A 576,716-nucleotide genomic window follows, 5' to 3' on the forward strand; every position below is an offset into this window, starting at 1 on the left:
GAACCCTAGCATTTCGGAGGAAAAAGTTAATTGCCACTACATTTGAGGTTAGAAAAAACGGGGTTCCTATAATATTCGTGTTGGCGTCTAATGATCTGTAAAAGGTTTAAATATGTTTTGTCAGTGTTATCAGTATTTTATGCATCATTTGTAACTAACTAACTAACTACCTGTATACATACATACTGTCTCCCACCTTGGGGATTAAAAAATCGAGCTACTTTTTTTTTGCGAAAAAAAAAACGACTTTTTCATAGAAAGCATCGACATCTGATCAGTCAAAATGGTTGTCTAAATCATTACCAAAATTATATGGACAAGTGGCAACTCAACACAATAATTCGTTTGATTTCCCAACCTAAATGTCATATTATATGTATAGAAACTGTATGTTTGACTAACAATATCAAAACGAAACTTTTTAAAACGTAACGTTTTAGGTAGCAGAATCACTTCGTAAGTTTAACGCAAAATAACGAATAAAAGGTTTATTTTTGGAATATGACATCGTACGATGCCAAACAAGTCGGTCCTGGCACTAGCCGGCCGCTACAGCGCACCCGCTGATTGGTCGCAGTTGACCTAACACGCTCCTCCTCGCTTCGCTCGTCGTCGCACCAATCTTGACTGTCAAATAACTAGGCTTTGTTGTATTAATAAATAGTTGGCCAATTGAATTATTTGGCGAGTGAAATGCATTCAGTTACTTATATTAAAAATAATTCTACCAAGTAAAACGGTACCATAATAAAAAAATACCGAATGTTGGTTGCCATAGTAAATCATCTGCGAAAGATTGGTTGGCAAGTGAGATTCGGATAATGAAACTTCGGCGAAAAGGCACAAAACCAGTAAAAATGTATGAAAAAGCTAAAAATGCTTCGCCATTTCGGGGTTGGTCCTATAATAAACGTAGCTCATTGTAGCAATTAAACTCGAGCCCTGCATTTAAAGCCCCAGTATGGGAGACACCCTGTATGTTTTACTAGATATTAAACAGGAGTGTATAGATCGTGTCATTCAGGAAGACGCGTGCCTTAACTCGTATTTTCATGTTATTAAAGGTTAGATTTGGCAAATCTGCGCGTCATCGTGGATGACACGAACTGTATAAAATATTTATTTGAACTAAGAAGTGCAAGACTGATGTACTATAAAGTAATATTGTGGCTGGTGTGACAATCCATAATGTAACGCAAAAAATATGTCTATATAAATTTACCCTCCCATAGAAAATGTCAGAAAGCGGAAATGTATGAAACAGCCAAATTGTATTTTAGCGATTGCGGGGTTGGCCCCTAGTTTTTTTTTTAAATAGCAAACAAGCATACGGCCCGCATATGATGGTAAGCAGTCACCGCAGCCTATAGACGCCTGCAACTCCAGAGGTGTTACATGCGCGTTGCCGACCCCCGACCGACCGGCCGACCCTTTAAAAACCTGTACACTCCTTTTTTGAAGAACCCCATACTGTAGACCCTAGTAAAAGTTGCCCAGTATGGCTTATATATTCACCTCGTAGATTATTGCAGGTGACTAAATAAAAAAAAACAACCTGTATGCTGACATCATTATGCCGGTACTTTTTCCCGTAAGATTTGATAACATTTTGCTACTTTGAAGAGTTCCTCGTTCTTGGCAGAATAAACACGAAATCGAAATTGTCCCAAAAAATCAGGGATCGGAAACCGGTATTTTTTGTATGGAAACGAAAACGGTATTTTTTGTATGGAAACGGAAACGGTATTTTTTCGTTCTTCGTTAATTACTTCATTTCTAATTAGGCAATCTAATAATACGAAGTCGTTATCTGAAAACACAACTGAGTCCTACATTTGCAGTATAAAATAAACCGAAATATAAAATATTTCGAAGTTTTTGCAAAAAACCGGTTCCGATCCCTGCAAAAAATGATGTACCTAATTTTCCGTTCAGTTTCGAAATTCCGATACGTTTTCGTAACTAGAGAGGAAGATTCTTTAGGACACACGGCGAAGTTGCGCTTATATTGTACAGAATAGGAAACTCTACCTATATGCACACGTGCACGTTGGCCGACCGGTGGGACTCACCGTGGCTGAAGCACTGGGTGCAGCTACATGCCCCTTTATGTAGGCATTTGCAGTAATATCTTGTCATACTAACCCTAGATTTAAGTATTTGTATGTTACTAACACAATATGGACATTGTTCGAAATAAATTCTTATTGATTGATTGATTGATATGTATCCACCAAATGTTATCGAAATCGGACGAAAAAGATCTACAAATAAATAAAAATGGTCCCCATAGTTTCGTCAAATAATATTTATAATATATACATATATTATGTTTATAGTTTTATTACCTACATAGTATCAAAGAGAATTGATTGTAATAGAGGGGTAAAGTCTAAGTAAAAAACGTGCCCCCTTAGTCTGGCATCCAAAACAGATGGCGCTGTACTGTGCCATATGTGTAGCGGTCACTGAATTGTCAAATGTCAACTTTTGACAGAGTTACCGCAAAATGTGTGGAGCCGTACTGCGCCATCTCGTGTACCTGTCAAATTCGAAGCACGAAATTGTCTTAGATTATACACATCTTAATCAATGTATCTTTTAATTAGTATGGAACAAAACAGAAGGAAAGAGGTATAGACATAATTTTTGCGTTGAAATCATATTAAAATGTGCTGAATATGATCTTAGAGTCGATTTCTAAGCTAACAGCGGCGATTTTATAAAACATTTAAAAAAAAGATTCATCGCATGTATAATATGTGTAAAGTCAAATACCAATTCGCGCCCCGAATTTGACAGGTGATGTAGATGGCGCCGTACATTATGCGGTAACTTGAAGTTGACAATCCAGTGAATACAAAACGTCGAACTGTGCAGCGCCATCTGTTTGAACTGTCAAACTAAAGGGCACGATTTCTCTAATAGGGACCGTGCGCGTTGGAGGATCTGCCATCTTGTGGCCTGAATCGGAACAATAAACATGTACATTCACACGTCACGTGTTTTCTTGTGCATAGTAGGTGCTGCCATCTTGTGGGCTACATCGGAACAGTGAACATCACATTTACGCCTCGCGCCTAAAATCTGACGGCTCCTGTGCTGCCTCCTACAGTTCATGCACGCTCCCTATACTGTATACATATTCTACAATCAATAAGTCTTTATTTTTCTTATAAATTGGTGTTATTTCTTATAGTTTATGTCTTGTACCGAATAGCTGAGAGAAATAACGTAAGAAATAGCTATGGTAATACGTAATAAAATACTCTGAGCTTCAATTATATTTCGTGGAAATAAAATATACTATTACTAATAAAATGTTTATTTTATTTTCAATACTGTACACTTAAATCAAATTAATTTACAATTTATTCCTCAAAGCCAGAAAATAACTGTGGCTTTAAAGTAATATAAAGACAATTGGAAGTGTTTTCTTAAAACTAGTAATTGGGTCAAACTACTTTTCGTTCTCGTATTTCTGACCACTCAGTCACACGTCTATTTTTGTCTTTTATCAAATAAATAAAAAAGTTGAGTGCTATTGTCTCTCTAGCTGTAGATTCATTCATTTGAAAAAATTAAAAAAAAATCAACGCATACAAAAAGCTCCACTCCGTCACATTGGGGATAAAAAACAAGAAAACGAATAGAATTTTGACCCAATTAATGCTTTTAGCAATAAATTGACATTTTTTAAAATAAATCACTGGTACTTTTAAATAAAAAACTGTGCATATACATAAGAAAGTTTGTTCTTGTCTCTTGGCATACACGAATAATCCGAGTGGTTTGTGATATAGAGTCCGTATAATCTAACTTTACACAGACTTTAATAAAAAAAAGTGAAGAAGTTTAAACGTCATATTTTCATAGATATTTGACATTAATACCTTCCACACCTTCATTGCAAATGCCACGCAGAGTTAGCTTGGCTAGCTTCGCAGAGGTAGCTTCCGTAAAGGGGGTATTCATATCTGTATCATTACTCCCAACTTATCTCTTAAAATATATAGTATTTAAAAAAAACTTTTTTTGACTATCTAAATAACGGTTAAGCATTAACTTCCCGCAACTTCATATCATTCTCAACTATCTCTAGATATTTTTTTCTCTTCTCATCTTTAATAACGGAGCTAGGGTCTTAAGCGACTGCCCCAATAACGTTTAGTCGTCTAACTGGATCGTTGTTAAAGAAAAATCGAAACTTAGTCAGTAGGAAAAGAGGTATCCCGTCTTTCTTGAGTTTCTTCGCAATTAATCTATTTTTAAAATGGTTTGTGTAGCTAAAAAATTAAGCATGAACTTCCCACAGCTTCATTGTCAACCACCTCTGCATATGTTTTAATCTTCCCTTCATCTTTAAACAAAATAGCTAGGGTCTTTAGCCTTGCTATAGTAACACTGAAAGAGAGGTATGGGCATTGTGAATGTCATCTTGCTTTGTGTGGTAGGGCACAGCCAGTAGATGTCATTCCAGATCTAGAGCAGAGCCCAACTGGGGAAGTACCTCCACCTTACAGAAAACAGCAGCCAAATAACACTAGACCCTACTCATAGTGTTGTGTTCCTGCCGGTGAGTAAGGTTGCCAGAGCTCATCGAGGGGGGGGGGCGGGTTTCGGGTCGGCAACGCACATGTAACTCCTCTGGAGTTGCAGGCGTACATAGGCTACGGAGACTGCTTACCATCAGGCGGGCCGTATGCTTGTTTGCCACCGACATAGTATAAAAAAAACCACTGCGTTGTCTAACACACGATTAAGGGTTAGAATTGGATCGTTATTGAAGAAAAATCGAAGCTTAGTCAGTAGGAAAAGTACTAGCAAAAGAGTTCATGAGTTTCTTCGCAATTTATCTATTTTTTAAATGGTTTATGTAGCTAAAAAGTTAAGCATTAACTTCCCACAGCTTCATATCATTCTCAACCACCTCTACATATTTTTTTCTCTTTTGCTCATCTTTAAATAACGGGGCCAGGGTCTTAAGCGACAGCCCTAATAACGCTCCGTCGTCTAGCATACGGTTGAGGGCCAATATTAATGCGTTGTTGTAGAAAAGGCGCAGTAAACTTGGTCGGTAGTAGAGGTATTGGCTGTCGAGGAGGTTTCGTCGGGCCCAGGCTTCTAAGGTTTTGTTGCCGCTTGCTATCTGTAATTGAATTGACACTAGTTACTGAATACGATACGCCAATTTCGATTAAAAGTTGAAATTTTTTCGTAGTTTTTATTTCCTAAAGAAATTGACAAACCCCATACATGTCACAATGAGGAAACCGGCATTTTTAACTTTTTTACTATTGCGTTGCTAAGCGTTCTAATCGAACTGAGATTCTGTCAATTGATATGTTGCCAATTTGCCGCCGCGTTGTGATCAAATCTAGTTCCATTCGTGGCGGGTTGGCGTATGGTCATACTGTATGAAATACCTACTTATTCAATGAACTGGTCAACCTAATACAAGCTTCCATTTTGAACAGTTCCACTCGTACAATCAAATAGAGACAGCCAACAGAAGTAAGGATGTGTTCTGATATATTTGGCCGTCACTATGGTCACTATGCGGACTGTACCTGAAGGTTTGTTTTCTTAGCATTTTCCAGGTTTTATCCTAAAGAGTTCGTGGTCTGCTTTGGCATTCTAAGTCCAGGAATAGACTAGATTTCCCCCTGAATTCAAACACTATTGAGGTGATGTGAACCATACGAGTACGTACCCTAATATTTCCCACTTGTCTAAGGAAGTTGGACGCGAAGTGGGATCTCAATCTGTCCGAGTTGTCAGTATGATGTTTCCGGTCCCTCACGTACGAACGCAGCATGTTGTACCCATACCGCTTAAACTTGAACACCTACAACAGAAAATTAAACTTATTGAACTGCGCGTTGGGGTATGTAATCGTTTAGTCTAGATCGAAAGCTTAAAATTGACATTGACGCTTCATGCCAATAAGCAGCACTTTCGTAGTTCATGTAGGTGCGCTTTCTTGGGTGTTGGATGGTCTGCCATCTCGAGACCTATATTGGAAACTTAAACTTGACATTAGCGCTTGGTGTAAGCCGATTTTTGTTGAAAGACGAAGAGAGTCAACACTTTTAATGACTTGTCTGGATTGGAAAAATGTGAAGTACCTAGCATTCCGTACTGCCACTGATCTGCTCCTGCTCCTGCAAATCTATTCCCAGCTCTCTATAGTAAACTTGGATATTTTCAAATCAAGAGTGAATAGACATTGCTCCATCCTAGACCGCATCGGCACTTTGCATCAGGTGAGATTGCGGTCAAATAACCAATAAAAAATGTATTTTTTTTTTTCAATATCTTTGACTAGTATTTTCCGCTCCGGCTTTGAACGATAGTTCCGAGAGGCAGATAATACTAATACCAGTGTGTGTATGTAAAAAATATTGCGTTTTCGATAGTAAATATCATCCCATTACAAAAAAAAAGAGAAACAAATGAGATAAGAAGATAATTACCTGATACACAAAATTTCCCGTCACATAAGAATCTATATAATGCGTCCCATAACTCCTCATAAACTTCCTGATATCCGCCACGTCGCTCCCATTCATGGCGCTCATCGCCTTCTCCACATAGCTCTTGACAGCCACGTGGTCCAAACTGTCAATCTTGACGGTCTTGTGTACTTTTGACAGCTTGAGTAGCACGTAACAGCAGTTGTCACGGACGAGGTCGACATCTATGCCAAGGGTGCGCATGATTTCGTCTTGGATCCAGTCGCCCATGAACGCTTTCCAGGGTTTGTCTGTTCTGAAATCGAGAAAATGGTAATTTATCAAGGCGTGGTGTCACTTTTTGATATTTAACAAATTTAACACATATCATTAAAAGAATATGGATCAAAATCAAATGGGGTTCTAAAAGGTTTCATTATGTGTCGAAAGATGGCAGTAAATTTACCTGGCTACAAAGTTTTCTTTGACAACACCCCAACGGCCGAACGCGTTAATTAGAATTGACAACTAACCATTACAAATTGAACCGTAAATCGTAACGGACGGTTACAGTTTTCGGTTCAAATTGTAATGATTATTGGTCAATTCTAACGTTCGGCCAACACTGGTTGTAGGGCAAAGATAAACAATGTCAAATTAGATGTCGTGATGATGACCTTGATTTCTCGATCGTGAGTGACAAGTTAGACTTAAGTAGATGATTCATTTAATCATTAATTTTCCTGTGAATCATTCTAAAATTATGTGTTGTTCTTAGAAATTATGTGCATTATCTGAATCGTCCGTTTACGTTATCAGTATGGAAGGCAGAGGCAAGGAACAAAATCTCCATATACCAAAAAGTGTCCGACAAAAAACCATCAATAGGTGGCGCTACAATACCTAGAATACTTGAGAAAAAATCTAATCGTAGACAGCCAGACAATAACGCCTAGGTTTTTAGCTACTCTAGCGCTACTCTGGAGCGATTTGGAACTATTATTTATAGCTGACAGCTGGACACTTTTGCAACAATTCTGCCTAAGCAGTTTCTGTTCCTTGCCTCTACCTTCCATAGTTATCAGCTTTAACTAACTAGGATGACGGAATGTGTAGCGAGATGGCAGGTGTCCATGTGTGTATGATGTGTCATTAACATTAATCTTACTAACTTCTTTGACTCTATTGGACATTGTGTATTATTTTTTATTCTCTTAGTTTTTAAGATGACGATCGTGTGCTAAAGTTGACAAGCCGGCAAAAACCGTTTGTCCCTTACCATCATACCGATACGTCGGAAAAGGACAAACGATTATTAGATGCTTGTCAACTTTAGCACACGTTTATGATTATGATAAGGGGGCTAATTTTTAAGTTGACATGATTTTACATTGTTTACTTATTTAATATTTTGCATTATTTCCATTTTTGACATTTAAATTGGAATATATCTGATGATCTTAATATAAATTCGTCTAGATTGACATTTGTACTGTAATTTATTATGATGAAATAAATCAAATCTGTTACCTTTATTATATATATATATAATAAAGGATCTCGGAAACGGCTCGGTTTGCTCGGCGAGGCTAATAATCTCTTGGAAAACGCGCATTTTTAAGTTTTTATATCTTTTCTGAGCAATACTCGGTCTCCCAGATATTATACTTCATACAATTAAAACTTTTTAATTGATTTTCTAAATGAAAATGCACAGTAAACGACGACATAGTTTGACATGAGAATTTTCTGTTTTTCGATGTCCAACCACAAGTAGCTATGGCGTCGTTCCACAGTGCCACGCGGATTTTAAACGACTTTCTTAGCCATTGACAATTCGACCTGCTGTCATAAACATCAAAGACCATAGAAAACATACAGTGCCTTTTCTTTATTTCAGGTAAACATCTGTAACTTACAGCTAACAAGCCAAAGCGTTACAAATATTAATTAATACATACTAACATTACAATGATTTAAGACTAACAGAGTAGCCTTGAGTATTTCACCTCGCCCCAGCACAGCGTTTAGCAGCGTGCTGCAGTTTGGCAGCGTGAATGTCACACCTCTGTAATTGCAGGGGTCCATGTCTACGGTAACTCCAGACAGGCGGCAATTTGCCACTGATGTGGTGGAAAAAAAAAACAATAAAAAAAGTAAAATTCTTACCATTTGCTTCGTATCCATTGAAAGTCTCTCACAGCAACATGTTCACCCTGTCTTCTCCCGTTGTCTTGCTGCTTGCATTAAGGGCTTTGATGTAGGTAATTAAATAAAAGTAAAATTACCCCTCAATCTAAAAATTCTTGAAGTATCCATCGAGCAACTCATCAAAGGTCTCACACAGCAATATATTCATTTCCTCTTGTTTTCTCCCAGCGCCTCCTAGCTGCTGGCCTTAAGAAAGACTTTAGTGTAAAGAAAAGAAAGTATAACTCTTACCCTTCAATCTGAAAATTCTGGAAGTATCCATCAAGCAGCTCATCAAAGGTCTCACACAGCAGTATGTTCATCTCCACCCGGTCTTCGCCCGGGGTTTCCTTGCTGCTGGCATTGAGGAAGACCTTAATGTTCTTCTCGCTGAAGGGCTCGGGGAACTCGTCTTCATCGTCGTCGTAGTCGGCTGAGATCACTTGGGTTACTTGGGAGAGGTCGCCGTAGCTAGAAAACAGTTTGCTAAATATAAGTACATACACAACCAGCTAGAACAACATCACAGACAACAATACGATAAGTACTGAAATGAAAACATATAGGCAAACCAAAAGATATTCTACTAAAATTAAACCACAAGCTCACTAAAATACTACTGAAAACACCAAGAAGTCAACTACCTAAAATAGTAGGATTAATAACAGAACATAACACACTAAACAAACACCTACATAATAGATATGGGTAAAAGTGGTAAAAATAACACTACTAACAGCCCCATGTGCAGGGCGTGCATGGAAGAAGAGGAAACATCAAAACATATTCTCCAAGACTGTAAACAGGTAGAAGTATATAGGAGCAAATACCTAGGGAATCCGTGCACACTAAAGGAGGCAGTTAGCAACCTGAAAACATTGCTAGGCTTCGAGGAGGAGGGGTGGGGTGGTTAGAGTAGCGCTACCTCGTTTCACGCAAAATAGGCACAATGGATGTCGATTCGCGGAAAATGCCCAGCAAAACTAACTAAGTACCTAGATAAAAAAGTGCTTTTTAAATTTACTTTTGGGAACGCAGTAGGGCAGTGCGGTCTTACGTACAGTCGTGTTCAGAAACATCTTTGCCAACGTTCTAAAAATACATTTACACGCCTCTATGACACAGACAATTAGGTCGTGTAAATAAATTTTTGGGGGTTATAGTATTAGGGGTTACGGTAACGACAGGTACGAAACTACAGCAAATTGTTCGCCAGAGGTAAAGAAGTAGGTACCTATTACTGTAAAGTCAGATCAGCTTGGCTTTTGATCTCGAAGAGATGGCGCATTAACTACATTACCCCCTTGCCGTTAATCACTATCGCGTCCGTGTATTTTTTGCTTTCAAGAGTCGATTAGACTCATTTTGATTCGCTTTCCGACTTTCTCGATGTTGGTAGTGCTCATCAGCCTTACATTTGGTAGGTATATGCTAAAGTTTTGTATTTAATAATCGCAAAATGAACCGACTTAACTTTTAATTCATGTGTTCTAAGTATCAAATCGCTTCGTTATCAATTCCATGTAAAAACGTAATTTAGCCAATATGGACGACATTATCATATTTTAACTCAACAGATGCCAGGCCAAGTTCGTGAAGTAACCTTGTGTCTGTTTCGAATCTACGTATTTGGGAGATAAGTTTATTGCTACAGAGATTTGAGATATTTGACTGACAGTCTGCGTGCTCTATCACCTGACTGTAATAAAATAAGATTAATGAGCAATTAACAAATTGTGAAATATTGATGCGAGTCGCGACAAGTAACGAGTTGAATTTTCTTCTTTGTTCATTAATTACATACCTATATACTGTGGCAAAAAAGACGCGAAATTAATATTTCTACTTGAGGTCAATACTTCGGGCCTTCTTCTTCCTCGTATTGTCCCGGCATTTTTGCCACGGCTCATGGGAGTCTGGGGTCCGCTTGACAACTAATCCCCAGGATTGGCGTAGGCACTAGTTTTTACGTAAGCGACTGCCATCTGACCTTCCAACCAGAGGGTAAACTAGGCCTTATCGGGAGTAGTCCGGTTTCCTCACGATGTTTTCCTTCACCGAAGGCGCGACTGGTAAATATCAAATTATATTTTGTACGTAAACTCCGAAAAACTCATTGGTACGAGCCGAGGTTTGAACCCGCGACCTCCAGATTGAAAGTCGCACGCTCTTAGCGCTAGGCCACCAGCGCTTCTTAACAACACTTCGCGCCTACATTTTTTATATTTCTACTGACGGAAATGGCTTGCCAAACTATATATCTCATGACCAGAGGGTCGTTTTAAAACCGCATGTACCATTGACATATATCTAAAGGACGGGCCTTACGGGCAATGGGGCCAGTACAGCGGTGTCACGCACACGAATTCAATCCAATCGTGAAGTCTAACGCCACAACGCGATTGGTTGACGAGTTCGCACCACGCGCGCGATTGTTCGCAACTAGTTGCGTTAGACTGCGCTATTGGCTCGAATTCACTTGTGACACAATTGTACTAGGTAGCACCATTCTTAATCAGGCGTAACGCCCGTCCTTTGATATATATGTCAATGGCAAGTAAGATTATGGGACATCTTTTTAAAACAGACAGGTTTTTACTTGACAGTTGCCAACCCCATTATGGGAGGCTAAAATAAACATTTAAACAATGGTTAAATTTATAAAATTGTAACTTATAGTTTTATAAAAATAGCTGCAATGGATAACGTTCGCCTGATATGATGATGATAATTTAATTTTTTCAATATCTTACTAATGAATAATTCTACTTTTAAAAATATTTGGATTACATATTGTGAATTGTACTAAAGCAAGGAAGTTAGTCATATGAATCGTGACTAAGACACTTACCTACCTATAATTACTTCCTATTAAGGATTTACACAACCATTTCGTGAATTTCCTTATTCAAAATAAAATATATCGATGAATGACGACAATTATGAACTAAGTTCTCTTTGACTCTTTGTATAATTTCCCCAATTCAAAAAGGGGTAAAACCCAAATGCTGTCATCCTCGCGGAGAAATCACAGTCTGACTAACCTATAGAAAATGCGACAAAAATATCGCAATTAATTGTCAAGCAAGTAGTTAGTATTAATCATAATCGTTACGGAAAAAAAAATACATTTTCCGACTGACTATTTACAAATATGGGAGGAAGACTAATTCCTCCTTTTAGCGCGAGGGAAAGCTTGTATGCAAAAGAATCTTGTATAAGAAGATTTTTTTACCTACTGGTTTGGACTGTCTGGCCTTTCTAATTGATACTATTAGAAAAATACGGGTAGTTTATCTCGCGCACGAGATACTTTCGCCCCGTACTCATGCTAAGTCTACTGATCCCTGTCTCTATTGAACATGATCTTTTTTTGACAACTTGGCGCCACCGTAGGCCGCATTATCGTTCACCACCAGGTGAGATCGTGGTCAAACGCCTGCCTATACTTCATAAAAAATAAAACTCAAGATTTCACATTAATCTCTCTTGCGGAACCTAAATAAGAGAAGGGGAATATTAAGGGTGTCATTTTAGTTTTGGAAATATAAACCCAAGAATGAGTGCGGTTCTAGCTTTTCCGAAAGCGACAGCCACTTGCCCTTCCAGCCGGGGCGTAGTCAAGATGACAAACTTCAATCGAAACTTGAAATTGTGAGAATATAATCACCTCACTTTTCGTAGCGTCTGTCATCCCTATACGTTTTTTGTTGGGGTATCTTGCTAGGCCCCTAGAACAGCTAGGCGTTACTGGGACATGTACCGGTTCCCGCACGATATGTTTTCCTTCAACGAAAAGTGACTGGTATACAGCGAGGATATTTCGTAAGTACTTATATATGTGAAATTAAAACTTATTGACACGAGCTGGGGTTCGAACCGTGGACCTCTGGTTTTAAAGCACCAGCATGCGACTAATTAAGGCTACCAACGTTTACCTACAGCAAAAATATTAAAATAAAAATAAACGAAGTTAAGGCTTCTTGTTTGATCCAATTACACGACAATAACTACTTAAACCTAATTTACATATCGCTTAGTAATCGGAGTGCACCTGATCTTATTACAATTGCACAAAACAAAATAAAAACTTACTTGGCAAACACATTTATAGCATTTCCTATACTCAAACTATATCCTAAGTCACTGTCATCACTCGCACTAAACGCCACGCGTAAACAAATTATGAAAAGCACCGTAAACATTTTCAAAAATGCGTGAAAAACTGTAACAATATTTGAAACTCCTCGCCGCGTGGAAGCGGTATGTACACTGAGGTTTTTTCACATTTTGCTAATGATGTACATAAGTAAACACATTGTGAACTTGACCTACGAGATTAGACTGAGCATCGTGCTCTATGCTATACTATTTTAACGCAATTCATTATTGTAAATGAAGTCATTTATTGAGGAAACTCGTTCGAGCAGTGTGTAGTTTGGTATCGTATGCATATTGTGACACTATTATATAAATATATAGCTGTTATCAATACTTATTGAAAATAAGCGAGCGCGTGTAACTTTGGTATTCACTATTCGACGAATATTAGTAGGTACATTTCGCATTGGTTTGTCAAACTGAAATCACACATAATGTGTATGAATAAGCCTCATCAACGCTACTTTATTATACTTATTTATAATGTATCCTCACTTTGTATGAAAATATCGAAATGATTTTTACTTGCACTAGTTCGTAAGGACTAGCTACGGTCGTGATAAATTTTGGAATCTTTCACTTGCTCGGATGTCAATATTATGATTAACACGAAGAGTTAAAGCTAAGCTTGGTCCTCCATACAAACGTAGTTACGCTCTCATTTTAAAATGACTAGCTAGATTGCTTTTAAACTTTGTACTTACAATAGGATAAGGTATATCTATGCCTGTAATTAGTTTATGTAGCTTCAGATACCATAGTTAAAAAAATACAGCGAATTTAAGTTCTTCATACAAAAAGTTTTTGCTTTATTTCGTTTGTCTTATAAACGAGCTGTATAAACTAATTATAGGACTAGATATACCTCATGTGCAATGTTTCATTAATATCCAACACGTAGTTTTAAAATGAGAACGAAGCTCCGTTTGTATGGGAAGGTGAAATTCGGCCAAGTTTGCCGGGGACTCTTAAACAACAACTTTGATCCTGTATAAAAAAAATAACTACTAGTCTCTGTGAAGAGCAAAAAAATTTTTTTTAATACATAGTTGCCTCCAGTGCATTTAATTGCGAAGCCATAGGTATGACTTAGGTTAGGTAGGTATAGGTATCTCTGTACATACCTAATATGTATGAGTAGATAAATCGGTCAAATACCTCGATATTTGCTATTGTTATAATAGCAAAAAATATGATATCTTATTTAGTAACTAAAGGTTGTGGACTTGTTTTTATTTGTTCATGATATCATATACGATCTCTCACAAGCGATATTGAACCTTCCTGGCGCCAACCGTCAGGTTATATCCGCGCTGTAGGTCCAACGCCGAAGAGGGATTAATCCGTCACAGATCAACATAGACCTACGTGCATATGCATAAAGTTCAGTTTTGCCACTTCGGTGACGTGGCGTCCGAGGCACAGCTTTTGTGTTTGATACGGCGTCGAAAAGGTTAAAGTATAGTTAAACTTTATAAGATACCTAAACATAAAGGGCGGGTTGACACTTTCAAGTAGAAGTATTTGATTATGAAGCTGCCATATGGGACCAGTTAAGCCATTATGGGATCCGTGGAAATGCTCTAAACCTTATGAAATCATACTTAGAAAGCAGGGTACAATACACAGAACTGACACAGATATGCCAATATACAAAAAATGAAATAACATTCACTTCTGATCGAAGAAATATTCTGTACGGGGTACCACAAGGTAGTATATTGGGTCCATTATTATTCTTAGTGTATGTAAACGACATTGTTAAAGCTAGTCAGTATCCAATGGTACTATATGCTGATGATAGCACCGTTATTATAGAGAAAAACAACGATATAGACTATGAAAATGCAATTAATACAGATTTAAGACATATTATTGAATGGTTAGAATGTAATAATTTAAAAATTAATTTAGAAAAAACTAAGATTATGCAGTTTAGTCAAAGGAAAAAAGCGCCAACACTTAATATTACATATCAAGGCAAACGTGTTGATAAAGTGCGTGTAACAAAATTTCTAGGCCTTTCAATCGATAGCGATATGTCGTGGAAGACGCATTCCGAAGAAGTATGTAAGAAACTATACCGATTTTCATATGCTCTATACAGATTAGCGAAAACTACCGACCGTAGCACCGTACTAACTGCCTATCATGGATTTGTTTCATCAACTCTACGTTATGGTTTAGTTTTCTGGGGAAACTCTACATATCGACAATCTTTATTTAGGGCACAAAAACGATGCGTAAGGGCTATCTGCGGACTAAACCCTCAGCAAAGTATTATGCCTCTTTTCGAATCGCTAAAGTTACTGACATTCCCATGTCTCTATATTTTCGAATGCTGCGTTTTTGTTAAAAGTAATTTAAACTTTTTTTCGTTTAAAGAGCAAAAGCGAACTTGCAGCCTTCGCCCAAGAAAGCCAGCGCTATTAGTGAGTAGGACTACGACAGCCTTGATGCAAAAAAGCGTACTAGTGATGGCACCAAGGATATTTAATAAGTTACCAGAATCATGGCAAACGGCACCAATACAAAAATTGAAGTCCTTATTATTAAATTTTTTATTAGTTAAATGTTATTATAGTGTGACTGATTATTTTAATGATATTGACATATGCCAAATGTAATTAATTGTAATTTTTTATTTTATTTTATTTTTATTCTCATTATTATTTTTTTAATATATGAATTGACTTATTGAAATATGTTTGCATATGCCAATCTCATAAGCTCATTGCCCGTGTAAATAAATTATTGAATATGTATATAGTTAGATGATAAGAAATTATTTCGTACGCCAAAAGGCACATCATAGCTGTTCCTTAGAATACTGAGTTACCACCTATTTATGTACCTGTGATGAACGAATAAAGAAAGAATTGATTGATTGCCATGTTTATTGCTACCACCGCCCCGTTGGCTGGGTATTTATTCATCCTCATACCCACCTATGACACCCTATGGTGTGGTACCTGAAATGATCCCAATGCTCAATGGCCCGTCACGTAGGGCGGGCACAGATGGGAACTCTGACTGTGCCGTGTTAGAGAATTTTACTTCGAAATGTGAACGCATCAGTTCTGGAATGTACCTACTCTTGCCGGGTTTTTTTCTAAAGACTGGGAAATGGAAGGAATTTAAAAAAAAAAGATCAACAATACGCACATGACACCTTAGCATATAGATACCATACAGCTATGCTTATTGGAACTCTAGGAGGCCTTTAGCCTTACCACGAGTTTGACACTGAAAAATTTTCTATAGTAACTTTCTATGCAACCCGCTCGTCAGTACGAGCTCGCACTAATATGTCAGTATATATTAGCGAGCGAGATGTATTGAAAGAAAGTAACGAAGATGTTAAAGAAAATGTCAGTATCAAATTCGTGATATGGCTACTTATCTGAATACGGTCTTAGTATTTTATCATAATTACCATAGAAAATGATCTACATAACTTCATTAAATTCTTGATTTAGTAGAGCAGTGGGTGACACATTTTATTACAACCATTAATAAACGATTAGATTTATGACTGTCTCCTGATTGATACCTACACAATAAATTGCATCTATTATCTAGCCTACAAAATATACTTATATACCATAATTTAATCATCCTTATTTTTTTACGACGCTCAGCACTTGTCAACTGCTTGCAATTGAACCCCTCTGTAGGTACTGAGGGCCTACCGCGAAAAACGTTAATCGTGTTGCCTCTCTATCGCACTTATAAATTTGTACGTAAGTGTGACAGAGAGGCAACACGTCGAACGTGGTTCCGTGGTAGGCCATCTGGTACCGTATGACCTAAACATTAACCGGTTTGAGTAATTGTTTTTTCGTATATTTCTTCAATATTTTTTTTAATTAAGCCCAACCAAAAGACAATTGAGCCGTAAACCGTAACAGACACGACACACACACACACACGCACGCACACACACACGCACACACACACACACACACACACTCTCACACACACACACACACACACACACACACACACACACACACACACACACACACACACACACACAGTTACAGCTTGCGGTTCAATTTGTAATGGTAATTGTCAGCCAACACTGCTATCTATCATAGGCACCATCATTCGACGAAGCAAGAGGTATAATCCCAGTATTTACCTCGGTACTTACATACTTAAATATTTCTGATACTAAAATGATGGACCGTTTGCCTCAATTTGACCAGTGACCAACCGAACTAACTGACTAACATTTTTGTATCTAAGGTATAAACACAGCTTATACCTACAATGGTTAAAAAGAGCGTGACTATAAGCATTAACTCCAAATAATCGTTATCAGTGTAAAGGGGGCCATTGTCTGCCATAGAGCGTTCTCAAAGCCTACAGTCTGATAGCGTGTCATTCACCTTCTAACGTCTGCGATTTTACGACAGATTAATCTAGAAAATTATACAAAATTAGTACCTGCTTACGTAGCCATCCCACCTTATTTATTTCAAGCAAATTTATGCAATTTTATAATAGAATATGCGATCAATTGATGTGAAATCAACTGCCTGTTTTCCCTTTCTTTGTGTTGTTTTTTTGCAACCAATTTAAGCAAAGTTGAATTACCTATTTTGTTAAAATATGCTTACGACTAAATAAATAAATCAAAGTTAAAGTTTACAGGTGTTTTTGTTCTTTAATCCCTCGATTACTTTAGCATACCTTGTGTTGACTATTCCTTAACACAGTATTTAGCATTCCTATTAGACTTGACGGCCTAGGCTATACAGGCTATATAGGCAGGGGCCTATAATGGTCCCGGGATCAAATCTTGGTAAGTTATTCGTGTGATGAGCACGGATATCTGTTCCTGAGTCATGGGTGTTTTCTATGTATGTATTAGTAAATATTTATACATTATATATATATCGTTGCTAAGTACCCTCAATACGAGCTTTATCGAGCTTACTGTGGGAATTAGAATTATTAACAATTTGTGTAACAATGTCCTATAATATTTATTAGACTTAATATATTTATCGGTTAATTCTCTGATGGCATAGGTTATCATCACCCGCGCAATTCTCTAGTCTCCGTAATTCGGCTATTTTGGCTATCACTAAACAAATTGAACCTTATTAAATACGTTATAAGGTTCAATTTGTCCAGAACCGATCGAAGTAACTGAAGTATTGAGAATATCCGCGCAATTTGACAACCTTGATCGCGACGAATCCTTAGTTTCGTAATTTAAATCAGAGTCCAATATTAAAAAATAAAAGCAACACAATTAATTGTCAAGAACTGGCGTGAAACGTCAATAAACATTGTCCACTAAGGGCAACTTTGCCCACATAAGAAGAATAAAATTATCAAGGATATATGCAAACTCTGATTTTTAAATGCGTTATAGTTAACTATTTGAACTTTGAAGTTTGAAGGTACTACCACTACCGGTGTCAATCCTGAGATACTAGTTTTAAAACCTCAAAAAAATACCGGATTAAAATGAGTGTGAAACATTGTAAATTAAAATATGAAAATTAAACAATTTTCCAGTCATAAATCAATTTATTCCTTTAACTTTTTAATTAATTACCAAAAAATATTTACACCGTTCCTTATTGGACTAATTATACGTAAAAATAAATGCATTCTCAAGTTTGATCCCGCATTGCGTTACAACACTAAATTGCACGATTTGCTATCTTAGTCTATCTTTTGGACGAATATGAGAAGGAGAATCATAAACCAACAATTATCATTTCAAGTACAGCTTGTGACGATTAACAAACATCGTTCTAGGTAACTTTTTTAATTGCATGTCAGATGACTTTAAAATATTTAAAACGCAAAATTGTTGAATGTAGTATAGATCGTGTCATTCACAACGCTTGACTCGTATTGACATGTTATTAAAGATTAAATTTGACAAATCTGCGCGCCATCGTGGATGGCACGAACTATACGTATGTCCACTTCATCACAAAAATAAAAAAATACCATCATCATAAATAATAAATAATAAATAAATAAATAAATAAATATTATAGGACATTATTACCCAAATTGACTAAGTCCCACAGTAAGCTCAATAAGGCTTGTGTTGAGGGTACTTAGACAACGATATATATAATATATAAATATCTATAAATACTTAGATACATAGAAAACACCCATGACTCAGGAACAAATATCCATGCTCATCACACAAATACATGCCCTTACCAGGATTTGAACCCGGGACCATCAGCGTCGTAGGCAGGGTCACTACCCACTAGGCCAAACCGGTCGTCAAAATCATATATAGGATCATTTCAAAAATCTAACTTTACGTAAAATTTAAGTAGGTATTCGAATAATTCTAAGTCAGGTTGAACATGTTGTTATACCAAATATGAAGAAAACAAAAAGGTTAAGTGACGTTGAGTCAAGCTGTAGTTGAGCATCACTAGAAAGTATTCGCAACTATTTAGTTACAAATATCTATTTGCAAAGGCACATTTTATAATTATTCTAAAATGTCTTCACCTACGATTTTGAGCAAAAGCCCCATAACAATGTGAACAACATGCAACATTATAATTAACTTATAGGTATTTCGTATTTAGAATGGCTTAGCAGTGTTTTACTTATTCGAAATTCATTTGACAAAATTAAATTACTTACAACAACTAAAACTTATATGTATAAGTAGTTCGTTCAATTCACTGCATCTACATTGTCATTTTTATATCTATAATCACATTTAATATTATACCTAATTTGTATTTATATAATATTTATATGTAAAGGAAAAAATATAAATTCACAAATATATCGTTCATTATAATCATTATTTGGTAAATTCGAGATTGGATCACAAAATAGGAAGATGAGATTTTAAATTATATTCCAAACACCATTATGTTTTAATTTACGTCCAATTGTAGATATCAAATGAAAAACTTTTGTACTTAAACATGAAATGGCAGTACACATAAAATGGAAAACGAGCATACACACATTGTCTCCAGAATAACAAGACAAAATTGTAAAATTCATTTAAATTGCATAATTCCGTTTTCTATTTGGTCGGAAAGATTTTAACATGAAATGGCAATACACATAAGATGGAAAACGAGCATACACACATTGTCTTCAGAATAACAAGACAAAATTGTAAAATTCATTTAAATTGCATAATTCCGTTTTCTATTTGGTCGGAAGGTTTTTAGCACCAATTTAATATTGAATTATTTTTTATTTATTGCATACGTATTAAAATACATCGTTCATTGGCTTACAGTTAAACCCGTTTAACATAGTTGGAAAATAACCATTGAATAAAGCATCAATTAAGCAGTTAATTGTAACATTGGTATACAGTTTTTTTTTTAATAATATTAAAGTGTTGATACGTAAGGGTAGGTTAGATTAGGTGATATAAATATAAAGGATTAAAACGTTGAAACTTAAATACCTGCAATTAAGGCAGAAACATTTCAGATAAAAAATATCATGTAATAGGATAAATATTTATAATTGAAAATACTTATCTCGAAATTCATATAATTCATTTCATATAATGTGTGCGTAGGAATAAATGGCGTTTTAAAAATATTCAAACCAAACTAAACGACTTTAACTGTATACAATCTTATTAAACCTAAAAATACCATTCATCACATATTACTCTCCCACAATTTCAAATAATTGTCTATAACCTCCTCAAACCACCGTTTCTTCCTCACGTCCTTGAACGCCGGCGATAACGTCTTCAGTTCCAACTGCAACAGGGCCTCGTTGCCCAGCAACGAGTCCAGGTTGCGGAGGAGGGACGGCTCGCCGTGCAGTTTGAGCAGACTGGGGTACGAAAATATGTAGTAGTGCACCCTGAGTCGCTTCATGGCCCAGTTTTCTACTGTTTTGTTGCCGCTGGCCACCTGCAAAAAATAAAGTATTAGATGACACTATGGTTTTAATTTAGTTTTTGATGTCCGTTAATCTAGGTAACTTTAGCACTAAAGGGTAACCATTATACGGTTTCATTCGTCAATATAAAACAAAAAAGTAAGCAGTGGAACCTACCTACTGGCAGGGCCCGGATTTCCGCCTAGCCCCACAAGGACCGGGCCTAGGGTTCCAGGCAACCTGGCAATGGTTTTGAGTTGGAGAAGGGGGGTCCCTATAAATTCGAAGGGCCATACCAAGTGCCTAAGGGCCCTAGATCTCTAAATCCGGGCCTACTGAGCAAAGTTAAGTTTTTTTTACCTAATTATTAATAATATTTTTAAGAACAAAATTGACGAAAAAATGTATGTATAAGAGTCGATAACAATGGAATGATAAGATTAGGTAAATAAAAGTAGAATGCTTGCGATATAGTTTAGTCAATGATAATGTAAAAAATTAAGACACATTTTTCTCTTTATGATATGATAAATGCAAACTGAAAATATGATTGCTTATTTCATTTGTGTAAAAGAATTCATTATTCAGTCCTTTCGCAGGTTACAGATTTAGACTATAAAATGATAAAACGAAGTCTCTCGTGTTGCGAAAGTTGAAACTAGCGAATGCTCCCTGTACTGAATTAGTATGGCGAGAACTGGGAATTCCCTGGTAGAGACACAGTAAGTACACACAATCCATATTAATGTGACTTGAGCAGAACATCGAACATTGTCAGCACCTTTAGACGTGTGCTATACTTGGCTCGCGACATAAATTCCTTTTCTAACCGAGTTCTATTAAACAAATGAGAACAGGCGTGAGATCTAGCAACTTTGCCTACGGATGTTTGCGTTCACGCGATAAGCTAAGCTTTATAATTAGGTATGTGCTGTAGAATGTAGGTCAACTCCAAAATTTGGTATGATATCTATGATGACTGATTGTCACTAGACAAACACACTATTCAGAAAGAACAAAGAACTCTCCGTCCGCTAAATATATTTTAACCAAAAAATACCAACAAATAACAATTTATAAAAATCTGATTAGCAAAGTCTTGCTAATGGATTTATGTCTGATTAGAATTTGGTTAACAGAAGTTGCACTTATCAAATTCATTTAACTATCCACTAAACATACCGTTTGAACTTATTCACTTGTTTGTCAAATGTAACATACGAGGTGTCTCAAAATATTAGGTAGGTTGACTTTTTTTTTAAATATCCCTATTCAAAACCAAAGTGGGCAAAGTTGCAAGGTCTCACGAAAGATGGCGATTACCTTAATTTGTCCAATATGCTTGGCATGCCAAGGCGAAAAGTAGCCCTCAAGCTCCTTCGCAGTGATATCCGCCACTCCTTTGAGCTTAAGTCTCTCTTTTATCATAGAGTATGCCGTTCTAGAGAACACAAACACCTGGAGTGAGAGCATAGACAAGATTCACGATTTTTATTCTATAAAATTTGCAAGTTTGGAACGTGTACTCCGTTAGCGGGCAAAGTTGGACTGAAACTTCTTTTCGTGTTTGTTTTGTAAATAAGTAAGTTTGGGCCGAAATATTGTGTATTACGTAAATCCAACTACATCACTCATTACTTTTACCATTTTTTACTAAGAATAATATTCGAACTTAATCATAAACAATAAAAATAGCGACGGCAATAGTGTAAGATAGCAAACATCACTACACCGTATAAAACAAAGTCCCTCGCCGCGTCTGTCTGTGTGTATATATGTTCGCGATAAACTCAAAAACAACTGAACGGATTTTCACCTATCTGTGATTCTTGAGGAAGGTTTAGGTGTAAGTATAATTTGTTAAGGTTTTGTGTAACCCGTGCGAAGCCGGGACGGGTCGCTAGTTTTGCACAAATTAGAGGATCAATTAATAACATAGATGCTTAAAGCAAGTAAATAAAGCAAAATTAAATAACTAGATTTGCTCAGTTTACTGCAGACAAATTACTTGGTTTGGTTTTTTTTTTTTTCTTTTTTTCTTATTGCTCGTACTATTTTGCTCTTTCACTTAATTTTTACCTTTAATTAGGAATACAGAGAGAGGCGAGAACGACAAGCGAGTTGCGATGAATGGCGGGTTGCAATGGTAAGAAGTAATGATGACTGTCCCAATTTAATGTAAAAGTGGTGTGGCATGTGATGGGTAGATTTAAAGTTTGAAATATTTGAATGGCCAGGCTTGCTCGAAAATGGTCAGAAAATGATGAACACAGAAAAGAAGTTTTGATGACGCACATGATGGAAAGCATCGTCATGAGAAATGATGATGATCCATATTTTAAAACACTCGAAGGAAAACTCTATCGCAATTATGAACTAAAGGAAACTTTTACGTTACAATTTATTGAAGTATACTTAATTACAAAGTACCAAGGTCGCTTTTCCCAACCAGCTAAGCAAAATTTAACTACAGCGCCATCTCCTTTCGTTGTAGGTACCGAACTGTAGTTCCCAACTTGTTTTTTTACTTGACGTTCGGCTACTCGCCGCAAGATGGCGCTGTTGGTCATTATTTCTTATCAGAAACATAGATGGCGCTACTGAGTCTAAGCAGTTCAGAGAGTATTCGATAGAATTTTCCATTATTTCAAGTGCAGTAACAGCGTCCGTCCAAACCTTGACCGTGCCGATGTGTTCGGCGAAGAACGGCGAGAAGAAGTTGTTGATCTCCGCCGGCGGGATGTTAGTGACGCCTTTGGACTTCACACGGTCTTTGATACGGGAATACACGCTCCGTGAGAACACGAATACCTGGGTATAGTTATAAAAAGGTGAGAAGTTAAAAGGATTGCGCGTGAGCTACACATACAATCTCACAGTGGAAAATAGGTGTTATATTAAGTTAATAAGTCGTTTTCTTAATGATGAATTCTTTGAACTTCACACTACACGAAAATACATTAAATTAAGTAAACTAAGTAGGTAAATTATACATTAAGTAGGTAAGTATATATTTATAGCTGTACCTACATTATTTACAATTTAAAAAGCATTCAAATATCTCAGGTATCATGCAAAACTTTTGTGCGGCAATTAAGTATCTAAGTAAAATAGTTATATTCTTTGTTTAATTTACCTACCTATTAATTATAACATTAGTTCTCTGTGATAATCTCTAATCTTTAATTCATTTGTTTGAGTGTTCTAAAGATCTAAGTCAAGTTCAACAAACTTGGTTATCGCACTGTTTTGAAAACTGCCCGACTTTCATCAACAATCGTCACGTTTTCGATCACGTCCTGCATCCGTCCTGCTTACACAATATAAGTAGGAAGGAAATGGATGTCACGTGCTGAAACAGTGGCGCAGACACGTGCTTTCTCACGTTTGGAAAAATAGCGATTAACGGCAGGAACCATTTGAGTCCTGAACTCTTGATCTTCATTCAATCGACCGTTGCTCATATAGGTAATATAGGTATGGCGGTCTACATATTGTCGCATCAGTGTGCGAGCGGGACATTACTATATACCATATGCTGTCTCGCTTTGACACCGGTGCGGCGTGTGAATACGCATCGGTGTGATAACCGCATATTCGAGGTCAGGTGGGGTAATAGGAACACTTGGACAAGATCTACTTCTATGGAATCATGACATGTGACTCTAGCCTCTGTCTAAATGAAAGTAATATAATTATATTATATTCCTCATACCCCACCTGGCCTAAAACAAGAAAAGCATATTAAACACTAAATTTAATTTTTTTTTTTTTTTATGGAGGATAGGCAGGCGTTTGACCACGATCACACCTGATGGTAAGTGATGATGCGGTCTACGGTGGAGCACGCTTGCCTATGAGATACCTATTTACTCTAGCCTTGAAGAGATTCAGATTGTACTCATACGGAAACACAGACTCGGGCAGGGCATTCCACTCCTTGGCAGTTCGCATAAGGAATGTTGAAGCGAGATTTCAACAAATGTTTAATTAAGAGCTCGCATTAAGCTCGGTCGGTAATCCAAAGACGCGTAAAGAAATGCAAAATATTGGACGAGCAAATTCAACAACTCTAGTTTGAGACTAGTTAACACAACAGGAATAGTGCGTGGTGTCTATTTTATACTTTTGCATTTGCTGCAACCATAGCATTATTTTACACATTTTAGCATTTATTTTTCTATGATTAGTAATAATAATCAACATCAGCGATATCTGACCTGATATAGCGAGTTCCCTGTAATGTAGCTGGATATGTAATGCGAGCCATATTTCCGGATGAAGTCCGCGATGGAAACCGTGTCCCCGATGGTGGAGTCCTGGATCGCGTCGAAGACAACATCCTCGACCGGTATGTTGGTGGGTAAGTCGCTTAGCTTGGCTGTTTCGCGGTATCTAGAAATTGATGTGTGTGTTATAGAGAATGTAAGGGCACACTTGGAGTTGCAAGCGTCCATAGGTTCGGTACCATCAGGCGACAATATCTCCTATATACCTATTAACTAGTCGCTCAACGCTACTCGCTTCTTGCTAATCGTCGAAAATGGAGTAAATCTTCGCTTCTTGGATATACATATAAGTGTCAGATTACTGGTTCGCTGTCGGTCACTGGTACCACTAAGTTATGACGGTTATAAACGCTATTTAGTACCTGAACTTTGGGAGTTAGGACTGAAAGGGTACTTGGTCTAGCAAGCTTAGTACCTGGATACCCTGACGAGCACGTAGCAGTGATCGCCAGTGATGAAGGAGGAGTTGATGCCCAGGTTTCTCGCCATGATGTCCGTCGGCCAGCCCGCCGTGAACGCGCGCCATGGTCGCTCTAACCTGGAACCAATGTCAACAGGTTTAGTAAAGAATAATTCGAACACGAGGAAGCAAAACGTAAATCCGTGTGTCCCCCACCACGCCTGAAACCCATCAAGTATAGCATACACTACCTAGGTATCGCTTTCTTAGGACTGAATCCTGTAGGTAGTTACTTAAGTTTCCAGTCAGGGTAACGTGACAAAACTAAACGTCAAACACCCAATGAAAGTATGACGTTTTGACGTATATGTTGAGAAGCAGAATTTACGGTGTGTAAAGTCATTGGTGTGTACTACTGTAGTTTAGGAATTTCACATTTTCATTAGGGAGTCTAACTCATTCGCCGGGCAAAAATGCAATAATAAGATCTAGTGCAGACTCCGCCAATTATTTATTTATTCTGAACGGACAAAAAACTCTTCTTAGGTCTATGAAACAAAGCAATCCGTCGAAACAGTTCTTCAAAATCTATCGAAAATGAAATAAATGTCATATACCTATATATTATTATATACATAGGAACTAATGACCAACGCCTCCAGTGCCCAGGGCAGGAATCGAACCAGCATCCTCCGTTTACGCGACAGATGCCCGAGCCCCTCAGCTGCCTGAGCTTGCTTGTTAGGGTTCCGTATCCAAAGGGTAAAATGGGACCCTATTACTAAGACTCCGCTGTCCTTCCGTCCGTCCGTCTGTCACCAGGTGTCTCATGAAGCGTGATAGATAGTTGAAATTTTCACAGATGATGTATTTCTGTTGCCGCTATAACAACTGATACTAAAAAGTACGGAACCCTCGGTGGGCGAGTCCGACTCGCACTAGTCCGGGTGTTTTTCCTTTGTATATAAATAATAAATAATAATAAGTAAATAAATAAAAATCTATCGTATTGCAAAGACAGAACACCACAGAATTTCACAACGATACAAATCAATAGCAATCATTACAAAAGGAACGATCGATTTAGTTTTCATTTTCACAACATTTACCTTCGTTCCGTAGGGCTTAATTTACCTGTTTATACAAGCTCAATGACGTTATGCATTTCCTATTTTATCGGCGCGAATGTTTTATATTCGCTTTAGTAATACTAATAAGTTCCTTTCATCGAGTTATTGAAGCGTTATAAACGCGATTGTACATCCTATGTACAGTCAGTGCCCTAATATAAATATCCTCTTTTCTATGCATCTAGTATAGTCACGTCGGAAAATATCGATACGGACAAAGTGCCAAATATACGTATACACGACCTTATTGCCCATATTATATGCTGATTTTGACTGTGCATCTTTTGTACGGTAGACGTCAAAAATATGTTTACATTTTTCAATATACATATTACAAAAGAGTAAGGTGCAAAAGTGTAAATATATCTTTGAACTGACAAAGCAGTAGATGTTATTGAAATTTCAAATTCCTGTTTGATATTATTAATAATAGTTATACTACCTAGTTATAATGTTCCTACAATGTTCAAACAGCGACACTTTTAACTGATCATTGGTGAACCTTAATGTTTTGGCAATAAGGAATACCTATGAATTATCAGTTAACTGTGTTTACGATGGTTCAATAGGAAGTCTAAGTTAGCAAACCGCTTGACTTGATGTTATGGCTACCTCAATAGTTTACCTCATAAAATAACATGAGACGTAGAAGTGCAGCGTGTAATAACAGTGCATAGTGCAGTGAATATAATCTTCGAGAGCGTACCTCATAAAAGGCAGAAATAGGATACAGTATCAGTTCCTCAAAAGTGCCAGCGGTTTTTAAGACATTAGAAAATCCGTCGACCTTAAAAACCTTACCTCTCGAAGCTAACTTACTTCTTATGGTTGCCTAAAACCAAGGTGAATTGGTACATAATACAGTTTAAAAGTTTCATCAACAGTGCTGGAAGTTTTTACAACAGGTGAAAAGCTGTCGATGACAATGAAATGACACATCTATTAACACAACCTCGCTTAAATCTTACCTCTCAAAACTAAAATCCCTAAAGTACGCCTGCAGCAACTGCTTCAGGTTATCGCAGAACTCCATATGGAAGTCTCCGTCGAACAGCGTCTTGGCCTGCCTCGGTTTCGGCGCCACAGACAGACGCTCCACGTCTCGAAACACGCTGACGGTGGGCTCTCGGAACACCCAGCCTTCCGTGTCGTTGCGGGGGACCACTCGCATGCAGATACTGAGGTAGCCATATCTGGAAAGTAAGGATTTAATGTCAATTTATGAAAGTACAGAAGCGAATATTTTTTACCGTATGACCATGAGCATTATGGTCAAACAGACATTTAGAGCACTCGCATATGGAAAATGGCCAATACCCATAGGCCAATTAACGGCCACATGGAGATACTGCAGCTGGCTTTCCCTTCTTTACGGCTTGGCCTATGGCTCAACTCATTTACTGTTAAACTACACTTGTAGCATTTAGTATTGGTATTGCATATACATATAAGAAAAGAGGCGGGGTCGCGGAGTCTAGGATGGCGGGGGTTAGGGCCTCCGCTAGCTGACGCGGACGGCTTGCGGGTCCTGCTCCCAGGCCAAATCCGTCGCACGCGCCCGCGCCAGTTAGCGCTGTTCATACAATTTCTCATTAGACGGTGCGTCCGTCCCGGATAATACGCGCCAGCTAGCGGAGGCCCTTAGGCTGCACCCGACGCCAACGACATCGCGCGTGACGGCGGAGCTTACACCCCTCACCGAACCACCCGCTGCAAAAGATCGAGCGCGCAGAACTATGCGTTTGAAATAGAATTTCGCTTGCTCGCGCGCGCAACGCAGCACTGGTCCGTCTAGCAACACGACTTGCCCCGCACTGACTATATGGACGAGAGCGAGGTACTCGTAATGGTAGGAACCTAGGTAGGATTTTGGCTTATTTTTTTAGGAATTGAGGCATAAGTTAGGTTAGGTAGGTTTATAGGTTTTACGAATTTGCAAAAAGCAAGAAAATCAAATCATTTTATAGTGTTTTGTGCGAAAAATTGTAAAGTTTCATATATTTTCGATAAAAGTTTCAGTAGTGCTGGGTAATAAGGATACAACTGAAAGAAATAGGGATGACTTAAAGATTTTTTTCTTCACTTATTTAAAGTAAAATAGATTTTCAGAAAAACCATATCATTTCTCATATCTTGTAGATTATTCTATATTTTTTTCGGCCCAAAAAGTGTCATATTTAATATAAAAAATGGTTCAGAGTAACTTAGTATTACGGTATTTTGCGGGAGGAGGACCCTTAAGAGTTAAGTACTACTACTCCTACTGCATAAAAGTTCGTTACCTCATTATAGTGGTTTACCTCATAAATATATTGATGGCCTTGCCGACGCCGAGCTCGGAGTCCAGCGTGGCGGCGCAAAGGGCTACCGCCAGCAGCGCGGTGAGGCCCCGCAACATGCCACACGACGATGGGACCGCCTGCGAAAAATATATAAAATTGTTAGAATTGTTGCTGATTTAATAATGTAAAATAGCACAATCGGATTAGGACTAACCTCGAGATCTCGGGAACAGTCATGAAATTTGGTATGTATATAAATTAAGGGCCCCTTTTCCATGCCCACACCATTTGGCATTTGGGGACCTCCCTTGGGGATACCAAATTTCATGACTGTTCCAGAGATATCGAGGTTGGTCCTAATCCGATTGTGCTAAAAAAATGTATATAGACGTGCACGGCGTCAGTCACGATAACAGAAGATGGCGTTCGAATCCGGCCTAAGCCTCTGGAGGGCTTCGTCAGTTTTTCTTTGGTATATAGGACATCTATTACGATACAAGTACGAAGAGTAGAAAATTCGCAACGAGTGGCGATAACTTTCAGTTGTTTATCGTCACCTAGTGATATAGCCGACGGATCTGACAAGCAACATTTCAAACAAGTATATTTTCAAAGTATTTGAGATAAAAAGTAAACCAGCGCGACGGCCATATTTTCCGTCGCAAATTGAGCGCAGCGCACCATATCTTTTCTTTCCCTTTAATTTCCTGGCTTTACACCCCTTCTTAATCTTAAGATAAATTGGAGACTTATTGAAAAAGTTCATTTAAGTATAAAAAAGTCCTTCCTGGCGGGGAATCAAATGCCGGTCTCCCGCGTGACAGGCGGGGATACTAACATCACTCACCACTATACTACCGAGGATTAAGTCATAGTTTTTTTCGTAATATAGTACTGTTATATATCAATACAAAAGTAAACGGATAATTTAAAGCCATATTAGGAACCCAAACAAATTATTAAAGAAGATGAAGAAAGATTAAAAAGATAACTAAGGACACATTTCGAAACAGTTTTTTTTTGTAAATAATAAGAAAAGAGAAATCAATATATTAAGTAAAGTTACACAGGTATGTTGTGTACCTAAGTATAGAACGAAAAAAAAAACGCAAAAAGTATTGTCAGAAGTGGGATTCGAACCCACGCCCTCAAAGAGGACCAGAACAGCTCATACCCGATCATCGGGCAAGGTTAACCTTGAGTCTGGCGCCTTAGACCGCTCGGCCATCCTGACAGTTGCGGTAGAGCTCGAAATTAGCCAACACGTTCACGCGCACTAGTTTACTCGTCGTAGCGATAGATGGCATTAGTAGTATATGAAACTGATTATTCCGAGTAGCGGTGTCGTTTGTATTGAATGATGTAATTTTATAATTTGTTCTCTTATCACGTTTATCTGATATAGAATAGAATACTAAGTGTGAGAATATTGAATAGTATCTTTTTGTTCGAAAATATAATGCTCTGTTTGTTACCAAACAAAACCACAAACGAAACATTTTCGTCATAATATTTCGACCACAGTGAAACACTTTAATCGTGTTTCACGAGATAAAATCTGTAGGGAATGGTTTAATTTAACTACTTGTAGACTTTATACGGAAGCAGGTAAATACTGTTTATTTTTGCTATAATTATTATTAATAAAAAAATAAATTGCATTTATTTCAGACGAATAAGAGTCCATAGTTTGTTAGTAACAAGAAAATACTTAAATAACTATATTAGCACCTAAACTTAATTACCTGCCCTAATTAAAAACTCAATTAATAACCCGCCCGTGATTCTCAACAAGTAGAAGCATTAATTTACTCTTAACATAATGCAATGCAAAATGAATTATAAATAAACCGAGGTACTTATAATTTCATCTTTGTTAAGTAGTGTACTAAATACAATAGTATATATAAATGGGCATATCTTTAAGATTAGGCTGATGCTTGGCTATTTAATAATTAACCTTTGCAACCTGTATCGCCACTTGGTAATTAATATTCAAATGCGAGCGTGCCTTTTTGTTCCATGTGACACATTTGAGCCGGACATAGCAGTTGCAAGTTGCAACTACACAAATGCAATGTAACCCCACCGGCGCCAGAATCGATTGTCCACTTGAACCAATCAAATTGTCATCTGATTGTAATTGGCTAAATGTAGGGTTGCCATACGTCAGGATTTCCCAGGACATATCAGGATGTTTGGTCCTTTGTCAGGATTTCTTGGGGAGTGTTAGGGTTTTTGGAAACTTCGCCTAACCACTAGAAGCTAGCTGAAATAAATTAAGGCTTGTATTGTGGGCACTAGACAATATAAAGAATAGATAGATATAGATACATACCTAATTAAATACGTAGAAAACATCTACAGTTCAGGCACAAAATTTCTGCGATGAACACATAAATAAATGCCCTTAGCTGCTGCTTGTATGCTGGATGTGAACCTCCTGCTTTGCAGGCAATAAGTTTAAAGTTACCGAAGTTGGGTAGAAGAAAGGGAAGGTTATATATCCTGTAGATATAGCATAATTATCATCTCATACAGGGCTAGTATACCTAGTAAGTAGCCAATATTTAATGGGTGCTTTTGTACTTTAGAAACATTTTTTTTTATAATACGTCGGTGGCAAACAAGCATACGGCCCGCCTGATGGTAAGCAGTATCCGTAGCCTATGTACGCCTGCAACTCCAGAGGAGTTACATGCGCGTTGCCAACCCTAACCCCCTCCCGCCCCTCGTTGAGCTCTGGCAACCTTACCGGCAGGAACACAACACTATGAGTAGGGTCTAGTGTTATTTGGCTGCGGTTTTCTGTAAGGTGGAGGTACTTCCCCAGTTGGGCTCTGCTCTAGATCTGGAATGACATCCGCTGTGCTATGCCCTACCACACAAAGCGAAATGACATTCACAATGCCCATTACTCTCTTGTGGACGTAGTTTAAGGACGTACCCGGGTCCAAAATTCTTCTATTACTTCCGAAAATGCTGACAAAGCGATATTGAGTGTAGTAATATTTCATGACTTGGCAGCAAATTGGTAGTATATTCGTGAGCTTTACGGATTTGATTGAGTTAACTGGCGTACAAAGGCAACGAGTGCTTAATAAAGTTAAATGATTAAAGAAAATTTAACAAAATAAATGACCGTCCAGGAAATGTCAGCATGTTTAGAGTGATGTCCAGTTTTTTGTACCCGCATGTTCCTATCTCTACTCTATCGCACGTAGGGTTACCAGATACAAGTTTAAATTTCCTGACAAAATACCTGATTTGCGAGTATTTTGCCTGGCACTCATATCGTGATTAAGCGAATAAGTTATTGATAAATAAATTTGTTTTGGATTAATGTGAGTAACTAAGATCATAAAAAAATCTAATAATTCATTAAAATTTCCGGCCACATTCCAGACATACGGCCAAAATTCCTGATGTCTGGTAACCCTAATCGCACACACATAATTATATTCCTGTCCCGCTTGCAAAGTGTCATTGACTGCCAGCATCAAGTGCGGGACAGCAATATAATTATGGGCGTGCGATAAAGACACGAACAGGGGGGTCAATGAACAAAATTCCTCGTGCTAACCATCCTTTTTTTAGCTGATTTGAATGAGTAATCTGAATACTTAGTCTACTACCCTATTTGGCTTAGGTACGAGTAGATAGAGGCTATAATAATTACAGCAATGCACTTTTTTAGACCTTTAGACTATTGTTACTTGCTACGGTAATCAAAACAAGTTTATTCCAATATTGACACAAAATCTCACTTCTAATTTTTGGCAATCATAATATTTAGCTCCGGCACAAAGGTTGGAGTCAAGCGGCCAGTAACACAGCCCTTGGCCTACAGCCTACAATCAAGCAACTAAACAAATTGAAACAGGCAAATAAACGTTTAAAAATGCAGACGATCATAATGATTATTGATGACCTGAGAAAGGCAATTTCATTGTTATTGACTAGAACCGCGTCAGCATATTAGGACGTCAGCCGAGAGTGGTTTTCAGAACGCGATTAGCCAGTGAATCGTGTCATAAGCTATTTTTTATCAAACGAGCGAGCGAAGCGAAACGAAAGTCTTAAATTCAACTTCGAGCACGGCTTGCTAGAAATACTTCCCGGCATTTTGAAGGTAAAAATCCTATCAATGTCATTGAAAAGATGGTTAATTGCAGTTACAGACAAATATTCAGATTGACGCCACCGAAGTAATTAACTATGTAGTAGGTAAACCAGCTGTCTTAATATGTCGCAACAACGAGACGTATTTGCTAATAAACTGTTCAGTTGTTTAGTTCCGGCACAGATTAAACAGCGAGTAAATAATGGCGACAGATTACCGACTCGAATGCTGAATGGCCGGTGACCACAGCCCTTGGCCTACTTGCAGATAGCAACAAATCTAATTATAGAAACGCAACCAAACGTTGTCAATAATATTGTCTTCTGTTACCGCTACAGTTATTCAAGAAATAAAACTATATAAACTGATTATATTGAGTATAATGAAACTAAAATACACCTCGACGTATAACGTACGCTGTAAAGTGTTCGAAACGTCGGTATTTATTTTTAATCCATTATACGCGATATAATTCTTTTACATGGTTTTATTTCTGTAAATTATCTTTATCGTAAGAAAAGTCTATTCTTTTTGGCGGTGTATCTCGAAAACCACTTAACCGATTTTAATCATCGAGGTGTCAAATAATAGCTTATATTATGGAGATTATTTCCTTTTCTACAAACATTTACGTGAAACCTATAGGAAAAAAAATAATCACAAAAAACAGTTTTTTTATAAAATTATTTTTTTTTATTTTGTAAAAATCTCCGTAAATATTAGCATTTCGCAAATTTTGTTTAATATAAAACATATTGCTTCATTATCAAGGAATATAATGAGCCTTAAAACATACAGATCGAGTAATAAACAATGAAGCTACACTCATTTATTTGCGCATGGGTAACGATAACTGGCTTTTACCGGTCGAAACTGTGGTGACTGTTACGATACGTATTGAATGGAATTTATAGAGTATCGGTTTTAATTACTGAAATTATAATGACAATTATAAAAACCAGACACAATAATGTTACCTTACTTCGACGTTTAGTCTCTTTTTTCGTCTTAATCATAGGTAGGTACATATTTCTTTTTACTTAAAATTTTTATACAGGGTGAACTTTTAACCACCAGTCATACTCTGCGCAGCGACTTTATAGGTCATACTGAACAACTTTTACTATTTTTTTTTTTTATACATTTCAATTAAGATGTTATATATATGAACAAGTCAGAACATGACACCCCGTAGGGGCATACAATATTACTTAAAGCTACTGTTATTAGAGCTACCTACATAATTAACTAACAAAATAATTACAAGAACGAGAAACTTATACTATAGGTCAATTATTACATGTCATATAATATCTTTTTTTATAGGCTATAAATTATTATCATTTAAAAAATCTTTAACAGAGTAGTAACATTTGTCAATAAGGAATTTAATTAATTTATTTTTAAATACTGTCAACTGGGGTGTTAGCTTTATATAATCAGGAATTTTATTAGTTATAACTATACATTTATAATGAGGACTATTTCTGTATATTTCAAGGTTGGTTTTTGGTAATATTAATTTATTTCTATACTTCGTTCTAGTATTTTCCTTATCTTGCTTTAGTTCGAATAAATTTGGATTTTCCCGAACAAAGAGAGCGGCTTGTAAAATATAGATGCAAGGCAAGGTTAATAATTTAAATTCAATAAAGAAAGGGCGACAACTGTTGGGGATATGCACATTTGCCTGGACACGAATTTTTTTTGCATCACAAACAGTTTTTTGGAATCGGTACTGTCGGAATCGGTATTAGTAGTCCCCAAGCCGCTCCGAGGCCAGATTTAATTGACTCAGCTCGGCCTTACCCACAACCGGTATCAATGTGTTCGGGCGTTTCTCCTGATCACCGTACATGCGGTAGTAAAGCGGAAAAATGGTGGGAGGGGATAGTAATGACGTCACAAAGATGGCGTCCGGACCTATTCTTTTTGGCGGTGTATCTCGAAAACCACTTAACCGATTGTATTCATCGAGGTGTCAACTAATAGCTTATATTATGGAGATTATTTCCTTTTTACAAACATTTACGTGAAACCTATAGGAAAATAATAATCACAAAAAACATTTTTTTTTATACATTTGGTTGGTAGGTTTGTCTTATGTTTTAAAGCAGTAAAATCTTTCAAGTCGAAACACAGTATAAATATACATTTTGTTGTCTAATCTAAAAGTATGATGTTTATTGTTTAAGACTGATTAGTGATTACTGAATTAAATAACATGCTATTTGTTATTTTTGTTTTATTTTTTAAATCAGGTATTAATTTATTCACTATACAGGCAAAATGTGTATCATAGTTGGTCTGTAAGTACTTACTACTTGTGTCGAATATAGGTATAAGATGAAATTTTAACCACCAGCCATACTCTGCGCAGTGACTTTACAGGTCATACTGAACAACTTTTATTATGGGACCAATGCCGAATCACGCAAGAAAATTTGGATCTGGAATGACACCCACTGGCTGTGCCCTACCACACAAAGCGAGATGACATTCACAATGCCCATACCTCTCTTTTGGACGTAGTTTAAGGACGTACCCGGGTCCATGACGCATGCTCGCCACACCGCTGCTTAAAATAAGCTGACGCACCGTAAATTGAACTGCGTAAAAATCGCAAAAAATATTACACGGAGATCTTATGGCAGACACCGTACCGGTGACGTAAAAGACGCAACTGTTTTGCGAACAAAAAAGATTCGCGTGAAGCACGTCACTGCGATTCCGTACCGTCACCGTTTTTTAAACAGCGGTGTGGGGAGCATGCGTCAAAAACGGTACGCATACGACGCGTCACTGCGATTCCGTATCGTGACCGTTTTTTAAGCTGCGGTCTGGTCGCACCTTGTATTGTATTGTATTCGGGCGATTTTTCCGCAACTCGACGACTTGCGCCTATTTTGCGTGATATGTTGGGGGTGGGCTAGTCCTGCCTGCCCAGCTCCTCGAGGAATCCTATCAAACCTTTGATGTTGAGTAGGACCTCGGGGAGGTCTCTCGGAGATCCGAGATGTTTAGCCCTGTATGGAGTCACTCCGCTGCATTCCAGCACCACGTGAGAGGCTGTTTCTTCTGTCTCCATGCAACCTCGGCACAGGGGACTGTCTGTGACACCTGTTGTGAAAAGATGTTTGTTAAATAGTCCATGACCTGTTATGACACTGGTTACCATACTCAGTCGGACCTTCCCTAGTTGCAGGAGCGCCCTTGTGAGTTTTCCGTTGATGCCAGGCATGGCTTCTTTTGCCTGTCTGCATCCAGTCTGGTTCAGCCAGTGTTCTGTGTGTAGTTTCCCTGTACGTGCCAGCAGCATTGAGCGTACCTTGCTAAATGGTATCGGAAGAATCGGTTCCGGACCAATCGCCCCCGCATTCGATCCTTGCCTGGCAAGCTCGTCCGCAGCATCGTTACCTCGGGATCCACTGTGTCCCTTGATCCATTGTAGGGTGATCTTGTTATTATGACATACCTCCATTAGTCGTTCGTGGCATTCGTGTATAAGTTTGGATGTAACTATATGGCTATTTAGAGCCATTAAGACTGCTCTACTGTCGGAGAGTATGCGGATGGAGGATCCTACTACCTTCCTTGCAGTGATGGCAGCCGCCGCGTTTATGATGCCCATGCACTCAGCTTGGAATACCGAGTTATGGGCTCCTAGCGGAGTGGTAATCGACATGTTCAGGTCTTCTGAGAAGGTTCCAGAGTCCGATCCGCTGTCTGTTTTGGACCCATCAGTGAAGATTCTCAGCTCCCGGGGATTGAGTCCTTCATGATTGTCGTCCTCATATAACTGTATTTTGCACCTTTTATCGAAGATAGCTTGTTTGTGAATCCGGTCCGTGCCTGACCTAAGCACTGGAAATTCGTCATACACCTTTTCCAGGCATTTTGTGTGAAGAGCTCCTGTGATGTTAGACCATATCTTGAGGGTTCGCAACCTTACCGCTGAGAGACTGGCCTCTTGCTGTATGTGTAGGTGCAGCGGTGGAAGGTTTAGCATGACCTCCATGGCTGCAGTCGGGGTAGACCTCGTGCAGCCAGTGGTGGCCGCGCATGCGAGCCTTTGAAGTCTTTGTAGTTTGTCTCGTACGTTGCCTAGGTTTGTTCTTGGCCACCAAACCAGAGCACCGTAACAGATTAAGGGGCGGATTATCGTCTTATAGAGCCAGAGGGTAATTTTCGGGTTGAGTCCCCACCTCTTACCAATCATCCTTCTGCACTGCCAGAAGACAACTCCCGCCTTGTCTATCCGTTTGTTGATGTGGTTGTTCCAATTGAGTTTATTGTCGAGAGTTAGTCCTAAGTACTTAACTTCATCGGACAGCTGTAGCTCAGTTTGGAAAAGTGTTGGTCTGGTAAAGTTGGTCGCACCTTTATATGGGACAGTCAAAATTTTTTTCGCGATTTCGGAATTGGTCCCATAGTAAAAGTTGTTAAGTATGACCTATAAAGTCGCTGCGCAGAGTATGACTGGTGGTTAAAAGTTCACCCTGTATAAAATTTTTAAGTAAAAAGAAATATGTACCTACCTATGATTAAGACGAAAAAAGAGACTAAACGTCGAAGTAAGGTAACATTATTGTGTCTGGTTTTTATAATTGTCATTATAATTTCTGTAATTAAAACCGATACTCTATAAATTCCATTCAATACGTATCGTAACAGTCACCACAGTTTCGACCGGTAAAAGCCAGTTATCGTTACCCATGCGCAAATAAATGAGTGTAGCTTCATTGTTTATTACTCGATCTGTATGTTTTAAGGCTCATTATATTCCTTGATAATGAAGCAATATGTTTTATATTAAACAAAATTTGCGAAATGCTAATATTTACGGAGATTTTTACAAAATAAAAAATAATAATTTTATAAAAAAACTGTTTTTTGTGATTATTTTTTTTCCTATAGGTTTCACGTAAATGTTTGTAGAAAAGGAAATAATCTCCATAATATAAGCTATTATTTGACACCTCGATGATTAAAATCGGTTAAGTGGTTTTCGAGATACACCGCCAAAAAGAATAGGTCCGGCCGCCATCTTTGTGACGTCATTACTATCCCCTCCACCATTTTTCCGCTTTACTACCGCATGTACGGTGATCAGGAGAACTGTCCGAACACATTGATATCGGTTGTGGGTAAGGCCGAGCTGAGTCAATTAAATCTGGCCTCGGAGCGGCTTGGCGACCGTACTATTTATTCCGCGCAATAAGGAGTTCTTCAAACTTACCAAATTTTATCAAAATCTGACGAAAAAAATATTAAACTCGGCCCGTTTATAGGAATTTCACGATACGACGTTATCCAAGATGTAAGCCAAGGACCAAAGTTACAAGCTGAATGAACATGTAGCAACCATTTACAATCTGTTGCCGCGCTCGTCCCTCAGTTGTCGTGAGTTATTTAATGGCATTTATTAAGTCTGATGTACACTAAAGATTCAATGATTGTATTTAGGGTTGCCATACGTCAGGATTTCCTCTGACGTGTCAGGATTTTGGGTCCTGTCAGGATTGCGGGGGATTTTTTAGAAACCTCAACCCTCGTCGTAAGTAGTATAGGTTTATTTGTCAGGTTGCTTCAGAAACCGGGAACGCGGGAACGAGACAATGATTTTCGCATTTTATAGGAATTTCATGATCTGGCGGATATAATAATCAGCCACCAACATATATATGTAGGTATGGGAGCCTGAGGTCAGGTTCCTATAAGCCGTTTTTTTATACTACGTCGGGGGCAAACAAGCATACGGCCCGCCTGATGGTAAGCACTCTCCGTAGCCTATGTACGCCTGCAACTCCAGATGCGCGTTGCCGACCCTAACACTCCGCGCACCCTCGTTGAGCTCTGGCAACCTTACTCACCGGCAGGAACACAACACTATGAGTAGGGTCTAGTGTTATTTGGCTGCGGTTTTCTGTAAGGTGGAGGTACTTCCCCAGTTGGGCTCTGCTCTAGATCTGGAATGATATTCGCTGTGCTGTGCCCTACCACACAAAGCAAGATGACATTCACAATGTCCATACCACTCTTGTGGACGTAGTTTAAGGACGAACCCGGGCCCGTACCGTACAAGAAGCCGGGTAGAAACTGGGACACGCTAGGATGATGATGATGCAATGATTGGAATTGAATTATTCTTAACCACAATGAGATTCTTTCATATTTAGTTTAGGGGCCGATCAACTTTTTTTTGTCATCTAATGTCCCAACAAAATAAAAAATCGTATCGTTCAAAAATATGCATTTTTGTAATTTATCAGGTATTTTATTATGAATCAACCACAAAGCCTAGATTGACTAGAATTTAAAAACCGAGAGATGTTAGCCAAAACAGTCGCAAAATGAATGAACATAGTAGTTGGGAGGTTGGGCAACCGTTTACTATCGTGTGCCTCGTACTTGAACGGTTGTCATTCATAATCCTTGGTATTTAGTGGCATTTATAAAGGCCAACATTTATACTCGAACAGTAAAGCAAGTCAGTTTTACTGGGAATTTTCCGCAAATTGACAACCATTGTGCCTATTTCACGTGAAAAACGCTACTCTAACCACCCCAGATTCTCCACGAAACCTAGCAAGGTTTTTTGCTAACTGCCTCATTTAGTGTACACCAAGTGTACACGGAGACCCTAGTACTCACTCGCAGTACTCGCAGTACCTTGTTTCTACACACGGTGCCCGTGAGGATTGCGAGAGATTTTAACAGTATATTCCAGATCATATTTAAAAAACTAAAATGTCCTATAAACTTTTTTTGAATTAACCTAATTTCAGAGTTAAAGCCACTTATAAAAAAAACATCTTTTTATTTTCATCTTTAGTGCAAAACGCCTACTTGATGGCGATGTTGCTACTATGGGACCTAGTCCAAATATCCTTATCGATAGATGTCAAAAAGTGTCAAGTAACACTTTGCAAAAATAACTAACTAACTATTGTGGCGCAGTGATCCAAAGAGGGTCTTGGCCTCCAAATCGAGAGAATGCCACCTGTCCCGATCCTGTGCCACTTCCTGCCAGTTGTCGGCTTTGAGCAGTGCCGGATTAAGAAATTTTGATGCCCTAAGCATTTCTAGATCTTGGTGCCCCCTCTGCCTAGGCTCATCCAGATTACATTGACAACATTGTTTTTTTTTTTGGTATACTATGTGGTCTATGTGACGTTCATTTAGTAGATTAAGTAGGAAAGCGGACCCTGGCGCTAGGCCGGGAAAACGCTAGGTTGAAGAAGATACTAAGTGACATTCATGGTCGCATTACTGCTGCAATTTGTATATTCAATCCATTACTTATTTTATCAAGGAAATTGACAGTGCTGCAGCAGTAACGTTGCAACAGTAATGCTGGTGCAGTCGCCATCCTAATGTCACCTTCATCAAACTGCGTGAACTAAATGACTGAAATTACCTAATCTATGATTGTGTACTTGCGTTTCCGTCTAACTATGTGATTAAAACTGCTTTGGTTCACTTCACAAATAAACCCTAGAAGTAACATGACCAAAAGTAACCCGAAAGTTACATAAGGACTGAGGCCCTGAGGCAATTGTAAATTCGTACGTGCGACATCCAGACAACACGTCGAACGTGGTTCGCGGTTGACCCTCAGTTGTTTCTACCGTGGCGGACTGTCGTGCGAGGCCGAAGGCCGAACTGCAGGATAGCAGTGCTTGGAATTGAACCAATGGTGGCAATAGTCAAAAACGAATCCAACGGCCATGCTCTTCATAAGGTTGAAGATCCGGAGTGCCCACTTCGCGCTTCCGAGCAAGACTTAAAGGCGGAGTTGCGAGAGATCTGGGTTTTGTAACTGACTGAAAAAAATACCCAGTGTAAGCGAGGACTAAGGCCGAGCTCCACACAGGGTTGAAAAGAGAGCTTTTCTGAGAAGCGCATTCATGTGAGGCCAAAGGTCGAGCTTCAGCAGGGCCGAGCTCTGGCAAGAATCTATGGCCAAGTGTTTTAAAAAGTAAGTCGAAAGCTGAGCTCTTCATAAGGCTGAAAGCGCGGTCCGATCGGCGCTTTTACGTATGAGGCCAAAGGCCACGCTGCAAGAAAGCGGAACTTGGAATTGACAAATTGTGTGAATGAGGCCGAAGGCTGAGGTCCTCATAAGGTTAGACGCCCGGAGATTCTGATGGCGGCGCGCTATAAAAAAAAACCAATGGCGAATTGTAAACAAGGCATAATGCCCAGCCGCGAGAGACGAAAGCCTGGATTTGGACACATGGCCAAGTTTATGTGAGGCTTAAGGCCAACCTTTGCATAACGTAAAAAGCCGAGTATGAGAGACCTAACGAAATCGAACCAATGTCCTCATGGCTCTCCTGCTGCTCGCTCGCATTTGACCTCGCGCAAAAGGGCACTTGATTAGAGTTAGTTGCAGCCGATGAAATAGGCGTTTCGAACCGAAGATTTCCTTTGGCAGGAATGGCCCCTATAGGAGTTAGGACCCATGGGTTGATTTAGTTAAGAAGTGGAGCCAGTGGCCAGAGCCAGAGCCACCAAGTTTTGTAGTGTACAGTTTTAGAGCAGGGGGGTGGGCGCTCAACTTTATCTTGATATCTATATCAGTTAAGCTAGTAGGCTATGTTTGGTATCGTTTTCGTATAAATCGGGAATGCCGAACTCATTTACGAGTATGTTATCACATTGACACCATTCCGAAGTGGAAACATGTAAAATATTCATTTTTTTTTATTACTCCTCTTCACGCTTCAACCGTTGAACCAATTTAGTTGAAATTTGGTATAGAGATAATTAGTTTAGTCCCGAGCAAGGACATGGGATAGTTTTAATCTAAAAAATGATGAAAGGATGTGTAAAGGAGGGTGGCAGTTTATGTGGGGAATCAATAACCGCTGCACCTATTTGAATGAAATTTGGTATGATCTACATTTTAGATTTTGTCGAAAATGATACCAAACGTAACTTAGAACCTAAACTTAAACAGTTATTGACCTCCGACTGACTGACTTCGCCGAAGCTGAAATAAACCTGAATCAAAAATCTGGGTGGCATCACTTCTTAATTACATCTTAGGAAAACAAAGATTAATTCTGCTAAAGGAAACCTTCGGTTCAAATAAAACCGTATATTTTTGGTTTTCGAACTTCGTGCCTTAGCCTTTCTTAGCCTTTGATTCCGTCATCAGTTTTTATCATAAAACTTTGACAATAAGTTCGCACGATCGCGGCTCTGCAGCTTGGCCGTGTGCAATGCAATACGTCGCAAACCAATCTGGTGTGCAAGAGCTCGGGCAGCATGAGTGACAAATTCCGATCCTCGAAAACCTGTTAAGACTTCGGTGCGAAGCCGAAGGCCGAGTTGCAAGAGAGCGAAATTCGGACACGACATAATTATAAATTAAGACAAAAGTGCAGATCTACTATTAAATTCGACACCCCGAGAAGGCTGAAGAACAAGCTCCACGGAGGGTTGAAGACAAATAGCTTTCTAAAACTGAGCTCTACGTTGGGTGTAAGGCCCTTTGGCCCAAAGGCTGACAGACTTGCAGAATGCTGGAAATCAAAAATCAACCACGAACCAATGGGTAAAGTATGAGGAAAAAATCAGCATATATTGCAAGCCTGATGGAATGGGCCTCCTCGTAGGGGCAAAGGCCTGCGTTGGAGACGCGTTTACGTGCCCTGTACACGACGCACAAAGGTTCATGTACAAACTACCCGTTTTTTTATGCCAACGATTTTGGTGCCCCCCTAGACGTGATGCCCTAAGCAAGTGCTTATTTTGCTTAATGGTTAATCCGGCACTGGCTTTGAGTTGGCACAGATCCGCCTGTACACTGTCGCTCCAGCGGTATCTGGGCCGACCCACTGGACGGCGACCGGTCGGTCTTTGCAAAAATAGGTTTTACAAAAAAAAACAGTTCAAATTCTTTTTGAGTTACAGTTTTACAAATAGCGTTTACATTTTATGTTCAAATGCATACAAAAAATCGAAGGAAATAGACAATTTTTTTTGTTAAATTTACCTAAATTCATGTAACATTGTTTCCTGTTTTTGGCCTCGGAAATGCGTGGTTAAAATCTCTCGGGTTCCTTGTGGGCACCTTGTATACTAGTTTACAACAGATGTAAATCATCTTCATTTTATCACACTTTTTGAAGTGAAAACTTTTTGTGATGGGGAAAAAATGTTAAACTCGCGACAGGTCACGTGACTGACAGATTCGTCAGATTGAAAATTCGTAAGACGGACACGCGACCTGTACCCCTAGTGTAAATTTAATCGACATCATAACGTGACGAACGCGTTTGCGTTAAGTCTCATTTTGTATAGGATTTTGAGTTTCCAAAACGTCCCGCTTGGCGCGCTCTTTCTAAATCCAATACAAAATGAGACTAAACGCAAACGCGTACGTCACGTTTCGAAATCGAATTTATTTACACTAGGGGTACTGATCTAAAAACTGTTACAATGTCATTGAAGCCAGTAGGAACTGCACAACGAGATTGTATTTTATACTGAAGTTATTAAAATATTGAACGAAAGTTCGTTAAACCCTGATAAAAATATTTTTTTATTCGTCGACTGTAATGGTTGAATTAAGATTTCGTATACCAAACTGTAAATGAGTACTTTTCATGTATGTACTACATTTTTGTCTACTGAGATACTTACCAATTTTCATTAGGTAATTATTTAATTTTTATAGTAGAAAAAAGTATTTACAGTACATATGGGGCTACTTTATAGCACTAGTGCGAGAAGTAGCATATTACGTTACTGTGTCGAACATTTAAAGGGCCATATGTACTGTAAAACGTTGTACGATACATGTGCGAATAGGTAATTCGCCACTCGTTTCGAATTTCCTATTTTTCGCACTTGTATCGTAATGTACTATATTTTAGATGACTCGTAAAAACGTATTATATTAAATGCACAACGTTAATATTCAAGTTTTCACTTTTGCCGGCACTCCCAAAGTGCAACCTGTTGTTTTTTTTTTTTAAATAGTCACGAAACTTTGAATTATTAGTATACATTAACCTAGATAATCTCTTAAATTAATCTTTGTTGCTAATACCAACAAAGTAGCGGTAATAAATGTCCTAATGAACCACTTAGAAACAATTACCGTCCGATTTGCAGCGTTATCTAACCGTAAACACAAAAAGCAACTAAACAGCTGATTTAAGAGGGAGCTGACGCAAAACAAGAACAAATACTATGAAATAATTCACACGGAAATAAGACTATAATTTGAAAGAACAGACTCTAACCAAACCCATAAGTTTTTGGCAAAAAAATAATTTTTGGTACAAGCTTTTGTCGCTGACAGTAGTTTTCTTTCCACAAGCAACTAATAACCATCGAGACAATTATAACAACCCCAAACATAGCTTACGTTGTTATGTCACAGAGTTCCCATGGCCAAGTTCTGTCTCCATCATCAGATTAGCTCCATGTCATCATAATATTGAATTGTCATCCGATTTACATATGTATGCAAAATTTTAGCTCAACCAGAAATCAGGAAGTGGGTCAAATTTAGCTTCCAAGATTTGACCCACACTATAACATACATACCAGTGTTGGCCGAACGTTCATTGGAATTGAAAATATTGAAAATTAACCATTACAAATTGAATCGTAAACTGTAACCGTCCGTTACGGTTTACGGTTCAATTAGTAATGGTTAATTTTCAATATTTTCAATTCTAATTAACCATTACAAATAAGTTTTATTAAAGTTATAAGAGAACATACATAATATAAAGGGATTACTAATACATTCATTACAATAAAATTAAATAAAAGCCAATTAACGTTCGGCCAACACTGATACATATCTACATACTAACAGGGCAAGTTAAAAGTAAAAAATGGCTAATGAATGATATAGCTGACAACCAAAATTAAAAACCGAAGTATTTTTTAGGGCCTCCGCTAGCTGACGCGGATTATCCGGAGCGGACGCCCCATAAGAAATTGTATGAACAGCGCTAACTGGTGCGGGCGCGTGCGACGGATTTGACCTGGGAGCAGGGGGACCTACCGCAAAAACCGAAATTCGCAAATTGCGGGGATCTTTCTCTTTTACTCTCACTAAGACGCAATTAGAGTGAAAGAGAAAAATGCCCGCAATTGACGAACTTCGATTTTCCCGGTTATAGCCCAGGACCCGCGAGCGTGCGCACGCGGCGGGCGTCCGCGTCAGCTAGCGGAGGCCCTTAGGGTTGAGATAAAAGGTAAAAACCAGTGCGATGGCCAAGTCCAATCTTCCATCACATCACAAGTTTCTCGCGGCACACCATATCTTTTGCTTCCATCGAATTTCCTGGCTTCACGCCTCCTCTTAAGAGGGAACAAAAAGAGAAAAAGTTTTTCCACTTCTAAATATAGCGAAACAAATAAACCTAGAATATATTATGCTGAAGCGATCGACATCAAAATCAAAGTGATTTGTTAAGATTTAGTTAGTGCAAGACAGTGTCCCCCGAAATGGAATTTCATAGAAAAAGTACCGTTATTTCGCGAGGATCGCAAAACTATTCTTCCGTCTAAAGTATTTTTACTTACTCCCTGCCTTCTAAGTTAACTAGCAGCTATATAAATGTCCTAATAAACCACTTACTCGTAGAAACAATTACCGTCCGATAGGCGTTATCTAACTGTAAAAACAAAACGCGATTAAACAAGTGATTTAGAAGCCGTTTTTTTTTGTAGCTGCATTATTATGACAGTTCGTGTCCGCAACACTGTAGTGGGTAATCGGTACGAGGTTGGGTCATGAATAAGTACTTGAATAGTAGATCGATCGATAAAATAACTATAGCTTTTTATATAATTATTTGCAGTAGTGGCGTGTTAGGTTGTTGGATTTTATTTTAATGATATAACCAGCAGAAGATACACCTGATGGTAAGCAATTACTGTTGCCCTTGGACAAGTACAACACCAGAGGAGTTGCAAGTACCTAGTAGTTTATTAAAATGTTTAATGCAATTAGACTAAAAATATTTAAAGATAAAGATAGTTTATTATTCAAGTAGGCATATTACAATGCGCTTATGAACGTCAAATAAAGCTACACCGGCTCTAACCCTACACCTCTGACCCGAGAACATTTAAATCCCCCCTCAATTGGAGGAGAGTATCCCAATATGGACCGGCAAGAAACTCGGCGGGACACATCTTTTCAAAACATTACATCTTATAATTAACATGGATTAAATAAGAAAAATATAATATAATTCAGATTACTATAGAAATCATGCAATTACATACAGTAGCTACTCTTCTTTATAGAAAATTGATAAATAAATATATATATGTATGTCATATAAAATCATACAAATACATAGAACTCTTTCAGAAAACATATCGAATTCTTACAAAAGAAAAATAAAATGAAATTAATAAAGAAATGAGAATATACATTATATAAGTATGACAGATTGCTATACCTACAAAAAATATTTAATGTGCTTGCTCTTAAATAAGAAAAAAAAAAATTACACGCAAGTATGTAAAACAAGTTTGCAATAATTTTAGGAGTAGAAAAAATCGAGTTGAGTTCTAACCAACCCAGTGATTTTGAGATTAGCCCTATACAAATAGAAATAGAAAAAGAGCCGAATACAGCAAAAATTACCAATAATACGAGTATGTAGCTCAAAGAGTCACAAGTGTTGTTTTCAGTGGTCTAAGAACTCTCAAGAGTGTAAATTTTTTGTGTGGCTTAAAGAGCCGCAATTGCACCTTGAAAGAGCCGCATGTGGCTCGCGAGCCGCGGTTTGCCGACCCCTACCTTGTAGAAGTACAATACAATACACAATAAAACCTAAGCAAAAGTGGTCCATTATTACTTACAAATCCATGTATGAAATTAAATATATCGGTGCGTAGCACTTTGGGTGTCGGTGTCGGTCGGTACGTAATTGTGTATGTTTTTGAACAAATGTACTACTGAAATGACAATATTGACAATGAGTTGACAATGGTGCTCGCAAAAGGATCGAATTGACCCAGCCTTGCCCTCGCGAAACAAATTGAATTACGCCCGGTTTGAATTACGAATCAGCTCTTAATAGGTAGGTAGCTCGTACCGTTAATATTGTAGAAACCCTCCTTATATAAGATGTGCCAAGCCTGGTACAGTCAGCATCAATAGTCGCGGATGAACGCGTCAAACGGGTCTGCCACTCTGGAATACTTTTCCAAATAGATAGACATATATCGTCGGATGAGAATATGTTTGTGCCATACGCCACATACATTGGTTTAAAGAGGAGCGAAAAGAAACAATAAAAATGTTTTTCCAATAGTTTTATATTTATTTATTTAAACTTTATTGCACAAAATAAAACTTATCGTACAAAAGGCGGACTCAATTTCAAAAGGCATTCTCTACCAGTCAACTTTAAGGTAAAGCAGAGAGATAGTGGGTGGTGCTATTAGCTACTACTAGGTACTATTAACAAAATAACACTAAAATAATAGAAACTAGGAATTCTTCATACTACTAGCAAAGAAAGACCGTACCGATTTCTTAAACGCAAAATGGGGAAGTGCGTTCCAAAGGCGCGCCGCCTGCACGCAGAAGGAGTTTGACATGAAGCCAGTTCGATGAGAGGGTGGTCAGAAGAGCGGAGCTGACGGTCGCGAGACACGCCGTAAAACTGAAAGAGCGACTTGAGGTATACAGGAGAATGTGGATCGTTGAGAACAGAGTATAAAGAGCAAAGCATGCGAACACTACGTCGTTGACGGATGGGAAGCAAGCCAAACAGCGGAAAACAGAGATATGATCATATTTGCGGAGGCAAAAAATTTATCGAATACAGTTATTGAGGAAGCGATCCAATTTGTTGAGAAGTTCTTCGGATAGGTCACCGTAATCAATAATGGGTAAAATAAGAGTATTTATTAAATGGACTTTAGTCTTAATAGGTAAAAAGTGTTTAAGCTTGTTAAGAGAATGAAGAGAGCTCATGACTTTCCGGCTGACCTAAGACACCTCTGTGCTCTCCCTCTTAACACTCTGACTGAAATATATTGGGGTACCGTTGAAGCTTACTGGTGCAATCGAGTCAAGGTCAATATTCAACTTATTTATTATTCAAGCACATGTTTACTAGCTATAGTACCATACACATATTTTGTATAGTGGTAATCATGAAATAAAAGCATTTTTATTATTGCCATATTTTTGATGAGTAAATGTTAAACGTACAATGTCATAACATGACACAAAGTTTTGGATAAGTATGTCATTTTTTTTTGATAATTTTCTGTTAACACAGTGTAAATTATCCTTTTAAAATACGAATATGGCACATGTTAGAAACATAATTTTTTTTAAACCGATTAGTGTCAATGATTGCGTATTTTTTGTTATTTTCTTATTTTAGCAATCATTAAAAACGACTTGGCTCAAAAATGGATATGGCACAAACGTATTCTCAGCCGATCTACTCTTCAGTACGCGTTCAAAAGTGTTAAGCTGTTACAGTATAATGGTTGTACACATAGATATACGAAGAAGAAAACGACTAAAGCCTTTTTGACCTATGCCACCATGGCCGAGCGGACTAGGCATCTGCTGTGAATACAGAGGACGCTGGTTCGAGGCCTGGGCTTTGGTCACTCTTTCCGTCGTATATGACATTTATTTCCGGTTATTATTTATATAGTAGTGTGTCTACTTGAAATAACACAAATTAATTAATTTGTTAAGCTCTTTTTGTTAAGCTATGAGTTGGTGGTAAGGTAATGAGGTTAAGGTATATCGGTTGGTGTAGATAGTTGTGTATGTATGTACCAACTGTCATAACAGGGTGAATCAACTGAATCATCATCATCATCATAAAGAAGTTAGCTCCCATACAAAAATCAGGGACACATCACACCATTTTCTTACCATTTTTGTATGGGAGCAAACTTTTTTCTGCTGTGTTGCCGTACAAAAATAATCTTTTATATGATGAAGTTGTTAATTTTATTGTGTTAATTAAATACCTATGGATCTAATAATGCTCGTGTAAATAAAAGAGTAAAAACATCAACATGGTAATTGAAAAAAAGATTTTTCTTTGTTAGGGAGTCTAGGGACACGTAATCTGTGTTCTAAAAGTTGATTCACCCAACAATGAGTTTACAATGGTGCTCGCGAGATCGCTCTGACCCAGCCTTGCCCTCGCAAAGCAAATTGAATTACCTACGGCCGGTTTGCTCCGGCGCAGGGCGCTCTCTGTCACGGTTTTGATTTTATTTTGATACAACCTTGGAGATCGCTCACGCGAAATTAATAGACCGCGAGCCAGGAACAGATTTCCATGACCAATCGCCTCCCGGGCGAAATCTCGTATAGTGGTTAACGGCTATGAATGATGAACCCTCGTGGACGTCAGCTGCCGCTCCGTTGGTGAGTTGAGGAAAGGCAGCCACCGAAACACGTAAAAAAATTGTCAATGCTTCCCGTTTGATACTTTGTCAGATGATAGTTCAGATGCTATTGTTAGTTAAAAAAATTATCAGACGGTTATATCGCGGTGGTAAGATCGGCAGCTGATCGCATGAACATGTAAAAAATAAGAGCTTTACCTTTTTATGATAGCATAACAAATCACGAAACTTTGCATGTAGCATTCAATCAGGTGAAACGCCTGAAAGGCCATATACAGATTAAGCAATTTACATATTACGCATACTTTGCGGACATAACTTGCTACGGCGCGTATTTTTTACATGTTCATTTTACACCTCACGGTCTTTCCACCGCGATACAACCGGCTGACACTGACGGTTTCTTTAATTTAAAACAGCATCTCTGTTTAACCACCTTGTTTTATTCAACTATGCGAGTTACAGCTATTGATTTGACACAATTTGCTGTATTTCAAACAAAGCTAAGCTTCTACGTTTGATTTTTTTCGAATTTTAAATTATTATAGGAGTTAGAAACATTTAAAATTTTGTATGAAATTTGTTTGTCGCTCCTAATTTTTATAATAATACAAAAATTTAAAAAGTCAAACATAGGGGCATAGCTATGGTTAATATACATCAAATTATGTAAAAATATTTCCCAAAATGTCAATATCCATATCTTGACATCAAACTGAGTGGAGATTTTTAGTAATGAACACTATAATTTTACACGTTTACACAAAGTACATATTTCTTAAGGAATATTGTGAGCGTTCTGAATACATTAATTATTTTTTCTCCTAATTAGTTTTATATTTAGAATACGAGAGTTTAAAAATTCACCTAAAACAGGTTAACACAACAAGTTGTGCAGCAGGAAGGCGCGGGCGCAGGTTGCCCTGATTTAGGAACTGGGCCGTTATGTAACTATACTTTCAAACTTTCTATAACTACTATTTGATTTTATCCAGAAGTATTTAAAGTGCCTATTAAAACACATTAAATGACTCAAATAACATACCTACAGTCAGCTGCAAATCAATATGTATCGAGAGAATCGTCTCATAAATATGGTACTACGCTCTTATTACACTGGAATAAGATGCTATGGGACATATTTTTGAGTAAGATGTGTACACCCATATTTTGACACTTGACTGTACATATAAATATTGCAATACAATACAAAACCGACTATAATTACAATGAACTGTTTATTTATGATTTGTTTACTGAATACGAAGAACCACTAACTCAATATCCTAAAGATGCCTTATTCGCTTAGTGCTCAGACCAATCACAGTTTACGCAAATGGCAATCAAACTTTAATAATCTAATTAACCTCAATCATATCTTCTCAATTTTAAAGGACGTAAGCGCCATAGCTCGCCTAAGACCTTTTGCCCTTTTGTGTAAGAGGAATCTCAAGAGCACTCGAAAGCATAATGCATTAGCAGGAACGCATTAAGATCGGTAGCATAAACAATTTGATCGTTCTTGGAAGGGTTCTTCAAAATTTTTAAATACTTTTGCAAAAGGCTTTAAAATTTGCTTCTTTTTTCCGCCCGGTTAACAGTAGAGTTACATTTTGCATCAAAACATGGTTATTCTGTACGAGTCCCGATATGTCTTTGATTTTCTAAGGCTTTTAGGCATTTGAAAGGTAACAAGTAAAAAATAACAGTCACGCACGTACATCAAATACACGACCGGTCGTTGCAATTATCACTGTGTTCAGCATTGATGATGATGACCCGGAAGCCAGTGCCCTCTACATGGCAACGCAAGTTGCATTCCTTCTATTTATAGCGTCAACAATTCCACTCTGGCCACTCCGGTGCATCTGGGGGTAATGTCAGCAAAACACATTTTTCTAGGATAACAAAAAAAATTGGTAAAATTAATATTAGTCTCATTTGGTAAAGTTAATTTAATAATTAGTTAAATTACTTGAGACCATTCAATAAATACATACGTTTTTTGTAAATTAGTTCAATATTGATACAAGATTTTCTTTAAACAAATCGAATTTTCAATAAGTTGCGTTGTATTATTACCTAGCTCGATATGATTATAATATTCATAATAATGCAGTGTCATTGTTTTTCATATTTCGTACACTAATAAACTACAAAATCTGGTTAGACAAAAATACAGAATATATTTTATGTTAGAAATCATTTCGATTGCAATTATAAACGGCCAAATCTCGTTTTAAGTAATTAAAATTCGAAAAAATGTGTCAATAATTACCACGTAATTGGTGTATATAATTACCTATTAATCAATTAACAAAGTGATTGCGGTTAGATGAAATTTGATTGCAGTGATTGCAATTTAATTAAATGAATAATTTAAATAGCTCTAGCGATTGACAAAAGTAAATTGATTGAACTTGAACGGCATCTTTTCGAGCGATGGTGCCATAACTTAGGCCTATGCAAATTTAACATAGTCATATCAGTTAAAAAATAAGGATCAAAGTTTTAAAAGTTTTAATCATGTATCGAAAGATGACAGTAAATTGACTGTGGCTACAAAGTTTACTTTGATAATCCACCTCTATTTCAAATTCTCTTTAGCGCTTTGTCATCTATAAAAAGTGAATTTTAAATTATAAAAAAATGCGTGAATGTCTTGGAACACTCGGTTGGAACGAAGTTAAGAAAGGATCGTGACGGATTTAAGTGTTAACGCCCAAGGTGGAAATAATTTTGTTACCATGTGACACATAGACATACTGCTTTTTACATCACCTATGAGGAAAGCATTTTTATAAATAAATAACAAATTCATGGAACACTCGGTTGGAAAGAAGTTAAGAAAGGGTCGCGACGGAAAATTCTTAAATTTTTTCATCCGCCAGTGTTGGCCGAACGTTAATTAGAATTGAAAATTAACCATTACAAATTGAACCGTAATCCGTTTACGGTTCAATTTGTAATGGTTATATTTCAATATTTTCAATTCTAATTAACGTTCGGTTAACACTGCCATCCGCCACGTCCATACCGTGCGAAAAGGAACTTCGTAACATAATGTACTAATTTATTTATACCTTATTGCACAGAATATATACAACAATGTACAAATGGCGGCCTTAATGCCAAATGGAATTCTCTACCGGTCAACCATAGGGCCAAACAGACTTACTTATGCAACTTATGCGTACTTATGTATTTAATTTACTGTTTTAATTTTGATAGCAGATATCCGTGCTTAGTTTAACAAATAATCAAACAAAACAATGTTTTGCTGTCCGTACATGTTCTCGAGCCGGATTTGACGCGTTAGCATTTAAGTCCTAATTGGATCCCGTGTAAACACGGTTCAAAGGGATAAAAATACACCATAAAGACCTCATTCGTCATAATAGGGGGCGCCCTAACTGTGAAATCATTTTTAATTGAGTAGTAATAAATTAAGTTTTAGTTCACAAATCGTTTTCGGAGCGAGTCAGAGAGGATTTACCAAACAGGTAAAAGCATTACGTCGAAAATATTTGTCCTTGAGTTATGGATCTTTTGTATTAAATATATATTATTATTTATACAATATAAATGTCTAGTACCCGCAACGTCAATAAGGCGTTTTTCACTGACTTACCTATTACGCAAACAATTTTTAGAGCAATTACAGAAAAGTTTGTATGATATTTTCATCTCTAAATGCGGTCAAGAATCAAGAATACACCCTTAAAATCTGTCGAGTTACTCGTTCCCACCTTGTAATATATAGCGTTTAGTTTGAATAGGTTTTGCCTCCCGATTACTGAATGATGACTGTGACGAATACTCGGTGCTAATGGTAGCCGTGCTAATGAGTCGGTAATTAGTTTCGTCATGGATTAACCCGTTCGTATGACGAATAACGAATGCACAGCCGTGGTAACATATCAGCCGTAAGTGATGTACGAAAACTCGTTAAATGGTAGAATGCATGGCCCAAAAATATGTCGATATATAAATAAATAATAAATAAATATTATAGGACATTTACACAAATTGAGTATGTAAGTCCCACAGTAAGCTCAGGCTTGTGTTGCGGGTATTTAGACAACGATATATATATAATATATAAATATTTATAAATACTTAAATATATAGAAAACGCCCATGACTCAGGAACAAATATCTGTGTTCATCACACAAATAAATGCCCCTACCAGGATTTGAACCCGGGACCATTGGCTTCATAGGCAGGGTCACTACCCACTAGGCCAGACCGGCCGTCAAATATATCATTTTTAGGAATATTCTTTGTTTTTTTTAAATGTCAGTAAAAATTCAAACCACAGTAATTACAATAATTTAACTAAAACACAACGTAGTACCCTCTCAATATTCTCATTTAGTGTTGATACTAGGGTTTGCCCGACGGATCTGAAATGTATGGGAAGTTACGTAAATCCGGATAATTTCAATACATATTTGGGAACCGGATTGCAAACCCTAGTTAATACACATAGTACGCAAACGTTTGAAAAATTTCTTACTCAAAGACTTAAAGATTGACATTCAAATGTATGTGTAAGGTCGACAGAAAAAGATAATGACTTCGTTTTACTTCTTTGTTTTTTTTTTTCTGTCTGTGCAAAGAGCTGTGACGCTATTATGTAAATTATTGTTTCTTTAAGAGCACGAACAAAGGACCAACCATTCAAACGGACGTATAAAAAAACTACTAAATATAGTCTATGAAACGGATATCGTAAAACTAATATGAGTGTATATAGATATAACAGGTATTTATCTTCGGCAGATACAATTATCATAATTTGTTAGTAATGAGAATCACGGTGGATGGTAGACTCCTACTGTGAATGATCTGAATCCAATACACTGTAACTACGATACACAGTGTACTGCAGATACTAACTATAGGGACTGCTATGCGTTGTCAGCATTCCGCGCGGCTACGGAAGGCCCGACGCATAGCTCGCTCTTTAGTTGTCTCCCGGTCGTGATTGGGAAAATACACGTATTAATTAAGTACTGCCGCATTTCTCATTATATACTCCCAGATATCCTATAGTGGTGACCCCGAATGAACATTAATTGAGTGCACCTTGAACTTTTACGGCAGTGAATTATAATATTATTTTGCATACAGACTTAAGTAATAATTATTTTATGGGGATCTGGTTGAGTTAAATTCGTAATCGTCTTGAGTGCGCGTGTGTTTGCGTGTGCTATCGGGCAGACAACTCCCCGGCTCCAGGGTCATCGGAAGCAAATTTAAGAGGTGTAGCAGAATGTCTCCGACACCACCAACCCCACAAACAACAACTATTGAATTATCCGCTATATCATTAGCTGCAAAGATACCTGATTTTTGGCAGGACCAGCCGCGACTATGGTTTTTGCAGGTGGAAGCTATTTTAGCACAACAAAAGGCAGGTGATCAATCAAACTACAATATGGTCATCGCAAAATTAGGAAAGCAAGCAATTCAGCAAGTTGCGGATATCCTTGAGAAGCCGCCTAGTGAGAACAAATTCGATACTCTGAAGGCCAGATTGCTTAGTGTTTACGAGGAGACAGAAGCGAAGAGGTTACAGCAATTGATGTCAGACATGGAATTGGGTGAGCAACGACCATCTCAGCTAATGAGGAGAATGCGTGACCTTGCGCGTGATAAAATTCCGGACGACACTTTAATCTATTTTTGGCAAGGTCATCTACCACCATCGGTAAGGGCAGTCGTAGCGTCAGCAGAATCAAAAAACTTAGAAAGCCTTGCAAGTATTGCCGACAAGGTCATGGAGACGTTTAAACCGAATGAAGTCGCCTCAATTCAGACAACATCGCGCCAAAGTTCACCGAATGATTTTATAACGGCGGAATTAGCGAAGATTAACAGCCGCATCAGTGAATTAGCCAGCTCTAGTGGACGAGGTAGGAGCCGAAGGAGGAACCGCAGCCAGGGACGTGCACGTAGTCGCTCACGCAACAACAGCCGCTCTGGGAGGACCCCTAACAGCCCTGATTGGTTGTGTTTCTACCATTACCGATACAAGACCAAGGCCAATAAGTGCGTGCAGCCATGCAGCTGGAAAGGACAGTCGCCGACGGGAAACTAGACACCGTGCAGACGTTTTCGGCGGAACCCTGCACCTTGGTAAATAATTATCGCCTTAGTGTAATAGATAGAAACTCTGGTTTTAAATTTTTGGTCGATACAGGCGCAAATGTGAGTGTAATTCCAAAAAACTTTAAATTTGCGAAAGACTCTTTACAATCCGTTAAAAATTGCAAGTTATACGCCGCGAATAACACCGAGATTAAGTCATATGGATACGTCACATTAACGTTAAATTTGAATTTGAGACGTACTTTTAAGTGGAATTTTATTGTATGTGATGTTAAACAACCTATTATTGGAGCAGATTTTTTGCATAATTATAGACTCATTGTGGATTTGTATGGCAAAAAGTTAGTTGATAATTTGACAAGTATTTATGTAATTGGTACGATCATAAACCATACTGACTCATCAATTAATTTAATTAGTACGGATAATAAGGCATATCATTTGTTGCACAAGTACCCAGAACTTTTAAAGCCGTTGTCGTTTATCGAGGCACCTAAACACAATATTTATCATCATATAGAGACGACAGGGCCTCCGATACATCAAAGAACTAGACCGCTGCCTCCTGATAGGTACGAAAAAGCAAAAAAGGAATTTCAAACAATGGTGGAGATGGGCATTTGCAGGCCATCTAAGAGTCCGTGGTCTAGTCCTTTGCATATTGTTCCTAAAAAAGATGGAGAGATTCGTCCGTGTGGCGATTACAGAGCTCTGAACGCGGTCACGAAACCGGATCGTTACCCTATTGCGAGAGTACACGACTTCACCTATCTACTAGCAGGTAAGTCCATATTTTCTTGTGTAGATATTCGTAGAGCTTATCATAACATCATGGTACATCCTGAAGACGTGGAGAAGACGGCCATTACGACTCCGTTTGGGTTGTACGAGTTCCCTAGAATGAGTTTCGGCCTAAGAAACGCTTGCCAGACTTTCCAGCGTTTTATGAATAACACCGTTTTAAGAGATTTTGATTTTGTGTATTGTTATTTAGATGACATACTTGTTGCTTCTCTCTCAGAGGAAGAACACGACGGTCATCTCGAACAATTATTTAAAAGGCTTAGCGAATTTGGTATCACCATCAATCTACAGAAATGTACGTTTAAAGAGAAGAAATTAGAATTCCTAGGTTACGAGATATCAACTGAAGGTTTTAGACCACTGGAAAGTAAGGTTCAAGCTATTAAAGACTATCCTAAACCGCAAACAGTTAATCAGTTGCGAACATTTTTAGGCATGATTAACTTTTATAGACCACATTTGCCACACGCTGTACAACATCAAGAATTATTACTTAGGTACATTCACAAAGCTAAACGTAACGACAAAACACCTATAGTGTGGACACAGGAAGCTGACGAAGCGTTCCGACAATGTAAGATTAGCTTAGAAAATGCTGCTATGCTAGCATACCCACTTGCCACGGTACCTATTTCTTTATTTGCAGACTCTAGCAACACGTGCGTTGGTTCTGTTATACAACAATATGTTGACGGTAATTGGAAACCCTTAGCTTATTTTTCTAAGAAGCTAACTTCTGCACAAATGAAATACAGTACTTACGATAAAGAACTGCTAGCTATTTATTTGTCTGTACAACATTTTAGGTATCTGCATGAAGGCAGAGAACTAATTATATTTACAGATCATAAACCTTTGATATATGCTTTTAGTAAATTGAATAGCGACAGTAACAAAGAGATTCCTAGACGAACAAGACAGTTACTTTTCATAAGTGAGTTTACTACTGATATAAGACATATACAGGGTAAGGACAACGTAGTTGCCGATGCATTATCTAGAATAGAGACTGTTGCTCTTCAAAATATTGCGATCGATTATTTCATGTTATCGAAGGCACAGAAAAATGATGACGAGTTAAAAACTTTATTGCAAAATGATAAATTACAATTTAAAGAGATAATGTTGCCTAATTGCACTTATACTGTTTACTGTGAATTATCTACAGGTAATGCGAGACCGTACATTCCTGAGCAATTTCGTCGCGATGTTTTCAAAAGTGTTCATAATTTAAGTCATCCAGGTGTACGAACGTCACGTAAGATGGTAACTAACTAACTGCTTTGGCTCAGCGATCCAAAAAGAATCTTGGCCTCCGAAACGAGAGAACGCCACCTGTCCCGATCCAGCGCGGTTTCCTGCCATGAATCGGCATTCAGCCGATGCAGGTCCGCCTCCACGACATCACACCAGCGGTACCTGGGGTGCCCGATCGGTCGACGGCCGGTTGGTCGCCTCAAGTACGCTTCCTTGACTACGCGATCCTCCCCCATTCTGAGTAGGTGACCGAGCCAGCGAAGTCTGTGGGATTTAGTTACGCCGATGATATTGGGCTCAGCCACCAACTCTTGGATCTCGGCATTTTTCCGGAGCCTCCAGGAGCCGTCGTCACTTCGGACAGGTCCCAGGATCTACTGTACTGCAGATACAGTGTATTGGATTCACAGAACTACTATACACTGTACTGCAGATACAGTGTATATTGGATTCACAGAACTACGATACACTGTGTACTGCAGATACAGTACTTATATTGGATTCGCAGAACTATGATACACTGTGTACTGCAGGTACAGCCCGGGTACTACTACTGGACTAGGTCTAGAAGAAAAAAAAGTGTAAGAATTTTCCGTCTCGAGTTTTCGTCACGACCCTTTGTTAACTTCGCTCCAACCTAGTGTTCCATGAACATGAATATGACGAGTTTCCGTCACGACCCTTTGTTAACTTCGTTCCAACCGAGTGTTCCACGACTCTCACGCGTTTTTTTCCATATGGCAGCCCTAACTGGACACGGCCACCGTCAAGAAAATCTGTAACGACTGATCGAGTAATACCTTCATGTAGCTTCCTAGTCCTCCTTGTTGAGGGCCTCCATAAAAGGTAGTTTTTCATAAAGCAGAGACGCTTTCCACATAGATATTCGTACATTGATCAGCCTGTTGCTATCTCTATTGCACGTGCATAATTATATTGCTGTCAAGTTCGCACGGTGACATTGACTACCGGCATCATGGGCGGGACGAGAGATAGAGATAGCAACAAGCGGGTCAATGTACGAAAATTTGTGGAACACTTTTCTCCTTTAGTAACCACAAGAAAAGCTAAAGTAAGAACAGCACAATATAGAGCAGCTATAGTTGTGCCGTTCTTGAGAACGTTCTCAGTAGACACGTGAGGGCAGACGACGTTGACGGTTGTATCGATTTTGCGAATATTTCGGAGTAAATTCTTTTGTTGCAATCTGCGACCACACCTGTCTCACTTAGCAGTCCCCCGACGCGACGACGCTTGGAAAATAAAAATATTTGAACATAATATATGTGACGATAATAATTATAATAGGTTTAAAATATTATTTGTTAGTTTTTAGAGTTTATTTTTTATTTTGTTATTTTTAAAGTAGGTACAAATATTAGGAAAGTATTTATAGTGATTAGTTGAAGAGCTGATGATCTTCAAACGGCTGATCAGGTCATGGTTACCTAATCATATACTTTCAATATCATTGAAGTAACACGGTACCAAATTTCGAATCGATAGGACATATGGAAGGCCAAGGTAGTCAGATCCCCTCATCAACTATTAAAGAGCTGATGATCTTTAAACGGCTGATCAGGTCATGGTTACCTCACCATATACTTTCAATATCATTGAAGTAACATGGTACCAAATTTCGAATCGATCAGATATAGTCAGATCCCCTCATCAACTAGAAAAGAGCTGATGATCTTCAAACGGCTGAACAGATTTTCATAAAACACGGCTTCTTAGGGATAAAATTATCTATGACACAAAAAAAACTACTTAAACGAAAACGGTTCATAAAAAAAAAACACCCCTCTCTTTTTGCGTCGGGGGTTAAAAATACGCTATAACCGGTTACGAACGTGTATTCCGTAAAATAATGTTGTTTTACAGCCTGGTCCATAGCACAAGGTACATTAGATAGACAATGTTAAAAGCACATCTCAGCTGCATTTGTATACAACGGACAGTTTCCAAATAAAAGTAGTTATTCTCCCTTGGCTTATATTATTAGTGCCATAAATATTATTGAACCGAAATTCACAATACAACTGAACAATCAAGAACGTTATACCTACGTATCACTTGATCTATAAATCATTGGATAGATCATTAAGCGACACGCGGACATGTAAAGGCATAGGTAAATTCTCACGTGGGTAGACTAATGGCTCTGGCATGCTACCTATTCTACCCTGCAAAAAATCGTATCTCCATATGGAATCGTACTCTGGGGTTAGGAATGTAAGTGCTTATTGCTGTGTTGAGAAATGAACTTTATCGCAAGCTGCTTTTGGATTCATTTTTATGCTAACTGCAAGAGAGCATTAAGGTACATTTTATCACAGCAATTTATGAGTTTAATTGACTTTTTAGTTTCAAGCAATTGTATACTTTTGGTACTATTAAAAAGGAGTATAGACCCGAGCGTCAATGGCATATAAGCCTTTTAAAGGATGGTGTGTATTCACAGCACGTGCCTAGTGGGATATGTTTTGCATATTGACTGATAACGGAAAGGTCTCATTGCTTATATGATAATTAATGTGATGTATATTTTATAAACGATAAATTATTTACATATATCGATTAAGATTCCAAACAGGTGATACTCTTAGAATAACTTACCTTAACTTCCTTCTTGATGTTGATGAAAAAATACCGATACCATTATTGATTCATCTACTTAATTCAGAGCTTAGTAATAGTAGTCTAAACTCTAAACATGACAAAACCTCAATACAACATACAGTAAATACTTAAATTCAGACATAACCATTGTCTTTGCGTGATTTTCTAAACGTAATTTAAATATAATTTGTTTTAGTTCATCTCAGAATGTCTTGGTGAATGAATCGTATTAACGAAACATATTTAATAATATAAGACACCGACTAAACCTGTAAAAAAACTCCACACGAAACCTTAACCCAGGTCAAAGTGCAAGAACAAAAACAATGTGTTAATGTTAAGCAAGCATAACCGACTTATACTTGTTATCTTTTTCTCATTCTCACGGTAAAAGCTACATGAGATTCTGGTAATTGTTCTGTATTTACTAAACAAGAGTTGGAATACGTCTCGATGTAACTGCTATGCGAATGTAAACTTTAAATTCTTAACAGAGGGGCAAATTTTGAATTATTAAGATTCCTAGAATCACTTACAATGTGAACTGTTCATAAATCAAGGAAATGTAAGTATGTGTTGTTGTCTTAGATTTGCGTTGTATTTAAGATGTTACGCCAATCAAACAATACGATAAGTATAACTTTGACAAATGACGCATTCGGTATATTAACCGAGTTGAATTATTTTGAACTTTTCGTTAAAGATGATAATCAGAAAAAATTCTTTGTCACCTCAACTTGTTTAGAATCTGTACATGTAGTATATGAACGTACAGATTCTAAATAAGGCATGTATAAATATTATAAGTATAGGAACACGGCAGAGATTAATTACTTATCAGAATATTTTATCATAAAATTACTAAATAAGTTTTAGTAAATGTTTCTATAACAGTGTAACATGCAAGTCATACATATAATTACCAATACTCGTATGTATTTTAAATGTATGAAGTGCATCACAATTTCCACAAAATGGCGTCACTTGGTTCAATGCCCTATAACAGCTTGATCGTCGATATCCTGCCATTTATGAACTTCTGTTCCGCTACAATGTAAAGTTTTCGCAGGGTGTGACCAGCTTTCGTATTGTATTTGATGCCACACATTAACACACATACGTGTGTCATGTGTGTTATATGTTATTTACCTTTAGATAACTCGTATTATTTTACGGTCAAGTAGCTATGACGTAAATAAATATATTTTATGAAAGTAAATCCTATAAACAATACCTAGAAGATCATTGCTTAGATCAATGAAATGCGCTAAATTGCTTTTGCAACGCTTCATACAAAATAAAATATCTAATATATTCAACACTTGATTTAAAAAAGTACAGACTATCGTTATTGAAGTATGAAATAGAAAATACAATTTTAAATCACTAGGCTTGGCCCATTACTCTACCGCGCTCAAAAACCTCCAAAATACTCACGGAACAAAACAGAACTTTTGTTTTTTTTCTAATTGTTTTTACCATTGGTAAGGATTACATTACAAAGCTGAGTGGTCATTGTTGTCATTCTAATCCCTTACCAAGCTAGGGCGCCAAGGATTAAGAAAACCAGTATAGTGCGCTCTGTAATTACGTAAACTTCTTACGAACGTCAAGGTCATCGAGCAGGCTCGCATGCGTTCGCGCATGCATGTATTTAGAATACGTGCAAAGGACTGACATTCCACATTTAAATGACCTAATTAGTGCTATCACTAGAGTTATCTACGAGTCTAATGTCAGGCTGTTTACGAGGCAGTGCGTGAGTACTATCTTTGGCTATCTTACGCGCCTGTGCATTACACATAAACATAATACACGTGCTTGTTACAATAATGTTTTAGAGTGTTTATGTTCATGTTTGTCTTTTGGCGCATATTGCAGCCCAAATGGCTTAACGGATTTAACCTGTGACTCCTGTGAGACAGTTGCCGGTGTTTGATTTTTCTTAGTTCGGAGAGTGATACAGGCTCACAGAGTGAAACACTTCGCGTTTTAAAAGTATGAATATAATGTTTTCGTTCTTAAATTATATGAAAATGATAGAAAACTTGCCCTAGTTTCTGAGAGCAGGAAGAAATATAGCATACATTGGACCTGGGGAGCCGATCTTCTCCCTCTCCCCTCCGTTTTGGGCGGTAGGCACAGTACGATCTCGTGGCTACCGGGCCAAATCAGCTTTGTTTGACCTTAGGAACAATCGTGCCAAGCGGCATCACCTGAGACAAAAGTGCATAGTCAATTAGTCACTGCTTCTAGTCTCGTATAGCAAATCTAGTCTACTTTAAAAACGCCCTGAGAAAGTACTATCAAAAACGAGTCCTTTAGGGTCATAATCGCCCAAATCTTAAAAAAAAATACATATTTACGCGGTTTTCTTGATTTTTGACAAAGTTGCGTTCGACGCTCGAGGTCACAAACTTGGATTATTCGCTGAGCCAACATCATAAACAAGTCTGCAAAAAATCAGAACTACCGGATTTGACGCAAACGCTTAATGAATAAACTTACTGTATTACAAGAGGGGCAAAGTAATTTCATGCAAATTTTGAGTTGTTTCCTTATGTTGGCTGGTAGAATTGACTTTTGTAAATGACGATTTTGAATGATAAATATTTATAAATTATGATAACTTGATTTGGTTTGATTTTGATTGATGGTTTTCGGTTAGTATTTTCCTCGCGGTGATGTGGTGAAATTTTTTGTGTTTCAGTCGGTAACAAAATTTGTTTAAACCTCATGTCTTGAAACCCTAGCACAAGATTCCACTTTTAGAACCATGAGCGTCTCTTTTATTTAAAATACATGATAAGGATCCTCCTCCAAGGATATTGACTAGATCGTCTGTCCACCTTAATACGGAGCTTTCTACTAGTTTCTACCCTATAGTTCACGGTTCGGCTCGCCACTCCAGAACACAACATCAAAGTATAAATATTACAAAAAAAATCTTTACACGCCTCATGATCCACAAAGCACTTATCTCCCGCATCCCGACATGCAGTAGCTCATCTCATGTCGTAAGCACACTGTTGCATAACAATCGAGACAGACCGTGTATCCTAACCATTGCTTATCGAAGCCGACTCTATTGCTCGGGTCAACAAGTGTGTCTTGACCTTAAGTTCCGCGAGTTTCGTTCAAAGAGTAGATGGTTGAATAAAGTGTATGAAGTAAGCAATGGTGTCCTCAAGTTGGATAGCTGAAGATGGCGCTGTACGGCGCCGGTATAATTTGCCAGCTTTGTTAATCACTTACAGCATAATGTACTGCGCCGTACAGCGCCATCTAACATTAGTTGTCAAATGCGAAGGACAAGTTTATCTTGGAATTTTATCTTTGGTAATGACTAAGAGACATTTTCATACGTGACACATTTGGAGCCGCGATCATGTTCGTGTTAATCTTTAATTTTTTTGATCAAAACGAAATATTCCGCAAACTTGGCTGTGGAAGTAACTGCTAATAGGAATAGAACGATTTCGATAGCCCAGACGGTGCACGGTTTATTTTAAAAGTCAAACTACTATTCAATTATGGCGTTTACTTGATACTTGCACCGAATGGGCTATAACAATTGCTGCCAACTTATCTTGGTCTTACTCTACATACTTACAGATAAAAAACTTTGTCTACGACTTAAGAGGACCGCTATAAACGTAGTATTCATTTTCCTCGCTGGATATTAACATTATAGAGAATATGTTTACATGATTTGATGTATTATATTAACCACAGCTATGCTCCTTCGTTTGATTTTTATCGATTATTTGATTATTATGAGAGTTAGGAGCTTTTAAAAATTAGTATGGAATTTGTTTTTCGCTTGTAACTCTTATAATAATCGAAAAAAGACAAACGACGGGTCATAGCTATAGTTTCCATATTGTCAATATCCAGGGAGGAAAATGGGGACTACGTGTGTATGGAGCAGAGGTCCACTATCCTCTTTAGTCGCGTGGTAAAGTTTGAGCGTTTGGAATAAATCAAGAGTGCATCTCGAAGGTCGTAAATTAAAGCCCGTAGTAAATGATGTCCGTCCATCATTATCATTACCGCATATGTTATTAATGTTAATATTAACGCGGTTTCGTAAGTGAGGATAATGGACGTTTTGTTTAGTTGTGTGAGGAACTTGGCTTAAACACTTCACGGCCCGTAATTACCGACTATTGGTAGTATTGATTGGTACATATTTATTTATTTAATCCTTATTGCACATAAGAAAACACACTGTACAATAGGCGAACTTAGTGTCGTAAGGCATTCTCTACCAGTCAACCTTTAGGCAAAGCAGATAAGTTGTAGGCGGTGCAAAAACATGAGGTATAGATGATACAAGCAGAGAAAAGGTACCCCCTGCATAGAAATTTTGTATGCAGGGGTGTACTTTTTCTCTGCAGCTGACCGTACGAATACATGTACGAACACGATACAATCATAAGAAATACATAAACATAAACATACATATATATAAATAATATTGATACAAATGCATATACTTACATATATATGAAATCAGATGAACTTACAAAGCAGAAACACTAAGATTTTCCAGTACTGCCAGCAAAGTGCTCACTTAAGGATTTTTTTAAAGCAAACCTGTTCGGACACTGTCTAATTTTGACATGGAGACTATTCCGAAGGCGAGCTGCCTGAATAGGGAAAGTATCGGACATGTAACTTGTTCGGTGAGGTGGTATAGACAGAGATAGATTGCCAGAACAGCGAAGCTGACGGACACGAGAGACACCATAGTAGAACACCATAGAAGTGGCCACGACCCTCAGTGATGAGGAAACCGATGCAAGGAGGAGGAGTGGAAGAAATATTTTAGATATTCGGGGGACTGTGGGTCGTTAAGAACAGAAAAGAGGGTGCAGAGCATGCGAATGTTGCGTATTATTGGTTCGGGGAAAGAAGTTTGAGCGTTTCTTTTTCTTACTTGTTTTGTTTGACGCTCGAATATTGGGCCGATTCGAAGAATGATTAAGACACGTTTAAGATGTTGGAAAGATCTTGCAAAATTGACGTTTATTTCGATTCCGCTGTGATCCCAATATCCCCCTAAATTGTATGATGGTATCACAATACGGGACCGGCAAGAAACAGATTATTGCCATATGCGGATCAAAATTTCGTTGTCTTGTTTTTGACTACTCTGTCACGCTGGTATTTTTGTTTTCTATCAAAAAAATAAAAAAGTCGAGTGCTATTGCATGTCTTTCTAGCTGTGAATATAGTTTATATAAGAAAATTAAAAAAAAAAATATTTCATCTCATACATAAAGCTACACTCCGTCACAGTTTTATGGGAATATAAATCAAGAAAACGGAAACAATTTTGACCGTTGTAAACTGCTTTTAGGGACACTATCTCGAGGATAAATATAATCTTGCTAGGTCTTAACTTCATTTTGGTTTGTTTTATTCGTCTTCTTTATTTATGTGCGTTTTATCTCAATTAACTGTCATTAATATGCCACTCTTACTCATACATGTACATGGATATAGTTCGTGTCATCCACGATGGCGCGCAGATTTGCCAAATCTAACCTTTAATATCATGATATTACAAGTCACGGCATGCGTCTTCGTGAATGACACGATAGACTTCGCACAATAAAGGTGTTGCTAACATATTCAATAGCCACTTTACATTTTAAATGCGAATGTCGATTGAATCGATTCGCGTGTTTTTTCCTTTTCTTCGATAATTTAAGGATATTTTATGACATGGTTCATGGAATCTATTATTATAATAGACATAATTTATCACATATTATACTCAATTTCAATCCCAACAGTCATTCCCGCACAGTGGCGTTTGTACACAACAAAAAGTGGAATTTACAGCAAATTACCCTTTTATCATTGCAAAAATTGCATCAAAAATTTGATTGACTCCACTTCCTAAATCAATCTTGGAATCAAAAGGACCAACTCTGCGGAAGGAAATTCCATCATCATCACATCATTGAGATAAGATAAGATAATATTTTACTGTCAAAATTATTAACATGTTATAAATATAAAGGTATCAACTATTTTGCCCATTTCGAGCGTACAATATATCTTATACGTATATTACAAAATTTAATGTCTAAGAAATAATTATAAATAACATTTATACAGCAGGCAATCGTTTAACCTACGTGTATGCAGTATAATTAAATGAAGGTACTCCACGGACTAATACACAGTACTTCGGGTATTCGGAAGTAGTGCGCAACTGCGCGAAGCCGACCCCGATACCTGTTGACAATTGCATTTAAGACCTCGAACACATGCTGTATCTGCCCGTGTGTTTGGTTGAACAAATAACCAGGGTGTAGATTTTAAAATGTACGTAATAAGGGCAATTAGATGAAAAATTGCCTGCTTAACAAAACGGTCTTCATCGCTTCGTTGGCTGTCCAATAGAAAAATCCGAAAATTTTGTCAAAATGGAAAGAGTTATTTTTCAAGAATTCTGGGAAATAGCAACGCGGACACTTCTATATGTATCTGCCAACTGTTTGTTTCTTCCGCGCCACACGTAAATTCGGATTGTGACGTACTAAAGTAAATTCGGCGAAACAGGAATCCGGCGAAACAAGAATTCGGCGAAGCAAAAATTCGCCGGAACAAGAATCCGGCGAATCGGAAACTAACCAACAAGGACAGCAGTTATACATTAGAAAGTACAAAGGTGAACTGATCCCGATGAGGCCACCAATACCTTACTTCTTCTTACTTCCTGTGGCGCTACAACCCATTGTGGGTCTTGGCTTCATCTACAGTGCTTTTCCATTTGCTCCGGTCCTTTGCTTCCTTCTTCCAATTTCTGTGCTTTCCCATTTTTCGAAGATCCTCTTCCACGCAGTCTATCCACCGTTCTTTGGCTTGCCTTGTGGTCTTTTGTTGGGGTTTCTAGTTTCTACTTACTTAAGTAGTTATTATTTTAGTCGCCCTTGAATCGGGTATTGAGAGCGTTGGTGTCCTAGCGGTAAGAGCGTGCGACTTTCAATCCGGAGGTCGCGGGTTCAAACCCCGGCTCGTACCAATGAGTTTTTCGGAACTTATGTACGAAATATCATTTGATATTAACCAATCCCTTTTCGGTGAAGGAAAACATCGTGAGGAAACCGGACTAATACCAATAAAGCGTAGTTTACCCTCTGGGTTGGAAGGTCAGATGGCAGTCGCTTTCGTAAAAACTAGCCTACGCCAATTAGGGGGATTAGTTGCCAAGCGGACCCCAAGCACCCATGAGCCAGGGCATAATGCCGGGACAACGCGAGGAAGAAGAAGAAGCCTTGAATCGGGCATTCTTTTTAGGTGGCCCTCCCAACACACCACAAAAACCAAATAGGGTAAATTGACGTAATGGCTCCTCTGAGACGTTCTTCTAATTCTTGAAAAAGTTCACGATCGTGACCTTTATAGTTACCTACTCTATTATCTAGTTAGTTCCTTTTTGCTATTTCGATGTTAGTAACACTATTGAACCATAAGATATTACCATAACGAAGACATTTCACGTTATTTATATTTTTACTGTCGTTAGAGTCCAAGGCCGCCAAACCGGGTCAAGTACGAACTTCATCATGGATAAATATAAAAGTTTACTGCTGATTTGTCCAATAACAGGTTTCGAAAATGCATATATAAGCGTGTTTTCGTGTTAGGTAATAATTTAATTGAGTATAACAGACGTGTTTTTACGGCGAGATGTTAGATCTATTTGACTCGTAAGAATGATAGGTTCTAATTATGTTATATGGCTACCCACTACCATAATGTCACCTTGCATGGTTTAGTGTAAATAAATGCGAAATGTAAACAAACAGTAGGCCTTGGGCCCATTTCTCGAACGCTATTTATATTTATATTTATTTATTAAATACAATGTAAGTTTACAGTGTCAGACCAATTCACTTACATGCTAGGAAAACATAAATTATCAAGAATAATAATTATAATTATTAACTATTAGTCTAATATTATTAGTGTGTTGCCATGGTAACCCATACAACTTGACAGTTCCTGGAAAACATGTTCGAGAAATGGGCCCCAGTCAAGGCGTATGGGTTACCATGGTAACACACTAATAATATTAGACTAATACCATTCGAGAAATGGGCCCCTGGGGTTTGCGAACCGTTGCTCTTTCGATGCAGCCTTGCGGCTCTTCTATATATTTGAATAGTTTACCCAAATTCCAAATTCAAACTGTTTGTCCATTGGCTGTTAAATGCGGCCTATATGTGTATTCGAATAGACCCGAAATCTTCTTAATGGTATTTCTGTCTGGTTAATATGGAAGAGCATCTTCCCATTCACAAAGATCATCTCGTATGCCCTTTAGTAGTAAGGGCACAAATATGAAATAGTCACGTCTTAACTGTCTCACATTAAACGCTTTGGACTCTATGATTACGGCATAAAGTTTTAATTTGTATACATATTTTATACTAGTAATTAAAGTGTGAACTTTTGGATTAAACTTAGACAATAAAGTTAATCAAAGATCATCTTGCCTGAAGCGACTTATTGCGTTTCTGACATTTTAGCTACCATCGTAAAATCCATTAGGATCGATGGTTTAGGCCGACGACATTGCCCGGCAGTATTATACGCGGTGTTTTTATTAAATTCGGTAAAATTCGCGTATGGCTAAGTTCATTAAAGAAAACTTAATGACATAATACGACCCATCTTGACATACGAATGTGAGGCCTGGACACTAACTATGAAGGAAGCAAGTAAGCTTCTGGTGGCTGAGAGGAAGATTCTTCTCAAAATCCTCGGTCCAACGCAGCGACCCGATGGCAGCTGGAGAATCCGCAAAAACGTCGAAGTCGAACAGATAGTACCTGAGCCAAATATCATGGGTGTCACAAAGGCGTAAAGGCTTCGGTGGCTCGGTCATCTAGAGTGAATGGGAGCCGATCGGGCGGTGAAAAGAGCGTTTGAGGGAAAACCGACAGCACGCCGCCCGGCCGGTCGACCTAGGTATCGATGGGTGGATGTGCTGGACACGGATCTGCGCGAGCTCCAGGCAGGTGGTGGAGCTAGCGAGAAACGAGAAATATTTTTTATTCCAAATATTTAATGATGCATGTTAGTTGAGCGTTGTTGTAACACGCATTAATATTTAACTCAACCAAACAAATGAAAACGATGATTTAATTAGTAGCAAATGTATGAACTCGTACTAAACACAAATCAATGAGCAATCAGGCCCTAAGGCAAGAGTACAAGCTCGTAAGGGCCTTATTAGATAAATAAACAAATGATTGAGTATCTCAAACACTGACATAAATGTACTACGTGACTAAACACGCTATCGAGAACAACTTGTGTCCGCCATTTTCGGCGTTTAACGTCTGTCACTAAGCTTAAGAATAATAGCTAGTCAGAGGCGAAACTGTTATGACAACTGTTCATTTTCTACCTAATTACGTACTGTAAAGAATCTAGATACAATTTATTTATTTCCAATAAAGTGTAATGATTTTTGTTTATTTTGTGACACTGCCGATATTAAACTTTATAAAAATAGTCTTAAACCTTTTGTTTGACTTTCGTACTCGTAGCAATTTTGATCAAATCGCACTTATAACATAATATATTATTACAAGATAACAATTAATATACCATTTTTGAGTATATATTCTACAAACAATAAGGTACAACAATAAGGAATACACATATAGATTATCATTAGTACCTCCATGTTACACCTGCGAAATGTAATCTATGCGCCAAAGAAAATGGCGTACCACCGCGAGTGTTTAAAGTGACGTTTCAAAATAATCTAAATAAGCTTAAAACAAAACATTTTTCGCATTAGATTGTTATTATGTTGATTTTATTATGTTTCTAGATATTATATATTAGAATACATTTTCATAACGCATAAATGCATTTTTTTTTTTCGTTACATGTGTAACATCTCGCCAGTAGTCGGAGACGTGCTAAACGCAATGAAGTGCCGGCACTTCAATGAGGTGTGGAATCATTTCGTTGGAGATGCCGACTCTAGTACTATAGGTACCTCAATGATCTCAAAAGTGGAATTAGTTAGAATAATGTCTTTGATCAATTAATTTAATCTCAGCTTTGCGCCATTAACGGAGTTTAAGCAAAACACGGTGTATGATATGATATGTAGTTTTATATACTTAGAATATTTATTGATCTATATAATAACAAATATATAACTATGTATGAATACATAATGAATGAATAGGAATTTATAAACACGGGAATGACTGAAGAGACCTTGTCCTAAACTTTAAGAAGTCACGTTTATTCGTGTTGGTTCGAATTCCTGCACATAATAGATGGTTTGTGCGAAACAAAGGTCTTAGGTTGATAATGTTGATATTTGCATCCATTATGCTTATTCGTATCTTATCTGAGTAAATGGGTTATTTGTTTGTTGGAATGAGGGCAACCACCCACCAAGACCATTTCTAACAGGCCAATCCTAGGTTTAGTTTAGTAAATTTTTCGTGTTATGGCTCCATCAAAGTGTTGATGATTCTGCCAATGTCGAGGTTGGATAAGACCGAACACTGTCTAAGATCGTAATATGATAAGATTCATATACTAGCCGTGTCTAATTTTAGTTATTAGACCTGTTTCCAATATGATACTGATCTGTCAGTGTCAGTGACGTTTATGGTTGAAGAAATGTCAGTTTTGACACTGTCATATCAGTAGGGTTGCCATAATTATTCGGAACTGATACGGGACAATGGGCTCGGATGGGGGAATGGGAGCAAATACATATTCACATAGCTTTAACTCACATCGGTAAAGAACAAGGTGAACAAACTGATTACACAGAGATAATTGTGACCATTTCTCTAGGCATTCTAAAGCGGTATCGATATACGGGACAAAATCGGGACAGGTACAAATACGGGACGCGATCCTTCAATACATTGACGGTTATACGGGAATTATGGCAACCCTACATAGCAGTATCATATTGGAAAGAGGTCTAATAACCAAAACTAGAATTGTCATGTAAGTGGAAGTGAGTTTAGGGACAAATTCGTTTATAAGTCCCTCTGTATTCATTTTATAAGTGCTGATATGCCTAATTAATATTCTCATCAAAACGCATTAGGGTACTACGAGTAAGATTGGATGTGTTTAAGACTGGACTTCGAATTACAAAAAAGATACAATGGTAAGACTGAAGACAATAATCCCGCGGTGGGCCATAGTCAATAGTTTGAGTGAAATCATGAACAAAAATCAAAGGCATAGACATAGATTGTATAGGTTCCATCTTGGAACCGTATTTGTAAATAACGATCGTAAAGCCGTGTAAGATGTATATAATACATTTTAGCAAGTTTGACGTTATCCGAGGTCCGAAATATCTACAAAAACAAATTATTTAAAGACCTACACGCAAGCCTTGAATCGACGCAGGAAATCCCGCGACCTTGCGCTGCGTTTGCATATTTCGGTTGTGTCCGCGCAGAAACAATCAACCACAAACAATACTCTCACTACGTGCTCTTCGACTTCTTTATTCGCTAGATGTACTTATGCTGCCCTCATTTTGTGGGTTTTTCTACGTTAAAATAGTTCCAGCGGCTGCCGCTAGCATTAATGTGCCACATTCCATATTTACTTCACTGGCTCAGTGACCCAAACAGGATCTTGGCCTCTGACACAATAGAACGTCACTCTGGCCTATCCTGCGCCACTTCACACACATCACACCACACCATAACCACAGCCACATTCCATGCCATAACTTATTGAAACAAAAGTTAACGGTTACCGATGTGAAAATGTTTATCTCACACGGGAACTGCTGTATATTTCTTGAGCGAGAAAATAATAGAAACCTATAACCCGTCTACGGCTCTGAAGCCGTAGACGGGTTACTTGCTCAACTGTCAACTTTGTGGCGGCAATTGTATGCCCATGGGCATTGGGCATAAAGTTTTACTTTTAAAATACTGACGTTTATAAACTATGTTTTGTGTATATTTTACTTAATTTGATTAATTTAATAGCCGGTTAAAAAAATCATTACTTTTTTATTTTTTTATTCTAGTAATTACAGCACAGTACTAAACTTAATTACAAAAGTATCGTTAAACCAGTGGTTTGTCTCAATATTCTACCCGTAGTAGATTTTATACAACAATAAAATATCTTATAACAACACTATCTTATACTAAATGGTGGTCGATCGATAAAAGATCGACTCAAATATACTTCTTCTTCCTCGCGTTGTCCCGGCATTTTTGCCACGGCTCATAGGAGCCTGGGGTCCGCTTGACAACTAATCCCAAGATTTGGCGTAGGCACTAGTTTTTACGAAAGAGACTGCCATCTGACCTTCCAACCCAGAGGTTAAACTAGGCCTTGTTGGGATTAGTTCGGTTTCCTCACGATGTTTTCCTTCACTGAAAAGCGACTGGTAAATAATAAATATCAAATGATATTTCGTACATAAGTTCCGAAAAACTCATTGGTACGAGCCCAAAACCTCCCTGGCAACGAGAATGCATACATATTTTTTGACCACGGTGTGTATAGTACTAAATCAGCTTGAACCCACTTCGGCTTAGAGACAAATAGTTTATGATTATGAAATGATAACATAATATGACACAACTTTGCCAAAAGCAACGGAACAAGTGTGGAACGAGTATGGTAAGGTATGTGTACAATACAAATAAAATGGCGAATGTTATAAATAGCCCCAATGAAACATTTTGCAACGTGATAGTGAAAGGAGACACCGTAATCTATATTTGCTGGTGTGGTTTAATTTTAGTTTAAGCGCGGGTGTAAGCCGTTTATTTATTTATTTTATTTTAAATTTGGAATCAGGCAATAAGGCCCATATTGGCCATATTACAAATACCATGTAAAGCCTGACCAGTAATATATGATCACGCGCCATATTGCGGAATTTCATTGGAACTAAATTTTTGATACTAAACTGAACTGTCACCTGAGAATAACAGCGCCCTCTTGACAATGATCATGTATTTCTGGTCGGGCTTTAGCAGGGATCGGAACTGGTTTTTTGCAAAAACCGTTTATTTTATACCCCAAAATTCAATATGTAGGACTCAGTTGTGTTTTTAGATAACGACTTCGTATAATTAGACTGCCCAATTAGATATGAAATTATTAACAATGATATGAACAAATTCTAGGTATGAAATTATTATTTATTTATTATATACAAAAAATACCGGTTTCCGATCCCTACGAGTTTTTTTAATACCACGTGGCAAACACGCATACGGGCCGCCTGATAGTAAGCAGTCTCCGTAGCCTATGTACGCTTGCAACTCCAGACATCCTTACATGTGCGTTGCCGACCCTGAGGGGTCGTCCTAATACAACGCGCGATTATGCAATTATCGCAAATTCGCGCGAATTCTACTCGCGCGAACACGCATCAAACTAAATCGACATTTTACAAAAATAGCATTTTCTCCATGGCAATCAAGATTTATAACAATATTCCGGATGTATTTAAGAACCTTGACAGAACTAGATTTAAAAAGGCACTTAATGAATGGCTATTAAGCAAAATGTTTTATTCTCCACTTGACTTTATAAATAACAATGGCAAATTATAAAATATTAATGTAATAATAATAATGATTAACTTGATATATACAGATGTAGCGTAATGGCATAAGGTTGGGGACATTATTGTATAAAATACTGCGTTATATGTTGTATGTAAATAATGTAAATAACTTGACTGCATGTTGTGCATGACATTCAATATTGTACACCATAAATGTGGTAGACTACGGACAAGGACACATTACCAATAACATCTTTTATATTTTTACCTGTGGTCTGACAATAAATAATTTCTATTCTATTCTATTCCATATCACTGAAAGGATAAGGATCAAAGACAAATGGCGTTCTTAAAATTTTAATGACGACCGGTTTGGCCTAGTCGGTAGTGACCCTGCCTACGAAGCTGATGGTCCCGGGTTCAAATCCTGGTAAGGGCATTTATTCGTGTGATGAGCATGGATATTTGTTCCTGAGTCATGGGTGTTTTCTATGTATTTATAAATATTTATATATTATGTATATCGTTGTCTAAGTACCCTCAACACAAGCCTTATTGAACTTACTGTGGGACTTAGGCAATTTGTGTAATAATGTCCTAAAATATTTATTTAATCATATGTCGAAAGATGGCAGTAAATTTATTACCATAATATAAAAGCGAGTTTAGCTACCACAACTAAATCATTTTTTTCCGTGTACTGTGGCTACAAAATTTTCTTTCACAATCTACCCTTATTCCAAATTCTCTTTGCCAATGCTCGCCGACTCCAAGCTAATCTTGACATATGACACGACTGACACGTTCTAGAACCAATGGAAAATTAAACAAAAGACTGTGAAATTGAATAGTTTACAGGTTGTACCGTTAAGTTCCAGGGAACATTCCATAAGTTCTAACGTTGATGTCTCTAATTTTCTAACTCGTGCTATTTAGAAAATATTTTGTTGAACCACGCCATAGGATTGAAGAAAAAAAAAATTGCCCACTTTACAAGGTAGCAGTGGCGGATCGTTCAAAGAACTCAATTCCCACCGGCTTGTCTAATTTCAGCCTGTTGAGTAATTTCACGATCGGTTCATGGAGAAAAGGAAGGCAAAATTAGCTCCGGGTTCCCTACAAATATTTGTGATACGCTACCACTGCTAGGTGGCCTTAATTTTTTTTTTACCACTTTGTCATTGTGTTTGACGCATACCTATACCCGTGCGAAATTCAATTTCGAGAGAAAACGTTTTACCACTAACTAATTCTTAACAAATCACTTTGATTTTGATGTCGTTCGCTTCAGCATAATATATTCTAGCTTTATAGGTTTCGCTTTACAAAAAAAAATTGTTTTACAAATTTTGATAAAAAATGAAAACCTATAAACCTAGTATTTCATTGTGTCAATAATATATAAACAATCATGGAGAATGGAAAATATTTAGAAGTGGAAAAACGTTTTCTCTTTATGTATGGACGATCATGAAAAAAAATTTTTTTCTTCGTCCATTTGGACAGGCTAAAGCTCTAAGCCATACTGCCTTGTCATAAGCAGGAATCTGCCCTCTTAATAATTAAATATCTAAAATATTTGAATGTATTGCATGCCATCGATAGATGTGATTACTATTTTGCATCAATAAGCATAAAGGGATATTTACATGTTTAAAAAAAAAATTTTGAACAACTAAATTATATCGTACATTATATACGGGATCGAGGAAGAACACCCTGTATAAGTATGTCGCATGTCAATAACGTTTTCCATACTTTAGACCCGCAATGCAACATTGCCAAACCGATCCTTATCGTTGGGGCGTTTTCCTTGACCGAATGCATCGAAATATTACAAAAGGTTTGAAAGTTATAAGTTGAGAAATTACATATACTCGTAATTCGGTTAAGATCGAGTCATTATGCTAAGTATGTGTATGTTAAGGTCGAAGAGTGTAATGGTGATGTCTTTGTCATTCCATAAAATTCTGGGCTATGTTTCTAAGGAAACGTTTTATCTATTGTTGATCACTATACTCTTCCTAGTCAATGTAAATTCATAGAATGCCAAGTATTGCATAGAAAGACGAAAATTAATCAACAAAACAGCATGAAACAATTCCCCATTTAAAATACACAAACCGTATGAACTGTTTTTTACGTGGTTAAGGTTGGTTATTAAGGTGTATTCTGATTATAAACACGTTACGAATTCGATTTAGATTTGTTATCAGTTATGGATATGATCTGTCTGCGTCAAAAGTGACGTTTTTGGTCGAAGAAACGACATTTTTGACACTGACCGATCAAATCCATAACAAATCCAGCGGTGGCAGCATGGTTGCATTTATATCACCTGCCACCATGCCTATCACTTTCGCACTTACATACTTGTTAGAACGTGACAGGCGATAAGATAGCTCGCAGATCGAATTCATAACCCTATTACAATCAGTATTCCCCTCTTTTTGTTCCTTAAAGGAGCCCATTGATTAAGTACCAGTTCGCCGGGCGATATCGGCCTATCAGTTATTCGCAAAAGCTGACAGGCCGATATCGTCCGGCGAACAGAGGGCCTACCGCGAACCACGTTCGACGTGTTGCCGCCCTGTTACACTTACGTACGAATTTACAAGTGCGGCAGAGAAGCAACACGTCGAACGTGGTTCGCGGTAGGCCCTCTGGTAATCAGTGGGCCTCTTTAGAGGAAAATAGAAGCCCAGCGGTGCGGCGTTTTTCGGAATTCTATACAATGTCTAGTTAGCCTAAATAATACCAGATTATTTTTTTATTTAAAATTTGATTCAGGCAACAAGGCCCATATTACAAATACCTTACAGACTAACATACATATACATTTTATAAAATTACAACTAAACACTATTTAGGCGACAAAACGGCGTGGCTCCGTTGAATCGGCTGCTCTTGTGTCGGATTCGGCAGTTTGCCCCGGAACCTCCGAAACACGACACCCTTCGGCCAGAAGTCGGCGCATTCGATGGTCCCCTGCAGCGGTCGTGGCAGCGATTATACTCCCAGTAACAGATATATATGTTTAACTGTATAATATTATACATTATGGTAATAAATATTTACATTGTCTACCACGAGTAAAGCGACAACCTTCAAGCGGAGTCAGGGGATCAAGTTCGTTCTGCCGTAAACATATTCGTGTTGCAGCTGATGGCCTAGTGGGGGGGGGGGGGGGGGATGCATAGCTATAGTTAGAAAGTTTCTTCCCTAGGGGTGCACCCCCTGCCCCCTTGGCGACGCCCATGTTGCATGTCTAATATTTCTAGTTTTAAGACCAAACAAGTGTTGTAGTCAAAGTTGCGACCCATACGTTTGTTTGATTACGTTCCCATACCTTAAAAATAAGTACCTAAAAAAGTATAGATATATACAGCTTATCAACCTTAAGATTATAGTCATCTCTACTATATTTATTTATTTTATTTATTTAACCTTTATTGCACAATACAAAAAGTACAAATGGCGGACTTAATGCCTTAAGGCATTCTCTACCAGTCAACCATTGGGCCAAACAGAAACTTACAATTGGTGCGGAAAAGAAAATCAGTACAGAGAGATATTATAAATATACATGCATAAATACATAGTATTATAATAAATACAAACATATACCATATATACATACATACACATATATACAAGGTGCCCGTGAGCATTGCGAGATTTTAACGGTGCATTCCTGGTAATATTTAGAAAGTAAAATGTCATATAAAATTTTCTGGATTAGGCCTAGTTTCAGAGATAATTAAATGGTTTTCGAAATCATTATTTCGCCATAAGTATGTACAAAACATATTTTTGACTGCGGTATATATATATATATATATATTTGAAATATTGTACCCATTTAAAACCGTGATATAGGCTTACAATGTTACTATAGCACAAAAAATTAAAGCTATTCGCTGGTAAACGTAGATCGTATACATATGTAGATTGTAAATAAATAAAGAAACTGTGTGAGCAAATCTAAGACGTTTTGCATTTTAATTCAGTGAAATTTCTGAGTTAAGGTCGCATACATACCTCTGTTACTTACTTCTAATTTGTTGATGAGAGGAAGTGATACAATTGATTGCTACTTTTTTTGTATTTTAATTGAAATTACTTCCTATTGGGTTTGACTTTGTAAGCCAGCCATATTCAACAGTTTATTTGTGTGATGCGCAAAGATGTTTGTTCCTGAGTCATGCTTGTTTTCTATGTATTTATATATTATATATATTTCGTTGTCTGAGTACCCACAACATAAGCTTTCATAAGCCCGGGGCTACAAGGCAAAACCGTCTTTGTGGCCATCATAAAAAAAGGTTGAATATCGCTGCAACAGTCGGTTTAACATCATTAAAAAGATGATGAAAACTAATTCTAATATAAAATACATACGCTCGCACTTCTACTTTGGGCCGCCGGATGGCGCAACCGCGGCGCCGCAAACGGATCGTGGGTAAATTGTTATTATTTGCCTACCTTAATGAAGAAAAGCGGCTAAGTATGCTCGCTAGTGCTTACAGGGAATTAATCGACATTCATGCCAATATCATTTCTTCCTATTCGCAATTCTACACAGTCTAAATTCCTCACAGTAAGTATTTAACCACATTCGCTATTGTGCACAGTCATTATTTGTGTACAGTAGCGATTCAGCCTTTTCGCAATTCTGCACAATCTGAATTCTACACAACGGCATTTCACCACAGTCGCTACTGTGCACAGTCATTATTTGTGCACATTAGCGATTCTCCCTGTTCGCAATCTCGCACAATCTTAATTCTACACAACGGCATTTCACCACAGTCGCTACTGTGCACAGTCATTATTTGTGCACATTAGCGATTCTCCCTGTTCGCAATCTCGCACAATCTTAATTCTACGCAATATCATTTAATCGCATTAATAGTTTATTTTTTCGTTTTTAGTCGATATATTTAGTCAACTGTAATTTTTTGGGTTTGATGGTACCTCAAAAGTTTAAATATAGTCAAGTACAAGTCAGACTCGTGCATGAAGGGTTCCATACCACTAGAAAGTGGTCAAGGGCATGTCGGGCCATGCTTAGTTGTAGGGTTCCGTGGTTTTCCGACAGTCATAGTAAGTGATTCCGATTTAAAGTGAACTATTTGATATATGCTATTGAGATTACATACTAAAAAAATCCTACGTTATGACGGGTATCATATTACAAATTATTTTCTGACCTAAAAACCTTCCTAATACCTCACACATCAAGGTTTTTATGGAATAAAATACCTCCTGCCCTATAACATATTACCCTAAAAAAATCATTTGCCACTTTTTATTTTACCACTTCCGCACGTTTAATATACAAGGTGTTACAAACTGTCAAAAAGTGATAAAGATAGACAGTCGCGTGCATCCAAAGGGGTTGCCGGCCGAATGCATATAGTTATGAGGCAGGCAACCTTTTTTCACGCCTAGGTATGTATAGTGCTTCTCTCAAACTAGCAATGAAATTAAAAACAACTATTAAATAAGAAATATTGTTTTCAATTATTTTTTTCATTTCTGAATGTCATGATGCTGTGTTCCTATATCTGTGAAATGAAAATTAAAAAATAGTACTTAGTCGGCCTAGGCCTTTAATTTAATTGCCGGCTTCTTAGATGTGCTCCGCCCGAAACGAAATGTTTGAAGCCTAAAATACCGAACAGAATGACAATATTTCATTGCATGCTTGAGAAAATGATATTGCGTAGAATTAAGATTGTGTGAGATTGCGAACAGGGAGAATCGCTAATGTGCACAAATAATGACTGTGCACAGTAGCGACTGTGGTGAAATGCAGTTGTGTAGAATTCAGATTGTGCAGAATTGCGAAAAGGCTGAATCGCTAATGTGCACAAATAATGACTGTGCACAGTAGCGACTGTGGTGAAATGCCGTTGTGTAGAATTCAGATTGTGCAGAATTGCGAAAAGGCTGAATCGCTACTGTACACAAATAATGACTGTGCACAATAGCGAATGTGGTTAAATACTTACTGTGAGGAATTTAGACTGTGTAGAATTGCGAATAGGAAGAAATGATATTGGCATGAATGTCGATTAATTCCTTACAGGGTTCAGTATAAGATAACGAGCACCTAGATTAGATGGGTCATACGTAGGTTCATTCTAGTGGAAATTGGTATTTGGTATAACAATAAAAGACCACAGTCAGTTTTAAGAGGCCCACTGATTACCAGTTCGCCGGACGATATCGGCCTGTCAGTTATTCGCAAAAGCTGATAATCGCGAATAACTAACAGGCCGATATCATCCGGCGAACTGGTAATCAGTGGGCTCCTTTACGGCCGGAAAAAAAAAATTAACAATCTTGAGGCCTCTATCGATTCGAATCCTGAGTTTTTGAATTTCGCTCGATAGGAAAAAAATACGAAGATAGGTTTAAAATGCACTTTAAAATTGGCAATATCTTATATGAGGAAATTTATAAATTACTTTTTACAAAAAAAAATACTATTCAAAAACATGATATCCGGGGACGCAAATCCATCTCGTTCAAGTTTACGCGTGAGTGAGAGAAGAACACGAACTTAGTGGGCCTTAACAACTTGTTTTGGTGATCTTATTTTGATAAGACCTTGAAGATCGCTCACGCTGAATAGTGCATGCGAAATGAAGTAAAAGTCTTGCGTCAGATACACGCCAATCATCTAGACGATCGTCAAGGTCGTGTCATAACCAGTTCCCATAACAAGTTGTTATATCTGAATCGGGCTTACATGGTCACGGTCAGATAGAACCGTATTCAGACACTTTCTGATAGGAATGTGATATATATTTTTCATCACACATGCTCGAAAAATATCTTATTTTATGGGTTCAAATCCTGGCTCGTACCAATGAGTTTTTCGGAACTTATGTACGAAATATCATTTGATATTTACCACTAGCTTTTCGGTGTAGGAAAACATCGTGAGGAAACCTGCATACATCTGCGTAGAAATTCAAAGGTGTATGTGCAGTCCCCAATCCGCATTGGGCTAGCGTGGGGACTATAGCCCGAGCCCTCTCACGCATGAGAGGAGGCCTGTGCCCAGCAGTGGGACGTATATAGGCTGAATTATTATTATTTATGCTTATATTGTTCCCGCGGCAGTTCTGGAATGTGAAAATAAGCTGTACCTCCCTTAGGGACAGTACAACTTTTTTTTTCACAATCCATACTCCAGCCTGCGGCTGTCGTGACTTAACTCCCTTGTTTACAATATTTCACTTACCCCCCCTCGTTGCACACTGTATAAGACTACTAATAATTTCATATTATACAGGTTGTAATCTCTATACGCTAGTACAGTACGCTTAACAATCTAAACCTAACAGGTCTAGGAAATAATATAAATTGAAATTTTCTGTTAAAGATATTTTTACAAAAAAACTAATTGTATACTATAATAAAGTACCCAAGCAGTATTAATATTATTAATATGATTCAAGTTCATGTATTGGCGTAGTTCATTATTTATTTTTTCTTGTGCACATACATTCAAATTAAATCTTTTGTCAAGTAATCAGTCCCATTGTCCAAAACACCATAACACCATTTACGTAAGTATTTCTTACCTTGAGATGTCTACGTCTATATTTATTGACTATATTAATTCTATCACACCATCGCTGTGCGTATTACCTGAAAAAAAAAAAATTGAGTAAAACTTACTTATATGTCCCTGTTATAGGTGTTATACTCGTATGTGTACTTATAGGTGCCGCCGCCAAACTTCTTCAACAAGTGACCTTACCTGTAAATTCCTTAAATCCTATCATTATTTGCGCGACAGAGATGGAAATACAGTACAACAGTGTAACTTTGTTTTGTATTCCATCTCTGTCGCACACATGATGATACGATTAAACGAACTTACAGGCAAGGTCACTTGTTCAAGAAGTTTGCCGGTACCTGTAACTAATTTAAGGAACTACACCCTTCTCAAATGTAGTGCTGTGTTCCTGCCGGTGAGTAAGGCTGCCAGGGCTCAACTAGGATTGCGGGATTTGCGGGATGTTAGGGTCGGTAACGCTCATGTAACACTTCTGGAGTGGCAGGTTTCCATAGGCTACGTTGACCGCTTACCATCAGGGGGGCATTGTTTGCCAACGACGTAGTATTTTTTTTTCAGTCATTTACTCTTTCGACTTTACAGCGTGGCGAACTCGACCGTCGAAGACTAGGAAACCCATATTTACACAGCTGGAAACTGAACTGCCACTGGAGACTAGCTTGTAAAATTTTGAAGTAAAAGAATGAACTAAAAATAAAATGTACACACACCAAGACAAATCCCTCAGGTCTGTCCCCTGCGGGAGGGTGCCCATAAGGCTGGCTATGGCTACATTCCCAGGCTGAATGGTCAAGCCTATTATTTAGCCTAGGAATGAGCCAACCCTAAAGGGGCCCACTGAATACTAGGTCGCCGCATGATATCGGTCTGTCAGTTATTCGCGATTGTCAACTTTTGCGAATAGATAGGCCGATATCGTCCGGCGAATTGGTAAGGTAATACCTCGGCGAACTGGGTAAGGTCATTCGTCGTCTCAAGGAGTTTTTATAGGCCCTGAAAAATGTAGCGAGCATCGGCTCCACGGCCCTACATAGTCTCTACCGCAATCACCGTTAATAAGTATGTTTAAGAGACCAGAATATTGCCACCGCCAAGACTAAATAGGTTTTTAAAAACGTATATATATTTAAATACAAGTGATATTGTTACGTCTGACCATACCCTGAGGGGTGAATATGTAAGTATACAGAATTTTTTTTAGTATGGGGCTAAATAAAAAATCAGCCTGTCTGCTGTATACATATTGAGACATCTCTTTTTGTTAAATTATTATGAATAGTAGACATTCTGATGCATAGTCCGCTACCACTGAGGTGGACTTTTCAATAATAATCAGACGTCTAGTAAAGAACCCTAAGTTCGTTCCAGTGGCCTGATATTGGCATGAACCATGAAGCGAGCTGAACTAGCGCAACTTTATTGCCTGGGAACTAACGGTACAATGAAGATATGTGGCTTGACAACGATCCCATCAGCTCTAACAAGATAGCGGTTCCGACACATGAACAGTTTGGCGAGAAAATGGATGATAAATCAACATTGCTTCGCAACTTTCGCAAGTAATACCAAGTATAGTTTTTTTAAAATCCGTCACAAGTACGGAATGCGAAAGATACATAGATTAAATCAGGCGGATCGTAATTAAGTTACTGTGTAATGTTTTAACGGTTGTCACATTAAAAAGATACCTAGGTAGGATAGGTTCGTTAGGTTGCTTTAGATGCCCGAAGGGTAAAATCTCCATAAACAGGGGCGGGCTCCGTCGACTCGGGGAACGAGACAATGATTTCTACGATTTGCCTAGGAATTTCATGATTTGCATGATTTTACGATGAAACAGTTGAAAAACATAATATTTACTACTTCGGCAGTAAGTAGTCGCAATCACAAAATATGTATCACAATGACCTGGCAATTTATGACGTTGTATCCAGAACAGCGGGGTACTTCCAATTTGTTCCATGAAACCGTAAAATCCTTGAGAAAAAAGTTCGTTTTCAGACAAGAATAAATAATAGCTAATGAACTTTTTGGAAGTAGTTATTACAGCTGCACTGTAGGAGGTCCAGTCACTGAAGTTCAATTATGCGTAGTAGTTACCAATTATTTTATTTAGGGTCGATTCAAAATGGTTTTAAGAATAGTTCGGCTAGGTTGAATTATTCTGTGAAATGAAGATCGGTTTCGACTTTGGCTATAATAAAAATGCCCCATAGGCTAATTTACATAACAAGTTTAGTATTTAGTTATAAGAAACAGTAATATTTATCTAACTAGGGACCTACAGGAAATCTCGCGCCAGTTCTTATGAAACAACCTATACGCAATAAAAACTGAATCTTAATTTTCGAAACCACTTAGGTACAACAATACAATCAACAATGTCATCGTTGTATCAAAGTTGCATTTTTCCTGTAATATGATACCGTAGGATGTCGCCATGAAGGCCCAACCGGTTCGAACCGAGCTCAAATAAAGCCAGTTTTTGTACTTTGGCCTTCACTTGCCGCCTTTTGTTACAATAACTTATTTACTTTATTATCCGCAAACTGAGGGTCGGGGTCATATCACTATGTCTCTCGCTCTACCTACGACCACGTGAGTGTGAATGAGAAGTTTTACGACCCAAGTCGTCATTTTGATTTGCGAATAGTCTTTGTAGCTTTCCTTACTTTTCTATAGTGTCCCACAAGGTATCGAACCTTGTGCCCAATTTTCTTATATTTCACACAGTGCAGATATGTCTAATGGTGGTTTCTAATTATACTATATAGTATACTATATAGTAGTGCTTGCTAAACATTGCAAATAACGAATAAAAGAAAAAAACTAGTCCCAGACAAACTTCCATTGTAAGGGAGCGGTTTTTTAGCGGCAGGTTTTTGTGACTCAAACTAGCGCTATGAAAACAAGGGGTATAGCTGTATTTGGGTCAGAATAAGGCTAGTTTTTGTACTACAGGGCTCAGATGACCTTCACTCGCGCCTTTGTCAATTACCATAATTTATTCACGGCTATGTAACTTGGACCGGATGAATGTGGTGTACAATTGTTCAACAGTTTGTGTTACCTGGGAAAAAATAAGGTAGGTCGTAAATCGTCCTAGACATTAAAGTCTAATTCTATTTCATAGCATTCTGTCTAGCCTCTGTTGCATAAACCCATTATTATTTTTATATAATACGTTGGTGGCAAACAAGCATAGTGCCAGCCTGATGGTAAGCAGTCTCCGTAGCCTATGGACGCCTGCAACTCCAGAGGTGTTACATGCGCGTTGCCGACCCTAACACTCCGCACCTTCGTTGAGCTCTGGCAACCTTACTCACCGATAGGGACACAACACTATGAGTAGGGTCTAGTGTTATTTGGCTACGGCTTTCTATAAGGAGGTGGTAATTAGTTTAATACATGAACCTAAATACATGCATCGATACTTATACAAAACTTTGTATCGTATGATAGAAATTACGATACAGTACATCCAGCGCAGCTTACTCTGCACCAATTTGGCAAGTGGCAGAATCTGGAAAGTCCACCATAAACGCCTATTTTCAGCGAAAAATTGGCGTTTCTTTTTTTGCTGCCAAGCATATACCACCGCACCGCTCACCGTCGGCAGGGTGTTCATCCTCACACCCTAGAACTTTTAAATGGTCACGCATTGTGTGGTAGGGATTTTCTTCCGCGAATGCTTCGGCTGTGGAATGAGCTGCCTGTCGAGGTTTTCTCGGGGGGCTATCTACAGTATGGGATTCATAAAAAAGTATTATTTTGCAGAGTCGGCAATGAACATGTTGAAGGCGTCCGTAGACTACGGTAACCACTTACTATCAAGCGTATTAAAAAGAGTACTCTACGAATCATGTGAAAAAAAAAGCGACTTGTTAAAAGAAAAACAAAAACGAGTTTTGAGCTAGTACAAAGCAATCATCTTGTTGGAAGGTTATAAAATCCGGAAAATGATGGGCATGCATTTAAAATAAACATTACATGGAGGTAATTCCGTGAGCACTTGTGATTTAACGAAGGTTGACATGGTGGAAGGAAAATATATAGCATGATGATGTAAGATTCCACTTAGTCATTGGAAGTACAATTTTATGATTTTTATACGCTGCATATTAGCTTGCATGATTGATTTCTTAGTCATTGGTTTGATGTGAATGGTTAGGTAACATGTTATTTAGAACCCGTTTTATGGTTTCTAGACAATTAAAAATTCTTTAAGTTATTATTATTCTCTTTATTTTTCTCTCATCTTAGAAGTAAAATACAAAAAGGTATCCAAACAACACTTTAAGAGTTTTGTAATTGATGAAAATAAATCCAGATACCTAAAGCCAAAATTTACAATGCGTCGTCGTACTACGAGTATATTTATTAGGAAGCACGTTGGAACGGAGCCTGGCCAAGCAATAGACTTGTTGCAAAATTTGTTGTTTTGTTTTCATTTGGAGGCATTTCGAAAGCGAATTTTTTGTTATATCCGAACAATAAGCGGTCGCAGGCCAATTAAGAAATTCGCCATTGTACGAGTACCTACCCATTGTTTGCATGAGGTTTGTAAATCTTCATTTCATAAGGCTTCTCGAGTTCGTTGATTGAATGTTATCAGGAAAATATTTTATAAAAATTGCTATATAATTTCTATTGACTCACGCTAACACGATCCGATGCTTGGTTTAATAAAGAGAGTATCACGTGATCACCCATCATAGTTAGAAAACCAAGTGTCCTTATTTGTCACAGAATTTGTCTTGTGTGCATGTTGCTGCAGTCAGGCCATGGTAAGTTTGCAATACGTCTCACTGCTGGACACTGTGGTCTCTAGCCAAGCGCATTGGACTAGGAGGCTTGGACTAACTATAGCCTTCTGGTCCCATGCTCTACAGTAATGGGGACTACCTCACGCTAGCCCAATGCGGGCTGGGGACAGCACATTTGAATTTCTTCATTGATGTATGCTGGTTTCCTTACGATGTTTTCCTCCACTGAAAAGCTAGTGGTTAATATCAAATGATATTCCGTATATAAGCTTCACAAAAACGTATTGGTGATTTGAACCCGTGACCTCCGGATAGAAAGTTGGAGTCGGACTGTATATAGTTATCCACTTTAGGATTTGTAACATTACTAACTATCCGTAAGGTCATAAATAGGTAGTAAGGAACCTAATAGTTAATATTAGGTACAGGTTCGTTTAGAGCTAAAAGCAGATACTGAAGGACAGTGAATACGTTATTTTACGAAAAGTACTGCTTAGTAGTTTCGTAATTAGCCAGGTAAGGTTTAGCTAATTACTCAATCAACACGATTTGTATGGCTAAAAGTGATCTATAAATTGCCGTAAATTGCTGAATAATCAATTTTTTGTGTAATTCCATTAAATCAATGTCAATATTGATGAAGTCAACTCACGTTTGGCTCTGACGAGTTGATTTCCGCGTTTTTAAATAGATGTTTCGGAGATCGAATGTCGGACGCGACTCGACTTGGCCATTTGAAAATGTGTATATAAAAAAAGTCTTTATATTTCTTTAAAAAAAAATGCAGCCATGATGCGGACCATCTGCGTTTACATGTAATTATTTGTACATAGATGGTCCCACGAACCTAAAGTATAGTAGTCGCTTAGCTAGGTAAAGTCAGTTAAAGCCAATCAAAATCTTGACTGTTATAGTCTGTCAAGCAAAGAATGTCAGTAGCAATAGTGAAGTAGGGCAACACTCAAAATGCAGTATTTGCGCTAAGAAAAGCAGCAATGTACATCGAACCAAAACATGTAATTATCATAACCTCAAATTTTACAAATATTTACGATCAACGAGTTCATGCACAAGCTTATTTAATATGGTATTTAATGGTGACAGCAGAAAGTTATCTTGAAATAGCAACGATTCAGAATGTAAACAAACATGATGGCCGTCATTCACTATCCACATTCCACAGATAAAATACAGATGACACGCGATTTTGGAATTATTTGAAAACAGTGTTGCTAACCCATGATTTTTCAAATTTGCCGCGTTTTGCTACCTGTAGTAGTAGAATTAACCGTCGTTAAGCCTAAAACTTCTAGAAGTATCTCGCCTGTTGTCGGACATACTGTCAGCGAACGCGTTAATGTGTCTTAGCTACTTATTTTATTGACCTCTTTTTGAAGAAAGCGAAATTCTAACCTAAAACATGTACAGGCATTAAAGCTGCAAATGATCGTTAATTTGGTAATAATATACGTGTCTTATTTTACAAAATATACGTGGTTATTACCAACGTTGCAAGAATAAGTTAAATCCATCTTAAATGTATTTTAACTAACTGAAGCGTGTCTAATCTTGACGCTAGTACTAAAGTCCAGAGATAATGTGACTATTGTAATCAGCTGTCAAAGGAAATAGTCGACATTGTGGTGGCCGTAACCATCCTTTAAAGGAATTATGTTCGACTTTGACTCGATATGTTTACTGGTATATCTGGTATTTAGAGTTGCGCTCAAGGCAATGTAAAGATGAAAGATAAAACAAACGATGTAACACGAGGAAATCGAAAGATTTTAACAGTGTATTCCCGATCACATTTAGAGACTAAAATGTCGTATAAACTTTTCTGAATTTCGCCTAGTTTCAGAGTGGACAACGCCTTTTTGATGGCAATGATGCTGTTATGGGGCGTAGTCTAAATATCCGTATTGATAGATGTCAAAAAGCCTTTGCAAAAACTAGGTTTTACAAAAAAAATAATCGTAAAAATTCATTTTCAGTGCCAGTTTTACCATAACATTAACTTTTTATGTACAAATAAATTACAAATATTTTTTTTTGGCGAAATTTACTTAAACTCATACAAAACATTTTCCTTGTTTTGGCCTCAGAAGTGCGTGGTTAAAATCTTTCGGGTTCCTCGTGTTACACCGTGTATATTTTATTGCATAAACAAGAATACATAGTATACCTATAGTACTTCTATTAAGAGTTGGTGCATAACTAAGTTGTACTTCCGGAAATTTCAGGGGTCCCTCGCACTAGGCTAGGCCTGTATCGCGGGAGACCAGCTGTACATTTATGTCATGCAGCCTGTTGGTCATCCAAAAAGATAAAAATTAATAAATATACTTTATAATTTAACAAAAAAGGGTGTAAACATCATGTAGTGTATAGACTATAGAAGGTAGAAGCAAGGAACAGAATCTCCATATACCAAAAAGTGTCAGACAAAAAACCATACTTGAAAAAAGAATACTTGAGAAAAAAATCTCATCATAGATCTCCGTCAATAACGCCTAGGTTCTTAGCTACTCTTGCGCTACTCTGGAGAGGTTTGGAACTATTATTTATAGCTGGCAGCTGGACACTTTTGCAATAGTTCCGCCTAAGGAGATTCTGTTCCTTGCTTCCTTCCATAGTATAGACGTTTCGAGCATAGTATAGACGTTTCGAGCGCTTACGTCATGGTGTCGTCACTGACAGTTACAATCAGTCGATGTTAGACCGGCGAGCTGCGAGGTCGTGCTCGTACCGCGTGATGTTTATGCTGACGAACCGTTGGAAATACATTGTATCGTATGATTTACTGAGGTAAATACAGTAAAACTTTACACATCGTATTATAATGCTACTTCAGTCAAAAAGATTTTTAGTGTGAGTTAGACATATTTTTACATAATTAAATGTGTATGTATAAGCAGGAATAAACCGAGGGCTTTTGCGCTGCCCTCAACAGTTTACGAACCCTCCCTAAATGCAAGATAGTGGTTAAGTAAACAAAGCAAGTAAGGAGTAATTTATCGAACTGTTACTTAAGTTTGGGTAAGCGGTGCGACCTTCTGTGACCTGCATGGCGATTGATTTTCGCAATTCTGTGACGATTGGTAGTTGATTCGGTAATTTGATACATTATAGTAAGCTAGATGTAGATTGAACCACACTTTACTGGTTTGACATATTTATCAACTTGGCCAAAATAACCGCGAGTTGCCTAATTTCTTTGCTCGGCAGTGAGCCACTCATGACGCTGAATAAATAAAAAATAATGTTTATTTCAAGCTCGTGGCTCATAAAATGTTAGTTATGTACAATACAACTTAAAAACTATGTTAATAACAATAAATATCTTAACTGAAATCACAACAAATCACCGTTACTGGGCTTATGAGGCCCATAACAGTGCATAATGTACGGACAGTCAATCCAGTATGCAAACATTGTTAGGATGGTGTGGTGTTAAGGTGGTAGTGGATGGTGAACAAGTAAAACCACGATCACAGTATTTCGTTCGTATAGGACATCCTTTTCTGAAAAGGGATTAAAAATATAGCATTTGCCACCAAGTCACCATGGCGTGGTCATAACGGCCATTGGCACCGCTATGGCCAAAGGTATATGGTCCTGGCCGAAGAGTATGGTATTCATCCGTGGGAATCTGTCGAACCGCCACAGAAAACCGTGTCGCTGACATGATTTTTTTAGCTTAAGTATAAGATTTTTATTGTATATATTAGATTGTATGTTAGTTTGTAAGGTATGTATGTATGGGCCTTAGTTGCCCGAAAATGAACTATATATTAGATTTTTTATGGATATAGGTAATAATGTAGGTACAGTCAGTTGCCAACAGTGGGCACAAGCCAGGTGAACAGTACATAACAAGCTCTTTTCGCATGAACAAAGTTGTTTAGGATAATTTTGAGCAACATGCAAAATATGAGATTTAATATTAATTGATATGGAATGTGTTTGTATAAATACGTATAGTAGAGCCATTAACCACGTATAGTACGATTAATTTTATCGTCAAATCACCCCCCATACCTATAACTTTTTTTCTCAACCATTTTAAGTTTTATGGCGCCAAACACATTGTAAATATAATTCAATTAGCACTATTAATTAGATATAATTTTACCCAGAATTGTTTTATGTATACAGAACCCGGCTTGTAAGAGTTTGTGAGACAGGTTTCGCATGTATTCGCCATTGGCGGTTGGCTAACATCCTCATTAGCATGACAGTCAAGGCAGAGCGGCATGCGGGCTGAAGGCTTCGCATCATTGGAGGTAAAAATAGTACATTAAAGCCCGACCAGAAATATATGATCATTGTCAAGAGGGCGCTGTTATTCTCATGTATACGGTGACAGTTCAGTTTAGTATGAAAAATTTAGTTCCAATGAGAATCCGCAATATGGCGCGTGATCAGACTTTACTATAGAGGCCGGAAAACGAAGGGTTGCAAGCCAAGTATATATAGCAGTGGCGGATCGTTCAAAGAACTCGATTCCCACCGGCTTGTCTAATTTCAGCCCGCTGAGTACTTTCACGATCAGTTCATGGAGAAAAGGAAAGCAAAATATGTCCGGGTTCCCTACGAATATTTGTGACGCGCCGCCACTGATATATAGATAGGGATACGCGGGTGCAACCCCGTTTCTCGCCGAGATTTGTATAGTGCTTTTATCAAACTTGCAATAAATAAAAATTGATGGTTGAATGCCACGACGTTGTGTCATAATTTGACGTTTTAAAACAAAAGAAGGTTGCTTTACAGGCCTAGGTGTGTATGAAATTCCTTTACATATCAAATTAATATCAAATTCACTCATCGCACCGGATACGTAGTATTTCCGGACCTAATTTGAAATAAGTCATGTCAACATTTCATTGCAAGTTTGAGAAATAGTACATTATTGTCGAGGCTAGTAAGTAGCTACTTTCTGGCTTAGGATTAATTTTAAACGGACGCCCTTGGGAAGGAACTGTGTTGTTTTAAAAATGATTTTTAAAAAATCATCGGAAGTTTTTTGTACTAGTATTACGAGCGGGATGGGGCGCCAGAGGTTAAGATATGAGTTCGATTACTATGATATATGGGCACCAAACCTATGTAACTACTTAAAACTAACAACGTACAAGTTTTTTTTATTACCTGTTAAAATACATTGAGTACTAAACCAATAATATAGTAAAATATTTGAAGCCCGGAAGCGGTGGTAGCCGAGTGGATATGTCGTCCGACTTTAAATCCGGAGGTCGCGGGTTAAATCCTGGCTCGTACCATTGAGTTTTTCGGAACTTATATACGAAATATCATTTGATATTTACCACTAGCTTTTCGGTGAAGGAAAACATCGTGAGGAAACCTGCATACATCTGCGAAGAAATTCAAAGGTGTATGTGAAGTCCCCAATCCGCATTAGACTAGCGTGGGGACTATCTAGCAGCTTTAACATTTCGGATAGGTGGAAAGCGGATTGGTCTGCTTCGGCAACACAGAACAGCCATATATCCGACCCGACTAAAAAACCACAAGGGTTCGACCTTCCTCGGAAAATCTGGTGCCGCCTGAATAGGCTGAGAACCGGACATGGCCGCTGCAATTCAGCCACACACAAATGGGGATGGACGGCTTCCCCACTTTGCGAATGCGGAGAGGAAGAGCAGACCATCGAACATATTTTCCAGCGCTGCCCACTTCACTCATATCCTGGGCCTGCTGAGGACCTAAACACCGTGACACCTGACTTAGTTGCCTGGCTTAGCAACCTCAAGGCTACACTCTGATTGCCCTCAATATAATGCCATACGATTAAAAAAAAAAATTATATATTTTTATTATTTAAAGCCCGTTAATCCTAAGAAAGCGCAAGATTTTCTTTACCAGATTACAATATGACCAGCCATGTTATAAAACTCCTGTTTTTACCGACCATATTTTAATATTTTATACAATAACAGAACATACATATTACATAGTCAAAACACGCCACAGAATGATGACTGTTGACTTGAGAATTTGCAACATTTGGTCTTTCATAACTAAGATAAGATAGCACAGAAAATAGAACCTATTATGTATTTGTCGTCTGAACATTTGTGGTGATTCAAAATTCAAACATTATAGTTATTTACAATTACTGGCGTTCAGTTTGTTGCGGTTTTGGTCTATTGTCTTTAAGATTACTTGATTATTTACCAAGATAAGATAACTGACTTGCTTAAGTAGTTTTAAGAAAACATAACTTGGTTATGTCATAAACGATACAGTGGTTAAAATTTTATATGATTTAGTATGTGAGCCTTAGATACCACTGTGGCTAGGCATGGGTGGCAGGCATCATGACCTGAGTTGCCGACTATGCGCTGATCGTTTTCCAAGGAACCAGTCTATTAATGAGATCGTGAGGCGTGCCATGGTTTCTGCAAACGTGCCCTGTGTGTTGGAGCCACCGGATCTCAGCCGCACGGATGGGAAGAGGCCGGATGGCCTGACGTTGGTTCCGTGGCGGAGAGGGCGTTGCTCTTCTGGGATGAGACTTCCGTGAGCACCTTTGCTGCTTCCCATTTGGGGCAGACTGTGAGTCGTTCTGGTGCAGCGGCGGAGATTTTGTGCCGGTGGCAAAGACAGTGGGACCGTGGGACGTGGAAGCCCGCCAACTGTTTAGGGAAATAGGGCAGCGTTTGCGGGAAAGAGGTGGTGATCCACGCTCTGGTCCGTACTTGGTCCAACAGGTCTCCATAGCGGCTCATTGGGGGAATGCTGCTAGTAATTGCTTGCTCGGTGTTAATAACATTTGAGGTGATATTTAATTAATCACTAATACTGGTACAGTCAGCATCAAAACTGTAGATACTTTTGAAGCGTAGTCTGATAACTTAATCTTTATTCATTAATTAACTTAATCCTCTAATAACTTTAAAAAAAAGATATGACTACAAGAAAAAAAAAACTTGTTCTATGGGGTAGGTCGTCTTAGTCGGCCAACTCTCCATATAAGGGACAAAAATTTTATGCGTCAAAAAAATTTTTCTTCTGCTTTTTCTTAACCAGAACACAATACCGAATATGCCCTCAAACGGATCCCCACTATTTTTGTTTCACCTGTACATATAAAGAACAATTTATTAGACGGTGACAGAAACTTTGTAACGCGAACTAAGGAGATACTTATATCTCAATTTGGAAAAGTATTCCAGGGTGGCAGATCATCCGTAGCTCTTTGCCCCGAAACCAGGCTATGCCTAGAATATGATAAAAATTTATAGAATGGGTTTAAATCATGACAGATATTTAATCCACAGTGCAATTAAGCCAACTAGTTTACCAATCTTGACCGTATTATTTCTAAACCACATACAACGTAACTCATTGCGCTTGTAAGTACCCAATGACATAACCCTACGATATGACCTGCTTCTTTTGTCACTGTCAAACCCATACAAAATGACACACTGTCGCATACAATTACTGTCACTTAAGCTCTTTTACATAAACAAACTGTTTATTTATGAAATTCTATTGACAGCCAATAAGTAGTAATTTTTGTTGCACAAAGTTGTTTTGAGTTAGAGTAAGAACGAGTTTTAAAGGCAATTTAAAGGTTTTATCTGACTTTTTTAGAAAAGCTTAACCAAGGGTGTTAGAAACATTAACAAGAGAACCAGTTTTAAGGAATCATTAGTGTTTCTTTAATTTTTCTAAATAATCTACCTTCCTTTTACCCAACTAAATAGTTTAATTAAAAAATACTGCGTAATCTGAACGGGCACTTTTTCGGCATTCACTATAGAATTCTTAATTTTTATTTCCAACGTTATGAATAAATCCATTATTAAAACTTACTATGCTGATCCACACTACGTGACGCGAAAACGTGCCGCACAACAGGAACTGCCTCAAAACGTGTCTCACGGCGTTTAAAAAAAAACTAATTGTCTCTGGCAAAGCACTTTTGAACGACCTCCGAGATTTTAAGTTTCGAACGCACGTGTCACGACAAATTTATCAGTGACGATGGTTAAATGAGGATTAAACGCGTTCCCGTATGTATCTCTTAGCAACGTAAGACAGCAACGACTCTGATGGTGGCAAAGATAATTTTGTCATAAAATGATTCATCGCTTACCTTCGTGCATTAACCTGTTATTATTTTATTGTTTTAATGCAATACGATAATTGAACTTGAATAGGTTCTTGAAAATAAGCCGTTATTATCTAATGGAGATGTTTTTAGCGTGTTACTGCAAAATATAGCAGGTTTTACAAGTAAGGTTAGCTGATTTAGCAAAAAGGTCAGGTAAAAACACTAAGCAAAAACATGAACAGGTTGGTATAATAATAAGTAACTAGGCATGTTTGTCGAGCTATTAAATGTGTAAGTAATTAGAATTTAATCGTTACCAATTTTTACGCCAATTATGACAGTGAAGGCTATTGTTTAGATAAATAGATTATATTATTTATATTTGAAGTGAAGTGTTTAAAACATTCGAGTTTATTATTATTTTGGGATCAACACCAAAATAGTGGAAAAATAGGCTGTCCCATATGCGAAAAAACAATAGATTCTGGCTTGACGCGAGTTGGGCCAAATTAAAAGTTGTTCAGTATGATCACAGCGAAATATTTATTCACTAGTTAATTAGTATATTTAGTTTTAATTCCATATTAATTACATACTAAACCAGTCGACATCTTGATTGCTTTGCTTCTTATTCTACGATAATAAGGTGTTGAAATGTGCCGGCTTCGTTGACTTTACTTTTTTAATTACTTGCTTGTGGTGTTTACCAGTAATTAGTTATACAGTAAGCATGTTGCTAATGAAACTTGAAATAAAATAAAATAAATTGATTAATGGCTAAATGTTAAAATACCCCGAGGCCAATTTAATCTTAAGGGTGATGTTATGTTATCATTCGGCCGTGTGTCCCATACGGACAAGAACATGTCAAGCTAATTAATGTATGAGCGAACTAGGTAAATGACATCATTTAGATATTAACATTCGAATTGGCCTCAATGTATGGCACCATTAATTTATTACGTAAGACGATTATTGCCAGTTTTTGACTCCCTCTTCTTTTGAAAAAAATGAATACACGTATGGTTTGTTTTAGTTTAAAATTTTAAACAAAAACTATTTTCGGAACATTTATTCGTAAGTACAAAGGTCCATCTAAGCTAACTCTGCATCGAGTTTGTTAGCATAGAGTGTGGAAGCATTATTTTGAAAATTTCCGCATCAGCTTGATCTTACGTAAGAACTATGAAGACCTTCCTAACCCCTTGTAATTTTCAGGAAACATGCACAGGTCGGAAGCTCCGGGTCTTCGGCTCTACGCGGGACTTGGCCTTCGGTCATCGAATTCAGACGTACTATTGTTGTTTGACTGAGTACTAACCTCCCGCAGCTCGACCCTCGGCCTCGGCCGTGGTTAGGCACGCATATCGGGACGTTTAGTCCCCGATCTCCCCCCTTAAATCGTCTTACATAAATGAATGGCGCCTATACGTTAGGTTGCCAATGTTGGCATGTAGTGTAGCTAAGTGACCTTGCACCGCATTTCCCCGCACCTGCGCGAGCGCAACGCATCGGTGAAAGGGCGCCCTTGGCACTGCGGCGAGTTTAGGCCGATGGTTACAGACAATATGCAGCCGTAAATATTCATCATCACGCGCCTACATAGCCGGATCAAGCTATAGTTCGTTTTTGAGTTAGAAAGAAGGTAAGCGATCTTGACGTTTTTTATTTAAAAAAACTTTCGAAAAATAAGCTAATATTACTCATGTACGAGTAACAATTATAAATCATACCTATACGATTATTTACATTCTTTTGCATTCATAAAGTAATATTTATTAATTTATTAAATGCGTTTTTCAATATATTCCAATAAAAAGACACGTCAAGATTGTTTTCCTTTATTATAATGCTAAAAAACGGACAGACAGACGGACATGACGAATCTATAAGGGTTCCGTTTTTTGCCATTTGGCTACGGAACTCTAAAAAACGAACTATAGAGTCCATCATCTAAACTAACTTTGAACCCACTTTAATAGAACAAAGTGAGATGGTGTCATTATAAACGTAATATTTCCATATAGATATGACATTAATTATGACATTTCATAACTTTGTCATTGCAGTTAACTTGGTTCGAATTAAACTCTGCACGTTGCAATAACAAAGTATGGACTTCAATACAACGTCAAATTGCTATGAAAATATCAAGTTTATACATGGTGACATATTTTTCTTCCTTTAACAATAATTTGCCTTAGAACTGCGACTTTGGAATAGTAGTATGGAACGAAGATATTGGAGTTAATTCTAAACCATAGTTGACTTAGGTCATAGTGCAATAGTGGGTGACGTTTATGGCACCTAATAAGTGTAATATGAGTGTGGCTAAGGTTAGCAATACAGTATGTCTCCCCCATAACGCTTTGCAGGCCTCGATTCTACTTGATAAATCGAGCTACTTTTACTATGGGACCAACCCAGAAATAGCAAAGTCTTTTTCATAGAAAACATCGACATCTGATCAGCCAAAGTGTATGACAAAACCAAAAAAAAATGGCGATTTCGGGGTTGGTCCCATAATTGCGGACAGATTCCACCGTCCATACTTGAGGCGCTGCTGTGAGATGCATGTTTCCTGCAGCCCAAATTATGTATAATTTATTAATTATATACTAGCATTAGATATAAGAATGAATACTGTATACTAACAAATTGTATTAGTCATGTTACTGGAATTAAATAAATGAAATTGAAATAACTAAACTAAAGTTAGTCATGTTACTGGAATTAGAAAAAAAAGAAGAAGAAACAATACAAATAATATAGCAGTGTAGTGCTGTATTATTTGTATTGTTTCTGTATTGAGGTGTGTAATACAGAGTATTTGGTATTGTATTGTATTGTAGCTCAGTATAGCGAGTAGAATCTAGCCCCGCTTTTTAAGCCCCATCATGCGAGGCACTCTGTATAAGAAATATTTTAATCAATAAGTGTTCATTTGAAACCTGTAATGTATGCTGGGAATTATAACCTTAGGAATTATACAAGAATGCGCTTACGCATAGAAAATGTGGAAAAACGTGTAAAGTATAACATTGTTGAAGTTGAGCCGTCGAACAACGTGATTGACAAAGGTACAAACAGCTTTAAAAGTAACGGGTAAGACTTGACGTTAGAATAAGTATCTATACTTTAATACTTTAACAAACCATTTGGCGTTGAAACTCTTAGGTCCATGAGGTCCCAGCGCGCACAAGTTTTGCAAAAATCGCCTGGTTGTCGTAACTGGTGACCGAAGAGCTGGCGGCTTCCTCGCACAACGTATCAGTATTACGAAACAACGAGGAAATGCCACTAGCATCCTTGGTACAATCTGAACCATATTCAAGGGCCTATTTTATATGTAATCTAATTATAGTAATACCTACCTCTGTACCTATATATCTCTATTATGTAAATAAACATTTTAATTTGACATAAAAAGATATGTAGAACAATTACTGTCAAAGATATTTTTGAACGAGAACTGTCCTGTAGATAGGTATATCTCTATTTGAAAAAGTATTCCAGGGTTGCAGATACTTTTGGCGCGTGTAGAGATGCCGGAGAAAAAAGTGGTACGTTAACTTGTACCTACTTATAGAATGACTTCTTCATGAACGGTGCAATCGAACGACATCGACAAATGTCCTATTCGATTCAAATATAACTATATAGATATGTTGAAAAGATAATAAGTTTCTCTTCAGCTATACGGTTCCTTAAAATAAACTTTAGGACCGTAACAGCGACGTGAATGACCGAGGAGGCGAGGACCGTTAACTAGTATGCGAGTCAGGTCTCTGTCAATCGCTGCCGGTTTAGTTTAACCTTTTGAACACAACGCTTATCATTGGCGGCGCTCATCGTAAACCTTGTCGCAATGCATGAAGGTTGTATACCACCATTGGCTGGGGCGCGTCAGTTCACGTGTTTGGCAGTCAACGGGTTAGAAGCAGCTCCAGAATTGATATTTACGCATAAGAGACCTGTGAGGTGAGTCTAAATTTGAAGAATTTGATTGTGTTAAAAGCGTCAAGACAGATTCGAGCTCCTACTTTTACGAGTTTTTTAGAAACGAGACTCAAAAAGACTAGAGTTCTGCGTCATCTGTGTGGTTTTAAAAACCCGCACATGTATTTTAAAGTGTTTTTCTAAATAGGAGTATAGAGTGAGTCCTGACTGTGCAAGTGTTATTTATACGTCATAATTTCATAGAAGTTTGTCGTTTCAATTAACACTTTGTCTGTGCTATCAAAATAATGCACAGTTATCTTGGTCTAACTCTAGAAGCAAAGAGTCGATATTGAAAAACATTTTTCAATTTGAAACTGGGCGTTATGGTAGGTATTCAAGATTAATTTTTCTCTAAAATCTCTATCTTCAGAAAATTATTCGTCAGTTTATAAATTATATAATAATAATAATTTAGCCTATATACGTCTCACTGCTGGGCACAGGCTTCCTCTCATGTGCGAGAGGGCTCGGGCTATAGTCCCCACGCTAGCCCAATGCGGATTGGGGACTTCACATACACCTTTGAATTTCTTCGCAGATGTATGCAGGTATCCTCACAATGTTTTCCTTCACCGAAAAGCTAGAAGTAGTAGTTTATAAATTATTTATTATAATATTAAAATAGGTATACAGAATGTTTTTGAGGCCTTATGATGGTAATGGCACTAATGGGCATGGGCATTGCAAAAGTCGGCGTCTGACCTTTGCGAGTCAATTATCTCACGTGCGTTGGTATTTCCAGAACCTTTAGTGATTATACTCGTAAGCCTTTGTAGTGTACAATTGTTATTAATTTAATTTACTATTGCTACCTATCTGGTCAGTGGATATAGGTATTAATTTTAGTTGTGGAGCACCCGCGAAATCCTCTTTTCATACAAACGTAGTATTTTCCTCTCTGGATATTAACATTATTGAAAAGATTTTGACACAATTTGTTATTTTGTTGCATATTAACCACAGCTATGCCCCTACGTTTGAGTTTTTTCGAATGTTTAATGATTATAATAATAATAATAACTACAAAGAAAAATACATGTTACAAACAAAGAAAGGACATAAGTAGGTAACAACAGGCGGACTTATCGCTAAAATAATAATAAAATAATTCAAAGAAATTAATTATCGCTAAAATAATTATAAGAGGAGCATTTAAAAAAGTTTATGAATCCTTTTTTTCGCTCCAAACTTTTACAATAATAAAAAAAGTCAAATGCATGGGCGTAGCTATGGTTAATATACATCAAATTCATGGGGACTACGTTTATGGAGAAGTGACCCTGCCTACGAAGATAAGACAAACTTGGACGACAATTTGATGTATAACCGTAAGTATAACAGCTATGCCTTGACGAGTAAAGTGTCCTATTTGCCGAATAAATGTTGAAGTTGAAGTTGACAGCCGAGAGCTCATGCCAAGAAAATCATAGTGAAACTTCTGACATTTTTTAGTTTATTTTATACCACGTCGGTGGCAAACAAGCATATGGCCCGCCTAACGGTAAGCAGTCACCGTAGCCTATGAACGCCTGCAACTCCAGAGGTGCTACATGCGCGTTGTTGGGTTGTTTGGCAAATGGCATTTTGGTAGTATGTAAATCCATGTTAACGTGTAAAAGTGCCTGTGGCAGTTGTGGCCTTGACCTATTTGCTGAATAAATGTTTTTTTTTAATACTACGTCGGTGGCAAACAAGCATACGGCCCACCTGATGGTAAGCAGTCTCCGTAGCCTATGTACGCCTGCAACTCAAGAAGAGTTACATGCGCGTTGCCGACCCTAAACCGCCCCTAGATGAGGCTCTGGCAACCTTACTCACCGGCAGGAACACAACACTATGAGTAGGGTCTAGTGTTATTTGGCTGCGGTTTTCTGTAAGGTGGAGGTACTTCCCCAGTTGGGCTCTGCTCTAGATCTGGAATGACATCCGATGTGCTGTGCCCTACCACACAAAGCGAATGCCATTCACAATGCCCATATCTCTCTTTTCGCCGTAGTTACAGGACGTACCCGGGTCCTAAAGTAAGTAAGTAAGAAAGTAAATGTTGAAGTTGAAGAAATTGAAGTAGACACTCATGCCAAGAAACCCATAGTAAAACTTCTGATCTATCATTGGTTGGTAAATGGCATTCAGACAAGTCCTTATTTCAGATAACATTATTTTTTTACGAGTTGACTTTCCTATAACGTTAAAGATTCTTTTGTAATGCTGATTGCTTGATGAGTATTTAATTGTTGATGATTCACACAGTTATCAGAACTAAGACGTTTAATAGATTTGAGAATGGGCATTTACCTGCTTGTTTTTGTAAAGTTAGTCTTTCAATATTGTTTTAATGGCTTAGACTGTTGTAATACGCTGTTTTTTATTTGTCGCCATTTTCTAGTGTTTACTATAACTAGCCCAAATCTGTGTCAATTCTTTAATTTGTTTGTCGTATCGAAATAGCACTGCCTTCATCTTACCTGTACCTGACCTGTACTTATTGAATGAGATGTAATGTTTTGAAAAGATGTGTCCCGCTGAGTTTCTTGCCGTTCCATATTGGGATACAATCCTCTAATTGAGGGGGATATAAATCTACTCGGGTCCGAGGTGCAGGGTTAGAGCCGGTGTAGCTTTATTTGACGTTCATAAGTACATTGTAATATGACTACTCGAATAATAAACTATCTTTATCTTAATTGGCTCTAGTCACACCTGATGGAAAGTGAAGACAGGATACAAGACAAGACCTATGATGGAGCTCACCGGTTCAGTAGTAGCCTATTCACTCATGCCTTAAAGAGACCTATTTATCAGGGAATGCAGATGGCGGGAGCTCATTCCATGCTTTAGCCGTCTGTATCAACTATCTTTATCTTATCTTTGTACACACTGCTAACCGACAATTCTTAAAAGGAACCTTCCACTTTCCAGGCGATCTCTTGTTTATACAAAGTGGTGCCCATTTACCTCTCTGGATAATGACTTTATGGATTTTATTACATTATTTGTGGCATTATCTAGGAAAAGGGACCTTATTGTCGATGGCGCTTACGCCTCACTGCGTCGCGCAGCGTTGTATTTGTGTCGGAGCATCGTTTATTACGGCGGAAGCGCCATCGACAATATGGTCCCTTTTCATAGATAACGTCACAAATAAGTCTATTAAGTTCCTCATTAATTCTGATTCATCAAATCCCCCCAATTTGTCCCAATCCAATTGAGATCCGAACCTAAGTCACTGCTCAATTGACCTCATAAAAGATCACTCTAAATTGGTCCTTCCCGTCTGGCAGCTGTATGTTCCGAGTACCAATAAGGCAGTTAAGCTATAACTCTCAGATTTACATCGTATCTTTTTGGAAAGGATTATTGGCCGTTCATCGTTCGACCCACAAATGGACAGGGCGCAGTACGTAGTCCAAATGGCACTCGCAAAAACTCAAATAAACCGGTTCACCTTGCTGACGCGGAGATCGAATGTTGACGCTGCTAATAAACACAGTGTACCTAATTTTACTTAAATTGTAAGGAGTGATTAATAAATTAAAATAAAATAGTGTCCTATGTCTTTAGAAAACAGGGATAAAAATTATGTGTTATATTTTAAGTTTTTATTCACAAAAGATTAGAATGCCGAGTTGAAGCAAAGACAGATGGGAATGAAACTACTTATTCCCATCTGTTCCCGTCGAGGATGAATCATTCCCTTTGCCATTACAGGGGGGCGGGCACAGATGGGAATACACCTTTTTTGACAGCATCTGTCACTGCGCCGATACCAAGGGTACATGCCAACCTATAAATTTCAATATTTCATGTATGTAAACACTTTATTGTACATAAGGGACAGGTAAAAATACAATTAAAAAAAAATGTTGGCAATGTACAAAGGCAAACTTATCCCTATAAGGGAGATCCCTTATTCCAGTCAACCTTTGAGCAATAGAATTTTAATTTTATTTTTATGGATATAATTATTTCACTAATTTGCTGTTTGGTTAAATAAAAGAAAACTCAACTGTACTTTTTCTCAATCTATCCAGTTATTGTTTGGCCCTGCGAACCATTAGCTGTTTTATACCAAAGAATGGAAGCAACACAATGTTTACCATAAGTTTGACTCACGATCAAAACAGCTCGTGACTCACTCACGCAGCACCAAAAGGACTTATGCGCCTGTAAAATTTAATTCCACCAAAAACATTTTCATTGTAAAATGTTGCCAAGATGAAATCATATGGCTCGCACTGTCAAAAAGCTATCATTTGACGTATCATAAAGTTCGGATTGGGCCGTAAGATGTAGTTTGTGAAGTTATTAGTGCGTGTAGAGTTAGAAGTTTGATACGTGAGATCTGATAACTTTTTGACAGTGCGAGCTACTCGTATATGGTCTCGTCTTGGCAACATTTTACATGAAAATGTTTATGGTCGGATTTCACTTCTTTTTGTAAGTTGCTTATGACAATCTTCCGTCCCTTAATTTAAAGGGTGGGGGGTGATTTACTAAAAATCCTGAAATATGTATTTATAACAAAAGGTCTCTGGATCCCCAAATGCCTCTTAAACTTAAGGGGAAAATCTACAGGCCGATCGTAAGACCTCTTGTAATGTATGGATCAGAATGCTGGGCGACGAAAGAAATGAGAATGTTGAGATGGATGTATGGAGTAACGAGAAAGGATCGGATTAAGAATGAGTATATAAGGGGAAGTTTGAAAGTAGCACCGGTAGCGGAGAAGATAAGGAGTGGTAGGTTAGCGTGGTATGGGCATTTAATGAGGAGGGATGAATGCCATATAGGCAAAATAATGCTAGGAATGAATGTTGATGGACGGAGAGCGGATGGTAGACCCAAAAAACGATGGATGGATTGCGTGAGAGAGGACATGAGAAAGAAAGGAGAGAGTGCTGACGTGACGAAAGATAGAGGAGAATGGAAGAGTTGTGCCGACCCTACATAACGTGGGAAAAGGGCAGGAGCAAGAAGAAATCCCTTTATTAACTTTCAGATGTTAAGGTCAGAGGTGAAGGTTGATTAAGGTTGACTGGAATAGATCCCTTATAGGGATAAGTTCGCCTTTTTACATTGCGAACATTCTGTTTTATTGTATCTTAACCTGTCTTATGCACAATAGTGTTTACATACATACATACATACGTCTAGCATCAAATTTTGCGGAAGTCTTATACAAATTTCCATCCCCTATTTTAAGGGGTTGGGGGGTAAAGTTCTTTTTGGTTGTAGGTAGTAGGTTTCAACCAAACTAAAACTGGAGGTACATAAGACCTTTTGTGAACACGCTGCAGAAATGCCGTGGTTCACGGCCTGGCCTTTCAATGTGCCGCCATTATCATTTCTATTATCGAATAAACTGATTGAGAAATTACTTGATTTCTTCGATAGTCTTCTATTGATTCATTTGTAAAAATAAGAGAAATTGATCGTTATTGTGGTAGTTCACGTTGCGATAATCTTATGGTGCAGTATTGCTGTCTTTTGAAACAAAGGTAAATTACGATTAGTTCAATGAAAAGTCACTTTTTTATTGCAAAATTCACATTTTTCGGCGGTTGTTCCGCGGCCGGCTCCCTGACAGTCCTGACACTGCGGGGTTGCGTAATGCATCCTAACCATAATGTGACGTGTAGTGCTTAGTTTTAAAATATATTATTATAATATGTGTTCGTTTTGAGGTTGAGTCTGTGCGGGAAGAGAAGAGTCGTGGAAAGTATGACTCTTCTCTTTCCGAACAGACTTTTTATCTATGGACCACTAGTTCTCGAAATAAGGATTTTCATTTCATTCTCGCACAACGTCATAGAACCGTCAGTCACCTTAACAGTGTTCCCATATTAATGCTTATCACAACAACGTCAAGTTAAGTAAGGTTGAACTAGCGTACCTGTCCCGCTTATGGCTCCTCTACACGGCCATCATACTGGCCCACTAAGGTGGGTCATCGTGTAGAGAGGGTAGTGGTGTCGGATGACTTATGACGCGGCGGGATGGCGATGGGATGGCCACGGTGTCGGTTTTTCGTCCGCACATCACGTCCACGGTTATTGGAGAAAATCCAGGAAATGTTTGGACTTTTGTCAGGATATTGCATTTTCAATTCAAATATTCAAATATACTTTATTCATGTAGGCCTAGCAACAAGCACTTATGAATAGTAAGACAGTATTACATATAATTATCTTAATCTAATTATCAGAGCAATTTATTGATGTTGTAAATATTATTCCATATATAATACTAATGAATATAATTCATAGATCAAATTTAATACTAAAACTTTCACAAAATATAGTCATACAAAAAAATGTATAAAAAATACTAGTCTATATTGTTTCTAGAATAAATTCTAAATGTTTTTTCATTTGGCAGCCCTAAATACAGGATGAACCATTATGAACTGGTTTTAGACGTTTCGTGAGTACCGAAACGTCTAAAACCGTAAAAAAGTTCATTCTCCAGGACCAACTTTTGTTCGCTAAGTGATGTAGGTATAAAAAGTAAGCTTGTTTTAGTCAACTTATGTTCGCTAAGTGGCGTAAAAAACCGGCCAAGTGCGAGACAAACTCCCGCCACAAGGGTTCCGTACTCTGTACATTTTTTTACATTTTTGTTAAGTCTGTCTTACCCTTGGTAGCAGTAATCTAATAGCAGTAACTATTTTGTGGTTTTTGCCTAGGAATTAATTGTTTGCATATTTTCTTATTTTGTAATTGTTTGCATGTTTTAACGACTGGTCTGGCCTAGTGGGTAGTGACCTAGTGACCCTGCCTATGAAGCTGATGTTCCCGGGTTCAAATCCTGGTAAGAGCATATATTTGTGTGATGAACATGGATATTTGTTTCTGAGTGGGTGTTTTCTATGTATTTAAGTATTTATAATTATATATTATATGTATCATTGTCTAGGTACCTAAAACACAAGCCTTATTGAGCTTACTGTGGGACTTAGTCAATTTGTGTAATAATGTCCTATAATATAATATAATAATATTTTCTTATGACTTGTAAACAACTAAACTTATTATTCTTACACACTTCCTTACTTTTAAATTATTATCCTTAAAATAAAATAAAATATATCCTTGTATACTTGAGATACTCACAATGAGCACTTTCATTTGATATAGTATTGTATTGTAATTTTTATTTTATTTCTCGTTTACCCCCAAATGTTGGCCACTATGTTTAAAATTCATTAATTAACGTAACACTGAGATGTCCGTCTTTGCGTCACAGACACAATATAAAAATGTACCAAGTATCAGAGCAAATAGGCTGTGACAGACAGACACAAGTAATCCAATAAGTGATCCGATTTTTCCTTTTGTGGTACGGAACCCTAAACAGGAAGCAGCTTGTTTTAATACAACCTACCAAGTTCCTTGGTACGGTGGAGTGGTCGACAAATACTTGAGAGGGTTTCAAGTTCTTGCATGGACGGTAAAACAAGATCTTTGCTAAGATTTCGTAGTAGTGTGATTTAGAAACTAGATATTTTTGCATATGAATGAGAATTTAATGAAAATTATAATACATTCATGCCTACGAGGCTTGCGATCTTGGGTTCCAATGCTAGGGCATTTGTGTGTTCATCACAAATATTTGTTTATATGTATTAAAGTATTTATCTCTAATGATGTTCGGCTTGGACACCAGATCTTCAATCTCCTGGTTCCTGCGGAGTGTCCAGGTTCCATCCTCTCCACGTGTGGGTCCTAGGATTTTTTGGAGAGACGAAGTGCAAAAAGACCTTAGCGAACTCGGCGCCGTCGACTGGACAAAAACGGTTTTGGACAGAGAAGCATGGCGGTCTTTCGTGTCGGAGGCCAAGATCAATTTCAGGTCGCTGCGCCACAGCAGTAAGTAAGTAAAGTATTTATATATTTATAATTTATATATTTACCTATTATCAGCGACTTATTATATATATCATCGTCTAGTAGCTACGAGCTATTACCCACTGGGAGCTATTGCATTGCCTGCGCTGCGCGCTGGTGGCCTAGCGGTAAGAGCGTGCGACTTGCAGTCCGGAGGTCGCGGGTACAAACCCCGGCTCGTACCAATGAGTTTTTCGGAACTTATGTACGGAATATCATTTGATATTTACCAGTCGGTTTTCGGGGAATTAAAACATTTAGTTGCCAAGAGGATCCCACGTGAGGAAGAAGAAGGAGTAGCTATTACCCACAACACAAGCCTTATTGAGCTTACTGTGGGGCTAGATCGATTTGAGTAAGATTGTCCCATAATATTTACATTTATTCTGAATAATCGAGAGGATTTCTAGAGATGATGACAGCATTATCTTATAATTAAGTACGTAAATCTGTATAAGTAAGTACAATGATTAGGTAAGTATTTAATTTATTGAATGAATTATCAGTCACGATAAGGAATAGGTACTATTGTTTATTAAACACTTAAGTCCTTGATGAAAACATTAATGATCGAAGAGAAAACATTTTACTCAGCAGGTGCCTGTTTTAAATAATTCTGGCTCGGGGAACTATAACATAAATAATAAGTTCTATTTATAAATAAATAAATTATAAGTAAGAAAATAAACACTTAAAGATACTTAATGTTATTAAAACTAAATTAAATAATACTTAAAATATAACTATTAAAATTAACTTAAAAATACTTATCTAAAAGAACTAGGCAATGTGCCCATTACCTACTACGCAGGCGGCATTCCCACGCTGGATTGCGATGGCCAATCTTTGCGCGAGAAAGCCGCCAGTACGAGGGTCACCTGTGGCGTCCCTCCAACGTTTGCTGAGTGTTTTGTGGAGCCTCCGAGCCCCCCTACCCCACGGCCCACGGGCCTGGTCCTAGTGTCAAAAGAAATGTCCTCGTCTTGGAAATCCAAATAATAGATGTGTTAAACAGGGGCTGTCGGCTAAGATTCGAATTAGGCTTTCAAACACTACTTTATCTTATCCTAGTGGTTCTGTGAGCTGTTTACCTCGTGAGCATAGCTTAAAAAAACGGAATATATTTGTGACTCCGCCATTACTGAAAAAAATACAATAATCTTAATCGTCTAAAAATATATTTAATCTTCAAACCTGCTCACAATTCACGAAACTACCATTTTTTTCTGCTTCAGTTGCACGAGAATCGGTTGAAAATTAGTAGAGAATTAATAGAGGAGAACGTCCGGACATACGAAAGCATTTTTAGCCAAGCTGAAACGGAGACCTTCAGGAGACCTTCGCTCAGTCAATTATTCGTACTTAAGTAAAGATGGAACCAATGTGTTACACACCGGGGTTTTATTCTGTGACCGGGAATCGAACTTAAACTAGTTTATTAAGCAAATGTCTTATTCAAGGATGCTGGTAGAATTGGTTGCATCTGAGTGAATTTACCCAATCTCTTGCGCAAGTAATGAAATGACGACAAAGATCGCAAAACGAGTTCGAACTGTCCGAAGTAAGGTTCCTTAATTATAGCAATATTTCACTTCCATTTATTTATTTAATCATATGGCGAACATATTGTAATCACAGAAACAATTCAAGTAATTAAATGTCTACACAGACTATAGCGGATCAGACTAAGCGTTAAAAGTATCTATCATTCTCTAACAGCTTAACTAAAGTGCCTCTATTAGACCGCCACGGCACTATTAACGATTTTGTCCATCGCGCGCTTACCTGTCTGTGCCTGTGGTTTTGGAATCCGTGGGCACGGTGAGGGACGACGGCAAGCGTCCCGACGGAGCCACGTTGGTGCCGTGGAAATTAGGAAGGGCCCTGGTGTGGGATGCAACGTGTGTCGATATCTTTGCACAGTCCCACATTCAGGGGACCCGGCACCGCGGCTGACCAGACCCAAATACTCCAGCGCCGCGAATACTCGTCGTTACTCAACGACTATGAGTTTGCGACTATGAGTATGGGAGCACTATCGGCGCGGGTGGTCGATACTACATGGGATGCCAGGGTTTAGTGGGTAGGGCCAAATTCTCCAGACTTGCCAGGAGAGGGGAAAAGAGCGGCGAGTCCCACTCACCATGCGTAAATGCCTTCATACTCCGTCAAAGAAAAAAGGTACTTTAGGCGCCTTGTTTTCATCCGCTACTATTGATGCCTATATTGATTGATGACTGTACATGCTCTTTTTGTAATGATATAATATGTATAGTATTGTTAGAAATCAAAATTGGCATGCCAGAATAGTACATTACGATACAAGTGCGAAAAATAGGAAATTCGTAACGAGTGGCGATAAATTAAAACACGACCGAAGGGAGTGTTTTAAATCGACACAAGTTGCGAATTACCTATTCGCACATGTATCGTACAACGTTTTACAGTACATATGACTCTTTAAATTTCCGACACAGTTACATAATATGCTAATTTACGCACTAGTGCGGAAAAGTAGCACCATATGTACTGTAAAACATTTTTTCATCTGACTGGATACAGTATGTCCTATAATGTCTTCTACTTGTAAGATAAACGTCCTAGTGTTTGATATAGTAATTGATTGCTTGGAAATCTTGGAAATAAAATTGAAGTGCTTGAAGCAAGAGGAAAAGTATCTTATTATAAGAGTATTCCAGAGAACGAGAAAAGCGGAATGATTGAATGTTAAATCTTGCAATGTTTAAATTTTACGTTAAAATGCATTTTTTAATTAGGTTAAAGTTTGTTGACGTTTAAGCTATTAATTTCCAAACCTGCTAAACCTGTTATACTAATTTGACATTACAAAACATTGCTTCTTTTTTTGTTATTAGGGTTCCGTGAATGTGACCAATAATAAGCTTTTTATAATAACTATCAACTTTGCGGCCAACAAGCACTAACAGTTACTTTAAAAAGCTCGGATCCCGTAAATTGTGTTGCTTTACATGCTTTACATTGCGGGCCGAATTATTTTGTATGGTTAATATTTTCAATGTTATTCTAAACAAAATTTATTTCAATATAGGTGCTTCTTCGGTTAACCACCGTTTATATATTCGCCCGTACTGAATTTACACACTGTATGTTGCTTAGATGTCCATACCAAGTTTCATGTAGGTAAAATTAGTGAAATGCGACCGTATCTTAGATTGTATAGGAGTGTCTTTTTGGCGGCGGGTTCGTCTGACTCTTAAGAGGAAAGGGGACGGCCGATTCTCCATACAAACGTAGTCCCCATTTTCCTCTCTGGATATTGACATTTAGGAGATTATTTTTACACAATTTGATGTATTATGTATTAACCATTAAACATAGCTAAGCCCCTACGTTCGACTTTTTTCGATTGGTATTATTTAAAAAAAAAGTGCTAGTCGGACTCGCGCTCGAAGGGTTCCGTACCATTATTCATAAAAACAGCAAAAAAAATATGTTTGTTGTATGGGAGCCCCCCTAAAATATTTATTTTATTCTGTTTTTAGTATTTGTTGTTATAGCGGTAACATCATCTGTGAAAATTTCAACTGTCATGTTCTGTTCATGATTACAGCCTGGTGACAGACGGACGGACGGACAGCGAAGTCTCAGTAAAAGGGTCCCGTTTGACCCTTTGGGTACGGAACCCTAAAAATGTTTGGCCATAGGGCTGCCAACAATCTATAGATAGCTTACGACTCTCTTGAGATATAATCTTGAGTCGAAACTGTCTTTTTTTGTCACTGGAATTAGGTCGTTGCAACGGCTGTGTCGCCGTGTTGTCACGTTAGGGCTCTGCGCAACTAACGAAATATTTGGGTTCCTTTTAGCAGAAACAGAACTAAAGTACTGGGTAGTCAAGATAAAGAATATTGCTTACTTCATTGTCTTAGTTTTTATTAAAGGGGCCACTGATTACCAGTTCGCCGGACGATATCGGCCTGTTCGCAAAAACTGTCAATCGCGAATAACTGATAGGCCGATATCGTCCGGCGAACTGGTAATCAATGGCGGTATTGGCCGAACCGAACGTTAATTAGAATTGACCATATTGAAACTTGACCATTACAAATTGAACCGTAAATACCGTAATCCGTAACGGACGGTAACAATTTACGGTTGATTAATTTTCAATATGGTCAATTCTAATTAACGTTCGGCCAACACTGATCAGTGGCCTCAGTGGGCCTTTATGGTTATATTCTTTGACGTTTTTATTGCTGTAGTTTTTTGACTGGTGTAATTATTCGTACTGGCAAATAAAAGAAGGCAGTTAAATTAGGAAGCAAATGCAAAATGCAAGTATTTTTAGATAACAGTCACGTCTGAAAACATCGTCACGATCGACGTGCCAACAATATGTATACACGACCTTATGGCCCATATATTAGGGTAGTGTATACATATTTTTGGCACTTTATCCGTATATTTTCAGACGTGACCGTACTTATATCAAATATTTAAGTAAGTAGTCTAAATAGACAAGCACCTAATACCTACCTAAATAAGGGTTGAGAATTGCGATACGAGTACTTCAGCTAAATGTGTGTGATAAGGCGTCAGGGGCGGCGGCTCCATACAACTCGATTCCCACCGGCTTGCCTAAAATTTATTGCTACATAAACCAAACTTATAAATCATCATTAAAATTAAAAATATTATATCCATAATGAAAACACTACGTAATACATTACCTTGGAATTGTTAACACGATTTACTAAAGCTTCACTATTGATTAAATTTCAACTAATCATAGCGAGCGCGCGAAGAGAAGCTCAGCTTGACTATTCATTCATGCGCCACTACACAGATACGAAAACTCACGCACACGCTCATAAATTTTGCTATAGAGAGTGCGCGCGAATGAGCTTCAAAGCAACTCGGTCTTGTATCGAGTTATTCATTTGAATAAAAAGCTTAAACGTAAGAGTATAAGGTTTATATTGGAAAAATGCACGCACATATTCATAAAGTCCGCGAGTACTGAGGGGCCTACCGCGAACACCGCGGTACGCAAATTGCGGGCAACTTTCTCTTTTACTCCAATAGCGTAATTAGGGTGACAGAAAAAGATGCTCGCTATTTGCGAACTTCGTGGTACGTGGTAGGCCCTCTGTACACGGCCGCGATAACTTCAGTTATATTACCATGCTGCTTCATTTGAATTTAAACCTTAAATACAAACAGGTAACATTTATATTGGAGTGTAATGTTTCACAATTTTGAATCGGGTGCGTTTGCCGCGCGTATGCTTAATATTGCCATACAAAAACATTGAATTGAATAAATGGGTAAGATTTTATTGTATTTTACTATCATTAATACCAATTTTTGTAAAAACCTTTAAAAAAAAGATAAATATTAATACAAAATCCAAGTATCTTATGTAGTCTCATCTCAAGTTTAATTATTTGATAACGAACGTTTCTTCAAAGAAAGTACTGTTTGTAGGTTTGTAGTAATAGGTTTTAGAATTCGTGGGTGAAAATGGAATTATGTTATGATAACTCTCCCGTCGCGGTTGATACCAAGGCTTGTTGTTATTATTAGAGTTTTAAATGTTTTTATGTGATTTTATTTAGTTTTGTGCACAAATTTATATATAAAGTTACTAAGCCCGTGAAATTTTGTATTTTTTGGTGTATAATAGTATGGCAAAGGAGGTTATTCACTAACTGCAAAACGTTGCGCCCAAGGATACACCTAGCGCACGCTTCACTTTTATCATGAAAAAAGTACATAATGATAAATTAGGTTTTTTTTTGTTCCGAGTTGCCTAGCCAGAATTTTCACGCGCCGCTACTGTAAGGCGTTTTCTATAAAACTACCTAAAATATATGCAAGTCTAAACGGTTGACTTTTTAAAAGACCCGTGACTACAGTACTAAATTAAGTAGGTATTATACACGTAGTTATTAGCTAATTATTATATTGGTCTTATAGACACTGTTTATCTGATATAAACACTTTGATTTGATATTAAAATCTAGTAAGGTATAATACCCACTCACGTTTTTTATTATTTTTGGTGTTTTGGCTAGACATCAACTAGAATATTTGGATAAACTTTTTTTGTTTTGATTCCGAAGGAGCACAAAGTCAAAATACCAGTTTAATTTTATTACCTTCTAATTCGACTCCAAGATAGTTCGTGTCATCCACGATGACGCGCAGATTTGTCAAATCTAACCTTTAAAAACATGGCAATACAAGTCAAGGCACGCGTCTTCGTGAATGACACTATATATACTATCCAATAAAAATTTACACTATAATTATAATTTTATTTTAGTAAGTACCTACTTATGGGTGTGTTGTCGAGTTGTTATTAGGTGTAAGGTGTATTCGGGTAATACCGAAAAGTTCAGAATGTCAGGTAATTCCAAAAATGGACTCTAAAACGATGGAATTATGGGTGCATTTAGGACTTACTGTCAATTTGGAGTAGTCGGAATTACCCGAATACACCTTAATGCTTTCTATAAAGTCAGAACAACATATCGTCAACCGTGGTGAATATGGAGAAACCTTAAAATGTGATTTACAGTACATATGGGGCTACTTTATAGCACTAGTGCGAGAAGTAGCATATTACGTTACTGTGTCGAACATTTAAAGGGCCATATGTACTGTAAAACGTTGTACGATACATGTGCGAATAGGTAATTCGCAACTCGTGTCGATTTAAAACACTTCCTTCGGTCGTGTTTTAATTTATCGCCACTCGTTTCGAGTTTCCTATTTTTCGCACTTGTATCGTAATGTACTATTACAGTACATATGGTGCTACTTTACCGCACTAGTGCGAAAATTAGCATATTACGTTACTGTGTCGAACATTTAATAGGCCATATGTACTGCAATAGTACACTACGATACAAGTGCGAATAATAGGAAAATCGAAACGAGTGGCGATAAATTAAAACACGACCGAAGGGAGTGTTTTAAATCGACACGAGTTGCGAATTACCTATTCGCACATGTATCGTACAACGTTTTACAGTACATATGGCCCTTTAAATGTTCGACACAGTAACGTAATATGCTAATTTTCGCACTAGTGTGGTAAAGTAGCACCATATGTACTGTAAAACGTTGTACGATACATGTGCGAATAGGTAATTCACAACTCGTGTCGATTTAAAACACTCCCTTCGGTCGTGTTTTAATTTCCTATTTTTCGCACTTGTATCGTAATATACTATTACCTGACATTTTATTTATATCATATCATGCGATAATATCATTATTTATATCATGCGATTAAAAATAATAGATATTGTTTAATACAATCTTGTGGATATTTTCAAAAAAATGGTCAGGTATATCACATTTTAAGTTTTCTCTTATCACCCCGGTGGACGGTACCTATTTTAATTTTGGTAATTTTGAACACAGGTTGGTACCTATCTATTATCTAGTTAATTAATTTTATTTTGAGAAAACTTCGACGAAATTAAGTATCTATATTTTTAATTCATTAAACTATAGGTATATTTTATTAAAAGATACTTAGGTACTTACTGAAAAAATAGGTGTAAAAAATAATACGTTATAAATGGATTTCCCTTTATAGGGCTTAAATTCAAGCTGTGGTTCAAGTGAAAAAAATACTCTTATAAGAAACTTGTTAGGTAGGTAGCCAGTTCTAAAATTAACAAACTTACCTGAGATTACAATTCCATCAAAATCCAACCAGAAACCGATTTCCTAGGAACATGGACGATATCGAAAACATCCTCTTAAAACAACAACATCGGTAGCTTTCAACAATAGAACACGATACCGCGAAATCACAGCAATTTACAAAAAAACTAACAGACCGAACTAAAAACAATCACTTCAGACTTTTAGTGGCTCACTACTGTTTAAAAAAGTTGTTCTTTGATACAATCTCATTTAGGAAATTGTGTTTTAAGTTTTTTTTCGTCCGCGCGCATCTAAAACTCGCGAACGACACAAACAACGAACACGGGGGCCGGTCACTGACTGAGCATTTGGTCTAGGTATTTGTTTTGACTTGTGGTCGGGCAACAAGTTGTTAAAGTTACCTTAGTAATAATAGATTTTTGCGTCGCTCATGCTTTAGTCGTTTTAAATTCATAGTTTACGATTTGCTCTCACCTCAATATTTTATATTACAGAAATATTCATACATAATTCACAAAATTTAAAGTTAAAATTTTAAGTTATGCAGTTGGTGCGCCATCTATCCGTTCCTATAACAACGAATATGCTAACGAATACATATAATAATTTAATCAACGATTACTAGATGGCGTTAAACCATGCCCAAAGCGCCATCTTACGGGTAGTAGCAGAATTAATGCAAGCCCGTGCGAACTAACAAAATGTTGACCCCCTTGGATTCACATCGTTGTGATTTTTAGTACTTTGAATAGATGGCGCAAAATTTAAAAATATTTATACTTTCTCACTTTGTCAATAGGTGATATTCCTGCAATCTTCTGCAGCCAGAGCGCAGCACTGGCTAGAGATGGTCCTACTTATACTCAAAGTCAAAGTCAAAATATTCTTTATTCAAATAGGCCTAGCAACAAGCACTTTTAAATCGTCAAACTTTACAAATATCATCTTAATCTAAATATCAGAGCAATTTATTGATGCCTCAGATCATAGATTGATGCAGTTATTATTGTTCTAAAAAAAACATTGAACTATTATAGATAACTTTATAATAAGAATTTCACAAAAGGATCGTCAAACATCAAAATTGTATAAAAATACTAGTCTAGAACCTCAGTATTTACTCAATTTAGAGTGCTTAAAGGGGCATATAAAATCCCTCTATAACTTTCTAACCAAAGTTAAAAAATATATACGAAAAAATATCGGGAGATTAGCCGTATAATAATAGAGAACTAAAAATAAATACTTTTATTTAAATAATATACATGATAGGCAGGCCCATTTTTGAGATTTCTTTAAAAAACCCTTAATAAAAGGTCGTAAGTGCAGCGCTAACACGCACTTCTGCACGACATATCTTTATCTAGAAGTTCTAGAACATCCATTCTTGTTAACTACGCATTATCACACATTGCCTGTCACGGATGATTACCTTTTTTTTTTAAATTATGGTTTATATTATGCCAGAATTTAGATTTTTCGTCTTTCGCGGTAGGCCCTCAAATTGTGCTGCTGACGCCCCTTACGCAGAATTATGTGTAATATTCCCTATAGTAAAATAGCCAAGAACATATCGGCCATGCTCAGTTTCGTAGTTACCCCTCCGTCAAAATATTTTTTTTGCAAAAACTCAAAAACGGCTGACAGATTCTCTATAGTTTTCCTTGAAAGTCTTTACTAAGCTTTACTTTCACGATTTTTTTTTTCATATTTTTGGACTCATGGTTCAGAAGTTAGGGGAAGTAGACAAGAAACATACTATTTTTCTTTCAGAGCGATTATTTCCGAAATATTACGTTTATCAAAAAGGGTTTCTTGAAGGCCCATATTCGTTTAGAAAGACTATCCAACGACACCCCACACTATAGGGTTGAAGCGAACAAAAATTAATTCCCACTTTTGGTGTAGGCTCCCCTACACCAAAAGTGGGGATGACCCTAAAAAAATTTTTTTTCTAGTTTTTATTTTACGACTTTGTTGGCGTAACTGATTTATATATTCGTGCCAAATTTCAGCTTTCTAGCACTAACAATCCCGGAGCCAAGCCGCGGACGAACAAACGGACAAACAGACAGACATACGGACATCGCGAAACTTGATTTTCGAGCCTTTTTCTACTCACATGTTGGATGTACGTGGAATCATGAACTTATTTATTATTCATTTATTTTTAACTTGATTACACAATAAAAATAGGTACAAGTGGCGAACTTAATGCCTTAAGGCATTCTCTACCAGTCAACCATCGGGCAAATCAGGAATTCTCGAAAATATGGTGGAATCAAATGGAAAAAAGAAACTGCTTCTGGGATCCCTTTTATTAATGCTTCAAAATAGTTTCGGAATAATACGGATACTAGCCTGGGTCGTCAAATTAATTTAATAATCTAATGTTCTTAACTCTACTTAATATTAACATAATTAGGAATATTATGCCAATCTTAGCTTTTTTATCCATTTAAACCAGATCTACCCTTCCACTCTAAAGGAGTACCACTGCTGGTTGCAGAATTACCTCCAATTATCCTCCACTCCGGCATCTCAGGAGTTATAATTCTATGAGTACCATAGATTCCAAAATCCCTGTGCTTTACCTGCCCTTTTCCTTGTTTCAGGGTTGTTAGTGATCCCTTTGCGTATTGCGGTTGTATCTCTGACAAGGCTTGTCTCAGTAATGCAGCGTCTTGAGATTTATTTCTGCTCGAGATCTGAGATTTTTCTGATTTATTTTTGGTTGAGTCCTGAGGTTTTTTTGTCTTATGGGTATCTTTCCTAAACGACACTAATTCTTCAATAGGCAAAACTCTCAATAAGCTTTGTTGATCTTTGGAACTACGCCCCTGAACACCGGCCTCAGAATGATGTTTATGTGGAGTAATAGATAAGGGCACAATTCCTAAAATTTTTGCTGGCTTTATCATTGTGAGTAACAATCCTTCTAAATAGGGAATATTTGATGACGCTTTATACTCGTGTGTACTTTGTTTCATCAAGCGATCGTAAGAAAATGGTTTTCCCACTAAAATTGGTCTAAGCTTTAGGTTATCAAGGCTTGACATTTTACCACTGCCATCTATAAGAGTTCCCTCGCCAGTAACAATCCAACCGTTTTGCAAAAGAACGTTTCTTATTGCTCTGTCCAATGCTATGATATCTGCTGTGCTTGAAGGTATTCTATTACCATTGAGAGTTGTGATTCTGAGTTGCTCTCTAAGCCAATGGTCGAAGGCTGGATCTTCTATATAATGATAATTGTAATTAAAAGGTTTGTACTGATCTGTTCGAAATTTGTCCCAATGATTAGGGATACGTGAACCTCCTTTCCAATAAGTTTTAATGGTTTTGAAAGTCCAACCTATAATTCTGCCAAATTTGTCTCTTCGAGGCACTTTCATTCTTCGGAATGCTGGAAATTTAACCTCTTGATCAACCGGAAACCGGAATTTCTCGATTGGAGGATGTCTAATATGAATGGAATGATTAGGTTCGTCTAAAGGTTCTTTATGCCAAATCGTTTCAATCCCGCCTGGTAAAGTGTGTTCTGAGTTACTTTCTGCAAACAGATCTTGAGGTTCTAAAGAGTCTATTAAGGTCGAATCTATTGAAGAAGAAGAGTCATCCAAACTAATATCATTATTTCTTAATGGTTTAACAGGAGCATGGTATGTTTCGTGAGAATTTGGGTTGTTTTCTTCTGAAACATGTATAAGTTCTGACGATACATCTTGTGTTGGAGGTTTAATATCATCAATCACAATTTCTGTCTTTATGTCGTCATTTCCTCCTGGTATAAGCTGTGAAATAATTTGAGCAGGATTAACTTTGTTTTCATCAGGTTCCATTTCCAATTCCGGTTTTTGTACGCCAGTTTCATCGATTATAATTTCAGTATTTTTCTGACCATTTGGATATGAAATAAATGGTTCAGGTATAACTTCGTTTTCATCAAGTTGCATTTGCCATTTTGGAATATTAATGTCAGTGTCAATTACAATGTTTGTCTTTTTGTGATCATCTTGTCCTGATATATGCTGGGGATTTGAAATAAAATGTTCAGGTTTAACTGTCTTCTGATCAATTTGCATTTGCCACTGCGGGATTTTCATTCCAATGTCATCAATCTTAATTTCTGTATTTTTGTGGTTTTTTGGATATGATATTAAATGTTCAGGTTCAACTTTAATTCCATCAAGTTGCATAGGCATCTCTGGGATTTTCATATTAATGTTATCAAGCATAATTTGTCTATTTTTATGGTCATTTGGTTGAGAAATAAAATGTTCAGGTTTAATTTTGATTCTATCAAGTTGCATTGGCCACTTCGGGATTTTCGTACCAATGTTATCAATCATGATTTCTGTATTTTTCTTATCATTTGGATTTAAAATAAAATGTTCAGGTTTAACTTTGATTTCATCAAGTTGCATTGGCCACTCCGGAATTTTCATACCAATGTTATCAATCATAATTTCTGTATTTTTGTAGTCATTTGGTTGTGAAATAAAATGTTCAGGTTTAACTTTGATTCCATCAAGTTGCATTGGCCACTCCGGTATTTTCATGTCAATGCCATCAATAATAGTTTTTGTTATTTTATGGTTGTTTTCAGGTATAACTTTATTCTTATTAATCTGCATTTGCCATTTGGGGATTTTCATGTCAATGTCATTGATCATAATTTCTGGTTTTTTGTCGTCATTTTCTTCTGATATATGCAGTGGATATGAATCAATTGATTCAGGTTTCACTTTATTTTTATCATGTGACATATGCCATTCCGGGATTTTAATCTCAGTGTAAGAATGTTGTTCATTAAAGTCTTTAGGTATTTTATGAACTACAATGTTTTCTTTATCTTCATTGATGTTATGCTGTGGTACAGGTTCAATATATGTTTTATGTTCCCGTATATCTTTGCTGGGACTGATTTCAAATATTTCTCTAATAGACGGATTCTGGTCAATATTATGAATGTGACCATACGTGTCGGGGAAATCGGGAATTTTTCTCTGATGTTCCTTTTGAGGAATGAAGCTGACAATTTCACCTGTGTTTGGTTTCTTGTATACGAAAACAACTAGTCTCTCGACACCTGAATGATCTGAATCCAAACTGTTGATGATCGTGGGAGATTCCGTAGGGCATAGACAGTTTTCATTATTTTCTTTTACGTGCAGTGGGTCCAATCGTGGTAACCTAAAATTAAAAGTAAGTGAACATTTTTGGATATCTATACTAATGGTAATAAATAGTTACATTGTTTTTGGTTCCATCTGTAATTGTGTAATAAGCAGAGATCGGACAAATTTGCGTCATTGCTCGCAATAATGTGGACATGACTCCAAAATTAATCAAATATGTAATCATTTAATTAATTTCTTACTTAACTTAAATTTTTATTCCTAGTCAATAAATACAAAAGTTTGTTAAAGTATAGATTTATTAAAGAAAATAATCAGTATTTTTTCCAAATTTTCTGCAGTCAGTCTATTTCTTTTTACATCAAAAATATACTTAAGTGCTGAAAAACTCCGCTCGCACTCCACTGATGGTAATGGGGCAAACTTAAGTAGTTTTATAGGAATATATATAGGATATTATTATTCCAGTATAATTCAGAGTTTATTTGCTGTTCTAAGTTGTGGGCGATAACCTCAAAATCGGGATAAACTAAACAAAGAACAGAAAATAAACTCTGAATTATACTGGAATAATAAAATTCCTATAAAACTACTTAAGTTTGCCCCATTAACATCAGTGGAGTGCGAGCGGAGTTTTTCAGCACTTAAGTATATTTTTGATGTAAAAAGAAATAGACTGTCTAAAATAAACTCTGAATTATACTGGAATAATAAAATTCCTATAAAACTACTTAAGTTTGCCCCATTAACATCAGTGGAGTGCGAGCGGAGTTTTTCAGCACTTAAGTATATTTTTGATGTAAAAAGAAATAGACTGTCTGCAGAAAATTTGGAAAAAATACTGATTATTTTCATTAATAAATCTATACTTTAACAAAGTTTTGTATTTATTGACTAGGAATTAAAATTTAAGTCAAGTAAGAAATTAATTAAATGATTACATATTTGATTAATTTTGGAGTCATGTCCACATTATTGCGAGCAATGACGCAAATTTGTCCGATCTCTGGTAATAAGCAAGATTACCTGCATACAATTTTAAGAGGGGGCTGGGTCAAAATTATTTTCGTTGTATTGTTTCCGCCCACTCTGTCAATCTTGTATCTATGTCTTCTACCAAATTAATAAAGTCGAGTGCTATTGTCTTTCTAGTTGTAGATTATATTTTACTTGAGAAAAATTAAAAACGAAATTTCATCTCATGCGGAAAGCTCCACGCCGTCACATTTTTTGGGGACAATAAACAAGACAATGGGTAGAATTTTGACCCGGTTAACGCAAAATTTTAGTATTGTTGTTGTAGTGTTGTATTGTGATCGCAATAAATATACGATATGATATGATACATTTTAGACAATGGAGATCACGACCCCGAAATCACCCAGTATTGTTACCCTGCATACCATAGCAGAATAATTTTAGTATAAAATATCTAGTGATATAGCCAAGGGATTTGGCTAGCAAAATATTAATCAGGAATATACTTTCAGAGTTATTGAGGTAAAACTTTAAAAGCAACGCAAACAACGTCGAAAGTTTCGCTTTTTTTCTAATTCCCTGGCTTTATACCCCCTTGGAAGATTTGGAAGTAAATATAGGTAGTACGAGTATATAGGTAACTAGATTAAGTGTAACCTTTGCGCCGTCATTGACTTAATATAAAGTCAGGACATTTCGTGCCCCACACGCCACGACTTCATACCAAGTTGACAATTTGTTCACGTTTGTACACGTGCAATTTTTGACGTGGCGTTGATGACACTTTATTACTTCGAGGACGTGGCGGCGAAAAGGTTGAAGCAAATAGATATTTAAAGATAAAGATAGTTTATTATTCAAGTAGGCATATTACAATGCGCTTATGAACGTCAAATAAAGATACACCGGTTCTAACCCTACACCTCTTCAACAAACATAACATAACATAACATCTCTTTAATACGAACCATAGTGCGGATGTTTTCACCACCAAGTACATCAACGGTAAAACCTGGAATCAATCATTTCCTGTGAGTGGCAATCGTATGTCTATAAACGTACATAACGTAAGGTTAACTGGTAGAGAAATGACTCTTGGAGTTAACTCCCAAGGGTCTACCTACAGTATAAGGTTCTTCAAAAAAGGAGCGTACAGATTTTTAAAGGGTCGGTAACGCGCATGTAACACCTCTGGAGTTGCAGGCGTTCATAGGTGACTGCTTACCAGCAGGCGGCCCGTGTGTTTGTTTGCCACCGTCGTGGTATAAAAAAGTCTACCTTTCGTAATTAGGTACCCTACCCTCCACATACGTTCGTATCTAGTAAATGTTTCTTTTTATAAATAAAGAATATATGTATATATAATAAATACTTATGTATTTTTGCCCTGGTATATAAACAAGTTACGCTGCATACTTATTTTCCCCAAATACCTTTTAATGGACTAAGGAACTTGAACTATATATAAGTGAAATGTCTAAAGGCATAAACCTTGGTATTACAAATAAATTTTTGGCAAAAAAAAACTTGGTACAAGCTTTTAACGCTTACTGTACTTTTCTTCCCACAGGCAACTACGAGTAATACTCATCCAGATAATTCTAAAAACCGCAAACACAATTAGGTTGCGTTGTGTCATCACAGAGTTCCTAAGGCCACCTCCTGTCACCATCACCAGATCAGCTCGATGCACGGTGGGCTGGATGGCTCGAAAAGAGGACATTCATATGCCTTATTTCGAAAAAATGTATACCACATTTATTGTTCCTTATATAATTATCTATCGGATAGCATTTTTCAAAAAATGATTTTCTGAAAAAAGTGCGAATATCCTCTTTTCGAGCGATCCAGCCCACCCGTGCGATGGTACCATAATATTGCATTGTCACCCGACTGTTTCATATGTATCCGATGAGATGAATATGCAAACCGGAAAATGGGTCAAATTTAGCTTCCATGATTCGACCCATATACAATACTAACAGAAGTTAAAAGCTTGTAAAAATAGAACAAATGACCTAGACAGTGCCTAGACTCCTGTCTAGGTTTATCATTAAAAAAATGACATCCTAAAACTTAACTTCAACAATCTTTTCTTAGGCATTATTCTGTATTGTTAATATTTTTTGTTACTATCGAAGTATCGACCTGATTCGAAGAATGAGATACAATAACGATAAGTTCTGGTTTAGTTCTCGTTTAGCTATCGTTTGTATGTCGTATAATTGACGGAAACATCTCGACACTTTGCCGTTAGAAATATCGTAGATAGATCTTACTGGGATCACAGCGGAATCGAAATAAACGTCAATTTTGACATGTCGTATAGTTATCGATCTTTTAAAGATCTTTCCAAGATCTAAAACGTGTCTTAATCATTCTTTTAATGGGGCCGTAATATGTTTATAGGTAACTAGGTACTTACCTTCAATATACTCATGATTACACAATAACAAACACTTATCAGCAAATCTCCATCTCTCTGAACGTTCGTAGTTCGAAAAACCCGTTTTATACCAAGAATTAGAAATAATTAGTGCACCGATGAAAAAGGAAAACGCACTAAATTAGCGAAGATAATTTACTTCACTGTCACGGTTTTCTTAATTTAGCTAATTGTAATGTAAATTTTCGACGCGGTTCCGCGCTATCGGTTCTGTCCGCTAGCTGGCGCGGTTGCACGGAGCGGGTGAGCGGGTTAACGAAAAATGGTATGAGCAACGCTAATTGGGTACTTGACACGTGTTGAATACTATAACAAAATTTAGCTAAATGGATAGAAAATGAGCCATCCATTATAAAAAAGTGGAATTAAAAAGAATATAAGTATTGAGATTAAAAAAAAATACAAGGCTCCAAATTCTCAAAAAAAAAACATTTTTTTTTTAATTTTCAAAAAGAAAAAAGAAAATGGGACCATTCGATTACTTACAGTTTATTGAAAAACAAATTGTATCGCAACTATATACATAAAAGCAATATTTCAGGGTCAAAATGGCAATTTTCTTGATCTTCCATACATTTAGGACAGACTAATGTAATGTGACGTCACATTACAATATCATTTTGTTAGAGGCGTTTCAATCGTCGAGTGCGAGCGTCAGACTTTAACTCTCATTTCAGACCTCTGTGTTGCTTAAATGCCATGAGTCCTATATAGACATTTGATCCTCAGGAAAATCAAGATCGATTGACATTATTTACGAAAAACTGTCAAGTAGCCAATTGGCGCGGACGCGTGCGATGGATTTTACCTACAATGGCACCCGCGTGCGTGCATCCGCTCCGCCGTGCACCCGCGCCAGCTAGTGGACGCCCTTTGAGTAGGTACTTACCACAAGACAGTACCATTAGGGTTGTAAAAGTAGTTATTAGGGGTCCTTGATCACCTGAGAGACATCATCATCACAGGTCTTTGCGTCTATTGCAGACGATTTAGGCGTTGCTGTTTAGACAGCGGGTTTGGTGACTGTGGAGGCCGATGCGTGAGCGGCACGGCCTCCCAAATTTTTGGCAGAAAAAGCTCATGCCCTCTGAGGTTCCAGTCCCAGTTTTCTGCGATACCTTCTGCTATCTAACGCATTAAACCAGGCTTGGTCGCATAGCCTTGCCACAACACGCTTGCGCCATCCACCACGGTCTTCAGGTAAGGATTTCTAGGCATGGTGGTCGATTTCGAGTAGACAACCTGAGAGTAGAGCTTCAAAAAGGAGCGTAGATATATACAGGTTTCCAAAGCGTTGGAAACGTGCACGTGATGTGACACATCTAGGGTCATAGCCAAGTTCACAATCGTATAACAAACGCCAAACGAATAATAAAATGTATAGTTCGTGTCATCTACGCTGACGCGCAGATTTGTCAAATCTAACCTTTAATACATGACAATACAAGTCAAGGCAAGCGTCTTCGTGAATGACACGATCTATACCGGGATTACAGATGCTACTTACGAAGATTCATGTGCACATTTCCATACATTATATGTTGTTGGCGTTATGTATCAACGGTTGTCATCTTGGCTCGGCGCCTTGGATTCCCAGGCGTACAAAAGTTACGGTAACCGCTTACTATATGGCAGGTCGTGTGCTTATTTGCCATCGACAAACAACATATGTTAAAAATGAATTCTTCGTTGAAAATTAAAACTCCATTACTTATGTAGATAAGTATAGCTATATTGCAAACATAATTATAATCGCACAATTTTCTTATAAGTACATATTGAATAAACAAAACTTAAATTCTTCCACATCACTTGGGTATTGTCATAAATAAATATGCATTAAGTAAAAGATTTTCTTCTAACAGCAATATCATCTTTTTCGTCACAGGCTTCACGGGTTCAAACCATAAGTATTAGCAGAGCAATAGACATTAATGTAAGGAACATATTAAAGAGAAAATCAATCTGTTTTCGGTTTCTGTTCAACAGCAGGATCCTTTTGCGGCTGACTCTTTAACTTCTCCTTTATTTTCTTCAGCAGCTCAGTCTGTTTCTTATAGAAATACCCTTCTTCCTGAGCTACCCCGTACTCCCCCAACGCCCCTCCACTTTGCCTGACCGACCCACCCCCTCCTCCGCCTCTTCCTACTCCGGATCCTGGAGATCCAGAACCCTGGATTAATCTGAACTGGGTCCAATACGGAGACTTGACATGTGTTGAGCGCACTGCAATTTTGGAGAACATTTTAATTTTTGTTTACGATTTTGATAGTTCACTGACGTTTAAGTTTTTTTTTTTTTTTAGGTGTAATCTATAATGTATTTTTAATGTTTTTATGACACCACCATTTTAATTATGAATCTTTCATACTTTTTATTAATACGTATCTGCTGTCGTAGAACATTTACCGTAAAATACTACAATAAGTGAAATATTTACGGACTTCATTGGCTGTTTAAGCTGAGTATTGGTTCGTTAAAAATAGCATTAAAAAGTATACAACACTGACAGTCAATTATTGACATATCTAAAGCTCAATGTCACAAAAACACAAAATGTATTTAAAATTTTAAACTAAACAGACCATCAATTAATAGTTTTATTATGTTTCGTCCAGTCCGTATATTTTAACGCCACCATTTTTTCCCAAATTACCAACAATATGACTTGCAACAGCTTAACCCGTAGTGCCCTAACCTACAGAGTGTTTTCTAAAAGCCAATCGCACATGTGTGCCCAAGTCCGATACGTGGATAAGTCAGCGAAGCCCCCGGCCAAGGCAGGAACAATAGACAAACTAAACATGCCAGGTTTCGTCACCCCAGATAACGCAAAAGAGGAAGGGTACTTCACTCAGAAGGCGAAGCATCAGCTTGAAGAACTGAAGAAGAAGTTAGATAAACCTAAAGTTAAAAATTACGAGAAGAGAGATTAAGTGCACGATTTAAGGCGTTTCACGGGTCTTAACAATTTATTTTCATCAAATAATACATAGATATTTAAAATTGTACTGTGTTTTGTTCATATATACGGGTGTAATGTTTGAGGTGATACAAGACATAGTTAGGTACATACGTGACTGTAAGCAACTTTTGTTGAGAACAACCCTGAAATCGCTAAAAAAAGATCAGGTGATCCGTACTAAAGTTCAATTGGACAATTGTATGGAGATCAGGATTTTTTAAATGTTACTGCTGATATAGTAAAATTTGATCATAGCAATGAATATAATTGCGTACATATATAATGGAAACAACGCACTGATAACAAATTTTTATTTTTTTACAAAATAAATTGCAAAATTCAACGCCCATTTATTATATCCTCCGGATTCTTGATGACTATTTCTTTCATAACACCTTTTTTTCTTAATCGTTCTTTTTCTAACCTCAATTTTTGTTCCTCGGAGGATTCTTCCATAATTTTTATATCAACTCCCAAATAGCTCTTCATAAAAGGAGACTGTTCTTTTTCATTGGCAAAATTTCTTGCATTCTTATTTGTGACATAATTGATATCACACATTACAATATTTTTTGCCAAATGATGAAAGTTTAAGGAGTGAGGTGTATTACTCAGTTCTAATCTTATGTTCCAGAAGAAGTATTGACAGAAGGGTTTCATACAATTTGGAGAGACAATCGAATCTTTACCAGTCGAAATTAATCGAGAATTGGAGAAAAATCGACGTTGTAGACAAGATTTTATGAAATTCTGATCTTTAGACAATGTGCAAAACTTGATAAATAAAATCATGGTAATTAAAAGAGATAATTGTTCAAGCTTTCTGTTTTAATTTTACAGAAATTTGTCGACTGAAATACCTAAATTAAATTTTGTAAATAATTTCTGAATGACAGAATGACAGTCAATTAGACGGTTTAAATGAAAAAGGATAACATCTTTTAATAAACTCACTGTTGGATTCAAATTTTGCTACTGAACAGCCCAACTAAAAAACTTACATCAAGGAATATTTCCCTAATCCATTCACGCCTTTCGCAGCCCAGCAAGTAAATTAATATACCTAAGTATTATACGGAAAAAGTAATCTAATCTTATCCATCTAGTTTTTACCAAAGTCATAGCAAATAGTTACCACCTCTAGAACTCATTTTTCTGTCTATGCTATTCTAAAAATTTTGACATATCGCGACATTGAAAATTGTATATCGTGTTTTACATTTCATGTACCTCCACCTTCCGTAATTTCATGAAACTAAATTAGCTATTTATTGTCTGTATAAAACTGTTAGCTTAAAATTTTATTATGGCATAATTTCATAAGATCGATATCATGAACGATGGCTTTGTACAGGAACCTTCGCACTGTAAGACAGACTTTCAAATATGCTCTAGTGCATCGCTTTCTGACCAATCAAGCTTCACCTGCTCACCTTCCTTTGAAGCCTTCGCTCATCCCTTGGAACACCTCTCTAAAACGGAATAACCTTACCAGTACTTCCTCTACATCAACTTTCCATCACTTGGCAGAACACACTCTCAATAACAACGTAGCCTACTGTATGAATATTGCTAAATGGATGACTACAACTGCAAAGGAAAACCCGAATCCATACAGGAAGAAAGTAAACTATACCGACATCCTGTGGCCCATAGAGAAAATACTAAAGGAAATGAAGATAAACAGAAGTGATCGGATCTTTGCCAAGTCTACGGATTACAAGAAATTAGAAGGCTTGGATATAAAAGAGATTTATTATACTAATTCTCGTCCAGCAAAGAAGATATTAAAAGAGACGAAATTAGTGAAGAAAGAATCACCGAAAGTACCAAGAAGAGAAGAGAAGCGTTAAATCAAAGGTACCCATATGGAAATGGAAAAACTTTTTTTGGATTAAGTGATTATCATAGACTAAAAATTAAACGTAAAGAGTTTATTAATGTGAGCTTTTTTATCCATAGATCTCAATTAAACGTATCCATAGATCTCAATTTACCGTAGCTTGGTTACAAATTCGCTTTGTAGCATTTTTAAATAAATGAAGTTCGAAAATATGTGTTTTTTATTTACTTCTATTTTTAGCGAAAAGATCAGTGGTCTACTAACATACGTTTGCCAGGATGACGTAAGTACCGAGTACGTAAACATTATTTATTTAGATGTACTTATCCCGCACCCACACTTATCCGTATTGACTTTTTTTTACTTATTTACTTTACCAATTTTATATTACTTACTCGGCGACTTTGTCCACAATTTTATTTCGTCACCTTAAGTTGTTCTCTTTGCCATATGATCCACTGTCTTATTTCGTCGACATTCCTATGTGGTCAGGATCACCTTCTTAACTTATCCACATTTCTATATCGACCAGTGCTAACTTGCCTCCATTCCTGTATTGCCTTAGCACTCATTAGAATACTATAGAATATATACGAATGATGACGATTAGCACTGTGGACCATATAGGAATATGGCCAAGATAAAAAATTTACGTTATAACAATATGAACGAGTTAGGAAGGTGAAGATTTAGGAATTGGATGCTGATGGCATGGCGTTGTGGACGATTTAAAAAAAATACGAAAAGAACTTTCGTCCTGAACCCGAACAACGAAACCTTTATTATAACTGATCTAGCCTTGTGCTTGAAGTGCAAGCTAAAAAATTATAAACTTTAATGATTGAGCCATTTCGGGTTTACTTTACATTGGACATTTAATACCGTTAGTATTGAATCAAATTAGCTTGAACCCTAAATGGATCATCAATTACAGTCCGTGTACCCATTCACTCGAAAAACATTTCCCTCCGTTTTTAGGGTTCCGTAGCCAAATGGCATAAAACGGAACCCTTATAGTTTCGCCATGTCCGTCTGTCTGTCTGTCTGTCTGTCCGAGGCTTTGCTCCGTGGTCGTTAGTGCTAGAAAGCTGGAATTTGGCATGGATATATAAATCAATAAAGCCGACAAAGTCGTACAATAAAATCTAAAAATTTAATTTTTTTTAGGGTACCTCCCCTACACGTAAAGTGGGGGTGAAATTTTTTTTTCGCTTCAACCCTAAAGTGTGGGGTATCGTTGGAAAGGTCTTTCAAAACTAATAGGGGTTTTCAAGAAACATTTTTTGATAAAGTGAATATATACGGAGATAATCGCTCCGAAAGAAAAAAAATATGTGTCCCCCCCCCTCTAACTTTTGAACCATAGGTCCAAAAATCGTGGAAGTAGAGCTTAACAAAGACATTAAATGAAAACTATAGCAGACATGATCAGTTTAGCTGTTTTTGAGTTATCGCAAAAAGTTTTCCCTTCATAGTAAAAAGACTTACTTTAATTAGGTACTGATTATGCAAATTTGCCTATTTGTTTAACTCGGGTGAAAGGTACCGTTTCATCCCTTGGTTAACAATTTACTATACTTTAAGCTCCAGTTTAGCTTATTGTGACGGAAGAGTAACTACGGAACCCTACACTGAGCCTGGCCCGACATGCTCTTGGCTGGTTATTTCTCCTGGGTCACCTCTAGCACAAAAAAGAAACACTCATTATTTATATAAAATATTTATTAAGGATTATTAGTTTACACAAGATATAACAAAATTGTTGAAATAACTTATTAATTCATCATTAACATAAAATGTTTATTATTCTAGTAAGGTATTAAAATTACTTGTCACTATGAACGCCGCGACTATACTCGCATCATCTAATATTCAAGGTACCTACACATTTTATTTAGGTGTATACTTAGGGAATTTGTCCTCATCCGCATCTCTTTTTAGTTTCGGATCGGTCTTAAGTCTTTCCAGCTCTTTTTGCTGTTCCTTCAAAATCTTCTCATGTGCCTGATCCCCGCCAGATGGGTGGTTTTTATCAGGCTCATACATTAGCGTCGCAAGCTTCTTCAATTTAGAAATTAGGGTGTTTTCACTCCTAGCTTCAGGGCAGAAAACGACGCCTTTGCACACCGTGCTTATGATGAACGAGGAGTGCCTCAAGGACTTAAAATACCCACCTGGGGTCACTTTTCTTCCTGGTGGATATGTTATGCATTTGATTTGACAAAGCTTGTACGGAAACATATCGCTTTGCTCCGTAGAGGAGTTGCGGTATTATTCGCAGAGTATTAATTTGGAGCACTGGCTTTAGGATATAATTTCCAGTACCTTGAACACGTTGTTAATGTAAACGATAGCTTAAAAGCTAGGAGTGGTTACATTATTGGCTCTTTGTTGGTGTTTCTATATTAGATTTAAACTGACTTAACTAATCTGCTATGTCAAATGACATCGTAGTTTTTTTTAATGACAGCCGTTGTCGTAGCTGACATATTATAAAAGGAGTTAAGGCTGGCGTCGTCTAGGCTCGCCGAGGCGAATCGAATTGCAATAATTCCCCTGTGATGAACGCACATGGAAATAACGTGACTCTTCTATACATTTATTATGAAACTGCGTCTATAGCCTAGTTGGTACGTTGGTAGTAACCCATTAGGTTACGAGGCGCGAAAGCTGTAAATTAATGAGTAAACATTAGTTTATAAGACCTTTAGCTAAACAGTCCTGACGCGAAACACTTAAAATTACATATAATTTCATATTAACGTTTGGAGAGCCTTTATGTCTTTAAATCTTATTAATTAGTTATTCTCTGACATTAGGGACCTTTTACATCTCTAAATTTTATGTATTATTAACCCTAGAATCCCTAGATAGAGACTATCGTACCTCTGTTATATTGTAGTAATAATTTATGGTAAAATTATTATAATTTGATTACCTATAATGTAATGTTTACCAGTGTATTTATAAATGTTGCTATGTATTTTTCATGTCTCTATATGATGTCGTATAGCAGATGGGATAAGAGACACTCATTTCTGTCGAGGTAGTTTGAGCGAATGAGAGCGCTAATAGTCCGAGACTGAAATGTTGCCTTTCACCCGACTTAAACACTCAACTTTTCATTTCGAATACGAGGAAAGTAATATACATCTGCATTTAAAAAATACTTTAAGTATAAACTTCAGTAGTATTTCTTGAGCGTACTTTCAATTAACAATTTACTGTACTGTACTGTACTGTGGTCTAGAGCAGAAACGTGTCATTTTCTGCACACTTTTTAGAACAACAACGACCCCCCCCTTTCAGAGCATGAGAAATGAAAAATATAAACTTCCATACCTAGTATCTCTTGAGGGTACTGCCAATTAACAATTAAAGTACATAAAAGTATTCATTATTTTCGGAACGCGGGAATTTAATATGAGAATATAAGTTGTATAACAAGTCCATTTAAAACCAAATTTCAATTGCTTATCGTAAACAAATGCGAAAAAATCGTACTTGGAAGTAAAATGCTCTATTACAGAAACGTATCACTTTCTGCATATCTAATAGAACAGTAATGACCCTCATTTGGAACATGAAAAAAGAAAAGTTAATACTTATGAAACCGACGTACTTTGACGACCGGTCTGGCTTAGTGGGTAGTGACCCTGCCTATGAAGCCGATGGTCCCGGGTTCAAATCCTGGTAAGGGCATTTATTCGTGTGATAAGCATGGATATTTGTTCCTGAGTCATGGGTGTTTTCTATGTATTTAAGTATTTATACATATTTATATATTATATATATCGTTGTCTAAGTACCCTCAACACAAGCCTTAATGAGCTTACTGTAGGACTTAGTCAATTTGAGTAATAATGTCCTATAATATTTATAATATTAATGAAAGCCCTGAGGACTTACAGATTTATTTTATTTATTTTGTATTTTCAGTAAGCTCAATAAGCCATAGTAGGGTCACTAAGGATCGGATGCTGTAAATTGATGTACATCTATTTATGAATACAAAGGCACGATAACGAAGGCTCAAGCTATTTACAGTTGGAGTGAAGTTGTTAATTTGTTTTTATCCCACTGCGTACGGATTGAACTGTGCTCCTGACAGCCGACTGACGGACAGCAAAACAAGCCCAAAACGAATCCTTTTTTAACCGACTTCAAAAAAGGAGGAGGTTCTCAATTCGACTGATTTTTTTTTGTATGTATGTTACTCGATATCTCCGAGAATCGTGAACCGATTTTCAATTTTTTTTTTTATCGAACGGTTATAACCCCGAGATGGTCCCGTTGGCACCAAGTCGGGGTCTGATGATGGGATCTTGGAGAAATCGAGGGGACTCTTCAAATGTTATAGGTACATGTATGGCGCTTTTGGTAATATTTGAAGTCGGTTTTATTTTTTGTTAAAAAGTTTTATTGACAGAAGCATTAGCGAAGAACTCCGTTTTAACTCGGGCATTCTGCTTTCGTCCGGATGTTCTCCTCTACTGGTCGCAATTCTTAAGAGGGAAGAATAGCTTTACGATCCTAACGAAATAACGGTACTTTTTCTATGAAAAAATAATCTAATCCCCCCATCTCCGTTCTGCCACCGTTGGACCACCACTTGCGTTTCACCCTTACGTCGTTACTCTGTTGACTGATTTGCACTAACGTTACGCATCCAGCTTTATCATGCGAACGGCTAAGGAGTGGAATTTACTTCCTGCAAATCTATTCCCGGTCCACTATAATTTGGATCTTTATAAATCGAGAGTGAATAGACGTCTTTTAGCTAAGCATGTTCCATCTTAGACTGCATCGGCATTTACCATCAGGTGAGATTGTGGTCAAATGCTTACCTTTTCCTAATAAAAAAAAATCTATTGCGGGTGGTAACGTTTTTCTTTAACTAAATCTTAAGAAATCACTTTGATTTTGATGTCGATCGCTTTAGCATAATTTTATCTAGGTTTATAGGTTTCGCTGTTTTTTATTGCAAATTTTGAAAAAAAAAAATGGAAAACTTATAAACCTAGTTTTTCATTGTGTCAATAACATACTAAAAATCATGGTGAATATTTAGAAGTAGAAAAACATTTTTTCTTTTTGTATGGCAAGTACGTGGCGTACTTCTCTCTCAACTACTTTAACGGTGCTGACACTGCTGACTGTACCTGCGCGCGCGCACGGGAGCCGTCGGCTGACGAGCGCAGCATGAGCCCGCCCGAGATAATCTCGCTGTCCGCCATGACCCCACTCACGAGACAACGAGCCAACATATACCATAATGTTATAAAAAATACTTAACCTGTTTAAGACAAATATTAAATTTCGTAAGAAATCCTGGGAGCTTTGGTTGTTTGAGCTTTTAACCTGGAGCAATCGCTTGGGCTCCTCTTTACCGACGTGTCGCAAGCCGGTGTTGCTCAAAGTTTAATTCACCTCGGTCTCCCCTACTGCAGATGCCTTTAGTTTTTGTTTTACATGCAATTACTGCAAGGATGGCAAACATTGTCGGTGGCAAACAAGCATACGGCCCGCCTGATGGTAAGCAGTTTCTGTAGCCTATGTACGCCTGCAACTCCAGAGGAGCTACATGCGCGTTGCCGACCCTAAAGCCCCCTCCCCCTCGTTGAGCTCTGGCAACCTTAGGAAGGATTAAGGATTTTAGGAATATAGGGGTGTAAGGAAGAACCCTAGGCACCCATGAGCCGAGGCGCCGTCGCAAAAGACCGTGACAGCGGGAGGAAGATGATGATACTTATGACTACACTCACTACCAATACCTACCCAAGTACAGCTACTGCACAGGGGGCCTACCGCGAAAACCGAAATTCGCAAATTGCGGGATCTTTCTCTTTTACACACGTAACGTAATTAGTGACAGAGAAAAATGCCCGCAATTGAGGAACTTCGATTTTCGCGGTTATAGCCCAGATGATGACTGATGTTGCCACGTTAATAAACCATTATTTTCTTAGATTAAAATTGAACTGGTTTCCTGTCGGTCACTTAAATGTTCAAAAATATTGATAGTTATTTGTGCAACAAGAGAGGAAAGTTGGTTTTTCTTGCGAGTGTTGATTTTGAGACCCGAGTAAGCGAAAGATTCTATAATTGAATCACGAGCGAAGCGAGTGATTCTAAGTTAGAATCTCCAGGGAGTGACGAAAGTAGGCTTGTTCGAGCTGCTGAGGTGAGGAATAATATCATACATCGGGGTTTTTGGTGCAGGAATGGTTTGTTAATAGGGAATATAACGCGAAACTCTGTGCAGGGGTCACTGGGGGCTCTAGTGCTGCACTCTGGCGGTAGAACATTGCAGTAATACTCCCTATTGTAAAAACATAACAAAAGTAGTAAGCGTAATGGGCTTAGGAATTTTTAAAATAGTATCGGTCTTTACACAGTCTACCTATTTTTTGGCTTAGAAAAACATTCCCGTACAAGAACGCCAGATGTATGTAATAAATGTAACAATATTCACAAATGTCCGTGTGGTGTTCGGCTTAAGAATAGCACCACCCCTAAAAGAACGAGGGTGTCGTAAGAGGCGACTAAGTTCACGAAGGAAGCCGTCATCTTACGCTTCGTCACAGGGGAGATAAGCCTCTAAGCATTGGGTTGCAACTTATCTAGGAGAAGGAAAGCTCCAAAATCAAACCCAGGACGGAGTCCCCGTTAGGCGTGAGTAGGGTCCAACCTGAAATGTGCGGTAGACTCCTGCAGCCAACCTGGCTCCACACGTATTGGCTTGCCTTTCCTGTGGGTCCGGCCAGTGAGGTCGAGAGGGTGGCGCAGGTGTTGGGCATCCCTGCGTTTTCCTTAACTCCGTCCCAGGCGGTGCAATGTCTCTGGACATTGCACCATAGATCGTCTGAAATAGACGCTAAGGCCAGTAGTAGTAGTAGTATTCACAAATATAACAGTACACTAGTCAATACAAAGTTATCTAATGACCTGTATCATTTGATCCAAGCCTAGTGTCAGAGTTGCTACAAAAGAGTCTGAATCACTATTTTTTACAAGTATTTCTTTGATCAGACAAGTAGAAAGTATCATTGTGTATCTGGACTTAATTATCAATTGAACATCTTGAAATGAATACCGTATTACACAGCGTAGTGACACGAACAGAGGGCCATTCTATAAACGCCTGTAACCTCTAATACAAGCAAAAGGCTAATTTATTTGTCATAATAAGACATCCGCGTGTGGTTACTGGTTACCGTCTTTACCATAAAGGCACACGGGGCACATGCCCAGGGCCCCCATCCTCTGGGGGCCCCGAAAGACAGACAGTAACAGTATGTAATTAGATGATCATAGTAGACAAATGATAGTTTAATTCTCTTTATTTACCTTCCAAAAAGGCCCCAAATTCTTATGTCCCCAAGGGCCTCCGCATAGTTTAAGACTGCCTTGGATACAGGCATTTCTAAAACGATCCCTTGCACGCGTAATTAGGAAACCATGCTTCTGATAAAGTTAATCAAACGTTACGTACGTATGATATAAATTATTTTTTATTTTAAACTTTATTGAACATCAAAAAAACGTACAAATGGCGGACTTACATGGCATTCTCTACCAGTCAACCATAGGGCTTAACAGAAAAATGTCAAGGAATTTAGAAGAATTTAGGGTTCACCTCTACAGAAAAAGTTTTCACTCACTGAAATTTTGGAATAAACGAAAATAAAGATCGCTGTAGATCAAGTTGGTAGAGCGGTAGACCGGTATCTCAGAGCCGCGTTTTCGAAGATTATTTTGTTGGTTTGTTGTCAGAGGATTGCGAGAGCATCTCAAAGAGAACATGCACCTATCTGTTTTTTTACATTCATCGCAAGTTATTCTGGTATGTACTATGTAGTGAACTGGCTGTTAATAAATACACTGTAACCAGCGCATACGCAACTCGGTAGCGCACAAAGCGGCGACTCAAAGATGGCGGCCTGTTTGAACCGGACAGAATGGAGAATTAATACGGACGGACATCGGCCGGCCACTTGATATCGAAACGTTCGTGTTTTACGAATTTCGGTTCGGCGTATCCAGTGAGACACGTTTTAAGTGGGCATTTTATTGAAAAAAATGTGAAAAGATTTTGATTTGAAGTTTATTATGTATTAAAACTGGTCATTTACGTACTTTAAGTCGAAGATTCCTCGGTCTGTTTCGCTTCCAACGTGTGCTCCTATGGAGCGAAACATGGCGAGCAATCTTCGACTTAAAATACGTGATTGACACGTTTTAATATATTTAATAAGCCTCAAATTATAGAGTTGGACCAAGATAAATAACTCTGCGTGGCATTTTCAATAACGTCCATGACAAAGTGTCGACATGCCACCATAACGGTTACATTTCTGTGAAAATATGACTTATAATGACAGCGAGAAATGACTTTGTTCTGCCAAAGTTGGTCAAAGTCAGCTTAGACTTAGACGAACCCTAAGACGAAGGTAAATTATGCAAAATATATCCATTAGGGCTAATATGGTCGGCTCTTTGTCAGTACATACTTGTTAGAACGTGACAGGCATGGTGACAAATGATGAAGAAGAAGAATATTGCATTGTCAACCGACTTACATGTGTATGCAAATTTTCAGCTCAATTGGAAAGTGGGTCAAATTTAGCTTCCAAGATTTGACACTAACAAAATAACAGGTAAGGTAGAAGTACTAGTGCTCGACGCTGCACTAGTACTCGACATGGGCACTTTATGTTAAAGTGACAAGGATTAAGTTCGAATACAGAAAAATCTTCGTTGTTCAAATTTAACCTATATTTCCATGAAATAAAGTGTCCATGTCGGTGACTAGTGCAGCGTCGAGCACTAGTACTTCTACCTTACATATTAACAGGGCAATTCAAATAAAAGTTGATAATAATCACTTAATCAGACAAAACAAAAAAAAACATTGGTTAATTAAACCAAAAATAACATTGGTTGATTAGGTTTTGAACTTGTGATGTGAATCATTGTACCTACAATAAATATATGTAGTTGGGTGATTTTACTCTACAGTAGTCTACTGTACTGTACAGTATTTTTACTTTACGATCCCAAAACATATTATGTAGACAAGTCTCGGTCACTAGTAAACAATTTCCAAATTAAATACCCCAACAATACAACTATCATCACATTCATCTCAACTTGGGAGGCTGCGGTGCTTTGACGGATAATCCTCACCAAAACTTGCATTTGCCAAAACGCCGACTCTCTTCTACTTACTTTTAAAACAGCTTAAGCGTCGATGCATCTCATAAGAACATAAGCCTTTTATAGTTTTTTTTAAAATGCTGCCTGTGATAAAAGATTTTTGTTGGTTTAATTCGCCTTTGTTGGTTGTTGCGATGGATCTGAGACGCCGACAGTCATCAATATTGGCGCAGGTTTCGGCTTAACTGATGTATTGGGATTAAAAGCGGTGTTTTTAGTCGCAAATGTAAAAAATATTTAAGACCGCATAAAGCATATAACGCCGTAATAGTTTCAGCACCACGACATAAAGTTATAATTATAACAAGGCGAATCAACTTTTAGGCAAACTTAAAATCTCCTAACTATAGTACATCTCTTGTTCCTCCTTCGTCTTCTTACTCCTGCCCTTATCCCACGTTATGTGGGGTCGGCACAACATGTTCTTCTCTTCCATTCTCCTCTATCTTTCGTCACCTCAGCACTCACTCCTTTCTTTCTCATATCCTCTATCACACAATCCATCCATCGTTTTTTGGGTCTACCATCCGCTCTCTGTCCATCAACATTCATTCCTAACATTCTTTTACCTTACTTCGACTATGGTTATTGAATATATGGTCCACATATTTAAGAGAAAATACCAGCAGAGCCCCGTCTTTGATTCGAGAATTTTAGGTAAATATCTCCATCGCGCTGACGGGAGCTCCTAAGATTAGTGCGATAAGGACATCTGCAGCTTAGGCGAAATACCCTCCATAAAAATCTCAGACATCGAGGTTTCGTTCTCGACATGACATTTCCTCCTCCGAAACATAACCAATCGTAACAAAATTTTGGGAACGAAATGTGATAGAGATTATCTATATCTGACCGTTTTGATTTTTGCGTTTATTGTTGCCAATTTTGTATGCTAGGCGTCTGTTTACGGCGCATTTTTTTGGCCGTTTTTAGCGCTGTTTAAAGTAACCTAGTTCTTATAAAAACCATATGGTTTTTAAGGCTGTTTCTGATATTATTATCAGTAAGAGCAAAACAGGTGATGGTAATATTGACCTCGTATATAAAAAAAAACATCTCGGGCCAAAATCCAGAGAAGAAAATGTCGAGATCGTTGGTATGCAAAAATGACCACTAATGTTTCCTCTTAATACGTAGTTAATTATCAATTACAATCTTCTTTTAGGCACATAAGGAAACATTTTGCCTTGCAACTCTGATATTAAAACAATAGTCACATCTGAACAAAGATTTGGAGTAATTTTGGACCATAATGGGGTGATATTTACAGTACCTAATACAATAACCGAATAAACCAATGTACTTGGGCGTAACGTAACCCAATAGCCAAACGGACCTCCGTGTAACATATATCCTTCAAATTCCACAAAGAAATTGAAATCGATTCTAGGATGTTTGTGAGCTTACACCGTATGCACACCTATCTAAGTACTCGTGTGCCTTTGACCAAGATAAATCGATTCAAGATCATCAGACGGAACGAAATTACGAGAGAACGCCCGCGTTTAAAAACCTACACACTTCCAATTTCAAATCGCGCTAGCGGTCACTTTGTTTTTTTTTAAACTTCGGCGGCCAGAAATCTTAAGAAGGATTTAAAATAACAATTGCTAGCTGTAATGGATATGCACTAGAGCGCAAATGGGCTTGTTTGTTTGGCTGCCGACACCTCAAAAACGTATTGTTGTTTAAGAGTTTTGAATGCGGGTTTTAAGAGCGGTGACCAGTTGCCATCTGTGTCCATTAAATGATGGTCTGCTGCGCTCTTTCATGGTTCTAGTAGTTGGTATTGGTGCAACACTTCAGTTCAATAAATTTGGTGACAATTCTTCTGTACATGCACTTTTCACTCCGATGATTAGATCGCCAAAGTGTGTCTGAATGTTTTTCTGCACCTTTTGTATTTTTTTCCATGTTGTTGATTTTATTTTTTACAGTAGGTATCGATCGTTTCATTCACGAAGACGCGTGCCTTAACTCGTAATGTCATGTTATTTAAGGTTAGATTTGACATACCTGCGCGTCATAGTGGATGACACGAATTATATGGGAGAATCTAACTCAAATCGATCGACTCCATAACGCTCGTGTGCTTATAAAAAAATCCATTTACTAATAGATACACTTCGTGACAAATACACAAATGCTCTTACCGATATTCTTTCCCGATCTCATTGACTATTCAATCAATTTTATTTAAGAAATATATTTCATAATTGTACGATACATAAAAGGATTTTAAGAGCGATAAATTGATTTGTAACATACTTTGCAAGTCTCATTTTAGAAAGAATTTATTTTGCTTCACCAATAGTTGGGTCTTCATTTGTTTCGATGTAACGTAGACCATAGTTTTGTACTCCATACAGACCACACTAGCTATGATGATTGCACAATGATCTTATCAACGATATATAACTTACGTATTTGATATAAGTCCGACGTATCTTGGAAGCCTCTATTTCTCACTTCACTGATTCCTGACATGCGTACCTACAGGTAAGACTACCAAGTTATACTTATCATTCTGGATAATACAATTTATGAATTATACACTTTAATATATGGTTAGTAGGGTTCAAAACAACTTAGTTTAAAATGGATAAGTGAAAATAGTCAGCGTGTTTAAGGGTCATTGCGCCTAGTTAACTTTTTCATTTGATAACTGAATATTCGTGGCTACTGTTCGATTTGCCATTTAATTTTGATTAACCGTTTATAAAAGTTAATAAAATTTCATTGTGAATCGTGCATTGGACGTTGAATCAATCAATGGTGAAATTGCATTAACGGGATGTTTAACAATTAATTTAATAATATTTTTTTCAGGTGTACCTAATTTGTATTTAGGTATAAGTACCTAAATGACTCACTCAAGAGTGTGGGACAGATGAAACATCTCACTAGACGTACCAATTTTTTTTAATACCACGTCGGTGGCAAACAAGCATACGACCCGCCTGATGGTAAGCAGTCACCGTAGCCTATGGACGCCTGCAACACCAAAGATATTACATGTGCGTTGCCGACCCTGTACAGTCCTTTTTTGAAGAACCCCATACTGGAGCCCCTCGGGAAAACATGGAAAGGGAGCTCATTCCACAGCCGAAGCGTCCGCGTGGGAAAATTCCTCTTAAACTGCACAGTACGCGACCATTTAGGTTCTAAGGTGTGAGGATGAACACCCTGCCGACGGCGAGCGGTGCGGTGATAGAAAGTGGCTCCTTAATTAGACTTTGAGAAAGGTTCAATACCGCTTCTGAGTTTGGGATTCGAAGTCAACCGAGTCGTAGAGTCCAAGCTGGCAACCAGGTACTCCTGCCCGAAGGTGACAGCAGTACTCTATATGGGGTCTGACTTGCGATTTATATAGCAGCAGTCTTTGCTGCGGAGTAAAATGTCGTTTCGCTTTATTGAGCACTCCGAGTTTTTAGGATGCCAGCGCAGCCTTCCCTTCCAGGCTAATCAATATAAAATAATTCAAACTAATTAGGTAATAACACATACCGTGTTATCTTAACTTGACTTACGTGATTCCTCTCTCTATTGCTCTTTCATATTTGAGTGATAGAGAGGCCGACGCCGAAATTTCTATCCTCTATTTTCGCGGTATGTATTTTTAAAAGTCCTGTTAATTTTTGTAGAGTCGTTTCTAAATAATGCCTTAATATTAGAAGCAACACTTTCAGTCCCGAAATATGCCAAATTATGTAAAAATAATATATTTCAAACCGGTGGTAGGCAGCTGTTTGTTTCTGGCAGACCAATTTGAGTACGAGAATCATGAATTATCAGTCGTTTGAAATATTTTATCCTATATTATTTATGATCCGTCTCTATTTATTTTTTTGAGTGGCGTCAGAAAGTGACATTTTGCTCTCTATCGCGTCTGACGCAGTGACTTACGTTAGCGAAAAACTCGCGAACGCGAAGCGGCGCACCGCGACGCGGCGCGGCTGCCCACGGCATTCGCGTTCGCAATGAGATCGCCCACGTAGGACACTTCCATAGATATCAAAAGGATTGATTCGCCCGCGCCGCGCCGTTTCGCGTTCGGGAGTTATACGTTCACGTCAGCCACTGCGTGGTGTGATACACCTGCTGCATGATGAACTTCTTGATAATATTTATCCCATGTCCACAATACTTTTGAGCATCAAAGGTCACCAATATTTTGATTGTAAATTGCTACAGTAGAGCGTATCCGAGTAGAGTGGAATTAATTAAATTACAATTCGACCTCTGCTACCGCGGGATAATTGTGTGTGGCCGCAACATCACCTATGGTTGCCAAACTAGATGAGCCTTTGGTATTCTACACTAAGCGTCAATACGCTTAGTGTAGAATACCAAAGGCTCATCTAGTATTCTCCAATGAGAATCCGTGGAAGACGATAACAGTACCTACACAAGAGTCTGTAGTATTGGGAATCTGTAGTCTGTAGTATTGGGAATTTGTAGTATTGGGAATATTATAGAAATGGTAAATGTGTAGACGTGGGAATCTGTAGTATTGGGAATTATAGAATTAGGAATTTGTAGAATTACGATTCTGTAGAATTGGGAATCTGTATAAATAGAAATAGGAATCTCAAGACATGGGAATCTGTAAAGTAAAGCTGTAGAATTGGGAACAATTCGGCTCGAATAATTTTCTTCCGCTAACTCCGATTAGATCCTGGGTGGTTTGAGTAATCTCCACCCACATCATCCCCAATACATCCACAGACACACATCAAACTCTTGCAATAGTGCTACGCTACTCTGGACCTCACAGAATACCTTACCATTTAAAAAACATTAGTTATACATTTTTAAATACCTATATGACATTTTTTGGATGATAATCCCCGCCTTGATTTGACAATGATTTGATGTTTTGTTTATGTTATTTGACCTTGTTAATATTTTAGTTAATTAATAGATTGGTTATAATGGTTTTAAAATTGTATAATGCTTGACGTTTGATATATTGTAATTTATAATCATTTTCCTACTTGACGATCATAATATGAATTCGCATAGATTAGTGTATAATGATTTATATTATAATTTATTATTATGAATTTAAATCTAATCTAAATCATGTAGTCACGCAACACACAGACAGACACGGTGTAATAGTCAAACACCGACGACCAGTTTTCGACGACGACGGTTTCGACGACCAGTTTGGCCTAGTGGGTAGTGACCCCGCCTACGAAGCCGATGGTCCCGGGTTCAAATCCTGGTAAGGGCATTTATTCGTGTGATGAGCATGGATATTTGTTCCTGAGTCATGGGTGTTTTCTATGTATTTAAGTATTCATAAATATCTTCTACTTTTGTTACAAACTATCATACCTGTTATTGGACCCGGGTACGTCCTTAAACTACGTCCACAAGAGAGGTACGTTACGGTCGGCAACGCGCATGTAACTCCTCTGGAGTTGCAGGCGTACATAGGCTATGAAAACTGCTTACCATCAGGCGGGCCTTATGCTTATTTGCCACCGGCGTAGTATTAAAAAAAAGAAATCTTTAAGGAAAACATGTTCCTTCCAGTATACTTTACCTGTCAATCCATAGGTGTCGATAGATCACTCACATTGACAGCGATATATGAAGCGAGCGTCGACCCCTGCCCGACGCATTTGTTCCTATTACTAACACTTGACCATAGATGGACCTTCTGCCTTTGCAATAAGGATTAGAAATAGTCAATAGCAGTGTCGACGTTCGTACACAAATGGTACACGTCTGGCGCTGCGCGGGAGCATCTCGCTAATTAGGCTTTACATTTATAATGCGGGGTGATGGAAAAAATATATATTCGTATGTAACGGGTTAAACTAGATATAAATGTATATCTTCAGGGAGATGCTCATATGTACAGGATGTAAATAATAAAATGGGGATCCATTTAAGGGCATATTAGGTATCGTGTTGTGAATAGGAAAATGTAGAAGAAAAAAATTTTAGAAGGGATTTTTTTTGGGTTTTGTATGGAGGGTTTGCCGTCTTGGACGACCAGCCCTGCCCTAAAATATACGTTACATCAAAGATACAGTTTCACATCTAGTTTAACCCGTTAGATTAGAGACCAACCAATATTTTTTTTCATTTCATTGCTTTTTAGAGAATTGACGGAGCTGTTATGGAAACTCTTCGGTCTAGCAAATAAATAGGTTAAATACGTTTTATTTATTTAAACTCATTGTATCATTAATCAGTCACTATTCTCTTAACATTCATCTAGCAAACATGTCACTGTTACCCCCTGAAAGATCAATAATTCCAAGAACATCATCATCACAAGAACTTACTAACAAATTAGATAAACGCAAACCACAAAACTTGACAAGTCACCGGCAGCAGACCGCCCAGTAGCGGGCATATTACCCGCCCATTGTCAAAACTTATTGGCCAGAAGTTAATTTCAAAATTCGCATAACTTCGTAAAAACCACACCAAAAAAACCATCTTTATTTACAGTTAGACTCAGTAGCAAACGCTCTTAAGTCCTAAGTTATAATAATCATTTTTGATTTGTCCAACTGTAATCAATAGACAAGTATAAGTAGCATTTTTTTGAAGAAATGTCATTATTATAATCTCTTTTCGGATTCATAAGTTGTTTGTTTGTAAAATATCAGTTGAAAGGGAAAGGATGCGTTCTGAGAAATGAAATTATTATAATTTTATAAACTTCTTAGTTAGGGCGCCTTTTCGATGAGTTTTAGTAGGTAAGTAAGTTATTTATTGTAGGTAAGCATGGGTACTTTAATAATTGGAAGAACTATTATGTAATCTGAAAAAAGACTGCATTCAAAGATTTGTTTTTAAATTTGCTTGTTTCGCCCGGGAATCAACTTACAAAAAAATAAAAAATAAAATTTGCTATTTTGTTCGTCTAGTCGGTACAATTGAAGTTAATTTTAAAATGTCTCTAAGAAACATTATTACTTACACTCGTCTGTCGTACAAAATATCCATAAAATCGAATATTTAGAATTTTTTAATTTTCATTCGTTTCGATTCCCGTCCGAATTAAAGCGAATGATTAAAAACCTTTGAATACAGTACTTTGAGTACTTCTAGTGTGTTCTTTATTTTTATTTTAATACTTAATGTAATATTAGGTAATATATGTTAATAGACCTTGAGTGCCCTATCATAATGATATGATTTTAATCTAAAGTAGCTATTGTAGGAGCGGCAAGCGGACCACAAAGTTATCAGCAAATTAAATGCATCTAATATTCATCTATGTATATGTATGTACGGGTACCATGATACTCGTGCAAACATGTACACAGGTACAAAAGAATGCAATTAATTTTATACATAAGTTGATACAATGTTAATTTATACTATTTTGCAGAAGTTATCCGCTATTATCCGCTGACTGTACATAGGTAATTAATTTCCACATCACTATTTTCCACTGCTGCTGTTCGATCCAGACAATCACATATTAATTAAGGCCAGCCCTCAATGCATTATCATCCATTTGACAACATCAATGTCGACCATTGTTCACTATACCCTGTCACTTACGACCTTCTGACAGCCGCGCACGCCGCGCAGAATACTCGTTGCCGATTGGCTGCGCAAGTGGGTTGCCACGGCGCCGGCGTCGGTGGACGTCTTTATAGATGTGCATGTCAAACTTTGCGGGCTAACGTTTTTAGAATTATAATTAGAAGCGATAGTTGACGCCTTGTTGTGAAATAATATTGTAAGTAATCGAAATCGAAAGTAACAAACCGAAGTAGCCATTGCGATTCACGAAATGGGTTTAGAAACTGTCAAAGGTGTGTAATATACATGGTGCCAGCATAGGTTTTACCTGTCTCTAGTTTTGTTCTATGAGATTTGGCTTAATGAGTTACCATCCAGGACATAATATTCCAAAAAAAAAAACAAGAACTAGACGCTATTCGTAGGATAGGTAAAGCCTATGCTGGCGCTTCGCAATCTGGGGGCCATTTCTCGAATGGTATTAGACTAATATTTCTAGTGTGTTGCCATGGTAACCCATTCAATTTGACAGTTCGTGTACTAATAATATTAGTCTAATGCCGTTCGAGAAATGGGCCCCAGTAAAATACTTCGATCAGCTAACCCTATCCAATTAGAACTTCAACTCAATTTTCTGCCTAATACGAGTAAACCTTAGATTTTATCAGTTTTTATCGCCCTTATATTATTATATTCAGAATTCACATCTCCCGTTGTCTGTCTTTCTGTCTCTAATCAAATCTTGCAAGGAAAATTTGACCCACATTCCAGTGGCCCATGACGGGTGACAACGTAATATTATGGTACCGTCTAGAAGATGGAGACTGGAGGTGGCCATAGGAATTGTCGCGAACGTATTGCGTTTGCGAACCAGCTAATATTTGCCAACGTCATGGAGTAGATGGCGCTAGTAGTCACGTTTAATTTAAGTAACCGCTTCTAGGTTATTGGGATTTTTTGAGGGAAGTTGAGAGGGTAGATGAGAACGACAGTAGGAAAAAGGAGGTTGTGTGCGAACAAATCGACGCGGCAGTGATATTTGCTTTTAGATCAAGTCAAGAACGTTCTTATGGTGTTATTAGAATAATGATGTGTCTCTGGTATATTGCGACCAACGTTATCAGTACTCAGAGTGAACAGTGATCCAGTGAGGCTAATATGAACTTAAGGTAAACTTTGTGTGAGGAATGGGGTCGCTATAAGGGGAGGTTTGGAGGCGACTATTAAGCTCAAGAAACCAGGTGGATAATCATGTGATAATAAAGTCGGACACCAGCACAACTCATATCGTCATCTCACTAACATCCAGGCCTCGTATAGGTATGTAGTACATTTACATATCGCTTTCCAGTATCCGTAAAAGCATTAGCTCATTCGATAGGTTAATAAGTATGGTGAGCTTGACGACATGGTGGAGATGCTGGGAATTTTTATTCACATGCACTGTTATCATCATCAAAAGTAACATATGTTTATATTGTTTATCTCTAACATATGAAAAGTTAATTTATTTACGCGCGTACAACTAAAGAGCTACAATATTTGGTTTATTTAATTCAATTTAATGTTTTATTTCAACCATGAAGCCCATATTTATATTATTTATACCAAAAAGGTATTCAGCAGGCGAATGTTAGTGGTTCACCTGAGCACATAGGCAATTGAGTGAGTACCTACATACATTTTAACTGAACATTCTTGCTCTTTGATATACAAGAGATTGCAAGTGTCAGTAGGTATCATAATATAGTTTATAAAAAGCAGATATATAAATACATACATTCACGATTATTAATATTTTGCGACAAAGGGTAGTCTGAATTAAAAAAGCTTTCTCCAATCTTTGAAAACAGTGTGTTTATTAGCCCTATAGCAGCTATAAGCAGTGGAATGGAATTTCAAGTTATGGTTTTGAATGATATAAATATTTAAATTTTTATGTTTTAGAACCAGTATTTGTCACTAATTGATGTGATAAAAAAGTTTGTGTTTTACCAGAGCAGCAAAGTTTGTTTTCAACTCACGTGCCTTGAAACACTCGCAACGCTCAAGATTTTACTTTTACGCTCATGATTATATGTGACGTTACTAAACAGATTCAACATTTGTATGTTAAAAGAATGAGAGAGTGGCAAAGATTGTCACATCAGAAAATATAGTTATCTCTACTGAATAATAAAATGTAATCAGTAATCATTTATGAATCAGGTAGGTCTCAGTAAACATTCGTAATTCGTGTTTACTATAAATCTTATAAAACAAGTATTTATCATCAGTTTTTAAACACTGACTTTGTAACATTTTACCTTCAACAAGAGCCTTAGAACTCTTAAGTCTCACATTTCATTATATTGAAACCAAGTACCTAACTACATATTTCATTAAACATGTCGAAAATAATAAAAGGTGAAAGGACATTCAACTCAAATTTTAACGCCCAAAGCGGTAGAATTTTTTTCAATTATCAGTGAAGTGTCAGCAATTATCCAATTGTTCTCTTAAATGTCATATGAATGGTGGCATTACCATACCTGCTCATACCTAACAGGTCAAACTGCTCAAACCTAAGTTTAAGTTGAACAAGAGGTTTAACTATAATCTGCATTTAGGTACCTATACGTTATGTTAATTTTGATATTTATATTTGATTATGTAGGGGACAAGGTACTTTACCTACGTGTTTAGATTTAGTTGCCTGACCAATCTTTGATATAAATTAAATAAAATCATGCACTAATAAACATTTGCGACATTTTGAATTGAAATTTTCTGGTCAATTTGTGTTGTGACCCAGGATGCATCCTTTCAAACAGCGACTTTATCACAGATTCAAATCATGCTGTTGATCAACAATTCATTAACAAAATAATTAACATTTTAATATTAAAATAATGAGAATCAAACTCTCACATTCATTGTTCTGTTTGGCGGAATAGTTGTTATAGTTAATAGTATCAAATTTAAAGTTTATTTATCATGCGGATAGTTGATATAATGCCTTGCCGACTGTTGTTGCTTACAAACCAGTTTAGGTCTGACCTCCGATTTGGTATATTTTCTGTAACTTCGGGATCTAGTTATATTGGTGTTTATAATATTTTGTGAAAAGGACCATAATCTCTTATGAATCATGATGCTTTTGTATAACACGCATTGCTTGCAGAATATCCACTTTATCACTAAATATCAGCTCAGCCCTAATTTGACTCGTCGTGCGCGCAAGTGTGCGTGGTGTATGGAAACAATTTATACTGCGTGTCTTTTTAGAAAACGAATGTATCATGATTAACGTATTAGGTAGGAACCAGATTTAACATTCGTTCGTTATACTTATATGATCCATAAAGATTCTCTTAGAATGAAACAAAATTTATTTTATCAAGATTAATAAAATAATATAGTACAAATATTCTTTGTTGCTCACCAATATAAAAACGAAAATAACATACAGTTTAAGCACATAACTCAAACTATTGTGCACAACAAGCGGTCTTATCGCTGAAGAGCAATATCTTCTAAACAACCAAACTAGGCTATTATAATCGTATATTTTGCGCATCCATATCTTCACTAAGCTAAAATCAGAAGCATTCGCATTGCGTGTAATTCAAAATTCGAAATTAACCCTTTCAGTTCGTTTGAAGGACTAGAACCACTCATAACATAAGAGATGTTAAGGAATGTCTTGCCTCATTGTTGTTTGTTGTTACAGTTGTAAGGTATTGGTACGGGTTGGTTTCTTAGAAGTTATAGGTATCATTTAGATGTATATATAACCTGTAACGTGCCTTAGTGAAAATGCAGGAGGCACTTGAAATCAGATTACAATTTGATGTCATAATATGTACATGGCTACCCAAACTCAAAGGACCAGGACCATCATTGACACATAATCAGAATTGCGCAGCCACTCCAATGGCACTAGCAAACTGCCAATAATGGGGCTCTCGCTAGATTTAACAGTTGGCATGCATGATATTGCTGTCCTGAAAAATAAACGGTTAAAAGGATTGTAAACGAATAAAGAACTGCCGAATATATTATGTTTAAATAATATTCACTTACTTTTTCTGTTCATGTAACTCAGCACAGTATCTTGATTCAATCCCAATTAACATTCTAATCTAGAGATTGTCATCAGAGAATCAGTAAATATCAACTTGTATAACAGTAAATTGCAAAGGCAAAACTGTTTAGTATAAGCCACCAGGCTATTATAATATGTTTGCACCTAAGCCATACCCTATAGGTATAAGGACTTCCTATTATTATTCAACCATTGATTCATAGTGTGGACAGTCACAGATTAGCGATTTGATATAAACTAATTAGATAAATATTAACTTAACTTCTGAATTGTGTCTGTATCTATGTCATGTACATGCGATGACCCAAACCTAGGGATAAAAATATTAAAATATATTATTATTGAGAAGACTTCAAATGAAAGGCATACTAATTGAATGGGCTAATGGTTTCTTTATTATCTATTTTATTCGAACAAAAACAGGTAAGGGAGTGGTAGATAATTTAAAGAATAGTCACTAGCCATGCATAACTATTTTAATTTTGTTAAATGAAAGTGGAATCGAGCAGTAGATGTCAACTCAATCGAGTCTACTCGTCGTAGATGTACATATTAAGTACCTTCAACCTTCATACTCATAGTAATAATTACAAAGGCGGTAGAAGACCATGGTGGATACATTTCTGAATAAGATCAGAATTTCTCAAGTATTGTGTTATTTTAATAAATGTAATGACAGAAGGAATTCAGATATAATATCATCTATGTTGTATAATATCATCTTTAGAAACCATAAAAAGGACTTTATTATTAATTATTTTAGTATGCAAAAGCTCAGACCATTAAACCTTTAAAAGGAAGAGATTACTCATAAGCCAAATAATTATTGATAATTATTGATCGGGACACCTCAGCTTGTTAGCTTATTTATCAGATTTAATCGAATTTAAATGCAGACTGGAGCTACACTATGATCCCAAGAATCATAATCACAATTAGAATCAGATGTCATATAGGGAAGTTCGATATCTTTCTTGATTCATTTTAATATTGCCGTGAAATATCGTAGTGTTAAGGCTGCACTTGACGCCAATGACCTCGCGCGTGTGGGCGGAGCTTTATACCCCTCACCGCACCACCCGCTGCAAAAGATCGAGCACGCAGAGCTATGCGTTCGAAATAGAATATCGCTTGCTCGCGCGTGCAATGCAGCACAGGTCCGTCTAGCAATACGACTTGCCTCGCACTGCCTCCGCAGAGGGGGGTGATGGTAGGCATCTAGGCGGAATTTAGGCTTATTGTTTTTAGGAATTGAGGCATAGTTTTATGAAATTGCAAAAAGCAAGTAAACCAAATCATTTTATAGTGTCTTGTGAGAATGATTGTAAAGTTTCATATTTTTGCAGAAGTAATACCGATCTAACTGAAAGAAATATAGTTGTGTACATTAAAATAGATTTCCAGGAAAATATATCGTTGGTCATATCTTGTAGATTGTTATATATTTTTTGCTGCTCAGAAAGTATCAATCTTTAATATAAAATATGGTTCTGAATAACTTAGTTTTACGGTATTTTGCGGGAAGAGGAGCCGTAATTGTTTTATGTACGACTCCTACAGTAGCAATAGTCACAAGACAGATTTATCAAAGTCTTATTCGTTGCCGTATCGTCATAAGTCACTGGGGACACCTGTCCTGTGTGGTTCTTCACCAGTGCACTCGAAGCCACTCTTTCTTGGGCGGTGTATGCTAGCCTGTAATGTGGATTTATCTTTAATGTTATTCTGTTCACCCAACGCCGTGTGACCATACGTCCATCCCTACGCTTCCTGGGCTCTTCCTTTCTTGGTTCGGCCTCGATAGCCGAAGAAACTAAGAACGCTATGGGTCCAAACAGTGGATAACCTCGGTGATGTCGAGTTTGTCAAGAGTTGAAGCAGTTGTACCGTAGTAACGTTCAAGCATTCTTCGCCAGCACCATATTTCAAATGCATCTGTCCTATGATGGGTTTCAGTTTCAATGGTCTAGGTTTCGGACATGTAAAGAATATGATCGAGAAACCAAGGCGCCCGCATTAGTCTGATCCATGTTTTATGTTATTCCATATGCATATCCTGGCGAGTCGTTTCACCGCAGCTTTGGCCATATGAGCTCTTCTGATCACCTTTTAGTCGCAGATGCCATCGTCACTTATTTAAGATACCAAGTAAACCAACAACTTGCCTCAAGATCGTGCAATTCATTGATTCTCTTAATTTTACCAGGAAGATCGACATGCATCATCTTTGTCTCATTTCTATTGATCATAAGGTATGGATCTGGATCCTGAAAATGGACTCATTACTGGCATACTCAATCTTTTGTAGCAGAACCGAAATTCATTTTCCACAGACACTTAACCTAATATAGTCATGTCATCTGCTAAACTGAGTTTATTGATTAGTTGGCCACCAACTTGGACATCACCCTCACAACCTTCCAATACTCATTGTCTATTCACAGATCTCAGTGAACAGTTGCACTCCTCGTTCAACTATAAAAGGATTACGTGTTGCGGTATCCCCATTTCTCATAACTCTGAACATTTTACTCCAGTTGAAGGAATCAAAAGCCTTTGCGAATGCGAAGTCAATAAAGCGCAAAGCCTTAAAGAGTATACAGACGCCGCACCCACTGTATTCTTTATTAATTGGCACACGTTGAGAATTTGCTACTGAGTACCCATCTATATGTCTCGCATGGTTGTTAAAGTTGTGAAGTGATTATTCGTGAATAAAAGAAACAGTGGGTCAATTTGATGGACACCGCAGTTAAAACACTGTGGTGCGGAAGGCTGGCGATATTTTGCTTAATTTAAGATCTGATCGGAATGAGGAAGATGGATCGGTACCTCGGATGTTCAGTATATTTATTGCTGTTTCTACCATCCTTAGCAGGACTGATGCATGTGCACGGGGATGTAATCAAAGAGTAAACATATCGAAAGCTGCCACGAAAAGCGGATTTACTGTGTTGCGTGCCGTTAAGCCTGAGTACACCACGTATATGACCCTTCGAAATCTTAAGTTTTTCAAATAGATAAGACGGCTGTTAACCGCGAATGACTCTAAAAAGCAATGATGCAAAGTGCAAGGTAGGTCTGGCAGACATATTTAATAGGTTATAACGGTTTAAAAATGGTGTGATGTGAGAACGGCAAGAAACAGAAAAGAAAAGCATTTTGAATGCGTTGAATTAATACCGAGGTACTCGCCAGCATCCACCCCCCAAAGGCGGTATCAGTGTAGCTCAATTTAGACAGAATAAAGTGTGGCAAAAATGTTTATGCGTAAATCGACGTGAATAAAATCACGGACGCGATATAATACTTTAAGCCTATAAAACAGTTTAAAACAGTTGCTGACAACTTGACTGACCCAACATATTTAAACTAGATTATTTCACTCCAGGCGCGATATAAACGCACCAGAGAATGATAAGAAGAATAAAAACCACTTTGCAAACAAACAAACAGGGTTCATTTTGACTCAATATCTGCTTGATAAATCGAAATGAACGGTAAGAAAAGGTGCCTTGAATATCACATCACTTGTTTTGGATTTGACGGTTCGAAGTGGGAGCCTGATTTGACAAGTCTATTGAATGTCCAATTAGCATAAAAAAAGGAGTGTGGTCGAGTTGTAGATAGATTCTATTTTACATTCTGATTTGTGATTATATAAAAATAGCGTGATTCTCCCTTGGCTGGGGAGGGCTGCCGGACATGAAGTGGGTGCACCCAGAGATGGACATGTCAACAGTGGCTTTAATGGACAAGCGAATAGATTTAAAGCGAATACTTAACATAGTAGATTACTGCGAGTAATATACAGTAAAGAGAAGTAGTGGGAATTTAGGTTACATACACCCGTTCGGATAAGACGGCCGCATTTGTCTGTGTGGTAACTATCATTGCATATAAAAACGTATGTTCTTTTCGATCACGCGGTCGTCGTAGTGTTCAAAACAGTTACACACTTCTGCTGTAGTAATAGTTGTGACACTTGAAGTGGTGAAATAGGTTATTATGTTAATAACGATGCCAAAAGAGCAAAGTGACAGAGCGAATCACAGATGGATGGATCAGTTATAGATGGGATAGACCTATCGCGAACGGAGTTCTCACTGTTTAACAATACCGATATTTGATATCAGATCGCATTGGCACTCTCTGACACATGGGCCGCATGACGCGGTCTCTTCTCGTGACCTAAATTGCAACTAGGGACTGCTCGGAGCAATCTAGAACCATACGCGCGGGAGTGTAGGAAATAACATTGGTCAAGGGTTGACGGAGAGACCAGTAATGGACCAAATATGACAGGTCGCAGCCGTGATCCCACTCAGCTCAGCTCAGACATCGATGGACGCTCACACCAGTTTCAGGATCCTGCTTTCAATCAGTTTAGCACGGAAATTGATCAGTATTCAGATCAGTCTTAGGATCCTGTTATTAGTTGGCTCAGCACAAACATTGATGAATGCTCAGACCAGACTCAGAATCCTGTTCTTTATCATCTCAAGACAGATCACTCACAACTCAACTCAGACCAGATGCACGATTGGATCGATCTCAGAAACGCAGTGTCTCAGCACATTTCTGTAACGTCATCAGAAATTGCACAAAGTCTCAGGCCGTGCCGATTCACGACGCAAAGGGTGAACCATGCGGTTCGAGAATGGACGGCTCAAACACATCGTTATCCACAAGTGTTCTTATTATCTGATTGTTGATTTATTTATATGTTTGCCTATAGACATCTAATTTCAATTAAGAGTAGCATTTTCTTTCTGGGCGGGAGTGTCGCGAACGTATTGCGTTTGCGAACCAGCTAATATTTGCCAACGTCATGGAGTAGATGGCGCTAGTAGTCACGTTTAATTTAAGTAACCGCTTCTAGGTTATTGGGATTTTTTGAGGGAAGTTGAGAGGGTAGATGAGAACGACAGTAGGAAAAAGGAGGTTGTGTGCGAACAAATCGACGCGGCAGTGATATTTGCTTTTAGATCAAGTCAAGAACGTTCTTATGGTGTTATTAGAATAATGATGTGTCTCTGGTATATTGCGACCAACGTTATCAGTACTCAGAGTGAACAGTGATCCAGTGAGGCTAATATGAACTTAAGGTAAACTTTGTGTGAGGAATGGGGTCGCTATAAGGGGAGGTTTGGAGGCGACTATTAAGCTCAAGAAACCAGGTGGATAATCATGTGATAATAAAGTCGGACACCAGCACAACTCATATCGTCATCTCACTAACATCCAGGCCTCGTATAGGTATGTAGTACATTTACATATCGCTTTCCAGTATCCGTAAAAGCATTAGCTCATTCGATAGGTTAATAAGTATGGTGAGCTTGACGACAGGAATCCTGTGACAAAAGAACACAACCTAATTATGTTTGGGGTTGTGAGATTTGGTTGCCTGTGAAAAGTGCAGTCAGCGATAAAAGCTTATATCAAAAATGAAATGTTTGCCAAAAACCTTTTTTAATTTGACTTTTATTTCTACCATCAAATCTTAGGTAATCGGCGAAACTTAACCTGACGGTACCTATAGGTATTTACAAAGATATTAGGTAATTTATAATAATCGACTTCAAGAAACACAGACACAGGGCTGATTTGATTTAATTAATTTTTTTTTGTTCACGCATGATAGATTTCGCAGAAGTCCAAACCTTCCTTCGTCGGTAATCGGTACTTTGACGACGACTCGATTCGATTACGGGACTTCTCGACACCTACTCGGGTTCGGCCGATCCATCATCATGCCACGTTGCGGCGGTTCTCAAACCTTAACCTTGGGACCCATCAATAAGACTGTTTACAAAGATGTCCAGACTGGGAAATATAAAAAGCTGTTCATATACATATTCAAATATTTAATATAATGTCAAATTCCTATAAATAGGGCAAAAAAAATCACTTGTATCCTCAATAATAAAGTACCTATGGTTAAAATTGATCCACAAACTATGTTCAAAACTTGTTGGACTTATCTTAGGTCATGGATGCATCCCCCCTTAACGGCATGGACGGAAACGCCGCAGGGGAGGTTAGTGGGTATTCTCCTCCTCTCCCTCTGAATAGCAGAGGGGGTTACGGAAGGAGCGAGTCCCACATACCGCCCCCCCAATGGGCTTCCCTCGCCCAAGGGGCGATGATGCGTAAATGCATTCACCCCTGCGATACCAAAAAAAAAAAAAAAAAAGGTCATGTGATGCATAATTGTAACAAAGTCAATTTTTAACTAGTTTTAATGTCTGCTAAAAGTGCCAAGCTCTGTACTTTAACTCGAGTTTTTTTATCCGATAATCATTCGGCAGTTGTGGGTTTCGCTGATCTGTTATTCCTTTGTAAAAATAAAACAGCATCTAAATCGCTCAACATGTTTTGGAATAAATGGACAAATGTATTCGTGATCTCATATGCCTTCCTAGGCATTAATTATAGATATAAAATAAAAAAATCAATACTTTACCTAAGTAGGCTGCCAAAGTTTGAGTATCTTCATGGTCTTGGGCGGTCGCGCGTTGTCACCCGACTAATTATCGCTACACGACGATTATTCCGAATAATTAGGTCGGCGAGCTCACAAACACGCATATCTAAGGTGTATCTAATTTACTATAGCGTTAAAACGAGGCGCCGTCGCCATTTTTAAACGGAGACACTAGGTATTTACATTCAAACGTTTACGAAGAGCGTACTTCACCACAGTCTCAATTTTGAGAAAGCTAGAAAGCCGATTTTCGGGTTAAGAACGTAAGATTTTTTAAGCGAAGACATGAAATATTATATCATCAGACCAAATTCAGCTTCTCTGCGTTTTCAGAGCAATAGATAGAGATAGATATACATGTATAGGTACAGTAACTAACCTGCAGAAATTACTTAGCCCAATAAACAACTTACGACCAGATACAATTCTATGTGCAAAGGGGGCTATCTCTAAGAGTGAGAGGTACAGATACCTACTTATTATGCAAGTTACGGAAAGTTTCATCTCTTGCATTTCAGGAAACTTTCACATTAAAACACATTCATTTCGTAATTTCAGTTTTATTTTTTATTTCGCAGATAGTTGCTGAACCAAACATCATGGGTATCACATCGGTGCAAATGCTTCGGTGGCTCGGCCATCTAGATCGAATGGGAGGCGATCGGGCGGTGAAAAGAGCGTTTGAGGGAAAACCGACAGCACGCCGCCCGGCCGGTCGACCTAGGTATCGCTTAGAATAGATTTAAAAGTGGAAAAATTACTGCCTTGGGTGAGACTTGAACTTTTAAATTTATTTTTATTAACAAAATACACTATTTGTATTTAATATTTAAATGTATGAACTAAACATAGATATTTGTATCTTAAACAAAGATAATCACGATGAATGTTTAAAATATTATCACTACTTACATTCATTCATTCAGTTTCCCTTTTTTTTTATGGCGCGTATACATTAAGGCCGCTTCAGACACATCCCAATTTAAGATCGGATTGTCTATGGTTTTAGCTTTTCTTTTCCGATCAAAATGTTAATGGGGCCAATTCTAACCTACATTTCTTGTTTGTGTTTGACTTTCCTCATAGTCGAGATGAAAAGTAGAGTGTTTAACTCGGGTAAAAGTAAACATCTCACCTTGAAATCATTGGATTTGATAAAATATCTCGTGTGATATGGATCACTTTCCACCCTTGGTTAACAATCTACTACAGGTTTGATAATTATCTGGAATTTTTTGTAGATTCACATTTAGGTTTTTTTTATCATGAAGCTGGAGCCATGGGGGTTGAAAGAGCCAGTAGAATATAATATAAGTAAGATAACGTTTCGGTGTACATTAGTATCGCAAAAATATCGTTGAGGAATGTCGGTTAAAACCAAACATATAAGCATTATGTCGGTCTGTCACCTAACAACCCTCGTTATCTCCAAAAATTAAATAACAAAATAATGAAATACTAATGCCGATCCATTTCTTATCATCATCTAAAAGTTTTCGTTACCAAAAACCCGTCCAAAAATACAAAGGAAATTGAACTTTATGCCCTGAGGATAAAATGCATAGTTGTACAACTGTCAAATGTGAGAAAGTTTTTTTATAGTCGGTGATCGGTCGACATTTTGACAATTTTGTTCTTTAAAATGTCAAGTAGTTTGAAGACCACCAAAAAGTGAGATTTTATGATAACTTTATTGGCAATCTAATTAGTGAAAATGTATTTGTGAGTTTGTACAGTCAAAAGATTTAATTTGTGAACCATTTCGTATCTTATCACAGTGACAAACAACATGAAAGTCGGGTTGTTTCCATCTACAAATCTTAGGTCAGAATTGTATCCCAATAAATTCTTTTGGATTATAAGAACATGTTAAACTACTTTTAGGGAACCAGTAATAACCATATTTTTGTAAATATTGAATTTAAAATATCTTTTGGCACACGTCACGTGACCAAACTCGAAACGTCATTGAAGATTCTGATGACGTCACAACTCTCGGATTGACACTGTTGACAGTTAGGCGATAAACAACAAATGACAAATGTCAGTTGACAGTTCGTATCTTCTACGTGTGTATGTAGTTATGTGTCAAACCGTAAACTGTGACGTCATACAATTTACAAAGAGCGTTTTGGGCGCGAAAGCATCTGTCAAAATATATTTTGTTAATTTAACATATTTAAAGCCGTTTTTAGTATAAATGTTGAATTTTAGGGCAACTTTTAGTTAATGTAAAACGTAATACAAGCGTTTCAAAAAATTGGAAACTACCCTATTCATCTGAGTAAATCAACAACAAAATACCTACAACCATAGCGCACAATCAACCCATTGAATGCAGTAAACATATAATTTCAACAAACACCTACCTCTAAGAGCCGTCAAAGCGATGCCGACACCATAAAGAAGCTTTAATAAATAATCCCCCCAAGTATCAAATAATAAACTTGGTAGCAAGTGAATTTTGGGGATCGGGTTGCGTTCCCGACGCGGCACGAATAAAATACCTTTTTTTGGGTTCCAAATTCAAATATGAAGACGAGAGCCGGTAAAAAAGGACGGACTTTTACTCTCGTTTTAAATGGTAGTGGGAAAATAATAATAGTTGTTAAAAATTACTTCTTTATTTGGAGTTTTGTTGAAATGTTTTAGATTTCTGAGTTACAAACATACTTTTACTCTCGTTTTAAATTGTAGTGAGAAAATAATAATGGGTGTTAAAAATTACTTCTTTATTTGGAGTTTTGTTGAAATGTTCAGATTTCTGAGTTACAAACATACTATATACTTCATATTTTGAAAAGTTGTGCAGAGGGATGTAGTTACCAACTAGTTGCCTATTAAGTATATTAATTTAGTCGTATCTTGCTTGGTTGGTTGGTCTTAGTGGTATCTTAGTACCTATCAGTTATTACATTTGAACGTTATATTGCTATTGTACCAACATACCGCACTAAAACCCGCTTAAAGCATAAATATCATTGTAGACACTGTAGTCAAATCTTTTAAAAAAGCACTCTATAAAATGTATGATGATTTTGCCAATGAGTATGACGTTGTTCGATAGTTGCTTTTAGTAAAGTGAAGTTTTTCCATTTTGAAGTTCAACGGGAAAACCTATATCATAGTCTATCCAACCATTTGATAACAAGCATAACCAAAAAATATATCATCTTTTTACTTAGAAAAACGTAAGTCTCAGCTACTGCATGTACATATTATATCTACGTATAGTGAATATTTCGGTCCAAAGTAATTTTAGAAGAAATTAATTTACTTTTAAAATCATTTCTATAAATAAGCACGTCCATTTCAAAAACTACTTACTATTTATGAAATTGAACTTGAACCATGCGTCACGTGAAGTATGACGGGGTCGGATTAACAAAATCATAAAAACGCTTCCACTTAATTATGCATTCATCGCGTCCGATGCAAGAACGAAACGAAATACCCCACAACAGGCCATCGAGATAACCGGCGATTAAAAATTAAATTCGAATTTCGAAACAACCCATTCGAAATACGAACGTAGCATTGTGGAATCTAAGTGTAAATTTGGAACGCGCCGGCTGGTGATTGGGCACAGATAAAGAAAAAAAAGGCGGTGTTTGAATAACGAACGTCACGTCAAGTGAAACGTCAAATTGTGACAGTTTCTGCGCGGGCGAGCGCGAGCGTTGCTCCTGAGTTCTTGGAATTGCAGTATTAAAACAATTGGAGATGCTCTGATGTGAGATATGGGCAATTGAGAACGATGATGCGAGCTCATTATGTTTGTTTGGATCGGGATTGCTTAACGTGTACTAAAACTAGCCATTAAATAAGTACCCAACCATGACATTTCAATTTGGATTACTAGGTCTAACACTGTGTAAAATAATGTTTCATAATTGATTCCGATTTTTTCATGCAGTAGGTTGTAAACGAGCGGACGAGCCGTCTGATGGGAAGCGAACATCGCGGCCTATGGACATAGACAGCATCAGAGGATTCAGAGGAGCCACTTATGCCTAGCTGGCTTGAGAGCACCGCAAATACCTCCTCGCTTCTTGAAGAACTGCATGTGATGCTGCAAAGCTTCTTACTAAAGTAAAGGTTCTAAATAATTCTATGGAATGTATAGTAAATTAAAGCGGTGGTGGCCGAGTGGATATGACGTCCGACTTTCAATCCGGAGGTCGCGGGTTCAAATCCTGGCTCGTACCAATGAGTTTTTCGGAACTTATGTACGAAATATCTACCACTAGCTTTTCGTTGAAGGAAAACATCTTGAGGAAACCTGCATACATCTGCGAAGAAATTCAAAGGTGTATGTGAAGTCCCCAACCCGCATTGGGCTAGCGTGGGGACTATAGCCCGAGCCCTCTCGCACATGAGAGGAGGCCTGTGTCCAGCAGTGGGACGTATATAGGCTGAATTATTATTTTATTTATAGTAAATTATTGGTAGTTTGCGACAGATGGACAGACAAATAACTTTGTTCCCTTGTCTGTTCCGTTTTTGTCCATTTTGGTACCGCCAGGAAGCCCATGTTGCCCGCACTTACGTTTATTATAAAAAGGAAGAAGGTACTTACGTCATTTGTACGAACTAAAAAAAATAGTTTCTCATAATTATAAACCAATAATGTGACAGATGATATTTCCCAGCCCATTACCCTCAAGTTATTATAGATTTGTCTACATGATCAAACAGACAGGCCAGCAATTGTTATATTACGCACTAGGACGGAAACGAATTAAGTTTTCACAATCCATATTCGCAGGTGAATGGTTTTTGACGGTTTTTACGTTACGTTTCTTCTAACAATTTGAAAGATGACATTTAATTGATACTTACATGAAAAATATTTCAAAAGTTACCTACAACATTAAGTAAATTCTCTAAGGCCTGAGGTACACTTGCGTAAGTAGGGACACAGCTATACTATAGAGTGAGAGATGAATATCATTATCTCATTCTAACAAATAGCTTTGTCCTTACTTACGTAAGTAAAACTTACAAGTGTATCTCAAGCCTTAAGTCAATTGAATGGACTGCTTAAGAATATATTTGTAAGTGTTATATTATATTAATAATAAAAATGTGCGATAAGGACAACTGCAGCTCCGTTTAAAAATTCGACGTAAAAATCGCAGAAAACGAGGTTTTGTTCTCAACATTTTCCTCCTCCGAAAATAAACAATTGTAACGAAATTGTGCATGCACTTTTTGTTAAACATGGCGCACTATTGAGGTTAGGTTAGGTACATCCAATTCAGTCGACCGATCAAATAGCACAATATAATGAAACTCGCACCGTCTAAATGAGCTCTTATATAATTGTGAATGAGGATCATTCCACGGGCTGTCCCGTACGGACGCATTTTATTTCCTGTGTTGCGACTTTTTTTCTGCGTCTAAAGCAGGCGATTATTTTTCTGTGCATATTTTTCACCATTTTTCACAGAAAAAGAAACTCTTGTACCTGCAAGTCTTCAGAAAATTCGCGTCTGTACGTTAACACAGTAGACAATTTCATGGAATGCTTCATTGTGTGTCATACATTTTATTGAAAAAATTATCACTTCGATTTATAGACAAAAGAATCATCAAAATTAATTCATGGTTAGCGTCAGAAAGGAACTAGGTAAATAAATTACACACACTCCGTCAAGACCACTTCTTAACCACAAGTACAAAATTTGTCTATCCGTGGTTTGTGGTTTCGTTTCAAACTTTAACTTATAGAAATACCTACGTAACCATAAGGCTGCCTATTGTATAAAACCTTTACTTTAAGGATCCCACCGCCTCTGTTTAAATTGAAAATATGAAATAACTTAGTAAACATCTAAGACGTTTGTAGGTCTCTTGAAACGTTTTGGTACTTGGTCAGATCCGAAACACCACGTTGCGCACCACAACAGGCATCGTCGACATTGTCGACATTGGGGTCAAAAACGACAGGCTAAAGTGGGACTGGGCAGGCCATGAACGACGTATGCACCCACAGAGGTGAACGCCGGCATGGTCGACCTAAGAGGAGATGGGACGACCTGAACGCATTTCTCAGCCACAGAATGCTGCAGTTAATCAGAAAGATTGCAAGTCTACGGGGAGGCATTTTCCTAGCAGTGGGACACTATATAGGCAGAGTAAAATAAAAAAAAGATTGTGTCACAAGAGAGCAAAATGACATAATTACGGCGAGGCCGTATATTGAATTCTAAACGAAACGAAGGATTCTTAAAATAAAATCCTGAGCGTTTTGAGGGATTCAAGTGTGTTACGCCCAAGATGGAAATAAGTTTGCTGCCATGTGAATTATACTGCTTTTCACATCACCCATAAGGAAATTATTATATTTCAAAATATGATTTATGCAAAAAAAATGTACGCAGAAAAATATTAAAATAGTATCCTAGAAAAGCGTTACTATTTCTTACAATTACCAAGACTTCCCATCGCCGTATACCCCAGAAGCCCAATGCAGCGAAGCGTGCTAACAAAGTTACGGCGGTTGGTGAAGTGAACTATGAAAATAGGATTTCTTCCCCCCCTCCCCTCCACCCAGCGAGGGGGGATTAGGAAGATTATCGAGAATTGATATCCAGCGGTGTTGTTACGTAGTTTTTAGGGATTTTAACGGGGGCAATCAAATTGTCAACGGAATATTTGTTTACGTTGGTTTTTCGAAGCCGAATATAAAATTATGATTATGTGTGCACATATTCTCGCATTTCTCAGAGAAATATGTCAATTTAAACCAATTATTATGTAAAATAAAGATACCCTACAATTACTGAATATTCCCCGCCATTCCTAATCTTAGCTGGCTTGAAATAGTAGATTGTTAACCAAGGGATGAAATTACACCTTTCACCCGAGTTAAATACTCTACTTTTCATTTCGAGTACGAGGAAAAGTGTTTTTTTTTTTTTTAAACATGACTAGAGGTATTTTTTGTAGCATTTGAGGATATTGAGGGTACTTTCAATTAACCATTTAGGTAAAAGTATCGTTATTTATGGAATTGGGAGATAAATATCAGATTGGAAATTGTATAACAATTCCATTTACAACCGAATTTCAATTGCTTATCTTTAATAAATCGTACTTGGAAAGTAAAATGCTCCAGTGCAGCACGTATCACTTTCTACACACTTTTTAGATGAACAATAACCCTCTTTCAAAGCATGGGATGTGAAAACTAAATCTTACCTAATCAGCCCAACCTATGAACCCAAAGCATAATCAAATACAAAAAAATAAAATAAAATTACTTCATACTTTAAAACGTTTAGATAAAATCCAAAATTGACGTTCACCACGGCTTCTAAGCAAAATAAAAAAATCTAAACAATATACTTGTACAAACAGTAAAAACACAAGATTATCGCTTTGTGCGCCCGCGCCGGTTACTGATGCGCAAACGCACCGAAAACATGTAATGCGCCGCTTCTATTGTACCGGGCTTTGTGGATCCTACCGCTAATTTTAAAAAGAATATCTGTATCTATGACTTGTATAAAGCAGCCGCGAGCTTAATCTACTCGTAGTACCTTATTTAGCAGGTTTTGCAAGAGTAGGAGGCAATTATCTGCTAAAGTGAGAGAGTAATATATTCTTCTTCTCTCGTGTCGAGGTTCCCCTAAACAGTGGATGCCCAGAAAGCAGCGGTACTGACAGCCCGGACCGTGGCATCTCTCAGGTCAGATTCAGAGCACGAGTGCGGGCACGCGGGGCATCCAGCAGGTGCGCCATGGTTTGTGGTGCAGTGTCGCAAGCACATTGGATAGAGTGGCCACGAAGCAAGCAAGAGTAATATATTTAAGTCATTTATCTACATACACAAGTATTTTTGTCTTTGGAACTCTTTAAGCGCCGTAAGTACTAAGTTTAATGCTGAAATATCACGCGCACGCGGTCTGTCGTCTCTTATAAGCATATGTATATTACAATACAACGCGCACGTGCGTGTGCACGGCTTGCACACGCAGCCGATGTGCTCTGAACTTTAGAATCTGGGGTTGAGGTTAAAGACGGAATATAGAAGTTCTTAACTTCTTACCTGCTAGCATGAGTTGCGTTCTCGCGCGCGACTATATATATCTAGCGCCACCTCAAGTATGGACTCGCGCGCTAGAACGCAACTCATGCTAGCAGGTCTGTTGTTCAGAAAGTTACTGATGTGCAAACGCACCGAAAACATGTAATACGCCGCTCCTATTGTACCGGGCTTTGTGGATCCTACCGCTAAAAAGAATATCTGTAGGTATCTAAGACTTGTTACGTAGCTGCAAGCTTAATCCAGAACTTCGGACACTCCGACAGAGTAACATCCCGAGTGCGCAAAACGTTCAAGCTGATAAACAAGACCAAGTGCGGGTAATTCGAAAAACTCGCGCGGCTAGATGTTGATGTCAACTTAGCCAGTCTTCTCCGAGACCACGGGGACAACGCCGTCCTCGAAACGTTGGAGGTAAATTTAAAACTCAATACGCGATTAAGGCCCGTTTCTATGATTGAATAAAGTATTTGGAAGTCTTTAAACGCCGTGAGTATTTTTCTTCCACGTGTTGTCCCGGCATTTTGCCACGACTCATGGGAGCCTGGGGTCCGCTTGGCAATTAATCGAATGGATTGGCGTAGGCACTAGTTTTTACGAAAGCGACTGCCATCTGACCATCCAACCGAGAGGGTAAACTAGGCCTTGTTAGGATTAGTCCGGTTTCCTTACGATGTTTTCCTTCACCGAAAAGCGACTGGTAAATATCAAATGATATTTCGTACATAAATAAGTTCCGAAAAACTCAGAATGTCACGCGCACGCGGTCTGCTATCTCTGATAAGAACATGTATATTACAACGCGCAGTGCATGTGCACGTCACGAACACGCAGCCGATGAGCTCTGGTCTTTAGAATCTGGGGTTGAGGTTAGAAACGGAATAAAGTTCTGTTGTTTAGAAGGTTAGTGATGCGCAAACGCACCGAAAACATGTAATACGCCGCTCCTATTGTACCGGGCTTTGTGGATCCTACTGGTAATTTAAAAAAGAATATCTGTGTCTATGACTTGTTCAATGCAGCCGCGAGCTTAATCTACTCATAGTACCTTATTTAACAAGTTTTGCAAGAGTAGGAAGCAACTATCGGCTAACATGAGAAAGTGATATACTAGGTAAGACATTAATCTTCCGCTAGTATACAACTATTTTTGTCTTTGGAAGTATTTAAGAGGGAAAAATAGCTTTTCAAATCTAAAGCCCGACCAGAAATATATGATCATTGTCAAGAGGGCGCTTTTATTCTCCTGTATATGGTGACAGTTCAGTTTAGTATGAAAAATGTAGTTCCAACTCCAAAAGTCAAAAACTCAAAAGTCTTCCAAGAGCCAGCTAACTGCTAAAGAATGAAAGATACTTAGGTAAGGGCTTGTGTGCAAATCACGCGAGGTTTTTTCACTTACTTTTTAAAGACCTAGAAGTTAAAATCGTTATCTACGATACAAGTGCAGAAAATAGGATATTCGAAACGAGTGGTGATAAACATATTTAGAAAAAAATTAACCGACCTTTGCGAAAACTTATTTATTATAAGATTTAAGCAAGTTTTAAACCTATTGGCCATACTTCCCATACAAACTTATTATTATTAAGTTAAAAAAAACTTATGTATGGAGTGCTTACTTATTTTTCTGTCTACGTGTAGTACCTACATGTCGTGTGTACTAAAGAAAGCGCCATCTTTTGGGTAGTAGAGCAAAACCTTGACCTTCTAGACTAGACCGACCCTTAAAAACTCATTGTGACGCCATCTGTTGTCTGATAGCAGAACCCTGCCGCCCTCTGAGGAGGGAAGCAACCCTCCTATTATTTGCACATTTTCCGGACAGTTGCGAAATATCGAGAGAAAATTAATACAGATGGCGTTAGTAGTTTCAAAGTGAAACGCTTATTCTTATTAGAAAGTTAACATAAGTTCTATAATTTAGTTATAATAGGTATAATATAGACAATATTATTATATTATTAACCTACTATGTGTATGGTGATAGTAATTTACCTAGACTCATATATGTATATGTATTTACATTTAGCCGTACGTACCTAATACCCTCTCTTTTCAAACTTGACAAAACCAAAGTAACGATAAATATTACACATCGGTCTTTAGAAAGAGAATATGGGAGACAACGAGAGAGAAAGAGAACGCTCTACGAAGCCGAAATTCCAATGTACAGTCAAACAATTTAATTTGTGACCCGTTTCGGACCTCGTCAGTGACAATATTATGAAGTCTAGCGACTTTCATGTTGTTTGTCACTGTGACAGGGTTCACAAATTAAATATTTCGACTGTACAATATTTATCTCCGGGTACTCTAAGAGTTTGTTTCCTGCTGTACCATTTTTTCCGACTGATATCTATATCTAAAGACCTACCCCCTTATTCATAAAACTTTACAGGCCTGAATTTTAAATTATGTTTTATTCCTGTCTTACATATAAATAAGTCAAAATGGCAGATAAAGACAAGCGATTCATACCTAATTCAGGCCAGTAACGCGTTATGAATAACGCCAGTGTTGGTCCGTGGAATGAATAAAAAAATCAGATGTGACATAATTTCAATGTGCAAAGTATATAAAATCCGTCTAAGCTTACTAGGTAGCGACTTCAACATAACAAAGTGAGGTGTCAATAAACGTATTTGTTTACATAAAAAAATGACTTAATTAGGACATTACCATACTTTGCCAAGCAGAGTTAGCTTGGTTTGACTGTAAGTAAGGACTTTCTGTTCCCATATAGGTAGCTATTAGGCATCATTATGGGATTTGTTTAACGTTTTTCTTATTTCATCCCAATTTGAAAGAGTTTAATTAAATTTTCCAAATTAACTTGGAAATTCATGAGAAAATCTTATAACAATTATTAACCAGGCGTTCAGAAAAATACGGGGTAAAAATAAAAGCACCTATCCTTGGTCACGATGACGACCGGCTCATTGGCTCGTGTACACTCTTTCTGAAACGGCTTATCGTATAAAGATATTAACGGCACTTACGGCCTTTTACTATCGTAATTCGGCCTTTAAAGAATATTCTTATCACTTTACATTGAGGTATTTCTGTTGTAAGGGCCTTATATTTTTGCAACTCGAAAGGCTCGAATATATATACTACATATATATAGGCTGAAATAGAGAGAAAATTAAGGTATTGTCGCAAGTAAAATACGTAATAAATCATATATTTATATCAAAGACAGGGGCCAATTCGACTCGAGCGGCTATCATACGTATCATGCTTAACTCTGCTTTTGCCATAAACGGACTAAACTTTGAACTTTTATAATGTTTTGTTTTGTGTATTCTGTGCTAGACTTCTTTTATTGCATCTGGAACCTGACATGACATTCTTATTAATTAAAGTCCGCTACGTAAAGGTTGTCTGGAAGAGATCGCTTTTTAGCGATAAGTCCGCCTGTAGTTTGCCTCTTCTTAATATGCTGTATTCTTTTTATTATTTCTGTATTGTGGTGTGCAATATAAAGAGTATTTTTATTGTGTTGTAAACTGTCAAAGTTTGACAGATTGCACACAATAAGCCTACTATAGTTTCATTCCACTTCCACTATCAGCGGTAAAATGACATGATTATGTATGAATACTCATGTCCAATGTATGACGACCGGTTTGGCCTAGTGGGTAGTGGCCCTGCCTACGAAGCTGATGGTCCCGGGTTCAAATCATGGTAAGGGCATTTATTCGTGTGTTGAGCATGGATATTTGTTCCTGAGTCACGGGTGTTTTCTATGTATTTAAGTATTTATAAATATTTATATATTATATATATCGTTGTCTAAGTACCCTCAACACAAGCCTTATTGAGCTTACTGTGGGACTTAGTCAATTTGTGTAATAATGTCGTATAATATTTATTATTATTTGTATGTCTTTCCCATCACGGAACAATGGTGTTCCGGACCTTTGAGAGGCGTGCGCGGAGCCGAAGCCAACACGTAGAGACCCTTTTGACACTTTAATGAAATGTAAGGGGTACACCTTGCGGATGTTGCCCTTGCCCGCGTCATGGGACGCACGCAGAGGCAGCACCCGCCAGGGTGTAAGGACTATTTGAGAGTTGATGGAATCTAAAATGAACTGGGCTATTGGGTGAAAGCGATGGACTAAATACTGGGCTATGGGATAAAAAACCGGACGCCTGCCTAATAAAACGGTATTCAATTTTATTTCCGGCAGACGGTGACTCGCCCCCACAAGATGGGCCCCCACAAAAAGCGACATCTAGGATGGCTCAAGGGCAACACCGGTGTGAGCGGCTCAGGGGTGTCGAGAGGTGTACGCCGCTTTCTACCCAGTGACTGCGAGCAGCCACTGTGCCAACTCGCGTCTTATGCAATTTTTCACTTCCACCCCTGGAGCTTATAGCTCTAACGACTCCACTCTGGCCGGCCGGCTAAGGCAAGCCAGAGGCAGAGAATCCTGCCAATTATTAATATTTATTATTAATGTCAATATTACGTAATAACAAAGTACTGTCAAGAATAACCTGTATTCAATACGAATTCTAAAACTTAGACACGTGCAACTGACGCGAAAGTTTCCCACGCAAAGACAGTTCTTAAAGGAAACGTTTTTAGTGTGAAAATCACTTGCAGCCCTCGATCCTCATCCCGATACAATTACACTATACTCGTTACAGCAACATCTTTAACGACCGTTCAAGGCGAAATAAACCTTAACACACGACGATATAGTTTATATTTCAATGCCCGTCCGACCCCAAAACTTTCACCTCTTTCAATAGGAGTTTAAACCTAAATACCTTTGCGTACGAAAGCTTTCACTTTTCAGGAATCATTTCCAATTTAGATCAACCAAAAAGCGACCCTATTTTAAAGTTAATATGGTATGTTTTTGTGTTGTTTTTTGTAATATTGTAGGCTTAAACTCTCGAAACCAATTCTCTAGGGTGCCAAAGGTTTAAAGCCTTCAAACAATGGATGGAACAATTCAATACTTAGCCGATTATAAATGTTTATAGGTAATGCGCTTATCGCCTCGCTCTTAGGACTGAAAAACAGGGTTATAGTGAGGGGTTTGTTTTAGGAAGTTGCTATTGTAAGTCTGTATTGTATATTCAGATATAAGGGAAGACCGTCTATGGGCGAAGATAAGATAAAGTTTATTAATCTCAAAATTTTTACACGTTATACATAATTTCTTTTTTTTTTCAGTCATCGTTTCCCGATTGAAACTGTGTCAGATGATAGTTTAGATGCTATTTTAAATAAAAGAAACCGTCAGCCGGTTCTATTGCGGTGGAAAGACCGTCAGCTGGTTACATGAACATGTAAAAAATACGCGCCTTACCACCTATGTCCGCAATGCGTAATCTGTTCCGATCCGTTTATTTGAAACGCCTGATGGAATGCTACAAAGTTTTTGTAATTACTATCATAAAAAGTTAAAGCGCTTATTTTTCTACATGTTCATGTGACCAGCTGACGTTCTTTCCACCGCGATACAACCGGCTGACGATTTTTTAAACTAAAAATAGCATCTAAACTATCATCTGACAAAGTATCACACGGGAGGCGATGACTAATTTTTTTAAAGTGTTTCGGTGGCTGCCATTTCTAAACCCAACAACGGAGCGGCAGCTGACGTCCACGAGGGTTCATCATACATAGCCGTTAACTACTATACGAGTTATCGTTCGGGAGGCGATTGGTCATGGAAATCTGTTTCTCGCTAGCTTTATTACAAAAAAAAACAATTATTGTTGATTGTAATAAGCACATTTTGAATATTTCAATCAACCTTCATCAATTATGTCATTCAAATTTTAACACTTGTTATTAATATCCATATTCCAGCAACACCGCGTGTCCGTTACAAACGGGTGCGTATGCGCCGAGCCGAATAACGAAATAATTGGCCGAGTGCTGTGTGCGCTCACCCTTACAAAGATAAACAGGATCTCGATTATCATGGTAATTTTTGTGGTAATTACAAACATAGTAAAAGATCGGATATTATTTATTTATGTAAGAGTTTTTACTTATCAAATAAACTCTGATTAAATGATTTTATTACTCATATTATCAAAGGAGACGACGGTTACGTCGCCACTTCTTCGTACAAACGTAGCCCCCATTTTCCTCTCCGAGTATTAACATTATAGAAAATATTTTTACGTAATTTGATGTATATTTTACAGGATTTGTCTATACCATCCCATTACTGGTGCCTGTTTCATTTTAGGGGCGTTTACTATATATTTGAATATTTAAAAAAATATCTAATATGTTCGTCTGACATGATATTTAGGTATGCTCAGAGTACATGTATAAATGAATAATAATAAGGCTGGGGCAGCTGCCGAGGCGGCTGAAACTAAAAAGGTTTCCAAATATCGAAGTCTCGGCCCCTAATACCACTTTGTGGCGTTTAGAGTCGAGACACTAGGGCCGTGAGGTCCAAGCGCCAAGATACTATTTAAGGAAATGAGTAAAATGCTCATAGATTCTACCGGTGACCAGAGAGCTGGCAGCTTTCTCTCGCAGCGCATAAGTATTGCCATTCAGCGAGGGAATGCTGCCAGCATCTTTGGCACAATGCCGCGGGGGCCTTATTTAGATATATTTTAATTTAGATTAGTTTTTACCATTTTGTTTTATTATGTGCTGTATGTTTCCCAATAAATGTAATTATAATGTTCAACTAGCAGAACATAATACATTTAAAATGTTGATGGTTGTACCTACTGTCTGTCCGTTATTTAAAATGTTGATGGTTGTACCTACTGTCTGTCCGTTATTTAAAATGTTGATGGTTGTACCTACTGTCTGTCCGTTATTTAAAATTGCAATACATTTACATAATTTGTTTTATCGAATTTTAATAACTACATTTTGCATATTTGAGTAACTAACTTATACTATGTAAAATTTATCCTCGTAAAGTCCAATGTGCATTTTAAAGTACACTCAGTTTCAATTTAATTAGAACCTTTTGTAAACCAAATAAAGCAGCTTTCTCAAACAAACGAAATTCATCCAAATTTACGGTACAACATGATTCAAATGTAAAAGGGAATATTTTGTATGGTGGGACTTACGAGGTTATATGCAATTCTAGGGCTGCATCAATCGGAACTTCTCAACATACTGACTGCACTTTCAGCCTGCAATTCCTAATACTAGTTGCAATCTATTTATTTCAGGCCTTGACCAAGTTAATGTTAAATGACAAAACTGACCGAACAGTCTAATAACCTAAAAACACGGAATCTACAAACGTATTTATTTTTCCAAATAAGATATTCACTCAACATATATCTATACCTACGCGTACGCCACAACGGCATGGCACGACGAAAATACAGCACTGTCGCTTAGACCGAATTTCCCATTCGTTCAATGTATCGATTTGCCATTCACTCTCCGTTGAGGATAACAGAGCGGCGTCGTTTCTCAATGGTGCTAAAAGTGCCTCACTTTAAAGTGTAATACTTGTACACATAATACGTGTGTAAATACGTCCAATAATAGTGAAACATTTTATTTTTAAGATTTCAATTCCAATTTTCTCCTCTGTATTACGATTACCTTTAAGTAAGTAAGGTGCATTAGGATAAGTTCGAACGTAGGGAAATTAATTTTGAAAATTACTAATATTTATTAAATAAGAAGCGCTTAATATCTAATTTACCAACACATGCTACTGTAACGCTTATTGTGGCTACAATAGAAAGTACTTCTAGTTTAGTATCTAGATATTAGCAATTTTCAAAATTACCTCGATTTATAGAATAGAATAGAATAAAATTTATTCAGGATACTTGAACAACAAAAATTTAATGATAACATGTTACAAAAACGGGTTAAAACGTCACTAAAAAAGGTTTCTATTCAGCTTGGTGTTAAGGTTTGTGAATACCTTGACGCTGGTCTTCCGTGGAAGCCCTTTTAAAAAACGCGACATAGCTACACAAGTGAGATTAAAGAAGTTCGTATATCTAACTAATCTTTTAAAGATAAAAATAATATATATTTTCTGAGATCAGCCACTAAAGAGACTAGCCACATCATTACAGCGTTACCTTAACAAAGCTCTGGACACACTATTACACTGTGGTTGTGAATAACAAAAACAAAATTAGAACTAACTTACCCCACCCCACCTTATGTAAGATAGGAACTCTCTTTCTAGCACAGGTTCGATTCTGTTGGGGGTCGCAGACCGCAATACTTAATCTAGCCCACTTTTCTGCTAGCAGAAAAAAAATCATAATAGTGGTACTATGCTGTAGGATTATTTTGCTAAACGAAAGTCGGCAAAAGAAATATTCTGCTAAATGAATTGTATGCATTTAATAGTGATGCACTTTACAACTAAAAGTGTTTCTGCGATACATGTTATGCGAAGTGTATTTCTGACAAATAATATTATGCCAGATGAGGTAATCTCCATTACGGTTTGTATTTTTATTTTACGAATAAAGTAAAAATGGGTTACCTATTTAACAAGGTACACATTTTTTACCAACTTACGAGGCTTCCACTTACGTTATTTTTCTTAATTTAAATACCAAATCTACTTAGACTGTAAAAAGAATTATATATACAAAAATTTAACTAAATTATTACACTTTCATACTACATAATATAAAATCAGCTGCTGGAATTTTTGAGTTTTTTAAGACATCAGAAGAAACTTTAGTCACATTTATTTTAAAGCCTCCGTATGATGTTTTTTTTCTATTTAAGTAATTTAAAATTGAACAAATAAAAACTGTTGTAAAACGGAAAATAAACAACTGTATTTTTTACTAAAATGGTGCACAAATATATAACATTTCAGTAAAAAAGAGTTAACCATAAACATTAACACCGTAAAATAATGGACGCCACTAACCCGAACAAAATATAGTCAATAGTCAATAATATGTCAATAATACATTTTCATAAAACGAACAATCGCTCACGACGCATTTTCGATTTTGGAACACGGAGCGTCGGGAAAATGCCGTCGGGAGGTTGCCGTCGGATTCCGATAAACGCCATTCTCCCCTCCGCCAATCACGGGCCAGAACACGCCCAGACAGAGAACGAGATACAGCCATGCGGGAAAGCGTAGCGTTGGAGCGAGATGGCGCATATACGTGTGTTTACATGCTATGGGGGAATATGATGCATCTGTGTTGTTTTAGTATCGGTTACTGTTCGGTTATTTATGTATTTTGTTTTTTTCGCGATAGGTAAGGAGTGGATTAAGTTGAAATTATGTGAATATTGTATACGAGTTATTGCGTTTAGGGATTCAATTATAAGCCACATAATTTATAATGTCGGTAAAAATAATAAACATACTTGTAAAACTTCCGAAGTTGAAGTGAAACTCTTGTCGCTTGTTGGTAATGTTTTTAAACTTGGAATTTGACATTATCGATGCGTTGCTTCCAGTTCCAGCCATAGAGTATAGACTTATAGTCTATAGGTGGTTTGTCTGTGTGCGTGAAGGGGAAACCGCGGGAACGCACTGGCAGCGAGGTGCGTCACATTTGAAAATGGAATGCCTTTTCAACTTTTCCAGATATTCAGAGAGCGTTCTTTGTTCGAATATTTCTTTTTCGTGTTCCGCACGCCATTGTTTTGATTTTGTTTTATCTTTAGGTAATGTTCTGTTTTTGTTGATTTGTTTTAAATGAGCGGTATTAATGAAAGAGACATTGTTGCCGGGTTGGTTTGAATTTTGATACTTTTTATAGCTACGTTTGACCTTCAAGCTTTTGAATTGTAAATGAGGTAGACTTTGACGACTGTATCTGAGTCTTTGTTAAATATAGTCTACCGAAAGTAAAGTCTGTGACAGGGAATGATTTAGCAGCATTCGTAAACATTGTACCGTATTGCGGGCTATTTGGAACTAAGAAAATTATACCTACATTTTAAGATCTGATGTCTGTTGAATCATTTTTGACTTTTTTTTAATTAATTATTATTATTATTAAAGCCTAGGATTTTCATGGTTTTAATTTTTTTTTCTTTATAACGTGTGCTGTATTTTAGGTCTATAGATATATATCTACCGTACTGTTTCATAGAAACATGCTGTAATAAATCTGCAACGATTTTGATAGCACACGCAGTACAAGTGTTATTTATACGTCATAATTTCATACAAGTTTGACGTTTAAAATAACACTTGCACCGCGTGCGCTATAGAAATCGTTGCAGACTCGTCTTGGTCTGACTCTAGTTAAGGATCAAATTATTAAAATATGTAACCTTTTTTAATTTGACTTCCACTACTTTTAATTAATTTAGTATTTTAAAAAAAAGCCCACAGACCATAATCTAAATTAGACCCTTAACTACATTAAACAAGACATAAAAACTCCCTTACACGGTCCGCCACACAAAAACAATGCGACGAACGAGTTTAAAATTTTAATTATATGTACCCTCGTAATAAATTCATAAATAAAGAACTGAATATGTAATCGTTGTAAGGGGAATATTAACACTGGCCTGGGGTATGAATACATTGTTTCTTATATAAGAGTTAATGAAGTCATCGAGACGATCTTAATATAGGTAGGTAAAATAAAATACGTAGCTCGAAATGGTTCGTGTAACCACACGGTTGCGTCGCCAGTTCCTTTTTCTTTGAACTCGGTTGGACACGCTAGATCTCCAATGATGTTCGGCTCGGACACCAGATCTTCAATCTCCTGGTTTCTGCAGAGTCTCCCGGTTCCATCCTCTCCCCGTGTGGGTCCTAGGATTTTTCGGTAGATCTTCCTCTCCGCTACCAGTAGCGCGCGCTCTCCCTTTTGTGTTAGTTTGACGACCGGTTTGGCCTAATGGGTAGTGACCCTGCCTACGAAGCTGATGGTCCCGGGTTCAAATCCTGGTAAGGGCATTTATTCGTGTGATGAGCATGGATATTTGTTCCTGAGTCATGGGTGTTTTCTATGTAGGTATTTAAGTATTTATAAATATTTATATATTATATATATCGTTGTCTAAGTACCCTCAACACAAGCCTTATTGAGCTTACTGTGGGACTTAGTCAATTTGTGTAATGACGTTCTTTAATATATATAGTGTCCAAGCTTTGCATCCGTACAGAAGGATTGGCCTTATGACCGTTTTGTATATCCGGAGCTTCGTTTTCCTGGTCATTACTATATTTTGACGACCGCTCTGGCCTAGTGGGTAGTGACCCTGCCTATGAATCCGATGGTCCCGGGTTCAAATCCTGGTAAGGGCATTTATTTGTGTGATGAGCATGGATATTTGTCATGTATGTTTTCTATGTATTTAAGTATTTATAAATATTTCAACGTTTTGACGCCTATCGAAATTATATATACAATATCAATAATATTCTTACATTTTAGGAACGGTAATGAGAAATAGGCATCACTAAATGAATATGAAAAGCAATAATACGGTATTATTATAGATTTTAATTTGCCAGGATATCGCAATCAAAATTGAACACGAGTTGACATTAATAAATTAAAACAAAACGTAATAAAATTAATAAACACAAATCTATTAATTTTCAAAACAGCTCCTCAAAAACTATCACCTTCTGCAAAAGTCTCATAAGGCGTGTCACACACCTAATCCGCTGCGATCGGAGGCCGCGATCGAAAACCGCACAAGCCGCGTTTGCGGAACGATTGACGCTAATCTGTAACCTATCGGCGAAAACGCACATCCTTTTTTAATGCACTATGGTGGACCAAGTTATAAGAGGAAGCGAGTAACTTATTAACTTAATAAGGTATGATTAAAAAAGAGACTTAAAACATACCTTTTAGAAATTATATAATATTCATATTCTTTATTTGTATTGATCATACATTGTCATAAATAGAAAAAAATGTAATTATGTATTTGTGCATGTTAGTTTTTTAGGTGTGGTTGTTTGCTTAGGTGTATGATTCGATTATGTATTTATTATTGAGCGCTTCATTCGCCATCAAACTGGTTACAGTTTAGCGATAGTATTTTTTTTGTTATACTTAATAAAAAAAAATTATAAAATATTATATTATATTTATTCATAATATTTATCTTATATATAGGTGTATATAGATTTATGTATATGTTATAGTTAGCGTTATCCATACTAAGGGTTGTCTACTTTCTATTTTATTTTGTTATTATTAATCATGCTACTTTTGTGTGTATCTCGTTCCCCCAGGGTCAGGGGACTGGCCATCCCCCATAAGAAATTACATATAATTATCACTTACCGATTACTACATACACCTAACTACTAAAAATAATTAAAAAGTAAATCTAAATCTACAAATATATACACTAAATACAGACTCCAATCCTTTAAAACTCTCATCTCTCTTTACATTAAGTCCCTCTAGCTCTAACTTTGCACCGACTTGAACGAAACAAAGTTACAGCGTTTCATTATCTTTATAAACGTCATATTTTCATAGAAATTTCACATTCATTATGTCATTTCCACACTCTGCCATTTTGCACATTGCATTATCTTGCTCCGACTTTACCTCTTCCTCTTATCCCTTAGGCCATTTTCGTCTATCGGCGTGCACAAAGCACAACCCAGCGCGTGCGGCGATGCGTGTAAGACGCGGCAGCTGCGCGTACTTTATCCATACCTCATGAATGGACCTTAAAATCTTAGTAATAAAGTTCAAAATAGGTCAGTGGCAATGATGATACTATGGGGTTGTATGGCTGACTGCTGGCTCTGCTGCGTTCATGATCGCCTGGTACATTTATGGGATGTGTTTTGAAATTATAGGTTAATTTGTGATCAATAAGTACTATTTTATAGATTAAAGTAAACGTAAACATAAACTGTTACGTAATTACAAAAAATTATGTCGATAAAAAAATATTAGTCAAAAAATAGCCACAACCGAATACAGAACCTCCTCCTTCTATGAAATTTAATTCGGTTAAAAATACAATATAATCTAGGGATATCTCGCTAAGAAAAACTTACGCATATAGGATATTTGCGTCTTACTAGTGAGATGAGTTAAGACTCGGCCAAGTCCAAAATACTCAAGGAAATTAGTTTTCTAATTACAATACACAACTTGATTTAGCATTGAAACCTTGTTCATCATTATCATTTTGTAATGTCCACAAAAAAGACGCCGGTTTAACCCAACTTTTTTGATCCTAAAACATTTTAGTACCCATACCTAACGCTTACGTGATCTACTCTAAAATACAGTGTGTATTTTTGATATATCTGAGATTGGTTTTAATACTTTTAATGCTATAAAACATTTCTAAAAAAAAAATTAGTTTTTGAAAATATTTCGAGCGGCAATGTATTTCGTACATCACGGTCACTTGTGACGCGTTAAATGCGACGTTTTGAGGTAAAACAAAGTAGAGATATACATTGATTACTGTACCCCTAGTGTAAATAAATTCGATTTCCAAACGTGACGTACGCGTTAGCGTTTAGTCTCATTTTGTATTGGATTTCGAAAGAGCGCGCCAAGCGGGACGTTTTGGAAACTCAAAATCCTATACAAAATGAGACTTAACGCAAACGCGTTCGTCACGTTATGATGTCGATCAAAGTTACACTAGGGGTACTGAATTATTTTATATGGAAAAATAAAAGTCGTCCATTTTTTATAAAAACTATGAAAGTGTGTCCTGTCTTGTCTTCTTCCTCGCGTTATCCCGGCATTTTTCCACGGCTCATGGGAGCCTGGGGTCCGCTTGAAAACTAATCCCAAGATCTAGCGTAGGCGCTAGTTTTTACGAAAGCGACTGCCATCTGACCTTCCAACCCAGAGGGTAAACTAGGCCTTGTTGGGATTAGTCCGGTTTCCTCACGATGTTTTCCTTCACCGAAAAGCAACTGGTAAATATCAAATGATATTTCGTACATAAGTTCCGAAAAACTCATTGGTACGAGCCGGGGTTTGAACCCTCGACCTCCGGATTGCAAGTCGCACGTTCTTACCGCTAAGCCACCAGCGCCATTAAAGCCTAAACTAACTACCATTTGATTATATACGGTCGTATCAAAAATACACGCCAGTAACATTTCCTCCGAAACGGAGTTAAAGTTAGATGAAAAAGTTAAGCAATTCTAAAATTCAATAATTTAAACTTGAAAATCACTATTTAAAAACCACATTTTTGACAAACCACAGAGGAAAGGGTTCTTAATCTAATGTGTTTAATATTCCTATGTTATCTTTCATAATAAATCAAGATCAATACCCGACACTATAAGGTCAAAAGGTTTATGTTTTCCAAACAACGCAACTTCGATAAAATCGCACCAACAATGGAACTAGGCTTGCGCTAATTTTAAATTTCTACTCAAATCAAGTCAAGCTCGAAAACCCTGCACAATGACGTATAAAAAATAAATAATACTTTTTATAAAGAAAGTGTTTGTCTAAGAACAATGTACAGTACCGCAGCGGGTTGTCCCTTAGACCAAAATTCTTTATATTTTTTGCGTTTAATTTACGCATCGACGGACTTATTTTGTACCAACGGATTGTTCTTAAGACGTTTTTAACGTTTAGTTACATTGTTATTGTTGTTAAGTATTTGTAGGCCGTGGAAAATTAAATTGGGTGAAGTGAAATGCAAATTATCAGTTATTTATTTACTTTAGGGTTTTCGTTTGTGATTGAACTCCTAAGGCCTAGTTAATGTTAAGTTTTAATTTAATTTTTGACTGCCTTATTATTTTATTTGTATTAATAATTGTAGATTTTATTTTAAATAGTCTAATTTTATAGTACATACATGTGGAATTTTTATTCCAGTAATCATTTTCCATTCAATTTAATTGATTTAAGGGTCAGTTTTAGGTTCAATTAATACTTTTACTGTGTAAGGGCGATTTTGCACTACGTCCGATCCGAACTCGTGAAAATAAGGTCCGTAGTAGCCGTAGAACTATTTCTATGGTAAGTTACGCACTAAATCCGATCTCCGTCATCAGTACCCCTAGTGTAAATATTTTCGACAGCGAAACGTGACGTACGCGTTTCCGTTAAGTGTCATTTTGTATGAGATTTTTGACTTTCCAAAACGTCCCGCTTGGCGCGCTGTTCAAAAACCCATACAAAATGAGACTTAACGCAAACGCGTACGTCACGTTTCGCTATCGACTAAATTTACACTAGGGGTACAGATTTCTTTCGGATCTAGTGCGTAACTTACCATAGAAATAGTTCTACGGCTACTACGGACCTATATTTTCACGCGGGTTCTGATCGGATTTGGATCGGACGTAGTGCAAAACCGCCTTTATAGGTAATAATCGAATCCGTCCGCAATGTTTCGCCTGCCAAGTTTTACGTGACACAGCGTGATGCATTGGGGAAATTTGGAAAGTAAAATAATTTTGAAAATGGCCAATATGTAAACTAGAAGCCCTCTTGGAATTCATTCATAAAGTGAGTATGTATATTTGCATCTGGGTATACATTATCACTGCCAAGAATGCTAAGTTGACATGGTCAGAGTCTTGAAAGTTCAAGAACTCTAGGAAATGTACGTATTACATTATTTTGATTAGAGCTAAGTTTTCGAAATTATTGAAGTATTGTAATTAAGCGCGGTCCAATTTCCAAAAAGCAAAAATGGACCTCATAATTTATTATCCGACGAAAAAAAATACAGCTTAATCATACCAACCAGCCGCATCGAAAACCATGACACAGTATCGCAAATATCACAATGGGTAAGTAGCGAGCGTGAAATAAGGCCGACATAGCGTTCACTTGGAGTCACAACGTCGGATGTGCGTTTAGAGCATTGTCACATACGACTTTGTGATTTGGGGGCACGAATTAGGGCTTGAGTCAGAAGGATGTTGTTCTTATTGGAGTTCCAGCACGCTTAAATGGGCCAGTTTAAATTTGAGCTCTGATTTTGTATGGTTATTAAGGACATTAAGGTCGTGTTTTACACTGGTCTTTTTGAAACTTTGAACAATATGGGGAGAGAATAATATAAGAGACACCCGTGACGACGGCCGCGGCCGCGTGTCGCCTTTGTTGCGTCTGTTGATTTTTAACCGACTGCAACTAAGCTAAAATGGGTATCGTTTCTAGCAATTTTATCCCCTAAGGCTATTAATATAAGGTCTAATATTGTGTAGTTTTAGTAGTAAATCGGCGTAATGCTTAGTAACGACATGATTAAGTTTTGTGCTATAATTGTGCGTGACGTTACAATGTTAATGGCATGGCGTGAGAGATTTTTTGACACAGACAATGACTAAAACAAATAATATTAACAATTCTTGTAGATAATATTCTTGTATATTTGTATGAACCAAAATTAACTTCCTCATTATAGAGTCTGTGCGGAAAAAGGAGAGTCAGAATGTATTGGCTCCTTTATACCTATTCTACGACTCTTCTCTTTTTGCACAGACTCTATCTTAAGTTTTTTACAGTTAAAAATCATATGTTCATTTAAAAAAAATAGAGGGATCGTAACTCTGTAGTGCTATAATTTCGATTACCACGGTTTTATGCAAGCCACAAAACTAACATTCAGGAGTTATTTAGGTGCTCTAAACAACTTCGGTAAGGATCAAATATAATGAAATAAATCCTGAAATTGTTTAAGAAGTTTATCCTACTTAAAGTAGAGAAAATTCACAAACCCCTTTATCTTTTCGCGTCGAAAAAATCAATTAAAGCCTCACCCGACTCATTCCGAGTAATTGAACCTCTTTACTTAGCTTATCCTTCTTGCCAGTCGAGTTCATTAGCGGAAAGAACTAAGACTCTACCGTGAGCATCGTGTTGAGAAAAAAGGTCGCATCTGCATGGTAGTCCTATAGTAACATACGACTTTTTGTTCTAAAAGTTGATAGAACTATAACTATTATATCGTGCTGTGAAAAAAAAACATATCTGGACAATGGGTTTGTTGTAGTATACGACATTTTCCTGTTATAAAGCAAACCGAAAAAGTCGGATCTGCATACTAGGTATACAATAACATACGCTTTAACCTCGTAATTTTTATTTAACCCGTTAAAGGTTCACTCTCCTGCAACTGGGCTATAATCGCGAAAATCAAAGTTCGTCAATTGCGGGCATTTTTCTCTGTCACTCTAATTACATCTTAGTGAGAGTAAAAGATAACGATCCCCGCAATTTGAGAATTTCGGTTTTCGCGTAAGCCCCCTGTACCCCAGTAACGTTCTAAAACCTAATATAGTTTCACACTTTTGGGCTCAATGAACAAGATTTTTGAATAAGACAATCTAAACTTATACGACTAGCCATAAGCCAAATGACGGTTCGTTAAAGTTCCTGCTAACGAAACCTTTTACGGGCGTTAACACCGACCGTAACCGAGACTGTAAACTTTACGATGGAAGATAGACGTACGGGAAGAAATGTAGGGTAAGCTGGTCTAGGAGTACGCACTGAAGGTTCAAACAACTATAAAAAAAATAAGTTGATATATAGTTAATCAACTGTACCATTATTTCGTGTATAATTTAATCAACTTTTGGGCAAAGGCCTATCTTTCGCCACTCGTCACGGCTTTGAGCATGCTCCCGCAGTCGCCAAAAAATGAGTGCAGTTCGCTCGCCATCTCCTTTTGCCTGCCTCAGGAGATATTGAAAGTAAAATTTTAAGTAAACCAGAAAAAATGCTATACATAATATGGTAGTTGGATCAGTACTTTAGTACCTTTGTAGGGATGTCTTTTCAACGATTGTTTTACTATTTTTGACACTAAACTTTAAAAAATTAAGGGGTTATTTTAGCCACGCGTTTTGCTAGCCACGTTTTAGTTAGAAATTTTAATATGATTTAGAATTTCAGAAAAAGTAATTAGTGTTGGTAGTGGAAATTATTAACTACCCTATTTGCGATGTTTAACCTAGTTCAATCGAATTTATCGACACCTTTTTTATTGATATTTTAAAAGTATTTGTGTACATTTAATTACCTAAGATACTGTTTTAGTTAGTAGTATCCAGATTTGTTTTAAACTATATATTTAATAATTATAAAATTTGTCGTATTGTTGAGTAAAATTTATAAGTCGCTTAGATAAAAACATTTACTACACCTTTTATAAAAACAAAATAAAGTAGTAACTAGGTACGTAAACACTTCCGAAAACAAACGAACACATAAATTATAAATAAACCCGAATTTCAGCAAAACTCTCAAAAACAAAGAACTTCCCAGCCATTTCCAATTTCCAAAAATCATAAAACAGAACAATCGGCAGCATTGTCAAATTCTCAAGACGTCCATACAGCGCGCCAACAACGTCTGTGTGCCCCTCACTAGTGTGTGTGTGGCTGTGTGCGTGCACCCACCCTAGGAACAGGCCCCGCCCCCCGATGCTCACACGGCTGACTTGGAATCAGATGGCTGGGCCAGTCGCTAGCCAGCCGTGACATCGTGAACGGTTGGCGGGTTATTTCTCACCCAATACTTTAGGGCATTAGGGTTACGCTAGACTGACCATTGAGAAACCGTAAGGTTTTATTGACTGTGATGTTTGTGTTTGTGTTGGACTGTTAGTGAGATTTGAGGTAGGTGGTTTTTGATTTTTAGGTTAGGTTAAGTTTAGGTCATCTAGAATACCTACTAAGTCATTGATGTATCCACTGAAGTGTCATCGGCTTGAAAATTTAAAACCTGTTTTGAGGTTAGGAAGCCTGAATAGAGTTTTCAGACTTTTCAACAAGAATGGATATTAAAACCATTAAGTCATTAAAATTAATTATCGGAACAATGTAAGATACATATTCGTTTATGAAAAAAAATCTAGTTTTTTTTTATGTAAGATTAATATTGCAATTCAATATTAGAAGTTTTATTCGACTCTACCGTGTGTTATACCGTCTCTACTATTAAAAACAATAATTTACTCTATATAATAGTAGCTGTTATTAAGTAGACATAATGTAAAGGCTAAGATTAGTTTTTTTAAGTCAATATAATAAACAATATTAATGACTTAGACTAAGTCATACTTAATTACCATTTTATTAAAATATAGAAAATATTCCGAACGCAAAACCAAAAATTACAATAATAAATGAAAGTAAAACTGCAAAATGATCTACAAATTTATATACAATTGATGTACAAAGGCTACCTGTTCCAATAAAAATAAAAAAACTTTAGCCCTACGTGTAATTCGATATTTTAGTTTAACCCAAGGTTGGCGTTATCCGAAATTGAAATAAAATACTTATTGTTATAGATAATTTGTAAAAGTAAACATTTGGCGTTATTGTGTTTTTTTCTGTAATATGATATTTTACTTTAAAAGTTATCTGAGGAGATTAAATGCGGTATAACTTACTAAGGGTAACTTTTCACTTATAAATCCGGTCATAGATTTTCTACGCTAAAATGTAACTGTTTTTTGTAAAATAAAGATTTTAATTAAATAAAAAAAAATACTAGTTTGTACCCTAAATAAAAAGCTTACCTTAAGTCGTCTGAAGGTAGCTACCTAAAAACATTGAAACCAAAAAAGAATATTTCGGATAACGTACCTATGTATATTAAAAAAAGCAAAAACATACTTTAAACGTAGGTAATTAAATAATCGATAGAACTAGTATATGAATAAATAATGAATAAATTTTTTGATTGATTGATTCGATTGATTAACAAAATTCCACTAACACATAAACGTAGAAGAAAAAAAAAAACATTTTTCCATTGGCAACTTTTATACGCAACAAAACTGATTAAAAAAATATCGACCCATAGCAAACAAATGAAAAACGTCAATCGAAGATACATCTGACGACTTTGATCCCACCGCCATGAAAGCGTGTAAGTCCAAAATTTGTAATTTCGTTAAATAGAGATCTCGAGAGCATTGTTGGGAGCAAATAATTTTTGCGGTAAGCGATACTTGCGACACAATGGAGGACGGTCGTTTGCAACTCACAATAGATTTTTTTGTATGAATTGCTGAAATTTAATGGATATTTGGGAGCGAAAATGTATTTTATATTGGGAAAACTATAAGGTACCTATAGGTATACCTATATTTTATTTTATCTGTAATATTGGTAAATAATAGATTTTTTTATTAATCAAAAACGATTAGCTAACTAAAAAAACGATTAAAAAAAACTCATTGAATGAAATAAAATAAAAAAGTTTTTTTTACTTTTATAGATAAAATACTTGACGTATAAACTGTTTGACATCAAATAAAACTAATACTTACCGTCTGGAGACAACACAAATAAACTTATTTGTACTTGACATCAAAGAACGCCATAAAATGTATAAAAATCAATAAATCGAGTGATGTCAAGTCAAGCGTGCCGACAAGCACATTCATTCACAGAACTATTATTTATTTCAAACTCTGTTCAAGTGTTGACACGCATTATAACAACTCAGAGGGGAATCGGCACTTTTGACATTTTTTTTTTGTCATATTAATGACATTTTTTGACAAAGAGAGACATAACCATTGACAGTTGCGCTCTCACTGTCATTACACGGCTAAATGTGTGAACGGCGTGTAATGTGACATTTTAGTGTTAAGTAATCGACGCCATTTTAAAATTGAGGGTCTTAATTTTTGACACTAATCCCTGTTTGGCATTTCCTACCAAATTGGCATCTGATTTTTTGTCATTTAATTAAAGATTCATTTCTGAAGATTTATGAGAATTAAACCCATATGGCATATTAATTAAAGTAATCAAATAAAAGCCGTGGTACCAGTTTGACAACATTTTTTATTTATTTATTAATAACGTTACAGTTATCATAATAACAGTTACCCAGTGCGATAACGTAGCAAAGCACATATTAATCTAGATACATATGTATATAAAATTGTTTCTAAAAAGTATGACATATCTTTTAGCAATAATTTAAGAAAAAAACGATGATTAATCTAGTCAAAAGCGCACAGAAATAGTTTTATCAGCCGGAACAGTAAATAATAATGACCTTAATATATTATAGGTATATCATTCAGCTCATATTCATTTCATTCCATTAAACCACACTTTGAACTTAAGATTTCCTCTGTATAAAACTAAAAAATAAATTTAAAAGCCAGCTCAGCTTAAGGAAATGATTTTATGTAGTACGTTCAAATAATCTTCTTAAAACTGAGCGGAGCCGCCTCCGTCTTACGGCAAGATATGATACCGAAGTGTTATTAGCCAAAAAAATAATCCTTCTCAAAATAACAGGTCTCAATAGCCTCACCCTTTCGGTCTTAATAAGGATTAAGATATACCCTTTTTTAAGCAAAAAGATATACCCTTTTTAAGTAAAAAGCTTTTCATGTACTTATGACATTTTTTTGTTTTTGATCCAAACGCCGGCAGTGTTTTAAATAGCCGGATTGATGATAAATATATAATTTATATTTATAATATTTTTGAAAGTAAGTGTCATTTAAATTATTGTCTGATAAGAAAGCGTTTTGTACTGGCGTGCGAACGGTTAAGCTTATTATGCAAATTTGTTTTAAACTTGTAAGTACATATTAAAACTCAGTAGCAATTGAAGTATGTATTAAAAGAAATGATACCTAAAGATTATTTTTATCAAGTTTAAAAAAAATACACGATCAAAACATATTGTTTAACTAAAATTAATGCATTTTCCATAAAAAAAAAATTAAAAATACACAGTTAAAACATTTCATTTAAATTAAATAAATACGTCTTGCTAAAAAAGTATTATAACAGCGTCTAAATAAAATACCTTAAATTCCATACTCAGTAATCATCAGTACCAAAATTTAGTGCATGTTGGCTGTAAACAAAATGACTAAAACATATTTGAATAGAGTACCTTATTCAAAAAGGCGAAATGAGCTCGAATCATTAGTATGAATGGATCGGATTCCTACGAGATCATGGGTCAAGCGCGGCGCGGAACCAAAACACCGTAAGTCTATTTCTAGCGTTTTTGAAGTTGTTCTTTTAGTAACGGAGAATTTAATTCAGTAGTAGCCGGTAGAAAGGCGATGTTCTACACATCACAATAGTGGACGATTGATTTATCGTGCCGACAAATCAGACGGCGGGTAGAGATAGCAAGAATGGCATGTGATACACACAAGTACAGCGTACAAAATCAAACGATACAGATCACTTAATAAAATGGTTCTTGTATTTTTCACTTAGGAGAAACTGTTAGCCAACTACATTGTATATCAGATTCTCTTTATTCTATGTTAACACATCAGAAAAACAAGTCTTAATACCAGTACTTGGTTATTCTTAATCTTCATAGATATTTAGAAACGCATAAGTGGCTCCTCCGATGTTGCTTATGTCCATGGGCGGCGATGACTGCTTCCCATCAGGCGGCTCGTCTGCTAGTTTGCAGCCTATTACATAAAAAAAAATTTAGAAAAACGTTTTGCGGTATAAAATTGTAAACTCAGAAAAATAGTAGCCACTTAGTGCGTAGCTGTTATCTACTTTATAATATGATTTTATAGTAACTGTTAAAAGTTTCATCAAAGTAATCTACTTAATTTACATCATTGATTTTTATTAAATTTTGTAAGCAAAATATCACAAAATTTGTTGGTAAATTTTCCAATAATCACCAATAACTTGCTATCGGTATCGGTCAGTAGAGTCAATGGAACAAATCGCCCGACGCAACCTCCGAGAGATAGTAATTTATATCTATTCTGACGACCGTCTAATAGAGCTGAAAGCGCTAAGTGGGCGGTTCACAGCAGGCAGCATTCTAACAAGACGTTATAATACTTATGATTAAATATAATAATCGAAATATCTCCAATAAATATATTAAACGCGTTTTCGTAACATTAATATTTTTTTCCTTTTCATTGAATGAAGACTTTTTCCTTACATTAGTCGTAATGTGCATTAAAGAAAAATGTTATCAATAATATGGTACATGTAAGTAATCGACAATAGACAGACATAAAATTACCTGTAAGATTTTAATATACTTATGGCGTCTCATCTTGGTTACAGTATATGTTCAATAGTACAGTAGCTAAACAATTTAATTACCTACTAACCACATGCTACGAGTACCTACAGCTACTAAATCAATAAAACAAATTCAAATCTTAATAATTTTACTTTGTCAAGTTACTTTTTTTTATTACTTTTATGTACATTTACTGAATAGTAATATTACATGTGTAGGTACCATACACTATGTGTTTGAGACTAAACATTGATTTTAAGTCTATTCTCGTATTTAAAAATAATGAATGCAAATATCAAAGCGTGACACTCGAAATGTCAAAGCTTTATAAAATGTTTCTAGAGCCGTAATATTAATTATGTGGGTAGGACATAAAAGCTCCCTTTAAAACCGTGAATAGGAAGCGAGCTTTGACGCTACAACTTAACTGGAGTGTACTTGTCTAAATAGGTATATGTTTTGTATGCGAAACACACGCATGCGGATTGCATGGTTGTGAAATTTAAGGGTTTATTTCGTTTCGATTTATATAGGTATGTCTTTAAAACCTGGTACTCATGGTTTTGCTTGTTAGTTTGATGCAAGAATACGAGCTAAAGAGAGAAAGAATTATAGTTACTCTTCTCTCACTATCAGATAGCTGTAAAACGTGTACATTTTCGTATAGGTTCAATTTCAACTTTCCATTTAAATCTAAATAAATCTTTTCTATTACTTAAAACGTCAATTACATTGTTTTGAAGTAAATAAATAAATATATGTTATTAAAATTGCTATTTTATAGAAAGATTTAGTTGTCTTCTAAAACTACGAGTAATTATATAAAAAAACTTGAAATAACCCGGTATTCTCCAACACCACCGTTAAACATGGCCGATCGCAGCACTATTACAGCCATAAAAACTAAACTATCCATTCAGCTAAGGACCGTGCATTAGCCCCACCTGCGCCGAATACGAATCAAAGCGGGGCTAATGAGGTGTGCTGAGTGGAACACACCACACGACAGACATCCGATCCTATGGTAATACGTCTCAAAGTAGATGGAGGTTTCTTAGTCTAAGGCGCTAGGAAACTGGGAAAATACAGTGTTTGACGCGTTGCATTAATATAACAGCCATAAAAAACTAAACTATCAATTACGCTAAGGACCGATTAGCCCCACCTGCGCCGAATACGAATAAAAGCGGGGCTAATGAGGTGTGCTGAGCGGAACACACCACACGACAGACATCCGATCCTATGGTAATACGTCTCAAAGTAGATGGAGGTTTCTTAGTCTAAGGCGCTAGGAAACTGGGAAAATACAGTGTTTGACGCGTTGCATTAGTATAACAGCCATAAAAAACTGAACTATCAATTACGCTAAGGACCGATTAGCCCCACCTGCGCCGAATACGAATCAAAGCGGGGCTAATGAGGTGTGCCCAGAACACACCAGACATCCGATCCTATGGTAATGAGTCTCAAAGTAGATGGAGGTGTCTTCTTCTATGGCGCGAAGTTACTGAGACTGAGAATTTACTGTACTTAAGGCCCGATTTACATTGATTAGAGTTAAGTGCAAGTTAATACATTTGATAAACGCAAGTAGCACACTTTATCAATGTGTATAACGGGTCTAAAGTATAATTGCAAGTTATTGTCCGGCAAACACAATCTGTCAGTAACTTCAGAACTAAGAAAGACATAAATTATCTGTCTTTAAATTGGTTTGTAAATAACTTAACACTTGCGTGTAAAATACTGAAACAAAAATGTCATCTTAATCTGTTCACTAACTTATTATTTCGTGATAATAACAGTAAAAGTGCAATAAAAATAATTAAATAAGGTTTAAACACAAAAGAAAATAAAAAATTTGTTGTTCTCAAATATATATAGTAATAATGAACTTCTTCTGTGGAACTTAACCATATCGCGTCAAGAATAACTTAAAATCGACACCTTTATAAAATTATTCACCCAAAAAAACAAAAATCTCACTTACCACCTTCTGCCCCACTATCGACAACATTATCTCTAACTCACAATTTTAAAATACCGACTTAGCGGGTTTCCCTTTGACGGAGCCAGACGGCCACTTTACGTATAAAAACTGTTTTTTCTGTCGTTACTTAGCGTAGAAATTCCGTTTTTGATCCCAAGGTGAATTTAGTTTGTCTGCAGCGACATTGTGAAATTATGCGGTATTTGCTGAGTGTAAAAACGTTTGCTTTAAATGAAAAATAAGACCTATAGAGTTAAACTAAAAACGTACCTATTTACAAGTTATATAATAGTAGTTTATGTAACTGCTACATAATGAAATGCATTAAAATACGAGGGTGGGTAAACGAATGAAACGAGTTTCATAAAAGGATCACACGAGTATTTTTATGCCTAATTATGTACAGTTACATACACTGCTTTATCTACATGAATATCATCAGCTTCAACAAAGTAATTGTATACTTACAAACTAATTAATGCAAACTTTTTCGAGCATGTCACGCATTCGTTTTTTTTTTAATTCAGAGATAAACTAGAGCCGGGGCCGACTTCCATATCGTTCGATACCAAGTAACATGCGTTTGTCAAAATTCATTGCAACTGACACTTAATTTCGAATAAAACGTCATCTCAACTGATATTAGAATAGCCGATTCAAAGGGCCTACGGCGAACCTTCAACGTGTTGCCTCCCTGTCATACTTACTTACAAATTAACAAGAACGAAAGAGAGGCAACACGTCGAACGTGGTTCGCGGTAGGCCCTCAGGCCACAAGATGGCAGACCCTCCAACGCACAGTGTCCCTTGGCGCGTCAAAATTATCTTAAGGCAAGCCGGAGAAATTTAGTTTCCACCTTCATGAGTTGTTAAAGTGATCAACTCTCAGAAAATTAGACAAGCCGGTGAAAATTGAGTTTTTTTTGACGTATTTATTCGGTAGGTGTTTCTCTAAAATACAGACAGAAAAAAACCTTGAAAAAAAAATACAATTCCCAAATAAAATCTAGAGACCATGATTGACATCGGTTATAGGTAGACCTTATTTCAGTTAGGAATCATTTAAAACCCGACCAGAAATATATGATCATTGTCAAGAGGGCGCTGTTATTCTCATCTATAGGGTGACGGTTCGGGTTAGTATTTATAAAAAAATTAGTTCCAATGAAATTCCGCAATATGGCGCGTGATCATATATTACTGGTCAAGCTTTAAAACTGATTCAAGATCATGCAGTAAGTTATTTTTAGGCTCATGTTTTGTGCAATAAAGTTTTAAAATAAAAAAAATGTGAACTTCGACATAAACCGGTTCTTAAATTTCAAATGCTGTACAACTTACAGAAATCCTTTCGCACGCTTACAGCAAGTCCACTTGTACTAATGCTAATTACACTAATTAGAAACAAGTTTCGTTACCCGATACCACAGATGAAAGGGCCGCCGATGGCGAGATAGCGAGTGATGAATCTGTCCGCTGTAGTCTGTGGGAGAAAGTATGGCGTTGGGTTGAAACTTTTATGCCTATAATAATTTTAATCTTTGCTTTTATGTTTGCGTTGATATCCTTACCCCCTTATTCATAAACGTCTACTAAAGTTGAGAAACCGCTAAAGATCGTTTGTCCCTTTCCGACGTATTGGTATGATGGAAAGGGACAAACGATTATTAACGGCTTGTCAACTTTAGTAGAAGTTTATGAATAAGGGGGTTAGTCTTGATCAAATTGGTATACATATTTAATATGGAATTTTGAAGAAGAATAATGATTTATACTTATTATTTTATCACTGGTAGTTACATAGGTTGAAAATAAATAGTGGACAGGTAAGTACAGTCACGTCTGAAAACATCGATACGGACAAAGAGCCAAAAATATGTATACACTACTTTAATATACGGGCAATAAGGTCGTGTATACATATTTTTGGCACTTTGTGTCGATATTTTCCGACGTGACTGTACCATGATAGAAATTTAGAGTCAGACTAAGCTAACTGTACATTGCAGTGATGATATGTCATTATTAATATCAAATGTCTATGAAAATAAGACGTTTATAATGACACTCCCACACCGTCCAAATCGCTGCAAAGTTAGTTTGGACAGAATATATGTGCCTACCTACAAGTTATATTTATCTAGAATATCCAAGATAGGTACCTACTATACCTATAGGTTACCCTCTGGGTTGGAAGGTCAGTTGGCAGTCGCCTTCGTTGAAACTAGTACCCTCGCCAATTCTCGGGATTAGTTGTCAAGCGGACCCCCGGCTCCCATGAGCCGTGGCTAAAATGCCCTGATCCCTACTGATAACAGTGCCACTTGCACCATCCGACTAACACGGGGTTAACCGGTTAAACCGTTAACCCAGTGTCAAATTGTACTGGTAACCATGGTAAGTCCAGGTTTAACCGGTTAACCCAGGTTAGTGATTTGTTCAAGTAGCCCTTAGTGTAACTTACGCCTTGCTCGACTTTTTCACATCTCTGTTTTCGACCGGCCATTTTAATTAAATCACTGGTCTTATTTCAAAGTCAATAAAAAAAGCCATTTACTCTGCATTACATAATTATCAATTAAACCTCATAACATGGATTGAACCTAAACACATCTAACGTAAATAATTCAACAATTAATACCCATTGAACTCCGCAAAAAGACACCTTTCCAGAATCCAATTAGCAAAAAAAAACTCAATAATTGTGTCCAAACTTTCACTCAAGTGTACTCACTTTGACTAGACTCAGACCTGGCGACGTTGTAGGGGGATATCAAAGTAAGTCGATACGGGACTTGAAAAGATCAAATGCAGATCGAGTGCGGGGTTACGATTTGTTGGGCCTATGTTTTGGTACGAGTATCGTAAAAATATAATAATTACACTACTTTTGGGGCAAATCAAATTATTTTATTAAAACATTTACGCTATCGAATAAATTTACACTAGGGGTTCAGGCTACTTAAAAAACACAAATGAAAGACAGTTGCAAGATTGCAATGATTGCATTACTCGAGAAATTTGGACGGGTACCGCAGTGACGTATCCTGCCTAGAGCAGTCGTGGGCAAAGTACGGCCCACGGGCCGGCTCCGGCCCGCGCACGGGCTTTAAGGTTGACTCACGCTACACAGGGGCAGGGCCGGGCCGGAGCTTCCGGCGCTTCGTTTTCTATGGAAAGCATTACGTCATCACCGGAGCTCTGTAGTGGCCCGGTGCGGGCTCGGACCGGAGACTAGCCGGTCATGCTATGAACAAAAATCGGACTTCCCGGAGCCTCCGGGCCACCCGGTGACTCAATTCTTCCTTTCGGGTGATATTCCACTAGTCTAAGATCTTTGTCCAATGTGCATTGCGTCTCACTCTCTCATTAAGCAAAATGTCAGACGCAAATACACATTGGACCAAGATGAAAAACCAGAATACCACCCTTCGCAATGTGCATGCTCGGATGTGTCGGTATATATTTGCCAAAATAAGAAGGTTACAAAACGTCATAAATTTGTTTGTTAAATATGGATGGTATAGCCAATACATTACTTGGTCGGGTTATATTTTACTCGGCGCAGAGAGAAGTTAATTAACAATGACTGCCAATCTCTATATGAAACCAAATTTCTGTAAATAAAGCTACACAATTCTACATATTGCCGGTTTTGTGGAAAGCAATAAAAAATAGTACTTATATTTATTTTAGTCACGCTGGCTCCACATTTTACTTGAGATAGTTGATAGCGCCAGACAAGTTGCCTAAGAATTTGTTACCAATTTTAATAGTAAATGAAGTGGAATAAAAAAATATTCAGAAGAAGCAGAGCTTTAAGAACTAAATACTGCCGTTTCGTACATATTGTCGTATTATCATATTATTGACAATGAAATAAATTATATAACAAAAGAATAACGTACTATAAGTATATATAAGTCGTTACGTAGCCGCCTGTTGTCTGCCTCTACATTTAATCAATTGTTTGTTTTTTATTTTCTTTTGTATCTTTTTACTGAGGTGTTCCAATAAAGAGTATTCTACATCTATCTATCTATCTATCTACGCAAGGTTTATTACAAGCGACTTAGTTAAGTATTTATTTGACCTATATATATTTCCCGAACAACGCGGTATCCGTGAAGATTCAGTCTTTATTATTTACTTTTCCATGTTAGGTGTTACTACATGAAAGTCGCGACGGTCGCAACACGGGCGACTCGGATATATACGTCAAAATTATATAAGTTGCATAATGTCTTGATTTATTTTGTGAAATACGGAGGTGTTGCGGAAATGTAATTTAGTCGGATTATATTAAATGAGATATCTAGTAATGTTACTGCTTGTAAAAATTATTCATTAATGAGCATGTAGGTTATAAATTAATATAAATATACAATTTTTTTCTCATATTCCCACGTATTACTTTTCATTTCGTACGAAGTTATATATAATGAAATATCTCGTTAATAAATTTGTAGATTAAAACAAGAAATATTACTTTGCTAATCCGCGAAATTAAATAAATAGTAAATTTAAAGACTTTAGTATTTTTAGTATTTTTAGTATTAGTAAATTTGTAGATTACGGGAAACTATTTCTTTTACTTAATTTAAAGTCCAACTGATCTTCTGTAAATCTGCCTGCAGAGAGTACGAACATCATATTTCAGTGCAGTTATTGAATTACTCATAAAGGTGCCTATATTTCATTTGCAATCTGTCGTTGGCGATATTATTGCTAACTGCTCGCGTACGATGCCTTCTCCTGAAATAGATAGGCCATACATTTTTTCAGGCTGTAGAGAGCAGCACTAGCATGTATTATAAACCTGAGAGTAACTTATGCATACTATGCCTTAAACAGTTTTTTGACAAGTTTTCACTATGGCATTGATGCATCAAGGCGTTTTGGTTACAGATGGTCTAACGCGAAACGAAATTTCGTTACCTATCTGCCTCTCTGTCTATCGAATATATGCAAGAATGATGGAGGCAGAAACCACAATTTAGATTTTCCATTTCGCGGTAGGCCCCATGTGCGTTAGTAACGCCCTCTACGCAGAGTTTTGCGTCATATTCCCTATTTTATGCCTATTATTACTGTAACTACTCAAATAATACAATAATACTCTTCGTATGTTTTATTGTTCTTAAATTAATGATTAAGACGTGGAACGCATAATTTCGTCAGGGGGAAAGGGAAGCCTATGTGCCTCTCTTTCGCACAAAGAAAGATCGCGCAGTGATAGAGAGGCGAATAGATGAACTAATGAAGTGGTTCGCGGTTATAGCCCTTAAATAACTATAACGATATAAATAGCTATCATGGTCCTGACATCCTGACGCTTACTCCCAGTTTTAGTACCTTTTTTGTATTATTTGGTACATGACATCAAAAAAATTTTACCTCGCTAAAAATCGAGAAATATTGAAAATAATGTGGTCAAAAAAGTTACAGTTAGAATAAACTTTGTATGTGCACAGTGGTGCAGCCACTCAATGTGAACCGGGCCTTCAATATAGTTCAACAGTTAATATTTTTGGCTAAAACAGTTATGTATTTTAGAGAAGTGGAAATCTTGAGCGTTTCGGGGGTTTGAAGACACGAGGGTTAAACAATTTTTTCTAACGACTGAAACACAACATTTTTTATAGTACATATGGTACTACTTTACCGCACTAGGGCGTTAATTAGCACTTTACGCGCCTATGTCGAAAATTTAAAGTGCCATATGTACTGTAAAACGTTGTATATGTGCGAATAGATAATTGGCAACTCGTTTCGATTTAAAACACTCCTTTCGATCGTGTTTTAATTTACTGCCACTGGTTGTGAATAATTTAACTCGTTATGAATTAATGTATAATTACCACACCAACGCCAAAAATTATTTAAACTTCAAAATCATCACAAGTCGTCGTCGTCGTTAATTTTACATTCCTAGGTGATAAAATATTTCAAAATTTGAATGATTAAATTACTTTGCATTTCTTGTGAATAAAATGTAAGTAACTTTCCCATCCGTTTTTAAAGAATAACGGCGATACATGCGAAAGACCGACTATGACTGTTAACCACCGAATCCCAGCGCTCAAAATGTATTCCACTGATGTCATGCTTAAAACAATCCAACATTTTGAGAATAATATGGTTAGTTATAATTTTTTACCCCTCTCATTTCTTGAAAATATAAGTAATTATGTTGAAACTCAGTAAGAGTTGCTGGAGAGATGCTATCTAGCAACCCTTACTGGACTTGTACTCCCTAACTATAGAGCTATTTTTTAACAAGTAAAAAGAAATGCAAAAAAGCAGTTACTTCTTTTACAGTCAAATATCCATTAACTTTATAACTTTTTAATATTTTGTGTTCTACGTTGTATCGATATATGTGTACCCGAAGTCGATAAATGAGAACTCTCTATGACAGTCCAAGAATGCCACAATAATTCCGGTCTCTGTTAATAATAGTTTGCCACCTTATTAACGTGCATTTTTACATATCAAACAAAAAATAAATAAAAAATATTGAATGTGGATACATTCATCCTCCTTAGACGTGGCTGCTACAGTCTTCACGATTTTATTTGCCGTGTGATCATCGCTTTCCAGTTGCAGCTTGGTGCCATCGAGGAATGTCCATAGTATATGAAAAAAGAAAAATGTTTATAATACCATTCATTGTATCACAATATCGACTAAGTACTACTAGAGGGCACCTTTAACCTTATTTTGGCAATGTTAAATATCCTTACAATTGTCTATTAATGATAGTTTTCAGTAAGTAGCTCATAATTGGGTAGTTACTCCCCTACACCCTAAATTCATCCAACGAAATAAAATGTTCCGTAGGGTATACATGGTGGCCTATTTAGATCGTTCAGTATGGGAAAGTTTGAAACTATAACACATACGCAGATCTGTTCCTAGGAATCATGCCATCGATTTTCTATATATAAAGACGGGCCAATAACACCTGCTTTGTATCTACTGTTTTATTTTTGAAGATTCTATACCTATGTTATAATTATCACCTACTAAGTTTTTGAAATTAACAAAACTAAAGCTATTTTAGTCTAACAAGCATATTGTTATACTTTCTCTTTCACATATGTAAACTATTGAATGAAAAACAATAGCCCATAGTAAGCCCATATAATATACCTAAGCCCTAACTCGTAAAATACTTGTCAAGGAGAAGTTATATTCTAATCTTCATGAACACGTTTCACCAAATAGCACTGTTTAAATGCAAATATAAAAATATACTATATGTAAAATATTTGAAGAGTTTCATCCATTATTCCTGGGATCCATTATCAGAAATAGATCTTGACTAAAATGAAGCTTAAAAAATAACTTGCAGAACAATCTCAACGAAGAAGGTATCGCCAAACGTGAAATACGCGTAGTTGAGGTGTTCCGTCTGGTCTTCATCAGCAGTTCCACTTAATTAAATGTCACTCACTTTTTTAATGTAAATGCTTGATTTGTTGATACAACAACAAATATATACAGGGTGTTTATTTAGTCACCTGCAAATAATTTACGAGGTGAATAAATTACGAGGTCATACATTCCTTTGTACATCTCTACAAATCTTATGATATGAGCTCTGTTCATGGGTTCTGCTCGTTTGCCTCCTATATTTAAAAAAAAAAACTTCTACTTAACATAACGCCATTCCTTTGTACATCTCTATAAATCTTCTGATACGAGCTCTGTTCCTGGGCTCTGATCTTATGCCTCCTATATTTAAAAAAATACTTCTACTTAACATAGCGCCATTTCTATGTACATATCTATAAATCTTAAGATACGACCTCTTTTCATGGGCTCTGCTCGTTTGCCTCCTGTATTTAAAAAATACTTCTACTTAACATAACGCCATTCCTTTGTACATCTCTACAAATCTTATGATATGAGCTCTGTTCATGGGTTCTGCTCGTTTGCCTCCTATATTAAAAAAAATACTTCTACTTAACATAACGCCATTCCTTTGTACATCTCTTTAAATCTTCTGATACGAGCTCTGTTCGTGGGCTCTGCTCGTTTGCCCCCTATATTAAAAAAAAAAATTCTACTTAACATAGTGCCATTTCTTTGTACATATCTACTTATCCTATAATACAACCTCTGTTCATGGGCTCTGCTCATTTGCCTCCTATATTTAAAAAAATACTTCTACTTAACATAGCGCCATTTCTATGTACATATCTACAAATCTTATGATACGACCTCTGTTCATGGGCTCTGCTCGTTTGCCTCCTGTATTTAAAAAAATACTTCTACTTAACATAACGCCATTCCTTTGTACATCTCTACAAATCTTATGATATGAGCTCTGTTCATGGGTTCTGCTCGTTTGCCTCCTATATTAAAAAAAAATACTTCTACTTAACATAACGCCATTCCTTTGTACATCTCTTTAAATCTTCTGATACGAGCTCTGTTCGTGGGCTCTGCTCGTTTGCCCCCTATATTAAAAAAAAAAATTCTACTTAACATAGTGCCATTTCTTTGTACATATCTACTTATCCTATAATACAACCTCTGTTCATGGGCTCTGCTCATTTGCCTCCTATATTTAAAAAAATACTTCTACTTAACATAGCGCCATTTCTATGTACATATCTACAAATCTTATGATACGACCTCTGTTCATGGGCTCTGCTCGTTTGCCTCCTGTATTTAAAAAAATACTTCTACTTAACATAACGCCATTCCTTTGTACATCTCTACAAATCTTATGATATGAGCTCTGTTCATGGGTTCTGCTCGTTTGCCTCCTATATTAAAAAAAATACTTCTACTTAACATAACGCCATTCTTTTGTACATCTCTATAAATCTTCTGATACGAGCTCTGTTCGTGGGCTCTGTTCGTTTGCCTCCTATATTAAAAAAAATCTACTTAACATACCGCTGTTTCTTTGTACATATATATCTACTTATCCTATGATAGGTACGACCTCTGTTCATGGGCTTTCCTCATTTGCCTCCTATATTTAAATAATACCAGACAAATGCGAGCCGGACTCGCCCATCTAGGGTACCGTAGTTTTTAGTATTTGTTGTTATTGCGGCAACAGTAATACATCATCTGTGAAAATATCAACTAACTATCACGGTTTACGAGATACAGCCTGGTGACAGACGGATAGACGTACTGACAGCGGAGTCTTAGTAATAGGCTCCCGTTTTACCCTTTGGGTACTGAACCCTAAAAAGGAACTTTTACTTATCATAGCGCTCTTTTTGGATATACTGTATAGTAATATTGAATTTACTGCTCTTCTGACCTATTTCGGTACCTTTTATGTACTTAGTACTTACCTACATACATATTAAGGTTATACAACTATTATTTCTAGAATCAAAAAATCAATACAAACAAACCTACGTAATATACACGTATTTTAAAAACATAATCCTCGAAACTCGAAAGCTCCTCTTTTTGTAAATGCAATGCAAATAAAACGCATTAAACTTAATCATGACGTCACGATCAAGTATCATTTAATAAGGGGCGTTTCGTGCATAGATAACGATTGTCAGATTTGACTCTCATTTCTAACTTTTGTATTGCTTCAATGTTATGGGTCCCATAAAGACATGTTTCTTTTATAAAAACTTATTATCTAGCCTAGCCTTTTGGCAGTATTTTCTCGAGCTTTACGCAGTTGATTGAGGAATCTGCCATACAAGACAAAAGCATTTTCAAAGCGACTTTCTCTTAGAACACCCCATCTATCCGTCTATCTATCATAATTTATTTCAGGCAACTAGCGGCCCATAGATAAATACCTTAAGATTAGCATACACATTATAAAAATATATTTTAAAACTAAATACTACAAATCACATTATTTTACTGCGGCATGAAACTATTTATCATAAGACATACCCTTTGAGACTGTCTACCCATTGTTTTTGTATATGACAGCTACACATCCTTTCAGCAATGGCTTTTAGGAACTGCAAACTAATAATCTATGGCCCGCTGATTTTACCAGTGCAATCAGTCAACTTCGGGCAGCTTGTGGCATGCAGTTGGGGAGTAACGATCTCACGTACCCGAGTGTTCCTAGGGAGTTCTGTCATTCGAAGGAGGGTGGGTGGGACAGGATTATCTGCTTCTGGGTTGCCTTGGCCGGCCGGCCAGGGTGGAGTCGTTAGAGCTATAAGTTCCAAGGGTGGAAGTGCAAGACGCGAGTTGGCACAGTGGCTGTTACAGCCACTGGGTTGAAAGCGGTGCACGCCTCTCGATACCCCTGAGCCGCTCACACCAGTGTTACTCTTGAGCCATCCCAGATGTCGCTTTTTGTGTCGTCTGCCGGAAATAAAATTGTATACCGTTTTATTAGGCAGGCGTCTGGTTATTTATCCCATAGCTCAGTGTTTAGCCCATCGCTTTCACACAATAACCTTGTTTATTTTAGATTCCAACAACTCTCAATAGTCCTTACACCCTGTCGGGCCTGCCTCTGCGTGCGTCCTATGACATGGGCAAGGGCAGCATCAGCTCGGTGTACATCTTACATTTCATGAACGTGTCAAAAGGGCCTCTACGTTAGGTTAGGGCTCGGCGCACGCTTCTCAAAGGTCCGGAATACCATTGTTCCGTGATGGGAAAGACATACAAATTAAAATAATAATAATCGTTAATGCAATGCTCTATTTGTCAAAGAAAATAAAATTGTTTCACACTCACAAAACATTCATTCTTATTTTTGCTTATTTTTTCATACATTAAGTATCTTTCTGTAAATAAGATCACAATTTTCTCTCTTGTCAGATTTATTTTACTATTTGAATAACATGACAGCGTCAAATGTCGTAAAAAGTATACAAGTAAAAAGGTTTAAGAAAAGAGTCCGCAACATATTATTTATTAGACCTATTAGCAAAGAATATCCTATTAGTACGGTCGCGGAAATTGATTCTTTAGCAACTTGCGGTTCAAGTAAATTTGGCTGTATATACTTATGGTAAGAGCTGTCCATTGTAACGTGACACGTTAACTGCTAAAGAATCAATTTCCTCGACTGTACTTACAAGCTAAGCCTAAAGTGCCATGGCAATTAATGCAAGCTTACGAATAAATACAAAAACCGGACAAGGGCGAGTCGGACTCGCCCAACGTGATTCCGTAATTTTTTTAGTATTTGGTTTTTTATATACTACGTTGGTGGCAAACAAGCATACGGCCCACCTGATGGTAAGCAGTCTCCATAGCCTATGTACGCCTGCAACTCCAGAGGAATTATATGCGCGTTGCCGAGCCTAACAACCCTCCTTCCCCTCGTTGAGCTCTGGCAACCTTACTCACCGGCAGGAACACAATACTATGTTGTTATAGTGGCAACAGAAATACGTCATCTTTGAAAATTTCAACTGTCTATCACGGTTCATGAGATACAGCCTGGTGACAGACGGACGGACGGACAGCGGAGTCTTAGTAATAGGGTCCCGTTTGGGTACGGAACCCTAAAGATGAAAACTGCTGCCATGTTACTATACATTTAAGAAACACAGAAAATCTGGAATTGACATATTGAAATATTATATTGTTATCTTCTTCTGCACGACTTTTTAGTATGAGGAAGCTACTTAGGTACGTAAGGCTACCCCCGATTCATTTGTTATGAGGGGACCCTCGGCCTTAGAGCACGCATAGCACAAGGGCTACGCCCGACTTTCTCAATATGAGGCCGCCGCTGTAGCCCGACGTCAGAGCGTTCATATCATTTCGGGCTAGCATGACGGGCTACGCAAGACTCCTTTGCCATCTCACTTACTTAAAAAAAATCTTAAATTTAATACTCTTTTACTTGAATAACCTTTTCACTTTTAGTTACATGTATGGCGTGCCTAAAAATTATATTTTTATACATTTGAACTTCTAAACTAAGTAGTAGCTTACCATCAGGCCGGCCACCAACGTAGTATAAAAAATACCTACTTTCCACTTTTCTCTTTCGGTTATCTTATAGTTTTTGAGTAAAATAGCTGTGACATACGGACATACAGATATACAGACAGATGGACATGACGAAACTGTAAGGGTTTTTGCCATTTTGGCTACGGAACCATAAAATGCACACTGTAAATTTCAACTACCTAACCCACTCGTATTATAGATCAAAAATTCCTTTTCCGCAAGAAGTAAGTAAGCCAGTAAGTAGTTTATTTTTTGTACTTGTTAGACAATTCTATCTTAGTGTACCGAACTTAAAGGTTATTTTTTTTACTTTGAGAGCGCACCACCGACATACTTAGTGGTGTACGCGTATTTCTCTATAGCTGAATGTTTGTAGATGATTATCTTATATCGATACTTTAAAATGTTGTGGTATTCCTAACAGCCATTTTAAATATCTTCTCTTTTAAACTTAAGTTTTTCATGCATTCCTGAAACGGAACAAGTCTATGATAGGATTGATGGGAGAAAATAATGCAAAAACGCAGCATTAAGCAAAATGATCATTTGTGATTCAGGGTTAATATCTATCGGGTATCACTGAACCCCAACAGATATATTTTTGCAATACAACACAAATGCACACCTCAATAGAAGAAAATAATACTGAAAAACAATAGGCCTGTCTACTCGCTAAGAAGCACTTAGGGCAGCTTGTGATGAGTCAATCTCTAAGTAATCTGCCTAGTTACCTACCTCAAAACGAGACCGCTTTTCCATACAAACGTAGTCCCCATTACGGATAATATTTTTACAGTACATATGTTGCTACTTTACCGCACTAGTGCGAAAATTAGCATATTACGTTACTGTGTCGAACATTTAAAGAGCCATGTACTGTAAAACGTTGTACGATACATGTGCGAATAAGTAATTCGCAACTCGTGTCGATTTAAAACACTCCCTTCGGTCGTGTTTTAATTTATCGCCACTTGTTTCGAATTTCCTATTTTTCGCACTTGTATCGTAATGTACTATTACAAAATTGGATGTAGAACGAAGGGAATATCAATATCCAGAGAGGAAAATGGGGACTATGTTTGTATGGAGAACCGGTCATCCCTTTTCCTTTTAATAGTTTAATATGCTTCGGCACATGATTATTTGAGAAAATATACACGCATTGTATTTCCATTACCTTAAGCAGAGAACACGGTGGCTTCGAAAGAGTCTCGGGTCATGTGGAAATAAAGCTCTTCACATAATGTTGTGTAATTCTCCTTTTTCCGAAAGTGTCCGCGAAATGTCCAAATGCACAATTGCCCAGAGTATGCAGTATTCTCTTCATCAGCTATTATGGCAGCCAGGGCCAATATTTTGATTTTATTATTTATTTCTATATCGACTTGCTTCCCATCGAACCAATTTTTTCAATATGATTGACATTTGTGACATTTGTCATGAACAGTCCGTTATTTGGACGGCTCGGTGAGCTCGGACAGCCCGGTCCGGCCTGTCTCGCGCTCGGAGACTCAACGATAGTGTCAACGCATAGAGATACTATAATATAGAGATGATGGCCCGGTCGCCCCGGCCCCGGAACGGTCCGGCGACGGTGGCGCTCCTGAAAGTCCGTGTGACGGCTCGCTCCGGTCCGCCCCGGCCCGGTCCTGGCACTGTGTAGCGTGAGTCATCCTTTATCCGGCCTACCGCCGGTCCATCGGAATAATTAGTATAAGGCTCACGACCTAAGCAATATCCGAATTCGGTCCGAGTTTTCTAGACCCATATTTTCACGGGTTCAGATCGGATTCGGATCCGACGTAGTGCGAAACCGTTCTTTTCAAACCAAAATGCATTTTTCCTGCAGTTCCGGCCATCCTAGGTTTTTTATTTATTTTCTGGCCCCCTATTGAAAAAAAAATCCCACCATTAGCCGTAAGGTCCAGGGCAGGTATAAGGTATAACTATTAAAAAAGTGAAAAAAGGGTATGTAGCAGTGAAGAAATTAGGAAAATACTCGTAGACTCATAAGTAAGTAACAAAATCCCGAATTGATAAGTAGGTACTTAGTGCGAATTGCTAATAAAAACTTGACTCGTGTAAACTGAGCTTATAAAATGCGCATTAGTTCCGTTGTAATGTAAATTGATACGTATAGATAATGCTAAATTGCTAATTTTAGCATTCAGAATCAATTTATCTAAAATTTGCTTTTATACAACCATAACCCTCTAGATTCGAACATACGAGAAGTTGGTTAAAGAAAGGCTTGATTTCGAAGCGTTATGAATAATAGATGTATCGTTTTCATCTAATCACTTCAGACAGACCACTCATAATTTCATTAGTCAATATTCTAAAACGCACCGTCATATAGTAGCGGCCGCCAACGTCTCAGTCAAACAAAAACTCAAACAAATCGGCCGACAGATCGACAGACATCACTACCGTTCGGACTGGGTGGTACAAGCTATCATACCATCTAAGTTCATTACAACGATTACAATCAACTCACGACTAAACTATTCCTGATATTCAACAATAGATGGCGCTGCATTCAGCACCATCATTCAGCAATTATGTCCGTACTGCTCTAACTTACTGCGCTAAGCTAAGTTTGAGTAAGACGGAAGCATGTTCGGCGTCGTGTTCAAAGGAGTGATTGTGATTGATGATCCGATTGTCTAATACCGCATTAGGGTCAACAAATTTCTTGAATCGTGCTTTTCTTTTGCAGGTCACAAAGGTGAAGCGCGGATGTGAAAAAAACAGTTGTAAAGCCACGTTCAATGACCGTTTAGACTTTAGTGTCAACCCTGTGTCGTTATTTAATTAGCGTGCGCCAATAACAAGCGCGTATTCGGTGATAGTTCTTAAACTCGGCTAGGGTTGTCAAAAATAAGTGCGTAAAGAAACAGTCATTGCGCTGGTCGCGGATCGTTCCGTGTGGGGGGCAGGCAGCGGGGTGGCGCTGCACGGGGGGTGGGGGCGGCCGGCGCCGGCGCACGCCGCCACCACGCTGGTCGGCGGGCTGGTGCCGCCGCGGGAGCCAACCACGGCGGCGGAAGCGTTCTGGAAGATGCCGCACAAAGGTGAGTCTATACGAAACGATATTCAAATAAAAAATCATTTATTGTCAGAATAACCTGAAATACTAACTTACACACCTAAAAATATGTGTGTTATTGTATTAATATTACCTAATTACCTCCAAAAACACGTATAAGGTAATATAGGGTAAGATAAACATTGGGGCAATAGAAACACTTGTAGCGAATTATCATATTGTTTCTCCTGCGAGCAAAATAAAAAATAAGTGTTCCTCGTACCTCGTACCCAACAGGACCGACAAAACACATTTTGGAAATCTGTATATCTTTCCGAAATATGTCGTTTTACACAAGAAAATTGTATTAACACGTGCACAAAAACAATAATAAATAAACAGAATGCTAATATGATGTTAAATCTACTTGACATACTTTAGGAATGAAACATTTAAGACTAAAAACTAAGGCAACGTTTACACGAGTCCAGTTCGCGAGACAAATTACTGAGACGTTATCGATAGTGTTAGAGATTCGTCAAAAACTCAAAATTACTCTTTTTTTTTCTATACTACGTCGGTGGCAAACAAGCATACGGCCTATCTGGTGGTAAGCAATCTACGTATCCTATGTACGAGTACGCCTGCAACTTCAGAGGAGTTACATGCGCGTTGCCGACCCTAACACCCCGCACCTTCGTTGAGCTCTGGCAACCTTACTCTTTCTTACTATGAGTAGGGTCTGGTGTTATTTGGTTGCGGTATTCTCTAAGGTGGAGGCACTTCCCCAGTTGGGCTCTGCTCTAGATCTGGATGTTAACATAAACTTCCTACATCATAACGTACACACCGCAGCAAAAAGTGCATAGAATTATTTAGGAATAGAAGATTTTCATAGTACACTGAATAACAAAATACAACGGTTATAGAAGTATTTAAAATTGTACATTAATAGTAGTAGATGCTAGTGGATTTGGAATCGATTTATTTATTCAGCAAATAAACAGTATTAATGGATTTTTACCGTTTGACTCGGACAGCCATCCCGTATGTTACACTGATAAATTATTCATTAAATTAAACTGTTCATTTATTTAAAATTCCCTATACTATTTCAATAAACGAAAACACGAGTGCCCGTGGGCTTCGTAAATGGAAGGAATTATGGACTATGTATTAATATTATATTTTGTAATCAATTGAAAATCAAATTATATCCTTTGTAAGTAGACAACTGGCCTAGTGGGTAGTAACCTTGCCTATGAAGCCGATCGTCCTGGGTTCGAAACCCGGTAAGGGCATTTATTTTTGTGATAAGCACAGGCATTTGTTCCTGAGTCATGGATGTTTTCTATGTATTTAAGTGTTTGTATATTATATATATAGAACATTACTTGTCTCTTTCATAAATGTAGTTGTTATTCTTGAAATTCTTCGTTATTTGTATGACTTTTCCTTTGTCATTTATTTATATATTTATTTGTTATTTATATATTGTTTATATATAGTAATAAATGTAGTATACCTATATATATTAAATATTTGTAGTATATGTATTTTATTTTATTTTTGCACCACCCGTTACCTTGATTATGTTCGCCATTTCTCTATCTGAAGGTTGTCTGGAAGAGATCGCTGTTTAGCGATAAGTCCGCCTGTTGTTACCTACATATTTATACCTTTACATACTTTGTACCATTTTTTTTTTTGTAGTGTGCAATAAAGCATTTTATTATTATTATTATTATTATATCGTTGTATGAGTACCCATAACACAAGCCTTCTTGAGCTTACCGTGGGACTTGGTCGATTTGTGTAATAATGTCCTATAATATTTATTTATTTATTTATTATTTATTTAAATAAATGAAAACACGAGTGCCTGTGGGCTTCGTAAATGGAAGGAATTATGGACTATGTATTAATATTATATTTTGTAATCAATTGAAAGTCAAATTATATCCTTTGTAAGTAGACAACTGGCCTAGTGGGTAGTAACCCTGCCTATGAAGCCGATCGTCCTGGGTTCGAAACCCGGTTAGGGCATTTATTTTTGTAAGCACAGGCATTTTCCTGTTCCATGGATGTTCCTGAGTCATGGATGTTTTCTATGTATTTAAGTGTTTGTATATTATATATATCGTTGTATGAGTACCCATAACACAAGCCTTCTTGAGCTTACCGTGGGACTTGGTCAATTTGTGTAAGAATGTCCCTATAATATATATTTATTTATTAATTATGTAGTGTTCGGTTCCTGATGGTGAGTAAGGTTTCCCTCCCAAGGACGCTTGACGGGTCAGCAACGCGCGTATAAAAGTTGTCTTATACTAGAACGGTCCAGGTCCGGGCCGAGGAGTCTGACACTTCATCTTCTAAAGAAAGCATCATCATCACCGATCACCCATTATAGAAAATAAAGTGTCGGAAGCCAAGGTCCGGGCCAGGACCAAGAGTAGAGGGGCTGCTTAAGATCAAGCGGGCTGCACTGCACGCTTGTTTGCCACCGTCTTGGTATTGGCTACCCATAGTGTTGTGTTCCTGCCGGTGAGTAAGGTTGCCAGAGCTCAACGAGGGGTGGAGGGGGGGCGGGTTTAGGGTCGGCAACGTGCATGTAACTCCTCTGGAGTTGCAGGCGCACATAGGCTACGGAAACTGCTTACTCGTACCATCAGGCGGGCCGTATGATTGTTTGCCACCGACGTAGTATAAAAAAAATCGTTTGCAATGTTGTTATTTAACTAAACAAAATATTATATAATGATTTGTAATGCTTGTGTAAGATGTGACTTGCCATTTAGTAATCTTGAGAGGTCATCTTTTTGATAGCTTATTGCATTTAAAGCGAAAATGGTTTTATTTACACGTAGTAAGTTAACTTGCATTAGAGTAGTAGAATTACTTAAAATTCAATTGCTAAGTTGCTTTTATTGAGTATTTTATTTGGGAAAAAAAAAAAAAAAATCTCGAGACGTCTTCGCCATCTTGAATCTCAGCGATTACCTTTAGAGGATCTGCTGAATTGCGCATTATGTCAAACTTCAACACAAAACGTCACTTTTAATACTGAAAGATCAGTATCAGATCAGTATCATATTGGAATGAGATTTAATAACTAAAACTCGAATTGGCCTGCTTGCACGGTCACGTCTGAAAATATCGATACGGACAAAGTGCCAAAAATATGTATACACCACCCTAATATATGGACCATAAGGTCGTGTATACATATTTTTGGCATTTCTATAGTGTCGATGTTTTCAGACGTGACTGTATGTGTACTTCAAATCTTGCAATCGATTTATTCTCAGGATAGTCAACAACATTGTCTTTAGTAAAATTTTACATATTAATTCCAAAACTAAGTTTCACATGAGTACAGTTATAGCCATACCATACCTAATTAAGTACGCTGTACACAGTTCACAAAGACATTAAGTCAAGTGTGCACGAGGAGAGTAGCGCTGCAGCGGTTGCCACGGCAGCGCAGCAAGTCCTAACTTTCCTTACTATTGGTTCGAGTCTGACCAAACTAACGCATGGTATTTGGAATGACTTGACGTGTAAAAGAGCCCTTGAGGTCTACTTGCAGAATGTTTTTTTTTTTTAATTTTTTGACTAAGTGTGAAATGTCATCATAAATGTCAACTTATACTATGAAAAGATGACGTTTCTAATGACGATGCAAAGTTATTAGCTTTGCTAGATGGACTTTAGTAGAAACGTATCAAAATCTAAGTTTTAGGAAAATTAAGATTGAGATTTACAGTGGCATAGCTTTACGTACTACATTATTTACTATGATATATAATTGTATACAAAAATATAATCTAATAGAAATAGATTCTTCTTATCAAAAATTTTATCAGCAGGTTTTATCAATTGAGAATTTTTACCTAGTAGTAGACCCAGTAGTTTAAAATACTCAAAAGGTGCTAGTAAAGTTTTATATTCTTTTTTTAAGTCCAATAGAACATTCATTACTATGATTCATTGCCCAGAAAATCGCGTCAAACGCGCTACCAAAAAACGCTCCTTAAGAGAGGGCTATTGAATTTTTACGTTTTTATTTGTAAGGACATACTTCAACTAAAACCATAGTAGGTTAAAGTTGACTCGATAGAAAATCATCTCGAAAATATAGTTCTAATATTTGGTTTTTATTTTATATCGTTGTACCTTGCATACCACAGCAGTATTTTTTTTTATATAAAATAGCTAATGATATAGCCGAGGGACGTGACGAACAAAATTTAAAATACTTAAGTACTTACTCCGTTGGCTCAGCGACCCAAAATGATACTTGGCCTCCGACACACACCACAAGACAGCGCCACGTTTCTCGGTCCTGTGCGACTTCTCGCCTATTGTTGACTCGTAGTTCGCACAGATCCGACATTTGAAATAGAACTATATTTTACGTTAACCCGCGGAATGGCTATACCTTCGGGGCGCCAGGTTTTTGTCCCTTATTTCCTGGTTTTACGCTCCTTAATAAAAATTACAGAGAAGTGAGTAATATTCGAGTTCCAATGGTACTAGTAACGAAATCTAAGTACGAGTAAGACAGTGGCGAGTTTGGAAACTTGAGGCAACTATTGTGTAGTAAACAAGTAGAGTTGCCGAGTTAGTCATACTAACTGGACTAAACTATCCTGATGAATTTATGCTCGGGATTTGTGAGCTAAATACAAGATAGCAATTTATTGCGACGCATAATGTGCAAAGATGGTAGCGACGGTAGGGTTTTCTTGGATTGTTATGGGATCAATAAGTTTACTACACACACTTAAAACAATAAACAGTTAAAACGAAATAAAGGTCATACACGAAGGAAATAACGACCAAAACCTCCAGAGCTGGAATCGTACCGGCGTCCTCTGTTTACGCAACAGACCGCTCGGCCATCCGGTCACGGTGGCACGGCGGCACAAGCCTTCAGGAAATCGTCATATACTTGAAATTTTCGACCCATCTGTCGCGTAAAGAGGACGCTGCTTCCACTCCAGCTCTGGACACTCGAAGCCTTGGTCACTTTTTCCATCGTGTATGACATAATAGTAGTGTGGCTACTTGAAATAACACAAATTAAAATATTTAACATACATAGAAAGTATTTTAATTTGTTCTTAGAGTAATAAACAGTTGTATCTCTGCCGAAAATCAAAGATACTGAGTCCTCATTTTCATATCATAGTTTTGGGCTGAGTCAAAACTGTGGGCATTTTGTTTCAGTATTGTTTGATGTCGGAAATCGTTGACGTATCATACTAGATCCTTCAATCGTGGATGACGAGGGCATTCATTATATACGACATATTATTATATACGAAATCGAACTCACAGTCTTCACTGGACAAGACTGAGTACTAATCATAGCACACGTTACGTTTCTCAAGTTGAGCAAACCAGTAGGTTAGAATCCAAGGGCCGAGTTTTGAATTTATATTGCTCGTTTTCGTATTCTCCCTTTAATATTGTCTCCATTACTAAGCATTTAAATTCTACTAATAGAATTGAAAACGAGTGGGCAATGCCAATAGATTCCCAATTTCTATCGCTTGTTTTTCAAAAATAGCATTGCGCCGTTTTTCACAGATTTTTGAGTGACGAAATCGAGCGCTCGAACTTCAAAGTCTTCAAACCCCCCAGGAACCGTCGAAGATGTCACTTCCCGTTCCTTCTCTCCGGGAGCAGAAAATATTTGGTTAAACATTAGGTACTTATAACTTTAATCGGTATATGAACCCGATATATGAAATTAATTATGCGACACATTATTTTTATAGACACTCGTACTAATTCATAATAATAAAAGTTTTTACTAAATATATTACGATAGAATTAATGAGAGAAGTCTCGCACGTTTTAATTCAATAAAAAAACTTATCAAAACTACCCTTTAAACCTCGAATTGACTAACTAACCAGAAAGTTTTTACAACTACGACTTACAAGATAGAGTGGCAAGTTGTCAAGTAGTCAAGTTCGCAAGTTGGCAAGTCGTTAGCGGATGACCTTTTGAGACGCTTGTTAGGATTTGCATAAAGTTTGCAACTCGACTATGATTCTCGGTTTTAGTTCAATTTTTGGTTTCCTCAATGATGCAAATTTTCTAGGTTTCAAATAGTAAGAGCAGTTTTTTTTTATTCAATAATCGAAAGCCTCTACTCACTACATTACAAATCACACATTTTTTTACTCAATTGTCAGACTTATTGTTGAAAAATTATAAACTTCATAAATAAAACCAATATGACATGTAGCAAGTAGCTGCAAAGTTAAGTGATCCCCCTCCCTGCATAGAAATTTGTTTACAAGGGGGGCGGGGGGGGGGGGGGGGGGGGTAACTTATCTCTGTAGCTTACTGTACATTTTCACAAATTCATAAAATTCGGTAACAATGCAAGTGCATTGTCTCGTGTAAATTATGCCTATAATTTAACCGTTGACACCATATTCCATATTTAAACTTGAACGCTCTAGTTCCAGCAGACAAAATAATGGCAAACGCGCTCAATCATTAAAATTCCTCGAAGGCGGTGGTCGCAATTGCTGTTTATCCCGTTCTAACAGCCGTTTTTCCGGTCTATTTGTCTTTGTCTGGCGCTTAATGTGACAGTCTCGCGGCATGCTCGGTTTGGCTGTGTCACCGAGCCAAGTTGCCGATGCGAATTTGTGGCGTTTTTAGGGTTTTGGTTAAACCTAATGTCTTTGTATAAAATTGCGTGAGGCACGGAATATAAGGCTGTTATTTTCATAGTCAGCAAATAGTGTCGTTTTATTTAAATACTTAAATATTACATTTTTGTTTTTAGTTACAGATAAACCTATAATGTCTAAAGGACGGGCCTTACGGACAATAAGAATGGGGCCTATACAGCGGTGTCACGCACACGGATTCAAGCCAATTGTGCAGTCTAACGCCACTACGCGATTGGTTGATGAGTTCGCATCACGCGCGCGATTGTTCGCAACTAGTTGCGTTCGACTGCACGATTGGCTCGAATTCGAGAGTGACACCATGCACTGAATTAGGGCCATTCTTAGTGCCCGTAAGGCCCGTCTTTAGATATATCTGCCAATGACTTATAGGTACTTACCTACCTAATACCTAATTAAGATGATTTAGCGGACATACGTCATTAGTTATTATCTAACTGTAAAATACCTTTTGTGTGCAGTACAACTTCATCCGCGTACTTAGAACTTAGTTATAAAGTACTTTCTTCTCCGGGTCCTAAATTATTTTCGTACCTAAAAAGTTTTCTAACAAATACACAATAATAAAGTATGAGTATAATTTCGGTACCAAATCTTGGGATTAGTTGTCAAGCGGACCCCAGGCTCCCATGAGACAAAAAATGCCGGGACAACGCGAGCAAGAAGAAGAGTATAATTTCGGTACCAAATATTTTAAACACCTACAATGTGGTAACATTATTTGCCTCTACAGGAAAAAGAAAGAAAGGTACGTTCCAAAATGGATGGAGGTTTTAAAAAATATCGCTTACGTTTAACCACTAACCAACAGGTATAAAAGTGGACGTTGTTTTTCAGATCCAGTCGTTCACATACTTAGGCGGCCTCTACGTGAAAGGAAATACAAAAGGGCTTACGCTAGTCTGTCTATTAGTGTAGTGTCCGACCGAAAACGGATTTATTACCGACACTGAAGGTTCGGCTTATCTGTTATCTACATTCGGCCTAAATCTACCAAAAATACAGTTTCGGCGCAGCCGAAAGGTTGGGCAGTTTTTTTGGCCGAAACCGAAACTTCGGCCGATGTTTCATACACAGGCTTAACAGACGGATATTTTCTTTTTTCGTGATTTTGACCTAATAAGTATAACTTATATAGACTTCGTAGAGTCAGGTAAAGGGTTATTAAAAAAACCACCCAGTATATCTGTTAACTTCATCACTTTAAAAATCTCAACTGACAAATGACATTCTAATTTTAAAAGCTCAAACCGTCCCGGTTACAAATAAAAGAACGCCGAACCGTCGGCATCGGACACGGAGCGAATTTCGAAAAAGGAACAACGCGCGCATGCGCTCAGACGCCGCGTGACACGTGGCCGGCGCGGCGTTTCAGTTTTGAATTTAGAATTTAGGATCTGCGTTTTGTTAGCGAGATAAATTAAAAAGGTGAAAAAGTAAATTTATTGCTGTGCAGATTTTATTGGTAGGTAGCTTATAAGTACCTAAAGGCAAAATTAATATGCCACATGTTCTTACTTATTATAACACAGTTTTTGGTAAATTGACTTATTTCTACGGCCAAATAACATATTTGTTTATATTCATATATAGTCTCGGTTAGAAATTCATTTACTTTAAAAGACACTGCACCTACTTAATCTTTCTGGTTTAACCCATTGGTTGACTGGTAGAGAATGCCTTATAAGGCATTAAGTCCGCCATTTGTACCTTCATGTATTGTGCAATAAAGATTAAATAAATAAATAAATAATAAATAACACTCTAATCAAAATTCGATAACATATATCGTAAACCTTTGGTACAGGGAAATATTAAGAAAAAAAAATCCGAAGATAATTTCTAATTCATCTGAATCATATCTATTAATGGGTTTTTCCAAAATGTCTATTGTACTGGTATTGTCTTGACGATGGTCGTGCGTGCGTGGCCGTGATCAGCGCTTACCGAACATGCTCAGTAGGTAACTTGAGTGTTTGTCCAAAAGCACAGACTTTTTTGTACTTCTATTTTATGTTTATTTCTACGCACGCCCAGCGGCTATAAGACAGACTGTCAAAAGAAGTTTGTCAACATCGCTGCTCAAAATACACAAACGCACTGAAAACGCATATTACTAAATATAAAATACAAAAACCCTAAGCATACGACACACCTAATTACGTTTACTCAACGTAAAGTTTCAGTGTGGCCAATCCTTAATTAGCTTTAATAGATGGTACTCGGAAAGGGGACGGCCGTTTCTCCATACAAACCTAGTCCCCGTTTTCCTCTCTAGATTTTGACATTATGGAAAATATTTTTACATAATTTGATGTATATCAACCATAGCGTAGGGGACGTTCGACTTATTTAGATTTTTTGAATTAGAATTAGGAGCGAAAAATTGATTTCAGACACATTTTTAATGCTTCTAACTCTTATAATAATTAAAAATTCGAAAAAAAAAACAAACGTAGGGGTATAGCTAGGGTCGATATTCAACAAATAGGGTCAACATATTTTCAATAATGTTAATATCTGAAAAACTATGTTAATATATAATGAGTATTCTTATGTATAATAAGTTGCCATATGAGATAAGACAATTACCTAACAAATTACTTATTTACTACCGGATTACACAAATGGTTAAAGGATAAATGCTTTTATTCCTTAAACGAGTTTCTGGATTATTCTGTTAACTAGATGTATTATATAATTCTGAATCAAGTAAAGTGACATTAAATTCATAGTTAAACTCTTTTCTGTAATGTTCGTATATAAATTTATAATGTTCGTAATATTTAACTACGCGACTTGCATGTCATGTTTTGGTATTATTTAGTTTTGACATCGTAATGAAGGGTTTATTTTTTTTCTCTAGCTTTAAGTTTGCATGCCATATTTTTTGGCTAAACATGTGATACTAAATTAATTTACTTTTGACATCTGTATGCAATTACCATGTTTAAGCAAATAAATATTTCTATTTCTATTTCAAGGAAATTGTGATTTTGTCGGTGAAATATTGCGTTTATGTATATAGTTATGTATATGTATATATCCAATGAGAGGAAAATAAGGCCTACATTTGTATGAAAAGGCGATTTCGCGCGAGTCCTTCACTTTCGTCTTAAGTAGGAATACATTTTTGTCAACTACTTGAGCGGTTTTATTACAGTTAGATTTTAAATCCATAATTTTCATTACTAAACAATAAACTTCAAAACAATACAGACCGCAAAGTAGTCTTAGTCCTATTGTTTATTTTTCATCTACGGTTTTGTTAAATTTGTCAACTACAAGCGACAAAGTTTAAGAAGCGATTAGGGACTTGTTTTTTGTACTTTTGAAATGTTAGGACAATTGTTTTGTTCTATTGTTTTTTTAAACTTTATAGGTTTGGGTAACCTGAGCAACCGTTATGGTTGAATTCTTTGTACTACTTATTATACAATTATTTTATACAAGAAATAAAAATAATATGTGTCAAAACATTTTGTATAAAGACAAATTTACAGTATGATCATTTAAGTATAGTCATGAAGTGAATATCAATGTCGATATTTTATTTACTTTTTAATTTTATTGGTAAAAGTATCATAAAATGAATTTTTAAAGTAATTATTACAATTAATAATGTAAACTATAAGTAAACTAAAACTAAAATATGACTAAATTAAATCTAAAATAAATTTAAAACTGGCCCCTGCGGCATAGTACCGAAGACGCTGGCAGCATTTCCTCGCTGGATCGTTAGACTGAGCGAGGAAGCTGCCAGCTCTTTGATCTCCTGTGGCGTCTCTGAGTCTCTTAGACAGATCTTTTAAAAGACTCAGAGCGCCAGGGCCCCACGGACCAAGGGCCTCGACACCGAATGGAATAAAATTGTACTCGGCGCCGATACCCCTGTACTTTCCTACCTTGGCGTTCTCCGCCGCCTCTGCCGCTGCCGCTGCCCTCACGGAAGTTCGGTGGAGATGTGACTGGGCTAGTGTGTCTACACACGTCGCATCCCACACCAGCACCCGCCCCATACTCCACGGAATCAGGGACATCTCGTCCGATCTCTTGCCGTCAGTTCTGGATATGCCGGTCGGCTCTAAAAGATTTTTTTTTTTAACTCAAGTCGATATTCACTGCGCTTAGATAGTCCAAATAAATTAAATACCTATTACAAAAACTACAATAAAAAATCATAATACAACACTAAAATAAACTTTACTACAAACTATAACAGAGGTCGTCAACATTTTCGCACAACGCGTTATTATAAAATACCGAATGCATAAATGTCGTTTGTGAACGTTTTTTTCAAGGGGCGTGGTTGACAGCATTCGCAATAAATTATGTCAGAGCGAAACAAACGGCTCGACGAATGAATGAAACTGTTCGGTGAAAAAAGTTGACATTGGTTGAAAAAGTGTGTGATTATTTGTAATTGATATTGAGTGTTAAGTTCGAAATTTGAATTTTTTTAAGTGTTTTGAATTCTTAATTTTATAATTTATTACTAAGTCTGTTACATTTGTACATTTTGCACCATACGGAATTACGGAGAGCAGATATTATTTACGAATATGACAGGATTATAATATTTAGCATATTTGATTCGTGTTATAAAGCGCTGGTGGCCTAGCGGTAAAAGCGTGCGGCTGGAAATTCGGAGGACGCGGGTTCAACCCCCGGCTCGTACCAATGAGTTTTTCGGAACTTATGTACGAAATATCATTTGATATTTACCAGTCGCTTTTCGGTGAAGGAAAAACATCGTGAGGAAAAAACTAAGACTAATCCCAACAAGGCCTGGTTTACCCTCTGGGTTGGAAGGTCAGATGGCAGTCGCTTTCGTAATAACTAGTGCCTACGCCAAATCTTGGGATTAGTTGTCAAGCGAACCCCAGGCTCTAATGAGCCGTGGCAAAATGCCGGGACGACGCGAGGAAGAAGATTCGTGTTACAAAAGTAGATAACTTTTTTGAATAGTGCTTGGCTATTAAAACAAGTATATTACTTTTACAGTACATATGGGGCTACTTTATAGCACTAGTGCGAGAAGTAGCATATTACGTTACTGTGTCGAACATTTAAAGGGCCATATGTACTGTAAAACGTTGTACGATACATGTGCGAATAGGTAATTCGCAACTCGTGTCGATTTAAAACACTCCCTTCGGTCGTGTTTTAATTTATCGCCACTCGTTTCGAATTTCCTATTTTTCGCACTTGTATCGTAATGTACTATACTACTCCGTAATATAATAAAATAAAAGATTTATTTAATATTGATTGCCGCAACGTCTGATTTAATAAATAAACTTTAAAATTATATAGACAATCAACGGGAAAAAAAAAAAGAAAATGCCTAAAAATAATTTACTTTCTATGCATTTAAAAATGTTATTACATTCCCGGTATAAAATTGGTTTTTATTTATTTAATTCCAATAAACCCGCTTAATATCAACCCACTTCGTCAAACGGGATTTAACGGATTCAAAATGGCGTAACTACTATTACATCTCCCCTACAGATTAATTCAAAAACAGATACAAAATAATAATAAGGGGATGTCACCAGGTGTGTCTCACCCTTATGTAATTGTCTATTTAAATAAATTAAATATTACATAATATAGAATGTGGAGTGTTAATGGCGGTATAGAGGAATTAAAACGTGTACATTTGGATTTTCAAAGAATTTAAGCGAACATTTGTAGTACTAAAATGAATAAGTCATGAACGTTATGGGTACTAACAAATTGTAACGTATTAAACCAGTGTGTGAATGTTAAATCTAATGAATATATGTAATAAATTATGGAACATGAACTATAGACTAATGTGTTATAGAACAAAATATAAGGTTACAATGTACAATAAGCTAAAACACAAAATTTATAGATACATGAATTTCCTAAGGTCAACATAAAGACGGGTTTTTTTTTACATTGGCATATACCTTATCCGAATTATTGGTATTGAAGAGTCAGTATGCTCATGAAATGTATGATTAACATAACCATACCATACCATAAAACTGGCTTGTTTTTGTATAACTAAAACTTTTGTGAAACTAATCCTACAATACAACTTATAAAAATGAAAAATAATAAAAAATCAAAATAGCTGTTTTATTGTAAAATGGGTGGCGGAACCCAAATTAGGCTAAGCCTGGGTTGAAAAGCATGTTTAACATTATGATTATTACATTATACTTAAAAAAATATTACGAACTATATACAAATAGGTGAACCAATCGCGCATGCAAGTTGTATAGTGTATGTGTGTGATTTTGTGCGAGTATATGTAATTCAAATTAGCTCCCATTCGCTAATAGGTTTGTTTGACGCCATAAAACAACTACATGTCCTGGCTATCACGTAAAACCAGCACATACGCAACGTAAAAATGCAAAAAAACATCAGTCCAGTGGTAGCAAACCGACTAAACTGCAGCGACAATAAATGAAAATAATAAATAACTTCAACTACACATGAAATTTATAGCATCGCCATAAAAACGGGGATTAAAAATAAATCGCTCGAATAAATTGCACCTCTGAAATTAAAACACTCCCTCACACGACACGCGTGGTGCGCGCCGCAAGCCATGGGCGATTCGCTAGGTCGTTTTATAGACGGCTTAAAGTACTTTAAAGATTTTCGTTTAAAATAAAAGTCATTTTTGTATAATAAAATACCAATATATTCTATATTGCTTCCGAACTGAACATTTAATTGGACTCTAATGTTCTCCAAATTGTATTAGTGTAAGTAGGTACTATGAGATTTAAAAAATATTTTTGGGTTGTTTTTGAACCTGCAGATAAAATTTATAGATCTACTTTAAACAAAGTTCTCAAATATGGACACTTGTGTTATGAGATCACCTGGTTGTCCGTCTTTTCAGTACTGATTTTTTTTACATTATACATTAACTAATATGTTTTTTTTTTGCATTGTTTCATTGATGTAACCACTACATGAATACAGGAGAAGATTAGTATATTAAGATTCTAATAAAAGGCAATACTTGTAGCCAAACTCACTACGATCTGCCTCGCCTCCGCTCATAACCGAATCCACGCGAAGGCGGGGCGCGCATTGTCCATTGTTCTTTTAACAGCCTCGCTTGTTAGTGCACCGATGGTTGACGACGCCTGCAAGAGGTGTGATTAATAACGAGTTTTGGCGCGAAATCCCTCGTAATTGGCGAATGCTTGACGCAAATTAATTTGTAGTTCCACCCACGCAATAAAAATCGGAAGTAAATTCACACCTGTGCTCCCCTGGGGCGTATTTACAAATACCTGATATCATTTATACTCGTATAGTATTCTATATTTTTTAATGGGTTGGGTTTATTTGATAGGTGCTTTGACTAAGTATTGGAAAAATGTATTTATCACCTACTTTAACAAAAATATAATGCTGCTGAAACAGTAGATAAGAAACAGTACTTTAGTAAATTAAAATCTTACAAGAGTTGAAACAGACATAAAATATACATATAGGTATTACAAAAGGAAGACGGTAAATCTTTGAAAAAAAAACGATCTATATAACTCGAACATAACAATTTTTCCTCGCAAGACGCAAATGACCAAAAACAAAAGAATAATTCCGTCATTCGCATTCAATCCATGTTCGCCAAAATTATACAAGGCGACCGCAAAAAAAGGGCCAAAACAATGAACTTTCCCCCTTCAGCCTTAATCAAGGGACTGCCCCAAATTCGCCCACAAATTGCATCCAATTGTTCACTTTTTACCGCGAGGCGTGTTTATAAGGGGTGTTAGAAAAAAGGGAATTATCTGGCGGACCAACGGTTGCGCGCATCTGACTGATGTGACGTGACGTCATTGGGAGCCATTGGCGTGAAAACGGGTGGAAATAGGACGATTGTAATCAGGGGGCTCGCGTTGCAAACTACGCAAGTTGCTTGGGTTAGCATTGATAGAATTCCTACCACTACCCAACACTATCGTCTTTTGAGCGTCGGCGTCTAGTCAGCGCTATGGAAAATAGCGTTGCCGCGCAGTTGCGACAACGCTGCGTCGAGCAGCAGCCATAGAGTTGACTAGACGCCGACGCTCTAAAGATACTAGTGTGGGATGGCCCTCAGCCTGGAGCCGTAGCCAAAATGACAATCGTTTATCGGCCAATGCCAATGAAAAAGTAAAAATATACAGGCTGTTTATTAAGTCACCTGCAATCTGGAGTTGCAGGCGTCCATAGGCCTGATGGTAAGCAGTCACAGTAGTGACTGCTTACCATCAGGCGGGCCTTTTTGCCACCGACGTGGTATTAAAATAATTTACAGAGTGAATATATATATTATAGGTCATATGAGCAACTTTTACTATGGGACCAACTCCGAAATCGCAAAAGGCTGTTTCATACATTTTGGCTGTCTGACCTTAACATTTAGTAGTAAAAGTAATTTTTTTTCGTGATTTCGCGGTTGGTCTCATAGTAAAAGTTGCTCTGTATGACCTATATATTCAGCCCGTAACGTATACGTCAGGGATAACTGAACTGATCACGATCACGCTATCCGGTCCGAGACCGGACCGAGGCTTCCGACACTTCTTTCGAGGACGCTTTGATAACTAAAGTATCGGACGCATCGGACCGGACCCGGACCGTTCTAGCGTTAGTCATTCTTGACAGGTACAGTCACGGACTGTTGAGCCATTTGGGGTTTACGTGACGCTATGATAATAGAAGTGTCGGACGCATCGGACCGGACCCGGACCGTTCTAGCGTTAGTCATTCTTAATAGGTACACTCACGGACTTTAACTGTTGAGCCATTTGGGGTTTACGTGACGCTATGATAATAGAAGTGTTGGACGCATCGGACCGGACCCGGACCGGTCTAGTGTTAGTCATTCTGGACAGGTACACTCATGGACTTTAACTGTTGAGCCATTTGGGGTTTACGTGACGCTATGATAATAGAAATGTTGGACCCATCGGACCGGACCGTTCTAGCGTTAGTCATTCTTGACAGGTACAGTCACGGACTTTAACTGTTGAGCCATTTGGGGTTTACGTGACGGTATGATAATAAAAGTGTCCGACGCATCGGACCGGACCCGGACCGTTCTAGCGTTAGTCATTCTTGACAGGTACAGTCATGAACTTTAATATGTTTGGCGAAACCAATGTAAAAACAATGTACCAGGCTTTATTTAGAAAAAAAAACAAAAAAAATATTGAGCCATTTAGGGTTTACTCTGGAAATATCATTATCAAATTAGCTTGAACCGTAAATAGGTTCATACATTTACATTATTTGCCTGTTTAAGTTGTCCCCATATCCAAGGGCGGTTCGTTCAGTTCACTTGCTGGGCGCCTAAGTGTAAGGCCTGAGTGGACGCTCGCTTGGGCGTGCAGCGCGACGTGCATGTTAAACAAATGCAAACGTATAGGAGCGGCCTTAGTGCACGCTGCTCAAATCACTTGTGAGCCCGACGCCACACTGCACGCCCCGCCGAACGCTCCGCTTCGAGCGTCCACTCAGACCTTTGCACTGAAGGATATGTATGACAGATCAGTAGGACAAATTGAGGCATTCGAACTGTCATTTTAATATCTGGGATGTCAAAATAATTATTTATGTTCCATTTAGAGCCAGTAAAAGGATTATGAAATTTTCAACAATGGAATATTCATATTTCATTAGCAAATAATACATAAACATAATATTAATGTTCTCGAATACTACAATTTCACATAAATGGTAATATTAAATTAGCTAATGCTAATTATAATTAAAATCAATTTCATTTCACATTAACTGTAATATAAAACAACGGAAATAATTTCAATAACATTAAAACGTAAAATAATAATGTTTTATTTTAAATAGCAAAAGTGCACAGTGGATTTTTCCAATAGGTTTTTGAAACAAAAATTACTAATTATAGTTTGCCAAAAATTACTTGTCACTAGAGCATATGCAGAGTAAACAGAGAATCATACTTTATTTTCTTACACTTTAAAAAATATATAAAATAAAAATCATTTCTTTCAGAATACATTAAATTCCATATTATGGTTAGTAACATTTAATAAATGTTAGGCTATATTAAAAGAAAAAAAACAGAAAGTGTAATAAATAAAATTAAAATTAAAAACATATAACACTTAGAAAATAGCAGATCCCGCCCCCTCCACAGGATCATGGATCCCTTGACATCCTCAATATCCCACAAAACTCACTTAACACTATCACACCAAAAAAGGAATGAGTATCTTTAGTTTTTTATTTTTCTGCTACTGGCAAAATTGCTTTGCCAGGCTACATATAACTAGGCAATTTTCATTGTTCAGCAATGGTTTATTTGCGGTGCAACTATATTTTTGGTGTGGTAGATATCGCTTGTTTTTTATCTCCATCGCACTTTAGAAGATTTAAAGCCTCGATAGTACTTTTTTACCGTTAACAATGGCGGTCGCATCTTCAAGTATTAGATAAAAATTTGCGGTTTTGAAATCGCGAACCCTTTCCATTGTGCCGAAGTAAGAGGATTATTTTTAAGTTATTTTTTATTTTTTACAGTTCTATGAGAAACGGATGATCCTGAAGTATCTATTTATCTGTTTTTGCCAGCTGCATCCTTTTATAATTATGATTATATAAAAAAAAACAAAAATGCTTGGGATTTTTTTATACGGATTTCGTAAGTGCAGAGATCACATCAATTTATTGAACGATTATATACCAAATATTTTTTTAAATATATTTTGTGGTACAAAGAAGTTTAAGCTAAAAATTGTTTCTGCCGTTAAGCACTAAGGTAAGAATTATCCATCAAATCTCGCCTACTTTTTTTGCAATTGATTTGTTGATAAACGTATCGGTATCTGAAAATTGCTATATCATGTATGTTATGCGATTTTGTCCAACATACACAACTATTGCGCACTTGCACAGTGGTTCAAATAAAGCAATTCCAGTCAAAACATGACTAATGGAAGTGTCCATTAATTGTTAGGTAGCTTTGCAATTGGATGAAAGAGTGGTTTTATTACCAACAAATAGCACTAACGATGTATTCACAGCGGAATTAAAATCAGATCGATTGTCTATGCGTGCCGATGACCTAAATGATATGTTTCGGCAACTTTTAAAAATGTGGACACGTGTTACTTAAGTGCAATGAAAGCTGGTCGATATATACCTACGGAAGCTTCTAGAGAAAGTGTAAATTTTTATTGCTTGAGCGGTTTTTTGCCACTTTTGTTATGTGACCTTTTTTTGTTATTTCTAGTTAGGATCGCGAGCCCTTTTCATCCTTATAGGAGAAAAAAAGTGTCCCAAATCTTCCATACATTTTTTAAACTTTCCTTTTTGTTACCGCTATACAAAATATATGGAGAAATGGTAACAAAATAGGAAAAGAACTCTCGGACATTTTTTTATTCCATTTGGATCGAAAGAGCTCGTGATTCTGAGTAGAAACAATATAAAATTTATGAAAAAATACAAAATTTATGAAAGTGGCATTTGTTTAAAAGAACGCTCGTTTGCCTTAGTTTTCGTTAAACCATCAATATCGCGAATATTTTTATTTGACTGTCAACATCTTACGCTGTTGTAAATTATATAGTCAAACTGCTGTTGAAAAGTGAGGACACACTTAAATTGATAATTTTATCAATTTCGCTTCAGAGAGGTCTTCAGAGATTTTGTCTGAGTAACAAAAGTTGTAGGAATTCGCTTATACGGCTTTTTTAAAACATGGATAGCAACAATATCGAAAAATGACCCCCCCCCCCTACATAGAAGTTTAGCTGCAGGGGGGGTCACCTGCATAGATGTTTGTATGCAAAGGTGCTAAGCGAATTGTATTGCTGACTGTACCTATAAATATAGACTCATAAGAATAATTTGATACTTGTAGAGTCGAACCAAGATAACTTTACATGCCGTTTGCAATGAGAATGTGTCAACATTAATGACGTTTATAATCACTTCCTCACTTTGTTCTATTCAGTGCAAAGTTAGCTTAGACGGATTGCTTTTTAACTTCATAGTATTAAGACTAGTCTAATACCACTGGTTCAAAAATTCGTTAGTAAAATCTCTCACAGACCATTTTGTTATAGACGAGCTCATGCATAGCGCTGCGATGGGCGGAGGGGCGCTCTTCGGGTGCTCCTCCGCCGGCCACAGCGGGATCAACCAGCTCGGAGGAGTCTACGTCAACGGGCGGCCGCTGCCGGACTCCACGAGGCAGAAGATTGTGGAGCTGGCGCACTCAGGCGCGCGGCCCTGCGACATCAGCCGCATCCTGCAGGTCTCCAACGGCTGCGTGTCCAAGATACTCGGCAGGTCAGTTGCCCCCGGTGTTTTTTAGGAGGCCGCTCCTTTCTCCTATCTAAAGGAGCATTCCAGAAAAGTATCGGATTCGTGACGGTTTTGATAAAGCTAAAAATGACGATATTTGGCATGAAAACGTTTGATAACTTAGCCTTAAATTCAACGGTATATCATTCAGATTTCATCTGGTTATTATGGTAGATGCCATATACGTCATGTCTCCGACAAAGTAGACCTTGTGGAATGCCCCTAATACACCTCTTTGACTATCTTTCCACGCGTCTTCATCCATTCATTCTATCGCACCAATTTTGTCTCCGAGGTACACGTACTTGATAGGTCTGTGAAACCTTTTGGAAATAAAATAGTATAATTATGCATATTAGTATGTGTTTCTTCAAACGCAGTCTTTCCTTGTTATTTTGTGGATCTATTTGGTAGCAGATATGATTGATTGTATCACTTAAATCTACTTACTTATGTAAGATTACTTGATAACCTTTATTATCTTGCATTCATACTCTGGACCGCCGGAAGACCTGCTACTTTTCACAACCCATGCAGCTGCATGACTGAACACACTGAATGTTGACATCTGACTTTATAATTGTAATTCTTAAATTTTAATTGATTGCCTATATTTTATTTACTTGTGCCATACGACTAAATAAATAAATCTTGCTAATATTGCTTTATCTTAAACTTGACTTTAAATTTTCTAAATTAATGAACCAAAAATCGACAAGTAGGACATCTTCAAATCCTAACCGGATCTACGCTTAATGAACCCAGATAACATCTCCAAAGAAACCGTGGATTCCTAAACTAAAACAGATGAAGATAACAAAAATACTTCAAATCAGCAATTCATCGCGACATTACGTCAGAAAGAACAGTAAGCACCCAATATAATAGAAACTACTATTACTTTGACAACTATAAACGAATTATTTAGCACAAAACCCATTGTCGCGAACAAAAGTCTAAGAATCGATCTAAGGGGTCAAATTCCGGGCCACGCGTTCACAAATTGACGGAATTCCCATAATACCGCCTAAGGAACCGCACAATGGTCGAATTGTCGGACAAAAATTGAGGAAAAATTTCAATGAATTAATCAATAGAAATATGCATTCCCATAGTGTATTGTTTTTGTTGAATGTGCGCGCTCCGGGAGCTAGAGGTGGGAACGCATCGGGTGCTGGGGTGTTCTAATTTCCCATTTTATTGTTTGATTGCGATTTTATCTGGAGATCAGCTTCCAACCCTCCTCCTTGAGCTGAGTGTTTATTGTAACGTGAATGGGATCCGATTGTTTTTGTAATCGGAATGCAACTGACAGGCGTGGAATTAGCAAAGCGTCGTGCCTAGTTTCTCTTTTCATTTGAGTATGCTTCTGGGCAGAGGGAACGGTTGAAACGAATGTATACATATATATTGTAACAAATAGTGCAGTGCTTATCAAGTTTTGATCATTGCGTCTTTTGCATAAATATGTATGAAAGTGTACTCATTAATGTTTTTTCTTTATCTACAAAGAAATCAAACTACAATACAGTTCGATTGACTCCACCGAGTACAAATGAGACAAAGACGTCAAAAGTCAATTGCAAACAATAAAAAATGTAAAGAATGTCAATCAAAGAAACTACGCCTTTTTAATACACGGTATGACTTCCAGGGTTGTCCCACGACCGCCCCTAAATAAAAATCAAAATAAAACATTATTTTCTAGTAATTGGCACCCCTACTGCGGGAGCCTGCTTGACGCCACTTCAAGAGATCTTATAGGAAAGCAAATTATGGAACCCTAAAATATTGCACAGTGGGCACATGTTATTATTTTGCTGTTATGAAAACAAATGTTTGGCAATGTGCAGAGTTTGCTATACTTGAAAAATACGCTTAGGAACTTGTTAAGTAAAACATTGTAAAATTTGTTATTCTCAAAAAATCGAGTATTTCTGTTATTTTTATTTAAAGACCATTCCGAATATTGACATTGATTTAAGCCTACTTCCATATTATGTTTTACATTCAATTTATAACAGATATTTAATCGTTTAAAAGGTTTCAATTGTGCAAATTTCAATTTGAAGGTTTTGTTTTCACAATAAGAAATGCATCGAGAGTTACTATTACTAAGTGATAGGCATAGCAAATATGCTATGGGATATGATTATTAAGACGGTGACTGCAAAAACAATATTTTTCAATAGTAACATTTTAATTGGGAATCGCAACTTGATGAAATATTTCCAGTGTAGAAAATCCATAGAAAGTTACTTAAACTATGTCAAATATTCTATGGGAAATACTTATACTAAGCAAGGTGGCAGCAAAAGCCATTTTTCCCATACACCCCTGGATCTTATCGTGCCAATTACCAAAGGGTTCGTCGGAAGGGCCAGCGTGACGACGGGACTCCTAATTAAAGAGCCGCCCCGCTGTTTCCTCACATTCTTAACCTTTGCTGTTTTAAAATCGGTCTACATTTCCCACAAATTATTATAACAAGCATTTGTAAACAAAAACACAATAAAAAATCATGATGAAAAAATTCTAATTAAGAAAAAATACTACAGAAATGCGATTATTATTAACTTTTAGCCAGGCGATAGTTTTCAAACATTGCCTTCGTGGTCTGCAGAAAGAGCTTTTCTCCACGAAGTCAACAGCAGAGGTTATTTTCAACCTTTTTAACGCGATTAATAATAATGTACCAACATCGTAAAAAAAAATATCTATGAAAAAATTACCAATTTGTGTCAGCGTGAAAAAGTTTACGTAATTCAATTGAAATCTGTTCTTTGCATTTTTTCCAATCCAACCCCCTGTCATAACTACTCAAATTTCATAACAACAGACTAAGTAAGTATCCACTCAAATAAATACAATTGCATTACATCAGTAACTTAGTTGCATTTGAATAACCACTTCAGAAACAATCTCAGATAAGCCCCCTTTTGCCCCCGAAACTGTTATCTTCGCCATCACCCCCGTTTTGATAGCTACGGCGACCCACTGTGCATCGAGCAAGTTTGGTTAGATCGTGATAAAAAAATAAGAGAAGTCAACTTTATATGAAATTGCACAGTGGGTTTGTGATAGGTAATGTCGCGACCTACTGCGCAATTTTGCATTAAAACGGGTAATGAATGTGAAATATTAAATTAATTGGCTTTTTGTGTTGTATGCGGAACGAAACTGATTTCAATCAATTTGTTATTGTTTGATGGAATAATTCGACGGTTGGACGACAATTTGATGAATCCAAATTGTTTTGGTTTTGCTTTGGTCCACTTCGGGGTCAGCATAGTTTTGTGATTTCTGTAATATTTAAATACAAAAACGTACTTTTACAACATTTTTGTAAAAAAAAAAACAAATTATGCACATATAAACGTTTTATTTACAAACAGCACTTAATAAACAAGCATAAAAAGCATTTAAAACATAATCTAAAGTTCGCCGACCTTAAATAAACTGCTACTCAATTAAAATGTAATCTACGCACCCTCAACGCGAAATCTGTCGCCCAAGGCGAAAGCGATTACCGAACTCTATAGGCCCCACAGGCCCTTTCAGTGGGTTCTGGTGTACTCACTTTGCTTTTGCGAACGCGGATCGAACAATATCAGACACCATTGTATCGTGACCTCGAAGTCGAAACAACTGCACGCAATCGAAAAGCGTGCTTATTTTGGTGTTCTTAAGACTATTAATCGCTCGCTTGAGCTGTTCGAATGACACCTGGCTGAACAAATCGAATCGATTGTCGAATCGACAGATGACATCGGGATATTGTTTGTTTAAGGGTTGACATTGTGTTGGTTTTGTGTTTGGATGTAGGTCAATAAAGAACAAAAGCGAAGTTAGCTAAATGTTTACTATGAAGTTTAGTAAAAATAAAACATTTATTTTCTTTACAATTCAATAAAAATATCAATGTTTCATAATTCACAGAAAGGATCTGGAATTATAGTCAAAAAAAATTCTGAAAGCTTTTGAGGGTTGTTCAACTTCGAAAGGCTGATTGTTAAGTTTAAGCATTTATTGCAATTTCAGAGAATCTAAAAGTATATTTTTATTGCGTGCTTTCTGAAGCGTTATCAGAAGGTACAGTCATATGAATAAAAAATATCATTATATTAGCCTAGTTCATTTTTTAAATCGTTATGCACTAAGGTCAGAAGATTTACTACCTCAATTTAAAATTATAAATTATAACGTATTTTATTCTCCGCCAAGCCGGAAATAATACAAAATTCATCTAATTCCCATCCTCCATTGTAATCTCTAATATCGGCACGTTTCAGCAAACCGTTTGTAGCCACTTATCCCAAATATCTACATTGTCAACGCTACAATGGTATCTACTGTCGAAGTATCGACACATGTCGATCACACAATGCCGATGTCGAGTGCCTACATCCTTACACCCGAAACTAACCACATAGAACTAAAAAGTCATATGTCCCACACTTTATGCTACAACTTTCGACCTATTGATTGTAATAAATATATATTTGATGATAATAAATATAACTCTATTTAATCTACAATAAAGTCCTTTCTTGTAAGTAATGGGGCTTCAGTAAAGTAACTCAGCTTCTGAATGTAGGTAGGTAAATTGTACTGGTTTTTACTTAAGGTGCAATTTAGGAAAAGCCTTACTTTATGATCTCTATAGAGGTACGTCAGTTATGATTTTAGATAAGTAACTCAAGAAAATACATATGTAAAAATTATCTTGAAGATTTTGGAACATTTTTCAAATATTTTTGTCTACAATTTGCACTTAAATGAACCACTGTTTTCTTCATCAAAATAATTTTTATCAAAAAATACGATATTGTAGTTTAAAAATACGTGCTTTTAAACTACAATATCGTATTTTTTGTATTGTACGTTAAAAATATGTTGAATTTAAAAATCGAGTCCCTCTAGTCAAAAAGCTAGCCAAGTTCAGAATTTCTGACGCATGACATGTTCTAGTGTTAAAATATACCGGCGCTGTTATTCTGACGTTTAGATTGTACGCCGTTTTTTCACTTTAACGTTTTCACGTATTAATTTTAACAGTTTAGTTCGACTAAAAATTAGCTTTGGCTGGATAAAAAACGCTTGGCCGGTAGAAATAAAGTAAAAGGCTTTTTGATTTTATTCCGTTAGAGGAAAATCTTTTGAACATTGAAATGATATTTTGATATATGTTAAGTCAGTCCTTTTCTCTTTCCCTTAATAGAATAGACAGGTGTCCTAAATTAAGGCAATTAGAACCATTTTTTTTATATATATTTATTTTATATTTAAGGGTTATAGGGCAACGGTCTCAAAAAAGGCCACCTATAACATCATCTTTATGTATTTAGGGTTCCGTACCAAAAAGGTACAAAAGGAACCCTTATAGTGCGACTCTGTCCGTCCGTCCGTCTGTCACATTGCTAAATATCTCGAGATTTAAGCTATCGATTTGAAATTAAGAATAGTAATGAATAACGCTAACCCAGACATAGTGGAAATGGTTTTATTTTATTTTATTTATATTAATTATGGGAAATGTCGAATATAAAGAGGGGGCAATATTTCAAAGTCTAGTTACTTGGTCAAGTGTACAACAACTTGGTCAACATTACAAAACAATTTTTTTTTCATAGTGAACTACGAAGCTCACGTTACTATCTCCATAAATTATTTTAGTTTCAATTCGTTCGCGTTTTTCTTATAGATATCATCTAACTATTGATGTTTTGTACACAGAAGTGGCATTTTTCTGAAATGTGTTTGACCCATTTCTAGATATTAACTAACTACGCTTCCACGACATTCCCTCGTCCAAACTAAGTTCAGCTTTGCACGCAGATATTACGAGACGGGGTCGATCAAGCCCCGCGCCATCGGGGGGTCGAAGCCGCGGGTAGCCACGACCCCGGTAGTGTCCAAGATCGCCGACTACAAGCGGGAGTGCCCGTCGATCTTCGCGTGGGAGATTCGAGATCGCCTGCTCAGCGAGAACGTGTGCAATAATGACAATATACCTAGCGTGAGTACATTTTTATTCATTCTCTTATACAGGTTCGCGTCGGTACGGATTTGCGTCGGAAAAATTTTATTGTGTGGGAATTTATATATGTATAATTATGTATAAGTTCACTGCTGAGTGAATATGAATCAGTACGGTAAGTGTGGCTGGTGCAACTGGCCCTAAATGAAGGCCAATGGTATGGTTAGTGTAAAAATATGTTTGCTGAGAAATTATCATCTAATTATCTGAAGGTTGTCTGGAAGAGATCGCTTTTTAGCGATAAGTCCGCCTGTTGTTACCTACTTACTTATGTCCTTTTTTTTTTGTTTGTAACATGTATATTTCTTTGTAGTGCACAATAAAGTATTTTATTATTATTATCTTTATTTCTCTTTCTTCTTAGGTTATGTTTTTTACAATATGGATATAAAAGTAAAATATAAAAATACATCAAAAAATACTATACAAAACACATATAAACACATTGTAAAAAACTTAACCTAGTGTGCCGCCAGCAGCGGGGCAGGGCCCAAGCTGCCGGTGGTCAGGGCCGCAGAGAGAGGAACCGCCGGACTATTATTATTATTATTATCATTTAATCGAAAACAAATTAAACTAATTTAATCTGTCATGAGACATACTACCATTAACCTAATAAATAAATATTATAAGGACATTCTTACACAAATTGACTAAGTCCCACGGTAAGCCAATAAGGCTTGGGGTACAACGATATATATAATATACAAATACTTAAATACATAGAAAACATCCATGACTCAGGAACAAATATCTGTGCTCATCACACAAATAAATGCCCTTACCGGGATTCGAACCCAGGACCATCGGCTTCATAGGCAGGGTTACCAGTCACTACCAACTAGGCCAAACCGGTCGTCAAAAAATAATTCGTAATTTTACGGTTTATACTCACGTATTTTTAGTCACTCGCGCGACATGTTTCGGATAGCCTGGGTCTCCTTTCTCAAGCACTATTAGTCTAACACGAAGTACGGCCGTCATGAAAGCTGCTCGCACTGTTGAGAAAGGAGACCTAGGCTCTCCGAAACATGTCGCGCGAGTGACTAAAAACACGTGAGTGTACACCGTAAAATTAGTTTAATAATCGCTTAATTCAATTAATATTTTCCTTAATTCAATCCGTACTGAAAGCGATACCATGGATAGATATTTACGTATATGTGGCATTATCTATGAAAAGGGACCTTATTGTCGATGGCGTTTACGCCGCACTGCTTCGCGCATCGTTGTATTTGCAACGGAACATCTTTTATGATGACGGAAGCGCCATCGACAATAAGGTCCCTTTTCATATATAACGTCACATATTTGTTGTAATAATTGTGTTACTTAAACTTTAGGTATCCAATAGATTAATCAGATTCAACAGTAATAATTGTCTCGTATGGATTTATTTTTGTGACTTGTTTTTTTTTTCCATATCAACATAATTACTTTTACTTTTTCCGTTTGCCAAAGAAGGGAAAAAAATAGAATAAGGAAAACAAGTGGCACAGGGGTACGCCCACAATTCTTGTGTGGACAAAAAATATTACACATTATTTTCTTTTATGTGTACTTAATAGAAAGGAAAAGTTATCTCACTTTTAAACAAGCAATTTCATTAAGTGAAAGTCTAAAATTTGAGTTATAAATTATACTTAAAACATAATTTTTATACTCTGAAACTCGCCATATAATTCTTTGAATGACATTGACTTAACAAAAACAATAACTTGACGTCACAAGCGCTGTATTATGAACTTATAGACAAGAGTATAATTACTCTATTTAATCCATTATAAGTATTATAACTCGCCGTAATCTGAACGATAAAGATCGCTTTTCGTTCACCTTGGCGTGCCATGCGTGGCCGTTTAACCAGTATCCGTATAACGTCAAAACAATTTAACTTATTTGCTTTAAATGTGTCTTGAGGTTTATTTTCGGTATTTATATTTGCATAACTTCGAGATAGTGAGGTGTTTTAGAAGGTTGCTTTACTTGAGACTTTAGGACAAGTAAGCTTGGCCGAATTTCACCTTACCATGCAAACGGAGTTTCGTTCTCATTTCAAAACTTCCTTCTTCCTCGCGTTTTCCCGACATATTGCCACGGCTCATGGGAGCCTGGGGTCCGCTTGACAACTAATCCCAAGATTTGGCGTAGGCACTAGTTTTCACGAAAGCGACTGCCATCTGACCTTCCAACCCAGAGGGTAAACTAGGCCTGGTTGGGATTAGTCCGGTTTCCTCACGCTGTTTTCCTTCACCGAAAAGCGACTGGTAAATATCAAATAATATTTCGTACATAAGTTCCGAAAAACTCATTGGTACGAGCCGGGGTTTGAACCCGCGACCTCCGAATTGCAAGTCGCACGCTCTAGCCGCTAGGCCACCAGCGCTTCACAACTACGTGTCTCATTTCAAAACTACGTGTTGGATTGTAATTAAAACTTACACATATATTGATACGAGGTTTATCTATGCCTGTAATTAGTTTATATAGCTCCAGCTTACAAAACAAACGAAATAGAGCAAAAGTAAATTTTGTATGAAAAACTTAACTTCGCTGTATTTTTAGGGTTCCGTAGCCAAATGGCAAAAAACGGAACCCTTATAGATTCGTCATGTTCGTCTGTCTGTCCGATTATGTCACAGCCACTTTTTTCCGAAACTATAAGAGCTATACTGTTCAAACTTGGTAAGTAGATGTATTCTATGAACCGCATTAAGATTTTTACACAAAAATAGAAAAAAAACAGTAAATTTTGGGGGTTCCCCATACTTAGAACTGAAATGCTCAAAATAAGTTTGCATTTAAAAAATCCTTACGTGCTTTCTTTGCTAGCAGAATCAAAAAATAATAATGTTTGGGTAAGCTCTATTATGTTTTGTCGTTATTTATGTATATATTATAAGAAATATAAGTATGTATATTTATGTATGTATGTATTATGTATGTATGGTATGTTATTGTATTATATTTGGTTGTTGTTGTTAAAGTAGCACCGCCCACAATCTCTCTGCTTTGCCTAAAGGTTGACTGGTAGAGAATGCCTTATGGCATTAAGTCCGCCTTTTGTACTATAAGGTTTTCTTTTGTGCAATAAAGATTAAATAAATAAATAAACTTAAAAAATATTTTTTAACCCCCCCCCCCTGTAAGTAGATCTAGTAAGTAGTTTTTTTTAATACGTCATAAATGCACTCGCACTTGGCCGCTTTTTAAGGTTGGTATTTGAACCTACATAAATTAATTACAGGCATATATATTATATACCTTATCCTATTGTAAGTACAAAGTTTCAGAGCAATCTAGCTAGTCGTTTTATAATGAGAGCGTAATGTAAATATGTTTGAATGGAGAACCGAGCTTGCTGCGGATTCTTAAAAAAACATTTACAGTACATATGGTGCTACTTTACCGCACTAGTGCGAAAATTAGCATATTACGTTACTGTGTCGAACATTTAAAGGGCCATATGTACTGTAAAACGTTGTATGATACATGTGCGAATAGGTGATTCGCAACTCGTGTCGATTTAAAACACTCCCTTCGGTCGTGTTTTAATTTATCGCCACTCGTTTCGAATTTCCTATTTTGCGCACTTGTATCGTAATGTACTATTATTTGAAGCATAATCTTTTAACATTTCATGTGTTTAAGCATCTCTACCGGCTATAATCAGACATTTAGTTGAATATTTTATAATTTATATCAGACAAAAAAAAACTATTGAATAAAGAGTCCGAATTTAGCACATGTCAGCCCACTGGGCCAATGTCAAAATAATCCAGACAAAACCCCAACACAAATTCTTAATCCAATTTTGCGATTAGAAAAATTTCACGTTACAATCGCCGACCATATGTTTCGGCCGACAGGGGTCATTGTCCCTTTTGAAGATGGACCCATGGACCCTACTCAGTATAATACGGGTATTCTACGCATTATTGATGACTGCTTATGAAATCGCCGGCCGACATGTTTGATGATGTCATTTTATTAGCTCTTTGTGATGGCCATTCAAAAATAGCCTATTATAGTTGAGTTCATAAATTTTTGAAACGGTTGTTGGAATAGTAAAGCTAATAAACTCGAATCCGTTTGTTTACATAATAAAATTCAGATTCCTTTGTTTGGTTATCCCAATAATATTATGAATGCGAAAGTAACTCTGTCTGTCTGTCTGTCTCTGTTACCGCTTCACGATTAAACTACCGGACCAATTTAGATGAAATTTGGTATATAAAAATTGGGGCCCAGAAGGATATAGGATAGTTTTTATCATTATCATTCTACGCAGATGAAGTCACGATAATGCTTTTAAATAGAGTGCCGAGGTTAATTGTAAGTTTTAAACTAGCGACAACTAGCTATGTAAAGTTACACGATTATTTATTAGATGTGATAAAATGTCTATTTAAAAACAGAAAATCGGACTGTGCCTTTTAATATATATATGTACTTTTAGCTTACCAAAATTCATTTCACCTCCTCTACCAGTAATTTTATTTACCAGGTTTACCTTCTTAAAAAAACAAGATATTCCTTAAAAAACTGGAAAAGGTTTTTTCAAATTTCCCGACTCGCATTGGTACTGACTTCAAGTAAAATCTGTTACGTATGCAAAAAGCTCCTGAAGCTATATTTGTTTTCGTGTCTAAAGTAACGTAAAATCTAATTACAGCAAGAAACACCGAACAGACGGCGGCTAAATTCGTCGTGAAACGACTCACAGTAAACTTTGCTCAAAACTTCAGAGATAATTAACTAGAAAAAAGAAAAAAATCTATAGAAAGTATCGCGTAGGCGATTATAAATAAAGCTGTGTGCGAAATGACACGGCCCGTAATCGAACCAGACGCGACATCTGTCCGGCCAATGAGGGCAAAAAATAAAAATATTTTTTCCAAAGTATCACGTCAATAATGTCACTATGAATTCGTGTTTTTGCCCAAAAGCGGAGCATAATGTAAACAGTCGGTCACACAATGGAAGGTGACACAAAAAAGTTTTTTGTAATTTCGAGTGTCGAGGTTTTGAGGACGTGTTGCGTGTTGCGTAGCATCTTTTCTTTATTCCTAGCGTTGTTTCATATTGCCACGGCTCAAGGGAGCCTGGGGTCCGCTTTGACAACTAATCCCAAGATTTGGCGTAGGCACTAGTTTTTACGAAAGCGACTGCCATCTGACCTTCCAACCCAGAGGGTAAACTAAGCCTTGTTGGGATTAGTCCGGTTTCCTCACGATGTTTTTACTTCACCGAAAAGCGACTGGTAAAATATCAAATGATATTTCGTACATAAGTGCCGAAAAACTCCTTGGTACGAGCCGGGGTTTGAACCCGCGACCTCTGGATTGTAAGTCGCACGCTCTTACTGCTAGGCCACCAGCGCTTCAGCATCTAAAAATGGATATGGTGTGGATTTATTTCCAACTTTTACTTTTACGAATAAGTCTTAACTTCTAATAATATAAATAGAATATTTATTCCCAGCTGTTTAACTGTTAAGAGGCTGTCAACACCCAATGTCCTTGAAATTGATGTTACTTATACAGTTTTTTAAGAAAGACTATTTGTTTTAGTCAAGTAAGTAAAATATATGTTCATAATGTTCATATTAATTATATTTCAAAGACCGTGGTTGTACTCGATACATGATTGAACGAAATCGGCTCGATAGAAAATAATTGCAAAGATTGGTCTTAAAATCACAAATAAACGGTTTTATGTCTTTATTGTTTTGACTTATGGGTCTGCAATTAAAATCACAATTTCAAAACATTTATATCTAAACCGCTGTTGAGTAAAATATTACACTAATAATCCACTTTTTTTTATTTAAATATTTTTCTTATTATTCCCTTGCCCAGGCCCAGTAACATGCGACAGTGCTATCTCATTTACTCCGATACAAATAGACAGTATGCGCGCTTTAGGTATTGACAGCCTCTTAAACTTGAGACATGCGAAAAATAATCTAAATATATTTTTTACGTAGTTCAACGACCTTCACGTAGAAATACTTGCGATAGATAACGCTTATAAGTGTCGACATACGCCGAGTTACCTACCACCCCCCTAACAAGAGGACACAAAATCGAAATACCGTGAGCCCCTAGGAGATTCGGCGCCAAAGGGGCTATTTTTATGACTGTCGTACCTACGCACTCGGCCCACTGGGCAAATAGGTGAGTACAATGGATACGCGGACACATGTGTTAGAGCGGGACGGTTACATGTCGTGCGTGACGTCGTCTAGTCATAACGGTCGAATGGGCGTGATGTTTCTTACCAACTGAAAGCGGACAAAAATACGAGGAACAATCGATTGCCGCTCGGTGACAAAACGACGTAACTCAAGTTGTGGGGAGCGCGTTGATTACTTCTGTTCTTATATCTGTATGTTTATAGTATAGCGGGAGCGCACCTATAAGTGTACTTTGTATAGGAATTTGTAATGGTTTGATTTCGAAAGTACATTATTATATGGCAATATTGAAGAATAAGTAAATATTGATTTGTCTTTAGAAAATAAGACTGGAAGAAGGCCAATTTGACAAAATCTAAATGTATTGAATGAAGTTAAGGGTGTTGAAATGAACTCTATTTGGCTGGTCGAAATGGTAATTAAATGAGTCTTTGAACATCTAAATAGTGATTTTGGATGAACTGGATTTATGTCTTTCATAGACGCTACATATTACTATTACTTATATTACAAAGTATCAACCAGAAAAATACAAAACATATTTTTACTGTCAATAAATATAGAGAAGTAGTTACTAATTAAAATCTCATAAAAATTAGCTTCTATTTCAAGTCAGATATGAAACATACCAACATACCTACAAAAATGTAACCGCGGCGAAGAAAACTCCACAATCCAACTTACGTCATTTTACCTCCCGGCCGCGCTACTATAATTCCCCGTTTACGCGTGAATGCACAGAACATTTGTTGCCTCTTTCACACTCGCGTGCTACCCCATGGATCGCCTATCGCTGCCCTTGTCACGGATTAACGTCAACTGCTTATGCCATAGGAATTGACGGGTAAGTCCAGAATTTATGAAAATGTTGGGGAATTTTCATCGAAATAGCTATGAGTGTTGTATTGTATTCATGAATATTTATAATGTTTCGGTTTGATATTTTATATTAACAAGTGAAATCATATTTGTTGTTAGAAATGTTAAGACTAATCATTTATTTTCATGTTGCGTAAAGTACAGTACCACATTTTACAAGCCGATTAATTTGATATTTGGCTTATAAAACGTGGTATATACACTATAGATAGATGTCATTCAAATAAAAAGCAAGTAAAATAACCCATAACTACACGTTTGTCTAAAACATATTTCAGGCGGATGGTAAAAAAATTGCACAGTGGTTCTCTAGTAGAAATTAGCTGAGTTTTATGTATTTTTTAATATAAATATTTATTACAAATGAAAATTCCAAAATTTTTCACTAAAATTTGAACCTATATTGCAAGGAATACAGTTGATTTTATTTTGTTTGAAAATTGAACGAGACAAAACAAAGGCAATTCTGATCCTATTAAATATGATTTAAATTTCATCGAACTGAATAAGTGCTATAGGTTTCCTTGGGCCTTACCAGGTTGAACTAGGTAGTTATAGTCCCAAAATTCATTTTACCTTTTTACTTACCTAATATCAGCTTCAACTTCAACCAGTCCGTAGCTGGCCTTATTAATTTCTTCCCAAACGCCTCAGCGAAACAGACCTTAAGACGAAAGGGAACGGCCGCTTCTTCATACAAACGTAATCCCCATTTTCCTCTCTGCATATTGACATTATGGAAAATATTTTTACATAGTTTGATGTATATTAACAATAACGATGCCCCTACGTTTGACTATTTTCGATTTCTTGATTATTGTAAAAATTAGGAGCGAAAAACAGATTTCATACAAATTTTTAAATGCTCCTAAGACTTATAATAATGAAAAATTCTAAAAATATCAAACTTAGGGGCATAGCTGTGGTTGATATACAATAAATTGTGTCAAAATATTTTCAATAATGTGAATATCCAAAGAGGAAAATGAGTACTACGTTTGTATGAAAAGGCGATTTCGCACTTTTGTCTTAATAATAATCAACCAGAAATCAAAATAGATTAGTATTAATAAACAGGCCCGATTCTATCCTAAATGTACTAACTTTAGCTAAATCAGTGTTATTCACTTAAATAGTTTAGGTCGATACTAGACCTACTTAGCATAACGGCCTAACGGGGTAAGTAAAGTTTCCTCTCCGAGCGTCGAACGCGAGGACAAGTGACTTTACGAAACTTATCTCTATCGTTTTCCAAATGTAGGCATTTTACAGTAAAGATTGTTATTAGTTAGTATATTTGAGATACTTAATTTTATCTGTTCCATTTCCGAAGACTACAGAGGGCCTACCGCGAACCACGTTCGACGTGTTGCCTCTCTGTCGCACTCGTGATTTCGTACGTAAGTGTGACAGGGAGGCAACACGTCGAACGTGGTTCGCGGCAGCCCCCCAGGTTCGAGTCCTATCACGGTCGCCATGAGGTGAGGGTAGAGGAGATAGTTAAGAGAAACACAGGCGCACTTTAGAATGGTTCGTTTACTACTGTTCGTATAAACTGTCTCCTTTCTCACAGCTACATACTACATCTATAACTATACCTATACTACACCACACATTATTAATAGTCTTAAAGTACTTCACCAGATACAAAACGACAAAGGAGTACATAGCATAGATATTATAGTATATATATTTACATTTTGATCATTAACCAATCTTTTTCTATAAAAATATGAATTATACTATAAAACTACGTATTCGTAAAATATGAATTATACTATAAAACTACGTACGCTTGTATCTATTGGAAATGTATTTTTGATAATTAATCCGTTTTAAGGTTTCCATACCCAAAGAGTAAAACGGGAACCTATTACTAAGACTCCGCTGTCCGTCCGTCCGTCCGTCTGTCTGTATGTCTGTCCGTCTGTCACCAGGCTATATCTCATAAAGACAGTTGAAATTTTCACAGATGATGTATTTCTGTTGCCGCTATAACAACAAATGCTAAAAAGTACGGAACCCTCGGTGGGCGACTCCGACTCGCACTTGTCCGGTTTTTTATATAATTATTTATTACAATCGAATAAGACTGGCCATTGACAATTAACCCATAATCCAAACAAATTCAAAGACCGTTAAATACAAATTAAAGACACGTTCGTAATTCAAATGCGTTCGATCGCACAGTGGGCCTCACAACCCTTCACAGCCAAACCGAGACCTATCAAAATGAAGCATTATATTTAAGTAGCCTGAATTCATCCTTTTTCAATTCAATCGATTTTTAAAAAACACTAGTCATTGATGAAACCACAATCTAAAACAAATTCAAGCACCATTAAAGACACGTTCGTAATTTAAATGCGTTCGATCGCACAGTGGGCTACGCAATCCGACACCGCCAAAACGCTACCGTCGAGCATTTTCGGGGCTTCCGACCGTAAAGTATATTATGTAGCCGGCTTTTGTTTTTACACGCAAAACGGTTGTAAATGAAGTGTGGTGTCGATTACGTGTGGAATTATAGTTTTAACTAGCTAGGTGATATTGATATGTTTGATTAAAAGCTTTGTGTAGAACAAACATTTGTTGTTGTTGGTGATTTTAAGGCAATTTGAGTGCTATAAAATTAACATTCTGAGTTATGTTGTTATTACATAAAAAACGACAAATTTCAGCCTTTGGGCAGTAATTAATGTACCTAAATGTAAGAAATAAAGTAACAATATCTTGATATGGAATCTCGATAATTGTATCTATAACAATGTATACAGGAAACTTCCTAGATGAAAGCTTTCTTTAAGTTTTGTTAAATTTTATAAGCTACTTCGATTGGTAAAGCTACGAGGAGTTAAATCGGGCTAACGAAAGTAAAACCCATTGAATTATTTGACATAACTGAATTTCACAGGTTCTAAACGTTCGTCTTTTTATCTGTAGGCCTAGTGTAAATTTTATCGACATCATAACGTGACGAACGCGTTTGCGTTAAGTCTCATTTTGTATAGGATTTTGAGTTTCCAAAACGTCCCGCTTGGCGCGCTCTTTCTAAATCCAATACAAAATGAGACTAAACGCAAACGCGTACGTCACGTTTCAAAATCGAATTTATTTACACTAGGGGTACTGAAAAAAAACTGTACCTATTAAATATATATAACTAGTCCATGCAAATTAAAATTGTTTTCATTCTCGACACTAAAGCACGAGATGGAAAGTGAAAAAGACAAAATTGTTTCTAATAACGCTATAGGCAGTCATAATACAGTAATAAACAATCCACTCCATTGCTCACGCCCTCCGTCACGCAGAGTTACTCTTTAATTCACGACATAAGCGACATGGGACCAGAGGGACAGGTTAATTACGAGGGGCTGACGACTGTTTCATATTCTATGTGTAGGCAGCAGATTCGTTCAAAATAACCTACACATTCTGGAGTCTCTTCTCTGGACTTTCGACTTCGAAGGTTGCCTAGTCCATTCGAAAAATTTTCGTCGACAATTTTTTGAAGATTTGTGTGACATTTGGATTGCACGTTTCTCTGGCAGAATTTTAATTTAGGTCTACATATAGGTATCTAGACTTTGGTCTAAAAATTCTGCGTAAGCACTTTAAAAACAAAATGAAAAAAGTGATAATTGGCTTGTATTCCTCACTGAGAATTAAATTTCGCTATAAAACTTGATTAGTACCGAAATGCTGTGTAAGCACTTAAAACAAAATGAGAAATCCTTTTAACTACGAGAAGTATTACAACCAAAAATATTCTCTCCTTCATTTCATTACTCATGCATTTTAAAAAAGCTCTTCAAACCAAATCGCCGACAACAATTTAACATCCATAATGAACCCGACGAGTGCATCAGGGCACTATCCAATCTCAGCGCCCTAAGAGAATGGCAAAAAACCTCCCTAACCGACGCACCCTAACCGCTTTCCACCGGGGAATCGAACAGGGTCTCCGCGGGTTAAGCGTGTACGTTAAAATGTTTATAGATAATACCAATGTAGGTAATAGTAATTCTAATGGGGACGGACCCTCTTACGGAATTCCTATTCAGAGTAATGGCTTTTGTCCGGATATCTTGTATCGGTTTGATGCTGAATGGGCCTGGAAAAGTGTAACGGCTTAATAGAGGGGATTTTCATCAAGCCCACGGTTTTTGTCTGTGAGATTAAAGCGGAGAACCACTGGGGTTTAATCCAGAAAATTGATTCAAATATGAAAAAAACCGGCCAAGAGCATGTCGGGCCATGCTCATAGTAGGGTTCCGTAGTTACTCTTAACTAAACTGGAGCACAATAAGCTAAACTGGAGCTTAAAGTATGGTAGATTGTTAACCAAGGGATGAACTGTGGGTGTACGTCTTTTTACTATGAAGGAGAAACTTTTTGCGATAACTCAAAAACAGCTAAACTGATCATATCCGCTATATTTTTCATTTAATGTCTTTCTTAAGCTCTACTTCCAAGATTTTTTTCATATTTTTTGGATCTATGGTTCAAAAGTTAGAGGGGGGGGACACATTTTTTTTTCTTTCGGAACAATTATCTCCGAATATATTCACTTTATCAAGAAATGTTTGTTGAATACCCCTATTAGCAAGAAATGTTTGTTGAAGACCCCTATTAGTTTTGAAAGACATTTCCAACGATATCCCACACTGTAGGGTTGAAGTAAAAAAAAAATTCACCCACACTTTACGTGTAGGGGAGGTACCCTAAAAAAAAAAAATTTTAGATTTTATTGTACGACTTTGTCGGATTTCTTGATTTATATATCCATGCCAAATTTCAGCTTTCTAGCACTAACGACCACGGAGCAAAGCCTCGGACAGACAGACAGACAGACGGACATCGCGAAACTATAAGGGTTCCTAGTTGACTACGGAACCCTAAAAAAGGATGGCTATCTTTACTATTGGTGCCTACGTGCTACTAAAAATTGCTCTTTATGAGTGCGGTAAATGTCTTAGTGCTTTACATGCCAATGCCCAATAAATGACATGCTACTGTTACCTTTAAGCTCGATTGTCAATGATTTAAGTTTAAATATGACATGTACTGGGACCGTCGACCGTGACGAGCACTCAGACATCTTCTTTTAGTACAAAATTTTTATTCCATGATATGACGAACGTATTTGCGTCCCAAGGGCACAAAAAATTCAAAAGAAACTGAAGCGTTTTGTAATATTCGTAAACAAAATGTCGCATTAGCGAAATGGACCAAAACTGTCAATAATCCGAAGGACCACCAGCGGCTGGATCTCTAACACTATCGCTTGCTAGATGATCTATCGCCATGTCACGTAATGAGTTGCGCGCGCGGCTCACTTGACACCTGTCAACTGTCAACTGACAGATCCAGAACGAGCGGGAACATGTTTACTCCCAGTCTAACTGAGACCTTAAAGTGGTCGGGATAAAATATCAAATTGATTCTTGGTAAAACGTGACAAAAGGTATTTTAGTTTTAAAATAAGTAAGTGACACAGGAACGCCCGCGCATCGAATGATCTATGAGAGCTATCACTGCGAAATATGATACGTTAATTTTTAATTAGATAGAGATTTTATCGGTGTAGATCATATTAATGTTAGTGACATTTTGTAGGGAAAAGGGAACTTGAATAAACTAGTTTTAATTGTTGCTTAAGTTGGAAAGGTTGTATTTGTATTGTAATGCTTATTTTATAGCTAGTCGATTTGACAATATATCTTGTACAAATTTGGTAACTTTTTAAGCTGCGATTTTTCAGACAAATTCGAATCTGAAACATAAGAAAATGAATATATTCTCTGGCACAGCGACCTTGTTAGTGGAAAAAAGCGTCAAGTTAAAAAAAATAAACGCGAGGAGTTGACTTCCCATAAAATAGGTAATTTAATTTCGCGCCTTTTTCTACTGACAAGTTGGGTGTGTTTCACTATATTTATTTAAACTTTATTGTGCAAAACAAAAACTTAAAAGGTGAACTTAATGCCCTGAGGCATTCTCTACCAGTCAACCTTAGGGCAAAGCAGAAAAGATTTTAAGCGGTGCATTTTTGTTTATAATACTAAAAACAAAAATCGATGCAAATATTTTGAAATTTTGTATTTTTTCACACCATTGCCCATCATACCAAGTAAGATACCAAGATGCCTTCAAAATTAGCAAAATAAACGAAATAATTATACACAAGGTCGTAAAACGAAAGTGCGATATCGTTTTACGTTACAAAATCGACGACACAAACATGTATACAATTATGAGCTTTATGTCTATGGTATACGATGGAATTTCGTGTAGATATTTGTGCTAAACGTCGTGCCGGTATCACGTTACTGCCATGTACAGTAGTTGCCAGATTTCAGGCTTGACTGGCCGTCATTTTCGATATTCGTGACAGCTGTTAATTATTGAACGTGTCAGCTTTGCATCGTAATAATGGTTGAAGCTTGATAAAGGCTTTTGAAAGTTTGTGTACTAATATTGTTTTATAGGTAATTTTAGTTAGTTTAGTTGAAAAGTTTGTAACAATATTTAGTAAAATTATGGCTTATTCCCTAAGATTTTTTTTACAAAACATTATGAATGAATGAATGAATTACTATGAATGAAACGATAACAAAGTAAAATTACAAACTAAAGCCGAAGGTTAAAAAATAACACAAAAAATACCTACATTTTTGACTAACCCCGTATTGCCCCGTATTCCTAAACCACTGTGCACCAAAAGTTCAAACTTACCCATTGGCTCCAAAAAACTTACGATCAAAGTTGTCTAAAAATATATTTTTTAAATCTCTTTAAAGCCCCCTGCACACGCGGGGTGCGTGGGTACAAAGTTTTAGGCCCGTTACACACATCAGTGGACACTAATTCGGAGGTCTCGGGGCGAAAGGACATAAGTCCATGTTTGGTAACAGCGAAAGCTGCGAAAGTAAGGGAATAAACTGTATTTTTACAGAAATACAGATAATACGTACCTACTTACAGTATTATAATGAGAAAACGATAATTCTACAAAAAAAATATCCCGTTGGATAAGAAGAACACTCTAGATATATGTTGAATATAGTATGAAATATAGGTATACAATAAATAGATAATTATATGTTATGATATTGTGCTGTGCTTCAGTAAAGTTTATATAAGTTAATTCGATCTGAAAATCGACAAAAAAACAAAATTACTAAAATGAGAATGAAATTCATTTTTATAAATAACTGACATTAATGAAATTTAAATATTATAGAATTTAATAAAGTTGAATTGGACAACGGTTAACGTTAAACCGATACACAAAACCAATTAGTTAACGATTCCACAAAAAACGACGGCTGCGTGCGTTCTTGCGTATGATGTGGCAGAAGAATTAGCCCCTTTGCTCAAATAATGACATCTGAGCAAATACGATCACAGATACAAGGAAAAAAAACTACAACACGTGCGCTTTTTTAACTGCATAATTTGATTTGCGATTATTCTGTCAAATTTTCTTTTTTTTACGAATTAAAAAAAACATACGTTGGAATACGGGTAGGTTTAAATCACGAGCACTTTTTAAGTGGTTTTATTTTCAATAAATTATATTTCAGTATAATTTGCATTTCTAAGTGAATTGCAAAGCCCTTTAGGCTCTTTTGACAGAAGAGAAAAAAAGCTGTTTGAAAACAAAGGAATTCAATTTCAAATTTGTCGTTGACCACTCATTCAATGGCTGTCGATCAAAATTTCGAAAATAGAATCTATTAACTTCTATTCCACGTCTCCGACACCTGACCGCTTTCGATAAAAATTCATGAAATAGAAAAATAAATCCTTTAAAATTCGAACACGAACGCTTTAATCTTGCGAGCCTATCTGATTGGCTAGAGAGCTGTCAGAAACAGAATTTGTGTTTTAAATGCACCTCTCCCATTGGCCGGATTCGAAACTCGAAATGTTTTTGGCGTTTAGAATAGAAGGTCTTTTTTTGTCATGCTATCTGATTGGGGAAGGATTTAAATCCATAATTGGTTTTCCAATCACTTATTAGGATGCTAGAGAGTGCGTTGCGTATGAAATTGGGATCTAAAATGACCTTTATGGAGCTGTGTAGCGTGAAACTGGTTTTTTTTTGTGAGTAATTCGGTAGCGATATGTGTGTACTCACGAGGTTTTTATCAGTATTATAAATATGTCTGAAGCGATACGAAACCTGAATAACTAAGCTTTAAAGATTTTTTTTCTACAGCAGTACTGTGAGCGTTGAGTGACACTGTTAAAGTGAGACCAAGATAAGTCTGCAACGATTTTGATAGCAAACGCAGTGCAAGTGTTAAGTTTCACGTTTGAAAAACTTTGCAGACTTGTCTTGGTCTGACTCTATAAAAATGAGAAAAAAATCGTTGAAAACTCTATGTTTTTTGTTTCATAGGGGTCTAAAACATGTGAGTACTCTAAATAAATAAAAAAAATCTATTTATTTTTTTAAGATATTTTCACAAAAACAATGCTATTTTTAATATGTAACGTAATACTAGCAAGAAACCAGAAATAAATATCTATACTTATACATGGCAGTTTTACGAAAACATTTATAAACAAAAATGATTACATAGTAGTTACCCTATCTAATTTTTATGCTATGTTATATATACTTGGACCCGGATACGTCCTTAAACTACGTCCAAAAGACAGGTATGGGCATTGTGAATGTCATCTCGCTTTGTGTGGTAGGGCACAGCACAGCGGATGTCATTTCAGATCTAGAGCAGAGCCCAACTGGGGGAATACCTCCACCTTACAGAAAACCGCAGCCTAATAACACTAGACCCTACTCATAGTGTTGTGTTCCTGCCGGTGAGTAAGGTTGCCAGAGCTCAACGAGGGTGCGGAGTGTTAAGATTAACTCCTCTGGAATTGCAGGCGTACATAGACTTCTGCTTACCATCAGGCGGCCGTATGCTTGTTTGCCACCGAGATAATATAAGAAATATATGTATATGTAACTTTTTACAAACCTTTTTGCAGTCGGTTAAAAACTGACCCGTCAGACAAATCTGTTTTCCAGCGCACATTACCTTCCATTAGTGTTACACGGGATTAACGCAGCATTACGGCGCCGAGTGTACCGGGCCGCTTCAATCTACCCGACTGTACCTTTAGCTGTGATCGGAAAATTTGTTTATGTTTTGAAAGTGGTTTTTGACGTTTTGTTGCACAGTGGTTATGATGGTGAGACTTAATTGGACAAAAATATTGTGGACTTGTTTTAATACAAAATAAAAATACTTACTTGATATTTATGGTGTTATTAGGAAAGTAAAAAAAAAGATTATAGAAGTAGAAATGCTAAAAATGCATATAATTGTCTAATAATACTACGTCGGTGGCAAACAAGCATACGGCCCACCTGGTGATAAGCGGTTTCCGTAGCCTATGTACGCCTGCAACTCCAGAGGAGTTACATGCGCGTGGCCTACCCTAACCCCTCCTCCTTGAGCTCTGGCAACCTTACTCACCGGCAGGAACACAACACTATGAGTAGAGTCTAGTGTTATTTCGCTGCGATTTTCTGTGAGGTGAAGGTACATCCCCAGTTGGGCTCTCCTCTAGATCTGGAATGACATGCCCCATGACGTGCCCTACCACACAAAGTGAGATGGCATTCACAATGCACATACCTCTCTTTTGGACGTAGTTTAAGGACGTACCCGGGTCCAAAATAAGACTGACTTACAAGAAAAAACCTCTATGAGAAAAAAAAGTGCATTAGTGTACTCGTACAGTTGACGGCAAAGATATGTTTATGTTTTTCGCCTTATTACTAAGGAATAAGACGCAAAGGTGTAAACATATATTTGACGTCAACGGTACACGTACCGTACAAAACGTTTCTAATTACAATTTCAAAGGTCTGTGATATCAATTATTATTACAGATCAGCTAAGTATCAAAATTTCTAGTTTATAAGAAAATAAATAAAAAGTAAAAATTCTGTGTTCCGAAAGTATTTATAAATTTCAGATTTGTTTACATGCATTAAAAATACTATTTACCATACAATGCAACAATAGATATAATAATATATGTATAAATATACACACTCTTAATTCAGCATCCTCACTATTCCAGAAAAAACCGGCATTTCACCACAAAGAAAACACATACGCAATTTTGTATGCGCGGCCCCCAGTCTATTTCAGCGTAACCATTGGCAACAAGAAAACAGATATTATATCTCCATGCCTACATATAGTTACGTAGGGTTGCCGGCTGCGAACTTGAAATAAGCTGAAACCTTGACATTTCTTGGGAAATTTGTGCGTCAACATTTACTGTTTTTTGCACTATTTGCAGCAATTCTACTTAAGTACAGAAAAAAAGTATATATACTTCAAAAGCTTCAAAATTAAAAGACAAAGAATGCCTGTATAAAATAACATATCTGTCACATTAAACTAATATGTATATACAAAAAAAAAACATTCAATTTCTTGGTATTCTGCACCTGATCTTGCCGAAAAAAATAACAAAACGCTGAAAAAACCTTTCCATCTGGGAACCCTAGTTACGTGTTAAAATAGGCATGTACATTTGTGTGGGTCGGTTTTTAACGCATGCGTGGTTTTTCCGAAAGTAGATAGATATTGGGGTTTGGGAGGTGGGTGGGGTCTAATCTGCCCCTTTGAAGGCCCGATTGGAATTTAGTAATCATATTAGATTTTAAATTACACGTGTTTTGAAGTTAAGGGGTCGCAATTTGTTTCCTATTAGAATAGTCGTGTCGTGTACGAGTAGGATATAGGAGGGATGATTAGTTATGTATTCGTAGCTTCGTGTGGGATATTTTGTAAACAAGATTTTCGTATACGATTTTGTTACGTTGAGGTGGCAGTTTTAATAAATCTTATATATCGTAGTAAAAAAATTGGGAACGTATTTTATATATAAGAATATACCTAAACTACTGAGCTTAGGTATATTCTACATACACTGTTACAGTTAAGGCTGATTTAGACGGCACGCGAACTCGCATGAGATTTTAGTTACATTGCGGACTATTGAGGTTACAACCAATTCGGCGACCGATCAAATACCGCAATGTAATGAAACTCGCATGCGAGTTCTCGCACCGTCTAAATCAGCCCTTACGCTACAGTTTTTTTCGATTTAAGCGGGTTTTAGTGACGATTGATGTTTTTTTTCGATTAGCCACTTTACTACCCATTTATTTAGCGACAAATCACTACACCTTATAAAACAAAGTCCCCCTTCGCGTCTGTCTGTCCGTATGTCTTTATGTTCGCGACAAACTCAAAAACTACTGAACTATCAATAAAGTGATTCTTGAGGAAGGTTTAGATGTATAATTTGTTAAGGTTTATCCGTCCGACGCCGTCCGAGCTCCTAGTGTGTACTAACATGATAGATCTATTGCACAAATTAGGGCAGTTACTAACTCAGTTTTCTTCCGTAGGTGTCCTCAATAAACCGAGTACTTCGCAACCTAGCATCGCAGAAAGAACAAGCCGCGTCCGCGCAAAACGACAGCGTGTACGAGAAGTTAAGGATGTTCAACGGACAGGCGGCGACGGGGTGGTGGTATCCAGGGCTTCCCGCGCCCGCGCCGACGTTACCAGCGCCGCTGCCACCTCAGCTGAACCGGCCGAGCAGTGAGGAGCATAAGAGAGGTAAGTGCCCGTAGATAGAATTAGTTTAGCTATTAGAAAGTGTTTACTGAATACCATGATTTAGACAAATGGTGGAAACACAAAGTACCTTCGTATTTTCGCACCCTTGAGTAGGTGCACTTTCTCTACCGGCTTCCTAGATTGACTGAGACTGACTGATGGTATAGTTCCGTCAAGTCATGGGAAGCAATTTGTAAAAATAAGGGACTGCTAGAGGCAAACCTATCTTTTCTCTTAATATTTCCTCTTCCCCTCCGCTCTGTAATTTTTTTGTCATTCAAACCTTTCCGTTTCTTTTTCATGGTCCTCACAGGAAAATAATATTTTTGTACTTTCACGTGGACACCGAAATGAGTAGCGTAATAAAGCAAAATACATTCTATAAAAGTATGCCTGAATGGTGTGACGAAACACAAAACCACCAAACTTAACAAGACCAACTGACGGGCGTAGACCACATAGTCAATTTGTAAGTAATATAAAGCTACACTGACCCTTCTCCATTGTTCCAAGTTGTAGCGATTTCAGACCGAGTTTAGTCGTTAATGTAGCGTGAAGACAGCTCTCAGACGCGTCGACATTATCTAATATGAATGTACAGTGCTCAGATGTCTGGCAGTAAGGTTGTGTAATATAATATGCGGTAGCTTAGCCCGGGGTGAACCGACCGTATCTACACGGACTATAGTCGTTTTCTCTTAGATATTTGTCAAATTTTCGTGACATGTTTTCCTGATTTTTGTTCGATCAAGCTACGTTTAACCTTTCACGATTTCGATTGATACTTGCCGCTTCAAATAGAGTCTAGTTTGCGTGTGAATTTTTTCATGCCATTAGCCCTTGATGTAAAGGTATAAAAATTCAATATAATAACTACAATTTTGCATTAGCCCCCTCTTAATGGACATGGAGTGACTTGCATCGTGCTTCGCAGGAATTATCGGATAAAAGGTGTTTGCTTAAGCCATTCCTTTCTTCAGCCTTTCATTTGAGTTAAATGGTAGGTTTTGTCATGGCCTACATATTTTTGGTGGCCTAAATTCATAGCCAAATTCTCCGGCAGCTACTTGTATTTTAGGTAATTCCTTTCTCAACATCTATTTATGTAACAGGAAAACGCAAAAGTCCCTTTGATGTAGACTTTTCCCTAAAGATTTACAAAGCCTATTTCGCAAACGGAAACGGAACTATGTCAAAACTTTAGCGTGAAAAATAAAACGGGTTTTCTGCTGCATATTGGAACTTACGAAATATTAATGCTGCCTATGGGTCTAAACACCGCCCCCGCTCCTTAGGGGGAACTTCAGACTTGCGGAGATTATACCGTTGCCTCTTTTGTGTTTTATCTCTGCTAGTAGGTATATGCTTGTTATTACTTCAAAAACAATGTCTGGGGAGGAATTGGCATGGAAATACTTGCAAGGAATTAGTCTGTTAGACGAAATAAGGTGATATAATACAGTTTTAGTATAGGTAAAGCTCCCTAGTATTTATGTTATTCTGTTACTGTAAGAAATATTGTCTAAGTATATTATAAAGGTCTAAAAATATGTAATCAAGCCATTAAGTTATTATTATTATAAAGAAGCCATATCAAGCAATAAAATTATCGCAATCGCAACTCTCGTCTCGAGATTCACGCTACGCTAATATAGTGTTGTCAAAACAACAACAACTCATGGGGCAAAATACTGATTATCTGTGCCGGTTCTATACGTACTAATAATAGTTCAAAGGATCGAGCTTATTCTCACTTTGATTTCTCAAAGCACTAGAACCTTACTACATCAAATTAAATACCTACCGATTTATCTCACAATCTCATTATATGTAATTTTACTAATTTCTTACGCCGAGTATATTTCATATTTTATCAAAGTAAGCCACAGTTAAGACAAAATAAAATCCAGCATTAAGCCTCCACATTCGGTCGCCGTGACCTCAAGTGATCGTTGACAGTCGACTCGACCCAAGACGCAAGTCAACTGCGACCCAAACGTGTCACACATGAGCAAAGGGCCTTCCGTGGCACACGAGCAAAAGGAAGACAGTTCAATTTTGAGGGAAGTTTAAAGGGAACGCGAAATAGTTCGGTATCTAAGGTAAGGAATATTTTAGGTGGCTTTTTGGGGAGAAGTGGACGTGAACTTTAGATCGAGTGATACTTAGTTAAGAAGCAAAGATTTTATCTTGTTCAATCTAGTTTTTATCTTAATATCTCTTTTGAGTCCTTTTGATTTGGCAAAAGAACTTCGATAATTCACAATAGCATATTCCCTGAATAAGATGCGTTACGTAAAACCTCTACAGAAACGAAATAAACAGAAGTTTTTGTCACTATCCACTTTTCTTTACTCTTTTCAGAGGTATTTTAAGCGTGATTTATTCAAAATATGTCAAAATTGCATTCACTCTTTCGAAGATGAGACAAATATTTACGCAAGAAAACATTGAAACTTAGCGATAAACACATTTTTGTAAAACTGTCACAAACTTAAAATACGAAGAAACCAAACGCAATTCCATAAAGTTTTGACATGCATCCTATTCCTTGGACTTTTTAGTCTAATTCTTCGATCTTCTTGTTAAGTTGTATTAAGTTTTTCGTTTTGCCTTATATATTGCTGTAATAACTATTGATATAAAATAAATAACTGACTTCTAAACTGTTGACGGTCCAACTATGTCACCGATTCCTCATATTTTTGTTACACTTCTTAGAATTTCTTTTTTCCAATGTAAAACTCAAATCGGACACTAAATTTCGCTTGATTTTTGTAAAAAAATGCACTTAAAGATTAGCGATACTTGACATGTTTTCGAAAATCTATTACCATTTCTCAAAACCCTCGTAGGATAAGGAAACTAAATGCGCCGCCTAACCGTCTGACCCCACGTCGCCGACTTTTCCTAGCACTTTTCAGAGGCGTTGTTTGGCGCGTGACCCGAATACTGCGCGTAGCTCAACTCGTTTGTGGAGTTCGCTTTGTACTTCGCAGTTTCATATTTTTAAGCGTGTTATGGACTTACAAAGTATTCGGTCGCAAATACTATGTAAATCTGATAATCTGGTTGGAACGTTGTTGCATTTCTATGCTTGTAACAAATATTTGTTTATGAGTTATGAATGTTTTCTGTGTACTAAAGGTCGTTCTTTTTTTTTCTTTTTTTTAATATTATAGGACATTATTACACAAATTGACTAAGTCCCACAGTAAGCTCAATAAGGCTTGTGTTGAGGGTACTTAGACAACGATAAAAATATACGACGATATAATATATAAATATTTATAAATACTTAAATACATAGAAAACACCCATGACTCAGGAACAAATATCCATGCTCATCACACGAATAAATGCCCTTACCAGGATTTGAACCCGGGACCATCAGTTTCATAGGCAGGGTCACTACCCACTAGACCAAACCGGTCGTCTTTGTTAGATTTGTCGCGTTATATTTATTTTGACCTATTGTATATCTTTGTAATGAGTTATGTTTGAGCAGTTTATAACAAAAGGTTGTTTTTGCATTTTATTTGAAGGTAAGTACACGTTTTTGAAACTTAGTTTACGTCTATATGGAAAAGTACAAAATTTTAAGCGTGCTTGTACTTACTATTCGACCAACTTTTAACTTGGAACAGAAACTTCGTTATTATCAATTTTATAGTTAGTAGCAAAAGTGCCGTACCATTTTTTTAACTTCTATGTAAAAATACTTTCGTAAATCAGAAATACCCCCTTTCCCCCTTCTGAAATACGTAATACGATGAAGGACATGTAAACTACGACCCAATAAAACGGGACATATAAAGCGGATATATAAGGGCGCTTTTATTGCCGCCGGCTCGCTGGCTCGGACACGACTGTTTTTATTAAAGCTGACTGTACCGGTATTAAGTACGCATTTTATATACACGGCAATTATGGGAGGGGTTAAATTGGGGTTTTAATTTTTTTATATGTTAACTATGCTTTACCAACAACTTCTGGTGATTGGTGGTTAAAATAATAGTTATATTTAATTCCCCTCAAAAAAATCGGTTTTAATTTTTAGGTTTGATATTTTGTGATAAAAGATTTAACAGATTAAAATATATATAAGATCTCCCAAATTAAATATGTAGTTAATTTTTGGCAAAAATACAAAATATTTATTGAGCTCAGTCGACCACTGGGAACTAACAAGATTGCAAGCAAGAATGAACTTAAACAAAAAAATTGCATCTTAAATGATATATGTACATGCCTATATAATTTACTTTTTTAGTAAGAAAAGTACATATTTATTCATCTTAAATAACGCCATCAACCTGATCAACCTATGAGACTTCGACATATTTCATAAGCTTATTTGTTAGAAAACTTAAAAACCAGCTATATTCCTCCCGCTCGAAATGGTTTTAATATTCCGCGCAGCACGGATCGATGGTTTCAGCCAATGTGCCCACTGTGCACGCAAAAAGTCCCCAGTATTGCTACACGCAAAAAACTGGACAAAATTCCGCCCAATGTCCTCAGTGTTGCTACACGCAAAATAGACAAATATACGCGGACTTTGGCTCGGTGTAGACAAGAATGGAGCGCAGAATGCCCGATTGCGTTTTTATATTGTATTATTTGCTAACGAAGGCAGTGACTTCCACTAGTAGCTAGATTTTAACTATAACTACATATGGAAATATACCGGGAAATCACAAAAATAAATATATAGGGTACACTAAATGTCCTCGTTGATAATAATAGTTATTTTTATTTCAGGATTAGGTTCTGAATGTGTAATAATTTATTTAACTTAATGATAATGAAATTAAATTGTTACATTAAACATAATGTATGCATATAGGTATTTACATTTTATCCCTTCCATTGTGTAATTGAAACAACTGTAAACTAAAAAAAAAAAGCTACGAATAACTAAAATTAATATTGTATTCAACAGAGCCGACTTACCGCAAACTAACTGTTGAAATAATAGATTTAAAGTCAATTTCGACTATGCAAAATATTACGCAATATTTGCACAGTGGTCCGGTTAGTCCGTAATAATAGCACAAATTGTTTGTGCACACGTTTAGAACAATAATGGCCGCGGCGCCCAGTGGTGCGGCCGCAGCTCGGTTGGACACTAATTGACTGATAGCTAACTGAATTGGGATATTCAATTGGATTTTTCAAAGCATAGTGCAAGTTTTTTGCTTGATGTAAAATTACTGTAATATATTTAATAGGTATTCGTTTGTGAAACATAACTTGGAAATGTTCAAAATATATTTTTTTAACTCTGTTATAGATCATCAAATATTTAGTTGAATTCTAAGAATAAGACTGATATGCTTTTGTATTTTTTTTTTAACTAGTGACACCCTAGTGGTGGGTTATTATATTAGAAATCGTATCAAAATGTCAGGCGAAAACGATGTACAATTTCGTGTAAAAAAGTCACGGCAGCGTAACACAAAATAGCAAATTTGCAAAAAAATGAGTTTTTATAAACGCCGTCCCCTATCAGCCATTCTGACATTAGAGTTTATTAACAAGAGACAACATTTATAGAAGTTTTCTAAGTTCTGTGATTAAGACGGTAAACATATACGTCACTTGATCACTTAGCCATGCATTAGTAGACGACGCAAATATTTGCGAGCAATCCCCGTTCGCCAATCATCCGTGCGGAGTTACGGACTGGCTTCCAGTAACTTGTCTGAGTCATCAAACTTTACTTGTAGTGAGAAAAGCAGAGGGCTTACCGCGAAAACCGAAATTCGCAAATTGCGAGGATCTTTCTCTTTTACTCTCACTAAGACGTAATTAGAGTGACGGAAAAAAATGCCCGCAATTGACGAATTTCGATTTTCCCGGTAGCCGCCCAGGTTTTGTTGGGCTCGGAGGGTATTTGACTCGTACATTTTTAGATTACAACATCTTAAGCAAGTAAGATTGCGTGATACTTTTATTTGTTCGACCAATGGGTAATATTGAATTTAAAAAATAATTGGTTTGTTTTTATTTAATTTTATTGTGTCTTTTAAATTTGGCTACTGTACGTAGCTCGTAGGTATGTTTAGAGGCACATAATAAATGCCCTTTCTTGTATATAGGAAGCGTATGAAAGCTTACTTTTAACGACTTCTGTGTAAAACATTATATACAGTACAAACAAGTATGCAGGAGTGCTAAGCTAATAGTTTTGCTGACTGCTGCTGTACCAGGCAAAAACACAGTGCTCTTAAAATAAGCAAAGTTCTGCAAAAAATGTATGTACCGCTCGCTTGGTTACAAAATTATCCACACAATAAAATACAGACTAATCGTACGCTTACAACCTTGTTTTCTGCAGTATCTATCTACCATTTAAGAAGACCTCTGGCTATGTCTTGTTGCGCAAACACTTTCATGAGCGCTCAGGGATCTAAGTGGCACGATAGATCGGCTGACAGGCCCTACGGACTTTACTTAGGGACAGATAATGGATAGTTTTAACGATTGTTAGCTATATGGGATCAAATGATTGGTTTTTATCTTGTTATTTTGATTGGGGCATGTATCAGTAGGGTTGGTGAACCAGAAAAGAACAGCGCACACCACACACACGCACATATTTTTCCGAGACAACCAGAGAAGTTTCCGTTTTTAGAAATAATTCGTTGCAAAATAAAATACTAAATGTAGGAAAAAATCGAGTCCTATGATCTTTATTGTTATAAAAAAAAACTAAATCAGATCACAAAATTTAAAAAAAATCCTTTATGTATTGCACGACGTTTATCTGAAAACGGTTCAAAGGCACGCTTTACAAGTGTTCACAACGTGTTCCTACGGGCAAAGGCACTTGAGCAAAGTCAATTACAGTAACCAACCACATTTAGTAGCAATCTGTCGAACGCTGCACGCGATAGCAGCCCTTAACGACCTTAACACAATGGATTAAGACGGAGAATGGTGTGAAGTTTCATAGAATGAAACCACTTTATGGAGTGTTCAATTAAAAATGGGTATTGTTTCATTGAATATTAAATGGTTGGAATAGATTGATAATGAGGGGGCTGTAATGGAACCCCCCACTTGATATCGATAGTTTACCAAGGGGCTGTTTCATAGCACCTGGTGATAATATACTTAGCAGAATTGCACTGTTGAATATTTTAAAAACCGGCTGGACAAAAAAATCATTAAAAATCATTATTATTTTTAGTAATTGTCTCACATCATCCATAAAAAAGTATTTGAAAAAACGTTTATGCCCTAATATAAACATAAATAAATTTAAATTTTCATCTAAATTACCTAAACGATATTCTGGCGTACAATATGATTCCTAATGGCCTGGATAGTATATTAGGTATTCTCTTGGGAGCACGCAATTAGAGGACCAAACAAACAGTTATTAGGCCGTTCATTATTTAATCAAGAACTATTTAATTAATTCCATTGAGATTTAGATAACCTAGGTATGCTACTCATACATACCTTTACAGGGTGTCTATTGTTTTCCATAAAGTTTTAAGTCATAATGTATTGTTTGTCAAATTGTCAGTATGTTCGTTAGCCATAATTTGGTTTTTCTCAGAAACGCGTAACATTTCGGGATTGCCATAAATCAAACCTAACCTATCTATAGCATAACCTAAGAAAATCCCTGAAAAGTTAACGGTTTCAGAGTTATGACTAATGATAATATGACTATCATTACATTATGACTTTCAATGATTATGCCAAATTTTTACAATAGCACTCTGTGATAAATTTGGAAACAGACAAAACAGACAAAATTATTTATGCTGATTTATTTGTTCGTCTTCGTCTTATATGTAATGTTTTCTTTGAAATAATCAGAAGTCCAAAGTATAGCGTTGTTTCAAGGGAAGTCTAATTGAAAATTTTAAATTGGCTCATCCCATGTCAAGGAAATAAGAAGAAATATATCCAGACAAAATGACCTCAACAGATGTTATACATATGTATTGCTTGTAGCCACCAAAGTTAAAAAAAAAAAACAAGTAGGAATATAGGGGTCAAAACCCTCTGGGAAAACTGGCGTCCTTTCTGTGGACATTACAAAAATTAACGATTTGGATACCTTTTTTAAAATATTTTATCATACAACTTAAGTTATAATAGTAGGTTGTGACATAAGTAAGAAAATTAGGCTTTATTATCCGTTTATTTAATGATTTCCACGAGACAAAAAAAAAGTTATGACGCTAAAAATATATTTAAAACAAAACGTAAAACACTGACATTGGTCCAAGGTTAAGCGTTGCCTCTTTCACTACCCAATATAGCTTTAAAGAAAAACCCGGAGCTTGGAAGTGACGCAGCCGAACATTTATTTGTGGACGCGACGAATTACCATCGCTTTTATGTTTAGGACACATTTTTTAACTAGACAAAGTAATCTTAAAAAATGTACTTTTAAGATTTATTTATCAAATTTCAACACAAAAATATTGTAGAAAAGAAAAAAATCAATTCATTGGTCCGAGATAAATTATTGCCAGTGGCAAATAGTCTGTAGAGAAAAAGTCGGAGCTCGGGGAAGACGCAGCCGAACATTTATTTGCGGAAACGCGGCGAATTAGCCGAATCGCGCCTTGTCCGGCCGCAGGGACGTTTAAAGGCCCGAGCACTGGCGACAGCGGATTTAAAAAAGATTTAAAATAAAATAAAAGCTTAATTACATATTTATACATTGAAAAAAAAAAGTAAGAACACAAATATTTTACTAAGAACTCGATTATAAAAAGAGTCAGATCAAACTAAGTTGGCAGTGGTTTTGTATCCCAGACGGAGCATTATTTTAAACGTCAAACCTCTATGAAATTATGACGTTTACTTAACACTCGCACCGTCTTGCGCTATCACAATCGCTGCCAAGTTAGCTTGGTCTGACTCTACGTGTATTTTTGTTTCACATGGCAAACTTACTTTGAACCTTTTAATGTGTAGTAAAAATATTGATGATCCGTAATATATTTTTGATACTTTTTTTTAGTCAGTATTTGTATTACATTTTGTACAAATTAACATTTAATCTTATCATAAACCTTACCTGAAATAATATATTAATGCCTTTTCTTATAAGACATGACTCGTCTTATTAGAAAAGGCGCTTATTTATTTTCCCTTCAAATATTGTTCGAGTAAGCAATTTAATCACTTATTTATTTTTATATTCTATCTATGTTTTCACCAAAATTGACCACTACTCAATTTTTTTTTCTACTTTTTCCACATTGACCGTGACAAGCCCCACTGTCCGCCTTCGCCTCTGCCTTGCCCCCGCGCAAGTGACAGTATCGATCCCACATAATCGCCCCCCACCTCCCCGACCCCCTCCCTTATTCCCACCAATTTTTCCTTCCATTTTCCTTCCACTATTATTACAATTATTTCTCTCATGTTCGCCCCAATCATGTTTATCGGAATTTTGAGTGCTCTCGGTTTTTTAATGAATTCCTCGTAGGCTGAGACGTTGATAAATAATGAAAATGTGCCCCTTAATAGGGAAAATAATTCTTTGTTGCTGGGACTCCTCCTTTGTTGGATCCATTGGTAAAAAGATTTCTTTCTCGGTTTAAAGAGCTTAATTAAGTGGCTTTGATAAATTCAGTTGTTTGGGCTATTATTATGAAATGTTTGTTGCGATTTGGACTATTTTATATATTCCCCGAAATTAAATACTCCTTTCTTTTTTTTATTGTCAAGTTCTTTTAGTCTGTACAAAGTAATTTTAAAATTGAGTTACTATAAATTCATTGGATTTGCTTAAGACTTTCGAAATTAATAATATATTATTTTAAACCGAATCCGTTTTATTAACTCGAGAATATTCTTCTTAAGATTATTAATAAAAATTGAACCCGACTGCATCACAACAATTAGTTGCTTAACAATATTATAACCCGTCCAAAATCATTATTAGATCGTTATAAAGTCTGCAAAAAAAAAAAAACATAATTTGGGAATATTCTCATTTGCACGGCGCGTCGCCAGGGCGCGCATGTACGATCAATCAAAATTGTCAACCGGATTGGAAAGTCTGAGCGAATGTCGCGCATCAATCATGTCGTGTAGCGCCCGCTTTATGTATCGAATGTTTGAATGTCGAACGTTGTTTTCGAAATGATCGGTTTAGTTTTTTAAACTGGATCATAGGTTAGTCAGATATCGTGTTTTGTTTTACGAACGATTTGATAATTAAAATTGATGTTTTGGGGAAAGACTGTCATAAAGTACCCATTGTTGGCGACTAGCTGGCATGCGACCTCTTTTGTACTCCTATTTCTAATATTTATGCTTCTAGTTTAGTGATTCCATGTCATATGTGTCAGTCTGTCGTTGCCACTGATAGAATTGTGCCTAATATTTGTTGTGATAATATTTATTAAAATAATTAACTTCTAATACGTGTTTTCATCATCTCATCTTACTTTATACAGTCCACAGTCCACCGTTAGTTATCACCTATACCTTTATAATATGTGCTCAATTTTTTTTTATTGATGTGACAACCTACTTAAACATACTAAGTACCTACTTAACATGAAACTGACAATACGTACGTAGGTACTTAGTTGAAATAAGGATGCCGATTGCCGAAACCTGCCTAAGTCAATTCTATGTAATTTTACGTTTACAATTTCCAGCTAAACTTTTGGTTTTCATCGGCAAATATTTATATCCGATCGTATCTTAAAGCGCGATGTCAAGAGCAAATTAGCTAAGGGCATCCATACTTGCCAACCAATTCATTCCATCTGACGGATGCACTTGTAATCATTAATTGCATCCATCACAGAATTACCAAACGATCCGTGGGGCGTATCAGAAAAATGTGGCAGATTGTGTAACAGCCCCCATTCAGCATCACTAGCCCATGCACCATTACAGGCAGTTCGAGTGCCGACCATAAAGCAAATTAATCAATTAGCCTGGGGCATGTCGACGTTACGAATAACGTTTAATTTTAGCCCTCATAAGAGGGTCATCTCGCTAGAGACGCGCGACCCCGCGATCAAACCGATCTGACAGTCTCGCGGGTCCTTTACAACTGGTTTTAGGTTATGTTTAGTGCGGTGCGTTTGGGAGCTCATGATGACTGGTTCAGTCGAGTAATTGTGCAGTTTTGTTGACGTCATTTGGTTGATAGTTGTTGAGTGCAGTTTGTGAAAAATGAGGAGGTTGCAGGAACTGTGGGTGTGTGAGTTTGTTTATTTTTGAGATTTGTTACGTAATTCGTAGTGGTTTTTTGATGGAGTTCCGGAAACTTTTCTGAAAAACTCTTTACGGCATGGCTGAACTAAGGTGGATAAGTTGGGCAACATCGTAAACGTGCCCGTAATTTAGAAATTGAAAATATATATTAAAATAAAAGCTCTGCTATGTTGAAGAAACATACAACTACCTACTAATACTTATACGTTATGCTTTATTTTTTAAATGTCTTAGTATGCTAAGCAAAAAAATAAGACTTTTTATAATATTTTATACCTCTTGCGTTGTTAAGTAGATATTTTGGAATTCTGAAAAACTCAATTTCCGAAGCCTCATTTCTCAATGCCTCTTTAGTTCTAAATGTATCCTACTACAGTAATCCACTTACCATCAGGCGGTCCATACGCTTGTCCCAAAGGTATAATTTCTCGTACTTATTTGTACTTTTTTTGGCTACATATCTTACATTACAACTTATATTATTGGGCGCAAATGAAGCTTGAACTTATTTTTTGCCAAGACACACATATGCCACTTTAATTCTAGGACAGACTTTATTTACCGATTAACAGAACATCTTCCCACAGCGGACGCGCTACAATCCGAAGCGGGTTCGGACGGGAACAGCGAACACGCCTCCTCAGGAGACGAGGACTCGCAGATGAGGCTACGGCTCAAGAGGAAACTGCAGAGGAACAGGACGTCCTTCACTAATGACCAGATAGACAGCCTTGAAAAAGGTGAGAACCATCTTCTTAAGCTTAAAAAATTACAAGTATTCTTAGTTCATCATCATTGTCTGGGCCAGAATCGTGAGCAGCTGCAAGACGGATACCTGACTTCAAGATTTTTACTACAACCGTATATCTCAACGACTGACCGCAGATTGCTCAAAACAGAGACGAATGGAAATCTACGAGAGAGGCCTTTGCCCAGCAGTGGGACCTTAGTATAATAGGTCAAACGACTAATCAAATACCGCAGTGTAATGAAATTTTGCATGCGAGTTCTCGCGCCGTCTAAATGATCCCTTTATATTTCATTCATCATGACCACAGCTACAAATATTTAGCTCTCTATCGGTCCAGGCTCATAAATCGACGTCACTTACCACTCAATTGACAGCCGAAATTGTCCACTTCTAACTGTAAGAGGTCCCTGGAGCCCTAATAAACCTATTTCCCATCCCTTTCATCTTATTTATTGTTTGTCGACAAGTTATTAGTAAATAAATAAATGTCCCCAATCCCCCGTGTGTGCTCAGCGCTTGAGTCGTGGCAGTCGCAATTATTATCCTGGTTATTTGCTTGTTTTATTACTTTATTGTTTTATGGGTGTCATAATACATTTATTAGGTTGGTAAACATGATTTTTATTTGTAATATTTGGGATTTATAGCAGATAATCATGATCATTTACGCTACTGGTTTTAGTTTACTTTTTATCGTGATATTCATCATTTTAAATATGATGTTGTAATTTTACTTTTGTTCCTGTAATTAACTAATTCTTCCTATTGAATCAGTTTAAAGTGACTTTTCAATTTAATTTATTTTTCCTTAGATTTTTGAAATAGAATGACAGGTGGCAGCTCAGTACAAATGAAAGAGAATTTGAAATAGAGGTGTACCGGGCACTACCTAAAGGTTATGGCTATGGTGCATCGCTCGAAATTATGCTGCTATACCTTTGGCCTTTGATCTATTAGATGGCGCCACTTTTTGATATATAACAAATTGAACACATACAGTGAAAGAATAAGGAGCAAAGTCAAATGGCGTTCTAAAAGTTTTAATTATGTGTCGAAAGATGGCAGTAAATGTACGTCGCTACGAAGCTTTCTTTGACAATACACCTCTATTTCAAATTCTCATTGATACAAATTTTAACTTTATGACGTAAAAGAAACTAAGATGTCACATGTAATATTAAAAAAAACGCAACATAAATAAAGCAACGACCACCGACCGTTAGTCCCCGAAAAGTGCCCAGCCCTATGATCCACGAAGATTCGATTTGACGCTCACCGTCGATCCGAAAATTCGAACGTGTCCAATTCGAAATTTAATTTTGAATGTCTGTCCACAGAGTTCGAACGAACGCACTACCCCGACGTGTTCGCGCGGGAACGACTGGCCGAAAAGATAGGATTGCCTGAGGCACGTATCCAGGTAAAATTAAAAAAAAATTACAGTTGTAAGGTGGCGATACGCTCTGATACTAACTTTGCCGCCTTTTTGGTACCAAGCGGTGAAGCGGTGTATACACGCATGAATAATCCACTAAACTAGACTAAGATCGCTTGGGGCAATGTTGCAAGAATTATTTAAGGATTAAAAGACGCGGGCGCCATATATTTAAACATAAAAACTTGTTAATTTAAGTTTTTTCTTAAGATATACCATTTCAGTTTGTAAAGATTTTTTTAGTCTAAATAAAAGATTTCAAGTCGGATTTTCACTATATATTGAGATAAAACTTAAATGCAAGATGTTATGTTATGATTTCAACACAAGATGAACTGCTTTTTTATATACTGATCGCGAAAATGTAGACCTAACCATGCAGTGCCACATGTATCTACTTGTCGTTTACAACGTGAAACAAGAAAGACGTTGTAAATTTAAAACGCTGTTAAAAGTAAACTTCAATAGGCCTACACTTCTAATTAGACCATAGAATCGGGCGTTTTTTTTTATTAAAAGCGCTCAACGAATGCGTTCATAAGGGCTTGTTTACACGGCCTGTTTGCGTAGGCACGGCCACGCGGATGCGTCTTTAGCAAACAGACTAAAAAAACAAGGGCAACATACCCTCCCCGACGCAAATACATGTGAATATTACATAGCTTATGTAAATATTCTCTATGGAATATGTTAAACTATGTTTTTGTTGTTTGAATTTTTCATTTGTGAGTCATGTATTTTATTTGGGTTGTGGCGTATTATTTGTAGGATTTTTATTTCGGATGACTATTGAGAAAACTATGATTCGTTTCGCATTAAGACTTAAACATTTACGCTTACACCGATAGATCCATTATTTTCACTTTTTCAGCTTGAGTAAATATTACATTAATAACGATGTTTTTGAGCTTAGCAGTTTTTTATTATTTTTTCATCACACTCACATTTTTCATTACAAAATGGCGGACGAATGTTTGATATGTCACCGTATTTAAGAATTATTTCGTTTAAAATTTAGGTTTTTCTTCGCAAGTGCGATGAAAAACATTGTGTGTAACTCGGGGGGTAAAAATATTGCAAAGTCGGGTCTTTAATTCATAATTTATTGCGATTTTGATCTTACTTTGAAAATCGCTTAGGCTAATCGGTGCATACGAACCGAACTTCGATTGATTCGACTGAATAACTTTAACTTCAATAATTGACAAAACCAGTTCAAAACCATAACAAGTTCTGAAATCTGAATCGGCCTCCAATTCTAACTTATAATCCGATAGCAAAATGATATCATCTTGTTACCTATTTTGCGCGTGTATTTCGCTCGTACTTATTCGTCGCGGACACACGCAAGGGTGAATAACAAAATTTCATTTTTCTTTTTTTTTTACACAAAATTGACTTAAGTCCCACGGTACGCTCAATAAGGCTTGTGTTGCGGGTGCTTAGATAACGATATATATAATATATACATATTTATAAATACATAAAAAACATACATGACTCTAAGAACAAATATTCATGCTCATCACACGAATAAATGCCCTTATATTCGAGCCCAGAACCATCGGCTTCATAGTACTTTTTATGATCTGAGATAGGCACACTACCGACAAGGCCAGACAGGTCATCATTTTGACATGTTCGAATTGGCATCCTAAACAACATTTTAAGAGTGAGTTTAAAAAAGAATTCGTCCCACTTAACAACTGCAGTGTTGCCAACAGTTTAAACCGCCATTTATCATGAGGGGACTTGGCTGTAGCTTTTAGCTTTTAACTAAACGGATTTTAAATCGAATTACGTATTATGAGTCTACATTTTTTTTTAATTTATTGAGTTAGGATGTTATACAATTAAATAGTGTTAGAATCGGGTGTCGCGTATTTACTGTAAAAAAAAATTGCACCGATTAGAACAGAACCCCTAGTGTAAATGTCGAAAGCGCGACGTGACGTACGCGTTTGCGTTAAGTCTCATTTTGTATGGAATTAAAGACACAGCGCGCCGAGCGGGACGTTTTGGAAACTCAAAATCCTATACAAAATGAGACTTAACGCAAACGCGTACGTCACGTCTCGCTATCAAATAAATTTACACTAGGGCTACTGAACAAAGTGAGTGTGTTGGACACTCGGTCATTGTAAACGTCTTTTGATATTAACCTTTTCGACGCTGTGTCTAACACAACACAAAAGCTGTCACTCGGACGCCACATCACCGAAGTGTCAAAAGAGAAATTGAATTTTATGCGTATGCACGTAGGTCTATGTTGCTCTGTGGTCTGTGACGGATTAATCCGTCTTCGGCGTTGAACCTATGGTGCGGATATATCCGTATTTGGCGCCAAAAAGTTTAAATTGCCACATTGCGAATGCCATGCAGTCTGTCTATGAAGGCAGGTGGATATGTGTTCGAATCCTGGTGAAGACATTTATTTCAGTAATGTATATGTATGCTTTCTAAACTTGCATCTATGGTCTACGGTGACCGCTTTCCAGGAAAATCGCAGACATTTTGCCATTTTTTTGCAACAATTGAATTGATGTTTTCACCTAACGTTAACCTTGCCAATGGTGTTTGTTGTACATTAACATTCGACGTCGGTGCCGGCACTTCGGTCACTCAACCACTAATTAGGGTTGTCAATTGCTAGTTTTTCTTCATTTTTTTTCTTGTAATATTTTTTATGCACTACCGTCGTATTTGTTTAGCATCTCTATTATGTATAAATAAATAAATAATGAATATTATAGGGCATTATAACACAAATTGACTAAGTTCCACAGTAAGCTTAAGGCTTGTGATGTGGGTACTCCGACAACGATATAAATAATATGCAAATACTTAAATACAGAGAATAAATGCCCTTACCGGGATTCGAACCCGGAACCATCGGCTTCATAGGCCACCATAGGGTCACTACCCACTAGGCTAGACCGGTCGTCATGTGATATGTCTGTAGATACATATAATATATAATCACGCCTATTTCCCGGAGGGGTAGGCAGAGACCACGGATTTCCACTTTACGATCCTGACATACCTCTTTCGCTTCCTTCAATTTCATAACATTCCTCATACACGCTCGCTGGTTTAGGGTGCTCTAGACCTGGCCTTTCTTCAGGATTTCTCCGATTTGATCATGTTTTTCCATTACTGTCTTTTTTTAATTAATGAGGCTTTTATATCATAGCATCCTATTCTTTTCATGTTAATTTACTGTCATTATTTACTAAAGATACTAAAGAAGAAATTTTTGCTCAATTCACAGATAAATGTAACGCTGAATTCAAACTCTATACGAATTATAATATTTGTAAATTTAATTATTCATACTAGACATACGCTAGATAGCGCCTAGACTACACATAATGTATTCATCCGCTAAATAATACAAAATACATATCGATTGCACAACCCTACTGGAAACCCGCTACAAACCACTTTGCGCCCTAAGATTAGTGTACAAAGCTCAATTTCGCTTCAATGGCGCGAAGGCTTTCGAGGAGTTGTTTCCAGTGGCTACCACGTGTTGCCCCGGGTTCAAGGCTGTGTAGGGTGACCATACGATTAGAAAATGTAGGATATTTTATTCAATTTACGGAGAAGGATGGCCACTGTTTTTCTTAGGTTTTTCGTATGATCGTATACGTATATGCTACTTTTTGACGCTAACCATATTAGCTATTTAACTTTTGAGGTGTAAATTTTAGATTCAACAATGTTTATTAATTTTTCATCAAGTTTTGGGGTTTCAAATAGTACAACGAAATTCGCACCGAGTAGCGATAAATGAAAACACGTCCGAAGGGAAAGTTTTAAATCGACACGAGTTGCGAATTACATTTTTGCACGTGTATTGAACAACGTTTTACAGTACATATGGACCTTTAAATTTTCGACATATGCAGGTATAGTTACCGTACTAGGGTTAAGTAGCACCATATGTACTGTAAAGAAAGTTTTTTTTTTGCCATTATTTATCTTAGTATATTATCTTTCATAGATTTACCTACAATTTAAAAATCCTTTTATCGTACATAATTTAATACATAAACCCTGGCAAATGTAAACAAATTCTTATAAAAATCATTGGAACCGTAATAGCGATTATGATGTCAATTTTGATGTCAATTTTATTTCATTTTAATATCTCTCGCCCTTGCATCGCGATCGTACAGATATTGGTGCAAACTACTCTGTATCTTTAGGTATTTAAATAAAAGTAAACAAAATCTACCCTCAAATGGCTCCGTAAGCCAGTTGAGGGTAGATGAAAACATTACATGATCAAATAATGTAGGTTAAAGTCAGGTCGTTCAGTGACAGATCCAGGCAGTTTTGTATTTGGTTGGTTAACCAATAAATGTCATAACTAGCCGAAAATGTACAAATGTTTGTATACTTTTATTTAGATACCTAAAGATACAAAGTATAGATACGATTTTAGTAATAACAAATCAAAACTAGATTTTTGAAAGTTCCAATGCCGTGTTCATTCCTCATCCTCTTCAGCTTTACAATACACGCATTCAACAAGCCTCTAAAATTAAAAAAAACATCTCCACAAATCCCACACTGGCCCCACTTGTGGGCACACTACAGGGGTGTATCGACCCAGCCTACAGGAAGAGAGGGCGAATTTCCGCCCCCCGTTCTGAAAAATTGGCACCCACCGCGCATGAACCTTTACACACTAATACCAACCTTATACTATTACTCTTAAAACTCATATTAATTTGGCTACATCCAGGTTACAACAACCTTTGTATGCGCATCATTTAAAAATGGATTTTATACTATTGATAATAAGGTTGTGTTTGGAGTGGGGATAGGGATGTTTTCCCTCTCCTGTCCTTTTTGATTAATGCTGGTAAATAACTGGTTTGTTTTTGTGTCGGATTTAATTCGATTTCTTTTAGTATATAAAAGCTTTACCTAAATAATGAAAAAAGTGATAGTAAAGAAAAATAAATCAAGGGAAAACAAAGAGACATTTCCTGGAAATCTGGGGAAGAAGTCTCTTTAAGTTGATTTTCTTGGAATAAAGCTAAGACCCGGGTACTATCACGAATATAATTTCTTTGGGTATTATTATAAAAATAAGAACAAAAACAAATATAAGCAATTTTATAAGAACTACATATTTAGAATTTAGAAGAAAATAATGGTATGCATATAATAAGGTGCCTAATATTTATGCCATCTATATCAGGGGCCTATTTCTCGAACTGGATTAGACTAATATTACTAGTCCACGAATTGTCAAGTCGTATGGGTTACCATGGCAACACACTAATAATATTAGACTAATACCGTCCGAGGAATGGGCCCCAGGTCTCATTCTACAAACTTTAAGCATGCAATTCCAACCTTAGTCCCTCGCAGAGCTAAACAAAATTTAATTGTAAATGACAATTATTCATAATTCCTCTGGCTAATGAGCAAACTTCGTAATGAGATAGAACAAGGGCTGCAACCCTACGAATGTCTGTACAAAATGGCGGAAAAAACTTGGTGGAAAATATTAAGCTGTTATTTAGTTTAAGAGATTATTTTCCATTAAAATATATTTAACCTTTCGTGCCTGTGTGTGTGTGTGGTGGTCCAAATTTGTGGATTCACACCACGGTAGTCCCGAAAAATACGTTCACGTAAAAAAACGACAAAAAAAATTGGTTAGGGTCCTTATCCAACACATGCAAAATGAATAACTGGGAAAACAGGAATAGGTAGAAAGATAAAAAACTTCGAAAAATATTCTATTCTATTCTATTCTCGGATATCTAATCTATAAGGCGTTATGGTTAAATTCTAATTCGCACGCTGTCGCAGGAAATATCCGTCTGATTATTATTTTATTTTATATATTAAAATCTTAATATGTATGTAGGTATATTACTAACGAACCTAATTTATTAACTAACGGGTGCACAATGTTACGGTGTCATATATACGGTATACTTACTTATTTATTGCTGTGGCGCAGCGACCCGAGGCCCATTTCTCGAACCATATTAGTCTAATATTATTAATGTATTGTCATGGAAACCGATACCGTTTGTAGACAAATAATATTAGTCTAATATCGTTCGAGAAATTGACCCCCGGAGTGGATCTTGGGCTCCGACACCAAAGACCATCATGCTTCTCTGTCCAAAGCAGTTTGTGTCCATACATACATATTATATACGGTATATACTTTGATACCTGCGACAATACCTAGCAATCCGCTTTCACGAATACTGATTATCTAATTGTGTTTTATTTATACTGCTTTTATGATCAATACACATCTCTACCTATTGATTCCGTTCCTATATTACACGTGACTCACAAAAAATATTCCTCTATTTAAATACTTAGGTAGTTGATAGGAAAATAGGAAAAACCCCGCACATTGCTATCAAAGGGGCCGGCAAAGCAATATGTCATAATATTATTGCCGGGCCTCTGAAATTGCTGCCTACAATATTTTATTCCCGGCCGAAATGGGAAAAGGGTCGAGAGTGTTGCTACATACATTTATGTTTTATTGGAACTAGATATATTTTTAGTTGTTTGTGTGAGAAAGAAATGTTTATGACAAATTGGTCCTATGTGTTAGGATAAGGTATAGTACGAGGCCATGGTTTGAAGCTAGAACCTTCAGTACCCCTAATATAAATTTATTCTTTACTAAATGAGACTTAACGCAAACGCGTACGGCACGTTTCGAAATCGAATAAATTTATCCTAGGGGCTCAGGGGGCCTACCGCGAAAACCGAAATTCGCAAATTGCGGGGATCTTTCTCTTTTACTATTATTAAGACGTAATTAGAGTGAGAGAGAAAAATGCCCGCAATTGACGAACTTCGATTTTCCCGATAGGGCCCAGGGCATTAAAATGGGCACTGCTGAGTTCCTGATTTTTAATTAATTAAATCACTAAAAATAATAAATAATAAATAATAATAATTAATAATTTATAATTAATTAATTCAAAGGTGTATGTGAAGTCCCCAATCCGCATTGGGCTAGCGTGGGGACTATAGCCCGAGCCCTCTCGCGCATGAGAGGAGGCCTGTGCCCAGCAGTGGGACGTATATAGGCTGAATTATTATTATTATTATTATTATTAAATCACTAAAATCTAACTGAAGATCACTTTGTGTCTCTGCCTGGAATAATTGGTAAATTTACAAAAATGGGAGATTTGTAAATAATTCTGACAGTCTAACATGAGTTGCGTTCTCGCTACTCCATCCATACATCCTGCGCAACTTCAAGTATGGACTCGTGCGCGAAAACGCAACTCATGCTAGACAGTCGGATATCCGAAATGTTCTCAAGAGAATACAGTGTGGGGTAGCAGTTCGTACAGGTTTTATAAGGATCGGCAACGCGCATGTTACACCCCGGGGATGTGCAAGCGTCAGACTACTGTAACCGCTTACCATCAGACATACCACCGGCGTTATATCAAAAGCAACGTTCATTAATAACCGGGGTAGATCGTGTCATTCACGATGACGTGCGAATTTCACTAATCTAACCTTTAAAGACATGACAATACGAACCAAGGCATACGTCCTCATGAATGACACCATCTATAACTTCAAAACTTTCTCTAATGCAAGAGTTATAATAATAATAATAATTCAGCCTATATACGTCCCACTGCTGGGCACAGGCCTCCTCTCATGCGCGAGAGGGCTCGGGCTATAGTCCCCACGCTAGCCCAATGCGGATGGGGGACTTCACATACACCTTTGAATTTCTTCGCAGATGTATGCAGGTTTCCTCACGATGTTTTCCTTCACCGAAAAGCTGGTGGTAAATATCAAATGATATTTCGTACATAAGTTCCGAAAAACTCATTGGTACGAGCCAAGATTTGAACCCGCGACCTCCGGATTGAAAGTCGAACGTCATATCCACTCGGCCACCACCGCAAGAGTTAGTTTAGTAAAACTAAAAACGATCAGTACCAAAAACATTACCGAACCTATTCCGCCCCCAACAAATACCTAAAAATACCCCCAACGCACATAAAAATGCTATAACGCCCCCAACTAAATCGTACTCCGGTAAAATATTATGACGTTTTTCCTCCGTCTATATCTATACTTCACTGACAGCGATGACAAGGGGCTCCGTTATTTCCTTTTATAAATTGCGCCATAGTTGCAAGGGTTGCTAAATGAGATTTGCCGTAATTCTGTTATTTTGACAACAAGTTGCCGGAGTAATTGTTTTGGTGTAACTTAGTTATGGAAATGTGTAGTTTTGCGGATTGTGGGTTGGTTTGGTTGAGGTTTATCGATTATTATAGAATAGGTTTTGTTTAGCAATAAAACAGGTAAGTGTGCTCCACCGTAGACCGCATCACCACTTACCATCAGATAAGATCGTGGTCAAACGCCTGCCTCCATAAAAAAACGCCTACGGTCATTCTGTGAAACAGATCTGTCAGCAGCTCCATCTAGTGACTTTTGTAATAATTTAGCTAAATAAATTATTCAAATTGGTTGCCTTAAACTGGCTGTAACTTAAAAAATTCGCGTGTACTTGAAAACTGGAATGAACATGTATATCGCGTCTATTAAATTATTATTTTGTTACCATGAGTATTAAATTCCTATGAAAATATAGTCTTTTATAGTATTTTTTTGTAGAAAAAGTTGTTAAATTAAAATAAAGAGGAAATTATCGACTTATTATTTTAACTTGTTTTTAGTTTGGCAACCTTGGCACCCAATTATGTTATAGATAATATAACCCTTTAACAGAACAGATAAAAAATACCCGATACAAGCCTCATATATCGCTTATAAAAAAAAAAAAGAATAAATGCAAAATGTTGGCAGGGTGGTATTTTTTGATTTATTGTATCGTAATGTGCTCAATAAAGGGTTATTATTATTAAACCAATCTGAAGAGGTCACATTCAAATGATATATATTCCGGTGAGCCTCAAAATTATTATTACCCAGCTCCATATTGTGCCACCGGAAGTGACGCACGCGGCACCACTGGCAGCTTCCGACTCCACTCAATGGTCGACTTATTTCTTATTTTTAAGTTCACTTAATTTTGGCGCCCTTGGTACTACTTTGTTAAAAACATTTAAATCAGTCTGAAGAAGTCACATTAAAATGATAATATTCCGGTGAGCCTCAAAATCATCATTACCCAGCTCTTGGGCGCCATGTTGCCGGAAGCGACGCACGCGCCAGCACTCGCAGTTCCGGCACGCAACGGTCGACTTATTTAATTGTTCTGATGTTGGCACAACATGACGCTTCACAACTTTGTTTAAGACTTAGAGGAGTTGTTGTGTCTTTAAAGTTAGAGAAATACCTTTTTCTAGTACACGTTTAAATTGTGGTGAAGTGTTGTACACACATTTTGTACCTAAACAAACTTAGAGTCCTTTATTAGACAACCTATTAATAAATAAAATTACCATTGTGTAATAGTCTTGAGATTTGACTAACTGAAAAATATGTTACATGTGACGTACGTGAAAAATATGTTATACGATGCTAACCGCATTACCCATGTTGTACCATACCATAATGTGCAAGGCTGCACAACCTTTTACATAATTTTACCTTTTTTACGTATTTTTGTCTATGGTTTTTTATAGTGTTTTTGTCTATTTTTACTATTTGGCAGATTACATTTTGTTTCTCAGAGTAAAACAGTGCCTATTTCAACTTGATAAATAAGAAATGGGTTTAAACTTATACTAATGTAGATAATTTTACAAATTGTGTGTAAGAAACTGCCACTATAAGTAGACACCAACTTATAATCAATTTTCATTTCAAAGAGGAATATATCCTTACATGTTATAGTTTATGGTGTGAGTCAAATATGTTTATAGTGCACGAAAAAAAGATCACATGCACGAAGCCACACGGCCGGCCTAATTTGATTAATATATACGTAAATGTATGCTTTAATTAAGTAAATTACCCTCAGGTTTAATTTCATTTCACGCAGCGACCCGCCCTTAACTGGCATCGGAGTATTTTTAAATATAAGTTTGCATGTCAGTCCGTCAGATTGTATAAAGAGGGTCTGTCGCGAAAATATAAATTTCGTTTATTCCCTCTCTATTGGTCACTATATCAAGCCACAGAGAGGCCAATAGATCCACGGAGTAGTTCGAGGTAGGCCCTCTCTATTTAGCCGTAACAAATTTTACTCTAAAACAATCATATCCTGCGTAGATTCTCAAACATCCAAATCTAACCACCATACCATTACAGGTGTGGTTCTCAAACCGGCGGGCAAAATGGCGAAGAGAAGAGAAACTAAGAAGTCAACGGCGGGACGCGCCTGCTGCGTCCCCGCCTGCACCGCCCGCACCGCGTTTACCGCTCAACGGGGGCTTTAACTCAATGTACAGCCCTATACCGCAACCTATATCTACGATGAGTGATACCTACAGGTATGTTAACACGTTGGCAGGGTCGCCATGTAAATAAATCTTAAGGTACAATAACAATGAAACAACGACATTGATGTGCTACCGCTCAACGGGGGATTTAACTGCATGTGCAACCCTATAGGTACCTACGATAACCTATTCCTACGATGAGCGATACCTACAGGTATGTCAAATAGATTACTTTGGCAGGGTTGCCATATAAAAAACTTAAGAAACGTCACGCTTGAAACCTTAGCCTTATATAGATCGTGTCATTCATGAGGACGCGTGCCTTGACTCGTAATATCATTTTATTAAAGGTTAGATTTGACAAGTCTGCGCGTCATTTTGGATGACACGAACTATACCTGTATGCACCAATATGTAACAAGTTCAACAGTGATAACCAAAGGTAAGGTTCTAAGAGACTGAATAATACATTATAACAATTTATTAGGTTTAAGTTGCTAAGACCATTAAATTATTCTAGACTATTGTATTTTTTTCGTCTAAGTAGCTATTTTTTAGCTTTAAATGTTTAATGTAATGCATGTGTTAAGTACTTTCTCTCACTGAACGAAACCTCCCAACGCTCGATGTCTTCCACAAAAACAGTTGAAAACGCGTTTACGCGAATACACACGAACTAAAGCTGCGAGTGCTTTGAACTCGGATTCTTACCACTAGCGCCATCTATCATCGAGTGGCTACACTAATTAAATTGAGCGGGAAATCGCGCGGCAAAGGTCGCCTTGCGTTTTCCGCCTCGCCACAGATTCAAAACAACGCAAGAACGACGACGCGGTGGTGGTTGATTTAATGAAATTAGTCTTTATTACACTTATAATAACAGTAATTATCGCTTTCTTGAAATGAATAAAGTTAAGAACACATATGACGTTTTAAATATTAAAGGGGAAGTGCACTGAGACGCTCTAAGGTTCGAAGGTCGGCCTTCCACTTGGATTGATTTTTAATACTTGAACGAGGTTTTAGCTTTTGTCGTCGGTTGAAAATTAACTGAGAAGTTTCCCCTTTACTTGAAACTAGCCGACACGCTTTTTGTCGTTTACGGGTCGTAAAGTTTATGAATGGTTTTGATGTCGTGTAGTATAATTTTAACGGCCTCTGACTGTTGATGAGTGCTTTCAGTCAAAACAGAAGCACATTCTGAGTGTCTATGGTCTTATTTTATGCATCTGTTTCACAGGACTACACTTTTAGGTACTTTATTCCATTTTCACGACGTAATTTAACTGTGCTAGTTTAACAAATAATCCTTGAGGTAAAGAAACTTACATATACATAACATATGTACAAACATACATCCTAAATAGGTACAATACACATTTTTTTAAATCATTTATGTAATTAGCCAAAGATAGATTACCTACCTATTAAAGCCCGACCAGAAATATATGATCATAGTCAAGAGGGCGCTGTTGTTTGTGAGAGTTCAGTTTAATATGAAAAATTTAGTTCCAATGAAATTCCGCAAAATGGCGCGAGATCATATATTATTGGTCAGGTTTTACCTACATAGATTGCATTTGGCCATATGTGGACACCGGACATCATTTTCACGGTTCATCATCAGGGTTACTAGGCAAATACTCTGTGTCTTAACACCATACTCAATTAGAAGGCGCCGTAAAATTTGAGATTCAGAAAATGTCCAATTCCATGACAGCGATCCACTGTGAGATGTCGTAAACAGCGGCACAAACCCTACATTACCTTACAAACCGCCCGTCTATACCATATTCTAACCCTCTCTCTGCCCACAGCTCAATGTCCGGCGGTCTCTCCTCCTCCTGCCTGCAACAGCGCGACGGCGGCTACCCCTACATGTTCGGCGACGTGCTCGGCAACGGCGGGTACGCCCGAGCACCCGCCGCGCATCAACACGCGGCGTACAGTCAGCCCCAAGCCGCCGCTAGCACTGGTAAGATATTATACACTTACTAAGGCCTAACCTAACGCTCACAGCTGAAGTACGCTGAAGGCTGACGCAACAAATGTATGGCGGTGAGTGAGCGTGCACGCGCCTGACGCTTGGAGCGTGCGTTACGTAACCGAGACGTTAGTTTTCGCAATGTATAGGTTGATTCAAAAGAACGAAGAAGTATTCAATAAAACACGCGCCAGCTTTCATATCATCGAATGAATCTATACCGCGTTACTAGCTATAAAAATATTGATAAGTTCCGATACAACGTGACGCTGTATTACGCAGCGTACAGCGAAACGCGAAGAACACCTAAAGTCGTCGCAGACGTGCCTAATGCACGAACACAGACAAAATTCATGCTTTGAAGTAATATCGCCGTCTGTGTTTTAGAAAGATATTGATGTAAATGTTTGTGTCACATATAGCATTCAAAAGGTTTCAAGGTCATCAAGTGAGATTATGTGTTTCAGATAATACGATTTATTTAAGAAGGCAGATACTTGTATTAGTTAAACGTTCGTTCCAGTCCAAAAAAACCTCAAACCTTTATGAAATAAAAATATTGAACACCAATGTCTGAAAACGCTACAGAACCGTCGGAATCAAGAGGCTTGAAAAATATTTACCAACTCCGTAATAAAATGTAAAAAACGCTGAGTCAAGAGCAAGGGGCGCACCGCGACATGACAGGGAAACAAAAAATAAAACCGGGGAAAAAAGAGGGAAAATAGGAGTCCCGATTGGATTTGCCGTTGTCTGTTCCTTACAAATGGGTTTTAAATTGATTTTGAATATCGAACGGTTTTGTTCTGCAGACGACGGTTGGATTCTTACGCAAATGTGGTGCGCCAATTTAGCGGGCAGACTTACGACTCGCAAACGTTTGCTTACGGTAATGTTCTATCAGGTTTGTAGTTACTCCTTGATTTGATATGGTTGAAAATGGCGGAGCCATGTAGTTCAGGTATTCTAAAAATGGGTGGATGGGATGGGATAAATAATGAATCAGAACACTGTATGAGTTCAATATTGAAAGTGGACGACGGCATGTCCATAGAAACGTAGACCTCACTTTTCTCTGTAGATATTGACATTATACAAAATATTTTCAAACCAATCGATGTACGAGTATTATATCATCGTGGGCCAATTAAACCCGACAGATTATAAGATTTAGAGAGTAAAATGTCAGACAAAGTTTTCTGAAAACGATCTTGTTTTAAAGAAACCTAATGTCAATTTTTCTGTCAATGTTTCTGTTATAACTTAGTGAAAAACGCCTTTTTAGATGTGACGATGCCAGTATGTGACTTGGTTTAGACATTCCTACTGACAGACATTAATGTTTATAGTAAACGCGAATTTTATCTCTAAATATTTTTATTTAACTTATTCGTTGTAATGATTTGTTTTTTCACCAAGGTGTAAAAATAAATAACGTGTCATGTGCAGAAACGCAAAAAAAAAGCTTTTTTGCCATACATTTATATTTTGCCAAAAGTAATTTAAAAAAAAAAAACAAAGAGCGAAAAAATCCATAATAAAGAAGCTTAGCTATATGGTATAACATAGCAAGAACAAATTGTGATTTTTGTCTATATTGTTAATATCCAGAGAGGAAAATGGGATACGTTTGTATGGCGGAGCGGTCGTCCAAGTTCCTCTGAAAAAGGTTGTACATAGAAAAAAATAAATTAGTACGGTTAAGACACAAAGCACGAATGAAAATGCCGGCGTGAAAAGCTAAACAAAATCAACGAATCTGGATTTATTATTCAAAGAGCAAACCCATTGTTTCCCAAAGGCAGTAACTTTTCCATTTGATATTATATATCACGCGGCCGACATTTTTAGCCGTAGGTGGCGGAAAGGGGCATGAATTATTGTTGTTCATCGTCGGACTGAGTTTCAGCGGGAACAAAAGAGTTTTTCATTCAAAATGCATTTCATTTAGTCTTTTGCTTTCGACGGGTGCATTCGCAGGGTATTAAATAATGCGGATTTGTTCGTTTGGCGCCTTGTGCTGCGGATTTCTTTTGGTTTTTCATGTTTCTTTTGAGCTTAATGAAAAGAACAATACTGGGAATACGGACGGAGATTCATATTTACCTATCTACATCTATACTAGGAAACGTAGACAGGAAATGAAGTGGTGTGCGTAATAAGCTCGTATACGTAAACATACATTTCTCAAAGTCTGCTTTTAACGAATTGGTTAGTTGTTGGTAAAAATTCTATAATTCTGTGAATAGGCATAAAGTAGTCTGGGATTCCTTTACAATACCTACTTGATTACCCATGTACTGATAAAGCGGATAAATTCAGAAGCTTGAATGGTAAACCATCGTTCGTGAAAATAGGTTAAATAGTTTTGAGTCAAACGTGAAAAAACAGACTCGTCGAATCTAAAAATGGAATGATTCGGGCTTGTTGAAGTCTCAAAATATAGAGTTAAAAAAATGTAAGTTTTTATTTCCTTTAAATAAATCATTTATTTATGTAATAGATAGGTACAGTAACTGTACAAATACTAAAATTAATAACTATCATAAATCTAAAATAGGCTCTTGAGGCATTGTACAGTCAGCGTCAAATAATTTTTAGCAGTCAAAGTGGCCAAATAGTTCGGTACACCATACTAAATATATGGTGTACCGAACTATTTGGCTACTTTGGTTGCTACAAAGTATTTGACGCTGACTGTACCAAGGATGCTGGCGACATTTTCTCGTTGTTATATACGTTGTGCGAGGAAGCCGCTAGCGCAATAACTCGCAAATTGCGGGGATCGTTCACTTTTACTCTCACTAAGACGTAATTAGAGCGAAAACCAGCCAAGTGCGTGTAGGACTCGCCCACCGAGGGTTCCGTACTTTTTAGTATTTGTTGTTATAGCAGCAACAGAAATACATCATCTGTGAAAATTTCAACTGTCAACCTATCACGGTTCATGAGATACAGCCTGTTGACAGACGGACAGCGGAGTCTTAGTAATAGGGTCCCGTTTTACCCTTTGGGTACGGAACCCTAAAAATGGCCGCAATTGACGAGCTTTTCGCGGTTATGTACCTATAGCCCTGAACTAAACTATAAGTAGTTTCGATTATTAACATAAACAAAGAGCTATAGACCACTAAGTAACGACTTCTAAATTTATCGCTTAAATACACGCTACCCAAGCATTATATATAGCGATTAAATCTAGTCCATAACATCGATAAATTGACAAGCTAGCAACAATATAGCGTGGCATGAACGCGCCATAGACACAGACCATTGACTAGCGTGTTTAGCGCGATAATGGCGTGAAAGCGAACCCTCCGGTTATCGCCGGCGGCAGGCAAGGGGTTGAAGTCAGCCGTATGTCTGGATAGCTAAAATGTAACCTATGCGAGATCGTGCGATACTGCGAACGCTAGATTGCGTCTTTAGAAGTGAATAGGTTAGCGTTTTGTTCGATAAACGTAATGAGTTGGATGCGTAACATTTAGGCGTCTCTCTAGAATCCTTTATTGCATAATATTCCAAAAATTAAGGATCATGTAAAAGCATTGAAATGAAGTTATTGCATTAGGTCCATTTACCTATACAGTGTGTAAATTAAATATGGGAAAACCATTAAACAGTGGTTATCATAGGATCTAACCTGCCTATGAAGCCGATGGTCCCGGGTTCAAATCCTGGTAAGGGCATTTATTTGTGTGATGAGCATAGATATATGTTCCTGAGTCTTGGGTGTTTTCTATGTATTTTAAGTATTTATATATTACATATATCGTTGTGTGAGTACTCACAACACAAGCCTTCTTGAGCTTACCGTGGAACTTAGTCAATCTGTGTAAGAATGTCCTATAATAATTATTTATATTGCCAGCGAGCTGCAAAATTGCATGGACACATTATGAATGGAATTCATTCAAGATGTAGCCATGCACTGTTGCAGCTGGTTGTACAATGGTTGTATTATTTATAACCAGGGGTCGGACAAAAAGTGCGGATGACGTCAAACCACTTATAGGATGATTTCAAATAGTATTTTTGATTTTCATAAACAATTATCACTTATCATTTATCAACCTCTTTATTAAACGATATCGCCACTTGAAATGAGTAAGTACGTTTTTGACTGACACATTGTCAATCAGATGAACAATAAATTGACTTCGTTATTGTTTAGCTATTGTATCTTCACGATTATATTTAGCTAAAATTTATATTTACTAATGTATAAGAAAACGCTCTAAAATGTCATCTTTACTTGAATATTGTGGCAATCCCACAGACTTGTTCTAACTAATTTCAAATAATTATACCTTATGGTAACAAGTTTCGTGAAATTTATTTTATTCACTACATCACCCTACCACCTGTATTATTAATTCCATGGATTTATTTACGATTATTTTGTTACTTCATTAATACTACTTTGTTACTACATGTCACACGGAAGTTTAAATACAAACTCAAACATCAGCCTGTGTGCAAGATTACGTCATTTTTACGTCATCCGCACTTTTTGTCCGACCCCTGTTTATAACCCAACCTTATTGTATTACCTAATCTTAGCTTCATAACGACCCTAATGGTGACATTATTTCTTATGCTGACATTATTTCTGTAACTGTAACTATTTATTTTCTACCTTAATGACGACCCGTTCTTAGTGAATTTATTTATACAATTGAAATTTAAAAACTTTAGTCATTTTAAATGAATTATTAATTGTCACATGTTTTTCCTATGTACATAATTATATAAAGTAAGACAAACCGACAATCACAATATAAATTCCTAAGAATTTACCACGCGTAGTTTTAAGTGGAATTGTATATTGTGAGATAAATAAATCATATCATATCATATCATATCATATCATATCATTCAACAACACAAACAGTTTCAAATCAAAATTTATCGAATCAACTCGCATAACACATCTGTAGAAGTAATTATTGGTTCGTCAGAGCATCTATAATAACTTGCTCATGTCTGCATTTACGTGGTTCTATAGCCGTGCGAATTCAAAATAGCATAAAATCATAGGAAATACTACGGCACATACGCCGTTTTGATTATTAAGCTATATAAATCTATAGGGTTGTCATTCAGCTTCCTGACATAAGCAAGATATCGTGTAACGAACGTCCGTATCAACCCTTAATCACATAAACTCCTATCTTGACTCTCGTTTTGCTAATGTCAACTTTACTGTAACGTCTTAAGGTCCAATTTGCAAAGTCATTTAACACGATGGGAGGTTTTGGAAGTAATTGGATACCGTATTAGATATTGGTTGGTTTGACGCGCTAATAGGTTTTACGATAGGTATGACGTTTGGGTTCTAGATCTGGGTAATTGATGCGGAACGCTAAGCGTATCGGACGGAATATGCGTTAAGGTATGAGATCGATAATGTCAGAGCGAAGTTAACCCTTTGAATGCCGTATTCGTGATGCAAATGCTATACCTAGTAGTATAACTTTTCGCAATTACTTACCTATGTTTAATTAGGTACTTGTGCCTGAAAAACTACGGGATGGGAATTACTGTTAACAAACACGTCAAACGTATCACATAAACGAACTTCATGTAATCGTAGGTACAGTCACTAAAAATATCGATACGGAATAAGTGCCAAAATATGTATACACTACCTTAATATATGGTCAATAAAGTCGTGTATACATATTTTTGGCACTTTTTTCGTATCGATATTTTCAGACGTGACCGTACTATATGATAGGTGTACCTAACTTGTTTATACTCTCGCGTTCTGTACATACGAGTATATACTGATTTAAACGGATTTGACAACGGATAAGGTAAACAAAAAGAAATAATATTGCGTTAGCCCCGTTTAAATTAGTAAATATATGTACATAACGAATCCTAAAAATATTAAAAAAACGATCTAACATAGATATGATATATATACTTAACCCATTCACTGCCAATGTTGTAGCGCTACGCTCGTAGATCCCCGTAGCTGTTCCCGCTTTGTAGAGGAAAGCGACTGCGAACAAAGGCACTCAATGTGTTATGTATGTTTCATGTCTAATTAAAGATACGATTAAGCCACAGATTACCAAAATAAGGCGTCAAATTTCTAACAATCAAACATCAATTGACCTCCCCTTTTTCCGTAGGTGTAATATCGGCGGGAGTCTCCGTCCCCGTCCAAATACCATCGCAGGGGCCCGACCTCGCCTCGAACTACTGGGGAAGACTCCAGTGATCGCAGCTCTTCGGGTTCCCGCGCCTGCTAATGCCTGAGAACCCGACAGAGCCATCTAGCGAAATGCCGCACAACTACGACCTCTCCATGAACGCTCTCAACATGACCGCCGGGCATGACGCTATTGAGATGCCGGAAGTATCGTAAGTCAGAGAAGAAAGCAACTGATGATGTTCAAACCTAGTTTTAAGCGGCGCGCGTGGTAAACTATGCTGAAAAATAAAATTAGTATTTTTTTGGTAGAATTTGGAGTTTTTGAGTTTGTTCTACTTAGACCCCCGGGTGTTAAAATTGGCCCTAAATCAGTTTTTTATACGTTCTTACTTGAACCAGTTGATGTAAAAATCCAATTAGTTTAGACATGTCTTTCTAATTTCTATTCCATATTCCAATTGGTTATTTCTTTAATCAATTCTTAGCGGAATAAACAAAAATACTCAAATTAAAAAAATATTCAAATTCTAATTATATTTATTTATCATTTTATTATTACAGCTTAATTTACTGCGCGCGTTTGATTTTTAAACTAAGCTAAGGGATTGGGTACCGGAGAATAATTTCTAAAATCCTCATTCCTATGTATGTCCATGTTTCGAAATTCTTATAGACTATGCGTGTGCAATTATTTCAATCCAGTTTACAAACATAAATATAATTACAAATTTCAAATGTAGGTACATTTATTATCTTTCAAGTAGCTGTTGCATTTCCCTACTTACAAAAGTTAATCCAACTATTATTTAAGAAGTACCACCTTAAACTACCTACTCTAAGAGTTTTTAAGAATTTCGTACATTAGAAAACATCTATAAATTATTTTAGGAACGTATTTTAGTAATCGCGATTTACGAAATTATGCTACGAACCCAAGAAGTTAAATGTATATACAGCGCCATCTCTGATCGAGTAGCGGCAGCTTTGAACGCTCCGCGTGAAATCCGAAATACATGTAAATAATTGTTTGTGCCAACGTTCTATGATAAGTGTTATGCACCCTTTACGTGCACAACCCTTTTTCTTTGATGTATGTAGGGGTGACAAGGATTAATAGAAAACGAGGAAATTCCCATTCGCCACGGCGTTCGCCCCCTCAAAATTGTCACACTACAAATTGTATTATTTGTACAATTCATAACAGCACTTAGTTAATTTACGATATTTATTTATTGATAGGAATCAATTTTGCTGTGATTAAATTAGTATAGATATTATTTTACCACAAATTGTTGAATTCGTGTAACCTAAAGCCAAAATTGCATTTATTTCTTCTTAATACCTGTATTATAATTAATATTCGATACGATGGTGCTGGTTTCCAGCAAGTTCTATATTTTACATTTAATTTTAATGTAAAGTGAACTTTTTAATATATTTTCATTGTTTAATGGAATGAAATGCAATACTGACGGGGCGATATGATATAAAAAGTGTACGTATTAATTGTAATTTAGTTTTTAAGTGTAAAATAAATTATTAATCGATTATAAGTGCATATAGATTGAGGGGATTACAGTGAAATTTAATAAATATCGCATTAACCATTATTTTCTTTGTTTTATTCATGTCCTATCAAAATTATATACCGGTAAGTACTTTTTTTTTACTACGTCGGTGGCAAAGAAGCATACGGCTAGCCTGATCGTAAGCAGTCTCCGTAGCTTATGTACGTATAGCACTCCAAAGGACCCGACCCTAACACTCCGCACCCTCGTAGAGTTTGTAGAAAATTTAAGGTTTTATTTACACATTAAAAAGGCTACGGTGCCAGCTTACTATCACCAAAAAAAATTTATTGTAATAGAGAGGTAAAGTCTAAGAAAAAAATGTGCCTCTTAGTTTGACATCTGACATCCATAACAGATGGCGCTGTACTGCGCCATATATTTTCCGGACACTGATTTGTCAAACTTCAACTTTTGACAAAGTTACCGCAAAATGTATGGAGCTGACAGCGCCATCTCGTTTACCTGTCAAATTCTAAGAACGAAATTGTCTTAGATTTTATACATCTTAATCAATGTATCTTTGCTATCACTAGGGCAGTATACTCGTGTTTCATCATCGATTTTAAAAAAAATGCAAAAAAAAAAGTTTGCTCGTTATTTCTACGGCCACAAAAATATCCATGTCAATTTAACAAGTCAATATCAACCCCAAACAAAGTTATGATCATTTAAAATGACGAATGGGCACACTCGAGTGTTACTAATAGCACAACAATGCCCTAATAAAGTGTGGAATAAAATATTATTATTAATAACCAATTGTGACGAAGCAGATGGCAATAAAGTTCAAGCAAAATGCAACTTTATTGCGTAAGTGGCAACCCTATGTTCAGTAGCCATCAGATATATCGGAGCGGCCGGGGTGCTCAAAAATATCTGAACACGCACTCTAACGCTTTGACAATAGAGGCGTGTTCAGATATTTGTGAGTATTTTGGCCGCTCTGATATATTTAATGGCGACTGTTCAAAACAAGAACCGTCTACAAACATCTTTGCAACCTAGTTGGACTTTATTCCGTCTGCATAAAGGCGGTTATAGCTTGGTTTAACATCAAAGTTAAGTTGGTAGTATATATTTGGGCAGTGTTCATGTGTGAGTTTTATATAGGGGACGCACACATACAAGCACCCCTCGTAGGGTTGAGCAAAAGGATGGGATTAACTGTATTGTAGCATTATAGTGATCTGAGCACAGTATGGTGAATTTTAAACGTTCAGTGGTAATTATTAAACAGTGGTTATAGAAAAATATTTATTTAATTAGCAATTGAGTTTGAAAAGCCTATCGAGTAGGTGAACAGTAAATATAACTTATACACAATATGGGAACATTCAATTTAAGGTGCCTTGGGTTAACTTCGAAGCGTTTTTAATTTGAAAATGGCAAATATCGCTAAAACTAGAAGCTCTTCGCACTTTAGCAACACTTACCCTTCTTTATACTTGCCGCAAAGTGGCGAGTCAGGTCATAATGTTATCTCTTTCACTGTTGGTTGGTCTTAACAAGGGTAAAGGAGATAGCATTATGATCTCATTTGCCAGTTAGTTTTGCGGCAAGTATAGCAATACTTATGCTATTGCAACGCTTACCGAGGCATATTGCTTACCATTGCTATAGTAGAATGTGCGATATTGGCCATTTTCAAAATTACCCCGCTTTCGATTTAAGCCCAATGCACTTTATCTTACTTATAAAATTATTATATAATCGGTCTTAATGGAAAGTAAAGTATCATCTATCTATAACAATGGTAGAATAAAAAAAGAATTACTTCAACACGCAACCTTTGACAAATGAAAAAAATCTGCGGGCTAAGCACGGTCGCATTTTATCGCCTGTCACCATGCCTGTCACGTTCTAACAAGTATGTAAGTGCGAAAGTGACAGACATAGTGACAGGTGAATGCAACCATGCTGCCACCGCTGGGCTGGTCAGTATTCGACTAATAGTAGGTTGAATGTATTTAACATTTTGTTACAGTCAACAATATAAACTACATGCGTTTACTTAAATTATAAATATTATATATTATACGACATTATTACACAAATTGACTAAGTCCCACAGTAAGCTCAATAAGGCTTGTGTTGAGGGTACTTAGACAACGATATATATAATATATAAATATTTATAAATACTTAAATACATAGAAAACACCCATGACTCAGGAACAAATATCCATGCTCATCACACGAATAAATGCCCTTACCAGGATTTGAACCCGGGACCATCAGCTTCGTAGGCAGGGTCACTACCCACTAGGCCAAACCGGTCGTCAGATTATACAATACAATCAATTATACAGATTAACATTGAATAACAACCATTATTTCAATTAAAATGTGACGTTTTCAGTCAAAAGGTACATTGTTGATAGTCGATGAAGTTGATTTTTAATTAGTATATTATACTACGATCAACTTATCAATTCGCAATGCATATCATTTTGCTTGAAAACTACAAAAAAAAACAAAATAAAAAAAGCTTTCGTGACATTAGAGAGCCTTTGACAGCTAAGCCGATAAGACTAGTTTGACAATCCATTTCCGTCAATAGGAGATCATTTCCAGAAAAAGGAGGATTTCCAGATATAGATAAATTTCTAAAATTCACATTCAAAAGTGTATCTTTTACAGTCTTAGTTGTTCTATATTAAAGACGTCACTTTTTGTTAAGCTGTTACAAAATGATACTTATGAAACGTTATTAGATCCGTGACTTTTGATGCTGACTGTACAATTTCAACGATTAAATCTCTCAATTTTACATTTTTGCACTAAAATCGTTACCGGGCTCTTAAAGAAATGTCGTAGAAACCATCATTCGATGCGAGAGTTATAGAAGTAGTTGTGATGCACTGCACCCTATTTACCCTATAATGGAATTCTATCAGAAACACGCAGCACCCCTGTCAAACAATTCAGATTATCTACGCTCATAATTGGTTTAGATGTTGTCTGTCCATCCCTCAAACTGCGTTTGATTTGAATGGCTAATCTTTTGCCATAGTGCCAATTCTTTTTAAACGGATTGGGATTTTTTTGTGTTTATTCAACATGGCACGGTGTTAACGGTCTGTATAGATCGCGTCATTCACGAAGACGCGTGACTTGAGTCGTATTGAGTTATTAGAGGTTAGATTTGACAAATCTGCGCGTCATCGTGGATGACACTAACTATATATTTTCTAACAAACCTTAGTAAAAAGTAGATTAAATAAAATATGTTTAAGCTAAAGATTCTTATAACATTGGATTTTTATAACCGATTTGATATTTGACCAATAAATTATTTTAAATTACTAGGTAATGCCTAATACCTACGCTCACGTCTAAAAATATTAATACGGACTAAGTGCCAAAAATATGTATACACGACCTTATGGCCCATATATTAGTGTATACATATTTTTGGCACTTTGTCCGTATCGATATTTTCAGACGTGACCGTACAACTGGGTTTGAGCACCTTCTACTGTAATTTAAAAAAAGTTTTAAGTGCAGTAAAGAACATCCACATGTTGTCAGACCAACTACTAATGTACGACCACCCATTTTCTGTAGCGATTTTGTATCACCTCCAAAATGTATGGCTAAGGTTTAAAATCCCATATATGGATAATGTACTGATTATACATTACTTCTAACATACATATATATATTATCACGACAACAGTCTTAAATATTTAAAATATTTGGTAACACTAGGAATAAAACGATGGTACTTGCCAACCGGGGTGAATAGGAACGGCCGGGGTGAATAGGAATAAAATCTGGAATGAGATTTACCTAATGATTTCTTAAAAACTTCTTACACAAATTGCACCATGTTGAAATTAATAGTGGATATCGTATGATACAATTTGTGTAAATAGTAATTTTAATTTATCTTATTGCCGATGTTATCCCTATTTCTCCTCGGCGTCCCTATTCCCCCCCGTTGACTGTACCAACTTAAACAAAACAAAATATACAAGAATTTTAAATTCATTAAGTAAATCAAAGACATTTGCAATTTTGCGCTTTAACCTTTTCACCGTATTAAAGTAAATAAATAAAATTTCTCCATAAAACGGGTATATAGAATCGTAAATTAAAATCTTCTTACTTACTCAGTAAGAATTTAAAAATAAATTATTTGTTGTTGTAATTATTTTGTTAAAAATATAACTTTTCAAAATACAACAAAACCGTTATAGAGAGTTAATAATGGTCTGCCCACACCTTCCGACGCGTCGTAAGGCGTCGGCCGAGCCAAGCGACGTCTTTTTCGGTCTTCTTGCTTAGATTACGCATCGATAGGTGTGAAAAGAGACTCTAACTCAGTACCCACCCGGGTAATAAAAAAATATTTTGCTATATATTACATATTAGCGTTTTTTGGCAAAATTTTATAAGCTTGCAATATATCACGCAGTTCAAAGGTTAAAACATATTTTGTTACGTTCAAAGGCGAGATCATATAGCGATAATTTTTAAATAGCAATCTATGAAAATAAGCTTTAAGTAGGTAGATTAAGTGCCATTTTTGGCCAGCAAAGGGGTGTTTTCGTTGCTTGTAAGGGTGGCTGTCCGCAGAGGTGGATCCGAAGCAGCGCCCAAACTGAAATGTAGCAAATTAGTAGTTGAAAAAAAATGGTTCAACATAATACGAAAGTTTGCTTGATGAAAGCTTCTAACTTGTAACTCTAGTGGTATCCATTTATAGATATATGGACCTCGTTGGTCAAGCTTTCAGGAAACGGCCACAAACGTAGAAAATCTAACGTAGCACCTCTCAATTGCAAACTAGAGGTACCGTAAAACGGGGTCACAAGAAATCGCGTGGTGAATAGAGAGACTTTTCAACTTTTTCTTTTAAGTTGTTATACATATCTAAAATAAGAGTTTTTGAGATACACATACTTATAGTACACTATTTGTAAGTACTCTACTTTGATACCAAAAGAAGTGAATAAAACTGCCAAAAAGTTACATATTTTTAACTGTAAAGTAAGACATAGGAGGTGATTACATACCACAAAGGGGTGAAAAAACACGCCTATGGGTTAAAAACACGAAAAAATCATTTTCTGTCAAATAACTGTTTAAGAGATATACACATAATTTGTCAATAGAGCTTGAGCATCATAATAACCAAATTCGATGTCTATGACCACTAAAACTGAATATTTCTATTCACTCCTTTCTTGTGTCTATCGACCCCGTTTTTAAGGATATGGAGAAAACAGGTAGTTTTCTTTTAACTAGGTAGGTAAAAATTGATTTCATAAATGCAAAACCGAAGAATTAACCAAGACTCAAATAATGACGTCAAAACGATTACTTTTATCATTTGGATTATTTGTGAAAATAGTTCTTGAAGTTGAAAATCGTGTCTTTTCACCCCGGTTTACTGTAACCTGGTGGTCATGACCTTCAGACATTAGGATTCGACATGTAAGTACGAAGCATAGCTCATGGTAATCTCCCGAACATAAGGAATATAAGAGGGCTTGGAGGATTTATATAAGGAGACCTAACCCTCGGGGCCTTCTTGAAGGTTCCTCGGTGGGGGATTGAAGTTATAACAACAGTACAATAGCAACTAGCATTACCTAGAACTAGTAAGACATTATAACGACTCGTAAACTTCGTGACTCTCTCGAATGTTACTCGGTGGAGGAGGGAAGGGAGAGTGTTAGGACAAGAACCCAGTAGTAACCAGCATTATCCGGAGCTAGTAAGACGTATATAAGTATTATAAGTGTAAAAACTACTGTTTTGGATTAAGAATCCCGTAGTGACTATTAAGCTATATATAAATATACATACCGTGTGGAAGGAGTAATGGAGCCGTAACCCTCGGGGCTCTCTCTAATGTTCCTCGGCGGGGGCGGGAAGGGGGGCTTCTCGCGGTTATGGTAGTGTCCCGGGTATGGTATAGGAATCTTGTTATGGCCAACATTACCTACTAATAACGCGTATATGCGTGTATCTTTTAACTATACGTACCGTGTATAATGGGTGATGGGGCCATAACCCTCGTGACTCTCTGCAATATTCCTCAGCGGGAGATGGAAGGGGATAGTGTTACAAAATATCCCGTAGTTAACAGCATTACCCAGGCTAACAAGGCATATATAACTAGACGTACCGCGTGATAGAGCCGTAACCCTCGGGGCTCACTCGAATGTTCCTCGGCGGGGGAGGGAAGGGGGGCTTGCCGCGGTTATGGTAATGTTGGAACAGGAATCCTGTTGTGGCCAGCATCACCCAGAGGAGAATTAGCAGAGCATCTGTAGAAATATGCAATGTTATAGCAAAGTCATTGAATGTTTAATGGCCTGTTGTACGATTACGACTTTTATGAATAGTGATAGTAAAGTAAACGCGTGTAATCTACCAACCACCAACGTATTTTTCTAAACTTATTTGAGAAAATGTCATTTGATATTTATCAGTTCTTTTTATATCGAGGGGAAATATCGTAAGCAGACAAGATACATACGTGTGTGTTTGTGTGTGCGTGTGTGTGTGTTTGTCGGTGTGCGTGCGATTTCAGGATATATCCATATGTGATTAATGTTTCATGAGGAAAACAAACATGGGACTATAATATATGACTTTTTTCCTCTTCTAGAGAGAGAGAGAGAGAGAGAGAGAGAGAGAGAGAGAGAGAGAGAGAGAGATAGATTGTAGATTGTATTTTATAAACCGACATATACCTGCCATATATATGTACAGGTGCTGTACATATATATGTACAGGTAGTGTTAGAACCTTTGCTCTACATGAGATCTGATAACTTTTTGATAGTACGAGCCATGTGGTCTCGTCTTGGCATCATTTCACATGAAAATGTTTTTGGTGGAATTTCATAAGCAAGTGGCTTTATTTTGTTCATCCGTTTTGTGGTGACTTACTAAAAATCTTGATTTTTTTCAAGGAGTTCCTAATTCCCTGTATCAGTTTTCAGACCTCTAGCATCAAAATTTGCGGAAATCTCATGCAAACTTCCATCCCTTAAGTGTTTAGGGGTCGGGGGGTAAAAATAAAAATTTACATTTTTTTTTATTGTTTGGATATTTCAGCATTTATTTCATTATTTATTTCATTTACTTTGCAACAAAATCTAAACTGTATATTTCAAAAAGTACCTACTAATGTTTTGTGATTCATTTCATTGTTTTTTTCTTCTAATTTGACAACACCTAATATTAGTAAAACGAACACTCACCATTCATTTCAAAAGGCGGCGACAGTACAGCATATTGAAACTTGTCAACAGTAGCCCGTCTCACAGTATTAATGGCGATGTACTTCAAATTGGACCCTAAGCAGTAGTCAATAGGGTATATAGCCGCGTAGGCGCCAAGCACAGCGCAACAGAGGATATTCGCTGGGTACGTAGCAGGTGTCAGGATGACAGCTGTCAGGAGCATTACTAGGATGAAAAGGGTCCAGAAGTTCAGGTCTTCAAGCAGCATTGTCAGGCCACCTGGAAACATGATAACTTTCAATGGCTGTCCTTATCCAATCTATAGTTGTGAGGACTAGGAATACACATCATAATAGCCAATATTAAAGCAATACCTATCTGCTTCAGTAAAAAAAACATTCTATGATGTTTTTGCACTATTTAAATGAGTAAGGTAAAGCTGATGGCGTTCTAAAACTATTTTAAATAGAAATGAGAGCAGTTCAAAGCCGATTGCAGATGGCGCCATCGATTAATTTTTTTTATTATATTCGACAATTAGAGTGACGGTTGCCTTGCCCATTGTTGCATTGGTTTTAAATTCAATAATATTTTTACAGGTATATTTGTAAGGGCCTAATGATTCTCACCTTTGATGGTACAGAACGCAGGCAGCGAAGAAGCCGAAGGTCAGGGAAACCAGTAATACGGAGAACACAGGAATACCGTAGAAGCACCAGTACTTCAGTCAGATGAAGAACAGGATCGCAGAGGAACGAATCACCAATCAGATCTGCAAGGGCCTGATGATTCTTACCAGAAATTGATGGTACAGGACACAGGCAGCGAAGAACCCGAAGGTCAGGGTAATCAGTAACACGGAGAACACAGGAATGCCGTCGAACCACCAGAATATCAGCTAAATGAAGAATAGGATCCTAGAGAAACGTAGCACCATATTTTCAAGGGATCCTTACCAGGAATTTGATGATACAGGACACAGGCAGCGAAAAAGCCGAAGGTCAGGGTGACCAGAAGCACCGAGAACACAGGAATGCCGTAGAACCACCAGAACGTCAGCCAGATGAAACCGAATAGGATCCCGGAGAGGAAGGATGCACCAATCAGAGCTGCAGAAGAGATGTAGATATAACAACAAGTTCAATGTGCTCAAAAATATATAAACTGCGTAAACTCAAGTTCATAGCTGGGTCAAAATTCTTTTTGTTGTCTTGTTTTTCACCACTCTGTCACGCGCCTATTGTCTTTCATCAAAGAGGGACGGGGAGATTATATTATAGAGAGAGTATTAGATTATGTATGTAAGTTCCCCGATAACTCAAAGACAGCTTCTTTCAGACTTTCTTTTGTTGGAAAGGGTAAGGCATGGCATCAGGTTGTCATAATGTGATGGTTGGATTCTGAAGATGGTATTGGAATTGAGGAAGGAAACTCTAGAACAGAAACACAATTTGTGTATTTTTATAGTAACTCATGCCTTTGCTTTCAAAAAGCATCATTTGGTAAAGTGGAACTACTGACAATATGAAGGCATAGTATTTTGTAAAACTTTTTGGTTAAATTATGTATATTATGAACTCACGGGCTTGCTCCATCTCAGCAATCAGCGAGATCAGTATGTAAGTAATGATAACTCCGCTCAGCATCCCGAACATGAACATCTCCGTCTTAAAGAACTTGTGTCCGAAGTAGCACATAAACAGGCCCACGAAGAGAAGAGACGCGCAGAGGGTTTGGGATAGCAGATCACCTGGGGTATAGGAAATATACTTGGCTAAAAGCAGGAATAAGAGACCCCACACTAGAGTCTTCTGAGCGTCGGCGTCTAGTCACCTCTATGGCTGCTCGACGCAACGTTGACGCTCTGAAGACGCTAGTGTATTGGGTTTCTAAGTGGGCGAATCAACTATTTCTTGTCACTCGTTGAGATCTCCTGTCTCCCTGAAGACTCAATTTAAATTGTTGCTGCATTTTTGTCGCAGTTATAAGGCTTTTCTGGGCCATCTACTAACAGCTAACATCTTTTTGATTGTTGATGTTTATGGCAAGCCCTGAGACATTTTTATAGTATGGCTATGGTTGATAAATACCTTATCTATATGTAGATATCTATATATACTTACGAAGCAATAAGCAGTCGTCATCCACCAAAGGCGAGCAGACATACGTAACGGTCGGTACATATGTAGACCAACGTGGAGTTAGATTTTCCGTGCCATTATCATCTATAAATAGTGCTACTGCGACCAACACTGCCCCCGTGCCGGGGTACGCGCTCATAGTACGGCGGACGTTTGACCGATGAGTTTCGGGTATCTAAAATACAATATGATAAAGTTCGACTACCCTGGCATGCTACAATCTTGTAAAATTAGTAACGGATCAATCAATAGTAATACTCGTGTAGCAGCTGTCTTTCTGGATCTCAGCAAAGCGTTCGATTTTTTAACCCATTCGATATTGAATAAGCTAGAAAGGTGTGCCATAATAGGAAACGCGCTGAACTAGATAAAAAAATACCTCTCCGAAAGATGTACTGAAGTCTGAAATACAGCAGATTAATGACACAATGGTAGTGACCCTGCCTATGAAGCCGAGGGCGTGTGATGAGCACGGAAATTTGTTTCTGAGTCATGTGTCTTTTCTATGATTTAAGTATGTATATATTATGTATATCGCTGTCTAAGTACCCACAACACAAGGGCTTACTGTGGGAAATAGACAATTTACGTAATAATGTCCTCCATTATTAATAATGAATTAATTTAAAGCACTCACCTCTTCACCGTACTTCAAAACACTAGGAAAGCTCATCATAGTTTTTATTCCCCCGAAGTACGAGTCCATACTAAAATCCCTTTCAGGCAAATATAATCTGTAGAAAGTTAAAGTACTGAAAGTCTGTTCACATCTATTCGGAGCTAAGCTAGGGCTTGGCGCTGGAGCGGTTACGCTTATGTAGTCTCTGTATGGTGATGTACTTGTTGAAACAAATGGAGGCGTTTCTATGGGGCCATCTAAATTGCAACCGCCGGGTACTGGATCTGTATGAAGAAAAGTGTATTTGAATATTATTAAGTATTTACCTTTAGCGTCCCACGGTCCTAATTCTAGTACAAGGGTGAATCAACGTTTATGTGTTGTCACACGAACAGTCGTACGATAATACAAATTTATATAAAAGTAATGAGTTTTCTTTGTATTCCGTTATGTTCCTATTATTATTACATAACGTTTTATTATAATACATTTTACTTTGTGTACAATTTACCCATTCTTTATTGGTTGTCCAAAAGACTAAAAGTAAGTTTTCAATAGTAGGACAGATTATCCCCGTGCAACGGTGCACCATAAAACTTTGTATCGCGAAAAAAATATTGTTGTGGAATTGATATTTACACACATAATCATTTTTATGGATAAGTATCATTAATAAAACATATCGATTTCTTATATTACTATTATACGGATTTTTTTAATTTCTATCACTCGATTTCGTATTCTCCCTTTTGTATTGTCTCCACAACTACGCATTTAAATTCTACTAATAGAATTGAAAACGTTACTACCAAGTTGTTACTAGTGGTAACTACTGGAAATTTTTTCCCACATTTTACCACAAAAAAATCCCGGTAGTTACCACCAACTCGGTTTGGTTTGGTCGTAACTTCTGAAAATTTTTCTTTCCTAGTAAGTTACCACTGGTAAAAGGTGGGAATTAATTGGTGGTAACTAGTGGGAATAACCCGCAATACTCGGTCAATATTCGGTCTCGGCCGAAGGGTATCGTGTTTCGAAATTTCCGGGGCCAACTGCCGAATCCGACACAAGACCAGCCTATTCAACGGAGCCACGCCGTTTTGTCGCCTAAATAGGGTTTAGTTTTAATTTTATAAAATGTATATGTATGTTAGTCTATAGGCGGGTCCACACAGAGCAAGCACACGCGCGAGGCAATTTCCTCACGCACAAACCGGCCAGTGTAGACTTGCCTCGGCCGAGGCGGCGCGCGCGTTTTCCTCGCCCGAGCGCGCCGCCTCGGCCGGCGTATGCTCGCTTTGTGGGGTCCTCACAAGGCCTTATAAGGTATTTGTAATATGAGCCTTGTCCCTGAATAAAATAATTAACGAAAGTTAAATATATAAATATTTAATTTTCGCGAAAGCCTACGACAGTGTGGATCGGGGGGCCCTATATTCCATCCTCATTAATTTTGGCATCCCAAAAAAACTAGTTTCCTTAATCGCCACGGCAACCAAGAAGAGCAGGATGAGAGTCAGAGTTGGGGGAGAACTGACGGACGAATTCGCGGTAATAACCGGCCTAAAGCAGGGTGATGCCTTGTCGCCTGTACTCTTCAACCTGGCTCTAGAGCATGTCGTCCGCAAGGTGATAACCCTTGACATAGGAGTAGAGTTGGGTGGGAGGCACAAGGTGATTGGGTATGCGGATGACCTTGCTTTGTTAGGGGAACGCCGTGAAGAGGTGGTTGAGGCGGTAAAGGTCCTCGAGCAGGAAGCAACCAAGATAGGTCTCAGGATCAATCAAGCAAAAACCGTATACCTTCACATGAAACGGTACAAAAACACGCGAGTTCGCCGTGACAGCCTTCATGTGGAGGGTTCCGTCTATCAGGGTGTTGACAAAGTTCCGCTACCTCGGATGTACAGTCACCGATACAAACACCCGGGAGGAGGAGATTGCACTGCGTATTCAAAACGTACTACGATGTAGTGCAGCCCTCCATAAAGTGTTGGTGTCCAGGCTTCTCAGTAAGAGTACAAAACTAAGAATCTATAAAACCGTCATTCGGCCTATTCTCATGTACGGCTGTGAGGCCTGGACACTAACTCAAAAAGAGGAAAGTCAGCTCCTGATAGCGGAAAGAAAAGTGCTCAGGAAGATCCTGGGACCTGTCCGAAGTGACGACGGCTCCTGGAGGATCCGGAAAAATGCCGAGATCGAAGAGTTGGTGGCTGAGCCCAATATCATAGGCGTAACTAAATCCCACAGACTTCGCTGGCTCGGTCACCTACTCAGAATGGGGAAGGATCGCGTAGTCAAGGAAGCGTACTTGGGGCGACCAACCGGCCGTCGTCCGATCGGGCGCCCCAGGTACCGCTGGTGTGATGTCGTGGAGGCGGACCTGCGTCGGCTGAATGCCAATTCATGGCAGGAAACCGCGCTGGATCGGGACAGGTGGCGTTCTCTCGTTTCGGAGGCCAAGATTCTTTTTGGATCGCTGAGCCAAAGCAGTTAGTTAGTTAAATATATAAATATAGACAAGTCTAACGACATAGGTATTATTAATTGAAATTGGTTCAGCAGTTTGTAGTTAGGGGGGAACATGGACACGGTTATACTCGTACATTATATTCAGGCCAACTTTCTTTTTTTCGTTTCGCCTCAGTCGGCTAAAAATATATTTTCTCTTTAGGTTACTGTATTATTTATTTAGTTAGATAAGCTACGTAGTAAAGGTATTGAACTCATACAGATATTCTCAATGGCAAAACATGACACGGAGTTAAGTTTCTAGAATCCACAAATAACAATAGTACCTAATAGGTATCTGTGATAATGGAGTTCACAGCCCCTTGTTTCGCTGTAGTATGGTAATAGGGGATATTACGCAAAACTCTGCGTAGAGGGCGCTATTACCTCATTCTGATGGCTTACCATGAAACACAAATATCGAAATTTCGTTACTTGCCTCTCTATCACTCTTACGTATTCGAACGATAAAGAGGCCAGATAATGAAATTTCGATTTTCGCGTTTCACTGTAGGCCTCTGTAAACAAACCGCTTTGATGCATCACTGTCATAGTAAAAACTTCTCAAAAAATTGTTTAAGGCTTAGTATGTACAAGTTTTATGTATGGTATGTACTCCATGATTTAAGTGATGTGATAGTGCTGCTCTCAGGCGGCAGAACATTTGTAATTCGACATTTAGAGACTTAATACATCTCTAAGTAATAATAATATTTTCAATGAATTGTATTTTATAATTGTTGATGTGCTTGTTTTTGCTTGTATGTAAATTCCATGTTGACCGGTAAGAGTGCCCTTGTGGCCTATTTGCTGTATAAATGTTGAAGAAGTTGAAGAAATAGGTATTAACTGACCATTTATAATACGTGTCATCTACGGTGATGCGAAGATTTGTCAAATTTAACCTTTAATAATTAGACTTTATTTAGAAAGGTATGGGCATTGTGAATGTCATCTCGCTTTTTGTGGTAGGGCACAGCGAATGTCATTCCAGTACTAGAGCCGAGCCCAACTGGGCAAGTACCTCCACCTCACAGAAAACCGCAGCTAAATAGCACTAGACCCTACTCATCGTGTTGTGTTACTTGTGTTCCTGCCGGTGAGTAAGGTTGCCAGAGCTTAACTAGGGTGCGGAGAGATCCCCCCGCGGGGTGCCCACCTTGTCGTGGTGGAGGGGCTTAGTAGCAGTGGCTTGGTCACCCACGGTGAAGCGAAGAGGCAACCAGGGCCGGCCTGTTTGAGGTGCGGGCTGGCCCGAGGAGGACGCTCCAAGTGGGCTTGGTAAGCCCGATTGTGACGCGTTGGAGGTGGACCGTCGGGGAAGAGGAGTGTCGGTGTTGCGGTTAGCCGTTCTCCCTATCCTCGACGGCCGAGGTGGGATCGCAGGGGAAGAGGCGTGATGGTATCACGATGCGCCACTCTCCCTATCCCCTGCGACCTTGGCGGGGCCGTTCCGCTGTAGCGGCGTTGGTGGGGCTGCAGAGGAAGAGGAGTGTCGGTGTTACGGTGTGCCGTTCTCCCTGTCCTCTGCAGCCGAGTTGTGGTTTGCGGCAGAACCATTGACCTCATCTGTCGCCGGGCGCTGGGGAGTTTTCTGGCGCTCGTGGCCTCCTTGTGGCGGGCTCGGGGGGTCCGCTACACTGCAGGACGGAGGCCGAGGAGGAAGGCGCGTCGAACCATCTGGCGCGCCTACCGTGAAGGGCCTTCGGGCATTCGCGAAGGAGCCGCTCGCGGGCGGCTGCCGCCGGTGGGGTCGCGGATGAGTACGCAAGCGTTCCTGTAACCCCACCAATAAGGCGGCGAGGTGGCATATGGGGGGTTTTTAGTGGGTATACCGTGGGCCTCATTAGCCTAGACGGGAGTCCCACATAACCACTCGGGTCACCCCCCGCACCCGGGTGGTATGCGGAATGCATTTTCCCCCCTAGAAAAAAAAAAAGGGTGCGGAGAGGTAGGGTCGACAACGCGCATGTAACTCCTCTGGAGTTGCAGGCGTACATAGGCTACGGAGACTGCTTACCATCAGGCGGGCCGTACGCTTGTTTGCCACTGACGTAGTATTAACATGACTGTACGAGTCAAGGCTCGCGTCTTCGTGAATGGCACGATCTATACCTATAACCCTTATATCGTTGCGGTATTTTAATGATCAATTTACAGTATCGAGAATTGTTAAGGAAACTATTTGATTGTCGCTATGTTGCATTGAGTTCATGGTTAACAAGAGGATAAACTGCATTAACTCAGGAAATACCCAACTTTATTCTATTAACTACAGCAATAATTTAATATTCAATATATAAAAGTAAGAAAAAAGTAAATCAATTCGCCATAAAAAAAACCAGTGACGGAAGCATTCCATGAATTCTATGATCAATTACAATGATACCTACCTAAAATTGTTTTTTACAAGCTTTTATTTAACTTGCCTTGTTAGTATGTATGTATATTTGTGTGGCCAAAAATACATAGTTTATCATTATTATAGCTTTATTTGCTCAGTGCATTGCACTGATCCCTACTGGGTAAAAGCCTCCCCAATACCCTTCCATTTCACTCTGTTTTTTGCTGTTTCCATCCAGTTCTTTCCAGCTAATTTTATGATGTTGTCTGCCCATCATTTCTTAGGTTTTCCTCATCCTCTTTTTTTTCTTGGTTCTGTCCATTCTGTTACCCTTAAGGTCCACGTAGTTAAGATAAGACAAAGTTTAAGGAAGTACATGATGCTCCAGAACAGTAAGTTTACTTTACCTTTGAAATTTGCATGGTTATTGTTAAAAATGTCAACCAAGACCAGGTTGTTATTGTACATTTGACACATTCTTAAGCTTTACATTTATACTAAAGTGTTTAAAGTATAAAAGCATAAACACACTTACCCTCATAAATATATCCATGAACGGCTATCAATATTTTTAAATCCTTTTCATTCAAATTTGTCACAGACATGTCTGATATCGGTCCTGTTGTACTGAATAAACCTAAGTTTGTCCCGTTTAATATCTCACAGGTACGATTTAACTTATTATTGTTGAAACAAGTTTCATTCCGCATGGTTACATTGTAAAGATGACTATGCATTTGAAAGATGATGAAGGAGATATTTTTATTAACATCAGTGAATTGAAAGTGGATTTTAGATTTGCTTTTTACATCTATTATGCTGCTGTAGAGTTCGTCATTTGAATATGTGTTGTTTAAGGATATTACAAATGTTGATTCTGAAATAAAAATATTATAAAATCAATACATAGAAAAGGAAACAATTAATATTCATAATGGTAACCACTCAACATGTGTCATGGCCGGATGCCACAACACTAATTTTCAGGGTAACCAGAGAAAACTTTGAACTAAACGTAAAATAAATGATGACTGAGTATATCATACGGTTTTGCACAAGGCAAAGGCCCCGGGTAAGAAATTGAATTTGCTTAAAGGTGACATTCAGATGGCACATTTATGTATCTACACCAGGATCACCGGACAGGCCAGTTTGAGTGACTATGGCTGTTTTAAAGGGTCAGCAACGTTCATGTAACATCCCTTGATTTGCACAAATCAATAGGCTTAGGCAATTACCATCAACTGGGCTATCATGTAAAAAAAATTGCCACAGAGACAGTATAAATAAACTTTTAAAAGAGAATTAAGAAACATTATTTTGGCCAGTTAAAATGCAAATTAATTTGTTTGATTTTTTTTATTATCAGATCAACATAATTACTTCGTCAATTTGTGTAAGAATGTCCCTATAATATTTATTTTTTTATTTATTATTCATAGACATACACTTTTTTGCAACCACTTGGTTGCTTGTTTTAACTCGTTAAAAAATAATACTTTTGAGAGAAGTACTAGGTTTTTATCTAGTACAGCAATACAAAAAAATAATTACCCAGATAATTGAACTTACCTTGAACTTCTTCAGCGTTAATAGAAGCACAAATGTATAATATTATCAGAATATAATGAAGCATCTTGGCAAACTTTGAAAACTATATCATATCACAACAGGTATCACAATCGATAAGTACTAACAATGCAGTATTTTTTAACCAGTTTTATTAGTGCTCCTCTAGCAACAGAAATCAGCTGTTCTTATTTTGACAGGCATTAAAATATACATCACGTTATTTTCCCATAATCAGATACACTTATTCACATTATTCTATTTGTAAAACTCGAAGGATTTTAGGGCGTATCAAGGAAAACAGTACGATTATTATAATACAAGCCTTTGATACAAGCAAAACCAAAACAATGGCATGTGAGTGAAGTGAAGTGAATAGAATTGACAGCTGATTTTTGAATGAATATTTGAATGTCAGAACGAATGGAACAAGTTGAATGTACAAAGCGTAAAAGAGAACGCAAGATTAAACAAGCGAGTAAGAGCGAGACAATATATGCTATGGAATGCGGCAACCCGATCATCGAACAAAATAATTTATTGAAAAAGGCAAATATTCTTTTCGAAAAATTGTGTGATATTTGATTTTATTAACGGTAATAATTATTTTAAGGATTGTTTTTGCAGTTGGAATGTCAGTTCACGGCACGGGTCGCAAAGAGAACGGAATATCGATTCCTATGCCGGCCGCTAGAGCGCACTCACGTCACATTGAACTAAACATGGCGGCGCGATCAATGAAGTAGTAGTGTGTAGTGAAGTCTAGTGTAAAAAATTGATATGATTGATCCCTGTGTTGTTTTTGTGTGTGATGTTTTAAATTAAATGGGCCATGGGCAGAGGCCAGGAGTTGTTGGACGCTGCCCGCAAGGGCGACGTGCGGACTGTTACAAAAATACTTACACTAATAACGAAAAGGAGTGGTCCGTTTACAAGGTAGGTCCTTTCATGTTTTGCGAATTTCCTTGCAAATTCATGGTATTTTGTGTAGTGTGTTTTACGATGCTTTTAGGTCTAACAACCCTAGGCCTACTAGTTTCCCTGTTAGCTTTGTTGAAGTGGAGGAATCCATGTTATTAGTATAAACAATAGGCCATCCAACAAATTGTTAGTGGTATTTTTCATAATGTTTACGTGCTTATCACTACGTCTTGTCCTGATAACGGATTTACGACAGTTTATCGTTATTTCCTGTAACTCCTACACATTTTAGGGATAAACTTAAGCGTGAATTAGCCTATTTCTTGCCAGAGTGTACGAGCATTAGGTCAGTACTAAGATTTATTCGAATCACCAGTTCTTGGTAATGGACGCAAGGCCAATTTCATATATCTTACGAATGACTAGATAAACCGTAGAAGAAAACGTCTATAACATTAAATATTCATGTTAGTTAGTACTTACGTGCTGCAGTAAGTATTCACAGAGTATTTTCTTTTACTTCTATTCATCACTTAAGTACATAAGAAAAATCTACGTACCTACTCAGTACGTAGATCTATCTACCATTCTTCTCCGTACGTGTTACTAGTTCCGAGTAATGCGTATTAAATTGTAGATTACTAAGTTATTCTAAACAGTGTATGTATTCAAGAATATCTTGGTATATTGAGGACGTTAAGTTGTCGTAATTCCTTAAGAACTTGTCGGAACTTTACTAATTACTGTTTACATAACCATTGATCGATTAACGTTCGATTAGTTGTCTACCCAAGAATTGTTAGAAAACTGCATTTGCCGAATTTTTATGGCAATATTGACCGATTAACCAGGTAGTGCCCCGCCAAGTCAAGTAAAACAAACAAAACAGCCACTTATGCTCTCACCATAAGGGCGTTTTCAGACTGGCGTCATACGAGCGTACGCGTACGAGCGTAGTATAAGCTCGTATAGACCAAATGTAGGGAAAAGTAACACGCGTGTAAGCTCGTTACGCTGAAACGAAAAATACTCCAGTCTGAAACTGGCCTAAAACATTACCTACCTATACTCATTCTACTACAGTCTACATTTTTCCATATCTTACTAAACTCACTATGAATTGACCTACCTACTCTACTGATCATTGACAGACTAATTAATTGACTTGGAATAACAGTTGATTTACACGATACTGCCTGTCTTGGTGGTATGCCAGTGTAGGTAGGTGGGTATTTGTTGTTGTAGCTATTGTTTGAGTCAGCTTAATAAACACACTAGGGGGCTAGCCAAGATGACATCGATAAAATTAAAGATGCTACGAAAAGCCACGTGACTATTTCCATAGGTACATTCTTTAAATCTCGATTGGCGTTTTTGTCATCTTGGCTAGGCACCTAAGTATCATGTGATCTTAAATCTCATAAGTGTAAAAAAAAACCTTCTATTGGCCATTGATTAATAATTTATTGATAGGTATTTCATGAAAAAAACATGGCGTTATCCAAGTGGAGGCCAGTTTTATGTCTTATCGTTAAGTCGGGTCCAGACGGGGGTAACGTGTAATGTAACATTACTTGTAATATAGCGTCCACGTGTGGACGGCACTGCGAGCGCCTTTGCAACCGACAGCCGATGGATCCAGCACGAGCGTTACATGTAATGTTCGTAGTGCCGTCCACATGCATAATTCCTGTTACATTACACGTTGGATTACATTACACGTTACACCCGTCTGGACCCGGCTTAAAGCAGCAAGACCTATCTTTAGCTACATATCTACTGTCTAATAGCTGTGTCATTTTCCTGGATCATTAAGTCGTTCGATTGTCATTACAATAGGTCATTCACGATGAGGTCTGTCGTCTACGTCACGTAGGTAGGGTATACACATAGCGATTATTTCAGTTCCTTCAAGTATCTTTAAGTTGGCCTGTAAGCCCTTCTCCGACAATTACCATAATGGTGAAACAAAAAGTATTTTTTTCCGCTTGTCAGGACGTTAATGATGAACTATAAAACGCAATGATCTTATAATAATGAAACAATGACTCTCAAAAAACGATATTTGCCTGGAAAAGACCAAATTTTAATCACAAAAACTTGTGCATACCTATTTGCTGTACTTGTAAAGCCATCTGCAATGCAATTAGGTACTTAGCAAAACATCTCACTTTGTCGCTTGCCGCTTAAGCGCACAAAATATCTAACAACCTTATATAACTAATAGACCGCGGGCTAGGAGCATATTTCGTCAGTCATCGCCTCCCGTCTGATACTTTGTCAGGTGATAGTTTAGATGCTGTTTTCAATTAAAAAAACCGTAAGCCGGTTCTGGAATGACCGTCAGCTGTAAAATTAACATGTAAAAAATATACGCCTTACCACTTTATGTGCGGCAAAATATGCGTAACGTGTAAATTGCGTAATCCGTTGATGGCTTTTCAGGCGTTTACGCCTGATGAAATGCTACATGCAAAGTTTCGCGGTCTATAAGCATAAGAGCTTGTCATATATTTTTGTCGTGTAAAACAATATAATAGGTCATAATTTCGTCTTTAAAAAATCCTTCCAAACGTATTCTTTGGCGCCGTTCCCGTCTGATCTAAACTGCAGCGTAAGCATTGACATACATCATCGTGACCTACTTAATTTATATGGGTTACCCCCTCCTCTCCTGTTATGGTTTGCAAAGATATGACTCGTTTTGCGTTACCGTACATTATGATGATGAATGATATAATTTTCTAATCACGTCCATAAAACAAAGGGACATCTGCTTAGTTATGTAAATATATACGCCTACCGCGTCAATTGGAAAGGGAAAAGACGCAGAGGAAGGCCCAGGCTCATATTCATATATCTCAGCCAAATAAAAGATAAAGTTTCTGTCGTGTCGTACGAGAAAGTTAAAATGCTGGCCCAGCAAAGAGAAGAGTCGACATTACTCCACCGTAAAGAGCATAGCTTTTAAATATTGATGATGATGACTGCGTCTATTACCGCAAACATCGAAAATCGAAATTTCATTTTCTGCCTCTCTGTCGCACTTGCTATTCGAATCGAGAAACACGCAAATCCCGCTTATTTGCGTCTATCAGCTGAGTGAATTTTAGCATTCTTAGCTTCTTCCAGCTGAGGCTAATTGTTTATCAAGGATACCACTGGGAATGTTTCTATTATCAATTGTAAAATAAACTAAAATATCATATCTAGTTACGTTCTAAACAGGTCATCTAAGCATCTTTAATCTTAAGGATTGTGAAACTATTTTCAACTCGAATAACTTTAAAAACCAACACTACAAAATTACATAACACCTGCAAGACAAATTCAATCAATGAACTTTTCACGCCCCCTTGGTCTCGACTCGACTCTCGAGTCTAGATTTTTTTTTGTATACTACCTCGGGTAAAACAAGCATACGGCCCGCCTGATGGTAAGCAGTCTCCTTAGCCTATGTACGCCCGCAACTCCAGAGTAGTCACATGCGCGTTGCCGACCCCAAACCCGACCCCCTCGTTGAGCTCTGGCAACCTTACTCACCGACAGGAACACAACACTATGAGTAGGGTCTAGTGTTATTTGGCTGCTGTTTTCTGTAAGGTGGAGGTACTTCCCCAGTTGGGCTCTGCTTTAGATTTGGAATGACATCCACCGGCTGTGCCCTACCACACAAAGGGAGATGACATTCACAATGCCCATACCTCTCTTACTCTAGATTACTCTAGATGCTTCTGGTACCTTCATTTATTAGCGGCATGCCACAAAACCGCGCAATATTTCAATAATACGTCACCTACGTAAACATTTGCCTTTTGTTTTCCGGGCACTCCCTTATCCTCGTTCCAAATCCGAAGAAATTGCAAGATCGACCCTTCAAGTTGACGAGTGACTTTTTGGGTACCTATTTATTTAGCTTCTATATTGTTTAAAATAACCATCATAACGTTTAGTTGAGATAATATCAGGTAAATTGTTTTCACTTTACCTGCCCAAGCAGAAAAGATTACCTGACAAGCTGTAGGGATACAGAAGCTGCAAGTAGCTGCAGAATATAATTTTCTATGCCACTATGCACGTTGTCACAGTGGCAATCAATATGAATGCCGGTAGGGATCTTGTATTATTGCTACACACAGGTACAGTGAGTGGTGCACGAATCAAATCCCTTCTGTATAATGTGAAAGTATTTTAATGCCACAGTGCCAAAGTTTACTGAGACCAATGACTTAAACAGGAAGCCTGCCAGCTTAGGAAACTAGACAATGACTAAACTTTCTTGAAGATCGTCCAAGGGGGTATTTATTGACACTGTCTTTCCCACGCATAGCCATGTTTGATTGCTGTAGGGATATCCCCGACCATGTCTGTGTGTCAGCCATCACACCTACTCGCTTTCGTAAGAGCATCGCCCACTTGATCTTATTTACGTCTTAATGCCGCATATTAAATGATTAGGCTCAAGTGTGTCACACTGAACTTCATATTTGCAATCGGACAGCTCGGAGCTGTACTGTATGCCTGCCTACGCCATGTGTTTTTACAAGCTTTTATTTAACTTGCCCTGTTAGTATGTACGCATATTAGTGTAGGTCAATTCTTGCAAGCTAATTTAAACCCACTTCCCGATTTCCGATTGACATGGAGCTGATCTGATGACGGAGACAGAAAGGTGGCCATGGGAACTCTGTAATAAAACAACGCAAAATAATTGTGTTTGGGGTTGTTCGAATTGTCTCTATGAGTATGAGTTGCCTGTGGAAAGAAAAGACAGTGATAAAAGCTTGTACCACAAATGTAATTTTTGCTAAAAACTTATTCTAAAGTAATATAAACTGACAATTGAGCCTAATTGAAAGTCACGACATAGTCTAAGATGAACATATTTGCTTTAAAGAGACTTAGATCGTTTTTGGCTCAATACAGACCAATGATGCGCATGTTATTCCTCTACAGTTAAAGTCACTTTAAGGATGAGTTGCTTCAGTATATAAGGTCAATGTGTGATGTGGGTAAGACCGTCTATAAGGGAAGATGTCTACATGCTTATACGTCGCTTTTAACTTTTGCGTTTGTACCCATACTCCACTTACAGTTCGGTAGAGCAGGAGTGAAGCTCTTCCTTTCTGACTGCGTGAGAGGGACGTACGTATACAAATACGAAAGTTCTTGGTGAACCGTCTTCCCTGCAATAAATTTTAATTTATAGGCCGGTTTCCCTGACCTTGAACACGAGTTACAAGGCAAGATCATAATTGGTGTAATATTGGTTGAAACATCATATCAGGTTAGAAAGTAAATTTGTATTATCTTATTTTATCGTCAGTTAAATTCAGATGAGGCAAAGTCGGGCGGGACGTTGACTTGTCGAGACTTAGAAACTTCTACGGAACCCGACGTAAATAATACCTGCAGTGGTTAGTTTGCGGCTATCAGACGATTAAACTCGTTAAGCTTTAAGTTTCCTCTTTAATTAATTAATATCAGTAAACAATCTTACACATCGACCTAGCCCCAAACTAAGCAAAAGAGTACTAGGCGACGACCTACAAACTGAAATAGAGAAAGACACAAGAAGTAGAAACATAGAATACATCTACTATATCTGACAAAGACAAATAAAAGCCCTCACCGGGATTAATACCCAGGAACTCCAGCTGCGTATGCAGTCACTACCGACTAGCCTTAGACACCGATACCCTAAATATAGGCTAGGTAGAAAAAAACATAATGTAATTTTTTGTAATTGTCATAATGGAAAAAAACAGGTAGCACATCCATTGGTTTCACTTATCCATATTAGGTATTAATCATTTATTTGAAATAGGTATTAATCATCCATATAAGGCATCGAATAAAATATTTTTCTAATAATAAATCATCATGCTTCTGATTCACAAATGCAACGTAAAGTGAGTTATCAAACAATGGCTCTATGATTAAATATGCGGTCAGTGTTATTTTATGGCTCCTCTACACGATGGCCCAGCGTAGGCCAGTCCAAGGAACGCATTTATGCGTTAGAGGGAGCAAGTGATATTGCTATCTCATTCCACTGCATAGCTGTGTCCCTTAGACTGGCGTACGATGGGCCATCATGTAGAGGAGCCCTTACAGTTAAATGACCTGTCATCTGTATATTAAAGCGGTTTAGTTAAATAAGGTTACAATATTCTTCGTTGAGTATGGATGCTGATTAGCTATAAAAAGATGATAATGACAAATGAAATGACCACTTGTAGGTGCCAGGTAGCAAAGTAGTACTTCACAAAAAAAATATCTAGAGAGAAGTTAGATAATACGATCTTGTGCAACAGATACATAATAGGGGTTCTTAAAATTCAAGGGCCGAACAATTTTGAGACCTAATTATGCACATAGTATTTTTTCTTAAACAGCAACAAACACCTAAAATGATAAATAAAATCAAAGTAAATACCATACAAGAGTAAATCAGTTTGGTTTGTAGATATTTGTCTAGAAGTTTATATTAAAAAATACAACCGTTCAAACAGTTGTACAATATTGTATGAATATTCATAATAACACTGCTGTTATGATCCTATGCCGCGCTTCTAATGATGTTGATTTAGATATTACTAACACGTTTCAAACCATGTCGTTTAATTGACAAACAGATGTGCTGGAGTAGAAAAAAGAGTTTTCTTGGCTTGGATCATGCCTCTTATTTGTAAAATACTATTAGCAACACTTTTAAACTGACTAAATGGAGCTTGTGTCTTTGCAATAAGGTTTACATAGGAATCGTCATCTAACAGTTTAGACGATCTATTAAACAAGGGCATACAGAAAATGAATCTGGAAGTATAATAGTTAAGAAGGAATCGAGATGTGTACCCCTAGTGTAAATATTTTCGACAGCGAAACGTTACGTACGCGTTTGCGTTAAGTGTCATTTTGTATGAGATTTTTGACTTTCCAAAACGTCCCGCTTGGCGCGCTGTTCAAAAACCCATACAAAATGAGACTTAACGCAAACGCGTACGTCACGTTTCGCTATCGACAAAATTTACACTAGGGGCACTGATTCAGGTATACTCTGACGTATGTAGACAGGTCAGATATAGATTGATTCAGGAAAACTGGCACGGATTTTCTATGAAAATGTTGACAGCTCATTCAAACCTCACGCCAGCTCTTATGAATTTACCTATACTTGTAGAAGTTCAACGCTACAGAGGTTCAGGCAAAATCTCATGAAGTGCTTTGTACGAGTACAGTCAACGAATTTGACTTCGGTATCTATCATTTCGTGACTTGTCGTCGTCGTCGGCCCGGCAGTGTACATACAAAGGAATACCGGTTGAAATAAAAAAGGATGCAGCTTCTACGGTGGCCTTTAAGTTGAAATTGCGCAAGGGGCTTCTTAGCAATGCATTCTATTCCATAGACGAATTCTTTGATCTGCCTAACATATAAATATTATTCATTTACTATAATCTAGTCACTTGTATAAAGCATAGATACCTACTTAAATTAAATGTGCAATAATTAAATTGAATAAAATTAATTAATTACCTAATGATATGAAAACCATCATGCACATGACATGTAACTTGGCGTTATAAATAAATTATTTGTATTTGTTATATTGACAACCATTATGAAAGTCGCAATAGATCTCATTATGACGAATGAAAGTCCTTCCTAATCCTTCCTCCTTTTCTTTTCCTTTCTAATCTGCAACTCCCAGTTTCTTCACTATATCAATCAACGAAACTGTGTTACCGCTAATGCATCCTCGTAGTCCACTTAAATGAATCGCAAGCTTGTACCGTTTCTATAAAGCATCACAAACACGTCCGAGAAACAATTATACACACCCGGTGTCTGAAACTGGGGTTTAACGACTTCCTTGTCTATGTCCTAGGTCGTTGGTCGTTGAGTAAGTTTAAACTTGGAACCTAAAGCGGAAACTTATTTTTGAAACTTTTGTCCAGTATTATCAGAAAATCTGGTAAATACAGTAAGCGTCCGGATGTCAGAAGAGTGGACTCTTTAGATGAATGTTTTACTCGCATATATGTCCGCAGTGTATTTTACCAAATAAAGTGGAGTTCAGTAGAAATTGCAGATAATGTAAACAAATATGACAGATTTTGTTAGCATTTGACATATAACCTAACATTTTCATGAAGGCTATTCTTACAGACATATTAATAATTTATCATATTTTTTAACTAAAGTTGATCAAGTAAATTCCCTTCCAGCGGTGGCACCAAGGTTGCATTGTTATCGCCTGTCACTATGCCTGTCACTTTCGCACTTACATACTTGTTAGAACGTGACAGGCGATAAAAATACGACCGTGCTACCGCCGCAGGATTCGAACCCGTGGGACATCGTGCTTCATAACTAATCATCATCATCATTACCGAATAGGTTAGGATGCCGTTAAAGCCTGACCAGTAATATATGATCACGCGCCATATTGCGGAATTTCATGGGAACTAAATATTTCATACTAAACTGAGCTGTCACCTTATACATGAGAATATCAGCGCCCTCTTGATAATGATCATATATTTCTGGTCGGGCTTTAATAACAAAATGGCTCTTTAAGGATTATAAAGGTTCTTTTAAAATGAAACTTTATTCTGAAAGTAGGTCGTGAGGGTACTTTCAAAAGTCTGCGTCGACCAACGCTACCCAAGAGAAGCATTAGAACACAATTTGTTACAACTGTTCTTAAAATTTCACAGAAATTCTAAAGGCAAGTTTCGCTTAGGGAAAACTCCTGTAGAGGACTTTGAACTTTATTATTTATGTTTGTCCAGGAGTGAAGCTCATAAATGGGTAATTCCAAGATGACCCATTGCGGTAGAGCTGTTTGATACAAAATAAGAAGAATGACATTCCATACAGTTTACCTACATGACTTGGTCATAAATTACAAAACATGATTAATCGAAATAATATTCGAATCGAAATTGCCGTGAGCCCCGAAATGTTCGTTAATATCATCTAACAGTGGTTATCTATTTAAGGAAGTAAGATAACTCTGGCCATTATAAAGTGAAGTGTTTGGCTGTGCGCCAGACACCAATCGATGCTAAGGAACGTACGTTGAACCTCTGTCTGACTGTCTGTCTATACGTAGCTCGTACATGTGATTTGTATGCAGTGCTTGACCGGTACAAATATGGTGGGCGAAGGCCGACCGAAATGCATTCGATGGTGATTAAAATCGGTGTGTTCATACATTAATGATTTTGGGGAACGCCTAAGCTTGATGTTTTACATAATTCTTACACGACATGTTAAATACCTACAAGGTGATGACAAACAACGTGAAATCTATATACCTATTTAAAAACTGTCTATTCGTGATAAAATCGAAAACTTGTGATTGTAACTAACCAGTACCCCTAGTGTAATTTTAGTCGATAGCGAAACGTGACGTACCCGTTTGCGTTAAGTCTCATTTTGTATGGGTTTTTGAACAGCGCGCCAAGCGGGACGTTTTGGAAAGTCAAAAATCTCATACAAAATGACACTTAACGCAAACGCGTACGTCACGTTTCGCTGTCGAAGATAAGTATTTACACTAGGGGTACAGGATGCCCAGCCAAGATGCCAATCGTTTGCGCTACTATCGCACTTATATACTGTAAGAGTGATAGTGAGACAGAAGGCGTTACGTTGTCGTAGCGCAAACGATTGGCATCTCGGCTAGGCCCCCTGGGTTTCCTTAAAGATGTTAAATTTATAATTTGTTAAATTTAACTTTTATTAAAATGTGTGTGAAGCGTAAAGTAAGTTTTATATTTACATTTAAACAAACAGTCGTACAAGACGGATAAGTATATAAAGTAACAGCTTTCTAGTCATAGACCTATTGTTAGGAAACTATAGTAATAAGTTGTTATACAAATAAAGGACATGCTAATGTATGTGTGTGTCTAAGTTACCAGTTGATTTTTATTTACATGAATTCAATATTTAAATGCGTTTAAAACTGATATGGGAGCATTGGGAGCAGCATAACTTTGCAACCAAAGGATTCAATTTCCGTTTAGTCATCGCAACCTACGAAACCAGTCTGTTGTTTTTATAACGAAAAAAAGCATAAGTTCTTCGTCGATTATGCCGACGATACGTGTGTGGAAGCGTGCGTGCGAAGACACTTGGCCTTGTATGCTTGACACAGTTTTTTTGCCGACTCTACACGGCTTGAATACTGAGCATTTGCATAAACTATAGGCATGTGTATGTTGCGCGTGTCTATCGGTCTGTTTGAATATATTATATGGAGATAGATAGGTGCACTTTTTATGTTTTTTATTTCGAGAAATGATAGCTTTTATAATCGATCAGTGATTCTACATCAAGCTATGCTTAGTTTGGGGCTAATATATATTAACTTATTTATCTATTCTAGGATTTGGGGCGTGTAAAAATTAAGGACAATGTCTCTCTGCAGCCAAAAGAAACCATACTAAAATTATTAAAGCAATAGTAACTTCTGATATTTTTCAGAACTGCAGTGGCAGCATGGTTCCATTTTTATCGCTTGTCACTATGCCCATCACTTTCGCACTTACATAATGGTTAGAACGTGACAGGCATGGTGACAAATGATAAAGAGCCGACCATCTTAGCCCTACTGCTTAACCGGTAAAGGTTAATTTATTTATCAAAAATCCACCGCCGGGGGAAAGGGAGACGAAATGACGCAGGTCGATTCTCACAGGAAGGTCACGTGCACAGCTGGAAGGTATTTTATAAAGCAATAGACATGGAATAAATCGTAGTAGTCATATTTTTAATGATATGTCAGACTTAATAAACGCAATGAACGAAGAAGAATAGATGAATGATTGGACTGTCGCTGTGTGTTTTAGGTCATCTTTGTCACCTCAATTAATAAACTCATGTGAAAGTTTAGATAGGAGCGGGGTTGCGCTGTGATTCGTGCATTTCGCTTGGTCTATTAGGACTATTATGGCCCGGCCACGACATCGCGCGGCGGCGGCAGCGGTGAGCGGCGTCCATAGGTTGGAGCGAGACACAGCGATCCGACCTTTTGTTCTCACCTATGGCCGCCGCTCGCCGCTGCCGCCGCCGCGCGATATCGTGGCCGGGCCGTTAGGGTATGTCTTGGTTTAGCTGCAAAGAAATCTGACCCCATAGAAGTTTGTACAATCTTGCACAATGTTAACTGACCATAGGAAGTATTATTGAATTGGTCTGCCGCCAGAGTACAGCACTAGCACCTTTCGTAAACTATAGATACATACATACTGTGCCTTAAACTGTTTATTGACAAGTTTTCACAGATAACAAAGTATGACATTGATGCATCAAGGCGTTTTGTTTACAAAGGGCCTACCGGGAAACCCGAAAATCGAAATTTAGTTATCTGCCTCTTCGTCGCTCTAATATGCAAGTGATAAAGAGATTAGATAACGACATTGATTTTCTTGTTTCGCGGTAGATTGCAATAGATTATGGTAGTGGCGCCCCTTCGCAGAGTTTCGCGTAATATTTATTCCCTATTGTAAACCGTATTGCGAAGGTATAAAGTCTACCAACGGTCATTTGAACGTTGAAGTTAGCAGAGGGGCTCATGTTTTTTTTTTATACTACAAACAAGCATACGGCCCGCCTGATGGTAAGCAGTCTCCGTAGAGATTTCCAGATTTGTTACATGTGCGTTGCCGACCCTAACACTCCGCACCCTTGTTGAGCTCTGGCATCCTTACTCACCGGCAGGATCACAACACTATAAGGGTCTACGCTTATTTGGCTGCGGTTTTCTGTAAGGTTCCCTAGTTCGTGTATCTTTGAACCTGATCGTCCTTGACTGATTTCCGAATGAATAACGAAATTGCGCTGATTGTACAAATTTTTGAACGTTTGCGTAAAATGTACGGTCAATGAATTTGATTTCTCTGTCACCCTCACACTCACAGTTACGTCAGAAATTTACCGTGACATGCAGTTACTTCATCGCCACTGTCAACCTGCGAATCAAAATTGAAATTCAGTTGGTTGTACAAATGCTAGAATTTGTGCCCAAGAAGTAATTACAATTCGGAATAATTCCTCATTTGAAATGTACACCGTGATTTTTTCTTGACCATAAATTAAGTATTTTTTATCAAAGCCACCGGTATTCTAATCAACTCCATTTCGGAGATAATCAATAATTTATTTTTTATCTGATAAGGCCCTTACCAGCGTGTACACTTGTCTTAGGGCCTGTTTACATATCGAGTAGTGTTCAGTAAGATATACATTTGCTACAAAACGTAAGTACTATCTCAGACGTTCGATGTTCGAAATGACATTAGTTTGATTGAGTTAAATGATAGATTAGTTGAGATAAAACCCGTGTACAAAATGTAATAAATGTAATACAAAAATAACTATGCCATTTAGTTTCCTTAAACGTACTTACCCATACCCCGAAAAGAGCGTACTCCCATCTTCAAGTCCGGCAACGCACTTACAACCCCTCTGGTGTTGCAGGTGTCCATGGCCGGCGGTAATCGCTTACCATTAGGTGATCCGTCTGCTCGTTTGCCTCCTATATCATAAAAAAACACGGTGCATAAAATGGCTATTAATCCAAATAAAGAGCCGGTTTATACCCGTCACAGACGAAATAAACAAATTATTCAGATAATCAGCTTATCACCGCGACCCATTTAGCGGACCTGTTGGCCCTAATGGTTAATGGCGGCTAATTAAATTGATTTTGTTCTGCACGCAAGCGTTTGTTTGACGTTTGACACGACATACCAAGCATTGGAAACCATTGCTTATTAATATGGATAACTTTTAACAAAAAACGAATAGACTTCACAAAATAAACTTATTTACGCCTCTCTTTTTGCATCGGGGGTTAAAAACGTTTTAAAATGTCGTCCAATATGACTGATTAGTATGATTCAGGATTCAGTCGTCGGACTTCAGACCGTCAACATCTCCTGAGGATGCCTCGTAGAGAGGCAAACACGTGTCGAGTTTTTTTATTTTCGGTGCTGGGTTGTTATATTTATTTGCGTATTTATTTTGCATGTAAAAATACGCAAGTAAGTATAACGGGTTTGCACTGATTGACTAGCACGTTATCTTTTCGCGGATAAGCAAAGTAATATTTTTTGTTTTAATTTTAGTTTTTAATCAATATGGTTTCATCATCAGTTCCACTTTCCCTAATGATGCTTTCTGACATTGGCCTCTGCAGCTCTGCACTAGTTACTACAAAACTCTAGAAAATACCAAATCACCATAGCTGTGCCTTTAAGATTCCATCACCAGATTCGTGGCTTGATGACAAAGACATCAACTTTCACAAATAGTAGATTGTTAACCAAAGGATGAAATGGCGCCTTTCATCGGAGTTAAACACTTTTCATTGACATAAATTAAATTAACATTTATTCATAATACAAATAAAAACAAATATAATTATATAACATATAAAACGTAAAATCTGAATCTAAAAATAAATAAAACTACGCTTAAAGGAAATATTTAAAAACAATTCCCCTGCGGCATGAATGTATTTTGTAATGCAATCGTATGTTATATAATAAATAAATCTGGATCTGAATCATTTCGAAGAGGAAACTAAAATACATTTCTTAAACATGACTAAGTATATTTTTATAGCACTATTGAGGGTACTTTTAATTAACCATTTAGGTAAAAGTATCGTTATTTATGAAACGGGGAGTTAAATATCAGAATGGAAATCGTATAACAAATCCATTTAAAATCAAATTTGAATTGTTTATCGTAAGAATAAGAAAACTTACTTGAAAAGTAAAATGTTCTAGTGCAGAAACGTATCACTTTCTGTACACTTTTTATAACAACAATGACTCTCTTTCAGAGAATGAGAAATGAAAAAAAAGACCAAATCGGTCCTACCGTTGCCCGTTAAAGACCTGTTAACAATATGATCAATGTTTATTTGAGTAGTCTTTTTGAGTCACACCACACTCAAAAGAGACTTGAAAAAGCGGCCAAGTGCGAGTCGGACTCGCCCATGAAGGGTTCCGTACCATTTATGACGTATTAAAAAAAACTACTTACTAGATCTCGTTCAACATTTTACCAGTTTGGACACACATTTTACCACTTTGGAAGTGTCTCTCGCGCAAACTATTCAGTTTAGAAAAAAATGATATTAGAAACCTCAATATCATTTTTGAAGACCTATCCATAAATACCCCCACACGTATGGGTTTGATGAAAAAAGATTTTTTGAGTTTCAGTTCTAAGTATGGGGAACCCCCAAAATTTATCGTTTTTTTTTCTATTTTTGTGTAAAAATCTTAATGCGGTTCATTGATTACATCCACTTACTAAGTTTGAACAGTATAGCTCTTATAGTTTCGGAAATAAGTGGCTGTGACATAATCGGACAGACAGACGGACATGACGAATCTATAAGGGTTCCGTTTTTTGCCATTTGGCTACGGAACCCTAAAAAGGTATCACGATAAATAAATCTTTTAAGCGCAGTGCTTCTAATATGTAACCCATAGACTCAACTTTCTAGTTTAAACCAACTCTTGTGTAGTGTTGGGCGTAATTAATTACTTGTGTAATTTTTACTACAAATTAGATTACATGTAGTTGACTTATTTGTAGTTTATTACAACTACTTGTAAGTAAGATTACTTTGTAATTCGTAATCGAAAATACATTAATTTATAATCAAAATTACTCAATTACTTCTTGATAGGCAAAGATGAGCAAATTTAGTACTTTAGTACTCTCTCCGTAAACAAAAGTAATAATATTTTTTCTTTTATTTTTGTCATACATTATTTAACCTCATGCCATATAAATTAAAAAAAAAATGCTCGGGTGCCGCTTCATGGAACTGACCACCTGACAAAAACTCGTTTTTGCCTAATAATAAGGTCCGACCGAGATCTCGGTCTCGGTCTCGGCATTCTCGGCCAAAAATCGGGCCGAGATCCCGGTCTCGGCTCTCGGCCAAAATGGGCCAAGATTCTTGCCGAGACCGAGACTAGGCAATAAGTTATCATTGGTGGATTTGAATTTACCGCGCACGAGCGCCCGTTTCTAAGCCACCCGTTGGTTGCATCGCCCGCGTGGTGTGACGTTTTATGCGATTTTGATTGGTTTCGTACTCACATTTTAAGCCAATTACTGATCAAATACGTTGTTGGGATCGAATAGGCTCGGTTGCCAGTAATGACTTGTTCTTTGGTTCTTTTCGTTTTGTGGTTGTTGCTATTGCGGAAGAATTAATAAATGAGTGTATATTGTTAATTGTGTTGTTTCTGTATTGAGGTGTGCAATAAAGAGTATTTGTATTGTATTGTTATTCTTGATGTGGGTGTAAGATAACACTGGATATTTTGATACCTAATATATTTTTATTTACGGGAAAAGGTAAAGCAGTAGGTAAGTACAAAACAATACCTGTGGCGGTACTGTTGTGAAATATTGGACATAATTTCATGCTAACTTTGCGGATGCTTCTATGCAATTTTGACGAAACTCGCGGTGTGGTTGTTGAGACATAGGTTGATTTTCATTTAATGTGGCTTAGCTTAGTAACAAGTCACTAACTGACCAGTTAAACAACGAGCATTGTCACAATTTAACGGACCATAACGCTGAAAAAATACGTTTTTTAGGTAACAATATATAACTTTATAATTTTGATTATTATTATTGTACCTCTTTTTGTGCACATCCGTACTAGAAAAACCGGCCAAGTTCGTGTCGGGCAACGCATAATGGAGGGCTCCGTACCTTCATACAATACAAAAAGCCAGACAAGCAAAAGAGAGAATGTACGTGGCACTTGCTTGGTTTTAATAAGAAGTAGTTCAAAATATTTTTTCTGAAAAAATATTTATTACAGCTTAAGTATTTACCTTACTAAGATGCGACTTACATAAAACACCTTCGTTCCATATATCGTTATAAAATATATCGTATAGTTTTCGAGTAAAATGGTTGTGACTTACGGACAGACGCAGACAGACGGCAATGGCGAAACTATAAGGGTTTTGGTTTCTTTTTTTTCTTCTATTTTATAAATTCTCGGTCTCGGTCTCGGCCGAGAATCCCATTGAATCTCGGTCTCGGTCTCGTTCTCGGCCGAGACAGAAAAAGCATTCTCGGTCGGACCTTACCTAATAATGTTCATAATGTTAAGATTAATTATATTAAAATTCGTTAATTTTTTTAATCCGATTTGGGATACAAAGATTATCGAAAACCTTTTTTTCGAGTAAAAGTAATTTGCAATCGCATGAAGTAATTTATTACAGATTACAAAATGTAGTTAGCGTACACATCAGTCGATAAACTAATCGTTTTAACTTGACCCATAATAACATCATTATAAAGTCTAGTTTTAACTGAACTAATTGTTTTACTTAACACATAAGGTTGCTGATTATATGCACAGAGTTTGCGACCTTCTATTGAAATGACATATATATTCTTATATCTATGTATATATTGAATTTTTCCCTATATTGGTCATAAGTATGATTTTGTTGCATCGAAATCCCATGACGTTATCCCATCCATAACTAGACTATCGATAGCTTAGCATTTGTCGTGGTTTATAACCTCGTAAGGCCCAAGGTCCTACCTATAGGACTTATTCAGTTCGATGAAATTTAAATCATATTCAATTAGGACAGAGTTGCATTTGTTTTGTTTCGTGCAATTTTCAAACAAAATAAAAACTACTGTATTCCGTGCACTATAGGTTCAAATTCCAGTGGCAAATTTTGGATTTTTTCTTTTCTATGACTGGGCCTTAAGAGGGTATTACGTGTTGTACTTCCCATACATATTTACAGGTATAGGTAGGTAAATAAATACATCATGTATGACAAATTTGATAGGTCATTTATACGTCACATAATTTGTACTGATGAAAGGGACGTTGACCTGTAGGGCTATGATGGTCGGCTCTTTATCATTTGTCACCATGCCTATCACGTTCTAACAAGTATGTAAGCGCGAAAGTAACGACCATAGTGACAAGTGATTAAAACGGAAGCATACTGCCATCGCTGAGCAATTTTAAAAGCAATTGTAAGTTAAAGAGAATCTATAGTAAAAAGAAATGCGTGAATTAATTTTCGTACACTTAGGGTTGCGATACATCAAGATTTCCCCTGATATGTCAGGATTTTTGGTTCTTTGTTAGGATTGTGGGGGGACTTGGGTTTTTTCAGAAACATCAACTTCCAGAAGCCAGCTAAAAATTTGGACTTGCAAGATTTGGGCAGAGGTAGGATTGTCAAATGAAAAAATGTTATATCCTGACAAAGGCCATAATAAATATTTTTCTTAACAAAAACGAGTTAAAGTATTTAAGAACTTGAAGAAGAAGATACGGAGGTTTTTTGGAGAAATGACCGTCCAGAAAAGGATTTTTAGGGTTATGTTCGGGCTTTTGTCGGGATAGGTGATTAGGTATTCCATTTTTTCATATCACAACACGACATACACGAGATACAAGTTAACAATCATAACTAAAAATCTGAAGTGTAAAGATCTATTTTGTCTTTTCCGCCTAAGCAAACTAGGCAAACTAAGCAAGGTCTAGTTTAACTAAGCAAACTAGGTTTTTCCAGTAGATACCATCAGTCAAGTCAATATAATATAGGTTATTGATCGAGTACATCGTAAACAGGCAAGTCTGTGCCTGTTCTAACCGCAAGCAGGTGTTTGCAGTTCACCGTCCTTCTAACGGGATTTTGTTTGCCGAATCTGTAGCTCAGCCAGCCGATAGGTTTTACAGTTTTTCGTATTTGTCACGGAAATGTGGGGGAGACGAATTAAGAAAGTTGGTACAAATCTTGAGCGGGAGAATGACCTACCGCGAAATTCGTCGTTTTATCCCCGGACGTGCAGAAACTAAGAGTAGAGGCCCCAGTTCAGAAAAAAATCTGCAATCAATAAATCCGTACATAGTATTTTGAATACAAAAGTTACGTTGTCTGTAGATAACACCAGAGAATCTCGTGATTTTCGACTCTTGGCAGTAACCCCAGAGAACCCCCGTGATTTTCGACTCCTGTCTGTAGACAACGCCAGAGACCCCCGTGCTTTCCGACTCTTGTCTGTAGATAACGTTAGAGAGTTCCCGTGATATACGGTTCTATCATTCATGCGATCTAAAGAAAATATGGTATATCACTCAATTGTTCGATCGCGTTCGGCTCTGACAGCTCATCAGATTAGTCAATTAGGCACAGAAGAGTGCGAAAAATAGTTTCATGTTTAAGGACGACATATGTTCACAATTTACCGTTTTAACAATTTATTTGCTGAATCTAACGGGACTACGTGTGGGACTAAGTACGAAATGTGAGGAAGATAGGTCAACTAACGAGGAAAATGTAAGCAATCTGGACCCGAAAACCACAAGGCTTCAACATAAGTACCTTGTACGGTAAACAAATACGACATGTTACCTAAATATTTTTAATTGTAGCCATTGTAGGGTTTAGCGTAATAAACTCGTTCTAAACCAATTCGGAGAAACGATCGCGCATCCAATAATAATTTTAACTATTGACCACCAAACTACCTGCTCAAAAGATGCGAAAGCCATAATCGCTATTTTATCTTATAAGGCGAAAGATAACACCGTCGAGCTAAATATCAGGTGAACTTGTTTCACTCCACTAGCCCAAGCCGAAAAATTCGCCTAGCTCTACAGCACACTGCAAGTGCGTGCATTACAACGAGCCTACGTGATAACAATTTCATTGGTGCCTATTGTTAAACCAATGAATCGATCTGTCGACGCGTAGCATGAATACATCACAATTACATCATTATTCATGCTAGAACTGTAACAAAATCTGCATTCATTATGTGTCAGGTTCTCGTCGGCCATTCGTGTTTTATTAAATTGATGTAATGTGAGTTGATAGGAAACCATCCGACTGCTTTAGATGAATCATAGAAATCTGGTTTTTCCTTTTTTTAATTTATTCAATATATAGTTTTAATTGTTTTATTATGGTCACGTCTGTGAATATATTTTAATAGACTTAATTATTGGAACTGATTTCAAGTTTTCTTTACTCTTAGGAACTTAATTTAGCATACCTACCATTTCGTACCTTTCACAGTGGCAATAGTATGAGGTCCCTAGCTCCTTTCATACTGATTGTCACTGTGTCAAGGTACAGTCGCCATCAGATATATCGGAGCGGCCGAGGTGCTCAAAAATATCGGAACACGCACTCTAACGCCTTGATAATAAAGGCGTATTTAGATATTTGTGAGCACCTTGGCCGCTCCGATATATCTGATGGCGACTGTACTAAAAATGGTACGGAAATTAAATTCTTTGACTGTATATAATTAGTTAATTACATTAATAGGTAGGTACATAAATAGTTTGACGACATTAGTGTGTTAATTTTTTTCTTTCAATTGTTTATTATTAATGAGTCTCCGCCTGACCTAACAAAAGTGATAGTTTGAGGCCCCAATATGACAAAGTCTCGACGCAAATAAACTACAATTTGCGATCAAATCAGATCACTAGAACAACTTCCAAAAACAGTTAGTCGCAAAAAACCGCAATAAAAAGTTCTAAGTGACCGACCTGTGTACCGAAACCGTGTAATGAAAAAGGCGTTAAAGGTGTATGAACTTCGTATTTTAAAAGCCTTTCTTTCCTCAGTGGCTTGGCTTCCTATGATTCATCGTAACAGTCGTCTGTTACTCTGTTAGTCAGTTTTGACCATCGCAACGCACCTTACGCTTGTAAATATTTAAATAACGATATATCGAAACCGACCGGTTTGTTTGTGTTCACTCCCAGGACTTAGTGTTTTAGCCAACCACTTGGGATTCTGTTTTTGTAGTTATGTGGTTTGTGAAGTGAAAATGCGATTGAAAATACAGTTTTTTGATAATGAGCATAGGATGTTGAGGAACTTACGGAGGCGATTCAGGTTTGTTTTGTATTTGTATTTTGATACTTATAAAATTAACTGAGTTGCTGCTATAAATAACAGCTCGCTGTTTTCTTGTTCCTCACCAAACAGATAACCTCTTGAACTTGATAGATCTGATATCATATCCTTATAGATATAATATACCTAAGGTTTAAATACATGTATCAATTAGGCGGTGTCCATGATTTTTGGCAATTTATAATTACATTCAATGTCTAACTTTGTTTTATTTTCTATTCAGAATTTACCTTTCGTGTTTTATTTTATCTGTTTATTTATACTACCTATTTCATTTGCAGTAAAAAAATAGGTATTTTGTACAAAAATAATTAAAATATATTATAGGACATTATGACAGCCCCACTGTAAGCTCAATAAGTCCTGTATTGTAATCACTTAGACAACAATAATAAACATTTATGAATATACTCTCTTCACAAAAATTAACAGAAAAATAAAAATAGTTATGAAGAATTTTAACACACGTATTTTGCCATTAAAAATTCTACAGCTAAGTGATAGACTAATCTTTTATCAACACTTAAATTTATTCTTTCCGAAATGGCGGGTTAGATTAGAACCTGAAACAGAGCTTACTAGTTGTTTTCGGCCATTCTAATCCAGTAGAATAACTAACGGATAATAAGAGAGATGATCGATCTTGTATTGACAATTAATGATGTTCATCAAACTCAAGGGAAAATTTATAAAACACCAATTAGACCTGCTATACTTTATGTTACCGAGTGTTGTGCATCCATTAAACTGCAGCTGTCTATACGACAGAAATTTGTATAATTACGCTAGCCAGCGGGTGTCTCACTGCAGACCAAAGTACGAAATATCCACATCAGAGGCCTCAGAGGGAGTTATTAAGTCGCGCCCATAAAGGGCCCGTACGCCCATAAGGTTAAGAACGTCGCCTATGAAGGTGGCACTAGGGGACGGCCGCTTCTCAATACAATCGTAGTCCTCACTTTATTCTCTGGATTGACATTATGGAAAATATGTATACATAATTTGATGTCTATCAACAACAGCTATGCCCCGACGATTGACTTTTTTAGATTTTTTCATTATTGTGAAATTAGGAGCGATAAACAGATTTCATACTGAAAGATATAAAACGCACTAGGTCTTGAGTAATTGATTTATTTGTGAATTAAGTACATGATAATATTAAGTCCGACGACCGACACTCACGTTGGCGCGGGAAGCCCATGACAGCTGGGCTGTCAGTTAGGGCACGTTTACAATACAAACCCGGACAATATAAATATTAACAACTAGTATCAAAATAGAAATAGTATGATGACAGACGGTGTTTTCCAAATAATAATGAATGATATAAATTATCTTACATTTCTAACAATACAAAGTTTTAAATGCTCCTCACTCTTATAATAATTAAAAATTATTCGAAAAAAATCAAACGTAGGTAGCTGTGGTTGAACTGGTTGATAAACAACTATTTGTGTCAAAATATTTTAAATAATGTCAAAATCCAGAGAGGAAAATGTGGATTAGGTTTGTATGAAAAGACGCTTTCGCACGGGTCCTCCACTTTCGTCTGTTTTAACCAACCCCTATAACGACTCAATTGGCTACTTGACAGTTTTTTGTTAATAATGTCAAACGATCTTGATTTTCCTGAGGATCAAATGTCTATATACAACTCATGGCATTTAAGCAACACAAAGGTCAGAAATGAGAGTTAAAGTCTGTCGCTCGCACTCGACGATTGAAACGCCTCTAACAAAATGATAATGTGATGTGACGTCACATCACATAAGTGTGTCCTAAATGTATGGAAGATTAAGGAAATTGCCATTTTGACCCTGTAATATTGCGTTTATGTGTATAGTTGTTATACAATTTATTTTTCAATAAAATATAAGGAATCGATTAGGTTAGTATTTTCTTTTCTATTTTTGAAAGAAAAGAAAAAAAAAATTTTTGATACTTTGGAGCCTTGTAATTTTTTGTAATCTCAATATATATATTTTTAAATTCCACTTTTTTATAATGGATGGCTCATTTTCTATCCATTAAACTAAATTTTGCTATAATATTCAACATGTGTCAAGTATCCAATTGTTGACATTGACAGTAGACGCATGGCTCCATTGACAGTGCTTCGGTATTTATGTTTACATATAACGATAACGCATTGTGAACGTTATTGTTTCGGTTACCCACTGTTTTGTTACGTAACAGATTGTGTTGTTCAAATTATCAACACGTTTATATCATTAACTACTTGTGACACTTTGTGTAAGTTAACATAAATAAGTTCCTACTGTTTTTTTAGTAGCAAAGTGTGGCGGGGAAGTAAGTGCTAAATTACATATAGGTACTGTTTTTGCTGTAGGCCTTAAACTGTTTTCATATTATGTAAAAATATAGTTGTTAGGCCTAGTAACAGCCCATTAATTGGTTAAAATATTAATAAAGTTATAGAAATTAAATGTTTCTGTCAAAGTAATCGATCAACAGTATTTCACAAAGCTGTTTATTCACATTAGGCCTCTCTTCTGGTACCTATGCCACCTTGACCGGACCGGTAGGTCCGGAGCTAATCTCATCCAGAAGTAACCTGCACTCTTAAGATTGTCGTCCACTCAAAGAGCCAACGGACGTCAGGAAGATGACTCAGAGAAACTCTGCTAGTCTAATCATATAGAGACTTTGTAGAACGTCGTTGAGTGGCCACGATTAGTAAATTATGGTTTCTATGAAGAAAAATAGGATCAGGATCGGAGCGGCAGCCCACGTCCAATCATCAGTAATGGAAGAATGGCCCCTTGACCCGTTAGTTAGTACAATGGGTGTTGATAAAACATCCTATTGAGTTACTCACATACATGACTTGCGTTGCGTTGGTCCTATTTCAAATAAAGATGTATCGGTTTTTCGGATTATGAATGAAGATCTGAGTTTGAATTTGAATTACTGATTTTCCCGAGCTTTTTTATTTTTTCAACTTGCAATGTAACTTTCTCCTTATGTTTGTACGGGTCAAATCTTGCAAGTTAAATTTGACCAAATTCCCAGTGTCCGATGAAGCTGAAAATTTGGATACATATGTAAGTCCGGTGATAACGCAATATTTTGGCACCATCGAGCTGATCTGATGATGGAGACAGGAGGTGGCCATAGGAACTCTCTGATAAAACAACGCAACCTAATTGTTTGGGGTTTTTAGAATTGTCCCGGTATTAGTTGCCTGTATAAAAAAAGTACAGTCAGCTATAAAAGCTTGTACGAAAAATGATTCTTTTTGCCAAAAACTTATTTATTGTTTTGTGATTGAAGGAAGAGAAGACGAAGGAAAGCCTTGCATTGTATGATTGCAAATAGGTACAAATACATTCAGATCTGGAATATCTAGATATAGCTTCCGGACACTAAAAAGGCATTAGGGTTTTGTATATGTTGACGTCGGGATACCTACATATAGCTTGTCTTGTTGTAAGAGGTCGGAGTGGACGGATATGAAGGTAACTTTATTTACCTACACATAGTGGAATCCTAAATATGAGATAGTGTTATTATATTTTAATATTATACAATACAATACAATACAAATATACTTTATTGCACACCTCAATACAGAAACAGTACAAATAATACAACACATAAAGAAGAGGTAAACAACAGGCGGTCTTATCGCTAAAAAGCGATCTCTTCCAGACAACCTTTAGGTAGCGGAATTAAAAAAAAAAAAATGTTATGTGTATTATTTTACTTAATTGTTAAATTCTGAGGAACAATTTCTAACCGTTAATTTTTAGTTACCTATACTCGTAAATTTGTAAAACGCACTAAAGTTGTTATAAATAAATAAATAAATATTATAGGACATTATTACACAAATTTACTAAGTCCCACGGTAAGCTCAATAAGGCTTGTGTTGGGGGTACTTAGACAACGATATAATAGTACATTACGATACAAGTGCGAAAAATATGAAATTTGAAACGAGTGGCAATAAATTAAAATACGACCGAAGGGAGTGTTTTAAATCGACAGGAGTTGCGAATTACCTATTCGCACACGTATCGTACAACGTTTTACAGTACAGTAATGTGCTAATTATCGCACTTGTACAATAATATAAATATAATTATATAATATATAAATACTTAAATACATAGTAAACACGCATAACACTATCCGTGCTCAACACTAATAAAATGCCCATACCTGGATTTGAAACCGGGACCATCGGCTTCATAGGTAGGGTCACCCACTAGGCCAGACAGGTCGTCAAAAGGTGTTATTTTATATTTCATGTAAACCGCCTACTGTCTCATTGTTCATTTAATTAGACTTTAAACTTTCTGATATAACCTTCGGCAAGCATTAAGTACCTATTTGTATTGTACCTATTGTACAAAAATGACGTAATACTTATTGCAAATTCGAGGGAGGAACTGTCACTGTTCAATCTTAACTCTTTCCTCTTTAAACCAGTCCTTGAACGGCGTGGCGAATCAGTTGAATGTGGTGACTGTTGACATTTATTAGCACTATGAGTACTATGACAAATATTTGACTATGTTACGAGGCTGTCAATACATAAAGTGCTCGCTCTATCTATTTGTATCGGAGTAAATGAGATAGCGCAGGGCCTGGACAAGGAAATTAATAAGAAAACTATTGAAATATACAGAAAATATATTATTTTTATAACATTACTCGTCAGCGGTTTAGGTACAAATGTTGAGAAATTGTAATTTTAATTGCATAAGTCAAAAATATAAAGATATAAAATCGTTTAATTGGTGACCAATCTTTGCAATTATTTTCTATCGAGCCGATTTCGTACTTAATTAATATCAACATATGTAGATCTTTTTGCTTAACTAAAACAAATATTTTTTTCTTAAAAAAATCCTTAACACTCTCAGCGCCACGTGGGCCGCCGACGGTCCAAAATTTTTCGAGTACAGCAGGCCACTATGATTTTTGAGCATCGATTTAATATAAGTACATAATATAATATATTGATATATTAAATCTATGTTTTTGAGTAACTGTATCAGCAGTGAAAAAAAAGTCGTATGTCCTATGGCGCTGAGAGTGTGTAACACCAATTTCAACGAATTGGGTGTTGATAGTCTGTAAGTGGTATGTATTCTAATTATATAATAAATAAAAATATGTACCTAAAGTAATTAAAAATTGTTCATACATTTTAAAAATGTCTTTAAGAGTAAACATGTCTTACTTATAGAAGCTCTTTCGGATTTTCGAATACAAATATTTCAATTCAATTACGTCTTGCAACAACAAAGAACCAATTACGGACAAAAAGACATACTTTCATGTCTCAGGTAGCGATGGGTTCGGTAGGGTACTCACAGTTAGATTTGGATAAAAACTGGGCCAGCAAAGTCATTACCTGGCGGTAGATAAGGGTCCCGACGGGTTCGATGAAAAGACGATAATCCTGACTCAAAGGTTCGTGTTTACAATAATGTACTATCTACTAGTGCTAACTATTGGCGTTATTCCTATATATGTCCATTTATAGTTTCTTATCTGTCGCTTAAAAGATATATGTGCTTGTTGCAACGTGAAAAACACCAATTAACGCCTAATACTCGTATTAGTTTGTCTATGACTTGTTAAGATTTCTGAATCTCTCGTCTTCTCTCTTCGCGTGCCAATGTATATAGATTGGGTGACATGCAAGGGTACACTAATAATAAGATGTGAAAACCTAAGTGGCGAGTTGGCTAGCTATATATTTAACCCTTTGAACGCCAAGAGCCACTAAAGTGGTCATCTGCTGTCGTGCCTACCACGCCAACGACTACTAAAGGGGTCATGGCAGACGCTGTCAAAGCAATTTTACTGTTGACAGATAAGTTCGTTTCTCACTAGTTGAGATGTTTGCGTGTATGCCACATTTTGATGCGATGCGAGAGAAAGCGTTCGAAAGGTTAAAGTCCAGCTCTCTACCTTTAGCCCTTACACCCGTGTTGCTCTTGATCTTGTGGGGGCGAGTCACCGTCTGCCGGAAGTAAAATTACATACGGTTTTATTAGACAGGCGTCCGGTTTTATATCCCATAGCCCTGTATTTAGTCCATCGCTTTCACCCAATAGCCTAGCACATTTTTAGATTCCATCACCTTCCAATAATCCTCACACCCTGGCGGGTGCTGCCTCTGCGTGGGTCCCATGACACGGGCAAGGGCAGCATCCACTCGGTGTACTACTTACATTTCATTTAAGTGTCAAAATGGACTCGACGTGTTGGCTTCGGCTCCGCGCACGCCATCCAAATATCCAGAACACCATTGCTTAGTGATGGTAAAGAGATAAGAGGAAAGCATTAGCATCCCATATCCCATACCTCTGTATTTAATCCAGTCCTTTACCTTCAAAGGGCCGTATCTCACCGGGACACCACGGTGGCGCAACCAGGAGGACGCCAGGTGAGATACCCTCCATAGAGCTGTATACATTTTGTTGGTGACCGGCGACTGGTTGCGCCGCCGTGGTGTCCCGGTGGGATACGGCCCTAAAGATCAAATTATTTTTTCAGAATCTTTTTTATAAAGTCCAACAAACGCAGTTCACAAATTAGATCACTAGCTCGATCCAATTCGAATATCTTATCACAAACACTATCACACTTATCATTAAAAGTCGCTTGCTATCCAATTAACCGTACTCATGTTTTATTATTGTTTGCCTCAACCTGCTCTGACCACTTCCCGTGACTCACGCTTAACACCATCCCGATAGTTATTCCTTGTCCGCGGTTTGAGGATGTCGCCTCTTTAAATGTGTTTTTTTTAAATTGTTTTTTGTGGAAAATGAATGCTGTAGAAGAGACAGTGACAGTGACAGTGCAGTGTTGTCCAAAGTTTTATTTTAAGACCTGGATGGCTGGGAAATTGAGGAAGAAATTGTATGATGTTGATAGGTGAGCATATTTGAGCTGTACTTAATTAAAGTTATTGGAGATTTATTATTTATTATTGTGCCTGTTTTATAGAGCAAACTTTAAGCGTAAGCAACAACGCAAGATTGCTCGTTGTGTCGTTTAGTCTAAACATGTCTAAGCTATTCGTATCAAAATCATCATTATTAACCTATTTATTGCTGGATGAACGAAAAGGATTATTTAAATACATAATTATAAACCCTGTTGGGGCACTGCAATTATTATTTAAGTTATGTAAAGGGCAATATGCGATATGATGAGGACCGCGATGGGGCGAGACAAGTTTTATAGTTAAAAGTATAACCTACACCTTGCTTACTTTGCAAAGTGTTTCCTACGTATTAGTCGGGAATTTTTCAAATAACGGAATATATGTGACATTATCTATGAAAAGGGACTTTATTGTCGGTGGCGCTTACGCCATTTCAACGATGCTCCCATATTATAAACAACGCCGTGCTACGCAGTGCGGCGTAAGCGCCATCGACAATAAGGTGCCTTTTCATAGATAATGTCACATATTTTAATTCATTATACGCGATGTAATCCGTTGGAATAGTTTTATTCCATGAATAACTATCGCGGTAACCGAAGGCAGGATTAGGTAGGGAATTAACGGTGGCCGTTCAAATTGGACTACAAATGGTATGATTTCATAAAAAGCTCAGTCTATTCTGTTATATAAAGTGACTTTATTGCTCGGGAGTGTATAAACGTCGCCAGGCAGTAACCGAAGGCAGAATTAGGTAGGGAATTAACGGTGGCCGTTCAAATTGGACTACAAATGGTATGATTTCATAAAAAGCTCAGTCTATTCTGTTATAGAAAGTGACTTTATTGCTCGGGAGTGTATAAACGTCTCCAGGCATTAATTCATGTTAAAATAGTGTTACGTATTTTACAGGAAAAATGTCTAGAAAATGCATTTATTGTTTCAATCCCACATAGTTTCAAAGGTTTTCCTAGTGTTGTGTTGTTTCATTTATTAATTAAATATTATTTACTTGTTTAGGTTTATGGGTCAAAATATCTAAATTATATTATGTATTTAAATACAAACGAATGCTTCTATGAGGAAGTTAATCTCACATGTTAATATATATTTTTCCTTTACCTAAATCTAATTGTATAAAATATTGTGATGCCTTTGACCAATTTTCTCTTTTGTGTCGGAGCATGTGGCTGGTCCAGTTCCACTTAGTCTTTTCATAATGTACTCGTAGTTAACATCGATTATTTTTGTTTTCTTTCTAATGTCCTCCAATTTTATTCCAAACATGTTTGAATCGCTGAATACATTAGCCGAATAAAACAAGTTGTTCGGTTAGGTTTCTTGGAACCGAGCCAACGGTTAAGCCTCTGGCGATGTCAGGATCAGGTACATTACTATTCCAAACGCTCCATAGCTCAAGTGTGTAACCAAATACATCGAAAGGGACACCAGGGGGCCTAGCCATGTTGACAATCGTAATACACCGACAAAAGCCAAACGAAAATTGGATAAACAGATGCTAGGAAAAGTCATGTTACGTAATTTGTAATCTTTGGAACAAATATTTATATGCTATGAAATGAAGCTACATATTTAGTTTTCAACGAACGAGCGAGCGACACACGGCTGACTAATAGGGGCACATCCCGGCATTTCAATGTTTTTAATAATATCGTTTTTTAATATACGATTTTAAAATAATTACCATTATAAGCTAGTTATAGTAATCATCTGTATATATCCATTATGTATATTGTTATTGTAAATAAATACTTTTACAAAAAAAAAAATACCATGTTAAAAAGCGGTGGTGGCCGAGTAGATATGACGTGACGTTCGACTGTCAATCCGGAAGTCGCGGGTTCAAATCCTGGCTCATACCAATGAGTTTTTCGGAACTTATGTCCGAAATCTACTCAGGGTCCATGTTGTAAAAATTTAATTTAAGATAACATCTGTATGTACCATGGAATGCAATTAATAAATGAAATGAAATGAAATGTCTTTTGATATTTGCCACCAGCTTTTCGGTGAAGGGAAACATCGTAAGGAAACCTGCATACATCTGCGAAGAAATTCAAAGATGTATGTGAAGTCCCCAATCCGCATTGGGCTAGCGTAGGGAATATTGCCCGAGCCCTCTCGCGCATGAGAGGACGCCTGTGCCCAGCAGTGGGACGTATATAGGCTGACTTATTATTAATTATTAAAAGGAAATCAAATATATATTAAATAGGTATTTGATAAGATTACGGCACAGATACATTTTATTTTAATTTTTTGGTGACTTAAATCTATCAGTTTAGGGCTCCATAGACCTTGCAATAAATCCCACGGTTTTCGGTCCTTTGCCGCGTTTGCATTCAATTGATCTAACTTTTTGGCGAACCGCGAGTTCTCAGTTCGGGGCGAACTACTAGTTCTAGATCGTAACATGTTAGTGGTACTTAAGTTTTATAAATAACGTAATTCAACCATTTTTGTTGGCACAGCTGTGTTAGTATTTCTTCATATGCGGAGTTACAAAATGAATGCAAAGCCACAAAATGCCTATAAAAACTGTATAAATGACACCATACGTTGTCCATTAAGCAATAGGTTAGATACCGCTTAATGTCTAAACGTCGCATCTCCAGTTTGAAATGTGAACTCTATGCCGTGTTTATGAAGGTTGCATTTGTTGTCATGCCGTTATTAAAATATGAGGTTGAGAGATTTCCAGCCGACTAACGGTCATTGACATTTACGCAACGGGTCAAGGCCATTCAAAACTTAAATGCAAGTTAATCATTGGTGAAAACAGAGATCTTGATCATGAGCCTTTACTGTTAAGATTTTTCAGACTTTATATTACGCAGTAAAATCCCTTTAAAAAAATCGGAAGGGTCTTAAGGGGCCCACTGATTACCAATTCGCCGGATGATATCGGCCTGTCAGTTATTCGCGATTGCCAACTTTTGCGAATAAGGCGGAAAAGCGCATTAGCCCTGAAAAAATGTATAAAAATGTAGGTGGAGCTCTGGTATCCGAAGATCAGTGAGCTGTTTGAATAGATTTTACTGTTTGTAATAAATCAAGCTAAATTTGACCGACTTCCCTGTTTCTGATTGAGACAAATTTTAGCATACTTACGTAAGTACGTAAGTTAGGTGGTAAAACAAGGTATTGTACCACCAAGCTGATATGATAATGGAAGGTTCGAAAGGACTAATGTCGCCATAGGAACTGTAAAAGTGAAATACAATATCTTATTTGGTGTCTCTCTTTTGTTAAAGTCCTACAGTAATCAATTGTATCCAAAATGAGTTTCCAGATGCAAACCAGACTTTTAGATTTTCGAGTAAATTCTAATAATCTTAAATAATCTTCGCTACAGTGTTTCAACCTTTCACATATCATCAAACAACTTGTTACATTACATATCGGAATCGATGCCGCTTTCTAACGGTATTTTCGTCCGATCAACCACAAGCAGTCGTGGCCGAGCGGTTAAGGCGTCTGACTAGAAATCAGATTCCCTCTGGGAGCGTAGGTTCGAATCCTACCGACTGCGAACTTTTTGCTTTTATTTTTTTATTCATTTTATTTTTTCTTTTGCAGTTTACGAAGAGGCGCTGGCGTCAATGTTCAGGACGATAACGGATACACACCACTCCATCATGCTTGTATGAATGGCCATAGGTAAGTTCACTAATACAAATATGTTTTCTGATATTAAGTCGCCGGGACTTGTTCAGATATTTTTGATGCCGATTTTCAATCATGGTTAAATTTGTCTGGCTAAAATTTGCAAAGATGAGTAAATAAATGAACAGAGATAATTATAGTACCTACACAATAAAACGACATAATTGGACAACATAAATTGTATATGATTATTGGAAAATTGAATATCCGACTTTAAATAATAATAATTTATTAGATTAAATTATTATTTTTTTACAACAAAATGGCTTACGTGTATTTACATTATACTCGGTAGAGGAAAACATTCGTATTTTGCATCAGGTTTTTTAGGGTTCCGTACCTCAATAGAAAAAAACGGAACCCTTATAGGATCACTTTGTTGTCCGTCCGTCGGTATGTCTGTCTTTCAAGACCCCTTATCTGGGGATCGCGTGGGGATCTGGGGTTAGGTATCGATTGAAATTAAGACCATATGAGTATGGTATCTACAGTCCCTTGAAGCTGTGAAAGAATCAAACTTCTAAGATAAAGTAAAAATAACATGCGGCCGTTTATGACACAAAAAAACGTATATTTCGACACTCAAGTGAATCAAAATTTATAGGGTACTTCCCGTTGACCTAGAAGTATGGAATTGGCAAGTTGTAATATCGTCTTTATACTACAAGTACTGGGAAGAATCTCAAAACTATAAATTTGTAAAAAATATAAGTTGAATTTGTACGAAACTCTCTGTGAGCGAGTCCCACTCAGACTTGTCTGGTTTTTATTTTGTATCTGACCTATTTACGTATTTATAACAGAACATGCATATCAAGCCATGTATATTATTACTATTGTATTTTATCTATGACGTCGAACTGTTATCGATAAATACGTAGGATAGTGACGTAGACGCAGTAGGGGTAACGTTGACGTTTTAAAACGTATATTATGTATTGGTAAATACGACATCTAGTATTCATTGAATAAATAAACGTACTTGAAAAATGCTTTAATATGTATTTTGTACGTTTAGACCACTTATAACGGAAACTTGGACAAATACCTTATTATTTTTCTGATAATTATATTCGAATACTTTTATATTTTTCGATATTATTCGACAAACCGACATAATCAAAGTTAAATAGGTATTAGATCAGTTTCAAATATGACTAAGTTTTTATTCATGCGACAAAGTGTTTCTAGAGATCAACTGTACCTAATTATTTCACTACAACTTAACCCTAACTATCCTTTGTTACAGGGAGATTGTTCACCTCCTACTCAAAGTGGACGCGTCGCCATGTGTAGTGGACAAAAAGGGGGCAACGCCCCTCCACTTGGCAGCTTGGAAGGGGGACTCACATGTTGTATCTATGCTGCTGGGCCACTGCAACCCCCCGGTTAATATAGACCAGAAGGTAAGTTAAATAATACATTTATGTGCATTGTTTAGTACAAGAAGGGGGCAAGCCCCCTCTGGTAGCTAGAAAAGGGGACTTAGCCACAGAAATTCCCGGTCAATATAGACCAGATGGTTAGTTCCCTCAAAGTACCAATGTGATTCGGCCACAACCTTTTAATATTTTTTATAATAACAGTTAATCAATATTATTTCTTTATCAGACCAACGACCAAGAAACTGCACTCCTTATCGCGGCACAATTCGGACACGTAGACGTCGTGGCACAACTCATAGCCAAAGGGGCTGACGTCTCGCTCAAGAACAACAAAGAGGAGAGCCCGCTGGATCTGGCGTCTCAGTATGGGAAGTAAGTTAATAGAATACAAATTTCAGTGCGCGAGAAAAAGAGTGAGTATGACACACGACAGTTTATATTTGACAACACTTTATTGTTTTAAAGCATACTTACTATATCAACCTCTCCATGTCGCTGAGCGGCTATAGATCCATAGTTGTAAGTTGGTAAGGTGTCCCAATTTTGTGAGATTAAAAATAAAATACAGTATAAGTTGAGAACCCTATTATTTCTGCAAGTCGGTTAAAAACCGCATAAAACTCGTAATAAACTAGGTAGGATCATTACTAAAAAGAAGCTAATTTCCCAACTTTTGCTTCTCTTCTTGAGAAGTTGCGTAATATGCCAAACTTTACTAAGGCGCCCAAGTGCGCTCCAAGTATGGTAAGTATGAGAACTTTCCGCGGAAGCCAGAAAGCGATATATTACATGTATTACGATTAACTTGTAAATTTGCTCGGTAGCATATTATATTACAATGTATTTTGTCGTATTGCATGATCAGTTAACCGTTGAGACAAATTGTGTTTTTTTAGCTAATACATTAAACAAAATTAGGGAACCACAAGATCTCGAAAATGTCTTCTCAATTTTTTTATGATTTCGAAGTTCATGGAAAAGTATGACGACATCACATAGTCTCCATTTTACCTATCTGGTTATTATAAGTATTATAACATAAAAATATTTTTACTTAATTTTATTTATGTATTGTGTATACCATTACCAACGACAGCTCAGCTGCCGTTTAACTATTTGAATGGATTTGTTATTTGCTCCTACCCTTACGATAATAAATAAAACCGGCCAAGAGCATGTCGGGCCACGCTCAGTGTAGGGTTCCGTAGTTACTCTTCCGTCACAATAAGCTAAACTGGAGCTTAAAGTATAGTAAATTGTTAACCAAGGGATAAAACGGTACCTTTCACCCGAGTTAAACAAATAGGCAAATTTGCATAATCGGTACCTAATTAAAGTAAGTCTTTTTACTATGAAGGGGAAACTTTTTGCGATAACTCAAAAACCGCTAAACTGATAATGTCCGCTATAGTTTTCATTTAATGTATTTCTTAAGCTCTACTTCTACGATTTTTTCCATATTTTTTGGACTCATGGTTCAAAAGTTAGAGGGGGGGGGACACATTTTTTTTCCTTTCGGAGCGATTATCTCCGAATATATTCACTTTATCAAAAAATGTGTGTTGAAGACCCGTGTTAGTTTTGAAAGACCTTTCCAACGATACCCCACACAGGAGGGTTGAAGCAAAAAAAAAAATCCCCCCCCATTTACGTGTAGGGGAGGTACCCTAAAAAAATTAAATTTTTAGATTTCATTGTACGACTTTGTCGGCTTTATTGATTTATATATCCATGCCCAATTTCAGCTTTCTAGCACTAACGACCACGGAGCAAAGCCTCGGACAGACAGACAGACATACGGACATTGCGAAACTATAAGGGTTCCTAGTTGACTACGGAACCCTAAAAAGTCGAAACGAAGGAGCATAGCTATGATTAATATACAATACAATACTCTTTATTGCACACCTCACATAGTTTACAATAAATGCACAGGAACAAACAAAGACAATTTGATAGAGGTAACAACAGGCGGTCTTATCGCTTAATATACAAATAAATAGTGTAAAATATTTTCCATAATATCAATATCCAGGGAGGAAATGGAGACATCGTTTGTACTTCGTTCACTATCTTAACAGAATATAGTTAAACTAGTAACTCTGTGAGCTGTACCTACACCTCGCGAGCTTAGAGAATGTAAAAGTAAAAAATACTTAGCTTGTTGAGTCGTTATGACAGTGAACTCTCAATGGTCTTAAGTCCTTTATGCCAATTTCTGCAATAAAAAAAAAAAAAAAACAAAAACTGCATCGACGAATATTTCTATTGAATCCTAGAATCTGGTCACAAAATTTCACGAGAATCGGTTGAGAATTGTGACCTGTAGAGAACATCAATACATACGAAAGCAAAATGCTCGAGTTAAAACAGATGCATTCGCTAAAAGTTGGCCATACACATTGGGGTAAGCCTGCGCAGTTTTATCAACTACACTGGTAAAATTTCCAAAAAAGACTACATGAATTATGAAACACCGTGGGATTAAGTGTGATTGAAAATAATTATTTATTGTTATGTATGATGAAATTAAAAACTCAATGTATATATTGGGTAACATTACGGCCCAAAGAATCTGGAATTTCCTAGATTCAACGGGCATCAGTTATGAACTTTAAAGGGCTGTCACAATAGACCAATGCCTGGTCGACGTGGCATTCAAAGGCCCACAAACTACAATAATAATAAATAATAATATATTGGGTATTAATCAGTATCTTTTGACATTTCGATTTTATTCTAGAAAGTTTATAGACTAGTATTTTTTATACAATTTTGGTGTTTGACGATCCTTTTGAGAATTACTTTTATTTATCTTTCTTCTTATGTTAGGATTTTTATAACATGAATATAAAAGTAAAATACAAAAGCATATAAACAACCTAACCTAAGGTACCGCCAGCAGCGGGGTAGGGCCCAAGCTGCCGGTGGTCAGGGCCGCAGAGAGAGGAACCGCCGGACTATCCGCGCCGTATCCAAGATCACCGCCTTTTGCATCTAACCCTTGATCCAACCACCTAGCGAGAGTCTCTCAAGGTGTTGGTCGAGACTCTTCGCTATGAGACCGTTCGCTGAAACGACTATTAGGACAATGATCGTCGAATCAACATTCCACGTGGCGGTTATCTCGTGAGCCAAGTCTAGGTACTTACTGGACTTGTCCTTCTCGGCTTTCACAAGATTGAGAATAACACGAATAATGAGAATTTCTATTATTAAGTTTGACATATCTGTAATAATTCAATGATTTAAGAATAATAATAACTGCATCAATAATTTGCTCTGATATTTATGATTAAGAATATATTGAAAAATTGAAAAAAAAACGGAGCGTGTGTGGCATGCGACTGTGCTGTTTCCTATACAACTTTGCCTGTGCAGTTGAACTGTACAGGTTAAACAGCGCAGGCATACCCGAATGTGTATAGCCAGCTTTACGCTTTGGTCAATAATAAAAATACATCCCTTATTTAGTCATTCTCAACTCATTACTGTAGTTACTGTACAGTGTATAAGTCTTCAACTTTCAAGCCGCAAACTTAGCAAGGAGCGGTCTCGGGTTTTCGCAAATTAGATTTTGCCACTTATCTGTGTCTGAGCTCTGAGGAAAATCGAGGTAATATGTTACTCAGTTTAATTAGTATGTGTTTAACGACGTAATTTCAAGAAACTAATATTGTACACTACACTACTTAATTGTACCGATAAGAGTGCTTACTTGTAAGTGTAAGTAATTTAAACTTTTAAACCGATTTGTATCAAAATTAGAGTACACTTTATGTAAAATGATTATTATCTAGAGATCTGGCAGTTACCTCACTCAACGCATCAGTCTGGCAGTTCAGCGGGGTAACGCAGCCAGCATCATCGGGACCTTGCCGCAGGGACCTTTTTTAGATTTAGTTTAGTTTCGTGTAGTTTTATTTTTGTAGTCTGTATTTAGATTAATTGTAATTTTAAGTTGTTTTTATTTATTGTTTCTAATATGTTTTTAATAATGAAGAATAAAAAAAATATAGAATTTAAAACGAAAAATATCTACTTACCTGATTACCAATATATGAAAAAAAAAAAATTATATATATAATTATAGGCAGAGCCGTTTCATGCCGTTGACAAAAAAAAGCGGCCAAGTGCGAGTCGGACTCGCCCATGAAGGGTTCCGTACCATTTATGACGTATTAAAAAAAACTACTTACTATATCTGGTTCAAACCAATTTTCGGTGGAAGTTTGCATGGTAATGTATATCATATATATTTTTTAGATTTTTCATTCTGTTAATTTAGAAGTTACAGGGCGGGGGGGACACACATTTTTTCACTTTGGAAGTGTCTCTCGCGCAAACTATTCAGTTTAGAAAAAAATGATATTAGAAACCTAAATATCATTTTTGAAGACCTATCCCTACATACCCCACACGTATGGGTTTGATAAAAAAAATTTTTTTTTTAAATTTTTATGACGTATTAAAAAAAAACTACTTACTAGATCTCGTTTGAACCAATTTTCGGTGGAAGTTTGCATGGCAATGTATATCATATATTTTTTTTTGATTTTTCATTCTGTTATTTTAGAAGTTACGGGGGGGGGGGGGTTCAGTTTTTACCACAAACTATTCAGTTTAGAAAAAAATGATATTAGAAACCTTAATATCATTTTTAAAGACCTATCCATAGATACCCCACACGTATGGGTTTGATGAAAAAAGATTTTTTGAGTTTCAGATCTAAGTATGGGGAACCCCCAAAATTTATTGTTTTTTTTCTATTTTTGTGTAAACATCATAATGCGGTTCATAGAATACATCTACTTACCAAGTTTGAACAGTATAGCTTTTATAGTTTCGGAAAAAAGTGGCTGTGACAGAATCGGACAGACAGACGGGCATGACGAATCTATAAGGGTTCCGTTTTTTGCCATTTGGCTACGGAACCCTAAAAATGGACGACTTTTATTTTTTCTTACAAAACAATTCAGCAAGCAATGTATCACTACTTTGTTTTAACTCAAAACGTCTCATTCATGACGCGACGTCACAACTGTCACAAGTGATCATGATGTACGAAATACATTGCCGCTCGAAAAAGATTCAAATATTAATTATGCTCTGGTAGTAAAGACTAAACTAAAAAAACCTTTCAGAATTGTTTTATAGCACTAAAACCTACGTCTAGTTTAAGTTTGAGGACATTATTACACAAATTCACCAAGTTCCATAGTGAGCTCATTAAGGCTTGTGTGGTGGGTACTTAGACAACGACGTATATAATATATAAATACTTAAATACATAGAAAACACCCATGACTCAGGAACAAACATTCATTTTCATCACACAAATAAATGCCCTTACCAGGATTTGAACCCGGAACCATCGGCTTCATATGCAATATTCATACATATTTCTAATCACATTCAGTTTTATCGTAATTATACATTCTAAATGCAGTCCTAATCTTAACTGAACTCGGGCGTGCGCTAACTAATATTCAGTTATCATCACGCACTGACACTATTCTGCTGACCGACACGCAGTTTATGTGTGATGTGTTGTTTCTATATGAATAAAAGCATTTATTTCGGACACAAATACATCCATATTATGTTAGTGTTGTTACTTATATTAGGAGTGCTAATAGAAAGTATAATGCAAAGTACAATTAGAATGCACATGTAAAGACATCCAGTGAGTGAAGATAGGGCTGTCCATTCTCTCAGCGATCACGTTCAGGAGTTGTTGGTGCTGCCCCGCACGTGCTCGCCCAGGGACGCCACCCGCTTGCGCAGCACGGCTTGGAAACAGTCGGTTTTCCACGCGGCGAACTTTCCTGACGCGCTGCAGCGCCAGGGCAGCCTCAACAACCCCCTGAAGGCGTTATTGTACTGGGTGCGCAGAGCACTGCAAGGTTTTTTGGTGTAGTCACTCCGCAGGTTGCACGTGCATAGGGTTTGACAATACGTTTTGTACAGGGTTATTTTCACCTCGGTAGAACAACACGGAAACTACTTACTTTCTTTCTACTTACCTTCTCTTCATAATTCTTAATCCTTCTGTTCTCAGGTTAGAAACGGTGGTGCAGCTAATAGACGCGCATCCCCAACTGCTCGACCCGTACCGATTTCCCATCGGCAGGGGTCGGTCTTTCCCCACCACACCCCTGCACCGGGCTACTATGAATGGAAACAAGTGAGTACAATTCTTACTGTGTTATACCTAAGGGTGCAAAGTGAGTGGATGCTCGACCACGGGCATTCCACGAGAATGTCTCTTACGTAACGCATTTGCCGTGTACGGCAGCTACGTCAGTCAAATTCGCTCAAGAATATACTGCCAATTTGCTAGCCAAGTTATAAAACATTACCAGACCCAATATTGCTTTTTCAACATTTTCGTGGACAAGGCTCGGAAACCGGTTAAATTTCTAGACTGTTATCATGTACTTGGCGCAAAACCTTTTAATTTCGGTTTCGCTCGAAAAACCGGTTTTTATGAAAACAGTTCTTTTCAAATTAACCGGTTAGAGCAATAAAAACCGGTTTCTTCCTTATGTCGGTGTCTATGTTTACGTGGCATACTAACAGGCCGGACGGCTGTTTCGTCGTTCGTCGAATAAACCGGTTTTATTCGGTTTATAATACTTGTTGGGAATATTTCCGAAATAAATTTTACAGTTCGAATTTTCATTGAAATCTCTTAGTAGAAAAAAGTATCCAAAAAATCTCGTAGGTTCTCCAATATAGGTACTTTACGCAACATAGACTTTTCTATTTCGTCTTTGTCTGCAGACAAAAATGTCGATTCGTAACAAAATTTACTTATTTGCAAGACTTGCTTCATTCATATTCATATTCATTTCAATAGTCAGTTACCTCAACAATCTTTAATTACTATAGTCATCTATTATAACCCTCTTCCCATCGTATTTACAACCTATTAATCAAGCTTCAACATACACGTAAATATTTAAATTATTTATTTACAACATCTCGCCCTTGGAAGGTCATTCTCCAGATTTGTGCCTGCGTCTAAACTCCGTCAAACCATACTAAATGTATGAAATGTTCGACACAGTCTGACCGCAGTCATATAATTTGGGGAATTTGTTTTATACTGTTTTATACTGTGAAACTAGTATAAAAATCGATGAATTGGCTACTTGACAGTTTTTTGTAAATAATGTCAATCGATCTTGATTTTCCTGAGGATCACATCTCTATATAATATAGGACTCATAGCATTTAAGCAACACAAAGGTCAGAAATGAGAGTTAAAGTTTGACGCTCGCTCGACGATTGAAACGCCTCTAACAAAATTATATTGTAATGTGACGTCACATTAAATTAGTGTGTCCTAAATATATGGAAGATCAAGAAAATTTATATTTTGAACCTGAAATATTGCGTTTATGTATATAGTTGTCATACAATTTATTTTTCAATAAAATGTAAGGATCGAATGGTACCATTTTCTTTGATCTGTTTAAAAGTAAAAAAATATTTTTTTTGAGACTGTTTTTGTTTTTTATAATCTCAATATGTCTTTTTAAATTCACCTTTTTTATAATGCATGGCTCATTTCCTATCCGTCTAGCTAAATTTTGTTATAATGTATCAAGTACCCAATTTCCTATGGTACCCATTAATATACAGTATCTTTAATAACTCATCTATTGAAGCCCTCTTCGCTCACTGTTTTTACAAGCTATTAATCAAGCTCAGCCTAGTTTTCACCATATTTACATTATTTATTTGCAACATCTCATGCAGATGTATGGTAATGCGAAGGCGTGTACACACGACAATCGCTTCATATTCATATACGTTCGTTATAACGCTCCGATCAGTTCTGTGCGTGTAAATTTGCTTTATTATAGACACGGGTGGGATGTGAGAAGGAATCTTTTACGTGGATGAGCCTGGCGTTGATATTTTGTGCTTATTCTGTTTTTGGGCACAAATTTTGCAAGAGTTTATGCTATACATCCAATCCGAATATGGCTGTGTGTGGAAAAGAGCCATATATACAGGGTGTTTATTTAGTCACCTGCAATCATTTACGGGCTGAATATATAGGTCATACTAAGCAACTTTTACTATGGGACCAACCCCGAAATTTCGAAAAGAAAGTTTACTCTCACATAGAAAATCTCAAGGTCAGACAGCCAAAATGTATGAAACAGCCAATTTTTTATCGTGATTTGAAGTTGCTCAGTATGATCTACACATTCATATCACACCGTAAATTATTGCAGGTAACTAAATAAACACCCTGTATTGGGTAGGTATAGGCTCGGCCATGCGTCAACTATCGGAATAGCAACTTCGGCTTAATGCCGAGGCGTTCTTAGCATTTCTGAACACCTTTGTATGCCCGAGAACGCCTGAGGTATACCTCGGCATTCCCAAGCACATCTCGGCATGCCTGAATACCTCGGTAATATGCCGAAGGATCCCTTGCCGTGCCATGCCGATAGTGGGCGCTGGGTTTTATGCACTCATACCTGTAATTTTATTTGAAGATGTGTGCTTGCATGGATGTTGTCAACTATTTCAACAAACATGTCAACATAAGTAACTAAGCGGGTGAGGTGTACACTCATAGGCTGATTTTAGAGTCGCGCTGACCGTTGGTGCGTAGCTGACGGCCGTCCGCGCGGACATTAAATTAACTTCATACAAATAGTCGGTGTCATAGTTGTGCCGTTCTTGAGAACGTTCTCTGTTTTGTATGGGGTATATTCTCGTGCGAGAACATTCCCCATAGTAACCGGAGAATGTTCTCGAGAACGGCACAACAATATCGGTGCGGCTCGCTCCATTTTTAATTCCATGTTCATGTTTTCACTAGAATCGGTTGAATAATGAGGACATCATTTTTGCCCAAGCGGGAACGTAGAGTCGCGCCCGCTTGTTCGAATATACGAGACCAAATGATACTGAAAGTGTGGTCAATATACCGCATCCAAAATAATTATTATTATACGCACGGTGGCGACGCAAATTTTCCATAATAACGGTTGAAGGGATGAAATTGGTAACACGTGGCTTCTGACGCTTGCCTTTTGATTTAAACCACGAGAGGGCGCGGGTTCATTATGATAAACTATACATATACCTATATGTCTATATATTAGTTTATCATAAATCAAACATTAAACTGCGGTCATCAATAGGGTACTTTCCTTCTAACCAAATTAAATTACTTTTTTACAACTGTCAAAACTATTTGCCAATATGGAATTTATATGGAAATGACACAAGTCCTCCGTATAATCTATATCAACTTTCCAATATCAGTTTCTTTGTTTACTATTTTTAGGGTTCCGTACCAAAAGGGTCAAACGGGACCCTATTACTGAGACTCCGCTGTCCGTCCGTCCGTCTATCACCAGGCTGTATCTCATGAACTGTGTAGGTTAGCCAGTTGAAATTTCTACAGATTATGTATTTCTGTTTGCCGCTATAACAACAAATACTAAAAACAGAATAAAATAAATATTTATTTACAATATCGAGGTTCTCATCCAATCACCGAAGTTAAGCAACGTCGGGCGGAGTCAGTACTTGGATGGGTGACCATTTTTATAGATAATGGTGCGAGTCCGACTCGCACTTGGCCGATTTTGTCGAGATGCCGCCGAATGCTGTCGTATTTTGAAATCTTAATACATCATATTTTATTACTAGCGACCGCCCCGGCTTCGCACGGGTTGCACAAAACATTAACAAATTATATCTATTGATAGGTGAAAACCGCACGAAAATCTGTTCAGTAGTTTCGAGTTTATCGCAAACATACATACACACAGACAGACGCGGCGGGGGACTTTGTTTTATAAGGTGTAGTGATATTTCATAAGCAAGTTAGCTCACAATCCTGATTATAGTAATTATTTTACAAATAAAAGGACTTAACCCTTTATAAGGCACAAGGTTGTCATGAATTATGTAAAATTAAACCCTATCACTTCGAAATAAAGTTCAAAAGCAGGTGGGAAATTTATTCTCTGTGCCTTATAATGTGCTTAATTGACAAAACTAAAAACTTCAAGGGTGATACTAAAAACAGACGTGACTATTAAAAGAAACCGGACAAGTGCGAGTCGGACTCGCCCTCCGAGGGTTCCGTACTTTTTAGTATTTGTTATAACGGCAACAGAAATACATCATCTATGAAAATTTCAACTGTCTAACTATCTCTGCTCATGAGATACCAACCTGGTGACAGACAGACGAATGGACAGCGGAGTCTTAGGGCCAGTTGCACCAAACCACCTGCTAACGTAAGCACAGTTCGCTAAAGGGTCTAGCAGGCTAAGCGAACAAGAAGTGCCCCCAACGACGGATTTTGTCGATATTTCTGGTAGTGTACTGTTAGGTCCTAAGGACCCTCCATGCTTAACATCAGACCTCGATTCTCATTTGTTTGCGAGTTATTCAGGATAACGTAAAATAATTAGGGTATCATTGAAAGTGTCATATTTTATAAACGATTCAAGTTACGTGAACCAAACAAAATTATATTTGATAACAATAAAAAAAACTACAAAATGCATATTTTTTACCAGCATCCTGTCCTTAAACTTCATTGCAAAAAATAAAAATTATTTTTTTCTTCCAATTTTTTTTTTACTTTTCGCGGAGGTACACCTCCAAAAAAAATATTCATGAGTAGCCACTAATTCCCACTACATACACATATAAAAACATTTGCACAAATGTTCGTGCTTCATGTCAACAATTAACATATTACTGCATTTGCTATATAAATCAGCCTCTTGCTCTGTTTCTATGCATTTTTGTTTCCCACGGATATTTTTTAATGTTTTTTTACAAGACTTGCATTTAATGTTTTCCATTTTCCACTACAAAATGCAAAAAACAAATGCAGATAATATTATGTGTCAGATGTTATCAAAGCTGACACGTCATCGTTGATGCACTCCAAATAGTTTTATTAGAAGAGTTTGTATACCTACACACTAATCTTCAAACTGCACTGGTACTTCTATCTGTACATATAATGCCAGTGACTACTTATTGGAGAATCGTTTTTTTTTTTACATGAAGCACGAACATTTGTGGAAATATTTTTATATGTGTATGTAGTGGGAATTAGTGGCTACTCATGCATATTTTTTTTTGGAGGTGTACCTCCGCGAAAAGTAAAAAATATTTTTATTTTTTGCAATGAAGTTTAAGGACAGGATGCTGGTAAAAAATATGCATTTTGTAGTTTTTTTTATTGTTATCAAATATAATTTTGTTTGGTTCACGTAACTTGAATCGTTTATAAAATATGACACTTTCAATGATACCCTAATTATTTTACGTTATCCTGAATAACTCGCAAACAAATGAGAATCGAGGTCTGATGTTAAGCATGGAGGGTCCTTAGGACCTAACAGTACACTACCAGAAATATCGACAAAATCCGTCGTTGGGGGCACTTCTTGTTCGCTTAGCTTGCTAGACCCTTTTAACGCTTACGTGGGGGTTTTAAGGATTGCTAAATAAAATGCGTTGCACCAACTATAAAATAACAGAATGTCGTCGCTAATCGTGTGGCCATACTATGAACGCGTTCCTACCAAAAATTTTATGGTAGAATTATTTTTTCATATAGCAACCCAGTCATAAATGTCAAGTTGTCAAATTTTTCAACAACGAGAAAACTTGTAGGCGCGAACTAGTTTCTTTTCAGGTTTTAAATCTAAATATTACACAATTTATGCCATGCCAATCTTGAATATATTTATGATTATATTAATGGCACATTAAATTAAAGTGAAACTGCTGACTACGATTGTTCAGTGTCCAAGTGCTTTCCAAGCTGCAAAACATTGCCCGGTAAGTTATCTTATTACATTACTGCTTGCCTGAAATAAAATCAATTTATTTTATTTTATTATTTTATTTATTAGTTTAATACGTACCCCTAACTACTTTCAGAGCTCTAAGCACAAGGAATTACCTACGCTACCTACGACTATAACCCAAATACCGACAGTTGGGGTAACATTTCCAATTACATATATTGTTGACACAATAATACATAACTGTTAGTTCTGGTAGTAGCAGATATTCAAGTTACTTTTGTACTTTAATTTAAACCTGCTTGACCTAAGCATTTTTCAATGGTTTTGCCATTGGTTGAAACGGATCACAATTATATTTTTATGCATAATAATTTCATGTTACTTTCTTTTCAGGTTTGATATACACCATTTGATATGAAATACAAGCTGAAAGTTACCCACAAGTGAATCGATTCAAGAAATCCAAGAATCATACACTAGATTAACTGGAAAAACTTGTTGTGAAAAATAAAGTATTATAAATATTATCTGTATTTCATTTTTGACAATAAAATGTATTTTTTGTTACCTTATCTTACTTTATTTTCTACCTCACACTAAATCCTTTTTAGGTAGTGACTAATGGAGGTAAAAGGTTATCCGGAGGGAAATCAACAACTCATTGACATATAATATATTATTTCACAATTATATTTAAGTGCCTACTTATTATATTTTCTGTCATACTGGTAACTTCACTTGTTTATTCCAACTATTCTTTATCATGATATAAATCATTTATGAAACATGCATGGGCTGTTGAAAAACTGGTATGGGGAAAACAAATAAAATCAATCTGACGGCCTTTTCTTATGACTGAATTTAGAGCTATTTAGGTATGTTCGGTTTTGAATGATGATTTATAGGGACTGGATAGGTTAATATGTAGGTAGGGTATTGTGTAGTTAGATTTAAAAATAATGGGTTCACACATTCTCTAAAGTATGTCCTGATGCTCTATTGCTATTTAAGACCTATGGATTATATTTTTTACCAATTTACTGTTATGTTATTTCCAATACATGGCTAGGGTTACATACAATTTTTACATTGTAATTTATTTATATGCGACTTCACTGTATGACTGGTTGAACACAAGTAAAATTCAGGTGACAGAAGGCAAGCCATATTATATTTTATCTAACCCAGGTATTGGCTGTTATATTTATAAATGTTGTCCAGTAGGAAAGGAAACAATTAAGATGGTCAGCTCTTTATCATTTGTCACCATGCCGCCAGTCACATTCTAACAAGTATGTAATCGCGAAAGTGACAGGCATAGTGACAAGTGATAAAAATGGAACCATGCTGCCACCGCAGGTTATACCTATTAAACTACTCAGTTGTTCTTATGTATATTCGATATTTCCAGAAGAATTACTTTATTAGGCTCGGAGGCCACTATTGCCTAGACACAGTAAGAGATCCTTTGGCCACAGATCATATAATACTTATCATATAATACTTGGCTTAGTATCAAGGTAAGTATGCTAGGGCATGCCGAGGCATCCCTCAGACAAACAAATGCTAAGAACACCTTGGCGTGTCTAAGACAATGTGGTAAACCTGAAAATGCCAGAGGGATACCTTGACATTCACAAGCAGAGCTCAGTGTGTATGGATGCCTCTGAAGGACGCCCTGCCATGCCATGTCGCTAACGGGTGCGGGACACTATAATAGGTATAATGTAATAATTGAAGATAAGAGATACCCAGGAGGTAAGCCCACACTTAAAATAAATATAGATTTATGGAGCTGTGAATTGTTAAATCTAATTGTAACTTTGTATTCTAATGAATAAAATAATATAATCATGACTATGTAACTGACTGGAAAATCTTAGCATGCAAGACTGGTATTTTTCATTTAGAAGCAACACAAATTTAAATTCAAATTGCACTTGTAGTAGTTAATAATCACTGGGTTTATTATAACAAGTTTTTCAAAATTTCTGTTATGAATTTAAATATAAATAGCACCATAAATAAAACTAAGTTCATTACTTGCAAAGTTGTTGTTTCTAGGGTTAATGAATAAGATATTTTGTAAAAGCAAATAAAACACAAGCAAGTATGTATGAATTGAAGTATTATAATCAGTTTTACATCACACATTTTGCTCACTTATATATAACCTATTATGCCGACTGGTCTGGAATTGTCTAATACATTTTCTTCACACTATAATACTTGATTTCATATTTAGCATCTTGTTTTATGTGCGTTTATAGTTATGAATATACTTAGTTCACTTCTGTTGTGGGTTACGATTTTCAGAGGCCGACTTTGTATATGTTTCTAGTTGTCATCTCGCCGTTTTCGAATATCATACATAGTTAGGCCACCACTATTTCCAAAGGATATAACATTCTTATCTTGATTCCAATAAACAGAGAGCGTTTTAAATTGATTTTAATGACCAGTGTGTCAATAAATAGTGTTCATTACATGCCGTCGAGTTTCACTTTATGGGACGTATTTGTTAACCTGTGATAGCAGCAATCTGGTCTTATCCTGAACTTAAACTCATGCTGCACTCAATTTCAATTTAAAACACACCTTTTCTTTAAATATCCAGTACAAATTAATCTATTTTATGAAACACAAGTCGTCTCGCAACTAAAATGACATTTAAAACCATTATGTGAACTGTCACACGTTTTTGCGTTTAGATATTTCCACCTTTTTATTGTTATAAATATATTTATAATAATTTACATTACTTATTTACTCAAATTATTTAATAATCAAACATAAATTCGTGAAATACGGACAATTTCCAAAAAGTGCCGCCATATTTATCGAACGACTTTGCTGTTAACCAGTGGTCTACCACCGGTTAAGGGCAGCGTAACTTTTTAACGGACAAATAGCGTGGTGCAACCCAAATATGCAGTTAGCATTCGCTAGCGCCATTTTTACACATGATCAGTACATCAAATGGGCATGGTGCAACTGGCCCTTAGTAATAGACAATTGACAATTCTATTTATATCTATATACCTTAAATTAAATATCTGTGTAGTGCACGAATTTGTCAAGAGATGGCGCCACCTCCGAGATAGAACGCGCTAACGATGTGTCGACGTAGAAACATGACCTCCGAGATCCAAATTACCGATCGATGTCAAAAGCTCTCGTACCTAGTAGTGCTTTGTTGTAACAGGTGACTCTGATACTTTATTTTTAGCTCTCGTGCGCTTGGGCCGGCCGACGCGAAGCCGACGCCGCTGGAGCCCCGCCCTCGGCTTCGTCTCGGCTGGCCCAAGCGCACGAGGGCTTAAAAGAAAGTATCAGAGGCAAAGTACATTGAAACAAATGGTGGCCTGCTTCTTCGGTTTTAATGGCCATGTAGCTACAGTGCCACTAGAAAACCGGTAAAACGGTTAATTCAGATTGGTACACGACCATTTGCTTACCGGAAGTATTTGAACAAATTCGTAAAACTAACCAGCGACGAAGAATCATTCTTCATCGTGACAATGCCAGCTGTCATACGTCACGCGAAACAACTCTATTTTTGGAAGGTTAAAATGTGGAATTAACGGGTCATCCGCCGTACAGCCCTGACTTGGCACCCAATGATTTGTATTTATTTCCCAATATAAAAAATAAATTACGCGGTCAACGATTTTCGACCGCTGAAGATGCTGTCGACGCATTCAAACAACACGTTATGGAGGTACCTCAGGCGGAGTGGCAGAAGTGCTCCAAAAATTGGTTCACACGAATGCAAAAGTGCATAGATCATCAAGGGGAATACTTTGAAAAACAATAAAACCATTTTCAGCCGTGTACGTTTGTTTGTTTTTTTGTTTCCGGATATATAAGTAGCAACCCTCGTATAATACAATATGACAATTTCAAGGAAATTGAGTTATAATCTATATTCTGACTTTCCTGTTTCATAATAATATTGTATAATTGTATAAATCTACATGGGTATGTTATGTAGATTTATAAAATTATACAATATTATTATGAAACAAGTAATGCTATACAGAAGTCGCTCGCTAATCCGGCATCTGAAGTTTACCCCCTATGCCGCATTATTGGATTTGTATGGGATATAAAAACTTTAATAGAAAATAAATTCTACATATCAAATGCAATCCAAAGAAAATGCAAAATGAGAAGATGCAAAGAGAATTTGAAATAGAATGTGAGAGAAATTTTTGTAGCCTTAATTTAGGTACTGCCTTTTTTAGACGCGCGAAATTGTGCAACTTTTTTAAATTTATTTCTGACCGTAATCAATACGTTCACACCAAAGAGTTCGGATGTCCAAAAACTGTATATTTTTAAATTTATTTCTGACCGTAATCAATACGTTCACACCAAAGAGTTGTCCAAAAACTTTATATTTTTAAATTTATTTCTGACCGTAATCAATACGTCCACACCAAAGAGTTCGGATGTCCAAAAACTTTATATTTTTAAATTTATTTCTGACCGTAATCAATACCGTCCACACCAAAGAGTTCGGATGTCCAAAAACTTTATATTTTTTTTTATTTCGTCATTACACGTTTATTACATCCAATGAATATTATTACACGATGTAAATAAAATATTTATTTGTTAGTATATAAATAAAATCTGGACTCGGCTGGAAAGAACTGGAAGCGGCCGCTCAGGATCGCGACATATGGAACATTCTTCTGCGAGCCCTATGTCCCTAATGAGGGATTACATCATCATCATTAATAAAAAAATTATAATACGATATTTCACTAAAACATTTTTTAATTATTGGCTGAATGAAACTACCATTGCCACGTTGGCTGTCGTCAACAGAAAAAAATATAAATCAATTAGTAAAACCGGCGCCCGCTATTTTCATTTTCAGTATTTCCACTTATAGTTCCGTATATCAAAATAATTTGACTGAAATAGCAACTGTGAGAGTGATTTTGTAATGAAATTAGTGATTATTTTTTGCAATGTAAATCGTCGCTGATCGTAGTGTATAGTGCTGAATTAAAACAATATAATTCAAGTGAAAATTCGTAACTGTAAGGTCTGTAAGAATACTCACGTACCCAACATTTGTGTTTTTTTCGCAAATGTATTAAAAAACGTCATTCAATGTACGTGTGCAAATAATGACACACTCCACACTTGCATTGAAATGTACTATTATCAAATTGAACCGCTTAACGACTTGTGGACGAGCAGTCGCGGACGGAGGTTATTAATAGCCTAATAAGTACCTGTTTAAGCGCCTTCTGACCTACTTTAGGTCTACTCTAGTAGGAACACAAGTAATATCGCCTTCCGGCTATTCGTATTGCAGCTATTCAGGTGTTTCCTGCCAAAAACGCAATTCCGTACTCCGCTCTGTCCCGCTCGTTAAACATCGCAGATATGAATTATTTATAAATTCGACGTTCTAGGTACTGAAAATATGTGTTCAACACAATGGTTTCTGATTGTACCATGGTCAACACAGTTGACTAACCATTCGTAAACCTTATTGCAATCATTTAAAGACTACAAATGCTCATTTACCTAAGTGTGTTACTGTAGGTACCTGTAGTACTTGCGGTTAGTAATCGGCTGGATGGCTCTTTTGAATAAGCCTATGTAATGCAAAATTTGCCTTGAAATTAGTTCGCTACCGAGGATTTCTCATATATGATACATAGGTATATCATAGATAGGTTTGGGTTCAATATATTTAACATGAAATTTTCTACCCACAGGGAGGTGGTAGCATACCTAATAGACGCCGGTATGGACCCAAACGTTCGGACCGAAAACGGTACAGCATTACACGAAGGCATCAGATACCTTCAAGCGTCGGTGGTCAAGGTGCTGCTCTCCAAAGGGGCGGATTTGAGAGCCAAGGATAGACAAGGGAACTCTGTCCACGCTTTGCTGGCTAAGTACCCGGAGGATGCGACGAAAAAGGTCAAGAAATATATTAGAGGTTAGTCCTTAAGGAGTGGCCTAAATGGCCTAATGTTGACCAGTGTTTAAACAGTACCAAGTATAGTATAAGAAGGCATTCGATACCTTCGAGCGTCGGTGGTCAAGTTGCTGCTCTCCAAAGGGGCGAATTTGAGAGCCAAGGAACGACAGGGGAACTCTGTCCATAAACTGCTGGCTAAGTACCCGGAGGAAGCGAGTGATGCGACGAAAAAGGTCAAGAAATATATTATGGCTCCTCTACATGATGGCCCAGCGTAGGCCAGTCCTAGGGACGCATTTATGCGTTAGAGGGAGCAAGTGATATTGCTATCTCATTTCACCGCATAGCTGCGTCCCTTGGACTGGCCTACGCTGGGCCATCGTGTAGAGGAGCCCTTAGAGGTAAGTCCTTCAGGAGTGGCCTAATGTAGACCAGTGTTAAAACAGTACAAGGTATAGTATAAGAAGGCATTCGATACCTTCAAGCGTCTGTAGTCAAGGCGCTGCTCTCCAAAGGGGCGGATTTGAGAGCCAAGGATAGACAGGGGAACTCTGTCCATGCACTATTGGCTAAGTATCGATTTTGCGGCTGTTGCTCGATACAACATTAGAGCAACTGTGTCAGGTCTCTCTTATATAGCCTAAGATCCAACCCACGCTAGCGGCTTCCCAGGGTCGGCGTCTAGTCAACTCTGGAAGCTGCTCGACCCAACGTTGGTGCAACTGCACGGCGACGCCATTTTACCTAGCGCTGACTAGACTCGGACGCTCAAAAGACGCTAGTGTGGGGTTGGGGTCTCTCTTATATACCCTAAGTGATGAAGAGACACTGTTTAAGTGTTCTTTCATGAATAATGTCAAACATAAGGCTTCATAAATGAGGCCTTATGATGATTCAGTTAGTTACATACATTTTATATTGATAACTAGCGACCCGCCCCGGCTTCGCTTGAGCCAATTTACACAAAACCTTAAGAAATTATTGAAATTATACACCTAATTCTTCCTCAAGAGTAGCTCTAATTGATAAATAAAAACCGCATGAAAATCCGTTGAGAAGTTTTTGAGTTTATCGCGAACAAACAGAGATACAGCCGCGGCAAGGGACTTTAAGTAAGTAAGTAAATATTCTTTATCGTGCACCATACAGTTAAAAATTGACAGGAAATGAAAAAACACGTAAAAGTTAGGTAACAACAGGCGGTCTTATCGCTAAGAAGCGACCTCTTCCAGACAACCTTTGGGTAGCAGGAAACTATGAACTTACAACATTGAACGGACTTTGTTTTATAAGGTGTAGTGATTCAGCCATTTAGGTCTGGTGGAGCCAACCAGCTGTTGAAAATTCGTTTATTTATTCCTTATAGTAAGAATTTCAGTAGGTATCCATAAAAAGAAATTATCCGAATGAATAATTCTGTCAACAGCGCCTGATAACACTGTTAGTCTTGGCTGATTAAAATTTTTGGCTCACACCTTGATAGCGATATTTGAAGTCGCAATTTGGTGGTTGTAGTTTCAATTATCATCTCCATAATTTTACGTCGTCCTCAAACTATGTTCCCTTTACCAGAATACGAGAATCAAATAAAGATCTCATACGAGAGCGAAGAGGATCTCCCGCGCATACCAGTGAACGACTACCCTAGCCCCGTCGGCGCTTACGTGAACGCCCACATGTGAGTTGTATTACTAATGCCATAAGTTTACTTTTAGCATAACACTTGTGTCGAATTATATAAAATAAATTTTCCAGTAAATCAATAAAAAGTCCTGAAAATGTACTACTAGGTAAATTAGTTACTTTGGCGTCTGTTTTGTATACGTCGACACATTTGTGTATACATTTGATTTGACGATTGGCCTGATACTTTAAATATGTAAAGATATTTATTTTCCATAATCAATTCAGTCGAGAACGAAAATATAAAGTACTACTTATTTATTAATTGAAGGCATTTCGTCAGAGTAAAATTGTTTTTACTGAGATGCGTACTGGGATAGTTTTCGTGTTGCGGAAAAATGTCAGTATGCATCTGTATTTATAAAATTGTCTAAATCATTTAATACAAATACATAATGTGGCTTCATGTAGTAATCGTAAAATATGTATAAAGTATATATTGTATCTTTAATTCTTAGTATTGTGCACGATTTGCAAACAATTAACAAATTCTTGTTACGTTATCAACGAACGAGAATATACTCGTAGTACTTAAATAAGATTATATCATGAAGCAAGCATTTAGTAGTGATTTGAGTAGAGTAGAAAATAAGGAGAAAGGGGAAAAATAGAGGACAGGTCACGGCCGCCCCGAAACCGCCTTTTTGTCGCTCGCTCATTTATGTCTTTTTCTCTACATAGATACTTTCCATTTTTCATTACTTATTTATGTTTTATAGTAAAAAAATATTTGTTTTTAATGACTCGTAGAAAACGTATTGTATACAATAGTAATATAATCAAGCTATTCAATCTCGTACCTTACTTAGGTAACTCAGCAAGCTTCGTTGCCTAAACACGGCACTCGACTGAAAAGCTCTCTATTTATCACGATTGTATAAAATACTATTGACACACTTTGTTGTATATCAACTCAGGGCCGGATTTAGGGGAAGGCAACCGGGGCTACAGCCTTGGGGCCTCCACAAAAGAGGTGCCCCCACAATGGAGACTTCGGATAATTTATCATTGTATTTGGAAAATAATTTGTAGCCAGGGGGCCTCCACTCCTTTATTGCCCGAAGTCTCTAGACCTCTAAATGTTTGATTTTTTTCGAATCTTTAGTATTACACTAGTTTTATATTATATTTAAAAAAAAACCTAATTTTTACACAAATAATAGGTATGGTTAATGTACATCAAAATATATAAAAATATTTTCCATGATGTCCAGAGAGGATAGTGGGGGCTACGTTTGTATGAAGATGCGGCCGTGGCCTATCCTCTTAAAAGGTGGCGGTACGCAGGTATTTAAGGTTGCGGGATTTATGGATGATAACACTTGATGTTTATTAATTAGTTTTTACGCAATAAACGATACAAAACATGAAGTGTTATACGTATTTTACTCTATCGGCTTATGGTACGTTGGTGTCTTTCGGGCTGTTCTATTTTCTTTGCTTTTTGTACTATTAGGTTCTTTATTCATTACATTACGTTCATTTCCAACATTAAAAAACGGACTACAAGAAAAGTCGTTTAATTAAATTAGAAAAAGTATCTTCACAAATTATGCGTCAAAAAGATGCTCCCTTTGAACCTTAAACGTCCATTGAATTGTGCAGGCTCGCTTAACTAGACGACAATTTACTCACACAACCTCGTACCAAATATAATAATCCCATTCAAAAATCAAGTTTATAACCCGTAAAATAAAGTTCAAATTTGTAAAAAATATGAGTTGAAAAAGATCAGTTTCGTGGTTGCCTTAAGCGACCGCCGAGGGCGCTGCACGTAAAGGAATCCTTCAAGATCGCGTTAATTGGAGAGCGATCTCAATTACGACACACGACGTGACACCTTTGATCCCGATTGTACTAAGAATGCTCTTTCTGAGCGGTACGTGGTTATAGTCGGGACTTTTTGACGTCATGGGTGCAAAGAAAGGGATTATTTTGCAAGGCATGTGTTTTGTAATTGCAGCTATATCCGATTCCAAGGCCAATTCGTGTTCAGATGAAAAATTTTGCACACTAATTATAGCTTCTAATTGAAAAACTACTGCACATGATTACCGAGCGATCAAGTTCACTGTAATTTGAAATATTCTTATGTTATAATTATCACTGCTCAAATAAGATTTAACACGCCATATAAACTGTAGACGCAAGAGCATTGTATGACCTTTTTACTCACGCTACGCGAAATCTGCACTCTTTAACGTAAATTATAACAAAAATCCAACATTCCCTTTAAACAAATTCATGTAAGCAGACAAAAAAAAGCGCGAAACAAAAAACTGTCAATGCAACCTCATTAAAATCTTCCGTGCCTTTGATTTTGTCTCGCAAACGGTCAGGTGAGAGCCCCCAAGACTTGCCGACATCTTTTCAAAGCGTCTCGCTACCGCTGGGATGAGCACAAATAAATAGCACAAAAAGTGCACGAAGAGAAATTTAATTCGAGGCAGTATTTTGCATTAATAGGTGTAGCCATTATGATGAAGTATGTTTTATTTTAACCAATTCTATGACATTATCATAATTTTCAGTGATTTTAAAGATATGGACTCAATTCATTTTAACTTTTACAGGATTAGGGTTCTTCCAAAGCTTGGCATTAACCCCGATGCTTCTACTAACAAATCTTTAAAAAAACGAGTCTTTAACACTTCATCTTCATCAAAATGTAGTGTGCCACCATTTAAACGTGCATCAACCAAAATAATTAAAATTACTGCTGAAGTTAATTCTCCTAAAAAGGAAACAAACGTACCAGATAGCCCGGGAATACAGCCCGACTATGTTAATTACGAAGATATGTTCTCAGAAGAAACTGAAGCGATACAAGATGAACCTGCTAATAATGAAATATATGGAAATATACCAAGCGTTAACTCAATGATAGACACAGAAGCAGATTACAATATTGACTCATTGGCTGGTTCGCAGAATAGCTTGAAAAAGAAACCAAAACCACCCCCTAAACCGCTTAACCAGCTCCATCAACAAACGCGTAATGAATTGCGCGATCAATTGGTTCAAAAGATTGATGAAGTTGTGTTAAAAAATTCTAACAAGCAAGAGCATACAGACGGGGCATCGCATGTTGACGGTAATATTAAACCTATTGATGATGATTACGTTATTTATGGTAATTTGCCGGACGATGAAAAAGTTAAGCGAAATGGCGACGCTGACTCAAAGGCGGACAGTACTTATGTCTTGATGGCTGACAAGAAGCATTTAAAAAGGCTGTCTGTACCAAATTACGTGGACATGGCGGGTAATAATGGCGTTACTGAAGATATTTACAGTGAATATATTAGTATGGATCAAAACGCAGTAAAGAAACGATTATCCCTGTCTAACTCGAAACAATACGTAATAATGAAAGGTAATCAGAACTCCAATCAAGAAGTTTTGGATTTAGACAGTGATTATATTCCTATGGGCAAAGACAAAGCAAAAAAAAGACTCTCCCTCATGGAAATAAAAAATCCCGTTGGGCATTGTTTAGGTGTTCATACGAGAGGAGAAAAGGGTTGCATTTATAACCCAGATGATTATGAGTATCAATACATCTTAAAGCCCAGGGTCAGCAAAGGAGATGTGTCACCTTTTCTTAAGATGAAATCAAAAGTTGGCGATATGCCCTGCTATTGTCATGAGGAAGCAGCAAAAAGTAAAAGACAAGAAATATATTACAGTTGTGAGGAGATGTATGTCATCGTTGACAAAAATAAAATTTACAATTCCTTAAGTGATGTTTCTGTACGTAATGAAAATAATCAAGCTCCTTATATTCCTACAAAGTTAGATTTCACGAAGGAGGAAAAACAATTTGAACCATTTAATAACACTCCAGGTACATCGACATCTAATGACGATAATACACAAATTCTTCCACGAATAAAACGATTTTCTTCGGTCTTTAAGAAAAAAATCGAACAAGCAAAGCAATTTGTGACTGATTGGTAACTTTGTTATCAACAATGTCATGTCGAATCATAAACATCTTCATTTTCGGCGATTTCATTTTTCATAATCTATATTAATGTCAGGATGCGTCTGGTGGTGGCATACTATCTAACACATGCTTAATATATAATATCCTTTATAATTTAGTACGTAAGTAGAAATGTATTTTTACTTTTATTTTTTGCTTTATATGTGTTTACAGGAAAGCCCCAGAGACCCCGAAAAATACTAACTTTAACCTAAGCTTGTCTCAATCTTCATCTTCTTTAACAAAGAATCCTCAAAGTTTTGTCAAAAAGCTTGCTTCGAAATGCTTGGGGCTTAAAGCAAAGTTTAATTCGGCTCCTAACATTTCTAACAGTTTAGCATTGGATTCGGATGTTTCTGCTAAATCGCCAAACCCTGATCATAAAAGCAACACAAACACATTGTTGATTGGAAATAGTAAATTTTTCAACAAAATATTGTCGAAAAAAGAAGAATCTGGTGAAATTAATTGTAATGACGAATTTGACACTATTTCCTTGGATAGACTAGGCTCTTTAAACAGGGATTCATCGGTGAACAGAAGCAATCGTAGTTGTCCTGGGTTCAAGACTTCTTTACCGAATATTTCTGAAAACGCTGAACTCAGTGATTCAGAGTCTGTAGTAATTACTGAAATCGACTGTGATAATTCACGACGGCCTAAAGAAGCCATTAATTTACACACAAAACTTACTATATTCGAGCCTAGACAGCATCTCAGTTCAAATAATGAATCTGAAACAATTAATGATTCCGCTGATCTGATAAATGAATGTTACGAACCATGTAAATTCTCGGAGAGCGAAGCAGAAAAAGAAAACGAAAGCAATAATAATTTACCTAAACCATTTCCTCGAGCTAATGTGGCAGTACTTTCTAGTGAAGACGACCTCATTTATGAAAATGTTACTATGATTAATCAGCGTGGTCCACCTACACCAGCCGTGAGAAATAACGTCCCATCGAAAATACTATTAGATGAAGTACAACGTAAAGCGTTGTATGAAAATATATCAGTTTTAAAAGAAAAAGTACAAGACGAATCCCCATCAAATATTAACGCTATTCAGCAAGAAAAAGCAATAGAAGGCAAAGTGGAGAAGTTACCTATGAGTAGATCTTCTACCCTGTCGTCTTCATCTGATTCTATGGAAGACGAGTCTAATCTCGAAGATATTCTGCTTTCCCAAAAATCTAAATCGTTTCGACGCATTGAAAAAATTGCATCGTATACAGGTAAAAGTGAAATCAGTAGGACCCAATCTAATGCATCTGATTTCTCTGAATTTACTGAAGCTAGTGCCATTGAAAATGTAGATTGTAGCGAAGAAATATATACAACAATGAGTGGGACATTACCACATAAATCGAAAATAGACTCAGAAAAAAAGAAGAAAGTACTGTTTAGACATAAAACATTCACAAATATTGAAGTAGATAGAAACTCTGTAAATTTAAACTCACCAATGCCTTTCAATCATAATGACTTTAATTTTATGAAAGAAACTTTAGCTAATTATCATATAAGAGGCACTGGTCATTGCATTCATAAAGCGCCAACTGTTGAAGAATTTATTTATATATTCAATAGAGAGACTCTTTACTCAGACACTCCTCCATTCACTTTAGTGCCCAATGATAAAAGGGAAAGCTATTTTGAAACGGCTATCTGCTTTTGTAGGCCAAAAGTTCCAAAATATCACAAAAGTGCGGAAGATTTATTACATCTACCGGTTGATAAACCAGAAGAAAATAAAGTGACTATCGATATTGACGCTTTGCGAGCTAGAAATGAAATAGTTTCTACGTCATTTCGTTGTTTTTGTGATTCCGGAGAATGCACTTTTCACACTAAAAGACGTGAGTCGATTAACGATCTAATTGTAAAATTTTCTGCAGTAAAGAAAAGTATATCGACACCCGATATCACGCTAGATACTTCTTTTTCGACAGTAAATAGAAGCAGTTCTATGAGAAATCCATCAGCTAAGTCCAACACAGAAAATCATTACGCAGTAACAAATATAGAACACATCGTGTTAAGAAATAAACAAATAGAAACATCCAACCCTGAAAGTCCGATCTATACGGTTATGTCACAACCTTCTACAATTTCGTCTTCTGTTGGACAATATTCTATTAAAGACATAGCTGATGTAATTTCAATTAACAGTCATTCTGAATCTTCCGACGCTTCCCCTGTATGTGCTTTAAATTCTGCTCATTTACCGCTGCGCAAATCGACATCATCGGAATACTCAGACCGTTGGACATTAGCGTCATCAAATTCTAACACAACTGTCCAATCTGATACATCGTTTAAAACTTGCTTTGAAGATCCTGAAGAGGATTCTGACGATGGTACATTGCACTCAGACGAAGACTCATCAGACGCCGAAACCGTTAAATCTGATGTTAGTACAGCTAAAAGACCGTGGGTACACAGTGACTCTTTTAACTTTGGTCAGAGCGGTCCTAAGATCCAAAACTACGCTATTTTGGAAGAGGATTCAAACTCCGACGACTCAGTGAAGTTTGAATCGTCTAAGATCGAAAGCGGTATTAGCGTGGAAGGGTCTGAGAGTAGTTCGTCGGGGTGCGATGAGGACAGTGGTATTCCGGGGGTGGACGATGCGCCTGGTGTGGCTTCGCTTGAGCGGGACGCGGGATCCGTGGGTGTTCGCAGCGGGTCGGGGCGGCGGCGCTGGGACGAGGCGGAGGGCACGAGCGAAGGCGACGCCTTGAGCATATCCAGCGCGGCGTCTAGCTGCGCGCCGCACCATCTGGCGCATCATCACGACTACAGCAAAGTTTCGGTGAGTACCGTACTTGTACTTGTACTCAAAATGAAAGATAAGTATCTCTCTTATTGCGGCTTTAAATCCAAGAACCGATATTGTCATTTTATTGGTTTAGTGAACTCAACACGAAAACAAAGGTATTCAAAGCCCCAATAACATTTATTATGTTTCGTTTAAATAAGTTCCATATTCCATTCTTCGAGTCTTTAAGGTTTCATTGAGTGTTGATCCCGCGGTCTCGCTCGTGGGAAGCATTTCTTAATTAGTGACAACAGCCCATTACAATTACACTATTAACAGTGCCTTGCGTCACAAAGGAACAACTTCTTGATGAAAGGCGTTACAAATATTACAATAGGATTGGCCGGTCGAAGTATAAATTGATAGGCGTTATCTATAAATGGATAACGCCTAAGAGAGCCAATTAATACAAAATGCCCATTTACTTTTGTGAGTCTCTCCAGAAACTTACTGCCGCGTGTGTGTAAACAGCTAACCTGTGGAATAAACTGTCGCCTGCGGTATTTCCGGACCGATACGGTGTTCAAACCTTCAAGAAAAGAGCGTTTCCCATCTCAAACACTGGCAACGCACCTACAACCACTCTGTGGTGTTGCAGGTGTCCGGCGGCATGGGCGGCATTAATCTCTTACTGTCACGCGATTCTTTTGCTCGTTTGGCTCTTATATCATAAAAAAATGCAAGTACAAACTGTGGTCACTCTGACCATTTCTAGACGAATTATTGGTAGGTTTTTTCGACAAACCCTTTAAACCGTTACAAAAGGGGTCATATATGATACAGACAGATACCTAAAAAAAATGAATATTACCCGTAGCTTTGCTGAGTGTGGGGCTAGGTCGATATGTGTAAGATTGTCCCCAAATATTTATTTATTTATAATAGAAGCATCTGATCTTCATAATCTTGTAAAAACTTCCTAAAACATTATACATTTACTAAAGTGAAGTTTATTAAATAATAATAAAACTGCTCATTTTAACACTTAGCACACTTTTATCATGAAAATATGTTAATATTGCATTTAGGACCCTGTTATTTCCTCTAACACAAATTCATTACGGTATTTCCTTCCGTGTCACTCGTCGCCGCGCCTTACTGCACGCTATTCGTGAATTCTACTAATTTAATCATGTTGACACGTCATTTGATTAGCTTCATAATTTGTTTTAGGCCAAAGGTGTATTATATTAGTTTTAGCAGGACATTGATTTAGAAAAGTGAAAAATATTAGCTACATTCACAGTAATGAACACGTACCTACGTACGATATGTAATGCAATGAACTGTGTAGTAGTCGGCAATGCCTCTCAAACGAACGCCCAAATAAAATAAAATAAACTACACACCGTCAAACAGCAGCCCTGTTTTTTACCAATATTTAAGATGTATAAACATTGGTGAAGTTGGATACCAAAAATCTAAATTAACTAGAACCTAAATCTGTGACAACTCACCCTGTACCAAACGTGTTTCATAAACTTCTGATGTCTATAAACAAATAAAACTATAAACAGTGGAAAATATTTCATATTAATAAAAGCGATGAGTAATTTCGTTTCTAAAACAAAACCATAAAATAATCGTGAGTCGTAATGTTGCTTAATTCACACACGTGGCTTTTCAGGGCACAATAAATTGGGCAATTAAGAAAAAGTACAGTACAGTACAGTAAAGTACAGTAGTTACTAAGGTATTAATGAAAGAGCAATTTTTATCATTTGAATATGCTCATTATTTGCTCGTGTATTTTTTGTTGCTATGAATATATGATATTTCAAAATATGTATCTTATTTCTTCATTGATCCAACAGGTATAAATAAAAACAAAACTCTTCTCTGCAAAACTGTATGTACCTAAGTACCTGAGTCAATACATGTTTTGCTTAGTCACATAATATCAATGTACTTCCAAACGTATCAAATTATAGTGAAACTACAAAACTGGCATGTGTAAGCCGTCAGAAAAAAATATAACTCATCAGCAGAAAACATTACGAAAAAAAGCAGCAAAAACAACCTAATTATTCAATAAAATTTTCTTTCAGCAAATTAAAACTACGTCCCCTATGTATTAACATTCAATCAGTTCACAATTAATACCGGCTTGTTAGGACGACAAGAGAAAATACTTCCAATCAAGAAATTAACAGACAACAAATTGTTTTGAATAAAAATAATGAACGAGGGTTGGAATTGTTGTCAATTATCAATTAGAATGACACCGGTTCTAGACTACAAGAGTTTACTCGATACGGTCTTACATCAAGTCATATTTGCTAATAATACTAAAAATGTCACGAACAATGATAATAGATGATCTCTAATTAACACCCGTCTTATCCACATGCGCGGGAGTGGCAAGAAATAACAAATTAGGCGGCACGGCAGTAGCGTCTTAGCGCGCGCCTCGCGCTTGCGTCCGGCTATCAACGCTCGATTCGATAGCGAAATCGCGATTTTAGATCGCACGATATGGTATTTGAGTTGACGGAATATTATAGGATTTTTTAATAGTTGAATTACGGATTTATGGACTGTGTTTTTGTTGTTATTTTGAAGATCGATGTTCGGTGTAATATAGTGCGTTCAATTACCTAATTCGGGAATGTGTTTTTGTGTTTTGATGATCGATTGTTAGAAGTGATGTGGTTTTGTTTTGATAGTGTTTGTGTGTTAGTGATTTGAGAAGGATTATTTATGTAGTTTAAGTAAGTTGGATTTTTTTTTGTAGTTTTGTAACCAATTTTTATCCAGAATTAAGGGTGGTCCAGCGACATTGACAAATAATTTTTAGGAATAATTTTGTTACTACAATAATTTAACTAAAACATAATATTCTCCTTTAGCTTTGATACACAAACTCAAATGTTTTTATTTAATTCTTAACAATATGTCTCAGAAATAAATTCACCCTAAGTTTGAGCCATTTCATGATATTACTATTGTGCCTATAAATCTTATAGTTTTAGTACATAACTATAGAGGCCGGGAAACGACAGGTTGCCAGGATAAGTAGATAGAAACGGCCGATAACCCCGTTTCTCGCCGAGATTTGTAGTGCTTTTCTCAAACTTGCAATGAAAAAAAAATCGTAGTCAATTTGTTTTATTCGTATGTTTATACAGCCAAAAACAAATTATGTATCCACTACTATTTGATGGTTGAATGCCTAGACGTTCGTGACACAATTTGACGTTTAAAAACAAAAGAAGGTTGCTTTACAGGCCTCGGTGTGTAAGGCTGTATGAAATTCCTTTACATATCATCTTCACTCATCGCACCGGATACGTAGTATTTCCAGACCTAATTTGAAGTAAGTCATGTCAACATTTCATTGCCAGTTCGAGAAAAAATATCTTATAGTATTCTTTCCCTTATTCTGGATACCACTGATATGTGTTACTATGTTACTTGTTTTTTTTTATCTTCCTTAATTTAAATAACATCGGTTTTACTCGTTACATATATTTACAGTAAACAAAACATATCACAGATCTATTCAAAACTAACCAAACACAACTAAATTAGTATAAAACGTAACAGCTTTCATTTTTTTTTTTTTTTTTTTTTTAATTTATTTATAAAAGAGAAATTACATCGGCTATGATCGCTTATCTGCCAAACTGCATAGCAGTTTGTTGGCAGAACATTTTACCCACGTAGTTAAAAGTTTGAACCTTTCCGTTTGTAATTAGCAGTATATTCGCGTTTGTTATACTATACGGGACCGAAGTGGGTCAAGGGTTCCATCACCCAATTTAATTTCGTAATTTTATAATGCGCTCGCGTTACACAAATATCTTATGGTGCAAAGACTAAACTATGGGTAGAAGGTACTAATGGATTAGGCTGTTGGTTATTTACCTGTAATCAATTATTTATTACTTTCATAGGTTCAAGTTGTTCATCAGAACCCCTAGTGTAAATTTATTCGATAGCGAAACGTGACGTACGCGTTTGGGTTTAGTCTCATTTTGTATGGGATTATGAGTTTCCAAAACGTCCCGCTTGGCGCGCTGTTCAAAAACCCATACAAAATGAGATTTAACGCAAACGCGTACGTCACGTTTCGAAATCGAAATTATTTACACTAGGGGTACAGAACTCCTAGTGTAAATTTATTCGATAGCGAAACGTGACGTACGCGTTTGCGTTTAGTCTCATTTTGTATGGGATTTTGAGTGTCCAAAACGTCCCGCTTGGCGCGCTGTTTCTGAATCCCATACAAAATGAGATTTAACGCAAACGCGTACGTCACGTTTCGAAATCGAATAAATTTACACTAGGGGTACAGAATAATAATTAGCTACTACTATGAAGCCTGCAAGGGCAACTTGCAATTGTTATATTATTTTTTCAATCTCATTTTTATATTGTCGAGCCTTACGGGCAATAAGAATGAGGCCAGTATAGCGGTTTCCCGCACATGAATTCGAGCCAATCGTGCAGTCTAACGCCACAACGCGATTGGTTGATGAGTTCGCATCACGCGCGCGATTGGTCGCAAGTAGTTGCGTTCGACTGCACGATTGGCTCGAATTCGTGAGTGACACCACTGAACCAATGCACCTTTACGTTTGTTTGGGACCGAATGATATTGTTTAGTACTGGCTTAAACACCAAAGATACATATGCCTCCGATACAAGATAAGTACACTCACCGAAACACTCACTTAATCTTTTGCATGAGAAATATACTTTTTGTAAATTATTAAAATATTGACTAAATGCATGTACATTTTAGTAGGTATTTAGAAATAAAGCTGAGCTTACTTTATCGAAGAAAAAACGCGTTTTACGCCATTTTTTATTTTTGTAAAATTTTCGTTTAAAGGTTGGGACTTTTTAAACAACAGAAAACCGTTATTTCCTTACTGTCACGTTTATAAGGTTGTTAAGGCTTAAAATCTAATAAATAGACCAGATTACCATCGCATAGGTTACCTTAAACTTAAAACCCATAGTAGTAAAACTGGCATTAAGAGCCCTTAATCCTTGGAGCGTTCTCCGATTTCACGAAATAACGCTCGATAGATGGCGTTGGCGCTCGGTACGCGAGCGCCGGCAACGCGACGCGCGTTTCAATGCAGACTAGAATAATCTTGATAGTTTTCAATATAATTTCAAGCAACATTAATTTTAGTGTCATATGATATCATATGGGCACTCTTTATTTTATTGTTTAAGCACAGTAGTTTTTTTTATGTACACTACTACTAAGTGTACAGACTACAGAGTGTACTATAACCCTTGCTCTATATTCTGTCTCTTTCACACCAATGGAAAATGAAGAAGTTAGTAAATGACTGCAGGTATAAATAAAGTATATTAGTGCGATAGAGAGACAGATAGTGTTTCGTTGTCGTATCGTAAACGATTGGCATGTTGGCCACACACTTGCTTAGTGCCTAGCCAAAATACCAATCGTTTGCGTATATTAGTGCGATAGAGAGAGAGTAGTGTTTCGTTGTCGTATCGTAAACGATTGGCATGTTGGCTACGCACCCATGATAGTGACTAGCCAAGGTCTCATGATGGAGTCAGGAGTAGGTCACTAGAACTCCTAATCTACTCATTATAATTTCATCGTATTTGAGCTCAATAGATTTGCCCTGACGAGTACCATCGATCTAAATGAAGTCCAGGGTCTCATGATGGAGTCAGGAGTTGGTCACCAGAACTCCTAATCTACTCATTATAATTCCATCGTGTTTGGGCTCAAAAGATTTGCCCTGACGAGTACCATCGATCTAGATGAAGTCCAGGGTCTCATGATGGAGTCAGGAGTTTGTCACCAGAACTCGTAATCTATTTATCATAACTACATCGTGTTTGTGCTCAATAGATTTACTCCGACAAGCAAGAAAATAATGAAAATATTCGTATAATTCAACAGATTGCGTTTTTTTTACTTATTTATTAGTTGCTTCGCGTTACCATGGATGCGTTGCGTAAGCTCGACAATTCATCATTTCATTGTTTGAAATTGAAAATATAATATTTAGCAAGCCAATCTACACACCAAAAATATTTTTCACAATTATTTCCTGTTCTCTCTATCTCCTTATTCTTTGACATCGCTAAACGTCCATAACCCACGGAAATAGCATCAGATGAACTGACGTTTGGCCACCAGCCAGTTTACAAATACTTTCTCGTTTTGCAATAATCACATGAACAACGACCCACTGTGCGCTTTTATCACTACAACTATAAGGGCTATTTTTGATCGGCATATAGCTGAACAGAGGGCCTACTGTGAATCCCGAAGTTCGCAAATAATCTTTCTCTGTTGCTCTAATTACGTCTTAATTTGGAGTAAAAAGAAAGATGCCCGCTATTTGATAACTTGGGTATTCGCGGTAGGCCCTCGTTACAAGGGAGTTTTGCCAACATTTTCTTTCAACGGGTTGACTAAATGGACGGATTGTTTGGTACCATTTCTTAATGAGTTGAGGTAATGAATGGGGAATGGGTCGTGTTTTACAACTGTTTTTTTTTTAAATGACGCATTTTCTGTGACATTCAGAATTATACTATTAGACATACGTTTCAAAAAGCCATGCAGACAATTTTTTTTAATTTGTAACTTTTTTCACAAATAAAGAAAATACGTTTTCGATGTTGTGGCAAAGTGTGATATAAGATTGTAGAGAGGAAACTTAAACTAAAACCAGGCTTAGTGTCGCGATGACCGCCGGTGCGGAGCGATCCGCGCGCATAATCTGGAGGCCTACCGCGAAAACCGGAATTCGCAAATTGCAGGGATCTTTCTCTTTTACTCTCACTAAGACGTAATTAGAGTGACAAAAACATTCCCGCAATTGACAAACTACGATTTTCGCGGTTATAGTCCAGTACCGACACCGACCGTGCGGCGCGCGTAGCTCTCAGCTCGATACTAAAACGCTCTCTAAAGCACGGGACGGTCAGTCACCGTCACATGCAATAATTTACGGGGTGATTATATAGGTCGTCCTGAGCAACTTTTACTATGGGACCAACCCCGAAATCGAGAAAAAAAATTTGGCTGTTTTTTTTGCAAGGTACCTTGACATTTTCTATGAGAGAGAAATTTTTTTTCGCGAATTTGGGATTGGTCTTATAGTAAAAGTTGCTTAACATGACCTATATATTCAGCCCATAGATTATTGCAGGTGACTAAATAAACACCTGTATTATATTAAGTATATTATATAACCTTCCAAGGTTTGCGAGTCTATAAGGTACAAGTCTTCAAGACTAGTCTGCTAACAACACTACCTGAGAGTGCAAAAGTGGCAAAGTATTGGTAAACAAACATTTAATTTTAAAACTATTGATCCACTCACCTTAAAGACATTTGATCCGTTCGAATAGTGTTCCAATAAAGAATACAGCATTACTTACTTACTTACTACTGTGGCGCAGCGACCCTAAGCGGACCTTGGCCTCCGACACCAAAGACCGCCATGCTTCTCAGTCCAAAACCGTTTCTATCCATTCGACGGCGCCGAGTTCGCTAAGGTCTTTTTGCACTTCGTCTCTCCAGTGGTACCTAGCGCGTCTAGACGGTCTTCGGCCATTTGGAACTCCAGAGTACGCCCTCCAGACTGCACGATCCTCACCCATCTGGACTACGTGCCCGAGCCATCGGAGTCAGTCTGGCGGCTTTCGTTTCTCCAATGATGTTCGGCTACAGCATACAACACACAATACAGCATTAATTGCATGTTATTTAAAGACACTACACTCTTGCAAATGCTATGCAGTTTGTATGGTCCGATTCTAAGTACAAATTTTAAGTCACCTGCACTCCATATTCTTTCGCAACGCGCATACATCAAATTTTACAGGCCCATTCGAGTTTTAGCTATTTAATCTCATTCCAATATGATACTGATCTGTCAGCAGTGTCAAAAGTGAAGTTTTTGGATTCGAGTTTTAGTTACCTATTAGATCTCATTCCAATATGATTTAATTCCTCCAATTAAGGAGTTTCTCTTCTCAGGTTAAAGGTGTAGGGTTAGAGCCGGTGTAGCTTTATTTGTAATATGCGTACTTGAATAAAAAACTATCTCTATCTTTATGATACTGATCTGTCAGTGTCATTTTTTGTTGAAGGCTGACAATGCGCGATTCAGCAGGTCATCAAAAGGAGATTGGAATCTCATATTATCTATATTATAGATCAGTTGATATTGATTATAAATAATAAATAAATAAATATTATAGGACATTATTACACAAATTGACTAAGTCACACAGTAAGGCGTGTGTTGTGGGTACTTAGATATACCCACGATATACAACGATATATGATAAATATACTTAGAAATACTTAAATACATAGAAAACACCCATAACAAAGGAACAAATATTCGTGCTCATCACACAAATAAATTCCCTTACCAGGATTTGAGCCCGGGACCATCGGCTTCATAGGCTGGGTCACTACTCACTACCCACTAGGCCAGACCGGTCGTCAATTATTATTATTTATATATATATTTAGAAATACTTAAATAGATAACACCCATGACTCGGGAACAAATATTCGTGCACATCACACAAATAAATGCCCTTACCAGGATTTGAACCCGGGCCCATCGGCTTCATAAGCAGGGTACCTACTAGGCTAGACAGATCGTCAAATTTTAGTTACGATTATAGTGTTGGAATTGGCCTATTAATCTTTCAAAACAACAATTATCTGATTTCCGTTTACTGTAATTACAAACGTATACTGTATTACACATTGCACTATTATTAGGTTACTTCGTTATGTTGCAACACCACACACACATGTTTTTAAGCAGATGTAGAATTATAACTACGGAAAACTCAAATTTTAAGCTACTTTTAACTCAAAATTGAACTTTACATGCATGGCATAAGGTAGTCTTTGGTATGACACGTTGGATAGAAACGAGCTTGCGTAAGTTGCTGTTGGTGTTTGTCTGATCTTCCTGGAATATGTTGGCCAGTGGGACGCAATTGTTTACATTCTCAAATTTTGACATCTTTCAACACCTTACTTAATATAGGTACAGTCGGAGCCCTGACTTCAGTATTCAGACCTTCTTGACAGTGACACGTTTAATACCGACTGTAAAGTTAGTTTTTAACTTATCCGAAAGTAGGAAGAACTCTGAAGTAACATTCGGGCACCTTAAATCCAAATATACTATCTTAAAATCTTGTACGCTTAATGGCAAGACCATGGTGATTCTATACTATTATGTCATTATGTCCCATCATTGTATCTACCCGTGTTTAACAGACACTGAATGAATTATTATTACAACGCTGAAAAAGATGTAGATACATCGATTCCGAATCTATTGAGGGGGGATTTAAATCTTCTCGGGTCAGAGTTGTAGGGTTAGAGCCGGTGTAGCTTTATTTGACGTTCATAAGCGCATTGTAATATCCTACTTGAATAATAAACTATCTTTATTTTTATTCTATTTTATAACAACTACTCTGAGTTTACATATTATTACAATTATGAATAGTATTACATTCAAATTCTCGTAACATTACATTGTTTGAACGCTGTTATACTCTGCGGTATATGCACTACGTAAACAAACTGAGTGACTCAACATAAAAGTTGCTTTATCCTCATTGAACGAATGAACGCGTATGCCAGTCATTCAAAATCTCCCGCTTATCGTAATAAATCCGATTCACCATGCTTAATTACCCTAAACGATTTTAATGGCTCCTTAGCGCCACTCAAATAAATTAAAAAGTTATATGTGCTTTAACTACTCATGCAATTCCAACCTTTCATAGTACGCATAAAACACTATTCCTTTAATGTGATATGGGTGTATCTAATTTGAAACTTGATGTAGTTACAACCTTTTCGTTGTTGGGATGATACTGTGCACGTGGTTGATTTATATGTAATACTTTGTTTCCTTTGATGTGCTTTGTTCTTAATGTAGTTCGAAGAATGCATGTTGGTAAAAGGGTTTTTCTTGAAAATTAGGAAATCAGCCGTGCAAGATACATTAGTAAAAGAAAAGGTAGGGTTCTTTTAACATTAGAATTTGAAGACAGATTATGGCAAAAAGCTCCTATTGCCCGAGCGAGCGCGAAACATGAGCAAAACCTTTTCGTTATTTAGATTTTCGTTTCTCGCGGTAGTGTATCTGATGGTATTGAGGTACTTGCGCCAAAGAAGGCCCATCATTATTTTTTAACATCAACTTGCAGTTCTGTTTATGCTACTGACGAACATGGACGCAAAATCTGAAACTTTTCCTACTTATAAAATTATGAAATTTTGAAAGTAAGTTAAGATTCGGTCCATCTTAGGAGGCATAAGTACCTTATATGGGATTTTTGTCGATTCAGTTTTAGGACATATTTCAAAATGGCGGAGTCATGAGGGTTTGCGAGGTCTATTGACGTTGTACGCCAGTTTCCATAACCATTAAAAATCTTTTTTATTTTTTTATTTTATTTATTTATCATAGAGGTACAAAAGATTTTGACACCACTATTCCTTATATTATACGTTTCCCGATCCATTCTATAAACGCTATTAAATATGCCTTTGGTACGGTCATCGTCAAAGATATGTTTACGTTTTTCGCCTCATTATAAAGGAGTGAGGTGCAAAACCGTAAACATATCTTTAACGTCGACTGTACTCAAGTATTATTGTCTATAATACACCAGTTCCCTTACTACAAAGTGCAGTATCACAGTGCCATTATCTCTAAAAATCGGCTTAGGCCTAGCTTTTATGCAGCCCATTCTATGACCGCTTATAAATATGCCTTTGGTACTCAAGTACCTACTATTGTCTGTTGTACAGTTTCCTTCTTACAGTAAGAACAACTTGTAATGCACGCACTTGCAGTAGTTAGTAAGAATCTTACTACAAAGTGCGGTGTCACCGTGCCATTATCTCTACAAATCGGCTCAGGCCTGATAGCCTCGGATTTAATGCAGCCCATTCAGTGACCGGCTGTCGCCAATCTACGCCTCATCCGCGCTTCTCTATTGGATTACTTGTCCACTTTGCTTGGTTGTGGTCTAAACTACATGCGGACGCAACGGCAACCCAACTCGGAATTTACCCCAACTTATGCACTGCACAGACGATCAAGCCTACTTATTGCAAGTATTCATATCATATCATTTATTAAATTCCAACCATGGTATTACAAGTTGTTATAAAGTTTAACATGGACTCTTAGGGCGAGACAAATCTTAAAAATTAACTTAACTAACAGAAAAAAATATTACAATTAGCACTTAAAACTAATACATATTTTCCACGCCATCGTCCATATTTTCTTCAAGGCTGTAAATAGCTTTCGATATTAAATAATTCCTTAGTTTTCTAACAAACTTCGTGTATTTCTCTTCAGCTACTATATACTTGATAAGCCCATACAGGCTTGTCGATCATGACGATCACTTGAATCACGTACCTCTTCTACGTCGTCATCAGTCAGTATGCTTGTCAAGTACACGTGATCGTCTGCGCACCCACAACATATAGATGGGGTATTATGTATCTATTTATATATTTACCTTACCCACCTTTTATCGCGTGTGCCGTGTGCCCGATATTTTTTTTGACCTACAGATTTTGGATATGACATCTTCTAAGTATTTTCCAGTTTTTTGTATGACACCTGCTTGAAAAGAGACATGTGCTTGAATTAATTATGTTATTTGGACCCTAACGGGACTATTGTGATTGGGCGTGAACGATCAGTTTCTCACTAGCACAAATTATAAACAAATTATTCCAATTATAAAATTACAGAGCCTGCAGAAAGTATATACTTAGAGTTATACCAAGTATGCGACAATTTTGATAGCACAGAGCACACGCAGTGCAAGTTAAAATAACATTTGCACGTCTACTTACTTCTAATTTTAGAATTAAGACATATTTATTTCCCACTCTACACTCGAAAGCAACAAACAGGTGATTTTCTATAAAAATGTCCATTTCAGTTTACATTCGTCTTGTGTGTAAAGTTCACAAGGTTTTCCCCGACTGCAAACGTCCTCTCCTACTGTTACTTTGGACCACCGGCTATCAACGCCGCTGTATTCAAATGCCCTGTTCAATTGCGGTTTAGCAACGACAACGCGCTCCAGGAATAGGCATTCCCGTTCTTTCCACCATGCAATTTGATAAGCGCGAGCGATCAGCGACGACACGGTGTCGTGTTCTTAATTGAAAAGGATAAGTTTTAAATTATATTAAGGTCTAAATAAAGACGCAGACATAGTCTTTAATTGTGCCAATTGGTAAACCACCAATTTGAGGAGCTTATATTTAGATAATTGATGAAATGGTAAACATTACATACAGTTTTATTTTCTTGTATATTATAAAAATGAACGCGAAAGCTCTGCATGGGGATCGCGTGATTTTATGGCCTATAGGCGTTGAATTTAAATAAATAAATAAGTATTATAAGGGACATTCTTACACAAATTGACCAAGTCCTACAGTAAGCCAAGAAGGCCTGTGTTGTGGGTACTCAGACAACGAGATATATAATATATAAATACTTAAATACAAATAATCTGAGCAATGATAGAGATACCATGTCCTACTTCTTTGCCCTCTCATCATTGTTGAAATATAAGAAATTACGGAAAAGATCGTATAGAATGCGATGTGTACGATCATACTCGAGTCAGTCATTCGATCAATTACCTAGCTAATTGTATCCTGGCATGTATGATGACTAAAACTATACGTTTTCCTCTTTAACAAGGTCGGTAATTCATAATTTTAACTTCCACGTGTTTTTGCAAATGAAATACCCGGAATATACCTAAATTGAAGAATAAAGTCTTTCACTTTCACTTGTTTTGATTTAAGTAGTTCCGCCGATAGACCCTCTGATTCTGAGATTATATTTCCGCGTGAGTAGAGTTGCGCGCTTATTACACGCCCCATTTTTTTTATTAAGTAGGAAGGTAATATGGGTGACCGCGAATTGACAGCTATTATACAGATATTGCAAACACACATCCTGTACAAATTTTAATGTCATACAACAATATGTTCAACGTAATCAGTATCAACGATCCTTGGTTATACATACCCGCAATTCATCTTACTATCTTAACATTATATTTGTCTTGTTCACAGCCGACGCCTCCTAAGAAACCTCCCCGGAGAAATCTCTCTGTATCCCCCACTCACGCCAACTCCCCCTCCTCCGGGTACAGCTACGAGCTGCGGACCCACGCGAGGAGTCAGGACGACTTGGATGAGATACAGGTATACTATATTCTATACATACACATACATACAGGAGTATTCAAACTACTCGGTCTGGCCCGTGAGTCCGCAGAAAAGTGGGAGAAGCAAATACCAAGCAATCCGGCCCGCGAAAAGAAAGCGGGAGAGCTGAAGCCTGGCTCTGACTCTGGTCAAACAGTTTGGAGCGCTATTCTATTATTAATTTTATCCTCCTAAGTCCCGATGTCCTTTTACAATGTTTCAAATTTAAAACTGCAAAAATAACTCTGGGACTTAGGAGAATCTAATCTCTGATAATAAAGGCTCGTCTTTCCTTAGGCCACTTGTCAGGAACGTATGTTTTAAGAAAAGTCTGATATATCTACCATACCATATGATCTATGGAGCCAGTCCAAGCTAGCTCTTCATCGATTTGGCAAGCGACAGAGTGTAAAAATGATACTTTCGCACGTCGCTGCAGTCAGTGAAGAGTTAGCTTAATTATAGCCTTCTTCTTTGTCGTCACACTCTTGTCAGAGTGATCGTGGTCGTCATATCAGGACAGGTGGCAAGCTTCACAATTCGTCGCCATTTTTCACGTACTGTAGCCCTTGTATATTCGTGGAGTGGTCCATTGAGTGCATTTTTGACTAGGTCTGTCCAACGCATTGGTACCGACCGCGCCTTGTGCTTTCGACTTTTCGTTGCACTACAAGTCGTTCCTCAGCCTATTATAGCCTAGCCTATTTATTACAGCATTTATAGCCTAACGACTTCTAATTTCCCTACATAGTTTTATTTAATGAGAAAAACTGTTTTGATATCATTTTGTTATAATTTATTGTTGCCATGATGACAGCGTTTAGGTACGAACTTCTAAAGCATAGTTCATGTAGAATTGGTACGCACTAGAAGATTGTTATTTTTTTAAGTTAATAAAATAAGAAAGATATGAATGGTAAATTTTAAATGGTAATGTATTTAGCTTTCAAATATGTATAAATTTCAAAAAAAATCTCTGTTATGTAAATAATTACGAACTGTTTTCATAATGGACCCCCGTCATTTTCTGCACAACACTTTTTGTCGACATTTTTGGCGTGTTGATTTCTTGTAGATCGCAATGAATTAGTTTAATATTTTTTTCATGGTTGCCCAGTAGTTTTTGATAGATTAAAATTGGGGACAATTCGAAGGATTCATCTCGCGGGTATATAATTGGCCTGGTTATTAGCATACCATGCCAAAACTTTTTTTGAGTAGTGGCAGCTGACTAAATCTGGCCAACATTTCACAGGACCGTTATGGGTTCTAATAAATGGGAATACTTATTTCTCTAAGCACTCTTTAATATAAAGGTCCGACTTCATTGTTGACTATGTTATAAAACTTTTCGTCTTACAGCCGCAATTATAAATTCCTTGCCATATCATATGTTTTTTTGCGATCTTGTCAAATAATAATAATAATAATTTTTCGGGTAAATTACCTCTATTATTGGCCATATAAAACTTCGAACCGAGTAGTTGATTAAAATCGAGTTTAACATACGTCTTGTCGTCCAACAACAAGCAACCTTCGAATTTTGTCAATACTGGGTCGTACAATAGTCGAGCTAGTGTTTTAGCTTGTCGGATCGGTTTAACAGTCCGATTTGGCTGTTTTATTGCTCGATACCTCTGAGGTGGATCATCTTTATATTTCTAGAAGTTTCTTTGAATTTTTGGGATAAATCGTAATTAGATCGTCCTGAATTTTGTTTGAGTGACCTTGGGACTTTTTTCCCACAATCTTGTTATTTGTCCCAGACCTTCGATTAGTTTGTATTTTCCTGTCGGCTGATAGAGTCTCCTTGTAACGTTTTATGACCCTACAAATACTAGCTTTTAGCATCATAAGCGACTTAGCTGTCTTTGTCCGGGATCGATAAGAATTTTCGAAGTATTTGTGCACGATCAATCTCCTGTTCTCAATTTTCATGGCCGAAAACTTTAAAATGCATAAGGCTAGAAAAATAATATTTTCCCCTTTAATACTTTGAAGGTTGGTGATTGAACTGTAATTGTCAATTTTTTTCCCGCCATGTAAATTATTATTTTTTAACATTGCTATTATGTGCAAATTCTACCTATATGAACTAGGCTTTATACAGTGTTTTCCGGGACGTAATGTACTGACGACCTTGTATTTTATCGCACTCCAGGTTTTTCCTCCGTTCATTTATGATTCCTTAACGGAATCATTAACATCAAAATAATAGTTCATTACGCTAACATCAATCTCATTAAAAAATAATCGAATCATTGTTATTAGAACTATTTTTTTTAGTCCGTTAAATTCGTGCATTCCTGAGCTATAAATTAAGTTAATTTCTCAAAAAAAAAAAAAAAACTGTATTGTAACCGGGACTCGGGAGCAATGGGGCGAGATGTAAAACCACAATGTGCACAGATATCTTTTATTGATACCAACCACGGTCAGAGTAAGATGCATTTATAATTTATGCGCAGAGTACTAAAGTAACGATACGGGAACCGTTTTGCGTCACCTAGTAGTCGGTAGATCGGAAGCGGAACTAGTGAGCCGGGAATCCGTCAAGACCAGTAACTAATCCGCTGAAGAAAGATAACATACAAAATCAGCAAGCCTACTTATGAAATCTGAGTCGAACAGTCGTTATCGTGTTCTAACTCGGCGCCATCTATTGGTGGTAGATGAAAGTTCCGTAAGGTGTAGTTGCGCTACTCGGTGCAGGATGGTGTTACTGATACGTCGTTCTAGGTGATTGGTGTCACAGTATTTTAACTATGTAAACCGTTTCGGAGATAATCCATGATTTATTTTTATCTGATGAGGCCTCTACGAGCGTGCACACGTGCCTTAGGGTCTGCATACATATTGATTAGTGTTTAGCATGAGTTTATACATTTGCTACTAAACGCAAGTACTATCTCGGACGATCGATATTCGAAATTTCATTGTTATATAGTTTTCAATTGTTCGGTGGATTTAAATGTAATGTCCGTGTTACAACAACGCTATTAATTACTTAAAAAAACTATGCCTTTCAGTTTCCTCAAAAGTACTTAGCCATACCCCGAAGTTAACGGAGTTTAAAAAATACGCCGTGTATATACGCGTTGCTTGAGCTAGAATGTATCTACTTTTTTAATGTTCTTGTATCGGCTACTGTCTAGTTAGCAGATACAAGGAAATTCTCAGTGTTAGATCTCCGTATTTGATTATGTTTACGGCTTTCTAACAAAGGCGGCCTTAAAAACATGAAAACATGTAATTTTCATAAAAAAAACTAAAACGTATATTAAATTCAAGCAAGTAACACGAACCTCTTTTGTTACAGAGTGCTAAACATTACCTCAAACACGGTCGATCCGTCGACCAATACGTTGACGGTAAACTTTCCTACTCCGAGTTCGAGGAGAACCACAACTCTCCCCGCGTGGCCCCCGTACCCAACCCTCGCCCCAGCCTCAAGAACCGCTCACAGCCCGTCGCCATCACTGCTATGTACGAAAACGTCGTCATCAAAGAACAGAACCCTAGAAGAAAACTTAGAAGAAACAATTTCGGACCACAGAACGACAACGAAAAAATGGAGGACAGAGTCAGAAAGTACTCCAACCAGGACAGATCTTCGTTAGAAAGTCTTTTAGACGACCAATCGATTAACAGTCCGAGCGACTGTGAGCGGTATTACGACGGACCGAGGGTGGATATTCCGCTGTCGCCCACGCATTACGAGCAGCCCCCTACGCCGGACCACCCGCCGCCCTCGGCCAGGCAGGCGGAGAACAGCATACATGAAAGGATCAGGCCCTTAAGCCAGGTTAGTCCTGATTGCACGTAGTTTTCACAGCACTTATATTTGTGTACCTAATTATTTTTTCTGTTGTTTATGTCATAGTAGGTTTAGAACTAGTCGTCATGTAATTCACAAATAAATATTTATATAAATACTTCCCAGAAAAAGTTAACAGTACAAAAAAGGCGTTGGATAATTTCCACAGTTTTAGGATTACATACATGGAAATGATTTATTATTTGGAAACATTTTTTGTCCTAACTTACTTACTTAAAAAATAGATTGCATGATGAAAATGCATGATATTTCAACAGTTTTTAAGTTTGACATTTTCGATATTTCGTTCTGTTTAGAACGATGCATCGAAAATGTTTGATAAAAAACTACAAATATTTTTCAAACATTTCAGCTAATAATGGAGGTTGTAGAAGAAATAAGAATTAGAAAAAAATCTCAGGCAGACGAGTTAGGGAATAGATGACATGATTTAAAAACTCAGTTCATGCATTTAACATTCAGTCGGTATTTTGAAATACCTAGTCCTTCCATAATTCTGGTGCTTTTGTATCAGGTGCTTTTTAATTATAAAAATTGTTTGATGTTTAATGTGAATGGAAAAGTATTTCTTAGGTGCTATATTATGTAGGATTAATTATGATATTATGGATATTATAAAATGTGAAACATGTCAGAATCTATATGTAATCTATAGTTTTGTGCTTATGTTGAATATTTTTTTATCTTGTATAAGTTAATAAATTTTAATGAACTACTTAATACAATATCTATAAGGTAGAAGTACTAGTGCTCGACGCTGCACTAGTACTCGACATGGGTACTTTATGTCAAAGTGACAAGGATTAAGTTCGAATACAGAAAAATCTTCGTTGTTCATATTTAACCTATATTTCCATGAAATAAAGTGCCCATGTCGGTGACTAGTGCAGCGTCGAGCACTAGTACTTCTACCTTATTGGTTATTCTTTTGGTTTAATAATTGTGATGTTATAGAAATTAAAAAATATATCGTTTTATGACTCTTCAATACTATGAATGAGTTTTCTATGTGAAATATTTGACTAAACTATCATATTTCATTAGTTTCGACATTAATAACTAATTTTATTATAAGATTCTAAGTACCTACATGACAGTATCTTGAATAGAGATAGTTTTAAAAACGCATATATTCCTATATTTACGTAAATTCGAATTTAAAATATGCCTTATTCGAGTATTAAAAGAGGTTTTACTTGTTCGTGATAAAACAGACTGAAGTAAAAGTAGTACATACTAACAAAAAAAAAAAACATAGGGTAAACGTAACTTTAATTGGAACAGTTTTTTTTATTAGAGTAGGACAAAGGCGGGAACAGTGGCTCGACGCACAGCGTCTCAGTCGCCATATTATCGCTATACACTGTAGCATCCTTACGTGTTGGAATAACCATTGCTACTCCATTTGAATTTGTTCGATTACTGAATGTTTCTGTTGTATTAGCAGGGAAGCAAATAGCCTCTCTCGTGTTGGAATTAGGTTGAGTGAGCCACTGTACCCGGCTATTTTTTTCCGAATCACTGTCCCCTCCTTGACCCTACGCAACATATTGTAATGGGTTTTTTCCTTTAAGGTTTCGACATCGACACGTTTTAACACACACGTAACCCTAACGTAAAAATAACAGCCCATTCAATGTTGACAACGCCTGTTCATTGTTAACTATACTTACCGCAAAACTAAGTGGCGACTGAGATCATAATTCTATCTCCTTTACCCTTGTTAAGACCAACAAAGAATGAAAGAGATGGCATTATGCCCTGACTTTCCACTTAATTTTGCGGCAAGTATAGAAACAAAATTGCTTTCGTACAGTCGATAGCAGAAGCGGGCAAGGTGGTCAAAATGATCTGCAAACGTTCTTTTCCTCGACAATAGTTATTTACGATACAAGTGCGGAAAGTAAGAAATTCGCAACGAGTGATGCTAAATGAAAACACGAGTTGCGAATTACCTATTCGCACGTGTATCGCACAACGTTTTACAGTACATATGGCTCTTTAAAGTTTCGACATATGCACGGAAAGTGCTCATTGCCGCACGCGTGCGGGAAAGTAGCATATGTACTGTAAAAATAATAGTGTACAGTTACATTGTGAACACCTCGCCCAGTTATTGGGTGAATCAACTTTTTCTTGTCACTCGTTGCCATGGTTACGTTCTCCCGTGTCACTCTTAAAATCCGGCTTTTATGGACTTTATGGTGTTTAAACCAATATGCATTTTTGTGATAGTTATAAGAGTTATATGCCCTTTTCATAATGGGTCATCTTCCAAGCATGCTAGTTGAACATGGCACATCAGTTCTATTATAACAAAGTGTGCTTATATTTTCCTCGGACGGGACAGAATTATAACAAGAAATAGTTGATTCACCTGAGTAACTTCTACAGCAATAGATATCTACACGTTCTAAGGGCTAAATGGTGGTTTAATAGGTGTCTAAAGGTTACACTGTCAGGATAATGCATTAATCGGTTATTTCCAGCTGTTACCACCCAATTATCAAATTTGTATTTTTTTCCTATAAGTACTAATTATACTTTTTTATCACTAATGAAAGTGAACTTCAACAAAATTTTGGTGGTAACTACTGGGACAAAAAATTCCACCTTTTACCAGTGATAATGGGATTTTTCTCCCAGTTGTTACCACTGGTTAAAAGTGGGGAAAAATCCCAGTTGTTACCATAAGTTACAAACTTGGTGGTAACATCTGGGAATAACTCAATTAATCAATAGATGTTTATGAGCTTTTCGTTCGAATAGATATCTACTAACTGTAAGTATCCAATTTTAAGTCTTAAGCGCCGGTTTCACAATGTCCAAGTAAAGTATTGGATAGCTAATTAACAAATATATTAACTGCCAGATACAATTTCCAGCAAAACTTAGCAATTTATCTACCAGTTAAGCTTATTTGAAGATTGTGAAACGCCAACGATGACTTTCGTCAGATAAGTGACAAATAGCTTATTCAGGACTTACTTGGACATTGTTAAACAGGCCCTAAGTGTTGTATAGAAGAGCTAAATCAGGTGAACTTTTTAGATTGGGGTGGAGAGAAAAAAGTTCACCTATTATGAGCTCAACTATAAAAAGAACTTAGAAGGTTATCAACCGAGTCGTTTACCCTAAAATAAAGTCCTATTTTATTGTTGGATTTGTTAATTTGAAGCTTGGTCATGTATTATTTTTGTTAAGTTGCGATTTTAATAAATTACTTTGTCATTTATTTTTTTGTTTCATTTTATTATGTTCGCTAAAATCTTCATTCCTACTCACGAAGACAGATTTGATCCCGATGTAAGTATTTTTTTGTATTTTTTAATTACTTATAGCAAATAAGAAATGGGGTAATTAGGGAAAGAGAGATAGCATTAGACAACACTTTTTCATTATTAACTTACAAGGAAAGGTACCCAACTGTCCGGTTCCGATTTGATTTATATTTATATATGTTATAGAGTAGTCTAAAATAACGGACACGTATTTTTTTTTAGCTGCCCAAACTCAACCTGTTGGGAGAAATTGTCCTCCAAAGTACTAAAAAGTTACTAAATCTTCTAACTCCTATAGAAAGTGATGCTCAAGCAACTTGCTAGTTAATGGCTTGTTTGAGTATATGTTTGAGAACAGAAAAAAAAATGTACACGTGTTTTGTAATATCTGCTTAAACTCAAGTATTCCTAAAAAAACACCCGTCTTTATGTGTAACTTTAGCGATAAGATATTATAAAACTTCGAATGTCGATTTTTTTTAGAAAAAAATGAGTTTTAGCCGATATAACAAAACACGTGCTCATTATTTTTTGCTGCTTTTAAACATATACTCAAACCAGCCATTAACTAGCAAGTTGCTCGAGCATCACTTTCTATAGGAGTTAGAAGATTTAGTAACTTTTTAGTACTTTGGAGGACAATTTCTCCCAATAGGTTGAATTTGGGCAGCTAAAAAAAAATACGTGTCCGTTATTTTAGACTACTCTATAACATATATAAATATAAATCAAATCGGAACCGGACAGTTGGGTACCTTTCCTTGTTAGCTAGTTACAATATTAATATTGGTAATATACCTAGTACCGGATTCAAAGATGGTACTTAAAACAGTACAGTGCTGTCAACCGCAATCATACTTGTGTCGTTTTTAAACAAAAAAACAGAAGTAATAGTACAGTCAAGGTATTAAATATCGATACGGACAAATTGCCGAAAATATGTACACACTACCTAAGTGTATGGGCAATAAGGGCGTGTATGTATGTATACATATTTTTGGCACTTTGTCCGTGCCGATATTTAATACCTTTACTGTATTACCGTACAGAAAAGAAACTTCTTACAAAACCGAAGTTTAGTCCTTATGGTAAGCGACAAAGTGGTAGCTTTTGCTTGAAAACGTCACAGAAATAAAAAATTAAAAAAAACAATACTTGAGTTTTTTAACCTCTAAAATGGAAAAAATGGTACTTTGGATGGATGTCTACATCGTACAGCAACTAAACATTCACCGTTAAAATCGCAAGGTGTTTCATACTTCAAGATAGCTTTATCTTGATTGCGACTGACAGCTGCTAAAGCTCAAATTTGAAATCCCCCGCCCCCCTTTGTCGATATCAACTTGCCCCCCCCCCCCCTCCTAGTTGACTGGTAGGCTACACCCTAGCCCCCTGTCCCCGTATTATACCAAATCGGCTTAGACCCATTTCGACTTGGCCTAGAAGTGTGACACAAAATAATTAACCTAAATATAAGATCCCAGCTTGATTTCGATAAACAGTTTCTAATTATTTCATTTCCTGCCCCTATCGTAGCCACGCCTTAAGGGTCCCAGCAAGCTCGGTTCTCCATACAAACGAAGTAACGCTCTCATTTTAAACGACTAGCTAGATTGCTCTGAAACTGTTCTTACACTAGAATAAGGTATGTTAAAAAAATCCAGCGAATTTAAGATTTTCACAAAACTTGTTTTTGCTCTATTTCGTTTGTTTTATAAGCTAGAGCTATATAACTTAATTAGAAGCATAGATATACCTCATGTCATTGTATGTGCAAAGTTTCATTATTATCCAACGAGTAGTTTTAAAATGAGGTCGAAACTCCGTTTGTATGGGAAGGTGAAATTCGGCCGAGCTTGTACTCATAATCATAAATGACTGACCGATCTAAGAATAACTTAGGTTTCATTGCAACTAAAATATAACTTAGGTATTGGTAATGGCATCGTCTAAGTTACAAAACAACATAGTCCCAATGACTACGAGTTGTCAAATCCTAAAGATCATTTTGTTAAATGGGTAAAACGAAACAAATGCAATGAACCAAGAATAACTGCCATTCACAGTGTGCGCCTGAATCGTTTCACAGAGCAATGTGTAACTCACTCACATTATTGCACCACCGTACTGTAATATCCGATTAACTAAGTAGTTAATTATAGTAAGTAATATACACTTGACTTCACAAAATTAAAAGGTACATAAACAGGGATTAAGTAATGTGATCAACTCCGGTAAAACATAAATAAGGGATAATAAATAAATAAATATTGAAGGTCATTTTTACACAAATTGAGTAAGTCTCATGGTAAGCTCAATAAGGTTTGTGATGTGAGTACTTAGACAACGATATATATACTTAATATATAAATACATAGAAAACACCCATGACTCAGGAACAAATATTTAAGTTTATCACACAAATAAACGCGCTCACTAGACAGGTAGTCGCATGCAGATATATTATAGGTAGTTTCTACGGTTTATCCTATAAATAATCAGACCAAGCTACTTAAGTTTTTGTTTTATTTTATTTTCTTTATTGGGGAAGAAACAGACATACGAAAAAGAGGATATTGGTTTTTACATTATACCTAAGTGCAATCTATCCTGAGACCATTGCCACTAAGATTTATGAACTAATAATATTTAAGTGGCATTGTCCTCGGATTGAGGTATAAAATGTGAGGTAAAATAGGTCGGTACTAAACTAATTATGGTACACTGACGATAATATTAGTAGGTAGTTACATTGCTGACAAGACTCAAACCTATAACATTCAAAAAACGAAACGAGGGACTACACATATACACCGTGGGCCAATTAAACCAGACTTGACCGCATTTAGAGACTAAAATGTCATACAATGTTTTCTGAAATCGGTCTTGTTTTAGAGATAATGACAATTTCTGTAAAAATTTGTTTCTTTTATAACTTAGTCAAAAACGCCTTTTTAGCTGTGACGCTGCCACTATGTGACTTCGTTTAGACATACCTATTGACAGATATTAAAGTTTTAAAGTAAACTTGCAATTTTCGTCTGTAAATAAAAAAAAAAACTTTACTTATTCGTTGTCATGATTTTTTTTTCCACAAAGGTGTAAAAATAAATAACGTGTAGTGTGCAGAAAACGCAAAAGGGATTTTTTTTTGGGCAAAAAAGAAATTTTTTTTTTTGGCGAATTTGTCCAAAACTCATATAACATTTTTTGCTCCTTATGACCTCAGGAATGCGTGGTTAAAATCTGTCGGGTTTAATTGGCCCACGGTGTATAATGATAAATATAAGATTAATTTTATATTGAGCCAAAAATGCCTAGTTAGGATTTTAGGATAAGATGAACTTTGAGGAAGTACGTAATGCTTCATAACAGTAAGTTTTTACTCGAAAAAGCCCTTTAATAAAGATAAAAAAAAGTTTACTCTAAGTTTGAAATTTGCACTACTATTGTTAAAAATATTACTATTGCACCGTCTGGGCTATCAAAATCGCTGCCAACTTATCTTGGTCTGACTTTGCCTGCCTAATTTATACCTATACTTACCAAAATTAATAAAGGAATACAGAGCCAACCATTATACAAGGTATAACACGAGGAACCCGAAAGATTTTAACCACGCACTTCTGAGGCCAAAAGAAGGAAAAAAAAATATGAGTTTAAGTAAATATTGCTACAATTTTTTTTTTCAAATTTTTGAATGTATTTGTACATAAAAAGTTAATGTTATAGTAATACTGGCACTGAAAATGTATTTTTACGACTTTTTTTCTTAAAACTAATTTTTGCAAAGGTACTTGCCACTTTTTGACATCTATCAATACCTAAGGATATTTAAACTAGGTACGCCCCATAATGGCAACATCGTCCTCAAAAAGGCGTTTTCCACTAAGTTACAATAGGAAGATTTTTTTTTTAATTAGTATTAACTCTGAAACTAGGCGAAATCCAGAAAAGTGTATATGATATTTTAGTCTCTATATGTGATCAGGAATACACTGTTAAAATCTTTCCGTTTCCTCATGTTACACCGTGTACAATTAGGTGTCTAAAGTCAAACAACAAGCAAGATCTATCTTCCCTGTTTTAGAGGACCTACAGTTTTCATTTGTCAACAGTAGATTAGGTACCACAACATCGAGAGGAAATGAACCAATTTTGTGTAAATGGAATTATTTACAGAGCACACACAAGTAAAAATAGTACAGAAATAAATAACAATCCTTTTAAAATGACGTGGACTGTGTTTCGTCTCTAGAGCGAAAAACGAAAATCGAATTTCTTTATCTGCCTCTCGTTTGCTTGAATATGCAAGAGTGATATCAGATAAGTTATGAAATTTCGAGTTTCGTTTTTGGCGGTACGCCCCTAGGAGTTTGATACCGTCTCAGTGTTTATGTGGCGACGAGGTCTCTAGGGTGCGATAAGTACCTGCCAATGAAATTTTGTTAGATTTAAAACTTATCCCACCTTAACCTGTCTATTATTCAGTATTAGACCAAAGATTCCCTCCCCAGGAATACAAGCGGCGGTCCATGCTCCGCGAACTGTTGCGCGACTGCCAGACGGACACGGAGCTGCTGCGCGCCATGTCCGTGGCGTCTGTGGCTAGCGGCGCCACCGACCGCAGCAACACCGACTGCGTCGAGGAGTACGTGTGCGACGTGCCTTTTGCAGGTTAGTTTTAGAAGATTTTGTAGGAACCTCTCACACTTTAACCATAGGTAATCGATGGTCACAGAGCCGCTATAATATGGTCATGTTTTAAAAAAACTTACATACCTGGAACATTTTTTTTAAATGCGTTTGTAACGAGCGAAACTGATTTTAAACGTCAAACTTCTATGATATGACATATAAATAACACTTGAACTGCGTGTGCTATCAAATTCATTGCAGACTTATCTTGACTTTACTGTAATTTCCGATTGACTAAGCAGCTAACTACCTAGTAAGTAATAAATTTAAAAAAATCTACATACCTGGAACGTTCTTTTAAATGCGTTTGGAGCGAAACATTACTTGATAGCGGATCAAACTTAAACCTGGAATTTTCTACACATAAGTGGCGGTGTCGCTTTTTAGTGTCACACTCGACCTGCGGCAGTTTCAAGCTTAAATCTGACGTTCAATTTAAAATACTGCGTGCTATTACTGTTTAAGAGTATCATGGTAGTGATCACTTATGAGTGGTTTGACCTGCTTAGTTTCAAGCTTAAAAGTGAAATACTACTTATTTATTTAATACTTGCGTTGTGTTGTAAAGTGTCAAATACAAAACCGGTTTTGCGCCTGAAACGTTGGGTTTAAAACATTGAATACAAGCGGCGGTTCATGCTTCACGAACTGTTGCGCGACTGCCAGACGGACAGGGAGCTGCTGCGCGCCATGTCCGCGGCGTCTGTGGCTAGCGGCGCCACCGACCGCAGCAACACCGACTGCGCGCGTCGAGGTGTACGTGTGCGACGTGCCTTTTGCAGGTTAGTCTAGCTAAAAGTCGGAAGGCCTGGGAGCCCCCTAGCCAAGTGACAATCGTTTGTAGTAAACGCCAATCGAATTTTAAATAATTATGGAAATAATCACGTAACTTTTTGTTTCCATCTATGATACCGATACATTTTTATTTTTCGCTTATGGTTTCTCTACGGTCGAAATGCTTTATCATCTAAAAGGCGGCGGCAAAGCTGCGAAATTGTTGACAGCATTTGAGAAAGCAGTTGAGACTGAGAAAATCGACAATTTTGTTTTCAAGTCTAGGGCTGTGTCGATTTCTATCTCCCTCAGTCACTTTTTTTTTATACTACGTCGGTGGCAAACAAGCATACAGCCCGCCTGATGGTAAGCAGTCTCCGTAGCCTATGTACGCCTGCAACTTCAGAGAAATTACATGCGCGTTGCTGACTCCCCCCCCGTTGAGCTTGGTTTGGGAGTATGATGAGAGCTATGAAAGGATCGGTTGAAATGCTCAGACTAATCTTTCCCCACAAGATAATCAAAATGTATAATTTCCGGCCAATAAGTTTTAGATACATCTTTCCCCATTTCTGTTGTATCATATTTCCGGTTATTTGTTTTACAAGGAGGCAAAGTTGTTGTTTAACCGCTCGTGCTAATATTGATAATACCCGAGCACGCGAAAGGTTCCAAAATTTAACTACAAGCGTAGCGAGAACACAATGTTTCACCACACCAACACGCTAACTATGAAATACCAAATTAAAGCGGTAAGCGGTAGAGACGTCCGGGTGTTGGTGTGCCGAGGCCAAAATTTTCTTGGGCGAATTGGGGCGGCGGTTGAGGGAGAGGGGTCATGATCCTCGTTCCGGGTCATTCCTGATGCAGAGGCTGTCTATCGCGATTCAGCGTGGCAACGCGGCGAGCGTGATGGGCACCTTTGCGTCTGGGAGGGCTCGGGACGGGTTGTTTGATTAATTTTTGTATTTGTGTCTTTCTTTTTGTTTACTTTTACTCCTGTTTAGTTTATAGTCAATTTTAATGTTTTTTTTTTTTTCATTGTATTTTAGTGGATTAGTTTCTATTCATTTAGTACCTATAATAATGGTTTAGTAATTGATTTGATGTATATTGTTGCGAGGAATAACATTCTATTAATTCGTGTAAAATTATATACTCATATAATAAAACTTGTATACTGAATTAAAACTAAATTAACGTAATAAAAAAATATCATTAAAAATCATCATTTAAAATTCAATTCTACCAGCTACATAAGGAACCAACTCAAAATTTTCATCTGATTACTTTGCCCCCCATGTGGATAAAATACAATTTTCTCATTAGTTTTGAACAAACAAGACCCATTGGTGTGGTGAAAAATTACATGTACAGTGCGTCTAAATATAATTATAATTTTTTTTGTTGAAACAAAACACGAAAAATATGTAAATAAAACTAAAAATTAAGCATTCGTTATAAACACAGTTGCTCTTACCCGCGTAAAATATTTACAACCGGGGAGGCGAGAATCCATACTTTTTCCCGATTTTTCTGTTTGCCCAGCAAATATGGCAACACGCGCCAGTGGGTTGCCAGACTGCAAACAAAAAATCCCGACCGAAAATCCAGTGGAATATTTTACCGATGTTTGGTAACGTTCTACGATGCCGTAGGTATTTTTGATTCAGGGATGAATTTTATGTTTTTATTTAAAAGTCAAAAGTTTGTTAGAAATATTTTTTCTCGCTTTTGTGTCATGTGATCTAGTTTCAAAGGCTCAAATTCATGTGACAGTTTTACCGAGTTAGCAGATTTTACATGATTTGTTAGCCGTTCATTCTACACGCATTTGGTCCGTACTAGTACGTACTAGTTGTGCCCGCTGCCCCGCCCGTGTGGCATTCGGTTTGTGACAGTTTCTTTTGGTATTCCAGAGTCTGGACTTACAAAAATTGCTGAATTGAGCTTTCTATGTGCAATAATTGGCACGTTTCGCCAAAATCGATTGAAAGACAGCCAAAGTTCCAAACATATTTATGATAGGTAGTAAACTAACTTGACTACTGTATAAACAAATTGGTAGAAAATCTTATCTCAACGTGCGTCAATTAGGCTACTTAACAGCCACCCATAGACCGCATAAATCGTTGCGCCAGATCGGTATGTTGAAGCAATTTTTACGGCCCGATCAATCTCAATCGAGACTGTATGTTCGTGTCGTCCACGATGATGCGCAGATTTGTCAAATCTAACCTTTAATTAGATGACGATACGAGTCAAGGCAGGCGTCTTCGTGAACGACACGATCTATAGTCGTAATAGCTGTCATAAAGTTGTTTATATGTTTGCCTATAATTATTCTAAAGCAGTTATGTGGTGCAACATCGTTATGGTACCAAGCATTGGCAGGCCTCCTTTCATTGTATATAAACAACGATAGCCTAATTAGGAGCGGAGACTTCATTCACATCACCTTTGAATGTATGTAAGTTTCCTCAATGTTGTATCACTTACAACAAAGCAACGTTTAAATGGCATATGAAATTTAAAGAAATCCATCAATACAACGCGGGGTTTACTATTGACGACCTTTTTAGGGTTCCGTAGCCAAATGGCAAAAAACGGAACCCTTATAGATTCGTCATGTCCGTCTGTCTGTCGGTTTATGTCACAGCCACTTTTTTCCGAAACTATAAGAGCTGTACTGTTCAAACTTGGTAAGTAGATGTATTCTATGAACCGCATTAAGATTTTTTACACAAAAATAGAAAAAAAAACAATAAATTTTGGGGGTTCCCCATACTTAGAACTGAAACTCAAAAAATCTTTTTTCATCAAACCCATACGTGTGGTATCTATGGATAGGTCTTTAAAAATGATATTGAGGTTTCTAATATCATTTTTTCTAAACTGAATAGTTTGCGCGAGAGACACTTCCAAAGTGGTAAAATGTGTGTCCCCCCCGTAACTTCTAAAATAACAGAATGAAAAAACTAAAAAAATATATGGTATACATTGTCATGCAAACTTCCACCAAAAATTGGTTTGAACGAGATCTACTAAGTAGTTTTTTTTAATACGTCATAAATGGTACGGAACCCTTCATGGGCGAGTCCGACTCGCACTTGGCCGCTTTTTTCTAAACTGAATAGTTTGCGCGAGAGACACTTCCAAAGTGGAAAAATGTGTGTCACTTTGTACTTTTGTGCTTACTCAGGCTGGCGCTTGTCCTTGTTTTTATTTCCTACTTGATTACTGTTTTCACGCGCCCTTCGTGACGGCTAGCGTGTTGATTATTTTCTTCGTAAATTATCTGAATTAAGTAAAATGAAGCCTGGGCTATAACCGCAAAAATTGAAGTTTGCGAAATTCTCTTACTCTGCCACTCTAATTATGCCTTCATTGGAGTAAAAGAGAAAGATCCCCGCAATTTTTAGAATTTTGGTTTTCGCGGTAGGCCCTCTGTATCCATGCAGCAATGGGACATAATATATGGTCTTGTCGGAAGATCAGCGCTGGAAGTCGCCAGCAACATGCTGAGATGAGAATATTTCGTGCCACTTTCTTCATTGTACGTCTATTCTATTTTTATACTTGTACCTATTGCTCTTTTGACATGAAATCATTATTTATGGGAATATGAAAAAAAATAGTAAATTTTGACATCGTAATTATTATTCTAGTCTATTTTATTTTGAATTTGACATGTTAATGTATTAATTATTTTTGTATTCATTATTTCAATTATTTTTTTTTTTACGATGAATCGTGATTTTATTGTTATTATGTCAATATTATTAATTATTTATTATTCATATTATGTTTGGATTTGATTTAAATGTACTTACTATAACTAACCCCTAGCTAGAACGAACGCGCCAAGCGGGACGTTTTGTAAACTCAAAATCCCATACAAAATGAGACTTAACGCAAACGTGTACGTCACGTCTCGCTATCGAATAAATGTACACTAGGTGTACAAGTATGCTACGAGTATCTAAGACGTTGACTTTCAGGGTACCTACTTACCTAGATAAGGTGACCTAAAGTAGACCAAAAATTAAAACTAGTTGTACTGTATGGTAGCAGTTATAATATTTATAAGTATTCATATTAAACAAATAATTGCGTTTGCTACAAATCGATATTCAGCATAGTTTTCGTATATCGGATACCAAATGCCCCAAATGGAACTTCACTATCAAAATCACCATCATATGACTCCATCTATCACTTGTACCGAATTCTCGCGCTGACCTCATTACACTGCGGTGCAATTAAATGTACAATTACACTTCTCCGTATAATGAGATACGCGTGATTAGAACATTAGCAACGATGCCATAAGATGGTGCTTGAACTGCTTGAAATATCGAATTAAACATGTTAACTTCAAATTAGTTAAAGAGCATTACACGGGCTGTCCCTGTCCCGTACGGAAGCATTTTATTTCCTGTTGCGAGTGTTGCGAATTTTTTTTTCGGCGTAAAAAGAAGGCGATTATTTTTCTGTGCATATTTCTGACCATTAGTTACAGAAAAGGAAACTCTTATACCTGCAAATCTTCAAAGAAGGCGCGTTTGTACGGGACAACGGCAGACGATTTCATGGAATGCTCCTAAACTGTAATCTATCCCGAGAATTTTTTTTTAAAACGGGGCACCTAGAGTCCGTCTAAGCTAAGTTTGCACAGTTAAACGTCATGTTTTCATAAAAATAAAATAAAATATTTTTATTTCAGTACCATAAGAATTCCATAAAACATTGTTAGTACCATCGTTATAGCTAGGAGTTAGTTAGTAAGTACATTAAAATCAAATACAAACATAATATGAATAATAAATAATATTGACATAATAACAATGAAATCACGATTCATCGTAAAATAAAATATAGTTGAAATAATTAATACAAAAATAATTAATAAATTAACATGTCAAATTCAAAATAAAATAGACTAGAATAATAATTACGATGTCTAAACTTACTATTTTTATTCATATTTCCATAAATAATGATTTCATGTCAAAAGAGCAATAGGTACAAGTATAAAAACCGGCCAAGAGCATGTCGGGCCACGCTCAGTGTAGGGTTCCGTAGTTACTATTCCGTCACAATAAGCTAAACTGGAGCTTAAAGTATAGTAAATTGTTAACCAAGGGATGAAACGGTACCTTTCACCCGAGTTAAACAAATAGGCAAATTTGCATAATCAGTACCTAATTAAAGTCTTTTTACTATGAAGGGAAAACTTTTTGCGATAACTCAAAAACAGCTAAACTGATCATGTCTGCTATAGTTTTCATTTAATGTCTTTCTTAAGCTCTACTTCCACGATTTTTTTCATATTTTTTGGACCTATGGTTCAAAAGTTAGAGGGGCGGACACATATTTTTTTTTCTTTCGGAGCGATTATCTCCGAATATATTCACTTTATCAAAAAATGATTCTTCAAAACCCCTATTAGTTTTGAAAGACCTTTCCAACGATATCCCACACTCTAGGGTTGAAGCGAAAAAAAAAATTCACCCCCACTTTACGTGTAGGGGAGGTACCCTAAAAAAAATTAAATTTTTAGATTTTATTGTACGACTTTGTCGGCTTTATTGATTTATATATCCATGCCAAATTTCAGCTGTCTAGCACTAACGACCACGGAGCAAAGCCTCGGACAGACAGACAGACAGACGGACATGGCGAAACTATAAGGGTTCCGTTTTATGCCATTTGGCTACGGAACCCTAAAAAGAATAGAAACATTTTATTGGAGAACACAAACAAATTAAAAAAAAATACATATATATGAAAAAGAAGAAAGTACAATGAAGAAAGTGGCACGAAATATTCTCATCTCAGCATGTTGCTGGAGGCCTACCGCGAACCACGTTCGACGTGTTGCCTCTCTGTTGCACTTGTAAATTCGTATGTAAGCGTGATAGGGAGGTAACACGTCGAACGTGGTTCGCGGTAGGGCCTCTGGCGACTTCCAGCGCTGATCTTCCGACAAGACCATATGTCCCATTGCTGCATGGATACAGAGGGCCCACCGCGAAACAAAATTCTAAAAATTGCGGGCATCTTTCTCTTTTACTCCAATGAAGGCATAATTAGAGTGGCAGAGAAAGAGAAGTTCGCAAAATTCAATTTTCGCGGTTTAGCCCAGGCTTCATTTTACTTAACTCAGATAATTTACGAAGAAAATAATCAACACTCTTTAAGTCTTTACCCTTTTCAAAATTTATTTAATGATTGGCCCAAAAGTGATAATCAGACTGTCAGCAGCATTTTACACGTCCACGTCTCGCGTACGTTTGAAAGTGCGTGTTTTTATAGCGGTCTCGCAATGTTACCATCGTGTGGTCATTAGAGTTCCGTGCGCCTTTATATAAACCCATAGAGACGGGCTACGCTTGCAACCACAACTCTTCTGCAACCTAAAGTATTGACTTTTAGTTGACTAGTATTGACTTCTTGAAGTATTGAAGTTAATAAATAATACATATTTTTAACGACCGGTTTGGCCTAGTGGCTAATGACCCTGCCTACGAAGCTGATGGTCCCGGGTTCAAATCCTGGGTTTTCTATGTATATATCTATGTATTTATTATTACACAAATTGACTAAGTCCCACAGTAAGCTCAATAAGGCTTGTGTTGAGGGTACTTAGACAACGATATATATAATATATAAAATATCTGTGTCATCACACAAATAAATGCCCTTACCGGGAGTCGAACCCGGGACCATCGGCTTCATAGGCTTCACTGCCTACTAGGCCAGACCTCTAACTATGCTGGACATATACAATAGCACAAAACAGCTATGCTTGCTTTTTTCTGTATGATTTACTTTTTTCTGTGTATTTTTTTTTGTTGTTCGTGTAGGTATCACAAAACTATTATGGCAAACGAACTAATATATTTTTTATACCCAAATTGTATAATGAAATAAGCCTGCTAAGGGAAGAAAATAAATGCAGTATAAATTAATTTAAGAAAAGGTTAAAAAAAAAGTTACTGGAAAATTTACCCTAATAATATTGCTTTGAAATTAACCTGAATTAGTTGTTAATAAATAATTTGGTTTTTGTTTGTTTTTAAATTCATAAAAGCTTGCGTGTTCGCTTTACACATAGTACCTAAGGTTAGTATTAAGTTTTTTTATACCACGACGGTGGCAAACAAGCATACGGCCCGCCTGATGGTAATCAGTCACCGCAGCCTATGGACGCCAAGCCTATAAGTGCATAAGCATGGATATTAAAATGTATAAATGAGCGCTATCTCGCCAACAAACTGCGACCGCAGTTTGGCGAGGAATAAAGTGGTGTCACAATGTTATGTACCTTTATGATAAATTATATTATATTAAAAATTGATATTAAAAAACAAACATAATGAAAAAGAGAATACCGACAGAAAAAAAATACAGAATTGATTATAAGAGTCCATTAAAAAATCCAGTAAAAGAGTCTATAAGAGTCCCGTAAAATAAAACCTGTTTTCACATGTGTGTTTCACATTCTGATGCCTCCCACGCTTTCGAGCAAGGCGCTAAATACATATTACGTTTTAGACATCTTAATGTCTGCACTTTATTTACAGTTATAATGTAAGTATGTCAAAGTTAGGTTCAACTCTATAGTTTTTACAGCCTACGAGTATTATTTCCTACAGAACCCTTGGCTTACTCAGGCTGGCGCTTGTCCGTGTTTTAATTTCCTACTTGATTACTGTTTTCACGCGCCCTTCGTGACGGCTAGCGTGGATAAATATTAATTTACTTGCCGTGAAGCAATCCTATAGGTACGTGAATTCCAGCGGAGAACGTCTGTTTATGATAGGTATATGACAAGGCACGTGAATTCCATACGTGAATGTTAGGTATTGTTGCCGAAGTCGTCAAGCGGGTGGAGTGTTCAGAGTTATCTGATAACAGCATCACTTGTTGTTACGGGCGTAAAGGTAATCATACTCATATCACTTAAGGGGGATTGACATTAATAGTAAGAGGCCTTTTCATCTGTGTGAGATGTTTTAAGCAGCATCCTGGTAACGACACTTGCGTTCGTAGCTGTATAGACCTATGCGAGAGAGGATCCCACGTCCACACACGTGGCAGGTGTATATGCTTGCCCAGATGGGCGAGGGTTGGAGGCCTGCTGCGGAGGTTTACTAGACAGCTTGCTTTAGCTCATAATGGTTAGGGTGAATTTACATATTTAAGCGAAATTAGTCAGTTTTATTTGATGAAATTTGACTGTTGATATGTTCACCTCTTAACTAGTCCAAACAAAGTTACGGAGTCAAAAATTTTGTTCCAAGCATTTCTCACTATATCTTCTAGTTGCTTGGCCTATTAATATTCTACGAAATTCTAATTATCTATATACTTAATTTAATAAAATTAAAAAGACTAGTACCTATAGGTACTGATTACCTTATTTTAAATGGATTAGTTGTCAATCAAATGTAGATTTAAAAAAAAACTTACACTAAAAATACTTAATACTTTATATTAGTGTAGGTAATGATGTTATTTACACTACTGTCACCACTCAATCAGATGAAGAAAAACGTAGGTACGTGCTCATGCCACGCATACATACGGGTGCAAATGCATCGTGGTCTAAAACTATTAATTATAAGTACTATCAAAGCGTTTTCACATGATTTCTTGAAAACGATTACTCTTCTATATTAAGTCATTACTCAACCGAGTTAATTGCTCTGCCATTTAAAATTACTATAACAAGCACTAAAAGTGCATTATCTTTTCGAAAAATAAAATAAGAAATCTAGTAATTCGCGTTACAATCGCAAAAAGTACAAAGAAACTTGCGTCGGCGCCACTCCGCCGCCATTTTCCTTTTTTTTTATTAAAGCGCGTGCAAGTAAGGATATATTGTTATGTTCATTTGTAACGCAATTGAGTTTAAATCCCGAAGTGGGTAAGTAGGTTAGATGTGTGATTAAATTATAAATTTTAGTGATCTGCTGATAGTGCCTTTCACAATGTTATTGTATTTTTTTATTTCGCATATATTACGAATACAACGTTGTAAATATCCAAAATTGGGCTAATTCAGTTGATTTTATAACAGAAGTTTAATTAAGGTATTTTCCTGTAAAAAAAATTACCTAACCAGTCGTAAAGGCGCTCTTTATTCGTCAAAAACTATAGAGAAAGTTGTTTATATATATTGCAATTTATATTTCATCATCATTATTCAAACATAATAAAATAAATAATCATTTCGAATCACAATTAATCCCACGTAGTTTTATCATTCGCGTAGTCTTGTGTATATACTCTTATAAGGTCATCTATAACTTCTATAAGGTCACCTATTTCACCTGTACGTCCATGATAAGTAGCTATTTTATGCTCAAATGCTGCGTAGCTGTCTTGAATCTTAATATATTATTCTCTGGTGTTCCTTACAGAAATAAATAAAATAAATACAGGCTGTGTCACTTACGCTACATGTATATAAATTCAGAGGCTATGCCTATTATGCAAAATGAACCAACCTAGGTACAACAGTAAACCCAACGGTTGCGGTTTCTCGCTAATCAAGTTGATTGCTTGCGGTGAAAACGTAATGAAAACGACTCTTCATTGTCCTATAACATCACTAGTATTACGAGTACTACTGGGTATTTGACAAAGTAACAAAGGGTCATTTCTAGCCAACTTGCAGGTTATATGCAATTACTTTGGTTGAAGTATCGTGGTTTTGCGAAATTTAGAGACTAACGTGTTAGAATAATAAATTAAAATGGATGTCCGAGCAGATAAAAGCAAACCCTGCTGCTATATAAACAAGCAATTGAAACAGAATTAACAGTAAATATTACATTAAATTCTCAATACTGCTTGATAACACTAAGTTAGCTGTATAAATTTGGCATAACTTGTCACCAAGTTATTTATTTACCTTGGCTCAGAATGATTTGAAACTGCTAAATCAATCACTAGATGCTATTTGGATTACTAGTATGATAAATTAAATAATGAACAAATATAATTGAAAATAAAACCTTTTTATTATAGTCAATAAACCAATTTATTCACTTTATCGTCAACAACTAGTAAATACAATCACTAATACTTTATAATTACCAATATATTATTTAATAATTAATTCATCAAATTAATCAGGTAAGTACAAAAACCATTAAAATAATTATCAACATAGTATTTACTTAACTTTCAATATTCCTGTGGCGACGATTAACTCAGTGCTGCAGCGCAACGAAGAATGACAATGAGAATGATCCAAATGAAATGGGTCGGGCCCTTTTATATCCACTGCTAACCAGCCACTCACAACTGGTTAATCATGCCATTTGTCGTTCGAGAAGTGACGTCACAAACGTATCTTCTCATTTATCGAATAATGCAGAATAAAATGATCACAACATCTTTTCAATAAACTCCGTTATACATAATTACTAATAAGTAATGTTAATACATAATATAATCACTTTAAAATAGTTTACGAATCTTATTAGAAGGTTAAAGTTACCACTATCCATGTTTCTCTAAACAACCGTGGTTTCGTATCGTACCCACATAAATCACAAATTGTGTAAACTTCGCGTGATATTAAGTTAAGTGTTTAAATAATGAATATTTATCAACATTGGAAGTCAGAGAAACAGGTCAGTTTCATACATAATACAATTTATAAATAATAATCTAACAAACGCATTGATACCTGGCAAAGACAAATTAGTTATAAAAAAATAGTTAAAATATAGTAAATTAGCTTACCTACCTATTTTGTATTTCAAAGAATAAAGAGCGTTTCCAACTCGGAAATTCCGAGTAATATTTTTTAGTTCAGACTAGGTAATCACTATTCAGAAATTAATCACAAAAAATAATTTTAAATAATTTAACGCATGTATCAAAATGCAGCGTGGAGTAACTAACGAGTTTAGAAGTCACGGGTCACAGGTTACCTTTAAGCTCAAAACGGGTTTCCAATGAACTAATGTTACGTATGAATAACTAATAATTAGTCGTACTAGACGCATATGCATTTAAATGAAGAATTTGTTTGACTTAGGTATCATTAATATGTATGTTAGAGATAGTTCAAGATTTTCAAGGTTTCGTTGCTGTGAACTTGCTTGGAAACAAAACATATTATAGGTAGTCATCACGGGCATATACATTGGGGAATCATTTATGGGGCACTCCACGGGAACTTAAAACCTTAAAATGTTGACTGTTGAGATAGCTCGATTTACTAAAAGGAAACATTATTTTATTATAGTAACCACCCCTATAATGGAACTGGCACCAGTCATGTTATGGTATAGACTAATCCTGTAAATTTTATCATCAGATATTGATCACTGGCCATATTTTACCCGAACTAGGAGCCGTAGAGATGCTTAAGATTTATTTTTCATAGATGTTTGTTAGTTTTAAAATTAATGGCGCCATTCACCCCATGACTGGAGCAAAAATCCATAGTTTTAATTTGTTAATAATATTACTACTATCCTCGTAAGGCCCAAGGTCCTACCTATAGGACTTATTCAGTTCGATGAAATTTAAATCATATTCAATTGGAACAGAGTTGCATTGGCTTTGCTTCATTCAATTTTCAAACAAAATAAAATCAACAGTATTCCCTGCACTAGGTTCAAATTCTAGTGGCAAATTTAGGATTTTTCATTTCTATGGCTGGGCCTTAGGAGGCTATAATTAACTACATCGGAAACATAAAGGACAAATAGGAAATTCAACTTTTAACGCATTAAGCGGTAGAAATTTTGCAGGTGTCGGTGAAATATCAAAAGTCCCATAATTGGTGCTGTTAACATATAAGTATATTTTTTGTAATTCTGTGAATTCAGGTATTTACTAAGCAGAATACATATATTCACAGAAATACAAAAAATAAATTATTTTGCTGAGTACATTTCTTTTCTCAAAATCCGCAAATGGAGTTACTCTTCTTTGGAAAAATAAAGAGCTTTTTTCAGTAAATAGATTCCGATTTAGAGTAGGTATAGGTAGGTCCCCTGGACGGCCTAATTAATGATTCCACAATGTAAAATAACATCCCAATGGGCACAGCTAGGCTTCTTCTCATTTCATAATTCATCACAGGGTTTGCTTTAAGCTACAGTTCTCCTCACGTTAACCCAATCCATTTTTTTCCTAATTTCTTATTCTAAACAAAAACGACATTATCAGTTAACAAAACTCATTACCATTCATAAATAATTAAGATAAGATTATTGGGAACATTTTAAACGTATTACTAGGGAACTTTAATGCAACTGGTGGTGGTATACCCCATTTCATTTACCATGGCGGGATTCCACTTGAAACTGCACAAAGAGAACCAGAATGTTTATCTTTTGTTTAACGATTGCTTTACGAGCCCTGGTCTTCAAAGCTAGCGTGTGGTCAAATAATAACACAAAAGGTTCAAGCCTGGACAGTTACACAACGCCGTAAAAAAGTTTGCCGGGTATCTTTTGCTGTCACCATTCGTATTGTTTACGCCTAATGACCGTCTCAAGTGGAATTCCGAAATGGTAAATGAAATGGGGTATCTCTATCCTGTCCATACGCCTGATGAACTCTTAGCATGAGATCTGTTACTCCAAACTTGTTCAATAATACCTATATACATAGATGGATATAATTTTTATTGCACATCTCAAAAAAGAATGTCATTTTAGTTTAGTGTCTAAATGTGATCAGGAGTACACTGTTAAAATCTCTCAGTTTCCTAATGTTACACCGTGTATATCGAATAAAAACTAAAAACTAAGCATTTAATACACAATAAACATACAAACTCACGAGCTCACGACCTACACCACTCGTGAAATTGTCTGTCGCCTTCATGTCGCGTCACTAACTCCTAATCATATGCAGCCAAATATAAACAAACATTCAAAAACATACCCTATTTACTAATACTTTAAGTCGTAAATTAAGGGTCGAATACGTTGCTAAGCCTGGTAAGGCCGAAAGCGTATCGTCGCTTAAGTAAAATAAAAGGATTATGTGTTTCCGTCTGAATGGAGACTGGGGTGAGTGTAAAAAAAAGTAACTTAATGTGTCATGAAACTCGTGAATATGATGAAACCGATGTTTAATATAGAAACTGAACATTTATTGATCATGATCAACGGTGACTAGGTACTCCCATTCGTATTAAATCGTTTTCTTCTCGTCTACGAATTCTTCCTTATTATGGCTCCTCTACATGATGCCCCAGCTCTGGACTAGCGAGATAGACATGCGATGGTTGACAGCGCGCAGTATGGAATGGGCCACGTGTAGATGTGTACGCATCATCGCTGGCCCACTACTTTTGATGTGCGGACGAAAAACTGATGGCTCCTCTACACGATGGCCCAGCGTAGGCCAGTCCAAGGGACGCATTTATGCGTTAGAGGGAGCAAGTGATATTGCTATCTCATTCCACTGCATAGCTACGTCCCTTAGACTGGCGTACGATGGGCCATCGTGTAGAGGAGCCCTGACACCGTGGCCATCCCATCGCCATTTCGCCGCGTCATAAGCCATCCCACACCACTATCCTCTCTACACGCTGGCCCATCGTGTAGAGGAGCCATTACCTATTCTTATTAGAAATTACCCGAATAAACCTTAATTTTTTTACTCTGTACAAACATTCGCTGCTGTTAAATTACGGAAATAAAGGAAAAAATCGGACAAGTGCGAGTCGGACTAGCCCACCAAGGGTTCCGTACTTTTTTAGTATTTGTGGTTATAGCGGCAACAGAAATACATCATCTGTGAAAATTTCAACTGTCTCGGTTCATGAGATACAGCCTGGTGACAGACGGACGGACGGACAGAGTCTTAGTAATACTTCGGTTTGGTGAAAATGTTCCACAATGGCATCTACGTCTTTTAAAGTTTTAGAGGTGCCTAGAGACATGTCTATTTCAGATAGTTAAAACAGCTCAACATCACAATTTCAATTGTACATTTCCATTTTATTACTAATTACTAATATGGTTTCTGTGCCCCCACTTGGACATTTACCTTACCCTAGTATAGGCCCCGTAGGTTCGTGTTCTACTCTCATTGAGCGAAAGTGTGAGCGAGATGGATGAACGTGCATTATCATATATATTTGAATTTTTTGTGTTTTAATTTATAAAAAAAAGTAATCGCGGAGTCCCCTCAAACATAACATTGCTCATGTTTAGAAATTATTTTCATAATTTTAGTTTTTATGTAAAATTTATTATAATTTTTCAAAGTGTATTTGTTCTATCGAGCGAAAGTGTAAACACAGCGAGCGAAACACAGGATTTCGGATCGCTGAAGTACATATTAAAAGGTCTCAAGATTGGCAATAAAAATTTTAGCAACTGTATGGGTATCTAAAAAAGCGAAACTATTTTTCAAAAACTGCTCTCTCTGAACCTTAAGCGCTTGCGCATGACCTGGCATGGCACGCCGCGCCGGCGTCTGCGCAGCCGCGGCGCCGGCGCGTCATCGCCCTACCGTTGTAGTGTCCTCGGGTGTGACGACAGTACGACGGTGCGGACGAGACGGTAGCCTTTTGTTTAGGTTTCTTTTGTTTATTATACGCGCACATGGCCCGGGGTCAATAAGTGTGTATAACGCTCTATAATTATTAAAAGAATTCCTTTTAATAATTACTAACTGCTTGCTTTAAGTCTCATCAAACACGCATAGTCAGTTTCAGTCGAAACTTCGAGCCTAACTGACTACATCTTTTAAAATACGACCGGTCTGGCCTATTGAGTAGTGATAGTGACCCTGTCTATGAAGCCGACGGTTCTTGGTATGAATCCTGGTAAGGGCATTTATTTGTGTGATGAGCGCAAAAAAAAAAAACCTGAGTCATGGATTTTGCAACACAAGCTTTCTTGAGCTTACTGTGGGACTAGTCAATTTGTGTAAGAATATCCTGTAATATTTATTAATAAAATAAAATAGAATACAGGTTTCTCTTCCCCTGTAAAAACTAGAACCTTGCAGATCCTTAAATTATATTTTTACTTTTCACGTTGTCAGTGATCGTTAACGAAATATGTAAACCGTTGACACAGGCCCAGTGTTCCGTGTTATTGATCCGATCGACCAAACGCCTGATTTAGAGTCACCGATTTAGAATGGCCTCAAATGTTTTTATGTCAGCTGTATATTGACAGCTGAAAACGGGAGTCATATGGCGTCTGACAACATATTAATATTATACACGTGAAAGTTTTAATGTTTGGATATTGGAATGTTTGTATGTCCATTACGCAAAAATGGCTAAATGTATTTCGAAGATATTTAGTGTACCTACACCTACTGATGATATGGCGTTCAATGCAGCTGGCCAACTTTATTGTCACGCGTGCAATAGAGTATTTAAGAGCAAGTTCGTTCCTGGTCAGCCACATCAGAGGGCCTACCGCGAACCACGTTCGACGTGTTGCCTCCCTGTCACACTTACGTACGAATTTACAAGTGCGATAGAGAGGCAACTAGGCCCTCAGGGCTCACGCTAGACAACGTCCATAATGTTTAGGTACTTAGGGTCGCTGTCATCGAAATGAGGAGGAATATTTATATGTCATAATCTGGAAAGGACATATTTTATATACTTTTATCCCGGCAATCATTTTCTAATGATATCAAATGGGGGATAAAGTTTAGTACGGGAGTAATGAAGGATGTATGTAGGTAGTTACACTGCATAATTACTTTTCTGCTCTCCGGGCGGAAAGCGTCAACATTACTCCCGCTGCGCTAAACGAAGTTGTCGCTCTCCGCCTCCGTCGAGCAGAAAAATAGTATGCGAACCACGGGAGGAAACGTAGGACATTCCATCCCGCGTGTTTGCCACCCTCGCCTTCGGCTCGGGTAACAATTTTACACGCGGCACGCAATTTCCTACTTTTCCTCTCTCCTTAAAAAGTGTGCAGAAAATAATACGTCCCTGTTCTAGAGCACTGTACTTTCTAAGTACGTTTTTTTCTCTTTTTTTTAAGATAACCAATTAAAATTTTGGTTTAAAATTGATTTTTGTATAATATTAATATATGTTAAATATACTACTGGAGTTTATACTTAGCCGTGTTTTTTAAGTGCACATGTATTTTAGTTTCCTTGTATTCGAAATGAAAAGTAGAGTGTTTAACTCGGGTGAAAGGCAACATTTCAGTCTCGGACTATTGGACTATTAAACTACCTCGACAGAAACGGGTGCCTTTCATCCCCTGGTTAACAATCTACTAATTACGTCGAAGAAGTATAATAAAGAAGAATAAAAACCAAAGGCGTATATTTAGATAAATCATTAAAATAAGTATAATTAGTTGAATGTAAAAAATAGGTGTCAATCTGGCGATGAATTCGTAATTTTAAGAACCCATATTTATTACTGTATAAAACTAAAATTCACATTTCAACTCGTAGTCAAGGTCTATTCTAACACATTAATTATTGTTAATATGCAAATCAAATAAAAATGAACATTTGAAACCTGTTCTGCAATCATTTTATAAGTTTTAACATAACTTAGTACTTAGTTATTTATTGCATCCAACGCAAACAAGTTATCAGTTCCAGTTTTAGATTTACCAAATCGTAAGAAATCATAATGAATAATTTATTTAGAACTACCATATAGCTCCAAACACATTTACTTAAATCTAATGTTGAAGGGAAAACCGTTATAGCTATTCAGGGTAATTTATATATGTCATTTACGTCCACCCCAAACAATAAAACGCCCTTAAACCAACAAGCCCTTGGCCCATAGATTGTTACCTGCCCCTACATTATACTAAAAATACACTCCATGGTGTATAAACACTATTTAACCAGTACAAAAAGAGGTGTCGTGTCTTCAAATGATTCTATACTTTTCTCCACACTGATATCTGACAAATGGTAACTGTTATTGCTACAGTATAAGGTCCACCGAAGATCAAATAAAGTGTTGCTGTTGGATGCCTTTTGAATTTGGTCGTATTATAAGCGCGGGCGCAGTGCTATGGTTCGCCGTCTGTCAGTTGCTCTCGCGCATCGATCCACGCCGCCGCGTAGATCCCGATCAATAGTTTCAAGTGATTTAGTTATCTTTCTATCGGTGTAAGGACAGTGGTCATTTCGGATTCATTTGGAGTTTGTTCAACTTTGTAATTCATGATAGGTTTGTTATCTAGTTTATGTTATTTTAATTTACTTAGATAAGATTGGTTTGAGTATTTTTATATTGTTATCATCACATTTAATGAATTCTCTAATTTTAGTGATTGGAGTCATCTCGATGACTGTGTTTTTATCGTTGTAAACAATGAAATGAGTCACTGGTAGTAATTCAGTGGCGAAATTAATGCCCTTAGCTACGATTAACATGAATATCTAATACTTGACACGGTTCAAATGTTGCATAAGGCTGTATTGCTGGTTTGTTTACTTTTTGGAACCACAGTGGGTTTATGTACCTGGTCAATTCTCCAATGAATCTAGCACAGTTCCTAAATAAAATTATTTGAGAGTACCAATAACCTAATTATGCATGGTATGCCGTAATTACATACTAGGCGTACAAGCTGTATTACTTACGTGCTTTAAAAATAAGTATAATCATCAGCGGAAAACAAACACCGATTGCTCATGTCCTAATTGTAATAAATACTGTACGAAGATCTTTATCATGTCATTTCACACCTGCGACGTAGACATATTTTTTTCGTTAGTTATTCACTTATTCCAATTGGTCTCTTTATATGTCAACCCAATTCAAAACTTCGGATGATTATTATTAAATTCTGTCGAACAGAAAACGTACTGTCCCTTTGATTCAAGTTCATTCATCCAAAAATGTTTATTAGTAGACCTACTTTATGTACTTAAGGTATTCAATAACAAGTTCAAAGTTAGAATCCTCGATGATTCACTATTGATTTTGCATGTTTTCTCAAGCTGTCGACCGGCCGTTCAAACATTGACTTAACCCGTGATAGGCACGTATGATATCAATCCTAAGGTCAAAAACGCCTGCTGACGTTTCTCTATTATTATTATCGTACTGAATAATATTATTAAAAATAACAGTAGGTATTTTGATTGATTTAACAAATTCTTTCGTAATGCTGACGATCCTTGGTAAGTTTTCTCTGTTGATTAATTGAGGGCTTTTATTTGATGACATAGATGGATCACTTATGAGACTTCGTTTCGTAATTGTGATCAAACATGACGATTAAACAGTATGTGACTTGACAATTTATTTGTTATTCACTGCTGCTTGACGCTAGAACACGTGGCTAATCAATCAAATAAAATAAGTACAAGAAATATAAGTATATTGTGTATCCAAAGACGTACGTGCCCATAAAAGAAGTCAATAATCAATTAAATATTTAAAGATAAAAATTATTAAAACAGGCAAACAACAGCCGTTTGCAATGATAACGTTAATATTTTTTACACACACATGCGACATATAAACATCTGATTTTGAAATGAATGAATTCAAAATTTGATTGTTTGCCAAACCACCTAATGCTAAACGTCCTATCTGAGGTTCGTTGTTTATTATATAAATGTTCCCTGGGATACAATATTTGACAGAAATACCTATATCGAAAACTTGTTTAAATGTGGATCCCTAGCAAACCAATGATTAATGAAAAACATATTCAAAGAGCAGTAATGACACTAATGACTGTCCAATGTTGTAAGATGTAAATTTTCTCAAAAGCGGTAGTTTCCACCGCTCTAAGACAAGTGTTAACGGCACCGAAAGTGTAAAAAAACCTCTTCCCATGATGAATGGTGCCCTTGTTGTGGTTTTTATCGAACCATGGTGTTTCCGGCACTCGAGAGCCGGATGGTGGCGATTAATTCTGAGACGTTCCGGCAATGGGAGCGGTAAAGGTGTACCGAAAGTCTGGGAATTTGAACTGATCATAATATATCATAGATGTCGTCTTGTTCTTTGATTCTGAGCATGTGACCTTATGATCTTGATTTATATAATATGGTTTGACTTTAATTGGTTTTGTATCAGTATTGTTAAACAATGCATTTGTATTTGTTATAAGAGAATTCCAGAGTCGCCTGTGTTCTGTAAGGGCCTACGCTAGCTGACGCGGACGCCCGCCGCGTGCGCACGCACGCGGGTGCTATTTGCAGGTGAAATCCGCCGCACGCGTCCGCTTCAGTTAGCGTCGCTCATACTATTATTCGTTAACCCGCTCGTCCGCTCCGTGCACCCGCGCCAGCTAGCGGAGGCCCTAACGTGTGACATTCTGTAGTTTTGTAAAAACCGTTGTATTTACCTATTCACTATTAAGAACTTAGGTAACTGGTGCATTAATCGAACGTCCGAAGTTGCTATGGATATTTATGGCATTTCTAGCTACATATTTGATAGATGTCATGTACATACTACAGATTAGTACTCTTCTACTAGATGACTGAAATATAATCAAAAATAAAATAATTAATTCAGAATAAACGCTCTAATAATTACTAAACTGTCTAAACGAATTTGATACAAGCATTTATTTCGGATGTTATGTCTTATCTCAGTACCAAATTAAATATTATGACTTGTACATACACAATTATCCCATCCCAGAATACAAGTACTTACGACCGCGCCTCTAAAACCAAAAGCACGATTCTCAAACGTGCAATCGAAAGTTCATTATTACTTCACGACTTAATAATGTCACTCCATTCAACTTGTCGTATAAATTCTGAATTAACGTCACATGAATTTGATGTTAAACTGATACTTGAAAAAAAGAGGTAGCGATAAAAAGTTTCGGAGACATGATTAAGATGGAAACCGGTTTACTGATTGCTTTTCAATTACCGCGATATAAATTTTAAAGTGACGAATATGGGAAGGCATTCGTGTTCTTACGCGGTGGAGTTTACGGTAAATATGGTTTTGGGATGAAATGTAAACGGCATGTGACGGCAATTAAATTTAGACTTTGGAAGTAGATTTATTGAAGAATACGTATAGTTTTGTATAGTAGGCTCGATTTTATAAACATCCATAAGAGTTCGTCTCAGACAAAATTTGCGTAGGCACCAGAGGGCCTACCGCATACCACGTTCAACGTGTTGCCTCCCTGTCACGCTTACGTACGAATTTACAAGTGCGACAGAGAGGCAACACGTCGAACGTGATTCGCGGTAGGCCCTCTGACACTATCTATTTTCGAAGTGGTACCTGAGTTATATTATTTAATCAGGTGTAAAGATATTTGCGTTAGTGTAACTAATCCATAACGTTTCGGAAGAATGGCTTATACATCGATGAAATACGCACAAAAATTCTAATTTTATGCTTAACAGTAACCACCACCATTTAATTCTTGTTAATCCTGTCTCTAATTCAGAAATATGTCAAATATGCCATACGAACCTCAATCTAACTCGACAATATTGATATCAAAAAACTTCCCTTTTCTATAATGGAGAAAGTCTTTATTTCTTTTACTTCAGCAACTGGCTCTGCAATAGTAGTTAAGAGTCAATTACAGCATAGTAAATTCCCAGTAGTAGCACCTGTCAGTCGCCACCGGGCACCGGTCTTGGCGGAATGTTATAATCGCCGCTTCCTGGGCATGGGACTTAGAATTATTTGCTTGGCTAGTTGCTAAGGCCTTGTACTCAGCAATAAACACTTTGTTGGCATATAGCACTGCAGCTACCTTAATAATCTGCAGAAATCTGTAATATTTACCATTAAATTTAAAGCTAAGTTGACAAACGTTATCATGCCAAATATCGGCTTCTTAGCTTTGTCAGAAGTGTATATAGGGTCACGTACCTTTAACTTTTCTGGAATGCCCCTGTTATACATAGGTCTAGAGACGGAGAAAGCTTACTTTGCGGTGGTAGAGTGTGGCTACCAAAAACGTTAAATTCCTATGAAAATAGGTGTGTTTTATTTTATGTATTTTTTTACATTTAGGTACTTTTACAAACAAGTCTATCTTAAGAATTTGACACTCCTAAATGGCTTTGACTTCATGTACAAATTGCACAATCAAAACTAATTTAACTTACTTAACTTATTAGTGTTTCTTCACTTCTGTATTTTGTCTCTCATAATTCACAATAGTTCCGTTCACAATTGTTTACACAAAGCAAATGTCATTACAGCATTTGTACATAATGATAACAGCAATGATTTCGATCTTTGTCTGATAATTCCCAGCTAATGACAAGTTGGCATACCAGATAAGACCACGTGTGGGCGATATGAGTCATTCTAATGGCGACGGTCAGTTCATGTGAGATGTAGCAAAAAAAGATAAGTGATTAACGTGTTGAAAATGGAGTAGCAATTATTGAATTATAGTTAATGGGTTATGTCATGGTAATGTGATTAATTGAGGGGTGTTTGAGGTCAATGTGCTCAAGCGTTAGGTTATGGTACTCAAATCAACAATAATAAAAAATATGTAATATAATAATTCCGCCTATATGCGTTCCATTGCTGGGCACGTGCCTCCTCTCATGCGCGAGAGGGTTTGGGCTATAGTCCCCACGCTGGCACAATGCGGGTTGGGGACTTCACATACACCTTTGAATTTCTTTACGGATGTATGCAGAGGTTTCCTCACGATGTTTTTCCTTCACCGAAAAGCTAGTGGTAAATATTAAATATCAAATGATATTCCGTACATAATTTCTGAAAACTCATTGGTAGGTAGCCACCAGGATTTGAACCCGCGATCTCCGGATTGAAAGTCCGACGTCAGATCCTCTCAGCCACCACCGCTTCCAAATGAACAAAATCTTTGTTTTTTTTTTCATTCTCATAGAATTCCTGTTATTTTTTCTCATATGACCTGTTTAGTTATCACTTATAGGATCTAGAAAAAATACTACCGATCTGGATTATTAGAGTTTTAAGGTTCTAATATATTGCTTATTTAAAAAAAAACCTGTTTGGTGAAAAAAACATATAATTTTGATACTCGAAGCACGATCCGGTTTCGGTCGATGTAAACCGCCAAAAGGCTTTAGTGCTCTTTTCGAGAACAGAAACATTTTTTGTGTGTGTAAAACCTATGTGTTAGTGTTTTAGAGTTCATACAACATTGTGACACAGCGAGTGCATAATTTGCTACCGGATGCATTCGCGCAGGTATATTATACGGGATGCACGCTCCGCTGACGGGTTTGTCACACCTAACCACGGGACTGTAACCTGTCCACGGTAAAATTTAACAATACAAGCGGCGGTTGGTCAAATAAAAACCACTTGACTACCACAACTCGAGTTGGGTTCCGATAGTAACGATGACAGCTTATTGAAGGACAATAAGATTGAAAATATATGCAGCTTGTATAATACAGTGCTCGTTTCCACATATTTGATGACAGCTAGTGACAGGAGGACAACCATACAAAACGGCGATCTGTCCGACGATATGTCAGATTTTGCAAGTTGAAATGCTATAAGCAAGTCACAGAGAGATGAAATAAGTAAAACATATACATATTATTTTGTATTTGGTATCAAAAGTGTATTTTTTATAGATTTTTTTTTATACTACGTCGGTGGCAAACAAGCATACGGCCTGCCTGATGGTAAGCAGTCTCAGTAGCCTATGTACACCTGCAACTCCAGAGGATATACGAGAGGAGAGGAGGAGGAGGATATGTAGATGTGATACAATACAATACAATACAAATCCTCTTTATTGCACAACCTCTGAAAATAATGTACATGGAAACACATAAAAAACATGAAAATAGAGGTAAACAACAGGCGGCGTGATATTTATTGAAATGATATAAAATTGGATAGGTGGCATTAAAATATATGTGACGGAAACCCTAAAAAAAGAAAATAGCGAATTAAAATGGGCAATATTCTGGATGCCACGTCACTGACCTATTTCAAGTGCGAGACCTTGAAATGAAATGACATTGTATTTTAGCGGAATCATATCATTTGTCCTCATTCGTCCCACTCGTCACGATTCCATGTAAACAACGCGCTTAGTACACTCATCATTATCATAACCATTCTTGCTTGAACTCTTTTTATACCACAATCACTGTTCCTACTTAGAACAGCGGAGAATCGTGGAGATCACATTACTGTGGCCGATATAGTTGCCATTTTACTTTGACCTCCCTTGCTTCTTCATCATTATCACAAATGGAACTTTAGATAGAGATTACATACTGTCCAGTGTTTCATTTCAATCTGGTTTTTCGCCTTTAATATACCCTGTAGCTTCAATCATGTGACATCTATAAGCAGGTCGTGACCTTCATTTAATCTGGTTCGGTCATGGGAGAATCGTACGGTACAGATTAAATGGAATTGGTTTCGGTTATTGTGTCTAATTGTCATGGTTCGGTGGGCATGAGTCAGTTTTCTATAGATGTACGTAAATTAGGATGTACTGAGAATTCCGGTTTTTGAAGCGTGACGGATTTGATGGTTGCTTTATTTGAATTTATTAGAAGTTTTTGGTACAATGTTGTAAACAGATGCATAGCGTAAAAGAATTAAAAACAGTAAGTAGGTATGTAGAGAAAGCAAACCTCTGTAAAACCTTGTTTGCTTAGACCTAAGAAGCATTGCCCTTCCTCCTTCGTAAGTCGATTAAAAACATGAAGGATTTATGATATACCTGTGAAACAAAATACTCGTTACATAAAAATACATTTCTCATGCGAGACACTGCGTGCTAATAAAAACATTATTGTATCCTTCCAACAGTATAATGACAATGTAAAACACCTTTTTCCTCAATTCCTTGATCGCCTGCATTTCTCACAGGACCGGGCACATTGAATATAAAGCTTGGGATCATTTTTTACCATCCCGCTTACAATTACTTCACAAGCACCATTAAACCGTAAATGGTCGCTATTCGGATCTCCTCGTTCAAACATATTACTATTTACTTCATCCTTCGTTTCTTGTTACATATCATTATCTGCTTCACAATTTTAGTCTCTATTTTAAAGGGCTTTTGGTTGATTAGTGTCTGTGCTCTCCTGTCGGGTATTATCATTGTTAATTTCAGCAATGTAATCCTCTTCACAATTGCTTGATTACTACAATTAATCGCAATTGAATGGAATTCATTGGACTTCCTTCTTTGACTTTGTTTCAACACACTTTGGCTTCAGCCGTTTGTGTCGTTTAACAATGGAAGGATGCAGGTTTTTGGAATGGACATATTTATCATTTTCTTTTGTGTAAGTTTAAAGAATAACCTTGTTTATTACTAAAACGAAGTCGCTGTCCTTATAGATAATGCTGGCATTCAGTTTTTTTATTCGGAATTTTGTTTTGGAGGGAGTTTTTGTTTATGATATTTGAACAGTGCAAAGTTTTTATGGTGAAATTTTAATAGAATATATGACTATTTTTGTTTAATTCGCATTTTTTGTTAAACTTGCAATCAGAATACTGTTTTCCGACAAAATCAGGCAAACATAATTATTTTCCTGTTTGACTATAGGCAAAAGGTAACCTATAAAGTATGTAATCGCACGGATGTTAACGGTTTAGGGAACTCTATTTTTTTTTAAATCTTTCAAAAATTCAAGGATCTTTTAGCGAAGATGTCACAGCTTCTTTATACGCTGATAGTTTTTCGGAAATATAATAAGAACAATCACAGATCTATACGATGACTATTGTCCTCAAAATCCCCGTCCTTAATGCCTGGTTCTCCGAAGCGGCAGGAAGCGATGCGCGAACTGTGCCGCTTAGCTCCATCCTCTGCATTAGTAATGCGGTGATGAAATTCAGTTAGCGCTCCAGTCGTACGTGGAAGTCTAGATATACTACATAGACTAGATAGGAGTGAGATTTTAATAGCAGTTTTCATGACTAATACATATAATGGAAGGTTTGCTTACATGGTATTAAGCTTAGAATAAATTTAAAAGTGGAAAAATGACTGCCTTGGGTAATTCAATTCAATTTAGTTAACGCTTCAAACGTTTGTCCATGTACAGATGTTAGCAGATCTCTCTACTTCATGCTGGCAGATAAAAAAGCCAATTCCATATTGATATATTGATTACGAGATAAAGTTACAGGTTACCTAACTCAGGTGAAGAAAAATTCAAAGGTAGGTAGGTACCCTTGATTTTATGTTATTATCGCATTGATAATGACTACATTTAGCGCTTCGGTCTACATATGTGCAAGGCTAGGTCGATTATTCTTCAAGTTCTAAGGGGCACTCTTGTATAGACACAAATAGAACAAACTGATTGTCGTAAATTACATATCGGACCCGTACATTTAACGAATAAAACAGTAATCGTAAAGTTTCTGTCACCCGATAGCTCCATGTTGCCCTAAGGGAGCAGAGTAAAGGGTAATGGCGTTCTCTCGTGTTGGGGCCTAAAATAATGCTTGGTTTCGTCTTTTCTTGATTATACAAAAAGAAAAGCTTGCAGCGAATTAGTGATGGTAATGGCGCGTACCATGTTGATACTATTAACTGACAAAACTTTATTGTGAAGATAATAAGGGCTAATGGTCAGTAAAGAATGTTGTTAGTAGTTGCATGTGGTGGTCAATTGCATTTAATAGTGGCTCGAAGCGTTTTTTTTAATGTTACGACTTTTTCTAATCTTAGCCCAAATACAAAAAAATAGTTGATGTGATTCGGAGTATTTTCGTCGTATGATTAAACTGCATGTGATAAGTACATTCCTACTAAGGTATATTTTATGCCAGAGTAACTAGGCCTACTAAGCTATTTATGCTTGAGGATCTAGGTATGTAGAAGATAGGATCTAAATACAAGTCACGTCATAATAAATTCATTCTTTATTGTTCATGATCGTTATAAACACAAATGGTTCTGTACGCATAGATGCCTCGTTTACGAGTCCTTGACGAAGGATGTAATTAGATTATTGTTGATAAACTTGATCTAAAAAGAACAGTCGACTTCAAAGATAGGATTACACTTTGGCGCCTTACCTGATAAGACATAGACATAGAAATTTATAGAATATTTATAAGGCGAAATATATACAGGGTGGACAAATAAGAATGATACACTTTGTTTTTAAATTTTAATTACATTAAGTGGAAATTTTATTAAATATTTTTTCATAAATATATTATTCAGGGTTGGCAATTGTATACGGAAGATAATTTCTGCCAAATGTATACCACTAGCAGCAAGCAATTTTATCTCAAAATGTTTCTGTTGTTTAAAACACGTTGCTAGCTCGATTAATTTTGAAAAAAAGTGACAGTGATTGGCACCCAAATTCTCCAAATTTTGTAGCTCTTGACTTATTTCTTTGGGGCTATCTAAAATTACGTGTCTATGCTAACGAGCTGATGAAATTTAAACAGTTAAAACCGACTATTCGACACAAATGTACTAAGATAATGCCAAAAATGTGCGAATAGATGCTGAACATTGGGATGATAAGGGCTTACATTTGCCTGCTGTTAGAGGTGGACATATGTCAGACATTATGTTTCGCATGAATTTGTGATAATAATTTTTGAACTTAATACAGTTAAAATTTAAAAACAAAATGTATACTTCTTATTTGGCCACCCTGTAGGTATATAGTTCTCAAATGACAGATTTTAAACATGGATCTTCTACGTATTTAGAAATCTGTTATATATCAACTGCTCCTAAGCCCCAAATTATAACCTTTTTAATTCTATAATAGTTTTAAATTTGATTTTAATTTGTATTTTTAAAGACATCGGGACTTAGGAGGTGTGTGGTTTACATTCGTTACAGGTATTCGTTGTCGTATCAATATGCAATATTTATGTGATTTCAAATGTCACATTAGAATGAAATTAAGGGTACCAATCTATTATTTGGAGGATTGGACGTAATCTATTTATTGACAATAACAATATACATAATGGATTTATACAGATGATTACTATAACTAGCTTATATCTAAAATAGGCCCTGGAGGATTTAGCAACTGGAGTCACCTTTGACCTTACCCCTCTGTTGTCATATGTTCGGCAGACTGTTTTGTACAGAAAATTACAGAAAGTCTCCAGTTCTTAAATCCTCCAAGAATCTCTTATACTATTAGGTATCAATCTGATCTACATCTTATCTTTTAATCATGTCAAGATACTTATAGCAACACCAAAAACTGGATTCGGAACCCGTCTGCCAGATTACTATAATTCCAGAACTTCAAAAACAGGCCAGACCGGTCCACCTCAATGTTACAGTTCAATCACTTGATCAAGTTATCATATACGTCACTGTCATTGTTTAATTGTAACTGCATTAAATCATGTGTCGACTGCGTCGGTTATTATGGTAATAGGTAGCCCGGTTGTGTATGTGTGATGTACCGGAACTTCTAAAGGATGACGTCATTTTACATGTAGGTATTCTAATATGAACACATCTCTTTCTGCTCGTTCGCTGATAACTTAGGATTATAAATATTATAAAAATCGAAGGCCAGCTTACCTTTAAGCCTAGCTTTATAACAATTTGCCTCCATCGTCTCTTTCCTTTCCAGAATTTAGTCAAAGTGGTTTCAAAGTCAAATCCCTGAGAGGAGTGGACATTCCTAAAAGTCTAGGTATTGAATGACTTCTGTTGCTTTTGTCATTGTCAATCATGGTATTAGTGGTTTCTTAAGAAACTGAACCTTCAATCATCATAACAGCCAAAAAACACTACTAGACATAAGCCTCAAGGATTTCACGAACGACCAGAGATGCGCTGCGTTCATCCAACTGTTCCTTATGCATGATCTTGACAATATCGTCGAACATGGTATACGATCTTTTGAAAACAGTCTCACTATACGTTTAAACGTGCGCAGGCGCTGCTGAAACTATGCGATGTAAGCTATTCATGATTACTTATCAGGAAAGCTATAGTTTACCTTTGTTCTAATTTATTAATTACACTTCCGACTATAGTCGATTGTTGCAACAATATAACATTGTACTTTTTGTTGGGGGAATGTCAGCTTGCATTGTTAAGAATATAAATTCAAATATTTTGAAAACACCGACAATGTCACACGTGATTGAGCATGGAAATGTTGTAACAGTAATGAACAATGTCTTTGTCCTACCAAACATGCTTCAATGGTGGTGATATAATAACATTGTCCATAGGAGATTCAATAAGTTTTTAATTATAGATTAAAAGGAATAATAACAAATTGTAACCGTCTGGTTGTATACGGCGGCCATTGATATTAATCACATTACTCAACCCCGCCCCCTAACACGATAAATACAGAGTCACCTGCATAATTTACGGGGTGAATATATAGGTCATACTGAGCAACTTTTATTATGGAACCAACTCCGAAATCACGAAAAAATATTGGCTGTTTCATACATTTTGGCTTTAACATTTTCTATGGAAGAGTAAATTTTTTTTCGCGATTTTAGGGTTGGTCCCATAGTAAAAGTTGCTCAGCATGACCTATATATTATATTCACCCCATAAATTATTGCAGGTGACTAAATAAACACCCTATATTTCCTTTCCAACCGGGGATCAAACGGACATTTTCTTGTTTAAACAAAAACAAAACACAATCGATTGCAATAATTTACAAGCCACTATCATAACACATTCTCGTAATTAATTACAACAATACCGACAACGCTACGCAAATTCTAACCGCATAATTCCCACATATGAGCAAAATAGTCTTTATTACCCTTGTAATACAAGCGCTAATGCGTAATCATTCGATCACATTCCTGCGGCGAAAGCAATCCTTTCCCAACATTCTGCACTACGCACTACCAACATCTAATATAACTTGACCTTGAAATTATTAACGCCTGTGTGTTACCAAAGGTCAGGCAATAGACTGGACTATTGTTATATACTCTTGTAACGCCAGCATAACTCGACCTCCATATTCATAGCAAGTATACATAAGTAAAGGTCCTATATACACTGGAGTTGGTAAAGGTGTGAACAGCGCAGATCCTTGAACGATATGCGCGTGAGCAGGCTGTGCGATTATGCGTACTTTATGGCTTCCCCTCACTGACGCAATGGGGAAGATTGTATTTTTGCAAATTTATGATATTTCTAGAGTGAAAGCACAATATTACTTTGAAAGTGAAGTAATTAGATAGGTACCTAAGTGCAATAACATTTTATGGCGTTATTCATAAACGCCTGTCAAATCTTTGATAATCGTTTGTCCCTGTCTGTCATTTTGATAAAAAAAAAGTGACTACAAAAGATATCCGGCAAACTTTTTTGCGGCATCGTGTCTTACATGTAACTGTCCAGTGACCAGTATTGATCCTTTTGTGTTATTATTTAACCACACGCTGGTGTTGAAGAGCAGAGCTCGTAAAGCAATTGTTAAACAATAGATCAACGTTATCGTTCTCTTTCTGCAGTTTCAAGTGTAATCCCGCCATGGTAAATGAAATGGGGTATTCTTATCGGGGTAAGTAAGGGTTGGCGACGCGCTTTTCACACCACGGCAGTTGTAGGCGTCCATGGGCTGCGATAGCAGCTTTTACCATCTTATTCTTGGTATAAAATACCGTATCTAGGTGCGGTAATGGAAAATAGTTTTCAATTCCGACTTGTGTGTGAAATTTTTATTTATTAACCTCATTCTCTTCAAAGTTGCTTCGACTCGGTTCTGCATGAGATCATGCTCATATGCTAATGACAATGTCGTGCGCGTCCCGTTAAGGGTCCTTCCCAATTACAAGGATAACGGTGCACAGTCCGCGGGTGCGGTGAAGCTGGGTATAGACTTGCGTGAAAACACGTTTACGGTGTAGCCACACTGGCGTTAATTATTTATTAATGAAGAATGCAACACCCTCAAAATGATATTAGCTCTACTTATAACCGTCCATAGTTTACAGTTCCTGCTCACCATCAAGCGGAATGACTGTCCGTTCGTTTGGGCTAAAACTACATGTTGCATCAAAGTAATTGATAAACAAACGTACCCACATGCACTTGAAAAAACAATAGGAACATTTCCTCTTCAATCTGTTTAAAAACAAGCAGTAACGCATCGTTCATCTTCGTCTCTTTATAAATCATTAAATTACTCTATACTTAAACTAATTAGAATCGTTTTAATTATAACTGCCTTAAAAAGTTCTAGCTTTAACAGTATCTCGGTTGGCCATTCATTTGTTTATTAACTGTTACTTTGTTTATTTTACGGCCATGGCCGATGCTCACGCAGAGAGAGCGTATAAAATCGTCTGAATTGACAATTATGCCACAATATAAAGATATTATTGTGGAATAAATAGATTTAAATGTTTATAAAAAATATAGAATTGTAAGTTACTGTTTTTAGAGTTTTTTTTTAATAAATATTTAGTCTGGTTTGGACTTGAATTTACTACCTATATATTTTTTTTTTGTTGAGATTGATTCTTCATCCGCTGCATTATTTAGTGCTACATAGTCCGTGTCATCCATGATGACGCGCAGATTTGTCAAATCTAACCTTTAATAACATGACAATATGAGTCAAGATTCAGATTCAGATTCAGATTTTTTATTGGTAAAAAAAATACAGATTTTTACACGTCAAATAAAAATACCATATTCTTAATTTAAGATAGACTTAAATGTGCGGTATAGCTATAATTAAATTACAATTTCAAAATGTCAGTTGTTTACTAAATGTCGGGTAAATAATCGTAGACGCGTCTTCCTGAATGACACGATCTTAAGCAGAGTTATGATTTAAATAATATTTTTTATCTTTTGTTCGTCAAAACTTGGTTGCATCGACGTTATTTTTTATTTAAATGGAAATATCATAACATCTAAACCTCTGTTAGAGTTATCTAAAATAAATTTAGAAGTTCCATAAGCAATAGTTAATGACTCAACTGAACCATATAAGGGTTCCCTGTGTATTTGAACCACTTTTGGTAATTCAAACGTAGAACAAGCAAAAAACTTGTAACTCAGGTACAAGGGACCACCGGGATCGAAAAAACAGGCTAAGAGGTTCTTAATGGTAGTATTGTGTTGACACTGTTAAGCATGATAAGGCTTACAAAAACTGTGGTTGGGAAACATAGCTTTTAGAGAGTGCATTAGTCAAATATATACATACAAAAGAAAGAAAGTTTTTCAATGGAACTGTAAAAAAAAATTATTTGGTTACAATATTTCACAATTAACAATTAGTAAAAACTAAACTACAAAACTTAAAACCTAGATCTAAAAATAAATAAAACTAGTCTTAAAATAAAATAAAACTATCCCCCTGCGGCATGGTGCCGTAGATGCTAGCAGCATTTCCTCGCAGTATCGCAAGACTAATTCTTTGAGCGAGGAAGCTGCCAGCTCTGCGGTCACCGGTGATCTCTCTAATCCTTTTAGAAAGTTTCTTAAAAAGGTTAAAGGCGCTCGGACCCCACGGACCAAGACTCTCGACACCAAAGGGTACGAAATTATATTCGGTGCCGAGACCCCTATATTTAGTCTTTTTTAATTAAAAAAAATATTATTTAACTGTAAAAAGCAAAGTGTATGTATGAGAAATTTAAGGAAGTATTTTAAGGACCGATCTTCCATCCTTTTGAGGTGGCCAAACCAGCGGAGCCGATGTACTTTGGTCTATAACATTCGGCTCAATTATCCGTTGTGCTATTTCGACAATCTTTCAGATACTCCAACTGCTACCGTCTCTTTTAGTGGGTCTCAGAATCTTCTTTGACACCTTACTTTCGGTGACTTTCTCCCAAATGTCACGATAAAACTAAATGGAATTGTTCAATTACTTTCTTGTAATTAAAACTATGCTGACATTCAACCGCAGAAGTGTGTAAAATTTAAGAACTTCAAAGAAGCTGCATTGTTAACCGTCTTTAAAATAGAGTAGTCTCATTAAGCACTATACAATGAAGTGAAACTGGTGATGAATAAGTACCTATACATATAGAATTATCACAGCCATTTAAGTATAAGTAGTCTGAATTTGGTTGTTTATTTGTTAACGATTATATGTAGACCAAAGAACTATGGGCATGATGGACATCATGGATCCGTGTAGCTTTCTGCTGTAGACCTTGTATTTTCCCATTAATTTCCCTACAACACTCCAACTACAATTATTCCAACCAACGAAAACACATAACTCTCCCCATATTTAGACTAACCAGCCCAATAATGAGATCTTGGCAATATGGCGGCGGTATTATTAGATCACCGTCACCCAATACTACGGTAAGAAGAAAACCAATTTGTCTGTCTGTCACCACGTTATATATAGGGTTTGGTTTTCAGGAATTGTGGATAAAGACTTTTGTCTATTTTCGGAAGTAATTTCGGGTTAATTCCTATTTATTTCATGGTAAAGTATTCCATCAATAAGTTTATAAAGCTATCGGAAACACCTAAGAGCCCGCAGCAAGCTCGGTTCTCCATACAAACGTGGTTACGCTCTCATTTTGAAAAGATTACCTACATAGATTATAGGATAAGGTATATCTACCTATGCCTGTAATTAGTTTATGTAGCTTCAGATACCGCGAATCTAAATTTTTCATACAATACTTATTTTTGCTCTATTTCGTGTTTTATAAGCTATATAAATTAATTGCGGGCATAGATATACCTCATGTCATTGTATGTGAAATCACTGTATGACTTCCTCGATAGCTTTTAAGATAAATACAATATAGCTGTGACAATAAATTAGGTACATTTTATTTCAAGTACAATTTTTGCTAAGTACGAAACAGAGATGAAATCCATTTATTACTCTAGCCTATGATAAAGTAAAAGTCAAAATATTCCTATATACGGCTTAAACAAATGTTAGCGAAACATGAAAATTTTAATGAAGAAAAGATTATCATCGAACTCAAGTTACCGTTTATTTTATGGCTCTTATATAGATGAAATTGTATTTATTTATACCTACAAACTTTGAACCAGAATCAAGAACAATTTGTACCATACCAGGCGTAGATAATAGAAACCTGATAACTATTTTTATCAATTTAGTTGCCCTGTTCTTGGGCAAGGTTGAATGAATTGTCCAATTCTGTTCAATGTCCGCATTTATGTTTGTTGAGGCAACAAAACTAAATCGTTAACTTTAAAGGCCATAAAACTACTGTTACCATAACATTACTGGCTGAATGATCACCAGATGTGCGTTCACATAAAAAAGAAAAAAGTTAAAATTCGAATCGTTGAGTGAAGAACTACGACCTTGAACGTGACAAAACGACAGGATTCGAAATTTAAAAACGTATTAAATTTAGAATTGAGTTCCCGCGGCGCTTTGCTAACGGCCGGTTTAAATATAGAACGTTCTATTCCCGCGCGGAGTGAACTCCCGGCCGATGGCTTCTTATTGTTTTTGCCAGCATGTTAAGGGCTATAATGTCCTGTATTAGCGAAAGGTTTTTTCGTTCTTGCTAGTTTTTATTATAAAGTTCCCTGTTTTATCACGATAGCAAGAAGACAAGGCTATAATATTCTCCTTATTATTTAAGTATGTAATTGTATTCTCCTTATTGTGGAAGTGTGTAGTAACCAGTTGATAACCTTTCCATTTCGTGTGCAAATTGTATTCGTACATATTTAGCAGTTTTGAATTTTAAACATTTTTAACGGTGACTTTAAGTATTAAATATGGCAAATTACGCTCCTTGTTATGTGACGTCTACACTGATAGCTTTGATTACTTTCAGATCGTAAAGTAAATCGAAATTACAAGTACATACTCATTTTATATATCATGATCTTGACTTTTCTTCTTTCGGTACTAAACAAACATTGGGGCATTTGTTCGATCGATTGAATTCGTTGCTTATATGTAGATGGCAATCATCCAAAATCGCATACCATTTTTTGCAACGTCTGCATTAGTAGACATTTGCCTGGAATTATAGGTAGGTACAAATTTTAACAGCCATAGACTGTGCCTTAACCACCGGTGCTCTATTTGTTTATGGTGTTCCGAGTTGTTATGACGGTTGTGTTTGCGTCAATGGCTTTTATATCTTCCGTACCATAGACACCGATATCCGTTTTCTAAATTCAAATCGAGAGCTATTACTCGTTAGCGTTCGTCTACCTGAGCGTGCTAAATACCTGGATATTTTTAGATCTAGGAAATTCCGAGCCTACCTGTGATGCTTCGTATGTAAGTACGTACTAATGAGCAATGATGCTTACAGGAGTGTATACCTACTTATAGATCGTTTCATTCAAGAAGACGCGCGCCTTGACTTGTAATGTCATGTTATTAAATGTTATATTTGACAAATTTGCGCGTCATCGTGGATCGAACTATATCTTATATACTCAGCTAGAACATCTTTTACGAGTAGACGTTATTACGTGTTTCTGATCTGATCTGATGATTTAGATCTGGAATAGATATGGATCGGATCTGTCAGTGTCGAAAGTAATCCAGAATATCCAGATCGAATTCATATCCAATTATTAAAATTAAAATACGCCTGTTAAAGTTGGACCAAGCCAAATCTGCATGGTATTTGTAATAAAAAAGTGTCATTTGTCACTTTTTTTTAACTAGTACCTATTTTGACTTAAGGGTCCCCGGCAAGCTCGGCCGAATTTCACCTTCCCATACAAACGGAGTTTCGTTCTCATTTTAAAACTACGTGTTGGATTGTAATGAAACTTTGCACATACAATGACATGAGGTATATCTAGGGCTAAAATTAGTTGATATTCCATCTTGTAAAATAAACGAAATAGAGCAAAAACAAGGGAGAGGGATATGAAAGTGTATTTACACATTTGAATGTAGGTGTACATTAGAAAAATTATCGAAACACAAATATTTATATTCCACGTTCATTTCATTTCCATCCTTATTAATTTTCCAAACATATTAATCTCAAAACAAACACGAAGCTTGTTTACACTACGATACTTAGTCTTGTCAAAACAGTCGAGTCCGGTTCCCTTTTGACATTATATCTTGACATCTGCCAAATGTGAACGAGCATCAGATGTGTTGAGTTTATTTTGGGGTTCCGCAACGGAACTTTTCTAATATCGTGGTAAGTTTCTAAAACTGTATCCAAGTGAGTTTCGTCCATAATATATTAAAATAAATAAATAAATATTATAGGACATTATTACACAAATTGACCAACTCCCACAGTAAGCTCTATAAGGCTTGTGTTGAGGGTACTTAGACAACGATATATATAATATATAAATATTTAAATACATAGAAAACACCCATGACTCAGAAACAAATATCCATGCTCATTACACGAATAAATGCCCTTACCAGGATTTGAATCCGGGACCATCCGCTTCGGAGGCCCCTTCACTACCCACTGGGCCAAACTGGTCGTCAATATTATACAACTAGTATGTTTATTAAAAGGGCGTATCTCCACGAAGAAATTATATTTAAAATAATTTTGGTAGAAAGTAAATATAAACCTTTTTTTTTCTAAATTTTTACACACCTCGTTATTTATGACTTATGGAGCGAAAACTATTCACTAAATCGAAAAAACGTTTTTAGCAACCTCAATGTTTTTTTTAATGACCTATCGAATGTACACGTTGTTTTTAATTAAAAAAAAATTAACTTTTCGTTAGGTTAGGGTACGTTGGTACATGTATGAAGTGAATCAAAAAAAATATTTTTAACTTCTTAACTAAAAGGCTGGGACATAAAGACAGATGGACAGACGGACATGACGAAACAATACCTAATAAGGGCACCATTTTTGCCATTTTGGTAACGGATCCCTAAAAAAGTAAGTCACGTGAAGACTTATGAGATTTACGAGATTTATGGCAGTTATTTAGTAAAAATGTTCAAACCATCTGCAGTTGTTGTTATTCTCTACTGGTTTATTAGTTTTGTTTGTTTTTAAAATGACCTGAAAGGAACGAAAAAAGAATGTCAATAAACTGTTCAATTTACATCAGTTGTTAATTCTTTAAAAATACTCAAACCATTCAGTTATTTTTATTACCCACCGCTTTTTTAGTTTAAGATTTTTTCTTTATTTATAATTTATCCTGTTTATTTTCTTTAAAGGTAAAAACAGTTTAAAAATCAACTGTAACTATGTGCGCGAACGAACTGTGAAGCAAAATTTGGAAAAGCGAATTTGAAAAAATAATGTCAACGGTGTATTGAGGCGTGCAGTGTGTAACAGGCCTAAAAATTCCGGACTACGTGCCGACAGACGGGCAAATGGGTACGTTTTTTAGCTTATGTGATCTAGCCCTATATAATGCTAAGCGTGGTACAGATTATTAAATAAATATAGAGTCCGAACTTGATTAGAACAAAGTGTGGGAATACAACAAAAAAACAACAATTATTTATTTCATTAAATACTGTACATATAATTTAATTTAAGGGATGGTGTCTCCCGGTAACGTAGCGTGGCACGGCGCGGCGCGGCGCGGGTGAATTCAATCCTTTGATACCTATAGAAGTGTCCTACGTGGGCGATCTCGTTGTCAACGCGAAGTTGGCCCGCCGCGCCGAGTCGCGTCGCATTCGCGAGTTATTTTGTCACGTAAGCCGCTGCGTAAGCAATATTGCCTGACTGTGTTGGGAGGCACCGCTCTTCCGTGATTATTGATAATTAAAACTAAGAGCTATACTACTAAGGCCCGCTCCGAAAAACTCAGCCCAAGTACTCCTACCATTACACATACAACGCATCTGGGCAGCTCTACTGTGATTCGTGTTGCCGGACTTTCAAAACAAAATTTGGTTTCGCAAGCCACGTCCGCGCCCATGCACGTAATAGTTAAGACCCATTTTATTTGTCAGGATGTCGCCGTCGACGGACACGTCTGGGAGGACATCATCATAAACATTTACTACCTATACTATTTACAAACAATATAAACTAAAACGACATAAAATAGATTAATTTCCAGTAAGCCTGTGCCTGCATTTGTGTGCGTTTATGGGAATTTCATTATAAACGTCATATTTTCGTATAAATTTGACATGAATGATGACATTTCCTCACTTTGTCAACCAAGCAGGCAGAGTTAGCTTGGTTGATCCGAGTCTATCACAGGTGTTTGTCGCGTGACGAAGTTATATTTGCGCATTTGTCGCTTGTTGTTGTTGTTTTATTAATACATATGTGGAAAAAATTAGCGACAAGTGACATGATATATTATAGGTTCTACTTCTACTTAAATATGTTAACCTTTTGAACGCCAGACGATAAAGGAACATGCGTGCCCCGGACGCTGGCTATCACGATTATTTAAGCGAAATTGAACTTTACAGAGTCCCGCGTTAGTCCCTATTGCATTGGCGAAACTGTCGGCTGTAGCCGTCGTTGGCGTCCTTGGCAAGTCATTCAGATATCGGCCATAGCCGACGGTGGCGGTCAAAGGGTTAAAACGGGTCACTCTCGTATTTTTAAGTCGACAACGCTCGACATGTTTCACTCCGTTCCGACGAGTATCGTCAGGAGCTTACGTGAGTGACCCGTTTTAACATATTTAATGTCTGTGTCTCACGGAAGTTTTGTTATTAAAATTGCTAATCCCTACTTCTATCTGACTACTTTTCTTACCATTCTATAGTTTTTGTCCAATGATAACGAAAATAATGACGTGACCTCGTCAAACGCATACAATTCTCCATGAATTAAACACAATAATATGTTTAGTTATAGAATAGGTACTGTAGGTACATTAGGGTTTATGTAGGTAATATATATCATAACTAACGAAAAAAAATTACGAGCTTAATGGAGTACCATCTCTTTCTGGGTTATTCCCACTCATCTCATTTAAAAATGATTGTTCAATTTTAGAGCAGTTTATTGAATCAACTGTCAATGAAAAAACGCATTTAACCGTTTTGAAAGACTGAAATGATCCCATAAGAGCTCCGTGAACAAAGTTTTGTACGGAGATCTAAAATAACACAATCTATATTTATGTTGGTATTTTTGTAAGATTTTGGTGGTAACAGCTTAGAATAAAATTCCCACTTGCCACCAAAGTGAATTGATGGTAACTACTGGGAATTATTTTTCTCAGTTGTCACCACTTAGAACAGCTAAGAAAAAAAATCCCAGTTGTTACCACTGGTAACAACTTGGTGGTAACTAGTAGGAATAACTCTAATTGCTCGAGATATAATTGAATCATGTTTTTATTATTTTCATTGTATATTCTCTTAGCGTTCCCAGAAAGGGAGATGCAATCCGAATTGGGCTAGACAGCTTGTCTCAAGAAACCTGATATGTAAGTCTAGTTTTTTCTTAGGCCTAGTCTTGGAACTTAGCTGCTATATTTCCAAGCAAAGACGAGAGTTTCTCAGTTTAACCAGTTAAAATAGATCTCTAGAGAATTTAGTTATAGATCTTTAGGTAATTTTTTGGCCTTTTTTTAATCGTTCCTCAAACGTCATTCAAAAAATTCTGTTTTGCACAACAGAAAGCTGTTTCACTGTGCAATTAGTATTTTTGCTGTGAAATTAGTTTCTAGGTTGGGTTAATATTTTTTTGCTGATCATTTAAATCATAGATGGTAGGATCCTATAGATGTGCTATATCGTGAGGGACAGAACACATACAATGTGACAAAATTGAAAACACGTTTTAACATTCCTGACAACATACCAAAAACAACCTACGTATTTTGGTCGGGTTATTTGCTGCCCACCATAAACTATATTAAATTTTAGAGTCATTCAGAGTCATATTCAGATAAGTGTATGATTTACCGTGGGGAATAAAAAAAATTAGACTGTGACAAGGACAAACAATAATAGCGCTTTCTCTGCTACTCCTACTCTTCTTCTTCCTCGCGTTGTCCCGGCATTTTGGCTCATGGGAGCCTGGGGTCCGCTTGACAACTAATCCCAAAATTTGGCGTAGGCACTAGTTTTTACGAAAGCAACTGCCATCTGACCTTCCAACCCAGAGGGTAAACTTCCTTACGATGTTTTCCTTCACCGAAAAGCGACTGCTAAATATCAAATAATATTTCTTGCATAAGTTCCCAAAACTCATTGGTACGAGCCGGGGTTTGAACCCGCAACCCGCTAGGCCACCAGCGCTTTTTTCTCTGCTACTCCTACTGAAAGATACATAATACTATCCCGTTCGGTCATTTCCTTCCACCGCTCATGCATACAGTTATACTAGATTCATGATTTAAATAGCACCCCATTTTTTGACCGAGCGAAAGCGAAGTTCTATATTATATAAAATACTTTCGTATGTCCGGCTGTTCTCCTCGTTATAGGTCGCATTTTTCAACCGATTCTCATAAAATTTTGTGAGCAGATTCAATAATTTATATCGATTTTTTTGTCGATTCGGTTTATTGTTTTTTCTTTTCAAAATGGCGGAGCATCGGGGATCCGCGAGGCCTAGCACATGATTGGCGCGAGAGTATCTCGCGGCGAGATAGACTACCCGTCTTTTTCTAACTACGTTAATTAAAGAGGGACGGGTAGTCTTTCTCGCCGCGAGAAACTTTAGCGCCAATCATGTGCTAGCCTGGCTGAGCTACAGTTCTTGGTTAGTCCAGTCAAAGCGGTGGATAGCATTAAAATACCAACCCAGGACAATAGGATGAGTTTTTAATAGTTATTCCATATAAAGTTGCCATTGAAAAGTGGCGCTACTAGCGAGGCTAGAATGCCATTCTATGGTGGTTACGAGTAAGTATGATAGGAATGCACGTTATAAATAAACGTTAACAAAAACCGTTTTTAAGCGTCCGCAGCAAGCTCGGACGTAACCTTCACATACAAATGGAGTTTCGCTCTCATTTTAAAACTACGTGTTGGATTGTAATGAACTTTGCACATACAGAGATACGAGCTATCTATGACTTGAATTTGCTTAATACAGCGCCAGCTTATAAAACAAACGAAATACAAATACAAAATTCTTTATTTCATGAAATACAGTTTATATAATTTAGGGGATGGTGTCTCCCGGTAAGCAATATTGCCTGTGTTGGGAGGCACCGCTCTTCCGTGATTATTAATGATTAATACTAAGATCTGTACTATTTACAAAATTTACTACCTATAAGTACTATTTACAATTTACAAACAAAATATACTACTAACAAGCTATACTACTAGACATACAACTAGAAATAAAAGCAGAATTAAATTTTGTATGAAAAACTTAAATTCGCTGTATTTTTTTAACTATGCTTTCTGAGGCAACATAAAGTAATTACAGACCTAGATATACCTTATCATATTGTAAGTACAAAGTTTCAGAGCAATCTAGCCAGTCGTTTTAAAATGAGAACGTAACTACGTTTGTATGGAGAACCAAGATCTCTTTAAGATCCCGTAGCCAATGTCATTATGGCTCACGATGGCCCAGCGCTGGACCAGCACCATAGCTATGCCCACGTTTGTCTTCTTTCGATTTTTTGATTATTGCAAAAATTAGGAGCGAAAAACAGATTTCACACAAATTTTAAGACTCGTATAATAATTAAAAATTCGAAAAAAATCAATAGAAGGAGCATAGTTGTGGTTTATATATGTACGAGTACAACAGATTGTGTACAAATATTTCCAATAATATTAATATCCAGAAGAAAATGAGGACTACGTTTGTATGAAAAGGTAATTTCGCGCGGGTCCTCAACTTTCGTCTTAAGTTTAAGCTACAAAAACAAAATTATATAAAAAAGTATAGTAGGCAGTGAACGGTGTAATATTTTATAGGCATTGTTACTTACAGTTACATAACACGAAAAAACACACTTTCACGCCGAACAATAAAGACGTAATTCCTTTGTCATATAAATTTCTTTTACGGGCAATTTTTTTACTCCATATTGTCAAGCGTCGTCTTACGAAAATACACCTTAATTTTGTATGTATTAAGTCCATTTTTGTACAGACTCGATTATCGTAAGAAGCGCTGTCCGGACGATTGTCATTTGTTTTCATTCTGAGCACATACATTTTGAACTTAACGTAACTTATGAATAAAGTTCATATTTAATTGTGCGTCTGAAGCGTTACAGAAGCTTTTATCGTCCATTGTGATCTTGGTTCGTGAGTTGAATAAAATTGGGTTTTTTTTTTTGTTTTCTTAAGGGTTTTTATAGTGTGTATGGGACAATAAGGCTAAATTGTGTGATGGATGGAAACCAGAACATTGGGGCTACTCGACATGTTTATTTTTTATGCCCGGTGCCCGGTCCACGTTGAGCGTACATTTTCACGGTTGTTAAGACATTCTAAGCGGAATAACTGACTGAGCTGATGCCACTCGAAAATTTTATACCTAAAACTATTGTGTGTTGATTTTATTTAAACTACAGGGGGCTTACCTAAGGCTACAATCATACATATACGAATAGATTTTTTTTATCGTAGTTCTATCCACGATTGTAATTTTGGCTAGGCCCTCAGATAGAGTACCCGACTCAGGCTAATTTCGACTTACCTTCGCTCTCGACCATGGACACTTACTTATGGTGAACATATCTTCTTGTATTTAGAACTGGGTTAGAAGCGTAATGCCGCCAGCCTTCTAGGTACCTTGCCGGAAGGCACCGAGCTGGAGCCAGTTTTTTATTTATAACTTTAGCTGTAGTTTTATTTTTAATTTCCCCTTTTTAGTTTCATGTAGTTTTTTTAAGTTATATTTTAATATTGTAACTTAATTTATTTTATTTTATTTCAATTATTGATGTTTTTTTTTATACTACGTCGGTGGCAAACAAGCATACGGCCCGCCTGATGGTAAGCAGTCTCAGTCAGTACGCCTGCAACTCCAGAGGAGTTACATGCGCGTTGCCGATCCTAAACCCGCCTCCTCCTCGTTGAGCTCTGGCAACCTTACTCACCGGCAGGAACACAACACTATGAGTAGGGTCTAGTGTTATTTGGCTGCTGTTTTCTGTAAGGTTGGGCACTGCTCTAGATCTGGAATGACATCCACTGGCTGTGCTCTACCACACAAATCGAGATGACATTCACAATGCCCATACCTCTCTTTTGGACGTAGTTTAAGGACGTACCCGGGCCTAAAATTTTTAACGTGAATATGTAATAATATTATTAATACGCGTATAGGTAATTGAGAAATGTTACTTATCTTCTTTCTAATCTATTACTATCAGAAATGTATAATAGCGTGTTTCGATTTCGACTCTAGACCAAACTAGTCACTCTGTGAGCTGTAGACCTCACGAGAGTCACGAGCCCCCATGGCTCCGCCATTTTATAAAATTTTAAAAAGTGAATCGACAATAATATCTACATAACTAACCTGCTCACAAAATTTCACGAGAATCGGTTGAGACGTGCAACCTGCAGAGGAGATCAGAAAATCTGGAAATATTTTATCCAAGCTGAAACAGAGACCTTTGCTCCGCTCGGTCAATTAATGTAAAAGTATACTCCATTTCATTTACCATAGCGGGATACAGGGTAGCAGTTTGAACGTTTTGACCACTGGTGTCTTTGAAACTGTTTGGATAATTGAGGACATTATAAGATTTATTTTTATTAAAATATATTTATAGAAAATTATTAGTGCTTTTTACAAGCTTGCCCTGTTAGTACTTATGTATGTATACCCTATTTCATTTACCATGGCGGGATTCCACTTGAAACTGCACAAAGAAAACCATAGTGTTGCTTTACGAGCCCTGCTCTTCAAAGCCAGCGTGTGGTCAAATAATAACACAAAAGGACCAAGACTGCACAGTAGTAGTTGGCAGTCCTCAACTGTGCGTTTCTCCAGGAACTTTCTGCCTCGCACAGCTAAACTGTGAAATGAACTGTCGCCTGCGGTATTTCCGGACCGATATGACTTACAAACCTTAAAAAAGAGCGTAATCCCATCTTAAATGCCGGCAACGCATTTACAACCCCTCTGGTGTTGCAGGTGTCCATGGGTGGCAGTAATCGTTTACCATCAGGTGATCCGTCTGCTCGTTTGCCCCCTCTATCATAAAAAAGTTACATGTTAGACACGACGCCGCAAAAAAAGTCTATCTATCTAGCCAAGTATCTTTTTTTTGTCACTAGGTACTCGTATTGTTTACGTCTAATGACCGTCTTAAGTGGAATCCCGCCATGGTAAATGAAATGGGGTATAATATCAAATACATAGTTTATTCTCAGTCACGGATAGTTCAACAGTCCGTTATTCCATTTACACGGCACTTAGCAATGAATTGGAACATCTGATGGATATATTTGGCGTCACATCCGGTTTTAAATGGACCGGAAAGAGGGTTATACCTGTGACTTCCGGTTTGCTGCAGAGTTATGGATACTGGGACAATACGACTAAAGAGGAAAATCAATTCATCACCATTGTTTGTGTATTTTGTTAGGTATTTGTAATCGAATTAAAATTGTTAAAACAAAGTCTTTATTATCTAGAACCAGTTGCCGAAAGTTTCCAAAAAGTTGGAAAGTTCTTGAACATGCGTGGATAACATAAGAAAGTTTATATTTTCGAAATGAAAATTTACAATATTATGAAAGTTTCCAATATTATTACCTATTAAATTGCGCAATTTTGGAACGGCACATTGGTAAGTAGATATACTATAACAATATTTATGACCGCGGCCGGCAAAACGTCCCACTTTGGGGCTTGCCGTGAGGATGAGATTTGCTGAGATGAGGTATCTTTGTACGAATAACCTGTCGTCGGTCGTATGGCAAGCGACAAAGTAGGACGTTTTGTCTAAGTATAGGAATAAAAAGCTTTTATGTAAATGAAAAACACCCAAAACATGACATACTTAAGTAGTTATTTAAATGTAATATTTCTGCTGACAATAGTCATTTGAAATTTTACCAATGCCAAACATTTTCTTAATGTATGAATTGCATTCATTTTATCTCCTAAGCTGTTCATGAGCTCAACGAGGGCGAGGGGGGTTTGGGTCGGCAACGCGCATGTAACTCCTCTGGAGTTGCAGGCGTACATAGGCTACGGAGACTGCTTACTATTAGCGGGCCGTATGCTTGTTTGCCACCGACGTAGTATAAAAAAAAACTGGACTACTCTATAACATATATGTATAAATATAAATCAAATCGGAACCAGACAGTTGGGTCCCTTTCCTTGTTAGTTACATGTTATTGATTGTGATAAACCAAAATACGGCCAACTTAAAGGCACAAAATCGCTATAGACTAAAAACGTTAGCAACTCATGGGCACCTAAAAAATAACGTGTTTTTTTTTTACTACTCTATAACATATATAAATATAAATCAAATCGGCACTGGACAGTTGGGTACCTTTCCTTGTATGTTAATTTAAGAAGTACTTAATAACTTTTCCGTGGTTTGCCATTTCTGTATTTTTTTTTGTAACGGCCAAATATGGCTAATGGATTTATAGTGTCTTTGTCGACAAGATATGCCAAAAAGATTAATTCCGTTTTTGGTGACCGTCTAAACTGTGGCGTGTCAATTGAAACAGCGCGGGTCGGGTCTAACTCAAACTTTGGTTTGGGAAAGTTAAGAAAAATAAATTTTATTAATTTTTTTAAACAAGTTCGATACTAGGTTCACCCTCAACTTAAAAACTAGATACAGGTAATTAAATGTACATGTAATTAAGACTTTCTGACAAATATAGAATACTGTGGAATGAACTGTCGCCTGCGGTATTTCCGGACCGGTACGACCTTCAAGAAAAGAGCGTACTCCCCGTCTTAAAGGCCGGCAACGCGCTTACAACCCCTCTGGTGTTGCGGGTGTCCATGGACGGCGGTAATCGCTTACCATCAGGTGATCCGTCTGCTCGTTTGCCTCCTATATCATGAAAAAAATGTCCTTTAAGAATAAACAATTTTTTTGTCAAATGTAACATCAGCGGTGGCATCACGGTTCCATTTATATCACTTGTCACTATGCCCGTCACTTTCGCACTAACATACTTGTTAGAACGTGACAGGCATGGTGACAAATGATAAAGAGCCGACCATCATAGCTCTACAGACTCAGAGAACACTTATTTATTAAATTCTGTAGGGCTAAGATGGTCGGCTCTTTATCATTTGTCACCACGCCTGTCACGTTCTAACAAGTATGTAAGCGCGAAAGTGATGGGCATAGTGACAAGTGATAAAAATGGAACCATGCTGCCACCGCTGGTATTCATTGTTTTTTGTGGATACAGTATTTTTATGCAGCACTTCGCTAAACATTTTAAAATTCATTAGAAAAACTGACAAGTGTCTACGAAGTGAAAGTGTTTCTTTAAATACAGGTTAAGCGCCCTTCATCTCGAAAGGGACAATAACATGTAAACACTTATACACGCACGTGTCCGATAACCATCGCAGTTCTGAAAAGTAACATGTGTGGTGTAAAACTCAAGTGTTATATACGTTTTGCAGATAAATATGTTATTTAACACCTTCCATAGTAAGTAGGCCGTTTCGCGCGAAGTGATACGTCAATATGTTTAAAAAGGTGTTAAAGAGATGTGAAGGATGCATTGCGTTGAGTACTTACAATGTTACAGTGAAGTAACATTACCCTTTTTTGTGGAAATTGGACTAGTGTCCGATCTGGATTTACCTATTTACTTAAAAAGCATTTCCAAAAAAACTATGCATCTGTTTCTAACTCTCGTAAGAATAATATAACACTACAATACAATACAATGCAAATCCTCTTTACTGCACAACCTCAGAAAAAATGTACATGGAAACATACATACATGAAGATAGAGGTAAACAACAGGCGGCCTTATCGCTACAGAAAGATTTCTTCCAGACAACCGTTAGGTATTGGAGAAATGAAACTTAATTGAACTAATTAGGAGGTGCAAAAAAACTAAATAGCAGTAACTAGAGAAAATACCTTTAAAATTTTAGTCTGCAACAGTAAGACAATACATATACATACATACTAATTACATAAACACTAAGTATAACACAACAACAAAACACAATTACAAAAGAAAACAAAATAAAACAAAACAAAACAAAATTCGATAGAATACAGGCGGCACTTTGTTGAATTCCATGGACTATTATAGGAACGATACCTGCAGTATCATTAATCTAGATAAAAAAACCCGGACAAGTCCGAGTCGGACTCGCCCACCGAGGGTTCCGTACTTTTTAGTACTTATTTGTTGTTATAGCGGCAACAGAAATACATCATCTGTGAAAATTTTAACTGTCTAGCTATCACGGTTCATGAGATAGAGCCTGGTGACAGACGGACGGACGGACAGCGGAGTCTTAGTAATAGGGTCCCGTTTCATCCTTTGGGTACGGAACCCTAAAAATAAGTTTTAGGTAAAATGACATTTTTTGTGGTTTACCACAAGCAACTAATAATACTCATCGTAACAATTCTAAAACCCCAAACACAATTCGTCATTCGTCGTCATTCGCGTCGTTTCATCACATCACAGAGCTCCTATGGCCTACTCCTGTCTCCATCATCAGATCAGCTCGATGGTCCCATAGTATTGCATTGTCACCCGACTTACACATTCAAATTTTCTACTCAATCGGGAAGTGGGTCAAATTTAGTAGGTATCCAATAAGTTAAATAAAAGCTTGTAATAAGACGTTACAACAATAATAAGTGGAACTGGAACGGCAACGCGCATGTAATACCTCTGGAGTTGCAGGCGTCCATTGGCTGCGGTGACTGCTCCCGTTTGACCCTTTAGGTACGGAACCCTAAAAACATCACATGATGCATAGAACTGTAAAGCTTGACGTAAAGGCTTTACTTCAAAGTACGAGAATACAATAGACTTTTAACAATAGAAACTTAATAGATAATATATTACATAATAGGAATGACAAAAAAGGGTTTTCCAAAGTACAGGGAAGAGTATTTTTTGTGACCTTTCTAAAGGTATTGTGGGTCAAATAACTAATTATAATTATAAATACGTTTAGTGAAAGTAATTACCTATCACTTGACGAAAAAAGCGTACTGTACCCTTAGTGTAAATTTATTCGATAGCGAAACGTGACGTACGCGTTTGCGTTAAGTCTCATTTTGTATGGGATTTTGAGTTTCCAAAACGTCCCGCTTGGCGCGCTGTTTCTAAATCCCATACTATAACGAGACTTAACGCAAACGCGTACGTCACTTCACGAAATCGAATAAATTTACACTAGGGGCTCTGTTCATACCACCGATACTGATGTCATCGAAATTATTGACACCAATAAATGAGTGCTAGGGCCTGTTTCACAATGTCGAAGTAAAGTGTTAGATAGCTAATTAACAAATAAATTAACTGCCAGATAAAACTTCCTGCAAAACTTATCACTTTATCTACCAGGCCGCGTAGCCAAAGTTACAATCGTTAACGCTCCGTAGCGTAGCGTAGTCATCTCTCTCTATCCATTCCATATTAGTGCGACTGTGACAGTTGCGTTTCGTTCGCCACGGAGCGAGAACGATATGCACGTTGGCTACGCGGGCAGTTAAGCTTATTTGAAGATTGTGAAACGCCAACGATGACTTTATTCATCAGATTTGTGGCAAATAGCTTATTCAGGACTTTACTTGGGCATTATGAAACAGGCCTTTAGGGCTCCTCTACACGATGCGTAGGCCAGTCTATAAAAAAATAAATATTATAGGACATTATTACACAAATTGACTAAGTCCCACAGTAAGCTCAATAAGGCTTGTGTTGAGGGTACTTAGACAACGATATATATAATATATAAATACTTAAATACATAGAAAACATCCATGACTCAGGAACAAATATCCATGCTCAACACACGAATAAATGCCCTTACCAGGATTTGAACCCAGGACAACTACAGGATTTCTTACCACATCCGCTTCGTAGGCAGGGTCGCAACCCACTAGGCCATACCGGTCGTCAAAGTCAAGTCTATGGAACGCAGCTATGCGGTGGAATGAGATAGCAATATCACTTACTCCCTTTAACGCATAAATGCGTCCCTTGGACTGGCCTACGCTGGGCCATTGTGTAGAAGAGCCATTTGATAAATAATAAATTAAGCATATTGTGACTTCTTCATCTGAAATAAGTTCAAGAACGTACAATAAGGCTATAACAAGGCAAGTTGACAAATTGTTTTCCGGTAGTGTTTTTCCTAGGTATCATATTTTATTTTAAAAATACAATCAGTAACGAAACTTTTTTTCTAATACATCCCACTGTCTTTCATCCGATCCAACCTTTTAGTTTGTACAAACCGAAACTATACATATAAAGTGACCCTTTTTCATGGGAATTCTATAGGTACCTATAAAATGACACGTTTAATAAAGCGAGCGACTCCGGCGCATGATACTAGTGCAAGGTCAGCAGGTGCAGTGGGGTCAGTGCAACGGCTTGCCATTGTTTCCACGGGCAGAGACGTCACGATATTACATAGAAGTTACTTTTCCGAGATTTTTCTGATGGCTTCGATCTTGATTTTTTAGAAGTGTGGATGGATCACGAGATCATATTTGGTAAAATAGCTAGATGTTCGGTCGGTATGTCATTAAAACATCCGCCTTGATTGGTATTAGAAGTCACGAAAATGTTTAATTATTGTGAAGATAGCGACCATGTCAAAGACAGCTGTTCACTGTCACCTATCCTATAAAGTAGTTTCTTGTCCTGTAGAGTATGGAAGGTAGAGGTAAGGAAAACAATCTCTTATGGGAGAACTGTTGCCAAATTGTCCATCGGGCAGCTGTAAATAATAGTCCAAAATCTCTCCGATGGCGCTAGGGTAGCACAAGGCATGTACTTAAAAGTTATTGACGGAGTGAAGTGCGCTATCAGTGATATGAATTTATTTTATCAACGTCAAAAATTTGTTCGCTATGTATTGTGGCGCCACCTATTTAAGATTTTATTGATGGACACTTTTCATACCCAAAGATTGTTCTCCTTACCTCTACCCTCCATACTGTAGAGAATCTGTTTAGAGACACCACCAATAATAAAATTACAGTCGTTTAAATGACCCGCTTCTAAACTTGTTATTGTACAGTCAGCCTCAAATACTTCGTAGCAGTCAAAGTAGCCAAATAGTTCGGTACACCATATATTTAGTATGGTGTACCGAACTATTTGGCCACTTTGACTGCTACGCAGTATTTGACGCTGACTGTACAAAACAGACTATAAAATTTGTCATTACTATAATAACATAATGTTGGAATCAAAATGAGGTCGCTTTATCTATTATGCTCATGTTTCACTTAATTAAAACAGCCTAAAAACTGATAAGATAAAGAGTTGTCTTATCTTTGAAAGTTGATAAAAACGCATTTTTCGTAAAACTTTATCGTGCTATCTTTATCTTTTGTTTCAAAATGCATACTATATTGCATTATTCTCTATCAGAGTGGCTGATATACCTTTGCCTAGATGTGTTAAGAAATCCTGTAGTAATTTATGACACTCACTTCGTATGTAAAATTATATCTCCCTCAGTCGTTGTATAGGAACAGTTGCCGTCAGATTTATCGGATCGGCCAAGGTATTCCCAATATCTGAACACCGCCTCTATCATAAACAGATTAGAGTGCATGTTCAGATATTTTTGAGCACCTTGGCCGCTCCGATATATCTGATGGCGACTGTACGTAAGTTTACTGATATGACAAGTGTGATGATAAAGAAGAAGAAGAATTGCATTTGAAGCATAAGGGGCCTTTTGTGATGGAAAGCCAAAAACATATACTGTACTGTTTTACGAACATGACGTAGGTAAAACAATGGACATGCGCATTTTTAAAGTCATCGAACTCCCTTTGTCCAGCCTTAACGTCTGCTTTATTCGCGATACACGCCATATTTTAACGGACACAATAACTGACGGTTTAACGCACTTCTCATTAGCACTGTTTTACTGACTATAAATTATTGATGGAAAATACTAAACATTCGTAATTTCCTAGATATGCAAATTGAACTGTATTAACAAGCCATAGTGGTGAATTTGCATTAGTTGAAGCTAAATTTTTTATCATATAATTGAACAGACCACCCGGTTATAAAATAAAACATTATAGGTATGTGATATACGCTGAAAACTGGTTTAAATTATTAATTCCGAGACAAGTATAGATATGGGAAAACCACATACAGTATGAAACGGAAAACGACGTGACGCAAAGCAGATAAAATTACCAATACAGTGTTAAATCTATATCATCATATCATCATAATCATATCAGCCCTTTATCGCCCACTGCTGAGCATAGGCCTCTCTTCCAGTACGCCACTTATCCCGGTCCTGAGCTAATCTCATCCAGAAGTGAAGTGAGGATTGCCTTCGAATGTCGTCCACCCGAGCCAACGGACGTCAGGGGCTTCTTTCATCCGAAAGCGGCCACGACTCCGTTAACATTTTAGTCCACCTGGCCTAGTAACATGTCCCGCGGGTCCTGCTCAATAAAGCGATACTCAAAGGACCGGACGTTTTTTGACGCCATAGAGAGTTTTCGTTATATAGAGAAAACTTAATACTAAAGTAAACCAACAAGAGACAGTTATAGAAAGTGAATCGTTATATCGAGTGACGTTATATGGATTTTAAACTTTTAAGATATCTATATCTGAATTACTGGACTTGAATAAATAAATTATAACCTTGCGATATTTTTGTACTTACTGACAAAAAGTCGATTTGGTGGAAATCAAGCGCGAAAACCTAATCAATACAGGAAACAGACAATGAATCGAGTTATTAACAGTTCAATGTTTTTTAGCATCCGTACCTCTTAGTACCATTTATCGACATAACCGGCTAATTTACATTGTTTCAGCAAATACCCGCGAAATTATAGAATTCCAATAAGGAATGATAAACATGACATAATTCCGTTACAGTCGAGATGGAATCAGAGAATGTGTTATTATCAAATAATTAGCGGTTTTTGCTCCGTGTGAGGCCTGAGTCACAGATGACTCAGTAGGAATCACCGGTAACTATAATCGGCGTTGCGAATGTCGGCGTTGCAACTGATTTACCTTACCGCAAAAATTGTGTCACCTTATCGAGATTTAGTTGGTTTACTAGGAAATCTCTGATACGAATCCCTTTTTTTTATGATATGGGATTCAAACGAGCAGACGGATCGCCTGTTGGTAAAGCAATTACCGTCGCCAATGGATACTAGCAACGAGTCGTTGAGGCGAGAGAGGCGTTGCTCTGTTGCTGGCCTTTAAGATGGGAATACGCTCTTTTTTTGAAGATTTGATGGTCTGGATTTTTGGTAGTTCAAAAATATAGTACCAATTGAATAAATATTTTTATAAGTAATAAGGTTTATACTCGATTTGTTGATGTCATAATTTAAGGTTCAGTACTTGTGTAATTTTTATTAATTTTGGTAAATTCTGTTTAGTTCTTTTTTTTACAAGCTTTTCTTTAACTTGGTCTGTTAGTTAGAGTGGGTCAAATACCTAACCTAAACTTAAATCTCTTCCCGATTTCCAATTGAGCTGAAATTTTGCTAAATCGGATGACAGTGCAATATTATTATTATTTTTATTGGAGCTGATCTGATCATGGCGACAGGAGATGGCCATGGGAACTATGTGATAAAATAATGCAAGATAATTGTGTTTGGGGTTGTTAGAATTGTCTCGATGAGTATTAATTGCATGTGGAAAGAAAAGTGCAGTCAGGATAAAACTTTGTACCTACCAAAAATATTTATTTGTCAAAAACTTATTTTATTGATTTTGTTACAAGTTACAAGCTTAAATTATATTATGGTACATTTTAACACTTCTTTTACGAAGAATCATATACAGGCATATAGGATGCCCTTTTTATGAGAATTTCTGTGTCACCAATCTCAAGATTCTTATCTCTTGCATTCGTCAGTGTCATTCCACATCAATTCTGCGTCATAACACAACGCAATGCACTGATTGCGTCTCAAATTACGAGAATTTGTAGTTTTCCTGTTCACGTAAAAACTTTTTACCTCATCGTCATAGTGCGAACTATTTCTGATCCAGGAAACGGGTGTGTATACAAAGTGATTCAGGGACTTTTGTTTGGGTAATCAGATGATAGCAAAGAGTTTACGAGTAGGTTTCTGTTGGACCGTTTGTGGTAAACCCACATCATTGTTTTATTTGTTTTCGTTTGCTGTGTTTAGATTTCTATCCATCTCAATGACTTAGAGCTTAATTGTACCTACTTTTTAATTCGTTTATTTTTGTTTATTTATGCTACGGAGATCCAACAGCTATTAATATAAAGTAGCGTCAATGAATAAAAGATGGAAAGCTAATTTCAGGATTACACTTGTAGCTACAGATTATTACATTAAAATAATTACTGAAATGAATTAATATACAGTATATAATAATGTTATAATAATAATTCAGCCTATATACGTCCCACTGCTGGGCACAGGCCTCCTCTCATGTGCGAGAGGGCTCGGGCTATAGTCCCCACGCTAGCCCAATGCGGATTGGGGACTTCACATACACCTTTGAATTTCTTCGTAGATATATGCAGGTTTCCTCACGATGTTTTCCTTCACCGAAAAGCTAGTGGTAAATATCAAATGATATTTCGTACATAAGTTCCGAAAAACTCATTGGTACGAGCCAGGATTTGAACCCGCGACCTCCGGATTGAAAGTCGGACGCCATATCCACTCGGCCACCACCGCTTGTTTATAATAATGTTACATTTTGTAAAATTGTTAAAATATGTAAAGACAAAGTTAATTTAGTAAATTATCCGTGTTGTTGAAATTATATTCTAAAGTAAGAAATTCATACGGCGCACAAATAAAAATAACCTTTCCAATATCAGCATCTTAAAATAAAAGACATATGCGCTGACGTTTTTAAAATAAAAAGTCAAACCACAACTATCGAGTTACACAAACCTGATAGCTTAATTTTTGTCACCACCGTCACAGTTAAAATTAAACCTTTCGGCTATACATTAAAGTTTAATTTCGTTAATCATGACCGCGTCATTTCACACAGCCCGTTAATGTAAATTGACGTTTTTGTGAGATATTTTCAGTGTTGAGTTACTAGCTTCGACTCTTTACGACACATTTTGGTTTTGAGAAGGGTTACTTTTTCTTATCTTTGAACGTAACTTGGAACATGTGGATTACAATTAAAAAATAGTACTACGTATTATTTTCACGTTATGGATAACCATGCTTTATTTTTAAATGACTAAATAATACCGGCCATAGCATCGAGCCTTGGGGTATCCCAAAAACAAGTTCAGTCCGTTGAACCTGTAAGTAATGTTAGTATCTTGATATGGATTGACTATGTTCAACGAAGTAAAATAAAACTTGAAGCTACGACGATCAAAACAACGTATAATTTACTTCGGTTTCATGTATAAATCTCTCTACGTCTAATGGTTTAATTATCAGATCCACAGTGACAAACTCATGATTATCTTAGTTAATAAAATCTCTCAAGTACCAGGTATCACATCCGCAAGGTTTCAAAGAACCCGATATCTTCGACCCTGACACTGACCACATGTCCCACAAGATTGGTGTAAGACTATCCCACCATACTCGTAACATAACGCTACTGTTACAACTTTTTATAGCCCACGACTACCAAATTAAAGTATCAGGTTTGCTTCATTACTTACAGCTAGATCGTTTGGATATAATTATGATTTCGATTAAGATAACTTGTGAAATATCGTCTTAGTTAATAGAGAAAATTAAAAAGTGTTGTATAACTAACAATGGTGTAAAATAACATTCGGTAGACCAAAATAATGAAAAACGTGTAAATGAAAAACGCAACCTGGTTTCTATAAAAGCACATAAATATACCCAGCTAATTTGGCAGCGATTATGATTTCACAGTCTGCGCAAGTGTTATTTTAAACATCATAATTTCATAGAAGTTCAACATACCGGTTAACTGTTGGGAAGAACGTGCGGAGATGAGACCGGAGTGGCGTCGTAACTTGCGGGAAGGTATGACGAGCTATGGATGGACCATCTCAAGCAGAAGCGAACTCGCGGAGCTGCTGGACCACCCCAGGAGTCAAGACACATCTGTGATCGATGCGGCAAGAAATGCCGATCGGCCATTGGTCTATACAGTCATCGCAGTCGATGTAGGCTGTAGACTACTTCCTCAAAATACCTCCTTATTCGCTGCAAATATCATCTGTAAAGATGCTGTGGCCAATGATGAATTTCATAGAAGTTTTGACGTTTAAAATAACAGTTGCACAGTATGTGCTGTCAAAATCGATGCCAAATTAGGTTGGTCTAACTCTAACCATTTAATCAAATTTACTAAAATTTAACTGTGTCCAGTAACTTTTTTTATATTAAAATATATTTTTTTATTATTGTAATAAGAATAAAGACATGGTTGATTATGTAATATGCGTGACATTATCTAATATTACTAATATTACAAAACCGGGAGAAATCATACAAGTTAACTGACCGGCTTTTAACAAGTTTAGTTGCCTATCACGGTTAATAAATGAGTATCATAACTTTATCAGCTTACTTCGATATGTAAATCTAACCAGTTGCTCTCAGCAGGTATTTAAGATTAAATCCTCAGTTGATGTAGGGACTTTAAAGAAGACTTTAATACGTTGAAATAAAGGTCTATTTTACTGCTCTTCCCGCTGCTTATAAAGAAATGCTTTTAATTTATGAAGACACTAAATCTGTAATATTATACACACGATAGTTTGTGATTGTGGCTACAAAACATGTGTAAGACGAAGTAAAAAAAATGATTAATTTGCACATGGCCTATATAAAATTTCACAAAAACAAAGTGGGAAAACAAGTTAGTTTACCTAATGATTGAATGAAAATGTTAATTTACCTAAGTGCCATATATTTAGAGCAGATCCCGTCAACAGAGTTCCGATCAATCATATTTAATCATAAATGTAAATTATGAAATTTAAATGTAAGAACGGTGAAGCTCATAAATCATTATTCCCACACAGACCTAAATATAATCGGGAGATAACGAAGTAGCAGAAACAGCGATATGTACTGATAACATGTTTTTTTTCTGCATGCCTCATGAATCTCATTGATAAACAAGCCGCTTATCATACGTCGTCCGTATTTGGTCTTTTATCGATAGTTAGTCAGTGTAATCTTGTTCTTGTTCCTGAAGGACAAACTTTATGCATTATTGAAGTTTTCTATATAGCAAAAGTTAAAGCATTTGACTAAAACCGGCAAAGATATCGGTTCAAACTATGATCGTTTGAAATACAGCATAAGTGAAATATTTGCATAAGTGTCCCTTAGACACAAACAAATCGCAATTATTTGCATTCACTTCAAGTATTATTCGATGGTGTGCCTCAAGGAACAACTATTGGTAAATATTTGTTCCTCTGGTAGTTTAGGTAGATTAACCCAGGAAAAGACATATCCGATGACACTTGTGTTAGAGAAGCTATTACCTCTCCGTTCCCACATCAGGAGCCATTTGTTCCAATCACAACCAGACGGGAGGTTCAATAGCAATTGTCTTCATGAATAAATTGATACCGATTAGTTAAGAGACGACGTCACTTATCGTCGCCCGTTATCAATACTCTTGGCATGTTCGACAGTGCCTTGCAGGCCGTCTGCATGATATGTATTGTTTGCGAGGACATTACACGACTGTATTTACTTTAATAATGTCGAAAAAGTGAAGTGTACTGAAGCGGTGAATATTTTTAATAGAAATGACTGCGATATACGTGGGAACACTTGCCTGCACTGATGGGAAATTGTACGTAATTTGTTATAATTTAGTTTACAACTTTTTTCTATCAATTCTTGTTATTTAATATCGTTTTCGTCGGAGTTTTTAATTTGAATATTATATTTTTCATTTATGTAAGCGTCATTTTAGAATGGTGTAATAATTTATTGGCTTTTTAAATTGGTCTATAAGTAAAATCATTTCAAGGGTCATAATAATTTTCGTAATGCCTTTTTTACCTAACAATATAGTATCGTGACTATTCTTGTGTTGCTCATTACACGATTATAGTACTCGTGTGTCCTTAAAGTGCCCATTATAGGTCGTAAATGTTTCAACAGATACTGTTTAGTTTTTTACTGGTATGGAGCAACCGGTGAGTTTTTGCTTGGTTTCTTGGCTATGTTTTGCGCTATATTGTGAAATATGTGCGAAAAACCTTCGCTAATACAAAGTATAAGAAGTTCTTGCAACGTAAGTGAACAGACAGGCATATATAACTGTAAAGCATATTTCATGAATTCGGATAATATTTTCCGAAGTAGATTTGTTACTTTTGCGTTGTCGATGTGAGGCAACGTAACTTGAAAAGCAGTTTTGTAGCCGAAAAACTTTCGTTATTGAAGGAGATCTAATGTCTCCTATTGTCAAAGTAAATTTAAGTAGAAAAGACATTCGTTCTTGAATATTATCTCTGAATATATTACCTACACTTACTCCAAACCCAAGCGCTCAGTGTTCCGACCTTCACTGAACGCGTACCTATAGCTAGATATTTTAAGATCCTATAGGCACTCGGAATGTTTCTACCTCGATCCTTAGTAATAGCCATCGCCATTGGCACTTAAGTGTACTTCATTATCTTCAGTTTGACAATCCTTTTTCAAAACATAACGACCCGAGGAAAGTGCAGTGGTTATCGTAATTGCATCAACGGACGGCACACAATAGCCATTGTTCTTTGTTGTGTGCGTGTCTCATTATCATGTGTGTGTCTATGTTTTAGCGGTGGCTTCCTCTGCTTTTAACGGCTACTGTGTTGCTATTGGTTCAAAATGTAGTAATTTCCACATAATAACGTTTAGTCACTAAGATAACACTTCGGCTTCAGTAGGTATAACTATAGGTAGAATCTATAGATCAAATAACTATAACACTTTGCATACTGATGTTCAGGTGTTGTCACAGAATTTGCCATTATTGATGATGCCATATTTATGCAGACTGTATAATATACAATTCCTTAAAAAAAATGTAAAGCATAATAATGAAATGTGTACCGAAGTAAAGATACATACATTTGGAAGCACTGTGAGTGTGGAATCAATATTAAGTGAAGAACAGATTATTACAGATCAAATTTGTTACTTCTTTTTCGATGCATCTGACATTCCTATCCATTTTTTTAGCTTCCGTACCAAGACTCTGTCCGTCTGTCTCGCACATCGCTGAATATCTCGCGAACAACTCACGATATCGATTTGAAATTTGGATTATTGAACTTGTATACGTTTGCCTATAAACGATTGTCATCTTGGCTATAGGGCCCTTGCTGTTCTGCATATGGTAACCTACATAATCTATATCTACTCGTACTTCTAGATACGGGGTACATGTCTGAGCATGTGCAATGTGCATGCTTCCGCTGCGATCCAACAATTCAGGCCAATTACGGCTACAGACGCAAAATTACGCACAGGTCATACTCAAAATTACTACTTACCGTGGTGGTCATACTACTTTCAACTCTATCACTACGGTTTAAAGTTGGTTTTTGAATTTTAAAGGAAAATTTGAGGCGCCATCCATTTTCTTCCCATTGTATTGTGATGATGAATAGGTTATGGTAATATTTTCGCATTTTGTGCGTTGGAAATGAATTTCAAATTTATGGTTTGGCCGAAAGCGTTATTGTGTGCCATGTTTTACGAGTAAAATATGGAGTATTTTTTAGAATTGCAACATATTACCTACAGGCAATTCCAATAAATATGATGATCTTAGTCATGCTTTATATTATACCTAATAAGCGGGTATCAAGGATAAGAAGATAACAAATACTATGTATTGTTATATTCTTATTTGTTACAAACGAGTTTACAAACCTGTGAATTTTTCGTCTTCATTTAAGACAATGATATTAAAACCTGCACATTTGTAGTATACTGATTTCTTGTAAAAAAATATTATTTATACAAAACTTTATGTGTAATTATTTATTTGATTTTTTCACTATGAAAGATAAAATGCATAACATTAAAATCACAAGCTATAAGTATAACATCTCCACAATCTACACGTCAAAGTATGTTTTATCAACATATAGATTGAAATCAATATGTTATTTGTTATGATCTGGCTACCATTTGAAATAATGACTCAATATCCTATCACAATATAAAGATTCTGAGATATTGCTATATCTATGAAAGCTGTTGTTTATTTTGCTTTAAGTTACAAACCAAATTATATATTTATAGGTTTACTTTTTTCATATTTTAAATAGTTGATTTGATGAACTTCACCATAATAATATTACCTAATAAAAAGAAAAAAATAGTAAAAATACATTTATATAACGCCACAACATATTACCTATTATTTATTATTATTATTTTATTTGATACACTAGCAGCTCTTTGAGCTGATACGTGTATATCGCAGCACTTGTGTTTAATTAGTACTTTTTAACGTTCTAAAATGTGTATCTAGTCTATTTTTTAAAAGAGTTCACGGTGCACTAACAACAGTTTCTGGTAGAGAGTTCCACACATTTACTACACGATTTGGCAAGAAGTGTTTCCTAGGGTTGCTAGCACATGGAGGTTTGTCTAGTTTTTAGAGTGTCCTATCAACCTTACATTCTGGCTTGATGTATACATATAGGTAAGTCTTTAATATTTTGAACATAGTGTCCAGACAAGACTTTATATGTCTCAATAAGATCGCCTCGCTTCCTTCTGTCCTCCAATGTTGACAAAACATTGCACTCTAAAATAGGATCACCACTCAGTATAATGTCGATGTCGCGGCCATTCGTAGCTGGTTTTCAGTGGGAACCTGAAATGAAACAGAAGTTAGCAAAAACAAAAAAAAAGTAAGATACATATATGTCTATAATGATGTTACTATGATCATTAACCATCAGTCACAAACTTCGGAATATTTTAGAAGAAAAGTGAAAACGCGTCGCAATGGTGCCAAGGCTCGAGGTATCAAAGTAACCGGTTGACAAGGCCGGAGGGCCAACCAACCGCGGCGCTGATTAGATAGAAGTTGAAAACCCCTCAACGTCGGCGACGCCTTGTCTTGTCGCACCAAGGTTCGTGGTATCGGTCGGCAAGGCCGGAGGAATAACCGGTTGGGTATTAGGCGTCGCTGATTAGGACTTAACTCTTTGGTGGATGACGACTATATAGTTTTCGTGCCAAGGTATATAGGAGGTTTCAAACTGGTTGATCGGTGGCCGGAGGGCCAACCAACCATTTCGCTGAATAGATAGGTGTCACTGTTAATGAACCCTTTAAATTTGACATTCATGGTAAGAAACCAACATAGGAGGGACAACAAATCGCTTCGCTAATGTTAGAGGGTCCTAAGTCCGATAGATTAACCTAGAGATTTCCAATCTACTATATTTATTTATGTTTAATTTAGTAATTTGCAAATAATTATACTGCGGGTAGCTCTAGGATTAAGAGCAAGAATATTAATCATACTGGTAACCAATGTGATAACAATGATAACTTACTTAGATGCACAGTTTGGGGTTTCGGGAACGCTTCGTTCCCTTGGAACCCGTTGAATGTTGAAGACGCATTTAGTCCTGGGTGACCAGAATCTTTGAGAATTCTGAGAAAGTTGGCGTACCTATATCTTTTTCTTCAATAGACCTAACAATATTTCTCTCTTGTCCACAGGCCTCTTCAAAGGCTCCACAACCACACTAGACGGCATAGGTCTCCGGCCGATGCCGGCCGAGCGGCCTAAAACCCTTCGCAAGCTCAAGTCGGTCTACGACGCCTCCCCCACAGACCCGCCTGCCGTGAACCTGGGCAATGGAAGCAGTGTCAATGGATGTGAAGATGAGGTCCGGAGACGGAGTAACACGAACAGCTCGACGCATAGTGGGGATAAATCGCTGTCGATACTTAGCCCGTTTGATGAGCAGGTATGTAGGCTATAGCAGTTTACTGGACGTGGGGTTTAAAAACGTGAAGCGCTGGTGGCCTAGCGGTAAGTGCGTTCGACTTGCAATCCAGAGGTCGCGGTTTCAAACCCCGGCTCGTACCAATGAGTTATTTCGGAACTTATATACGTAATTTTTACCAGTCGCTTTTCGGTGAAGGAACACATCGTGAGAAAACCGGACTAATCGCAATAAGGCCTTGTTTACCCTCTGGGTTGGCAGGTCAGATGGCAGTCGCTTTCGTAAAAACGATTCGTTGCTAAGCGGACCCCAGGCTCCCATGAGCCGTGGAAAAATTCCGGGACAACGCGAGGAAGATGATGATGTGGTTTTAAAACGTGCCACCAAGCTTTATATTATATTATTATCATACAGTTACGCTTTCTGCCCTCTAATGATAAGTCCATAAAGTACCTGAATCAATTTTCTTCATTAGGTTTTTGCAAATGAGTACTTACTCGTAAAGGTCTCTCTAAATAACAATTGACGAAAAGTTTACGTCTGACAGCGACTTGTATGTAAAGTACGATTCCCACCGAACGGGCGGAGTCGGACCGCATCGGAGCGCATTTCAAATTTGTACGGCCGCAAGCCGGTCGGCTCCTCGCGGACGCAGACGGATTCCATCGCGTCTGCCAAACAAATGTGCTCGCCGGACTCCGCCCGTTTGGTGAGAAACGTACTTTATGACACTCGATGAATTAAGGTCGGTTTGCATAAAGATTAATTTAGCAAAATAAGAAACATCTTGTTAAGCTTTTCCGCACATTCGTTATGTAGTTTGACGACTGGTCTGGCCTTGTGGGTAGTGTACACTAGTAACCCTGCCTATGAAGCCGATGGTCCTGATATTTCTTCCTGAGTCATGGATGTTTTATATTATACATATATATATATATGTTTGAGTACCCACAACACAAGCCTTCTCGGGCTTACTGTGGGACTTAGTCTATTTGTGTAAGAATGTCCCTATAATATTTATTTATTTACAACGTTTTGTACTCTAATTAGGCTCGGGCATCCACGGTTATAAGCTTATAAGTCTTTCGATCCCACGATGTATTCTAAGATTCTACTTTCAGATAACCAACCAGATGCAATGATAACAAGCTATTAACTCGGTCCATGTTACACAACTAGTACCATCGTTGAACTGAACACCAATTATAAACCTTGTTACAGAGACGTAAGGTTCATCGACAATCAGATGGTGTTGGTACAGTCAGCATTGAAAGTACCGGATCAGACTAGGCGTCAAAAGTATCTGCTATTTTCATTATCTAATACATATAAATAGCAAATTAATATTATCGGACAATCTTACACAAATCCACCTAGTTCCACAGTAAGCTCAATAAGGCTTGCGTTGTGGGCAGGGATCGGAAACCGGTATTTTTTGTATGGGAACGAAAACGGTATTTTTTCGTTCATTGTTAATTATTTCATTTCTAATTGGGCAATCTAATAATACGAAGTCGTTATCTAAAAACACAATCGAGTCCTATATTTGGAGTATAAAATAAACCAAAATATATATTTATTTCAAAGTTTTTCCAAAAAACCGGTTCCGATCTCTGGTTGTGGGTACTGGACAATTAAGACAACCATATTATATAAGAGATACCTAATACTTAAATTTATATTAAAATAACATGTAAGCCACACACAAGTAACTGCCAACAAAACTAATTATATAATTCAGGCTAAATTTAGTTAAGATAATCTCCAAATATTAGAGATTGTAACTGAGTCAGAACTGTATCTCAACAACAACACTGAAATAAACTGGTTTTTAGGGTTCCGTAGCCAAATGGAAAAAAACGGAACCCTTATAGATTCGTCATGTCCGTCTGTCTGTCCGATTATTTATATATAAAACATCCATAACTCAGGAACAAATAAATATCTGTGTTAAACACACAAATAAATGCCCTTGCCAGGATTCGAACCCCGGACCGCCTGCTTTGTAGGTAGGGTAATACGCTAATACCTTAACAAAATATATATAAATTAATGTTTAACAAGCAGAAACGTCTGTGAACGATGCTATTAAGCCGATGCCAGACGCCGTGAGGTCAAGTCTCACTCAAGACAGTAATTTTTCTACTTTTAAATTTATCCTAAGCTTAAAAAAATATATATATGTGTGTTGTTTGACGACCGGTCTGGCCTCGTGGGTAGTGACCCTGCCTACGAAGCCGATGGTCCCGGGTTCAAATCCTGGTAAGGGCATTTATTCGTGTGATGAGCATGAACATTTGTTCCTGAGTCATGGGTGTTTTCTATGTATTTAAGTATATATATAAATATTTATATGTTATATATATCGTTGTCTAAGTACCCTCAACACAAGCCTCATAAAGCTTACTGTAGGACTCAGTCAATTTGTGTAATAATGTCTTATAGTAGAAGGGGCATTTCATGATCTGTCCCGTATAAATTATAAACACATTTATTTCGTATATTAACTACCTACATCAACGTTTCAAGTGGACGGTTATTTTACTGAGTATTGGTCCATTGTAACAGACAAAAAGTCCTATACCTACAAATTTTCAGAAAATTTGCGTTTGTACTTTTGTACCGAGTCAACGGTAGTTAATTACGTGAAGTATATGCTCCCCAATAAAGGCTGTGACAGATACTTTTGAACGCATACTGTAGAGATAAATCTTTATTTTATATGTAGAAAAGTTATTATTTTAGTGCGTTGTTTCATGATGATGCCGACTATACTAATAATGACAACAAGCCAGGGCCTTTGTGAGCTCTCCGTATTAATTGCTACAATCGGTTATGTCATAGTCACATGGTAGCTAAATGGTCTTCATTGATAGTAGCTGATGTAACCGGCCGCTGGAATGATATTACTTTTGAACGTCAGTGTGTGGAAATTTAGCGAAAACTCATAGGTTAAGTGTAGTGTAGTAGGGCTCGAACCATTTTCTTCCACTGACTCCGGTCCTGGGCAGCTTGGGTAATCTCCTCCCACCCCATCCCCAATACACCCAACTCTTGCTCCACGAAACGGCGCTAAGTAAATTTAGGGCGACCATGTTTCCGTTTTGCGGGCATCTACCAGGTCAGGGCCACTTTGGATAGGTGGGTGTCAGTCCTGAGGATATGCCCAATCCAATGCCATTTGCGCGTTTGGATTTCCTTTGTACGAGTGCTTGTCCGGTAATTCTCCATAAGTGAGCGTTTGTGATCCAGGTAGGCCAAAAGTTGCGTAGAATTTGCCTTAAGCATTTGTTCACAAACACTTGCGAGTTATGTTGTTAGATAGAGAAAGGTAAACTTATACCCCCTTATTCATAAACGTGTACTAGTTAACTAAGTTACGAAGCCGCTAATAATCGTTTGTCCCTTTCCATCATACCTATACGTCGGAAAGGGACAAACGATTATTAGCGGCATCGTTACTTTAGTACGCGTTTATGAATAAGGGGGATAGTAATTATAAAGTATGCTTACATTAGTTAAATATCTTTCAAGAAAATTTTGCTGCCTTAAAGGGAAGAATAGCTTTGCGATCCTAGCGAAATAACGGTATTTTTTCTATGAAATTCCATTCCGGGAGAAAACGTTTTCCATTACCTAAATATTAACAAATCACTTTGATTTTGATGTCGATAGCTTCAGCATAATATATTCTAGATTTGTAGGTTTGGCTTTAAAAAAAAGTATTTTTTGTTTAGCAAATTTAAAAACAAGGAAAACCTATACACCTAGTTTTTCATTGTGTCAATAACATACTACTAAAAAATCATGGAGAATTGAAAATATTTTAAAAAGGGGAAAACTTGTTCTCTTTTTGTATGGGCGATCACGTACTTACCTCTTGAGGGTATTAGATAACTGTCAAATTTGCATATCAAACACAAACAAACACACTAAGCTGCTAGATATCAATATCAGTAAGCAAAACTTGGACGCAGGAGTTGCGCGATTTTTCGGTTTACAGTGCAAGTTTGAATATAAAAAAATTCAATTTTTGTGTATGGCTAAGTTTTTTAAAGTCTCTTATCCCACACACAGAGCCCGATTCGGATTACCAACTTGTTATGGCTTCTATCTTATTTTGATACGACGTTGATGATCGTTTACGCCAGGGGTCTCTAAACTTTTTTTCCTGAAGGCCATGTTGCACCTCAGAAACTTGCGCACGGGCCACTATCGGTATTTCGGCGGAGGGGGTGGGGAGGTGTGGGGGGGTCTAGGTGTTAGAAGCACTCTCAATGATGCTGACCCCTGGAGCCTTGGAACCGTTTGGCAAACTCCCGCGGGCGGGCCGTAGGCTGTCGCGTTTGGGTGTCCGCGGGCCGGATTGGAACGCCTTGCGGGCCGGGGTTTTGAGACCCCTGGCTTACACTGATTGATTCAATCATGTCATGCGTGAGATGCCAATCACCAAGACGATTGTCAAAATCATATCAAATCCGTTACAAATTGTTAAGTTAGAATCGACCTCACGTTCATACCTCACTGTATAAAGGAGAAAAACATCATTGTTAGTGGATTAACAAACCTTCGCTTGAATAGTTCATTACTACGAGTATCAGTAAATAGAAGGGCTTTAGCAATTCGCGGTACGACTTGACCTTATCGGTCACGATTCGCAGGGTTTGTAGATAAACAAGAAAGTTGGTAAACAGTTTCTATGACTATTTATCAACATGAATATGTACACTAATATTCACTTTGGATTGAGTGGTTAGTTGAGTAACGTAAATATATTTGACCCAAGTAAAATACTGGGAAAACTATTTTCATGTTTTTTTTTAGGCCAGCAAACGAATGAAAAAAGTTATAGAGGGAAATGCTTGGAACACAATTTTTGACTTCGCAACTTTGTTTGGGCTAGGTAGGAGGTGAACATATCAAAAGTCCCCGGCCATAGCTCTTGAGCCGGCGAGAGAGGGGGCTTTGAAGGTCCCATTTTTCGGTTTTTCACTCATATCTTGGAAACTTTGCGTCTTGGTGACATGATTACTTACGCAAAACGAAAGCTGAATAAATTTGCTACAAGTTTAATTAACTTCAGTTTCTCTCTTGAAAGTTTAATTGTCATCTTGGCTAGGCCCCCAGAGGTGCAACTTTAGAGCTTTGTTAAGCAATAAGGAGTTATAAATAACTAAATATTAAAAGGACATTATTATACCAATTGACTAAATCCCACGGTAAGTTCAATTAAAGCAGTAATCAGTAAGCTTAATTTGTAGGTACTTAGACTACGTTATATATACATATGAAAAATGAAAAATGATTTATTCTCTCACAAGCATATTTAACAAAATACAGGTTGGTGTCCCTTTTTAAGTATAGATATACCTGTGTTAAGGAACACCGCTCTTCCTTAGTGATTACCTAGAAGCTAAAAGCAAAACTATGATGGCTACAAAGTATAAACTAAATAATTAATATGTAAGTAAACTATGTAATACTAAACTAAGATGCGAGTAGCAAAGTAACTAATGTAATTTTAAATCTTCAAGTATAAGAGCCACTTTTAAGTGTTTTGCGCGCATGTGTGTGTGCGTGTGTGTGTGTGTGTGTGTGTGTGTGTGTGTGTGTGTGTGTGTGTGTTTTGTGTGTGTGAGTATGTGTGTGTGTGTGTTAAGGGATTGGTGCATTGATTGATTTATATTAGATTATGATTTAAGTAGATTTTCCATATCAACATAGTTTTTAGTATTTAACCAGTTTTTTATTTTAATTTTACATTCTCTGTAGGTGGAGGGATATATATATATTTCATTATTTAAAAAGTTGTACAATTTTGCTGATTGAACAATGTACTGTCTTTTAGCAAAGGCAGACTTTGTAGGTGGAATAGGGATTATGTTAGTTTTTTTCCTTCTAGAGGTATTAGAGTCAGGGTAATAAAACGTAAACTTATGTATCCGTAAGATTACATTAAGCACATATAATTTTCTTACAGATAAAAGTCCACATAGATCATATAGATCAACGGTTGGAAACCTATAAGGCTTAAAGTACATGACTTTTAGCAGTGCTCTTTGAGCTCTTTCAAGTTGTAAAAATTTTGTTTTTGTTTACATATATAATATAATATATACATAATCGACACTAAACTTTCATGAGACATGTTCTAAAATATTTACAAGTAAGTGTAGCCGTGGTATGTAACTATTTTAATATATACATAAATACTTAAATAAATACAGAAAACAGCCATGACTCAGGAAATATCCGTAATTATCACACAAATAAACGTCCTTACCAGGATTTGAACCCGGGACCACCACCCACTGGGCCAGACCGCTCGTCAGTTATAATATAATAAACCAAAAACCAATATTTTTTCTAGTGAATTTTATTCTGTTCAGAGTTATATTCTAATTAAATAACAATTGTGACGGTATTTCTTATGTTAGTTGTCGATGCGTTGGATTAAATAACAATTTTCAATTTCTCCCCTTATCTCGATTTATACTCGGACCGGATTATACTTTCACTGGCATTGTTGACGGCATTATCTTATTGTAACTAGGTTATTATATTATTCAAAACATATCTACTTAAGTGAGTGTAAAGTGACTTTTATATGAACCAGATACTATCAGACTCAGCAATAGCAAAGAGAATTTGAAATAGAGGTTTCTTGTCAAAGAAAGCTTTGTAGCGACGTAAATTTACTGCCACCTTTCGACACATAATTAAAACTTTTAGAACGCCATTTGACTTTGATCCTTATTATTTTACTGATATGAGTTAAATTTGTTAAATATCAAAAAGTGGCGCCATCTAATAGATCAAAGGCCAAAGGTATAGCAGCATCGTTTCGAGCGATGGCGCCATACCCGGTAAGATGGCGCCACTTCGATATTTAACAAATTAAACACATATCAATGAAACAATAAGAATCAAAGTCAAATATGGCATTCTAAAAGTTTTAATTATGTGTCGAAAGATGGCAGTAAATTTACGTCGCTACGAAGTTTTCTTTGAAAATACACCTCTATTTGAATTCATATTCATTTTGCTATCAGTGAGAATGACGCTGCTTTTAAGTATTGACGTAACTATTAATAGTATAATGTTTGTAATTTAATGAAATACTTAGTATAAAAATGCTTGTGTTGAGGGTACTTAGACAACGATATATATAATATATAAATAGTTATAAATACTTAAATACATAGAAAACACCCATGACTCAGGAACAAATATCCATGCTCATCACACGAATACATGCCCTTACCAGGATTTGAACCCGGGACCATCAGCTTCATAGGCAGGGTCACTACCCACGAGGCAAAACCGGTCATCAAAGAATAGAGCAAACGTATAATAATATTTTTCATCTTTATTAATAAGAATTAACATAATAAATGATGTAAAGCCAATACTTATGTAAGTTAATACTTGCAGCTAGGAATATTTTTCAAAAAAAAAAAGGTTGTAATTATACAAAATATTCTCAAGTTTTAACTAATGACAATAGATAAAGACGGGAAGTATCTACTTACGATTAACTATTCATTGCTAAAGATAAAATAAAATATTGTAGATTTTAGGTAACTACTTATACAATCACAATACATAAAGTACTGGCATAAAATATAAAACTTGATTTAAAAAAAAAATGACTGCCGAAAACTTATAATATTGCAGAAGAAGAATAGCTTCAATATGGTGCGTTCTTTGTTCTTAAAGTCTATAAATAAATATTATCAACGATCACCATATTCCCAGCATATTCCTGTTTCAGTAAAAAAGTGCCTTTATGCTTCAAGCTTCGTAAACAATACCTAGCTGATATAAGATAATACGCCCGTATGCGTTATCTGATGATATGCGGTCATTATGTGCAAGCGCATGCAGGTATACTACACTAAAAAAAATCCCAAGTCACCCTAAATTGAACTCTATGTCAGTTACATAAAGACTTTAAGAGCTCGTTCGTTTTTGTCATAATGCAGGTGGGTAAGCAGCTTGGCGATCGGCAGATGTTTTAACACGCACGACAAATTTATCGCGGTTTTTAACTTAGCTGTGACAGACACTTAATTGTTATCATTAAGTGTCAGCTGTTTATTAGCGAATAATTATGTTTATTTTTATTTTTATCTTCGGTCTGATGTAGGTACAGTGACGTTAAGATATGTATCAACTGTATTCATTACACCTTAGCTGTTCTTTAGTTTATAAACGTAAATGCTTACAGTCGCATTATTTTTTATTTTATGCTATTTTAATTGACGTTAAAATAACAGTTCGTAATTTCCGTTCATATCATAAATGTAGTGCTTTCTACAATGAAACAACTTTTCCGGATATATTTTTTTAATTATTTCCTAAAACCAAGTAGAAATTCCATTGGAAATAGTGGAAAAGCAGTAGAAGTAAACGTGTTAAAATGATTATTAGTGAGACTAAGAGGAGTATTCAGATTATAATAATGAATTTGAACTGGATTTTTTATGGTTATGATCTGTTAGTGTCAAAGGTGATATTTCTCCAACTAGAAACACCCTTACTCACTTCCAGTTCGAGCGCCATCTTGATAGTCAGACGTCGTTTTTTGCTCATTAATATTGCTTAAAGTGTAATATCGATAGCTTAGTATACAATAAACTAATGTGGTAGTGTTCAGTGAATGGAAAATTAATCTTAAAACGCGTTTAACCACCATTTTGGAGCCGTTTTATCACCGTTGACGGCCGGTGGTCCACGTGCTACTTGTTAAGTCCAGCTATAGCTTTACAAGAGCTGATAAAATCACCGTACACTGTCTTGTACTAACCGTACAACTTTAGTCGTATTTAAAGCTGCTAAGACCTTGATACTGGCGAAATAGTCCCACTGGACTAAAGCCATAATTTTAAAAAGTAGGAGTATATGATGAACACCCTTAGTCTTTGGTTCATTTCATTTATATTCTTTCGCTTATACATCTCATATACTTGTCAGCAACATTTGTTCTTATATATTTATTTAGGTACTTATTTATATCATTGTCCACAGGAGGAATGGGCGAAGATCTCCGAGATAATGGCCTCATTCGGCAGCAAGCTCGTCCGCGAGTCCGTGTTTGTGTCCGAACTCGAGCAGGAGTTCACCTCCCGCCTCGGCCTGAGCTGCTCTGAGTCTAGCTTGAGTCCTTCTGTGGCCTCGAACTTAGGCCTCTGGCTTTCCGGCCTCGGGTTACATGACTACGAACCGCTGTTCTTAGAAAGCGGTTTCGATGATGTTGATTTTGTGGTAAGTGTACTTTAGATTTTGGTTTTACATTAGTATCATCTGCTCCGAGTCTAGCTTGAGTCCTTCTGAGGCCTCGAACCTAGGCCTCTGGCTCTCAGGCCTCGGATTACATGACTACGAATCGTAGAAATCTGTTTAGATGATGTAGATTTTGTGTTGAATATGAAATTCTATCGTATATTAACTACACAGTATTTACTAAAAGTCCTGGTTTGTTTCTGCATCCTTTCTGATTTGATTGGATATAATTAGGTTTTAATATATTCACTTACTAATGAATCAGCGATGTTTTTCGGTACATGAACGAACGTAACAAACGATAATACTTACAATGACTAATGATAATTAATGATAACTAACCTAAATTTTTTATTATCCATTGATTAGTTGAATCATTAATTCTGCATTGAATGGTGGCACAAATAAAACCAGTATACTGTTTTGATAACAGAATATTTAATTAATCAGATGTACAGTCGAGGAAATTAATTCATTAGCAGGTTGTGGTTCACTTTACACTGGAAAGCTCATAGCATAAGTATGTACAGTCAGCGTCAAATACTTCGTAGCAGTCAAAGTGGCCAAATAGTTCGGTACACCATACTAAATATATATATGGTGTACCGAACTATTTGGCTACTTTGGTTGCTACAAAGTATTTGACGCTGACTGTACAACCAAATTTACTTGAACTGCAAATTGCTAAAGAATCAATTTCCTCGACCGTACATTATCACGTATAGGTTTTGTTACGTAGATTCGAGAATAGTTAAAATTAGTGTTTAGTAAGATTCCAGGACTGCTTATAAGTATAATATATTATGTTTGGTAAAGCAAGTCATTAATAAAGTAATCCTAGCTATCAAAGGTTAGGAAAGGTTAGGTTTCCCTTGCAGTTAACTAATGGATGTACAAAATGATATAGACAGTTATTAATGCTAGTGAATATACAGACAATACATACCTACAATTATGTAATATGTTTATGTCAAAGAAAAATATGAGCTGTAAAAATAGCAGTTTAACTAAATGGCATTCTTGCAACGTCGGTAACACATCATAATTACTTTGTATGGATTGCCCGGGCGGTGTAATTATGCGGTCTTATGTACCTGCTTTTTAGATGTATTATGTTTATATAACAATAATGTGCTTATTAATTTTTGAAGAAGGAATAAACTTTGATTACAACCATGTAGATGTAAAAAAGTATGTCCGAGAGCTGCATAATACTTTAAATCTGCTTTTGAAACTAAGTCCAATTTTACGTTTTGAAATTAAACAAATAGCCGTGTTTGGCAGTTTTCATACAAAAATAAGTAGGCAATTCAAATGTAAAAATAAAATTTAATCTCATCTACAAAAGTGTGATTCTCGCGGCGTTGTATGGAGATAGTCAATTTTCTTTATTTACGTACTAAGTACTCTTTGGTTACATTTACTTTACAAATTTCTAATTTTAACTTTCTTTTCCAGAATGGGATACTAGACGAGAACGACCTCCGAGAAATGGGAATAGAAGAAAGCGATAGACAAAGAATATTAGAGTCAGCGAAACAATTACCTCTTAAAATAACTGAAATAAGCAATAATTATAATAACAATAATATAAGTAAAAACCAAAACGAATCCGTAGAAGAATGGTTAAGGAATATAAATCTAGAGATATATAGTGATACTTTTAGGAAGCATTTGTACGTGGACATGGATCGGGTGAGAAGGATTTGGGAGGTGGAGTTGACTGCGGTGTTGGAGATACAGAAGGCGGGGCATCGGAAGAGGATCTTGGCATCCGTGTCGGGGGAGCAGAATGGGCCCGCGAATCATATGGAGGACCTTAATGCTGATCTCAATTCATTGGTAAGTACTTTTGGATATTTGATTTTGTTATGCTGATGCGCTTTGATCTTCAGTGTAGATTTTTACTTGGTTTTATAGATTCAAACAACATAGTGAACACGAAGAAGTCTAATTTAGTAGCATCACATCGGTATTCTGATATGCGTACACAATTTGATGATTTAATTAAAAAACTTTAAAAAAACGCCGCTAGTACTTAACAACAGTTAACTTTGATTAACTAACTTTCTTTCTGACAATACTTCTTATTTCAGCTGAGAAGAATGTTCATACAATAAGAAAATAGTGAATCTCTTTATTAGTAATTCTGATTGCAAGCCGGCTCTTCAAACACTGAATATTAATTCATACTTACAGTAGTGTGCGATATAATAGCAGTTTAAATATTTATACAAGAGTAAAAAGAGTTAATAAATTCTAAAAATAGGTTATTAACAGTCAAGGTTTGTCGTGGGCAAAAACCATCACCAGAGCCTCAAGCAAGCACAAAAACCAAGAAGTCGGTCAAAAACCAACAATAAAGCCCGAATGATGGACCATTATCTATATAATGGTTATACTATTATAGCCTAACCGATTTTCTAAGATTAAGTTCGTCTTAGTCTTATAGCCTGACCGATTTCCTATGATTAAGTTCGTCTTAGTATTATAGACTGACCGATTTTCTAAGATTAAGTTCGTCTTAGTATTATAGACTGACCGATTTTCTAAGATTAAGTTTGTCTTAGTCTTACTGCGACGAATATTGTCTTATAAAATGTTTAATATTTTCAGGTTTATATTTAATCTAAAGATATAGATCTCCCTTAATTTAATTTCCTCGTTGGCTGCTATTATATTGCACACAGCTGTACATCATGATATCTTTTCTCTGAGAATCCTTGCGCAATAAATATGGTAGGTACGACTAACAATTGGCAATTCCATTATCATTCCTTCCAACACCAACGTCATATCATTGCACTATATTTAATATAACCCCTTTAATGCCACTGTCACGTATTTCGATTAGGTATTTCGACTAGAACAGCATTGTCTATGCGTTACGTATGCTGTCCACGACACTGGACGGACGCACTCCGTACGAGTCTTATTGCATTTTAAGTTATGGTTTATGGTTTCCCATGGGTTTTCCTTATTTGATAGTCACGCCAGGTTTATTGTAGATTTTAATAACGATAATGCTTTATTACTTTCTTGGTGCATATAGTATGGGAAAATACTATTGTTTAATTTCATAGCATTTGCTACGACATTTTGTAGGTGTTGTAGTATAATTATTTCTTACATAAGCAGGTTAAAGATAGAAGGAATCTAGTAGCATTGAGTTCGCTGCTTCTTGTAATTTTTATACCTACTTCTCCTTATTTTGATCCATTTAGGAGCCGGTAAATAAAGTAATACTAATATACATATATAATAAACGACAATTTAACATTTATTTTGATGGCATAACATATTTCAAAAATTATTAGACAAAATTTCTCGTTTCTGGGGCATTATTTATGTATTCAAAATGTTATTGCACAATAAATGAAAGCATACATGGCGGGTTTAATGCCAGAAGGCATTCTCTAGCAGTCAACAATGGGCCAAACCGAAAGATTCAGTTGGTGCAGGGTAAAAAGATAAAAATTAAATAGATTTAATTACGAAACCGTATATTCAATGCTATACGTATACTGCCATGATACCTTATATGTATTTAATTGCAATACAATACAAATACTCTTTATTGCACACGTCAATACAAGAAAACATTATAAAAGAAAACAGCAACCCAAATAGAGGTAAACAACAGGCGCTCTTATTGCTAAAAGCGATCTCTTCCACACAACCTTTGGTATTGCAAATGCAATGAAAGAAACCTATCACAAAATATACAGAAAACAAACAACTTTATTGCACAAATTACAAAAATAATCTAGGAGACCGCGCCTTGCTCGGAAAACAAACAAAAATCAAAAATGCGCGTTTTCCCAGAGATGATGCCAAGCTAGATCAATTTTTCGCCCCCGAAAATCCCCATACCAAATTTCATCGAAATCGTTAGATCATCGTTTCCGAGATCCCCGAAATATATAAATATACAAGAATTGCTCGTTTAAAGGTATAAGATGTACAAATGGCATTATAAAGACTCATTGTATAAGAAAAAAATATTGAAAGCCCATTTCAGATTAATCAATAGGGCAATGGCCAATAAAATGGCACACATAAAGTGGCCGGTATCATTCGTTGAACTGCAAATGGCGGCCATTAAAGATGGCAATCCGTCCAATCGTGGTAAAAAGGATATCCTCGATCTTTGAGGTAGTTGCTTAGATACTGCACAATGCAATCAGCTCTAACAGGGTGATAACACTGGAAAAAGTGTTAGATTGCATTTAACTTACGCTATATTACGAGGTATTTTTACTTTTTGGACGCCAGTAACACGTAAAGTCGTGCCCGTTGTCGCCAAAAACGATTATATTAACCTTCAAGACGTATACTGTCAATGTACCTTGCCTTAGAGTCTGTGCGGAAAAAGAAGAGTCGTGGAATGTATGGGCCCCATACATTCCACGACTCTTCTCTTTCCGAACAGACTATATCTTATTTTATCTTATGATTTCTGGGCCCTTGCGGATATACTTCGACCCATAGGAATCTTTTGTCCAGTTGCCGCCTTAGGAAAGATCCGTCAACTACTCAAGAGCTTTTTCGACCTCAATGTGCCGGATGTTCAGTTCAGTTCAAATATACTTTTTTCGTTTAGGCCTAGCAACAAGCACTTATGAATAGTAAGACAGTATTACATATTATTATCTTAAGCTAATTATCAGAGCAATTTATTGATGTAAGTATTATTCCATATATAATTCATAGACCAAATTTCAATCATTCATGTAGTCTTGTGTGGTATAATAAGCTTTAGAGATAAGTTTACGCTTTACATTATTTTTAAATTTATCAATTGATAATTCAGTAATATGGTTTGGAAGTTTATTATAAAATCTCAAGTTTTTGTGTATTTATTATTGAATGTGTGTGTGTGTGTGTGCGTTTTCTTTAAGTTAAGTGACAGTGCAGTTCTGTTATGCGCAAAGTAGTTAAGTCGGTGTGCAAATTATATCTGTTTTTGTGTTTTCCTTGTGCTAGAAGTGTCTGTGTTGTGCAGTGATATAATCCAGTTTTGTATGTCCGCTGAGCAACCAACCCCGTCGTGACTGTCTAAACTACTATCGACATTTACATATGCTGAAATTGTGTAAATCATTACTAGGTAACACGCGTATGTGACGCCTCTGGAGGGCCGTAACGGTGGCAACCGTTGTGGTATAAAAAAAAAGAAAAAGGTAATACATAAGAAAACTATATTTAACTCAAGCAACTTGATTTACCTACTTGTTTTAACACTGACATGTCTAAAAGTGACCTGATGGCACCCCGCGAAGCCTAGAAGTGCTATGTATATACCTATACTCGTATATAAGTAAGTATGGATAAAGAAGAAATGTAAATATTTTTACCGTGCTAATGGCAGCGTTGTTTATTTTTTACTATTATTTTATATAAACTCCCATGTTTATTGGGTCGAGTGCTATTATGTACGAGCTTACCAGCCTTGCTTGATAAGTGCTTTTACTTTTGGTTTATCATCAGTAACACAGTGCATAGTGGAGCTTGTCCTCGACCGTATAGTAAGAAAGCTAACGGTCCTCTTAGATACTCCTGCACCTATACAACCATTAAATACTATTAAATTTCTTGGCACTTATATCACCTTAGGTCATGACAGCTACGATACGAGCTACGATAAAAACAGTTCTAAAATATAAAGAGAAGGAGGGACGCCCAATATACCTATACGTGGGAGGACTCACTGAACTACGATATTCGGCATTTTTACCCTGATCCTATTGGGAACACATATCCGAAATCAGAAGCAGCCTAAAGAAACAAGTGGAAAGAATATATAAACAATCGAAAACTGAAGGAATCAGAGCCAGAGGAAGCCGAAAGCGATGGCGGCACTACGGTAGGACATGTAATACGGAGCCAGCCCCAGGTGACCTACCACGCTTTGATTAGCATCAGACATTACGAATTAAGGATAAGATTATCCTGGCGCTTAAAGTTGTATGAAACAAGAGGGGGGGGGGGGGGGGGGACTTCATAAAAATAATAATACAGCAGTCACATACCCTCACATTCCTAATACCAAGTATTTATTACACACCAAGTATAGTATCTATCTACCCCGTGCTGACTTAACGATGCCTTGTATTCGGGTCGGCTAAAACTTTCCCGTCTCTCCTACTATCCTGACTGCAAACCCTACACTCCAGTCCTATCTACTGGGTGCTCCGGTGTCTCGGGCAGGCTGCAGGTGCCTACGGCGGGGTGGCAGGGGTTGTTGCGTAATAAGCCGGTGTGCGAGCGTACTTTGTTTGATTTCGCGTTTGAGGCTTAGCCGGTGTGATGTGACGCTGACATAATCCACCGACTCGCTGCCTCTTAGGTTGAATCAGCAGAGTCATGCGAGCCTACGGTGCTATTTTGTATCAACATCGCCTCCCCCTTGTAGTCTCCCCTTCCTAGTCCTTGCTGCAGGATCTGCTGGCTGGAGTTACCCCAAGTATCAGTATCAGTATCAGTATCACAATTACCCATGAATGATTTTTTAATTTTATGGAGCCGAGTGAAAGGCACTGCGAGCTTACGTTTATTTCTAGTATTAACATTATGATTATGAATGTCACAATTTTTCTTAAAATCGACAATATTTTTATGTAAGTACATAAAGAATATTCTCATAAATGTATTGACAGTGCACTGTCATTATGTCAATTTCCTTAAATTTATCTCTAAATGAGTCTCTATGTTTCATTTTATATATTGCTCGAATAGCCCTCTTCTGCAGAGCAAAAATGGTATTTATCTCTGAAGTACCACCCCACAGTAAAATACCATATGACATAATGCTATGGAAGTAACTAAAATATACTAATCGAGCTGTTTTGATATCAGTTAACTGACGGATTTTGCTTACTGCAAAAGCCTTACCTTACCTTACAAGTATTTCCTCATTATGAATGTTATTTTATTTATAATTTTATTAATTTATTTATGCTCGTAAATTATGAAAGATGTAGTTGTTATTACAATTGGTATTGTTATAATTAGTATGGTTACAATAACAAACATACGAAACATAATTGAGGTAAGGTAAGTCAATTAGAAAAAAAACTATCAAAATATATTTTCTTCTTATAACAAAGAGCTCAACGAGAGTGCGGGTCAGTGTCGGCAACGCGCATGTAACACTTCTGGAGTTGCAGGTGTCCATAGGCTACGGTAGCTGCTTACCATCAGGCGGGCCGTATGCTTGTTTGCCACCGACGTAGTATAAAAAAATTGGTTCATTACGATATTGTTGTTTGACGTAGTTACATATACAACATTTTGTTTAATATTGCCAACACTGTAATAAAAGTATGAACAGCGGCGGCATCATGGTTCCATTTTTATCACTTGTCACTATGCTTGTCACTTTCTCGCTTACATACTTGTTAGAACGTGACAGGCATGGTGACAAATGATAAAGAGCTAACCATCTTAACCCTACAGAGGTTATTAAAACTGTTTAAAAAATTAAATTCGGTTTAATATTCCATTAAAGTTAGTAAGACGTTACGTGATTTTATGTTATAAAACGTAATTATGTCAGACATTTCGTATGCAATGAGCGTAACTGGCTCGCATAAAATAAAAACAGTATGCTTAGCACAGGAGCGCCGCCACAGACTCGCTCGCGAGATTGACTACCCGTTTTTTTCTAAATATATCTTATACCTTTAAACGAGCAATTCTTGTATATATATATATATTTCTGTGATCTCGGAAACGGCTCTAACGATTTCGCTGAATTTTGGTATATGGGGGTTTACAATCTATCTAGATTAGTCTTATGTTTGGGAAAACGCGTGTTTTCGAGTTTTCATGCGTTTTTCTTTCGACGAAGAATATGGTCGCTAATTTCGTGTTGCCGGCCACTGTCCGTCTGGTCCAGCGGGTTAAGACGCGGACTGCTAAACGAGTGTTACGGGTTCGAATCTCGCCCGGTGACTAACTTTAAGTTCAAGTTTATATATATTTTTTTAATTTTTATTGTTTTAGACAAGTTTAATTTAGTAAAAAAATGTAGTTAAGATTATCACCTATACACCACCATATTACAATAAATAGTTATATTATAACCGAGCAAAGCTCGGTCGCCCAGGTACTTAAGTACTTAATTAGAGAGTGCTGCTGAGCCAGCAGGATCGGCATTTCAACCTTCAAAACGAATATCGCATTTTTTTTTACTTTCTTTATTATTTTATTAAATAAAACTAAATTGAAACCACAACCATCATCTAAATCCGCAGCGCAGGCTTCGTCAAAAGCAGGTACTAAACAGAATCCACAACAAACTTCGTGCAATCTACATAAGCTTGGTCAACAGTGGTTTTGTTGCCTCTGATATAAGATTGATTTCCGATGTATTTATGCTCACAATCTATGAAACTATCAATGATTTTGGAAGATTTGCTCTACTTTTTTTGTCTTTATTTTCATTTTACAATAAAAAAATCTAAATATATGATATAAAATACGCTGAAATCATAAAAAAATAGAACAAAATTCATAACTTTTATGAATACATTCGTAAAATGTGCACTTGAAAACATAGAAATTCGCAGAGATATCCAGGGCAACAAAAAAATATTTTTTTTTTTGTACAGCAGTGAATCCACCACAGGCTTCGTCATAAATGTAGTTACAATATAAAATCCGCAACATCTCAATTTGACATTCATTTCGACTTTACCCACAGTTCGTCTACCTGTACATAACATCAATATCATATCATCAGTATATTAAGCCCAGTTATGTACTTCCCTCACTCTCACTAGCGTAGGAGTGAGCGAGATAATATGACGCCCGGGAACGCAGATGTCATGTTTTTGAATTTTATTTTTTATACGTGTAAATGTAATGAGTATAAAAGTAATCGACGACCAGTTTAGCCTAGTGGGTAGTGACCCTGCCTACGAAGCCGATTGTCCCGGGTTCAAATCCTGGTAAGGGCATTTATTCGTGTGATGAGCAGAGATATTTGTTCCTGAGTCATGGATGTTTTCTATGTATTTAAGTATTTGTTTATTATATATACCTATCGTTGTCTGAGTACCCACAACACAAGCCTTCTTGGCTTACCGTGGGACTTAGTGAATTTGTGTTAGAATGTCCCTATAATATTGATTTATTTAAAAGAAAAATAAATGTGAGTGGTTTTTAGTAAAATTTTATAGACTATCTGGTCAATAAGTATTTAATCAGGATTAACAGCTTGAATAAGATTTTGACCTATAATAATAATAAATATACTCGTTAGACAAAACCTTTGTATTACTTATAGCATATATTCACAAAATCACCATTCTGTCTGCAGCAATTGCGAGAGCAGGACGCAACTATCTGGTAGAGTGCAATGGTAAAGGATGACTTCTTTTAAATGTCCATACGCAAACTATGAGTACTTGTTTGTTAGAAGTTTCAATAATGTGACTTTAATGAAGTTCAACATCGCATTACGCTATCTTTTCTAAAGCCACCCTTTCAAACTAAACTCCACCGACATAAATAACTCTATTATAAGGGCAATAAGGTCACATTTACATTGTTTCTTGAAACTAAAGTTGATTGCACACCAGTTAAAACATACCGTTTTATATTAAACCTATCACTCAATTTTACCCCAAACGATGAGATTAAAATGGCTAATCCTTGCAAATTGCTCATCTCACGTGTAATTATGGTGACACGTGCAGAGGGTGTAGCCAGGCAACCCCGCTGGTGTGGTAACGCCTTTATAAGTGGGCTGCAGCCCTAATATTCAGTTAAGTATGAAAATGTTGATTACTTCTGATGTTCACTTCGGGAAAGTCAGGTGTAAAGAACTTGTAGAAATTTTTTAGCTATTTTGTCTGTTTGTTGTTGCATCTTCAATACAATATTTTTACTAGTGAACGCACATGTGCGGAAAATTAAATGGGTCCCTACTAAACAGCGCGTTTGAATTTGGATCCGACTACATCACATAAAACTTAAACTTTATTGGCAAAGTATCAAAATATAATGTTTGTTACTACCAGCGCCATCTATCCTCATGATGTGTGTAACTTCATGTACCGTTACTCTTTTATTAAAGTCAGTCTGTTGCGAATATTCAACGTGTTTTATTAGGTTATGGGTGTTTCAAGTTTTTTATCAGTTATTTTAGTTTAAAGTAGATAAAAGTGAACGTTTATTCGCGGAAACATGACTACGAACTATATTGCCAGTGTGCCTAAGTTGAAAGGCAGGGAGAATTACGACGAGTGGAGTTTTGCGGCCGAAAGCTTGTTGGTGCTAGATGGAAGTGACAAGTACATCAAACCACCGGAAGGATTTGAAAATAAGCCAACGGAAGATGCAAAAACGAAGGCAAAGTTAATTTTAACTATTGATCCAGCATTGTACGTGCATATTAAGAACACACAGAGCTCAGCGGAATTATGGACTAAATTGAAGACCATGTTTGACGACTCTGGTTTCTCAAGAAAGATAACCTTGCTTCGACATTTGATCAATATAAGACTTGAAAACTGTGACTCGATGTCTAACTATGTCACACAAATGGTCGAAACAGCTCAAAGGTTAAACGGCACAGGATTTACAATTACCGATGAGTGGGTAGGATCATTATTATTAGCAGGTTTGTCTGATCGTTATTCACCCATGATAATGGCAATTGAACATTCGGGTATTCCGATAACTGCAGATGTCATTAAGTCAAAGTTACTTGACATGGAAGTAACACATGATTCTGAAGTTGGCAGCAGTGCGGCATTCGTAGCAAGAAATAAATATCACTCTGGCAACACTAAGCCAAAGAATAATGGCGGGCATAGTGGCTTGTCAATGACAAACAAGAAGACAGTGACAGATACAACAACAAAAGATGTTATATGCTACAAATGTAAATCCAATGGACATTATCGTAATCAATGCCCGATGTTGAAGAAAAACGCTAGTAAATGCGTATTTAGTGTTGTTTTCCTTAACGGGAAGTTCAGTAAGGATGATTTTTACGTGGACTCTGGTGCGAGCGGGCATTTGGTGGTGAACAAAGATTGGATGAAAAATGCAAACTTTACGCCGTGTTTACCAGAAATCATTGTGGCAAATGATGAGAAAGTGCCAGTGGTTTGTTCCGGAGACGTGGAAATTGTTTCGCATTTGGAATGTCAAATAACTGTGAAGGATGTGCTTTGCGTGCCTAGTTTGACAACCAACTTGTTATCAGTAAGCGAGCTTATCAAAAATGGCAACAGTATTACATTTGATAAAAAACATTGTTATATTTTTGACAGAAACGATACTTTGGTTGCCGTAGCCGATTTAATTAACGGTGTTTACAAGTTGCGGCTACAGAAACAGAGTTGTTTGTTGGCAGCTCCAGCAGTTACAGGACAACTTTGGCATAAACGCTTGGCACATATTAATAGCCAAGATTTGAACAAGATGAAAAACGGCATTGTTGATGGTGTGTCATATGAAGGTTCTTTGGACATAACCAAGGCACAATGTGAAACCTGTTGTGAAGGGAAGCAAACGAGGTTACCTTTTACTCATGTTGGTACCAGGAGCACAGAGACATGTCACAGGATACATAGTGACCTGTGTGGACCCATGGAGGTTAATTCTTTAAATGGCAATAGGTACTTTATGCTGTTTATTGATGACTATAGCAGAATGACATTCATTTATTTTCTCAAACAGAAAAGTGAAGCTTTTAGCAAATTCAAGGAATTCAAATCGCTTGTAGAGAACCAGCAAGGGAAGAAGATAAAGATTTTTCATACTGATCAAGGTTCGGAATACTGCAACCGGGAGTTTAAAACTTATCTTGCTACTGCTGGAATTATACATCAAACCACAAATGCATACACTCCAGAACAAAACTCGATCCCAGAAAGAGCCAACCGCTCAGTGGTTGAGAAAGCTAGGTGTCTTCTTTACGATGCAAAGTTGGACAAGAGATTTTGGGCAGAGGCGGCCAGCACCGCAGTTTATCTGAAATATCTTACCATTGCCTTGTCAATACATTTTAGAAATCACCAAATTTGTTAAAAAACACCCTCAGCTTTTCCCACTTCATGATGAAGTTATAAATAAGCAAAGGCCCAGCAGGAAGCCACTTCAGCTTTATCAACCTGCGCAAAAGCTAAAAGTCTCCAAGTCAAATGCTTGCAATATGGCTGTTAAAATATTTAATAGAGTCCCAGATGACCTCAAAACTCTACCGGTATGTCAATTTGAAAAAAAAATGTTTCAGTGGTTGCTTGGTAAATGTTATTACTCTGTTGATGAATTTTTAAATTGATATTTATAATGAATTGTTAATTAATTTTGCTAATCTTATACTGACTTTGAATTTTAATGTTTAATTTAACTCCTCATGTTAATATTTCTACGCCGATGCATGCCGGCAGAATATGCTGATCTAATACATTCTACTAACCAACAGTGTATGTACCATATTCTTGGAAATAAAGTATTGAATTGAAATTGAATTGAAAAACAGGTCCATTGTATCAGGATTAGAGAAAACTCCGTTTGAACTGTGGTATGGTTCAAAACCAGATTTAAGTCACATTAGATTGTTTGGTAGTAAAGCAATGGTACATATCCCTAAGGAGAAACGCTTGAAGTGGGACAAGAAATCTGCACAGCATATCTTAGTTGGATATGGAGAGAATGTGAAAGGTTACAGGTTGTATAATCCTACAAAGAAGACAATTGTTACCAGCAGAGATGTCATTGTGATGGAGGGTGAAATGGATACTAGCGACACCTGTGATGATTTGGCTATTTGGATACCTAATGAAGAGGCACCGATATCCAGTGTGGAGGAGAAGAGCAGCGTTTCAGTGGGGGATTCACAACCTGATGTTCCAGTTGAGGATCATTCTGAACTCTCTTCAGATTCTTCAGTATATGCCGATGGTAATGAGACATTAACCGAGTCCCTGTCAAATGAGGAGCCAGAGCAACCAGTCCAGACTACATCAACACCTGAACCGAGAAGTAAGCGCCTAAAAAAACAGCCTGAGAGGTATGGATTTAGAAGCATGTGTGTTCCCAGTACTGTTCCAGCATCAGAGGAAATCTCATACTCAGAGGCTCTTGAGGGGCCAGAGAAGGAGCAGTGGAGATGCGCCATAGCTGAAGAATTGCAGTCTTTCGAGGACAATGATGCGTGGGAGCTCGTTGAGAACCCTGGTAATGTGTCGGTAGTTAAGTGTAGGTGGGTGTTTAATAAAAAAAGTGATGTGGACAATAATGTGCGTTATCGTGCGCGGCTCGTGGCCAAAGGCTTTACGCAGAAGCCAGGTGTTGACTATACGGACACTTTTTCTCCTGTAGTACGTCATTCAACTCTGAGACTATTATTTGCTCTTAGTGTAAAGTTAGGAATGAGTATAACACATTTAGATGTTACTACGGCTTTCTTAAATGGTTTTCTGAAGGAAAATATATATATGTCTATTCCTGAAGGTTTTGCAAACAAAAGTGGGGGAAATGTGTTAAAACTAAAGCGGGCTATTTACGGGCTGAAGCAGTCTTCTCTAGCATGGTATGAGAGGGTCAAAGATTGTCTTTGTAAATTAGGCTTTAAAAACAGTCAATATGAACCATGTTTGTTTACAAAAACTAATGGAAAAGTAAAGATAATTGTTGGGCTCTATGTAGATGATTTTCTGATTTTTTCAAACAATGACACTGAAACAGAAAAACTAAAAAATGTTTTAAGTTCAGAGTTCAAATTGAAAGACCTAGGCCCTGTAAGACAGTATCTTGGCATGAGAATAAATTTAGATAAAAATAAAAGTGTGATAACTGTAGATCAACAGCAATATATTGAGCAGTTAGTGTCTAAATTTCAGATGTCAGACTGTAAAACACAAACTACTCCCATTGAACCCAAGTTAAACTTACAAAAAACTGTAGGAAGTTTACCTAATGTTCCTTACCAAAAGTTAATAGGAAGTTTGATGTACTTGGCTGTTTTAACAAGGCCAGACATTGCATATTCAGTAAGCTACCTAAGCCAGTTCAATAATTGTTATAACAGTGAACATTACAATTATGCAAAACGTATTTTAAGGTACTTGCAGTTAACAAAAACCTATTGTTTGAGATATAGTAATAATAACAGTGATTTGCAAGGTTTTGTTGACAGTGATTGGGCAAGTGATGCTGTAGATAGGAAGTCTTATACTGGTTTCTGTTTTGTTATGTCAGGGTCAGCTGTTTCATGGCAAAGCAGAAAACAGAAGACTGTTAGTCTTTCTAGTACGGAATCAGAATACACTGCTCTCTCAGAAGCTTCCAGAGAAGCGGTTTATTTAAGAAATTTATTACATGAAATTACAGGAAGGTTTCATACAATTAATTTGAATTGTGATAACCAGAGTGCTTTGAAATTAGCATCTAGTCATCAAAGTCATAATAGATCTAAACATATAGATGTACGTCATCACTATATTAGAGACGTTGTTAAAAGTAATTATGTGAATATTAAGTATATTCCTACTGAGGAAATGCCAGCTGATTTGCTGACCAAAGGTTTGTGTTCACTTAAACACTACAAGTTTATGAAGATGCTTGGTATTGTTTCTGTATAGTTTTACCCAATATGTATATACCTATGTATGGGGTTATTTTCTTTTGTAGTGTGTTTTTTTTTTTTTGATTTCTTAATTCCTTAAGAATGTTTATCCTTGTGTTTTCTTAAGGATGTTTAGCTTATTTTGATAAGTGGGGGTATTGGCAAAGTATCAAAATATAATGTTTGTTACTACCAGCGCCATCTATCCTCATGATGTGTGTAACTTCATGTACCGTTACTCTTTTATTAAAGTCAGTCTGTTGCGAATATTCAACGTGTTTTATTAAACTTTACCTTGTCATGATACAAAAATAGATAAGGTCAATATGGAGAAAAATGTCTATCAGGTAAGACCGTCTATAAGCTCTTTCATTTCATCGCTTCTAGCTCTTGCGTTTATACACATACTCTACATAGAGAAGGTCGGTGTTTGAGCATAGTACGTATACAAAAACGAGAGTTCTTGCTATGACGGTATTCCCAACCAAAAATTATGTCCGTCTTACCCACATTGACCTAAATGATAGATGCTTATTGGCGTCAAACATAAGACTTTAAATGTCTTTTCCGCCAATTAAGTTTTTTTAAAGACATGCATAAGGGCAACCCCACACTAGCGTCTCCCGAGCGTCGGCGTCTAGTCAACTCTATGGCTGCTACTCGACGCAACGTTGGCGCAACTGTGCGGTGACGCATGTTTCATAGCGCTGCATAACCTGTTATCAGGATTCGTTACATGTTAACACAAACAAGGCTCGATTTTCTGTTTTATTTGTTTATTTTTACAATAACGTTCTTCAGACATAAGGATATGACTAGTACTCTTAATATAGCAATGTTTTACCTTAATAAAACTACTTTCGAATAGCACAAACAAAAAACTAATGTAGGAAGTATAGTTTTCGATGCATAGATGGGTTATCTGGTAAAAGCGACTCTATGTAATCTTTAATAAGGTATTAAATGGATTTTACTTACTTGCCATAAGGTCCTTTTTTTAACAAAACTAGTAAGCACTTTTCGCATTTTTTTTACATAATACTGTAAAGTCTGTTTTCCAACAAAACCTCACATGTGTCTCTTCGGTACTGAGTGCAGTACGCGGTCTTTTTTTAATTTCACACGTCGTCGGACATGTATAGGTAATTAGTGTTCAATCCTACGTCTATTCAGGGCCCATTCATACCGGCTGCCGAGCTGAGTGCAGGAATACCCTTACTATGGTGGATGTTCACCGCAAAATACACGGATTTGTAGACGAGTCAATACTAGGCGCAAGTACTTAGTTATTTGTAAAATGTCATCTGCATTTTGTGAGGTAAGATTGTACTATAAGACTTTTTATGGTGAAAACAGTGCAGAATGCAGTTTTTTTTTATTGGACTCGGTTCTCCATACAAACGTCGTTACGCTCTCATTTTAAAACGACTAGCTAGATTGCTCTGAAACTTTGTACTTACAATAATGTATATGTAATTCGTTTATGTATTCTTTCGATACCATGGTAAAAAAAAATACAGCGAATTTAAGCTTTTCATAAAAAACTTGTTTTCGCTCTATTTCGTTTGTTTTATAAGCTGGAGCTATATAAATTAATTATAGGCATAGATACCTTATAATACCTCATATCATTGTATGTAAGTTTAATTACAATCCAACACGTAGTTTCAAAATGAGAACGACATTCAGTTTATATGGGAAGGTGAAATTCGGCCGAGTTTATAACAATATGTATAGTCTATTTTTATATGCCGTAGACTAAAATGACATATCATGTGTTGCTAGTTTTTTACGTCTTAAAAATAGTAATGTGCTACAACCGGTATTAACCGAAAATAAACTATTAGGAGTTATTTATATATGCATGTAACACCATTTTGAGATATTTAGAAAGTTTGTATCCAGGTCTATACACCATATTTCTAATATTTAAAAGCGATTTTATTGTAATATTAAGTCACCTCGAAGCTCATAACGCAATTTTTAAATGTTTGAGTGGATTAGTAGTGAGTAGATTTTATTTATTGTTTACTTCCTATCATGTAGTGAGTAGATTTCATTCGTTGTTAATTTTGAATCTAAAATTAATTTAATATTTATCGGTTATTCACAAACCGAAATCAAAGTTCAGCACTATTTGTTTTAAGCTGGTCACATTATTTCTACGTTTGACATTTGTGGTTGTCATTTTAGTCTACGGAATAAAAAAACAGACTATAGTATCTTGGCATCAGTGGGTTGGCGCGATTCTATTGTTATGTAGGGTTTAGTCTTTGCCAAAAAACTTAATCTGCATAATTTACTAAGAATTGCTTTAAAAAGTTAGTTGAAGCGCTGGTGGCCTAGCGGTAAGAGCGTGCGACTTGCAGTCCGGAGGTCGTGGATTCAAACCCCGGCTCGTACCAATGAGTTTTTCGGAACTTATCTACGAAATATCATTTTATATTTACCAGTCGCTTTTCGATGAAGGAAAACACCGTGAGAAAACCGGACTCCCAATAGGGCCAAGTTTACCCTCTGGGTTGGAAGGTCAGATGGCAGTCGCTTTCGTAAAAACTAATGGCTATGCCAATTCTAGGGATTAGTTGCCAAGCGAACCCCAGGCTCCCATGAGCCGTGGCAAAAATGCCGAGATAACGCGAAGAAGATGATGCTTCAATAAATTACCAACGAAACTAAAACTCGATACTTCAAACGCAAACCCCATAGTTGGGGCGCACTAAACCTCCGCCATATCCCCCATTCACAACCGTTTCAACGGAACATTATTCAGACAAACCCTGCATACGCCCGCTATATTTTTTTATCAAAATGACACTCGTCAAATTAGACGGCTCATGTCAATTATTTTTCGTACCTTTGACTACAGTTAATTAAAATTTCATGGTTCGTCTCTTTTTTGTAGCTGCATCATTACTTTTGTTTTGCACCTGTGAGGTGTGAATCGGTGTTGGAGTGTCATTTTTCCCCTTTGTTTTATTGTATGCTTTGTTTAACTTTTTTGTTTAATTAGCGATGTTTTTTGCGAAAGCGTGTGCTTTTATTTTCAACTTTCACGGAGTGAGTAAAAGTTAAATTGTTTCGGTACTACTAGAGTACAATGGGTAGTTTTATAAAAGAGTCAGGGAACGTTGTGTACAGCAATATGATTCGGTGAAATCGCTTGTAAACATTTGCTGGATAAATATTAATTGGATCGGATTATATCACTGGAAAAATACTGGATTATTAGGTGATGTATCGACATTAATCTAGACTGAATCCAGCGCTGAATTTATATCCAGCATAGATTCCGAATTTGTGCTTCTGGACATATCTATGTTTTTTTTTTTCTTTACTTTAATCAACCGAACGAACAATTCTTTTGTTCTAGAAAAACAACATAAAACAGCTAAAAGAAGACATCAAAGAAAAGTTACCTATCTCCGAAAACCTGAAAGCGGTACCCCCTCCCGTAGTACCTTCGCTCGCGCCGCCGGGCGGTGAGACGTTGAAACGCAGCAAGAAGAACAGACCAGCTCCTCAGCCGCCTAGACCTTCAGACTTGGAGATCAGGGCACCGTCGGAGCTGATGGTGGGCGTGCCGGGGGCGCTGAAGACGCAGTGGAAGCATCAGCCGTTCGTGCTGGTGACGGGCGCTGTCACTTATGTGGCTAACGTAAGTTTACAAATCTTTAGATACCTTCATCATTCCGTCAGTATGTATTTGTTATCAATGTTATCATAGACCAGGGGCTCGTTTCTCAAAAGCTTGTAGTTTGTAGCGGTCAAAAAGTCACATCCGCTTGTATTACAAGTTACAAGCTTTTGAGAAACAGGCCCCAGTTCCATCTTTCACAATTCCAGGCAATCTTTTGGCATTCAAAATATATATTTAAACTTTATTGCACAAACAAAGAAAAATATACAAATGGCGGACTTAATGCCAAAAGGCATTGTCTACCAGTCAACCATTGGGTCAAACAGAGACATATGTTGGTGCAGAAGATATTCATAAATTAAAATATTATGTGTATGTATTGGTGTTCTAGGATCATTTTATGCGTGATCCACCTATTATAATGATATTAGAGATAAATTACATGACACAAATATAGCTCTCAATATTTTCCCTATAATAATCAGTACTAAATAAATATTATGGAACAATTTTATTACACGAATCGACATAAACTGGGCCTAAACTTCCCTATATGATTTGTATGGGGAGTTTAAGATTGCATCATGATCATCACAGGCCTTTGATTGCAGACGATTTAAGCATTGCTGTTTAGACAACGAGTTTGGTGACTGTGGCTTTGATCATAGACGATATAATTGAACTTTTTGACAATACGGGTATGTTGTGTGACTATTTCGAGCTTTTAAAAAATTTAATTTAAAAATAGACTTATCAATAACGTGCTTTAAACGAACTGGAAAAAATCGCTAAATTATGTAACAGTCGAGAATGCACAGTTCCACAAAATATCGAAGTGGTAATTTGAATATCAAATTTATTATCCTACTTGACATTTGTAAAAAGAGTAAAAAAGGTCAAGATCAGCGGTGTTTTTAGGGTTCCGTAGCCAAATGGCAAAAAACGGAACCCTTATAGATTCGTCATGTCCGTCTGTCTGTCCGATTCTGTCACAGCCACTTTTTTTCCGAAACTATAAAAGCTATACTGTTCAAACTTGGTAAGTAGATGTATTCTATGAACCGCATTATGATGTTTACACAAAAATAGAAAAAAAACAATAAATTTTGGGGGTTCCCCATACTTAGAACTGAAACTCAAAAAATCTTTTTTCATCAAACCCATACGTGTGGGGTATCTATGGATAGGTCTTTAAAAATGATATTGAGGTTTCTAATATCATTTTTTTCTAAACTGAAAAGTTTGCGCGAGAGACACTTCCAAAGTGGTAAAAAGTGTGTCCCCCCCCCCGTAACTTCTAAAATAACAGAATGAAAAATCTAAAAAAAATATATGATATACATTGCCATGCAAACTTCCACCGAAAATTGGTTCGAACGAGATCTAGTAAGTAGTTTTTTTTTAATACGTCGTAAAAATTAAAAAAAAAAATCTTTTCATCAAACCCATACGTGTGGGGTATCTATGGATAGGTCTTCAAAAATGATATGTAGGTTCCTAATATCATTTTTTTCTAAACTGAATAGTTTGCACGAGAGACAGTTCCAAAGTGGTAAAATGTGTGTCCAAAGTGGTAAAATGTTGAACAAGATCTAGCAAGTAGATTTTTTTTAATACGTCTTAAATGGTACGGAACCCTTCATGCGCGAGTCCGACTCGCACTTGGCCGCTTTTTTAGGGTACCTATCAGAATTTTTATTTTCTAGAACCGACAGTTTCTTAACCTCACTCAGGTAAAAAAAAAACTTTTGTTACGTAATCTTTCGTCAATTCTCCATACTCAAATTCATAAAGCCTGGTAAAAGTTTTCTAAGGGTGTCCTAAATTTAAAAAAAGTAAATTTTAAAAATATTGATTCTGAACCTACATATGGGACAAATTGATCTAGTCCAACAGTAAGCTTGTGTTGTGGTTACTAGATGACGCGATGGTGCACTATATAGAAAGATAAATACTACACAGTACAAATCTGTACATCAGCTCAGCAACAAATATACGTGCTCATCATACAAATAAACAGACTACGATAGAGTCACTAGTAACTAGGTGAAGTAGTCGTTAACAGTACGTAATACTAATGACATTTTTTTCTACAGTACCTAGGGTCAACGGTGGTGAAGGAGCTCCGAGGGACAGAGTCCACGAAGAAGTCCATACAGAAGCTGAAGAAGTCTACCAAAGAGCCCCGGGATTCTCCGGACATCATCCTCTCGATCAGCTACAGGGGAGTCAAGTTTCTGAATACTATCACGAGGGTAAGACTTTATTATTACGTAAATGTTTTAGGGGGAAATGTTGTATTATACGGAAATAAGCTACGTAATATTCAAAAAGAACAGAATCGAAAAAAATAAAGTAAACTAAACTTTAAAGTAAGTAAACTGTAGTGTCTTATTTTTTGTTTCCTAATTTAAACAAAGAAAGAACTACCCTTTTGCAAAGTAAAATATGGAGTAGTTGTTACGCTAATAGAAAGGGTTCATAAATAAGCCAAAAATCTTAAAGCATAATAGTTGGCAAGTCTTTGTGTTACGGAAAATCATCCGAGCGAGTAAAGGGCAAACATCCCTCGGACTTAACAAAGCCCTCGTCTCCGCTTGACTTTTAATTATGGATCTTCACACTTCATCGGACCACTGACCAATCTTGCCTTTGTGTTTCTTACAAAAAGGATTGCTTTTTCTTTTCGGTTTTTTGTGAGGCCATCACGGTTAGTTAGCTCTGCTAATTAATATTTTCGGTGTTGTGCTCTTTTCAGCTTGACCGGGGTTGAATTTGTTGTTTATTAAGTCTTTGATGTTTTATAGATAATATTATATACTTTTTGTCAAAGCGACGGACGGATATAAAACAATTATAGCTGTGTCAACCGAAAAAACAACCCATACGATGGCCACTGACGATGCGATCCTTTCTACCAGTATTATTTACTTAGTTATGGTGCCAGAATATATACCGTATCGCGGCTACATACTTTCTTTATTTTGTAACATATTCATCATTTCGTTAGGGCTGATAATGATTTTTCTATCCTGGTATCACTGTATCTAACAACATCTTCCTTAACAGGATCTGATCTGCGAGCACGAGATCCGCAACATCCACTGCGCGTGTCAAGACGCCGATGATCTCACACACTTCGCCTACATCACCAAGGACCACACCACTAAGAGCCACTATTGCCATGTGTTCAGAGTTGCCACTATGGTAAGATTCATCTTCTATATCGTTGTTCAGCAGATTTTTATCAACTTGTGTCAGAAAGTTGATTATAATATGCACTCTGTCAACATCACCGAGGACCACACTACCAAGATTCGTCTTCAGAGTTGCTACTAATGTAATTTTCATCTTTGATATCATTGTTCTGAAGACCAAACTCCATTCGTGTGTCACGCTGCTGACCTTTCGCACAGACCACCAAGGTTAGGCCACCTGAGTCACCTAAGCTATGCTGGCTATGGTAAGATTTACAGTCTTAATCCTCAATATTTCAGTAAGGGCAAAAGGGTAGTCTAGACCAATTAAGGATTTGCTGAGTTGGTGATCTTAGAAAAACTAAAGTCTGTGAAACAAGCGATATGAACATTTCTGCGTTTAGCGGTAATTCAACTCTGGCTTGACGTCATGAAGCGCATGAAGGGACACTTTCCGTCCCTCGTTCAAGGAGCAGCTATCAAAGATCTCAAATAGATCACCCATCAATTTTACTTCCTTCTGCAATACTACTCCATCTTACCATGTACAATAATCGTTAATCTCTTCCATTCCAGGACCAAGCGACAGAAGTCATCTTGACCCTGGGCGAAGCGTTCGAGGTAGCCTACCAGATGGCCCTCCGCGAGCAGTCCAACCGCGTCCGCGTCACGCAGTCGCAGGCCAAGACGCCCACCCACGACCCCATGACCACCACCAACAAGGAGAAGCCCATCGTCAACCACGGCAGATCACATTCCATTACCGAGATTAAATTAAACGGACATCAGCTCAAGATAGCCCCCATGCCCGCCTCCTTATCTAACGAGGATTTCCAGTCTTCAAGAAATTCCGATGGCTCTAGGAGCCCCAGAACACCACTCCTTAAAGCGCCTATAGCTTCCACTGAAGAGTTGTGAACATTTTAAGGTTCTGTAAGTTTAGAATGGAAATTTAAAAGAAATGGCATTTATGGGCCGTTAGAAATGGCTTCCAATTGAGTGTTTAAAGGCTTAAATTTTGTAACGAGGTTAGTGTTTAAAGTATTCAAATTACTCGAATTGTTATCGGTCATAAATATAGTGACACTGCGTGACATTTTGCAGCAATGATATAATTTTTCCGGTCTTGACTCGTAAGACTGGTCGATAAAATTATAAGATTATTGACTTTTTATATTTCAATTTCGACACTGCTTTTATGAACCATAAATCTTAGATTATATAACGAATAGTTAAATAAACAATTTTACTATTGAATAGTAAAAATAGGGCTGTTGTATTTATATTAGTTGTAAATGTATATTATTTGTTTAATTTGCAATTTGTGTGTGGATGTTACGACTATTATCAAATTAGAATTGAGCTATGCTTATGATTATTATTATAGCGACATAATTTTAAAGTTCAGAATATGCGCGCATAAGAGTATTATAATAACGCGGTTTTTTAATAATTTGAATTTTTGGGTGAGGCCTAAAATGTACCTATGGGCGTTCTATTGATCTTCTGTGCGTTACCAAGATTTCGATGTCGTGAGTAACAATGTAAATATATTATAGTTTAAGATTGCATATAGACTTATATCGAATTGTTGATATTACACATCTTATGACGAGATCGGTGAATACGCCTAACACATAGTACATTACACATATCAAACTTATGTTATATAATTACGATTATTCAATTTTGACCACATTCATAAGAAACTGCGTGACATCTGATTTTGGTATTTATTGTGTTTAATGACATCATTTTATCTATTTGTATAATATTTTAATTAAGACTTTTGCATTTCAAAAATGTGTACGTTTGCTTCATATATATAATAAACGAAACAGTTTTTATTAATGTGGTCAAACCGTATTGAAAAAGTTTTAATATGAGCTTCCGAAGTTAATTTTGCTCGTATATTATATATAATGTAATTCGTCGTTTTCGTACAATAATCATGTCTAAAAAACGACAAAAAAGAAATTTTTGGAAAAAAATGTTTAATGTTTTTCTCATAGGTGCAACCGTTTGCTCAAAGCCTCTGGCGTTTCAATTGAATGTAATATCATTTTAGAATTGAATTGTTGTGTGACTTGGTATCACGTTGTGACATTTTGACATGTTATTTATTTCGAGTCACTTCTGAGATTTCATGTGATGTGATATAAAGAGTAAAAGTATTCAAATGGATATGTTTCTTTCATTTATGATTACGATACCTTGCGGCTTTTATATTTCATTCCTAATAATTTATAAATATTTTATATGTATATGTAGTTGAGCTTTATATAATTGTTATAATATGGATCGAGTTATATGTACAACAATTTCTTAAGCGTTAAGATGTCTTGATGTTTTCTTAATATAAGGTAGGTGGTATTGCTTGGTATATATATAAATATGGTATAATATTAGCTATAAATTTGTGCCAAAACTCATGGATACAGGTAATATACGCCAATATACAACCCCAAATTGAAATAATTGAAGCTCATTTATCGAACACCAATTTTTGCAAATTTGGCCTCATTTCGGTATTTAATATACTTAGTATAATTACAGTAATTTTTTTACCGTCCCCGCTAGGGTTAGTTTTTATACAAAATAATTTAGGGCATACGTTTTTGTAGCGGTTTTTCAATTTTTACAACACTTTTCGTTCTTCTGTCGATACAATAAGATAAGTGGTAAGTGTTTAACATTTATATCCCAGTAGTCGGCACCCATTTTGTGAAGTATATGAATGAAGTAGGAGCCAACTATTGGGACACTGTCAAGCACTGAGATATTTATGTTACCTATATGTAAAGTAGAGAGGTTGCTCATGAAACGGTTGTAAAACATTTATTTGGGGTCAATTAGCGTACTTATCTGATGCCTGATATTGTATGTATTTATCACTATCTTTTGCTTTGTATTCATAGGACAAGTCCCTCGTATTCCCTTAATACTTAACCCTGTAACCTACAGTTATATTTGACGTAATAAATGCTCAAAAATATCTGATATGCTCAATCAATTAATTTTTCGTGTTATGGCTTCATCAAGGTGTTGATGATTCTGCCAATGTCGAATCTTATAAATAAACATTAACCCTATGATCGCTAGAGACGTCAACTGACGCGCGCGGCCCAACATCAACAAAGCATTGACATATAATATATATCTAAGGAAGAGCCTTACGGGCACTAAGAATGGCGCTAGTTCAGTGGTGTCACTCTCGATTTCGAGCCAATCGTGCAGTCTAACGGAACTAGTTGCGACCAATCGCGCGCGTGGTGCGAACTCATCAACCAATCGCCTTGTGGCGTTAAACTGCACGATTGGATCGAATTCGTGTGCATGACACCGCTGTACTGGCCCCATTCTTATTGTCCGTAAGGCCCGTCCTTAGATATATATGTCAATGCAACAAAGTTTACGATGACGTGCACACGATAGGCGCGGCGTTCAAAGGGTTAACACGTTCACTGTCCCAATTTGAATTGTTAACCTTAGGACTATGTAATATAGGCTTGCCGTGACCCATATACGTGGCATGGTCAGTGAACGTGTTAAATATGTAGGGTGTTTATTTACTCACCTGCAATAATTTACGGGGTGAATATATAGGTCATACTGAGCAACTTTTATGGAAGTCAATTTTTTTTGCGATTCCATACATTTTGGCTGTGTGACCTTGACATTTTCTATTGGAGAGTTTTTTTGTGATTTCGGGGTTGGTCCCATAGTATCAGTATCAGTTGCTCAGTATGGCCTATATATTTAGCCCGTAAATTATTGCAGGTGAATTATTTATATATGTATGTCAGATATTCTTGAACGCTTAATACTGTCTAATATTACCTTAATGGTACATTTCTAATTAGCGATCCCCTTAAAACTATTAAAAACTGACCATTATTCACAATTAACTAGTAAAAGAGAATATAAAATCTAAAACCCGTAGAAACTGCATGTATACCAAAGAAATTATTAGACTACAAAATAACCTAAATAATCATAGTTTCGAAAAAAGTAGCGATTATACAAAGTAGGTAGGACATAGTAATTAATTACCAAACACGTTTGAAATTGTCACTGCCGTTGGAACAAATAATTTATTTATTCTAATTTATATATTTTTTTTTCGACTCACTGCTTAATTTTTCTATTATTCCAATGTAGTAGAAATATTTTTATGACATCTCAAAAATGTCTATGCTTTTTCAAATCATATCAAATGACAATTAAAGTAATTAAAATGGTTTTAAGTTTTAGATAAATGTTATATAACCTGAGAGAATATATAAATATTTGTTGCGTATCTATTGTTTATGTATATCGTAGAAATATAAAAAAATCTATTGTACCTAGTTGAATATCTAAATATTGATGTAAATATAATATTATGATGATATTATATTAATCTATCCGAGATTCAATAAATTGTGAAATACAATTGGCTTTTTATTATTAATTATTATAATTTATTTTGCTTTGATGTGCTTAATCCCTTGCAGGTACCTATACTAAAGTAATGTTAGTAAAATAATAATATATTGATAAATTAAGTGACTTCGCGAGGATATCGACAGTTGGATAAAGACAATATTTTTAAATATATGTATAATATATATATATTTTTTTAAATATTATAGGACATTATTACACAAATTGAATAAGTCCCACAGTAAGCTCAATAAGGCTTGTGTTGAGGGTACTTAGACAACGATATACATAATATATAAATATTTATAAATACTTAAATACATAGAAAACATCCATGACTCAGGAACAAATATGCATGCTCATCACACGAATAAATGCCCTTACAAGGATTTGAACCCGGGACCATCAGCTTCGTAGGCAGGGTCACTACCCACTAGGCCAAACCGTTCGTCCTAGGCCAATATGAGTAAAGGTTAAGCGTCTCCAGCAAGCTTGGTTCTCCACACAAGTACCTTAGTATGTCTAGAGCTGTTTATGTAGCCTCAGATAAATACTATACTTAAAAATATAGCGAATATAAAATTTTCATACAAAACTTGTTTTTGCTCTATTTCGTTTGTTTAATAAGGTGGATCTATATAAACGAATTACAGGCATAGATATAGTTCATGTCATTGTATGTGCAAAGTTTTATTACAATCCAACACGTAGTTTTAAAATGAGAACGAAACTAAGTTTGTATGGGAAGGTGAAATTTGGTATTTTACTTTCCTCGTATTCGAAATTAATAGTAGAGCATTTAACTAGGGTGAAAGGCATCATTTCGGACTATTGGCGCTCTCATTGCATTTGAGCGCCAAACTACGATGACTGAAAGGGTATCTTTCTTCCCTTGATGAACAATCTACTATTCTTCGTATTAGGACGAGCATGAGCTATATGACTGCTAGAAATATCTGTGACGACATTTTAGGTAGGTACTGTAACGAGGGATCGGTCTATCAGTGGTGGGGTATAATATATATTTTTTCTTTTTTTTGTAAGATTACAATTTCTCTAACTACTCTAGATGGTTGCCACCTTCGGAATGGCCGTCTGCAGATCTTTATTCATTTAGCAAGGCGACAATTCTGAATTCAAATCTATAACTGAGGCCAGTTATCTTCAAAAAGACTGTGAAGGTATAATATACTGCAATTGAAAAACTACCTGTACTATTGTGTTAATATAATACGATAAGGCAAGAGTTCTACAGTCATTTCTTTATTTACCCAAAGAAAAAATTCGCTGTACATTATTCAACCTCCCAACCCCTATTTGCAACAGCTAATAATTTACCCAGCAGCATCCAATAATAAATCCGTGGCCATAAAGAGGCTAATTACTTCTGGCCCATTAGCTCGCCCGAAAAAAGGCTGCTTTAAGCGCCGTTTATTAATCTTGGCCAAGCTCGATTAGCGAGCGATGGACAGGGCCAGGTACGGAGTGTGATGGTAAGGTAAGTAGCAACTAGTATCCGACCGAAACTGGATTTTTTGCCGAAACCGAAGGTTTGATTTCGGTCTAGTTTCGGCTGGAATTTGTGCACCAGCCGGCTCCGTTCCTATTGATCACTGCGATGCTAGTATGTTTAGTAAAACCGATTTATTGAACTTAGTTCACCAAAATATCCAAGGATTTGCCTGTAAGGAACTTGAAATTGATTTGTTTTTACAGTCCGATAATATTGACGTTCTCTGTATTACTGAACACTGGCTTAAAGGTCATGAGTTTATGTTTAATTTCAATAATCATAATATAGTAAGTTCTTTTTTTAGGAAATCCTGCAATCGCGGCGGGTCATTGATAATGGTGAAACATAATTTAAAAAGTAAGGAACGTAGAGACATTGTTGACATGTCTGTGGAACGGCATATAGAACTTTCCTGTGTTGAGTTGGAACAATTTATAATTGTATGCGTGTACAGGCCCCCATCGGCGGACTATAACTTATTTGAATCGGTCATAGATGAAGTACTTAGTAGTATTTTTAGAACTCCGAAAAATATAATTGTGTGTGGCGATTTTAATATTAACTTACTTGAAAATTCGCCATTTTGTGGAAGGTTATTAAATACTTTTAAATCCTTCAATTTAGTCAATGTATTTTGTGAGCCTACTCGAATCACAGCAACCAGTGCTACATGTATAGATAACATCTTTAGTAACAAGGATGCGATTAGTAAATCTGTTATTAACAACCTAAGTTCTGATCACTGTGGATTAAAAGCGTCTTTCAGCGGGAAAACTAAAGAAATTCCTCAAGATACCATGTGCAGGCCGATTTCCGAAAAGCGCCTAGATTTATTCAATCGTAAAATCACTAAACAATTATGTTGTCTTTCATGTAATCAGGATAACCCTGACTGTTTGAGTTCCGAGTTGTTTAACTGTATTAAAACGGAATTTGATGCCTGTTTCATTCAGAAGAAGGTGCAAGGCAAGGCCAAGACTAAATTTTGCGACTGGGCTACGCCGGATATACACGAGAAAAGACGCCGACTATACGACTTGTATGATTTAAAAGCAACTGATAAAAGGCCGGAATTTCTGGAGTACGTTAAGAATTTTTCTAAATCTTTTAAGATTATGTGCGTCGCCGCTAAAGCTGATTATTTGTCCAAAAAGATCCTAAGTTCTAGTGATAAAGTTAAAACTGTATGGCAAGTAATCGGCAATGAAACTGGAAAACGTAAGATGAAGGATCCGCACTACACCGTACGAATTGCTGACACTTTAGTAAGTTCTGACCGTGAAGTGGCAGATCATTTTGAGCGGTTTTTCTCGAATATACCGGTAGAAACAACAAAGTCTCTTAATTCATCGCCAGACGTCGCTGAAGAAATTTTGAAGACAAATGTGGCGGAATGTACAGAAATTTTCAAATTTTCGTATGTCACTCCGAACATAGTTCTTAAGACTTTTAGGTCATTAAATATAAAGAAAACAGAAGACCTATGGGGTCTGTCAGTCAAAGTATTACATTCCATTATTGAATCGATTGCACCATACTTAGCTGAGATTTTCAACAGATGCATTGATGCTGGAATTTTTCCAGATATTATGAAACATAGCAAAATTATCCCGTTGTTTAAATCAGGAACAAGAACCGACTCCACAAACTTTAGACCTATTTCAATACTACCGGCATTAAGCAAAGTGTTCGAGAAACTTATTCTAAATCAACTATCGTCACATTTCAACAGAAATAAACTGCTTGATAGCAATCAATTTGGTTTTACCAGAGGTCGATCAACTACTGACGCCGGTGTGGTACTTCTAAAACACATCTTTGACGCTTGGGAAAAAGCTCAAGATGCTATTGGAATTTTCTGTGATCTGTCGAAGGCATTTGATTGCGTTGATCACGAAAATTTAAAGAGAAAATTAAGCCACTATGGGATAAAAGCTAGTGCCCTTGACCTTGTCTCATCGTACCTTTCGAATAGAACTCAGCGAGTAGTTATTAATGGAACTCAATCGGCTGGGTCCCCGGTAGCCCTCGGAGTGCCGCAAGGTTCAATTCTTGGTCCCTTCCTGTTTTTGGTATACATCAATGACCTACCAAAAGTTGTGCAAGAAAGACATGATATAGTGTTGTTTGCAGATGACACTTCCCTTATATTTAAAGTGAACAGAAAGGAAAATAGATTCGAGAGCATTAATGACGCGCTATCTACCGTATTAAACTGGTTTACGGCAAACAATTTGCTTTTGAACGCAAAGAAAACCAAATGCATCAAATTTACGCTACCTAACGTCAAGCAGGTAAATAACAGCAAGATTAAAATAAAAGGTGATACGCTGGAATTTGAAGATCGAACTGTTTTCCTGGGAGTCACTTTAGACTCAAAACTGCAATGGCATGCACATATAGCCACTTTAGCCGGCAAACTTAGTTCAGCAGCCTATGCAGTGAGGAGAATCGGACAGCTAACAAACGTAGAGACGGCCAGGCTGGTATACTTTAGTTACTTCCATAGTGTTATGTCGTATGGAATTCTGTTGTGGGGAAAAGCGGCAGACATTCAGACAATATTTGTACTGCAAAAGCGAGCTGTACGTTCCATCTATGGACTGGGCGCTCGAGTATCCCTAAGAGAGAAATTTAAAGATGCAAGCATTCTTACCGTTGCATCTCAATACATACTTGAGAATATTATGTATGTTCGGAAAAACATTAACGAATTCAAGCTTAACAGTGATATCCATAACTATAACACAAGAAACAAGCATAAACTTGCTGTGCCCGCCCACCGCCTCCGTAAGGTTAGTACGTCTTTCGTCGGGAACTGTACACGTTTTTATAACAAAGTTCCCACTGATATAGTGAATTTGCCTCTTAACAAATTTAAGTCACACGTTAAGAGCTCTTTGTTAAGTAAGGCGTATTATGCTGTGAATGATTTCATAGATGATAAGGATGCCTTTAAGCCAGTAGCTTGATCTTGATAGTATGATAAAAATGTCAGTAATAGTGTTTTCGTTTTCTTCCTGTGAAATAACCATACTAGCGTCCAGTAGAACTGACACAAGAGAACATCATGTTCTCGTTTGATTGTATTATTTTAGTTTTGGACACTTAGAGACCTTATACACCTCTAAGATTTTATTTTATTTTAAATTTTATTTTAAATTTCATTTTATTTTAATACCTATTTTAATGATTTGGACACTTAGAGACCTGTACATCTCTAAGTCAATTTAAATTTATAATTTAGTTTTATAGGTAAGCACTCCTTATGAATAATATGTAGTCGCGTTTATGTGGCGCTATGCCGTCTTTAATGTAACTTACAAGCACAAATGTTGTATCTCACATTTTTTTTTATTATATTTATATTAATACAACCCGGCAGCTTGAACATGTCATGCTCGCTTAAAAGTCTTTACTTACGGTGGCGTCGTTGATCGGGTCGCCACTTTCCCGAATGAAGGTTGAGGGAGGCGATGGCTGAGATACACGTCATACTCGTGAACGGGTGCTGTTTGTGGAGACCGGTCTGTTTAAGCTTACACGGGGTACAGGTTATGTTAAAGTATGTAACTTTACTTTTGAGTGACATTAACGTGAGACACTTCATTCGGTTCTTGTCTGTTTTAATTTTTTTGTCTTTTAATTATTTATATAAGAATTCAAGCCTTGGCGACCCTCTACATCTCTAAGGATAATTTAATATATATTTTTATATTTTATCTCTGACACTTAGAGACTTATCTCTAAAGAATTTTAGTATTTTATGGTTTTATTTTTTTATCATAGTTTTTTTTTTGTGTAATTTGACATTTAGAGACAGTATACATCTCTAATAAAGTATTTATTATTTCATAGATTCGATATTTGTAATTGTTTTTTTTTTTTAATTTATTGTTTGTAAAAATGGACATGTAAAAGTGCCCCTGTGGCCTATTTGCTGAATAAATGTTTGATATTTGATATTTGATATTTGAATTTAACCTTGGCCGAAACATGATGTTTAGGTACGCCGAAACCTTCCGAAACCGATACTTCGACCAAATACTACCGAAAATACAGTTTTGGCGCGGCCGAGAGGTTCGGCAGTTTTTGGGCAAAACTTCTGTTGGACACCAACAGTATTTAGGCTGGATTTAGTCTCAGGCTGACCAGTGTTGGCCGACACATTAATGCAATTGACCATAAACAGTAAGCGTCCATTACGGTTCAATTTGTAATGGTTAATGTCAATTGCAATAACTTAATACATATTGGTCAGATGCGGAGCGATCAAATGGTCAACATGACACTAGAAGTTAGAACCAGCATTAAGCAGTGAAATCAGGCGAACTAGCCTAAAGTGACAACCGTTTACAGAAATTTTGTCTATGAAATGAAATAAATGAACAGACCTGACCCTAAATATATGCTGGTCACTATATCACCACATGAACTAACTAACTGCTTTGGCTCAGCGATCCAAAAAGAATCTTGGCCTCCGAAACGAGAGAACGCCACCTGTCCCGATCCAGCGCGGTTTCCTGCCATGAATTGGCATTCAGCCGACGCAGGTGCGCCTCCACGATATCACACCAGCGGTACCTACCACATGCCTACGCAGTAAATAAATGTGGTTTACCAAAAGAAACAACCATTGCGGTGACTGCTGTGATTCTCGTCTTTGCAGTGTCTTATTACTCATTCAAGATGAGATTGATTGGAAGGAGTTGAAAAGGCGACTGAATAAGGTGGGAACACAATACGCATTTGTAATATTAATGAAATACTTGTCATAATAATTCTAAAATTTGGGTATGGAAAAAAAAACCAGTACTGGGGCCTAGCCAAGATGATCATCGTTGATAGAAAATGCCAATCAATATTTAAATAATGTATGGAAATAGTCACGTGACTTTTCGTAGCATCTGCCATCCTGGGGCATTTTTGGGGTTCCGTACTGAAAAGGTACAAAAGGAACCCTTATGGTGCGACTTACGGCCCGATTCGAAGAATGAGATACGATAACAATAATTTCTGGTTTAGATAAGTTTAAATTTGTATGTCGTTTAATTGACAGAAGCAGCTTGATTCAGGCAACAACTGTTACTTTGACGTTAGAAATATCGTAGATAGATCTTATTGGGATCACAGCGAAATTGAAATAAACGTCAATTTTGACATGTCGTTTAGTTATCGATCTTTTAAAGATCTTTCCACGATCTTAAACGTGTCTTAATCATTCTTCGAATCGGGCCGTCCGTCCGTCCGTCTCTCACATCGCTAAATATCTCGAGAACCACTTAAGCTATCGATTTGAAATTTGGAACTGTTATGAATAGTATAATAGTTATACCCATTGAAAGTATTATCTTCTTATTTTATTTTTATTAACTAAAGAAAATTCCCAATATTTTATTTATTGGGGTTTTGTGGGCCTTTGAGTGCCACATCGACCAATCAGTGATCTTTTGTGACAGCCCTTTAAAGTTTATTACTAATGCACGTTGAATCCAGGAAGTTCCAGATTCTTTGGGCCGTAATGTTTTGTACCTCATAGGGTTGCAATACTTGCAATACGTGCTGCCCTGTGTAGGTACTTCTTTTTGACATTAGTGGTCCACAGGAGCATAGAATGTGCATTGCATGCAGACTCCTCTGACTCCTGGCAGAACCTGCATGTCGCATCTTGTTTCTTTCCAATTTGATAAATGTTTGTTCAACTTACAGTGTCCAGCCAATATTAAATTCCCAATATGAAGAGGCGGCAAAATTTCAAAATCAAGTTTTCATTCGGCGCTTGTCGATGTACGATTGTCATTTTGGCTAGGCCCCCAGATGACTTTCGACAATAGGTACGCCCTCCCAAATGAACCCTTGAGAACTAGGCTATATTTTAACTGAACTGAAGTGTGCAGGAGACTAATCGGCCCGTCTAATGGACCGTACGATGGATGTTGCACAATCACGGCCCCGACCGCCGTAATCGGTGGATTTGCGGGGGAACCCACTTTTTACAAGCAATGTGTTTTTTTTACACCAAAATGCTGGGCCACGAAGAAAAAATATAGACTGGCAAGCAGGGATGACACATACTGGAACCGGAGGTAATTTTTGGCATTCGTAATATACCTCAATATTGGTTTTTTACTTTTACTGTCAAAAAAAAAAACAAAATGTTTATTTTTACTTTCACAATAATCATCTTAAAGTTAGTGATTGGAACCTCCTTTTAAGCTTTAATATAGCTTGTGCCAGGAGGTACCGCTCTTCCTTATCTGAAGAATGTTAACAATATTGTGCTACATTTATGAGTAGATATGTTACGTAAACATCAAATTAATATTTTTATGAAAGCTACATTAAAAATTATGCAAAGCTATATACAAAGCATGCAAAACGTATAAATAAAAAGAAACAGTACCCCTAGTGTAAATGTTATCGACATCATAACGTGACGAACGCGTTTGCGTTAAGTCTCATTTTGTATAGGATTTTGAGTTTCCAAAACGTCCCGCTTGGCGCGCTCTTTCTAAATCCAATACAAAATGAGACTAAACGCAAACGCGTACGTCACGTTTCAAAATCGAATTTAGTTACACTAGGGGTACTGATCAAGATAAAAACTGAAACGTGAAAACGTTAAATCCCTCGTGTGTGTGCGTGTATGTGTATGTTCTGTTTAAAACCTGTATCTTTACTCTTTTTTTGCTAAACTCCTTAACATCACTTGAGAAAACCTCACTAATAATGAGTAGAATAATCATCTGAGACCGCAGTGTGTGGCGACTTAGGTTCTGTTTATAAGGCCCTGTTTACATATCGATTAGTGTTTGATGTGAGTTACTACATTTGCCACTAAACGCAAAAAATAATTAATGTATAGATTATACATGTCGTCATCTAGAGCCCACCAATCTAGATACCCACTTTACGTGCCTCACTGGGGATACTGTGGGACTAAGTATCTTATAGGCTAATAGGTACTACATGTCATCTTGCTTTATTAATGTTCATAATAAATAGTGCTACATGTGCAATAAGTACCTTTTTATCATAATTTAAGTTGGAATTTCAAATAAAAAGGATCGTGTTGTACTAAAAGCATAAAAAACCCTTTAATGTTAACCCACAATTGTGCAAAAGTGGTGTCGGAAATTTTCTAAAATTGCGAAATGTTCCCATGGAAAACTTTCGGAGATCCTTCGCATTTTTGTATGTGGATTGAAATTATAAATAAATAAGTAAATACAGGACATTATTAAACAAATTGACTAAGCTTCACCAGTAACTCCAAGAAGGCTTGTGTTATGGGTACTCAGGCAACGATATATATAATATATAAATACTTAAATACATAGAACACGCCCAACTCACTCGACTCAGGAACAAATATCTGTGCTCATCACACAAATAAATACCCTTACCGGGATTTGAACCCAGAAGCATCGGGTTCATAGGCAGTCACTACCCACTAAGCCAGACCGGTTGTCGCAATTATCCATTCCCAAAATTAAAGTTTCCTTTTTACCTGCAACAAATATTCTGTAGCAAAGTTACCGAGATTCATTAATTTCATTATAAATATTAAATCCTGGACTATCAATTTTCTGTCTCGCCGCATTCAGCAATAGGGGAACTTTCAAAACAGATTACTTTCAAGTGCAAATAAGCAAGTGCAGTTCAGTGCAAGTACTTGATAGGTCGATGCGAGTAGCTCGAACGTGGGGCAAGGGACACTTGACTGCTGTAGCGACTGTTGCAGTTTTTGTCGTAGTATGTTGTGATTACCATTCAATTGGTATGAATATTAATTTGTGTCAAACAAGGCTCGGAAACCGGTTAGTTTCTAAACCGTTATCATGTACTTGGCGCAAAACTTTTTAATTTTGGTTTCACTCGAAAAACCGTTATTTTTAAATCAATTTTTATGAGAACAGTTCTTGTCAAATTAGACTAATAATAAGGTTCGGTTCGGTTCGGTTTAATTCATGTTACTTAATTGTTATTTTAAAAGTTATTGTTATTTATTTTTTTGGATTTTATTGACATATACTTCATTTTTAAATGATCCAGAGTAAAATCATAAAGAGTTTGAAAGTTCCTACATATAAAATAAGGGTTATATGCGGCGCCAGTCATGGAACATTTAAGAGCAAATTTGTAGCATTTGTGACATTTCCCTGATACATGTAAAAATTCTAGTCCTTAGCGTGTTAAAAGTTGAATGTCCTATCCGTCTTTATGTTTCAAGCGTATTGTACAAAAGATACTGCAATTCGTTTCCACATAATCAACAAATTAAAACTATGTTTTTTATCTCCTGTCATGGACCACAAAGCTCCAGTGATGGAACCCCGGTAATGGAAAGGAACCAGTGATGGGTCCCCTATAATGGGACATGAGTACATGACCCTAGCGATCTGAAATATTAGAATGAGAATAGGGACAACGATATTACCTAATTTAAAATTCAATATTTAGACTATGAGAGAAATCGCATACGAGATTCATTACATTGCCGTATTTGATCGGTCGGCAGAATTCAATGTACTATAATCCTCAATAGTCCGCAATGTAAGTCTAAACAAGACCTTAAGGTATCGTTCGTATTCAGACTGCACCAGCATTACTGCAGCAGTATTGCAGAGCGACATGACTGCCGACTGCATTGCTGCCTCAGAAATGCGGCCAGAAGTAATTTCGCGTAGCAATACTGCTGCAGTAATGCTGCTGACTATCATACCATACTGCCACAAACGTCAAATTTTAAAATAGTTATTAAAATCTTTGTTAACTACGTTTTACTTATGTATTCTTAAAACATGAAATTGCGCAATTGGAAACGCAACGCTAATTGGCAAGCATCATTGTATAAGATTGTCCCATCATAGGAGGTATGCCGTTTTACAGCTCCTATAATGGGATTGGGCAAAATATCTTTTTTTTACATCTCTGGAGTAACAACATAATGTGTTGTATACCTAATCTCATGATAAATGCAATTAACAAAACTCATTCTAATTTACACGAAGTAAATATATTATTATAATTTAAAATACCTACTCGCCTCTCTTAGCGGAGTTCTTAAGAATTCTTACTGATTTTTTTTTCAGTTCCACGACAACTTTTGGCTTGGCGCCATTTTCTTAAGAAAAAAGCAAATTTAATGAAACATCAAACTTAAGAAACTCTATGACTCTTGTTTATGGTAAAATGTTGCCAGTGCTTATAAACTAGTTTTAGTTACTTATTTCACAAAATGTGTGGTTTTATGTCCCATTACCGGTTTCTGTTCCATTATAGGGGTATCTACTATAATTATGTCGATATTGTCGATTGAAGTGGTACAGACCCATGAAAACAAATTAATTTTGTTCAATAAAATTAATTTTAGAATATTACAGGTGACCATTCTCTGCTAGTTACAACTACGAGTAAGGTGGTTAATACAACAATATTATGATTAATTACGCTCGGTGGACTTGTAAAGATTAAAAAATATTACCTTCTCAAGTTCGGTTCGTCATGGCTTAACTATACAAATACAAAATACAAATAGTTTATTTCCAAAAAAAAAAATATTAGAGCAAGTTACAATTTATTCTGACCCCCACACTAGGCAAAGCCTGTCCCGTGAGGGAAATTATACGATTTACTTAAATATATTACAAAAGCGGCTATTGGCAACCATGTTGAACAGAGAAAGAAAAAGTAGGATAAGGAAATTAAAATTAATAAAGCTTAGTAATAGATAATACAAGCAGATAACTTATAAGAGAAGCTTATAAAGCCTAATTCTTATTTAGTGTCAGCACAGTGTGTGTGGTGTGTGTGTGTGTGTGTGTGTGTGTGTGTGTGTGTGTGTGTGTGTGTGTGTGTGTGTGTGTGTGTGTTTGTGTGTGTGAGAGAGAGAGATTGTGTTGGGGGGGAGGAGGTATGTGTGTGTTATGTTAGGATGTTATCTTAATAATGTTTTCTGTGTCTAAAAACGATAAATTCATCATATTAATTGTTAAGACCTTTTTTACTTCTACGACCGAATATTCTTTAAAATTGTACAAATTAACTAGACGATTATAGATTCGGGGGTGCAGAAAGACTGAAAAACGATGTGCAAATGTGGTTTTGACGGCATTCGTAGGAATTTTAAATATTCGATTTTTGAGTAATCTATTGTAGTTACATGAGTTGAGAACCATTTTGTGTACCGACAAAGCCACCCTCAGAAGATAGAGCTTCCGAACACTGAGTACTTGAGCGTCATTGTACAAGTCCTTCGTACATTGTACAACTTTACACCGACTTTAACAAAACAAAGTAAAGAGTGTCATTATGAATGTTATATTTTCATATAAATTTGGCATTAGGTAATGATGATATTTACACACTTTTTAATTGAAAATGCCACCTTTATCTGACTATTGCTATTACAGTCACGTCTAATAATATCGATACGAAAAAAGTGCCAAAAGTATGTAGGTATACACGATCTCATTGCCCGTATATGAAGGTAGTGTATACATATTTATGGTACTTTGTTCGTATTGATATTCTCAGACGTGACCGTATATACAAGCCTACCCGGTAATAATTTCACAGTGCCGAGTAAAGCATCTGAGCAATGTGCGTCGACTAATACGTATCTGCGCGTAAACAAAAAGGCACTTTTCTAAAAGATTCAATACTCCGAGCCATATTCTTTTAATGAATAACTGCTGTACAGTCACGTCTGAAGACATCCACACGATCGAAGTGCCAAAAATATGTATACACGACTTTATGGCCCATATATTAGGGTAGTGTATACATATTTTTGGGACTTTGTCCGTATAGATATTTTCAGTCGCGACCGTACATAGATAGATGATGCCTTTTGATGATTGAGAAATTATTATCGATGTAATTTTCACATTTGACAGCAAATAAGAATTTGAATTTGAAGTTTTCACGCAGTGTAGGGTTTCACGTTAAAGCGGTAGCTCATATATGGTAATGTCAATTTTAAGAGAAACTTAAGAGGATCACGGAACTACGATATATACAATTTCCTGTCAAATATCAAACGTAGCAACCAAAATCGGAATGATGTGAAATGTCATTGGAAATATTGAATACAGCGGTGGCATTATGGTTCCATTTTTATCACTTGTCATCAACCTACGACTAGTTAACATCGTATTTCGTCGTTCTCGCTAAAAGCACTACTACCTATCACATATCTAGTACCTATCTAGACTCAGTGTTGGGTGGACGAAAGACAACGGGCACATCCGCGAAGTGGAAAATCCTAGGTCTAAGTTGGGGGACTCAATGTAGGATGTGTAAGGTCGGTGATGCCCGTCACTTTCACGCTTACAGCTTACATACTTGTTAGAACGTGACAGGCATGGTGACAAATGATAAAGAGCTGACCATCTTAGCCCTACAAAAATAAATGTGTTTGCGTAAATGCGTGACTTTTGTAACAATATAAGTATTGTTACATATATTTAAGAAAACATCAACCGGAAGTTTCGCTCCAGATTCGTGGGAGATGATGGTGCGCTGTACGCTTCTTGACTGTCAGAAAAAGATGCAAAAACTAGTCATTTGTAATGAATTTTCAATGAAAAGCCAGTTAGTAAGACTGAAAAAGAAATAATCATGATCGTCGATCACGCTAGATTTTAACCTCCATGAAGCCTACATCCTCTCACACTCTATATTTGCAAATGTGTTAAGTTGGTGATCGCTCGGCGTCATTTCGCGGCGCAATTACCGCGGATGCACGCTGGATGCACCCCGCGCTGTTACAGTTTAAACAGCCGACAGTGCTCCTGTATACATATGTATAGGGCTTGGGGCAGTTATTTAATGTATCTTAACCTACATAAAGCCTATACGTATCTTGTCACACTACTCAGACTATATTTGCTGATGTGTTAAGTTGGTGATCGGCGTGATTTCGCGGCGCAATTACCGCGGATGCACGCTGAATGCACCCCGCGCTGTTACAGTTTAAACATTCAGCAGTGTTTCAACTAGCACAAATAGATAGAATAGATTTATTAATTAAGAATAATAGTGACTCTGTGAGCTGTAGATCTCGCGAACCCCTATGAATCCGACATGAGAGTAGTTTCCTCGCGTTGGTGGTAGCAAAGTTTGTTTAAACCTTTTTGAAACCCTTGCAACGCTTATGATTCCACTTTTCAAACCTACTACGCTAGCAGTTCAGTTTTGTAATCTTTTGCTTGCTCGGATATCAATATCAGCACGAGTTAAACAACAGCTTTGCTTCCTTGTAAAAAAATTGTTATTTGTTTTACAAGGGGGCAAAGTTTTTGTTTAACCGCTCGTGCTAATATTGATACCCGAGCAAGCGAAAGATTCCAAAATTGAACCACGAGCGTAGCGAGTGGCCCGTTAAGTGGAATTTTGAACGTTGCGAGGGTTTCAAGGCACAAGGGTTAAATAAACGTTGCCTTCGAGTGAGAAACAAAATTGTTCACCACACTAACACGAGGAATAACTATGAAATACCAAAAAAACAAACCAAATCAAATCCAAATTAACGTCATAAAAAACTGACATTCAAAATCATCATTTAAAAGTTAATTCTACCAGCGTACTTAACTCAAAATTTGCATCTGATTACTTTGGATAAAATACAATTTTCTCATAAGTTTTTGAACAATCAAGAATGCCTTTACCAGTTGGTGTGGTGAAAATACAATTTCTTGCTTGCAATTGCCATACTGCATAAATCCATAAATATACTGTGCACGAGGGATGCACGCTGATGAGAAATTTGCCGCGCGCCCGTTCGGAAGTATTGCCATAATATTGCCGTAATATCGCCGATCGACTCGCCAACGATCTGCGCCGATGCCCCGTGATGGAATGAGATTACGGTGGCGTAGCGTGTAATGTAAATCACTAAAATTGTAATTTTTAAAGTCTCGTATCTCTGCAGTGAACTGTACCCCTAGTGTAACTTTGATCGACATCATAACGTGACGAACGCGTTTGCGTTAAGTCTCATTTTGTATAGGATTTTGAGTTTCAAAAACGTCCCGCTTGGCGCGCTCTTTCGAAATCCAATACAAAATGAGACTAAACGCAAACGCGTACGTCACGTTTGGAAATCGAATTTATTTACACTAGGGGTACTGATAGTGAGATATGAGTTAGATTTGAGCTAGGTTACACTTGTAAGTACGTTATGGGAGGCGGAACTTTTGTGTTTTCAGTTACGTGCAATAATAGAGAAAGTGGATTTGTATTAACGTAGCGTCGAAACTATTTAATGTCGTAGGTCGATTATCATTCAATTCAATTAATTTATTTTGCCGGAACATACACAGTTGTGATGGTTATATGTCACAGGTACATATTGTAGCTATTAAGTGTACATGTATATGTATATGGTCTACCACAATATGGCATGCAAAAATCTTACACTAACTTAAAATTTAAATATTCGATTTTTGTTATGGGCCGAGTAACAGTCTATAATTTCCAAAAAGTGGAGAATCTCTATAGATTCTCCATCGTATCTATCGTATCTCCCATCTTCTATGAGGTGTATAGCTGTATCGATTAATTTTTTTAAACATTCTTATGTCATTAATCGTCAAAAAAATGTTTGTTCTATGTAGTATAAAAAATTCAAAAATATTTTTCACCTTAAACCTACTCGGTAGTTGTTCTAAATAAAGTTAAATGTAATCATCGTCTATAAATACTAAAACGCCACTGACATACATTAATGACTATTTGTTACTCATAATTCAAACTGCGAATACCCTTAAAAATTTCTCGGAGTCCGAAGATCTCTAGAACCTATAACGATTTCTGAAAACAATCTAAAAGGCCCTTAGCCTAATCAAATATGATAAATAAACGCATTTCAAGGTTTATATTATGAAAAAAGGAAAACGAAGTGACCGAGAGTTCACCATACAGACTGTATCACACACACGAGCACGCATCACAAACCTTAAGTAGGTAATACAATTTCCAGCACAAAGTCAAAGAGCGCCCGTGTCGCTATAAACAAATTACTGTAATACCAACCTAAATACGTGACGGCTGAGGTAGGGTGGCTAGGCTTCCGGTTCTCAGGATGGGATAAATATTTTCATATGTTTTAGGGCGTCATTTATTTATTTCTTACGTACAAAGCAACACAATTAAGAAATAATATATTTTACTTGTACGTGGTGGCATAATTTGAGTTCGTCGCTGCAGTATTAAGTGTACACTAGAAAGAAAGTGATTCGTGACCCAGTGCATTCTATGGGCGTATGCAGCTGTCGATTAAGCAGAGGATTTTACTAATTGGACCAGCATGCGGTCTTCAAAGGTGCTATTGGATTCCTGTAAATTGCCCTGTCTTAGAAAACCGCCGCTTCTATATTATTTTCTGTTTTAAAAGTTAAACATTTTATTAACGAAAAAGAGCAAGTAGTTTGAACGCTAACACCGATGTGGACCTAAATGCTGCCCACGGCCTGTAATATTTATGTACACTTAGGTATGGTTACGGTGAGATAGATGCAACCTCGCTCTAAACAGCTCTAATTACTGTCGCTCTACGCTTAATATAGACCAACACTTATTATATCCAAAGTACGCACTCTTTAACATACTTCGAACAAGCTAGGAAATATTTACAAACTTATTTAAAATAATTAAGGTTCTTTTTATTTGAAACATAAGAGTTTATTAGGTACGACAAAGATTAACGTTAATTTTTATAGCACATTACATAAGATTTTTTTTTGCGCTACAGGTGCGACAACTAATAATTTGTTTGAGGGTATTTGAGGTGGTTAACATAGACTGTCTCCTTCTTTTATAAACGCATGGTGTCGCTAGTGTCGCCGTAATTACGGGCTAATTACGCACTCTGCGCGAGCGTGCGTAATGCGCATTTTCGCTCGCATCGCTCGCTCAGCGAGTATTTACTAGGGTACTAGTTACCTATTGATGCTTAGGATGTTTCTTCTATAAGTAAATGATATTATAAGTTGTTCGTCTCGAACAGATACCTCGCGACACATATATTTTGATTCCTCTAACTCGTTCTTCCTTTTTTATTTGAATATGGAAATTGTAATTACAACAAGAATAGTGCTTTGTTAATCCGCAAAATATAAGTGAAGAAGCGCTAATCCTGGCTAATCAATTTATCACTCAATCAGTGCTTACTCGTTATACTTGCGTATAATTGCTTAAATTTAAAAAATATACGATAACGAAATACTCGAGATATTATAGGCTAACAAACAGTTGACTGACCCTGACTGAAGACCTTCGCGTTGTCAATAAGAAAGTATTTATTTTATATATTTTAATGAATGATGTCAAATGTAACTACCTATAGAAGTGGATATCTATTTTATCTAACTTTTATGTGAGGTATATAGATAAGCGAGTAGACAATATAACGGAAATTTGAGAGCAATGCCGCGTGAGAGACGCACGTTCGCTATTCTTTCCTGAACAGAGATTCAGGATACAACATCGGATATGATATGACATTATAAAGAAAAACTCCTAATGCTCGAAATATAGTTTTTATGGTCTCAGTATAAATAAATAATAAGTGTAGGGTCCATAAAATATTTCTTTTTGTTCTAGCGCATAAAAGTAAAATTTACACGGCTACCGGGTATTCTACAGTACTCCGTGTACGGCCAGGGTGCATAGCCATACGAAAACTCACGTGACTTTTTCATACATTATTTACGTTATTTAAATATAATATTTACGTTAATTTGGCAGCTGTTGGACAACATGCAATTCGTCCAAGTCGCAGTTCGTCTATTACGTAGTTCCTCATTTATCCTTTACATAGTTCGTCCATAACGCGTTTCGTAGATCACTTGGTTGAGTCTCGTCTCTCATGTCTCCGTCAACGCGAACTGGTCCTCAGACTCTTATTAAAAAAGACGAACGACGACGAGAAGACGAGTCTGAAAAGGGAGGCTAAGTCCCTATGAAACATGCTGCGTTAGTGACTACTGTTTAACTGAGGAGTTTTGAGAAGAAGTTATTATGGTCAGATACGGGTTGGGTGTGTGATATTGATATGTTAAACTAGTTTGCTGACGTTGGCGAGAAGACTGCTAAGCTGAAATGGAATAGGTCGGTCACGTCTGTTGCATGCATCCAGACAGGATGGGCTAGTGTAGCTAACAAGTGAATACCAGAAGATGGGCGCGGACGCGGTAGGCCCAGTAGGTCGATGACGTCTGCTGCATGCAGCCAGACAGGTGGGCTAGTGTAGCTACCAAGTGGATGCCAGAAGATGGGCGCGGACGCGGTAGGCCCAGATGGAGATGGCTGGACGACCTAGATACCTTCTTTCTTATTTTAAAATCGGTGGTTACTAGCCTCAATTTATTAAATTAATGATTTAAAGAACAAACTTACGGTTAATTGTATCAAAGATACATTAATTGAGTAAGATGCGTAAAATCTAAGACAATTTCGTGCTTCGAATTTGACAGGTAAACGAGATGGCGCTGTACAGCTCCATACATTTTGTGGTAACTCTGATTGTCAAAAGTTGGCGTTTGACAATTCAGTGGCCGCAAAACATATGGCGCAGTAGAGCGCCATTTGTTTTGGCTGTCAAACTTACTAAACGTTTTTTTCTTAGACTTTACCTCTCTATTACAATCAATTCTCTTTGATTGCATGGAGGAAATACCGGTATCCGATCCCTGGATTCCACAAACAAATTCATTGTTTCGTTTTGTGGGGCTTTACTTACATTATATGATTTACTTATATAATCATTAATTTTATAAAATAAATAATTCAAATAAAAAAATTAAGCATGCTTCATATTAATGAAATAAATAAATGGAAGTATCTCATCCACCGCTGCTCGGTTCATGGCAAAGAGCGTCGCTGAATACCAACCGCGCTCGCAAATCCTATTGCGGGACTCGGTTTCACAGATTCTGTCGGAAGTCAACTTTAACTGATTTCCCGAGCAACACATGTATCTAATACAGGGTGTAAAGCTGAACATTTCAATGCAAGTGGGCAAAGTGTGTCATTATTTACGAGTCCCGAGATGACCTTAATGAGGGTTTATTCCCATCTGTGCCCGGCGGGGACATTGGCGCTACATACAAATAATTCATATCTGTGCCCACCTCTTGTACGGCCATAGAAATAGGATAGTATAGAACGACTGTCAAACTTCGAAAGTGTGACCAAAAATAAAATGCAAGTGTGTGCGTAAATTGTCTATGTGCGAACAAAAATAGTGATGTCATGTTACAACATATTAATAATCTATCGATGTTTAACTGCTTTATCGACTACTTTTTCAAATGTGTTTGAAAAAGTTGAAAATGATAAAGTTGAAGTTGTTTGAAAATGTGTTCGCAAAGAGTTGACTTACCAAAGAAAATTTGAATTTCGCGCCTTTTCCTGCTGACAAGTTGGGTTGGGTGTGTATATGCTGTGTACAAGTATACGCTGTCTTGTGTTTCCTTGTGTTGGCGGCAAAGCCGTGGAAAAGTGGTTAAAATGTAAGCACTGTGTTGGAAAGTGAAGTTTAAATTTATCGCAAAACATGTGCACCTTCAAAAAAGGTATTATAACAATCGTTATTATTTTAAGTCGGTTATAAAGGTAATCTTAATGATATCTTGTGAACAACTAATTCCATACCTACTAATATACCGACAAGTTATCGATACAGTCATATGAATGAACATTTTGTCAAGCCCTAGCGTAAAGTAACAGTTTAGGTTTTTACACAAAATATTCTAAATTATTGACTAATATGATGAAATATTAACACACAATTGAAGAAAAACTTATAATGAACTGTATAAATTGGTTTTTTACACTTTTTATGCTGTCAATTTGGTAAAATATCGTTACGAAAATTTCGCTAGGAATATCATAATTACCTGTGAAATGAGTATTTTCCTGGGTTTTTTGGCCCTGAAACATGACACCATCGTCACTAAATTACTTAATATATATTTTTCTATTTGATTCTCTTATATTTTTCACGTTAAAAAATACGGCAATATGATCTTGGCCGCCTCGGCCGCCTTCGAACTCAAAATTGGTTATGTTTTCTCATATGTAGTCTGCCTCTTTCGCACTTATGGCTTGTTCATATACGTCATGGCTTCCCTTTCGCACACTTCATCTGTCTGTCAAGCGAAGCGACTGACATGTCTCTGTGTACGGCGGTGGTCACGTGGGGCGGGAACAGGTCGGAATACAGCTTAATGAGCCGTACGCGAATAAAAAACACGGGACAAGTAAATAATGACACTTGCACACGTACATTGAACGACGTTTTTTAATAAATTTGCGGAAAATATCACAATGAAACAAATGTTGGTTACGTGAGTTCACTTACAGACCTTACAGAATTTTCCCTTGAATGATATTGTTAATTCAGCACTATACGTTACGCTTAGCGATGATTTACATTGCAAAAATTAATCACAACAACTAATATCATACAAAAACATTCTCGCAGTTACAATTTGTTTGATTATTTTAATACAACTAAATTTTAAGTGAAAATACTGAAAATAGCGGGCGCCGGTTTTACTTTTTAATTTTTATTTTTTTGTGTTAACGACAGCCAACGTGTCAATGATAGTTTCATTCAGCCAATAATTAAATAAAAATCTAGTGAAATATCGTAATTTAAAACATTTTTTTTTATATTATAACAAATATATATTTAATTTATATCGTGTGCATTTAACTCATATTTTTTGGAGGTAATAAACGTGTAATGGCGGAAAAAAAAAAAAAGTTTTTGGGTATCCAAACTCTTTGATGTGGATGTATAGATTTCAGTCAGAAATAAATTAAAAAAATTTGGAAATGTAAAAAGCACTCGTTCGCAAGAACTAATTTTGCGAACGCCAAACAGCTACGTAATGTAACTCTTTTTGAGCAACTTTATATATACTGTGTATACTGTATTAAAATATAAATTTCGTGGTCTGCTTGAAACATAACTTAGAACAATCGTTTTTTTAGCATTTACACATCAAAACTTACTCTGGATTATTGACATATAATATATCTAAGGACGGCCTTACGGACAATAAGAATGGGGCTAGTGTAGCGGTGTCACGTACACGATTTCGGGCCAATCGTGCAGTCTAACACCACGACGCGATTGGTTGATGAGTTCACATCACGCGCGCGATTGGTCGCAACTAGTTGCGTTAGACTGGACGATTGGCTCGAATTTGCGAATGACACCACTGAATTAGCACCATTCTTAGTGCCCGTGCCCTTAGATATATGTCAATGCTTTGGATTGATTATTCGATCATATTGTACGATCTGATGATTTGAATACATTTTGTAACTACCTACAGCATACCTATAAATACGAGTAAGTACGTGCTGAATTCAGAATGAACGGGTTTTATCTGATTAACTAAGTTAAAATTTGGAAGCAGGAGTAGAGGAAGATGATGACCGACCAAGAAGAAGATGACAATACTACGCATATTTGACGACCGGTCTGGCCTAGTGGGTCTTGTCTATGAAGCCGATGGTCCCGGGTTGGAATCCCGGTAAGGGCATTTATTTGTGTGATGATCACCGATATTTGTTCTTGGGTCATCGATGTTTTCTATATATATATATATATATATATATATAAGTATGTATTTCTCTACATCCGTATGTATATTGTATATCGTCGCCTAGTACCCGTAATAGTACAAGCTTTGCTTAGTTTGGGGCTAGGTCGATCTGTCTGTACAAGATTGTCCCGAAATACTTATTTTTTATTGTTTATTTATATAGCGACAGAAAGGAGCTAGCAAATAAGGGAAACACCACACTAGTATTTTTCGTGCGTTTTCAGCGCTATGGAAAATGGCGTCGTTGCTCAGTTGCGTCGAGCAGCAGCCATAGAGTTGACTGACTATATAGTCTTTGCCTAGAACTGGGGAGTTCCAGTACAGTGTTGTGCAAGCTATAAAAAGGGGAACAAAAATAACACAGCTACAAATAGATGTAAGGATCTTTGCAGTAATCCGCGATCTCTGCCCAGCTTTTCGAAACTCAAATGTATTTTGATAAAAACGTCGGTTGTTCCATAAAAGTGAGAAGGTAAAGTACGTACCAGTCAGGAAGCGGGTTTTATTGAAGACCCAACAGCCGTGCGACCATTGTGTGCGGATTAAATCATATTTCGAAGAATAACCGGAGGAAATTGTACGTTACACCACGCACAGTGTGGACTTGGCCTATTTTAATGCATTCGTGCCAACGTGCCAATCGTTAACGCTCCGCAGCGAACGAAACGCAACCGTCACTGTTGCACTAATATGGAAGAGTGATAGAGAGAGATGACTAAGCTGCGCTACGAAGCGTTAATGATTGGCACGTTGGCTACGCGAGCAGTTACGTACGCGCTACGCTTGTAGCCGACAGCGCGTTTTCCGGTTTAGTAGCGAAAAGCGCCTGTACGAACGGCGAACCTGTCTAACGTATCCCTGGCAGTGACTGTTAAAATATCCTCATTTTATGCCTGCGATTAGCCTAAACTCAGTCAAAAATGATTTGACGGAGCTTAGAAGCAGATATAAATTTGGAGATTGTGGTTCAATCTATATATTAGTAATGTGCGAAAAATACGTACTTGGGGACCTACCGATGACAGCGCTCGTTGTGGTAAAAATAGGATAGGGAGCCCAATTTATATTTTTATAATTTATATCCATATTATATCAATGAGGTTACCTGCGCCGCTGTAGTCCTCAATCAAATCGGTTCATGTTTCGTGTAGGATAGGGTAAGGATAAGGAAGGGCGGGGTATGTTGAGCAAGCGGGTAAGTTGGGCAATCAAAATATCTCCGAAACTAAACATGCGACGAAGGAACCCAATATGGCGAATAGTGAGGTTCACAGGAGGAAACACAATTCGGTATTACCAGTTGCCACGCGCCTCAGGAGTTAGCAGTGCTTCGTTTGTTTTATGTCGGACTCAAAAATAGAAAAAGTTAGCGGTGGTATTTTTCTTCTAAAAGTGGAAGAACAGAGGGCCTACTGCGAACCACGTTCGACGTGTTGCCTCCCTGTCACACTTACGTACGAATTTACAAGTGCGACAGAGAGGCAACACGTCGAACGTGGTTCGCGGTAGGCCCTCAGATGTCGTAGGCATGAAGTAAGCATTATTACTTAGTAGTCTACTTCTTTGTGTTTTAATACATATAGTAACATAACTACATATTACTCCTTTTATTATAACCTAACGTTTACTAAAAAAACATGGCAGAGAGCTAGTCGGACAATTTGTAATGGGGCTTGTTGATCAGTGGAATTTATTAATACCTATGTAGCTGGTGTTTACTGTTCTTTAAGGAACTTTACATCAGACAAACTGGTATAGGTCTTAGATCTGGGCTTTAAAACAATTTTGCTATTACGATTCGTCTGATTTCGATTGTCGTCGATCTGATTTCGGTCTAAGATCCGCCCCTGTTGCTCAGAGCAGCGCCTACTCTTCAACTATTTAAGGGCGTATGAAATTCAATGTCACTTATTAATAATTGCGTAGAAATTAGTCACTCAAAAAACTTTCCAAAAAAAATTATGTTCTAAAGTTTCATTCTTCCATATATTGTTTCCTTGCTCATGCTCAAATTACCTCGCTGTCGGGGCAAGTTGAGCATGTCTGGTAACGTACCTAACGTTAGAATTTCTTTTTCTATGCTATAAGAAATAAAACAAAACAGTCAGAAGTCATTTAACTCAGAAACATTTTCTATCAATCAAAGCAGGTATCATATTTATAATGCAAATTGCTCAACATGCCCCTCTCTCCCCTTACATATTTATTACTTATTAGAAACGAAACTCGAGATTGAATGAAGTCTGATTACTACTTACGTGTTTCTCAAGGTGCGTTCAGATTGCCCGAATGCGCTAATTTTCCTTTAAAAAAAAGTGTGTAAAGTCTATAGTTTATTTGTCATAACCTAGGGGCTGTTTAAGACGAGATGAGGTCCTGACTGCAGTTACGCCTGATTAGCTCTGAATCGACGCGGCTTTCTATAATACCTATTGTCAAATCGTCTTGGAACCAGAAGGACCTATGTGCTCTTGAGCTCCATAGTAGTTAGACCTATTGTAATACCGTCGAAGGGCAACACGGGCGTATGTGGCTAGGAAATGAGCGGTGTTTATAGCCGCCTGGATCGGAGACACATGGAATCAGATAGATAGTTACATAAATTGTCAATATTATTGTTTTGGTAATTAGTAATGATAATGAATATAATGATAATCGATAGCCCCCGCAGGACTTTCAGCTCTGGCTTGCCTTCAATGGCCGTCCAGAGAGGAGTCGTTACAGCTAAATACTCCAGGGATGGAAGTGAAACATACATAAGACGCGAGTTGGCAGAGTGGCTGTTTTTTTTTTTTGCCCACCTCCCTCCTCTGCTTTTTTCCGTCTGGTTTTTCTTTTCCAGACCTTGTTCTCATTTATTATTTTATAATCTGTTTTACAATTAATACAAGTAACTTAATTTATAATTCCTATAATTTTAATATTCCTATTATATTCTTATAATTATATTCCTATAACTATAATTTATAATACTTAATAAATAAATAAATTATAACAGCCTTATCCTAATCTTATCCTAAGCAGGGTGAGAGGCGAAGCATGGGTTTCCTGCGTTTACCTCATGCCTCGCCTCCCATCCCGTGTTTATTTACATACCAGGGCTGGTGACCGAGTGAGACGGAAAGAAAACAAAGCTTTATTTGACCCTACTCCCTACCCTACTTTATTTCACACTACCATATGACTAGAACCGCAATGGATAAGTTGAAGAGAATTTGGAAGAACCGAAACGTCACAAACACCACGAAGGATCAGCTTGTACGGGCCCTCCTTTTTCCCATATTCCTATATGCTGCGGAGACCTGGACTATCCGAAAGACAGAGGAGAAGAAGATAGACGCCCTAGAAATGTGGTGCTGGAGGAAAATGCTGGAGATATCCTGGACCGACTTTGGGACTAATGTCTCCATCCTTAAAGAACTCCGTATCAAGCAGCGCCTTTCGACTCTCGTATTCATACATACTCAGTTTTTTCGGTCACGTCACGTCTCGAGGCGAAACAACGTCCGTCGGGTTATAGGGTATAGGGTTCCGTAGTTACTCTTCCGTCACAATAAGCTAAACTGGAGCTTAAAGTATAGTAAATTGTTAACCAAGGGATGAAACGGTACCTTTCACGCGAGTTAAATAAATAGGCAAATTTGCATATATAGTACCTAATTAAAGTAAGCCTTTTTACTATGAAGGGGAAACTTTTTGCGATAACTCAAAAACAGCTAAACTGATCATGTCCGCTATAGTTTTCATTTAATGTCTTTCTTAAGCTCTACTTCCACGATTTTTTTCATATTTTTTGGACCTATGGTTCAAAAGTTAGAGGGGGGGGGGACTTATTTTTTTTCTCTCGGAGCGATTATCTCCGAAAATATTCACTTTATCAAAAAATGTTTGTTGAAGACCCCTATTAGTTTTGAAATACCTTTCCAACGGGTATCCCACACTATAGGATTGAAGCAAAAAAAAAATTCACCCCCACTTTACGTGTAGGGGAGGATTTTTAAATATACGGAACGTCGTCTATGGAGTATAGAGCGTCTGGTGGTGCAGGGCAGAGCAAACGGAAAAAGACCGCGCAAAAGGCCACCTATGCGATGGACTGACCAAATCAAATCTGCCATGAAGGGACCCCTGAACGCATTTGCCAGAATGGCCCCCAACCGCGAAAAATGGCGAGAAATCGTACGGCAAGCAACATCTGCGCCTGATGTCAGCATTTGACTACGACGCTCTGCAAAGAGTACAACGACAAAGAAGAAGAAGATATGAAAGAATTTTACTATTATACCCTTTAATTACCTCCTTTTGCTATAGACCCATTTGCCCTTGCGGCTTTTGCCATTATCCTTCTGGCATATTTCATAAAGATGTGCCGGGTGTCGTCGCTCCCAACCAGTTCCCAGAGGTTCCCTACGTTGATGCTCCTCCTCCTCATATACTTACTTAATAATAAAACGATTAATAGGAAAACACTTACTGGTCTTTGTGATGTATACTATTTTTAATCAGTCTGTTGATTTTATCTGTCCTGTTTTGGCATAAAGAGGTAACACCGAGTAGGTAGTCGTGGTTTCCGACGAAAAATGTTTTTTTTTTAAATGTTTTACGAGCTTATGCAATATTAAGCATACATACCTACGTAACGTGTAAGTACATATCATGTAAGCGTGCCTGAAACTGCAGTAATTCATGGGGACCGGGTCATTTATTTTGACGGGAAAAGCCCTATTAAATGGTACCGTCGTTATAATATTATCAAGAGGGATTATATTTTAAAGATGCTTTACCTCTTCTACCTGTACAAGCTTCCGCAATTCCCCCTTTATTTTATTTTACAATGTCTGCCCTGGTCCAATATTGGCTCATGGATTTTTGGATTATGCCTATAACAGATAGTCCAATAAATAAGGTAAGTCATGTATGAGGTCATTTATGTACCTTTAAGTGGCGATATTACAGAATTTACTTATTTAAAAAAATTAGCACTACTTAGACTAGTGGCTATAGTAGCAGTATAACATCGGGCAACGATTCCTTTTTAATAAAGGTGGATGTCCAATCTTGTCTCGTCTTTACCTTCCCTATTCTAGTTCTAGACGATGATATGGATATGCATATGCATTAACACGATTTTCAACACGATGCGAAATGCACACTTTATTACTGTATAACTCTTTGTTGCACATCTCAAACGCGATACGTGATACACCTACAAGATTAAGCTCTACGGTTAAACAACAAGCGATTTTATCACGTTAGATGAGTTGAGTAATTATAGTAATCATAATATCTTAAGATCTTGAACAGCATGGTTCTCCTGACAATAACCGCACTTATACTTGTAATCGGGATACTATACTACCATTTTACAATCACTTTTAATTACTGGAGAAACCAAAATGTTCCAGGCCCTGGACCAATACCAATTTTCGGGAACACTTTGAAATTTGTTTTAGCTTCAACTTCATTGGGCGTTATATTGAAAAAATTATACGACGGTTATCCGACGGATAAAGTGGTGGGACTGTTCAGAATGAGAACACCGTGTCTCTTAATACGCGACCTGGATATTGTTAAACATGTTTTGATAAAGGACTTTCATGTTTTCTCGGACCGTGGTGTCTCATTTAGTAAGAAAGGGCTGGGAACAAATTTGTTCCATGCTAATGGAGAAACTTGGCAAGCGCTAAGACATCGCTTCTCGCCCATGTTTAGCAATCAGAAACTAAAGAACATGATGTACTTGCTCAAAGATCGAGCTGATAAGTTCATGGAATTTGTAAGTGAGGTGACAGCCGTCACTCCCGAGCACGATGTGCACGGACTGATGAGAAAGTACACGATGTCAACGATATGGGCGTGCGCATTCGGACTCGATATCGACACCTTTCAAGAAGAAATACGAGCCACTTTGAAGAAGATCGATCAGATCTTATTTAACCGTAATTTGAAAATCGAGTTTGAAATGATGTACCCTGGCCTAACTAGAAAACTCAAAATGGAGATATTTCCGAGGTTCATGCACGATTTTTTTAAAGATCTCGTCAAAAAAGTAATCACTCAAAGAAAAGGAGTTCCGTCGACTAGAAACGACTTTATGGATTTGCTTTTACAAATTAAGAATAATAAAGAACTTCAAACTGCTAGATCATTCGGCGACAAAGAAGGTGAAACTGTAGAAATAACTAATACTATAATAGAAGCTCAAGCATTCGCGTTTTATGTAGCTGGCTATGAAACATCGGCGTCCACCATGGGTTTCATGTTATACCAACTAGCACTGAACCCTGAGATACAGGAGAGATTAAGAAAAGAAGTAGATGAGTATCTTCAGAGACACAATAGCCAAATAAACGTAGCCACCTTAAAAGAATTGACGTATATGGACCAGGTATTTAACGAGACCCTTCGAATGTATCCTATTGTGGAACATTTACGACGAAAAGCGCAAACCGATTATAAGTGTCCTGGTACTAATGTAAAAGTATCTAAAGGACAACTAGTGCTTATATCTGTTTGGGGGATTCACCACGATGAGTTGTACTACCCGGAGCCGGAAAAGTTTAATCCTGATAACTTCTCTCCAGCGAAAACCGCTAGTCGGCATCCCTGCGCGTACCTTCCGTTCGGTATTGGACCGCGCCATTGCATTGGTAAGTACCTAAATAAATACACTCCGAAAGACTCTATGTATGCTTACTTTGCTTTCTTTTCTGTGAGATTCATTATGACAGTTGATGAATCTTATTGTTGCCTGAGACCCAGGTTGTCATGTGATTTAAGCAGTCTATGTATTCTTAAACTCGATGACATGATTACTCGCTGTAAAATAAGGAGCATGTAAGTATTCTTTTGACGACCGGTTTGGCCTAGTGGGTAGTGACCCTGCCTACGAAGCTGATGGTCCTGGGTTCAAATCCTGGTAAGGGCATTTATTAGTGTGATGAGCATGGATATTTGTTCCTGAGTCATGGGTGTTTTCTATGTATTTAAGTATTTATAAATATTAACGATATATTATATATATCGTTGTCTAAGTACCCTCAACACAAGCCTTATTGAGCTTACTGTGAGACTTAGTCAATTTGTGTAATAATGTCCTATAATATTTATTATTATTATTATTTATTATTCTTCCTTACTTTAACTACCAGGAAATTTGATTTAGAGATGATAGTAATATTTATGTATCGTCAATTGTGACGATCGCTTGCTACTTGTCTCCACAATCGGTGCGAATGATGGACCTTTGCCTCAGAAATGACCCGGACCGAAATCGTGACCATACTCCCGAAAGCAACTCCCCCAGTCTCGGAACACCAAATACGGGTCGATTTGGCTACCTATGTCTGACCATACTATGACAGATGAATATGTAGCTCATATACTGAATGAAAATTTGTCTACTATGGAGTCAACGTCGCCGTCGATATAGCTACAGACTGTACTGTAATAACTGTAGAGATTACAACGTTGCGAAATGTACGAACCTGCTAATGTTTATGCGTGTTTTCGGGGTTGGACCCCAGAAAATGTAGTTCAATATTGTCCTACATATTCACCTTTAGTTAAACATAACCAGGGTGCTTAGCTAACGTGCCAATCGTTAACGCTCCATAACGTAGCTTAGTCATCTTTCTCCATCATTCTTCCATATTAGTCGACAGTGACAGTTGCGCTTCGTTCGCTACGTTAACGATTGGTACGATGGCTACGCAACCAGTATATACCTAAGAATTGACTTTTAATCTTTTCCAGCTACACGATTCGCACAAGTCCAGTCACGTGTATGCATCATCAGGCTGCTCTCCAGGTTTAGGCTGGAAGCTGGCAGGAACACTTCTCTAAGATTTTCTTACGATCCACGCCGGATACCCCTCACTCCTGATAAGCCGATCTACGTGAACTTCTACTCGAGGAAGGACGCGCGATCGAATGCCTAAGGGCGTCCGCTGGAACGGACGCCCCGTCTAATAAGAAATTGTATAAACAGCGCTAACTGGCGCGGGCGCGTGCGACGGATTTCGCCTGGGAGCAGGACCCGCGAGCGTGTGCACGCGGCGGGCGCCCGCATCAGCTAGCGGAGGCCCTAAGGGCTTCCGCTAGCTGGTGCGGGTGCACGCAGCGGGCGCACGCACGCGGCACGGGTGCCATTGTAGGTAAAATCAGTCGTACGCGTCCGCGCCAGTTACCGTTGCCCATACTATTTTCCGTTAAGAGGAAAGGGGACGGCCGCTTCTCCATACAAACGTAGTCTCCATTTTCCTATCTGGATGTTGACATTATGGAAAATATTTTTTTTTAAATGTTTATTGCACAATTCATGAAGGTACAAATGGCGGACTTAATGTCTTAAGGCAAAAAATATTGGCGAAGCCTGCGTCGTGGAACTTATTATGTGAGATATTAAGAGTATCGCACGCCGTTTTCATTGTTTTGAGTGTATTACAGTTAACTATATAAATTAGTCATTCATTTTCCTTAAAAGTAAATGAAGTTGTTATCGAATAATAATAAGAAATAAATATTATATGATTTTTTTACATAATTGGATATATATTAACCATAGCTATGCTTGACTTTTGTCGAGTTTTTGATTAATTGTAAAAATTTGAAGCGTAAAACAGTTGTCATACAAATTTTAACTCTTATAATAATTTAAAATTCGAAATAATCAAACATAGGGACATAGCTGTGGTTGATATACAACAAAATGTGTCAAAATATTTTCAATAATGTTAATATCCAGAGAGGAAAATGAGGACTACATTTGTATGAAAAGACGATTTTGCGCGGGTCCTCCAATCAGTAGTAGTCCAGCTCACCCGCTACGTGCAACCGTGCAATTAGTTATTAGTCAATTTGTGTAAGAATGTCCTTATATTTAAAATAACGCTTCATAAGTATCTACCATTCTGTAACAGCTTAACAAAAAGTGATGTCTTTAATGTAGAAGAACTAAGACTGTAAAAGATATATTTTTGAACGCGAATTTTAGAAAATTACCTACATTTGGAAAAGTTATAAGGAATATCAGATACTTTTGACGCGTTATTTCATCCGCTACTTTTGATGCTGACTGTATTACTTATTCAATTATGAAGTATCATAGTAGCACACCTCCAAAATGAATATTATGATTATTTGTCTACTATTTAATTTTGTCAATAATTATGACTAAAAATGATGATGTTGAAACTGTTTTTCTTTAGCCTAGTCGATATTGAACCTACCTACTATGTAGTAGGGCCCGGGCTCGAATCTGATAAAGGCATATATTTAACAACGGTCAATTTAAATTGTTATAATAACACTTACAATTATTATAATGCTATACGCTTGCTCAGGACTCAAGAGCTCGAAACAAAAACTAACTTTGCTGTCTTGTTTTAACAGTTTTCATAGCTACACTTTACAAACACTAGTATGTAACTGTACATATTCCACGGTATATTAGCCAAAAAACACTCGTGTGATCTTTTTCTGGAACTCTCTTGGTTCATTTCATAAACCTACACTCGAGTTTAAATGCTTTTTATTATATAGCAGTCATATAAACTACTATTAAAATGTCTTTCTGCAATGGTTCAGTGTCATCAATGTATACGTACGAGCCATTTAGTTAGTGGTTCTAGCTAAATTGGTCATTTAATAGCGTAAGTATTAACCAACCAGTTTAGCTAGGTCCCTAGGGATTACTCGGTTTTTAACCGATTTTCGGTTTCGAGTTCGAGTTTAACCGATAGCAAAACCGATACTCGGTTATCGGTTATTTTGCATTCCCTAGCCCGTACGTATACATTGATGACACTGAACCATTACAGAAACGCATTTAATAGTAGTTTATGTGAAGAGTGTTTACATTAGGGCATCGTTGCTCTCTCGCGGAACTTTCGGAGGTAGCTATTTAAACTATTAAAACATGACTGTAAAGTTGGTTCTTGTTTCGAGCTCGTAAGTTCTAACTTTGAGTCCTGATACTAACGCTATGACATCTTCAATTAAAGTAAGCCCTAAATGGCTTATCAATTAAAGTCCGTGATTTTAATATCAAACTTATTAGACAGTTGCAATAGCGCTTCTGATTTTAGCTATTTGATATTAAATTCTTCGATAAACACAAGCCTAAAAGCGGAAAGCTTTCATTTGATTAAATAATTATGACAAATACGTTAATTATGCAAATCTCTATCCTATAATATTTCCTCAAAACAAAGTCAAATCCCAAAAACACCAAATAACTAACACCAGGAATATCAACTTTAAGACCCAAGATTTAAAACTCAAATTGAATGTTTCCGAAAATGTCACAAAGGTCGTTTTTACTATGAAATTTCCAAGTATAAAATGGCTTTTCGTAACCCGTTTACCACAATAGGGGCGGATTTACATCCCACTCGAGAAACACGTCGGCGAGCATGACAATCTAAAATTCTAATTGTCTTGGATTAAAGATGGCGAAAATTCTAGAGATTTCGAGTACATACTTGTGGTTTACTGTGGGTTGGCTTGCGAATGTCGTTGAGACTAGAGGTTTTCGTGTAGGTAATAAATGCTTGTTTCATTGACGAAAATATTACAAGTGTACAAATTAACTTATTTAATGAAAATATTTGCCAGCGCCCTCTCTCGCCATCCTAGAATCATCTGAGTTGATTTGAGTTTTTTTTTTATACCACGACGGTGGCAAGCAAGCATACGGCCCGCCTGATGGTAAGCAGTCACCGTAGCCTATGGACGCCTGCAACTCCAGAGGTGTTACATCCGCGTTGCCGACCCTTTAAAAATCTGTACACTCCTTTTTTGAAGAACCTCATACTGTAGACCCTCGGGAAAACCTCGGCAGGTAGCTCATTCCACAACCGGAGCGTGCGCGGGATGAAGCTCCTCTTAAACCGCACAGTACGTGACCATTTAGGTTCTAGGGTGTGAGGATGAACACCCTGCCGACGGCGGGCGGTGCGGTGATAGAAAGTAGCCGTGGGCATCATGTCAAACAATTCTTCAGAGCACAGCCCATTATACAAGCAAGCAAATTGTTAGGATGTACGAACAATAAGACTTTAAGGCCCCATAGGGTGTTCTCCCACTCTCTGTGTGTAAGCATGAGCGAAATGTGAACGTGCTCGAGACCGCGGATATCATGACTTTCAGTTTTAAATTGTCATAAGTTTTGACAAAAAAAATCGATGAGTTCCCTCAAAAATAAAATTACGCATTTTTAGAAGCAATTTTTAGCTAATTTGCATATATTGTTACAATTTTTTAAATTGCATTTTAGCCTCTATATTCGTGATTCTTTTCTATCGAGCGGAAGTCAAAAAATCTATTGCTATTGCTAATTAAATTTCTTTTGAGCAACCGTATTGTGATCTACCAAAGCGGTACGATTTTTCAAAAACTCTGCTCTCTGAACTACATATAGTACTCGAGAAAATTCGACCGATATCGCCGTGACTCAGGTGGCCGAGCGGCTGAGTCATCTACCGCGAATACATAAAGTCCACTATTGACATTATATTTCGAGAATTTTGTTTATCTGGTAAAATCCAAACACAAGTTATGAGGGTTCAAAAAACGACGAAGCGCTTCGAGAAAAGGTAGGTAGTGCCCTTGCGCTTCGAGAAAAGGTAGGTAGTGCCCTTGCGCTTCGCTTTGCTCGTCTTGGTGGGCACTACCGTGTAAAACGTACTAAACGCAATGAAGTGCCGGAACTTCATTGAGGTGCGGAAACATTTTGTTACGGATGCCGACTCTAGTACACCTCAAGGTCAAGGTCTCAAGGTCATAACAGCTTCGCCTCTGGCGAGCTATTATTCTTACGCAGTGGCTGACGTGAGCAAATAACTCGCGAATGCGACGCGGCGGCCCAACGGCATTGGCGTTCACAACGAGATCGCCCACGGGACACTTCCATAGGTATCAAAGGATTCAATTCACCCGCACCGCACCGCTTCGCGTTCGCGAGTTATTCGCTCATTGCGCTGCGTTAACCTTAGTGACAGACGTCAAACGCCGAAAATGGCGGACACAAGTTGTTCTCGATAGCGTGTCTAGTAACGTAGTACATTTATGTCAGTGCTCGCATTGCCAAAAATATCTATATTTAAATACATACAAACGTTCAGATTGTATTAAGAGCCTTTGCATATTTCGCCATTAATAATTAGGGAAGTTGTACAGCGAGGCAGATGCGATTTATTCCGATTTTCGGATTCACGGAGCCGAAGTCAGCGGCTTGGAAGGGTGGGGCGCCAGTTCACCAACGAGTGTTTCTTTAAAACCTCTAATTTTACGGAGGACGCTCGAGAGCACTTGAAAGCCAACAAATACCGTGTGGAATAAAATTATAGGCCCTGGAGAGAAAGTGCCTTAAACTTTAAGGTAGCTAATACATTCTTTAATTTTTAAAAAGTAACAAAACGGCATTCAATTTTTTTTAATTCGCATGTCTCGCCCGGGAATCGAACCGATTAAAGATTTCGAAATATAAACACTCGCTATTTTATTCCGCTAGTCGATACAGTAAACGTTAATGTTAAAATCTCTCCAAGGAACATTAGGTCTTACACTCATCTGTCGTACAAAATATTTATAATTGAATATTTTTAGACAAGCAAATTGTAAAGAATCATTAAATGCAGATTTGTTTCTTTGTATAAATAAAATGTTTCCTTAAAGTAAAATGAGCTAGCTTAAGGTTTTAAGGCACATTCCTTCCAGGGTCTATTAATTTTTTCTACCCTGTATACCTAACTGTTTTGAAGTCGAGACACTCGGGTCGTGGTGCAAAGGTGCGGCCGGGCTCCAAAAGTTGCGCGTAGGAAGCGGTCGAGGAAGGCAACAGGGGACCCTCGCGCGGGCAGCTTTCTCGTGCAAAGACATGCTATCACAATAGCGCGGAAATGCTGCCTGCATGATGGGCACCTTGCCGAGAAGCTTAGGTTCGGAAGGTAAATTTTAGGAACTGAAATAAATGTCATATACTAAGAAAAAGTGAGCATTGTTCTAATACTTCTAATAGTGTAGCTTTTAGGGTTTAATTTTAGTAGTTTTATTTTTAATAGCCAGAATTTTGTTTTATATGTATAATGTCGCAATATAGTGCAGGAACGCTGCCTGCGTGATGGGCACCTCGCCGAGAAGCCTAGGTTTGTCGAATAGATTTTAGGAACTGAAATAAATGTCATATACTAAGAAAAAGTGACCAAGGCCTCGAGTGCCCCAGGCTGGAATCGAACCGGCGTCCACCAAGCATAGCATTGTTCTAATAATGTAGATTTTAGGGTTTAATTTTAGTAGTTTTATTTTATAAGTAGCCAGAATTTTGTTTTATATGTATAATGTACCGGTTCCTACTTGGGGGTAATTACCCCCGAGGGGGTAAAACTCGTATGTTTTGGGGGCAATAAGCTCAATTAAATATAACAAAAATGTATAGACCTGTAAGAAATAATATTGATAATTATTGGGAGGAGGGGTAAAATCGGGTTCCCTACCCTAGTTAGTCATAGGGGTAGCAAAATTTAAAAATTCAAATTCAAAAATTTATTCTGCAAGTAGGCCTCAAGGGCTCTTTTACAAGTCAATACAACATTTATAGTAACATCATATAGTGACATGAAAAATACATAACAACATTTTATAAATACAACAGCCAATACCTGGGTAAACATTACATTATAATAATCTTAAAATAAATAATTACTACAATACAATAGAGATGTATAGTCTCTATGGTTAAAAACACATTAAATCTGGAGATGTAAAAGGTCCCCAATGTCAGAGTACTAATACTAATAAAATTTGGAGGTGTAAAGTCTCTCCAAGTGTCAAAATAAAATTTATACTAAATAAATAAACCGCGTCTGGACTGTTAAACTAGCAGTCTCATAAACTAATGCTACATTCTGTACATAACTAGTATGTACCAAGTCAAGTATATTATACAATATGACTGAGACGTATAGTCTCCACGGTTAATACATTAAGTTTGGAGATGTATAAGGTCCCCACGGTCTGAGAAAAATAATAATACACAATAATAAGATTTGGAGGTGTAAAGGTTCTCCAAATGTCAAAGAATAAAAAAAATAAAAAATTGTATAAAATACATATTTCACAGGCAGAAAGGGTGAAAAGGTTAAGAACCACCGAGTTACATGGATAATAATATATTTAATAAAAATCTTCATTTTTGCAAGTTTTGTATTTATTCACTGGCCTCCGCTCTCCAATTCGTTTGCATGGAATAATAATTTGTTTACCATTAAGGGCTATTTACCTAACAAAAATATTTTTATTTTCTTAGTTTTAAATAAGTAATTTACGAATTTTGGAGCGACTGGCGAGAACATTCACAACAGTGACTGGTGGAATAAAGGGGCATATACTACAACTAGCAGTGGGATAAAAAATATGCAATTTATTCGTCGCAATAGTGGTGAAATCCACTGGACTGTGGTTTTTCTAGTTTGTCTTAGAAAGATGGGGCAGAAGCGCTTACGGGAGAAAGGTTTTGAACCTCAGTTCGGGTTGTCCGCGATGCAAACGTTGTCAATCGCGGTTCAACGTGGCAAGGTGATATCTAGCATTCATGCATCCATCACAATCTGCATCTGTACTTTGATTGTTTGTGTAAAAAATACAATATTTGTTTATTTTGATACGTATATGAAAGCAAAAAAAAACTTTTTCTCCACTTATACCCCGCCCATAGAATCTTGCAATGCTATAACAAGACGACAAGTGAAACACGAAAATATACTAATACTGTCAGACAGTAAATCAGTACTACAAGCGCTATGCAGCGACAAACTTAATTCAGAACTCATACTCGAATGTCATCGAAGCCTCACGGAAGTGAGCAAAGAAGGCAACAAAGTAACAATTCAATGGATAAAGGGGCATAGTGGATCAAGAGGAAACGATGCAGCGGACGAACTAGCCAGGAAAGGCTTAGAAATGCCGGCATATGGACCCGAGCCCATCATACCCCTACCAATATCCTATATACATAACCAGCTAGACCTACATCACAGACAACTGCACAATAAATACTGGAATGAAATGGACACATGCAGGCAGACCAAGGATTTTCTACCGGAACTGAACCACAAACTCACCAAAATACTACTGAAAACACCTAGACACCAACTACGTAAAATAGTAGGATTAATTACAGGACATAACACACTTAACAAACACCTACACAATATGGGTAAAACAGACAGCCCCATGTGCAGAGCGTGCATGGAAGAAGAAGAAACAACAAAACATATTCTCTTAGACTGCAAACAGGTAGAAGTATACAGGAACAAATACCTAGGGACTCCGTGCATACTAGGAGAGGCAATTAGCAACCTGAAAACTTTGCTAGGCTTCGTGGAGGAGCTGGGGTGGTTAGAGTAGCGCTACCTCGGTTCACGCAAAATAGGCACAACGGTTGTCGATTTGCGGAAAATGCCCAGAAACACTAACTAACTAACCCCGCCCATTCTGCCTTAGCGCATCGCTCTGTCCAAACCCTAAGAACTTGTCTTACTTGTGTTGTGTTACATGCACTGCAGTGGAGCTACTCGTAATGTTCCTCCATCCACTACAAGAGCTCATTCCGCATAGTCGTTGATAGAAAACACCAATCGCAATATAAGCAATGTATGGAAATAGTCACATGACTATTCGTAGTATCTGTCAACCCGACAAATTTATTCTTTCCATTTGGCATTTGTCTATGTGCGATTGTCAACTTAGCTAGATTGGCAACTGATAAGATAAGGCCTTGATGTGCTCCATGCGCTGCAGTAGTATTTCAGCATAAGCGTAATTTTCTGCGACCCTCTATAAGTAAGGCCCCACCCATTCCACCCCAGCGCGCAGCGCGCTCCACAGCGTCGCCTGATAACATAAGGCCTTGATGTGCTCCATGCGCTGCAGTAGTATTGTAGCATAAGCGTAATTTTCTGCGACCCTCTATAAGTAAGGCTTCACCCATTCCACCCCAGCGAACCGCGCGCTCCACAGCGTCGCTTGATAAGATAAGGCCTTGATGTGCTCCATGCGCTGCAGTACATAAGCGTAATTTTCCGCAACTCGCTATAAGTAAGGCTCCACCCATTCCGCCCCAGCGCGCCACGCGCTCCACTGCGCTCGCGTCGCCGCCTTATAAGATTTGTCTAAAGCATTTACAGGATTACGGTTAAGATATTTACTTGATGGATTTCTGCGTGCACTTGTATGCATTTTAACTCGAAATTAAATAAATAATAGTTTAAAAAAACCGGCCAAGTGCGAGCCGGACTCGCGCACCGAGGGTTCTGTACAAAAATTTACGGTTTTCGCAATTTTTCCTTTATCTGTGCTACAAGACGTTGCTTCGTGACGACCGGTCTGGCCTAGTGGATAGTGACCCTGCCTACGAAGCCGATGGTTCCGGGTTCAAGTCCTGGTAAGGGCATTTATTCGTGTGATGAGCATGGATATTTGTTCCTGAGTCATGGGTGTTTTCTATGTATTTAAGTATTTATATATTATATATATCGTTGTCTAAGTACCCTCAACACAAGCCTTATTGAGCTTACTGTGGGACTTAGTCAATTTGTGTAATATTGTCCTATAATATTTATTTATTTATTCGTACCAAATTCCAAGATTCTGAGTTCTCGGGAAGTACCCTGTAGGTTTTGATTCCCTTGCGAGTGTCGAAAATTTGCGGCATAAACGGCTGTATCTTTTGATTGCGTTGGCTTAGAAGTTTTTTTTTCACAGCTCTAAGGGACAGTAGACCTGAGTATTTGATATAAGGTAGTTGGGGTTACATTGGGGTAGCTATCATAGGTATAAAATACAAAGAAGATAAATAAATATTATAGGGACATTCTTACACAAATTGACTTAGTCGCACGGTAAGCTCAAGAAGGCTTGCGTTGCGGGTATTCAGACAACGATATTTATATACAAATACTTAAATACATAGAAAACATCCATGACTCAGGAATAAAAATCTGTGCTCATCACACAAATATATGCCCGTGGTTCGAACCCAGGACAATTGGCTTCATAGGCAGGGTCACTACCCGCTACGCCAGACCGGTCGTCAAAAAGAAATACCTAAATATCGACAGCAAAGCTTCCGAAGCCTCAAAACCGTGATTGGCTAATACAAGACAATGGTGGCTGTGATGGACGTTGATTAATGTCTGTCTGTCGCCGGAAAAACTTGTGTTTTGCGCACAGGGAAGCCATGGAGACGGCCATTCAAGGCAGGAAAAAATTTATAGGCTTGGCGCACCGGATATCTACACAAGAATACACACACACACACTAGAACACTGAAAAAACCGGAAAAGTGCGAGTAAGTCTCATCCACCGAGGGGTTCCGTACTTTTTAGTATTTGTTGTTATAGCAGCAACAGAAATACATCATCTGTGAAAATTTCAAATGTCTAACTATTACTGTTCATGAGATACAGCCTGGTGACAGACGGACAGATAGACAGATAGACGGACTTTAGGTACGGAACCCTAAAAATGATTAAAGTTGCACTACTTCAAACAGGGCTTTTTCAGATATGATATTCCGTTAAAATATTTCATTTCGGACCAGTATAAGTAGGTATGTAGTTAACGCTATAGTTCGTGCCATCCACGATGACGCGTAGATTTCTCAAATCTAACCTTTAATAACTTGGCAATACGAGTAAAGGCAAGCGTCGTCATGTATGACACGATCTATAACCAATTATTGACACTAAAACATTTTTGTTTTACAAATACTGATAGTCAAAACGACAACCTTTATAAACAAATGTGTACATATAGAAACCTATATTGCTGTGTAAACCTAGCAGATAGACACTTAACTGGACGTACAAGAATCAGAAAAGTATTAACTAAACGTCAGTTAACAGTTGCAACAACATGTATCCTTTATCGAGTCTATCGTATACATTAAATAATTGAAATACCCAGAATCTTATACCTTTAAACGAGCAATTCTTGTATATATATATTTCTGTGATCTCGGAAACGGCTCTAACGATTTCGCTGGAATTTGGTATATGGGGGTTTTTGGGGGTATACAATCTATCTAAATTAGTCTTATGTTTGGGAAAACGCGTGTTTTCGAGTTTTCATGCGTTTTTCTTTCGACGCAGAATATGGTCGCTAATTTCGTATTGCCGGCCACTGTACGTCTGGTCCAGCGGGTTAAGACGCGGACTGCTAAACAAGTGTTACGGGTTCGAATCTCGCCCGGTGACTAACTTTTTTTTTAATATGTTCAAGTTTATATATAATTTTTTAATTTTTATTGTTTTAGACAAGTTTAATTTAGTAAAAAAATGTAGTTAAGATTATCACCTATACACCACCATATTACAATAAATAGTTATAACCAAGCGAAGCTCGGTCGCCCAGGTACTACAAATGTAAAATACTAAAAATAATAAAGAATGAAAACCCTCTCCACGGCACTGGTGTCGCGACATTTGATCCCGGCGACATCTGGCGGAAGTAATGGATTTTTTCAGTTAGCTGAAGGTGAAAATTTAATCCGCGATAAGTGACGAAAAAACGCGCCTACAAAGGGTACGTCAAAATTGGATTTTACGCTGTTTACAGGCGTATGGTTTTATGTCATATATTTTGCTAGGATGTGCGACAGGTGATGACGTCGAATTACGATAAGCAGTGATTATTCCTATTCATTTAGACAAATGGGTGTAATGCAACAATGCGCTGTCAATAATAGGTGAATCCGCATTGCAAAACCTTTACAAATACGTAAAGGAAATAAATATTATAAGTACGACAAATTTCAAAGAGATCGATCTGGTCCCACAGTAAGCTCAATAAGGCTTTTATTGTGGGTACTACATGACGATATATATAATATATAGATACATATAAACACACAAAAAAAAGCTCTAACATGCAGTGTTTTATTAAAGGTGGATTAGCAAAGCAATATTATTTTAATGAATGAATGAATGAATTAATGAATTACTAGTTTATTTGTGTAAAAAAGGGTATAAATCGATGTTAAATAATATTGTTTCCAGTCCTTAATTTACCATAATTTTTTATATAGATTTTATATAGATAGGTGGAATTTTTTAAAATATCTACTCATAGATACGTAGTTATTTCAATAAAAACCGGCCAAGTGGGAGTCGGACTCGCGCACGAAGGGTTCCGTACCATTATCTATAAAAACGAGCAAAAAATATTTATTTTATTCGGTTAACGGCAACAGACATACATCATCTGTGAAAATTTCAACTGTCTAACGATCACAGTTCATGAGATACAGCCTGGTGACAGACGGACAGACAGTCGGACAGCGGAGTCTTAGTAATAGGGTCCCGTTTTACCCTTTGGGTACGGAACCCTAATAACTATAAAACAATAAAGAGTTGTAAAAATCCAAATTTTACACCCAGTCTTTCTAGAACAATTGTTTTAAAATTTTAAAAATAATTTCATAAAATTAGTTCGTCCAGGTATTAATCAATATACATGGTATATTCAATACTTATATCCATGCACCGTAAGTTTTCTATTAAATCTTGTAACCAATATGCAGACACCAAGTTAAACGTCTCAAAGTTAACCCGTAACTGCGACACAAGGAGTCATCAGCAGGCAAATAGTTGAGCTGTTAGGGGGGTTAATATTTGAGCCGGGTTGAAGGGAAGTTTGCCCGGGGACTATTCTGGGGTGAGAGACATGCGATACACAAATACGTATGTCTTATTTAGTTGATAATTTGTACTTTAAATTTGTAGGTAGGTTTTTTTTATGTTAGTATAGTCAGCAAACGAGCAGACGAGCCGCCTGATGGGAAGCGGTCATCGTCGCCCATGGACATAAGCAACACCATAGGAGCCACTTAAGCGTTGCCGACCCTTGAGAACCCTAAATACCCGCTTCTTGAAGAATCCCATGTCGTAGCGCAAAGGAAATACCTCAGGAGGCAACTCATTCCACATTCCGCACGTTCTAGGAAGAAATGAGCAGACGGTAGAACATGCAAAGAGAGCCAACGTCTCTCCGAAGATTAAGAGGTTCTAAGCCGTCAGTGAGTTCGGGATCGTGAGTTGGGAGGGGGGGGGGAGGTACTATGTTTATCAAAGTATCACGTACGCGTGCTGCAAAATTGTATGGACACAATATTATTTGTAGAATTCATTGATAAAGTGGTCGGTCGGCATGCACTTTTGCAGCTGGGAGTGTGGTCAATGTACTTTTGCAGCAGACTATATAAATAAAATAAAATAAAAATAAATAAATTGATTTTATTTCAGGCAAGCACCCATATAAAATAACGTTATACATAGAATTCACAATTTAAAATGGCACAAAAGTGTAAAAAGTAAAGTAATTACAATTTCGAATAAATAAAATAAAATAAAATAAAATAACTACTTTCGGTTCGCATCCTGATGCAGATATATGATATAAAACATTAATTTTTTGACCTTAAAAACTACATGGGTGTAATTCTTATTTATTTATTTGAAAGATCAGTAAATACACAACACCTAAGTCTGCTAGGTATTAGTAATTCATCATCATCATCATCCGGTCCTAAGCCAATCTCATCCAGAAGTCTTCTGAATGTCGTCCACCCAACGAGCCAACGGACGCCAGGCACTCCTTTCGTTTGAAAGCGGCCACCATTCCGTTAGCATTTTGGCCAACCCGCCATCACTCTGCCTGGCAACATGTCCCGCCCAGCTCCATTTTCATTTGGTATTGACATGTGCGACGGTAGTAAATATGAGACAACAAGTAATATGTATTTGGCGTCTCCACCTCCTCTATTTTGAAAGTCAGTTAAGCTTGAATCCTATGTCATCTGGACCATAAAGATCGATTAATCTTTAATAATTTACTTATCATGCTTCATGCTTCGCTGGAAAATCATAGCTTTACCAGTAAAATAAGTCAAATAGCCAACATACTTATCGCGTCTTACAATTAAATCTTCGTCCAAGCTGAGACCGAAATTATTTTCACTACCTCAGAATCTTGCCCAATTTCCAAGCATCTTGCCATATCAGCTGCCAATGCCACATAACAATGAACTATGCGACGAACACTGCCGCTGTACCGAACGACTCAACTGACATACAACTGCAACTGACATACAATGTTTTGAAGCTGAGGTGACGGCAAACGAGATTGCAATGGGCAAACTTGGTCCCCTGACTTTCTTTCGAACTGCGTAAGTTACTGTGTAATGTTTTATGCTCGTAATATGCTTTTGATATATTTTAGTGTTTTTATGGGTAACTACAAAGTGTAGTTTAGGTTTAAATAACGATTATTTTTGGAGAATTAAATTGTTGTACAGTCGTCATGAGATATATCGGAGTGGCCAAGATGCTCACAAATATCTGAACACGCCTCTATTGTCAAGACGCTAGGTGCGTGCTCATAATTATATTTCACAACACCAACTGGTAAAGGCCCTCTTGATTGTTCAAAAACTAATGGAAAAGTTGCATTTTATCCACATGTGAGGCAAAGTAATCAGATGCAAATTTTGAGTTGTTTCCTAATGTTAGCTGGTAGAATTGACTTATAAATGATAATTTTGAACGATATTATTCTTTTTTTAACGTTCATCTGGATTCGATTTGGTTTTTTTTTTTTGGTATTTAATTGTTAGTATTTTTCTCGCGTTGGTATATAAAATTAAAATTCCAAACAAACAAAAAAGACATTTGACAGTATCTTATGGATTTAAAAATAAAGTAGAAAATGTTACGCAGGAAAAATGTAGGTATGTAGGTGATTCGATTTTTTTTTTATGGTAGAGGTGGCAAACGATCAGACGGTTCACCTGATGGTAAGCGATTACCGCCGCCCATGGACACCTGCAACACCAGACGGGTTGTAAGTGCGTTGCCGGCCTTTAAGATGGGAGTACGCTCTTTTCTTGAAGGTTTGAAGGTCGTATCGGTCCGGAAATACCGCAGGCGACAGTTCATTCCACAGTTTAGCTGTGCGAGGCAGAAAGTTCCTGGAGAAACGCATAGTTGAGGACTGCCAACCATCTAAGTGGTGAGGATGGAAATGTTGTCGCGTAGGGCGATGGCGAAAAGAAGCGGCAGGGATTAATCCGAATAATTCCTCGGAGCACTCCCCGTTGTACATGCGATAGAAAATGCAGGGCGGGGCAACATCTCTACGCAGCGCCAAGGAGTCAAGCCGATCCGAAATACGATGGCAGTCGACAATTCGAGTCTCTCTTCGTTGGATTTTCGATGTCTTGTTTTGGACCACTCTGTCACGCTTGTATTTCTATATTTTATCGAATAAATAAAAAAGAAGACTGCTATTGCATGTACTTTTAGCTGTAGATTACATTTACCATGAAAAAAATTAAAAACTAAATTTCATCTCATACAAAAAGTCTACACTCCATCGCATTTTCTGGGGACTAAAAACAAGAAACCGAAAAGATTTTTTACAGCTATTTATCTTGAATATTTTCCTTATTTATTGCTAAATTTATTAACCTTTTAGAGTTTTAAACTCACTGAGAAATTACTGAGATAAATTTAAAATATGTACCTAACCTCTGCAATGCTTCCGATCTTAGATTAGACCTCATAGTTTCCGACGGCAATCGGCCGGCGTAGATATACATAGGTCACTAGACAAATATGAAACAAACAGGTGGCCAATCACATGTAGGTACTTTTTAAAAATATATTTCCATAGACAATGATTCGCTGGAAAATATTTACTTTCTTTTTAAATTTATTACTACTATCATGCCTATTCGAACGTATACTGATATTATTCAGTTATTGTGCATTTCGCTCATACTTGTCCGTATGCTCGTAGCTAAATAAACCAAAGTTTGTAGAAGCCACAATTACTGCCTATTCGAACCACTATTGAAGAATCGAATCCCTAAATTCTAAGTAAAAGCAATAAAATTATGAACTTAAAACGACTTAAACTAAAAGTTAGGTACTAAAACTTGTAGTTACTGAACTCCAGCCCATGAGAACTGTTATATAATTAGACCGAATTAGATGTCGCAAAACGGCCCCATGTCTTTTCTACACAATTTTCATATCGCAATATGAGCTTAAATTTAGACAATCCTTTAAAGACATGGCGCTGTTTACAAATTTTTTTCAGAGTCTACGCCTTTACAACCAGAACCCTTAGTGTAAATTTATTCGATAGCGTGACGTTTGCGTTGAGTCTCATTTTGTATGGGATTTAGAAACAGCGCGCCATGCGGGACGTTTTGGAAACGCAAAATCGCATACAAATTGAGACTTAACGTAAACGCGTACGTCACGTTTCGCTATCAAATAAGTTTACACTGGGGTATAGTAACTCTTTGCTGTACGTAACGCTCAAACTACTTTAGAGCTTGCAGGTTTACCGACTTTGCTCGTCTCGAGTGAGACTCGTGCGCATTGACGCAGACATTTCAAGCCTCAGCAACTTTCAGCTCCGTATAACGCTAGCTTTCTGAAAGAAACCCGTGTCAGTGGGGTTTTAGATGACGTTTCACGTGGTTTTGTGAGAATATTGACGGTCAATTAGATAAGAATGGTTGGATAATATTATATGACACATGATGTACATATTTGTTCGTACTAATTACAGTAAGTAAAGATTACTCGATAATCAATCAAACATTCATTGTTGGACATAAATAATTTTTCGATTTTCAAACGGGAATTACCTATCGAGGCCAATTTTGTCGTCCTGTTTTTTCCCTATTTATAAATTTAGACATTTCTATGCATTTAAGTATATGAAAAATCTAGCAAATTCTTTAGCCAGGGCTGTCTATATAGGTAAATACCTACGCGATAGATAAACGTGGAGGCAAGTAGGCTATTCATTCCCAAGTCGCGTAGGGTAATGTATATTCTAATATATTTTTGGGACTTTTCGTGTCTACCGGCCCGTGCGGCCTGCGGTCCGACGAGGGAGGGACCGTTTTTGGTATGTCGATATTTTTATTGGCATAATTTTCATCTTTTTTAAATTAGTGTACCATGAACTGGTAGCGCCCCGCGGTACTAATAGGTAACTTCAATTAAATTGTAATCTTATGTTATTAAATGGAACAGAGCTGCTTTTGTTTTGTTTCTTTCGATTTTGAAACGAAACATAAAGCAATTATGTTTTCTGATAGGTAGTTAATTTAAATTTGACTTCCAATTTTACTTCTATGGTGGGCGACTAGGGGTTTATTGCAAAAACCATGCTATGATAATTATATTATAAGGCCATAACTTTAGTTTAAATTTAGTGATGTATTAGTGTTTACTGTGCTGCTATTGTGTAGCCGATACATTTACCTACTACTAAACGCAAGTATCAAATCATGGGATGGGATGAGCTAAAACTAAACACTAATCAATTGTATAATTGTAAAAACTAATAAACAGGCCTTAAGTGTATAGTTTTGGCTTTTGTATATAGGCTAGTACAACAGTATGGGAAGGAGGCCTGAGAAAATTGCCCGATTTAAACTCCGTGAACGCGCAACCCTTGTAGTTTCTATTTCTTTGAGATTTGCTTGTGTCAATTTAATATTAGCTTAAATAATAATGATTTCTTAATAAATGGCGATATTGTTTGCAGGAATTAGTGCTCAATGGCACAGGATAATAGGAACAAATACCGTGTTTAAACATGATACCTACTAAAATTCTTGATGTATGTAGGTGTTCTCTAGACCTACGGTTAAGTTAGTTAGTTCCTACTGTTAAGTAGGAAGTTAGAAAATGTAAATCTTATACTGTATAGACGGCTTTCTGATTTTCATTGTTACAGAATCATTTCTAATAGGGTAGACAAAATCGAAAAAAAAAATTAAATATTATTATAACGCCTTATGTGAGGTGACTAACCTCGTAACCTCGATAACGCGCATGCACCTCTGGAGTTGCAGCCGTCCGTAGGCTACAGAGACTGCTTACTTGTTTGTCATCGACGAAGTATAAAAAAAGTTCCGAATATTATTGTTACAGAAATAAAACATCTACCGATAACTTTTAATCTTCTTCACCCCATCCCTAGCCAGCCTCGTATTTACCCTGCACCTCGCCAGTTCATCTTCACGTTTTCCCCTCTTTTTACCGGAAAGGGAAAAAAAACGGGAAACCGCCGTAGTAATGAGAGTAAAAAAAGCTAAAGATCGCTCCCCATTTGGAAATGTAGCTGTCCCGCTGAATGGAAGACGTTTTATTGCGAGCTATAGTTTTATTTCCTGCTCGAGATTGATTTTTTTTTTCTTTTATTTAGCGTGCTGTGCTTGTTATCGGTCTACCAGTTACCTATTTCAGGGTCAAGAAGTTACAAGGTGATTTTCTAGTAAAGTAGTAGTGCTAGTACTAGTAAGGTAGATTTACTAGTAAAGTTTTGAAAACTACCTGAACTGAAATAAGCGCCTTCCATCCCTTGGTTAACAATCGCACACGACATATTTCGCTGTTGAGGCTATTAAGTTAAGATTTCTTATGACTGATTATCCCTGTTAAAATTAAAGTAAGTATAGGTAAAAAACTTAAGTAAGTCACCTGTTGTATGTAGTTGTGACGTGTTCGAATAGACAATACATGTTTAAAAGACACACACAAACAAAACAAATGTCTATTCGAACACGGCACAACTATGTACATACAACAGGTGACTTACTTAAGTTTTTTACCTATACTTATTGAAGAACTGTGTAGGTTTACGACGAAAAATATATTCTTGAGCTCTTGATAACAAGTATATTAATACAATTTAAATTTGTTTCAAGTTTTCCGAATCAACTTCCTTCAAATATGCAAAAGGAAGGCTTAAGGCTCTAAACTTTCCAAAGATGTTCTTTAGTAATACGGTATTGTTAGAAAACAATCAAAATGGCGAAGTATAGGCATAATTGGATTGGGCAGATCCCCAATAAGACAATTTGGTCGCAAATTGCTCCGTAGTGAGGCAAATTGGGAACAAGGGTTCCTGAGGGTCCATTCTCGACACTTGGCAAGTTAAAGTCTCATGAAAATCAGTCTATGAACATGCACTTTCAAAATATGAACTTCACTTGTAAATGAATAATTAACGGGAAAACTGACAATGTAGGTATCTACTTAATTAAATCTTAACGCGCTTCTAAAAGCCGTATCGATTAGGAGCAGGGATGTCACGAATTTCGCATTCTTCACATTCGCAAATGCGAGTACGAATGTCCAGGATGCTAAAGTCCGAATGCGAATGCGAATACGAATGTCCAGGATGCTAAAGTCCGAATGCGAATGCGAATACGAATGTCCAGGATGCTAAAGTCCGAATACGAATGTCCACGATGCGGAAGTCCGAATGCGAATGCGAATAACAATGTCGGGAAATACGTAGTTGTTGTTTTCATTACTAATAAAAAAAAACAGTTAGTACATAAAACATATGTTAACTTAGATGTTATAAAGTGTTGAAAATTGCTGTCTAGGTACTGGTCAATAAGTTTTTAATGAAATGTAAATATGTTTTGTCAGAAAATTATTTAAAGGAACTCAAGACCACGTACCGCTGGTTAGTTCATGAACCCGACTGCGAAGATAGCAGTGGGAATTTGGGGTCCCGGGCTGTCCTTAATTTCATGTAGATTCACATAATCTGTAAAATTCCAGGGAAGGTTATTGAAGACGCTGACATGTGGAAATGAAAAGTGTTTCTTCTTCGATGTGTACATGAAGATATTCAAGACTTATAGCAAATGATTTGTTTCTTGTTAGTGCAGAATGGTCGAATGTCTAATTTACGAGTAGGTAATAAGATATCTATCTAATAGATGTGACACAGAGTTATTGAATTGCAGACTTCCAGATTATTTTCAGTTTGTAGATACCTTATTTCATTCCAAAGTTTATTTATTCTGCATTACTCTGTAGGTAGTCTAATAGTTTATAACAGTTGTGCTTAACTAAGCACTATTTTATTGTAGTATCCGTAAATCCGTAAGTCGCGGGAAACCGTTGGTTGACAGCGAATGACCGTTCGTTGTGGAGATCCTTGGGGAGGCCTTTGTACAGCAATGGACGTCTTTCGGCTAAGGTGATGATTCGTATAAGCACTCGTATCTTAAAAATCGGGGTAAACAGGTAAAGCTGGCTGAAAACTGGCTAAGGGTTTTTTTTTGCTGCCGCGTAAATAATGTTAAAAAGAGGAAGCAAGTGGTATCTTAGTCTTTTTCAAACGCGAAGGGTAGGGTGACATTTAATTTTTTTCCCGCCATGCCATTGACGTTTTTTTAGCAAAATAAACTTTAATCCTAATAAGACAAAAAAAAATCTTCATAGCTTACAATATCTTAGTATAATACACATAAATCACCAATATATATATATATATTATGTTTTGTATAATAAAAATGAATTTTAATAACGTTGAGCTTCATTATGTAAAATTTCGTTTCAGTCGCGTCCAGTTGTGAATAATTTTATTTTATAATGATTAGCTTCGAATTGAAGGTATTAGTATATTGTTTTTGTATGTCCTCACAGGGCGTCATGGACTGACTTACTAAATTGTATTGCAACACCATAATAATGTATTTACATGACTATACAATTAATAAATGAAATGAAATGAAACAATTGTATAATTAAATAAAAAAAACACCAATCACCAATAAAATCGATTATGTGCCCTTTGCAGATTTAATCGAGAATTGTTAAGAAAATTGTGTTTTTAATTCGCATGGTCACAACCCTATAATTGCTTTTTGACATGTATCAGCCTTGAGTTTGAAAAACACTACTTATAGCAACCCACCACTTACAACCACTACTTACTAGCACTTATAGAAAACCGCGAACAATGCGTGCAAATAGAATACCTTAACCACGCAACAGGGGAAGTCGAAGAAATAAGATCTCAAATGCGACGTACCACCTGTTCCATACCACAGGGAAGCGTTTTGGGATGTGTACTATTTATTGCTTATATAAACGACCTACCAAAGGCCATAAACGATAGATGCATACTCTTTGCGGACGATATATCCATATTTTTTGACACTACCAATGACCAGGAATGTAATGCCCACCTAAAAACTATATTAGAGACTGTTTCAAATTGGCTAACTAATCATAACCTTGAAATAAATTATAAAAAAACAAAGGTCATCCAATTTAAACCTTTCCAGAAGAAACCCCTCAATATTGATCTATCCATAAATAATAACCCTATTGATATAGTCAACGATTTTACCCTTGTCGGTTTAACAATAGATACGCATATCAACTGGAAAGACCACATCAGCAAAGTTAAAACCAAACTTTCAAAATTTACTTATGCATTGTGTGAAATAAAACGAACTACGGACTTTAACTGCGCCCTTTCTGTTTACTATGCATACGCTTACTCGTGGCTAAGATACGGTGTCCCACTATGGGGAGCCAGTGTAGATGTCGACGACCTCTTCAAAATGCAAAAAAAGTGTATTCGCATCCTTGCCAACATACGCGTACCAGAAAGCTGCCGTCCATTCTTTTTGAAATTCAAATTACTTACCTTACCATCTATATACATCCTGGAAACAACCATGTTTGTAAGAAAACACTTACACCTATATGAAATGCGCAAAGATCTAGTAGCTGGCAATACGAGATGTAAAAATGTATTAGCCATCCCAACGTGCAAATTGGTAATGTATAAAAACAGCCCCCACGTAAGATCTATACAATTATATAACAAATTACCCCACAGTATATCAAATGAGATTAAAGACGGCATATTCAAGGCAAAACTTGTAAACCTACTAATTAAAAAATGTTACTATAGTATAGACGAATTTCTTAATGATAAAGATTTAAAGTAACTAGATATATTCAATTAAATGTGATAAATACTTTTAAATGTGCTAAATGAGAATAAATTTAAATGTATGTAATTAAATTGTATAAGTTATATCATTAAATATTAGTATTATTAACATAAGATGGACAGAACATAACATAGGTATAAGTATAGAAGTAAGACATTGTAATGCCCTCACAGGGTAGCATGTACTATTCCTAAGAAATTATATTTAACACCATGTATCCTGATGCATTACTGTACATGTATACAATAAATAAATACAAATACAAATACAAATACCCAGATCATAACTATATGGAAAGTAATTAAAGACTACTGTAAAATGTTCCTCCCTACTAAGTGGTTTTGTTCCAAAAGTATTTATATATGAAAACTATATCACTGCCTCATATTAGTGTTATAACATGATAAAAATGATGGTACACTTTATATCGGCATATATACCAAGATAACGACCACAACATAATCATTTAAAAATTTAAATCCGTTTTCAAAAAATCGGGACAACTCAAGAAAGATGACGAAATTAAATTTCAAATTTTGGTACAAAGAAGCACTGTTTTCAGTAGTTTTCATTTGACCCAAAACTCTCGGTTTTCTAATCACATTTTCTAAGTACCTTTTCTACTTTTCCGCTCGCGTGCTATCAGCACGTGCGTGTAAACTTAAATTAGAATTTCTACATAAACGTCGAAATTAATTTCAAATGTATCACATACATCTCCAGAATTAATTAAGTCAGTCAACAGGGCATGCTGATTTACGTCTGTATCAGACTACGCGTGGCGTCACACGTAACACGTTAAATTATTTGGCTGCGCCATCTAGGAGGAATTTGAGGAATTGAGGAGGGTTTTATTAAAGCGGGTGTTGTAATTTTAAATGGAGGAGGTGCTTTATAAATCGATTATGTATGGAGTAAAAGTAGTGCAATTATTGTATAGCTGATAGTACTGGGCTCCTGGTCCAAGAGTCCCGGAGCGTATTTAAGTAGGAAACATTATAGGTAATGCGATGTTTTTTGAAGAAAATTGAAACACAAATTTGATAAGTAAAAACATCAGTTAATGAGATAATTAAATGATACCTCATTGATCAGATTCTAAAACATCTTTTATAGGTAGGTCTTAACTGGCCATTTCACATTTATAAACCGACTACAAATGACACGTTGATGATGATATTTAAGACAAACAATTGTTGTCATGACAGAAAGTGTTTACATATTTTTTTTTTGGTTAATGAAAAAATATATATATATTAAAAGTTTTCATACAAAAGTAGTCCCCATTTTCCTCTCTGGATATTCACATTATTGAAAATATTTTGACACAATCAAAGACTTGACATCAATTGGTATAATCATCATATTGATTCGATGGAGGCCATATTTTAAAAGAAGAAATCGCTTGCAGCACAATCCCGTGTTGTCATTTTTGAGCAACAGTCAGACTTCTATATTTATTCTAGTTCGTTAATTGACTATCACACCATGGCTACGCATAGCACATAGACCTTAACACGATACCTTACACTAAATTATATGCCTACAGGCCGTGTTGCCCGTCCGCAGGCAAATCTGCAGCGAACGGCGGGACATTTGCCCGCAATGATTTATGGGCTCTGCTATCGACACGACGCAGCCCTTCTGTCGGCACGGAACAGGGGCTAACATGGAGTAGAACAATAGTTAAAATGGCTAGAATTCTCCAGAATTTTCATGACATTCGCTAGACGATTTATGGGCCCTGCGCAAAGTTTGAGCATTCATTTTGGGCCATGTTTTCAATAATTGAATTAACCAGTAATAGCACAGCTCGATTAAGCTGAAATATTTTATGTACGAATACTTAAATTTAGTGCTGATGATGGATGGAATTAGGTGATGATGATAATGTGCAGTAATCCGGTCGGAAATGGGTTGCTTGTCTATCACTTGTCACATTCATTCAATCGAATTTCTTGAAGTTGAAGCAACATTTTGGCGGCTTTCGCCTATTTTCCTTTCCAAGTCTTTTTATTTCATAGCGCCAAACCAAGCTAACTCGGCAGCAAGCTGTGATAGCACAGACTGTGCAAGTGTTATTTTAAACCTCATAATTCCATTGCACAGACTGCGCAAGTGTTATTTTAAACGTCATAATTTTACAGAAGTTTGATGTTAAAATAATACTAGCTTGATCTGACTTTACTAAGCTACTCCACCGCCCTCCTGTTTCGTGTCTAACTCGGTCCAGTAGTGCGTGCGCGGGGCTGCGATTTTTTGTAAGATTTTCCGCGCGATTGCGCGCGCGCCGCCCTGCGACTGATTAATCGACTATTGATTACGGGGGTAGCCAAATGGCTGAATTTACAACGTGATGGTACAGATTTAGTTTACGTACCAAATTAGTTGTGGAAATCTTGACAAATATAATTCCAATATGCTACTTAGAAGCACATTTTGCCTATTCATTCGATACATCACTATCGATTCCAATACAAATATTTTGGTACATTTTAATTTTAGTTCAAAGCAAAAGAAAAAAAAACTGTATTTTACAGTCTAGATTCTAAATAATTATCAGCAAACTGCTTTTGAATATTTTGCTGTCATAGGTGAAAAAATGATTTATTACTCGTATTGATTTCAAAATGTTGAACACAAGAACGAGTCCTAAATCGCTTGTATTGTATGAATAGCAGCAGTAGTAGTAGTAAGTAATATAAAGCAGTGGTACTCAACCTGCGGCCCGTGGACCGCATGCGGCCACCGGGTTTTTAGGTGGCCCGCCAGGTAATGCTGGTATAGATACATAACCTTGCCATTACCACATGAACGTCACCTTTAAGCAAATTCATCTTGCGGCCCAGGGCTTCAAGGTAAAACCGTCTTTGTCGCCCTCATGGAAAAAGTTTGAGTACCATTGATATACAGCCTTACCACGGCTGCCTTAGCAGTGTCAAACTGACATATTCGCTAACGTCAGCGTAACTTACTTTCTACACATCTCGCTCGCGCTAATATACCAGTACGAGTGAGATGCAGAGAAAGTAAGTTATGTTCACTCTAGCGAATATGTCAGTGTCAAACTGGAGGTCGTTGAACTGTACTGTTGTGTAAAACCCTACTCATAGTGTTGTGTTCCTTCCGGTGAGTAAGGTTGCCAGAGCTCAACGAGGGTGCGGGGTGTAAGGGTCGGCAACGCGCATCTAACTCCTCTGGAATTGCAGGCGTACATAGGCTACGGAGACTGCTTACTATCAGGCGGGCCGTATGCTTGATGTTTGCCACCGAGGTAGTATAAAAATAATAATAATTATGTTATGGATATTTTTAAGATTGTATAAGATGATGGCTACCGCGAAATATCAACACTTTCGATATCTTCTTTGATATATCGGTAGTTTTCTATTCTTTTGGCACTCTATACTTATAGTTAAAGTTTTTTTTTTTGTACTAAATACACAGTGTTTATTTACGGGCTGAATATTTAGGTCATACTGAGCAACTTTTAGTATGGGACCAACCCCGAAATCGAAAAAAAAAATTAGTCTCCCACAGAAAATGTCAACGTCAGACACTGCCAATTTTTTTTCGCGATTTCAGGGTTGGGACCATAGTAAAAGTTACTCAGTATGACCTATATATTCATCCCGTAAAAATTTGCAGGTGACTAAATAAACATCCTGTATGTAATAAAGAAGTTATGTACCGATTTATAATTGATTTGCATTCTTGAAGCTTCTTCATAATTTACAGCAAGTAGAAGTTACATCTTTTAATATAATCGATAACAGATTAATCGATGTTTGATTTTCTCAGACTCGTTTTTGCTACAAAAACTTCGGTCTGAATATAACGCTTTTAATACAATCCTACCAAACGTTGAGACTTGATAGTTCAACCGACAGTTGCTATAAGTATGTTTATACTGTTATACATACATCGCAACCCCGATTCATTGATGCATGCACAGCCAGCCATTCTAAGTCAAAAAGGCATATGTTTAAATGAAAGTCGCATGGAGATACGACTTTTTGTCTGATATAAGTAAAATTATACTGTCACCCCGTCAAACGCACGTTCAAACGCGAATAACATTGAGCCATGGCATCTGTGAAATGGTTTTCATTGCATCAGACAGTTTGGTATGAGACAATAGAGAAGGAATTCATAATTTAATCTTCCATATGTGTGCGGGGGTCAAAAATCCTGGGTGTTGGCGCAATATAAGTACTCATACGAAGACCGGTTGACGACACATGACGTCACACACATACGTCACGCTCCGTGTAGGTACCTACATCAGACTGCACCATACAGCCGAAGCGGCTACACATTTTTTTTATAGATTATCCAAAATACCTAAACGTTACTGTATCTAGTTATTAAGTATATACAAATACGATAATATTACTATCCTGGAGTTCTTCATCCTTCATCAGAAAAGCTTAATTTGAGGAGTATATAGGAAAAAATAATAGTCCTCATCATCGATTTCGATGACGGCGAAAAGTGACATGTAATATGAATTATTATAAATATACGAATATGAATATGAATATTATGTTGTAAATAAATAAATATTATAGGACATTTTTTACACAAATTGACTAAGTCCCACGTAAGCTCAATAAGGCTTGTGTGGTGGGTACCTACTTAGACAACGATATATATAATATATATTTATAAATACTTAAATACATACACCCATGATTCAAGAATAAATATTGCCTCTAATAAGTTAGTTTCGTATCTTATCTATTCTTGTAACAACCTAGTAATTTACTTAATGAAATACGCGTCTTTACGAATATGACGTAGTACGATAACCACAGACCGCCAATTTGATAGCAAGTGTGATCAAAGATGTCGCTTCTCAATTTGGTTCCCAACGGCAATATTTGCTAGCGGGGCCGGTGGAACTGGTAACTGTAGTTAAACTATAGGTTTACCAATAAAAAACATTATCTATGCTATAAGTATCGCGTTGAGTTAATGCGTATCCGTTATTAGATGGAGTGGATAGACTGAGGGTGAGAAGATGATTCCATCATTATGGTTTAACCATTCAAACTATATGGTTAAACCAGTGGTTCTTAACGCTTTTCAGTTCTGCCAGCCCTATGACTAACTAGGGAACCCGATTTTACCCCTCCTCCCAATAATTATCAATATTCTTTCTTACAGATCTAATTTTTGTTATATTTAATTGAGCTTATTACCCCCAAAAATACGAGTTTTACCCCTTCGGGGATAATTATCAAATAATATTGCGTACACACATTTAAAAAAGAAAAGAATAAAATAATCATATGTTTATTATTATTAACATTAAGGCATCAAGGTAGGATTTAATACTATATAAAGATATTACTAATGAAATCGTGTATTTTATGTATTCAAATTAAAGGACAGTTAGGGTAACTATGTGACCGACTCTACGCAAGGTATTTTCACCTTGCAAAACTATACTGATATTAATATATGCCGACTTTGAACTCAGCAAACTTGTCACTAGTCGAAATTATGCTTAGAAATATTTCTCTCTTGATTTCCACGGTAATGAATCTGAGGGTTGTTTATTTGATAAGTTATATTTATTTATGTTGCCATTTGAAGATGTTTAGATTAAACTAATCATATTAGGTAGATATGCTGTTATATACTATAAATTAATTAAATTATCATTAAAATAAAGAAGTTAAGTTATGCTTAATAAACAATAATAATATTTATATATCAACTATCCTTTCCCAGTCTGCTTTCTAACCTTGTCCAATGCTTCCTTATAACTTTTTCAATATTGAATCAAATTTTGGATTTACAATGTTTGCGTTTTTATGTGGAATTACTAACGAAAAATAAAATAAACCATTTCCTTTTATTAAAATAAAATACTAAAAACAAACCCTCAAAAACTACACAAATGTATGATAAAAATATAAGCGTAGCTAAAAAAAGGCTAGGCCAAGGACCTGACACACGAATTCTGATTTTTCCACATTCGCGACAAGATGAAACTTATTTGACTCCGGAGCCCGGACATTTGGCGCAATCAATTACAAATCCTACCCTAATTTCTTTATTACATGTATTAAGTATTTAAAAATAAAAATGTAAACTGTAGAATACAGTGTCAAAAAATAAGAAAACTACATATGGGTGTATTAGAGAAGATATCGAACGTGTTGTGTATTTCGCGGTAGCTATCTTTTTATACAATGTTAAAAATATCTATAACGCTAAGGTAACATCGATAATAGACATGTCGATATCTGATTTTGTCAATCACTTTATATCTGTTAATAATAATATACATATAAGTAATGTCAATACTACTAACATCCAATAAAAATAGTAAAAGTAATTTTTCGAAAACTACCTACACCAGTTTTGTATGAGAAAATCAGAGGCGAAAGTAGCCAAGGGTGCGAAAAAGGTTCTTAGAAACAGGTTCTAATTTTTCCACATTCGCGACAGTAAGAAACCCATTTGATTCCGGACATTTAGCGCAATATTTGATGAAATCCCGGTCCCATTATGAATGCGCACCACATCATTCCGCTGGCGGACGGCCAACCGATTTCAGTTTTCACGGATCGCTTCGCTCGCCCCATGGTTTCGTGTGCCGCTTGTCGATGACTATCGTATTGCAGGTCTTGTATTCTGTACTATATGAAGGTGAGACGAACATTAAATGAACCAGTGAATTTAATAACTTGATATTCGTAATTATTCGTGATCGCAGACGAGACGTAGTAACGTTTGAACGTTATGTTATTTGAATGATTGGCTTTAGTCCGCTTACTTTAAAATAATTACTTTTATGATTTGCAATTAACTATGGTTGTTACTGTTTCTGCGATTGCCTGAGAAGAATCTTGCGTTGGCAAAGGGAATGACAGAACTTTTCGATTTACCTTACCTACTAAGGCAGCGTTAGAAATATGTAAGATGGATTTTATGATTTTTCTCTGTGTAGCCGAGTTTTTTATGGGTTGCTGTCATTAGAAATTAGGTTTCAATCAACAACGTCCGACAACAGTTTGTACCAAATCATCTCTTCACACAAAAAACGGCGGTGCTACAATTTTAACTAGGTTTTGGTACAATAATAATTGGCTTTTGCTCTTTAGCAAACTTGCTTGCCCTTAAGTAAACTCTTAATTGCATTGATATCAATAAGTTTGACTTACATTGATATCAATACAATGAATACATAAGTTTACAGATGGACGTACGACGGACGGACGGACGGAAGGTGGGAAATTCAGAACGTTAAAATTAAAGTTTGCATGGTTGCATTTTTTAGTGTCCCTCCGTTCTGGTAGCCCGATGCTAGCCAGGCTATAACTCAATATCCATGTCTAAAACAACAGCTGAAACACAAACTGTCGCCGAAGATGCAGACTAGGTTAGGTTGCAGCAACGCTCTCTGCCCATCATGTACCTTATGTCGTCGTAATAGGGTTTAAGAATCATCAGTTAACAGTAATGGGTAGTGTTGGTAACAACTCGAGTCTTTTGCGTCTGAATTAAAAAAAACTTGATTCGTTTTACTGCGCTAAAAAATCTGAGTCTTATGTCTCGAGTCGATCTTTTATTGAGTATTTTTAAGCGCAACTTAAAACGACTCGAGCCTCTGAATAAAATAAAGACTCCGTCAACAATGTTGTTGGTTTTATCTGAATACTAGTAACAGTAAAGAAATAAGCGTGATTGTATGGAGGCTTAAACAATTAACATGAAGACAATGAACGCATTTTGATTTATTTTTATAAAAAAATGAGAGTTCTCTGAAAATGACTCAAGTTTCTACAAAAGACTCGAATCAACAAGTTGAAAAGAACGCAACTTTGGGAACAAATCAAATTATGTAATCCGGCTTTCGCCACTGGAGGGCTTCGTCACTTTTTCTTTTATATATTATGACATTTATTTCAGTTTATAAGTTGAAAAGAACTCGAGACTTAAACAAAGGACTCAGGGCTCGAGTCTTAACCAATACTAGTTGACAGTATAGGTAGTGTTGGTAGGAACTAGAGTCTTTTGAATCTGAATTTGTGGAACTCTACTCGTTTTTAAGAGATTCGGCACTTAAAAACTTCTGAGTCTTCTATGACTCGAGGCCAGTCTCTTATTTAAACTTTATTGCACGATATAAAACTGTACAAATGGCGAACTTAATGCCTTAAGGAATTCTCTACCAGTCAACCATTGGGTCAAACAGAAACTTGCAGTTAGTGCAGGATTGTACACAACGAGAGGAAATATGAAACACAAATCAAGTTATTCTAAACAATACAACAATATGCTATTTATACACTTACACATATAAAAATAATAGCAAAATATACCTACATATATATACACCTCATACATACATATATACAAATAAATATATATTATGTATACAAGTAACATGCGGATCATTTATTAACTTTGAGCGAGTAAGAGAGGTGCTTACGTAACTGGTTTATTAAGTCTTTCATTGAGTCTTTTTTAAGAGTAACTCGAAAGGACTCGAGCCTCCGAAAAAAGACTATCAACAATTTTATAGGTTTTATCTAAATAACATTAAATAAATTATGCGTTATTGCATGTACCTAATCCCCGAATATTATTGTAAAGAACTCGAGTTTCGACTTAATTATTTGAGCCTAAAAAACTGACTCCAGTTTCAAAGCAGAGGATTCAAAGGAGTCGAGTCTGACCCAACACTAGTTGTCGGTATAGGTACTAGGTGTGTGTTCGGAAAGCGCTGCATGCACTCCTATTTACGAGAGTGCTTGCATCGACGTGCTGCCGCAAACACAAGAGGGATCAGACACGGCATGTTAAGAAGTTAGACCATTGATAGCATATTTTACCTGCTATTAGTTTTATATTTCCGTCAAAATACCACTGTAAAAGCTGATTCTACAACAACGATCCGGATCCAACGATTAGACAACGGTCCGGGTTCGGTCCGAGGAGCCTGTCACTTGGTTTTCTATAAAAATCATCACGTGATCACCAATCCCCCGTCATAGAAATCCCCCTCGGCCCAGACTCAGTCGGTTCTAGCGTAAGTCATCTTTAACTGTAGGTAACAACTGATTGTTACTCGTACCTACAGTTAAACACACACATGACTTCACCCATAACCATCAGAATGGTTATGGGTGAAGTCATGTTTCAAATTTTCCAGAGAATCGTCGACCTTTTTAAGATCATATTCCTATTTCACCTTCCTAATTAAATTTGTACGCACAGCCAAGGTGAGATCGATCGAGCCCATTATGGCATTTTTGGTATCAAATTTCTCAACAAGCAAACTTTACGTAATCGTAATAATATTATATAAATTATCGAAATTGAATATAAAATATAAATAATATTATTATTATTGGACATTCTTAAATAAATTGACTAAGCCCCCCAATGTTTATGTTCTGCGTACTCAGACAACGACAAAGTTAATATGTATATAAATACTTAAATACCTTCATAGAAAACACCTATGACTCAGGAACAAATATCCGTGCTTATCACACAAATGAATGTCCTTACGTAATTACGATTACGAGAATCGAACCCAGGACCATTGGCTTTATAATAGGTAAGGTCACCGGGTCACTAGGCCAGACCGGTTATCAAAATCTGTTGTAACTTCAACATGAAACCTTAAGTATAACATTTTCTTCAGGAATTCTTACAATTTAACATTCGTAACTCTACAAGCAATCCGTTGACCACGACACGTGTCACGCCCTGGCTGCGGCCTCCACGAGCCCATTGTAAGGCAAAACGGCTCCCAGCCCTGTTCTATACGCGTCTGTCTGCATTTAGATAGGCTGTGTGAATATACGGTCCGTGCGACATTTCTACGGTTTTAGATGAAATAGTCTTGGTCGCAACTAGCCTTACTGTCTTTACTGATAAGCCATCTAAGCCTTACGCGTGAGATTCGTACGATTTTTTGTGGTCACAAATTCTACTTAGCTAAATTACCAAGCCAATCATAAAGGCAAAACGGCTCCTTGTTTATTTAATCGTATGGCATGCATGGTTAGGCAATCAGAGAACAGCTTTGAGGTTGTTAAGCCAGGCAACTACGTCGGGTGTCAAGACATCTAGATCCTCAGCTGGGCCAGGATAGAAGTGAAGTGAGCAGCGCCGAAATATATGCTCAATGGTTTGTTCTTCTTCGCCGCACTCGCAGAGCGGAGACTCCTTCCAACCCCACTTATGTTGGAAATAATTACAGCGGCCATGACCTGTTCTCAACCTGTTCAGACGACCGTCTGAAAACGGCTCCTAGCCCTGTTCTATACGCGTCTGTCTGAACTTAGAAAGGCTGTGTGTATATAGATTGTAGGCACCGTGCGATGAAATTTCCTACTATTTTGGGTGCTGCTCTTTTGAACTTGGACGCATCTTACCTAAGCAGATAGTAAGGTGCCTTAGCTATACGCGAATTTATGAGTAAATAATGGAGTCTACTTACTTAAATTATGAAAGGTTTCAATCACTAAGGACTAATTTATCGATGTTATAAAGTAATTTTCTTAATAGGCTAACAAAATATCTACACACACACACATATTAGTAGTATATTCATTACAAGAATTGACAAAGTCAAGTATATTCTTTTGTAAGCATAGAACAATCAATCAATCAAATAATTTACACAACATCTGTTGTGGCCTTATTTTATGGCTGCATTGGTTTTCATCAAGTAATCATCATGTTATAATTTTAACATTTAAATGAAATAAAAGATAGCAAATTAAATAAAGTGTAACATTAAAAGGAGGAGTCCCCTTTAAATGTACCTATCATTTACACAACCTACCACAGCAAACATTCCAATTTTAAATTGCTTTTATTTTTCCCAACGGCCAGCATCATACGTTTCATTCCTCGCAAAATAATTAGCGAGCGTTCGTTGTTTCAATTTTATACACCGCTGCGTGGACCGGAGCATTTCTTGTATAACTTTTGGGAAAATATTTTTTTAGTTCCTGGCTGGATATAAAACGTTGGTATATTTCAATCCCCCCTGTGCAGAAAGCGTGAGGGCTGTTACGTGATTTTAATATACTATGACTACGGGAGGTCGGAAAACGCGCGGCTGCTTTTTAGGATGGAAAAAATAGTGTTAGTTTTTTAGAAATGGAAAGGTATAAAAGTATATTTGGCAGGTAGTATTTTATACAGCCAAAAATAAAGCTTACATCGTATGCTTTGCCCATTTTTGTGTAAAGTACGTTCTGTTTTTATCTCTTTTAATTGTATGGATATACATATATTATATTTGAACCCATATTCCTAAAAGAAATATAAAACTTAGGGATTTTGGATTAGAAACAATAAAACGAAAAAATAAACTAAGATAACCTGATAAACTAAGATAAATAATAAAACTAACATTAGGCATTTTAATTTTAAACAGAAAGAGCTGTACGCATCATGGCCGTAAATGAATGAACAGGTATGAGCTACCTGGAAACCATAATTTTCGCTGATGATTTTTATGTTTGTACATTAATACACCCAGTGAAGCTAAATAATAGCGTGTTAAAGAACACTAAATGTCAAAAACTCACTTCATATAGCTCCTCACGATGGCCCAGCGTAGGCCAGTCCAAGGGACGCATTTATGCGTTAGAAGGAGCAGTTGATATTGCTATCTCATTCCACCGCATAGCTGCGTCCCTTAGACTGTTCTACGCTGGTCCAACGTGTAGAGGAGCCCTTACATAACAAATGTAGTTGTGTGCGTGATTTTAACTAGTGTGCCGATATGTATAGCGTCCTTATTAGATATGTAGTTATGTATCGTCAAGCATCTTGCAACTGTTCGGCTTTTCCGGCAGTTCTGCCTCTTAGCCAAATTAGTCCTAAGGGGACTCAAGTCGGCTTAAGCAGTGGACTAGATGACGTGATTTAGGTCTAAGTAATTAGATCATCTAGCTAAAGGACTCCCGTATTGCGTTTGATAGACAAAATAGTTGACATGTAGGTACACATACACATCTACTGAAATTAGCATAAAGTGTTAATAGTTATTAATAGTATAGTTAATAGAAAAAAACAAATAATGTAAAGAAACCAATTTACATTCATTTCTTCGTAATCTCGCACTTTTTGTGGACAACCATGAATTTATCAACGTTTATGTACTAAACCTTTTGTTTATATCAATAATTGTATATAATCAATTTTCTTTGACGGACATAACATAAATTCATATTAAGTTTAATATAATGCCTGTTGTTACCTACTAATTTAAGTCCTGTATTGTTTGTATTATGAGTTTTTCTTTAGTAGTGCACAATAAAGAATTTTATTATTATTATCGAAAGGGTTGGTTTTCTCAGCTCCAGGCTGGTAATCAGCTACATTTACGGGTTATTTACCAAGTAAATGCAGCGGGGGTTGTTAAATTTAAGTTGTTTCCGGGGTATTATTTTCTGTGTCAAGTTGCATAAATTTTCTCACAATTCGGCATGTATTTAATATAGCGGCTTTTTGTAGAATAGTGTAGATATATGATTTTAGATCTAGTAATTTTAAACTATGGTGAAGGTGTTTTGGGATGACGCCTGTTGTGGATAAAACTATTGGAACTACGTACACTTTCTCTTGTCTCCATATCCTAGTAACTTCGTCTTTTAGTTCTGCGTATTTTGTTATTTTCTCTGTGATGGTCTTTTGTATATTGTGTGTGTTAGGGTTCGAGATGTCTATGAGATAAGTGGTCTTCTTTATTTTGTCTATTAAAGTGATGTCTGGTCTATTATAGTGGATGGTGCGATCTGTCAGTATAGCGCGGTCGAAGTATAATTTGTGCGTTGTGTTCTCTAGAACTACCTGTGGGTTGTATTTGTAGTATGGTGTATGGTTGTTTTGAATAAGATTATGTTTGTGTGCTAGATTTTGATGAATGATGTTTGCAATTTGATTGTGTCTGTGTGTGTAGTCTGTCTGTGTAAGTGTTGTACATGCTCCGGTTATGTGTTGTATGGTTTCCGGTTGGGTGTGACATCTACGGCATTTGTCATTTGTAACTGTTGGGTCTTTTATGATATATTTTCGGTAGTTTTTTGTGTTAACTATTTGGTCCTGAATTGCGATAATGAAGCCTTCGGTTTCTGGGAACAAACTACCTATTTTCAGCCAAGTGTTTGATGCAGTAGTGTCTATGTGGTTTTGCTCTATGTCGTGGGGATGTCGTCCGTGAAGTACCTTTTTCTTCCAGTTGTCCATCTCTTTCGTTTGTGGATCCTTATCGAGATTTCGCGTTTCAGGTAGTTGGTTTAGATTAAGTGGGGTGTAGTTGAGGTCATTTTGGACTATTGTTTTATGTATATTGCTTGTGCGTGATTTAGTGTGAAAGAAGAGGTGTAAGCTGTATATTTGTTTTTGCCATAGGTGGCTGATGTTTATCATGCCCCTACCTCCATTGTTCCTTTTAATAGTGAGTCTCTCTATTGCAGATTTAGGGTGTAAGTGTTTGTGTTTTGTTAATGTTGTGCGTGTGGTTCGTTCTATGGCTTCTATATCAGTTTTGGACCATTTTATTACTCCAAATGAGTATGTTAAGATGGGGATGGCGTAAGTATTTATGGCTTTAATTAAATTTTTTCCAGATAGTTGTGATTTGCATATTTTATTGAGTCTGTTTTTGTATTCACTACTTAATGTTTGTTTGGTTGTAGTATGGTCCAAGCCCTTCAACTGTTTGTATCCTAGATATTTGTATAGGTCATTTGTTTCCAGTGCTGTTATAGTGTTATTGTCGTCTAAATTATAGTCCCCTGGTTGTATTTTTCCTTTTACTATGTGTACTGTTTTACATTTCTCTATGCCAAATGCCATGTTTATATCGTTACTAAATTGTGCTGTGATATCTACTAATTTCTTCATGTCTTTTTCTATCTTGGTGTATAATTTAATGTCGTCCATATATATGAGGTGTGATATGTGTGTATTTGTTGGAGTGTTCCTGAATTTGTATCCGACTCGGCTTTGGTTCAGTAGATGTGATAAAGGGTTCAAGGCAAGGCAGAACCACATGGGACTCAAGGAATCACCTTGGTAAATACCTTTCTTAATAGCGATAGTGCGTGTAATTACTGTCTTGCTACCGGCAGTTAACTGAAGGGTGGTTTTCCAGTGGGTCATTATGTTACGTAGAAAGTGGGTTATTTTCGAATCAATCTTATATATTTCTAGTATCTGTAGTAACCAGGAATGAGGAATGCTATCAAAGGCTTTCTTGTAGTCAATGTATGTACAGTGCAGGTTCCTATTTTTAGCAGTCGCGTGTTTGTGGATGGTGGAGTCAATGATCAGCTGCTCCTTGCATCCCATATGGCCCCGTCTACATCCTTTCTGTTCCTCCGATATGATTTCGTTATGTTCTATATGACTATTGATTTTTCTAGTTATTGCTGACGTTAATATTTTATATATGGTGGGTAAGCATGTGATTGGTCTGTATTGTGATGGATGTGTGGAATGAGTGGTTTTTGGTAACATATATGTAATACCGGTTGCTATAAACTCTGGTATATTTTGTTTGCCTAATACAATGTCCGTCAAGTTTTTTGCTATATATTTGTGTAGTGATGTTAATTTTTTATACCAGTAGTTATGTATTTTATCTATACCTGGTGATTTCCAATTGTGTAGATTCGCTGTAATATTATTTATGTCTGTTTCCGTGATCTCTTCAAATTTCATCTCTTCTATTGTATCCCACTTGTTTCTTTCAGTTTCTATCCAGTCTGCTTGGTAATTATGTTGTATATGTTCTTCCCATATGCTACCCCAGAACGTCTCGAGTTGTGTCTGTGTCGGTATGGGTGTGTCCGCGTCAGTCTCTGTGTGTTGTGTGTGATTATTTAGGTTCCTATAAAATCCTTTTTCATTCGTAGTAAATAAAATATTATCGTTCTTACGTTTTTGCCCTTTCATGTACCTCCTAAGTCTATGTACCTTAAGCGCCAATTTCTGTTTTAATGTATCTAAGTATTCTTCAGGTTTTCTATTATCTGCTTCGTGTCTAGTGTGTGTAATCCTACTTCTAAATATCTCTTCTACTCTCTTAACTACTTGACGAGACCTATTATTATTTATATATTGGGTGAGTCTACCGCAATCTGCCCTAAGTTTTTCAATGTCTCTTTCTAATCTTACTTGCCATGGAGGTTTATTAATGTTTTTTTTCTTATTGTGTGTTGTGTGTTCTGTTATTTTGTAGTTCAACTCTTCAGAGATGACTACCGCTGTGCAATAAATAAGGGTGTGAATGTCAATTAGTTGTATGTCGTCAGAAATAAATCGGTTCAGTATTTCACGGTCAAATAAATAAACTAATTGAGTGAGTTTGTTACTATATTTCAGTTTTGGTAATTTTTGTCTACTAGCGGGGTCCATTCCAGAGTATTTGGTAACTGCAGCCTGAAATTTATCAAAGATTGCTTGGGTGTTTGGCTCAGTTATTGTGTCGGGATCTACTAGGACTTCTATGTCAGTTTCCAGAGTTAATGTCATAATTTCTGTCTGAGTTGCCGTATGGGTCATGTGTGATTGTGTATATGAAATATCTGTGTTTTGGGAGTGATGTTCTGTATCTTGAGTTTGATTGTACGATGGTATGATAGTGTTACTACTTGAATCATGTAAATGATCTAAATCATTTAACTGTATTTGTACTTCGTCTTTCAATCTTGCTAGTTCATGGTCACTTAGTAGCTTATTCCTAATAATGGCTCGTTTTTGATCGGATACGCGTTGTTCGGAAACTTTAACAGTGGGGTATTGTCGAGAGAAAAGTTCATGCAACTGTTTGCGATAAGTGGTCATGTCTGTTTCTAGTTTGGTGATATAATAATAGGTGCGCATGATGAATAGGTTAACGTCTTTGCTCCAACTCATGCGCACCCTCGTTTTCCCAGCCTTAGTGGACGCAGGCATAAAGGCATTCGCCTCCTGCGCAACATCTAAGTCGGGCGTGGGTACTCTGGAAGAGCTTGCACCCACGGATGATACTGGTGATGGGATATATGATACTGTTGATGGACTATATGGTTCTACTACTGTGTTTAAACTAATGTCGTCATAATCGGTCAGTCTGTCGTCTGTCTGGTTGGCTGTAGCATTTTCGGACGATCCGGAGGGAGCCCGCCTATTCAACTCCCCTCCGCTGACGGTTCGCATGCTGAGACACCCAGCGTCAGCTCCAGGTGTGCCCCGGCGATCACCCCCGGGAAGCGGCCCTAAACGTTTATTCCTTAACTTCATCTCCATAATGGGTACCCAGAGCCATGTTAGCCACGCCAGTAGAATTATATCGTGTGTCCGCCCCCCACGTGAATCTGATGGTCGATCCGGACGTATGGTTGGATTTAGGGGGCTTATTATTATTATTATTATTTGTATCTCCGTTACAAACTCTCGGGTTTTTAAGCCCGGTCATTTATAAGGCGTGCGTGGGGATATAGATCCAACACGTAGAGGCCGTTTGGAGAGCTTTGATGTCATGTAAAACGCCTGCTGGAACCCATTCATGTGTACATAAATAGATACCCATAAACCGGTTTCAGCAGGCATTGGAGGCTATTGCAGAAAAATGGAAAGAGTCCTGGTCTATGGTTTGAATTTGGGTGAAAAATAAGACTGGGCTATTGCTAAGAGTTATTATTATTATTATTATCTCGTTTTATATTTTCTCGGCTTTTACCGGAGTACTGCTATGCACGGGCCAAGGCCAAGTGCATCTCAGGTAAGTATAATATCTATTACCTCGTCATAAGGTACTTCAGGAGGAGCGTTCCTGTCCGTCATGTGGGTCTCGAAGTTTGCGGTAAGTGGTTCAGTAGTTAACGCTATGGGAAGATTTAAGGTTGAATGGGTAGTTGATAGAGATGTTGGTCTGGTTGCAGCAACAGGAGTTTCTTGGTCAGTTTGTAAGAATTTTCTTACAATGCGGCATGTATTGAGGATGACGGCTTTCTGAACGAGATGAAATGTTTTGGGCGGTAATTTTAAGGTCCTCAGAGATTGGTGTAGCTGTTTGGGTATTACGCCTGTAGTAGATAAAACAATCGGTACTATTATCACTTTTTGCAGATGCCATATCCGAATTATTTCATCTTTCAGTTCAATGTATTTGCTAAGTTTTTCGGCTATGGTACTTTGTAAGTTATGTGTATTAGGAACGGCTATGTCTATGAGGTATCCAGTTTTGCAAGTTTTGTCTATTAGTGTGATGTCAGGTCTGTTATGATGGGTGGTTCGGTCAGTAAGGATGGTTCGGTCATAATACAGTTTGGCTGTTGAGTTTTCTAAAACACTTTCAGGTTTATATTTGTAATATGGTTCTATTTCAGTAATGAAATCTTGTTGATAGGCAAGTCTTTGGTGGATAATATTTGCAACTTGGTCATGTCTATGTTTGTAGTCGGTTTGGGCTATTATTTTACATGCACTTGTAATATGTTGTATGGTTTCCGGACAGCTATTGCATTTTCTACATCTATCATTATTCAGAGTCTTTGTTATGTGTCGTTGGTAGTTTCTTGTCTCTATTACCTGATCTTGTATCGCCATCATGAAGCCTTCAGTCTCCGGGAACAGCTCGCCACGACTCAGCCATGCGTTCGACGCCTCCTTGTCGACATTAGGTTGGCATAAGTCTTGATGATGTCTGCCGTGGAGAGACTTTCTAGCCCATTCGGCGTGTTTAGTTTTGTCGTCTGTCAGGTATTCATTTTTTTGTGTTATGGCATCTTGTAGATTAAGTGGTGTCAGTTTACGGTCATTGTGTGTTGTTGCTTTGTGCAGTGCAGAAGATTCGGACTTGGCGTAGAAATACTGTCTTAGAGCTGTGATTTGTCTGTTATGTAGGTTTGTTATGTCAATGATACCTCTCCCTCCTTCTTTTCTTGGTAGTGTCAGTCTCTGTATACATGACCTAGGGTGATGTTTACGGAATTTGGTCATCGTCGTGTTAATTGTGCGTTGCAGTGCTTTGAGGTCGGACTTGGTCCAGTTTATTACACCGAAAGAGTATGTGAGAACGGGTATGGCGAATGTATTTATGGCTTTTACAGTATTACGGGAATAAAGTTGTGATTTGAGAATTGCGTTTAACCTGCGTCGGAACTGTTGTTTTAGTTTTTCTTTTGTCTCTTTGTATTGTATTTGGAGTAATTGGTTGTATCCTAAATATTTATAAGTCTCTTTTTCGTCAAGTGGTTCAATCAATTCACCTGATCCTAATGTGTAGTTGTGTTGGTATATTCGTCCATCTTTAACAGAGTTGATTTTGCATTTGTCTATTCCGAATTCCATTCTTATGTCATTACTAAATCTTTCTGTCATGTCAGTCAGTTGATAAAGGTCAGTTTCATTGTCAGCATACAGTTTGATGTCGTCCATGTAAAGTAAATGGTTTATGTTCTCAGTTTGTCTATCAATGTCTGTGTAATGTAGGTGGTATCCTGCTGTTGTTGAATTTAAAGTATTGGAGAGTGGGTTCAAAGCTAAACAAAACCATAGAGGGCTTAGGGAATCACCCTGAAATATACCTCTTTGTATTTTAATTGGTTCAGTTTCTATAACAGTGGCAAGAGTAGTGAGTTTGAGGCGGGTGGTCCAGGTGTTCATTGCAGTTTTTAAGAGGTTGATTATTTTCGGATGTATTTTATATATCTCTAGGACTTGTACCAGCCACGAATGGGGAACGGAATCGTATGCTTTTTTGTAATCGATATACATGGAGTACAAATCAGTTTTGTTTTTACTAGCATGTCTCATGATTACAGCGTCTATGGTCAGTTGTTCCTTGCAACCCTGGCTGAATTTGCGGCAACCCTTCTGTTGTTCGGCCAGGATGTTATTATCGTCAACGTGTTTATATATTAATTCAGAGATGCAGGCTGTTAAAATCTTATAGAACGTTTGCAAACATGTAATGGGTCTGTATTTAGATGGGTTGGTAAGGTCGTCGTGGTCTTTCGGTATCATGAACGTAGTTCCTGAAGTCAGGTAGGCTGGTATTGTATTGGGATCATCAATAAACTTATTAAGGTAGTTGTGTAGGTAGGGGTGGGTAACCGTAAATTTCTTATACCAGTAGCTATGAATATGATCTGAGCCAGGTGCTTTCCAATTATGTAAGTTATTCAGTACTTTTTTAAACGTGTCAGTCGGAATATATTCAAAAGTCATTTCTGCTGTAGTTGTGCTATTTCTAATAGTTTCAGTCTTAATCCACTCAGCGTCTATGTTGTGATAAACTGGTTTCTCCCAAATTCCTGACCAAAAGTTCCGTAAGGCGTTTGAATCTGGTAAGTCAGTTATTGTATTATTGTTACCATTTTCTGTTGCGTTAGTAGTTGTTTGTCTAATATGTCTATAAAACTGCTTTTCATTATTATTAAATTGGCTATTTTGTTGTTTTCTAAGTGTACAAACTTTATATCTGTGTAAACGTCCTGATATTAGTGCCAGTTTTTGTTTTAGTGTGTCTAGTGTGTGTGTAAGCTGTGTGTTTGGTTGTTCGTGAACAGAATGAATTTTGTATTGCTCTATTATGTCACTTACTTGTTTTTCTAGGTTCCTACTTCTAGCCCCGTTACTGAAGTGCGTTATTCTACCTATTTTAGCTCGTATGTCTTCTAGTCGTCTCTCTAATCGTCTTTGCCATTGTGGTCTTTTGTCTCTATTTACAGAGCGAGATCGAGAGTTTTCTGTGGGTTCAAGTGATAATTTTGCCCCGTTTAGTTTGGCAGTAGTCCATGCTGCACAGTATATCGCTGTTTGAAGGGTGTTAAAGTCGGACTCTAAGTTAATGTATTGTGGTAAAGTTACGTTATTAATGTGCTGTACTATATTAGCTAGTTTTTTGGATGTTTTTTGTTTTGGAATGTACGTTCTAGATGTTGGATCGGTATCTATAAAGCAATTGAATGTTTGTCTAAACGTTTCTTCTATCAACGAATTCCTTTCAAGAGAGTGATTGTCAGGAGAAGAATCTTCTGCTATATTTAGATCTACATTTTGTAAAAACTGAGTTTCACGATTGGGTTGATAGCTAATCTTGGTTGGTTCATCGTTGTTCACCTGATTAGTGGAATTATGGGTATTGAGAGATAGTTCATCAGCTACTTGTTGCTTTAGTTCAGTCAATCTGGTATCACTAATATATTTGCTGTTTATTATCACTCTCCGCTGGTCAGCTATTCGTTGTTCGCTTAAATGTGCAAGAGCGGGGAACATGTCTATAAAAGCCTCATGTAGCGGTTTTCGATATGAAGTTCTGTTAGTTTCAAGTTCGGTTATTCTATAATAAGAAAGCATAATAGCTTCATTCTGTTCATTGGTCCATCTCAATCGTGTTTGTGCTTGTGTATTACTTGCTTCTTGAGTTTTAGACGCGGGGGGTTTGTAGGTATTAGGATTACTATTAGGTATGCTATTTTGTAGATTGGTCAATTCGAGTTTTACTTCGTCATATATTTGGTTTAAGGTTGCTTGTGGTAACAAATTATTTCGGATAATTGCTCTTCTTTGATCGCCTACTCTTTGGCGACTAACGGGCATATTTGGGAATTTTTCTAAAAATTTTAAGTGTAGTGGTTCCAGGTACGTTTTGGTGTCAGTATCCAGTGCGGTAATATAAAGGTAAGTACGCATTATGAACTCATTCATTTCTGTCGTCCATCGTTTGCGCATTTTGGAAGCTTCCGAGGTGGGTACAAGCTCAATGTCGAGCATGACATCTCGTACAACACCATCGTGCGTGCTAACAGAAGATAAGGTGGTTGTTTTCTTTGACATGTATGAAGGTCGAGTTGATGGTATTGATGAGAACAGAGATTTATCGTCCTCTGAATAATTACTCGCAGCGTCATCTCCAATCCGTGGTCGGAGATTGTATTTACCTCGGTTTGCGGCTGTAGTAGATTTTTCGATGAAAGCCCGCCTGCTCAGCTTCTCATCGCCGCTGGTTCGCATGCTGTGGCACCCAGCAGCGGCTCCAGGTGCGCCCCGACGATCACCCTCGGGCAGCGGCCCGTCTGCGGCTGTAACAGATTGTTCGATGGGAGCCCGCCTGCTCAGCTCCGCATCGCCGTTGGATCGCATGCTGTGGCATCCAGCAACGGCTCCAGATGCGCCCCGACGATTGCCCTCGGGTAGCGGCCCCAGACGTAAACTTCTTGAGCGTAACTGCATCTTTAATCTATAGTAGGAAGAAAAGAGGAGAAAAGGAAGGAAGAAGAAGAAAGGATAGGATAGTTGGAATCTTAGTTTGGGAAGGGTAAGCCTAGTTTATATTGGCACATAAATTTGTATCTCCCTATAATTGGGGTATGGTCTAGGTGTTTCAACCTCGCGTCTATAGTATCACCAACCCGTAAGCCCGCCCACCACGACAAGGTGATTCCTTTGGGGGGTTATTATTATTATTATTATAATTTATATTGTTATTTAATATTATGAAATAAATAGATCTAAATCTAGTGAAAATACATGTTAATAATATTTCAATGAAAAAACCATTGTAAAACTTTTAGGTTATACCTATGTGAAATTTTGACAAAATCTGTCGTATTTGTTTACATTATTTGTCTTTTTTATTGAACTCCACTTTATTGTTACTTATAAACTTCGGAAAATATCATTAAAAGAGGACAATGGGGCTTAATTTATAATATTCTGATAAATGAAACGCGAAAATTGAATTCAAATAGCACTTTCTTACATGTATTGGTGTTAGTCTTTTAAAGAATAGAAAAGACAAATAAAAGTTAAAATAAGCTTTAATTCCAATACCAATTAAAAGAGTAAAATATCTTAATCTGAGAATGCGAACAAATACTGGTTGTAGTTTATGAATTGGCCTTTGTTTATGTACATTGCAGCGATCAGATAATCACTGAATACTCAATTATGTACATAATACTTTATCAAAACACAATTCAATAGCCTTACTAATGCTAATCCCATACAAAATGCATGAGTCTCTTTAATTGGCCTGCGCAAATTATACAGTCACGCCCGAAGCTGCTCGCGGTCAACATAACTAGCCTCTGATACAAAGCAAACATTAGCCCAGCCATGCATTATTGTCAAGCACTGAAACATAGGCACCCTGTATACACAGGTTGCCTACATAGTTCCTACAACCCTAAAGAAAAATCAAGCTTAAGTCTTTAGTATAAAGTTTCAATTCGCTAGGCGTGTTAAAGTTCCATATTGTGTTTACACACTAGGTGGTTTTGTATATGCATCGAGCTGGCAAGTCGGCACGCGCCGCTGATCTCGGCTGTGACAAAGATTGGAGCCACGGTTGGCTTTATTAATAACAGCACGTTTTCCGGGCATGTGAACCGACTGCAAAATGGCGTCGGGTTAATTAATGCTAGTTGATTATTAGCTAATTAAGATGATGTGAATTTTGGAGGAGAAAGTTGTGATCAGAAAATTCACAATACTTACGTTAAAAGAAAACGGTCCGATAAAGGGGCATTCCACAAGTATCCCTTATGAACATCACTTTTAACTTCCAAAGAGCCGATATTTGGTCTAATGATGCGTTTAGGTGGCTTAAACATTTTGCAGTGTCAAAAAAAACATGGCTGGCGGCCGGATTTGAACGTTAAGAAATGTCACCTTTGGCATAGATATATACGACCCATATCGTCGTATTTTAAAGTTCGAATCGGGCTGTTGCTAGGTTCCAGAAAAATAAAAAAGTAACCATCAGGGGCCCATTTCTCGAACGTTAATAGATAAAGATAGTTTATTATTTAAGTAGGCATATTACAATGCGCTTATGAACGTCAAACCATTACTGTCATTAGTCTAATATTATTAGTGTTTGCCATGGTACCCATACGATTTGACAGTTCATGGACCAATATTATTAGTCTAATACCGTTAGAGAAATGGGCCCCAGGTAGTGAAACATTGCTTAACACATTCAGTGCCAGCGCGAGCTACGCGCTACGAGCGTAGTCGATAACTTGGGAAAATCCGTGTAACGAAAAGCGGGTCGCTGAATAGTCGGCTAAATATGCTACGGCGTAGCAATTACGAGTTACGAGACTCGCTTCGATATCCGTGTAAGTGGGACAAGTGGGTCAAATACTTTAGCCGCTACCCCTACTTCAAACCACGTCTTTTATTTAGAATATGTTGTCTTTTAGAATATGTAAATTTGATGTAGGCAGGTAAATTGTGATTTTATTTTAAAAAAGGTTTGTGCAATAATGCCTAAGATCTGAGACTAATTAAAATCTTAAATCGTATTTTTCAAAATTAGAATGCGTCGGCAGGTAATGAGACGTCTAAAAACGGCACGCTTAAGTATACATATGTGGAAGTAAGTAGATATTATTATCGTATTCGTTGCACAATGGAGATCGTGGTTAAATCGGATTTCATATAATACATTTTTTTTATAATAACTGCCACCAAGCGTTGACAGTTAATTTAAAAAGCTCGTAACTTATGTGTTGCTTTACGTAGCGGGCCGAATTATTTTGTATGCTTAATATGATATTTTCATTGTTTCATTTCTAAGTAAAATTATTTAAATATACTTCTTAGGTCCTATACTCCTACCTTCGTTTAAATATTCGACCGTATTGCATTTACACACTGTCTATTATAATTATGGCATCTATTTCAGTTTAGTTAGTGTTACTTTTATTGCAAATAAATAAGTCAAATTATTATTTGAATGTCATAGCGTATTCTAAGAGTATTTATGTAAGTACTCAACCGGTTTTAAAATTCTTTAAAGTTCATTGTAACTATGTCCAGTACGTACATGGTAAAGCTAGGTGAAGCCACGAAGTTTAAAATAGCCCCACTTCCTGGTCGTTGCGACCCAGTGGGCTTCACGGTGGGGCGAGGGATGCTCGCTGATGTAATGTGCGATTTTACTGGCATGTGCAAATCCTAATACTGTGTCAGCCGTCATACACAGTACTTATTTAGGTCCTGTTTCACAATGTCCAAGTAAAGTCTTGAATAAGCTACTTGCCTCTTATCAGACGAATAAAGTCATTGTTGGCGTTTCACAATTCAAATTGGCTTAACTGGTAGACTAACTAAGTTTTGCAGGAAGTTTTATCTGGCAGTTAATTTATTTGTTAAGAGGCTGTCAATACCTAAAGCACGCACACTGTCTATTTGTATCGGAGTAAATGAGATAGCACTGTCGCATGTTACTGGGCCTGGGCAAGGGAATAATAAGAAAAATATTTAAATAAAAAAAAGTGGATTATTAGTGTAATATTTAACTCGACCACGGTTTAGATATAAATGTTTTGAAATTGTGATTTTAATTGCAGACCCATAAGTCAAAACAATTAAGACATAAAACCGTTTAATTGTGGTTTTAAGAGCAAGCTTTGCAATTATTTTCTATCGAGCCGATTTCGTTCAATCGTGTATCGAGTACGACCACGATCTTTGAAATATAGTTAATATGAACATATATTTTTCTTACTTGACTAAAACAAATAGTCTTTCTTAAAAAACTGTTTAAGTAACATCAATTTCAAGGACATTGGGTGTTGACAGCCTCTTAATTAGCTATCCAATAATTGGACATTGTGAAATAAATTTTACTTAGAAATACAATGAAAATATCTAAAGCAACACAAAGTAAGCAAGCAACACAAGCTACGTAAAGCAACACATTAGTTACGAGCTTTTTAAATTGATGTAGGGTCAGCATCAATAGTAGCGGATGAAACAATGCGCCAAAAGTATCTGATATTCCGGATAACTTTTCCAAATATTGAAAAATCTCTAAAATTTACTATCAAAAGTATATCTTTTAACGTCTTAATTGTTCTACATAGAGAACCACCACATTTTGTTGAGCTGTTACAGAATGGTAGATACTTTTGAAACCTTGTTTGATCCGCTACTTTTGATGCTGACTGTACAAGAGTAAAATGACAGCAGTTTGAGAAATATTTTTTACGTTTACCGTTTTCAAACTGATTTTTCTATTTCGCTTGCGGCATCTATTAAAAACAAAAAAAAATAATAAATATTATAGGACATTATTACACAAATTGACTAAGTCCCACAGTAAGCTCAATAAGGCTTGTGTTGAGGGTACTTAGACAACGATATATATAATATAAATATTTATAAATACTTAAATACAGACAAAACACCCATGACTCAGGAACAAATATCCATGCTCATCACACGAATAAATGCCCTTACCAGGATTTGAACCCGGGACCATTAGCTTCGTAGGCAGGGTCACTACCCACTAGGCCAAACAGGTCGTCAATCTATGCATGGTGGGATAAAAGTTTATTTATTTCTAACAAATATAGTTCCAAAAATCTAAGTATATTATGATTTTGCTTTGTGTACGCGACGAGATTGGTGTTCAAACTATCATTAAATCTAGTAATTAATTATTTTTGTTTTAAGGGGACACTAAAACTACCTCACAGCTAACAGCAGTTAAGGTGCAGTTAGTTCGTGTTCTTCTCTCACTCTCACTGAGCGCTAGTGTGAGAGAGATGGAAGTGCGCGGCCGGAGCGCGGATATCATGTTTTTTTAATTTTATTTTCGTGTGTGTTCTAAAAATAAAAAGGTAATCGCTGAGTTCCCTCAAGTATAATATTGATCTTTATTAGAAATAATATTCATGTTTATGTTTTCTGCAAAATTAATTATATTTGTTTACAGTACATATGGCATTACTTTACCACACTCGTACGATAATTAGCACAGTACGTAACTATGTCAAAAATTTAAAGGGCCATATGTACTGAAAACGTTGTATGATACATGTGCGAATAGGTAATTCGCTACTCGTGTCAACTTAAAACACTCCCTTCGGTCGTGTTTTAATTTATCGCTACTCGTTTCGAATTTCCTATTTTTCGCACTTGTATCGTAATGTACTATTAAAGTGCATTTTAGACATTTTTTTATGTATCGAAAATTCAGGATTCGAAACGCCCAAGTGCCAAGATAAAGCCCTCAAGATTACTAATTAAATGAATGGCGTTTATGTAATCCAAAAAAGGGCTTTTAGTAAATCGGTTTTCCGAATCTACTGCTCCTTAAAGGTAGTAAAATATTAATAAAAATACAATATAATCGACAGCCCTTTACGGGTCTAGACCGAGGCAGTCAGCTTTACAAAACGCTTTACGCCTATTAGGCCTATCCAGGTTTACACCCTTTGTTGCGTTCCGTACGATGGTTTGCATGCAGATTTTACCCTGCCCAGTTAATTTGGTGATGAGCTAGTTTACTAGCTATACGAACACACGGACAGCTTATCTACTTTAAATACTGATTAATATAGTAGAGCCTCGATAATCCGTACACAGGCTAATCCAAACGTAGCTATAACTTTGACCATTGCTGAAAAGTGTGTCATATTATATTAGACAGCTAGATAGATGGAGTGTTTTCAACTTCGCTTTTCCAAAAGTATCGGCCCGATTCGAAGAATGACGAAGACACGTTTAAGATCTTGGAAAGATCTTTGAAAGATCAATAACTAAAAGACATGTCAAAATTGGCTTGGCCCGAATCGAGCTGCTTCTGTCAATTATACGACATACAAATGATATCTAAATGAGAACTTATTCAAACCAGAACTTATCGTTATCGTATCTCATTCTTCGAATCGGGCCGTTAGACAGCTTGAAAGATGGAGTGTTTTCAACTTCGCTTTTTCAAAAGTATCGGCCCGATTCAAAGAATGATTTAGACGCATACGCATTTAAAATCTTGGAAAGATCTTTAAAATATAGATAACTAAACGACACGTCAAAATTGACGTTTATTTCGATTCCGCTGTGATCCCAATAAGATCTATCTACGATATTTCTAACGTCAAAGTGACATTGGTTGCCAGAATCGAGCTGCTTCGGTCAGTTATACGACATACAAACGATATCTAAATGAGAACTTATCTAAACCAGAACTTATTGTCATCGTATCTCATTCTTCGAATCGGACCGTATGTGTTGGAAAGACAACATTACGTACCGATTTGGAAAAAAAAGAACGAAAATTCGGTCATTTGTTGTTATAACCGAAGAAGTAACAGCTGGTGTTTCTTAGCAATTTCGAAGTCTCTTTATTCCGAACACACCGTGAGTCCGAACAGAGGTATGTTTTGTTTGAAGTTCGTATTATCTAAACGGATCGATTGACTCACCTAATCTGCTTTCGGACATATTCTTTCGATGTCCAGACCGTCGAACGCGTTCCTTTAACTTATTCTCAATACCTTCCAACCGAACTGTGTACGCGAAGAACAGATTTCTCGTAAGAGCATGCAAAAGTTATAATGAGAAGTACTCTGATATTGATATATTTAATTCTACCTTACCTAAGTTTGTTTTCTGCAATTAAGAACATAAATAAATATATAACGGTAATAATAAAAAAAGTTGTAAATATTAAATCTAATGATTTGTATTCTCTAAGATAATGAGCTGCATGTAAATTAAGTATAAGCAAGGTATTGCGTCTTTCTTTTCTGTTGTTAAAGTTTAATAATCTTACCTAAACCTACTTTACAAATTCATAGAAGTTAAACCAAATTGTATAAGTCTGGTTTGAGCAGCAAAGAATGTTATTATTCTATAAGTGGAAACTGTTATGGCTTGTGTGTACTCTATATTTGTTTAAACATATGTATTATTTTTCGCTGTTTGTTTCCCAATAATAAAAAATAAATAAATAAATAAATTATCGAGGCCTTACTTTATCTACCTCGAAAAGTGAACATAATGCGATAGGTGCCCCAGTTTTTTTAAATGTAATTTAATAATTTTTATCAAAAGCCTTAACTTTATAAATTACTATGCCTGGTCACGGTATCCATTGTGTTCTTATTTTATAATCAATTGTCTATATTTTTTTGGCCTAACTAAGCGAATGTCTCCATTTCAACTCGGATATTTCAGTGATCTCTGTATTTGGCAACGTCCATCTATTTTTTACCTCCTGTTTGGATGATGTCGTATGCCCACCTTGTGATAGGTCTGCCATGTTTCCTGGTTCCTGTTGGTCCTAGCCATGATCGTAATGTCCAGCGGTCATCAGTCAATCTGGCTATGTGGCCTGCCCAAAATTTCATAAACCAAACTTTAATTCTAAGTGAAAGATACCTAAAACGATTCGGAATGGCAAAAGGCAGTGGGCTCGAGTGAGGTTAGTTTGGCCGGGGTCAGGACAATTAGGTCAGCCGCTAAACAAATCTGCGTCTCTTGGGGCAGTCAAACAGTTTCAATAAAGCTCTTTAAGGCCTAATTTTCGTACTTTAGCCTTATATTATTATTTAAATTGTGTTTTTATTATTTTTCAAAGTGAGATTTTAATGTAAATTTAATATTAGATAGTAATTTTAAAATATTTGTACGTCATGTATTATGGTAAATTAAGGACTGGAAACAATATTATTTAACATCAATTTATACCCTTTTTTACATAAATAAACTATTCATTCATTCATTCATTGTAGGGTTTTTTTTTTTAATTTGACGACTTTTGACCTGTCTGGCCTAGTGGTCCCGGGTTCAAATCTTGGTAACGGCATTTATTCGTGTGATGCACTCTATGTATTTAAGTATTTATAAATATTTATACCGGATGTTTCCTGTAACACGAGCAAATAATTAAACCATATATTGTACTCCTAAAACGATATAACTTTTGATTAACAACTTTAAAAAATTATGAAATCTTAAGATTTTATCTTTTTCATACAAATTTAATATTATTTTCAATGTACGCTGACATCAGTGTGTTTGACGTTGCTTGTCACGCTTTAAACGTAATAAAATTCGCAATACATTGCGTCTTAGAATTAACTTCAATGTGTAATAAAAATTAAAACATAGGTAAATTATTATTAAAAGTTGTTGAACAAATGTTGGTGAGTTTGAGGAGTACCTACAGCCTACAGTTTAATTTATTGCTCCTGTTACAGGAAACACCCGGTATATTATATATGTATAACGTTGATTAGGCACCCTGAACACAAGCCTTATTGAGCTTACTGTAGGATTTAGTGTAATAATATCCTATTTTATTTTAAGGCGAGTCTTATAAAATGGATCCAAATCGTTAACTTTTGTAATGTCCACAGGAAAGATGCCAATTTTCCGAAACTTTTTTGAGTGTAAGCCCAATAAGGCTCGTGTTTACTTAGCAATGAGCCAAAGAGACTTAAATATTGCAAAATTCGAATGAAATTTAATGTTCTCTGTATTTTTTTCTGCATGTCGGCAATAAGTCGAACCTTCTTACAATTAGTTTTTTATTTCTAACACTTGAAATAAACGCCATTGAGTGACGTAAATGTTAAATGAAACAGTCGTCAACAGGTAAGAACAATAAATAGGTAATCATTCCTAATCTGAACGGGAAGTTTCTAAATGGAAACTTGCATGAAAGTTTCCAGATATTTCGGGAATTTGAGAATCTTATGCAACTTGCACATTGCTAGGGGTGCTTAATGACGATATACGTATATATATACGCTACGGAGTCCGTTAAATCTGTCTCTTTTTATAGGTATTAATTATAATATATCCTGAATTTTAAAAGTTATCAATACCTAACGAATTGGATATTTTATTAGTTTACGTTCTATTCCTAGTTCATGAAATGCGGACTGCAATTAGGAGATGAGCACACGTCGGTGGCATCTTACAATCAGCGCCATACGTGAATGCAATCAGTGCATGTGTTTATGCAGTGAGGTTGTTGCATTCGTGCACTGCAGGGCTGGCACGATCGGAGATTTTCAATAAAACGGTATGAAATTATTTTGCGTATAAAATAATGATTAAATTTGTAGGTACATTGGAAAACATAAAATACTAATAATATAGTAATAACGAAAATAAAATATTAACGGATGTGTTTACGTAAGTGTTAAAACTCTATCCGTTATCTACTCGCATACAGCCAAAGTGTAGAGGAATTGCAGTGCTTACATTTTTACAGTAAAGACATCTTATAAAGTGATAAGTTCGCCTTTGTACTTCTTACTAATTGTATGTTATTTTGTAGTTCGCAGTGCCTTGGTAGTAATACTGTAATGCTTAGCTAACTTGAATAATAAGATAAAATACTTGATACTTATTCAAAAATTGTTAAAAACGTAGAACGTGTTTTACATTGTGCTTTTCACTGAGTGTTTTGTAAATCCGATTTCTCAAATTCTGTGTAACCTCTTACTATTTCGCTGAACCTAAACGAAGATAAGTACTTTTCGTGCTTCTATATAAAGATATGTTTGACAAAAATGGAAACTATAGGTCTAGATTAAGAGAAGAAACTGTAACAATATTTTTTGTATGACCGTTTGTTTCATATTTAAATTAATAAATAAAATAAATGTAATAAATAAAATGTTGCTTTTATTATGTCTTTTTATTCAATAAACAGTTTACTTATAAAAAAAATAACACTTATAAATAACTACGCGATTCATACTACAATTTATGTAGGTATTTATGTAAGTTTAAGATTTATACTGTTTCAGTCACTCACCACTCAAACCACTTTATTCTGCAATCTAGATTGATTGGCGATATTTCTACCATTTTTTTTATTATGTTGTAATGCAATTTGAACTGTAATACATATTATTAAATAAAGAACTAATATTTTTAACGATATGGATACCGAAATTAAAAAAAAAAAAAAAATCTATTACTATTCATATTCCATCGTAATCGCCAACTACCTAAGAAATATAAAAAAAAAACAGTATAGACATATTATTAAGAGACTTGCCTTATCAAAATTGTTAAATTTGTTAGTTATATTCCATCGTCATCGCCAACCCTACCCCATCTACGTAGCGAAGTCATTAGCAGTAATGGTTGATCCACTGCACCGCCAGATTTGCTGCTGGCCTGCATGCTACATGTATACATGCAAATGCAGATTAGGCTTTATAAGAGCTGGAGTGGTTTGGGGGCCTTTAAAGCGGCCAGCGTAGACTAAAGGTAATATAGATCGTGCCATTCACGAAGACGTGTGCCTTGACTCGTAATGCCATGTTATTAAAGGTTACATTTGACAAATCTGCGCGTCGTCGTGGATGACACATATAAATCAATCAATCAATGCGTCGTGGGTGCATACATTTTGTCAAATTCATATATGTACTCGTGTACACTATGGCACAGTACAGTATGGTACTATATCTACGGTTAAGTACAAGTAATTGAAATCAAAAGTAAATAAGTATTTCAGACTTTAATATAGGTACTTAATCTCTATCTATGTCGATTTTAAATTCGGATAGATTTTTTTTTCTTTTTAAACTTACAAAGTATTTTTAAGTCCATCCATGAATTCAATTCAATTTATGGTTGGTGGTCAATGAATTTAATGATATGAATGAATTAGGTAATATTAAGTAAGTAAGTAAATATTCTTTATTGTGCACCATACAGTTAAAAAGGAAATGAAAAAACACGTAAAAGTTAGGTAACAACAGGCGGTCTATATTAGTATGTATGTTTATTACAAAAACACAACTCTTGTGTTTTTCAATACTTTTTGTATTGAAATGTCAGGCCCCTGTTTCAACACTGTGACAAATGTCACTTTACGTACAGTGCTTGTCCAAAAAGTAAATGTGCATTGACGATACGTACTGTCTTTACATATTGACTCGGATATGTAACTACAATTGTCAGTCTCAGTTGTCAATTGTCATGTAGTTGTGGTGAAATAGGCGCCAGATTTTCAAATAAAGTGAACATTTCCAAGCATATTGAAAAAAGTTACATACTGTAGGTAAAATTCTAAAACTTACCCGACCCAAAACTTTAAAAAATCAATATTTTCTCGCAAAAAGGTTCTTCATGCCCCAAACATCCGCGAAGAGGGTTCAGATCTCCATACGGCCCCTAACTGCGGTCATAACCGTATTTTACTCTGCGTCATAAAAACTAAGAACGCCGCAAAAGTATTATAATAAGATATTCTTTTATAGTCGGGCTTTGGGGGCGGCGTTTAAATTCATAAAAGGTTTTGTGTTATTGTACAAAATTATTAACGAGCTTGCAGTCTTCGTGTGTTTATTTTTTTTTCTAGAATTTGAAAAATAATGTTAGCTCAGTAAACTGGCATTTTAAAAAAAGCTATAAAAAACGATTGGATTTGTAAAATTACCGTTCACATACCTACTAGTACTTGTATTCATTATTGTAATAATTCGTAAGTTTTCGTCTTTATTCCGATGCACGCATGAAATCTGCGATAGATATATATTAGTTTGTTCGTCACGCAAGGTAAATAGGTGCATTTAAAATATACATTATGCAAAAAAAAAAACTGTTTATTTCATACCAAAAAACATGCATTTTCCTAACTTAACTACTAATCTTAAATTAAAATGATTTTTTGAGTTAAGGAGTCTAGGCGTGTAGAATTAATTATACAGCACACTTCATCTTTATATAAATTTGCATTATTTTCGCATTTTAAGCATGTGTTTCTTTATCATAGATCTAACTTGCCCACATGTTCGACCTTCTAATGAGCTTACTAATTCATATGGAAATCTATTCAATATAAGCGGTACAATGCATTTCCATACTCTTCGACCATATTCATTGTTTGTTTTTCGGACCTCAAACGTTGGAATGTTATCTAGGTTACGTAACCGTAAGGGTCGTGTTTTTTTGTTTAAGTAAATGTAAAGGTCTCAAGAAGTACTTGATAGACGTACAAAAATGAGAAAGTGCAGTCGGCAATAAAAGTGTGTGTCAAAAATATTTTTGACGGGTACTTATTTAATCCGCTACTTTTGATGCTGACTGTACACAATGCAACAACTACTAACAAGTGCAATTAGTCAGTAATTCTTAAACTAAAATAGGAGTTTGCATGTCATAATTTGTTACATTTACACATTGTACGAGTTTAACATCAGTTGAATTTCGTGGTATTTCGAGCCGGTTTCAGTTAAATAATTGGTGATTTGGTATAGGCAATTTCAAGAAGTCAATTACGTTTTACTTCAAATACTCTAATCAACTGAAATTGGCTATACCGATTGCCTACTTTAACTCAACTAATGCTTGATCAAAATGCTTCGTAGCAATTAAAATATTCGTAGCAATAATGTATTGTAATAGTTAGTTAGAACATAGGCCAACTGTTGAAATGTATACTGTAAATACAATGTTATATTAATGTACTTAAAATATTATCGTATCTTCTCTTACCAATGTATACCTAATCCTAATAGATGTATCATATGAAAATATGTATTTTTAAGTGTTATATGTATTCATGTAGCCAAATAATTTTGTCTACAACCGCAACTTTGGTTATTTAGTTTGCGTATATTTTTTGTTACGTATTTAGAGTTTAAAGTTATCGGTAAGCAATAAAATCCATTTTAGAACTATCCACCCCAGCATTCACTCCCTCGATGCAAGCCGACCGTAAGGAATGCGAGACGGATTTCTTGCAATGCTCCCGCAAATTTATGGCGATTTTTATATTTGTATGCAGATTTTTCGACATGTGTTGTGAAATTCGTAAAATCGAGGTTCGTAAATTCTACAATAAGTAAAGCATTGTAAAACATGTAGGTGCAACGTATATTTTTCTTCACCCGAAAGAGTGAAGCGTATTACTGAGCCAGACAGAACCCTTTTGTTTTGCTGCAACGCACACAGCACACATTACCTTTTATTGATGCTTTTTGTTATTTATTTAATTTTTATTTTGCTGTTGCTATTTTTTGTATTATTTTTTGTTTAGTTGTGTGTATTGTGGCAAGCGAATAAATGGTTTATCTATCTATCTTTTTATGTTTGTAAAAAATGTTTCGTATAATCTGGCAGCACCTCATCATAATGCCTATCGACAATAGTAGATTGTTAACCAGGGGATTAAAAACCAACCATTTCTGTCGAGGTACACTGAAATGGTGCCCTTAACCCGAGTTAAACACTTCATTTCGAATGCGATGAAAGTTAAATGCATTTGTTTAAAAAAAAACATGACTAAGTACATACAAGATACAAGATACAAGAAATTTATTGGTTAAATTCAATGTTTTACAGGTCATTTTGAGTTAGGTACATATTCAACTAATACTAGTAGGTACACAGCATTTTTTGGATAAATGTCACTTATTATAAAATAAAAATATGTTTAAAGCAGAACAAATACATAATCAGTATTTAATAGGTCGCATATGTCTTTCAATTCATCATGTTATTTATAAGGTAAACAATTAAAAACGTGTTTATATATAATTTAACTACTTAGGGTTAGTACACGATTCAACAAATTCGTCGACGCTGTAGCATGCTAAGTCAGTTAACATTGCTTTAAGATTTTGGTCAAACTTTTTATTCATTTTTGCTAGTTTTATTTCCTCAGGTAGCAAGTTAAACAATTTTACGCCTAAGATCCCAAGTGACTTTCGGGCCCTTGCGAGCCTGCACCGCGGGACGATTAACCGGTTAATTCTACGGGCCTGCGAATGGGTAGCGTATTGATCCACGTTAGCTCTAACATACTTACATGCGCTTAATATGTAAACACTCGGAAGAGTGAGAATCTTATACTCTTTAAATAAACTTTTTGCGGGATGATCATATGACTTTCCGCTGATAATACGAACAGCACGTTTTTGTAATTTGAAAGGCCTTTCGCGGTCAGCCGCCGTCGCCCACAGGTCAGCACCCATAATAAGAAGCGAATGAAAATACCCATAGTACGCTTTTATCACATTTTCATGAGACAAGGTCGGTGCTATTCTGGAAAGCGCATAGCATGCGGAAGACAGTTTGTCGCACAAGCAGTCGATGTGAGGGGACCACGTGAGACCGGAATCTAGGATGAAGCCTAGGTATTTTACCTCTTTAGCTTGTGGTACTTCGACGTCATTTAGCTTTATAAGTAGTTTGTTGTTAATGTTATGTCTAAGCTGGAAATATAAAATATTGGTTTTTTCTAGATTTAATAGCATACCGTTTGCAGCAAACCATTGAGATATTAGTTGCATAGCAATTTCGACCTTAGAATTTAAAATTTGAAGGTTGTCAGCGCTCACCAGAATGCACATATAAACATTCATAGAATTTCTTGAGGGTACTTTTAATTTACATTTATGGAATGGGGTGTTTAATATCAGAATGTATAACAAATCCATTTAATCACCAACCAAATATCGATTCCTTGTCGACAAAGAAAAAAGAAAAACATCGTACTTGGAAAGTAAAATACATGTGGTTTAAAAAAACACGGCTAAGTATAAACTTCAGTAGTACCTATTGAAGTTACTTTCAATTATCAATTTAGGTAATAATATCGTTATTTATGGAATGCGGAGTTATTTATCCGAATGGAACTTCTACAACGAATCTATTTAATTTATAACCAAAATTTTAATTGCTTATCGTGAAAAATAAAAACAGTAAAATACGTATTTAGAAAGTATAGCAGAAACGTATCAGTTTCTGCACAGTTTTTAGAGTAACAACGACCCACTTTAACGCATAAGAAATGAACAAAAATATAAACCTACATGTTTATTTCATAAGTATGATGTGATATGTGTCAACCAAGGAAAAATTTGACCTACATTAGATCAAAGTAAAATTTTATTTTAGTCCTAGGGAATAGCAGCGTAAAATATAAAAAGTATCTGTTTACATAATTTCTTCAACATAGAAATAGAAATAATTAGATAAAATATTATGTATGACTGAAATAAAGCAAGACGTTTGAAGAGTAAGAGTAATACTTTGAATTTCTGTACTAAATTAAATAAATATGTCTTATTTCAGTTTTGGAATACAATTACAGAAATTTCTAACGATCTTACCCTTCAGAGACATGTAGGTTCGTTAACTAGACCCATCGAGCCGCACCAATAACGCAAATAACTGCCAAGTCTGACTTTCCACATATTTCTTCAATTTGTTCCTCCCGCCGTCATAAATATCCATCTCATTTACATACAAACACTTTATATATCCTTATATACCCTGACATTGTCATCTTACATAATCTGGCAACTATCTTTAAGAAAAGCTAGCTAGCTCTCTATCTAATTCTTGCCCCATCCTTTTCTGACTTGCGGCTCAAACCAACCAAGCGAGCCGATGGGCGGAGTCGAAAACGCGGCCATTTTACGTAGACCCTTGAAAATCCCTGGATCCGCTCGATTTCTTCGTGTTTTGTATAGGAAAAGCGGGCGGCTGGAGACCAGACATGGCTGAATGGACTATATATCGCCTGAGTGCACATTGGCTGATTTAAACCACGCCCATTTAGAAAATGCATTCCCGAGATTGCTATGCAGATGGCAGTCGAAAGTACGCTGGATTTCTCAAGGCTCTCGAGGAGTTTTTAGGTTAATCGCAATGTCTAAGAGTATGGTAATGGACGAGGTTTGCACTTTACTGATGGATCCGTTTTAATTCTTTAGCCTGTCTATAACTTTCAATGGGAAACATATCGTAATATATCCAACAATAAAACAATATGCAACTTTAACAAATCGTTAATAGTTATTTGTTTAACAAGGGGGCAAAGTTCTTGTTTAACCTCTCATGCTAATATTGATACCCGAGCAAGCGGAAGATTCCAAAATGCAAGTGGAACCTTGAGCGTTGCGAGGGCTTCAAGGCACGAGGGTTAAACAAACTTTGCCTCCGTGTGAAACACAAAATTTTCACCACATCAACGGGAGGAAAATACTAACTATGAAATACCACAAAAAACAAAGCAAATCAAATTCAAATGAACGTAAGTAATAAGAAATTTATTATTAAAAATCATCATTTAAAAGTAAATTCTACCAGCTAACATAAGGAAACAGCTCAAACTTTGCATCTGATTACTTTGCCCCACGTGTGGATAAAATGCAACTTTCTCATTCGTTTCTGAATAATCAAGAGGGCCTTTAACCAGTTGGTGTGCTGAAAAAAACATTTAATTGATCAGGCTATATTCAAAAGGCCCTTCCACACACATATTATAAGATCCAAACATTTAATTAAGTGGTACTAACACTAACCCGACCCGGGACCCGGGTACCTCCTTAAACTACGTCCAAAAGAGAGGCATGGGCATTGTGAATGTCATTTCGCTTTGTGTGGTAGCACAGCACAGCGGATTTCATTCCAGATCTAGAGCAGAGCGCAACTAGGGAAGTACCTCCACCTTACAGAAAACCGCAGCCAAATAACACTAGACCCTACTCATAGTGTTGTGTTCCTGCCGGTGAGTAAGTTGCCAGAGCTCAACGAGGGGGGAAGGGGGGGGGGGGGGGGTAAGGGTCGGCAACGCGCATGTAACTCCGGGCCGCATGCTTGTTTGCCACCGACGTAGTATAAAAATAATCGGACAGACAGACGGACATGTCGAATCTATAAGGGTTCCGTTTTTTTGCCATTTGGCTACGGAACCCTAAAAAAAGCAACGAATGTCACTTTGACGTTAGAAATATCGTAGAAAGATCTTATTGGGATCACAGCGGAATCGAAATAAACGTCAATTTTGACATGTCGTTTAGTTATCGATCTTTTAAAGATCTTAAACGTGTCTTAATCATTCTTCGAATAGGGCCGGTCATCACCTTAACACTGCCGTGTCACATCACTAGTGGCATGGCGGCCATCGTGTGAGACATCGGGTTTTAGCGCGAACGGGCTGACGTATCTAAGACGTGTATTCGTCTTTTGTGATACTCTAATATAAATGGTGCTCTGGTGTTTTTACTCTAACATTACTTACTATAGGTATACTTATCTTTCAGCCTAAAAAAAAAAAGCCAGCTTGTCAATTAATAAGATTAAAATTTCCAATGTTAAAACAAAAACAACACTGCCCTAACTGAAATATTACAGAGTTATGCATGTTGAGGCTTACTGGCGTGTGTAACGAAGTGCATTCGCAAATCGCATGTGCGCGGCGACGCGTGTGCATCGTCGGGATTATGTGCTGCACTAATATGGACACATTGGGGAAGACTGGTCATGTTTGAAGTGTTCATACTTCTACTATAACAGAGAAATAGGTACTGTTTGAACATATAAACTAAACAGGTTTTAAACGCAATGTCATTAGCTAGAAGCTATTTTGTTTTGTCTGTCTTTTTAGGGTTCCGTACCCAAAGGGTAAAACGGGACCCTATTACTAAGACTCCTCTGTCCGCCCGTCCGTCCGTCCGTCCGTCTGTCACCAGGCTGTATCTCATGAACCGTGATAGCTAGACAGTTGAAATTTTCACAGATGATGTATTACTGTTGCCGCTATAACAACCAATACTAAAAAGTACGGTCGGTGGTCGAGTCCGACTCGCACTTGTCCGGATTTTTTTATTTTGTCAATTTTCAAACAAGTATCGTTTTGTTGTCTGCGACGAATAATGTTATAAACTATTCAATCCTAGTAGAATTCCACTCCGGACCCAATTAGGTTGTGGGCCCGGCTAAGCTTATAGTGCTCACTACATACAAGAGTTTCCTTACTTAAGAATAAAAAGTTATATGGGAGGTATGGTAAAACGTATTAATAAGTTTGAAACTCGAATAAACTGAAATCCTATTACAAACAAGTTTTCGCAAGCTCCTTAAAACTTATTATATAGTATATGGGTTTTTATATAATTGTGTTATTAAAAGTGAGCATTCTAAGCTTACTTATTTCTCTATAGGTAGACGTCCAAATGCTCACTGTCATGTCAACTTTACACTTAAGAATAGAATAGAATAGAATAGAATAGAATAGAATAGAATAGAATAGAATAGAATAGAATAGAATAGAATAGAATAGAATAGAATAGAATAGAATAGAATAGAATAGAATAGAATAGAATAGAATAGAATAGAATAGAATAGAATAAAACTTTATTTTTTATAATTAAAGTTACAGAGTTATGGCCTGCCAAGCGCAAGCAGTATTATTTTACATACAATGTCTTAGGTACGTCATTAATAACAGAGATGACAGACGGGTGTCAACTATAAGGTATTAGCATGTGGAGTCGAATATTGGGACGTTTTCCTTAATAGTACTTTAATTTCGGAGAGCCTATAGTCTATTTTTTTATCCCGTATACTAAAATGACATTTCATGTGTTACTAGTTTTTTACGTCTTATAAATAGTGATGTGCTACAACCGGTACTAACCGAAAATAAACTATTGGGAATTACTTATATAGGCATGTAACACCATTTTGAGGCATTTAGAAAGTTTGTATCCAGGTCTATACACAATATTTCTAATATTTAAAAGAGATTTTATTGTAAGATTAACAGTCACCTCGAAGCTCATAATGCTATTATTAAATGTTTGAGCGGATTAGTAGTGAGTAGATTTTATTTATTGTTTACTTCCTATCATGTAGGGAGTAGATTTCATTCATTGTTTATTTTGAATCTAAAATTAATTTAATATTTATCGGTTATTCACAAACCGAAATCAAAGATCAGCACTATTTGTTTTAAGCTGGTCACATTATTTCTACGTTTGACATTTGTGGTTGTCATTTTAGTCTACGCAATAAAAAAACAGACTTTAGTACTCTTTTTTGACTGAGAGTGCTGTGACCCTTTTCGCGTGAAATGACTAAGTATACTTTTATCTTATTTAAAACGTGACGTCCAAAGAATAAAACTAAGAAATGCTAATGATCTGATTCTTCGTCCACCACGTACAAACTATGGCAAAAAAAGTATACTTTATGAAGGTGCAGATTTATATAATAAATTACCGAAAGACATAAAATACGCCAAGTCCTTTGTTACATTTAAAAGATTACTGAAACATCATATCACTAATAAATAGCTCCCCATATTCATTTCAATATTATATATATATATATAGACATAACTAATATTTATAATTGCTTCTTAAACTTAATAAATAAATATTATAGGGACATTCTTACACAAATTGACTAAGTCCAATATTACGCAAAAATACCAAAAATTTAAGAAAATAAATATTATCATTTATCGGAACATTAAAGCCAAACTAGAGAAAGCGCTTTGTCACCTCCACGCTCTTTATATCCGTGTAAATACGTAGTAGCCTTATCTTATCTCTGTTACTATGAGGCAGCCGGTCCGGGCCGTAGCAACTACGCTCGCACTCTATTGCAAATTGTTTCGATTTGTTATTTCACTTACCCACCAAAAATGTTTTTATTTTATTTTATTGTGTTTAGTTTAACTTTTAAATTTTTAGTTGAAGTCATACATGTACCTACGTTTTTTGTTATAAGTGTGCGCTCACCGCTAAAATGTGTTTTTGCATGAAAAAAAAAGAAAAATTCTCATGTAAGTGAATATTTTGTATTCTTATGAGAAATAAAGATCTTTAAACCTAAAATCCAGTATTAAAGAAAAGAAAAACTTTCCAATTGCGTGTAATCCAAGCGCTTGCCTTATGTTTCCTTTTTATGTAAAACATAGCTGAAAAGGAAAAATATGGCAAATACAAACATTGTAAATACAAACATTGTAAATAGTTCATCTAGATTTAAGTAAAATTACATTGTACGCCTGACAGGCAAATTATAGCGACACTACCAAAATATCTATTATAACCTGTACACCTATAATTATGCAATAAATGATATCTTATCTTATCTTATCTATACAAGCGGAGCCCGCGGCTCACCTCGCTGGCTTTCATTCCTCGCTTTTTGCTCCATGCCGTGCCGGTGGAAAAGGCTTATGACTATCACGAAAATGCTTGTTTGGCTAATTTAAATACACAAAAGAAGGTTTTTTTTTAAGTTAAGTATATAAGCCATGGTAACTAGTGACAAAAAAAGGTAATTCAGCATTAAATCATGGCATTATTAACCGAGCGAGAGTGAAGCGTGTCCATTCGGCTTCGGCAAAAATACTTTCTTATGCCCGCCTGTTTCTTTGAAGCAAAGGTCGTATTTCTCAACTGATTTTCGAAAAATGGAACGTATGTCATAGCAATAACATTAATTAACAAATAGAGAATTCACGGTATGGACTATGGTATTATAACTTTTGATATATTTCGGAGAGCCTAGGCCTCTTTTTTTCAAAGAGTGCTGCGACCCGTTTGCGTAAATAACGCACTGCAATACGGAAATATAATGACTATAGTTTTTTCTCCTTCAATATCCATTATTTAAATAAAATGACTTTGCCATCGCGTTAATCCGAAGCGTGTAATCCAGGCTATACAAGCGCAGCCCGCGGCGCGCTTCGCTGGCTTTCAATCCTCGCTTTTTACTCCATTCAGCTTCCACTTCGCGGGGACGGAAATGAATTTCTTGCCCATTTTTTTAGCTATTGGAGTTTGAGAGCTGAGAGAGTACATGTAATAAAAAAAATGAAATGGTAATGAACAGTCAGTAGAATTATAGGATATAATCATATTACCTACATATATTTTGATTTGTTTGTTTGAATGTAGAAACGCCACCGAGATTATATTGAAAACTGTCATAAAGGCGGGATTCCACCAGTTTGCGACATTGAGCGGCACGAGCATTTTTGTACTGAATATGCTTGACTGCTTTTCCTCACAGTGCCGCACACTAGTTGAATCCCGTCTTAAGGTTAACTGGGATAAATGCAGCTATGGGATTATTGAGTGTATTTCATTATTTCTTGGTCGGAACGCCCTTTACGTTACGTTTTTTTTTGTCAAGTAGTCAGGCTTGTATCACTAGATGACCGGAGCTCTTTTAATTCACGTTGAATAAACAAATAACTCAAATAGACGCAATACCCCCATGGTGGCATTTACCCCGGTCTACCTTAAGTACAAGAGAAAGTGATCAGCTGATCAGGGCCTGATGTGCCCAAACCTGGATTAAATAAATAAATTTGGTGGGCCTTTTCCCACTTTGAACATAGAAATAAGCATTTGTTCCGATATATTTGGGCACTTTGGCCGTCACTAAATATTTAATTAAACTGAAATTTCTGGCGCTTTCTGGAACTGTTATAAATACACCTATATCTCTTTCAAGGTGAAAGTTTTACATAAATTTCGAAATATTCGGAATAGGTTGGAGAAAGGAGGCCGAAATATAGAGAATAAAATCTCAATTTGTCATAAAAATAAATAGTTTTGGTTAATATGCTTAATTTTTTTTCTGATTAGATATCTACCGCTGGACAACCTGTATTATGAAATCGAGAAAACACTTAAGGGGCCCACTAATCACCAGTTCGCCGGACGATATCGGTCAGTTATTCACAATTGTCAGCATTTGCGAATAACCTAAGAGATTTCTCTCGACAATTCTCTCTAGCACGGCCCCGCGCCTTGCGAGCAAGCCACAGATACCGTCGTTTCATCAGTTTTCATCCGACCCCATAATTACGAGCTCAGGTGATCGGCTGATGATTAATTTTCCTTCCCAATGTTTGCCGGTTCATACATTTAAGTAAAAAATTGGGCTTTTCAGTACAGGGTTACCGAAATTTCAATGCTCTTGATATAAAAGACGATGTTACACTTAGGAGCAAAACTATCTCAATAGTAGCATATTAGTAGAATGTGGAGAAGTTGATGTCGATCAAGGGGAGGGGCACATGGTTAATACATAACAGTACTCCTTGAAATTTTCTATAAATCGGCCTAACATATGATGTACTTGGCATTTACGGTTATTTTGTAATTTCGAATCGAAAAGTAGAAAAAAAAATACATTTTTATTTATTCCAATATTTTTATTTCTTTCTTGTCGGTCTTTGATGTCGGGGGCCAAGATCCACTTCGGGTCGCTGCGCCACAGCAGTAAGTAAGTAAGTAAGGGTGAAGATCTAGGTGTAACTGAATATGATGTTCGTATATTTGTGTAGGTCGTTGGAAGTTCAGTTGGTATACTCATGAAAAACCGGTTGCAATTTCATCATACGGTATTGATCTGAGTTAATGAGTATTGAGATCATTAAAATCACGTCGATGAGAACTAGATGGCGTTTAACTAAAAGTTCATTCCACGTACAATGAGCTGCGAAATTGCATGGAGAAATTATGAATGAATTCATTGATAAAATCGCCATGTACTTTTATGGCTGATACATTCAGTGATAAAAGCTCAAAACTGTTTTCACCTCAGCAGCTCGAAAAAGCCTACTTTCGTCACTCCAGGGAGTGAGACAAAGTAGCTTGTTAATTTAGTGAAGGCCATGAATATAGGAATATTTCTAGAGGGTTCGTCATAATGATTATGCCTTTCATGTAAATAAATGTGGTTAATTTTACTTGATGTCGAATTTTTAAACCTTTTATATGTTCTCACTACTGATGTGAGAAGTTGTGACACACGAGAGCAAAGTTATTTTACATCGCGTGTTTCTGAGTCCCGAGTAAGCGAAAGATTCTATAATTGAGTCACGACTATCATGAGCGGAGAGAAAATCAACACTCGCAAGAAAAACCAACTTTCCTCTCTTGTTGCACGAATAACTATTTTCTTGGCAACTATCTTTCTTTTTCTTTTGGCGTAAAGATAATCAATCAATCAGTAGGTACCTAACATATTTTCCAGTCAAAATGTTATGCTTACGACGTTTGCATCGCCATAAATATGTGTTCGGTTTGTGCTTTCTACACCGCCATTTTTAGTGTTTAATTTTAATAAATAACTGCACGTCAAAGCACTTCATAGTTCTCATTTCCTAGTAGATTACCATTTAAAACGCCGTATAAAGCGAGTAATATTTTATTATACGGGCACGTGCGCGAGCGGCGCCGGAAGGGCCCTGTGGCGCCATCTTTTCATAAATGGCCCATTTTAAAATACTATTTGACACAGAAGGTCTTATGTTAGAGCATTTTCCTCTTCCATTACGTCGATTTCGTGAACTTTTTAGTACTTATACTAAATCTTGCACCAAGCGATTGTATACTGACATTATTTTTTCTTAAAATGAATAAATATTTCTGCACCATATCAGCTGTCTTGATATTTCAAAAACTGACGATAAAATTACATTTTATCTACTAGAGTGATAAAGAAGCAAATTTTGAGTGGTTTCCTCATTTTGTCAGATGGATTTTTTTGGATTTGATCTGAAATGTTTTACGGTAAGTATTTTCCTCATGTTGGTGCGGTGAAAAATGTTGTGTTTCACTCGGTGGCAAAATTTGTTTAACCTTCGTGCCTAGAAACCCTCGCAAAGCTCAAGATCCCATTTTCGCACTGCTCATCAATATTAGCACGAGCGTTTATAGGTACAATCATTTACCCTTTTGTAAACAAATAATTAATCTCAATTCTTGCACCGTGTAACGATAGGAATTAGATTTTAATAAAACTTTTTATGTAATCGCTTTATATGTAAAGAAAGGTGAGTTGAAGGCGAAGTGACGATTTTTTATTTGATTGTCTATCAATTCAGTTTTATAGTTGAAATATAACTAGTCACATTGCTATCTCATAGATTAATAGATAGATATGTTTATTTTATATCAAGTGAGTTTTATATTTAACTAGTCACATTGTTATGTGGTAGATTAATATGTGGTGCAACAAGGATGCGTAAAGTTTGCGACGTATTAGTCAGTTTCCGCATGTCATTCTGGTGAATCTGCGTATTGGTAGAAAGGGATAAAAATGGAATAGAAAATTTGACAGCTTAGGTATCGCATTATTATCACTTTTTTGCAGCATATTCGGACTAGAAAAGGTACGGCTGCTTTAAAACCCTCGCAACGCTCAAGACTCCACTTCTCGAACCACTCGGTACGCTCGTGGTTCTATTTTGGAATCTTTCGCTTGCTCGGGTATCTATATTAGCACGAGCGGTTAAATAACAACTTTGCCCCCTTATAAAATAAATAACTATTTTCATTACATACTGATTACTCGTACATGCAGTAAATGGTGATAGACTTATTCAATACGGAACCAGGTTCTGCAGTTAATTATTCCTAAATTATCTTAAGGGCAATACTTTCAAGCACTCGTTGAGCCCTTCCTCGAATTTAAACTTAAAATACCCTGTACTTTCTTGCTCATTACATAGGTCCTATTTTATAAAGAAAACCATGTTAGTTATGATCTTATGTCCAAAGACGGTTGAACATGTTTTCCGACCCTCCCATTGTGATTCAAATCGTACGAGGCAGCCGAATTTAAATAATAATAAAGCTAATATATTACAACTGTGTTTTGTGGGTTTATTCTCTGTCTCATTGTTGTTTTTTACGATATAATGTTGACGTGCCAATGCCAAGAGGTTTTTAAGGCACGTGTGAAGTTGAGAAAGATATGTAGGAAGCATATGTACAAAATGTTTGTATTTATAGCAAGTTTTTTAGCATTCGAAAAGAAGGTCAACAATCAAAAAAATCAATCATGTCTTAATTGAAAAACGCTTTTTAAAAATCAGTTACTATTATTATTGTATCTCCTTGGATTTCACGGGCCTATAAATCCCGGTCTTTTGATAGGCTTGCGTGGGGATATAGATCCAACACGTATAGGCCTCTTGGAGAGCTTTAATGTCATGTAGAACGCCTGCTGGAACCCGTTAACGGGTGCAACAATAGACACCCATGAACCGGTCGCAACAGGCATTGGGACTATTGTAGTAAAAGTGAACAGTATTACGGTCTATGGATTGAAGTTTGGGTGGACAATGAGACTGGGTTATTGCAGACGTCCGGACACCTGCCATAACCTATTATTATTATTGTTACTATACTTATGAAATCAAAATAATGTAAATGATCATGTATGATTAATTATTGTTACATAATTGCCGTGACTTACTTAACAAAAGCCTAAAAAGTTTTTTCAATAAAAAAATACGCCGAAATAGCTTACCTTCTTTTTAATGCTAAAATAATGAACTATAGCATTGCAACGGAAAGTTACACATTAAAAATTAAATAAGATAACAATTTTTTTTACGCATTAGCGCCCAGCCCAACTTTTGGGAACCCACCATTTTTCTAATGCTGTCAGGTATAGATACATTACAAAATCGAATCAAACGCCGTAACCCAGGTGTACCTAAGTAGGTGGCGTTGCCGCCATGGTTTAAGTACAGTTTTTTTTCCCCAAAATTAGAATTGTCTCGAAGTTACCAGCTAACTTCCTCTGGTATAGATAACATAATTTACAACCAAAAATAACCTCCAGAGTCTATATTTCTTGTAGGTACCTTTGGGGACAGAGGAGATAATATATACGTTTCAGTATCTTCTATTTAAATATGAACAAATTATTGACGACATCACTAATGATGTCATCAACCCTTTAAAAGCAAACATGAGACTTTAGTGTGTCATAAAACTTAACAAAATGCACCCTTCAACACCCTTAGTATAATAGCACAATTCAAAATATGTATTTCATATCCCTATGAATGATATGACACTTTGAAGGCGTTACGAATTACACTAAATCCCTGCAAACTTACCAAAATGCTCCTAAACTATCACTTGACTCTTCTGTACTTTGCAATAGGGCGCAAAATCGAGTGATATTTGTTTTATAAGCGAAATGGCTATAGTTGTGAGTGTATGTTATGTGTCATTGTATTTTTAGCCCCAGGTTTAGATGGGGCAGTTTGCACCCTCTGATTAGTGCGCTTAATCTGTGGGGGATGTTTGGATGGTTTCATACAACATGGTTAAGATGAAATGCAATTAAATTTAAAAATAACTTTCTAAATCTGATCTATTTAAATACTATGACTAGCGATAATCGATATCATTTAAAAAAAAACGCGGTCATGTATTAGGCATACAAACAACCCACAGTGATTATATTAGGGTATTCAGCTTTTTTTATAAATTTTCTCGATTGGTATTTGTTTGGGAGTAAATATACCCAGCAGCATAAGAAAACTGCAGTTTTTTTTTAAATATTTCGCGTAAAAAAGTTTTGTACCTATATAATAATTCCATGCTACTGCCCGTTAGGTTTTTAAATGTACTTACTTAATATTTTTAAGTAGATTGAGATATAACAAGCGTTTTCCATGATATAAAAATGCTTTAGAACAAACTATATATTTATTTGCTTAAACTATATATTTGCTTACATCTCACAAGTTGTATATTTTAAGCAATTTTTCCTTAGGTCATTACTGCATAGGACCATCCAGTTATTCAATAATATTTAGAATGTTTACTTACCAACTTAAACTGTTGCTTAATGAACTGCCCGGGGAGTTGTTTGCCTACACGCTCATCTTATTATAACTTGTTTCTATTCATCTTATTTACACTTAGTTGTACAACATGGACGGACATTTGTTGGATTATATAGAATTGGAGAATCTGCAACATATGTCATCTACAGCAGTTCAAATTATAGTTACTTCCTTCGAATTGAAAGATAAACTATCCAAGAGATTATCTGGAAAAAAAATTGTGTATAGTCGCCATCAGATATATCGGAGCGGCCGAGATATATTTGATATATTTGATGGCGACTATACATTTGTTAATGTTTTTAACCCCATCAAACTTATGTGTTTGTCTATATTTCTACCATTGCCAGTGCCCGCTATTTCCCGCGGTGTTTCCCGTGTTATCCGTGTACAGTCAGCGTCAAATACTTCGTAGCAGTCAAAGTGGCCAAATAGTTCGGTACACCATACTAAATATATGGTGTACCGAACTATTTGGCTACTTTGGTTGCTACAAAGTATTTGACGCTGACTGTACGTACATAGTACCGCGTAGCTCGCGCTGGCAGTGGTTATTTTAAGGTATGTACAGTCACGTCTGAAAACATCGACACGATCGAAGTGCCAAAAATATGTATACACGACCTTATGTCCCATATACTAGGGTAGTGTATACATATTTTTGACACTTTGTCCGTATCGATATTTTCAGACGTGACCGTACGAGTACCAATGAATTTGTTGTTAATTGCAACACCGCATAGTTTTTTTAACCTAAGTATCCTTTTATTAGCCCGAAGAGGCGCTAGATCGGGAATCGTGGAGATCAACGGGAGAGGCTTTTGCCCAGCAGACACTAAAACAGGCTAGGAAAAAAACTATTTTAAAAATTAACGAGGAACGACAGGTATCTACGCATTTGTCTGAATTAATGGTAAAATTTTTAGTTGGTTTGGGTATCTAAGTAGGATAGATTATTTGAATTATGTAGGTTAGACTATTTTAAAAAGGTACAAATCAGATGTAAGTACATATAACATATAAACGAACTATTTTTATACAATTGAAATTACTGCGATCCAATGGAGCGCTTTATTATAAAACATTTGGAACGATTTATCTTTTGTCCAGTGACTTTCTTTTATATCCTCTTTAATTGTTCCCCCCAAACGCGATTTTACTGAAACTTATTTATTTATTACCTATCCATGGTTAATAGAATCGCCATTAATACTCACATTTATTACAGTCGCACTAACCGCAGCCATTACCCGGTTACACGGATAGATCGCGATCGGATGCGCGTGCGACTGCTTCCGGCGCGCGCGTCGCCGTGACGTCACTTCCGGCCTGGGATTTATAGGTGAGAGGTTATGTGGAGCATATTGTAATGGTTACAGAGTAGGCTAGTTGTATAGACAGCAGTGGCGGCGCCTCACAAACATTCGTAGGGAACCCGGAGCTAATTTTGCTTTCCTTTTCTCCATGAACCGATCGTGAAAGTACTCAACGGGCTGAAGTTTAGACAAGCCGGTGGGAATCGAGTTCTTTGAACGATCCGCCACTGATAGACAGCATTAATAGTAAACCGCGGGCCAGGACCATATTTCATCAGTCATCGCCTCCCGGCTGATACTTTGTGACATGATACTTTAGATGCTGTTTTGAAATAAAATAAAAACCGGCCAAGAGCATGTCGGGCCACGCTCAGTGTAGGGTTTAGTTACTCTTCCGTCACAATAAGCTAAACTGGAGCTTAAAGTATAGTAAATTGTTAGTTAAAAGGCGAGTTAAACAAATAGGCAAATTTGCATAATCAGTACCTAATTAGGTAAAATAAGTCTTTTTACTATGAAGGGGGAACTTTTTGCGATAACTCAAAAACAGCTAAACTGATCATGTCCGCTATAGTTTTCATTTAATGTCTTTCTTAAGCTCTACTTCCACGATTTTTTTCATAATTTTTGGACCTATGGTTCAAAAGTTAGAGGGGGAGGGATACAATTTTTTTTTTCTTTCGGAGCGATTATCTGCGAATATATTCACTTTATCAAAAAATGTTTGTTGAAGACCCCTATTAGTTTTGAAAGACCTTTCCAAAGATACCCCACACTGTAGGGTTGAAGCAAAAAAAAAATTCACCCCCACTATACGTGTAGGGGAGGTACCCTCAAAAAAAATAAATTTTTAGATTTTATTGTACGACTTTGTCGGCTTTATTGATTTATATATCCATGCCGAATTTCAGCTTTCTAGCACTAACGACCACGGAGCAAAGCCTCGGACAGACAGACAGACAGACAGACGGACATGGCGAAACTATAAGGGTTCCTAGTTGACTACGGAACCCTAAAAACCGTCAGCCGGTTCTATCGCGGTGGAATGACCGTCAGCTGTAAAATTAACATGTAAAAAATATGCGCCTTACCACTTTATGTGCGGCAAAATATGCGTAACGTGTAAATTGCGTAATCCGTTGATGGCTTTTCAGGCGTTTACGCCTGATGAAATGCTACATGAAAACTTTCCTGATTTCTATCATAAAAAGGTGTAGCGCTTATTTTTTACATGTTCATGCGACCAGGTGATGTTCTTACCACCGATATATAACCGGCTGACGATTTTTAAATTAACAATAGCATCATTGGACAAAGTATCAAACGGGAGACAATTTTTTTTATGTTTTACGTGTTTCGGTGGCTGCCATTCCTCAACCCACCAACGGAGCGGCAGCTGACGTCCACGAGGGTTCATCATACCTAGCCGTTAACCACTATACGAGTTTTCAGCCGGGAGGCGATTGACTCGCAGTCTATAGTAACGTAAGAAACAACGCGTCAAAAGCATCCCACCAACAATATGTTCATGTAAAATGTTGCCAAGGCGAAACCACTGTCAAAAAGTTATCAGGTCCCATGTAGAGCCAAGCTTCTAACTCTACAAGCCCTAACTTCACAAACTCCACACCCTAGAAAAATATGTGGCTTGGCCGTTTCGTTACTACAAGAAACTTCATCATTCAAAGGGATATTAACTTATGAAATAATAAAACTATCAATACCTCGGAGGTAACCTACACTATAGATCGTGTCATTCGCGGAGACGCGTGACTTGAGTCGTATTGTCATGTTATTAAAGGTTAGATTTGACAAATCTGCGCGTCATCGTGGATGACACGAACTATATACCCATTCTGAGGTTGAAATCGATTCAAACAATTTAAACATCGAATCAATGATTCATAGTATTAACCCTAAATAGGTTTTAGGGTTTACCTAACGAAAGGCAGCCACTACAGTGGCTAAATTACAGATTATATCTTTGCTCCAGGCGTGAACCTTTCAACTACCAATCCATCACAAAAGAACGAACCATGCATCAGAACGACGAAAAAATCAAATCCTATACCGACTCACTGGCTATAAAATCTTTTGTTCGAATTTCAAATTTCGAATCCCTATTCCGAAATTAAAAACGTTAGTCGAATCGAAATGGCGCCTTACGCACGAG

At 36.9% G+C, this 576,716-nt stretch overlaps 8 protein-coding genes, 2 long non-coding RNA genes and 2 other non-coding genes across 18 annotated transcripts; 6 read left to right on the forward strand and 6 right to left on the reverse strand.

The window, feature by feature from the left end:
• Positions 1-3,309: 3,309 nt before the first annotated feature.
• On the reverse strand, positions 3,310-13,319 carry LOC133525086 (torso-like protein). Its single transcript, XM_061861330.1, has 5 exons — positions 12,741-13,319; positions 8,898-9,116; positions 6,477-6,771; positions 5,714-5,848; positions 3,310-5,149 (listed from the first exon to the last, which is right to left on the reverse strand). Exons 1-5 carry the CDS (start codon positions 12,848-12,850, stop codon positions 4,889-4,891), a joined length of 1,020 nt encoding a protein of 339 aa, XP_061717314.1. The 5' UTR covers positions 12,851-13,319; the 3' UTR covers positions 3,310-4,888.
• Positions 13,320-19,599: 6,280 nt separating this feature from the next.
• LOC133525096 (torso-like protein) lies at positions 19,600-114,283 on the reverse strand. 2 transcript variants are annotated; one of them, XM_061861346.1, is made up of 7 exons: positions 113,691-114,283; positions 28,795-28,913; positions 27,463-27,687; positions 25,380-25,502; positions 24,896-25,070; positions 21,999-22,133; positions 19,600-20,707 (listed from the first exon to the last, which is right to left on the reverse strand). In XM_061861346.1, the coding sequence occupies exons 2-7, from the start codon at positions 28,890-28,892 to the stop codon at positions 20,447-20,449; spliced, it is 1,017 nt and encodes a 338-aa protein (XP_061717330.1). In that variant the 5' UTR covers positions 28,893-28,913; positions 113,691-114,283; the 3' UTR covers positions 19,600-20,446. The 2 variants fall into 2 exon arrangements, with proteins under 2 accessions (XP_061717330.1, XP_061717329.1); XM_061861345.1 differs by lacking the exon at positions 21,999-22,133 and adding an exon at positions 23,352-23,486 and having other exon boundaries at positions 113,691-114,261.
• Trnal-caa (transfer RNA leucine (anticodon CAA)) lies at positions 29,896-30,010 on the reverse strand. The gene is made up of 2 exons: positions 29,973-30,010; positions 29,896-29,940 (listed from the first exon to the last, which is right to left on the reverse strand). It is a non-coding gene; the product is annotated as a tRNA-Leu (tRNA).
• LOC133525089 (uncharacterized) lies at positions 54,198-55,808 on the forward strand. Its single transcript, XM_061861332.1, has one exon. It carries the CDS (start codon positions 54,568-54,570, stop codon positions 55,393-55,395), a length of 828 nt encoding a protein of 275 aa, XP_061717316.1. The 5' UTR covers positions 54,198-54,567; the 3' UTR covers positions 55,396-55,808.
• Positions 114,284-115,973: 1,690 nt separating the features above from the next.
• On the reverse strand, positions 115,974-122,287 carry LOC133525092 (uncharacterized). Its single transcript, XM_061861335.1, has 3 exons — positions 122,218-122,287; positions 120,761-120,804; positions 115,974-118,869 (listed from the first exon to the last, which is right to left on the reverse strand). Exons 1-3 carry the CDS (start codon positions 122,230-122,232, stop codon positions 116,124-116,126), a joined length of 2,805 nt encoding a protein of 934 aa, XP_061717319.1. The 5' UTR covers positions 122,233-122,287; the 3' UTR covers positions 115,974-116,123.
• Positions 122,288-126,008: 3,721 nt separating this feature from the next.
• On the forward strand, positions 126,009-127,256 carry LOC133525090 (uncharacterized). The gene is made up of 2 exons (XR_009800515.1): positions 126,009-126,252; positions 126,558-127,256. It is a non-coding gene; the product is annotated as an uncharacterized LOC133525090 (long non-coding RNA).
• A 70,192-nt stretch (positions 127,257-197,448) lies between these two features.
• On the reverse strand, positions 197,449-198,513 carry LOC133525100 (uncharacterized). Its single transcript, XR_009800516.1, has 2 exons — positions 198,022-198,513; positions 197,449-197,640 (listed from the first exon to the last, which is right to left on the reverse strand). It is a non-coding gene; the product is annotated as an uncharacterized LOC133525100 (long non-coding RNA).
• Positions 198,514-202,196: 3,683 nt separating this feature from the next.
• Positions 202,197-279,690, forward strand: LOC133525095 (paired box protein Pax-6). 5 transcript variants are annotated; one of them, XM_061861343.1, is made up of 9 exons: positions 202,197-202,325; positions 221,103-221,328; positions 227,170-227,362; positions 245,920-246,133; positions 257,926-258,093; positions 259,442-259,524; positions 269,800-269,981; positions 271,748-271,905; positions 278,058-279,690. In XM_061861343.1, exons 1-9 carry the CDS (start codon positions 202,313-202,315, stop codon positions 278,144-278,146), a joined length of 1,326 nt encoding a protein of 441 aa, XP_061717327.1. In that variant the 5' UTR covers positions 202,197-202,312; the 3' UTR covers positions 278,147-279,690. The 5 variants fall into 5 exon arrangements, with proteins under 5 accessions (XP_061717327.1, XP_061717325.1, XP_061717326.1 ...); XM_061861341.1 differs by having other exon boundaries at positions 202,215-202,325; positions 259,442-259,512; XM_061861342.1 differs by having other exon boundaries at positions 202,215-202,325; positions 257,941-258,093.
• A 1,201-nt stretch (positions 279,691-280,891) lies between these two features.
• Positions 280,892-296,614, reverse strand: LOC133525094 (transmembrane 7 superfamily member 3-like). Its single transcript, XM_061861339.1, has 9 exons — positions 296,046-296,614; positions 295,009-295,350; positions 289,634-289,899; positions 288,979-289,171; positions 288,438-288,605; positions 287,812-287,964; positions 286,874-287,134; positions 285,791-285,932; positions 280,892-284,257 (listed from the first exon to the last, which is right to left on the reverse strand). The coding sequence occupies exons 1-9, from the start codon at positions 296,107-296,109 to the stop codon at positions 284,170-284,172; spliced, it is 1,677 nt and encodes a 558-aa protein (XP_061717323.1). The 5' UTR covers positions 296,110-296,614; the 3' UTR covers positions 280,892-284,169.
• An 82-nt stretch (positions 296,615-296,696) lies between these two features.
• LOC133525091 (uncharacterized) lies at positions 296,697-473,811 on the forward strand. Of its 2 annotated transcripts, none has more exons than XM_061861334.1 (18): positions 296,697-296,978; positions 327,486-327,566; positions 328,822-328,978; positions 329,184-329,329; positions 335,019-335,144; positions 346,521-346,747; positions 348,302-348,407; positions 352,575-355,215; positions 368,351-368,482; positions 371,805-372,290; positions 380,122-380,281; positions 440,686-440,936; positions 449,946-450,182; positions 451,659-452,042; positions 468,164-468,448; positions 470,527-470,685; positions 471,500-471,637; positions 472,204-473,811. In XM_061861334.1, the coding sequence occupies exons 1-18, from the start codon at positions 296,875-296,877 to the stop codon at positions 472,543-472,545; spliced, it is 6,162 nt and encodes a 2,053-aa protein (XP_061717318.1). In that variant the 5' UTR covers positions 296,697-296,874; the 3' UTR covers positions 472,546-473,811. The 2 variants fall into 2 exon arrangements, with proteins under 2 accessions (XP_061717318.1, XP_061717317.1); XM_061861333.1 differs by lacking the exon at positions 296,697-296,978 and adding an exon at positions 323,729-323,872.
• On the forward strand, positions 327,357-327,438 carry Trnas-aga (transfer RNA serine (anticodon AGA)). The gene has a single exon. It is a non-coding gene; the product is annotated as a tRNA-Ser (tRNA).
• Positions 473,812-501,688: 27,877 nt separating the features above from the next.
• On the forward strand, positions 501,689-506,679 carry LOC133525101 (cytochrome P450 6B5-like). Its single transcript, XM_061861350.1, has 2 exons — positions 501,689-503,843; positions 504,949-506,679. Exons 1-2 carry the CDS (start codon positions 502,499-502,501, stop codon positions 505,131-505,133), a joined length of 1,530 nt encoding a protein of 509 aa, XP_061717334.1. The 5' UTR covers positions 501,689-502,498; the 3' UTR covers positions 505,134-506,679.
• Positions 506,680-576,716: the final 70,037 nt, after the last annotated feature.

This window comes from Cydia pomonella, chromosome 14 (genome assembly GCF_033807575.1).
Source record: "Cydia pomonella isolate Wapato2018A chromosome 14, ilCydPomo1, whole genome shotgun sequence".
NCBI lineage: Eukaryota > Metazoa > Arthropoda > Insecta > Lepidoptera > Tortricidae > Cydia > Cydia pomonella.

What these genes read in the sequence shown, in the direction of transcription:
- LOC133525086 (XM_061861330.1), bottom strand. Translation starts at nt 12,850, where the DNA reads ATGTTTACGGTGCTTTTCATAATTTGTTTACGCGTGGCGTTTAGTGCG. An exon ending in CAGAATTTTCAGATTGAAGG is followed by an intron (nt 6,772 to 8,897) that starts GTAAGAGTTATA and finishes TCTCGATTTCAG; the next exon opens with AACAGACAAACCCTGGAAAG. An exon ending in GACAAGTGGGAAATATTAGG is followed by an intron (nt 5,150 to 5,713) that starts GTACGTACTCGT and finishes ATTCAATTACAG; the next exon opens with ATAGCAAGCGGCAACAAAAC.
- LOC133525096 (XM_061861346.1), bottom strand. Translation starts at nt 28,892, where the DNA reads ATGTTGCGGGGCCTCACCGCGCTGCTGGCGGTAGCCCTTTGCGCCGCC. An exon ending in GCCATCAATATATTTATGAG is followed by an intron (nt 27,688 to 28,794) that starts GTAAACCACTAT and finishes CTTACTTTCCAG; the next exon opens with ATATGGCTACCTCAGTATCT. An exon ending in GTGCTCGTCAGGGTATCCAG is followed by an intron (nt 25,071 to 25,379) that starts GTACTAAGCTTG and finishes ATCAATTTCTAG; the next exon opens with ATACCGCGAAACAGCCAAGC.
- LOC133525089 (XM_061861332.1), top strand. Translation starts at nt 54,568, where the DNA reads ATGTCTCCGACACCACCAACCCCACAAACAACAACTATTGAATTATCC.
- LOC133525092 (XM_061861335.1), bottom strand. An exon ending in GTGAAAACATCCGCACTATG is followed by an intron (nt 118,870 to 120,760) that starts GTTCGTATTAAA and finishes TTTTAATTTTAG; the next exon opens with GTTACCACGATTGGACCCAC.
- LOC133525095 (XM_061861343.1), top strand. An exon ending in ATAATGACAATATACCTAGC is followed by an intron (nt 227,363 to 245,919) that starts GTGAGTACATTT and finishes TTTCTTCCGTAG; the next exon opens with GTGTCCTCAATAAACCGAGT. An exon ending in GATAGACAGCCTTGAAAAAG is followed by an intron (nt 258,094 to 259,441) that starts GTGAGAACCATC and finishes GTCTGTCCACAG; the next exon opens with AGTTCGAACGAACGCACTAC.
- LOC133525094 (XM_061861339.1), bottom strand. Translation starts at nt 296,109, where the DNA reads ATGCTTCATTATATTCTGATAATATTATACATTTGTGCTTCTATTAAC. An exon ending in CCTGTATCATCAAATTCCTG is followed by an intron (nt 287,135 to 287,811) that starts GTAAGGATCCCT and finishes TCATGTTTCCAG; the next exon opens with GTGGCCTGACAATGCTGCTT. An exon ending in GGTTACGGCTCTATCACGCG is followed by an intron (nt 284,258 to 285,790) that starts GTACGTCTAGTT and finishes GCTACATTTCAG; the next exon opens with TTTGGGCGCTGCTTCGGATC.
- LOC133525091 (XM_061861333.1), top strand. Translation starts at nt 323,763, where the DNA reads ATGAATGCTGTAGAAGAGACAGTGACAGTGACAGTGCAGTGTTGTCCA. An exon ending in AAATTGTATGATGTTGATAG is followed by an intron (nt 323,873 to 327,485) that starts GTGAGCATATTT and finishes TTTCTTTTGCAG; the next exon opens with TTTACGAAGAGGCGCTGGCG. An exon ending in GGATCAGGCCCTTAAGCCAG is followed by an intron (nt 372,291 to 380,121) that starts GTTAGTCCTGAT and finishes TTCCCTCCCCAG; the next exon opens with GAATACAAGCGGCGGTCCAT.
- LOC133525101 (XM_061861350.1), top strand. Translation starts at nt 502,499, where the DNA reads ATGGTTCTCCTGACAATAACCGCACTTATACTTGTAATCGGGATACTA. An exon ending in TGGACCGCGCCATTGCATTG is followed by an intron (nt 503,844 to 504,948) that starts GTAAGTACCTAA and finishes AATCTTTTCCAG; the next exon opens with CTACACGATTCGCACAAGTC.